This window comes from Xiphophorus maculatus, chromosome 18, assembly GCF_002775205.1.
Source record: "Xiphophorus maculatus strain JP 163 A chromosome 18, X_maculatus-5.0-male, whole genome shotgun sequence".
Lineage (NCBI taxonomy): Eukaryota > Metazoa > Chordata > Actinopteri > Cyprinodontiformes > Poeciliidae > Xiphophorus > Xiphophorus maculatus.
The window spans coordinates 31,130,624-31,676,542 of NC_036460.1; the positions used below are offsets into that span (position 1 = coordinate 31,130,624).

At 39.3% G+C, this 545,919-nt stretch overlaps 3 protein-coding genes across 8 annotated transcripts; all 3 read left to right on the forward strand.

The window, feature by feature from the left end:
* The first annotated feature begins 109,305 nt into the window (after positions 1–109,305).
* bcas3 (BCAS3, microtubule associated cell migration factor) lies at positions 109,306–451,575 on the forward strand. Of its 4 annotated transcripts, none has more exons than XM_023351529.1 (25): positions 109,306–109,403; positions 110,866–110,960; positions 112,789–112,843; positions 114,201–114,276; positions 115,065–115,171; positions 122,394–122,475; positions 126,603–126,675; positions 142,706–142,813; positions 142,890–142,966; positions 148,736–148,812; positions 149,441–149,524; positions 152,629–152,799; positions 155,562–155,655; positions 168,199–168,332; positions 174,911–175,244; positions 191,983–192,133; positions 200,077–200,121; positions 209,095–209,219; positions 209,478–209,643; positions 209,733–209,830; positions 228,287–228,387; positions 231,423–231,619; positions 233,059–233,156; positions 415,093–415,269; positions 450,269–451,575. In XM_023351529.1, the coding sequence occupies exons 2-25, from the start codon at positions 110,890–110,892 to the stop codon at positions 450,415–450,417; spliced, it is 2,850 nt and encodes a 949-aa protein (XP_023207297.1). In that variant the 5' UTR covers positions 109,306–109,403; positions 110,866–110,889; the 3' UTR covers positions 450,418–451,575. The 4 variants fall into 4 exon arrangements, with proteins under 4 accessions (XP_023207297.1, XP_023207299.1, XP_023207300.1 ...); XM_023351531.1 differs by having other exon boundaries at positions 110,874–110,960; XM_023351532.1 differs by lacking the exon at positions 200,077–200,121.
* A 4,277-nt stretch (positions 451,576–455,852) lies between these two features.
* On the forward strand, positions 455,853–468,332 carry tbx2 (T-box 2). Of its 2 annotated transcripts, XM_023351534.1 has the most exons (8): positions 455,853–459,931; positions 460,191–461,018; positions 461,775–462,042; positions 463,091–463,243; positions 464,353–464,429; positions 464,559–464,728; positions 465,477–466,060; positions 466,579–468,332. In XM_023351534.1, exons 2-8 carry the CDS (start codon positions 460,660–460,662, stop codon positions 467,026–467,028), a joined length of 2,061 nt encoding a protein of 686 aa, XP_023207302.1. In that variant the 5' UTR covers positions 455,853–459,931; positions 460,191–460,659; the 3' UTR covers positions 467,029–468,332. The 2 variants fall into 2 exon arrangements, with proteins under 2 accessions (XP_023207302.1, XP_023207303.1); XM_023351535.1 differs by lacking the exon at positions 455,853–459,931 and having other exon boundaries at positions 460,208–461,018; positions 463,097–463,243.
* A 16,902-nt stretch (positions 468,333–485,234) lies between these two features.
* tbx4 (T-box 4) lies at positions 485,235–512,845 on the forward strand. Of its 2 annotated transcripts, none has more exons than XM_023351834.1 (9): positions 485,235–485,302; positions 492,040–492,185; positions 492,484–492,578; positions 499,822–499,941; positions 501,045–501,192; positions 510,013–510,165; positions 510,728–510,816; positions 511,374–511,609; positions 511,697–512,845. In XM_023351834.1, the coding sequence occupies exons 2-9, from the start codon at positions 492,042–492,044 to the stop codon at positions 512,359–512,361; spliced, it is 1,650 nt and encodes a 549-aa protein (XP_023207602.1). In that variant the 5' UTR covers positions 485,235–485,302; positions 492,040–492,041; the 3' UTR covers positions 512,362–512,845. The 2 variants fall into 2 exon arrangements, with proteins under 2 accessions (XP_023207602.1, XP_005807794.1); XM_005807737.2 differs by lacking the exon at positions 485,235–485,302 and adding an exon at positions 487,864–487,988.
* The last annotated feature ends 33,074 nt before the right edge of the window (positions 512,846–545,919 follow it).

Genomic DNA, 545,919 nt, shown 5'->3' on the forward strand with positions numbered 1-545,919 from the left:
ATCAGAGAAAAACAGCAGTTTTAATATTTAGCAGCTTTTAACATGAAATAGCTTTTATTCTTGTTGGTTGATTCAGGACGATATGCAGCAGCTCCTAAAAATCATCAGTAATATCCTGTGATAAAAATCACTCTTCAGGCTGATTGTCACAAGTAAACGAGAAAAGGATCATTCACACATTTTAACTGGCAACAGCATTCTTCTACAGTAGCAGCTCTCACTCAAACGGACGGCAGCAAGTACGGAAAAACTGCTTAAGAACATAGAGTCTCTAAGGTATGTTTCCAAACTCTGTAGATACTAATATGACTGAATAATCATGGATCAAATCTTCCATGAGTTATTCTGTTTGCATCCAGGCTATTCAGTTCATTCTACAGTCGTCTTTCTTGGCATTAATATTATGCCTGAACAGTTTGTATTTCTTTCCTTGTTTGGCTGCAGCGGCTCCACACCGGCATCCAACACCCAAACCCCAAGGCACCTCCGTGGCCCTCCCTCCGTATCCCCCAGCCCTCTCTCTGGGGTCATTATTGGCTCTGACATGCCCTGCTGGCTCCATGAATGTTAATACAATGTAGAAGGGGCTTGGGCTTCAAAGACACACTTAGACAAATACACACACAAACCTGTGCAATTACATAGAAATGCTTCTGTGTTTTTATGCGGCCAATCTGAGAAGACAGCATACAAAACACACGCTCACACACATGCTCTAGTGTGGTCCATTGTAAATACATTGCATAATTCCAAAGGTTCTTCTGCACTGACATACACACATGTATTGCTATCTGATCCCAGATAACACAGATGGAAGATACTCTGTCTATGTCAGCCTCAAGCTCAGGAGATGTCAGTGTTAGGTGAGACAGAAAAAGTCATGATGTCACCTGGACTTCCTCTCCCTAGTCGTCCCTCTGTCCTCAGTAGAATTCTCCCAGGTTCTTTTTCCTGTCCTATTTGCTCCCTCTAATACTCCTCTTTAAACTAACCACTATTTTGTCTACACAAAAAATATGTGTATGTATATCAAGGACTAGGACAGGGCCTTTCTTCCAAACTCCTGTTCCTTTCAAAACATATATAACATGAGTTTGCTGAGAAATCTAAATGAAATATTGGTTTGAGATTTTCACAGTAAGAGGCAAGTATTACCTCTGACGTTTCAGTCAGCTCTGCTTTTGGTTGTACCTTCATGCTGTAAGCCTGGTTTTCATTTTGAAAGACTGGTAAACACATTTTTGTTTTTAGTTTAGACAGGATAAGTTGTCCCAGTGAGACCTCAGGATCATAACAGATTCAGATGATAATAAAAGTACGGTAATGTGAAATGCTTTACATTTTTTTTGTGTGACTTAGTAGAATTTTGTGTAACACTTTATTTTAAGGACTGTGCAAAAGACTGACATGACACTGTCATAAACATGAACATGAATGTTTATGACAGTGTCATGAAGTGTCATTCAGTATATAATGTCATCTTTAATGCAAAGGTGCATTAAAAGTGTCAACTGTAGATTCATGACAACAGTCATAAACAATTACAAAGACTCCTTCATGTTCATAACAGGTGTTTTATTTATGACAGTGTCATGTCAGTCTTATTCACACCCCTTCAAATAAAGTGTTACTGAATGTTCTAGAATTCTTTTTTCAAAGTCCTAAATCTATAAAAAAAAGAATTCTAAAGGGCTTCTGCAGGACATACACACGTGTTGCAATCTCATCTCAGTCTTGTCTTACACTCCAATACAGCAGTTAGCTTTCATTTATAACTCATGATTCAACAAGACAAAATGAGAGAGGAAGTGCATTCATATGTTTACGGTGTATATAGAAGGAATCCATCCTTTGGCTTCTTTACCCTTTTTATTGCTTTTACAAATCAGTCATGGTCAACGAACTTCAGCTTTTTTGACAAGAAACAATTCAAAACAGTGATTTGAAATGAGATGGCGCTATCATTTACAGCTTGACCCATGTCAGTCCTTCTGGAGCCAGATCACTGTTTGTGTTTCACATGCCTGCAGCATGTACTACCACTAAGCACCGCTCTGCGTTCATCCACATGCATTGCTTCTTCTTCTTTTCTCTCTACAGTTTTGCTTTCTCTCTTGGTTTAGTTCCTCTTAGTACACATCTTAATTCTTATATTCTTATATATTGTTGGTTTGTCACTTTGTCCTGTCCTTTCTGTTTTTAGTTTTCAAATTTTTAATCTGTTTTCCTCATGTTTTTTTTTTTCCTTTCCCTAACCTGTCATGTTGGTACCTCATTTTAACCCTTTGGTATTTCTTCCTAGCTGGGCATTTCAGAGTGCGTTTGAACAGGCACTCCAATGGAATAAAAATTCTTGCATTATCTGATAATAAATTTTTATTGTAATCCTTGACCCTGGCCCTGAATATCAAACACAGATTGGGGATTAAGGTGCTTAGCTGCTTCTGTCTTTGTGTGTGCATGCATATATGTGTGTGTGTGCGTGTAGGCGTGCGTGGGCGTGTGCAGGTAGTGGGTGGTCATGGGCATGTGTGTGTGTGCGGTCCTGTATTTGATACATTGAAAGGTTCATCTTTCCAACAAAGTGGAACAGGATGTGGGAACTCTTACTTTAACACGGTGCGTTCCAGTAACTGCTTGGATCTGGTACAAGCTGACTAATAATAAAGTTGTAAACAGATTTCTCTGACTTGTTGGTAATTAACTGGATAATTATCCGGAGATAATTATCTGTAGTTATCTCCAGATAATTACATAAAACATTCATTTTAAACATTACAGCCACTTACAAGCTTCTTAATGTCATATAAACTCTGGCCCTTCAATTAAGCATTTATATGTCTACCTTTAAAACTCCAATACCAAAAGTCCAAAGTCAAGGGCATTTTTAATAAAAACAAAAAAGTATAACAAGAAAAAAAATAAAAATAAATTGCTTATCAGTTTTAAAGTTATGTACATCATAAATAAAATATTCAGATTACTATTAAAAAGAGAATGGGCTTTTTAATAGCCCAATCAAGCTCAGTTGGCTTGATTATCACTTATCAAGCCAACTGAGCCAGTTTATCAAAATAACAGTAAAATGACAAAAGGACAGTCGTATTTACATTAATATTTTACTTATTGCTTTATTTATTTATTAATTTTTTTAAAGACACTTCTCATTTTGCATTCAAGCTACGGAGAATTAAAGCACATGAAAGCAGTGGAGATATTGGAGCCGGTGTGAGCGGTGTGGGTGAGAGCCAAGCTAATCAGTCTGTCGGAAACCATGGTGAACAACCTCAACACGTTTTACTAAGTGTGCCCAAAAAAGTTAGAGCAAAGTGTGGAGCAGTGAGGAAGATGAGGAGTGTGGGCTATGCTAAACAACTTAGCTAAGACATGACCCTGCACTTAATGCACCTATAAACGGCATGAAAAGCATGCATAAAAACATAAAAGTAATATATAGCAATATAAGTTGGCATATTTTGAGACTTGAGCACTTAACAGTTTTTTTGCCTACTATTCCAATATTATTGCTGACATCAGTTAACTCTTTGTTTCACATTGGCTGAGGTGTGACTTGGTTTTAGGTTAGGTTTAGGGTTAGACATGTAACATTAATGATTTAGATTTAGATTTAGGGTAACGGTCAGAATTATGCTATAGAAATGAATGAAAAAGGAATCAAAGTGAGTGCACAGTCCTTGTAAAGATACTGCGTGTGTGTTGGCATGTGCATGGGTGTGTGTGTAATGAGTCAGAGGTTTAAATGATTCTATATAATTGTAGTTTGCACGGTGACAGACATGTGGTCAAAATATATGACTTAATCCTGCAGCCTTTACAGTGCAGTTGAAGCACCTGGCATCACACACAATTTGTTGTGCTGGTGAGAGTGTGTCTGTGAGTGTGTAAATAAGATATTGCCACCCTCTGGTTGACCCTGCTGTGGATGATGATAACGGACTTTAAAAGAAAAGAGCTCAAACACATTTGCACACAATCTTTGTCCTCACTGCAGCTTACCACACTTAAAGATACCTTACAGTTATCTTCAGTTTGATTTTGTGTTTATTTTACACACAAGTATTCCTTAAAATAAAAAATATATATTTTACTTATTGAAATAAGTCAGCAATCATTAGATCTATTTTGTTTTGTTTTTTTTGTCTTTTTTACTTCATTTTTTTGTTAGATTTTCAATAGACAGAATTGGGACAAACATTTGATCCACTCTGATGGTTGCCTGATTATTGTTCTAACAGTTTCATGTCTGGGTAATTGGTTTAGTTCTACACACTAACACTAATGTTCACAGGTGCCTTAAATGCAAGTAACAACCATATAACCCTGCAAGATATTGAATAAAAACATCCAATGTAATGTTTTTATTACATTGAAATCATGTGTCCCTGAGAGTTTCTGCTGTTAAAAATGTTTAGAGATTTAAAACAAACAACGATAAGAAGTACAAACTCTCTGAGGCAGTTGTATGTTATTTAAAAGCCTAAATCATCTTTGAATGTAGAGTTCTGTTTGCTGATGTCAGCTGATGCAAATATTTTTAAAACATTGACTTTAACCAATGACAAACAGTAGTTTGCGAATTATACTTGTTGAATTCCAGCTACAAACTGTAATGTAGTTTCTGAGATTTGATGTTAATGACAAAGTAGTTTATATGTAGGAGGAAAATGATACATAGTATTATTATTGTTTTCTTTTTTCAAATAAAGAAATATCTGAGAAGTGTGGCTGTATGTTTCTAGAGTTCCTTTACTACAGTTCATCTAGTCAAGAATAATTTGGTATTATACAACTCCAGTACAAATTTAACTGTTTTATGAGGAAATCTAAGGTTTATTGGAGTTTAATGAACAAGCAGAATCATGATACACAGGAACACGGCAGATAGATCAGGGAGAAAGTTTTGGAGAAGTTTAAAGCATGGTTAGGTTGTAAACAGGAACATCCCAGTTTCACAAGACTAGTTCAATCCACCATCTGACAAGCTACACTGACTGGTTGGACAGAGAGATCATTAATCAGAGGAACAGCAGAGAGGCCCATGGTAAGTCTGGAGGAGCTGCAGCGGTTCACAACACAACAAAATAACTATTAATCTGTTATTTGCATATTTTCTACCTTTATTGTGGGTAAAGAAAACACTTTTGAATCCAATTAGTCACACTTGATTTTATTTAGGTTGTATGGCACTTCTTCTTTCATCCAGTTTATGTAAACATCTGGTGAGATACTTCAAAAATAAAATTATATTTTGATGTAGTTGTTTTTAGATTAAATGCACTTAAGGCAATCACCCTCTGCACTTCTGTGTCATGAATCAGTGCAGACAGAATGAGGAACATTTATAATTTTTTACACCTTTTTTGTATTCTGAAACTCAAAAGGCTGGAAATGACCTAGGATAAAAAGTAAACAGAAAAGGCAATGCAGAGAAAAAGCATTTATAAATATCCAACATGAGAGCACACACAGATGAACACACTTATTGACATGTGTGACAACCAATAGCAGGACATTTTTACCAGCTTGTACACCATTCTTACTTTCCCAATAACTTTGACAGCTTTCCATTGAAGTGTGTAAGATAGAGAGAATGGGCAAAAGAAGCTATGGTGAGGTGCTTTCAACACACATACACACACACGCCAACACGCCCGCAAGGAAGCACACGCAGACACACACACAGGTCGAATAGTGCAACAGTAAGCCAATTGAGTGAAAGAAAAATCACTCCTACATGCATAGTGGCAGGCAACGGAAATTTCCTTGCAATCCCAATGACTGACTATTAATAAATGGAGTAAAGGCCTAATGAGAACAGAATCCTCTGGAGGCAACTTTTCTTTTCTCCTCAATACCCCACCTCCCTCTCATCATTTCCTGTTTCACAGTAGAAGGTTTCTTCAGATATTCATTCAACACCAGCTGACTTTTGTTCTTTTGTATGTGTTTGTTAGTCTAAAGAAAAGTCTGCTTCTTTTATTTGCTGTTCAATTTTCAACAAGAACCAAGCATTTCAGCTTGTTTTTGAATTAGTCTGAAACCAGTAAAGCTTTAAGACTTCAAGTGTTCCAGGTTGATTGTCTCAGCTGCTGTATGAGAGCTTAGTGTGTGTTTTTCCAGAAAACAATATGATGTTGTAAAATGAAAGTCTCAAAGACTGCGTCATGTATATGCAGCTGGTTTAAGATAACTCCACAGTGTGTTTACAGTTTTAACAGCTTTTTCTATAGTTTTACTTTTAAACTCTTTAAACTATTTCAGTTTAAACCGCATTTTGTTCTCGTATTTCTGCAAATGAAGAAGCATCCAAGCTAATCATTTCAATGAAACATGAATATTGAGGGTAAAGCAAGCGTAACTAATTGATACAAGAGCATCCTGTGGGCAACTTTTACTGTATTATACCTGGAGCGTATCTTTCTACTGAAGGGAAATGTTAACAAAGGTCTGGTGGCTTCACCTGCCAGTCCATTCAGCTGCTGCTGCTCTTATCTGTGACGATGTGTTCCTGTCATGAGACCTGTTTGTTCCAGAGTTCCTAAGCAGTTTGGAAAAGAATGGAATTTGTTTTGAGAAATTTCTAGATCTGGATGAACACGGAAAAAGAGATAATTGAGTTCAGAAAAAACGTTCTGAGTTTCCAGGCATTTCCTTTTGTCATTGCATTTTCTAGATTTGAAAAATGCCCCCAAAAATAAATGGGCAATTCCAATAGATAACTATTTATCGTAGATTTTTGTACATTTTTGTTATGCAATTTATTGTTTTGATTTTTAAGATGTTGAAAAATGAACACAATTTACAAAGAGTAATACAGCAGGAGCATTTTTGTTGCTTTTTTGACATTCAGACCCGTTATCGTTTCAGATTGGACTTGAGTTTCTATTTTGCTGGTCCTTTAACTGGATCTTGTTTAGATCTCAAAGAGCTGATGTTTTCATTGTTCTGAATCTTAAAAAAAGTATAACAGACAACAAACTTGAACTTAGAGGATCTGGTAGCATGTAGAACTTTCTGGTCCAAAATGTTTTATAACATGGAATTAAAGTTGGCCCAGAGGGCAAAAGTAGTAAAAAGAAAAAATGGCCCAATTATATTATTATAATTGTAGAAATGTGGGCCCTCAATAAAAGATAGTTAGCATCTTTAATAACCTACTTTTAAATTTGGGAACAGTGTATTTATATTCTGAGACAAACATGGAGTTACAAACCAACAAATCAAGTTCTCTATAAAATTTTAACTTACAAGTCCAGGTACTTGACTTAAAAGAAGCTTTAGTGTTTATAATGTGCAACTTTTAAAAGAAATAATAATGACATTTTGGTGTTAGAACAGACCAGTGTTATCATACTAAATATTCTACTTGTATCATTAGCTTTGATTTTAAAATGATGATCTTTAATAAACCTGGAACATCGGGAACGTTGTGTTAAGGCTCAGTCACAGCTAATCATTGATTGTTGATCGTTGATTTACTGTCCTAAACATCTGTTTGATTTAAAACAAAAACTTTCTCTGCCGTCCAATACAGGAAAAATAAGAAGTCTTCAATAAATGTGGGACAGAGGCTTTGCAAAGCAAAAAGTATTTATTAAGTAACACAAATGGCATAAGGAAAGGATTGCAAAAATAAATTTAATATCTCATGTAGTTTATTTTAAAGCTCAACCTCAATAAGATTTAATACAAAATAATGTGAATGTTTTATAGAAATTATATAAACATGTTAGTTAAAATGACAACCAAAAATTAGTTCACATGTTGCATATTTAAGAAAACAAAATAATATATCTTCTTAAATGTGGTCATATTTTAATAATTCCATTATTTGTCGTATATATTTTCATAAGCAAAGTGCTAAATGTTACGGTTCAGTTGTGAAACACAATTCATGGTCAGGGGGATTTGCTGGAGGTGACTGGACAAGGAAAGACTAACACACAACACTGCCATCTAGTGGAGCACCAAAGAATCTTTTGTGCTCATGACAGTAGAAGAAGGGTTTCTCTAAAAAACAAGCAAGGGCACACATACAAGCACCCATACACACACAGACACACACATTTGCGCGCACGCACAAACACATTGGCGACAATATAACGGTCTTTTTCAGGAGATGTTGTCCCTGGGAGCCACACAGCCTGCTAATACAGGGACAATTGTTGTCTAAGTGGGGTCTGGAGACCTGCAGGGGGCTAAGAGGAGGAGTCCATTGAGCCCCCGATGGAATAACAAAATAGGTAATTTGATGATAATTCAATCAATTATTGTTGTTTTACATAAAGCCTTTTAACAATAATGGGAGTGTCATTTTTTTTAACAATGTATATCTCCAAAAGTATAGAAACAATCATTAATCAGTGCTACCCTAAAAATGGATTCTATGAGTTTTTGATCAACTAAAGCAGCTCATTGTTTAACACCGACTCAGGCCGTCAGTGTTTCTCTATAAGACCACAATGCAAAGCAAACATCCACACCTGCCATGTTTAATTGTTCAGCCCTGACTTGTGAACCACATGCTTTTTAAAGAGTGAATAACAGGAAGTTTGTAGGGGGCTTGTGGTAATGAGGCTGCTGGAACGTTGGAGGGGGGTTATGCTGGTCCTCAGGGACTGATAGGGCCCATTGGTTCTGCTCTTCTTCCACAGCATGAGAGAAAGGGACAGAGAGATGCAGAAATGCATGGAACATGAGTGAAGACTATCCTTCTGTAAACTAGTAGTTTCTATACTGAGGAGAAAAGTTGACAGTGAAACAAATTCCCACATGTACTGATCATACGTATGAAAAGAGTAGTTCCTGTAATGTTACCTTTGAATCCCGTTTACTCCAATCAATAACCAGAAGTAAAACATGCATAGTAAATTCACGGCACTTTAAAGGTAATATGAAATGTTTTTTTTGGTTTATAAAGAAAAAATAAATATTTTAGAAATACCTTAATATTTTAGAAATTACAGAACTTTGAAAACGAGGATGTGTTTTCTTTAATACTTTTATAAAAGTCAGAGTTAGCCAAAAATCTTGTAGCAACAGCCTTTAAATTTCTTCATGTTATGATCCACAGCTGTTTCTCTGTGCTCTGTTTGTTTTTAAATCATTTTTGTGTTTTTCTTTAGACTTTCGTTGGGTTAGTGCAGTCATTTGTGTTGAGTTTTTTCTGTTGTTGTAATTTTTCTGTTCTGTGCATTTTGGTTTAGACTCTTATGTTGGTATTAATCACTTGAGTTTGCCGTGCTCCTTATTCACATTTCACAGAGCTTCCTGTTTATGCCTCCTGATGGTTGCACTCACCTGGTTTCCTGCCACAATCACATCTCTAAAGTATTTAAGCTCCTTGATCTCTGGATTCTGCTGGATTCCTCTGTGAACTCTTTTTGTTCTGTCAGTCCCCATTTTTAAATCCTTCATTCCACAGTCCATCTTGGGTCTGCTAATGTCCACACATCAACAATATTAAAATTTACTCCCATATAAGTCATACTGTAAATTCATTTACAAAGAAAAAAATCATTCATTGTATTTTATCATAATGCTAAAATATCAATATGATAAATTAACTCATTCATTTATTATACTTTAACATACAAAATCTGAAGATATGCTTAAAAATGCTTACATTTTAATAACACTGTATGTACTAAAAGGATGAAACTACAGATGCACCAAATAATTGTTGACCACAATTCAGTGATTTCAGCTTGACTGATCCTGATGAGTGAAGAACTCAAAAACCTGATCTTACCATTCAGTAACTTTATCAGGTCACACTGACAACTATTGTGAAAATTGTGTGAAAATTATTGTTTAGTATTAGAGGGGTGTTTAAAAATGAAATCAGAGGCAGTACAGAGATGAACAAAGCTATATTTCCCCAGAAAGAACTCTAGTTGTCAAACAGATTTAGTTTTTAATAATTTTGTTGAGATCTGTAGCTGTTTTCAATTTTCCCTGCCCCCAACAGGGGCCACTACACAACACAGAAGAAGAGCGTAGTAACAAGATGGCGTTTGCTTTTGCGGGCCCGATTTTCCGCTGCGTTTGTCATTTTTTTGTCTTTAGTTTGACCGACGAAGACCTGCAGCAAATGGCCTGAGACTGGGAATCGAACCCAGAACAACCGTGTGAAGGACTACAGCCTCTTCACATGGTGCATGCACTCTGTCAACCGAGCCAACCAGACACCAAATGAATGCATTTTAAATTTGGTGACATGTCTTTACATGGCACATATAAACAACTCTGCTGCTCAGTCTTTAAACACATTTTCCTAAAACCATGTGTCACAGCCAAATGGGAAAAACAGACTTATTGTATTTTTAAAACAAATAAATAACCAACCAATCACAATTTGTTATTATTGCTAACAACATCCCAGAAATTAGGGCTTAATGAATAAAACTCTCTTATTACACTACTAATGGCTACATTAAAATATATCTTATCCTCTGTTGAACACAAATTTACTGCAGTTTTTGTATTTTTATCTGCTTGTTTCAATTGTTTTACTTATTTATTTTGTGTATGGTTCTACATATTGTCTATCCACTTAAAATATTGTGCTTTTCCATTTATTTTCTTTTGCACCTTGTGTAAAAATGACATAGAGATGCACAGTAGCTGGTTGTTCATTTAAAGCTTTGCCTATTTGAGTTTGTTCTTCATTACCACCCAAAACCTTTCACCACTTACCAGCAAGACATTTAATTTAAATTCATTATGGTATCAAGAAACATACATTTCAATATTTGCATGAAAAAGCAAATATTGGCAGATATTCATGATTATGATAAAATTTACAATGAAACATCACAGCATAATGGTTTTAAGTGTGGATCTGCCAGTTATTTATGTTTATGTTGGTTCATCAGTCATTCTCAACTGAAACAATCAGACTGTATTATAGTGAACATGATCTCTCTTGGTGATAAAAAGTTTGTTTTCTGCTCCAGTGCCTGAGATAAAGGAAGTGTAGAGGCAGAGTGGATCCTCAAATAGTCTGAAAAGCAGGAAGTTCTGCATTTAACTTAACATTTCACCGAAGTAGAAACCTTCAACACACCAACGTATACGTTTTACAAGGCTATTTACAAGGCTATAGCCTTGTAAATTCAAACCTTTGTTCTAACTACAATAACATAAAGTAAATTACAGCTTGTTAATCAAAAATGAATTCTGGAATTTCCATTCCTGTCTTACATGTATGCCTCTCTCTTTCATCTAAAATCTTAATAAGAAAATGTATATTTTTTTCACGATCCTCCATCTCATCTTTGCTCCTTTTCTCCCCCTTCTCTTTCTGATATTACTCTCCTCCATGATCGCCACTAAAGATCAGGCTAGAGAAAGACATTTCAATTTACTTATTGGCCTTTAGAAAACACCTCTGGTCAGATTTGGATGCAGTCCTACAGTTAATGGTCTAGATCTGTTAAATGGCAAGCATGAGGCACAACCTGTATCACGTCAGAGTGGAAGATGCCAGTAGATATAACAGCAGGTACAGAGCTTTATCCTTCTGTCAAGGAGACTGAGGACTGCTAGTGGATATGGATTATCTGTTTCAGAGCAAGTGTTTTAATCTGTGTGTGTGTGTGTGTGCGTATGTATGGGGGCGTGTGAGGGCGTGTGTGTGTGTGGCAAGTAGTTTAGATGAATTCACTGGAGTACAAGCAGCTGCTTGTGTCACTTTCACTTTGTGTATTAAGGCAGGCAGATGCTGGCCACAGGGAGCTGGCATCCAGACCTCACTTAACTCATTAGTTAACAGAAGTTTGTCAGGTTACAAATTACTTCAGTTTTTTTTTCTTTACAGATCTTCTTAACCTGGAATATTCAAGCCCTGTATTCAGCAGCAGATTGGTTCAACATGAGTCCCAGAAACACAAATGAAAATGATTCAATAGGATTTTTAAAGTCTTCATAAGACTCATATAGGTAAAAAGAATACATTTCTACAGGTCCTGTTTGGCCTCTTACACTAAGAGTGATCCTGTGTCTAGACCTTTCAGTTTCAGATCAGTCAACAGTGTATGCAGCTTTAGTTTTTTTCAATAAATAACTTCTCATCAAAGCAGACAGACGTCACATGTGGGGTACCCCAAGGTTCTATCTAGGAACCCCTCTTATTCAATATCTATATGCTCCCACTAGCTCAAATTATAATAGGACATAAGATTAGTGATCATAACTACGCAGATGATACCCAGCTCTACATTATGATGTCACCAGGTGATTCAGAGCCCATCCAATCACTGAACAGATGCTTAGAACAGATAAATGTGTGGGTGTGCCAAAACGTTCTCCAGTTGAACAGAAACAGAAGTGAAGTTATTATCTTTGGACCTAAAGAGGAACAATCTAGAGTCAATGCAAGGCTTCAGGTACTGCAGCTAGAAACTAGAGATCAGGATGAACTTTGACCTGAACCTTCAGAGCCACATAAAGACAGTTACCAAGTCGGCCTTCTACCACCTGAAGAACATTCCCAGGATTAGAGGACTAATTTCTTAGCAAGCTTTAGAGAAATTTATCCATCCTTTTATCTTTAGTCACATTGATTACTGTAACAGTGTCTTCAGAGGTCTGTCTCAATCCTCCAGCTGCAGCTGATCCACAACGCTGCTGCTGCCGTTCTGACTAAATCCAGGAAGATAGAGAACATCACCAAGTTTTAGAGTCCTTCCTCTGAGAGAAGAGACTTTAAAATACTGTTGTTAGTTTATAAATCACTTAACGGTTTACCACCACGATAAATTAAAGGTCAACCTTCCAGGCCTCTCAGGTCTTCTGGTTCTGAGGATGCAGAGCAGAACCAGACATGAAGAAGCAGCATTCAGCTCCTATGCACCACAAATCTGGAGCAAGCTTCCAGAAAACTGAAAAAAACGCTGAAACACTGAGTTTCTTTAAATCTAGACCAGGAGTCTCAAACTCTAGTCCTCGAGGGCCGCTGTCCTACAGTTTTTAGATGTGCCACAGGTACAAAACACTGGAATGAAATGGTTTAATTACCTCCTCCTTGTGTAGATCAGTTCTCCCAGCGTCTTGCTAATGACCTAATTATTCTATTCAGGTGTGGTGCAGCAGAGGCACATCTAAAAGTTGCAGGACTGCGGCCCTCGAAGACTGGAGTTTGAGACCCCTGATCTAGACTAAAAGTCCACCTGGTTAGAGTTGCTTTTGAAACATAATAAATGAAACATTAATCAACATTCTGATGTGTAAAGACTTGACAAAGTATAATGTTTACTGGTTTATTTGTATCACACATTTGAACAGTTAGGCAGTTCAAAGTGCTTTATATACTGCTCAAAAAAATAAAGGGAACACTTTAAGTGTTAAACACCTGTTTGAGCAGTGTATAATTAAAAACACAAAAATACAAAGTTTTTTATGACTTTATGACTTTTCAGGGTAAACACTTAAAAATAATCAATAACACTTTAAATTTTATCCAAAACAACAGGGAGCAAATGAAGGATGATCAAAATTGGGGTAATAGATTGATTGTTTTCGTCAGCAGACAGGCTGCAGCATTTTGTACCCTCTGCAGTCGCTGCAGGGAGCTCTGGTCCAACCGGTGTGCCTTGAGGACCAGAGTTGGGAAACACAGTTTTAAAGGAAGATAAAATGGATAGCGCTGCCTTGCCTTACAGAAAGAAAACATCCAGGTGGGATCGTCCCTGTTCATGCATATCTATGCTCCAGGTACTCTTGATTACTCTCACAGCATGAAACCGCTGCATGACCTGTAATTGTGAGAGTGTGCACACACGTTTGTTCATCTCCGGTGTCTCAGTGGGTGTTCTGTGTTGGACCCTTTTAGGGCCCACCCTGCCTACTGATTTTGAACTGGACAAAGCTGGGTAGGAAACGGTGTGTATCATCAAATATATATATATAGATCTATATATATATATAGATCTATATATATATATATATATATATATATATATATATATATATATATATATATATATATATATATATGTAAATGGGATACAAGTCAACTGGTAAATACATTAAAAATGTCTTGTTGCATATGACTGAAAAAGCTGTGTTGTCATCTAAGAACTGGAAAATGTCTGAACTGATTCCTGGAAATCTCAAAGCCTAAATCTGTTGGTTGGGGGAAAACAAAAAAAAAAAAACAGAAGGTTTCCAATGTCTGAACAAAAACCTGCTCACATCTGGAACCTCACCCTGACTCCATTCAACACAAGCCAACACAGAGTACATCTCAAACACAGGTCACCTGAAAGCTAAGATCATGGAACTGTGTATATGTTTGAGATTAGGGGTTTTTTTTTGTATTTTTATCTCTCTATCTGGCTTTCTGTCCCACATGCTGAATGAGAGGATTCAATCAAGGCTGCTCCACCTACGGAGCTGGGGGTGGGGGTCTGGTGGGAGCATGAGCGGTTGTAGTTTCATATGTTTCACATCCACCCGCAATACTTGAAAAACAATGAGAGTGACCCAGTTGCAGAATTCCAATTAGTATTAGATATGCAACAGTTAAGATTAGAATGCGCCTCCTTCTCCAGTGGAAGCTGGAAGAGATCGGGGAGAGAGGAGGCTGCCGCTCTGATTACCAACCGAGCCCAAGTGTAGAGTCATGATAAAGGCGTGTGTGTGGAGAGAGAGAGAGGTGAAGGGGGGAAAGATAAGGCATCAGGGGGCACAGCTGAACATCGGAGCACCAGCTCACCTACTCACACACACACACACACGCACACACACATATCTCAGTCTGTCCCGTTTGTCCGTTGAGGGAATATTTATTACTAAAAAAGCTTGACTCCTCCCTGACGGGACTGGAGGTTATTTTAATCAGTGGAGAGGGAATAGAAGAAGATAGGGTGCTGTCTTTGTGTGTGTTTGTGTCTGTGTGCAGCAGAATTTACTGAATTTATTTTTTCTTTATTTTTCTCCTTTGGCTGGGATGCTCTCAGTAAAGTAAGACAGTCTGACTGTGTGCCTCAGTATTGCTGTTGGACTGACCTGAATGAGAACAACTCTGGAGGTCAGCAGGATATTATGTTGGCCGGAATTTTGGAAATGGCAACCGTTATTTACTTCATGTACCTTTTAAGACAGGATACAGCCTTTTTTTTATATAACCCCAATCAATTCTTGTAACATTCTGAAAAATTGTCATGTTGTTTAGCTATTACTGGAGAACATGGTTTAGTCATTAAGTTGATTTGATTGGTTTCAGGAAACATAATTTAACTAGAGATGGACAGCTGCACAAATTCCTCTGAAAGCCATGCTTTGAAGCAAACAAAAAGTTTGTGTTAATCTCAAAATTATTTTTAATATATCCACCTCTTCTGTGTTTTCAAGCTTAAAAGTTGAGAATATTGTGAAAGGTTTTATGCTTTTTTTGTAATCTATTCATGTCTTCTTCTTTGGTCCTCTTTGCTCACTGCTGTGTTATTCTGCCTCCTACCTCAAACAACACCATATACTGTATATTTATGAACAAGCCGTGTTTTCATGTTATTGACTGTAAATTATACAGACTCTTACAAGACATCTTCCAAGATATCAAAATACAAAATACTCATAAGGAGGATACATTTTTATTTATTTATTATTTTCATCAATCCTTTTCCATCACAGCAACATGTATTTTTTAAAAATTCAAATTACTTCTAAGTTTCAAATGCAGAAAGGCTTTCTCTCTGTGGTGACATACAAACAAAACTGAACACAGTCTAAAAATAAACTATGGCCCAGAATATTGTGAAATCTTATGGAAAGGCCTTCTCTGTGTTTCCTTCACAGTAAGGAAGAACCAGCAATCTTCAGTAAAATTTGTCAGAGCAAAAATGACAATAAATAATAATCACTCACTTTACATCATAGCTTGATGGTAAGTAAATATTTTTACAGTTTATTTCAGTTATTAGTTTGCAAACAGACAAAGTAAAGTGCAATAAGTTAGGACATGTCTCCTCAGTACATATGAGGCAGATTAAAATGACCAAGTATTCAGATGTTAGATTGGCTTTGTAAAAACTCATCCTGCTGTGAACTCCATAATTTACAGAAAAACAATGTCAGGATCAAATTAATGTTTCCAACTGACTGACAGAAAATTAATAAGTTACAGTCTGACTTACTGACTGATGAGCCTCAGAAACAAAAGCCTTCTTCATATTCCCATAAAAATTCCAATTCAGTTTATTCATATAGTGCCAGTTCACAACAAATCGTTTCAAGGCACTTTACAGAAAAACATTTTCATTCAATCTCACATGCATTCAGATAGATGCTACTTATCAAATAACATAGTATGAACAATTAATTACTGAAACTAGTTTAAAATGTTTTTATCTAAGGAAACGAAGCAGCAGATTGGTTCTTGTCACTGACTGGCATCATTCACTCCTCCAAGACCAGAACGATCCACTCGCGTTGTGTCACTGACCTTACAGTCAACGACACAATTCAACTTTTCCACTAGTGATTTCTGTCCAACTGCTGAGATAAGAACTGCAACAGTTTTACTGTTAGGGCTTATGTGCATTTTTCATCAGAATTCTTCAGGACAAATCTTGAACTTCTCTAGTTATTTCTCTACTCACATTTTTAGATCATTTTGTAATTTGATGGCAGTATTTTTAGGTCCAAAGAGGAGTTTCAGTTTTTGCTTCCAACTTTTTGGTCCGACTCAAGCGTTGGAAGTTAACTGCAGTTTGGCACTGAGTCACATGATTCAATGGATGTCATCATAGCACATCCAACCTGAAAATGACAGTTTAGGGTCATGCTGTTTTCTGTTCTAAATGTGTAGCTTTGACTTGAACCCGTCCAGATCCAACGCAATGAGATTAGACTATCATGCAACCCTTACACTCTCAAAGTGTCCAACAAATCTAAATGTTCAATTGGAAGTGTCACTGGCTAAGCCCTAAGCGACATCTCAAAAGGGAGCTCTTCAGATAGCTCCAGCTGTTAATATACGCCTGCTTCCCCCAATGAGATTCTGAGAGGATAAATAGAGATGGGGAGGATTAGTTCACAGGCGCTACGAGGACAGGATCCAAATTAGTGCCGGCCTCAATCATCCTGCCCCAAACCCCCTGTCCGTTCACACAGCCGGCTCGTAGGGGTTTGTTTTCCTGCACTGTCGCTTATGTTCAAGGCTGACTGGCAAGGAAATTCTGATGCAGCGACGTGGTCAATTTGGCCACTAATTCCTGCCTCGATTCAACACAAACCCCAATGACAGACCCCTCTCCCGCTACCCCCTCCCAGCTCCACTTCTCCCCTGCATGCCTCTGTCAGATTAGGGCCTAGTTCATTTCAGAAGTAACTGATGTCCTCATTCATATTTACAACAAATATTTCATCCAGTTACGCCAGGAGAGGTCTGCATCATTTGGACTTGTGCAAGTTTGTTTTTTTTGCTCTTTCTTTGTAAAGGTTTCGGAGATGGCAAAAGGATGTAAACTGTGAGAGGGTGGAATGAGTGCTACTCAACAGATAGACACCACCTGCTCTTTTCACTTTTTGGACAAAAAAAAAAAATGTCTATAAATTCCAAAAGAGTGTGAGACATACTATTCTTTTCAAATGGATAGTAAACATTTTTAAATGTTATGTGGAGCCTTAGTAATCTTACTCTTAGTTAACGCATAATAATTAGTTATTAAAGTGTTTATAGATGATGTGATAACATATCTATTTTTTATCAAATTTTTAGCCATCTATAAGGATTGCTACAAGGTGGCACCAAATACATGAATAAGACCAAATGAGCTGGGTAACGTTACAATTCACACGCTACTTAAAACTACCTTTAATAAAAGTTACAAAGGTTTGTCTTGTCATCTTTTTTTATTAACACTTGTGTTAACACTCAACAGATACATTGTACTATAAAGATTAAATAACTCTGGGTAAAGTTGATTTTTTTCTGTAGCATAGTCTCTGGTTACTCAAGTTTATGAAGGCGACTGATTTAGTGTGACCTACCTGGCAGGTTTGTTCTACTTTGATACAACATGAGGTTCTACGGTGCAGAGAATTTGTGATAACAGTGCAGAGTAACATAGACAAGACAAATACATGGTGCTCAGTGTGTAAAGACAAAAAAGGTAATGTAAGTCAAAGTGAGTCAAAGTTACATCAGTCCATAATAATTTGTCATTTTATTAATCCTAAGAATTGCGTAAAATGAACCTAAAGTGTGTCCTTGATTAGAGTAGGTTTTTTTCCCAGGTTTTTTATCCCTGATCCCGCAGCACAGCTGGATTTGTAGATGTTCACTATGCTAGATGCTGACAGTTATAGTGGAGGCTTCTGGTACTCTGCTTCAAATTAATCAAACTGTTATCTGTTTTATTCGAACAATCTGTTCTCAATGAAAAATAACATTGAAGACAAAGGTATTTATTTATTTGTGTTAGTGAATAAAAACTGGAGGAGGCGTAATCAAAACTCCTTTGGCAGCTCCATTTGGTGACTATTTCTCCACTTGCTGCTCAATGTACAATGGCTCTCAAAACTTACACCTTCTTCAATATAGCACCTTTTACAACTTAAATTAATGAGCGATTGATAACTTGAGCAACTTACAAAACTTTTTGAAAGTATTTACTTTCAAAAACAATGAATTGCACTGGTTTAACTTTCCATGTTGTTTTTGATTAAAAATTCCTCAAAAAAGCTTTTACATGAAATCATTGTTTTTAACTTACCTGTCCGTTTGATTTGTTATGTTTAAACCACTCTTATTTCAAAACTAGATTTTGTAACTTTTATAAAAACAAAATTATGCATTTTACATATTTGTTAAAACCATTATTATGTCCTGACAGCATAACAAGAGACAGTCTGTGAAAAAACCAGTCACACAGGCACCTCCTCCATGTCTGTAGAAACACACAATACAATCATATTGTCCTAATAAAAGTAACCTACTGCAGCTTTAAGGATTCACAGAAATAAAACAGGCAGCAGTTTATTAAAACATTGTCATTTTGTATATCAGTTGTTAAATACAGGTACATAAAAAGCCTAGATTTGTATTCCAGTTCACTGTGATGAGTTTTTACACCAAAAAGAATGTTTATTATTCACTATTTTAGGTTAAACTCCACATGTAGGCAAAAAACATTTGACCAGACAAAGAAACACAGAAAACAAAAGCGCATAAACACACTCTTGTCTCTCAAGTCTTTGTTGTTTTTGTCTATCTCAGCACGGTCCTGTGTTCCTTGCCGTGCTCTGAAAATGGTATTTGGGAGACAAACAACTTCATTTTGCTGTGCATCAGTAATTAGCTGTGGAATTAGCGGGCTTGACGTGCCTCCACAGATCAGCCGGCCCTCCAGGGAGGCCTGCGGGTCCAGGCAAGCCGCATTTCCAATTATTGTGTTGAATTGCTAATTTAGTTATTGTGCCTGCCGTAATTGTGATGGGTATTGGGTGTGCAATTCAATTTGTTTTAAATATTTGTGGGCTGGCGTATTGGTAATGGAGATGACCTATCTGCAGGCCTAGTATAGGAGTTAGGAAGTAGAGGAAGAAAAATCTTCACAAAAGAAAGTGACTATAAGGATGTTTTGGTCCAATTTTCAGAGACATACACATGCACACACAAACCTGCACATACTCCATCCTCTGCTTTGATCATCTTAGTGTGATCTTTATCCTCTATAAGACTGTTGAAGTTAAAGATCCTGAAATTTAGAAAAGAAAAATAGTACTTTATGCTCTTATGGTCTGAAGGGTTTGTGTTGGGGAAGCTGAGCCCACTCAGAGTAAAAAAAGAGACTGATCTGCCAAATAAAATCTATAAAAATTCATTCTGTACAAGATGTACATTATGTGTATGGTGTGTGGTGAAACCTACACATAGAACTACAACAAACAGAATGGTGACCAAGCTGCTTGTAGATCTTACAGTCATGTAATGCCTGAAAATAATCATATTCAGTATGAACGTGGATGTGGCATAAAAATCACGTGACGATATATATTGTGATGGGTGGCGGCAACAATGTATATTATGATAATTTCTATAAAACTTACAATAGAAATGAAAACAATCACATTGTCTAATTGAGTGGAATGTATCTGTTTATATGTGTTGAAGCTCTTAACACTCTGTGCATGTTATTTGTAAATAATATTTGTAAATGTTTTTTTATGCTGCTGTCAATCATTGGCAAGCTTAAATAAATAAATGAAAATTCTATCTATATAGAAACACAATAACCTTAATGTAATGGGTGTCTTTGCTGAATCCTGCTCTTTGTTCCCAGTGTTGTGGCTGGAACTTGTAGTCAGCTGCATTGCTGGTATTCAAGCACATGTATTGTTTTAATGTGGTAAAACAAATTGCTTGTATTTCCTATCTTCCCCACACTTTGCAAATTATATTTTCTGCTCCTGGTCTGAGTGTTCAACTTTCCTGTTTTCTTAAGAGATGGGGTCATTTAGAACCCACCAATTTTTCACTCTGTGCATAGTCTGGCAGGGTTGCACTGTGCGCTTTTACCAAGTTTCCTTTTGTAATTTCGGAAAGACCGTCACTCCTCTTGAGCGTTGCAATAAGACCGCTGGAGGTTAGAGCCAAACCAGGTCTAGATGATTTACATTTTTGAACCTGCCTTTTCAATGAGCTCTTTCCTTACACTCTCAGCCATGCTGCTTCACGCTTCCTGTGTTTTGATGCCAGCCGGTTATGTCATCAACAAACATTACCATGGTTAGCCGGTAGACTACAGATCTCTATTGCAGGCCAATTTTCTACGGTTTCTACCGCAGAAACCATAAATCCCACATTTCTAGTATTCAGAGATCAAAACAGTGAAATAACCAGATGGATGTGAAAGTACTGTGCAAATACAGATGAGTACAAAGAGCCTGTGTCTCTACAATGAGCGTCAGGAGACCAGTGATTTTCTAGAAGCAGAGTCCAGAGTGGCAGACGGCGAGTGAAGTTCAGCAGACACAGAGCTATTTTAGACATTACCTGGAATTGATAATTTGCTAGGTTTTGCATGAGTTTAGATGTTTGTACAACCACAGGCCACTCTATCAGGAAAACTTTGCTGGTTTTAGATAATACAAGTGGCTGCCAGTTTGGTCTTCTGCTGCTGTAGCCTCTTTGTGTCAAGGCGAAACAACAACATTCCTTAAACCTAACCATTAGCTATTCTTTCTGGATACACTGCCTTCCTCCTGCAGTCCAAACACATGACCACTTAGTTAATTCTCTCTGTAAGCAGGTATGCATGTGTGTGTGGCTATGTGTGCATTTGTGTGTGTGTGTGTTTGCTGTGATGGACTGGTGATCTGTTCAGGGTGGACTCCATCTTTATTACGCTGATGTATTTGTACAGCAATAAGTTTGCTGCAATAACAATATACTGCAACAATATACTGATTTCTAATATTCCGATATAGAGGATGTTTCTTTTTTCCGCTTGTATAAATAAAGCGGAAAAAAGAAACTAAAAACAGTCGTAGAGTCCTGAACGATGGAGGAAGTGCAGCAATAGCTCAGCCATTTTTAAAAGTACAGAGTATATTTAATTGTTTCCCTTTTTATAGCTGCATCTCCCTCATTCACTGTAAATCTAGTGAAAGCAATAAGAACTTTGCCCAGAATTGTAGAATTCAGATGGAGTCTGCAGAGCTGTGGTCAGTCAAGAGCTGAGCCACCTGCACCAGTGACATGCAAACACATGCAGGTGTCATACAACTCTCCACCTCCCATAGTAACACAATTCCAGAGACCATTTTCAAACTGAACTGGCTCTAAGCTCTTCAAACAAGCGTATGAAATCAACAACCCTCTAAGCCACAGAAGCGTCACGTTTAGCTCCATGTTGATACGCTTCATCACACAGTTGCTGCAGATTTGTCTGTGGCACATCCAACAGCAGAATCTCCCATTCCACCACATCCCAAAGGTGCTCTATGGGACTTTGAACCATTAGAGTGTAATGAACACATTGTCATGTTCGAGAATCTGGTTTGAGACAAACTGAGCTTGGTGATATAGTGAGTTATATTCCTGGAAGTAGATATCAGAAGATGGGTTCACTGCTCATAATAGAATGGACATGGTCAACAAAAACACAGAGCTAATCTCTGGTGTGCCTAGAAAATCTCCCACATGCTGTTATTTTACACAACCACCTCCACTGTTGATATGAGGATAGAACCACACTGTAAAACATTTAATTGGGTCTATTTTTTTTACTGTTTAAGTCAAAACGATGTTTGTTTTTGAACTTAAATTTGTGAAATTGATTATTTTGTCTCATCTCCAAGTTGAATAAACTATGATTAAGTTACCATTAAAACTCTCTAAGAAATAAAGGTGTGAGTGGGAACTTGTATACCAAATGTACATGTAAATGTTGCTGTAACTCATTAATTCAGAGTTATTGTAAATGGTGATGGCTGCTGGCAGGAAAGACAGAATTCCCAGGACTGGCCCGATCTGTGGAACACAACCGCCTTTTTCCTGCACTTACAGAAACACAAACATGTTGTTGTACATGCAGGCACTTCACATGACCAAATACCCAGGAACAAATAGTTCATGATGAAAAACTCATTTACACACATTTATGCAATCAAAGACATGCAGCCATTTACACTTGGTAGATGTTTGATCATCAATTAAGCTCCATCCCTTTATCTGTGAGGCTGTTAGATCTCCTGGGTGTTGTGCTTTTCTTCTAACAGTCCACAGAACCAGGCATCATCCAAATTGGCACATTGTCTCTTTGTACTTACAACCCAATAATGTTATTTTTCTGCTTGTATGAGAAATCTTGAAATCAAACTAAATATCTAGCTTAGAACTATGAAGATCTTCTGTGTTGTTCGAAATTATATTTAAACCGTATGTCAAATGGGTTTATTTAGAAACATATCATAATTGTTCCATTAATCATTTGTATTTAAACATTTATTTGAATCTTTTTGCCAGAAAAAAGCCTCAACCCACACAAAGCCACATTTATAGATGTGGGCTAAGCAGTAGTGCTAGTGCCAAGATCTCTATTTTTTGTTTCTTATAATTTTTTTTAAATCTTTTGCTGTAATAAAAAAGTTTTTTTGTTTTGTTTTTTCTGACAGTACTCTGAATACATCAATACTAAGAATGAAAAAAGGCTGCATGACCGTTATGCTGCCAGGCAGTGTTGAAGCATTTCACAAAAACAACATTGTAAAATAAATACTACCTTTAAATTATTTAACTTCATTTCAAATCAGGAGACAACTGGAACCTGGACGAAATTGGGCCAGGTTAAAAAGCTTGAGAAGCAGTCTTGCCTTCTTCTCAGACCAGACTGAATATTATTTGATTGTAATATTATTTGTAAAAATTTTGTAAAGCATAAATTCCTATTACTCAGAAGAATATATTAGCAAACAATCATTGTATTCCAAATGCTATTCACACATTGATGATATATTCGCAACAGATTATGCAGGTCTAGTGAAATCATTTGAATTTTAACTTGAAATTAAAATTGTTACAATTGTACATTTGGAGACTATTCCTGCTTTGTGATTTGGTGCAATTTCATGGTACAAGGAGCCATGAGTAGATGGGTAAAGTGTGGTTATGTATAGTCACCAACAACACTCAGATTGTGAAATAAGCTCAATTGGTAGTAAGGGGCCTAAACTGCTTTTTGCTTGTAATGAGGGTAAGTTGAGCAGCTGTTGCTTTTCAGTCATCCCAAATCAGTCGACCCATTCTTCTCCAAACTCAGACATCAACAGGGTTTTTTTTTTTGTCCACACAACTACTGCTCAATGGATGTCTTGTCTGATTTTGGACAATTCACTACAAACCTGAGAGGTTTTTGTGGGAATATTCCAAATGGGTCAACAGTTTCTGAAATGCAAACACTAACCTGCCTGGCAATTACAGCCATGACATGTTTAAAATAAATTTTTCTCCCATTCTGTTCACTTCAAACTGTAGGAATTTATCTGTAAATACCTAAATGCATTGAGTTGCTGCCATGGAATTGGCTGAGTTTCTATTGTTAACAAGCAGTTGAACAGCTGTACATAATAGTGTCTGGTAAGTGTAAATTTCTTAGAAATTATTATGACAATGTACCCCACTTAAAGGTGTGTACACATCACAGACTAGATTTGAAGGAGCTGAGATGTAATGCAATAATTAAACACAAAAGCAACTGTTGTTTCAGCAACTGTTAGTTAAAATAAAGAATAATAATAAGTACCAAAGTACATAAAATTTGTAACCCTGGCCCTTTTTAAATGTCTCTAGAAGCTCACTTGCTTGCTGGTAAATGATTGTTCCAAGCAGGGCTGTCATGATTCCTCAAATGATTCAAGTACCTCGATTATTAAAATTCCTTAAGGCACATTATCTTCCTCAAAGCTTCATTATATTATGTTTTACTATTTAGTGCACCGTGTTTCCGCCGGATGACTATTTATGTTGTGCAGCATTCTAATTTCCGCCTCTGAGTTGTTGACAAATGCTAAATGCTAGCAGCATAATATGTTCAATTTTCAAGTTCGGGGCATGATTAGGGATTTCATTGATTGATAATAACATACGGGTTTTTATCATTTTCAGGGGACCAATAGTCATTCTTAAAATAACTGCAATAATTGGAACAAAATAGCCTTTCTCCTCCCAGAGCTGATAGTCTTTGGTTCAAAACGAACAGCAGGGAAGGCTGTGGCTGTGTATTCATACAGGTGGAGCAGAGCCATGCAGGTATAGATGGAACACAGTGGACTGCTGCAGCTGGTACTTAGCATAGCTTTACGGACAAACCCTTCCCAATTAAAAGACTTCAATATGTTTTCCTCATTCAGGTTTGTAACTAACATCTCTGAGGCTTGACGACCATTAATGCCATTAATCGAAAGACATCATATCAACAGGACGTTTGAACAATATCCACAAGTCATGAGCATGCTCCTTCAGTTTGTGAATGTGAAGGCAGCAGCAGAAACGCTTTTTGATGCAAAGGAAAAAGAAGGAATATAATCAAAACAGTATGATTGCCCTGTGATTTACGCCAAAATGCATCTAATCTCACATTAAAATATATTAATCTGCTTTTTAATTGGCATCTTAAAAATAGCACTTATGAAATTAGCAGAGAAAAGGCTTGTATGGTCAATTACAGCTAACACTTGGGTTTGGCACAGGAGCCATTGGACACAAGCCATAAGTATTTAAATTACACAGAACCAGAGGGCCTGATTACAGCTATGCTGAATTTAGAAGCTGTAATTGTACTCACAGGCACACAATGATGCCATTCAAAGGCTCTTGTTCGAGGTAAGAAGGCTTTCCTGAATGGTGTAAAGGACTGAAATGTAAATTATAAAATCATGTTCAGGTGTCATATTGATTTGAGTGGAAAAACATGTGTCACTTAAAGATTCAAATGCATTTTACAAGCAGGTCAAAGCAAAAACATAGTTGCGCAATTTGAATCTTTGAATTTATGTATGGACACTGGGCTTTTCAAAGGAGATTGACAAAGACTGCAAGAATTTTTTTTCTGGAAATGCACAGATCTCTAAAAAAAGACTTTACTACTCAATCTTATGTCTTTTTTTTAACCTATTAATATGTTTTGCTAGATGTGCATAAAAGTTATAAACCCTGAAGCTTGTCTATGTGTGTTAGAAAAAGACCATTTAATTCTTGGTTAATGCTTGCATATGTAACTTAATAAAAAAATTTTTTTACATATTTGTTAAAACTGTCAACATATTGTGACAGTATAACACGAGATAGATAATCTGCGAAAATAATGAAGCTCTTACACCTCCTCCCAGGGTTACTATTGACAAAAACAACCAATCGGAATCAGGGAGAGCATCCTTTTTTTCTAAATTAGAAATTTTTGGCTGTGGTGGCCTTTAACTTCACAGTAGATTGACAGGAAAGTGGCTTGTGACAGAAGGGCAAAGGTCAACTGGCCAGGATTCAAACCTGGTCAAGAACGGGCCATCGCTGTGCCACCTTTTAGCCCCAGGTACAATGTGTCAGCACTGTCAATCATGCTTGTATGTGCACTGCTAAAAAAAAAATTTATAAACGAAATGTTTTTATAAATTTTAATTACATTGTCTCATGGATGTCGCCATATTGTTTATGCTGCAACATATCCGGGGTAAATGATGTATGCTAGGTCCGACAGCAGTAGTTCCGTCCAGCCAAAACAGCAATGGGTAAATTAAGCCAGGTGATTTGAATTGACAGGTGTTTGTTCATCTGTAAGCAGCTGAATCAGGCGTAGTAAAGCAGGCAAACATCTAAACCATGTAGGACAGGATGCCTTGATGACCAGGGTTGGGAGACATCATAATAGTGTTCACTGTTCATATTGAGCCAACTTACCACCCAGACACAGTAACAATGATTGGCAAAAAACATGTTAACTAAATTGTACAGATCTGTCAATGGGAGTGAAACCAACAGAACCAAAGTATTTCTTTTTTTTTTTTTTAAAAGCAAACATATGGAATAGGTAATGGAAGACTGGACATTCTTAGTGTGTCGTTGAAGTTGGATAGAAATGACCAGAACACACGTTAAAGGTCTCAATGTTTTCCAACATGTGTTTGTGTTCTATTTAAACAGCTAAAGAAGACATTTCTCATCATAGCATGTCAGCCTGTGGCCAGAAACCCATAAACACAGAGGCCTCAGCTACAAAGGAGGACCACGAAATGTCACAAATCAAAAACTCAAAATTCCTCAGTCACCGAGGGGGAAAAAACCACACCACCACCACACCACGATATTGCCTTTTGGTCTCGACTTGATAGGGGCAAAATGCATATTCATGAAGTAAGCAACTTGTGATCCCAAACAAAGTAAAGCCCTGGCTTAGGGAGATTGGGCCTGCCGTTAATGACTTCTTCGTTTTAAGCCTGCATAAGAAAGCCCCCCGATTTCCCTGCGCTTGTAGTCCATGAGAATATTTAATACCGTTATTAATCATTTTTAATCCGTTTGCTTTTAATTAAGAAACAGCATGTTGCTGTCCTATCAGCCTGTGCCAGCGCACAGATTAATTGTAGCTTAAGATAGCCGGCCGTGATTGGTGTAATGTATTAGCTAACAAGGCGCCCGGCTTCTAAAGATACTTGTATACTACCTTGGGAACTTGGCACGACTCCAGGGCCCCTCTCTCGTCACATTCTCTCTTCTTCCTCTATCTCTTGTCCCGTGTGTCTTTCCTGTTTGATGCTGCAGTCAGGCGTCTTTGGAAAGCCTTCTCTCTCATCTCGGCATGCTGCTGTGTTTGTAGCACCATTACTCTGATGGCTGGCCAGGCTATCCCTGATGAGGGAACATGATGGAATGGAGTCTTTCATTTTGTTTCTGCCCACAGGCGATACAGTGTAACCTATAGCCCCCCTCTTGCCAGGATGGGACTTTTGTAAAGACAGGTTCAATTTGACATGCTTGGCCCCCAGTCTGGATTAGGATGTCAGGGAATTGTGGCTTGATGGCTACATCCTCATTAAGTTGTTGTTTTGTCCTGAGGTTTTTGTGAGTGGGAGATGCTTTACCATAAGTATGACTTAGAGTACCACTAACATTAAAACAAGAGACAGCATTAGCACTCTGAGAAGCAAAGCTATGATGTGATGCCAATTGGGATGTTGATGGGGACAGCCTGGCCTGCCTGCTCTGATTTGGCCATCCCTGGGTGAAAGGTGCTTTTTATCGCAGAGCTTTCCACAGCTCTTCATATGTTGCTAATCATATTATTAACACTGAGCTCTTCAGCTCTGGAAAAACTGAAGAGACCACTACACTGAATCCCACTGAAAACCTCCTGGTTATTCCACCAAATATTGATTTCTGAACTCATCCTGAGTCCAAACATTAGTATTGTTGTTTCTAAATGAACATGAACTTGTTTTCTTTACATTATTTGCAGTCTGAAAGCACTGCATCTTTTTATTATTTTTCAGAGAATAAAAAAGCAATGTTCATTTTACTTAAATACCTATAAAAACTAAAATCATAGAAGCTGAACATTTTAAGTAGCCTCTTAATTTTTTCTAGAGCTGCATGTTAAAGTCATGACCATTTGTAATAATGTTTATAAAAGTATAATCACATTTGCTCACTAAATGAAATTCTTTTTTCAATGATTTATCTTGATACAAAACACATATTAACCAGTTTTATTCTAATGATTTTAATTACCTACTTGCTACTCCTCAACTCCTGAACTGACACCTCATTCTTCCAATTTGCATTGTTCTTTTGACTTCATATTTAAAATTGGTGTATCCAAGGAATCCTTCATACTACATGAAGCTGTGCACTGCTTTACATAACTAACACAACTGATTAGAACAGTTTTTTTTTTTCCTCCGAAGAGTTTTTGCAGCGCTAGTGGCTCATATTTTTTTGACAGTAGGCAGACATGAAGGAGGGTGAGGAGAGGGGGGAAGACATGCGGCAAAGGTCGTCGGGACCGGGAGTCGAACCTGCGACGTCTGCGTCGAGGACTAAGGCCTCCAAACGTGGGGCGTGCTAACCCCTTGTGCCACCACAGCACGCCCCTGAACAGTTTTGTTTAACAGGAAACTCCAATGAAGACAATTATAATGCTGTTTTGATGACTGTAACTGACTCAGGATGTCACAGCATATCAGACGTCTATGGTTAGTGACCGTAATATTCATGTAGTGGTTTGTTTTTGGTTTACCTCATAATCTTTGTAGTCAAGTCAATAACCAAAGATCAACATGTACTTGTGTATATTTGACACAAAAAACAGTTAGTGAATGCTGACTTTCACAACCTGAATGATTTTATTATATTCATTCTTCAAGTAGCTCTTTACCAAGAACTCAAAAGGCCACACTGCCCCCCACTCTGTCTGGGACTAAACTCCATCTACTTCCTTTATATTTTGGTCCCAAACAACAAACACTGCAGTTAAGCTCTACTCTGCTCTTCGCTCAATGCAAACTGATTCCTGTATTAAAATTTCTAACACTGCCTCCTCTTTTGATAACATCAGTGTTTAATGTCACTGCATGAAAATTGAAATTACAGTTTATTAACAGTATTAAGAGCACTGAACTTGTCTGCATTGTTTCATAACTAGGAACAATTTGGAACGTGTGGAACTGACATGGAATCTGTCTAAATGTTTGGATTGAAGAGGCCTTTTCTGTCAAGCGCCTTCAGATGACATTTATTGTGAATTATTGCTAAACTGAATTGAACTGAATTGGAAAAGCCTCTTAATTCTTAAGCCTTTTAATTCTGTAAGTCCAAGGCACTGACCAGTAGCCAGGATAATCAACTCTATTATTGCAATCTGCATCAAAGCACCACAATAAAGCTGATCAGTAAATAATGTTTAGTGTACACAGAGGACAGGAAAACTCAGGATTTAATAGGAATGTAAATGGTTTTCAAAAATAATTCCAAACACAGTGTAGTAAAATTAATAAATAAAAAAAATACATTGAAAAATGTCATTGTTGACAGATATTTAGTATAACTATTAAAACCCAACAAAACAAGAAAAAAACATTTAATTTTGATACTGGAGATGGTGGTTTTTAAAATGACCTTGAAGCTTAAGTAGCTTCAAGTTTATTTGAAGCTACTAAAACCTTCAAATTTAAATAGTAGTTTAATAATTTACAATCTATTTTAGATTGTAAATTGTAAATTTAAAGAATTTAATCCTGTTTTCCTCTGGCATTAATACAGTATATACATTCATTCATAAAAAAATCACATCCTTATGTTACAAAAATGATGAAATCGTCAAAAGATAGCATCGTTTTCCTTCCACACCAAATGTTAATTTACAAATTCTTATTGCTTTAAAGTGTGATGAGTAAAATGATCTTATTTGAGAAAGTGAATTACAGATTATTGAAATTTAAGTAATGTATTCAAATATATATTTTTTTCTGTTAAAATGAGGGTTTTTTTCTACACAGACAACATGGAGTAAAATGTACCCAAACAAAATGTTTGCTAAAGATTTGTAATGTTTCAATAAACCAGTTTTATTGATTCAATTCTAAAAGTTTGTTTTAGCTTTGTTGGGTATAATAAATGTGTAAAAAGCAAAGAAATGTGTCTAGTCACTCTTTATTGATTGATTACTTTATTTCAACAGACTCATGGTCCACAAATACATTATACATAACAACACATACAAAATAAAATCAAATCTATAAAAGACTTGCATACCAATGTTTCCACAAAGCTGACTGGCATTCTAATGCACTGATATAACTTAACTGAAATAACTTAGCTGAAAGAGATGGGAATTCTATTCATGAAACAAAAAAATACAGCTAGACTAAAGAAACATGGTGACAGTGGGGTAGAGAGAAGCGCTGATGGACCTTAGCTGATTGAATGGACACCTCAAAGAGTCAGGATAGAAAACTAAAGGTTATGAATAACTGTATAACCAGTTGGACACAAGCAGGAAGGACTACATTACAATCAATAGAAGACTGAATAAACAAGCTTTAAAACTATTAGATTATAAAACCTTCATAGCATTACTGCAGAGTTTTAGCTCAGTACTATTTATGTTGTGTATAAATATAAGTCTTAAAACAGGATTAAATTCTTTGATATTTTAATGATATATAGTTGTTGGTCTATCTGCTCCTCCACTAAATTATTTTATTAACCAAACTCTCCACAAGTATCTTATAAACATCCCCTGACACTCAGAGCACTGTATTAACAATTGAGGAACATTACAATTTAAAAGCAGTTTTCTTAATCCATATAAGAGTGGTTGGTAATTAATAATTAAAAATGTGTGATCTTATGTAGATTAGTGATTGTGGTACATGGGCAAAGTGTTTTTGATTTTTATTTTGACGTTTTCTGTATTTTCTAGTTTACCAATCATCTAACTGAATGTTTTGCTCTATATCCCAAACCAAACCAGGGACTGCAGATGGAAATTAGCCTCTGTGGTTAAATATGGCACATTTACATCATAGACTGAAACACCAATTATCAATGTGCAATGTCCCCTTTAAATAAATACAAAATCACTGAGCAGTTTGCCTGGTGACTAAATAATAGCCGTTCATTATGAGTGAATGAAAATGATATTCAGTTGTGAGATATTTTGTTTATGTCCAAAAGTTTCTATTTTATTTGATCCTTTTTTCTATAGTTTGACTTTTTACATTTTTTAGAGTTCCAGCAGTTTTGAATTTCATTGACTAGAGAATACTAGGGACAACCTGCAAAACAATGTATTCATGAGTAATTATAGAGAAAAACGCATATCAAGTGAAGGCAACATGTTTTAGGTGAAAAGTCTGGACTGCTGGCTGTCAGCTTCAACTTTGATGAGAATAGACGTCTGCTTCAAAAACCCGACTCCACAGAGGTGAGTTTGTGTCTGCATGTGGAGCAGGGTGTGATGTTAATCTAGTGTATGAAAGAATAAATAGACGGCTATTTTCAGTACTAATCTCAGCATCTGCCTCAAAGGGACTCTTTGTCTATCTCCCTCTCTCTCTCTCACTCACACATACACCCCTTCTCCCCCCCACGCGCTCACACACATCGAGTCTACTCTCTCCAGTGAAGAGGAGCCCATTGTGTGAGATGAGAGTTGGATTGGATGGCTCCCTGGGGAGCTGCTCTCCATTAGCTAAGGTGATCTAACAGGTAATCAGCAGATAATTAAAAGGCTTCACTTGTCTGATGGGAGGGGCTGAGGGAATCTTAGTTTTATGTGTGTGCGTGCGTGTGTGAGTGTGTGTTATGTTTAAGGGGTTGTTTGCACACACATATGAACTTTTGTCTGTGTACCAGAGTCTGTGCTGTCATTTTTGAATGTCACCAGGGCAGGAGGCTCGGGGACACTTCATGGTACGACGGGACATGAATCACTTTAATAGACACCCATCCCTTCTGGAAACGTGTCTATCAACGGATATTAAAAGGGGAACTCCAGGTTAAGCTAGCTAAAATATCTGCCCATAAGATGATATGGGGAACAGCCTGTAGGCTACTGTGTTGTTTCCTCAAACTGATATGTTAAAACCCATTTCACCTTTATGAGGACACAGGTGTCCTCATGCAAACATTGGAGAACATGTAATCACTTTGACGGTGACAGTTAAGGCGTTAAATAAAAATGATTTTCAAAAGAAATGAAGGAAAGTTGTTTTTTTCTCTCTCTCTCTTTCTCCATAACAGCAGCAGTGTTGTCCAATATCTGACTAAAAACTGCTTCCTAAAGTCTTGACATGTTTGCTGGGGTACTTCGTGTCAACCTAAGTATTCTGTGAAGTTGATCAGTTTTTTAACTGGCACACCAGAGGTGGGTAGAGTACCCAAAAATAGTACTCAAGTAAGAGTAGTACTGTACTTCAGCATAAGACCTACAGTAGATCAGTGGTGCCCAAAGTGGGTCCTGGAGGGCCGGTGTTCTGACTATCAGTGCTACCTCATCAGATTTTCCTACCGTAGCACAGATAGATAGATAAGTCTATCTGTCAATGCTACGCATCCAAAACTGCTACCATCATGTTTACAAACAGAAACAGAAAACTATAGCGGGTCGTGTTAATGTTAAATATATTCGATAACATTATTTGAGTGACGGGACTGAAGTGGAAGCTTAGGAGTTATGCTTAGCATAGCATTGGAACAATTTATATACACGACGAAACCACAAGAAAATCACTTCCTTTATCTGAATATTCTACCCATATAAAATGATAAGCTGTAGATGTATGCACTAATCCTTTTACTAGAATACCCTACCTGTTAAAAAATATTTTAAATACAAAGGTGTTTATAAGAATAAAACAATATCAGACAGGGGAAACATGTCTGTATTGGAATTAAATTAAACACAGACAACAAATCACCGCAACTCTTCTTTGCGCATTAATACGTTGTATGTCTGTTTTCAGATGCAGCGCAGCCACAATGTGTAAGCCGAACTGCGCAGGTCACTGTGCACCTGAAATGATAGGATATGATTAATATACACTAATATTACACGGCTATTACACAGCTTCAATCCCACATATTATCGCTAACATCTATTTAGCAACGTTTAATAATAAAAAAATGGTAATTAAACTAAAATATTTTAAAATACAGAGACAAAATAGCCCCAAAAACAATATATTTTGTCGTGATTAACTGCCAAACAATGACTTGTTTACAGTAGTAATGACTTTGCAGACAGCAAACTGAAGCCATTTACATGCTGCCTGTCATGTAAAGTAAAAACATGAAGTAATACAGCAGCTTAATGAAAGTCATGTGTAAAATAAATTAAATAAAGCTTACCGTAATCTTCGATTAAATAAAACACATGAAACGAAACTTCCACAGGTACAACGTATTTCTAAGAAATTTGCCGAGTAAGCAGTATGTGACATAGCATCGATGTGCGCATGCGCATTACCACAAGGTAGGACGGATTTACGGGTAGCACAGATACGCAGAACACCGGCATCCTGCATGTTTTGGTTCAGGATGCCGGCCCTCGAGGACCGACTTTGGGCATCACTGGTCTAGATGATCCATCTTCCTTCAAATGATCCTTTTCTGGATCATTTGATCTACGTTATGATAGCAGCTCTCTGGAGCCAAAATATGCTCTTTTAGCCAAACTGTTTTTACATGTTATTGTCATGATGTGTAGATGAGGACCCAGTAGCAGCAGGCAGGAAACATAAAAGTTCTTTGTAGGTTTTAATGAAGAAAAAAACAAGAATACAACTTACAAAACGATGCAGACGTCCAGAGAATAGTGATGGGACATCTGAAGCCAGGCTTCAGGTGTGTACCGAATAAAAAGGGGGCGCGTCAGATGAAGTCCAGATAATTTAAAATAATTAATTATTCCCACATACTCAATGTCTAGAAATTTCCACTATAATTTTTTGTTTGATCAGCAGTTTTGCACAGCAGAAACTGACTTAAAGCTGTAACAAAGGTAACATTCTGCATGTAGCTAAATGTAAGGGATCAAAACCAACTACACATCTGAGTAAGAGAAAATTTTGAAGAATTTGCTGTCACAGTTTAGCAGCAGATATCACTAGTGAGTAACGAACCTTGGGGCAAAGCAAAAGGCTGGAAAGCTTCTTTGCTTCATAAAGCTTCATTTGGCCATTACTACCAGAGAACAAAATCCAAACATTGTCAAACAGAGATACAAGGAGAACACATGGAAACCAGGGACAAGTGAGTTGAGTGATGAGGTAAGGCGACAGGAGTGACGAGACGAACCAGTGACTTGTGACTGAGATTTAAATACTGGGAAGGTTGTGAGCTAGACAAAAAACCTGGGCTGATGAGCTAATTGATTACAGGTGAGAGTATTTAGAGATGGAGTCAGGCTGAGGAGGAGGGAGAGAAAAGTGATACAGGAGAGGAAGCGAGAGAATACACTGAAACAGGAAATAAGACTAACACTAGAAAATAACTTGGATGAAAAAAACATGATGAAGAGACACAAGGAGCAAATGTAGAAGAGATCTAATACTAACTGAGGAGCAAAGAAACTTGAAATAACCATAAGGGCTAGATATAGAAATAAACCTAACTAGAAATCATTAAAGTGTAGAAGTAGACTCGGACAATAAAATGTAACTAGACCTAGAATAACCAGATAACTGGAAACACTATGAAGGGGCTGAAAAAAAACAGAAGAAGGAGAAAAATCCAACAAGAAACCAGTAAAAACAAGTAAAAGTAAAATTGAACTAAAATATAATTGATAAATAAAATGAAAAGCAAAACAAAACACACAAACCCATGTTTTAGCTTGAGATGTTGCTTAATTCTGCTTTAAGCTTTGACCAATTCCAGTTTGTGATTATTTACCGTTTCCAACAAGTGACATGGAAAAATTACAGAAGCTTTTCACATTAGACCACAGAAACCTGGTGCACTCCCAGCTGTTCACACTCATTTTTCTCTGCAACGGTTTCTGACAGAGAGGACTGTGATAACGGGTCAATGTCTATTTTCTGCCAGACTTAAAGCTTCACTGTGTTGTCAAAATTACCCCCACCCCCATTGTCTGAAGGGAAGCACAATAGAAACAGAGAAATAATCAAAAAAAAGATGTGTGTGTTTCATTTGGGGGGGTGCGCACGTGCGTGGGTGTGTGTCTCTTTGTGACATCTACATGAGCCAGAAACTAGTGGAAACAAATCAATATTTGACAATGAATTTGATTCGAGGGTTTTGTTGTGATGTGAGATGAATGTCTAGACAAAAGACACCGACACTGAAATGGATTTAAACTCACATATTTTCTGTAAAAAAACAAGCTAAAGAAATGCTGAGCAATCGGAGAAAAAGGAATGTTTAACATTTTTTTGTGAGTTTCAGGACAATAAGGACAATCTGGACTGTAAGGAATTTTTCAACTATTAAACTCTACTGATATTTTATTGCAGGAGGATGAAAGAACCAGTTCTCATCTAGATCTGCCAGCCCTTCAGTAAAAGTGTAAAATATATTTCACATCTTGCTGAAGTTAGTTTTGCATTTTACTGCAGTCCCGTTAATTTGTGAGTATATAATATACATAGAACTTAAAACTATTTTTGTCACCAACAGAAAAGCAGAACAGATGCTATGTATATTTTAAATAAATTATAGTGAAAGAATTGTGGCATCAAAATTAAATACAATTGAATCATTTGGTTAGATATTTAAAAAGTAATATATTAATCTAGTAATATTATTCCTTCTCTTTGATTCAACATAAAATTTTCACAGCTTCATTGTTCTGCAGTCAACTATGTATGTAGTGATTAATGTTCTCTTAGACTTATTTATCTGATGCCTCTTCTGAAGATTTGCCACCTGAACGTGATGGAGGGATTTCATTTCTATGTGGCCTCTGAGGACTGATCAGAAAAAGAGCAACAATTTCAACAAATGGCTGTAAGAGATCAGCAGGGAAACCATGGCACCCTGCTGGAGGCAGACCTGGAAAAAATACTACATCTTCAGTAATGCAATCTGGCTACATAAATCATAAAGAATTTATATATGTAAAACAACATCCAGAAGGAAGCATTCAACAAGTTTTGAATTCTGCAGTTCTTTGCTATCAGAGACGGTGGGGACTATGTTAAACTTTTGTCATCATTTAGAAAGGAAACACAAAGAAAGGTGACATAGTTAAGTAATGTTAGCAAAGCTTGCTAGCTAGTGTTAGCAATCAGGTTTACTCTTGACTTACCTTCACTAAAACGCTGTGTAATGTGTCGTCTTACTTAGACCAAAATGTTTATGATACTTGACTTCAGTTGACACTTACATGCATTAATGCAAAAAAAAAAAAATTGATGGCAAAGATCAAGTATTTTAGAGTTTGAAGCAATCGAGAAATTACCACTGCTTTGAAACACAAGAACCAGAGCAGAACATGAACTGAGTGGAAAGAAAAACCTGACCAGTGTAGAACAGACTCCTGTCAGCAAACTGAGTTCTTTATGTCATCATAATGAAAACTCAGATAGAGCAGGAAGCTGCAGATACATACTTTAATAGAAGACACAGAAAAGTGCGAAGCAAAACAGGAGGACATGCAGTGTGTTTAGCATGTAGAGGATGTGAGCAAAGACAATCAGAAAGAAGGTTTTAAAACATACAGAGATCTGCTCATTACATCCATGGGTGGGAGCTGAGAGCATGGCCAGTGATCACAAAATGTGTGCATGTTTCTGGATTTGCAGGCATGCCCTCCCTGTGCTCCTGAACATATATCCATGGGGTGTGAATGTGTTTGCTGATATGCATTTGCTTATGTTTATGGGCACACACATAATTTGGCTGTTTTCAGTGTGTTTGTATGGACACAGTTGGCAGAGAGGTGGGGGTTAAGATGGTGCTGAGGCTCCTGTAATGAGTAAGCGTTGGGTGGCCGGTGCTAAGATAAATGGCGGGGGCCCGCCACTAGTGCAGCAGTCAGCAGGATGCACCGGGGCCAGAGGCTTGTTTGTGCCAAATGGAGCTCACAGAATATCAAAGGCCAGCCATCCAGAAGACGCAAGCGTCTGACAAATTTTAAATTAACCAGAAAGAAAAAGGAGGAGGGGGTTAAAGGGTGAGAGGGGGTTGGGGGGCGTGGAAAGAAAGAGAAGAGAGTGCAATAGTGAAAGAAGAGAAAGAAAGATCAAACTTGGGAAATATAGAGAATAAAGAAGGAATAAAGGGAAATAAATCCTGAAAAGTCATGAGGCGATATTCATATTTCATTCAAACCTGTCCTCTACCCCTTCATTCTATCGGAATAATAACAACATTGCCATCTTTCAGTTGTTATTATCCCAATGGTATAAATGGTACAATCAGTAAAAATGGAGGGCAAGTGTCACAGTGTCAACATGTTCCCCTTCTCCTACATGTCACTAACTAGTGATTAGTGAAAGTTGTTGCTGTGCTTTAGTATCAGAAAACTAGAGAAAAATCAGTGGTCAGATTTCTTATATATATTCTCAGTTCTTTAGTCACAGAACTGCTTGGTTTGTTTTATGGGTTCATTTTCTGCACAGTATTTAAACTAACAGGTTTGCTATAGAAACAAGACAAAATATTTCAGGTTAAAATAGGATTGTGGCTAATTGTTTAATTACACTGCTTCAATATTTTTAATCAGCACAATAGGTAAAGATGTAAAGTAGTGTCGGAGCGTGTGTCAATTTTTATGAATCACACATTCATGCTTGCATCGACAATGAAGGTGGTGACATTTGAAGCCTTGCAATCGCGCCCAAACTTGTGACTGTTTCCCCATAACATTTTCTTGCATTATTGCTTTCCTGTGTGTTTGCAGTTTATTTGAGAATCTTTTTTGCCATGGACTCAATTTTCCCTTGATCTATTCCCTTGATTAATTTCCTTTTAATTTGTAATGTTTTAAAATGTGAAGTGTTGTGTCCACATGAACTTTGTTTCTGTTGATATATAAGAAACAAAACCAAAAGCAACCCAACCAGTGTGGTGGAGAGCGCTTCAGAAGGAGCGCTAGAAAAAAAGAGAAAAATTAAAGTTCTTACTGAAGGAACGCCGGTGGAGGAAGACCCTGAAGCCTGGAGGTCGGTGATGCTGTCGGTAGGATCCACAAACAGGATATATCTACTTAAGTAATAAGTCCTGTCACATCTGATACATGAAGTATGTCACTGATACGTAATTTTTATTTTATAACGATGTGTACTGGTGGTCTGATACTCTTAGTGGGGGTGGGGCGCTCCAAGGACGAGCTCTGGGGAATTAGGAAGCACTTTGTATGAACAAGCGTTTATTCACCCCGAATGGCTGCCATAGAAAATTCAATGATTCAAATAAATGAAAGACTCAAAGTAATACTCCATGTATGTTTTTGATGAACTGAAAAATTACATAATACCTCCCTGCCTCCTTTATGATTTAATAGCATGTTTAATTCTGAAATATCCATTTATCCATCCATCAATTATATAAATCCAATAATGCATCTAGGATTATGGGGTACTGATGCTTATAGCCAGGGGTCATTGTGCAACCTAGATAGTTCACCAGTCCATGACAGGGCTACGCAGAAATATGCAGGATAAAGAGTCACACACACACACACAGTCTTATAAACAGTTCAGAAAAACCAGTGTATCAAACATGCTTGTTTTTGGATTGTATAGAGAACATGAACAAAGTCCATGGACTGGGATTCAGGAATTCTGAAAGACGACTGTGCTAAAAACTCCACAGCCTGATAGCCAGACGTATTTCTTCCCATTATTCTTTTTTCATTTCCATTTTTACTGTGTTGTTGCTCTGGCATTTACAAGAAGCACTAATTAAAGTTTCAACGTTTACCCTTATGAACTGAAGAATATTATAGAAAACTGTGAAACAATGTTTTTGTTGTTACCATTAATACAGACAAGCATTTTGCTTTATAATGTTTTCAACAGGCTTCTGTGTAACAGCCATTATATTAAAATTTACAACTTTATTCACCATCTTAAAGATTCAGTAAATCCCAATTCCAATAATTTCAAATGGCAAGTAGATTTTAAAATGGGATTTTTTAGAAAAACAATTTCATTTACATGCTAGAGAGCATGCATGTAGCGCTCTTCCAGCAGCACACAACAACAACAACACACCACTTCAGCTATTATCTTTGCGTCTTTACTCATTTCATTCCAGGTCTCAGTGTTTGTTCCCACCCCATCCTCCTTCTGCTGCTGTCTAAATCAGACTGTGCCTCCCCCACATCCCCAGTAAAAGAGTTTTCTTTTACTAATGTCAATTTACAGCCTAGCAAGAGCTCCCTCTAATCTTTTCCCACTCATTACACACAATTTCCAGTGCGTTCAGCTAGGATCCCGATTGGTTCCTTGCTGTGTGTGCAGCGAGGGGCGCTGTGATTGTTTATTATTTATTTGTTTATTTATTTACACCGGTGCCCCAACTCTTGTTCTCCCCCCTCCACTTTCCGGCTTTTCAGTTTCTTCACCCACTCGCATTTCAGTCCCACAGTCCCTAGTCTGCATTTTCTATGAATAATCAAAGCAGTGCTGAAGCATGAGGCTCTGCTCTCCTGCATGCATTTCTCCAGAGCAGACCTACTGGCTTCTGAAGGACATTTTTCATATGAGGTGGACGTTTTTGGACATCCAGTCACAATTTAAGAATTTATGTTTATGAACAAATTAATATTCTTCATATCACTACATTTTCATCATCTGAAAATCAAATGAGGAAGTAATAGAAGTGCCTTTCAAAAGGGTTAGGAAAGAAACTAAGTGAGGGAGGACAAAGGAAAGCTCAAACTAAGTAGAAACACAATTCTTAAATTGAAATGAAGCCCAGGCAGAAATTTAAACTGGAAGAAGCTTCAGTCTAACCTGCATCACCCAGTCAGCCTGTCGTGTAGTCCTACCACAGCCTGTCAGCATCAGAGCACGTCTTATCATAGCCAATCATCAAACAAGCTTCCATCCATGGCTCCATCTTCTCACCAGCCCTCTCACCTCTTCTCCACCCTTGTTCTCCTGACTCCTTCAGGCTTCCATCCTCTCTTTGGCCTCCACCAGCAGTGTCTGGGCTCTGGAGAGGAAACGTCCTTAATCCTTATTCTAAGCTGATCATCCAAGCTTATTGCAGTTTACAGAGCCGAGGTCCGAAGACCAAAACCTTAATTCATTTATGTCAAATAAAACTTTGTAATTGCAACTCTTTCTTTGTGAGTCTCTCCAGGTTGAATTTCTTTAAAATGTAAATAAAAACAGAACAACATTCTCCCAAGCTAACTTTCCTGCATTGTCTTACTATGTTTTGGGAGAATTTTCTATCAGATCCAAAGTTCTTGGTTGAATGAGTACTATGTTGAATCTAAATCTGACACAGACAGATAGAGAGACAAACAAACTTAAGACAATGCTTTCTTATTAAATGTATTTTAAAAACAGCTACAGACCTATTAAAACATAAACAACTGAGGACGACACACAGGACAAAGAGACCTTAGCCTCAGAAAATCTATTAGCTGTACACTCTACAGTTCTGCTATGACAGCAGTTGTTGAAAAAAGCCATACAAAGTCTTCCTTGCAGTTAATACAGGCCACAAAAAACAATGTATTTGGAGGAAAGCAAAAACTGATTGGGGGACACTTTTCTTCAGCAAGGACAAAGACGCTGGTCGGACCTGAAGGTGGATGAAGATAAATACTGGCAATCCTGGAAGAAATCCTGTTAGAGGCTGCAAGAGACGAGACTGGCAACGAGTTTCACCTTTCAGCTGAACAACGAGCCCAGACACACAGAGGAAGCCACAATAGAAGGATTAGCTCAAACCCTAGCATGAGAACAATGATCTCAAAGACAACAGCAGATCTACCGCTGGAAGGACCAGTCAGACTCAAGACCTAAATCAAATGTAGAATTTGTGGCAAGACTGAAAAATCACTGCTCTGTCAAATCTGACTAAGTTTCAGCAATTTAAGCACATCTCTATACGGTGGCCATAGAGGGTCAGGATAAGGGGCCTTTTTTTTTATTTTTTGAAAAAGAATTAAAAAATCATACTTGTGAATGCAATGTGTCAAAATATAGAACATCAAAGGGAATAAAAACTTTTGCAAGGCACAGTTATAAAACAAACATCATTAGGAAAATCTAAATCAAAACAAAACTTGATTAAACTTTAAAGTTAAGGTTTTTTTATAATTTTGTAGCTACAGTCATATTTACACCAGTTTGTATTGCATTTTTAGATTTTCTTTTTAAGTTTTACAACTGAAAAATGAAAAGAAATCATATTTCAGTTGAGCAACGTTTTTTTATTTATTTTTTGTTTATTTTTTTAACAGTATTGTATTTTCTGGATGATAAGCCGTTACTTTTTTCCCCACACTTTGAACCATGCGGGTTACAGCCCGGTGCGGCTTTTTAGAAAATTGTTTCTAAAATCTTGTAGGCCTCTCAGATGTTGCCATGGCAATGTAAACTCAGTTTTGGTTTGGTAGACCTGAACATTTAAATGAAAACATTTAGAGTAAATAAGAACCTTAAGAACCTTTTTACGGTTTTAAGTTAATTCTTCCTTCCTTTTTATTTGTTATATATCTAATATTGACAGAACAAATGCTGACTCTTACAAACCAAATACAGCAGAACAAATGACAACAAGCCCAAGTCTGAACTGACAGCTTCCATGCATACCATAGCTGCTATCTTGCTGCTGTGCATCAGTTCCAATAGTGTCAGCATTGATGCACAGTGGTCCATGACTATCAGCCACAGGACAAACAAAATTAATTAAAGTGCCATCATAACTGATACCTCGCTGTCACCTGGTGCAGAGAGCAGAAAAGGTTTCAGGAGATGATGTGCTGTCCTGTGAGCTGAAATCACCTACTCTAATATGCACCCTCCTAATCATGCACACGGAACAATCAAACTCTCCAAGGTTGAATTTAATGTTTAATTCTTAAATTATATATTTTAGTCTGAGACTGACTAAATAATCTGCAGGAGCTTTATTGGATAATGTAAAAGTCTGTTATTGTTCCACTGATTGCAGAGAGCTGTTTCTGGAAAATATTGTTGAAACGCAGATAAAAAGCCAGAGACTCCATCGTCTAAATGAAGGGTTTGTGTGTGTGCACTGTCCATCAGACTAAACCGAGCCTTTGTCAGTTCACAACTGACCAGCGTAAAAAAAAAAAAAAAAAATCATTACATCTTCAATTCCAGTCACGTCATCAAAAAGCATTCAGCAGCAGTCATCATTGCTGCCGAACACACCCAGTGCCCGGCTACCGCCTAAATGGACAAGAGAAAGGGAAGGGGATGGACAGATTGGAAAAAGAAAGAGTGGTATAGGCAAAACAACAAGCTCACTTTATATCAGCACCAAGATTACAACTGCTGAAGGCTGAGGTGCAAAGAGTTGTGGGTAATTGTCATGTTTTTCATTAGCGTTTAGATGAGGATCCGTAGATGAGGGAGGAAATGGCCTCATCATCATCACTCTGTGACTGTGTGTGTTTGTGGAGCCAGGCCTGAACGTCGGCAGATCACACCCTTGATCACAGCTGTCCTCGCTCAATACAAAGGGAACAAATTGTTCCTTCTCTCTCTTCAACGGGCGACTTGCTATATTCCACTATTACCTTGCAACACTGAAAGAGACAAGCCGGCGTAAATGACGAGCCAGAAGATTGCAGGAAGAACACGAGATCGAGGGGAAAGAGGGAACAGAACATGATGGTGGGGCGGGTGGTTTTAGGGCTTAGCTGTGTGGGAGTGGAAGGCCAGAAATAAGACAGGAGATGAGGAAAGAAAATGAAAAGAAATGTCTGCCAAAATTGTGATGAGATACCACAATTGCACGACTGGGATGAGGACGGGAAATTAGAGCAGAGGAAATTTGAAAAGACGCACAGATAGGAAAAAGGGGGAGGGAGGAGACAGGTGGTGTGGGAGGGGGTCTTGTGGGGCATGCTGTGCTGAAAGACGTATTAAGGTGTTGTTTTTAACTTTATAGGACACACAGTCCAACCCACAAGACATGCTCTTTATTAATTTTGCCTAAGATTAATACTGCACTCCTCTGATGTAGTGTCATCACACTGTAGGTGGATTTACCTTGTGCTCAAATGAGCAGCAAGGACTTTGCCACCATGCATAAACTCCTTCATTTTCTCAATTTAAAAAGCTCAAACAAACTTTCACCAAGTCCAAGTGGATTATTCATGCCAGCTTTGACTTGCCAATTAGCTGCTGCGGCAGTATCAAGATGAACATGACCATCCTAGCTTCGCACTGCAGACGGATTACGTGACACCCCTCATACATGAAGGAAAGACACAGAGTAAGGGAGACAAAAATAATCTTTTTGTTATTTTGTTTTGCATTTTTCTAGTCACTTTTTTCTAGACTTTTGCAAAATGTTGCTGCTCATGTGTTTTGTCTTTCAGGATAAATGTTTGGGGTCGTTTACAAATAACTTTTTCTTCTTCCAATTTGTGTCTGGTCATTTATTCGTTAATCACATCACACAGATTACTTTTAAAAGATTTGAATATCACTTGATGTGCTATTTAAATGTGATGGTCAATCTTCCGGTGTTAATGTGTGACCACAGATTATAGATTTATGTAAACAAGCCAACAAGTAATTGTCTAATTTTGAGAGGTAATTAAAGGAAACTTTTGAATTTGTTACTCAAATGCTCTTTTACAAAACACCTTAAGATGGGCTTCAGGCAGCTTTTTGCTGTCCCAGTTTTTTATGAAAGGACCAATGAGGAGAGTGGGCTGATAGCCAGACTCTCCTGGCTATCAGCAAATATTAGAGAAAATGGCAATTGGTCATAAGATGCATTTAAATGTGACAGACGTATATCTGTCACATTTAAATGATATTAAATTATGCAAATTTATATGTATTAGCTAAAAGAGTTAACTCGTTTAGTTAACTAACCAGAGGCCTTTCTGGTAAAAACAGAAAGGCCTCCGTTCTGCCTTTGCTTGGTTTATACTCGACTCCTGTACATTACATACGGAAAATAGATGTGTGGAATCTGGCTGGCACTTTTTGCAGCATTTATACCAAATGTATCGTCTCCTCTGAAGTCCATATTCTACTCAAATCTAGGGTATGTAAGGCGAGTGTGGCGGTCTTTATGGAGGGAATCATGAATTTGCCTGTCTTTGTGAACCTCCACCAAGAGGAGCTCTTGCTCATCCGCCAGGTTTTTCCGTGTGGAACTGTCAGCATAGTTACAAAATTTCAGACGTGCTCAATGTGGAGAATTCAGTGTACGCTAATGGAATGTGGTTGTGCGCACGTAACAAGCATACATCGGGTTTAAACCAGTTAATCCCAGCTGACCTGAACAAATGCAAGCTAGTTGAGGGAGCGAGGGAGTGATGACGTCTGGTTTGTGCATCCAGCCAGCCGCAGGATTCAAAAGCGTACCCAACACCCGGAAACCATTTCTGATGAGAAAACGATGTGAGAGAAGAAATTGAGACGTGTTGTACATTTTCAATGGAAACTATTTGTTTGAGCCAACAACAAGCTTTTTATGCTAAGTTCTGATTCTTTTGAATACAGTGTTATGAATTGATTTCCAACGCAGCTGTAGTGTATCGTCACCTTAAGCCTCCATGCCAGCATCATTCTGAAAGCTCACTGCTGTGCATAATATTTCTGTCTCCACAGAAATGTTTGAAGTTAAAGTCAAAATCCTGTCAATGGGAAACTAAAAACTACACATCAAGGTCCACTGGAACAAAAAAAAAATCTCAAGCACGTGAGCAAGTCAAAGTTATCCTATTTGCTCATAAGTGAGTGAGTGATGTGGAAGGTTTACTGTTTCAGACTGATTGTTAGAGTTCTCTCTGTGTCAAATACCTACCTGTAATTTCTCATGTTTCATGTTTTGCCCAGAGAAGTCATACAGTGTGGATAAAAATAAGGTTTTTATAAAGTATCGTACAGGTAAAATTATACCTTCATAAGAAAAGTTTGAATTATTCAAATATTTTTACTGGTACAATTTAGATAAAATAGAAAGAGGATTGGGATCTGGACATGGTTCTCTGGGGGTAACCCTGCTTTCTCAATTACAACACAAACATGACTGTTAGGTAATTTGGTTACTGTAGTATTTCCTTCAGGTGTGAATGTGTGTGTCCACGTTTACGTCTCTCTGTTGCCCTCTGATGGACTGGCGATATAAAGAATTGAATCCATGAACATCTTCTTTCTGAAGATTTAAACTAGTTAAACCACAGTGGGATAAAAGGTAAATGTATGCATTTGTCATCCCACTATTGTTTAGCTATTTTAGTAGTTAACTCGTTTAGCTACTAATACATTTAAATTTGCATAATTTAATATCATTTAAATGCGATAGACATATACGTCTGTCACATTTAAATGCATCTTATGACCAATTGCCATTTTCTCTAATATTTGTAGTTTTATAAGGATCCTGCTCCGTCTGTGTAGGAGATGTGTACTTTCAGCCCAGAGGACAGCTTAGGAGGATAAGGCAGCAAACTGGGGACCAAAAAAAGGCCTTATCAGCATTTTTTTCTCCCCCTGTTTTAGCCCTCTTTCTCTCCATCTCCTGATCCCGCTGCAGTGTTAGCACAACAGCTTCAGAGGTTACCACTCAATTAAGCTCGGCTCTTCATTTACGGCCATGACAAAGACGACCCTTCTCTTCTGTCTCTCTTCTTCCCCTCTCTCTGGCTCGCTCCTCCAACCAAACTTGTAATTACAGTGTTGGACAGCACGCTCCACAGTGACCCAGCGTAAAATATGACTATCCATTTGGCCCTTATCCCTTCATCGCTGTTCCTCCTCCTCCAATTGGACCGGTGGCTGCTGCTCACCCCCTGCACCATCCCATCACTGCTGGCCATTTCACCCTCGCTTCACCTCACCCCTCTCAGCTGCCACGCGGCCAAGCGTCAGGATGAGGAATATGGCTAAGCACTATCTCCTTGTAATGAATTACATTCTCTTTTAACCCCGGACAGATATCTACTTGAACTTACTGCTGCAAATCATCTGTTTTTCTTTTTTTTATCTTACATTTCATACTGTGGCCTAAATCCTGATGACCACCTCACTTTAAACCTACATTCACTAAATTAAAATATAGAGTAAGTCTATTCAAAAGTTGCTGGTGCAAGCGTTTGTGTAATGGGTTGATTGATAGGTACAGATTGTGCTGAAAAAGGGTGTAAGGATATACAATATGTACATGTAAAGGTGTGTGTATAGACATAAGCAGAGGTGTAATCTGAGCCGATAGTCTAAAGTTTGGCACCTTGTTGTAAGTAGCATCACTGCTACCAGTGTGAAGTTGAGTTCTGTTCTTTTAACAATGGGGGTCAGGGAGCAATATACATCAGCTGTCTGCTTCTGACTGAATTTAGAAAGTTACAATTTTTGGCTAGATTTAAGAAACAATCTTGATCAAAGGCAGCACACAGACCCATTCAATAAATTTGAATATTCCTGAAAAGCCCATTTATTTTTGTAACTTTATCACTATATGAAAAGCATTATATAGACGGGTGGAAATAGGAATGCTTTATTTCTGCTCATTATGATGCTTCTGCTAACAGCTAATTCAAACATAACATTTAAAAATATATATTTTTAAAAGTATTACCTCACTATTTAAAAAAAAAAGAAAGATATGTCAGTAAATAAAAAGTATTAAGTTGATTTTTTAGGAGGTACATTTAATCTGACAAACAAGACTCATTGGGACTTATATCTTAATTCATTAAATATGACTGTGATATATAATATGACAAAGACATACTGACAATAACAGCTTCCATTTTGTTGGTAATGTGCATTATTTCTGTGCATTCACAAAAGTACTCCTATATTGCTCTGGTGGTTAGCTTAAGCTCAGGCTTCTAAATTAGGGTAACAAATGGAAACAACACAAAGGAGGATAAAAGATGATCCTGACTAAAATACTATTAGTCAGAATGAAATGAAATGCAATCCTTTTACAGTGCTTCATGAATTATGTATCATTTTAAAGTCATGTGAATATTTACCACTTTGCACTTGTTTCTATGATGTGAAGCATGTTCAACTAGCTTGTTGCTGAAATGTGCTGTACAGTTAAACTTGACTTGACTATTAACCTGCATGTTTGATTGATAATACACGGCCTTTCTTAAGGTTCCTTACATCACCAAAGTGAATAAACTTTTTATTTATCCATCCTTCTTTAAACAGCAATTATTGCAAGAGTTTATAGCCAAAACTTTTAATCAATTTGTAGAAACTCTTACATATTGTAAACTATTACAATTTTTTAATTGTTGACAAACAGTCTGTAAGGTTTCAATATTGTGAGCTGCGAGTTCTTTACAACTCACAAAGATTCCTTTGCTACTTAGGAGCTTCTCTAAATGTAGTTTGGTAAAAACAGAAATCCAGGTGACATGCATCCTATTGAAGCTGGATGCAGAACTGCATGGCTACAGGCAGACGGTCACTAAGGTGACCGGTCTTCTCCCACAAGCATACAATAAGGGATGAGTGTTGCCAACACAGCTGTCCACTGGACATGTCTCTCCATATGCCCTTATCAGTGGGGGAGTAGAGGAGCTCCCAGGCCAGCTAATCAATCACAGAGGCCTCCCGGTTTGCAGAGGTCATCCCAGCGCCACAGGGCAGGGTGCAGAGCACAGAGCACCTGGCCAATAAACTCCATTTTAGCTGAGCTCTGCTGCATTAGCCTGCCACAAGCTTCTTTTTAAGTTAACCGGGTGTTTTCGAAAAGAAAATGTGGTCTTAAATACACTGTGACTTTAAATTAAAATAACTTTCCAAACTCAAGGTGTAAACACGTGTTCATCAAGGTGTTGTCAATCTAAAGACCTTTACATTCTCCTCCATAGATGATGCCCTTGACCCTTCAGGGTTCTCTAACTCTGCTGTCTCAGGTTTAGTGTGCTCTTTCTTCCTCCAGCCTATAAAAACAGCTTATTTGTTAGAATGTGGTACCCTCCTAGATCAAGCCACTAAATGAATTACTATGACCAACAAGGTTTCCCTAACACAGAAAGGACTCCTGGTTCTGTACTTCTGCTCATTTTTTAGTATCTGTGCAGAATCCCGTTCACACTGAACCAAGTTCTATTTCTGCTGGAGGTTTCTTCCTGTTAAAGGATAGTTTTCCTCTCCACATGCTCGGTATGAAGGACTGCTTCAAAGTCAGTGACATGAAGCCAGTGATTGTCACTACATGCTGGTCCAGGAGGACTGAATGCTGCAAGTCAATGACTCGATGGAATGTAGATGACATAGTGTGAACTGGTGATACATAAATAAACTAAACTGAATTGAATTATACATTAACATTAAATAAACACTCTCAAAAACCTTTTAGTCTAAGCCCAGGTAAGATTAGACATACTTATGACGGAGGAAACGTTGCCACTTCCTGTTTGTGAATAAATCCTATTTCTGAATGAAATCTTTCTCCAACAATAAGTTGACATTCAGGCTCATCTGCCTGCCGCTGCGCTCAGAATCACTTCCATCTGGCCTAGCAGGCGTAATAGCTCTACTAATCTCCAAATAATAGGAGCCGGACTGGGAATGTCACCGGGGTACAGTGGCCCCATAGTCCCTCAAAATCAATAGTTTATGCTCCTCAGGGGGATCCCTGCCTTCCACTGGGATGTCAATACTGTCGATTGGGTATTAAAGAACATTTCATCAACATGTGTGACAGCAAAAGCAAGAAAGAATATATGCTCAGGCTCATGAAGGGAGTCCATGGATGTTCAGGCTAGCCTGTGGGTATTTAGGACCCCTGGGGAGCTCAACCCCCAGGACTGTCAGAAGACATTGTCTTATCTGATGTCACCACAGTACTGGTTTATGCTTAGCAAGAAGCAAGATAACAGTTCCCTGGGTTTGTTTAATCTGTGCATTTATTTGTTTCATTGATACAGAAATTTAACTTGACAATACAATCTGATGTACCAGGTCTTATCAGATGTTAAACATTAGATTCAGTCATGTTTTCTTTTTTGTCAAGGGTAGGTGGGTCAGTATGGTTAGGACCACCATGCAGATCTACAGTTCATTACAATATTTTTCACATTTTATGCCAACCACAAACTTGTGGGGGATTTTATGTAATAGGTCAACACAAAGTAGTGCATAATGAAGCACCTGTAGGTAATTTAATATCAGTATAAATCTGTGAATCTGTGATGGCCTCAGAGGTTAGCTGGTTATACACCAGACAGACAGAGATAAGGCAATGCTTCAACTGAAAATTGAAATATTGTAGAAAAACTGCACACTTACAAAGACATGGTTATCCAACTAACCTGGCAGAGCAGCCAAAGGTCTGAGTATCTCTGTGAGAGCTTCAGAGTGTGGCGGAAAACACACACAACATGACATCTGTGAAAACAAAATCCATACAGTGAAATATGGTGATGGTGGCATCATGCTGGTGGGGATCTTTCCTTCAGTAAGGACAGGGGAGCAGGTCAGAGTTCACAAGTAAATAAACTATCCTAAACATAGGGAGATGCTGAAAAAAAACAAAAAACTAGATGTTTGCAACGATCATGACACTCAGACATAGCCACCCTAACATATGGCCAGAACTGCAACCAAATGATTTAGATCATTAGAATGGCCCAGTCAAAGTCCAGACCTAAATCCAGCTGAGACTCTCTGACAAGGCTGGAAAATTGCTTTAGCATGCTGAAATCTGAAAAAAAAAAAAAAAAAACCTATAGGAGTGAAGAAACCTAATGATGGCCTGATGGAACAATATGTTGATAATCAGTAGCTGACTTTATGTTTGTACTTTATGTTTGTATTACCTGATACACATAGTAAGATAAGTAATCATTGTACAGTTTTATTTCCATGTTAATGATCATTAAAATCTCTAACCTTGTGATTAAACATACCTATGTAATGGCGGCCTGAAAAACAGTCTAGAAACTGGCTGACTTCCATTTTCTACCAGCAATTTGCTGTGACTGCAACTTTTTCTTACAGAAAATAATGCAATGTTTGTGTCAGTGAAGAGGCAAAAAAGACCTGCATCAGTATTTTGCTTGTTTGTGTCCAGCGGAGGCCACAGGATGCTCAGCGTTCCCACTGTGTCCGCTGCCTTTGTGCCCTGCTGCCCTCCTGCCCAGCCACCACCATCTGTTCCCTGGCACAGGCCTCTGCAGCCCATGCAGGGCAAGCCCTGACTCTGATAGCCTCACACCACATCACAAGAGGGAGGAAGTGTGTTTGCTTGTGCGACCGTCCACACATGTGGCCAAACAATCAACGCACAGGCAAAATGCGAGGGAAGCATGGGAAAAAAATGAAACTTTGTAAAGAAGGCAACTGAAATGATAATACAAAGTACATCAGTAACAGTTGTTCTAGAGTTAAAGCTATTCACTACATAATTTACTGCTTCATTCATAGACATATTCAATTAATTAGAACGTTATTGAAAAGCCCATTTATTTTAGGAATTTTATCACTAAGTTCCTTCCACCTTCCACTTGCATCTAATAAAAACATGACATATCAAAACATATCAGATCAATAAACTATAAAACTGTTTGTAAAAACAGAAATGTGGGCTAAAGTAAAAAGTATTTTTAATATCTGCTTCAAGGTTATTTTCAAAAATTTACTTTTAATCTGACAAACAAGACTCAACGGGACAAATGTTGTAATTTATTAAATAAGACAGTAATGGCATTCTGGTCTGCCTAGTGTTTTAAAGTACCTTTTGAAAATAACCTTGAAGCAGGTACTAAGCATGAATTTCACTAAGACACATTTCTGTATTAAAATGTTTCAATTGGCCTAAGGTAATATTCTAATTCTCAATCTGTTTTTATTAACTGTAAGTCATAATTACCAGAAAGGGAGGCTTGGAATCATCCATTTGTGAGGAATTATTCTGGATAATGTTCCACTTGGTGAACTGAGGCAGTGAAATAAATGGACTGACTGACTGTGTCTGTTACGAAGAACTAATGTTCAAACACTTTGTGACTGAAGTTGACAAAGAGGCTTAAAACTTTCCGTTTTCAGTGATGTGTTGATTATGGCGCAATTAACATAATCATTATTACTGTACATAATGGAATTAATACAACTAGTTTATTTACATAGCACCAATTCATAACAAAATTATGCATCACCAGCTGACATTTGCAGAGGCAATCTAAATAAAACTCTGGGTGCAGGAGTGTTAATGCAGCCCAGCATGCACTGCTTTGATGTGAGTGTGTGTCTAGAGGGAGCGCCAGCTCTGAAGAATGGTGCTGAGGCCACTGAACTCATTTTCCTTTCCCCTGCTACAACCCTTGACCTTTGACCTTCTGGGTCAGAATTCTCCCCCTTTCTTCTGTCTCCATCTATCAGGCGCTCAATCCCAAATGGGGGGCAGCATCTTTTGCAACAAACCCGCCTCTCGTGTCTGGCCTCTTTTGTTTTAACCTCTTTAGCCATCACTCCTGGTCGGGAGGGGGTCGCGATTTGGTTTATGGCCCTGGTGGCTTATGGGTATTGGTGAGAGGAGGTGGGGGGGGAGTCAGGGCTACAAATCTCTGACTAGCACCTTAAGCTGTCAGCGTTGCCCTGGGGGCCTTCAGGCGTCAGCCAGCACGGTCACCTTGGATTGGTGGACGAATTAGATGAAGACACACATGCAAACACACGCCCACACACACATACACACACCAGCTGCACATATCACTGCAAGACAGTAAACAGAGAAGATCTTGCCATTGCAGGTTTAAATTCCAACCTCTGCAAACACAGACTTGCATCCACATCAACAGGCAAGCAAACAATCCCCCGTTTCCTCTCTCGCTTTCACCCATATCCTCTCACACACAGTGCAATGAAACACACATCTTCTCAGTCTCTAAGAAATGTGATTAATATTCCAGAGGAGCAGAGGAAGGCTGGCATCTGTTTGCTCTGATTGCTGCAGATCTCCCAGAACCTCTCTGTTCTTCAGTATGCTTTCAGCTGTGTGGAGTTGTGGCTGTGATTACCAGATCAACATGATTACGTCATGTTTGTCAGTGAAATGGTTCCTTCACCTCCCGGTTGTGTCTACCCATCATCACCCTGCTGTGCTCAGAAGCTCCCCGCGGTGGGACACCACAGTGAGGTGTCCATCAACAGGGTGGAGTTGAGTAAAATATCCTGGTTTAGTGATGGAGGTGAAGATGGAGAGGGAAGGTGTCAGAGTGTCAGTGGGCTGGTCCAACGGCCCTCGCTGGCCAGGGTCACCACCCACTTTCCCACCCACCCACTCGGTGGCAGCTGTGTTGGAAGTGCATCCTTGACGGGCACAGCGGGGTGCAGAGGTGGGTGATAGCGTGTGTAAATGTGTGCATGCAAATATATGTGTGCAGATGTGTGTGAGACACAGGATGTCAGATCTTTAAACATTTCCCTCAGGCAGAGCTGCACAGACAGCTATGTTACAGGAGCAACTAAAACATGAGAACCAAGAGGAAATTTGTCAGATTGTACCTTCAAAAACATTTGTGCTCCCTAGAAAACTACTGAGACTCAACAGACAGTCCTGCTAGTTCAAACATACAGCAAATGTCTTTGACCTACCAAACGGTCAGTAGCACTGCACTGGACTTGTATGAGAACAGGATATTGTTTATTAGAATTTCATCTACCAATAACATTATGTGGTAGAAAAAAAAATTCTTCTTCTCCTCCTTAATTTATCAGCAGTGGATTAGAACAACAATCAGTTCTGAGCAGAGCCTCTAGCCAGCACCAGGAAACATATTTCACAGTTTATATTTGGACGTTTTTAACAAAAACTACTCGCACCCTGAAGCTGTGTGTGTTTCCTTTTCATGTATGACAGTCTGCTTGTATCCACTGAATAAAATCTTCACAATTAGACACTTTCTGTAGAGAAAGGTTGTTAACTTATGGTGTTAAGTTGTGTGGACCTCCTCCCTGCCATCAACTATGTTACAGCTGTCATGTTTCTAAATGATTTACCAGGTGAGACAGTTTACCTGGTTCATTTATTAGAATAACTAACAATTAAGGAAACAGTGAACAAAACACTGAAAAGATCAGCGTAAAGAAAAATATAAAATCCTACTGCTGCTTCCATAAGATGAAAATACACTAGACGTTTGGTCAGCATAAACAGGCCTTAGTGAATCCTGCTTATACTGGTGTAAGCAGAGGCCCATTGGAATGATTTATTAAAGTATAAAGTGTCTGTTTATGATGCAATTTTTTGTTGGTTTTAAACCATTGTGAACCAAGCATCTCTAACATGACTGAAATAAATTTTCCTGTTCTGGTGTGTAGCCGATGAATTCCCCCAATACGCTTCAATTTAACATTGGTCATTTTGCTTTGTTTCATTGCTGCTGTTTTGTTCACAAAACAAAAAAACAGACATTCATCAATAGAAATTAGAAATGAAATAGGAAGGGCAGTTTTGCATAGTCCCAGATCTGTCTACATGACTGAGAAAAGCTGATACGTAACCATGTAAAACAAAATTCACCCTTCTTTATTTCACAGTTTTGACATGAAAACCAGACTCTGTGTGAGACTGTAAATTAAAACTCACACAGAAAATCAAGAGAAGTTAGAAAGGACCTTATTGGGTTCTTGAGTGATGATTGGCTGATGTGGAGCGATAACTTGGCACTGGAGACACGGCAAATGGATGATGCAGGTAGGCTGGAGAGAGTCTCCCAGTTTGAATTTACACCTAGGCTTCATATAACATATTTCTATTATTTATGAAAGAAAAACAAGGCCAAAATGGAATAGTGAATGAGAAACTGCACAACTCCATAAATGGGAAAAGTGACATAAAAAGGTGTAGAAAGACGATGGAAGAAAGGATGAGCAGCAGCAGCAGTGGAGAGAGAGAGAAGAGCATTTAGAAACAGAAGAGCTCCAGTTAGTTCATTTATTCTTTGACACAGACATGATTAAAAAGATACGATGTTCCGAATTTGCTTCTCTGATGCATCTACACATCTTAGCAACGTAATGAATCTGTGACATCACCTTCAATTTAAATTATGAAACAGAACTATGAGCAAATATCAGAGAAAATCATAGAAAATTACACAACATATTTAGCTAAGATTAAAATTAGTATCTGATGTATAAGTTGCTGCAGTAAGAAAGTGACTAAATTTGTTTGGTCTGATTAACTTAATCTTACGTATGCAATAGTTGTGACATTTATTTATTTTTTATTATGTTTAGCAATTGTGATTTCTTTTTCAATTTAGTTTTAGTTATATTTATCCGCCTTCGCAAGTCAGATTATTGTTATACAAAATCTGCAATTTCATCAGGAAAGTGTTGACTTTTGAGTGTCACAGTTAAAGTTTGAAGCTAAATGATACGCAGGCTGGCACAGAGCTGCAGGGCCTGCTGAGCACACCGGCGCAGTAGCCGAGGAAACAATCAGCATCATGCTAATGTTAAGAAGCTCCTCCCCCCAAGACAGGCCACACAAATCAGAAAAGAAAAAAGGATGGAACATTTATTGGGATTACAGCAGCATAGCTGTTTCCTAAAGTCAACCTAAGACATAAAATGTTTTCTGTGAAATCTTCTTCTCTGTAAAGTTTTACTTGTGTTTCTTTTTTCCACACCTTGAAACTAACCAGGTGGATGGTTGATTTAATCAGAACACTTTTTCTTCATTAAACATTTGAGAAGTTTAGCTAAAGAGTTGTGTCATTTCAGCAAAATTAAATAATTTTTTATTTTTCTTTTGACTTGTGTTTTAGTTAAAACACGATGTTATAGAAATGTGAGTCCACCCAAACATCCACCTGTGCACAATGTTGAACGTATTTACAATATGTTGTATACATAAAAATTTAATGTAAAAAATGCAATCTTTTAAATATTTTACTTCTAAATGGATTTTTATTTTGATAATAACAGATTTGATTTTAGAATAATCTCTTGACTTCAACTTAATGGCACAAACCACTCAATTTTTATTCAAACATAAGTAAATAAATATATTGCATCAACCACTATATAAAATATAAAGTTATAACAACTAAAAACATTTAATAGGAAAACAAAAAAATATATATGAATGTATTCAACTACATACTAATCATAAAACTATTAAGACAATTCTAGACATAACTTGCATAAATTTCATAATTGTTCAAATGTTTTTGACGTCTATAAAATTAATAATAGTAATACTAAAAGAGTAACTGTAACTACATTGTGTATATATAACTAAAACATTGCATAATTGTAGCATGTCTTTTCTTTGCTCACACACACAATATTCTGTTCTTTTTATGGTACGTAGCAACGATTAGTATTTTAATACTGTTTAATTCAGGCCTCAGCATTGCAAAAGGTGATAAAAATGAAAACATAATTCATTTGAAACTGTAACTGTGTAGAATTTAGATTTGATTTGTCTGCACTTTTTTATGTCTTTTTAATTTTTACACATATTCTATTTTTTCCATTGCTATTTAAGACTAACTCAGCTTAAAATAAGAACCTATTTTATTTTGTTCTCAGAGCTTCTGGAAAAAATGTGAAAATATCTTAATTTGCAGAAAACGCTGCAGTAGGCTCTAGATGCTCTTTCTCCTTTCTTTCATGTGTTTCTGATCTACTGTGACGTGCTGAGCCATTTTATCAGCCTCAGACTTCCATAAATCTTCTTCTTCACCACAGAGATATCTGGAGTCCACCATATTTCCTGCAATGTTTGACAAACTGCCAGCAAGACTGGCATGCTGGTGGTGCACAGCAGCGCAATACTGATGTGTCATCTAATTTCACATCACACTGTGCAACAACGGAAAGGAAAGACGGGAGAAGAGAGTGTGAAGATCGGACAGTAGGGTATAGAGAAGGAGTGGGGGGTGAGGAGGGGGGCTGATGAGGGAAAGAAATCTCTGTCTCAGCAAAAGTTTTCATTACAATTTTGAGACAAATGATCTCTGTGTCCTTCTCCTGAAGCTGCCTGGGGCGTCATGCTATTTCTATGCAAATAACAACCTCACGCCTTTGCTCCTATTATTTCTGCTGGAGCTGCTGCAACATGACCCAAGAGAGAAGGAGAGGGAGGGGGAAGGGGATAGCGAAGGGAAAGGGAGGGCGACACGAAGTGAGAAAGAAAAATAAGAAGGAAAATGCTGTAAAGGATGAAGAGAGAGAGAGAGAGAGAGAGGGAGAGTGGGGGCAGCAGAATGACGGTATGGAGGAGGAGAGCCGAGGAGACAGCCAGACAAGCAAGGCGTGTGTGTGTGTGTGCGTGTGTGTGTGCGAACGATGGACTCGCTGAAGTGTGAAAATATATAACACTAGGAAAAAGAGAGAGAAGGGAGAGAAGAGGAGAAATGGAGGGCTAAGAACAACACAAAGACACAACTATAATTTGTTTGGAGCCTGCCTTTCTTGTAATATATGACACCCTCTGTACGGGTGCTTCCTCACCGCGCACTATTGTTTAACCATATAGCACTTACAACACTATCAGGACCAGTCCATCTCAGACAAACACACACTCCTGCACACACATCAGGATTTACGTACTGGTCCACTCCACTGCTGCAGTTTGCTTCAAATGAAACTGTGTGAAAAGTGAAGCAGCAAAGATATACTGCAAATAAACAGCAGTACACACTGTGATGTATAGCTTCACCAGAAGCTGGATCATTCGTTAACTTTACACAGTGTAGAGTCAGTAGAACGAAGCGTTTAAAACCGCTCGACTTTTAGTTATTACGTGTTTGAGCTGGACATTTAAAAACCATAAGCAGGAGAGCAAACTAGAGAGAAAAAACATCTTGGACATGTAATGGAAAATAACATCAGTGACCTGCTCAGTTTGTTCATTCAGTCACTATGAAAGGAGCAAAACGGCCTGAAAAATGTTCCCCACTTTATTAGATTGACAAAAATTGCATGTCAATTATATATCTATTAAACTGTATCAGAATGAATTGAATAGCATTATAGAAGTTTATGCACTGCTGCCTTGCAGCATGAAGGTCCTGGGTTCGAATCCCAGCCAGGGGTCTATCTGCATGGAGTTTGCATGTTCTCCCTGTGCATGCTGGGTTCTCTCCGGGTACACCGGCTTGGATGGATGGATGGATGGATGGATGGATGGATGGATGGAGATGGATGGATGGATGGATGGATGGATGGATGGATGGATGGATGGATGGATGGATGGATGGAGATGGATGGATGGATGGATGGATGGATGGATGGATGGATGGATGGATGGATGGATGGATGGATGGATGGATGGATGGATGGATGGATGGATGGATATGCAAAGTAATATAACACTTTTTGCAGGTCAGTAGTTTGTAGAGGCTGTTACAGTTGGCTGTTTGTGTCTACCTTGTTTGCACATATAAAGGCTTTCTCTTTACAGGTTCTAATAGTTTAAATCCAGAATTATATCTTCACATCAAATCTGACCAGATATTAAGAAATAAAAGTTGAAGGATGAGTTTTGTCATCTATTGCTAAACTGCAGCTTTCTTGCCCCTCTTCCACAAAGGCCACATTTTGTGGAGTGCACTGCTAATAGTTGTAACAAATTCTCTCCTCTGAGCTGTGGATCTCTGCAGCTCCTTCAGTCGGGTTCTTGGCTGCTACTCTGATTGAATTCTCTCTGTGCTCAGCCTGACTGTTCAGGTGGACGGCCATGTTCTTCAAGCTGAACAGTGCAACAAGATAAATTCAAAGCTTGAATTATTGTTTTAGAACTTTACCCTGCTTTAAAATTCTCATCAGTTTCCCCCCTGCCCTGTCTGCTGTTCTCCTCTTGTCTTTGTGATGCTTTCGGTCCTCTGATGCTCTCCAACAGGTCTCTCAGGTCTTCACGGAATAGCTAAAAAAATCCTGTGAGAAACCTTGGATTTCTCTCTGATCCATATATTTATTCTTCTTTCTTCCATTTGCACAATTTTACTAGTGATACAACATTTCTGTCACCGCAGAATTCATTTGTTTGTTAAGTTAATTGTTGTCTCTATTTAAACACCTACAGCAGAAATTACAATCCTATTTTTTTAAAAGGTTTTGTCAGTACTAGTTGGATTTATTTGACAGTTACAAAGGCAAGTTGTGAGAGAGGGAGAAGACGTGGTAAAAGCCAGCGGGCTGGGACTCGAACCTGTGACATCCACATCAAGGACACAGGCCTCCATACATGGGTCACAATTTGCCGCCCGCCACCACCGCACCCAGAAATCGCAGTTCTTTAAATGGAATGAAATTGTCAGTGGCCAAGCTGCAGGGTGTCGTCATATCTCATGTTCCATGTTATGGAACCTTTAAACCTAAAGTAGTCAGACTTTAGGTTTAACTTCGGTAAATGGAGTCAGAACAAGTAGACTACCAGGCCTAGTGACTAGGTTGTTAAATACATCTAAATAGAACCTTCAGCACTGGGAATAAACTGTTCCTTTTCTACAGTGTAAAAGTTGGCTCTGACTCAAGTGACATGGTTCTAAACAATACTAAGATTAGTATGAACAGAGCATAAAAACACTTATTTGTACCTGAACTGTTTGTGTTTGTGTGGATGAAAGAGGCTCAAAAGCATCACCCAATGGTTTAATGCTTTTAAAGGTTAGTGGCTCCTCTCAGCCTGCAGCAGTGCAGATAATGTTGCCCCAAATTAACCTGTGATAGGATATGATTTGATAAAGTCTGGTTTAATAACCCATAACATGTTTAGCCATTTCAGTTATTGAGGTCATTGTGAATTAGATTTTGTCAAGGAGACCACGAAGGAGGAAAGTTTGGTTTCACTTGTTTCGCTTATCTCAGTATTTAGGTGAGTCCAGATAACAAAATTGGTAAATTACTATAAAAAGTAATTTAAAATAACCAGTCTCTTTATTTATAAAATTTTTCAAATAATTTATATTTCAACTGTTTCCTTTTTTTCTATCAACCTGTTTAACTCTCAGCCTTTTTTTTACGTAAGCTTTCACAAAGCTCTAAATTCAGTTACAAATTAGTAAGAACAATGTTCACTTTTTATAAAATGTAATCATTTTATATATCTATGCATATGAGTTCACTACAGTACAAAAATATAAAGAAAAGATGCAGCTGTAAACAGTGATGTCACTAAGGTGTTACACAGTAACAGTTACATAGTAACAGTTACATAGTAACAGTTACATAGTAACGCCTTACTGACGTCGGACCGCATTGCTATTTTAAATCCAGTAGTCAGACTAGTTACTTATCAAAATCACTTTATGTTACTATCTTCTTTTGGGATTTAATTGTATTTCCTCCAGGCGTCTTGTCCAGTGATCACCGTTTCTATGCGACAGTATCAGCAGCGACAGAAATGTAAACAATGGAGGGAAAAGGGAGATGCGCATTTTGTTGGTAGAAAAACAGGAACTGTTTAGAGTTTCTGTCGCCAAGTCCGATTACTATAAGCGGCTTTGGGTTTTGTTTGTTTTTTTTTAAAGTCGCTTGCAAATTCAATGAGTCGCGGGTTGCGCCTTTTCAGGCTCATTTGGGCTTGGAAATAAGCAGAGACTCATAATAAATCCCAGAATTTGTCCGTAATTAAGGTAGTTTTTAGTCAGACTCTCCCTGTCCATCATTTCCCGGATGATCCGTCCCGCTGTGTCTTTGTTAATGTCAAGTTAATATATATTATCTAGATCTATGACAGATTATCTATAACCTGTGGCAGTTACTTTATGTCTCCTGAGATCTAATTTTAAATCATCTCGTTTGATTTTCATCCCCAAAAAAGTGCAAAACTGAGAATATATTATTATCATTATTATTATGAAATAATAATAATTATTAACCTTCATCTTTCTGCAAAGTAAAAATCAAAACACAAAAGTAAATCTGTTCTCTCTGTGTGACAATATTGAACTCTCACCACTAACTGGATTGTTACGAACATCCAAGGGTAAATTTGCCATTTTAGATTACCAGGCACGGGAGCAAGAATGTCAGTCTCTTGCTCTTCATTTCCATAGATCACTGTTAAACCAAGTTTGTTTCACACTGCTGAATAAAAACAAGATGGTGGGTCTAACCCACCATCAACATAATAGTGTTTCATCATGATCAAACCTTATTACTTTGCTTTGATGGCACGTGCCGTCCATCCATCCATGGTCAGGTTGTGGCGGCAGCAGAGAGTCGCAGACTTCTCTCTCCCCAGCAACTTGGAGGAGAGAGTTCCTCTCCTGGAGGAACTGGCGTTCCTCCAGGGGAATCCCAAGGCGTTCCCAGGCCCACAGTCCCTCCTGGGTCGCCTTCCTGGCCTCCTCTTGGTGGGACATGCCTGGTCTGAATCACCTCAGCAGGGAGGTGTCCTGGAGGTTTTCTAACCAGGATTGGAAGTTGTCATCTGTTACTGGCAAAATGCAAGTAAATGTACAAAGTGGACTGCGGATTTGAGCAACGCACGCACCACCATGGCCGGTTGGCAATTTGAGCAGAAAGTAAACCTGAGTGTTTCTGTCAGGAATGTGTTTCCTATTTACACTATTAGAGTAAATGTCATATTTTAACCAGTACAATTCTAGCAGATGTAGCATCAGACAGAGCTCGTGGTTAATGTCTACTTACGGTTTGTCATGGCTGAGAAGCTGTTACACATGTAGGTAGGTCATTGTCCTGCAGTCATCCTAACATGTGTCCACGTGTCACTGTATATGTGTCTCTGTGAGCATGTGCATATTTGTGTGAATCCACCTGTGCAGACAGCATCATGCTGGTATACTCACCTGCTACACCATGGGGGGTTACTAGCTAGCAGCACTGTTAATCCAAACAGCAAGTGAACTGTGAAACAACTACAGTCAAAACATCAAGCTGATTAAATGCTAATTATGTCTCGTGCCATATGGTGCTATCCAACCTGGGAACCAGCACTCACAAGAAGAAAAAAAAAGCACAAATAATATATTTGTGTACAAAGATGAAAAACAGAAAACCTGACCTCAATTAATGTTTCATTGTTTCTTACAATGACAATTACCAGTAACATCTAGCACATTTATTTGAACCAGTCTCATCAAATCTCTACAAACCAGCATCATCACACATTGTAGTTTAAATTATGATGAATAGGTCTCGGTAACTATGGAAGTGAAGTATTTCATGTTGGCATCAAGAGACAAAGGGATTTTAAGCTTTACCAGGCTGATGGATCTGGATTTTTTTTATTTGTACCAGCATGTTTATGTAATACAGTTACAGCTCTGGGAAAATAAAGAGCCCACTGCACTGAACCCCATTGGAAACCTGCTGGTTATTCCACCAAATATTGATTTCTGAACTCTTCCTGAGTTAAAACAGTAGTATTGTTGTTTGTAAATGAATATGAACTTGTTTTCTTTGCATTACTTGAGGTCTGCAAACACTGCATCTTTTTTGTGATTTTGGCCATTTCTCATTTCTGCAAATAAAAACTTTTTGCTTGGAATTTTGTAAACATGTTCTTTTATGTAGACATAAAAGAACATGTCTACATAAAAGAACATGTAGACATGTTCTTTTATTTTATGAACATTGTTCATAAAATTAAAGAAATATGTATATGGAAAAATGTTTTAAAAAGATGTTTTGTTGTACGCAGTAGTAATAGTGTCGTTGATGCTGTTTATGATTTTAAGCCAAAGGTTCTTTTTGAATTGTGTGCAAAGATATATTTTATTTTGTTTAACATTGTTCATAAAATTAAAGAACAATGTTCATATTATTCAAACATATACCAACAAAGAGTAAAATCAGAAAGAAATGATCATTTTAAGTGCTCTCTTAATTGTTTTCCAGAGCTGTATTTTAAGTATGACAACAATAACAGAAGCTGTAGCCCACTGATAGATTTTCCTCTATTTTGGCCGCCATGTATTTGATGTCTGTGTGCCATATTAAGAATAAAATTGTGTAGTTATTAACTAGTAACCTGTCAAAAATTTAATGTATGGAACATGCTTGGCTTTTCTCTGTAAACCTATAAAAGTGTTAATTGCAAATTACATTCACTAGAAAATGATGAAAGACAAAGTTCTGCTGTGGTCTGTAAATACAGTTACAGTTCTCTCACTGACAGCTGAGGGGAGGGGGTGTGAGCAACAGAAAGCCATCATCTCACACAATAAACCTTTGACCACAACAAACACAAACTGAAAACATGTTGTCAGAAGCTCAAATAGGAAACTCTCACCTCACAAACACATATGTATGGACAAGTCTCTCCAAATGCATCCCCATCAACCCTGACTGACAACGTACAGCATGCAGGAGCCCTCCTATTCCGTCTGCCTTAAAGAAACAGCTAATGTACAAAGTAATCCGGGCTCTCAAAGCAAAAAAGAAACACACACATACACACCTCCTTTCTCCTTTCTCCCTCTCAATCCATCTGTTTCCCGTTTGCATTTCATGCCTGCCGGCATTTTTTTGAAGTGGCAATACTTTGATGCAGACTGAGGGATACATTATCATTATTTCAATTTCCATGCTAAAGTGTTTTGTGTTTGTGTGTGTGTGCGTGGGCGTGGGTGCGTGCGTGTACATGACTGGAAGACGAAGACCGAGAGGTATACCAATCTGCTCTGTGGTGATGCTGTCTCCACCTCTGTACTCGCGTGAAAATAAGGCATTGCAGGGAAAAGTGGCAGAAAACAAAGAAAGCTGAAAGGAAGGGTGAAAAATGAAGATAAAGGGGAGGTGCAGAGCTGATGGAAAGGAACAACGGGAAGGGCAAACCAAGAAGGATAGAGATGCCGAAGCAGTAGAGGAGGCATGAGAAAGATAAAGGCTGAAGCTGAGACTGCACTGCATTTTGACATGGTCGTCTAAAGCTTAAGCCTCTCCTGCAGCTATGCACTTTCAGCTCAACTCCTCCACCTCCATTTCTATTTCACACTCTCTTTAAAACATCCCTCTTTTTTTTCTTCCTTTGATTCCAATCTGTCTCCACACCTTGGTTTTCAAAATCTTTGTTTCTCCTGGTCTGCATAGCAACTCAAGTTGCAATACAGAGACTCTCCATTTCAGACAAAGTTCTAGAGTCCTAAACTATGCACCAAAACGTTTTTGTTGATTAAGAATTATGCCAGGCTTGAACAGCAGCTTTGTCCATGTTTTTAAAACATATAAATCTAAAAATTATATGGCTGAAAAAATTAAAACAAAATTAGTCTTTGGAGTGGCCAAGTCAAAGTCCAGACTTAAGCACAACTGAGTTTCTGTGGTTTACAGTTAAACAGGCCATCATTTTAAAGACCCTTTGACTTGTTTATGAAACTAGTTCTGCATGGAGGAGGATGCCGAAATTTCTTCACTCCTTGTGGAAAAGCTTGATGTCTGTTAGAAAGTGGCACAACCTGTTGGGATTTTTCAGGGGCGATTACTTTTTTCACATGTTCCCAAGTTGGTGTTTCACTTAACTCAATTATCATTCTCCAACTGTTTATTATTTTAACTCAGATAATGTTTGTTTATATATACATGCATTTTTATTCCTGTTCTTCCCTGTAGGTTGAGGTGCAGCTGTAAATTTTTATATTTAAATTTGTTTGATCTGAAACATTTTAGGTATAATAAAAACTGAAAAAGGAGCAAATAATTTTGGACAGCACTAATATGAAATTTTTGATGTTACGCCCTATAGCTGATATTCAGAATATCATATATTTTTCTTAATTAACAGCATTATAAAATGACCACCCTGCTGACATTGCCCCTCTGCTTCAGTTAAACACCCCTATAATCTTCACTCTATTACTGTCACTGACATATGATGACTGAGACGACTGATCCAATATGTGACACTTACGGATTTGCATTGCATTTTTAACAAAATAACTGAAATCAAATATGAGAAAGGTTTTTTTAATTATTGTTTTTTTGTCTTCATTAGCATACAATGTTTTTTCTTGACTTGAGTCTTTATGAGTCACTCAATCACTTACTCACTATAGTTTAGGTCAAGTCAAATAAAACATTAGATTATAGTGGCAAAATAAAAACATGTTCCAGTTATTATTAATCAAACACAGCTCTGAGCAGCTCTAAGGGTTTTTGCCTCGATTTAAAGGAACTCAGTCTTTCAGTACTTTTGCAGCTTTCTGGGTATATTTTCCAGATTAGTGGAACATAAAAACTGAGTGTGGTTTCTTGTTGAGTTTTGGTCTTTTTTAAATTGGTAATTAAAAAACTCAATGTGTTTGACATTTGTTCAAAGCAAAGAGATTAACTAATATAAGGTAGTCACCATAGAGGCGTAGGGGCAAAAGGCCTGGTCAGGGAGGCATTGCTGCACCCCTTGGTATGTGAAAATCAGTAATCTGTATTCAGTAAATTGTCCTTCTTCAACTTGATCTCTCCTCATTTCAGCTAAACAACATACAACCTCATTCAGAGTTTTTATTTTCTGGAGTACTTTTGGGAGTATTTTTGGAACAATAGCTGGGTTTGCACATAAGTTCTATGATCTCATGAAATTTTGTCTTGTTTTGTAAGGTTTCTATTTCATCATGACCTAATTAATAATTTGTTTTTTATTATTATTAAAATCTCTCTTCATTTGGAGTATAAACAACCCAAAAATCTTCAGTCCTCAGAGCTCAGAAAACAGATGTGCAAAACCTCTCTGGCTTATTTATATGTTGTTGAGTAAACCAGACCTGACTTTTCTTGTGCTTTTGGTCAGCAGTGCTGCACATCATGGAGTTCAGGTATGGAGCACTTTGGTGTTTGCTGTCTTTGTTACTGTAAAAACTGAAACCTGAGTGGATACCATCACCAGGTCTTTTTTTAGGTTTGTTACAGTCAGTCAATGGTTTTTGATCACCAGCCTCCTGAGGAATCTCCAGGTATCTAATGATACTTTTTTTATGTCACTACTTTGCATTAAAACTGCTGTCCCTTTGGCATTACATATGCAAACTTAGTTTCCATTTGTATTTGAGAACATGTACTATTTTTTGGAGCAATGTTCTTGTCTAAAGTTATTTGTACAAGTCTCTCAACCAGATTTCTAACATGCAATGAAAAGCCTTTGATTGGCTGAGACTACCTGATTTGGAATGTGAAGATTTCTATTAAAGGGCTAAACAGATGCTGCAGTAGTCTGGTTAAAAGTGTGAAGAAATACTGAATATTGGATTTGTTTTGGAGTTTTTCAAATACACTGCAGTAAAAAAAAGTTTACAACAGGTTTGAATCTCTTGTAGATCAACTGTTTCCTGAAAATTAAGCAGAAACCTGGCAGAGTAAAAAGTGTTACAACAGTCAATGTCTGTCTTTGTATCTGCGATTTATTACATTTTTCTGCTTCTTCCTATAGAGTTAAAAACCAAAAGTTTGCGCCAAATAAAAACGCATAGCATTCTTTTACTTGCTGTCTGAAGTTACAGCAGACCAGATTCCTCTTGTTTAGATCAGTTAGAACAGACAATATGATTTTTATTTGCTAAATGCCACAGCATTGAGAGAAATGCATGTCAGAAATGTTTTTATTATTATATTCCTGTTGAGTGCCAGTTCAGGCTCTGGCATCCTTTTATTTTCTCTTCTCATCAGTTTGGAGCCGTGCCATTCTAGAGCTATGTATCAGGAAATGAGAAGACACTGAGGACTTGAAAGAAAACATCTCAATGTGACAACCACAATGTTAGCTCTGATTAAAATTCCTGAGGCGATTATGTGGAAAATAGCATGTAAAGGTTGTTATTCAATCATTTTAGCAAGTAGTGAAAGAATTAGACTTTTAAAAACAGCTAGCAGCAGTGTTTGTGTAAAAAGCTTCACTTCCTTGTTAAAGGGTCTGAATGTTTGTGTTCAGTTGATAGTGAGAAAGAAGGTGTGTGTGTGTGTGTGATGGGGAGTATATACTGTTGTCATGAGAGGGTGTGTAATAACTAGAGAAGACAAACATTGCATATCTGCAATAAATATTTATGTAGATGAGAATATTTTAGTACTTTTTGCTGTTGGTTAATATCTAATTTCTATACAAAAGATTCTCCTTTGACTATTAGCCATCTAAACATTATACACAATGTCATTCTAGCTGCTTTTGACACAATTTGTTTTTCACGTATTAGCATTATTAGGATGTGTTTGGTATTCTGCCAAAGCCAGATGTCACAGTCACTATAGCATGTTGGAGTCACAAAGTACTATGCTGAGCCATCTCAGTCCCATAGAACAGTGGTCCCCAACCCCCGGGCAGCGGACCGGTACCAGTCCGTGGACCAATTGGTACCAGGACGCGCAAGAAATAATTAAATACTGTACTTCCGTTTTATGTGTTGAGTCTGGAGGATCTTTTATTTTGAAAATCCTTTAACCGGATTCTGTCGGTTACCTCTTGTGTGACAAGAGGCAGCAGAATGAGTTAGAAACAGCAGCAACAGCATCAGAGTTTGTAGCTCTGAGACCCATCAGAGAGAAGGGGATAAAGATTTGTCCTTTAACATTTAGTCTAATTCTGTCGTCACTCAGGTTCCACTCAAATTCACTGCTGATCTCAAAGACGAAACAAGTAGAGAGAAGCACTTATTACAAGTGTACCCATGGAATGTGGTGTGGTGTAGATTTATTCTATCAGTACAATGGAACAGTTAAAATTTCACAGTTTTTACTAAAAGTTTTGAATCTCTATTTTAGAATATTGAGACACATTTAAACACATCCTTATATTCTCTCTTAATGAAGTTCTATCTACTCAAGATCTTCATTATACCTAAATAAAAATGTAACAGCAAATCTCCCTTCATATGATGAAAGCTTGACATTTTTACATCAGATTTCCTTGTAGAACACACAGACCAACTCATAAGAGGTGAATGCTTAAATCAGTTCAAGATGTTGTTCGGTTTGGAGGTTTTTTCAAACATGAAAGGTTGATTGTTAAAAATTACAAGTTCATGAGCTCAATTTGGATGCTTTTTCATTATCAAGAAATGATAAAATAACAAAATTACATTAGCATGCACGATGTAATTATCTTGAATGTTGAATTATGTAATTTAGTTCAGGACCAAAAAGTGGTACATCAATATCAATCACTACTTTTAATAATGAAAGAAAAAACATGACACAATAAAATGAAATTAAGTTATTTTAGAAAACAATAGAATGTAAAATGTAGGATATTAACAGGTGGGCCTCTACTGGTTACCGGTTGTTATAATGCCAGATAAATATCTCTACTCCTGTTTTCCTCTAATGGGTCATTTTGAGCTCTTCAGAACTTAAGTGAAACAAGCCATTGTAAATATTCAATCTGCTGAGGCTACAACAAACAAACCAACAATAAAAAGTGACATTGCATGTCTATGGGAGTATTTAATAAAATGAGTCAACAAAACCCAGCTCACAAATGTGTAATCTCGTTTAAACGATTAACCAACAGAAAGCCTACTGAGGTGTTGTGTACATTATACCTAATGATATAAAATCATTTGGAATAAAGATGCATACCTCTTTTTTATACAAAAATTATGATTCTTTGATTAACTAAACTATATAGATAACCCAAATTTTAAGCCATTGAAAATAAAGTAATTTCATACCAAATAATATGTCTAAAATGCAGAGACTACTCACACACAGACGTGTGTCTGTTCGGCTGCCACATCGCTGCCTGCAGGCTTCTCCTCCTAATGGATTTATATCTTTCAGCTCTGCAGCTCAACACAGAGTTAAAATAATCACAACACTGTTAATTTTTTCTAACAATTTTCAAGGACTTTAAATTATTTACTGCAGAGAGAAACCTTTTTTTTTCAGTTGGTTGAATTTCCTTTTAGCACAGCTTGCACCTTGAATTTTGTATTTTAACCAGTAAAAGATACATTTAAGAGAAATTAAGTTCAAAGATAATAGACTTTTATCCACTGTGATGAATTGTTGCAGACATTTTCTAAAAATTATTATCATTATTATTATTATTATTATTATTATTATTATTATTATTATTATTATTATTATTATTATTATTATTATTATTATTATGCACTATACATCAGCCTAACCATATTGAAAGTTAATAATGCTGATGTCTTGGGTTGGAACTCTTTGCCATTACAGCACCTGGTGACGTAGAAACATATTTGATAAGCTTTCATGGAAAACATTGTTTTCATATAGAGTTATTATTATTGTATGTGTTTCCCTGTGAATGATCTTCTTTTATTCAGTGCATTACTAACTTCCTTCTGCAAAAATCTTTGTCCTGTGTTTTATCATACATTAACACTCAGCTATAGAACTTGTAGTCTTTTCCAATATATGTCAGCATTCTATACAGAACACTTTTATCATATTCTTTCTGAGATGCCAATAACCATGGGCAATGAGAGGAGCAATGCCTTGCCCAAGGACACTTCATCATGTTCCAGGCTCATTCAAAGCTGACCCTCTGTATCTCTTATTTCTCTGAGTTGCGTCAAAGTCAATATACAGTATAAAATTCCAAAATAATTCTACCTAGTCTTTGGATATTTTGGATTTAATGCAAAATATCCAATTTAATTTCCATCTGAGTCAATACAGCAATAACTAGATGTCTTCATTAATGTTTTTCTTTTCATACCATTCGCTTTTTGTGTTATTTGTTCATCTGCAATGGTTTTGTTTACTGGTGCTGCTTTGTCTCTAATTTCTGTTTTGTTTTTGCTTACTTGGTATTTAATTGCACCCTCAGACAGTAATATGTTCATGTTCATTTTGCACTGAACAGGTGCATTTTCCATCTTAAACGAAGAGATTGTCACAACTGATGGGTGAAGGATTTTAGCAAGATGAGGACAGGAGTTGTGAAGAAAAAGAGTGACACCCATAGGAGATGTTGGAGTACTGCAGGTGTCTTTCCGCAAGTCAGTGTGCAGAAGCAATCAGAGGCTGAATCAGACTAACATGACAAACATAATGAGTTAATATGTGAAAATAATAGCAAATATAATAATTTCAAAAACAGAATATTTTGTATTTGGCGTTTAATAAAAGAGCTGCATGTTGACTCGCATCCAATTTGAATGTTTTTATACGATCACTTAAATCTGATATGTACACTGCAGATGATACAGACAAGATTAACATTCACAAACCTACTTCCCATTAAAGATATTTGCCACAAGTAAGGTCCACATTTCATTTGCTCAGTGAGTCAAACATATCGATACACACACCCACATCCCACATGAGTCCCACATAAATGGCCTGTTGACAGACTGACACAACAGGACTGAGTGTTTTTGTGTTTGTCTGTTCCTCTGCATCAAACCTTGTCAAATGGGCCCTTACAGTAGTGACAAAGAATCTGTCCATCCATATGTTTCAGCACGATAGCATAACAGTGGAGTGTTGCAGGCTGCCGTCTCTTTCTCTCTCTCCCTCTCACTCTCTCTCACCCCTACACACACACACCAACACTCACCCAGGCAGACACCTCTGAGGTAAACTCTTTGTCCAGCATTGCAAGCCAAAATGCTCCCCTATTATAACACAAGCCCGACTCGCCTGATTCCCCACTACATTATAAGTGTTAATTAATCCCAGCCAAACACAATGCATGCACAAATGGGTTCGGTGTGTAATGCAGTCTACCAAACGCAAGTAGATGCGGTATGAAAATTGGCTTTTTGGTCTTCATTTCCATGGGTGTTGGGAGGAGAAGCAGGGTATTATACAGAAACACTACTGCTGCTTTTGTGGTAATAATGTTCAACTTGCTGTGTTAGAAGTAGAGGCTAGTTCCCTTTTATTGTCATGCACTGGGAGTATTTACACCAACCAGTTGTGTTCCATGAGTAATAACTTTACTTCACATTTTCTATATGCACCACACACCAGTCCAGTTCTGAAAAAAAAATCTAATTTTAATCACTTTTGCTTTCAAAGATGATGGACAAATTAGAAATATTTGATTTTCTTATGCAATTTACCTGAAAAATACATTCTAAACATGATTTTTCAACATGTGAATAAAAGTGAAGGGATTTCAACTTTTTTTCTGTACTCTTATAAAAATGACTTGGCAGTCAGGTTGTGAATCAGCAGCTGATTAGTTTGAGATTTCAAATCTATTTTCACACCATGTTATGATCATTTAAAACTATTGTTGTGCAGCAGCACTAATGTTTAATAATAAAATGCAAACCAGCCTGTTAATGTTTCTTTCAGCTTTCATTTGATATGAGGGTAGATAAATTGTATAATCAATTGTATAATTAGAGAAAATATCAAAGGGTAGATTGTTTTCTCTTCCTTGTTGTGATTCTAACAGCATGTATTCTAATTGCTGATTGATATAATGGTCTTACATGGATGCCTTCAAAGTGTTCCTTTTTCAACTTGTTAGCTTTTAATCTACAGTTGTAATGCACTCATAATTTAATGAGAAGTATTTTGTCTTGCCGTGAGACTTTTGCAGTTCATTAACAGAGAATTCCTCACCGCTGGCACATGAACCTACATACATCTAATACTGCGTTCAGGGGAAGTTCACAACTTTACATGTATCCGATATTTTAGATAAATATAAAAAGAAAGACAGAAACATAAACCAAATTAGTCACATGTCCAAATCCAATTCAATTATAAAACATCTCTAAAAAAAAAAAAAAAGAAGGTTTAACCAAAGTGCTACACAAATACTATAAGTAAAACACTATCAGGCATGTTTTATCAATAATTTGTATCACAACAAGAGATGAGTCAAACAATATTTCACCTAAATCTAAAATTGTCATGCTTCACAAACCCCAGAATTTGTTTTAAACATGCGTTAGTGTTCACCTAGACAGCAGACTGGACTGGAGACGCAACAGTGAAGCGTCTATAAGAAGGAACAGAGAAGTCTGGACTTCTGGAGGAAGCTAAGATCATTCAAGGTTTCGAGCAAGAGGCTGCAGATCTTCTACTGTATATGTCTGTTATTGTGAGCATCATCTCTTCTGCTGTCATCTGTTGAGGCAGCAGCATCAGAGCCAAAGAGCCTGATAAAGAAGACTGGCTACAACCTCAGTATATGCAGTTGAATCTAGAGTTTTGCCTCCTGCCTTCACTTGAGTTGTATCGTTTAACAAGAATTATCAGAAATTATCACTGAAAGGTTCAATGAGTTACTGAACAGGAACCAAACTTGTATTGCAAGGTAACATGATACAGACTATAGTAATTTAATGTGACGATGCAAAAGTATCTGTACTTATGTTCATAGCATGATAAAATAAACTTTAGGCTGGAGTCATTTGGGTTTGAATCATCAACATTCAAATCTCTACAGACAGATGTCGAAGAGAATTTTGACAACAGATTATTGCTATTGTAAAACTAAAAACAGAACATTGGAAATCTGTAGTAGACAATATGATATTTAGTTCAGGTGGACTTCAGGAAATCATGGATGACTGTTTTCACAGGCAACCCTGTCAGTCTGCCTATAGAAAAGGAGCATCGTCAACAGGTTAAAGGATGTGGGGGGTTTACTGAGATTGAAAATGGCTACTGGTTAGTGTCCTGGGCTAAGTAAATGCTATAAAAGCCAATACCAATGTCTTAATGGCCTTCATTCTTCTTCAAGGGTGTGAGGGTAATTATAAAGTTCATTACAGTAATGAGAAAGGCAGTATTTGAGAGAAAGCCATCAGTAACTGGGCCGAGACACAGTGATACAACTGTTGATCAAGTCTCTGAAATAAGATGTGAATGAGGTTAGGACAAGTTCTGATGATGTCATTTATTCCTAATGGGTTTTTTTCTCTCTCTCTCTGAAATTATGGATTAACATTTAAGTGGCGCTCTATTAATGTTTTTTCTCTCTCTTGCTCCAAAGTAATTCTAAGAATTTGGCATGCCTCATGTATTATGGTGCATACACGTACACATTTCTAGCACAAAACCAAAGGAATATTTTACATTATAACCTTGCTGAGTAAGGTTAAAAACTGTTTTGTTTTTAAAATTCAAAAGCAGGAAAAAGAAAAGTGTGTTTAATAAAGGAGGAGGCCATGCAATTTTGCATTGTTAATTGTAATTGTCAGATGTTGTCTTTTGTTAGAGATCTGGATATACTAACTACAGGAGGACAGTACGAGTTGTCCACATTTTATTTAAAGTTAAAAGCACTGTCAATCAAGGTGGTACTGCTTGTTGGACTAAAAGCAAAAAAGAGTCAATTCATTGGATGGTAAATTAAAACTAACTCAGTCATTTTCATTTGCATGATTTATCATTTTTCTCTTATCTCTCTCTTTCTACCAAAAACTGGCTGTCTGAACTAAATTGTCCTTCAAATAAAGGGCTAGTTGAAACTAGACACTTCAGAATTCATTTTATTTGTTCTTTTTTTATTTGGGGTATTTAAAATTTCTTTCAGTTCCAGTGTTAAATGTTTATCAGAATTTATAGTTTATTGACCGCTGACAATGTATTCTTGCAGCATTATGCTGGTGTCATTATATTACTTGAAAAAGGTCTCAAAACATTATCGCTTATTGTAATAACTTCTTGGGCAATTTATCATCCAGCAAAATTTGTTATCATGAAGGCCTACTCACAAAGTCAAAAAGCAATAGTGCATAGCTAAATAAATAGTATATCTTTATATCCAGCCACTGTGGTTCAGTGGACAGAGTCATTTTGCAGTTGGAAGATTCTGGATTTCCTACCAATCACATATGAATTATGGAATTTATGTGTATGCTCATCTGCCTACATAAAAATTTGAATAATGTCCCAATGTCACTTCATGGAATTTACATGAACACCTTTAACCTTTCTGAGTGCGGCATGTTTCTAGGAAAATTTGACCATGCTTCCAAAAGTGCATTTGTTAACTCAGATATTAATGCTGAACCAGAAGGCCTGACTTACTGTTTCTCTCTTATTCAACCTAAACCTGAAGTGTCAACGCTGAATTGAACACTCGAATCTGTCAAGTTCTTCACCAAACCTGCAATCCCTGGAAATATGGCCGCTCCAGAATGCCTGAAAAACAAACATGAAGTTTTGAACTCTGTAGGTTCTTATTCTATAGAAAGTTGGCCACTTCTACACACTATGTCCCTCAGTATCTTCCAACTTTGCTCTTTAAGTTTGCATGGTCCACCACTTTGTGCTACTTTGCTATTGTTTTTGCTCTACCACCGTCAGTTGACTGTGAGATATTCAGTTATGAAAAGATTCTTACAGATCGATATATTGCACAGGTGGCATTCTGTTGAATTACCACACTGAAATTCACTGAGCTGCTGAGAGTATGCATTCTTTCTACATTTCTATAGGCAGTCTGTGTGGCTACGTGCTGGATTTTATAGACCTGTGGCCATGGACAAGATTAGAAGTTCTCATCACACAAGTTCCATAAGAACTAAATAGAGAAATTAATAAAAACCTGGAAAACTGAAAATCTTCAGACATGTTTGGATTGAGACGATAAAACATTTTTTGAAAACATGCATTTGGTACTCTTCAGTTTTGTCTGGCTGGGCTTTAGCCAGTTTTGAATGCAGAAAAATCAAAGGTTGTGGTATTTTCAGAAGATAATCTTCCACCTGACTTAACAACTGTGAGGTTTGAAATGGCTCATTTTCCAGACACCAAAAAACACAAACTTATTGCCAAAAAAATGTCTGTGTGATTTTTTTTTAAAAAGTGCTTGGGTTGTTTTTAGAAGCAGTTGAGACCCAAATGCGCTTCTAAATTTGCTGGGAATGTTCTGTAGTCTGTGTGGGCTGCTGTCTTGGTCAGGATTCTCATGCAAAAGAGATTTTTAATCTCAATGGGATTTTCCTGGTGAAATAAATGTTAAGTAAAAAAAGAAAGAATTGAAGTAATTTATGTGCAAAATGTGAACTTTGCACAATAGGTTCCCTTTAAAGCAGTGCTGGGGTTTGTCTCAACAACAAATACATCTTCAATGGCTGTTTAAATTCAGCTTCCTAGTGGAATGCTACAAAAAAAAATTCTTACATTACTTGGAATGCTAAAATGCTTCATTTCTCTTCAAACTCATTACATATAATGAACTCAATTCAGCTTTTAAGTAGACCACATTTACTTACCAGACTAATGAATGCAAGCTTAGTGTCCTGATAGATTAAAAAAACTAATTGTAAAAACTGAATAATGTTGAATCATTTAAATGTTAGACCCCGTGAGCACTTTGTCATATACAGGTTTGCTGGTGCCAAACATTGTCAGTGAAATCTGTTAATCATACATTTAGGACTTTGTAATTAACAAGTATGTTGTATGGTTGAGTTTTGCTCCTGTTTTTTGTGTCTCACTGTGTTTGCTTCAGAAGATGCTAAATATTTTTTCCTTTTCATATTATTTCTGTTATGAATTTAAATGAGTGTTTGTTTCTAAACTGAGTATTAAATAAAAACTGTAATGAACCATTGAACATTAATGTTTCCCCCTGCTGTGGTAGCTAGAAAAACCTTCAGGTTGCAGTTTATTTTTCATAAGGACAAAGCAAAGGTGGAGGAAGAAAGCAGGCTTTACTTGAAAAAAAAAGAATGAAGCACACAATAATGGTTCATTTTGACTGTGATTCAGCCTGTATAAAATATGCCGTATTTCCACACTGAATGATGTCAGCTTCTGCAAGCTGATTTAGTGAAGAGAAGGGCTGCATTTGTAATAAAGCAGAAGAAGTTATTGCTGTGTGTTAATATTGGGGATTTGATTGAAACGGATACAGGGTCCATTGAAAATTGGACAGTAAATCACTATGTTCCAGTCAGGCTTGCTACTTACACAGATATTGACAGATAATGGGTTTCTCGCTTTTGTTTTGATTGGTCATTACAGAAACCTTATTTTCATTAGTATTCTTACAAGCGTGACTGTTTTGGACTACGCTACGTGCAGTTGACTTGAGCTGGCTGTGCGATTGTGTGTGGGTAAGGAGGAATGTATCAGATGCTTAAAGAAGCAGTTTGCTGATGTTTGTGAGTCCTGTAAGATTTTCTAAGCAGGAGCTCTGGCTGTGAAAATTGTAATGTTATGCATATTGGGTACCTGCACTGGATTGCTGGTAAACCCTGTTTAACATTTTTGCCATCCTGATTGTTAGAACCTCAAAAATTTTAGAAAAGCTTTCAGTGTCTCGGTCAAAATTTTACTCGAGCAGCATAGATTTTTTTTTTTTTTTTGTCTTGTAGGGGAAAAAAATCTTTTGATGTCCAAATTTTTCCCATTCTCAAAGGGGAAATGTTGCAATATGCTCTGGGTTTTGCAGTTTTTATTTCTACACTGATTACAGAAGCAGTTTGCACTAAATACATGCAGCAGAGAAACCCACCTATCAAGTGCAGTCAAAGATAGAAACAGTTTGCACTCATGTTTGCGTCAAATCAGTTGTTCTTGCTTAAGCCACAAATACAGTACAATGATCAAACAGATCGGGAATAAGTTTTTGCTTCATTAATATTATTGAATTAACAGAAAACTCTAAGTTCTGTCATGTTTTGGGGATTCTTGTAACCTACATGCAGAATCAGTGAACAAATACTTAAGAATGCAATGATGGTTTACTTTAAATATCTACCAGGTGAGAAATGTGCAACATAGGCAGGGAACTGGTTCAGCAATGCCTGGATGAGAGACTGGGTCAGAAGCTAAGTAAACTGCAGATGGATCACAGAAATGTTGAATTCTGAGCTCCGCAAATGAAGTGGAACATTTGTCGAGGGAACCTCAGGACAGAGAGTCAGGTCAGTCACACAGACTCAAGTAGAGGCAAAGGACACGGTTAAGGTCAACCGTCAGGCACCTCCAACAGCTCCCTGAGTGCAGACAGCATCTCTGATGAGAGCCATTAAAAACACAACATGAGCGTTTATGGGCATACTCCACCCAAACAAGTTGGAAACTCCATGAGGCAGGTTTGGAAGCACACAGGCAACATAAAGTGGACTCCACTTCCTGATTCATTTTCAGCGTGGCCATTGGTTTGAGGCTGAAACCCAGAACTGAGTGCCACCTTCACAGTCCTTTTTAACAACCCCAGGTAGCTTATCAAATGTGGGATGAGCTCTTTTGAAACTTTGAGGCTGTTTTTTCACTGATTTTGCTTGCAGTTTGCCAACATTCATATGGCCATAGTTTCATTATTATCTTGTTAGTTTCCTATTTTGGATAGGAAATAATAAATTAAGTCCTTATTAGTGATTATAGTTTATTACATTTCATTCTTCTGTCTAGTTATTCCCAGTCACTCTAGTTGAATTATGTTTAGTTTGCCTTCTTGTTAGATTAATTTGCTAGTCTCCTGTGTACTCTCCCTTGTCACCTTCTCTCTTTCTTCTGCTCTCTTCCCTCACACCTCCAATCTCCAGTTATCTCATAAGCCCAGGCTCTTTGTTCAGCATTCAACCTCCCAGTACTAGAGCAACTCATTCTCAGTCACTCTTTGCTGGTTCCTCCTGTCTCTTATTTCTGCTATAGCCCATGTTCTCGAGTCTCCTTGCTATTTTGTTCTCTTGGATTTATGGTTTGTGTTCTGCCCTGGCTCCCTGTGGTTTTTGTAAGTTTGTTTATTTTTTCATTAAATTCACAAAAACTGTACTTGACACTTCCACCTGCTGCATTTGTGTCCACTTAACAAACATACAACATGACATCAACATTATGTACAAGCTGCCATAAATCTGTGTTTTGGGTGACAGGCTCAGCTTAAAATGTTCCGAGACCGAAAGCAAACGGTAATAATGGATTTTCTTTTCTCAGAGAAAAAGAAATATTTTCCACATGCAGATTTGTAAGAAACAAAATGAAGTACATTTTTATTGAGGTAATCATCTCTATTGTGTCACTTATAAATTTTTTTGAATCACTTAAAGCTACATTTATCAATTCGCAGCCAGTTTATAGTAGCATCTTACACGTAAAACAACAAACAAAAATTCTATACAATTTTATCTGTTTGCACAAATTACGAGGGGATCAAAGAGAAATTAATCTGAGTAGATGAAACGTGCTGAAGACTACGGCAGAGATGCGACAACATCTCACATCTAATAGAAGAGAGCTTTGAGCTTTTTTTCCTCTTGCTTTGTTAATCATGGAAATCTTAGGTTCTAACTCCACAGATTAGCTTTATATCCAGATGGTTAGCATCTACTAACCTTGCAACAGACTTTCATATCAGAGGGTAGCAAAGAAATACTTGTTATGCTACATAGTAACATTTCAGTTTTTCCCTTATTTACATTAAACTTATTCCCTCTGAGTACATGTCAGATCTCTGTGCTCTGAGCCTGAACCACAAAGTCACTACATCTGAGCTGGCAGATAGCACCACTGTAATCATGTCTAGTAAAGTCCACTTGATGAAAAAAAAAATTACAGTTACATGAATAATTTGAATAGTTATTTTAATGGTCTGCTCCTAAACATTGGTAAAAATGTGTAGGTTATGGTAAAAATAGATTTGTACGGGCGTGCCGTGGTGGCGGAGGGGTTAGCACGACCCACATTCAGAGGCAACATGGCCTTGACGCGGCTGTTGCAGGTTCGACTCCCGGACCCGACGACGTTTACCGCATGTCTTCCCCCCTTTCCTGTCAGCCTACTTTGAAAAAGGGACACTAGAGCCCACAAAAAGACCCCTTGCGGGGCGGGGAAAAAAAAATAGATTTGTTCTACTGCAGTTAATAAACATGGACATAATTATTATTGTGTCTTGAAATTCATTTTTTGTTCAATTCAAATTATAGATCTTCTAAATCAACTGCATCTAATGTAAAAACCATCAACTGTTTTTGAACTTTGCATCAATATTTAATTTAACACACATTAGACACATCCTGCTGAACTTTACCTGGGTACTTTCAAAAAACATCCTTGCTCACCAACACATTAGTCTGGCAATTCTTGTTGCTTTATTATTTCATTTCTATGAAGACTAGACTAATATTAGAAACATAAGTAAAAATAAATTGATAATTCAGTTTAATTTACATAGCATTCTGTGTATACTTTTTGCGTAGTATACTACACACTTGTTTGAGACATTTTACTATAGTAATGGGTTTGAGTTAAATAAAAAACAGTTTTCCTAACGGCTCTGTTTGTGACAACACTTTCTTTTGTCAACTTAAGAGGGAACCAGAAGGGAGTGTCACAAAAAGAAGAGTATGAGGGGTAAAGCTGAAGAAGACTCAGTGCTCATGCACACTCACACTTCTGAATAAACTATTTGTGTGTGTCTGTGTGCGGGCGTGTGCGGGGGTGTGCGTGTGCGTTCCCATTTGTGTGTGTGTGTTTTCCACATGGCCAAGTGTAGGGTTCCAAACTGTAAGAGGATTAGCGACTTGAAAAAGGTAGCCGTCATTTAATTGAAGGCTTACCAGCAGCCAGAAAAAAGCTAGCAGTCAAAGTGAAGGTATAACCCAGCCCAGAACATCCTGTTGAAACCACATTTGCCAAAGTCCATGTGTTTCCTTCCGCCTGCCTTGTCTGTCTCCCTCTCAACCTCAGAGGCATGCATCACATTTTATCACTGAGCCTCAGCTTCTTAAAGACGTTTACACATTTTGCAATTTTTAATCTCTTCAACTCACTGAGAAAGGTGGCTTCAACTGGTATTATTCAAATGCTGTGATCTCTGGAAACTGCTTGGACCCTGAAACCTCGTTCCCTTTGCCTGAGAGAAAGCTGAGAGCATTCAGAGGGTTTTTATATTGGGAGCAGTATCTGACTGTAACAATTCTAACCAGACTGGCACTATTTATCCTCACAAAAACTGACTGCAAGTACAGCCAGTTATCCTTGTTTGGATATTTATCCACCACTAGCCTACAGTCAATAAAAGACCTGGACTGGTAAGTCTGTTTGGACAGTTTTTATTTATACTTCTAGGTAGCTACTGGACTATTCTAGAAAAATGTATATATTCAAAAATGGATTGTTTGAGTGGCTCTTTTGAATGGCAGATCAGGGCCGACCCAAGCCTCCATGGGGCCCTAATCAAAATTTGGTTTTTGGGCCCTTTATTTCTGCTAACAATGTGAATCAGCTGGAATCAACAGTTAGACTATTAGATCATTCACACACCTGCTATAAACTTATTGCATCTCTGGCAGTGTTGTTTACATTATACCCTATGCATGTATAATATTGAATATATTTATCAGCCTGTGCATTTCTGTGCACTGATTTTCTTAATTTTGGGGGATCTTCATCAGCCGATACTTACACATGAAGTCCATCTTATCCCCTAATCTTATAGTCATTAGCAAAAGTTTATAAATCAGTCTCTGTCCTCTTCTGCTCCACAGTGAGAGGTTTGACTGACAGACTGGCCCACCAGGTCATCTCTGCATGTTTGTAGTTGACAATATTCACCCTACTGTTGCCAACTCAGTGACTTTCTTGCTATATTTAGCAACATTTCAGACAAAAATAATTCATATCGGCCAAAATCAAAATCGGTAGGTCAGGCTTTTTAAAGATCGGTAACCAGGGATCGGCCAGAAAACTGCAATCGGTGCAGCCCTCCACACATATTCATGACATTCTATGATTAAGTTAATTTCTCTTAAGCATTAATCCAATAGTTAAAAAATAAATTTACACCAGGTGAGTTTTTCTCCCCTGAAAATGTGGATCGGTACCGGTATCGGGTTGATTCTGGGTCTTGAAATGATTTTAACAGAAGTTTCACATACCTTATAAGTTGATGTATTTTTTTTGTTTTAGTCACAAGATGATTATGCTCAGCGCCAAACAACAAATCCCCAACTACAGCTTAGAGCAGCTCATCGATGTAGCAGCTATGTAGCCTGACTTAAAAACATTTTTGCTAGATAATGTCAAACATTGAGAAGTTTTAATTATCATTATCAAACACGACGTTTTGAAGCCAAAAAACCTCACAAATATACAGAGCCAAGCAGGAGAATCAACTCATTTAAAACTCAGCTTCAGCCAAAGATGCTAGCATAAATGTTTGGCTGTTGAACTGGACTGTTCCAGGTCGCTATAAAGCTAATTTTCTATTAGCAGCTTTACAAATCTTTTTTATAAACATTTCGAAGACACATTAAAACAAACCTTCATTTTGTTTTTTATCTATTCTCTTTGTTTTCTCCCTCCCTGAAGGATAGGTATTGTTTTGAGACATTGTTTTGCTTACTTAACTTCTGACCGGAGCTTTGGACGTTTGGATGATCTCCGCACATTGGACAGCAGCTCATGTTAACGAAGAATCGTGCAGTACCTACTGCAGCCACCAGAGCAAGAGCAATTTATATGTTTTCCCTTTGTCCATAAAATAAGGATTTCTACATACATTATCAAATATATGTTATTGTAAAAACAAATAACATGTCATACTGTTACATTCTGAAATAGTTTTGAAAGAGAGCCAGGAGTATAAAATAAAGATGGTTACATTTATTTCAGCTCTGAATATTTAATATGTACAGTACAAACCAAAAGTTTGGACACACTTTCTCTTTGAATTCAATGAGAAAGTTTGTCCAAACTTTTGGTCTGTACTGTAGGTGTTTATATGGGAAGTAATTTTGCTCATGTTTCACATTTCATTGTGTCATCTTGGTCTTGTTTCAGTCTCAGTACACTCTTGTCTTGGTCTTCAGTTGGTCTCGGGTTAGATGGTCCTTTTGACTATAACTCTGTCTACATGCTTCTGCTAGCTCAGGCTACTATAAAAAATAAGATGGTTTACCATAATTATGAAGATGATGCATACTGTAGCTCTATATCTCAAGGTGGCTGTGAACCCATTCCCACATTGAGTAGATTCATAGAACAAATGAATGAGTAGATGTGTCATAACTTTCCTCGTTTGAATAGAACCAAAACTGTTAGATTTGTTACCATTGTATGAACTTTCTAGACCACTCTGCTCTTCTGGTTGTAGTCTGCTGTACATCACCAGAACCAGAAGCAAAGATGTAAAAGCAACATCCCATTTTAATAATTCTCTGATTTGAAAGGACATTCCAGAAAACTGCAGAAATGCCAAAACATAGAGTTGCTCTAAATCAAGGCTAAAAATCCACCTGTTTAAAGCTGCCTTTGATTATTAATAAATGGAACCTCAATTTAGTCTGAATTTCATCTTTTATGAAAAAGATGAAATTCAAGTCAAGACTACTTGACTTGACAAGTGTGACTTGAGAACCCTGGTCCTCAAGTCACGATGTCCTGGAAGTTTTAGGCATCCCTCTGCTTCAGCACGCATGATTTCAATTGATGGCTAGCTAACAGGGTTTTTTTTATTTCAGTCATCTGAATTGGGTGTGTTGAAGCAGAGGAACATATAGAACATGCAGGTCAGTGTGCCTTGAGGACCAGGGCTGGGAAACACTGATTTAGATTTGTCTTTAGTTCAGGCAGGGATGCATTTGGTGCATCAATAATCAATTCTTTACATTACCCACATTTGGTTTGGTGCAGTCCTTAATGCAACATTAAGTAAGGTAAGTTTAGAAAACTGTTGTAAACAGGTCTTTACAGGGCATAGACACAGGTGAATGATAGGTTTTATGAATAGCAGTTTGCTCTAAATTAAGGTTGATATTTGTAGTGCTGATGCATGTATGGGTACTTGTCATCAGTGGATACTGTTATGCAAAGTGTGACTGCACAGCGCTTGTTTGACCCGAGCTTAAAAAGTCTAATAAGAACACACACAAATATTTCACTATGCACTAGTTATGATGCAGTGAGAACCGCCACAAGCAGACTCTTCAGTAATGAAAATTACAGTGTAGCTGTCATCACTGAAGGCTCAGCCAAATCACTCAGCTCTGCTGCACGGCCAAACGCACCTGGTCACCCTGTTGAATCCAAGCCTGTTCAGCCTCCAAGCCTGTAATTGTCACCATGATACCAGCATTGTGCGCCATCAGTATTGATCCCACACAAATGATTGCACATGAGAGCTGATTCAGCCAGAAGGAATGGATGATGGCCTGTGATCTTTAACGTCATATTGTGACCTCTTATCACATGTTTCTTGTAAGAAAAGAGACGATTTTTTATTCATTTCCATGGTGCTAGAGTGATTGAGATGGACTGATGAATGCTATGATTTAGTGCAATTACCTCTTAAAGACAACAATCTTGGGGGAGTTTTTTGGGTGTCGAGTGTGGTGTTTACACTAAAGCAGACAGCATGATTGCAGATAAATTCCAGGGAAAAATCAGGCAGTGGTGTCAGAAACAAGAGGCGTATTAAACATAATGACAACATTACAGAAGACTAAAACCATCTGTTGCAGGGAGGGAGATATTTCAAATGTGAATTTGGTACCAGTGTTTCATGGTTTACAAAATATACTAAGAACTAAGAACTAGCCTTCTTTAATATAATGACTTTAACATTCTTTCTATAATGCTGAAAATGTCACGGTTCCTGGTAAATATGTATTTTTGGTTTCTCAAAACAAAAGAAGAAAAATAGAGGAAAAAAGTGTTTCTGTTAGAGGCTGGAGTTTTTGTAGAGAGTTGTTTTGTCCACCAGGGGGAGCCACAAGGAGGTTTCTGGAGGAGGATGGTCACCGCACACCTGTGCGTTATCAGCCTCATCAACACCAGCATAAGAGGAGCGGGTGGCCAGTTCGCCGGCGCCGGAGTGTCTTACCTGTTTTGGTACCCTGAGCCCCTCTGAGCTTTGTTCTCTGAGAATTTATCCGTGTACTCTGCTAATCTGAGTTTTTTCCCTTCTGACCTCCCTGACCAGGATTCCTCCCGTGGAAACGTCCCTCGATCGACTACGGTCCGACTACCTGCCTGCCCTCCGACGTGCCTCCCTTCGGCTATTCCCCGCCATCGGAACCCCTCTCCTGAGCAAGAACCCGGACTCCAGCCTCTCTACAACTTTCCTCCCTGGCGAATCCCCTTCATCTCTCCCAGTAAGCCCGCTCCATTCCACCTTCCCCATAATTCCTACAATCCACTTACCTGTCATCTCTCCAGTCCTCAGATCACTCACGCCCCGGATCCAGTGGGGGCCCGAACCTATTCACATTTCACTTCTGTTGATCTGTTCATTAATAAATTTAATTTATCTGATTCCTCCATCTCCTGATTGTGTTCTGCATGTGGGTCAAGCGATTAGCGTCCGACATGACAGAACACTCCGGCCAGCATACTGACCCAGCAGAAGCACTCAGGAGAACAGTAGCAGAACAAAACTCACTCATTCAATCGCATGAGGCAGCGTTAAGGATCCTTGGCAACCAACAGCATGAAACCAACCAGCGTTTGGACAACCTGGCTAACTTGTTGCAAAGGGCTCTTCAACAGGGCGCGGCTGCCGGCGCCGCTCCAGCTCCCAATCCAGTCCCTGCTCCAGACTCGGCTCCAGATCCATCACCTCCAGTCCATCCCGGGTTTTCTGAGACGCGCCCGCCCAACCCAGAGAAATACTCAGGTGAAATCAATCGTTGTGGGGGATTCCTTTTACAATGCTCCCTAGCTTTTAATAACTCTCCACAGAGTTTTGCTCATGATGGAGCTAAGATTTCATACATAATTTCTCATCTGTCAGGGAGAGCTCTGGATTGGGCAGAGGCTAGATTTAAAGATCCATCCAACTTTGGCTGCTCGTTTGACGAGTTCCTGGTGGAGTTTAAACAGACTTTCTGTCAAGAACCCGATAACACCTCTAGTTCTAGAAATCTATGGTCTATTAAACAAGGGCCAAGATCTGTGGCAGATTTTGCTGTAGACTTCAGGATCAGGGCAGCCTCTTCAGGATGGAATGAACGGGCTCTGAAAAGCATGTTTTTTCAAGCCCTTAATGAGTCACTAAAGGACGAACTAGCCACTACAGATGAACCAAACTCCCTGAATGACTTAATTTCCCTTGCTATTTGTTTAGACAACCGCATGAGGGATCGTAATAAAGAAAAGACCAGGAGGAGTCCGCCTGTGAAGTTTGCTCTCTCTCCAGTGTCACCATTATCTCCACCTCCGTTTCCCTCACAGACCCGGTCAGAACCAGAACCCATGCAGATTGGGCGAGCTCGACTGACTCCCGAGGAACGACAAAAGAGGCTGAGTTCCCATCTGTGTCTGTACTGCGGGTTGCCAGGCCATTACATCGCTACCTGTCCCAGTCGGGCAAAAGCCCAGGCCCGTCAGTAGATGAGAGGAGGCTGGCGGGCCAGTTAAAACAAGAAATGATAGATTCTCCTCGACTACTTCTCCCTGCCACTCTGTTTGTCAGAAATGATTCTTTAAATTTTTCCGTACTCATAGATTCTGGGTGCGAACAGAATCTTATAGATTCCACCTTAGTCAAACAGATGGCAATTGAAACCATTCCCCTTTCGGTTCCTCTCTGCGTTACCGCTCTAGACGGTAAATTCCTACCGCCCATAACTCACAAAACTAAACCACTAGGATTAGTCATTTCGGGTAACCACAGTGAACTGATTTCTTTCTTTGTCTTTCCATCAGCTACCTCCGCTATAGTCCTGGGATTCGATTGGCTTCAGAAGCATAACCCTCATATTAACTGGGCGGATTCGTATATTGAATCCTGGTCCCTCCGCTGCCACTCAGATTGTCTCCGCTCTGCAGTGCCTCCAAGTTCACCACCGGCGGTTACACAGGAGGTAGATCCTTCCGACATGTCCCTAATCCCTGTGGAGTATCGGGACCTAGCACCAGTCTTCAGTAAGACTAAAGCGCTCTCACTTCCCCCTCATCGACCATACGACTGCGCAATAGATCTCCTTCCCGGAGCCCCTTTACCATCCAGTCGAACGAGAGGCCATGGAGACCTATATTAAGGACTCCTTGGCTGCAGGCATCATTCGTCCCTCATCCTCTCCTGTTGGAGCGGGATTTTTTTTTGTAGGGAAGAAGGATGGATCGTTAAGACCATGCATTGATTATAGGGGATTGAACTTGATTACAGTTAAAAACAAGTATCCATTACCTCTTCTTTCTTCCGCTCTAGAACCTGTTCATGGTGCTACGGTTTTCACAAAACTGGACCTACGGAATGCTTATCACCTGCTCCGCATCCGCCAGGGGGATGAATGGAAGACTGCATTCAAAACCCCTCTAGGTCACTTCGAGTATCTAGTTATGCCCTTTGGTTTATCCAACGCCCCGGCCTTTTTTCAGGCCCTAGTTAATGACGTTCTCCGAGACTTTCTCAACATTTTCGTCTTTGTTTATCTCGATGATATTCTTATCTTTTCCAGGAACATTGCAGAACACAAGAGACATGTCCGGATGGTCCTTCAACGTCTCTTAGAGAATAAACTTTTTGTTAAAGCTGAAAAGTGCGAGTTCCACCAATCATCTGTGACGTTCTTAGGGTTCATACTCGAGGGCGGGCAGGTAAGGCCAACAACGGAAAAGATCAAAGCAGTGTTGGAGTGGCCGGTACCGCAGACCCGCAAACAGTTGCAAAGATTCTTGGGCTTCGCTAACTTCTACAGACGTTTTATCCGAAACTACAGCCAAACGGCCCTACCCCTCACCGCACTCACTTCCACCAAGATACCGTTTGAATGGACACCCGAAGCTGAAGGGGCTTTTCTCCACCTCAAATCACTTTTCGCTCAGGCACCGGTTCTCATTCAACCTGATCCTAATAGACAGTTTATAGTGGAGGTGGACGCCTCTGAAACAGGAGTCGGAGCCGTACTATCTCAGTTCTCCGACGCTGACAAAAAGACTCATCCGTGTGCATTTTTTTCTCGCAGACTGTCACCTGCTGAGTGTAACTACGATGTGGGCGATCGTGAGTTACTGGCCATCAAGTTGGCGCTGGAGGAGTGGCGGCATTGGCTGGAGGGGGCTGAGCACCCAGTGCTAGTCTGGACGGACCATAAAAACTTAGCCTACCTCCAGTCTGCCAAACGACTCAATCCCCGTCAGTCCCGCTGGTCACTGTTCTTTTCTAGATTTAACCTGTCTATTTCTTTTCGCCCCGGTTCTAGAAATATCAAACCCGATGCGCTATCCAGATTATACTCTCCAGACGACTCTGGGAAGACTCCCACCACCATTCTTCCACCCAGCTGCACCGTTGCCTCCGTTACCTGGGAGATGGAAGACGTGATTCGTCAAGCGCAGCAAGCTGAACCAGATCCCGGCACCGGTCCTGCTGATCGCACCTTCGTACCCACTTCTGTCCGCGCCCGCCTCATCCATTGGTTACATACAGCTAAGTTCGCTGCACACCCCGGGATCAGTCGTACCACAGCCCTGGTAAATCGCCGCTTCTGGTGGCCTTCTTTACACAAAGATGTAAAGGATTACGTACTCGCCTGTTCCGTCTGTGCCAGAAATAAGCCATCTCACCAACCTCCAGCAGGCCTCCTTCAACCTTTACCCATTCCTAGACGCCCCTGGTCGCACATCTCCTTAGATTTCGTTACCGGACTTCCAGTTTCCAGAGGTATGACCACTATTCTCACTGTGATGGATCGTTTTTCTAAATCCTGCCATCTCATCCCTCTCAGAAAACTCCCCACGGCGTTCCAGACGGCACAACTTCTTATTAAACATGTTTTTCGACTCCACGGCATCCCTCAGGAGATCCTGTCGGACCGCGGCCCCCAGTTCACGTCACAAGTTTGGAGGCATTTCTGCTCAGCTCTTGATGCTAAACCCACCTTGACGTCTGGGTATCATCCCCAATCTAATGGGCAAACGGAGAGAATGAATCAAGAGCTGGAGTCAACCCTGAGGTGCTTTACGTCCACCAACCCATCTGACTGGAGCCAGTTCCTGCCCTGGGTTGAATACGCACACAACACACACATCTCCGCAGCCACGGGTTTCTCTCCCTTTGAGGTCTCCTTAGGCTACCGACCCCCTCTCTTCCCTTCGGATGAGAAAGAGATAGTTGTCACCTCTGTTCAGCATCACATCCGTCGATGTAGAAACATCTGGAATGCAACCATCTCCGCTCTCAATCGCACCGCTGACCAGAATCGCCGCTTCGCTGACCGGAAAAGGGTTCCCGCCCCTCATTATGCCCCCGGACAAAAGGTGTGGCTCTCTGCTCGTGACATTCCCTTGAAATCGATGTCTAAGAAACTCTCCCCCAGGTACATTGGTCCGTACGAAATTGAATCCGTCCTCAGTCCCACCGCTGTCCGTCTTCGCCTGCCTTCCTCCATGCGCATTCACCCCACGTTCCACGTTTCCCGAGTCAAACCAGTCCGGACAAGTGCTCTATGCCCTCCCTCTGAGCCCCCTCCCCCCGCCCGTGACGTGGATGGGCACCCAGCCTACACTGTCCGCCGGGTCGTGGACTCCCGTCGGCGAGGTCGCGGGTGGCAGTACCTCGTCGATTGGGAGGGCTATGGCCCGGAGGAACGTTCTTGGGTGCCCGGTTCTTTCATCTTGGATCCGGCCCTTATAACTGAGTACCGTTCTTCTTTGCCTTCTGTTTCTTTGGGGCCGCCAGGTGGCGACCGTTAGGGGGGGGGTACTGTTAGAGGCTGGAGTTTTTGTAGAGAGTTGTTTTGTCCACCAGGGGGAGCCACAAGGAGGTTTCTGGAGGAGGATGGTCACCGCACACCTGTGCGTTATCAGCCTCATCAACACCAGCATAAGAGGAGCGGGTGGCCAGTTCGCCGGCGCCGGAGTGTCTTACCTGTTTTGGTACCCTGAGCCCCTCTGAGCTTTGTTCTCTGAGAATTTATCCGTGTACTCTGCTAATCTGAGTTTTTTCCCTTCTGACCTCCCTGACCAGGATTCCTCCCGTGGAAACGTCCCTCGATCGACTACGGTCCGACTACCTGCCTGCCCTCCGACGTGCCTCCCTTCGGCTATTCCCCGCCATCGGAACCCCTCTCCTGAGCAAGAACCCGGACTCCAGCCTCTCTACAACTTTCCTCCCTGGCGAATCCCCTTCATCTCTCCCAGTAAGCCCGCTCCATTCCACCTTCCCCATAATTCCTACAATCCACTTACCTGTCATCTCTCCAGTCCTCAGATCACTCACGCCCCGGATCCAGTGGGGGCCCGAACCTATTCACATTTCACTTCTGTTGATCTGTTCATTAATAAATTTTATTTATCTGATTCCTCCATCTCCTGATTGTGTTCTGCATGTGGGTCAAGCGATTAGCGTCCGACATGACAGTTTCATTCTTTTATATGAGAGCAGCAACTCAGAAAATGAATATCATAATTTTGTCCATTTTTGAAAATGCATCATTCATTATATAATCACACAGGGAAAGAATATATAAAAATATGCACATTTTTAAATGCTTTATTTTTTTTACATTTTAAGCAGCAAATAGTTTCTTCAGAAACCTCTGCTACATAACATTAAATACAGTCCCATGAAAAAGTATTTATCTAACAAAAAATTTCATCAGTTTTCCTTTTTTTGCAACACTCTAATGTCTCAGAATGTTAGCTTATTTTTACTTTTAACCTATATTTTTCTATCTATCTATCTACATGTATCTTTAACCCTGAATATATATTTTTGCTCAATGTTATGTTGTGTGATGTGTTTCTACCAACAGAATACAGGTTGAATAAGCATTAGTGCTATTTGTTCTGGTTCAGTTGTTCAATTTTGTGCTTGTGTTAAATGGTAACATCGTGTAAAATTAATGATCATTTGTGAACCAAACAAAGATCATCTGTATCTTTGTTACGACCTCTAAATGTAATTGTCTGGAGTTATATTTTATGGTGAATTACTAAAAATCCCTCTTGAGTGTATACAGTATGTAACTTCTATATTTGTGAATTTAATTTCACAGGTAGAAAAATTACTATCACAAAGCCTATTACATTGGTGAGTAGTAAGGCTTAACATGGACAGGTTTCCAGTCCATTACAGAACTACTGTATTGTATGCTGTTTAGTGTCTAACTACAACTAATTAGCTCACTATGCATTCAATATTAAGGGGTCCCTTAAGTACTATTCAAGCCCATTTTCTCAGCCAAGTAGGAGTAAGCCGAGTCATTAGCCCCGGCCTGCGTGCCATTGGTTTCAAATGGAACAGTCGACATGGGGTCTCGTCGGTTTAATTCCTCCGCATTATCAAAATTGTTTTCACAACATTGATCAGATTAGAGCCCTGTGGGGGCTTCTTACAGCTTAGTGCAAAAACTTAGCACCATGAATGGAGTTTGTGTGAACTTTCTAAGGAAGACATCATAAAAACAAGAAACTATGGCTAGTGGTTCTGAAACAAATACTGACTGTTTTTTACACATTTTTGGTTGTTTTGCTTTTTGATGCAATCATAAACAATAAATATTTCATATGTTTCATAGGACCTTCGTGTGTAAATTCATGAAACGTATGCAAAGCGAAAATTCACAGTTTTTTCTTGAAAACAACGTCTTCTGTTGGCTGACATGCTTTACACCACCATTCAGACCAAATCCTGAATTACATAATCAGGATTATGTAATTCATAAAAAGAATGAGGTGACCCATTCTTTCCTTATTAGTGCTCGAAATTAATTTGTTGACTTTCTCCAGCCACTTTTTGATAATTCACATCAGCATCTCAGCAAGGTTAAGATAAGGAGCATGTGTTAACCATAGGTCCGTGTTATCAGTAACATGCAACACAATGCTAGGTCATGCAGCAAACTAAGTGACTATCACAAAAGGGCATCTTAACTGTTGGATGCTATTCTGCTATTGTTGCCTGGTCATTGTCTTCCTACGAGCTTTCTCCCATTCACTTGGATTCTTTCAGTAGAATTTCTACCAGGCCAGTCAGTGAAGAAAAGGAGAAGTTGTGAAGAATGAGAGTGGTTTTAGAAATGCAGTCTGCCTGTAGTTTAAGCAAAGATAATAGAGGAGGTGAACAAAGCCATTCAGTCCATGTTGACAATGCTTCTTGTCATTGCACAAAGAAATCTAAGTCAAATTGTTTATAAAAAAAGGATTTTTGTTTACAGCGCAGGCAATTTCCGGTAAAACCCTCTGGATGAAGCAAAGCGTAGAACAAGTGGCTGCTTTTTACCAGGCTACTGATGTTGTAGTGTTTGTCACAGTCTGTATTCATGGCACTGGACTTTGACAAAACTGCCGGTCATGGATGAGAGCCGAAACATACATTGTATCAGCATGCCTAATTGTTGCTAGGACACAGGACTCAAGATAGTGCTTACTTATTACACTGAAAATGAATTCGCAAACAAACAGAAAAGTCCCTTTACAAAAAAGAAACTCACTTTGCACCAGTTTTCTGCTTTAAACTCACTGATGAATAGACCAGATTTAAATGTTGAAACTAGACAGAGAACTACTTTAGACATATATATTTTATTTAGGTTAATTTCACTCTAAGCTCAAACTTACAGGTAAAAATAGGAAATATCCACAAAAGACAGAATACATAAACTCCAATAAATGTTCTCTTTTTTGATATTGCTGTCACATAATATTAGTGTGTACAAAAAGACTGGAGTTTTGTTTTATTGAGGACCAAAAAGAGAATAGCAACATTTCCAAATACTTGTCTTTTGTTAGATAAAATCAATACACATTTCATTCATGATGGTGTTAAATTAGACAGACCAAGTTTAAGTTTTGGAAGAACTGGGCCATTGGCAGCAGCTCTAAACCTATTATCAGTTCTGCAATGTGTCAGTAGCACTGTTGACTTCTTGCAACAAGAGGAGCCGGGGTTACCACTGTGCATGCCACCTACTCTGGCTTCTCCTGTTAGGTTAGAACCACCATGTCTCATTCAATGACTGCTGTAGGATAGAAACTGATGTGAGTGATTTGATTAGCACTCAGAGTTATTGCCAAAACCCTTTTCCAACTGCAAAGAATATAAACATGTTTGATATATTTAAGCTACTGCTCCAAAAGAAAACACCATAGAAGATGGCTAATGCCAGTCAAAGAAAGTTGTGAAGAGCGCCCCCTGCCCTCCAAAACGTCTCAGGAGATAGAATCTGCAGAATAGAATAATAATTAAGATTTATTTGCCTATTATTTCCTGATAATCAGCTGGTGCCCCAATTTGGTTATTTTTATCTAAATTACAAATTTCAGGAATTGCCTTACTTGCTGATAATTATTTAAATACCAACCATTACTATTGTTGCACAAGATTAATGTTAAAAATCAGCCACAATGACAAGATTATAATCAACTTTAATTTTGCATCTGGTGCTCTTTTACAAGCTGTTTGCATACAATTATGATTGTTTCAAAATAAGAAAGATCACTTTAATTTCTTTATATCACACCTATAAAACGTTCCTATAATTCTAGTTGTACACAATATACTGTAGTTTATTCCTATAGTATAAAGACAAACTTGACCTCGTTTGCAAAGGTTTGATGTAATCCTTTTCTTGTAAACCAAATGAAGCAGATCTGGAGTCTTTCTTTTAACACTTTCTGTTTCTGCCTCAGCAACTTTAACTTCGTTAGACAGTTGTAGTATTCTCACACTACTTAGTAAGAAATGCCCAAATTTTGTAAGATAACCATTTAAAAGAGTTTGAGGTTACAGATTCTTTGTAAGCAAGCTTGATAAGTACTTATTTGTCGACTTTACAAACACAAATAAAAATCTAGACCTCTCCTATGTGCTTAAAATAAAGAGCATTAAGGATAGGTAAAGGGTTCCATGCTTCATATCTGATGCTTTATAAAAGTTCAGACTTGCTTCACCAGATGAAGTATTATGCAGACAGCAACTGGAGAGCTCTTCACACATTTTCACAATAACCCCCTCATTTAATGTCGTTCAACAAGCAGTGAACTGTTGTATCTATGCAGGTTGTCTTTTCCAATATCGACATTACTTTGGGGATCTGAGAAATATCAATGAGGCAGAAACGTAAATACAGAAGACATCAGTTTTTGCTATTTTTCAGAAACTGTATGTTTAAAAAAATATTATCAGAATCAAAACCACTTTTAGTGTGATGAAGGCAGCATGCAGTTTCACAGAACCCATGTAGATGGAAATCTTCTTTTAGCACAGCCTGAAATCCCAGATTTACATGTTAACACTCCAACGTGCTTTCATCCCCGTCCACCTGCCTTACGCCTTATATTAGCTGCTTTCTCTTCACTGGGCACACTGTGCTGACTTTCATGTGTCTCCTTCAGTGGGCTGCTTTGCATGCTCAGCGGCAGTCAATCGATAAACTGCTCTGTGTCTGCTGAGGCTGGCGTCGCTGCTGAAATAACAGCCACTCAGTCTGTTTGTATAGAGCAGTCTCTCAACCCAACCAGAGTACTCAGAAAACTCAATGCAAAACGATCATTTACAACAACACAGCTGAAAGAAAGGACCAAGGTGCTGGAGCTCTCTCATGTAACAGAAAAGATGTTTTACTGATGTCTCGTTGGCCTTTTAACAATAGAAAGTGTTGAATGATGACCCTGGGTAAGCCAAGCAGTGCAGGCTTTGTGGTTTAGGAGAAAACACAGGATGCTGAAGTAGAAACACATTGAAACTCTTGGGACACACAAAGCCCCAGTGGAATGCTTCAATATTCCAGCATTAATTCTGATAAAGCAACAACATACTTCTGATAATTCAACCCAGATGCCAGAGCGAAAAACGCAGGTGTGCAGTGGGCTAGTGTTAATTGCTGCTAATTGGTGTAGCAACACATCAAGGCATATGTGGTCTGTGTGTCTTACACTGAGAACAGAGGGGACTGTCAAGTGTCTCAGTGGTAGAAAGAAGACGATCCCGAGGCTCTGTGTTCTACAAAGAGCATGTTGTCTCTACCTCTCACTTTAAAGTTTCTTCTCAAAAACTGTTCCGGATTTTCCATTCAACAAAGGGAGAGATATTTACTATGTTTTTAGAAGTATTTTTATTTTATAATAGGGCTGGGGATGATTTTCTAGATAATGATTGATCACAATCAGAAAATTCATGCATTTGAGAAGGTTAATGTATTTTGCATTGCAAGTCATCCCCCAAATTAACCATGTTGCATTTGCATGTCAAATAACTTGCCTTGGTTGCTGTGTTTTGTAAATAAGCCCAGTAGAATTGGCAATACAGTCAATGACAGAGTTTGGGACAACCTGGAAAGTAAAGGCGGCCTGGGAGTTTCTCACTGGCCGATCTACAACTGTTCAGTTGAAATTTTAATGAGAAATCTCTGTAATCTAATGTCACATTACATTGCTAGCTGGGTCATCATCAGCCACAAGCTAAATAATAAATTTGAATTGTTAAGGGCTGTGCAAATAAATTGTGACAGCCTTATCAATAAAAACTTTTTATAGTTAGAAAAATGAAACAATTCAGCATAGCATCAGCTGCTGCAAACACTGTCATCTGCATGCCATGAACTAAAGCAAGAAAAACCAAACATTTCAGAAATTTGAACATTTGCTGGAGAACTTTTTTTATGTCTCAACTATTTAGCGCCACTTTTATATTTTGTTATTTGCTTTTAATGATATTGTCATGGCTGATCTTTTGTTAAATCTTCATCTAGGCAGGCCAGAGGCAGAGAGGAATTGAAACATAAGAATAAATAGAAAGCTAAACACAGACAAAATAAATGAATAAGACAAGATTTAACCATAAAATCCAAAGAGGAAAACCTGGTATGGAAAGCAACAATTAACAATAGTAAAGAACTCAGAAATTATGAAAAAAAATTAATAAATAAATAAACACAAATGAAAACCCAAAAACCCCATTGACCATGACACTGATAACTCACAGCATTTCAGTTAAATAAAGGCACTCCTGTGTTGTTTAAGGCAACATTCACTGTTTCCTTGTGCAACGTTATGGAGAAATTAAAATAAACAAAAAGAATAAATAAAGCAAGAAGTGAACTGTGGATCTTCTAGGGTACAAGTTTCAGATGTCTCAAAGTGCCACATTCATCTGCCCACCCCATCACCTTCACTTTTAAACAGCTGTGATAAGTTTGTCACTAAAATTCTGACAAAAATATTTCATCAATTGTCTTTTTAAATATGATATCTAAATAAAACCTCACTTTGAAGGATGAGAACTACAACTAAGATGAAAAACGAAAAATCCATTCATTTGTCTTCCCATTGTCTATTCTTGCTTATCCAGGCCCTCCTCTCCTGCTGAGAGCACGTTCCAGACACACGGGAAACAAATTCTGTCAGGGATAATCCTGGCTTGCCACCTGTCCTTATCTCCAGCGGTCATCGGGCGAGAGGCAGAGGAACACCTTGGAGGGGCCTCCAGTGGGACTCGGACCTCCTGAATGGTGGGAAGTAAATGACTGTATGTGTAACGGGTGAGTTGGTGGCCACATGTCTTCAGTGGCAGTTCTCTCTGCAGTCTGCAGAGCAAATTGAAAAAAAAACATGGAAAAGTTTAGTCTGATTTATTTTCAGGCAGTGATTAAAAAAAAGATGACGTGGTTTTTCATATGTAAATATTTGGTTTCTACAAATTCCACAAGTGATATGGGTACATGTAGTGTTTTCATACAAAGCTATAAGTGTGCAATAAATAAAAGTTGAAGTTGTTAATTATGGTGATTTTTCACTTACATCTAAGATGATATAAGTGAAAAATTACATATTGTTGAAATGGAATATTACATCAGACTAATAAAAAAATCTATTTTTGAAAACAGAAATGGGAGCTTGAAAAATATATTTAAATTTGCAAATGTAATTTAATATGTTTTGTACACATTTGTTAAAACTGTCACCATGTTAAAACAGTTAAAACTATTGTGTCTCTAATAGAGACAGATAAAAGATAGAGTTCCACCTCCTCCCAGTGCTACTTTTGCAATCTGAAGAACACAGCTCCCAGCCAAAAACAACCAATCAGAGGCAGGAGGCGGGTCTTAGCAATGTCCATCACACTGAGTTGCTCAATGTGTGAAAATTGTTTCTGATATAACAGCGCATTTCTGCAGATAACAGCTGGACCATAGAGAAATGGAGAAAACTGATTTTTTTCAGATGATCTGTCTCCTATCATGATATTGTCACAACTGTCACAATATCATGATAGGATTTAATATCATATGTAACTTTATGAAAGTTACATACTGCAGCTATAATTGTCATGAAGTGCGGTGGTGTGAATGGTGAGGCAGACGTAGCAAACCCAGGATGAGATGATAATGGTGATTTAATAATTAGAACGAGGTGCAAACAAATCCAAAAAACAGTCCAAAATCCTGGCAGTACAGCAGAGCGGAAGGCAGAGGCTCAGCACTGGTAGCAACAGGACATACGAGGACAAACGACAACACACGACAAGGACCCGACGAGGAACAAGGAACACAGGTGAAGTTAAATACACAGAGGGTAATCAAAGAAACGAGAGACACCAGGGAACAATCAAGGGGAGGCCAGGACGGCACGGAGACTCAGACACAGAAAACTCTAAATAAATACATAGAAAAACTTGGAACATGACAATAATCACTGCTTAAATATCATTATTTAAGCAGTGATGCTTTTAATCAAAGGAAACTTCTCATGACACTTTGTTTTTAAATAATGTTTTTATCAACCAGGTGAACAGATACAGCAGCAGCTCCTTATGATGCACAACTAAATATTTGATCTATTTATGATGCAGAATTAGAGCAACTGGAAAAGTATCTGAACCTGGTTGTCCAGTTCTATTAACTAGGGTTGGCTACATAATAGAACAATTGAATCAAATCCTTCTGTTGTGGCTCTAAATTCTCAATAAAAAGTGAACCTATTCACACTGTGGCACACGAGGAATCCTGAGTAGAACGTTAGAGTGAAAGGGACAGTGCTGAAGAAATAGATCAGTCTTCATAACAACTCTCGTTTGATCTTGATGATACCTATTGTATGAGAAACTTTCAAGATTATTTCTGCTTCCTGCTGCCTCCTCCAACTTGTCTGGCTGCAGGCATGGGAGCCTGAGAGCAGCATGAAGAGCTTAAAGGCATCTTTATGGAAGAGCGAAGCAACAGCAACACGGCAGTAACAGAGAAAGTAGAGAAAGAGATAGAGGGGTGGGAGGAGGAAGGGAGCACCACAAGATGAAAGGAACAGCTGTATACAAATGACAAGCTTCCATACCCCACCAACAGCAGCGCCGCCGCCACCACCACCGCCTGCTCTCCCCTCTCCCCCTCCACCTGCAGTGATGTGCCCTGTGCGGTCATCGAACAGCTTCAAAGAGCCAGGCAGGCGAGACGAGGCGAGGCGAGCGGGCCGAATCCTCAAAGAGACAGCCTCCATCTCGTCCTCGCCGAACACCGTGGCCTCTGACACACAAACACAATCTGCCTCATCCATGCATACAGCACACCCTCCACCCTCCACCCTGCACCACCACCAGCAACACTGCTGCATGTAAAGAGGCAGGAGAGGGAGTGGGAGAGGTGCAGAGTGGAATGAAGTGACTTTATCACTGTAGTATACTCAGTTTAAGTGACATGTGCTGCTATAAAATGAGGCTAGCAGTTTTTTTTTTCTTCTTGTATTTTTCATATTACACAAACCCCAAACTGGAACAGGCTTATATGATGTAATTCCCTATATTATCCTAGGAGTTGGAATTTTACAGTCCAAGATTATGGAGTGAAACGCACAGATACTTTTACACATGCACAGATATTTTGGAACTATTTTCACTCCATACAAGAGCCCTTAAATTCACATATATTTACAAATGGGGCTGCATGATAGCACCATTGCCTTACGGCAAGAAAGTTCTGGGTTAGCCCCGCCCAGGGTCATTCTGCATGGAACCCCCCTGAGGGTTTTGTGTTAGAGTTTAGGTATGTGATGTAGAAAATGAATGGAATTCTATATAAAGTCCCCAAATACACGAAAACATAACTGTGTGCAAGCGCACAGTTATGTGAGTGTGTTTGTGTGCTTGTTTTGCCTGTACTTTATGTCTCCATTTTTGCAACTAGTCACTTTTACAACCAGCTCAGCATGCTTAACCCCTTCAGACCTGAATTTTTTGTAGTGGACCAAAACATTTTTACTCAGCTGTATTTTACTCCACTTAAGCTTAGAAATAAAGGAAAAATGAGAAATTTTTCCTATCTCATGTTTTAACATGCTTTTTTTAATGTCCATTGTGATGGACATCTCGGCTAAATGAGCATAGAATGTCTTGAAAACTTCTATACATTTTCCATAGAGTTTCATGCAATATCTAATTTGGCATGATCTCTGCCTTTTAAACTGGATGTCTGCTTTTTTGTTTATCTTGTTTATTCAGACAGTGTGCATGTCTGAATAGAAAATATATAATACAAAATATAGTTTTTACTTCAGTAATGTGTCAAATGCGTTGGCATGTTATTATTTGAGTAATGTAAATGGATTACACAGTTACCAAACAGTTGACAACGCATCAACTTGCTGGGTATTTTCATGTAATCTTTCATTTTTGATGAACACCTTTGAAGCAGTTTCAGTGTGGCACAAAGCACAGCTGGATTATACAGTATATGTGTTACAGTAGAAGTGCGTTTTTCCTGTGTATTATGGCTTCTTGCATCTACTGGGCACTGACTTTTTCCCCGAATTTTTGTGAGGTACAGACTAACAATTTGATCTACCAGGACAACACCACCCACTGATTCACTATATAGCTTGACCACCTCTGGATGAGACACTTTGAAAAACTAGGACTGCTTTACTTCTCAATTTACCATCTAATTCTTATTCGCACATGGCTTATTTCCTATATCCAAGCACTCAAGATCAGATATCTTTCCATGTACACTCCGTTCAAGAAGGTCTGGGAGTTTACACTCTATCATTGAAAAAATAAAATAACATAAAATCATTAACAAATCACAAAATGGCTATGAAATGCTCATATATGCTTCTTTCTTTGCACTGTAACACAGAATAATTAGGCGTTGTACAATATACACAAACTCCTGAGATGGACACTTTACTTGAAAAAATTCTATGATTTCATGATAGAAAAAAAAAATAATACCTTCAAATAGTATGACTGGAAATACTTAAAATTATACTGAGAGTATTTTTTTAATTGCTATGAACATAAACTAATATTTATGATGGAAAACAGATGCTTACTTCTCCCTCTCTCTCGTTTCATACAAATGCTCATCTTATCTTGATACTCACTGGTATCAAGTTAAGAGTCTAAACTTCATTGTTTTTGTTTAATAAGACACCAATCTGTAAGATCCATCATGCAAATAACAAATTCCTTAATTTTTTATTGGTTTTATTTTAGAAAACATATTATGTCCATTCCAGTGGACGAGGGGTCTGAAGGAGTTAACATGGTCTCTGTTCATGTTTTCTTTTGCATAAACACTGGAAACAGTTTCCTTTGCATGGCGTAGAAAAAGATTTTTTTAAGTTATGAGCTGTGAAAATCCACACTTTGATTTTTGCATTTTGGAAGCATTTGTAGAGAAGTTTGCAAAAAAATACTTTCTTTGACATCATACAAACATAAAACATATGTTAAACATAAATTTTTATTTTGTAATTCTTTTTAAAGAAAGATGTAGATTTTCAATAATTGTTCCTAAGTCCAAAATGTCATACAGTTCTTCAGTTAAAAGCAACATGAAAGCATTATGCATTACATAATTACATTAAAAAAGTCAGATTAAGTATCTTAAATGCCTTTAACATGTTCTGTTCATGTGGGAATAAGTGGCCCACCTTTTGAGATGCCTTTGTGGTTTTTGGGACACCTCAGATATTTGCAGGGTCACAGAGGAAGGGGTTCATCCAGGGAAACATTCACACAAAAATCAGCTCTGATGTCATAAAAATATGTACAGGAATAATAAACTTGAAGAGAACAGCTAGATATTCTGTCTAATGAGAGCATGAGCTCATTAATAACAGTTCATCTGATCCGTGTGTAATATGTGGTTTCCAAGCGCTCACAAATGTAGCTCTGAATAGTCGTGTTTGTGAGCATTGTTGGATGTGTGAAAAGCAAGGCAAGACATCGATCAGTAACAAATGCCAATTTGGCTTTGAAACAAATCAGCTTGAATGGATCCCCTCCTCTTCGCCTGCACCATGGCCAAGCACCTTGATCAGGATTGACAGTGCTTGGCTGCAGGCCAGGGCTTTTCAGCACACACACGATGGAAACGGACACGCCTCTCCAAAGAAAAAGGTAATCAATGAATGCCATGTGCTTTTCTATTCTCTCAGTGATTTATTTCAAGGCATCATATCAGCGCATCATATCAGATCTTTTTTTTTCTTTTAAGCACACCACCTGAACCTTTCCGGTCTGACTGATGGAAGGAGGAGAATGTATTTTGATATGAGGATGACATGATTGAAAGGACAAGATGTCAGGATCTGCCTATAGCCATCCCTTCAAACACTTCTGCAGACCGACACACACACACACACACACACATGCACACACACACACACCTACACACACACACGCCCGCACACCAGGTGAGAACACCCCTGCACACACATGAACATCAACCTCTCAGTCAATCCCACTCCTTCTCTGTCTGAGCTGGTAAATAAGGCAGAGTGTGTGAGAATCTCATTACCACAACACAAAGCAGAATTTCCTCTGAGGATTGCAGAGCGCATGTGTGTGTGAAATAAAGAGTGAGACAGTGTTTGCGTATGCAAAAATTGAACCAGAGCGCACCCAAACTAACTATCTATCTATCTATCTATCTATCTATCTATCTATCTATCTATCTATCTATCTATCTATCTATCTATCTATCTATCTATCTATCTATCTATCTATCTATCTATCTATCTATCTATCTATCTATCTATCTATCTATCTATCTATCTATCTATCTATCAGTCTGTCTTGCAGCCTGTGTGTGTGTGCGTGTGTGTGTGTTGGACTAGCTCAATCAGCAGCAGGCTGATGGAGAGGGAGCGTGAGGCAGCTGGGGCCTCCTGCCCAGGCCTTCAATTTCCCTCGCAGTCCAGCCACTGGAGTGTGTAATTACTATGGGGCCGGCCCGGGGGCTGGCATCGAAGTGCACTTGTGCACCAACACACACACACCCCTACACACGCCGACATGCACAGCATCTCTCAGTATCCACCCTACCGCAACAACGGCCACCACCCCCAAGTCACACACCTCCCACTAATAGCCCTCACACACTCATACACGCATAGGTCTCACACTCTCATACACACAGAGCTAAGATACACATCAGCCCTGACTGCCTTGGTCTTGTAGTTCATCCTGGTGCCCTGTGTTGCCCCGGGGTGGCTGAGCATCTATGATCCGCGACTAGAAGCACACTATGAAACCCCTCTCAGCTCTCACTCTATAGTCATGCTGAAAAGTATCCAGTACTCTGCCGTGACACAGAGTATGGATTTCATATTATTCTGCTTCATATTTTTTCTTGTGATTTGCTGCTAAGTCAGCTGTGTTTGCTGTAGCACCAAGTCCCTGTTGAGTCCAGGTTCAAAAGGAAAGTTCCCAAACTTTCTGATTTATCAAGTATGCACATGACATTAGCTTGTGATTTAGTTCAGACTTCCAGGTACAGCTCAGCAGAAATCTGAAATGGGAAAGAGATTGGATTGGCATGGCTGTGTCTGGAGATGACTTGATGGGAGCTTTGATCTAATCTCAACAACGTTGACATGGAGCGCATAACGTATCAAGGGGACCACCAATTTCTTTGATGAAGAAGGCACCAACTTACTGGCAAGTCTGACACATTCAACTTAAAAATGTTTGGAACAAAACATATTTAATCCATAGAGGAATGATGACAAAGATCTGGTCTGTACCATGTATTAATTTGTTGAATGCAGATTTCACATTGTCACTATTTTTTCAAACAAAAGGATGCCAAGCAAAAAGTTATTTATAAAAAATAAGTGTACCATGATTTTAGGAGAAATAGGTTGAATTTTGGAACTTCAACATATTTTCCATATCCACCATTTTGTGTTGTGTTTGTCTCATGCATAAATTACGTTGCACTACTTTTCGGACTCTGGGATCAACCAACTATATCACGACCCCACCCTCTAGAACGGTTGTAATGGACACTGCAGAGTAGAGTTGAGATAAGTAGAGCCATGCTGCTAGATGCTAGTGAAAAAAGGCTATTAACTACATTGTAGTTGGGATTAGATTAGGTGCAACTTTAAGGATTAGAATTCCATTTTCCATGTTTTCTGTTTTCTTTTACCTACCATATTGTACACCTTTCAGCATACATAGTAAGTACTTTGTACATACTGTGTATGTGCTGCGAAATGCTGTATTGCTGTCAAAATACAAGAGGACAGACTGTCTTCCTATCAGAAGGTCTTCTACTTGATATTCATTACTCTTCATCTCAATATTGACAGGTTTTAACAATAGTTAACCAGACATCTTTGCTTACATCTCATCCAGCTTGATTGACTGAAAACAATTTTTAAGCACTGACAAAGAAACCAAATAGTACTAAAGTGTTGCATTTTACCCTGGCTTCAAAAGGGAAGCAAGTTCATCCAGCTTGAGAGAAATTCTTGCAGTGCAGTCATTGATGTATTTCAACCTGTTTGGTGAAAATACTTGGTTGTTTTTTCCACATGACTCTTAAAACTCTCAATTGGAAAAAACAACAACTACAACCACCTTTCTCAGCGTGTCCAAATATCCATTTGAAAAAAGTAAGCTTATTCTTTTAAACGGCATGTCCTGCTCACTGACCGGGTTGCAGTTAAATGTAATGTTGTTGATTACTAAGGTTGGTTGAAGTGATTAGCGAAGAGTAATAATGTGGTAAAAGATTACCATTTGTGTCTTTGTAGACCGAATGGTATTAACTGAATATGCAAGTACTCCAGTATATTCTCTGGCTCTTGGTGTGAAGTCACAGCCTCTGAATTTGTCGAAGGGATGTGTGTGTGTGCTCGTTTCAGACGCTTTAAAACAACACACTGACTGAGAGAAGCTCCTTGCTATAAGCACATTTTAATGGGACACACACTTACAATGTGTGTCTGACAGTATCTGACAGAGCCGCTGTGTGGCTTCGTGTTTTAATGCTCTTACTCCTTGGGCCTGTTCTGTATGCACATGTGTGTGTATTTGTGCGCGTATGTGCATGTTGTCGCCCTCGTCCTCCTTGGCACAGCGGGAGGACTCGGATGCACTCACTGGTGGGCCCTGGGACAGGCAGACAATTAAACAGGTCAGCGTGGGGTAACCTCGACTGGCCTGCGGGGGGCGGTAGACACGCAGCTGGAGGTAGCAGGACAGGCGAGAACAGCAACACCTCAGACGGACATGCTCTCTGTTACACTGGCATACACTGAGGGACACACACTCACTCACACACACAGAAAGAGAGAGATGTACTCCCACACCTGCAGCTGGCCAGCAGGAGAGAAAAATGATTAAGAAGTTAGAGAGTTGAGGAGAAGGAGAAGGAGTAATTCCTGAGAATGACCTTAAATCTGAACCTATGAAACTGCACAAACAAAATCTGCAAATTTTCCCAATTCTTGATCATCTATATATACTTATTTGATGGGCAATTTTGCATGTCTTGTCTTTACTTTTCCTGTTTAATTTTGTTGCCATGAAATACTAGACCCTTTCTAAATGTGCAAACTAGCTTCAAAATTAGAAACATGTTTGTCAATAAATCTGATCTACAGATGCACTGTAGTAGCCATTTGGAGTTTTTTTTTCTAACTGCAGTTACTGAACACATTTTAACATGTTTTTGTTTTGTTTTCTTGCAGCAATGATAGTAATTTTCTTCTAGGACGTTACAAACAAAAAAAAAAGACAGTGGCTTGCAATGTCTCAGTAAACTTCAGCCATGGCTCCTCTGTGATAAAAAGCAGATTAAAGCCTCTCTCTGTGTGTTTGCTTGGTAACTGATTGCCGAGGCAATGCTATTCTTGTTTGCTGTTGCAGCCGAGGCGGAATTACCTCGATTGTGTACAAAATAGTCAATTAAATTAACTGTGAAAGGCTATTTATTTTAACCCGAGGATACATTTTTTTCTGTCTTTTTCTCTCCTCATAGATGTTGTTTTGGGTGGGTGGGGGTGGGGGTGCATGGGTAGCAGAGGAGGAGAAATTGGCAGGAGAACAAAGAGGGAGGATGCCCTCAGAGTTTCAGAATTGGGATCATACTGCCCTCAAGTGGACAACGGGAAACTCTGCAGGTTCATATCAGGGTTTTCATATCCCACAATAATCTAAAGAGCTATTATTTTATCAGATTTCTTGCACACAGTTACCTCCAGGGTGATCCTAACATCTGCTCCAAAACAACAGTACAACAGTATGACACCTTTACCACAGAAGACAAAACACATTGCTCCTAACGTTTTGACACCAGTATTTTCCAACCCATAAAACAAAACACATGAAGCCATCCCGTAGGTGTGAGTTTATAGCAGAGTGTGACACAGAGAGCCAGAGTCTCTGTTGTTTAATCTGGTGATTCCTGCTCTGTTTATGTCCCTTGCCACAGGTTCTCAAGGTGGTGAATAGATTTGGGGACTTTCCTGTCTTTAGACTTCAGTATTCTGTTCTTTGACCCTCTCTGGTATCTCTTTAGTTTTGTGAAACATTGCTTCATCACGCAGGAAAAGACCTGCGTCATCATTACATTGTGCCTAAATTACTGAAAGGAATTATTCAGAGGAGATTTTTTTTTGTCATGAAGCCTTCTTCTGTGCAACTAAAAGCTCACGTTCATCCCAAGCTGTTCATCCCCTGTCAGTGGTGGCTATTCTAACTACCCTGAGCATTCATACCAGATTTGCTGATGGAAAAGCAGCAACAGAGACCAATGGGGACAGGGGGATGAGCAGCACCACATGACATTGTGATTGACAATGCTGAAACCAGCCTCCTGGCTCTGATTGGTTGTTTCCCTAAAGTTAAGCACACCTGGGCTATCCAGTGAAACCACGATCTAATACACACCAGTTTTGGAGTGACCTAGTCAAAGTGATAGGGTTTTGTGTGCATTTGTATTCTTGCTTGGCTCACTTCTAAGTTCTTTATTATTATTTTAAAAGTCTTAATTACTTAATTAATTGATTTGTGTTGATTATTGCTCAAAAGGTATTGACATTGATTCATCCCTTTATATTCAGTTTCTTATTCTTGTGTTGTATTATTTGTAGATTTGGATTTATTTCTCTTAGCCCTGTCTTTACCTGTAGATGTTTTTTGTCTGATTCAGCTGTTTTTGTGTTAATTAGTCATCTTCCATCTGTCTGCCTGTTTGCTCTCTTCCATAGCTGTTCCTAATCCCATTATTAATTCTATTCTAAAAAATTCTATTCTATTCTAATCAACTCGCCTGCATTCGATATCATGCTCCACTCTCACATCAGTGTAGCAGCTCACAGATTGCCATTGTTCTTTGCTTGTTTCTCACATCACTGCATGCACTTCATGTTCTGTTCTTCATCTGTAATTTTTCCCTTTTATTATTATTATTTTTTTTACATTTTCAATGTTTACTAAATCCTTCGACAATTAAACAACAGAGACAGTGGAACCGAAGTTGACAATATGACCTTTTATTTATTGAATCTCCACCATGCTCATTCCAAGTTCCTGTCTGTGTTTTGATCCTACCCTTAAGATACAAAACACGATCAGCTTATACTTAAATACGATTCAGATAGTATGCCATAGGCTTAACAAGGCCTTTAGTTTCTCTTTGGGATCAATTAAGTATTTTTTAATTGAATTAATACTGTGCCAAGGAAGAGTCCTGTAGTGGGGCTCAGTTTAAATAATTCTTCAAAGAAAAGTGGATATTTTTTTTTTTGCAAAATCATTTTCAGAAAAAGCCTTTTGCATTTGGTTATATTTTTCTTATAACTTCTTTATTTGTCAGAAAAAAGCAAAAACATCAGAAAGCTGTATGAAATACTTTTTTAACATCACAGTATATTGATATCTTTTGAGTAGCATCTTAGGAAGCCTGTGAGGGACAACTACTTTTTCACAATAAAGAAAGCACTTCCCATGTAAAAATAGCTTTTTAAAAAAAAAATAATACTTGTACTTTATAAATAGGGCATTCTCCAACATATAATTTGCTCATACTGGGTTTAAATACACAACCACGCGCAGCACAGTGCGTTGGACCAGCACTGCTCAGCAGCACATACATTTATCATCAAACAGAATTTTCCAAACACCAACTTTCATGTAAATGAAAACAAATAGTCAAAAAAAAAGCACACAATGGAGCAGCAGAAACATGAGGGATTGGACAAACGCATGCGTTGCAATGGAGGCTAGTTAAATGAGGCATGTGATACACTGTAGTGCAATGTGTATGACAGTAAGACAGAGAGAATAATTGTGACTGTGAGATAGAGCAAATGATGTGCTGGAGGGGAAGTAAACAATGCCAGTTCCTGTGACAGACTGCACAACACTTTCCGACTCATTGACTTTGAATAATTTTTCACATCAAATGAAAAGTAATTACATCACAACAGCTCATCCTGAATGGTTTCCTCTCTCTGTGACATTGTCCCTCTGTGTTTGTGTGTGTGTGCATGTTGCAAGATCAACATTAATGTTGGTCAGTGATTTAATTGAGCCATTCATGATGTCAAGGAAGAGGTGATGCTTGACTGTCTGCAATGTAGTTAATGTAGTGAGAGCAGAACCCTGTTTAACTACAACAGCCACGGTGTATGGCTCATTTGAAAACTATATGCACAGACTGCCATTACAGGAACACAAACATTGGGAGAAAAAAGCAAACAGGTGCATTTTTGGGAGAAAGCTGAAAATCTCTGCATACACCACTCTGAAGATCTTGTTATTCAGTGATGACTGTGAACAAACAATTATATTTAAACTGATCCTTGCATCACACCTATACTAATCAAGCTAATCACATCCCTTCATGATGTGTGTCACCTCTAATTTTAGGTCAAGTTTAGGCTTAAACACTGAAAAATTCTGACACAGAATGAAGGGTTGACATGAATCCACTAATATTATCACCATGATCCTTGGTCACACAGTCATAATCCCAATGAATGACAAAAGGTAATACAAAATTATGGAACAGGAACAGCTTAGTGACATGATGCAAAGCAAAGATTGCAGCAGCAGTTTGGTCTCAACCTCATTTACTCACTACTAAATGTGATAATGGCGGAGTAGCAACTTACTGTTACAGAAAAATCATTCATCTGTCTCATACCAGATCAGGGCCGGCCCAAGCCTCCATGGGGCCCCAAGCGAAATTTGGTTTTGGGGCCCTCTAGTTCTGCTAACATTGTGGACTGGCTGCAATTGTTACGCAGCCAGTGTTGTTATGAGTAAGGACTCTACCTGTAGGGGAATAATGAAAACACGGACACGATGTCACTGCTTTCGTCTCCAGTGTTGTAATGGAGGAGCAGAAGCGTCGCGTTCCCCTACATCCAATCAGACAAAACCAATCGAAACTTGAATGATTAAACTCTCATAACTTAAAATCGAAAAGGTTGAGCTTTTCAAGAATTATAAACAAACATAGCCGGAAAAGTGACATTAAAGAAAAATACATTGTTTTTAAACTTCATTAAACTTAGGCTACCCTTTACTGTATCTGTCTGTAGCACTGAACTTGAAAGACCAAAATAATCGATCACAGCTCACTAGATCTTGTTTTCCCTTTTGGTTGTCTAAAATAGTTTTATAACCACTACACAATCAGCAGTTTTATCATTAGATCATTCACACACCTGTTATAAACTTATTGTATCTCTGGCAGTGCTGTTTACGTTATATACATGTATTATATAGGATACATTTATTGGCCAACTGATTTATCGACCAGTTGATTTCTGGGCGCCGATTTCCTTCATTTTGGGGGATCGTGATTGGCCGATACTTGCATGCGAAGTCCATCTTATCCCCTAATCTTATCTTCGTCAGCAAAGGTTTATAAATCAGCCTCTGTCCTCTTCTGCTCTACAGTGAGAGGTTTGATTGACAGACCGGCCCACCAGGTCAGGGCTGAACATTTGCAGTTAACAATATCCACCACACTGTTGCCAACTCACCGACTTTTTTTGCTATATTTAGTGACATTTCAGACAAAAAAAAGATTCATATCAAAATCAAAATTGGCAGGTCAGGCTTTCTAAAGATCGGTAACCAGGGATCGGCCAGAAAACTGCAATCAGTGCAGCCCTACATACATATTCATGACATTCTATGATTAAATTAATTTCTCTTTAGCTTAACTCCAATAGCTAAAAATGTTATTTATACCAGGTGAGTTTTTCTCCCCGGAAAATGTGGATCGGTACCGGTATCGGGTTGATTCTGAGTCTTGAAATGATTTTAACAAAAGTTTCACATACCTTATAAGTTGATGTAAAAATATTTTTTGTTTTAGCCACAAAATGCAGCAGCAAACAACAAATCCCCAACTACAGCTTAGAGTAGCTCATCGATGTAGCAGCTATGTAGCCTGAAGTGAAAACATTTTGCTAGACAATGTCAAACATTGAGAAGTTTTAATTATTGTTATTTTATTTATTTAATCAGGTAAACTCTGTTGAGATCTAGATCTCATTTTCAAGAGGGACCTGAGCAAAAAAAATAGCAACCTGGTTACAAGATAAAAGCAATTAATACATATGCACAAGTATAAAACAATAAAAACAATTATGTTATCAAACACGGCATTGTGGTACCTCAGAAATATACAGAGCCGACCATGAGAATCAACTCATTTAAAGCTTAAACTCAGTTTCACACAAATAAAGACCCTAGCATAAATGTTTGGCTATTGAAATGGACTGTTCCAGGTCGATATCAAGCTAATTTTCTATTAGCAGCTTTACAAATCTTTTACATTACATTACCAAGGCACATTAAAACAAACCTTTAACTTGGCTTTATTCTATTCTTCTTCTTTCTTTTCTCCCTCCCTGAAGGATAAGTCCTTTTTGAGACATTGTTTTGCTTACTTAACTTCTGACCGGAGCTTTGGACGTTTGGATGCGCTCTGCACGGGAGCTCATGTTACCAAAGAAGCGTGCGGTGCCACCATGGGGCCCCAAGAGAAATTTATTTTTTTTCCTTTTTATCAATAAAATAATAATTTCTACATACATTATCAAATATGCAGTATGTAATTGTAAAAACTAATCACTTCATAGTGAAATTGTGTGTTTTTGATATTATAATGACATAGAAAGTATTACTAAAAAATAAAAATCAGCTCTACTGAGGCAGCCACTTAGGGCCTCGGGGACCTAAGTGGCTGCTTAGTTTGCTTATGCCTTGGGCCGGCCCTGTACCAAATAGTCACAAAATAATGAACAAATATGTAAAAATATATTTTCTACAAAAGTTACATACTGCATCTTTAAGGCGGTACTAAAGAATCACTTCTACTGCATAGCATTCAAGTAAAACCTGGCTATGTGATATGAGTTTTGTGAAATTATCTTTCTGTACTGTTATCATTACTGTATGGCTGTTCTGACATAGAGTGCTTTGGTGCAGCTCTTGTTGTGTTTAAAGTGTTTTATAAATAAATTAACAGTGACATTAGTATTAGTATTTGACACCACCAATGTTCTATAATACACCATCACACTAGTATTCATAAAACAATCACGGATCTTTACCGATCATAACATGGTGTTTAACATTTTTGTGAGGTCCAGTTCAATTTATTTATATAGTCAACTCACAACACATCAAGGCACTATACAAAAAAAAGTACGTTTTATCCAGTCATGCCAATTAATCATAGTTATCAAAAAAAGATCAATGCAGTATGTAACCTTTATAAAAACATATCGTTTTTTTACATATTCGTTAAAACTGTCACCATATCACGGTGGTGTATTATTAGACAGATAAAAAAAATAAGCTCCTCCACCTTCTCCCAGGGCTGCTATTGCTATCTAGAAACTCACCGCTCCCGGCCAAAAACAGTCATTCAGAGCCAGGAGGAAGGTGTAAGTACTGTGATTCATCCTTCTTTTTTTCTGCACTAACTATTCTGTTCTATTTTACATCGGTCTGGTAAATTTGTTACCAATATGCACAAGTTGTTCTAGACACATTTTTGCTGTGTCTCCTACACATATTTTTAGAAGAATTTATTTTGCAAATATCTTTTAAGGACGAAATCAGAAGTCCCGCCTTTACTGTAGCTCGATTGGCCTGACAGCACCATTCCATTGCTCTGATTGGCTCTCAATTGCACCACGCAGTTCCGCTATTCTAGTCTGGTTGTGTTTTGACTGTTTATTGTGGAGCTCTTCTCTTCTCCTGTTCAGCTGTAGTCCGAGTTGAAAGAGGCGGACAGTCAGCGTTTCCCGCTCCGGTTAGTAACTGCATTGGCCTGGCAGTATAATTAACCTAACAAGTGTGTAATAGACCCAGAGTGTTACTATGGTGTTTATCGCTGAAGAGAAATTTACCAGCTAGCTGTTTGGCTAGCTAAAATAGCTTTTGGGTGCTACCAACAGAAGTTCATCGTTACCTAATTGGGGTGATGTGTTGACATTTGTCTTACTTCGCGTTGTGTGTCCGATGGTTTGAGGTGGGGGCGAGAGGGAGACACTTTGAGGTGGGGAACACCAGGGGCTGAGAGAAGTAAACCTGTCAATGTGATGTTTGGGGGAATTTTATCTCAGCAGTCCGCCTGCCTGTCGCTGATAGTGTTGTGTTCCTGCTCCATTCATGTTGTCCACACTCAGACTGGTCTTTCTACTCTAGTTTGTCTTCATTTTCTGTGACGTGCAGCCATTGAAGACAACCAGTGTTGTTGTTCGTGGTGTTTGGAGTCCAGCTGACCAGCTGACCTCTGCATGTCGCTTTGTTGGTTTGTTGATAACCAGCTGTTTGTTCAGCTCTGACTGACCTTCTAATAAATATGGAATCTGCTTCCTTGCAAGATGTTTACATCATCACAAACCTTTTTTGTTTGACATCTGGTCCTGGTTCTTGTGAAAAGAAAAGAAATCTAGCTGTTTATCAGTTTCTTTTTTAGATAAAGGTAACATTTTTAGATTGTTGTGTTCTAAGTCCCTCATATTAGTCCTTTGCAGCATTTCCTATCACTGACATCTTCAGTGTTTGTATACTGTGCCATTCTGCTGATACTGTACTATGTCCTAAAGAAAGGCCTACAATAAGCTATTTGCTTTGTGGGAAGATGTGTTATCATTGTGAGAAATAATTTTTGGTATTATCAAACCTACTTTCCTTTAAGTTAATAATGAAACTGCTAAAAATTGAAGTTTGTTAACTGTAGAGCTTTGTTCCTTTACATACCTGGGTGAGCACATGGACATCTTGGTCCAAAAACTTTTCCTCTTCTGATGTAGAGCAGAGATTTAGAATAGAATGTTCCATTTCTTAAGTCCAGAGTCCATTTCATAGTTCAGGAGACAGTTGTCCAAATCTCTAATCGTGTTTGCAGTGTGATGTTGTGATTTCAGTTTTTAATTTGGCTACCTCCCTGCTTTCTTCATACATTCTCAGCCTAACATGTCTTTCTCCATAATAACTAAAATTTCTGATTGAACTTTTTAACATTGAGTATTTAAATTTTGAAAAAAAAAATCTTTCATGATCCTGACATTTTGCAGATAGAAAGAATTTTACTAATCTTAAAAGACCCAAAAATGGAAACATTCCAGTTATTTTTTTTTCCATTTATTCTTTTGCTTAAAAAAGGCAGGCTTCATACTTATGTTCAGATCCTTATATTTGCTTTTTGTTTTCTGATCCAACTAGATATTTATGTTTTTGTATATGCTGTTGTCTTGTCCTCTCTTGAGGTAAAAAGAAGAAGCAGGAGAAGGATGGCGTCCGACTCTCCCCGCAGACCGAGCCGCTGTGCCGGGGGAGTTTTGGTCCGAGCTCAAGCTGCTACGTAAGAACAAAAACCTTCTTATTGCAGTATTCATTTATCAATCAAGATGCTACCACTGGGGTTGGATGATATATACACATAAAGTGCAATAATTTAAGTGACATTGTTATGACATAATTAAGCAAATATATAGTATTAATCCCTTTTTTTTTGACTAATACTGCTAGCTTCTAGCAAATATAGAACCAGATAGATTACCCAGCCTCTGGAAAAAATTGGGTTCATTATTTTCAATTTCAGAACATGGGGTTATTGAAAACATTGCATCTGGTTGTATCTGCTGTTCAGTAATGAAACAGTTGCAGTTTATTAATAACTTTCCCAAAACCTCTTAATCCACTTCTAAAACATTTTCAGCAGCAGTAATCAACCATCATCCACAGCATTACTGGCATGGAAGTCATTCCACTAGGTATTACTGTGTATCGGGATATTGCTGGCATGATACATTTGCAGTGTTGTCCTGCCCTACCTGCCACTCTGTCATGTTTAATCACAGGTCCACAACAAAGTAACTAAGTACAGACTATAGGAAACATTTGGTGTCTGTTAAGTTTACAGTTGCTATATTGCCCGAATCTCAAATCTTTTGCTTCCTCTAATAGGTTTCTTTCCTGGATTGTTCTATATAAGGTAGAAAGAAAAAGAAATGACATTATGAAAACAAATTGCATAACTGTGGTAAGGATAGCACAATAATATCATTGAAATGGTTTCAATTTTAATTGCAATGAAATAATTGCAATTGCAATTAAATAATTGGAATTGAGTTGCAGTTATTTAATTGCAACAATTTAAATGTATGATTAGTTGTAGATTTTTAACTGAACCAAGTGAAATTGGAACTCAATTAAACAATTATTTCATAAATAAAATAGATATATTAAAAAACAACATGCATATCAGCAATTATAAAAGTATTCCTATAATTATAAATAGATGAATGAGAGAAAAAGTTGTAGATTTAATCTACAAAAAGTCAGTATGGAGGAAATCAAATGTGCTTTAAGTCGTGTATAGATAAACATCCTGGTGTAGTTGAAGTAGGAGGTAGAACTAAGTAAAGTGGAATTGATGTTGCTCTTTCAGCTTGCCACATTATAAATGAAAATTTGGTTAAAGTTTTGTGCCACAAAAGTGGAAATTTGCTAAAACAACTCCATTGTCAAGAATGAACAAATTACTGTTGCCTGAATCTACCAGAGTCCCAATTAACCTACTGTGTATGGTAAGTAAAGAAATTGAGAAATTTGTATTTAAACAGATTAAAACATATTTTGAACATCAGTTATCAGCATGCATAGGCCTGCAACTTTGTTTTAAAAACTTCTGAGTCTCACCTGAGATAGTACATTATCACAGATTAAACAAATTGGCAAAATTTACTAAAATGGGTAGAAGCTTAGTGACTATTAGAACAAGTACAGGACTACTATCATAAACTACTATTGGAAAAGTAACTCAAGCCGTGATATTGTTTCGTTTGAAATACTGTCCTGGTTTGGCCCACTGGACTTACAGAATATATTAATGAACTCCAAATCATTGAAAACGGAGCAGCTCATTTTGCACTACTTTGTTATTAATCTACAAGAATTATAAAAATATATGACATGTTTGGATGTTTTTTTTGTTAAAAATAGATTAAGCTACCCACTACTTGTGTTTTTTAAAAAATATACTTTATACTAGAACACCTACGATATTAAAAAAAAGAAAAAATACAGTTTAGCCAAAATTAACTTTTTCATCCAACTAAACATGCTACTAAAAGGAGGTAAAGTATTGATTCAGTTCGTTGTTTAACTTGAGCTCTTTATTCTGGCAGGGAGCAGTCGTACATGGAAAGTGTTGTCACCTTCCTGCAGGATGTGGTCCCACAGGTAACTGTTTCTCGTTTGTTGTGAATGGGATGATTAGATGTATGTTTTCGGTATGCTGATTTCTCCAGAGAAATGTTTTTACATATCAGAGCGTTTGGACCAAAACACCTTCAGATACATTTACAGTATCTCCCAACACTGAGTTCAACCCTCATATTTTTGTCATGCATTTCTTATTTCTTTTTATGGGTCAACACTAAAAACATGACAGTTGGGTCATTTGTACAACACTGTCTCCTCAAAATAACTGAACACACAACTATTAATCTTTAAATTGCTGGAAACCAAAGTGAGGACACCCCTAATTGGAAATGACCAAGTTGTTCCCAATTAGCCATTTTCTCTCCAGGCGTCTCGGCTTCCTCCCACAGTCCAAATTGGTCTCCATAAATGTTCCTTAAGTGTGAGTGTGTGCGTGGGGGGGCATGTTGTGTGTGTATGGTTGTTTGTCCTGTCCTTCTCTGTGTTGCCCTGCGAAGGATTGACAACCTGTCTAGGGTGCAGTGGTGAGCGATATTGTCAAACACAATTATATCACAATATATTTTAAATACCTCAATAAGGATATCACAGGCAATATTCCATATTTTCTGCTGGGGACAAGAGGTGAGAGGCATAGGGGCTAGGATTTTTTATATGTATATATTTTACAAATACAATATAAATAAATAGAAATATAAATTGATTTGGCTAACAAAAACAGTCTAAAATCAGCTACCAAATGAAAATAAAAGTACTTAAATAAACAAATTAAACCAACTGTTGTGGCTTAACAGAACAATAGTTTTACACAATGTTCAAATATTTTTCCCCTAAGGTTTTTTTTATTTTTTAAAACGCAATTATGTTTAAAACTAAGATTTTTAAAAAATATTTTTAAAAGGAAACCTCCTTTTTTAAAAATGCTCAACACCATAATGTGTCCGTTTAGAATGAGGAAAAATGCCATTTTTGAACATGCATCAAAAATGTTTTTCTGAGTTATCTCATCCTGCTTTTCCTCTGACAACGTCTCTTCACTGATCATGTGGCAAATATTACTTTTCATCTGGTGCCTTTTACACCCTGTTAATTTTTTGGGCATGTGATGGATAACAAGGCCTCCATCCGTATTAGTTGTAAAGGGAAGGATTTTAGTCGAGTTCTTTAGTTTTGTGCTGGGCCTAAGCCCTCAAGAGGGAGTTTTTTCTCCTGCTATTCATTCTTTAATTGTGTTAATCTCTCATCTTTCTCTGCTACAAGTATTGCTGTTTTTCCTGAGTTGAATCATTCACACTAGATTTGGACTTTGATACTATTTGTGTGAATTTAATCTATTCTATTTTGCTCACTGTCTTCTTGATCATTGAAACTACAGGCATATACTGGAGCTCCACCTACTGATGAGAAAGAGAAAATCATTTGGGTTCGATTTGAGAAAGCAGACGTTAATGGTAAGTGATGAAAAGGAGGAAATAGTGTCTGTTTGATAAGGGACTTTAACCTTTTTGTTATTTTGTACCAGCTTTTTTTTTCATCAGTCCCTGGTGAAGGAGACAGCAGTGTTGGTAGTTTACATTTTGCTCACCTGTTCTTTGCTGAAGATGTTTCACTTCAAACAAACAAACTCTGTTCAGTTTAGGTCAGGCATTTGTGAAATTAGTATATCTTAAAAGTCTTCATAACGTTGTTAATATTCCCGCTTTTTGTAAATTTAAAAATATCACACATGCAACAAAAACAACTGAATCTGTTTGAAGAAAAAACAAAAACGTGGTTGAACACATGTGGACACCCTGAGAGAAATCATTTTATCCAACACTGAGCACCTTTTGATCCAGCTTCAGTGTGTATGTAAAAAATATTTTTTATTAAAGTTATATACTGCAGCTTTAAGTGTAGATTAGACCATGTTTCAATGGGGTAGCGGGTCCAGCAAGCAACACCATATATTTTGAAGAGTCAGTGTGTTGCTGAATCGCGTTACAACCAGTGAAGAACTAGCTGAGGACTGGCAGCAGAAGCAAACGTACCTCTGCAGAAAGTACAAGGACAGATGGCAGACGACTGATGCAATGTTGTTTCTTTGGGAAGATTTCTTGAAAATAGTGTTTCTTGTCAGGTAAAATGAAGTGTCACCTTCAGTCTTGTGTGGTGCAAACAGTGATGCTTCCTAATGACAGTTTTCTGTGGAGGGTTCAGTAGGTAGGTAGATAATCAAAGTGTTTCTGTGTTTGGGCAGACACAGCTCGTAACCCAGAGTTTTTGGAGATGCACAGCGGCACCTCAGACCCTCCCCTCTGCCTCATGATTGGCTACACTGATGGCATGCAGATCTGGAGCATATCTGTAAGTTTCACAGGTTGTATGTTATAGCCACTTTCACTTGCTTCTTTCTGTCTCATTTGTCCAAAAATATTTAATTATTTCCACAGCTATTTATAGGGGTATGGAAAAATCAAATAACCTAACAGTGTTCTACTGTTTTTATTTTGTATTGGTTTGTTGTGTGTTCGTGATAGAGCCACTAAAAACCATACAAACAAGCAAGCTTAGTTTTTTTCTGTTTGTTAACATCAGTGACATTTTTAGAGGAAAAATAAAAGATTTATAAAGAAGTTTTAATGTGCAGGACTCCTCACGTCCAGTTCAAAGTTTCTTTTTGTGGATCTAAATTTTCTTTATGTTCAGTGACAGTTTTAAGCTGTTCTAAAACAACTTTATTTGTGGAGTTTGCAGGATTAAATTCCAACACAGAATTCTAACTGGGTTCAAAGGTCATTTCTAGCCCTCGATCTTTTGTAACATGTCCATTATCTCTCCTTATGTCTGTCCAGTAGATGGCAGTGTTGACCATGTTAAGGATTGTGCAACTACAACAGCCATTTTCTTTCTTTTTTTTTTTTTTTAAAAAAAAGAAAGAAAATCACCAGAGTCCACTGATCTTTGGATGTGAGACCATTGTTTAACTTGTAAATGTTGAAGAGGGAAATGAAAAACATGCGAAAATGTTTGAAAATATAAGTTAGACATTTTAATCAAAAGCAGTCAGTTAAATGTATTGCAATTTGATTTTAACAATAATCTGGATTAATAAAAAGAAAAGATCATGTTAATTAAATTCTTATTTTATTACTAACAGGTAAAAATTTAAACTTCTGGAAATCGTACTGACATTCTTTAGATTCATCAAATCAAAATTTACATTCAGCTCTTTTGGCTGTAATCATGAATGAGTGATAGAATTCTCTTGTAAGGGGCGTGCTGTGGTGGCGCAGGGAGTTAGCACGCCCCACGTTTGGAGGCCTTAGTCCTCGACGTGGACATCGCGGGTTCGACACCAGGTCCCGATGACCTTTGCTGCATGTCTTCCCCCCTCTCCTCGCCCTGTTTCCTGTCTGCCTACTGTCACAAAAAATACGAGCCGCTAGCGCCACAAAAACTCTTAGGAGAAAAAAAAAAAGAATTCTCTTCTAAATTTAAACTCATTCAGAATATAAACCGGCCATTTTAACCACATTTATCTGTGGTATTAATAATTGCAGTTTTTGTAATTTTACTATAACATATAATATAAGATAAAAATGCCTTATTTCACGGAATCATTAACTGTTAACAGTTAACAGTTATATGATGTAGAATTATCTGATCCAGATTTATTTAATCATGGTGTTGTAGATTAAAAAAAGGGGTGACCTAATTAGTCCATATGCAAAAATATGTCGAAACCTCTGTTCGAAGCTGCTGAATGGAAAGACTGCTTCAAGTATTATGTGGTTTGTCAGATATCCAGAATATTGTAAAATTTATCAGATAATTGTAGAAATTTTAGGAATTCTGAAACAGAAAATGTAAAGGAACCCTGTTGGTTGAACAGCTGAGATGTTACCAATATAATAAAACATCTGAATAACACCCACTCCTCCTCCTTCTACTGTTTTTGTATAGTGACTAATAAAAGAAATATCAGTTATGTAGAGATGAATATTTAAAAACTTGCTTCATGTGCTCAAGTCTAACTAAAATGTATTTTCTCCTTGTACTAAAATTGACAGTTTCCCGTTGAGCATGGCTTGTATAATAATGTGTTGCATACTTATCATAAGGTTCAGTAAACAGTGCTTTTCTTAAAAAGTCAGCTCCTGGGTTTAGCAGATCCACTATTTAAGAAAGGTTATTTCTAGAGTGACTCATCGATTAGACTAGAAAGCAATTTTAACTCGCACACTGCTGGGTTCTTTTAATTGGACAGGTCTTAGTTCTGTGACTTTATGCTCCCAACATGAAAATAGCTTCTCACCTGAGCCAGTGCCCATGCTAGGACTCATTCAGGTGGGTAGAAGCCATTCCAGGGAATGTAACAGAGTTTTCTCATAAGTTGTTACCATCACTGAATCCAAGCCCTGAACCTTATGGGAGGCTTTAGGAGCTGGAGGGTAATTCACTCATGAATACCTCTCGTCAAAATGGGAGCTTTAGAGGAATGCAGTTGAGATAAGAAGAATACACTGTTTCAGTTCATAAGCTGCCCATGCTTTTAAAAGGATATCTACTGGTGTAGTTTAAAGGGTGACCACCAGAGGGAAATCTATTTCTTTGACGAGAGAAAATATTTACAGTGAAATAGTTCACTAATCTTTGCAAGTCACACTCTTTACTCTGTTAAAAGTGAAATTCTTTGGAAAAGTTAACAAAATGAACCTACTAGACTAGGTTGCTGAAAAATATTGTTCTATTTGAAAATATTGTTCCATTCAAGCTTCCGTTTTTAATGTGGAGGATGTTATATTTAGAAGTGTATAGCAGGCAGACAAGACTGGCTTTTCTAACTGCAGCCCCAAGTCAGTCTTGGAAAATCATTAGAGGATTTTGTCAGCTCCATAACATCACAAATGACCCACAACGCTGCAGAGCTTTCTTTCACCGAGTATCGCCTTTCATGTAGAGACTGTCACTGAAACATGCAAACTTCACATACATCCTGTGAGATCTAAACACTCCAGAGTCCTTAATCAGCCTCTTTCTAAACATCCACAGGCCGCAGATAGAAGGACGCACTCTTTCTTTATCCGTGATCACACACGTTGGCCGCTCTGATGTGGCAACACCCGTGCTGCTAACAGATTTTGTGCTGCTGCTATGGCGGAGCAGAGTTGTACAGCTGTTTTTACCATGGGACACACACCCCAGTGAAAATATACCCCTAGTGAGGAAGCGTCCTTTGCTCTCAGTCTAAGTTGACAGTTATTCTGCTTCACGTAACACATCCTGGCCTCTTTTGTTGCAATCCTCTCCTTCCTCATTGTTTTTCTTTCAGTTTTCAAAGTTTACAGGATATATCTGGGTTGTGTTTTTTTTTTTTTTGCAAGGTTTTAAGTAAGCACTGATGGTGCCTCAGTTTCTATCTCTTGAGTGACTGTGAAGTGTTTGTGACATTTGCTAAGCCAACACCCTCTGTAATGGCCCAGCGCAGTGTGAACGTGCATGGCTTCGCACATACTTTGATGGACTTGTGAGATGGAGACTGGCTTGTTGTGTGCTGACAGGGGTGTAGAGGCGATGCAGATTACTGTCTCCTCACGCTGCGGAGGTGTCATGAAGCACTGCCTGATGAGAGGCAGACCGTCCTGGGCTAATTGTCTGTCTACATGTGTGTTGGGATGGGAAGTAAGATGTTAGTGAAAGTCAAAGCAGCACAGATCTGTGTTTGAGAATTTCTCTATTGGATTGTCTTTGGGGAGATTTTAATAGATTTAATAGATTAAGCTCAATATCTTCAGAATCATTAGCCAGTTGTGGGTTTCTCATTGTCCTTATAACAGTGATTTAAAAGTGTCAGCGGTTTCTTCTGGCCAGACTTATGAGAACTTAAAGCTAGCTAACTCTTAGCTAGCTAACAGAACAATACAAAAACTAATTCTCCAAGTACTCCTAAATGTGGGTTTCAAACATAGTTTCAGTTTTCAGGGTTTTCTTCAATAAATATTGTGCTGTTTTTAATTGTTTTGCTCTGGTATACTGCAATAAAATACACAGGTAGCACATTTTAATAAATAGACACCGCATCAGAATTCTAGGGCAACACACCATGATACACCTATTAACATGGTCATAATGTGCTTCCATTGTTCAAGTTGCATGAAGACGCTAACATTCTTCTGACGTTCAGAAATGAGGCAGCATATCCTGATCAAAACATATACGATGTTTTAAGGTTATATTTCTGAATATTTTAACCATTGGTCTAATTAATCTGCATGGTTTTGTTACATGGAAGCCATGATGTGTAATACACCCTGTAAAGTTAACATGCTATGTTTAGTACAACTTTAATAAAGTTTTAATTAAGCCATGTTACATTCCAGTTGTTGAGAAGTGATGAGCAAAAAAATATACAGTGGAATGGAAGTCAACCTAAACATACAAAAAAGTCAAAATAAACTTTTTTTAAAAAATGTACCTTTCACACTGATGGTCATACACTACATTTTGTTAAAATATTTCATAATTATAAAAGGTTATTTGTTTTAGCAGTACATTTTATTTCTTTACTTCCACTATCAAATCTTTGCTTTTTGATACTTTTACTTTCGGACCTGAAATCCTGGGACTTTTTCACACTGAAGCAAATGATTTTTTTTTTCCATTCTATGTTGAAACAGTAGCAATATATGTTTTCACTGAGCATAGAATATAATACACATATGCTGAAGTATATTTTTTAGAAAAATTGTTCTGGTGATGTCACAAAAAAAGACTATTACAAAACTCCTCATGGTATATGTAGCTGTTCTTTTCAAGTGGAATAGTGAGTTTGTTTTCCATGCTACACATAGAGCATGATTATTCACACTTAGTCATAACTATTTAGGACTGTAATCTGCTAATGTGGTATAGAGTTTATCACACCGTGTTCTTAGAAAGAGGATGTGATGATCCTTGGAGCTTCTTCTTTTTCTGTAAAGACACCTGCTACTCTGCCTACGCAGACGCTTCCTCCAAACCTCCAATATGCCCGCCGCACAGTGTTAGTGCATGCATCTGGTACTTGTGAATATGGAGCAAATATCTGTTAACAGCTCACAGCACTACATTTGAGAGATTAAAACAGAGGAGCAGACACTGTGATTCCACAAAAACAACCAAACCACAAATGAAATGAATATAATGAATGGCTTTATGCTGGGAATGCAACTCTGAGAAAGCAATTTAGCATATTGCACACTCTGTGCTACTAATGTAATGCTATGAATGTTGATTGCATAGGATGTCACACAGAGCCATGTAAGGCGAGGATGAGCTGCAGGGTAATGCACAATAACCCTGCGCATTAATCTTCAGCCTTCCCCTTCTCATTTTAATCCAGCAAATTCCATTATTGTCCCTTGCAGGTCCATTTGCCTCCATAGGAATCCTATTGTGCTGGCTGCTGTTGGTGCTCATATAACAAACCCATATCTCCAGTGTTAATCTTCCATCACTCGGCCTCTTTAAATAAAAACACAGCTCCAAATCCATCAGTTTGGAACGGCTACTAATTGCACAAAAAGAGTGATCATCCCTTTGGATGGGTTTAAAGATTTAAAACAAACAGATTACAGCACCACTAAAGTGATAATGCATGTTTCACTGCAATTTAGCCTATAAAAGAACAACAAAACTGGGGCATTCTGCACTTAGAACAATGTGGTATTACACATGTCAGATTCTGCAAAGATCCACACACGGCAGTGACCTAATACACTGCTATGTTATATGAGTGCAGAAAGTCTAATCTGGACCTGTCTAACATGCAAACCTCCATTTAAGTGCTTTTTCTTTTAACCATTTATTGTGTTTTTTTTTCAATTTGCTGCAAAACTGGTATTTATTCAACTTTACAATCTGCTGTATTAATAATCTCCGAAATGTTTATCTGTAGATATTTCCAAATTCTGTGTAAATATATCGCAATTTAAAAAAATCACATCCTTCCGCATTATTTGTCATTAAATGTCATAAAAGTCTTTGCAATCAGATGAAGGTTATATTGCTGGTTCAAAGTTGGTCCAAATGGTTTTTCACTTTGTGTTTTGTGGACTTGGAGAAGGCATTCGACCGTGGCCCTCTGTGGTCATGAGATTTGGGTCATGACCGAAAGAACAAGATTGCGGATACAAGCGGCCAAAATGTTTTTTCTCCGTAGGGTGTCTGGGCTTTCCCTTAGAGATAGGGTGAAAGCTCAGTCATCCGGGAGGGACTCAGAGTAGAGCCGCTGCTCCTTCACATCGAGAGGAGCCAGTCGAGGTGGCTCGGGCATCTGGTTAGGATGCCTCCCTGGGGAGGTGTTCCGGGCACGTCTCACCGGGAGGAGGCCCTGGGGAAGACCCAGGACACGCTGGAGGGACTATGTCTCTCGGCTGGCCTGGGAACGCCTTGGGATTCCCCCGGAGGAGCTAGAACAAGTGGCTGGGGAGAGGGAAGTCTGGGCCTCCCTTCTGAAGCTGCTACCCCCGCGACCTGACCCTGGATAAGCGGAAGAAGATGGATGAATGGATGGCATACCTTTGGAAAGCCTAAGCTAAATGGATCTTTTAAGCATAGGGTCCATGGATCCGGTCATCTGTTAACTTGGAGGATACCATCAGAGGAATCCTGCAGGATCCTGTCAAAATCCCATGGGAGTTTGACAGTTAGAGGGGCCGCCAGCAGACACATTTGAAACTTTGGAGGCTGACGGCAGCAATGGGGATTGAATCCCACAGGACTGTGGCACCACAAGACATTTAGAGTTTGGGTAAGGACCCATGGGAGCTTGACAGTTGGAGGGGCCGACAGCAGACACATTTGAAACTTTGGAGGCTGACGACAGCAATGGGGATTGAATCCTGAGGACTGTGACACCACAGGACACAGAGTATGAAACCCATGTGAGCTATGCTAACCGAAAACTGTGTAGCAAGGCTATTACAAAACAGAGGGACAGATACAGTATATCACAGATCAATGTTCAATCATTATGTACATTAGGGATGACGGATTTGACATAGAAGTGAAAATGGGAAGACAGTGGAGTAAAGACAATAATTTCAAACATTACATGATAATGATAAACCCTGACACAAATAATTCAGTAACAAGTAAAGGTGATTTAGAATGAGTAAAAGACACAAAGGAAACGGGTACTGTTGAAATGATGAATGGCAGAGTTAAAATACATATTTCAACTGATGATGTAGGTGACAGCATGCTAGGAAGGCAAATAATTATCTCAAGAATAGTGTTAGGAAATGATCGTCGCGAGATGTGTAGATGGTTCATGAATTTGGGGAATACTGTATTAATAACGGATCAAAAAGACACAAAATGCAATTCATATCCAGTTGCCTTATCGGCCTACTTCCAGTCTTTTCACCCAACCAAAAAATTTGAATGGTGCCACTTCCATATGTGGTGCTAAATTGGATATGCATCTGATTGTTGTCATTGACGTAAGCCATTAGAACTTTTAAATAATATTTGTATGTTGTGTAAAACATGTTTTCCCTGTAATTGTTGAGGAGTTTTCATGTTCTGCATCCATTCCTCCCAGTTGGCAGGAGAAGCCCAGGAACTGTTCTCGGTGCGTCATGGACCTGTTCGAGCTGCTCGGATTCTTCCTGCTCCTCACATCAGTGAGTACAATAGGAGACAGTTTTGAACTTTCCACAAAACATTAGTATTCTTTTAAAAAGTTTTGTGTGCCATATTTGTAATTGACACACTCACCTGGTCTGATCATTAGATCTCTAACGACGCCTTACTTTTACTGCCTGAAACACTTTTGTTTGAACCAAGAGAATATATGTAACCAAAGGATTTAACGCAGACTAATCTTTTTACTCCTAAGATACTAAGGTGTAGGAATGAAAATAAAATAAAAATTTTCATTTGTTTGTACATTTTAGTTTCAACCAACCAAGCAATGACAGTTTTCTTTCTGAATTGTATCATTCTGACATAGAAAGTACTCCTAGATTATTGCTTCCGTTTCTTTTTATCTGTATATGTATTTTCAAAACCTCAGTTGGTTGTGTCAGATAGCCGCTTGTACTGAGTCAGGTTCTTGTTCTGTTGGAGGTTTCTTCCTGCTAAAAGGAAATTTTCTTCTCCACTATCGCTACATGTATGCTTGGTGAGAGGGATTGCTGTAAAGTCAATGACACACTACGAGGTCATCCAGGAAGAGTGAATGCTGCAAGTCAGTGATGAGATGCAATCTACTGAGTTCTTTGGAAAGAAACTTTTTAACCAATTTGAATACTAAACTTGAACTTGACTACATTGTTTGATAACTAGGCTCTCCTGGATTAAAATTACTTTTTTGTAAGGTGTTGTTAATTGACCCTGGAGAAATAAACTGAATTCAATTAATTTTGAGTAATTCTTTACAAATAAACACATTATATCCAGGGTACTATATTTTTATAATTTGGAAAAGGTGTCTTGCCTGTTTGCTTGTTCAAAAGTTTCTTCTTAAACTAATTGCTGTAAATCTGTGTATCCTGTAGTGCCAACAAAGTCTTTGGTTAACTTAATTACAGCATCCAAGGTCAGCACCTAAAATTTAATTCTCAGTGGTGCATTATGTGTAGTTTTGGGTTGTGGGTATTTTAAGTGGTACTCTATCATTGAAATTAAAGAGCGCTCCTTGCTATCTCATGCTGATGTTGAAGCCAGTCTGTGATTTCTCCTGGCCTTGTCTCAGTCCGTGGTGGAAAGCCTGCACAGTCAGTATCTTTTTCCAAAACCTATACTTGGAATTCTGTTGATTGTTTTAAATGTTAGTCTTGTCCAAAACACTCACAAGCAGTGGAAATAAGAATTAATAAACCTATATTCTGGATAGAAGTTTTCAGTTATGGGATCTTGGATGAATAAAGTTAAAAAGGACAGATCTGTTTCCTCACAGTGATTTGCCAGCAGCATGTTAAACACTGACAAACTGCTTAATAAATTCACTAGTCAGAACTGGAAGGAGATTCCAAGTTCCAATTTTTGAAAAACTCTATCCATTACTTTTCTACTATGGAATCACATTGGCACTGATCGAAATTGATGTCAAACTACTAAATTTGTAATAGCGCGTCACTGCCATTTTAGTTTGGGACAAACAAGAACGGTAAGAAGTGTTTTAGGGGACATGAGCAGCTGATTTGTGATCGGCTGATTTAGGTTATTAACATGTACAGTTTTATGCTCACTTATAGTTGTTTGCCAACTGCAAATAAGCTCAAGATGAAGAACTGTTTTATATGACACTGATCTAATATAGTGACAGTGTGAGCTGCTCACAGCAGTGTTGGTCATGAAGGCACAGTAGGAGATTTAATTGATTCACAGGCTTTTAGAAACTGAAGTTTAATTGGAAAAATGAACTGTAAAGCATTGATGAGTCAATGTTTTTGCCTACACTGATTGCCAAGCAGAAACCTGGCGAGGTAGGCCCAGATAACTTAGTGCTGAATGCTAGCTACCTCACTGTGCCTAGCCAGAAAAAAGCAACAAAAAAAAAACTACCTTTCAATCATCACTTCTTTCCACTCACTTTGAGTTCTCTACATTTCAGTCATCATTTAAGTTGCTCCGCACTGTGCCTCCGTATCGAAGAATATTGAAACAAGCTTCCCACGACATCCTCATCTTCCAAAGTTGCACGCTCTTCAGATGGCTTCATTCTGTTTGTGCCTTGTTTGTCCAAACATCCTGGCAACAGTGACATTATTTGCAATCAGTGCCATTGGTGAACAAAGATTGTCTTATTTTTATCTTCCGTTCTACTTGATATGATGTTTCTCCAGTGAACAGTGATGAACATTGAACAGAGTGGAGAAAATAGTAAAAAAAAAAATTAATAATGCTATAAATTTTTTTAGCATTATGAATTGGAATTTATCAAGACAATACATCAAAATTCTCATGATAAATTTTTCATGATAAACAATATCTCTAAACTGCCCACCCTTATATGCTGCCGTAAAATATTACAGCCACCCAAATATTGCACTCAAGCAGACTGTTGCAGTTCCAATAACTTGGGGATTATTGTAATATTAAACTGTTCTTCTCAGCAGGAGCCTTTTTGTGGTGTTAACACCACAATGTTAACAGCTAGTTGGTACAGATACACCTACCTCATGAATTCCAGAGTGACCTGGAGAAGTGAGATTTGTTAGAATGACCTGCCCAATTTGAGCCACTGATTTATTCTTCTTGGACTACCTGACTGGTTCTTTTTTTCTGTACAAATACTATTTTGAACCGAAGGAATAACCTATAAAACAGGAGGGATGGGTGGAAAGAAAAAAGCAACCCCCCCATGGCAGATATGTCAATGATTCTTTTGTCTTTTGATTGAAATTGGAAATGCAGAGTAAACACTGCTGTTCTTATTTCTAAAGTCAGGATACGCATGGTTCAGTTGTTTGAAAGATGTGATACTCCTCAGACACAAGGTTCAAATTTAATCTCTGCAGGTGTCGGGCAGTGATGTAGAAACTGGTTTCTTGCATTTCATGTTCTGTGAGAAAAACAGCTTTTTGTTCCCTGTCCATGTTCCGGTCTTTTGGCAAATTTCACCAACACACAATGGCAGCATTTGAAGAGTTCTGGAAGTGGATGAAAGCAAAGCTCAGTAATAAGAAGCAGCAGATAGCCTGACACATGAGGGGAGTAATTCTCTCAGCAGAAAATAAATATGAATTGTGCCACTGGGTAGGATACCGATTGTAATCTGCTAGAGTGCAAACAGTGTTGCACTGTGGTAGGCCATTAAAAGACCAATTGTCTGTATTGAAACTCTGTGTGTGGGTGGACTTAACGAGCCCCGAAAATAGGTGTTGATTATAATAAGCAAGGTCTCCCTGTTTGAGTATATACAGGGAAGTATGCGCTTCCAAAACAGAACCCATATTCACTTCCTCTCTAGATGGTAGAACCAGTGCTCTCAATGCTTCTGACGGACATTGTATTGGAGCCCTTTTTGACTAATATGCAACGTCCACAAAGGACATACCAAAACTACCCATACAATGTTTTAAAAAACGAATTGGAACTGATGTCATTTTTTTTTCTTCAAAATAGTCATACTTGTACAAATAATTTCCTTGAAAGTTCACATCCCTCCCTATTTGTCAGATGTTTTGATTTTACTGAGAAGCCTTATTTTAGTAACTGTCATTTTGCTAAGTCTCAGAGAAGCAATATTTACGTTAGAGTTCAGGATTATGACTGAGAAAAATGCCTGATGACAAACATGAAAGGAGAAAGGACCCTTTGGGGAGTGTTAGGGGCTGGTGGGGCCGCCACTTCTGCTCTCACGCCATACCACAGGAACTCAGGCTGATTACTGTTGAGCCTCAAATTACAGCCTTCTGAAAGAGAAGGGGACATCTTCTCCAATCTGAGCACCCTGATCCCCTGATCCCCAGCCCAACTTCAAATATGAGACAATTAAGGCAGATCACTTCACTTAATGCAACATGTTTTGCCTTTCTTTTTCTTTTTTTTTTTCTTAAATAGCTGCTGTGGTTGTAACATGCTGTAATCCAAACCACAAAATAAACAAGAGTAAGGTTCTTTACCCCCCCAACTCCCTCCAGCCTTTTCTTGAAAACTTTGGAAAGGTTCCATTTTCACTGTTTTGAGAGTGGGAGGCACAATAGGTCTCAAATGTTGAACATGTCTTATTCAAAGGCAGAATTGTCTTTGAATAAGACAATAATTCTGCCCGTCTTATTCAAAGATTCCTCTTCTTCTCTAGGTCCTCTGAAAGCAGACGGCTTTGCTGAGAAGAGGCCATTGCTGGGAGTCTGCAAGAGCACAGGGTCTTCAGGGTGAGTTGATAAATCATCATAGAGCTGGCAGCATTTCTTTACTAATCTCAGTGTTCTTAAGACTTTGTATATTAAAGGTCACTTTAAAAACTAAAAATCTGTGATTAATGAGTTTTATCTAATATAAACCTACAAAATGATAAAAACATTGGAATGCCACAGTTACTTCAAAAAAACTCTCCCTATTAACTCTAGGGTTTTGCATATGTTGTTTGCATCTAGAGTTTTTGGGATGTACTTGATTTTTTGCAAACATTTTTATTTTGCCCTCATCGTTGCTTCATAAATGATGACAGTGAAGTCTGTAGTAAGTGGATTTGTAAAGCTGAGTTGATGGTAAATGATAAAATGGCCTCTAATTGTATAGCCAAAAATGTCAAAGCCATTCATAGACACATTCACATGCTGATGGTGATGAGCCCTGAGACAAAATGGTAATTTTAAACAAAATGCCCAACTTCTTCTGGGTTGGACCATGGTTCAAAGAGACTTTTATTCCCAGATGACGATGACTGAGCTCTGGACATCTGTCCAGTCAGCAGTCTTCCCCATGATTGTGTAAGTCTACGAACCCAGATTGAGAGACCTTTAAACGCCTCAAAAAAACCTTTGTAGGTGTTTTGAGAAAAGTAGCTGATTAGGGTATGATACAATGAGGTTTCAGTAATTATATGTTTTACGGTATTTAAATTTTCTGAGACGTTGAAATTTGGGTTTTCATCCTCTGTAAACTATAATCATCAAAATGACAACAAAACAAAGGTGTGGAATACATCACTCCATGTGGTGGTTCTGTATAATATCAGTTTCACTTTCTGAGATGACTGGAAAGAAATATAACATTTTTTGAGATGAACTAGAATTTCATTTTTTGTGGTGTTTTAAGATGCAACAAATGAAAGCTGTAATAGCATTGGTGAGAGCTTTTAGATTGAACACTTCACATGCAAACAAGTAAAGATGAGGGAGCGATGTGGGTGAATGTGATTCATTGACTTTTTTTGTGGCACTATGGTCGGAATTTGAATGGTACCTGGAAACCTGGCTGATGTCGGTTCTCAGTTCATAGCTCTTTTACAACTGTGAGTGTAATGTCTTGGTTTTGTGAAATAAGTGAATTTTACTAAATGTCATTGCTTCCTAAACTCACTTTTTATATATAATCAGTCAATACCTTCCCCTAACCTCTTCTTTGACTTACTCCTCCAGAGCAACACTAAATTGAGCTTAATATATCCTCTCCAGGAAATGAAATAAGGAAGTCTGTCCTCAGCCGAGCCTTGATGGAGACCACCTTCTTGATGTTTTCCAGAACCTGCTTCTCCTGTCTCTCTGACACTGTCGCCATTGCTTCTGCTTTTCCTATGTCCTCACTGACATTGAGACATGTTGCACTTTGACGGTTTGGCGAATCAACCAGGCGTTGCTTGCCACTAATGCTGAAAACATGCAGTATGTTGAAAAGCAGAAACCCTGACCTCTGGCTGGATGACATCGCTTGGTTCTTCCTCCTGGAGAAGTGCTTGGTAAATAACACTCTGGTAAGACGCAAGAAGGAAAAAGGCTTCCGGGTGCGGCGAAGTACTTTCCGTACGGCCTGTTCATAAACTTACTACAGTCCTCACACAATTTTTTTTTCTATATAATCATTTCGAAATAACAGCTTTTGTTAACCACCAAAAAGGACGCCATCCTGACACTTAAATGGAAAACAGATTGGAGTCTTGGCCGCTGTTGCTGTGCTGGTTTCGAAGTTGGTTCAGTCAGCTCTAGGCTTAGATTACAAGATTTGCAAATTAAAGGAAAACGAGAGAGAGGGGAAAAAAGCATGTGCTGAAGGCCTGTACTTGTGGATTTGCAGCCAGGCACACTCAACATAATTTTATCAATGGAAAGGATTGTGCATAAGTCCAAACAATGTATAGTTGCAGTGATTTTGCGTGATACTAAAGCTATGTATGGATCCTTTTGCATCAGTGCCAACAGTACCTTTGGATTTAGTAAACAATGCAGGTGCAGTGTTTATTGGCTATGCCTGCTCATGCTTCTGGACAAGATGCAGTGTACCAGGCCAGGTATTGTTTCTCAAGTCAATCTTAAATTTGTAAATTGATGCACCTATATTTGCTCTGTTTTTGTTTTTTAGAACACACTCTTATCAGGTGAAAAGTCGGCTACGAAGAAATAAGCTTTGTTTTCTGGTGTTTGGGAATTTCAGATTCCATCTCCCTACTTTGCAGCATCTCAAACTGTGTAGAGGACATGGCCCTCTGTTCACTCAACAAAATCCTCTTTAACAATCTGGATTCTCCGGATTGCTGTTTCAACTGCGGAAGCTACACATAGATTTTCCTGGACCAGTGATTGGACCAGTCAACTCTAAGAAGTCTTAAAGTTTTTTTCTCTGCTCTGTACCATTACAGTGTATTCTATGCATCATAGTTTTTAATTGTTTTTTTTATTTTTAGGGAAACTCCTGATGACTGGGAAGTTGTGCAGCCACTGTTGACTGTTGTCTTCCCTATGACTCAAAGTAAATTCATTCTTCCTTCAAGATTTTTTGACACTGGGAAAAAGTCTCCACAGCCCATATTTACCCATTTGTAACTAAATTTGGTTTGTGTTAATGAGTAACTTTTTTCTTTCTATTAACAACCGTTTTTCTTCCATTAAATAGAAGAAAAACACTCATTTGCTCTCATTCAATTGTTTGTGTTCTAGCAAACAAGCTTATCTAGCAATCTGAATTCAGTGGCTTATGTCAGGTAAAAGATTTATGTGCTGTTATAGCTCAATTCCTTTTTTTATCCTGTAAAAGGAAGCTTGGGGATTGTCTCGAGGTTTTGCAGTGAAAGGCTGGGTCCACATGCATCAGACAAACTCACTAATTGCCTCACACTGCCCTTCTGCACTGTGCTCTGTACTGTATCTGTATTGCAAAGAGACTTTTATTTTAGGGTTGTATGATATACTGAAGGGCAAAGTTTCATATCTTGGTTGAGAAGCAACTCCAAACATAGATTGTATCAGAAGGTTTCACTGTTTTTTAGAAGTTCTACAAACGTTTTGGCTGATTTTCAGTGATGACTCTTGTATTATAAATAGTTTTCTTATGTCTTCGTAGCAGTATTTTTCATTATTTTAAATGACTAGCCAATATTGACAGATGTTTCCTCTTTCCTGAGGTAGTAGGTCTTTTTGGTGGATATTGAGAAATGGGGTTGAATAGAATTTTTTTCAGCTCTGTTTCATTTGGTTGTCTGCTGCTACACATGGCATCTCGGGGTCCCTTCCTTTGCTCTCAGCTACAGCTTTTTACAACTTTTCCCTGTCAGCAGATCCTGCTACTCATGCTAGTTAGCACAGCCATCACAGTTTTAACATATTCTGTGTAAAAGTTACATACTGCAGCTTTTATGACTTTCAGTGTTTTGTATGAATTGTAAGAATTGATATAAAATCTCAGTATGTTACAATATAAAGCCAGCTTTTTCTGCTATGTTTGCATTTGCACACACAAACTTAACACCATTCTCACTAATAAAGACAGCCATGTATTTGTGTGATTGTGGCACCTCACACAAAGGGCTGAATAAAAAGGGTGTAAAATTTGACTATAGGTTCGTTTTTTAAGTTATTTATTTTTTAAGTATTTTTTGGATCTAGTGGCCTTTACTGTATTTCCTGCTAATCACAGTAGATTGAGAGTAAAGAGGGCAATAGGAGAGGAGGAAGACATGCAGCAAAGGTGAAGAGGCTGGGATTTTACTTCCTGAACATTTATATTGAAATCTAACTGGAACATTATCGTAAAAACTCTGGATCATAATTTCATTGTTGCAAGCATCAAATTCCACTTAACCTCCTTAAACACTTTTGATGGCAAAAAGCCTGCTGTGGCATTAAGCCTTGTCATTCAGTTCATTTTCATGACAGGTTTAGCTGTGTATACTGGATGTATAATTCTTCTAAAATGTATTAAGTGGAAATCATCATGCATTTGAACGAAATGAGCCACCAGATTAAGGAGATTTAGAGAAGTGCTGTTTTCTATCCACCATAAGGATGTGGTGTTTCTGACTGACATGTTGTGACCCCACACACAAGTCTTGGTTTGTATCTATCATCAACTTAGACACAGTATCCTCACTATTTAGACTATATTCTATTCATATTGGGATTATGTTTAGATGTTTAAAGTAGTATTGATGATCATTTTAGTAGTTTGGATGACTGATATTCAGAAAGAATGTCAACCCTGTCACTTAATGGATCCAGAGGAGTTAGTCTTCAGAAATTGGCTTCAGTTTGTGAACATAACTTTGTTTTCCACTGAAAACACCAGAATCGGATCATTCTAGGCCTCTTTTAAACCATCAGTGTTTCAATGCCCCGAACATTCAAAAACACACACACTTGTTCAGTGCACAGGCAGGGTTGCAGGGCTCCAGTTTCACTCTAGAGTGGTTTATTTTGACTTGCATGTCTGTTTTATGTCTGTCGAAAATGTGTTCTGCCTCACCAGTTTTCCCCCTTCAAATAGGAAGTCAGATTAAACTCAGTAGTGCTGGAAGTGGTGTGTATAAACACACCCGACAAACTGAATGATTTGTAATGACTTTTCAAATCGTTACCCCAAACCTCATGCCCTAAACCAAGCCCCCTCTGGTCAAATTAGTTAATATTTTATTGTATTAATGTTTTAGTTTTAAAGTTTTCTTAGCCATGCAAAAGACATTTTCAGCTATGGCTTGACCACGTATCTTTTCTTTTCTAGGGATTTAATTTCTCTCTAAGAACTTTAACTATCTGAAAATCATTTTACCCATTACAATGCATTGAGGCTGAATATTATTTTTCCTTACTCTCATACATCACTAAATCAATTTTAATTTGTGGTTTGATGGTTATCTGATATCATTTTCAGTCCCTCTTCACAAGCAAGAAAAGAAAATAGCATTTATCTATTTATCAGTTTAAACATAAATTCACATGAATACACAGCACAGGGATACAAAAATACTGCAATATCTAGCTTGATTCATTTTTGATTGATTCATATTTACAAAGTTTGTTCACTTTTCAAACCTATTTAGGAGTTTGTTAGCAAGCATTTCTATAAATATACTTTAAATATTGAAAGTTTACTAATTTAAAACAACTACTGTATATACCATGCAGTGTATTTTTGTTACTGTTTCAATACTTTGTCAAAATATCGAAAGCATTTTGAATACCTTGATTTGAGCTGATTATTTTTTTTTGCTTCAACCAAAAAATTACACATGAGCTGTTATGTGTCAAAAGCTGTATTTCCATTAACCATAAAATTTAGCAAATTGAAATTCCGAAAATAAATAAACTTGATTGAAACACATCAATTTCAAAAAACACGTTTTTCAGTAAAATGTTTTTGCCTGAGGATAAAGTGTTTTTTCAGCCATATCGAAACACTTTTTATATCACACGAGTCACATGATCAACAGCCGGATGTTACTACTGGCAAAAAGGACGACAAAGACAACAGGAAGTAATAGGAGGAAGATGGATTGTCGATATTTACTTTTTCATGTTTGAACAGTTATTGTGATGTATAACTGTGTTTTGTTTTTTAAAGCCCAGAGCAACTGATTAGCATCTAAGACTTGAATAATTTCTGAACTGTGACCCCCAAATCCCAGAGGAATTGAAGTAGAGGCCTCATGGATGCAGAGCAGAACCAAAAAGCTAAGAAAGAAAAAGGATATTCAAACCACTTCTTCCATTAATCGCAATTAATCCCCAACTCCAACGTCTCTCTATCTGGTTTCTAACTAAATGGACAGACAGAGATTTAAAGAGCAGCATCAAGATAAGATAAGATAAGATAAGATAAATCTTTATTGTCATTGTCACAAGGACAACGAAATTCAAAGGGTGCCATCAGTCGGTGCACATGCCCAAAAACCAAAAAATAACTGTCTCACAATTCACACACAACGCAAGAATCAACAAACAACTGGCAAAAAAAGAAAAAAGTAAGAACAGCCACATTCTCACATACATCATTTATGATGATCAATGGTTGTTTTTGATTGCATTTAGTTTTGTTATTGCTATCGGGTAAAAACTGTCTCTGAGGCGGTTGGTTCTGGTTCTGGTTGCTCTGTATCTTCTGCCTGAAGGCAGCAGTGTGAACAGAGAATGTCCGGGGTGAGAAGTGTCCTTTGTGATGTGTTGTGCTTTTCTTAGACAGCGGTCGCTGTGCAGGTCCTCTAGTGAGGGGAGAGGGCAGCCAATGATTTTTTGGGGTGTATTCACAACCCTTTGGAGAGCTTTCCTTTGAGCCGTAGTGCTGCTGTTATACCATACGCAGATACAGTAGGTCAGTATGCTCTCTATGGAGCACTTGTAGAAGGACACCAGCAGCTTCTACTTGATGTTGTTCCTCCTGAGAACCCTCAGGAAGTACAGTCTTTGCTGGGCCTTTTTTATCAGCTCCAAGGTGTTCATGTTCCATGTGAGGCCCTGTTCAATGTGGACCCCCAGGAAACGGAAATCAGCTACCCTCTCCATACATTTTCCCCCAATGGTTAGTGGTGTAATGTCCATTTTATTCCTCCTGTAATCTATTATGAGTTCTTTTGTCTTTAAGTTGTTGAGGAGCAGATTGTTCTCCCTGCACCACTGCAACAGCCGCTCCGCCTCACCCCTGTAGGCGGACTCGTCGCCTCCTGAGATGAGCCCCACCACTGTGGTGTCATCAGCAAACTTGATGATGGTGTTGCTGTGTTGGACAGAGGTGCAGTCGTATGTGTACAGACAATAGAGCAGGGGGCTCAGCACACAGCCCTGTGGAGAGCCAGTACTAAGGCTGAGGGCAGTTGACAAAGGAGGAGGATTAGAAGAATTGCCAACAATGGATGATGTCATCCAGAACATCTTACTGTGGAAACTCATCTCTGCTGACTGGATATTGAGCTGTTAGCATGTGATGGATTTCATGACAGTCCAACAGTGTCTTCAGATTGGTCCCAAGACTGACCGCTACTTTACTTTAGATCCTATTTGAAGATTCTTGGATGACATGAGTTTAATTTCCGCTTGGGATAAATAAGGTATTTTTAATTGAGTTTGAATTAAATTAGTTACTGATTTAGTTGACAGTTTTTGGCAGATTCAAGGTTCCTACAAGTGAGTCGTAATTTCCTGTGAGGGAAATGGCCGTCTTGAGAGCTTGTTGGACGATCTCTGACCGTAATCAGGAAGAAGACTTTCCCTGAGTTCCACCTCCGTCATTGGCCTCTTGCTGTCAGAATAAATACTGTGCTAAAATACATTAGCTAAAGAGGACGACGGTGTTACAGATTCACTTTCATTAGTAGAGTCATCATGCACAGTTAAATGAGATTGCTTTTAGAATAGCTTTGTTTAATATCCTGGAAAGAAATCTTATTTGGAAATAATTTAAACAAATTCAAGGGTTGAATGTACTTCCTCTACACCACAGAACTGACATCGTTATGCACCACGAAAGCTGACATTTTTACATTTGTAAATAGAACTCTTACTTCTCTGCGAGCATATGTTTCTGTGTCATGTGGTTTCACTTAGATTTGACAGAAAACTGGCACACTTTGCTAAAATGGCTAAAATTGGATCTAATGCAAGCTGTGGTTTTTGTAATGAATATTAATATCCACCTAGCTGCTGTCAAAAAATGAATCGGCTCAGTTTAAGAACTGTGATTACATACATTTTTATGTTCTTGTTTTTTAAACTGCTACACTAGTTACTTTGCCATCATGGTACTAGTATTGCTTTCTTTTTGTTCATCATTTGTGTGATGAGTAACGTGTTTTACACAGATTCTTTGGCAGTTGTATCCATTTTGCAGGCTACTGTAAGTTAAGGGTCATGGAGGTCAAAAACAAAGGAAATCTGTCTTTGGCAGCCTCCATCCATAGTGCTGTGGTTGAACTTTTTACCTTTGTAATTAAGGTAGTGCCTGTAGCATGCCACAATAACTGTGGCCCTTGGGCCCTCGGCAGTGTGACGTGGCAGGCAGTTTCTGCTGTGTTGAATGAGAAGAGTTTCAGATGAAATGAAAGTAGGACTTCAGAATGAGTGAGTAAAGAAAGAACCTTGTTGTTTCTTTACAAGTTGTTATGGAAATGACTCACAGAAGATAGGGTTTCGAGGTGCTGATAAAAATGTTGTGCGGTTACTGTGTCTTGACAAGGCATTCATACTTCTTTGAGTATATTTCTTATATTTGTGAAATAGTAAGAAAATTTATGCTTACTATTTTGGATTTTTTTTTTTGCTGAAACATGTCTGAAATAGTGCCACACGTTCATATTTAGCCTCCCTGAGTTGAAATATTTTGTTGCAATTACAGTTTCAGTTCTTTTGGGTTGTGTTTTTGCCTATTTTTTTGTCCACAAAGAGCTCAGATTGGTTGGTTACAACCAAATTGTGGTTGTAAACTACAATTTTCAAGTCTTCTCAATTAGATTTTAGTTTGGACTTTGACTAGACCCTTGAAATATGTTTGATCTAAACCATTCCAATAATAATCTCCCCATCATTCTGACCAGCTTATCTGCCTCTTAACTACAACATCCCCACAGCAGGATGCTGCCACTGCCGTGTTTTTAACAGTGGAGTTCTGAGTGATGTGTTTGGTTTTTGGTCAAAGGCAAATAAATAAGCAAAGTATTAAAGATGTTTTATTTTGACAAACCAAAACCTCCAATTAACATCCATATGTTCCTTCTTTGCATGCTTAGCAAATACATAATGCAGCTGGTAGTGAACCAGGGGAGCGGCATGTCACAGTTTTTTCACATTTTTATTTGGAAAAGTTACATTTATTAAGTAAAGATTGATACAAGAGGTTTTATGTTTGAGATTCCATTATCCACAGGTCCTGACATGTTTTATTTGATCCTATATTTGTTGTGGCAACTTCTGAAATTTGATAATCCTTGGTCATTGTTGGGTAATGTGCCTGGAAACCATGAACTCCTGAGGATGTTGTTGTTTACAACAAAATCCTATGTTGATTGAATTTATTTTGCTTTTAATTGTTAGCTTGTTAGATTAAGCTGTTGTAAAAGACCAAAGTTATGTCTTCTGTCAGTGAGCTATGGTCTCCAGTTGGAATAGCCTATTCTATATAGAATTTCTTAGGTTTCATATGCTAGTTTTTCTGTTTGCCAAACTGTCAGACATCCTTTATTCATAGAATTTTCTACTTTGCCAAAACTCTTTGTGGAGTTTTTAGTGCTTGTTAAATAAATGTCAATACAACACCATTGTCAGTGTTCTGCCATTCTTAGATCAGTTTCAGGCTCATATAAATTTAATGGAAATATCATTCCTCAGAAATCGTGGAGTGTTGGAGTTCTGTCTCTCTGTAAACCCAGCATCAAGATCCAAAAGTGAACTTGTGTTTGTATAACATTTCCACACCATGTAATTGCCACGTGTATTTAGGAACCTTGTAAAACTTTGCAATAGTAGGAAATGTGGTAACATCCTTTCCCTGTAAATGAAATTACTTGCCTAGTTTTTAATTCTTTTCTGGGGCTTCCATCCATATTTTCCATGTCCACATGGAGTCTTGTGGTTTCAAGCACTTGGTTTAGTTAATGTTTATATAAAAATGTGTTCAGATTGCCTTAGCCTCATGAAATAAGATCAGCACTGATGTAAAAAAAAAAAATACTCTAATTCATTTAAAGGTGGAAATGAAAAGAGTACATTGATAGTAAGATGCATCTAAAATGGCTTAGTGGTCCCGAATTGTCCATAATGAGAACATATGATACATTACTATTTTTGCAATTTCAAATTGTCATTATCATTTGATTGAATTATTATTATTGAGATGTATTCAGTGCTGCAATCAGACACATTTTAATCTAGAAATTGAAAAAAATCCTTCTATCCATGAGAACAATCCCATTTTGGATTGTTTGTGGAACGAACTTTAGCAAAAAAATAGTTGCATTCAAACTAATCTTTTTTTCCATTAAGTTTAGGCGTTCCTACAAGTAACATTTGATATATGTTACTTGTAGGAAATATATTACGTGCAGTGCCAACATTACATGACATGTTTGATAATGAAACTGAATTATATAATTAATTCAGTGGACTCTCGGAATTCATGGGGATTAGAGAGCACAACCTCCTAAGAATCTGAAATCTCTGAATAACCCCTCTAAAAATGCCCAAAGCTGCCAATTTTAAATAGGTCAATCACCAAATATGGCTTAGTATGCATTAATATGCACTGTGGAAACTCTCAGCACTCTTGCATACTTGTAGAGGTCTTTCTTACCTCTTCTCATGGGGGTAAAGCTAGTCAGTGGCAAGAAAAGTGAATGGCGCTCATGGATTGGCTGCTTTGCAAATGCTGGCCACTAGCGTGAAAAGCAGCATTACCCTTCGGTCTTTCATATTCCTAAGCTGCATTATCTTTTGAATATTTTTGATATGCTCTTTGGAAAAATCTGCAAATAGGCAGATTTTCGAGGTGTTACTTGGAGTTGCATTCCACAAGAAAATCTGCAAACGGGCAGGGGCCCACTGTAATTTGAAAAAATTAGATTGAAATTCTGGGACATTTGTGAGATTTCAACAGAATGTTTTCTACCATTCTCTTACATTTGTCTTTGTTTTTTATTAAGTGGAGCTCAAATATGTTTGGGTCTTAGTGCAAATAAAGGGATTCTTTTAAATCCAGGCAACTTAGCCACATATTGTTTACTGAGCAACTTTGTCCTCACATTTGACAACTTCACCTACTGTCTTTCGCTTGTAATTTATGGTATGTCAGTCTAACTCTTTCTTTGTTTTCCTTTATGTACCAGCTTAATGCCTAAATCTAAATAGTGATGCAATTGAAACTGAGAGAAAGTAAATGGAAGTAGCACTTTTTGAATCAAAGTCATTGGCAATAATCTCCCCTTGCAGATATTTACCAGAAGTATTGATACGAAAGGCAGCTTTTTAAATAAATAGGGTTCTTTCTTTGCAACTTGAAAATGTTTTTGTGTATTCTGTGTCCTGGAGGCCTGCAGTTTGATCTTTAGTTCCTGAAGTGTTTTTATTTGCTGTCAAATGTAGTAAATGGGTCTAGCTTTCTCTCTGCCATGCACTGCATTTTGAATGCTTTCAAACCCAAGAGCCAGTTTGAGTAATAGTAATTGACACATTGATCTAATAGGGCCATCATAATAGGCCTGTTACTGAGCTGGGCAATGGTGCTCGGCGTCACCTTAACATGTGCAAGGACTGACATCCCGCCATGATCCATAATGATAATTGTGATTTAGCCTTGCTTTCAACCAACGCCCCAATGTCCCAGCATCAGGAAATCTTATTATATCTGACCCCGCACTGCCTCCATTAGAACTGAGCCATTTGTTAAAATACTGCTAAAACAAAACAATTGAACTCTGTGCCATTTTGATTCTATAACAGTGGGTTATCACTGTCCCTTTGAATCAACCCAAAAGGACCATTTTTCAGCATATAGCTTTGAATTGGATAGATCGGACTCTGATAATGCTGAAATCGATGTTGCAGCCACCTGAAAGTAAATTATTGTTGAGAAGAAATTCAGTATTAATCTTAATGCTTTTAGTCTTGACTGGTAGAGGTAACTGTAAGTGAGGACCTTTGAAATGTTGACGAAGATGTCAACCATTAAAAGGAAGAATTGATTCAGGGATTGTTTGAGTCATCTTTCAGTGGCATCTCGTTTTTTCTTGTTGACAAAATATTCCTGCAGAACGAAACAAAGAATTTGTTTCTTTCCAGTATAACAAGCTCACAGTGATGAATGCACTGTAATGTTGCAGTTTGGGAACAGTATTGGATTTCTTTGTTTAGATTTTTTTATAGATCCAAATTCTTCATTGCTGTTCAGCCAGCAGCTTTAAAAACACAGGAGTACAACATCGCCTTTGCACACACTACAGCTTTTCATCAATCTTGATGTAAACATATTAGCTTTGCCAGTGGAGACATTTGTCTCTTCTAATTCTTCTTAACACTTAATTGGACTGTGATAAGGAGTGTTCACTTGTAGTGACATTGAGTTTTTTGATATCATCTCTAAAAACACATTTGAAAGAATCACAGTTTTATGCTGTCATTGCATTGACTCCAGCAGACACTCAAAGGTTTTAGGATCTGAGACTTCTATGCAGCATCAGTTTAAAAATGGCAAGGATTCACATTTGGCACTGTTAGATCTGAAGAAGGTTCTAAATACAGCTTTAGAATGCAAAAAGAACAGTCAGACCGAAGAGAAGACTGAGTAAATATTTATTGCAAACAACTGTTACATTGAAATAGGGTGCACTCAACTGATCACCAGTTTAAGACCACAGCATTTAAAAGCCAAATTTTGGCAAAAAATAGGATTTTGTGTCATTTTCTGTCATGACATGAGGATCTATGTAGATTAGGGCTGTTACTATGTTAACGCATGTGTTTAAGCTAAAACTTTAATGTGTTAATATAACACAATGCAGCAGTGGAGGGTTATTTAGTTTAAAGCATGTGTTCAACAATCCAGAGTCGCAAACGCGAGTGAAAGATGAGTTAGGAGAGTCAGACTCGTGTGCAGCAAATTTTGCTTTAAACAAAACCAACATGGTTAAAGTCAGCGCCTCTCGATGTGAACATCCCAAATTTGAATCCTGTCCTTGGACCACTCCTCTCTCTGCCCCTTTCCTGTCAGATTACTGTCACATAAATCCACTAGTGTCATAAAGAAATCTTTAAAAAACAACAACAAAAACAAAAAACAATGTGTATTTCCTAAATGTGTCTCCTATCTTCTTTGGTCAATTCATCTAAGCAGCCAGGTTTTACTTCTATGACTCACAGTTACAACACAGCAGCTGTTTTTCTGATGTAGTGCACACATTTTGATTATAAATTCCCCATAAAAGATGCAGAATGTCCAATCTCAGTGATTGCTGGAAGACTTTAGTGTGCTTTGACCTTTTTTGTTATTTTTAAGATTTGATCATTGGCTTCCAAATGTCCAAGAAGTGTCCCTGCTGAGACTATTAAAGAGTCCACTTGGTATGTATAAGCAGAATAAATGGATTGTTGAAAGAAAGCACTCCGATTCAAGGCTTAAAAACAAAAGCATCTTTTTTCTTCATTCGGTTGTTCTCAGCCAGCGCGGCACCACAGGCCTCACCAAGGGTGACAGAGGACAGAATACCAGTGGAAGCTTTTCTCACAAAGGAAGGGAAGGGGCACCGGGGATCTGGGGTAACTGTGGTGGTGGGGTCTTTCTTGATTAAGATTTATGTCCACATTTGTTCTTTGCCAGCAGCCACTGCCTGCTGTTGGAGAAGCTTGCTCATGCAACTCATTTCTTAGCCGTGATGATTGAAAGACTTTTCCTAAATGTGTTTTATGTCAAAGCATTTCCTTTCCTTTTGGGCCTCATGTCTCACTCTCACTTTGAAAACTCTCCTAAGGATTAGAGCAGCAGGATGTGGTGGAAACAAATACTGTATTGAGCATATTTTATCCTTCAAATGTAAGCTTCATTCTGTCTGTGAGTGCATAACCCTAGTGTACATTTATCCAAAACATACTGATCTATAAAGAAGTACTATTCTATGTAAAGCTTATTTTTCTAAATATAGAGAAAGCTCAAATTGTTAGGATCCTGGTTTGTTTTGAGGTTTGTTTATTTTTCTTTGTTCATTAGTCTCTTTTGTTAAATCTTGTTCTGTTCTTAGGTCTAGTCATTGTTTAGTGTTAGATTTATTTACTACTCACCTGTGTACTCTCCCTGTACACTCTGTGCCACTTTCTCTCTGAAATCCATTTCTAATCAGCCATCTGTTCCTTGTTCAGTAATCAACCTCCCCATATATGTATACAACTCATCCTCAGTTCCTCCTAGCTAATCTTGTTTTATCCTGTTATATCCTGTTATTTTACCATGTCTCCCCTGTTTTCCCTGCTGTTTTTTCCTTGGATTTGTGGTTTTTGTTCTGCTCTGGCTCCCTGTGTTAGTGATGGGCAAATGAGGCCTCATTGGGTGTATGGCACATTTCCCAAACTATGTTGACACTGTGTTGACACTATGTTGCTGTTGCAAAAGTCATTGCAGGAAATTCAATAAAGACTGGAAACAGACTGAACAAGGTTCATTCACATATTTTTATTTAGAAACATCAGCTGCTGTAACAGCTTTGGGCTGAGACAATTGCTCTGTTTCCAAACCATTTCTCCTGCTTTTGAGAACACCCTTTCACAGGGCACTGATGATGACGGCTTACATAGAAATGTAATTGCAAGTTTGTATATGGTTGTGCACGTAGTCTTTGCATTTCTCAGTATTGTAGTAGATCCTGTGATCTTGGTATGTTCGCCTCGGAGATGCAAATTCATACCTTGATAACGGCATCATGGTGAGATTTGAATTGGCCTTACTCTCTTCGAATTCCATGTTAAGCTGCTGCCACAGGTTGTCATCTGAGAAAAAAATAAAATGCATCTGTGTTAATAATTCACTGTAATTACATTGAGAGATTTGCAAGAACATTTCAACATTCATTGGTTGATTCATTCCAGTATTCGAGTGCGAGCCAAAAACAACTGCTAAGCAAAGAACACAAAGCATCTCCATCCAACAAAACCCACAAACGTGTTGACACAGTTTCTCCCTCATAAATACAATTTGGTGCGTTCACATCCAAATGATACAGGAACTGTATTGGTTACGTAGTTTTTCTTAAAGTGATACGGTGTTTTGTCCCCGTGTCGGACAAAACACCGACACGGGGTTTTGTCTTGTTTGCTCGGCGCATCTGCCGAGGTTTCTGTGTCATCTGGCCCGTCACTACCCTGTGTTATTTTTTAATTTTTTAAAATTTTCATTAAAAGATGATTCATACTTCCAGCTCCTGTCTGTATTTTGGTCCATCCACACTCTTACACCTCATGACAAATATAAACCATAGTGTTGATTTTCTGCACTGTTTTAGAATTGCATAGGGTTGTAATTTGGCATTGAGAGTGGAGGAAGTAAACAAAGCTGTTCAGTCCATGTCGGCCATACATCCAAATATTGAATTAACATTAACAACCTGGTGTGGCTCTGTACTTCTGTCGCCACAGTGGAGGACGGTTGTTTACAGCCTAGGCAATTTACATTAAGCCTCATATCGAACTACTGCATAAGCATTGCAGCAAACGTTTGTGATTGGGTAAAATTGAAAACTTCGACGGAGTCCATGCCATCCACTAGTAATCATTTCACAATAGCCGAAGATCCAGTCCCTCTGGGCTGATTTTTACCAGGCAAACTCAGTCTTGTTTAGAAAATCCTCAATCAGCAATGCTGGGAAACTTCTGAAAAGGGAACAGGTGCCTGCGTCATGGTTGACCAAGCCCATTGATGGACAAAAGAATGCTTTTCAAAATAGAGCTACTGCAGTTCAGACTGTTAATAAAGGTACCACAACAGTTTTTTTTTGCTTGGCATATTCCCATCGTCTCTCTGATCAGCGTCCGAAGCAGACGGCCAGACAGACATTTAAAGCGGAGCAGTAAAGGTCATGTCAAAGTTTACCTATATAGCATATTTAAAACCTCAGCTGACCAACGTGCTTCAGAACAATCACAACATCACAGGTAGAGAAATGATGACACAAAATAAAATAAAAATAAAATGAAAGCAAATGAGATGGAACTGATGATGTCATTCAGGACATGCTACTGTTAAAAATTGTCTCTGCTGCCTGGATATTAAATTGCTACCTTGTCATGGCATTCAAAGCACCAGTCAGGAGCCTCCAATTCAACCAATTCAAATCAGCCATTGTGCTATTTCTAATTCATCTGAATATTATGGCATAACTAGAAATTAATAATCCTTGAGATCATTTTATGGCCCAACTTTGTCAACTAAAGTTTGGTCCTTTACAAATTTCAAATGGTAAATATTAAAATGATATTTGCTGCATAAGCTTATCATGTGTCTCTGTGCTTTCAGGACCAGCCCACCTTATTGTTGTGCTGACTTGTATTCTTTACGGACAGGCGAAATGGTTAAATCCATTCAGTTCAAGACACCAATCTATGAGCTCCACTGCAACAAACAGTAAGTCTCATTCATGTACAAATACCGTTTTCTCTCTTGACATTTTTCAGTGCATTATCTTTCCTTCTTTTGGTAGTATTCTTGTGGTGAGCCTTCAAGAGAAAATTGCAGCCTTTGACAGCTGCACCTTCACCAAGAAGTTCTTCGTTACAAGTAAGGATGCTTATAGTTTGAATGTTTCATGAGCAAATTGTGTCCTCTAAATAAATTCTTTTTGTGCAAAATATTCTCTCTTACATTTGTAATTAATGACAATTTTCAATTTCAGTTACAAACTTTTTTTTATTAAGTACTGTTACAGTATTGTTGGCTGATACTGATTTTAGAGAAAAGTTTTCTTTGTATTAATTTGAATGTTTTATCTTAATTAATCAATGTGGCTTATTAATTTGAATTGGAAAAATGATTAATGTCAGACAGGATATACTTCAGCTGCACTGGTTACATTTTTGGGCCTTAAAGTTCAACTGAACTAGATCATAAAGACTGTAAGTATAAACTATTTTGTAAGAAAAACAACATTATTTCTTTGGTGATTCCAAAATGGTTTATGAGTACGTTTCAGATTATTTTAGTCTTGCAGGGCTGCCGTTCTATATGGGCTTTAGACTATGTTTAATCCAATGCATTATATTTGATCTTTTAAATTTTTGTAATTTCATCATATTTTTTATTCAGAAAAGATCAAATATTAAAAATGTTGAAAGGTTGAAATATTTTTTAATGATTCCTTAAATATCTTGCTAATCAACCATAATGGGGTTTCTCTTGAAAATAATCAAAATAAAGGAAAAGAAATGAAACACTGGTGTGATACTGTCTAAAGTCACACAAATCACAGATCCCGAACACAACTTAGGACTCTTAGGTTGACTTAGCCCTTCATTCCAGAGGGCTTTGCAAGGGCCCCCATGGTCACTAATGGGTGTCATTGAATTTTAGACTAGAATAGTTTAAGATAGAGTAGAGTAGAACTGAAAATGGAATTCCAACTTTCTTTAACACCCAGATTTCAAAAATTAGTTGTTTCTTACTTTTCCTTTTTGGTAATCGGCATAACTGCCCTGTTTTCTAAAAACATGTTTAACTACCGTGGCCATTCGGTGTAAGAGAAGAAACCGGACATCTTACATGCCACCAAGACTTGGTATAGTGCTGCACTCAAGTCCTGCTTTTCTGAAATATCATCTGAGACCTCACAGTGATTCTGTTTACAGCATTACTCTTTTATCCTGTTTGCTGTACCTTCATGCTCTGCTTAAGGAGGCTGTGAAAGAAAGACCAGACTATTACAAGGCCATCGCTGTCCACTTAAGTCATTGACTGGAGTAAACTGACCTTACCGAGAGGCTTTAATGTGTCTCCTCGTTGTCTGCCTGCCTTCCCTATCAGTGTCTGGGCAACAGGAAACCAAACATGCTCAATAGTTATTAATCGTTTCTGAATACAGGGGCCTCTTCTTCATAACGTTATTTGGTCTATTTGGTCCATAAAAGTGGTAAACAAAAGGCCCTGTGATGTTCTGGGATCTGTTTTGGATAAGCCTTTCTGCCACTGCGTGTCCGCTGCTTCTCTGGAGATATGGTGGTGTTTGTCAAATTTTTTGAAAGCACTTAGTGTTGCGTTTATGCTCATGTTCTTTCTTTGAATCCAAGTGAGCTGGATCTCTTAAGAACAAAGCAGCTACACCATAAATCAATAATTTCCCTCTGTTCTGCAACCTTGTTTTGACCAGTCAACTTGATAATTTTTCTTTGCTTTTTCTAAAATGATTTAGCATAGTAGTGCTTATTTCTTTTATTCAAACCACTTGTCACTTTTTTGACTTTTAACTCCTTAACTTTAGACTTATCTTATACAGTTTGCATTTTAAGGTTTGCTGGTATTTCTACTGAAATAAAAAATGATGTCAAGGATTTTTATTTTTTGTTTTATCACTATTCTTAAAATGTATGTTTATGTTCTTACTATTTATGTTTTAAAATATCTTGTTTTTCTCTGGAACTAAATGACCACAAGCTTATTTCAAAAAAATTCCTTTAAGGATGAACTTCCTGTTCACCTGTGCCAGGTGCGGAAAACTGTTGTGAATCTGAACATTGATGACCCTTAATGAAAGGAAGCAAGCTAGTCACAATTGGCACTTTGGAGAGTATGTCTGAAGCGGGGACTTGTGTTGCAGTCACTGTTGGTTTCCTGATGCCAGCTGCTTCAGATTTCCAATAGAGTGGAACTGAAAATGGAATTCCAACTTTCTTTAAAAGTTGCAGAAAAAAATTTCAGTGGGATTTTCTGTCATTAAACCTGTGATGCACATTCTAAGGTACAAGCTGTTTGTTCTTTTGCAGATATAATGGATATACTAGAACAAAGAGTAGAAATAATATGGAGTAGTTGTTTAAAAGAGCTAAATGCAATAATAAAACATTTTTATTGTTTGAATTAAAAACCTGCAGATAAACAAATCTATAGTTTATCGCTTTGGAAACAGCCCTACATTTAGATATCCTTTTATGACCTTAAGTAACACTTTATTTTTGTAGCAAATTTCACAGACATAGATAACAAAGTGTTTCACAAAAGCAAGACAATTAAAACAAAACAAAAACAAACCAACAAAATACACACAGCCTTGTCTTGTTGAACTTTTTGGGAAGTTGTGTTCGACTTAAAGATAATGCTATCAGTTTTTTAAAAGCTAAATTAAGACTCACCACATTGTCTTAACTTAGGCAGCGTGGTCTAAATTAAGACAATGTACATCATGTTGCTCAGATGTATAGCAACACGACATATTAAACTGTTATTAGTTAATCAAGACAGATACTCGCATGGGGAGTTCTACTCTATTCATGACTTGGAGTGACTATCCTAAGCTTCTTTTAATTCCCCCATCATATCTGCCTCCTCTGCACATTCTGCTCTGTTCTCCACCCAGGATGTCAAACATATGTTATCTCACTGTCTGACTCAATACAACCTCAGCCTTGGCAAGGTTACAAAAGGCCTCACTGGCGTTACCAGCAGCACTTGTGGCTTACCTCAACTAGCCCCTTCTTTCCCTCCATATCAGCCCCTTCCCCACCACACACACAGGGCGGGGGGGAAAGAAGGGGAATCTGCCTCCAACTTTCTTGCTGGCTGAGCTGTAAATGATTGTTCCCCCACACCTCTGTGCACACTGATGAGCTGAGTGCCTGTGTGTGCGTGTGTGTGTGCATGTTGATTGTGGGCTCCAGAAAACAGATAACCATCTTCTCAACCACATTAGTTTTCACATGGTTGTGAATTCAGTTTTACCTCTTCTTATTGGAGCGTTGCTAAAGTTATTTATTTATAGTAATTAAGTGATGCAAATTTTTCTTAACATCTTGCCACAGCATTTCAAGTTGAGGTCTGAGCTTTGATTCGGTCAGTGAAACATCATCATTCTTTGCTTTCTCAGCCATTGGGTTGAATTATTGCTGCTGTGTTACATGAGCTGTCAAACTCAGAGTTCATGGTTGACTAAATGACAGCTTTTTCCTCACATACGACTCAAAATGCTAATCTGGAGTTTGGACTTATTTAGCACTTTCTATGTCCACCTATAAAGAAAACTGTTATATGTTGGTCCAAACATACAACAAACTCTGCTATAACTTTTGGCTATAACTTTTGGTTATAGCAGAGGAAAGAAGCAGCACCTGTATTCTTTGCCTTTTTTTGTTGTCAAAAATCAGGTTAGATTTTTTTTTTTACTTTAGCAAGGAAATAATGACTGCACTTTTCTAATAACTTGAAAAAATTAGGTAGGATTGAAATTTTCTGGGACATAATTACATTGAGTAATAGTGACAACCAAAAATAAGCTACGGAGACATAAAAAAGATATTGCTACTACATAATATATTTACATTATGATAACACATAACACCTTTGTATGTTCAACATAATATTTTTATGTAATCTTATGTAAATAAAATATGTTGATTTGACAGGCAGTAAGTACTTGAGCGAAAGAGGGAAATTAAGTCAATTCTACTTATTGTCATTGTGTGGGGCCGATGTACACAATAAAACCAAGTAAATTGAAAAACCTTTTTCCCCAGTGTATGGATGAAACAATAAATTTGATTAAATAGATTAATTGTGGCTGGTGGAGAAAAAGAGCCTCTCAGACATTTCACCTGCCACTGTTTTTTTCTTTCAATTACAAACCCCACCAGTACAAGCAAATGACATATGATTTATTCTTAACTGTATGAAAAAATTTACTGACAATAAGTTTACCGTACATACAGTATGTATGTATACAAAATAATTTAACATAACAAATCACGGATACCTTAACAAAGGTGCAGTGCAATTAGTTCATTTGAAGTGACAGCAAATTTAACTACACCGCCCTAACATTCTTGCCATCATTTTCTATGTTGAACATTGCCACATTTTGGCTACAACTCCCCCAGATAGTAGACTAGATGTGTCTAGTCATTTTAAAAAAATTTTTAAATGGCATCAATAGCTGTTTTCTAAGTGTTCTATTTGTTGTTCCTTATTACGTTTTCTATTGAAATTCACAATTATTCTTATTACTAAAATATCTCAATACGTGTTCATTTTGTGATTAATTCCACGGGCCATCATCATTCCTGTATTATCCCCATACCTGTCAAATCTCCCGTTTTTTTCTGGGAACCTACTGTATTTATTTTACCTACAGTATTTAGATAAAATAAATACAGTAGGTATTCCCCCCTCTCACTTTAGCTTCTATTGCTCCCCGCCTTTACGGTAGTAATGCCCTCTGGCATGTTACTGTATAGTAATTAACATATTGGTTAGTTTGTCACATTTTTCTGAATGGGCTTACGCACCTTTTAGCTTTAGTTCTCGTAACTTTTCTGACCCGTCCCCTCTCATATCCGCTCACTTTTCTCGGACTCCGGTTAGCTGAAGTGGCGCTAATTATAACCTCAGTGGAGGTTATAGTTTTCCACCCTACTTGTGATTTAAAGTATTTCAATAATTGACTAAATTAATCGAAAGAACCACAGATTCAGAGCAGTAATTAAGCCAAAACTTAATTAAACAAACTTAATTAAACTTAATTAAAACAAAAAACATACATTTTGCATGTAAATACTTAAATGAATACTTTACTGTAAAGCTGTTCTAGCCAGAATGTGGCAGTTTTAGCTTCACCTTGTTCAAATTCTGTTAAAAGAAAGACTCTAATTAAGCACCTTTCTCTGTATTTGCTTTTATTCCAAATTGGAGCTTGAATTACATTTTTAATTTTCCATTTTGATATGAATATCTGGAGATTCGGTTCCAATGGTCCTGCTATTTTTTTTTTAGATGATATTCTGCCACTTTAGCTTTTATTTTTATTTTTTTAAGGGACACTTTGAATTAATGATGCCTTTTTCTAATCGCACTGCCCAGCTTCTTTCTGAGAAACCTAGAAGTGGTCCAAGGAGAAGTTGGAGTTCTGCCTTTTTGGTCTGACTAATCATACCTGTGTGGGATTACATGGTTTCATTTCACACATCTAACCACTTTCACCTAAAGTATAGGTCACGTTCGCTTGAAGGGGTGTGCGCATGTGTGTGTTTGTCTATCCCTAAAGGGACTATAATTTTGGTCAATGAACAAAGGAGGCATCCTCAATTTATTGGGTATCACAGACTCCATTAGGTCATGCTGTGCACCCCCAACAGACACGCAAAGATACGTCATCCTCATTAAACTCCCATTTATCCTCCAAATACAGAGACTGCACACAAACACATTAATGACAGTGGGTGTATGTTGATCCTTTGCACTACTAGATGACAAAATTATTTGATAAATAACTTTGTCATCTAGTTACATATTATGTGATTTAATATGTATCCTGTTATGTTTTTGGTAAAACCTTCTGTTGTGGGTCTTCAGGCTGCTATCCATGCCCCGGTCCCTGCCTCAATCCAATAGCTCTGGGAAGCCGCTGGCTCGCCTATGCTGAGAACAAGGTGGTCTCACGCACCCACACACACTCACACACACACATTCGTCTTATAACAGAATTGCCTTATCTCAGAGAAACGACATATTTACCCTAAAAATAAAATGCTTTTTATCTGTTTTCTGCTTCTTTAATCTGTCTGGATAAACAACTCATTTTAAGAAGAGTCCACTACAGATGATAACATTTTTGAAAATCAACAGATGCGCAGGCATTTTCTGTTTAATGGGATTGTTAAGTATTTACAAAAACCAGAATGTTCTGCTGCAGGATTCTGCAATACATTTAATGCATAACCGTGTTTTGGTGCTGGGCCACTCAAGTAATTGACAGATGGGACCACTGTTTGTGTGACTGCCTGAGGAGGATTTTCTGAAATGACAAAATGTAGCTTTTTGAACAGTTGGAGCAGGACTGGGGCCGGGCTTTTCAAGGGATGTTGTGTTTGAAATTAAATTAATGGAGATTGGCTGTTTGGTTTTTCCAGCTCATTCAGGTTTTTTTTTCTCTTAAGAAAATCAATCTAGCAATGGTTGATAGTCTAACTCTGTAAATCTGAGTTAATTTTTCCAGATTTTCTCATTGCTTACCTCCAGCAGTCTCCTTATTGCTTTGTATGCTTGTCTTTATGGCAGTTAATAAGATGTCACCAGTCTCATGGAGGAGCCTGTGGCGACAACGCACAGTCCTACACAGCTACAGTGATCAATGCTGCTAAAGTAAGCTCACACTTCTCTTCCATCTACCATTGTTTTAATGTCAGAAATTATACTAGCTGCCTGCAGGACAGCTATTTAGTCTCAACTCCACACTTTTTAAAGGGAGACAGCAGTACATTGCAGATGCTAACTTGTGTTTAGTATTGAAATGAACAGATTCAATTATTATTTATTAAAAAGTGTTATACCTCACTGAGAAATGGTCTAATCAGTCAGTGTTTTGTGACAAGTATCAATCACAAAACACTGACCTGTAATTATCTTAGGTTTTTCTTTCTGTGTACTTAATTAGTATGACAAGTAAAAGGGTGTGTGTGCAGCGCTATCAGGTTTTCATTCATCCACAGCCAATTCTGCCAGTAATCTGATCAGCATCCATATCCCATATCGTTACCTTCCTAAAATAATGGCCTAAAAAAAAACTTCTTATAAATAGGCAATTATTTTAAGAAGATGATATGAAGAAAATATCCTCTCAGCATGATGCTCCCACTACCATGTTGGGAGTTGTGTTTTGAGGGTGATGCACATAGGTTTTACATGCAGACCAGTGCATCTGCTTCTACATGTTACCTATGACCTTTACATTGCTCATGGTGAACTTTAACTTGGAATAGACCCGACGCCGGCTCTGCCAGTATTGATGTTAAGTCGAGCAGAAAGGGCTGAGCTTGTCACATGCTGATATCAGGAGGATTTATTTAGCTGGAGATGCATCGTTTGCTACAAATGATCTAGAGTTCTCCAAAAGAATGATGTCATTGCATGTTAAGCAATAAAAGCATTATTAACTTTTATCATGGTTTAGGTTTATTGTGTTATTGAAAAATGGAATTGAATTACTTATTTGCATTCTTTATGTTTTTCTAAAATTTCATAAAATAAGACTATTAGAAAGGCACACTGTTGACACAATTTGGTTATCCAATTATCTGCTTGTGAGAAGAATACAATAGGATAGAATATACTTTATTGATCCACAAAGGAAACTTGCTTATTTGTTGACTAGCTATGTCATCTAATGTGTTATTAATAAATAATAATGTAAACACAGGTTATATCAAATTTATAAAAAAATATATACTTAAGTGCGATATGATAATTTAAATACAACTTAAATATAAAATAAATAGCTAAAATAATGTTGATGTAATGTTAGTCTATAAAGGAGTCTAGAGAAAACGTAGATCTAAAATCACTCAATCAATTACTGTAATAATTAACTGCAGCCTTAGTATCGGAGTTAAAGAGGATGAACAGGTGATGCCTCACACACCTTCCACTTCACAGTTTTTTACTGCTTTATGTTGACTGATTATATAAAACCCCAATGAAATACACTGAAGTCTACAGTTGTATTAAGACCAAATGTAAATACATTTTAAAAAGCTTGAATACATTTTCAAGATACAGTACATAATTGATTTTCTCCCTTTCCTCCCATGTTTTAGTAAAGTTATGTGTATTGAAAATACATTATGAACTTTTTACTTGAATCACTTGATGCCTGCTTAAAGAAATATGTTATCATTGGAACTCTGAACTCTTGCTTATGTAAAACTCTAGCGAGAACAGCCTTTCCAGCTCTGCCTCCACCATCTGTAAATCTATTGACATTGGATCTGCCTAGCCGTTCCTGGCTCACTGGCTCTGAGCTTATGAGACACTTCATCAACCTGCCTGTTTTTTGTTCGCCCTGTAATCTACTTCTCGCCATTGGTCTTGGTTCACTTGTCTTCACTGGGGAGTGGCTCTAAAATGAGTCACTAACGGCCCACCTCTGATCTTAGGTTAAATTCATTCCTGGCATCATTTAGTCACTGACCAGCATATGCTAATTAGCTTCTCCTTGTGGGGATTGTAGTTTATTTGTTTATTTAGTAACAGAGAGAAAGATTTATTTGTAGATTAAGTGTATCAAACTGCCAGTGTGTGAATTCTGTAATTACCATAAAAAAAGAACTGTGTCATCAGGAGGTTAGCAGGATGTCAGTAGGCTGTACAATAGCAGGGCTATTGATATGAAGACAGGCATTCCGCACGTGTGCCCTCTCCTCATTTAGAACCATATATCTCAATATGGATGACAAGGTATCTCATTTTGGCTTGTGGCGCGACACGCTGGCTCTGTGTGCTGATGTCCAGAGACAGAAGGGGGAAGGGGCAGCATTAAAGTGTAATGGCTTTTGTTTATAAGAAAGATTAAAGAGAGATGGAGCCAGAATCATCCAGTTGTTTCTGTCCTGTTTGCGCTTTTTGGGCCATACCAAGCCTTTTGCTGATGACTACTTTGCATATGATTAAGAAAGACCTTTTGCACAAATTAGATTGAAATGTGCTCAGATGGCGACATCAGGCTGTTTTTTGTCAACCATCTGACTTAATCGTCTCCCCCGGACCCCTCCCACTAACTAAATCAATACCCCCTGTTTGGACTACCACGAAGAACTCCACAACTGCAGTGATTAGAAAACACATTAGTGTTGATCAATTAGAGGCCAAACGCCTCTCTTAATAATTGATGGCATTTCTTACATTTTACACACGCAAATGCACCCAAGCAGCAGAGACTGTTAGTGTGCCTGGCCAAGTGGCAAAGAGAGACAGTAGGTGATCTTCAGACCCAACAAACTGGAGGCGCCATGGTGTATTGACAGGGCCGCCTAGTCTGAATGCTTGATTAGGCTCTCCAGGGCCCCTTTGGCGCTTACACACACGCAGACACTCAGTCACATGCATTGGACTCCATTAGACTAAGACAGTGTAGTACGTGAGATAGACTCCACTTAAGCAGCACTATCCATTTCCCTCAATTGAGCCACAGAGGTGTGTTTGAGCCAGACACCCTGGCTGGACCTTAAGCTGACACAGAGGAGCCTCTCTCACACACGTTGGAGTCTCTTGTGGCGGCAGGACTACAAATAATCAGCACTACAAGTTATCAGTGGAAATCAAGAAAGCATGCTGTATACACCCACACAGAGGGTATTTCAAGTATATTTATTTTAGAAAAGTCTTTAGAGCAAATAGATGCAGGATTAGATTTATCATTTCTGATGCGTGGATCTGATGAAATTTACTCTCTTTTTTCAATGTTTTTTCAGACTTTGAAAACAGGCCTAACAATGGTGGGCAAAGTTGTGACCCAGCTAGCCGGCACCCTACCGGCAGTCACACCCGACGAAGAGGGAACCCCTCACAGTGCGAGTCGCCGCAGCCCCCCTAGTCCTGGCGTGATCACCATCATTGACACAGACAATGTTGGCGAAGGACAGGTCAGCTAATGAAACACAGGACTCTTCAGAACACTTGAACTCATGATTTCGGTCATTCTTGCTTATGATTAGTTAATTGTAAATGTTATCTATCTATCTATCTATCTATCTATCTATCTATCTATCTATCTATCTATCTATCTATCTATCTATCTATCTATCTATCTATCTATCTATCTATCTATCTATCTATCTATCTATCTATCTATCTATCTATCTATCTATCTATCTATCTATCTATCTATATAAAATTAACATCCAACATGTCCATGTATTACTTACCCTTTGCTTGCTTATGTCTACACCAATTAGATCAGTTAGTCACAAAGATACAACACAATTGTTAGTGAACTGTGGTCCTTGTACTTGTTCAGAATCATTTTAATGACTTTATTTGTAAATTCCTGATTGGGCTCACCCATTTATCAACCTTTGAAAATAATCTGCTATGTTAACTAAACAACTCTGACAATAATCTAGAAAAGGTTTCAGATTATATGCAGTGCTGTGTACTGGACCTGAGCCACGCTCTACCTTTCTTTGTTAGATCGTGGCTCTGACAAACAAATGTTAGTAGATTACCAACTACTAAATACGTTGGATTACAGCATGGGTCTTAGTCTAATTAGAGAAGAACATAATATGGATTAAAATCATAGAAGAAGAGGAGGCAGATAAGGATAAAGAGTAAGAGGTTAAGGAAAAGGAAAGTCCTTGGCCTCCTAATAGGCCAAGTCCTGTGGTGACCGTCACCAGATTTGGGCTGAAAGTCCACCAAATCATATCAGCCACAAGAGAAATTTGCCCAATGAACACATCTGCCCAATGCAGAGCACAAACTTAAGTTTACTGCTCAACCACGATGCATTCGTGGGCCTACAGATAAATGGAAATCCGGCTTCTATCAGATCTTTGCTCTTTCTCAATTAATATAAAGCTGTTCATGTAGGAATGTGATACTATTCAGTTGAAACCTCTAACCTGGATTTATCCTTCTTCTTACAGTTTACCAACTACATTTTTCTGTTCAGACCCATTCAGCTAGTACTTTGCTGATGTAGAACCTTCTCACTGCAATTACCGCTACAAGATTTTGGGATCATATATTTGCTTGTTCTTCTTTTTCAATAGTACAGACTTAGTCTGATTGGGTGTGGAAGGATTTGAACGGGACTCTGACTATGCCATTTAACACATTATTTTATGAAAACTCAATCGGTTATTTAAAAACACTCATTTACAATAAATGTCATGTTAGTCTAATGAACTTCCAGCAATGCAAAAATGTGCATTAAATCAAATTCATACATTATCATGGTGTTTATATCCCAGGCATATAAGCACCATGGATTTAGTGACTTCCTACTGTATCTAGATTTAATACCAGAAGGTCTAATTTAGAATTTTGCCAGTTAGTCGAGAGTTATCTGTGCAATACTTGGCCTGTTGCATGGAGTCTTTGACCTTGCAGGAATCTCTCTTCCTGATCAAGAATGTGGTGACAGTGGAAAGGCTGAGTTTGAGAGGTTATCTGCCATGAGTGACAGGTTTTGAGAAGACAAAACATAAACACAAAAAACCCACAAAAACTACTTCAAGAAGACTTTGTTTTAATAAATAATTTCAATGCTTTGTACAGACTCTGTTATTTGAAGCAAGGTGCAAATGCAGCACCACCAATGGTGCTTAGTGTTTTTATATTGACACAGTTGGAACTTTACCAGTTGTTGTCTCAATGTCAAATGAAACGCTGAGCGTTTTTCTGCCTCTAGTTCTCCTCAGCTTTACCACATTGTAATTAATCAAAGCGCAGAAGCTGTCACATCTTTAATGAGCCATGGGAGCTTAATGCCATTGACACACACACTCACTGCCTCCCCTATGACTCTGTATTCCGCCTTTAGTTTGTGTCTTGTACGTCAGACTCAGGCCTTTAGAAGCAAGTCTGCTCTCTGTCACTAAGTGACACACTGTAACTGTACACTGTACGCTAACCATGAAGACTGAGTCAGCCGGTCAACAAAAGTCCAGAAGTTAAAACTCTAGAGTAGGGGTTGGGGGGGGGAAATAAGCCAGCACTGAGCCAGCATTTCCTTTGGAAATTCTAGATATTTTCGTTTTCTTTAGACTTTGAAATTCCTTATTTGGAGCAGAAAGCTTGTGGTACACCGTCACACTCCCTCCCCTGTGTACCACTCTGTTCTCCAGAGGACAGATATGTTTCAAAGGGCTCAAGCATCTTTCTCTCACAGAACCACCATGTCTGGATTCTCTGTAATAACAGTGAACTGCTTCATGTCAGAGGCTTCTTGCTTTTCTTCCTCATCTTCTTTCTTGACTACTCAATCTACTTTCTTGATTTTTATAACAGACATTTTACTCAACTTTAGGAGCAGCTTTCAGTCATAGTAAAGTATAATACCAAGATAATATTTGATTTGCTGAAGTAAATTTGTACATGTTTTTCCCTGTGTTGGTGTGTCAGTATTTTTTGCACCGGATTTTTCAAATGTAGATTAGATTATGAGTTTACTTTCTTTTCAGAGCAGTGCAAGAAAATTTTCTATCAAAGTGTTTCTTTTGTCGAAGAGATGGTGATGACATCTTAAAGGCTCTGTTAGCATGCCAAAAAACACTTTTCACACCAAAACCCAAAATGTCAACAATAAATCCTTGAAAAGGGGGAAGTCCCGTTTTCTGTTTATTGTTGCCATGGTCAGAAAGTGATTTTGGGTCTGTGTCCATGTGTGTATACACCACAGGTCCTGGTGAGTGAGGACTCGGACGGAGAGGGAGTGGTGGCTCACTTTCCAGCCCATGACAAACCCATATCCTGCATGCAATTCAACCCTAGTGGTAAGGACCACTTCCACAGAAACACACACGCACAAAACACACACACACACCCACACAAATGCCTGCTTTTCAAGAGACGGCTTGCATTAAAGACTTGCAGTGAAACCAGAAAACAGACTGTACAACACTTTGGTTGAAATATTATACACTGAGTAACTTACTTAGTGTATAATGTGTGTATATGTATATATAGACATATATATGTAGAGAGAGAGATAGCTAGATAGATATGTGTGTGTTGTTTAATTACATAAAGAAAAACAACTACGTGGTCTTTTTACTGTTGCTGACCAAACTTAGCAATTGATCTATAGATCAAATAATTTAAATCACTTCTTCCCCAGAGTAGTTTCATGAAGAGAAAAGTTCAGAAAATTTGAAAGAAGCAACCACAAAATAGAACAATTTATCAGCATGCCAATGCCCAGTATTTAAGAATCAGTGTGGATGTTTGGGGTCATATTGTGTGTGTGAACTCTCAGCATGTACTCCTGCCCAGCGTGTGTGTGTGTAAGTTAATAAAGAAGCTGCCGAGAGATGACTTTCACCCCCTGACCCTCAGGAATCCCTCACTTACTGAGACTCAAGACTAACTGAGCAGCTCTGTCTGAGCAGGAAAAGGATTAAAATATGGACAAAGACTGACCACAGATGGTTGTCTAGACTCTGTCCCTCATTCCTCCCATCAAAAATCAAAAACACATCCCAGGTCAGAAAAGTTGATTATCAAGAACTTGATCAGGACATATTTTCTACCCAGAGCTGTGGATTGTACATTTTCCTAGTTGTGAAATCTCTATCACAGTACATGAATAGGAACCGTTGCTTTTTTAAAGACGTCTTTAGTTGAGCAGGGCCATGTTTCATTTACACATCCAAGGTTTGTACAAACAAACCATAATGCTAAAGGATGCAAACTTAGATGCATTCCTATAAATATTTAGAAATTCTTGAATGAATTTATCTGAAGTGTAAAGGTCAATATTCCACCGTGAATTTGTAGTTTCTTCGTTTGCAACAGCCAGATGTCATGTCTTTGAGATCAGTTTCATTGCCAAAAAACCGGACCAAAAAGCCAGATAAAAGAGTTGGACTTAATGGGACCAACTCCAGATGAACCCTTGGATGACTGATTATCTGGTGGTGAATTTCCACAAATTCTAAAATATCTGGAATGTTCATAACAATCCAGGATGGACTGGGATCCAGATCTGACAGACTGGTTTGTTGGACTGCCAGTAGGAGAACTGGAACCTGCTCATATTGAACTTGTGCTTCCTTCCATCCACTACTGACATGGAAGAAAGTTCAAGCTCATCATGACGAAAATAATAGTGTTAGACTAAAGAGGAAATGATGAAATGACTCAAACTAAGTCTGGAAAGCTCAAGTGTTTTGGCTGGGAAGAGTTATAAAACCTTAGTGGCTTGTGTGTGTTAGAGGCTCTGTAAAGGGTGAACCGGAGGCTGCCAGCTTTTGGTGTGGCGCCTAGCACTCTGCGGCGTTGCATTGGATTTGTGCATCTATTCCTAGCAATGTAATTAGAGGGACGCACATGAAGTGCAGTGGCAAAGTGCTCCTTTAACAGCTGCACTGAGTGTGCTTGTTTTCTTTTGCGTCTCGTTCTTTCTAATCATCCTCAATGATCCTTGACTTGATTATTAGGTGCATTGCCAAGTTCAAAATGTCCTCGTGTTTTCATGCCAGAGATGTTGAGGATTTGTTATGACTGACTGGCACTAGATGGAGTGATTGATTCAGCCTTCAGGCTTCACTCTGAGCTCTTAAATGTCTTTCTGCAACAATCTCATTCAGACTGATAAGGATTTAGTGCTTTGCTTGGTTATCAAGTTGGTAACACTACAAAGTGAACATATCCGAATGAAAATCACATTAACATCTTCTAAAATCTTTCTTAATGAATTAAAGTAACATTTGTTCCGCAGGTTGTGCCTCCATGTGTGACAGAATCCACTCCTTCTATTTTTTCTGTTTCAGAAATGCTTCTATTTTAATTCTTTCACTACTCACCCTATTTTACTATAGTAACTCTAAAATATTTGTACAATTCAGACTTATAAGGATTTAGTCTGAATTTTTGTAAAATTTTTAAAATTTTTGTAAAAAAAACTATTATGTAAACATTCAGTAATTAAATTAATACAAAGTAATAAAATTAATAAAAGTATGGAATATTTCAGTGATAAAAATTATTTAACACCATAGAAGCCAAACATGTGACCAAATTATTCTTTTGCTTGCAGTCCATTAAATGATGTAACAATATTCGTGGTTGTCTGAGATATTTTGGGGGGAGATTTTTCCAAGTGACAGCAAAGTTGTGACAAAAATGCTGATAGCCTCTACATCAGGTGCTGCTTCTGTCACACAGTTTCTTTTCTTGTTTTTTCTATTGACAGATCAAAAAGCATAAGAGAAAAGGAGACACATTTTGTAAAACATCAGGTCGTCCTGTTATGAGCATGATGCATATGTGTTGTATTTCCATCTCTGTTTTTCATAGTGTGTTCGTATTGGGATTAATGATAAAAAATATTATTCCACTCTTTACCATGTCAGCATGTGTTATTCTACATTTGCTGCAATGTCATTGCTTTGTTCTATTTAAAAAAATGTCCATACTGAAGGATCTGGATATTCGGTGCGCTATAAACATTCAGTGAGTTCATCCAAATGGGATATTAGGGCCATATAGTAGGACCTTATTATTGGGTTGATGGTGTAATGATTACATTGTTCTTGCTTTTATAACGTTGTGATAACACATACATTGTATGGTATAGGCAGCATCTCAGTGTTGTAACTCTGATGCTGCTGAATCTTTCTAAACATTTGTAAAAACAACCTGTTTAACCTGGTGATCAAATAGTGCATGCTACAGTATCATAGGTGGTGCTCAAACCTGTCATTAAAGCCAAAAGCAAATGTGCAATAGTGTGATGTGAAATAAGGACGGCGTATTGGGATTCCAGCATTACTTTTCCACATCTGTTGATGTAATATGAGTTGGTGATCTCTGATTATTCTTCAGCTTTTTCAAGACTGTCCCACTTTGCTGGGTAATATTTTGAAACTACCCCAAACCTTATATTTAGGGCAGAGAATGAGACATTCAAAATTTGAGCAAATTGGACTAGACTTTGAAAAGGTTTCTCTCACTTTGTTGGAAAGTGTTTTTCTTTGCAGCATGAAATAAACTTACAATAACTGAGCTGTCCTCTAAAACGTTCACTGATTCTTTTGGCCACAGAAACAACCTTGAAACTCCCAAGATACATACTACTCACATATAGTAACAAATGGGTTCTACTTGTTTAATGATGAATAAATAAAGGAGAAATTCTAAATCCTAAAATAACTTGGAAACAAGTACACTGAAATAAAAGCCAATAGATCACCTGTTAAAATTATACATTTCCCTCTGGGATTGAAGGATATTCATTCACTCATTCATTCAAATATGAATCCAGTAGGTAACTGTAAATTTAACATGCTTTCCTGAGTAGTAAAAAGAACAAAAATGTCAGATCTCAGATATAACTGTATGTTCATCCTAATGTGGAGAAAAGTCTCTTTCATTACCTTTTTCAGTCTCATAAAACTGTATTTTTTAGCCATCTAGATGTTCTGAATATGGACGTTTTGAATGTCCCATCAAAGCCCTGGGTAATGGCAGATGAATCAAGGCTAAATTTCTCCCCACACGGAACTGTCCCATAAACCATATTCCTGGTTTAGTAACATGCCGGTCTAATGAATAGCCAGGCCTGTCGTGCCTGACCATTGAGGCAGCTGTGCCATGAAGGCAGCTCTCCGTGGTGTAATAACTCCTTCGCTGCATCTTACTGATGTGTGAAAAAAACCAGGCTGCCGCTGAAAAAACGCTCAACCCACATGCACATGTTGAACACGAGGGGAATTCCCACACACAAGCAGCCTGACTCAGCCACACACTTCTAGCCACACATTTAGCTTGGATAGAGTTGTGTCTTCACACCAAGATAGTAATTAGCACTCACAGCTGCCTCACATGTGATTTACAGTCATTACTGTGGAGGGATACTGTTGACTTTTTCCAGCTCTGTCTTGGAAAGGAAACGTTGCAACCTTTGTAATGTTGCAGTTTTCTATAAAGACTGAAGGTTTTTTTTTTAAAAGTTACTACTTTTGTTAGAAATGCTACCTTGTCATCTAGGCTTCAGTGGGATGACCTACTGGCTTTAATAGCAGAGAGAAAAAAGAAAATTAGATGTTCATTTTCCATAAAGTAAATTGCTATATGTATTCACTGGTAGACATGATGTGGTTTCTACACCAGACACCTCAGCAGTGTAAAGTTACTAAATACCCGTACAGTTGTGTCCAACTGGGACGACATCAAGAGGAAAAGCAGCTTAAGTGTTAAAATTTGTTCAAGCCGGGGCGTGCCGTGGTGGCGCAGGGAGTTAGCACGCCCCACGTTTGGAGGCCTTAGTCCTCGATGCGGATGTCGCGGGTTCGACTCCCGTCCCGACGACCTTTACCGCATGTCTTCCCCCCCCTCTCCTCACCCTCCTTCCTGTCTGCCTACTGTCGAAAAAATACGAGCCACTAGCGCCGCAAAAACTCTTCGGAGAAAAAAAAATGGAAAAAAAATAAATAAATAAATTTGTTCAAGCCGAGAGTCAAACTCAGGCAATATTTTCCAAAAGAGGAAGAGATAACATTGTCATATTTTTTAGTGTAGATGGATATTTAATATTTTTTGTGCTACTGAATAATTCAGTTGGATATTTAATATCATTTATAATTTAAGATTTTTTATGTTACTGAATAATTCATGTCATGTAAAAAGTAAAAAAAAGAATGTCTTTTAATCAACACATACAGTATTTGGTGTAGATTAAATTGACTCCCACATTCTTTCCATTTAAAGTAACTGAAATAAAACCTTGGCTTATCACATGATGACTAGAAGATCTTCACCTACTGTTTTGAAGAATGTTTTCACCTTTTAGACCCTGGTATGCTTTGCTCTTGGCTGCTGAAATAAGAATTGAACACCATGTTACGGTCTTCAGAAACAAAGTACACTAGCTGTGTTTCCATCGACCATACAATTGCACAAATTAGAATCGTGAAAATATATTTGCTCAGAGTAAATTAAAGAAAACAACTCATGTTTTTTGTTAAAATGTTGTGTCAGGATAATGTGTTTTCTCGGCTTTACCGTAATTTGCATATTTCTCAAAATTGCAATGGAAACACTTTTTTGTTTCACATGAGTTGTGTGATCAATAACCGGATGTTATTGCTGGTGGAAAAGACAAAGAAGACAGAAGTGGTAGAAGAATGATGGCATGGCATATTTCTTAAAGACTTATCATGGGAATAAACTTATTCACTTGTGATTTTAATTGTGTTTCTTATTTAATTGAATTACTGCAATTCCAAAATTGTGTTCTCTGATACTATCAAGAAAAGATTTGACATTATCAAGAAAGATTTGGTACATTTGTAAGGGAAACACAGCTAGAGTAGCTACTTACGAGCCTGGTGCAAAATGAAAAGAAGTCTGAAAAGAAATCACACATTCCACTTTGTGAGACATAGTGTACAAGTGGAAAATATTTACAGCAATTATCAACATACCCAGGTGTGGCCCTCCAAAAAGCTTTGTGCTGAGAGCAGACTGTAAGATGCTAAATGAAGTCTCAAAGAAACCCTAAAATGTCATTTGCACAGCAGGCTCTTATTATAGCTGATGTTAAAGTGCACGTTTCAATCAAACTTTCATGGGAAGAGGAAAAGAGAAAACCGTTATTCTCTTTGCCAGTGAGAGCATATACAAAGTTCAGAGGCATCATGTATAAAAGAGTGCACTGTTTTTATACTAAAAGTTGGTACAGGGACACATTTTGAAAATTGTGGCACACAAAAAAATTCAGATGTATAAAACTGTGCGCACTCAAGGGGCTGCACACGTTTCCTTTTATACACATCACAATTTGTCTGAAATAGAGCGCAGCCGCTGTTCTAGTGTTGGCCCACCTGTCATAAATACATATGTAAATTAGTTGAAATACCCGGAAGGCTGCTGCCATGTATCCCAAGGACCATGGCAAAGGTCCCTACTTGTGGTAGTATAAGTAGTTCTAATAATAATATTAATATACTTAATTTAAAAGGTGCCTTTATGTAAAAAAAAAAATAATCCACTTTTACTAATATATGTGATGGAGTGATGATCTATGTTAGTCTTTATATTTAAGATATATTTGGCTGAAAAAATATAAATGTTATTCAGCTAGATTAATACAATGGTAAAGATGTGGACTATTTTGTTTGATGTTGATATGGACAGTTGTAACTTAGTGAAGTTTTTTCTAGGACCAACAACTGTGACTGATTGAGACGTCACAGATTACCAGAAGCAAATTAAATTTTAAGAAACCACGTAAATGCAAGAGGATTATCTCTGCAGCCTCACTGTTTGTCTGCTCAAAGAAGGGATTAGCTTCTGAGGAATGGATCTGTTGATTAGAGTAGTTTGTTTAAGAATTTAAAAAAAAAATTGACCAACAAATAGCCCTGGTGTTAAAAAAACAAGAACTGCTGTGTGCAGGTTTTTGTTCTTGCGAACAGCCGCCTCGCCTGTGACAGTCTGCAATAGAAACCTCTCTCCTCTTAAAACAACTCCCAGCAGGAAGTGTGCAAATATGTAAATGCTGCATAAAAATGGACCTAAGTGGTGTGTTTTCCGCTTAAGTTGATGAAAGAACAAGCCTGAAGCTCTACCTTGAGAACCAGTCATGCTTTGTGAACTTGACCGTTATGGTGCTTGCCTTTGTGTCGGCACGGCTTTAAAGCTAGGTGACTTTTTTACCCTGTTAAAAAGACCGGCATTCCAGCATAGGAATATCAAACTAATAGCAGCTTGTCAGCAAGGTTAGCCACACACAAACACCTTTTTTTCATATCTATTAACATCGAAGTGCTCACAGGTGGTCTGCCTGTGGAGCATGTAGAAAAACACAACCCTTGGTTTCAGCCCACTGTACATCAAATGAACCTTGAGAAGCCCCTTTCTCTGATGTTTTCTTTGCTTTTCTTTTGTAGCTTTCATCTTTTGGATTGGAGTAACAGTATAGAGTCAAAGTACAGTATATGCCAATTTATAGATTAGAATCTTTTGTATTCATGTAAATAAAACTTTAGAATCTTGTCCATTTGCCTTTTAATTGATTTAAATTTTTCAGGAATTTAAATAGACAGCATTTTAACACCAACGTGTGTTGATCAGTTGTTAAAATAAATTTGGAATTAGTCTGACGGCACCCCTTCTGCTATATTAGGAATACATAATTTTGACCTTTTGGTTTCTGTAACCCTTAACCTGAAACCTACTCATATGCTCTTACATATGAGTAAGAGCCGCTCATATTTATGTTTGTGGTTTCTTTGGTGCATTGTTGGCAAATTTAATTCTAGCTGAAGCAGATGATGCTTACTAGTGAAGGGTAAATGACGTGTTTCGACCCATAGCAAAACTGTATTGATACTGTGTCGATACTGTGTCACTGAATACTGACACCTGCTGAGTATTAAAAATCCATACAGGCATCGTAGCTGACAGACTGATTTGATGACCTAGTCTATACAATAAGATTTAAGTCATTGTAGTTTATTGTATATTATATATTGTATTATGTCATAGCTTCAGTTAAATTCAAAATATATTTGATATTCTTAGATACAGTCAATAAATAGTGTGAACATGTACCATAAAGTGAAAATGTAAGTGAACATGTTTGGAATGAGGATGTTTGTGGACTGAGGGAATGGGGGTTCACAAATTTTCATTAAAAAAAAAAAAAAAAAAGCTTTTCCAACATTTTGAAATTTTGTATTACGCTTTTTTGACACAACTTCTCCTGCTGTAGAAAAAAAATGAAGTAAACAATACATTTATATGAAATAATTTATAAAAAGCAACAGAGTAATTTGTAGAATGGCTGTATACCTGAGTTTATCCTAGGTGTATCTGGGATTTCATTCTGATGCCTGGCCCTATAATGCCTCAGCATTGAGGAGGTGGATTTATTTAAATAAGACAGTCCTGTCAAACATACAGTATGTAACACTTAACCTGCAGAACTTAATGTGAATGTAAACTAAGAGTTAATTTCTGCTGAGTTTGGATTCAGATAGATCAAGTGGAAACTGAAAAGAACCGGATGAAACAACAATGAAGTGATAACCAACACCTTATTTTCTGATGAAAGATCAAAATGGTCCCAAACTACGAAACCTTTCGTTTACCTTGACGCTCCATAGTTGACGCTGTACCATAAAAGATCAATAATTCTTTTGGCAAATGCATCCCGTTGACAGATTCGCTTCCTTATGAACACAGTTTGGCGTGCCAGTGTCCTTTTCGAAACAGTTCCTGTATCGGTCACGTGACTTGCTGAAAGCAATACGCGCACCGACACGGAGTTTTGTCTATGGGCTTGACGTATGCGCCGACGCATCGGTGTTGCCGTACCCTTCATGAATGCTTACTAAGTGATATATTGTGTTTATTTTCTCTTACCAGGATAAGTCTTACATACTACCTGAGTGAACATCAAAGATTTAAGTAAGATTTTGTTGGTTATAGAGGTCAGATATAGAGGTTGAATATGAGACTGTGTTGGAAGCCTGGATCTTGGAAAAGCATTTATTGTGAAAATATTTTATATTTCATTGTAACATCAAGCTTTTGCTTCCATAGAAGAATATTGAGTGACTTTATGTTTATATTTTCATGTGTGTTCTAATACTGAGAAAGTGTGTCCTAATACCCTGTCAATTAACTATTGTGTATCTGCGTTCATTGACAAATGAAGTAGCTTTAACTACAGCATTACATCCCCAGCCCACCTATTGTTTGATGACCAGGTTGGCCAGGGTGTAGAAGATGCTTTTAAAAAAATAAAAAAAATTCTGCAACATTGCAATTCTGAAGCACCATATAAACTGGACACATATCTGGCAGCTGTAAAACTGCCACTTGATTTCATGCTCATCTATGCAAATCCTCTGTCTTCACTGAAGAAGGTTGACTTACCTTAGCTGTCAACTGATCTTTGAACATTCACCTTGTATATATGAAGAACTCTGTGGATTTTACATTCTTTGTGCCCATAAACATGCACCATAAAAGAGCAGTTTGGGAGGTCGCTGTAACATTTTATGTTACACCGACCTCTTGCTTATTTTTGTTTTTCCACTTCTGTTTTAGCTTTCTGTGCCACCCTCTTGTTCCATCTGCAATTGTTATGTAGAAAGCTCTTTCAACCACTTTGTAAATGAATGTTCTGTCCACTATTAATGGGGCTTGAGCAGATGTTTTCTGTTTGGTTGACAGAGATGGGGCAGTACAGCTTGCAGCGAAACACAACAAAAGACTCAGTTCTAGGAGAGGGGTCACAGAAACTAAAAACAGACATTTATGGAAATGATTATTCAATTTTCCTCATGTTCCCTATGCATGCATGTCTTACGCACATGGCAAATTAGAGGTCATCTCTTTCATTTTAGTGCACGTCTAAGTGCGTGTGCCAGCAATTTTTAGTTGTAAATCATCACAAATAACACTGTAACGTATAGGACAAGGTGTTATAAATAGGATGTGTCAAACCATCCTCTGGCCAGCCTCTGGTTTCCCCGAAACCCTGTCTTTTCAGCCGCCGAGTGGCTCAGCTACTTTTTAATTTGGTCTTCCTGCGGGCTAACCGACTGACGCCTCTCGGTGAGCGCATCTGTATTTCAACACTGCCGCAAAATCCCCAATCCTTGGGCTCTGACACTCACAAAGCTTGAGCCTCTTTGAGCCTTTACTTTTTTTTGGGCCCTAACTGCAACATCAACAAAAGAGAAATACGGGCTCACGCCAGAAATCAGCAGCCAACTTTCATCCACTGGAAAGCCAGAGGGCAGACTGTGCAGCCACCAGGAGGGCAGGGCTTGACCAAAACAGAGAGCAGAGGAGAACTAAAAGAAGGAGTGGAGCGTGGGTGAAAGAGGCTTTGAGAGCGAGAGGAAGCTCCCAGATAAACAGACCGCAGCGCCTCAATTCCTAATCACCCCGCGCTTCCGTTTCCAGACTCTATAATTAGAAGGGCCCCGTTCCTTTTTTCTGTGTATCCCCAGTTGACGCAAATGCTTCTTGTGGCTTGGCACCTCGTTTGGGGTGTGGGTTTGAAGAGTTTACAGGCCCTGGGCCTTAGTTCTCTGCCTTTCTGGTCGCTGTGATACAGCATGAAAAACTAACCACTGTCTCAGTCCACACTTTGCTTGGCTCCACTCGATAATATACATGACCCTACTGCTTATCCCTTCTACCTCCCTCATTCCACCTCTGTATTATCTTTTCTCAAGAATTTCTCAAAAAAGAAAGCTTTTAACAGTTAACGAATGTGCTAAATTTATTAGGCGTCTTAATATTTCTTCATGTTTAAGGGCGTTGGGGAGTGTTTTCCATCTCCCTTGCACATGTTGCTGAATTCTTTTAATCTCTTGCCATTACAGCCTCCTCTTTTCACTTTTGACGTGCCACCCAATAAAGCCTGGCCACTAATTAAAACCTACTGCCGCTTCTACGGAATAGATTCCAAGTGGAACAACTCATAGGAAAAGGACAAATTATTTTAGTATGACTTGTGTCGTTGAGTCCTCAGAATGACAGAGGCTGGCCAGTTGTTAGTCTCCATCAGTGATATGGTTTCACCGTTCTGTTGAAAGCTTCTGGCTCTGGGTTTGGGCTTGTGTCTGAGCTGCCTTTTTTCTGGCCAAACCAGTTCAGATCTGGGTTTGTTCTGGTGTGGTTTGTTGAGCATGTTGTTTATGGTGAGGGCCTATACTTTCTGCAGTTTGACGAGCTTCAAATAAAACGGGGCTAAATGAATGGGCCTGTCAGTGTTGGTTACACTTGTGCTGCGCTGTGGTTCAGTGTTTTAGTGATTTCCAGTGTGCATGAACACAGCCATGGTGATCCTTAGATGAGTAGATGCTTGGATGCTCTCCTTCGCAGATACTTATCATCTTGTCTTCCCTTACAGGAACACACGACTGGAGCCCTGCACTTAACCAAACCGAGCTATCATATGAGAGAAAGCTGGCTTTTATGACAGGAACAAACGATAGCTGGTTTAATGGACTTGTTTGTTTGTTTGTTTTTAAAGACACAATAATTCTGTCATACTGTCTAGCATCTGTCCGGCAGACTTGGTAGAGTTGGCAGACTTTGTGTGGTCCAGCCCAGGGAGTAAAACTGAAATAATGTTTTATTTTACCACTTTTACAAGTCTGCTGTTAGTTTTTTTTTCATTTGCTTTGTTGCATTTCTTGAATCATTTTTGACATTTGCAAAACAGTAAGTGCATTTCTGAAAACAATTCGTACAAACAGCAAAACAGCATGGATTACCCCCAAAATCCGCTTCCTTAATTCATCACTCAAAATTACAAATCTGTCTTAATGAACACGTCAGTGCTTCAAACTGTCAAGTCTTTGTTTCATTGTTTGGATAAGACAGCCATATTGATTAGTCATGTCAGTATAGCTGTGCACTCTGGTGGGATGTTGTTGGAAACTATAGCTAAAGTTTTGATGACAAGAATTGTAAATTCTAATGGTGGGAGATCAATGGGAAGATGCTGGACAAAATTCACATTTTACTGTAATTTGTTGACAGAATACAGGGTTTCCCCCAGAAAACTTGCTAAGCCTGGTGGTCGGGGCATTGTGGCGGTCCACAAAGATGTGAAGTTGGCAGGAAATGTAAAATATTACTGGGTAATTATGTTACTGGAACATAAATTAAAAGATTTTAAATTGTTTAACATTTAAATTTAATATTTTAAGGAACTGGCAAGTTTACTTTGTAAAAGTTCAAAGAACAATCTTCATAGTTAGATTGTTTTGTTTCTATAGCAACAATTTCATGCTCTCAGTTTAATCTTTGAGTTTTAGCTGTTCATTAATGCATCTTAGTAAACTACAATTACATTTGACTGCCCGGTCAATTAAACTAGGCACCCTCTCCCAGATTTCACTAAATTCATGGTGAAATGCTGTTAGTGGTGCTGATGTTTGGAGCAAGAGGGGCCCGTAAATCAAATTCTGCTCAAGGCCTCATACAACTTTGGACTAAATCTGCTGCACAGTGCATCTCTGCTGCTGGATACAGAGGGACAAATGGGAGTACATATAGGTGAGCCAATATGAGCCATTCGTGCCAAGGTAAACTTCGCAAGCCCGCATTTTTTGTATGCCAAAAATTCTTGCAGTTGACAGCATACCAGGCAAAGTAATATTAACAATTCTTCAAACCAGCAAAAAGCTCATCAGTTGTTGTGAGGTTCCATTGGATTCCAACTCTTGATCAAAAACGACATGGTACTTGGATCAGATACAGGAGGATACATTGCGGACGGCCAAAAGAATTATGTTGATACCAGTTAATGATTTGTAATGCTGTCACTGTGCTTGTTGTAGGAATGCTCCTGGTGACAGCCGACACCCTGGGCCATGACTTCCATGTCTTCCAGATCCTCACCCACCCTTGGGCTTCCTCACAGAGTGCTGTTCACCATCTCTATACCCTGCATCGGGGAGAGACCGAGGCCAAGGTCTGACACACAAACACAGACACAACTCTAATCATTAAATTCATGTTTGAACAGAGTGCATCAGATATTCTGTTTGTGACTATGTGGAACTCCAATTCTGCCTTCGAAGTAATTAAAAGGAGAAATCTGTTAAACTACACTGCAAAAACACAAAATCTTACCAATTATTTTTGTCTAGTTTCTAGTTTAAATATCTACTGTAAGTTCACTTGAAATAAGACAAAAATAACTTTTAAACAAGACAAATAATCTTGTCTTAAGTGATACAGATAAAAATATACTAGTTTCACTGGCAGATTTTTTTAAACTTCAAATGGAAAAAACCCATCTTGTTATAAGTGAAAGAATCTGCCAGTGGAACATTTTTTGTCTGTATTCAAAATTAATTACGTAAAGCCTAGTTCACACGGCACGACTTTTTAGTCCCGATTTTCTCCTTATGATAAACTTAGAACATTCGGCATCCTAAGATTGTTGCTTGCGATAATCGTTACCGATCGCCTGCCATGTGTGGTGTGTTTAGACTGATCGGATCCAGTTGGTAGAAAGCCAGGACCACTCTGATCTAAAGTTGAGGATATTCAACATGTTGGATGTCTTGGACTATTGCAGCATGTGCGGTGTTCCCCAACTAAGAGCTAGAACGCAACACATTGAATGTGACAGGTAGCCAATCAGGTGCTTATATCACCAACGTGGTGATATAAGCACAGAGAGGAATCCCAACCAAAAAGCAGCTCACATGGCGCAACCGAGAGTCTGGTGGATGTGTGGAACAACGTGAATGTTTATTCAAACATTTCGTGCAAGGAATATCAATAAAAATGATATCGTGGGGTTTTACAGGATTTTCTGTCTGAGGCCTGAATGTTGGTGAGTGAAATGGGTTCATGTGTGGTGTGTTGGTCCTGCTATGTGGCTGGGTACCATACACGGTACGATCCAACCCATTATACCTACGATTTTTTATCGGCTCATGTGTGGTCTCAGGTTTTGAAAATCGACCGACAATCCTAAAATCATACTGTGTGAACTAGGCTTAGGATAAGCCTATATGTCTTGTTGAAAAGGCTCGTGGTCTTCTACCTTTAAGTTCTTTTGCCTTATTTCAAGTGCACTAAGATGTTTTCACTTGAAAGTAGACAAAAATACTTTGTAAGATTTTGGTATTTTTGCAATGCATAGTCATCTTACAGACTTTTCGGTATTTGCCTGACCTGTTCAAATCTAATCTGTCATTTTTCAGAAATCAATCAATTATAGTTTATTTGTTTAGCACATTTCAGCAACAAGGCACTTCAAAGTGCTTTACATCACAAAAACACAATAATAAAAAACAATAAAAACAACATGCAGTTGTAAATCTTAAACTGACAAATACTGATATTGGCCAGTATACTGTAGTACACCTGTGTGAACTGGTGGGCATGTATATAATATTTAATATTGTGACTATTGACTCTTGGTTTCACTTTAATCTCTCACTTTAAAGTTTTTTAATAGGTATGTTGCCTATTCCTAAAATAATTATATATTAAGTTAAAAAGTATATTCCAAGATGTGTTAGTATTAGTGTATGTGTTAGTAGGAAACATATTATTGCATTTGATGTTACAGTAACATGCTACAAAGTTGTGTAATACAATCCTTTTCCTTTAGTTACATTCAATAAGACGAATATTTGCAACCACAGCATTGAGCATCAGAACCATACAGGGTTTGTGTTAAAAAGGTCAGAAAAACTTGACACCCTTTGGCTCTTTTTACATGCTGGTTGGGGGATTGAATTAGATTCTTGACCTTTTTCTCACCTGTTCTACACATGTCATCTACCAAGTTCATATCTCTACACTTTCTTTGTAATACTCCTACCTGCATTTTGCCTAAGCAGTTACATGACTGGTTATATATTAGAAATGTCACTTGATCTTTTGGAGGTCTTATAGACGTGGAGCTTGTTGGAGCCTTTCCCTGCTGTGCAACAACAGGTCTGGCCTGAAGGGGTTTTGTGTGAGAGATCGGGGGACATTTGATTACATCTGAGGTAGGAAGGATGTGGCTGACTGGGATTTGCCCAAAGACAACCTCTTACCAGAGTGTGGAAAGTAAAATGAACACAAGGACTGTTGGTGAAAACCGTTTGTATTAGACACCACAACCTTAGTGTAATTCAGTCTTGCAAGAACACTCTCAACTAATAATAATTCTTTCTCCATTTACAACACCACACCTAGGCACTCTTGATTTCTTAACAGTCTTGAACATGAATATGAATGACATCTTGAAAGTAGAAATCAATTATCTTGTTCACAGAAAGAATGTTTTCACTCATGGCGTGCAAAGACTTTCCAAAATAAGGTAAAGACACTTACTCAACAAAACTGCTTCAGGCCTTGTTCGGTTCAGGATTATTGACTGGGAAAACACACAATCACACACCACCTCTCACAGGCTGCCTGCAGTTCGGTCCGCTGACCGGCTGCACAGTGAGACCGCTTTGATCCGACCCGCTGTAAACATTGAATGCCAAGCTGCGGCCCAGTGCTGGGGCCAGGGGTTATCACCGCACGCTCACTTACACGCACACAAACACACAGCCGCACTGCGAAGCACAGTGGAGAGTGATAAAGTCTTCAGTTAGGTGGGTGGAGAGACGCCTTATCTGTCTCCAGCAACCAAACATGCGACCGGCTGCCAGTGACCCGAGGCCAGGTAAACAAACCTGCTGCTGATAACAACTGTAAAGAGGCTGGGGTGGAGAGGAGTGTGGACGGGCATGGGGGCCAACCAGAGAGCCCTCATCCTGGAGGTTAAGGCTCAGCTCCTTTACTCTAGATATCACAGTCCTGCAACATCAGTTGGGATTTTAGTAACATGACTAAACTCAGAAGTACATTACTACCAGGAATGCATGTCCACCATTTTGAAGCTATATCTCTACAGCTCACTGTTCTGCATTGAGAAATAGCAGCAGTTCTCTAGCATTTATATAAAATCATGAGCATGGTGACCAATGAAAGTGAAATCTGCTTCGTATAAACAGTTCGATTTTTTAACCCATATTTTTCCATCTGCTAACCATGTACTGCTCTTCATTATTCTTCAAAACACATTGATGCAATGACACGATGTGTTGGGTGTCTTTATGTTACTGCTTCTCCCAGATTTAGGCCAAATACCTAATATGCCAGTTAGTTTGATATGAACAGCTGTCTGCTTGCACACTCAAGGTGTCACCAATATAAAGTTCCATTTATTACTAGTAGTACTGATAAAGACATAACATTCATAGAGGTTTATAATAAATCATTATTAACTTTGTTGTCTTTCTGACACTGATTCTTTTTAATGAAGACCAATAATGTTGCCACATTGTTCATTTGTGAGGGGATTAGTCTTCTACAGTGCTTTAGTAATGGAGTGTTGTCGGACTGCCCTGGTCAACGCTAGAGGGCAACAACTCAAGAACTGCTTACTTTCTCTAAAATAAGAGTCTAGCTTAAGCACCTGTCTCCAACTGGTTGATGATGCCTTACTTTTATTTCATCAGATAAAGGTACATTCCACTTTTAAAGGCAAACTTTGCTTGGACAAGAAATTTTGTGGTATTTTAACATTGTGTGAGATCTTGTGACATGAGATATAGTTGCACCACTTTTTGTGTCTGTGAACCTCACTCAGTGTCTTTGACTCATTTTATTTCTATTTATGCCCCTGACACACATTTTATATGCCCCAGCGTTTTGCAAATCCAACCATTATGCATCACCCCATTACTGGTCTGCATGTGGGCTAAATCAGAGCATTCCTTCTTTTGGATTGGTAGTATTTTGTTAGTGAGTGCACATTTAAAGTACTGGGTTGAATAACTGAGTTGAATACTAAAATCAACCCAGTTCTTCCAGTTTTTATGTTTCACTTGTCAAAGTTGTACATATTGCATTTAAAACAATTAGGTAAATATAACTTTCTGAGTTTTGCAGGATTCAAAGTATTGAGCCTTGAGTTGAGCTTCCTGTAGTTTGGTGACCATATTTGTCTTTGTTAGTAATTTGTTTATTTTTGACTCATTGGCCATAATACTGTGTTCATCTTTGCCACATTCCCATCATTCCTGAAAAGGTTTCTTTCGGGTGAACAGGGACTCATAGTCTCGCTAACAAGTGTCACTGATTTTGCAGAGGATAGGCACGAGCATTAGTCATGTCATATTGACATCCTTCTGTCTATCACGGATGTCATTGAGTGTGCTGTGTAAAGGACTTGGACCTTTCCAGCATTTCAGGAACGTACAAATCAACACCTCTGCATCATATAACATAGAAACAGTAGGATTCCATCTATGCAAGATAACCTTCCTCCACTCTTTGACTTCTATGATTTCAATATGGAATCACAGCCACCTTTCAGGTACTCTACCTGATCAGAATACATTTGACAGTAGAAATTTAGTCACCTATTTATAGCTGAAGCTTAGACAGGTCTGTTATGGTCAATTATGACACACACAAAGTAGCTCTTTATTATGTCTGAGTTGTCCCTAATGGGGACAGCATAGGTGAGGCCTCCTCTTTCATTCGTCTCTGTGAAGTAAAGTATCTGTCTGGTATGCAAAGGATGCCCCATTAACTGTCATTGCTGGGGCCAATTACCCTGTAGGACCTGGCAGAAGATTAAAAGGCCACCAGGTACAGAGCTGTCTCTCTGACTCGCTCTCAGCAGTTGGACATTCCTCATAGAAACTTTCTCATGAACTTTTTACATTCATTTTATCCCTGTTGTATGCTGATTGATAAATGTAGATTGAGTGAAAACCACACATCAGTCTGTCACCCAAGTCTTTAGCTCTTGGTCTTTTCTCATTTACTCTTCCCTGGGCTTGTATTGTCTCTTGCAGCCTATCTGTCTGGTTTCCTGCATGTTTAACATGCTCCATGAGATCCTATCTTGTCAAGTGTCTGCTCTTGAGTGTTTAAGGAGGAAGCCTAACAAAGGGCGCCATTACAGCTTTTGTCTTTGTCTTAGTCATTTATTTTACCACCAAACAGCCTCAAATCAGATTGTCACCTTTAGAACATCGTCATTGCCTAATCCTCTCACCCTGTTCCATGCTGTCATGCACCTCTGGCAGATGTGTTTGTCTGCGTGGTAAACATTTCAGCCCGGTCACATTAATGTTTGCTGGAGTTTCAGGCTGTTTACCTCTGCTCTGCATATTTCTGTGGTGACGAAAATGGTACAGAGAGGCTTTTAAACACATGCATGCGAACATGTCTGCTCAGCAAAACATGCATGTTCACTATATAAAGCGCATGGTAGCTTACTAGCATTGTTTGTACATAATAACTTGTGAAAAATCAGATGCTCATTTGTTCACCATTTCCTCTCTTAAAAATTGCATTGTGCTTTTAAAACACGTCAATATCTGTTACTCAACAATTCGATTAGCACGTGCCCAAACACATCCTGTCGTTAGTCTTTTTGCTCTCACACAATGTTGGAACCGGGCCACATTTCCTGATTATCTTCAGTCTGAGAGGTTAAGCCCTGATGTAAACTCACTGCTTTAAACAGGACTTCAGCATAAACTGATTAGAGCTCACCACTGTTTTACATCAGCAATGAAAAAAAAGTCTGTTTTAAGTTCTTCTCTTAAACTGTTCTCTTTGTTATGGGTCTTCATTATGCTCTGAAAATGTCTTACTTTATTTAGTGTATTGGTTTGTACTTATTGACCCAATAGAAATGATTTTGAGAACTGGTGATGCAACAAACCAAATTCTGTCCTTCCTGCTTTTGCCATCATCAATCATTTATATTTGGAACAGAGGTGATGTCACACTGTGTGAGAATATAATTACTTCTCACACAGGATTTTCTTATTATTTTAAAACTAAAACTAAATGATTTCAGCGTTGTTCTTCTGTATGCAATGATCACACCCTTCCTCTCTGCTACGCTACAGCTCCTTCCCCACACTGGAGCTTGTTGTGAATGCTCAGGCTGTGGTCAGCTGACAGCCCACAAGCAGTTTTCCTGGAACAATAAGTTGTTGCTCTTCCATTAACACATTGAGCATTACGTACAGGAGCTTGATTGACAGCACTAAGACCCTTCTCCGGGCTCTGATTGATTGTATCTGACCGGGAATTATGTATTTCTGCAGATGGTGTCAGGATCACAGGGAGAAGACAGAACAGCTGTATTTTTGTCACAGATCATCTGTCTCATAATATAGTATCAGGACATAGTGACAGTTTTAACAAATATGTAGAAACAACCAGAAACATTTGGTTTTACATGCACTGTAGAAGTTAGAACCTGAATAAATGGAATAAATGTAGCTAATTAACATTTTGAACTAAATGGAGAAAAGTCTGATTGTAACAGGAAGTGAGTCTTTCAAGATTCTTTTTGTCAGAGTAGCATAGTTTCTTTTTTTTTTTGAAGCTACAAAGTTTTATATTTTCCAGTCATTGTCTATTGACTTCAGTCTGTTGTTTCTTCTCTCTGCCCTTTCTTTCTTTCTTTCTTTTTTTTCCTTCTGTCCTGTTCCTGCACTGGGTCTGTCTGCTCAGGTTCAAGACATGTGCTTTAGTCAAGACAGTCGCTGGGTAGCCATCAGCACCCTTCGAGGCACCAGCCACGTGTTTCCAATCAACCCTTATGGTGGCGCACCCTGTGCCCGCACCCACATGTCCCCGCGGGTGGTGAACCGGATGTCGCGCTTCCAAAAAAGCGCCGGCCTGGAGGAGATCGAGCAAGAGCTGAACAGGGCGGCTGCTGTTGGTGGAGGAGGAGCTGGAGGCATGGGAGGAAGCAGCTGCATTCTGGGTGGAGGAGGCGGCATGGGCGGCCGCTGCAGTCCCATACCTGGCATGTCCAGCAGCCCCTCAGGGTCTCCACTGCATGGTAAGGAGCAGGGCGGGGTGGTGAATGTGTGGGCAATGCTTCTTCTGTTTACAGCACCAAACCATTGAAACTTCAACAATCTGTAACTCCGCTGCATCTCCCTTGTGTGACTGCTCAGATACATATTCAGATACATACTAAGTTGGACTCAAGGAAAGCTTGAATGAATCGGCCCTTTCACATGAATGTTAAAGAGCAAAGATTCCCTAAAACTTGTTACTGAAATATTTCACATAGAACTACTTTATAAGTAAGGAAAATTATCTTTCTATGCTACCATAAAACACATTTCTCTGTGTGTGTGCATGTATGTTTTTGTGTACATACAGGCTACCCTATGTAGCTAAACAGGGTTTAGCTGCTCTATTTAGGACCATTTCTGTCATATTTACTAACCTTCTTAAGAGCAAAACCCGGCCCTAATACATTGGACCCCCCTGTATAGAGTCAGGGGTTAGATTTGGAGGTACGGTGTGAATGAGGTTTTGGTTAGGAATAGACTAGCAAGGATTAGGTTTGGGGAAGATGTCTAAGTTGGGAATAAATGCAGTTACTAAAATGTATAAAAGTCAATACAAACTCCTAATATGGGTAGAAATACAAACGTGCATGTATGTGCGTGCTCGGGCGTGCGTGTGTGTGTGTGTGTGTCTTTCCAGTTACTGATCATGACAGTAGCTCTTTTCCTGGGACTCTGCCCTGCCTTTCTGGACCTTGTCTCCCTTGTTTGTCAAACACCATTGCAGGCTGCTCACACTGTCTCTGTGTACCAAGTCACAGCAGAATCACACTGATACACACATACCTTGTGCCAACTGCACTGCTCGACCCAGAGGTGTTACTCAGTGTAAAATATCACAGTTCTCATCAGTGATTGGCTTCCAGGAATAACCCTGAGCTTTGATAGCTTTGCTGTGGCCGGGGTCATGCTGGGAACTTGGTAAACATTTCAAAGAACTGAATGACTGCTAACTGACAAGTGAATAAGTTTACATAACAGGATGTATTTTATACCTTATTTTGTAACCTGATTTTATGAAGCTGGTTTTAGCTTACAGTGGAAATCATCTTTGAACCTCTTCAACTGTTTCAGTTGTAGGTGAAACTGATGGCTCTGGGGAAAGTGGGGCTGGCAGGGGAAGTTCCCCCAGAGTGACACTAACCTTAGAGATATTGTTGTCATCCATTCCTTAGAAATATGATTGTCTTACCGTTCAACTCCAAAACAATTTTAATGTTTAATGAATTATTCAATTATTTGAAAAAGTAAAACATATTTACCCACAACATGTTTTTGTTATTTCCTTTTTTTGTCACATTCATGTTTTATTAAATATCTTACGGTGTTTAGAGCAACATGCTAAAGTGCAAAACCATGCAGGTCTATCACAATAAATTTCAATATCATAAAATACACTGCTCAAAAAAATAAAGGGAACACTTAAACAGGTGTTTCACACTTAAAGTGTTCCCTTTATTTTTTTGAGCAGTATATATATACATATGTTTATTTCAGTAAATCAATACTAAAAATGAAACTTTTGTGTAGCTTCATTATACACAGAGGGACAAATTTTGAATCCATGCATACCTGTTATTTAATAATTATTCCTTACAGCCAATCAATACCTAAAGTTTGGTTTCTCAGATACTCAACAGGGAACTGAAGCCACAAAAGATTATTACTAAAAACTTGGATGCTGATGGAGTGCTGTATCTGAGCACATTAATGGAAAGTTAAGTAGATGGGAAGATTATGTTACAATAGGTTACACAATGCAACCAGGATAACCACAGCCTCCAGGCTCAGAAGACTGTGAAGACCATTCAGGAGTGTGAGGGGGATTCACAAGTTTCTCTTCTCCATGGTCTAGTCTCACTTCAGCCAGTTAATGTCTGGTTCTGTTCTAGCCAAGATGGGTGTGCATTGGCATCTTCATTGGCAGCGTTTTCCTGGGCAAGGGCATATTTACGCTCTGATGTCACTTTGAGTGTTGTACTCTTGGGTGTCTATTGAGTGTAGTGCAGCTGGAGTCAATGTTACAATAGCCAGCACACATAGTGTGCTCAGGAAATGGACTAAAACTGTCATATCCCTTGTGTTTAAACCTCTTCTTTACAAGAGACACAATCAGTTCCTTACCTGAGTTAAGGAGACACAGTACTAGACTTTAGCTTAATGGTCCTATGTCCTCTCTTTAGATAAAAGTATATTTCACATTTCATTTAAAACATAAATGTCCCGAATCTGAAGAAGAATGGGAAATTAGAGAATCTAAGTTATTGGAGGCCCAATTCCTAGTTTCTGTAGTCTGTGATGATTTGGCAGGAGCCATGTGACAGGCTGGTTTTGGTCCATCGGGTTTTATCAGATCTAACGTTGCCACAACAGCCTATATAGAAATTCAATAGAATGAACTTCATGGTTCCTTCTGCTGCAGAGCTTTATAGAAATGCTGACTTCATTTTCCAGCAGGACTTGGTAACGGTACACATTGCCAAAGATGCCAGTACCTGCTTTAATGACCATGGTGCTATTGTGCTGGATTGACCAGTAAACTGCTTGACCTAAAGTCTTTTGAGAGTTCATGGAGTATTGTCAAGAGGAAGATGAGACACTAGACCCAACAAGGCTGATGATCTGAAGGTAGATATCAAAGCAACCTAGGCCTCCAGAACCTCAGCAGAACCACAAGCTGATCATCTCCATTCCACAGCATGTTGATGTAGTAATTCATACAAGAAGAGGCCCAACCAAATAGAGTACACCTAGTGAATAGTACATGGATATGCAGTAGGAGCACTGTTTCATGTTTAATATTTAAACATGAAACATTCTGTTTATTTTTGTTTATTTTGCATTTTATTACAACATTCAGGGTTATCTTGCAAGTTTTTGTGAAGAGTATAATTACTGATCTATAAGCTGGAATTTTAAATGTGGTTTACTTCATGGTTTCCTGCCAGTTTGAACTTGACTACACAAATGTGAAGTGATTGTCTTCAGTCTATACTATGTTGTAGTACATTTAAAAATATTGTAATATATTTTGTAGCACTAAGCTGCTCCTACAGTCTGTTTTCTCCTCTCTGACTGGGACCAAAGTCTGGAACAACAGATGCAGGTTGATGTTTTTTCATTTGCGTGTCACAGACCTCACACCTTTATGTATCAAACATTCACATCCCTTTACTTCCACTGACAGACTGTGTCCTAGCTTCCTCTTTTCCTTCTTGTCTTTCTTGTGATGACTCAGACCTCTCTTTAACCTCCATACCAAACTACTCACATTCCTGCAAACTGAGGAATAAACCATCAAACATTAAAGGATCTCTTTGGAGACTTGGTTTTGCTGCGATGAGAGACTGAGTGGCACGGGAACATCAAAGTGGAGGGGGGCTCCAGGTGAAAGTGAACAAGCAAAATAATGAGGTGTAACTGAGGGAAAACAAGAGATGGGGTACATAGGTGGGGGTTGGGGTACAGGCACAGGGAAGGAAAGATAAGTTTGTAGTAGCAGCGCTGAAAGCCAGGGTCTTGGGGAGCCTGCTCGTAAATCACACTTTTGTTTCAAAGGAAGGCATTAAGGCCACCTGTCAACAATTAGTCTTCACAGTGACACTAAACTGAGTGTGTGTGTGTGTGTGTGTGTGTGTGTGTGTGTGCGTGTGTGTGTGGGTGTGTGTGTGTGTGTGTGTGTGTGTGTGTGTGTGTGTGTGCGCGTGCACACGTTTGAAGAAGATAAACTGTCTACAGCACTGATCATTTAAACGGCGAGGTGGTCAAAAGGAGTGGATCAGAAACATCTTTCAAGGAAAAGTCAATGTTTTCATAGCTGGAATATTTTATTGTTTACATTTCAATTTCTTGTTTGTAGATGTTGTGAATTTTTGAAGATCAATTATCTTTTCGCACAGCAGTTGTCATGTTGTGATTCTTTTATCAGTATTATACCAGAGACTCAGGAATGTTTTTTTAGCCTGAAATAGTTTAACAAAAATCTTCCAAGATCTGACCAACACTCAAATCTGCAGAATTCAATACATCACTCTCAGCTCACAAGTGAGATTGGAGTCACAGAGTTTCATCAGTTGTATTTCCGGTAATCTGAAGATAATTTATCGCCACTGTTTCATGACATGCCTGCTGTCTCCTCTGTCAGCAATGCCAGTGGTATTGATAAAACACCATAATTCGTCAATTTTTCACCAGATGTAAACAGAGTCACTTTTGCTGTTGTGTCCGCCTTCCTTCTGTTTTCGTGAGCCGGGTGTGAAATTCTGGGCAGCTGAGGTGGTTTTCCTCCTGCCTGGCAGAGAGCAGTGGGGTGAGGCAGGCCGGGGCCGGGCCACCTAGCCACAACAGCTGCGCTGTGATTGTCGCCAACAAGGCCGGCGTTGATTTTTGGGAAGGAACTGTAGAAAAGTACACATCCTCCTCAAAGCTGCCAGTCCGAGCAAGCGGCAGACCTAAAAATAGAGGCTGCAATTGGCTGTCTTCTTGTCACTGTTAAAATCTGGAAGGGCTATTTGTGTCCCTGGATCCAGTTTCTCGGCCCCGTGGTTTTTTTTCCCCCTGAAGCCTTCCTTTTGTGTGATGGATGTATTGTTTTTTGAGGTGATGACCCATCATGTGAGCGTCCCACGCTGTAAAGCTCGGTTTGTTTGGGAGCCAGCATATATGAGCCCAGATTAGTGAGTGCAGGTCGGTGGCGCAGGACAGAGGTTATTGAGGTTGCAGCAGGAGCCGCTGTTGTTGCTTTCATATTCAGATGAACTTCATATTTAGCTACCGCATTGTATAATACAGTAAGTCCTAAATACAGTTTAGATCAAATGATTCATATTTCAATTGAAAACTGTCTTCATTCTACCCAGAGGTTGGTTCCTGACTGAGAAGCAGACGGGTTCCTCTCAAAAACTGGTGAACAGGGTCGCTGAGAGGCTCAGGTGTAGAGGCTGTCGTCCTCCACGCGGTCGCCTGGGGGTCGATTCCCGGCCTGGGGCCATTTGCTGGATGTCTTACCTTTCTATCTCCTCCCTACTTCCTCTCCAAATACCATTGAAGAAACAAGTAGTAAGCTATTTAAAAGGTTTTATGTTTATTAAAAGACCATTTTCATAAACATAAAATGAAAATATTTCATGTTTTAATGAAAAAGAAGCATTAATAATCTACATCTTTCCGAAGCATTTTGCATGCTTTGGCTGGTATTTTAATAATTAATCATTGCTGATGAGCTCTAAGGTTATGAGTCTAGAAGGTCTAATCTTTAACTCCTCCATATATTCAGAATGCAAACAGTACTTCCTGTCACAAGAAACAACTTGGTCAAATGAAATGGGTTTTGTAAATCTAAACCTGCCAGGGGTTTAGATCAGAGAAATAATTTGGGATTTTCTTACAGTTCAGCTGTTTTGAAATATTTTCATTATGGTCTGGAAGCTAAACTTGTCACTCTTATTAAGGTAAAGCTGTTTTCAAAGCCCATATAGACAAAATAGAAGCAGCATTTCCACCAGAGCAGACAATCTGACTGACTAACGGCATCAGCTTCCTTTACTTGTGTTAGAAAAAATACTGCACTAATGTTTTGTAAGTCTGTGTAGCAAACCTTTTATGAAGGTGACCAAACCGTATATAAATATAGGGTATAAATGTATTAATTTAAATCAATTTATTTGTAGGAGAAACAACATATTTTTTTAAATAAAATATTTTGAATCAAAGTATTTTTTACTCAAAGTTTTCATATGGTAAAAATTGCATTGATAAGCTGCCTACTGCCAAAGCAACTTATCAATAAGTCCAAACTCTGAGCTTATCCCCTTACTGTAAGGAGAAATATTTTCATTCTGGTCAAAGGATTTTCTAACCATCATCTTTATTTTTCATCCCTGGTTGCTGGTTTTGCCTGTGCATGCAGCATCAGGAGTGCAAGACATCAACACTGTGCTGTGAGTCATTGCAGCAGATTTGTTTCCTCAGCGAGCTGAAGTGGTGGTGGTCTGATCACTGGGCCATCTGGGCCCTGGCGCTGGTTCAGACGGAGCACCAGAGAGGGGGAGGCTGAAAACAAGGTGTGACGGGAAACTGTTAATTCATTTGTTGATAAAGGGACACTTCCTTTCTGCTATTAGAGGCGGGCGGCTTGCTTATTTAGCTTTGGACTTGCGTTTTATCTTGCCCTGTCTCTCCCTATCGCCCCCACCCCCATCCAGCCTTCGTCAGTCATCGTCCTGTGGTGAAAAACACCAACGCTTTGCAGAAGCAGAAGTCAAGGAAACATTACCTCATAACTGCTGGTGTGTGACACGTATGTGCACGGCCTCCTGTTGACCCTGCTCTGGGACTCTGTGTCGCAAAAATCTGACCTAAAGCGTTCAGAATTCCTCCTGAAACACACAGAGGTGGTAGATGGCTTTAACAGAGTAAGTTACACTGTTCATGTTTAAATCAGAGCAGATTGTGGTTCAGGTGAGCAGGTCTGCCTTCGCTCAGTCACCAGATTCAGAGGAAAGTTGTTGTCTGTTTTACCTCCAGCAGCATCTCTAAGCCTGAAATGTCAACCTGATTAGGAGCAATTAAATATCTTTCATAATTCTGAGATAGTTTTGCAGGGACTGAACTACAGATACTACACTTGAACAAAGTCATTCAACACTGTTGATTATATTTGGCTGAAGTCAGTGAATTCTTTATGGCAGAGCTCAGTTTTAGTACCGCAGTAAGCCTCTGTGTGGCGCTGTATGGTCAGGGTTGCAGGCGGTGTGGAGCAGCCCGGCTGTTCGTCACACAGTGCAGGACTGGTGAAACTGGACTTGTTGCTGGAAGGGATTAGCCTGAATGCAAATGTGACAACAGAGGATGAGTGGGCTCATTTCTGCAGCGCCTGAACGTTTCACAGGTGGCTGCTTCCTTCAACTCGGAGCTCACAATTGTTTTTTATTCTTAATACCAGAACTCTGTTTGGATAACCAGGGTAGTATTTAATGCTTCATTTTCCTGTGTTGTTCTATGTTAGATTTCCATCCCAACCCCCACTTAGAACTGAAACTATATCGTGACTGGCAATCAAAACCATTTTCATAGATATTTATTGTCATGCTTTTAAATGTTTTGTTCAAAGCCTTGTGATATTTTTTAACCCCTGCACCCTTCTCCCTAGAACGTATTCTTAAAATACAGACATTTTGTAGTATATAAAACCCTGCATTAGACTTTAATCCTGTTATATCTTAAATATATTAACCAACAGAGTGCTCATTATTTAGAGGAAGCAGCTGAATTATAAAAGCATTTTTATCCCAGGGTCATTCTGTGCACTCCTGAGAGTGAGGCTTTCTACATTTCAGTGTACAGTGGAGCACCATCAAAGAGGTGAGAAGTGTCAGCGGCTCGTGCTCTGCGCTGCCGACGGAGCTCTGCAGGCTTGTGCAGGCTGTGGTCGGCAGAGGAGCCAGAGCCCAGCTCGGCTTGAGTCAATAAACGGAAAGCTCAGCGCAAAACCACACAGCAATCGAACAAGCTGTTTACCCTGAAAATTAGCCTTCCCCTGTACTTTTAAGGCTTTTAAAGCGACCAAAAATACACAGTACGAGGAATATGTATCTTGGCCGGCGGCCGTGCTCCGCCAGAGACCTCTGAAGTTTTTATGCGAACCCTAATAACTCAATCCCCACAACCACTAAACCCTCTTATCACCGGCTGCTCGCCGCTGCACTCATCATTATTTGATTTGCAAAATTGTAAGGTAGAGATAAAGAAATAAAGCTGGCTTGCTGTTACACACAGAAGGCACTTGTGGCTTCCAGCTCGGTGCCTGCCCTGTGGAAAGCCGTGTTCTTCCTTCATCAAACAATCAATAGGCTTTAGATGCTTTCTGTGCTGCTGCACTGTCACCATTTTATTCTGTTCTATACAAGTCATTGTTTTACACGGTGAACTAACTCGGTTTCAGACCTCCTGAATGTAATTCAAATGTAATTTATAGAACGAAAAGATGAAACATTATTATCCAGGTTAGGCTTTAAAAAAACTCATGTCATCATTAAAACATTTTGGAAATATGATACACCCATATTCTTGGCTAAAAATTAAGACACATTCTTATTATAAATGAATTGTAATCTACTTCAGAGTTTACATGCATGATCTCATATTTTCATATTTTTGAAACCTCAAAAATCTTTCTTTTTTTAAAAAAAATCCTTGTAAACTAACTTGTCAAAGTTTTTTTTGGTACACTTTTCTTACCAGCTCAATACAGAGCATGTGTCACACCCAAACCTTATAATATAATATAATATAATATAATATAATATAATATAATATAATATAATATAATATAATATGATAAAGTTCAGGTGTATCTTAAGATGAAGAAACCTGATGGATCAGATGAATCGATTTCTGCCTGGAGTTCCCTGACTGTGCAGGAGTTGTTAAAGGTGATAAGTCTGTGAGTGTTTGACTGCATGCCTTCTGCCTCCACCAGGCCCTGCAGCAGCACCGTCGGGTTTATCTCCCCTCCACCCTTCTTATTGTCTGTTTGCCATCGGACCACCGGCTTATTAAAGGGGGGGTGGGCTTTCAGAGTGGGATTTAGCGGCTGGCTCTCTGACTGTGAGGTCAGGTTCTGCTCATGTCGCTGCTCTCTGATCTGGTTTTAATCAGGTTTACTGAAGAACATCTACCTAATGATGGTTAAAGTGAAAAAGTGACATATTTTACTGCATAACTAACTGTTTTTAACAATAGATGTTATATATTCATAAATATATTTTTCTTAAAACAATTGTTTTTGGTGGAAGGGTTTGCTTTTAATTTAAGTCTAAGAGAGAACTGAATTATATTGGTGTAATTTGGCTTTTGTCTTCTAAGGAAATGTAAACGAAACTACAGAAATGTTTTGTACAGTGAGCCTCTGTGTGACTTTTATATATTTTTATTTTTAATTTGTCTGTAAATTTATCTAACCCCCCCCCCCCACTCACACACACACACACACACACACACACACACACACACACACACACACGCACACACACACACACACATCACAGCCATCTCCTGCACCGTCTCCTCCACTCGCTCGCGGGAACCTGCCGCTCCTCGTTGTGACGGACTAACTCCTCGACCCAAATAGGACCAGAGATGCACATATTTGCACACGTGTGTTGTACACACACATATGGCTGGAGTGTGGGTGTCATCTGATCCAACGGAGCTGTCCCCCCCCCCACCCCCCTCCGGGGGCTCAGCTTGTTGGCGACCCAGCACTGTCTGATGAAGCCTTGTAAATACTGACATGCTGTAAACTTGTGGATCTGATTTCAGGGGGCTGCTTGTGTGTTCCTGCTCTGTTTTTTCCTTTGCCTGCTTGATGTCTTCACACCTAGAAGTTGTTTGTTAGGAAAATGTTCCTAGATGTGAAATGTTCTTGCTTCTGTGCTGCCGCTCCCTCAGCCCTGCTGTCTTTTTTTTTCTTCTTTTTTTTTTTCATATACCACATCTTATACAAGAAACTTCAAAATCCTGCTTCCTAGTTTCGAGATAAAATTAGAAAAAAAAAGTTATTTCCTGGGAATTTCTATCTTCGTATTTTTCAACTATTTTGACATGAGAAATGTTGATAAAAATACAAAACGTTCTGAAGGTTTTCCCAAATAGGGCCATTAGTTAAAGCGACCCGTTAGCTTGCGGTTTGGGAGCAGGAGAGCGGGCAGGAAGCCATTTTCACACAGGCCGGCCTGACCTCGACTCTTCACTGCGACTGAAAATAGCAGATGAGAGAAGGCTGCTGTACAAAGAGAGAGCAGAGGGGTGAAAATGGAAAAGGGAAGAGAGATTCCTCCAGTGGAGCATTACCTGAGCGAGGCGAGGACGGGGGGAGAAGAGAAGAGAAGAGAAGAGAAGAGGACGTCCTGCACGTCTTGATGGCTTTACCACCAGCCCTTCTCCTCCCTGACAAAAGACTAAATCATGGGAAGTTTTTTTTTTTTCAGCAGCAGCATCTGTGTTTTATAAAGGCGCTTTTAATTTGTTTTTACTTTGTCCAGTAGGGGATCCCCGCTCCTTCAGTACTTACCCCCTCATAACCCCCTTTACACACACACACCCCACACACTCTTTGTGTTCAGCTCTTTTTAGCCTGCCCTGCCGTCCATTTCTCTTTCTTCTCCTTCTTCTGTTTTTCTGTCTCCCTCGTTTTCCCCCTCATGTGGAAGTGAGTGTTTTAATAACAGTACTTTGGGGAATTGGGATGGAAGAACAGCTTTCTCCTCCTGCTCAGAAAGCCCCACCCCTCGCCCCTCACCCCTACTGCCGCTGCCGCTGCACCTTTCCTCCTTCCTCACCCTCTGCTTTCTTTTCCTCCCACCTTTAACATGTCTGGGAAAGTTGGAAGACTGAAATCTGGAAGGTTAGACCTAATGACTCCTGTTTGAAAGAAATTCAATAATAACGTTTGTGAACAGAAACGAGGCCTAATACAAAAATATGATATGAAAAAGTCTTAATTTTTTTAACACTTCCTAAAATAATCTGTCTTTTTTTTTTTTTGCCAAAAGTTTTTTAGGCAAAAAAAAAAAAAAATCACTTTTGGCACAAAATAACTTGGGCCATTGTTTTAGGAAGGTGATGATATTACTAAAAGATTTTTTACAGCAAAAATAATTATTTACAATTCTTACAACAAAATACTTGATAAAATATAATATTGCATAAGTTAGAATGCTTTCTTGGGGGAAAAAAATTAGAAACACAAAATTATTTAACGATGAACTTTAAATACAGGTTTGTCACGGTTATTAAATGAATCCAGGAGATTTTAATCCACACACTAACCAGTAAAGACAGTAACTGATCTTTGTGGATTCTTGGTAAAAAAAAAAAACAACAAAAAAACAAAAACAATATTTTATTCCATTCTGCTTTTAAAGAGATAAGTGTTAAATGTTCTGAATATGTGCAGATGGAGCTTCTGTTCTTCACCTGCACCTATGAAAGTAATACATCTGTTCTCTCCAAAACTATAGAATTCATGTATAATAAAAATATTTTTTGGATTATAACTTTTGTATTTTGTGATGTTTTTAAATGGACATTTTGGGTTTCAAACAATCTGAAACTGAAAACCAACTGAAAATATAAGATGGAGTTAATCTACATGTTTAAAATTTTTTAAATTACTCAAAAATGAATAAAGACAAAATGTTATCAACCTCCTTCAATATTTTTTTTTCTCCATGAATTAAAAACAACCAGTGGCCTTAGAAATATATGAACGTCTTAAAAAGTTCAGGAACATTAGAATAAGTCATCAAAGTGTGTGTTTCTTGCAAATTTGTCAAATCAGTGACCTGGCACTACAAGGTACCTCACACTGATGCAAAAATCATGTAAAAAGCAACATTTCCATAAAGCTCACCTGCACATGGATTTGCCTAAATGAAGGAATGACCTTAAAGTCTTGCAGGAACACAGACAGCTACAGCAAGGCTGCCGGCATCAACACAAACATGTTGACACATTTTAACACCTGAAGAATTGTAGGCTTTATACAATATTTCTATTTCTTTCTTTATTTGGTTGTTTCAATTAAAGTTCATGTAGAACTTTTGGTTTAGAACTGCTGTATTTATTCTGTTGGAGTTGCTGGTTTTGGCCTTTTGCACATTTTCATTTCACCTTCAGATTTATCAGGTCAAGCACAACATTCTAACTGATCCTCAAATATTTCTGGGTAGACATTTTTTACACTTTTCACATGATTTCGTGTACAGTGTAGTGTATACGTTAGACACACATGGCCTTTCAGTAATCTGCTGTGTCCTGTGTTTTGGTTAGGACATGCTAACCACTTTACTTTGCTTCATCAGCGGGACGTGTGTCTCCTTATTCTTTGTCAGGATTGGTCTGTTTGATGCACATGAAACTTCTGTTTAGAATCAATCTGCTCCATTGGAAAACTCACTTTCCATTTAAAAGCAGTTTTGTCTTGACGAAAATCTGCTCAACTAGTCATCATTTCTACATCACTTGTTTTAGTTGTGGATCCAAATGTCACCCACTGCATCATTTAACTCACAAAGTTTCATCTCTTTAAGTATTTGTTTAGTTAGCTTTTCTGGGATTCACATTACGCGATACATTTTATGGTTTTGGCCTTAAAACAGGCAGAGATAAAAACAACAACTTCAAAATGTCATCTTCAAAGAAGGAAGACAGAGCTATAAAAGTATTCCCCAGCCTGGATGCTGAACTTCAGATTCCTTTCCCACGCTTCACCTCCACCTCCCAGCTGCAGGATCCTCTGCATGTCCTGAATCGCGGAGCATCAGTCAACATGTCACCTGCCCAACCTGCTGCCTCCTCACACCCCCGTCCTCTCCACTCCAGCCTGCCCTGTTTTTTCCTTGAACTGAAATCTGCTCTCAGGCAGAACGATTCAAATAAGACACAGTGTTTGTGAGGGCTTCACAGCTTGTCCTTTCGCACATTGGCTCCTCAGTGGAAGCAGCCTGCTTGTATTGGATGCAAATTGGGTATTAAAAGAGGGGCTAGAAACATGAGATAGCGTGACATGGGGAGGCTGAGGAGAGGGAAAGGGCGCAAAGGAGAGAGAGAGAGGCTTAATGCGAGAAGAGAATGCAAATGCTGTTGAAACAGGGAGGGATGGATGGAGGAGAGCCGGGCGGATGGATGGATTAGTTGAGAAAGAAAGGCGAGGGTCAGGTGTTGATGCAACTTTCTTTTGGCAGGGTCAGAGTTTTTCTCTGTGCGACTGATGGAGCTGGATTTGCATTGATGGATCTTCTTTCCATGGAGATGTCATGTATCAGAGCCTGGGCGCATCACGCCCTGGTCATTAATCAAATCCCAGCCTCTGTCTGGAGCTGTGTGGCGGCTTCTCAGCTATCTGCCTCTCACTCTCTGCCTTTGTCTTGGCCGTGGCTGTGATCTTCCTCGCCTCGCTGTGGCCGGCTCCTCACACAGGTGGCTTTCATTTCAGACTTTGAGTCACGCTCAGGTAGCTAGGTGATGAGGAGGCAGATTTTTATTAAGGAAACAGCTTCAACATTGAGTTTGATTGGACAGGTTTCCCCACATATTTGTCCACTCATTAAGTCTGGAAAGAAAATTTGTTTAATCAAAGATAAAAGAAAATAATTTTTTTGATTTTAGTTTTCAGTCACTGCTTTCTAGTAACAAGAAGCACCTAGTTTATTACTGGATTAAAATTTATTGAAAAGACTTCCATTGTGTTCAATTTCTAATTAAACCGTTTGAGTGATTTTCAGTCAGTGTTCTGGCCAGTAAAGCTGAAAAGTGGCTTATATTGGTCACCAGAGAATTTTGTTGATACGTTTATAGTTTTTTCTGATGGCAGAAAGTCATTCATGTTGTTTTATTTATGTTTACACATTTAAAAATGCTTTTCAAATGTGTATAAAGCATTTTAATAAATAATTTTTTGCTGCATAATTTACCTAGTACCAACAGAATCTATGCTAAATTCTGTCTCAATGTTAAATTAAAGTTTCATAAATTATATGCAGAATGTCGATGTGTTATCTCTTGTGTACAGGCACAGATACATGAAATGTCCATGTATCATCTTCTGACTGCGTGATCTGCAACACGTCGTCACTGTCTGGAGGGTCGTGACCTCTTGACCTTCAGTGACGCTGGCTGCGGCTGTCTGGCCGGCAGCGCTCAGCGCCACACTGTCTCAGTTTGTCCACACCTGTTCTACAATCCAGGGCACGGTCCGGTCTGCGGGGGGGCTGACGACAAACACAGCAACGGGGCAAAAGTGAAAGTCTGTTTTGGACGTGAAATTCATTGACACCCCCACCCTTAATCCTCATGCTCCACTCCTCTCTCAGCTCAAGCACCATTATGGCTTTTCAGACTGCTTCCTGTGCAGATGATTTTTTTCCTCATCTGCTCCCCTTCCTTCAACACAAAAGGTGGCTGCCCAGGCTCTGGGGGTGTAGCACTTTTGAAATGTGAAGAGCTTTCAGGAGCTGCCCCGGTACAGGCCGCTGTTGGTCGACCAGGAGAGGAGTGGTAGGGGCCTGGAGGGTTGGGGTGACTGGGGGGAATGAAGGACAGGTTTGTGTAATGGTCTTCTCTCTCCCTGCGAAGGTCATGCAGCATTGTTGGCTGCCGGAGGTCTAAAAGACAGGCCAATGGAGGACCACAAAGCAGAGCTTTGGCAGGACTAATGAAACTCAGAGCTACACGTTAATGATCTAAAAGACTGGACCAAAACACTCAGCGCTCCCTTTCCGCTCACATTCAGCCTCCTCTTGATCGCTCCTTCCAGATAATGACGAGGCTCTCCGCTGCTTTGCCTTTATTGTTGCGTTTGATGTGGGCCTTGTTTTCTTTGTCTTCACGTCCCCCCTTCCTGCTTTTCATTGCTTTATGTTACGTGGCTGTCACTCATCTATTAAGGCAACAAATGGAACAAGGAAAACATTCAGAGAGCGTATTGTGCTGCGCCCGCTGGTTTGCTCTTTATTTCTTTTGAAAGCACTTGAACTTGGAATTTTCCTTGAGCTGCCAGCAGTATACACTTTTTTTGTTCTTACTATTGTCACAGGATTGCAAACATATTTGTCATATAATCCGCATGTCCATACAGCTGCAGTTTAATGTGTCTGTTTAGATGTAATTGTTTTTTTTGTCTTTTTTTTTAGTACAACCTTACATTTACCACAACAAAAATAGTAGACACAAGGCATTGTTGTCCACTTCTGTTCGTTTCCTTTGGGGGTTTTTCTGGGAGGGGGGGTTCAGGGTAAAAAAAAAGTCTTCCTTCTGGTTCTGCACTGTTGCACTTACTGATCTGTTTTTAAATATTGTTTTCTACAAAATATTTTTGTAGAGAGGGCAAAATAATAAAATTTTTTATATTTACAAGGAGTATTTCGTAGGTACATATTGTCATTTTATAGTGCAGTCAAGTAACAGTTACATTCAGTTATAAAAATGCCTCAATTATCAAAAGTGTCTTAAAGTGGATGCATCATGCTTGTAAATCCTTCCTTTTCACATGTAAATTATTCACTTGTGGTCTATATAAAGTAGAACTGCAATGCTTTGGTCTGAATTCCTGGTTATTGTAGCTCCACAGACCTTTCCTTTACCTCCCGTCTGAGGAGCGTTTTAGAACAACTCGTTTTGCTGCAGTTTTTTTTATTATTATTATTATTATTGTGAATGAAACATTTCACGTCCGTTTGATTGATGAGCTATAAAATAATTTATAGTGACAAGCACAAATCATGGATTAAATATTATCGTCTGCAGCCGCGAGAAAACCAAAAGCATGCTAGCTGGAGGAACAAATCCACCGGCCCACAGGTGCTGCTGGCGTTCTGACCATCAGATTTTCCTACTGTAGCTGTCTATCAGTGCTACATCACTTGTTGAGGCTTATAAACGATGCTGTTATGTCTCCACACTCTGGTGGTTAACTAGTTGAATGAACTGACTTTGCAGGCATACCTTCTTGGTGTTGCCACCTCATGCTATTCAACTGCCCCTCTACCACCCTGGATTCGTCTCCTCTCAGCTGTGCACTTCGCCGGTGGAGACAAGCCGTTTCTGACCGCTCTGATTTAGAACACGTCAGAACACCCAGTTTCTGTGAGTTTGTTGAAAAACAACTGAATATCACCAGGACGATCTGGTTCCAAACCAGATCACATTAACATGGACCAGGCCACCCTCATGTTAGACAATTTCCAAATAAATGAACCTATGCTGTAGTACGACTCTTCTTTTAATGATGCATTTTCATATGAGGCTGGCTAGCCTTAAAATGCATACAAATGATGCATTTTTTTGACTCTCCAAGATACAGTAATCTTTAAATTAAAGTATGTAGTTGGTGTTAAATTAAAAGTGATTTTGTCTCTGTGTGATCACTGGCTGTTTTATGCCAGATATCAAGTGTTCCATGTTTCCTTCTGCCCAGTAAAGTGAAGGCTTGCTGAATGTCTGCAGTCAGATAGTAAAAGAGTGAAATAAACAGTAAGTGGACTAGCAGCCTCACTCTGCTGCAGTGATGGAGCTGGTTAGGATCATTAGGCCTTTGACATGGCCTGATTAGGTTTGACTCCAGCTCTTCGGCATATGGGAGTTGAGATGTGATTCTCTGGATCATCTGTCTTTGTGATGTGTTTTCCCATATGTGCATGCATGTGGGTTGCACCAGTGTGCAGAGAGCCTGTTGATTGGCCTTGATTAAGAGACTGCCGGGCTTACAAGCAGAGTCTTTGTAATATAGCATCTTGAGCTGGTTATTTCCAGTCATTCCACGGGAGGCCTTGAACCTGGGGTTGTGTGTTTGTGAGGGAGCAAGTGGGGAAAACAAATATCCCAGGATTCAGGCGAGGCAGAGGAAGGTGGGCTGATTTCAAAGAAGGTTTTCTGGTGGTGAGGTGGTGTGGTTAGAAGTGATGTCAGATGACGTTTTAAATTTGAGTCTAAATGATCAGATTTGAATATTAGCATCTGAAAAGGCAGCTGAACTGAAAACATACTGCAGGATGAATAATGGATTAAAGTTTCCAGCATTCATTTGACTCTGTTTATTTGTTCCCTTCTCCTCTAAAACGAATCAAAACATTTCTCTGAGATCTTTGTTTCTGCATTCTTTGTTCAGCAACCGTCCAGTTGGAATCGTTTTGGCTAATTTTCTGCATGTGTGTCTTGCAGCCAAGCTGAGCAACCAGGATTCATACAACAACTTCACCAACAACAACATGGGGAATCCTCGGCTCACGCCACTGCCCAGCCTCACCGTGGTGCTGCCTCTGGCTCAGATCAAACAGCCCATGACTCTGGGCACCATCACCAAGCGCACAGGGTAGGCACCGCACACACACATACACACACCAATGCACCCCCCCGCACACACACACACCTCGGCATACCCCACAGGAAGCAGGTCCAGCATACACTGTTGCCACACTTAAGTAAATTAGTTTGACGTTGTTATGGTTACTTAGGTGTTCAGTTTTTGTTCATGTCTTGTATTATTTTACTGATCATGGGCCTTCATTTTGGACACGCCTATGTTATGAAATTAAAATCAAAACATTTTTGTTAGGTTATTCTCCAGCTTTTACTGTGCCCCTAATGATGGGAAAGTGTTGCTTGTTGTTGAAAATATTACTTTGAATAATTTGCTCAAACCTGTCCTATCTATCAAAAGTGAAACACACTGAGTGTGTGTAGAGCTTTCACCAAATTCTCTCATCTTATTCTGAATGATCACAACCCAAAACAACCCAGTCAACAAAGTGTTCGACCAGCAGCATCAGTGAAAGTCTGCATTGCACTTCAAGATTCCTCAGAGTAAACATCTTTCACTTTTCACTGCTTTTACTCTATGTGAATATTGAAAAAGATATGTATTCATCGATTGATGCATACAACTAACCAGCCCTAATGCATTACTGGGTAATAAAACACTGATACCTTAAAAATTATATTCTCCAGGGCTTGATTTTAAAGCGTTTAATGGCTAAGTAACAGCCTCCTCTTGATGCACAGGCTGGCTATGCTAAAGCAGAACTTCCATCCCAGCACCGGCCTGCAGGTGATGCTTCCCTCCCAGTAAAAACAGACTGCTTTGTCCACAGTTGCCCTGGTCTCCAGAGCTTCTCCTGCACAATCAGCTCATGATCATTGATTTGTTTCGTCTCTGGCTACCTTTTTTTTTTTTTTTTGCATAGGTTAATGAAGCACAGCATACATGTGAAACTCATTCTGGGCTATTTAGAAGACAGACAAAACAAGACGCAGACTGTAAGAAAATTACCCTGTCCTTGAGATCATTCTGAGTAAAATTTGACTTGGATAACAAATGTTGTCTGTATGTTCTGACTGAAACTGGTTTGGATGGCTTTCTCTTCCTCTGCCGTTTGTTCATTCCTGGATCTTTGCCATACATTGAAATGATGTAGCTTTAAGACCTTCTGCAAGTATAGGCCTTTGCTAAGTACATTTACATACAGTACAGGTGGCTCTACAAATATAGACAGATTTTAATATTTTTCATTTAAATGTCATTTTCATGCCCTGTTTGAATGGGAAATGCTATAATGATCCCAGCAGATGGTGGAGGATTTATTTTCCTGTGATATTTGATAAGTAAGCTTTGAGGATGAAAATAGAATCCTGATCCTGCGGTCACCATAAACAGCATTAGGGCTTTTTCTAAATCATTAGGCCAGCCTGTAAATTTATTTGCTATGTAAAAGTAATTATTGTGTTTGAGGTGCTGTGGTGTCTGCTTTGTATGTTTATGGGATCCTGATAGCCGTGGTTTGTATTTGGTTTCCCGAGTTGTTTTAACGCCATACAAAGTGGGTGGGTTTCATTTAGGATGTTGAAAAAAAGAAACAAATTTTCACCTAGATTTAAACCCAACGTTTTACAGATTTATTTATGTATCTTTCCGATATTGCTAATTTTAAAATATTTTAAAGTCCATATCATGCTGTTTTACATAGCTAAGACTGCAGACTTGGTTGTAAACTTACTGGATTTTTATTTATTTTTTTAAAGTCAAATCAAAGTGTATTCATATTGCACCATTACAGCAATCTCAGCTGACCAAAGTCCTTCACAATATTTACAGTGTCACTAAGTATATATAAGATAAAATAGGAAATAAAATTGCATTTGATAATAATATGATAAAAATTTAAATAAAAAGCAAGACATACTTCAAATTAGTTTCAGTTTCAGCAACTTCCTAAAATCTGATCAATTAAGTACAATTTTTTTTCTTATTAAACTGGGGTTGACTGCCAGGGAAAATAGTTTAGATCTTTTTTTCACTGATTGGTTTGGTTTGTTGTTGTTGTTTAGTACCTGTTGTCTCTTCGCTTCATTTGAATTTGCAACGAATGTAAGTAAAACAAGCAAGGTAAATCAAACTTCCCGATAGCATGGCTAACTGATTAATGCTGGCTCTGATTGGTTGTTTTACACCGAGCGGAGAAATTCTGCAGAACACAGGGAGGAGGCAGAGGAGATCGATTATTTTTCAGACATTACCAGTCTTATGTCAGGAGGGCAGCAAAAGTTTGACTACATATGAAAAATCTTTTTTTTTTAAAGTTACATGTTGCAGCTTTAAGCAGACGTTTGGTGTGAGAGTTCATTGAGTCTGTGAAATGTTACAGCCAGTAGCGCGGTGGTCCAACAGCGAGAGCAAAACCAGCATCATTCCCACCTCTGGCCCTTAGACTTAAATTATTTTTCGGTTTATTTGCTTAGCTTTCTGACCGTCATGCTAATACGGGTGAGTTTTGGTAGTTGTGCGGTGCTTTAACTGCTGTACGGCCGCTCTGGATGTCTTTTTTTTCTTGCAGTGAGCCTCGATTTAGCCAAACTCCATCAAGTGCTTGTTTTTTAAATGTCATATTATATTTGTTGTGTTGATGCATTTTGATGTGCTTCACCCCCAAATTATTTCTCTGGTGCATCACACAAACTTCCCATTCACTCTGATCGTCAAAGTAGAGATAGTTGTACAGGCAGGCTGTGAAGTGAGATACAGGTGATCAGTTTTGGTGATCGGCAACAAGAAACAGTGATTGGCGATCACCGGTCATACACTCTTTCATGGAAATCAGCGGATTATGATTGGTGGCTGGCTGATCGATTGGCACACCGCTAGTTAACTCATTTTCACATAAATATTGTGTAGGTTTGTGTAAGTTTTAGATCCACTCACACAGACAGGAGTGTGTCAGCCAAGACTTGTTTTGCCCCTGATAAAGATCTGATATATTTAGGGATTAGTCGTTTGTCAGAAATAAATTCCAGACCAATAGCATATACAGTAGCTTTCATAGGGAGTGAAATTATACTACAGTCAATCAGTATTGCATGGTCCACATTGGTATTCTGTTTGTGTCTCACTTTACCTATTTACCATGCTGCTAGGTTTCTATGGAATCTCCTCAATATTCCACAAGAGCAAAACCAATCAGATATCTGCTATAAATCAGTGGTAATGCGTCACCTACAGCAGGGATAGCTTTCTCATTCCTTTCCACATGTCAGATTTGAAAACATACTGTGGTGTTAGTCTAAATGGCTAAAAGTAGCATGTTTGTGTCTCCTTTTATCTCTATGCTGAAAGATTAACAGAATGAGGATTGTTAGATCACTGTAAGTTATCTATAGTATAGTTTTGCAAGCCTTGTACAAGACAATGCACCAGAACCTTTACAAATTTGCTGAACAGAACTTGGTTGCTAGGACTGCGACTGTCATAAAATCAGACATCACACTAACAGCTGTCTGACACTGGTCACCACCCGATCTGATACGTTCGGGTCGGATCTACATCCCTACTTATTGTTTGAAGAATGTTCAAGTTGATGATGTTGTGTTGTTCCTCTTTGTTTGTGTTCTATTCCATCATGTATTTCCCATCCTTCACCTCCCCTGGCCTTCCTGCTCATGAAACACCTCAGACAGCAGTGTTGGCTCTGTGGTTCATTATTAAAGCCTGGTAGGCTGCCTCCCTAAACGTTGATCCTTTCATTCAGTCCGAAGGAGACGTCAGCATTAATGCATCAGGACACGCAGCTGTGTGGCCTGCTCCTGTATGCACATGGCCAGGCCAACACACCGACACACACTCGCTGTGAGTGAGGCAGCAGGTTCAGCCCCAAGAGTGGGGGGTGATATCATATGCTTTTACGCTATACTTGCACAGGAGTACCCAAGCACCATCTGTCTGTCTGTGCAGCCAAGCTCTGTTTCTTTTTCCTGTGTGCGTGTGGGCGTGTGTGTGTGTGTGTGTGTGTGTGTATTTGTATGGGACACAGTGAGGCAAGGAAAGTAGCGTCCAGCAGCTGTATTTACACCTGTATGAGCAGATCCCTGTTGGCAGGGGAGCAGAGGAACACACCAGCTGCTTAACCTAAATTCTCTTCGACGTCGGCCATGTGTGCACTTCACTGTGCCATGACACAAACACCAACACACAATCTGTGGAAACCTTTGCCCTCTTTTTTGTGTGACCAGGCAGGCTGCAGGGAAGTCTTAATAGACATTGGCGGTCCCAGAGACCACCAATGTACCGGAGATGCTGCTGTTTGTCCTCGGTTTCTGACATGAAAGAAACCCTCCACAAGTTCACACAGAGCGCGCTCGTCTTTTGATGTAGTTTTTGTGCTCACCCCGTGTCAGAGCAGGGAGGCAGAGTCGGATGTGGCTCAGCATCCGCCTGATAACCCTGCTGCAGACGAGGCCGTGTCAGGCAGCAGAGGAACGCAGCCAAGCATCTGCTAGTCCTCACAGTTCGCTTGAAGTTCCAAAGTATGAGAGGTGTCTAGCTGCAACCCGGCCTTGTGTTTTCTGTTAGTTTTTCCTAATGCTTGAATCGCGGTTAGTTCAGTCTCAGAATAATGAGCAGGAGTCTCTCCTGGGGAGTAATATCGACAGGACTCTTGACAGACAACACAGTCCAATAATGAAAGATTTAACTTGTCAAAATGCCAGTCAGAGTCACATGTGGGATTTGCACACACAGTACAGCACACTTATCCCATCTACACACTGTCTGAATTTAACACAGACAAATGAAAATCTAAATGGAGAGATTGTCACACGCAAAGCAGAGCAGCACCATCGAGCAAATCCCTGCGATAACATTTTCAGGCAAATGCATATCAAGTGCAGGCGGGGTGACGAGAAACACGGCAGCAAAAGAACAAATGAGACCCTGTGACCTGTCACAGATGTGCCCTCAGCTTACAATAATACGTGTTTAAGAGCCAGCACTGTGCTGAGCCATTGTCTTCCACAGCCTGGCTGAGGCCAGAACTAAAAAGCGGCTTTAAGAAGACAATGTCCACATGGCAGAAAAACATTTTCACAAATCACCTCACTTCCCTCAATGTTTTAATGGCTCAGGCGCTGCTCTTAGGGCCATTGGGTTAGGAGCTGAATGTGTGAATGATTATTCTCTGAGAGTGGGGTCATTGCCCTCAGAGGTCAGAAACACACTCTCTTTTCTGTCCTCCTTCTGCCTGTGGTCAGTAAATCGCTGTCTTAACACCCGTTACCAAATGGTGACCAGTTGGAGTCTTTTTCCACAAACCTGCTCCATCAGGGATGTACCATGGCATCACTGGGCCTTCTTTAGCAACATTGAAGTGTTGAGCATCATCACTCATCATCAATCAGTCAAAATGATGGACACGTTTCCCAGAATGACTACATTTAAGATTCAAAGTTCTGAGAAAATTAGCTTTTTTGATTTGAAAGAATTTGCAGTTGGTTTAGGATTTTAAGCCAACAAAAATTGTGTGCTTAAGAAATGGAATGTGTTTTGTACTTTTGTAAAGTAAAAGTTAGATTTTGGTATTTTATGACCTGCTCATGCTGATTTTGAATTGATTCTAATTTATTTTTAAAAATTATGAGCAATAAAATACAAGTGCAGTGAAATCCTCCATCTTATTGAACAAAGGTATTTTTATTTTCTGAATTAGACAAAATCTTCTTTACTCCATCAAACCTCTTCCTCAATCTGTCCCTGGTCATATCTCTCTCGTGGTCAATAAAAAAATATTTCTAATTATATACTTTTTTTGCCCCATAGATGTGCATCAGTCTATACGCCAGACAGCGACTCCTTCCCTGAACAGGAGTTCAAAATGAATGCAGTTTTTTTTTTTTTACTGTTCAAATTGCCAACCCACCACAGAGGCGAGTGCTCAAATTTACATGCCACTTCATACTTTTACCCGCATTTAGTCATCGGCGGGTGACCATGGTAAAGTCTTTTTTTCTATAAACTTCTTACAGGTTTGTGCTTCCTCTGAGGGACGAATACTCATTTGTTAATAGCAGAGAAAACAGAAGCAGTAATGCCTCTGTTTCCCTGCTAAAATGGCAACAACGGTAAAGTCGTTCACAATGAAGACTTTTTTTTTTAAACAGAACACAGCAAACAGGAAAATGACAAAGTTGTTGAGCCATTTAAAATGGTACCGCAAGCTTTCCGCATCTCGCAGAGCACAGATTTACATCTCAGGTCTTTTATTTGATTTCATGTGGAGCATTTTAGACAGACCTGTGTATAAACGGTGCTAGATTGATAAACGTACCTTTTTCAAGCCATTAGTAGAACATAGTGATGGCTTCAAATTTCAGATTACAGGAGAATTAATCAGAGAAGCAGCTGAGAGGTCCATGGCAGCTCGGGGGGAGTTGCAAAGATTCACCCCTCAGGTCTGAGAATCAGTTGACATGGCAACTATCAACTCCCATTTAATTTGGATTTAACTGAAGAGTGCCTGGAAGAAAGTTATGCTCAAAGGCAAACATAGGAAGTTTGACTTTACACTTCATGACTTTGTTCCATCAGTTGCCATATATTTACTTTCCAGTGCATGTATTATTATATGTATTTCTCAGACTTTCTGGTTCATGTGGGGTCAATCTAAAGCCTATTTGACCCATTTCCACATAGATGTCTTCCATTGGTGTCTCTCCATTTTCACTGTTGGAGACCCAAATGGGGGCCCGGTGGGGTCAGTAGTCTCAGCAGTAGGGTAGATAAACCAGGGGTCTCTGTTAAACCAACCACTGTGTTCATTTGTCAACTTGCGCTCCAGGAGTAAAACGTTCCAGGGCCAAAAGTTGCTCCGCATCTCCCAGAGGAACATCTCCCTCCATATTCATGCACCAGGACTAATTGGATACTGTGTGCTATCACTGGGAGGGCCCAGGCGGATGCGATGAGAGCGATAAAATAAAGAAGGGCTGCAGAGTGCTTTGGTTGGCTGGGGGATCCTTTTTTTTTCAGGACTGTGGAGGGTGGCTCACAGGGACAGAGTTCAGTCTCATTGGATCTTTATTGCTGTAGGGAAAGAGACTTATTTACTGTAAACTGTTTACGGAGCTCTGTCACTATCTCTGGCTGTGCAGAATAAACACAGGAACACACTCCCACTCCTGATGTCTTGTAAACACCAGAAACACACTCACAGACTGACGGACAGCAATGTACCCTGAAAAAGACACACTCAACTCTGGATGACTCCTGGACACGCGGACACACACACATGCACACACACGTTGCATACTTGTTAACATATTCACAGTGGATACACATTTGCCCACACCCTATCTTCCAAAAGGCCATGCTCTGCCATAAATATACAGTTGCTCTAAAAAAAGATGCTGCATGCAAACACACAGCTCCTTGTTTCAACAATGCCTGAGTCCTGTTAGTTTTACTGGTGTCTCCAGTTGTTATACAAATTGAGTAAACTCTTCAGACTTGTTCTTTATCTGCAGTCCAAATTTTTCCCATCTTTGCTTACTGTACTGGCATTCATGTACTGTACTTACATGATGCGATCCGACAGGAGAATGAATGGAATTCATAAAAATTCATAAAAATGAAAACGAAGTGAGACAAATGAAAGGAAAAGAAATAAAGTGACAGATGTCAAGAAAAGGGTGCCGCTCCACCTCCACCCCTCTAACTGTGGACATGCTCTGTCTGCAAAGTAAATCTTCTCAGCGTTTACAGAGTAGATTGAGCAGATGAATCCTCCAACCGTCCTGCAGGTTTTTAGATCCATCTTGGTGCTCAGACATTCTGTTTCCTGCCTCATTTGCACTTAAACAGACATGTCAAAAAGTGTGTAATGTGAAAAGTGTGTTTGGTCAGGTGTGCTAGTTTAATAATGGGTTTTCCGTCTATCTCTGTGTCCCCACACCCTTCACCCTCCCACCACGCCTCTGTCCCTCTCTCTCATGAAGACCTTACCTCTTTGGGGCGGGATGTTTTGCCATTAAAACTCCATGGTGAGTTTTGCTTTTCCCCTTGTTGACTCCATCAGCAGCATGCAGCGATACTCTCTACCAAACCCGCCTCCTTTGTTTGTTTTTTTTCTTGTTTGTTTTACGTGCCTTGTGGATTTTTGAAACTCATCCTGCCATTTTTATTTTCATTGCTCAAAGGGGAAAAATCCCAAAGAGGCATATTTTTTCCCCCTCTTCTTTTGCATTTTTGGTGGTTGCTTGCACACCTTTTGTACTGTATGACAAATAGTGGCACTAGATGGAGTTATACTGCCTGATAAGTGTATTCATTTTTGTTTAATGTCTAATCTTTCTTAAAGGAGATGGTAAATGTTTCATTGACAGTAATTTAAGGGGACATTTTCAGGCCTTAGGGCCCTCTGGGCTGGCTGCTGTGTGGCCCCTTCGTGCCACCCCATAGAAAATGGCATTGCTAGCTTCTCCTCTGTGTGTTGCCTTTGTGTAGACCCTCCACAGTGTTTTTCCAAGAATGACGCTTTTGTGTAAAACACATGTTGTTCAGATTTTGTTTGGTTTCATTTTTTTCCATTGGATGTGTGTTTGCACGCAGCAGTTCTGCCTTGTCATACTGTGGTGTGATTCTCAGTGTGTTGTGTGGCTCGATGGTTACTTGGAGATGTGTGCTTTTTGCTTGGAAAATTCCTCAACAGACAGCAACAAGTGAACCAAATGTTCTCGATTTAATTTTCACGTATTGTGTTTAGGCCAATATTAATACTACCATTCTGGTATCACGTTTACATTTACTCATTATAGGTATGAGCAATGTGCAGTTTTTTCTTTTCTTTATGTGTAGACATTCATCTGTTCGGATTTGTTCTGATAGAAATACAAATGATCCTTGCAAACCTCTAAAAAGTGTGATGTGGTTTGAATTGGTACTTCTGGTATTAAAAGTGTCCCTGATAAGATGTTGGAACTATACACAAGTTGCCGGTATGAATTTATATCATTCATATAGTTGATTTTTTTTATAACTTACATACAAATTAAATACAAATGTTTTAAAATGGTTTTAATGTAGCTCTGTTTTGCCTAAAGCCCAGTTCACACAGCGGATTGTCAGCTGATTTTCAAAACCTGAGAGACCACACAAAATCGTAGGTATCAGTGCCAAGCCCTGACTGAATGAATAGCCATATCGATAGAATATTTATGTCACATTAATGATGAATAGCTGAAAAGTTACCGGGTGTATCAACTACGGTCGCAATTTCTCTCCAACTCCTCTCCTTATCATTTCTGAGTGTACCTCTTGCATGAAATGTTGAATAAACATTCATGTTGCTTCTGCATATTATCTCCAATGTTCACTGGACTCAGGGTTGCGCCATGTCAGCTGTTTGGGATCTTGGGACACTGATTGTTCTAAGATTGTTGTAAGGGGAAAATCGGGGCAAAAATGTGTAGTGTGAACTGGGCTTACCCTTTACAGGATGTGATGTAAAGAGGGGAACATCCAGTGAGCTACCTTTGTTAGTAAGTTGTTTGTTTTTCTTCATTATCAGCTTTTGCTGGAGAATGATGTAATGAATGCCAAAGTGATGCATAGCGGCTGGGTTTTCTAATTACTCCAGTGAACACATAAACCTGTTCTCTTTCCCAAAAGATAAAAATCTTCAACATAAATGGATGAAAGCAAGTACAGAGAGCAAATGGCTTCCCACTCCATTTTCTGTACTCTATAGAGATCTTTTCATGCAGATTGTCTGTCACACAAAAGTTCCAAAAGTGATAAAATACGTAAATCTGATCAACAATAACAATGAAAATACAGAAGGATTATTTGTTTGTAAACATGGCAGCTGATAAAATAAGTTATGGTACCAAATGGACATTAATGAATGAGATCCATCTTAATGATGCCTAGGTGTTACAGGTAGGTGAATGGATAAATGAAGAGAGAAAAAAATCTGAAATCAAAAGAGTAGCAGGCTCAGCAGGAGGCAGTGTGAGGTGAGACATTGTACTAAATATAAAAACTCCAACATCTGCAGCAGATAACAGGTGGAGATGTGACCTGTGCTGGCGGCGAGTTGTAAATTATGTTATTGACATAATTGTAAATAGTGTAAACAGTTATTGTATCTTGCATTCTGCAGGGGACATGCACAGTCCAGTGGGTCCTGACATCAATGGATGATAACTCTGTACTCTACAAGATTATAACATAGAAATACTATATAGTCATCAGAAGTAGAAAAATCAAACTCAGCACTTGTTCATATATTGTAATATCTGGCAGTTATTTAAAACATTAAAGTAAAAAATATTCTTACTGATGCTAAAGTAATAAAGCCTAGAAATTATTACAATTAGTTATATAACTAATTGTAATAATTAGTTATATTATCCATGATTTATTTATTACTTTGATTTAGCACAAATACAAAATATTTATTTGCTCATCAGAGATGAAAGACATTCTGCATGGTCAATACCTCTAGGCTTCTAAAAAAAATGTCACACATGCCATTTTAATGGTTTATAAAACATACATTCAATGAACCACTTTGAAAGTGTATCAATTTAGACAACTGTTTTCTCTGTTGAAAACTTTCTGTTTATGATGACTGTCTACCACTGACTGGTAAGATACTAGCTACTATGGATTTTTTCCATAGAACCCTACTTAAAAATATCCCCACTATTCCTTTGATTTAGTGCAGCATTTATCGTCATAAACAATATGTGAAATTATATGTTTACATAGTGTAAAACTGCCTATTGGAGAATAGATTTAGTTTCTAAACATCACTGTGAATGATTTAAAATGTAAATAAAACACTTCCTCCTTATCCAACATACGCATCATCTTTTAATAATATTCATCCAAAGCAGCATCACCTCATGTATTCTTCCCAGTTCCTACCAAGTTATTATTGTACCAATAAATAAAAATGAAATGAAAACAACTAAATGTGATTAAAGTAAAAGATGATGGAGATCTAGAGCAATGAGTGAGCTTTCCCGGTTTTGAGAGTTATTTTAAAAGCACAGGAACTGTTTTTTTCTTTCTTTCTTTGGGATGAGCTGAAGCTGAGTCTCTTGTCAACACTGCCTCGTGAAATCAGATGCTTACAAGCTTTTAAAGAAAGCCCCATTATGACAGAGTCACTTATGGAGAGATGATTGAGTGGTTCAGTGAAGTGAACTTTTCCCTTCCCGGCTCCCTGCTCTCCTGCTCCTCCCTGCTGACTCCATTCACTTTAGAAAATGAATAGCATGTGGTGCCTTCTCCAAGTCTTGGGTTTCTCCTTTTGTTGTGGCCAGTCACTCATACTTTTTAATTGAAACTTTTTTTCTTTCTGCTTTCATTCAGCATCTAGCTAATCTGGACCCTCGGACCATATAGATTTTCAAAGCTACACATCCTTAGCAGTTTGAGTCCCTCTGCTCACAATAACTACTTTTGGATCAGATGTGAACAAATGAAAAAATATTGTTTTCTGAATAGCCTGAATGAACTGTAGCAGTGCATTGTCCATTCTTTAGGCTTCTTGTAAGGCACTCTGGATTTTAGACCCCAAAACAGATGGAAAAAAAAGTACCCTTAAACATTTAATGGCTGTTTTCCAGTTTTCTCCTCTGTGTTTCCTAAGCAGTTGTCAATAGTGCAATATGCTCAACAGAGTCTCAAGGCTTCCTTTTTGTCTTCAAGTACTGTAATAAAATAATTAATGTTACGTTGAAGGATGTGTCCTCCACATGACTGCTCACATTCTCTTTTTTTTCTTTCTTTGTGCAGTCTCCTTTTCTGACAACTATTAAACAAGCCATACAGCTCCTTTAAAACTGGCTGACTAACTAAGTAAGCTGTGTTATAATTGTTTACTGTGACGACTGAAAATAAATGAAGGCTGCCACTGGACATGCAGTCGTGCACCCCCCGCTCCTCCTGAGCGGCGCCTCATGTTAGCTCCGGACATAGTAATGCGAAGGGACTTTGATGGTTGATGTCGCAGATTGAATTATGCCCCTGAGGAAAAGCTATTAGCTCAGTCAAGAGGCCTCATTTGTGAAATTAAAAGTGGAAACGACATGTGAGTAGTCTTTTCAGTGAATTAAAGTTGCAAAGGAAAAAAAAAATTGATTTGCCTCCCCTCTAAAGTCCATGTTACAAAAAGGAGGACAAACAGAAAGATTAGCCGTTTGTTTAGAAACATCTGGTTCCCTCCGCACCCAGTTCCCTTGCAGTATATATTTATGTTCCTAATTTGCTGATATTGAGTTACATTTTTTGTAACTTTGAGATGTTGGTTTACCCATTTCCGCACCAGTGGCCTACTTCATAAACCGTATGTTCCATACGGAGAGGAGAATGAAGCCCTGGAGCTGCACTTTTTAGTCACAAGGGCAGAAACCTCAACACGTTCAAGCCACTTCCAGTGAGATCAAGAGCAAATGTATGATTTAAAATGCAGATGAATGCATTTTAGTGGCCACTCTACCCAGATGAGAAAGGAACCAAGCTGTGATCTTTACTCCTGTTGGCAGGCTTGGTGCTAGCTGAGGGCTCTTCAAAGAGGCTATGAAACCACAGTAGGGAGCCAGTGTTATAGCCTGCTGTTGGAGACTTCTAAGTATATACATTGTGTGATTATTTATGTATATACACATTAGATGTGGTTGCAATATTGGTCGGTATATCATGAATTGCTCCAAACACTAAGCTCTGGTACTCCATACATGTTTTGTATTTATTGGGCTTTCATAGTCAACCGTTTGTCAAGCTGCTTAAGAAGGTCTAACTTTAATTTCTAAGTTTACATTGTGAGCATTTACATCTTCTAATCATTTCAAAATATCGTCCAGTCCAAATTCTAAGTCCATATGTGGAATATTCCCCAGTTTCTGACCTCTTGAGGCTTGAACCCGACATGAGCTGATTTGTGTACCATGGGTTATAGAAACCAGCGAACCGCACAGCCTTTGAGGGTCTAAGATATTTTCCAGAAATAAAAGAAATGGAACAGCTGGTTTTTAGAAAATGAACTCTGCCAAAAAAAAAACGTGGTCCCAAAGTCATGAATATCATGTTTAGTTGCCCTGTTAGAGGAGATTTCTGGTTTTCTTATGCTGATTTCCAATTGTACATACGTCTACCTATTGTAATGTACGGTACTGTGATTCTCAAATTTTTAAGCTGTTTAAACATATGCCACACATTGACTATTTTTAGTTTTCCTCATACTTCCTTTTAGATTTTCTGCTGTATGAATATTTAAACATTGGCCTGAATCAATAAAAAAATACTGAGAAAGTAAAGCATGCCTTTAGAGGTAAAAGAAAAGCCCCTAACACTTTAGTATTTTACAGCTAGAGAGTGCCTGTCTCGGCCGGTTTACTAAATGTTTTGTCCTCTGGACGCTTTGAAGCAAAACTGGACCTGTGGAAGAGCCTGAAGGAGAGGACATGAACAAACTAGAGTCAGCCAGAGCAATATCCTGAGTTCAACTTCCTCTCTTTCCCTGTCTTCCTGTTATACACAAGGCTTACTATGGATATGAGGTTATTCATCCTTCTTCTCTTGGCCCAGCACTAATAAACGAAAGCCTAAATCTTGTATCATGGTCTTTCCTGGGACTACCATCACTACTTCATTTTTCAAGATCCCTCTTTCATACAGCAGGCAAACAAAGGCATCAGCTTCCCTTTGTATCCAGGGACTAATTTATGAGGTGCTGACAGTCTGTAGGGAGGTAGCAGAAAGAGACTTTTACCAGCAACTGCTCTTTCAGAGTCCTGAATTGTGAAAGTCCCTTTAACGATTAGACACACTTTCTCCCCCTCTAGGGATTATTGTTCACCTTAAGGTTTCATTCCATCTTTTATTAAGTTCTAATGTTTGTTTACTCGAACCTCACTTCAGAACAAAGGAAACAGCTGTTTGGTCATTGTTAGAGCACTGTGCAGATCAGACACTGAACACACTTAATGTAGTTGAGTATATGAAAAAAAATTGTAAAAAATAAACAAATAATTGTCCCAGAATATTTGATGTTGTGGAGTGATGTACCCAAATGTTGTTAAAAAATGTAACAAATTTTTTCAGTATTTAAAGTGGCTTTATTGTGTATTTTCCAGGCAACACAACAGCATAGCAAGCAGCACAACATTTGAGAAATGGACAGATAAAAGAGAGAGTAATGGAGCCTTTAACTGCTCAGTTCTCACTCTGAGTGTAACCACTCTGCTCACAGTAGAACTTTGTTTTGATTAGCATGGCAGCCTTGTGGCCAATCACGTGTGAGGATATGGGATCCCACAAGGGAAGGGGTGCTCTGTTAGGCAGAAGCTCACCTGGAGACTGCATCTCCAAGAAGGAGCTTTGTGGAAATAGGCGGAGCTTTGTGACCCCTCACTGTCTGTCATTGGAGATTCAAGGATTCCTCAACCATGCATGAATGAACCAAAGCAACACACCAGGTAGGTTTTTGTTAAGGGACTAACATAACATGATATAAAAAGTTGATTTTACCTAATTTAATTTTCAAATTCAGGAAATTTGACCCTACACAGGAACTCTACCTTCAATAATGCTTGATGGAAAACCAACACTAATCTGCAGGAAAGCATCAAAAGCACATTGAAACAGTACCTGCTTCCTTGAATGACTGTCAGTCACTCAAGGACTTATTTTCATTATAGTGTTCTATTCAAAGGTCAGAGTTCAGCAGAGCTGAGGAAGAGTGTAACACCAGATAGTCCACTTCTAGACTGATCAGCAGCAAACACTTTTCACTGTTCGGTTTTGTTCTAAGGCCACACAGTAATACCAGATCTTGCTACTGTTGTTTGATTGCAACCATATGGCCGTCCCGTTGAAAGTTCACTTTCTCTGAAGCAGTCCTGACATGCTAAATAATCCAATAGCTTCCTAATAAATTTGTCCCAAAGTTAAACAGGCCACGCAGCTTGGACGTGTTTGAGGTTCAGTGATAACCAGAGCGTTTGTAGGTCTTGTACTTTAAGGTGAGATCTTTAGGCTAAGCTAAATGGCTTTACAGCATGTTGTAAAAGTAGATTCTGTCATTTTACAAGTAGCCTTCAAGCTTTTTGTAAGGAATTATTTTGTGATAGAACACAAAGACTGCCAGGCGGTTCTTCATTGTTCATTTTTTAACAAAACTGTGGTAGGCATGCAATCTTCTCCCTTTTACTATTCTACCCCCAAATAAAACCCGACACAACAAATTCCCTCAAAAGTTACAGAATTAGTTCACCTCTTTGTCATTTACTCTTGGAGTAAACCTTTCTCTCTTTTTAGAGAACATTGAGGAAGCAAGAAAAACAGCAGACAGGTCAGGGAGAAAGATGTGGAGAAGTTTAATATCACAGAACTTTGTTCAATCCATGTTTTCTGTTTTCTATTCAGAAAACAGAAAAAAATGATAGTGTACCTGTAGACATCCCATAACTGTCAGACTGGGCAGGGAGAGCAATAAACTGATAAATAGTTAGGAACAGATAAACACATGGAGGTGCTAGGGCACCTGATGATTTTCCTCAGGACAAGAAAAGCACTTCTGAAATCTTGTTTTTTGGTTTGTTTGTTTGTTTGTTTTTTGTTTTCTTTTCAGTTTATGTGTGGCCCAAGACCACACATGATTTGAAATAGGTATATATACATGATGCCTGTATAAAAAAAATCTCACACTACTAAGCCAGCAGTTCCATGTGCTGCACAAGCTGTCCTTTTTATCCACTTGAGCTCCTGCCCCTAACATTCCACTGGTTCGGAACCATGGTAAGTTTGTTGCAGAGATCTAAAGTGGGAGAACCAGTTTGTTGTTCTGCTGTTGGACTTGGAAATAGATACCTACATATTCTTCATCTTATCGAACTGACCAGGAGCTATTCTGTAAAGAAAAATGCCTAGATGTTGAAAGGTGGTAGAAGCAGAGCATCTTCTCAGCTTTTTTTTTTGTTTCTCTTATGCGGTTTTGCTAAAAATTAAAGAGAGTTATTTTACTCCATGCATGCCAGTCTCTCCTTTTTTTTTGCTTTCTTTTTTGTACATTTTTAATATTTTATTTCCACTTATATAAACCTGCTGTCAGAAAATAGTCATCCTAAAATGTGTCTTAGTTCTTAGAGACTTTTCAGTTTTCCCCTGCTCCTTCCTTTGCATGGTAAACTATTATTACTGTGACTCTGCACCTCCCACATACTTGCCAACATGCTTTATTTATTTATTTTTAAATCCCTCTTTCGACATTACAGGCTGTGCCTTATATTTTTCCTGTATTTCATGTAATCTTGGGATAAATGCAGATCGTCATTAGGCTGTGGGTTATTCCACCCCTTCGCCATGCTATACTTTTAAAGTTTGGGATATGAAATGAGGCCGCAGGATGTTTCATCTGATCAGGATATGGAATCCACTTTGACAACCAATGATTTACACCACAGGTGTCAAACTCCAGTCCTCAAGGGCCACTGTCCTGCGGTTTTTAGATGTGCCACATACAAAACACTGGAATGAAATTACCTCCTCCTTGTGTAGATAAGTTCTCCAGAGCCTTAATGACCTAATTATTCTATTCAGGTGTGGTGCAGCAGAGGCACATCTAAAGGTTTCAGGACACCGGCCCTTGAGGACTGGAGTTTGAGACCCTGATTTACACTATTTTTCAGTTTTCAGTCAAAAGTCTACAGTAAGGAACCATGGTTACTGGAGTCCAGAAAATGATATCTACCCTTTAAAGATATTTTTGTTTGATTTGTGGTCATAATCCATTCCATTTTAAAGGAGTCAAAGGGCCGAACCTGGGAGTATAATGCAACAGTTCAGATAATATTGTTCAGTTGAAATTAACTCCATATGACATTTTAGCCTTTTGAAAATAAAATACTTTACTGCAATAAAAAAAAATAACAGTAACATTTTTGTAAAGAAGTTGTATTTCTCTTCCTCTGGCTAAACTTTTCAATTCTTTCTTCCTCTTGAAGCAAAGCTAAACCAACCCCCCAGATCTCTCCGAGCAAGTCCAGTGGAGGAGAGTTCTGCGTTGCTGCTATCTTTGCCTCGTCCCGCTCCTGGTTCCTCACAAATCCAAACATGAAGAGAGAGAAAGGTACGAATTGAATCAAACCCAGGGTGCACAGAACAGTTGTAGCCTCCATAGACAGACACTTTTTAAACTACTTTTGAGCTTACTGCACTTCTTGGTAACTAAGATCCTTTAGAATGTATTTATGGTTGAATTGAAATTATTATTTGCAAAGTGCCTTGAGACGGCATTTATTGGGAATTGGTACTACAGATATTGACCAGAACATTTCACATGTCTGTTGTGTGTTATTCATGGCTTTGCTTCACAACATCGTCACAGATCAGTCCCGGCAGTCGGTTGTGGACTCACTGTACATAATCAGTTGCTATGGTAATGTGGTGGAGCATGTCCTGGAGCCTCGGCCAATTACCACTGCACAAAAGATTAGCGACGAGACTCCACTGGAGCTGAGCACTTCTCCCAGAGCATGCTGGACCTTAGCCAGGTAACAGCTTATTTTCCACTTTCTCTTACAAAATGTGTTAGAATCTTGTTTCTATGGATTCATGTTGGATTATGGCACTTCTCATGTAGGACTCCGCAGTGGAACGAGTTGCAGCCACCTTTCAGCTCCAACCACCCGCTGGTGCTGGCCTCGGATCTGGTTCAGTACTACCAGTATCTTCTTGCTGGTAGGTTTCACAGTTGTTCTTTTTACAAAGACTCTTTCATTGCCAAGTCAATGACTGAAATTTAGGGTTTTTTTCTTTTTTTTAATATTTATTGCTGTTTTAAGAATCAGAATGCATCCTTTGCAACAACTGTGGCCTTTTTTGGGCAAAATTGAGATGCAATAAATATTACCTAAACAACATCAGCATTTGACTTAGATAACAGTCCGGTTTGTATGTTTGGTTTTGCTTTGGTGCATGTAACCTTTTATATTAGTTGTTGAAAGCCAGTTTCCGGTGTGTTCTCGATGTCACATGCTAAGGAGAAACCAATGTAGTTAGACCCTAGTTAGTCAGATGGAAGATCAATCAACCATGAATATATCCTGTGGCAATTCCTTCATAATGCCACATTCGAACCAATTAGCTGACACCCTAAATTCCCTCATATTCGGTAACAAGTGCTGAGCAGTGAGGTCTGTGGTTTGCTGTCTTAGAGGTCATGTAGCACGGATGGCCACGCACTTATTCAATCCACCCCCACAGGAATAGGAAGGCGTTTTGAGCTCACTCCATAATTATAAGCATTCAAAATGTTTAATTAGTTTTAGTAGGCTCCCCAGGCCAAGTTGCAGCTGTACACAAATCTATCGACTCATACCAATTGAGTACTGCAGTGCTTCAGGTCTTACTGGTAGGATATTTTGTCAAATTAGTGGTAATGGTCTCTTGTAGTGTCAGAGCAATGAGAACGTGTTGGGGTGATGGGCTCGGGCGTCAGCTTTTTCCACCATTCTGTGCCAGCATGAGTATTGAAACTGGCTGCATAATGAGAGAGATTCATTGCATTAACATTTACATCCAATTAACAATAGCCGGATAAAACCACTGTGGTTCTTTACTCCCATGGTCAACCAAGTGTGAAGCAATGTGAGGTCAAAATGTTATAAACATAATTGTTCAACCCCCTACTCATTTCCTGCTCTCTTGCCATTTACCCTTTGGGTCTGCATCCTATACACCACCAATGACCGAGTTTCTCTTGGACTGCCACCTTCCATTTCTGCGCTTTGCACCCAGAAAGAGACTCTCAGCATCCTGTTTCTCAGCATGTGTCCCCTTGCCAGCTCTCTCCTCTGCTGCTCCCTCCAGGGCTTGGCAGCCTAGTTGAGAAGTGATCCAGGAGAAAGAGTCAATTTGACCTTAGGAGGAATTACAGCAGCACCATAAGTTGCTTGTCCAAGTGCCTCTTGCTGAGCATACGGATTAGTATGTTGAAAAGAAACAGAAAAGACACTGTTCTAACTCGCAGAACAAATTGCGCTATCTAGGTCAGATTTGCATTGGCCAGCAACCATTACATTATGCTGTATTGTAGGAACAAACAAGAAAACAGGAACATTTTACAGCTGAGAAGCTGGTGAATCAAAGTGTCAATAAATCTGCCCTGAACCTAATTGTGCTGCAGACCCGTCTTTTTCAGATTGTCTGTGGAAGTTAAAAGGTTGGCAGCTTCTGATTGACAGGCCGTAGTCTCCAGTCTCATGGCTCTATATTGGATGACCCAGCCTGATTAAAAATGCAGCTTGCAAGAAAAAGGAATAGGAAGGGAGGAGGAGAGGAAGGCCCAGGGTCAGACCAGACCGGAGCCTGGAGGACGGGAAGATAAAAGACACCAGTGGCGCCACTTCATGGTCACTATCTCCACCTGTCCATCTGTAGCAGCTACTGGCAGCACTCAGCCCTGCAGAGGATGGCAAGGCACAGCAAATCTTTGAAGAGATAAGGAAACAAGAGAGAAACACTGTACACTCAAAAGGAGATGAGATCCTGCACTACAATCTTTCAGGCTTGGGGCAGCTTTTTAGTGTAGTGCAGGAAGTTTCTCCTCTTTATTTGTGAGATTCATGTATGCAAATAAAAACTGCCTTTATGGCAGATTAAAAAAAAATTGTTTTTGAACTTCAGGTGTCACAACTGATTATTAGGAAATTCTGAATAAATCATCCTTTGTCCAAGAATGTCCTTTTTTCATACAAAGTTTTCTCTAAAGATTATTTTCGCTCATTAATATTTATCCGTCAGTCCACAGCATGTGTTCAGACACTTCTTCCCCTCATGACAAACTTTGCTCCAGAGCAAATAAACCCGTGACTAATTTACCACCTGAGTTTCTGCCTGGCTCCTATGATGGTGGCAGAAACAGAGGTTGTGCTTTCTGGCCACAGGCGTACTTCTCTCTGTCATTTAATGTGCTAATTGTGGAGACTGGCTGACTGGCTGGCTTGCTTGGCAGCTCTCTTAGGACTTTGAGGCCCATGACAGCCCAGCCACATTTGCCCTGTCAATAGATCTAATTGCTCTGAGAAAGGGCCCGGAGTGAAGGCTTTGGAGCATCAGGCGTTTGGTAAAGAGAGACCCTGGCGCCATGACTGGGTCAGTAATCAAAGAGAGACAGAGAAAGGATGGGGTAAGTGCAGTGCTTGGCTGAATGAAGTAACTGTCAGTCAAATACACCTTGAATGATATATAATGACTAAGCTATTCCACTCTGTCACCATGCCAGCACCTGTCTGCCACAAGACTTCTCAAACGAGGAAAGTGAGAAGCAGGGCAGGTGGAGCAGTTGAGTGAGCCAAGCCAGACATGTCTGGCAAACAAGTACAGTAAAGATTTGAAGATTGCTCATGAAAAATAGAAAGTGGAGAAATGGAGAGAGCAGGTAACCGAGACAAGACGGCTCACCTCTGTTCACTATGCAGCCAGCTCTGCAGATCTATCAGGTTGTTAGCTCCTTATCTATCCCTAGAGATCACCCTGTCCGGCCCCGGGCCCCCAGCCCACTGGCCCCAGCAGGTTGGTCTACATCAATATCTAGGCAGCCTTTGTTCTTGTTCTGACTCCCTGCTTCACTGCTCCGGTTAACAGGCCACTGGCTACCAGCTTTCAGCCCAGCAAAACACCACTTACTGCACAGTCAATAAAGAGTGTGTCAGAGACATCTCTGTCCCTCGACAGTAAACTGGAGCTCACATCATGCTTTATGTGGGTATAAACATAATCCCAGTATCAAACGACAGGTTTCTACATCACAATAGTTCCCATCAGGAGATGGTTAAGAGTTGTAGAAAGTTCACTTCAAGCTCGTCTGAGTTTAAACCGTCAGAAGCATTAAGGCGTTTTCAGGTTATTTAGTATTTGTTTTTCTACTTTACTTTTTAATTGTAGCTTTATTTAGTCTTCTGACAGTGAAAACAAGCATCTGGTTGTTGGTTTTGCAACAGCATTAATAGTCGAGGAATAAGAGCCTAGACCTGCCTAGGCTTGTTTATTGATTCAAATTTGTGCATTCTTTTGGATTTTGTCCTCTGACTCTTTTTTAATCATGTTAAGTGCAACAATTTGTGAAAATGTGAAGAATCGTTTTAGTTTTTATCATACGTCGATTCAAAATTGTATTAAAAAAACTGAATAATACGGTTAGGGGCGGGCGATGTGGACTTAAAATTTGATCATGATATTATGCTGTACAATTGTGATAACAATAAAAGTGGAAATAAAAATGTATTTCTTCTTTTTTAGATGACTGTATGACTCCTATTTGATTTCCAAAACAACTTTTATTGTTTATTTTGTTTACTATTAAGATGCGTGGCACACCACTGGCTCATATGTGTGGGCCTGTCCCGCCTGGGGCTGCAATGCTTCTGCTGTACTCAGTGTGATATGATGGTGAGCAGTGATGCGCACCGCACTGACCAACAGCATGTAGTCGCTGTAACACCTAAAATAAAATAATTGCATCTGGATTTCTTTGGGCTTAAACATTAAACATGCCAACCTTAAAATGGCCATATTTTCTTTATTTTTATTTTTTTTATGTGTTTGACATTATTGGAAGGCTACTTCACACTTTCTAAATCTCTCTCTCTCTCTCTCTCTTTATATATATGTATATATATATGTATATATATATATATATATATATATGTGTATATATATATATATATATATATATATATATATATATATATATATATATATATATATATAAATTCCCTTCTCACCCACCGCGGGTGGTTCTTATCCTCTGAGCTCGGGTCCTCTACCAGAGGCCTGGGAGCTTGAGGGTCCTGCGCAGTATCTTGGCTGTGCCAAGGACTGCACATTTCTGGACTGAGATGTCTGATGTTGTTCCTGAGATGTCTGATGTTGTTCCTGGGATCTGTTGTAGCCATTGGTCCAGTTTGGGGGTGACTGCCCCGAGGGCCCCGATGACCACAGGCACCACTGTGGTCTTCAACTTCCAGGCCCTCTCCAGTGCCTCCCTGAGGCCCTGGTATTTCTCTAGTTTCTCGTGCTCCTTTTTCCTGATGTTGCAGTCGCTTGGTATTGCTACATCTACCACAACGGCTTTCCTCTGTTGTTTATCCACTACGACAATGTCTGGTTGGTTTGCCATTACCATTTTGTCTGTCTGGATCTGGAAGTCCCACAGGATCTTAGCTCTGGCGTTCTCCGCCACCTTTCGGGGTGTTTCCCACTTTGATCTCGGGGTTTCCAGTCCATATTCTGCACAGATGTTTCTGTACACTACGCCTGCAACTTGGTTATGTCGTTCCATGTACGCATTCCCTGCCAGTATCTTGCACCCTGCTATTATGTGCTGGACTGTCTCAGGGGCCTCCTTGCACAACCTACACCTTGGGTCTTGTCTGGTGTGGTATATCTGGGCCTCTATTGCTCTGGTGTTTAGGGCCTGTTCCTGGGCGGCCAGGATGAGGGCCTCTGTGCTGTCCTTGAGTCCAGCTTTGTCCAGCCATTGGTAGGATTTACTGATATCAGCCACTTGGGTTATTTGCTGGTGGTACATCCCATGTAGGGGCTTGTCCTCCCATGATGGTATCTCTGGCACCTCAACCTCCGTTCCCTGTTGTCTGAGACATTCACTGAGCACATTGTCTGTTGAGGCTTTGTCCCTGATGTATTTATGGATCTTAGTTGTTTCGTCCTGGACTGTGGTTCTCACACTCACTAGTCCTCTGCCTCCTTCCTTGCGGCTCGTGTACAGTCTCAGGGTGTTTATCCGTGCGATAAACAGCTATGCCCTGCCAGTAATCAGATATATATATATATATATATATATATATATATATATATATATATATATATATATATATATATATATATATATATATATATATATATACAGTACAGACCAAAAGTTTGGACACACCTTCTAATTCAATGGGTTTTCTTAATTTTCATGACTATTTATAAGGCAAGAAATCCCACTTATTAACCTGACAGGGCAGGTTGACCTATGAAGTGAAAACCATTTCAGGTGACTACCTCTTGAAGCTCATCAAGAAAATGCAGAGTGTGTGCAAAGCAGTAATCACAGCAAAAGGTTGCTACTTTGAAGAAACTAGAATATAAGGGCTATTTTCAGTTGTTTTACACTTTTTTGTTTAGTGCATATTTCCACATGTGTTATTCATAGTTTTGATGCCTTCAGTGTGAATCTACAATGTCAATAGTCATGAAAATAAAGGAAACTCATTGAATTAAAAGGTGTGTCCAAACTTTTGAACACACCTTATATATATATATATATATATATATACAGTACAGACCAAAAGTATATGCTGGTGCGGTTGGCCCTGGGTTCCTCCTAATGCAGGACAATGCTAGACCTCATGTGGCTGGAGTGTGTCAGCAGTTTCTGCAAGATGAAGGCATTGAAGCTATGGACTGGCCAGCCCGTTCCCCAGACCTGAATCCGATTGAGCACATCTGGGACATCATGTCTTGCTCCATCCACCAACGTCACGTTGCACCACAGACTGTCCAGGAGTTGGCGGATGCTTTAGTCCAGGTCTGGGAGGAGATCCCTCAGGAGACCATCCACCACCTCATCAGGAGCATGCCCAGGCGTTGTAGGGAGGTCATACAGGCACGTGGAGGCCACACACAATACTGAGCCTCATTTTGACTTGTTTTAAGGACATTACATTAAAGTTGGATCAGCATGTAGTGTTATTTCACTTTAATTTTGTGTGTGGCTCCAAATCCAGGCCTCCATTGGTTAATAAATTTGATTTCCGTTGATGATTTTTGTGTGATTTTGTTGTCAGCACATTCAACTTTGTACAGAACAAAGTATTCAATGAGAATATTTCTTTAATTCAGATGTAGGATGTGTTATTTGAGTGTTCCCTTTATTTTTTTGAGCAGTGTATATATGTCCAACTGAAGGCAGGGAGTTGCTGCATGCTGACATACACTTCATTGTTGACTAACCTTACCAACCCACCTACTTGAAACCCGATCCAGCCAGTCCACCAAATGCTTCAGAGCATCAATAATTAATTTGGGAACAGCTATTGACCTCAGGGGTCACATAGCAAAGGGAAAGATAGGGATGGAGAAAGTCGGAGAGCCCAAGTTGGAGGATGGAGGTTATCAGGGAATGCTGATTTTACTTAATAAGTAACAACGTAAAAGCTTAGTTCTTCTCTCTCGGTTTTTTTGTTTGTTTTTTTTTTTAATCCGCTAGCCTTCTCTGCCATTTTTCCACTCGCTCTGCCCTATCTTCATAAGAGTGCTTGCTCATCCTCTGAATCCCCTGTCTCAATATAGAAGAGCATTTGTAAGATTTTCCATTCAAATCAATAAAAAAAATTAATTGAATTGAAGCAAACTTTCCATTACAATCATTCTGGTTTTAATTGCTGAGGATTTTCAGTCTCTTTGCCCTTGAACTTTTTTTTGTTTGCACTTGCTGTAGCTATAGACAACATATTAAATGGGAAGTATGGTCTATAAACAAGTATAAAACTATTCATGTAATGGCATAATTTTTTTCTGGGCTGTAGATGCCAAACTATTGCCACTAACAATTTCACTTTCAGTTATCCTGCAGATAGAAATAAACATTGAGATCTGGCAATATAATTAGAGACTTAGAAGGATAACATGTCACATTCAGCCATGTTTTTTAGTTGTTGAGATGATACAATCTTCACAAATCCAAAGCAGTGAAAAAGTGTCATGTTCATTTACAAATATACTTCAAATAAAAATGAGGAAAATATGTCACTGATATTATTTGTATTATTGATAAGATTGTGATGATGACATCAATTATAATTACATTAATTACCTATAGTGATTTAGATATTCTTTATTTTTTCTTTTCTGCAATGCCCCTACCACTCTGTGAGCTCTGGCACCAAAAGTATTCATCAAATCTGGTCATCTCGGGCAAGACGCGTCAAAAAATTATTTGTTTACAGAATTTTAATTTACTTGAACTGTAGTGTTTTATAAAATCTATAAATTTTTTGACATTGTGGTACTGCACAAAAGGATATAGTTGTTATTTTTTGTAGTATGTTATATTAATCACTAAAGAAATTTCTGAAGGATGAAATATGTTAAATGTGATGCCAAATGTAGAAAATTCTCTTCTCTCATAGTGCTAATATGGTTCTGGATATTCTCTGTTTCATCGTCTGTCTTCCTCAAATGTTGTAGTGGCAATAAGTAGCGATGTTTCCCTGTCAAAGGTGCACCTTATAGTACGAAACCAATAATAGAAGCTTGTGAAAAGCCAAACAAAGGCAGTATGTTTCAGCAACAAGTTTTCGCCAGAACCTGAAATGGCTCAGATTTGTTCTGTGACCAAGTTGAATTCAAACACTGAGTTTTCCTGTATAAAACATGGGGTGGTGTCTTCATGACTTCAGCTGGTATGTTTGTCAAAAATCACTGTTTTCTTGGAAATTTATGGTTTTTTGGGGTCTTTTTTTCCGTTTCTGCTCTAGCGATTTGTTCCTGGTTTTGCTGTGTTGCATCACATCTAAGGTTGCACTAATAGAAGTTTTCTAGCCGATCACCAATTATTGATCTTCAAAAAGCCTGACCTACTGATTCTAATTTTTGCTAATACAGATTTTTTTTGTCTGAAATGTTGCTAAATATAACAAGAAAGTCGCTGAGTTGGCATCAGTTGGGGGACTAATGTTAACTGTGAATGTACAGATACCACCTGAGCAGGTCTGTCAGTCAGACTCTCTCATGGCAGAACTGAACGCAAAGATCTCTCTCATGGCAAAGATGAGATTTTAGATCTTTGCCAAGGTTGATAAGATCAGTGGATAAAATCAGCTTCACATGTCAGTATCGACCAATCACCGATCTTCTAAAAGTGAGAAAATTGGGGCCACTCTATCGACTGGCCAATTTATTGGTTCACCACTATCTAGAACCTCATGCAGACGCATCTTTAGTGATGGAACTTCCCAGTGATGTAGTCAGGGCCTGCTGAGATACTGTTTAAAAGGAAAGAAGAAATCTGTTCATGATCTAACATATTGGAGATTTTGTCCTGTTAGTGTATTTTTCCTTACCACTGTCTCTATGTGCATGCTCAGTAGGAGGAATACAGGGAATACAGGGTACCCTCTACTCTCAATACTCCATGAAAAGTGAATACTGCAAGTCAATAACTTGATGCAATCTGCTGTGTTTTCTTACATATTTTTTTTTTTTACTATTTTTAAAAAAGAAACTAAAGATGTAACCTATTCTACATCATTGTAGAATGTATGTACTTCACTTGGAGTCTGTCTGTGTGATTAAATTCACTTTTTTACTGTAAAGTGGCTTGAGACGTGTTGTGACAAGGTGCTAGGTAATTAAACTCAGTTGAATTGAAGAGCGAGGACTGGCAGGCAGTTATAAATGGTGATTAATGATCAGATGATTTGATTACTGACTCCTACTGATATTAATAATTGCTTCAGTGGGAGTTAGGTTTGTTTTTGTGTGAACCAATATAAAGTAAATAATGAGTGTACTAGTGTTACAGTTCGACCAGTAAGGCACAAAGGCATATATAAAAAATATTTTCTATTTATTTTTCAAAAAAAATCTTAAAAACAAATCTAGAAAATATAGCAAAATGGGCCAAAAATAAATAATCAACTAAGGCATACCTAACTCAGGATAACAAACCAAAACTGACCTCACACAATGAACACAGGAATTTATACACAAAGGCTGGCCTACACAAACAAAGAGGGGTGGGAGAGAAGACAAAGACAAACAGTGCATAAACATAAATAACTAATTCAAACCAAAACATTTTGATTACAACACAACTGTAAAAACAAAACAAAATAACTCCAAAAATGTTTTAGCAGTTATTGCTATTAGTAGAGAGAGGCAGATTCTTCAACATCAAGTCCCCTGCTTCCATCAGCCTGATGGTTTGTTCCACTTCCTGGTTTGCCTTTCAACCAGTCCTCTCCCTCAGCCAGTCCTTCAAACACAGCAAAACAAAATAGTTAACGATCCAAATAAACAAAAGCTGTTTACTAAATGTGTGCATCCATAATAGTATACAACCTAATGCAATAACCACCACAAAAAGAGTGAAATTATAAACATATTGTGTGAAAAATTCTAAATATATTATGTGAAAACATTTAAATAAATACTAGCACTGGGGAACAGATGGAGGAACCTCCACAGCTAGTCTTTACTACATTTTTTATAACAGCTCTGGGACATATATTGATCTACTCTGTCTATGTAACTTTTCTTCTTGTTTTTATTGTCTTATCTATCCATGAACACTTTTCACATTTTATAGACTTTACAAAATACTGCCACTTGAAAATATATCAACATTTTTGAGCTTTACATCATGTTATAGTATCAATCTCTCATCAAAAACATACTTGCAGTGTTGCTTTGATTTTTTTTATGCATGTTTGAGGAATCCTTTTCTCTCTCCTTGTAGCCATTCTGATGGCAGATATGCTTGGTCTCACCAGGCGCTGACTTCTCCACAAAGCTCCTCCTCAGAGCTGCAGTCTCTATCTAAGCTTCCGCCTCACAGAGCACCCATCCCCTGCGACTCCCCCAATCAGCTCCTCCAGACTAGCTGCAGCAGCAATTAGCAAACATCTGGTGGAGCTGCGAGTTTCCTGAGCTTATTATAGGCACTATGTCTGGTTAAAAATGTTGTTAAAGGCTCAATGGTGGATCGTTGTTATGATGACGTGCTGAAGGCGAAGTGTCGGAAAGATCAGGAACTTCTTACAGAGACGTAGGTCCATTTGCATAGAGTTCAATTGCAAAGTTACATTTCTTTTAATTCATGTGTAACTTATCCAGAATTTTTATAACAACTGAAGATAGTTACTTGATTGTGCTACAAAATGGCACAATATGCCTGAAATACACATAGTACTTCCTCTTTCAGGGCTTCAGTCAACCCATTTCATTTCCTAGAATAGTATTTCTGCATTTGTTCTTGCCATCACATTAGACAAGTCTTTTATCTCTTTCTTTGTCTGTAAGAGGATCAAGCGGCACCACTTTCACTGTTGAGTAGCTACACAGTTCTTTTTTCAATTATTCACACAGCGAATGAGGCCAGACCTTCTAATTCCATCGGGACATGTGTGAGTGTGTTGGGCTGATGTGTGAATCAGCGATGATGTGACATTCACTGCAGAGGTGTCAAACACCGTACAGCCTCCATTAGGGGTATGTGTGACCACCTGGCACATGTGTGAGGGAAAAGACAGGGGTGCCTCCTGTGCTCCAGATGTGGACTTGACAAGTATATTAGCCATTCTTGTGTTAAACAAACCCCATCCCTGTGGTGGGAGATGGAGAGACGACTGATTCCACACATTAGAGCTCATTCTCCACGCCTGCTTATTCAAGCCTGCAGGAGCCCCATCTGTCTCTGGGTCTCTCTGTCACTCTCTCTGCTTCGCCTTTTCACACTTTACTGTACATTTGCCTTTTTACACACACAGTCATATGCCTGTTGGAGATGAAAACAAACAAAGAATTGTGCTTTTTCCTTTTCTTTTGACTCGCAGCCCAAACATTAGCTCTCATGCAGTCAGCCATGTGATTTCAATGGTAGTTTATCTAAGAAACCCATCAGTCTTAGGTGTGTGTACTGACTCTATATATCAAGCTCTAATAACACTGTAAGTTTATAACTTGCTTGACAGCCTTTTCCTTCTAAACCTGATGGGTGTTCAATAAATAAAAGTGGTTTGTTATGCATTTCTTCTTTTTTTAATCTAAAATCTACTTCATGACTTTTTTTTAATTGATTTTATTGATTATGTTGAATTTAAAGAATAGCTGTTTTTGTCATCTTGTTTTGAATAGAATCTACTTTAGTAGGTGACAAGCTACTCCTTTAAGGTGTTAAATATTAGTAAATACAAACAACGAGTGATATAAAATGTATAAAAAATATATACATGTATAAATCTGATGTTCTAATTTAAATATAGATTAATTAATTAATTAAAGTCAATAAAATAACAAGCATGCTTAATGGAAATATGTCAATCTATAAATAAATCTATAAATGAGCCCAGAGAAATGTGACCTTTATTACATGCATTAAAATGTTTCTCATGCAAACTGAAAGATTATAAAATAATTAATTTCACATTTCAAAGGCTTTTGTTTGCTAATAATTTAAAGTGGGATGGAGAAGCAGCATAATTTATAGATTATATTAGGATGTAGAACTTCAACAATCTGGCATCGTGGATGCCCAAACTGATCTCTGTTTCTTTTATTTGTGCTGACCTGCTGATTTCAATTTGGATCAAATGTGCTTCAGCTCACTGATGGAGGAAATATTTTTTAATCCAACTGAAAATTAAGTCATAATGAGATTATGCCCAAGTCTCATTGAAGCATATGTGACAACAAAATGCATCACACACATTATGGTGACTTATGGGTCTATTTATCAAAAAACATTGAAACTTCTTACTTTTGATACATGTAGTCCATCCATGCATCAGCTGAATCCACCACTATGGTAGGGTTGGTGCCTGTCTCCAGCAGTTATTGGGTGAGAGGCAGAATATGCCCTGGGCAGGTCTCCAGTCCTTCATAGCACAAACTACTGGAGAGCGGTTAGCACAATAGTCATGCTTTTGGTCCAAATTTGCCTGGTGATTGAATGGAAACATAGCTAATGATTCCAAGCCCAATGTGGCTGTTTTTTTTTAGCATTCAGTCTGTTAATAAGACTGATATAGTCACTTTAAGTGAACTCCGACAGCTTTGCCTGAGCTGATAATATCACTGTACTATGATGGAGTTAAATGTTCACTTTGCATCTGTGCAAACTACAGTTTCTAAGAAGATAAGAAGTGTTCGAAGTGAATTGTATTGCACTTGACCACTAAACAATAACCTACAAATAACCTGAACTGTCCTACAACAACTGATGTTGCACAGTGTGCCACACACAGTTTTGCTTCTGCAAAGCATTTTGCAATGACTGATTGTGCTTTGGATCATTAAGATGCCAGAAATCAGTCAAAATGTGTTGTTTTTCTTAATGTTAATATGACTATAAGGCAGTGTTTCTCAGTTATTTTCTATCATGCTCCCACTTGGATCATACATTTTTTCACATCCCTCCCCAGTACTTCTCCCCAGGTTGAATTGAAATACTATTGTGAATATGATAATATTTAATAATTTATCTGTACTAACACCTCAACCCCAGCAACTTATGTCAAAAGGTAGCGCTAAAAGGAAACATGTTTTTTTCACTTGTTTATGCATGTTTTATTTTCTCTTCTTCTTCTTCTTCTACTTCTTTGTGTGAGAGGAGGGTGTTTGAGGAAGAGCGGAAGAAGAGCGATTGAGCGAGTGATTGTATACTTTCTATCTTTGTTTTTTCTTACTGTTTTCACTGGGTATTTGTGTTACTTGTTTTATCTGTAAATTCGTTTAGTTTTCGTCACGTTTTAAGGGTTTTTTTTGTGGGTTCGGGTGTGGCCGTCAGGCCGGCGTCTTAGGACGCCATGGTGGGTGTTGGTGGTGGGTCTTTCTCCACGCTGACACGGAAGAACGGCATCAAGGTGGGTGCTGGTTCTCCGTGCAGCGTGGAGGAAGTTTGTTTGGCTGTGGGTGAGGTGATTGGGCACGGGGCAATTAGGTCTGCAGCACGAATGAATGGAGCGGTGGTGTTGTTTGTGGAGACAGTGGAGCAGGCTCAGCGTTTGGTGGAAGCGGGCGTGTCTGTCAACGGCTTGTTTTTACATGTTTCGCCTTTAACTTTACCTGCAACTAAGGTAATGTTATCAAATGTTCCTCCTTTTATTAGCGATGATTTTCTGATAAAAGAGTTGTCACGACACGGTAAAGTGGTGTCGCCGATAAAGAAGGTTTTATCTGGCTGTAAGTCACCTTTACTGAAACACGTTGTATCGCACAGAAGACAACTGTTTATGATATTAAACCGTCGGGACGAAGAACTAAATTTGAGGTTTCATGTTAAAATAGATGATTTTGATTACATGTTGTTTGCCACTTCTTCCAACATGAAGTGTTTTGGTTGTGGACAAGAGGGACACATTATAAAAATGTGTCCAGACAAGGCCGGGCCGGCCCCGCCGGGTTCGGCGAAGCAGCAGCCCGCTGCTGCTGAGCAGGAGGGGGCCTCACCTCGTGAGGTTAGTGCGGCGGGGGAACCCGCGGCTGCTGCGGAGGAACCCGCTGCCGCTGCGGGGGAACCCGCGGCTGCTGCGGAGGAACCCGCTGCTGCTGCGGGGGAACCCGCGGTGGCGGCGGAGGAACCCGCTGCAGAAGAACCAGCAGAGGGTATTGTTGAGGTGTCAGTGGTGGACAGTGGGATGAGTGTGTGTGTGGGAACGGAGGGGTGCACGGTGGTGTGTAGTGATGGGGTGAATGGTGGTGAGGGTGAAAGTGTGGAGGGAGAGAATGTCGGTGTGCAGGGAGGACAGGAGGAGGAGGTGAAGGGCAGTGAGGAGCATTTAGTGTGTGGGGATCAGGGAGGGATAGGTGAGGTGGAGGTAGGAGGACAGAATGAAAGGAGGAACAGTGTAGAGTCGGTTTTGGGAACTGGATTGGAGGGAGAGACAGAGGAGGTGATGGAAGTGGAGGCTTCTGCCCCGGTAAAGAGGCGAAGCAAAAGGAGGAATGTGGTGGCTGCTGTACAGGCCAGCAGGCAGGTCAGCAAGCTGGCTGGAGAGAGGAGAGAGGTGTCGGACAGCAGCGACGCTGAGAGCTGGTTCTCTGACACCAGCGAGGCGTCAGTGACTCAAACAAATAGTAAAGAACCAAGATACCCTGTCGAGTCTTACAGAACGTTTTTAAAACAAACTAAAGGGCTGAAAGGAGTAAAGATAGAAAGTTATTTTCCAGATCTGAGAATCTTTTACTCCTCTGCGAGACATCACATTAGGAACAACGAGGTATCGGGTTTTGAAAAGACAGAAATATTTAGATTAAAGAAAGCAATGTCAAAAGCGAGAAAACTTTTTTGAGTAAAAATGATGCACAGTGATTTTTTAGAATTTTTATTATTTTTTTTTTTTATAGTCTTTTTGTGTGTTGGTTTTAGCTTCTTACCCAATATGGATTCTTTTAAAATCGCAACTTTGAATCTTAACGGGGCGAGGGAGGCTGAGAAACGGGCTTTGATTTACCAAACACTGAACCAAAAGAAAATAGATGTTATTTATTTACAGGAAACTCATAGCGATCATTTAATTGAGACGGACTGGGGCAGAGAGTGGAGGGGGGAGGTCATTTTAAGCCACGGCACCTCCCAGAGTGCAGGGGTGGGCTTCCTGTTCTCTAAGGCTTTCACCCCGAACTCCACAGAAGTAGAGCATGTCGTTCAAGGGAGGTGTCTTTTAGTTAAAGCAAAGTTTGATATTTTTAGTCTGGTTTTTATTAATATTTATGCTCCGACCACCAATGCAGAGAAAAAGCGTTTTTTTGAACAAATTGGGGAAAGGTTGGGTGATTGTGGGTCTGAGGATTATGTTTTTATAGGTGGGGATTTTAATTGTACAGAAAACGAGTTTTTAGATCATAATCATGCAGAGCCGCATCCAGCAGCCCAACATGCTCTGCGGCGGCTGGTCTCGTCTCACGGCCTGGTGGACGTATGGAGGAGGATGCATGCAGGCTCCAGGCAGTATACATGGTCCCACATTAAGGAAAACCGAATCTCTTTAGCTCGACTTGATCGTTTTTATTGTTTTAAACACCATTTTAATGTGTTTAAAACATGCCAGATTTTACCGGTGGCTTTTACCGATCATTCGTTGCTTTTAGGTGGTGTTTTTATTAGAAACATTTTACCTAGGAGCGCTTACTGGCATTTTAACTCAGCTTTAACTTATGATCAGGGTTTTAAGGAGATTTTAGGTTATTTTTGGACTGGTTTTAGACAGAGAAAGGCTGATTTTACTTGTCTGAGACAGTGGTGGGACCATGGCAAAGTTCAGATAAAACTGCTGAGTCAGCAGCACACCCTTAATGTCACCCGTGACATTACCGGATCTATCAGAGATCTGGAGATGAACATTGTGGAATTAGAACGACTTAGTGAATCCACAGGAAATCGAGAGTATATTGAAGCTCTCAGATCAAAAAGGCTAGTTTTAGCAAACCTGCTGGAGAATAAAGTCCAAGGCGCTTTGGTCAGGTCCCGGGTCCAAAACATCACGGAGATGGATGCTCCCTCTAGCTTTTTTTTCAGCTTGGAGAGGAAGCACGGGCAGAGGAAGCAGATCCACTCTCTGCTGTCGGACACGGGGCAGCCACTGAGTGAACCAGTGCAGATCAGGAGGAGGGCTGTGGAGTTTTACCGTTCTCTGTTCCACAGCGAATATGAGAAGAACGAGGAACGTTTAGAGGAGTTCTGCAGTGAACTGCCTCAGGTCTCTGAAGAGACCAACACTGACCTGGAGCGCCCCCTGGGGATCCAGGAACTCCACACAGCCCTCCTCAGCATGCAGGGCCAGAAGTCCCCGGGCATTGACGGGCTCACGGTTGAGTTTTACAAGGCCTACTGGGATCTTCTGGCCCAAGATTTGCTCGACGTCTACAACGAGTGTCTGCACACTGGTTCACTCCCCTTGTCCTGCCGAAGGGCGGTCATCACCCTGTTGCCCAAGAAGGGGAACTTGCAGGAGATAAAGAACTGGCGCCCCGTGTCCCTCCTCTGTACCGACTACAAGATCCTCTCCAAGGCCCTGGCCACGAGGCTGGGGAAGGCTATGGAGCAAGTCATCCACCGGGATCAGACATATTGCGTCCCCAGCAGGTCCATGGTAGATAACATTACCTCATTCGGGATGTTTTGGAAGTCTCCGGTTCATTAGGTTTGCAAATTGGCTTGATTTCATTAGATCAAGAAAAGGCATTCGACCGCGTCGAACACGGCTTCCTCTGGGAAACCATGAGGAGGTTCGGGTTCGGCGAGGGTCTTATCGCCAAGATCCAGGTTCTGTACAGTGGCATTGAGAGTGTGCTGAAGATCAACGGTAGCCTGTGTGCTCCTTTTAGGGTGTGTAGAGGCGTTCGACAGGGCTGCGCGCTCTCGGGGATGCTCTACGCACTCTCCCTGGAACCCCTCCTCCGGAAAATACGCTCGAGTGTTTATGGTCTGGTTTTACCTGGTTTTAAGGACAATATGGTTTTATCTGCCTACGCTGACGATGTTGTTGTTTTTGTAAAAGATCAGCAAGATGTCACTGTTTTAACCAAGATCACTGAAAAGTTTTTTACTCTGTCCGCTGCGAGGGTGAACTGGGGAAAGAGTGCAGCCCTGGCCGTCGGCGAGTGGTCTGCAGGGCTCCCAGTTCTCCCTCAGGGTCTTTTATGGAAGAAGGACGGTTTTAAATATCTTGGTGTGTTTTTAGGCAGTACACATATTGTGAACAAGAACTGGGACGACATTGAGCAAAAAATAAAAAATAAACTGTCAAAATGGAAGTGGCTTCACCCACAAATGTCCTATCGGGGCAGAGTGTTGGTGTTAAACAACCTTGTCGCTTCGCAGCTGTGGCACAAGCTCGCTGTTTTAGACCCACCGTCTGGCTTACTGGTAAAAATTCAGTCAGAGATGGTTGATTTTTTTTGGAACGGTCGACACTGGGTGCCACAGTCCGTTTTATTTTTACCGAGAGAGGAGGGGGGCCAGGGCCTTGTCCACCTGGCTAGCAGAACAGCTACCGTGCGTTTACAGTTCCTGCAAAAGTTTCTTACAAGATCTCCTGTATGGAAAGATGTGGCCAGCTGCATCCTCAGACGTGTGAATTCTCTGGGGTTGGATGCTGCTCTGTTTTTAACTGATTTTAATCTTTTAAAGTTAAAAGGGTTGCCTCAGTTTTATCAGAGTGTTTTTAAATCGTGTGCTTTTTTTAAACTGCACAGATCAAAAACGCATAATTCTCTGCATTGGCTTTTAGAGGAACCGTTGGTCTGTGGAGCAAAAATGGATGTCCGGGATAGCACCGTGCCGGGCCTTGCTGAGGTGCTGTCCAGGTCCGGGACGGTGACCGTGCGGCGGCTGGTGGAGGTGGCTGGACCGGACTTCACTAACATCCAGGAAGTCGGCCAGCTGCTTGGGGTCCGGTCCGCCAGACTGACACAGCGCTTCCTGGAGCTGATAAAGGGGCGGATGACGGCCGAGGAGAGGAGGCTGTTGCAGCTGTATGCCACGAAGGAGTGCCTGCCTGACTCAAACGACATGTTCCCGGATGTGTCCCTGGTCCCAGATGTTGAGGAAGACTGCGGTCCCTTGCTGCACTTTACGGACTCTGGGGCGGACTTAAATAACAGCAGCGCAAAAGTGCTGTACAAATACTGTGTCAAGATCCTACACAAGAGAACTCTCTGCAAAACATCCGTCAGCGTGTGGAGCGACAGACTCGGAGGACAAAAACCTCAATGGAGGACTTTATACAAGCCTCCAATCAAAAAACGGACTGGTGATCTGCAGTGGCGGATTTTGCACGGCGCTATCGCCACAAACTCGTTTTTATCGGTCATCAGTCCTGGGGTTTTAAACGAGTGTCCATTTTGCAGTTTGTCTGAGAGTGTGTTTCATGTTTTTACGGAGTGTGTACGGTTAACTAGTTTTTTAAATTTTTTAAGGAGTATTTTTAGCCTTTTTGGCATGGTTTTTACTAATTCCCTATTTATTAACGGTGTACATCACAGTCGATCTACAAGTTTTAAATCTCGTCTTTTAAATTTTTTAATAGCCGAAGCCAAAATGGCTATTTATATAACTCGACGAGACAAAATGCAGGCTGGACCTCAACTCGACGCGGTGGCTCTGTGGAAGGTCAATATTAAGGCCAGGTTGAGATTAGAGTTTTGTTTCTACAGAGCCACCAGGAATCTGAGGGGTTTTTTAGAACTGTGGGGTTTTCATAATGTATTGTGCACCATTTCCGATCAGGGAGACCTAAAATATAATAAGCTGCTATTGTAAATATTTATTGTGTTTTTTAGTGTCCTTTGACCTGATCATGTATTGTTTTTATTGTTGTTAAAATATTGTGCAATAAATGTTTTGTTAAAAATCTTCTTCTTCTTCTTCTACTTCTTCTTCTACTTCTTCTTCTTCTTCGTCAGGGATTCCTCCCAGCAGCCCGGGTCCAATCACACGTCATGAGTCATCCGACAGCTTGGCATCAGACCACAGTGGTCAAGACGATGAAGAATGGCTCTCTCAGGTAAGGTTTTTGCCTCACCCAGTAAGGGTTGAACTAGCAGACAACTCCATCACGTCCCACAAAGTAACATGTCAGGTACAACATGGTTCTCCTGTATTTAGCTGTCAGGGACATACACTATCTGTTCCTTCTCCCGCTGAGGATGAGGAACTTGAAGAATTCGAGCTACATGGTGTTCCTTAGATTTTAAAGGAAGAACTTTATACTGCATGTAAAACAACATGCCTTACTTTTCATTTTAACTTTATACAACTTCATACTAAACTTTAAAGCTATTTCAGTGAAAATCTTGTAGGAAGATGTATTCAGCATAATTTATTTTTACCTTAATATGTTTTAATTAAATGTTTAAATGTTCTTCCTAATATCGTATTCAGAGTAGTTCCAAAAATCCTAAAGAATACATCAACTAGTTCCCAATTTTTTCCCAAAGGCCTGAGAAATCTGGCACATTCACCCTGGTCTTTTCAGCTTGGTTAACTCTCACAGGCCTTGTCGCTCATGTCGGCAGGTAACCCACTACATTTTCAACATCAATAATTCCAATGCATGCATAATTGATTGGCTAAAATGCAAGCCACTTAGCTTGCGTAGACTCTGGTTTATATCTGCTATGATAGTTTGCCAGGAGCAGAACTATCCATTGCCCTAGCCTGTATTTGAGCAACTTCCTGTCAGAGTAGCTGTAGGCCTGCATGCATCAGTGGTGGAAGATATCATGGTACAAGTCTTTTTACCCTTGCATGTTTTCAGGGTTACTTGTTAAAACCTTTTGTGGATGCTTAGAGACTGTCGGTGAATTAAGGATGAACAGAGTAAACTAGCTATGCTCCTGTCCCTCGAGAATATCTGGACAGACTTGAAGTTAGCGGACACAACGGCTTTGTGGATTGAGCAATACTAAATACACGTACAATGTAATGGATTAGAGGCTAAGTACTGTTTCATTTCATTACATCATATCAGTGGTCTTCATTAGATTATCGGTGGGCATTTCCGCATTTGGTTGGGATTTAGGATTGATCAGCCGTCCCCTAATGGAATGTGAGGTTTGTGACCCTCAGTGTGAGTGCCTCAGCAGGCTGCTGTGTGGAGCCTTTTTCTGCCCATCATTGTCAGTTGCTCTTAAGTTGGCTGTCAGTAGACAACAAAACCTTCTGTCCTGACAGAGTCCATCAGGGGTCGTTATTTATTATCTGTCAGTTCTAATGCGATGGGGAGGGGTAGACATACAGCACATTACAACGACTGAAGTTTGAATGTGTTCTGTTTAACAAAACACAGTTTTAGGCCAGTGACTCATTTCCATGAACAGCATGTTGAATACATACTGTTAAGCCACAACATCGTGAAAATTGACAGATAAAGTTACTCATAATTCATAATATCCACTTAAAGAAATATCCTTCTGTCCTGGAAACGCTCAAGCTTGTTCAAGCTTTCGCCATGAACACAAGAATTTTGTGGATCCAAATTGCTTCAGCGTTGGATTTAAGTGCCAAACAATGTCTAAATGTGTAAAGTATCATTTTTACTTTATTGTAACGTCCTCTAGAGCCTGCATTAAGCAAAAAATTATGTTAGTGGGTGAAATAAATTAGGCAGAAAGTGAACATTGTTCTGATCGTAACCAGAACCAGGAATGAGAGTTAAGTCATGAGATGGATAGCATTGGCAAGACAAAGGGGCAAGATCATCTCTAAAACTGCAGCACTTGTTGGATCAACCAAGAAAAGAACAGTAGTGAATCAGTGACAGGGTCCCAAGTGGTCTAGGTCACTGAAATACATAGCAAACAAAATGTGCTTAAAGGGGAAGAAATCCAATTGTAGCTTAAATTACTGCAGATGTTTGTTATGTTAGAAAGGTGCAGCTTGATGGCAGATACCACAGCTCTCCTTCAAGGTGTTTCCATGTTTAGGCCTGCCCAGATCACTGTTAGGCACGTCATCATAATGCTGTGGTTAATGTATGCTTTGAATGACTTATGCATTTGATTCTCTTTATAAAAACAGTGTTTTTCAGGGACACTGTGTGTCAGACTACGAGGTATTTTCTCAGTATTGAAGCACAAAATTAGACTGCCTAGAAAGTCTAAAACCCAGGAAGACGATCGGCTCTGGAAGCTTCTGTTGGCTGCTTTGTTTTATAGGATTTGATCGTAATTTTAGTTTTAAAGTTTTAAATATTAATACTTAGGACAAAGCATTTTAAAGCATGACAAATGGCAAAGAGGATAATGTGCTATTAAATAGATGCAATAGTTTTTAGTTTTATTAAACATAGAGTTTAGGGCTGCAACTAATAGTTATTTTAGTAACCAGTTACTCTTATTATTTTGACAGTTGGAAAAGACAGAAAAGAAAATTGGCATATTTTGCAGATTTTTCATTAAACCACTTTATTTACCAATTTGTTTTATACAACATTTTATTTATATGATATTTGGAAAGTCACTAAAAATTAACAAACAACTACATTCTTTTAAAAAAAGTAAATAAACATTATTGTCTATAAGCAATAACAGCCTTCCTTTACTGAACTGTTAATCATTTGTAGTTGCATCCACCTGCAACTACAAACAATCCTTCTAACATCAACATATGAAAAGTTCAGGCCTTTCTTCTTGACTTATGATTGATTGATTGATTGATTGATTGATTGATTTGTGTGGGTTGAACATATTTACAGACAGGCTTTTTTGCTCTCAAATAAAAAAAGTATATATTGTTTGAACAATTTTGGCTGAAATAATGCTCAATAGTGTGTTGTTCTTCATCACATTGTATTTTTAGAGCCTACATATTCCAATTAATGATTATTCAATTACTAAATTAGTTAACAATTATTTAAGCAATCAATATATCACAATAAATCTGATTAATTATTTCAGCCCTAATAGAGTTTGCTCTTAGTTGCACTGAGAATTTTTAAAGGACAATCCACAGTTTCTCAGCAGTTCTGGCCAGTGTGCTGTGCAGCAAAGGGTCTGATGTGATGTAAACATTATGATGTCACCTCTCTGATATTCACAGGTGGAGATAGTGACCCATACTGGCCCCCACCGTCGCCTGTGGATGGGCCCCCAGTTCCAGTTCAAGACGATTCACCCATCAGGTCAGACCACAGTCATCTCCTCATCATCCTCAGTGCTCCAGTCCCACGGCCCCTCCGATGTACAGCAGCCTCTTTTGGACTTTGACACAGATGACCTGGATCTACGCAGTCTTCGGTATATTAAAACCACTGAGCATGTTTTGTAAAGGTGTAATGGTAGAAATTGCTCACAACACAACATGAAACAATGTTGTTTCTAACCCAATGGGATGCAATGCCATTTTAACAGTATTTTAGCAGAAGATAAAAATCCCTCATTTCTTTTGGTTTTCACAAATACATTGAAGGTTTCAGAAGGGCTCTGTAATCTGTGTGGAACATTTTAGTCCAGATAGGACCAGTTCTCATGCTTGTCTTGATCGAACACAGTTCTAATGGTAAAACAGGATTAAAATGCATTTTCTATTACATTTTTGCATCTTATTTAAAGGTTTCTTAAATCTTTAAGTGGGTTATAAATAATCTTTGTCTAATGTAGAATTAATCAGTAGAAGTTGGACCATTCCAGGTACTTCAGTTTGAACTGCAGATGATCAGAAATAGTCTCAATTAGTGAAAAATTCTTTACTGTGGAGCTGAAGTGAAACTGCTGATCACTAACTTCAGTTCTGCTAGATATGCCACTGCTGAAAATTATTCAAAAATTGTTAATTTTGAGAACAAGAGAAATCTTCAAGAATGGTCAGACAGACATTTAGTCTAATCTGTGAAAAAACAGAAGGCAACAAAAACTACTTCATTTAATTCTTCAACTGAGTTCCTTGATCAAGAGCTGCTTTTAAACAATAATAAATGAAACATTTACCAACATAAATGATGTGTATTGATGATTTTGATGATGCCACTCAACAAAATATAATGTCTGGTTCTGGTTTCTCAGTTGGTGACTGTATGTTGTTTTTATAATGAGGTTTTATTTTTGTGTTTTTATGATGTAAAGCACTTTGAACTGCCTTGTTGCTGAAATGTGCTATAAAATAAAAAACCTGACTGAATGATAATAATTGTCTCCAATAAAGCTGGAAGAATGAAGTCAAGCTTTCAACACTGATCTCATGATCCAGGGCGTGTAATGATAAAATAATAAATCATCTTTCTGCTCCAGATGAAGTCGTATGCTAACACCAACTGGGTAACAGACGTCATCTAATATTGTAATGTTTTAATATCACAGGATGTAGCATTACACCTCTAATGAGGACAAACTTCATCAGTAATTAACATATGTTGATTAATCAATTAATTAACATTGTTTAATCAAGCAAACAATCATGTTTATTTAATTTCAACAACAAAGTGTTCAAAGTTTGAAGTGCTTGACTTCATAAAAACACAAAAATCAAAGTTCTACACCAAAGAGCTACACCAGTAATATTTCAAAGATTAAAAAAAGATAATTCAGGAGAAGCATTTTAATTTCACATCATAGCACTTGAGCTTGAAGAAGAAACTCATCTCAAACTAAAGAATAATGCTTTAAACACATCTGTATGAAAATGAGCAGCTGAATGTCAGACATGTTGTATATGTAATGCTATGAACGTTTTTGTTCAGAATCCAGCCAGTACGCTCTGAGCCAGTCAGCATGCCCGGTTCATCTCGGCTGCTGACCGACCGCAGAGGACAAACCAACATCATGGATGCCGGCTCAGGTAGGAGGCTTCCTGTCTTTTCTGGTCCGGGGTCCATCATTTGTTTTTCAGTTTGGTTCCGCTCCTTCCTGGTTTACTGTGGTTGGTTCCATCTAGGCTTACTTCTTGTATCACCTTCATTTTGTTTCACACCTGTTTATCCCGTTGCTCACATCAGACAGTAGATCCTGTCAGAGTTGTTGTGATGAAAGATTGAGACTGCAGACTTTGTCTGGTGAAAATGAACACATTTTAATCAACACGAGCCTCATAATAATTGATCATTCTACACAATTTTTTGGAATCTGTCCAGAGGCAACATTGTACATACAAAGCTAAATAGGTACATTCAAATGTAAAGTTTCTTATCAATTTGTAGTAATCAACAAGTTTTTGGATCAATACTTTTTCTCGTCTTCACACACATGAAAGAGTTGGTGTAAATCAGCTGCTTGGAAGAATGCACTGATTCTCTTTATGGGGTCTTAGTTTTCCATAAGCCTATTGTTAGCCTGTTTACATATAATGTCCTAAATCAGAACATAAAAACTATCTGATTCACCACTAAAATCATACCTACTGATTGTAGGTATAGATGAGGAAAATCTTTCCTCCTTTACTATCACTTCCATCCAATAAGCTCCACAGCACTTGATAGATCGACCTGTCTGTGACTCCTCCAAAGATAAATTTTGTCATTGTGAACATACTGCTTGCTATTTACCTAAGCTGATCATAAAACTTTTTAGATGACCAATTTCTGACGTGACTTGGAAATCTTTAGATTTAAGGAGCCAAAATAATTCAAATCTCATGACATAATTCCTTTCTTACTCACTGTTTTACATATTTTTTTTTAGAATTTTAGAATTACTTTATTCATCCCAGCAGGGGAATTATTTCGCAGTTACAGCAAGAATTTTTTATACACAGATTAACACACACACGACAGGAGCTGCGTCTGCAGGCAGCCAGCTGAGCCGGCGCCATTTTTTAAGGAGGACATGCGGCAAAGGTTGTCAGGACCAGGAGTCGAACCCGCGACGTCCACGGGTCTAAGGCCTCCAAACGTGGGGCACGCCCCATTTGTATATACAGGAAATTGATTAGTAAAGTATTTTCTAAGTTAAATGTCAACATTTGGACAACATGCAAAGTATCTGTATTATATATGTCAATCAACTACACAGCAAATGTCATTATAGCTCTACAGACCCGTTGCAGCATGACGTCACACACGCAAGACCCCGCCCCCAGCTTCCTGCTGGAGGGCAAGAAACTGCTGGTGACGATGACTACTGTTAGAGTTAGCTGTCAAATTGTTAACACGCTAAATCTTAAATGTATGTATGCATTAGATAGATAGATAGATAGATAGATAGATAGATAGATAGATAGATAGATAGATAGATAGATAGATAGATAGATAGATAGATAGATAGATGGAAACTCAGGGAAATGTTATATATAATTGTACATACAAAAGTAAAAGAGAGGCTGTGCTTTGCGATTAGTTATCAACACTACAACTATTACATAACAAGAACAGGAAATGTTTTAAGTTTTTTAAAAAGTAGCCGGACAGGCTGTAGGTCAGTTATTTTAGCCTGACTTTGACAACCTTAACATGTAGCTGTGATGTTAAATTCAATGTGTTTCCTGCAGTTGAAAAAAAAGGCGACCTACACCAACTCTCTGATACGTCATCAGTTGAGCAGGTGTTTAAATTAGATCATTTCACGCAGTGATTCCTTATTAATAATTGCAAAATAAATACCAAGTCTAAAAACATAATAATCTAACAGACTGAATGTTCTGTTGTTTGTGTGGGAAATGTTTCCGTGTTTTCTGGTGTTTATGTTTAGTGGCATGGTTGTCAGTCAGTTGCTATAGCAACAAGTCTGTGTAGCTTAGCCAACACATAGAGTGAGAAAACAGAACACGAGTGATTTTGAGTTCAACATTTTTTCTGCATTATTTTTCCTTTGCTGTGGCGCACTGTACCAAATTAATAATACTTACATCTCCAGGTTTCATTTCATCAACGGAACTGTTCTCCCGCGGCAGCGCCGCTATGGATGGCATGTAAAAGAATAGTCTTCTTGCTCTCCACCATTGTGCGCATGCGGAAAATTACAGATGTAAACAACGTGCAACGGGTCTATACTGAAAGCTAAAAAGACATTGAAGTCATACTATTATGCAACACTCGACAGAAAATGACTACTCGTATGGAGAAATGGATATTCTTATAAAAAAAGAAAATATAGGCTACAGTAATCTGAATTTTGTGATATATTTCCATTCTGATTTCTCTTTAAGAACTGTTCAGGGCTGAATAATTTGTCCAGCCCTGATTCCATGTTTGTTCAATAAATATGTATATTAAAATCCAACATGATATCACACCATGCATCGGTACAGTTTACTGAAAAACTGGTTTTTAATTGTTTAAAGCAAAAGCAAAATTATTAGTGGTTGAAGTTAACCTCTTGAATTAGCGATTAGTTCACTTAGCATTACTAACTGCAAACACGAGTCTCTATGGGTATTCCCTGCAGAATGCAGACTCTTATCTCTTATCTCACAATTGTTTGACATGGTTGATGACAGGTAGAAGGTGAAAGCAACAAAGCAGAGCAACTTTGTTGTAGTTTGCACAACCTCCATGGTATCTACTGAAGTCAGCTCCTGGTCAGTTCCTGCCTTAATCAGTTGGACAAGTCAAATCCAAGGCAGGCTCTCAAACAACCCCTCTTTGACCAGAACCAGTCAAGTCTAAAACAACCATAGCTTCTGTGAATTGTGGAAGAAACAAAGTGAGCAGATATCTGCCGGGTGTAGCAGCAGAATGAAAGCCAACATGCCTCCATAGATAATACAGTGTCATCTTAAAGCTTTTGTATTTCCTCTGACTTCATGTTTAAATGCCTCTCTGATTCTGAAGGTCTTATTCCTTTAGAAGAACCAGACGATTCCTCTGAATTGAGCCAACTCTTGTTTTGCAAACACCAAAACCTTTTTTGAGATTGTATCACCCACAGTGAGGAATACAAGCTAATATTTTCCTACTTATATCCCGTCATGCCAGAGTTATGAACAAAATTTACTTGAAGGCCAGAATCTGTGTGAGCAGACAGTACAGGTACCAGACAAACATCAGCCATGTTTTAGTTCCTGTATTTAGTTTACTTTATTATTAGCTTTTGAGTTTCACACCTTCTCTCATATTTCCATTTTGTATTTTAATTGAAATGGGTTTTTTTTTTACTCTGTCATTACTTTTAATGTGCAAAAAGAAGCTTTGAGTTAAAACATAAATGCAGTTTAATCGGAAGATGATCAAGATCTCCCTTCTGCTCCCAAAATATAATGCTTAACTTGACAAGAGTGTGTGCTTCATGTGTATGCACAATGATCACTATTTAGTGGCAAAAGAGTTATCACCTATTGCGTGACATTGTAACCCGTTGTCTGGCGTGTCAGGGCGACAGAGGAGTGCCTGTGGCGTCTGTGCTTTTATCTGCTGTCTTGTCACAGATGCTTCTTTCATCTGATTTGGTCTCATGCTGACACAGAGCTACTACTGGTTTCTTCCCCCAGGTGTCAAAAATACTGAGAGCCTGTGTCACAAATAGGTGTGTCACAAATAGTTGGACGTCAGATAGTGTCTTTTGTCCTGCACCACTGCCTGTCTTTCAAAAGTTGGAAGTGTTTGTGGCAGATTTCTTTGAGATCAGAATCTTCTCAGAAGACTGATGACAGCAGATTTAAGGCCTCACTGGAAATGCTAGATGTGAGCTTTTGAGAAGGAGAAGACCTTTTTGCCACAGCCACCTGTCACTGTGGCCCTTCCAGATCCTAAGCCAGCTCTACTGTTATTCTTCCACCTCCATGTGCCTCATTTCATCCTCTGAGAATCATATCTGTGGATTTTCTGTCTCCAGTCAGTGACAGAGGCAGGCCGAGGGATGGAGGTGATGCTTATCGCTGTGCGCGCGTGTGTGTAAATGTGTGTGAGACTGTGTGAAGGGAGGCTTCTGTGTTGTGTCCTGCCTCTGCCATGGCGCCGTCTCTTATCACACCACACATCTTTTTTGTCTCACCCCTTGAAGAAGCTGCCTGTGTGTGGCATACCGGCAGCAGTTTGCACTAATGCTTGTTCCAGCTCCAGCTCTTCCAATCACATACTGGCTAATTCGAGTTCATTAAGAGTGGATCACTCATATTCAGCTCTTTATTAGCTTTAGAACATCTTTGAGCACATTGCTAAACTTTCGCCTCAGCACACTGTGTGTGTTTAGGTGATGCTAACTGCAGTGTTACAGTCTGTGGAGAAATGTTGTTCAACTCCATTACCGTTTGGTTCTATTTATAACTTTAGTATCATGTCAACTCATCAAAGTTAATTTACTAGTACAGGACAGTATGGAGCCTGTTTGCTTTGATCAGAATCAGCAATCTATTTGTCAATAGAGACATTTTTATCCTTACAAAATGTGTTTAATACCTCCAAACCAAACCTACCCTTTAAAAATGCATGAATAAATATATGAATATTTATTTAATACGTGTAGGTTAATTAATTAAACCAGTCAGAGCCAGGAGGAGGATCTTAGCGCTGTCAATAAACCTTGTGTACATGCTGCTGATAGTGTTAATGGCAGAGAAACAAGTTACCACTTAAGGAAAACTGTTTATCCACCGTCACTATTGACCTTGCTCAGGCTTGTATGCTTTGCATTGCATAGCAGAGAGAAAAGGATACACTGTGAGCAGCGCATACACAAAGTTGAGTGACAGCGCTAAGACGCCAACTTTAAAAGGAAGTGAAAACATTTTCTTTAAAAAAGTCATATTTACACATTCTAAACCTACACATGTAGCCATGTACACATTTACTCTAAATAAAAAAAAAGTTTTTGAACATCAGCAGAATGATGTGTTTGTATCAATATTACAGTCTGAGTTACAGAAATATGATATATGGTTCTGCCCCTTAACCCAAAAACTAAATAAAATTTACTTAAATATGGGTGAAAACATCAGTTGTGTTTTTTTTTTTTTTAAATCTGACTATATTTAGACAAAAAGTTGAAATTTGAAAGAAATTACACATTACATCTAATGGATGGAGATCAATATTTCCTGTTCTCAGGTATATCCAATGTTTAAAGGTAGCGAGGTCTGTGATTAAACTTTTAATCAGCTAGTCCTCTTTACTAAATGATTCTCAGCAACACAGCTTCTCTGCAGATTTATAAACAGCAGTGTGTGTGTAGTTTATTCATTTAGTGACAATTCACGTCGTCTCAAGGCACACACAGGGCACCATACAGTTAGATTGAATCCAATTTGGTCGAAATTGAATTCATACCAATCCAGTTTACTACTTCACCATCCAGCCTTATAGTCAGATTTAGATCCAATTAAATACAACCCAAATCTATCTGGATCACAGTGATGATGTAGTATTCAGATCTGTTCTGTTAGTTAGTAAGTCACTTTCAGGAGTGTTTTATGTAGCATTTCACAACTGGTTTAAAATATTACTCCCTACAATAAGAACCTGTTCTCTGCTTCAGAATACACTGGCATGTCCACACAGTCATGTATGTTAAGCACATTTGGAGATTTCAAAGTCTCTGGCAGACTCTGGTTTGTTTGTGTGAGAAGCTACAACCCTGCTGTCCTCCTCACAGTGACTCACTTACAGTCAGTCAGTCTCCCCAGTGTCTGCTCCCATCTTATCTCAGCCCATACACTATGCTTATCTCTGCCTTCCCCGAGGTGACGGGATGCCGTCTGCATGGGACACACACACACACTCACCCCGACTGAGCTGTGCAGAGCTTCCAGTCCTGACTTTTTTTGACTCAGCATTTCTTTCCTTATGTAGTGTGCACGAGGATCATCAATGCCACAGTGTTACCTTCCCCTGGCCGCAATAAACCGGATCAGTGTAAAGCTGCTATCTATGCCCACCATCTCTAGCCACTAAGTCTTGCTGTGGGGTGTGTGATTGTGTGTCTGTGCGTGTTTAGAGGCAACTTCAATCAAAGCTAGACTACACAGGGACATTCTATGGCCTGGCTGTTCGTATCAAGGATGGAAAGAAAAGGAGACAGACCTGAAGGAGAGATAACACAGCAAGACTGAATGAAAGAGTATTTAATCTTATTCCTCTACTTGTGTGTACGCACGCACATTTAAATCCCACCTTCACACTGCTGCTGTTGTGTTTTGACTCTGTAAGACACCCCGGCCTTGACAACATGAAATCTCCCGTCTGAAGCGTCAGCCATTTTGTTATTGTTTTTGTTGTTGTTTTGCACTTTCAGTGTTTCTTTGTCATTGCGTTTCTTCCTTGCTGTTTGGCTCCATCTGCAAGTGTGTGTGAGTGTGTGTGTGAGTTATCTGTGTGGTTAAATCAGTGATAGTGTGTTAGCTGGCATCAGAGCAGAGCAGGCGGGGCGAGATGAAGCCAGCTTATCTCACAACTCTCAGGACACTTCAGAGACCTCAGTGCTGGGTTGGGTTGTGCATGCGTGTTTGCTCATCGGGTTTTAACTCATCATATTATAAATACACGCTTCACTAAGCAAAATAGATCTAGTTTTTAATCTAAATGTTAGAAATTCTACATAAACAGTATTGACAGTATTAACTGAATAGATAGAGTAAAAATGGCTCCACTTAAGAAGCTAATGCAGGTATGTTGTGAATGTCCTCTGCATATGTAGACACACGTATGCTCATGCTGTATCTTCTCCCTGGAGTAACGGGTCTAGTGAGTGTCAGTCCATTAGCAACATCCTGTGAAGCAGTCAGCTGATCGGTATGTGATCAGCAGCTAACAGCCATTAGCTTCATCCCCCCACATCACTGCTCACTTCCCAGCACTGTGCTTGAGTTCCTCAGTGTCAGCTGCCGGCATCAGCTTCTCATTCACACAGATCATGTGATGATATATTGTTACACTGAAAAAATTCTATGTTCAGCACTGTCTTAATGTTAGGACCCTGAGAGTATCATGGAAGACAATATTTAGTTTTACTGCAAAACAACAGGTGAATATTTGGGTTTCCTGTTCATAATTGGAGTTATGTTCCACAGAAAAATAGGTAAATCGTCCATTACTGAGTAAGTGGGATCCACCTTCCTGTTTCCAATGTGGATTTTTTTTTTTTTTTTTGGGGGGGGTGAGATTTCATTGAAATTTGCAGATATTTGTCTTTGCACAACTCTTTACCTGGTCATTATCTGGTCATTGCAAGTTCATTCTTACTGTATTAGGAATCATTGCCATGGTGATGACTCCATTTCAGCCCAGCACAGGCTTTCCAGATGGTCTCCCATTAACAGTACGATGGGATTCCCAAGGTGTTCAGGGCAGACTGGATGACTGTAAGGTGTTTAGATCATCTGCAAACACAAGCCCAGATCACCACTCCTCCATTTCCATGCTTAACTACTGACAAACTGTGCTTTAATTTCTGCAAACATCTCTACTTTGCTGTCATTGTTCTGAGGAGTAGAAACTAAACAGTACTGCTGCTTAGAGAGAATTGGCTTCTTGCAACCCTTCGAAACAAGGCGTATTTGTTCAGACTCTTTGTAATTTCCTTGTCATGAACTTTAGCATTTGACATATTGAGGCCTGTGGAGCCTTAGTTGAAGCTTTTGGTGTGTATCCCACTGTTGATCTTGGAGTGAAATTGCTAAACTAGGTTGTGCAATCCTGTGAAGATTTTCAAGAAGTTGTCACACTTGATAAAGATCACATCTGATTAGCTGCATCCTGTTGCTTCTATCTCTTTTAAATTGCATTAAATAGAAATGGTGTGAAGTTACTGATAGACATTGTAGACCTTTAGGTTTTTAAGTTCTACAGTAGTCTAGTGTAATATGTTTTAGTTGGAAAACATTATATCACTAAATGTATGTCTAAAGGAGCTGATTATTTTCATTTATTTTCATTTATTGTGCAAAGTCATTGTATTTTCACAACATATTTCCAGTAAAATATGTATTAAAGTGTTATTAAAATGTATTCATGTTGCTGGTTTGCCAGTGAACTGGCACGGTGGGTTTCAAGTTGTACTTAATTAGAAGTCAGTGAACAGTAGTCATATCCTATGGCCATTCTTTTCTATCAGTGTGTGCATGCCTGCACCTGTTAGCATCAGTAACAAAGTGCCCCCTTGTCCTGGTGACCCACCACCTCCTTACCACTGACGGCACCACCCTGAGGCGAGAAGGGGCTTTCCCCTCTCTTATTGTTCTCAGAGAGAGAGCAGCCAAAAGAACCGTAGAACCGTTAGTGGTCCCACAAAAAGACTAGAATAGATGGTTGTTAAGCCTTGCAACACACACACACTCTCACACACACTTACCATAATGCACATTTTTCCTGGAATCATTGCCTCCTACTTCTTTCCTTCTCTTCATACCTGAGCAGTCATGTAAATGATGAGGCACCTGTGCATAGGTATTCATCTCGTTTTTTCTTTTACTGATACACACAAACACACACCCACACGCATACACCAGTAACCTATACCCCACAATTACCTTCCAGCCCCATAAAGGGCCCTTGTATTTTTGTCCTGTTCTAGTCACACTGACAACAGTGAGCATATAGGCCAGAAGATGCCATGCCATCTGATCTCTTCCTTAAATACAAATACCCTCATTTCCTGGGAACCCCTCCTCCAACAGTAGACACCTTTGTCACCCTGCTCCCAGCCCCCCAAACCCCACCCATCCTGTCCATCACCTCAGGGTGTGCTTGGTGACCTGCTGGCTGGTGACAGGACAAAACAGCCAGTCATCTGCGCTCCTTTTTGTTTTTGTCATCACCAGCAATTAGGCTACAGGAGACGCTGAACTGTTATCAGGATCAGGAAAAGGAGGGAAGAATGATCTGATGGAAGTATTTTGAAAGACCAATTAAAGAAAAGCTTTGCTGTGAAAGGGAATGGGCCATCCAACTGATTAGTTTAATGTTTATTTCTCAAGCTGCTTTCTCGTCAGAGCTTCTTTGGTGCTGAGTTTGTTTCCTTGGATAGCCAACTTCTTTGTTGACTATGATCTGCGGAAAAAAAAAAAAATAGGTTAGGTCCACTTCCAAGAGAATCCTGGCGCAGTCAGTTTGTTTATGGTCGGAGAGCAAATGGACTGATCAGGGAGCAAAAGAGACAGAGTGACATGAGTTATTGATATATATTTGATCTGAGAAGATTGAAATCCTTTCAAAATGTCTCAGTGTGTTGCTGTCTCTTCCTGCTGCATGTTTAAATGCTGACTAGCTGCCTGCAGTACCTGCTGCTCAGCCTGGGCAGCTTCCAGTCAAACCATCAGCTATTGTACCTGCAAGACATTGACTAGGCTGTTTGGTGCAGTATGACTGTTTTGAACTGAACTGAGTGAAAGTAGGCATTAGCTCCCATGAATCAAAGCTAGATTTTAGCTAATTCATTAAGTTGAATTTGCTAGTTTTATGAGCACAAGTAAATCATTAAAGCACCACACAAAAAACAGTGCCACTGACAGCCATCTCTTTCAGAGATTTTATTTGAGTTGGAGTGCTTTAGCCTCATGTAGTCGTCGTTGCTGGAAATGCCTGCCTGATCAGGGTGTGACGTGGATTGTTATGAAGGGATGCTGATCAGGTCTTAGTGTTGCTCTCATCTCTCTTTGCATGTGTGTGCGTGTGGGGGTGGGTGTGTGTGTGTGTGTTGGATCACTTTTAATCTGCAAGAGATGGAACGCCCTCCAGCATTAGTGCTGTACAGAGAATGCATGTGTGTCCGTGCATCCGTGTGACGGGGTGTGTGGGCGTGTGTGTGTGTTAACAGAGCCAGAGGGCAGTCAAGACTGAGCAGCTGCTCTTTATAGTGACTGAACGGACACCAATGTGTCAGGCATCTGCCATGCATTCACCCAGCATTCTACCCACTGTCGTGTGTGTGTGTTCATTTCAGTGAAAGTGAGAGAAGATATGTTGGTCTTATTGTGCCATTTGGTTCATCATTTTTTTATATTGTAGAATAATTACTTTTACATGAAAATAAAGCTATTTGTGTCTAGCTAGTATTTCGGCCGGAACATTTTAGTTTGATTGAGGAAACACCTTATAGACTGACGGTCTCTGCGCTCACTTGTTACAGAGCCGTAGTTTGCTCCAATAAAGGAGGGAGGTGTTTCCATTAATGCCACCTTTTCATTACTGTGACCTCAATTTGTGGTAGGCACATTGCCAAGGTGCCCATCCGTCCGTCTGTTAGAGTCCACCATGACTTTCATTGAACATTGACCTCACACACACTCCCATCGGCACAAGCAGTATGGAGGCTGAGCTGTTCAGGCTCGCGTGAGCATGCAGGTCTGAAAAAATCAATTCCTCCCATCAGAATGATACCAAAACATGTAACTGAGATAAGTCCTGATTTCTTACGGTCAGAGAATTTCTGTTTTTGAATTTTAAAGTTGGACCTAACGACTATTAGAGAATGGCATTTTTAGCTAAAATACTAATTAAAAAAAAATGTTGTGCTATTATTCTTATTTTTATTTTATTCTGTACTATTTCAGTACAACAGCAAGCTGCATGTTGTTAAAATGTGGTTACAGGACACAGATGTGATCATTTGTCATATTTTTCTCAATGACAGACTACCTTACAAATCTGAAGCAACTTAAAAAATTTTTATAAAGCATATTTGAATTTTTTTTTTTGCCAAAATGCTAAAGTGCTGTACATACTGATATAAAAATACATAAAATAAAAGTAAAACAAAACACAATTCATTATGATCAATGAAAGATATGGTTTAAACTTCCTTCTCCTCTGACAGTTCACTGGTCCTGCTCTGCATCCATGAAGCTTTCTCAACTCCTCTCGGTTTGGGGTCATAGTTCAGGTATCATCTGAGCTTTTGAGATGTTAATCTAAGAAAACAACAACAGCAATTAAAAAATGAAATAAAAAACCCACCTTGCTGCAACAATTGTGCATTGTACCTTTTCAAAATAAAATAAAAGCAAAAAATCATTCTACCTTGACTTCAGAAAAAAATCAGACAGAATAATTGCCCAAAAAAGCAGTGCCTCAAATAAACAAGTTCAGAAAAATAACAAATCAGAGCTAACATAGCAGAGCTACTCCAGCAGTGTACAGAAATAGACTAATACTCTGATAGATTCCAACAGTAGACTTTTATTTTTTTTTAACTGGCAGAAGCATCAATGCGTTACAGTCTGACAGAAACAAACTCAGCAAGTTGAAATGAAAAAAAGAATTTTAGTTTGAACAGCCCAATGTTGTATGTTGGAAATAATATTTAAAGCTTTGAAAATCGGTGCCCATCCCAAATGACCAACTGCCTTTCTGACCAGTTTGCAGAATGAAGATATGAGTGAAGATATTTCTACACAGTGGAGAGAGGCTGGAGTTGGAGCTGCAGATGGCTGCTGTTCCACTGAGAATATGTTCTTACATAGTTGATTGGAACCTGTCTTCAGAGCAAAGTTAAATGTCTGGAACTTTTCTAAACAATTCTCACTCCATCTGAAATCAGTTGGGACAAGCACAATAGATCGTCATCAAGAGTGATACATCTTTCTTTTTCACTTTCTCTGCCTTCCATCTGTTCCCGTTTCTCTTCCCTTCTTTCCAGCTCTCCCTCTCTCTGCCTCCCTCTTGCCTTCTCTCTCTGACACTAACCTTCCCTGACAGTGTCTCCATGCTGTCGCGCACAAATCCACCTCTGAGAGGTGTTAAAGCTCTTCCACACTCAGACGTTCACTCACACACATACACACGCCGTCACTCTGGATCCCGTAAGGTATCGATCTCACGTCCCGTTTGCTCTAATGGGATTTTTTACACCTAAGCATCAGAAACGCCTAATGCATCACACCACATCTGATGTGGTGAGGCGCTCTCTTTTCCAAGCAGGCACAGTTTCATGCTGAGGGATAATTATGGCGTGGATGAGCGTTGCTGGCAAGTGTGGTAAAAAATGAATGCAGAACAGAAGAGGAGGATGCACTCAACAGCATATGCATAAGGCTCCCTGAGCATCTGACTCATGTCACAGATGTTCAGACAGTCTTTACTCACTCACACACACACACACACACGCACACACGCACACACACACGCACATCCTGCCCAGTGTTTCTCAGTATATGCTGCTTTTTACATCCCTAACACATCAGGGAACCTCCAAGCTCTGAGGTTCCCTGATGTGTTAGATGAAGAAAAACATGGAGCTTTTTCCTGTTTGGAAGTCATATTTATGAGATTTCCTTTTCTGGAAAAACCACACGTATCACAATTAGCATGGAGCCAAAACCAGCTGCTAACAGATCTTTACCTTCCATCCCTCCCTCCTCATCTATGTCTGGGTTTCAGCAGGAACTTTGCCTTCCACCTACTTTCCAAGTACCTCCATGTTAGGTCAAAGTGGACATATCAAGCTTTTAATTCCTTCATTTTCCCATTTAAATGATTCAGTTGTGGTTTGTATAAAGTGGAATGACAGTACTTTGGTCTGAATTCCTGGCTATGGCCTCTCTTAAAGAGATATGGTCTCTTTAAATTCAGCGGAGGCTCTTCACACCCCGTCCCCCTACAGGTCACAGTCCGTTCCTCTCTGCCACATTCAGCCCTTTTTGTAGTTTTATAAACTCATACAGCACTTTTCAATCATTTTGCCCACTCAGTGCACTTTACACTACAGTCACATTCACCCATTCAACCACACATTTCTACACCAGTAGGCAATTTGGACAGCTGGAAACAAACCTACAGGCTGAGGTTGCTGAAACACTCGTCTGAAGAGCTTTGTGCCAACAAAACAAACTTTCCCCACTGATGTGGGAAAATTTCCAAGAACAATAAAACACAACACTTTGAAGGTGTCCTGATGCAGAGGGACGGTGTAATAAATTGTGTGTGGTTGCAGTCTGCTATTTCACTCATTAGCAACAATCTTGAGCTTTCAATGAGCAAACAACAAAGCTAGCAGATCAGGCTCTGTCTGAGTACCCAGTAAATGGGTTTCTATGTAAGGACATTAGAAAATCCTCTGAAATCTTTATTACTTTTAGATTTTCTGTCTTATTTAAAAATTCTCAGATTATCTACCAAGCAACACACAGTGGATCTAGAATTCCTAAATCATCCTCAAATTAATAAAAGTATCTCATGCTTTCCTTTTATTTATAAGATTCAGATTTTTCCACTGTCAAATGTCTTCTGCATAAATTTCAGTTTTGCTATAGGTTTCTTTTCCTTTGCTCATTCAGCCAACTAAATATGGTTTCGCCAAAGAGCTATTCTCTACTGCTGGCTTCCAAATGACCTCAGAGTTTCCTTGCCTCTTTCCTTTCATGGTGTCACCTCAAGGCTGACCAGGTGGAGGTGTACTGCAGCAGTCTCATTTCCTCAGCAGGTGTGTGTGTAGGGGTGTGCATGTGTGTGTGCGCACGGAAAAGCCCCAGTGCATTTACGTCGATACTATCTACTCACCTGCTCCTGCTAGCCCACAGAGGCAGCCATTGTGTATTGATGGTACCCAGCAAAAGACTAACGTCCTGCAGGTGACAACAGGTGTTGGTTATATGTGCGTGTGTGTGTGGTGGTGGATAATATCAAGGAGGATATTGTTTGTGCCATGGCAGGAGTAGTTAGAGGAAGAGGGGAAGAGGTTACAGCCTTTCTCTCCTCACCTGGAAATTATGTTCTGCCGCCATTTTACTGGAGTGTGTTTCCAATCACTGCAGGAACGTGAGAAATGTCCGCTTGGGAATTCCTCCCAAACTTCCAGTCTGCCTCTTGTGCTTGTGTATGTGTGTGTCGAAGTGTGGTTGCAAAGGTTGCTGGAAAGATCAGGAATATTCACTATGTGTCAGCCTTTTTCTTCTTCTGTGATTTAAGAACATGCAAATACGGTTAGAAAAAAAAGGTGTAATCTCTACATTGTTGCCATGGAATCACAGTGTTTATAAAAATATTTTGAAAGTATCCACAGATAAAAATAATTTTAACAATAAAAATATATAATTTTTTTTTGCACATTCTAATTTAATGTATCTATAACTACACATATAATCTAGTATATTATAATACTGTAATTCCAGATGATAAATTAAGATGAAATTCATTAAAGTTTTTTAATAGAATTGTATATTATGTTGGTGTCCATTTTCTTCCATAGAAACAATTTCTGACTTTTTTTTACGACTTGAACTTTATTGATTTTCCAACAAAAATATATACCACAGTTCTAGAATTAACATAGCCCAGTTTAACACATGCTAAATAATGACTTCTTTGGAACAAATATCCAGATCAGGTAACAAAAATTACGTAATGCAAAAGCAAAAAAAAAAAGTCACAAATTGTTCTGACTTTTCTTGAATTAGTGAAGTAAACCTGAACTTGACTAGTGAATCATTGTGTCTTTCTACAACAATGACGTCTTATTTGCTCTCCCACTCTGCATTCACTGCAATGCAATTAGAATTACTGATTTTTTTCTGCATGTCATATTGAGGATGAAAATAATATGGAAAAATTGAGGCAGCCTGCAAGAATGGGTGAATGTGTCTGCAAAGTGACCATCATCTGCAGAGAATTAAGTAGAGAAGAAGAAGATGCTGAGAGGTTCAGGCAGGGAGTACAAACATTTGTCTCTCTCTTCCCCACAAACATGTGTGCAGAGACTGGCAGAGCCTCGCTGATGTGCAGCTTTACTGGCAGCGCTGGCACACATTAGCATGCTGTGCTTGCAGAACCGGGCATCTTTTGCTGAAGCTCATTGAAAAAGTGAAGTGACAGTTGGACAAAACTGCTCTTCTTTGTCCTTTTCTTGCTTTTGCTCTCAATTGTCAAAAGTGTTCAGACAAAAGGTGCATGTGTGTGTTCTTTTTAAATAAAAATGTCTTGTATTGCATTGTATGTATTAGACTGAGCAGGTACATTTGAGATCATCCACTTTTTTTTTCTTTGCCGACTGCCATGTCATTCAGTTCTATTTAAATTTTATTTAATTCAAAAATACTTTATTAATCTGAAAGAAAAAGCTGAAGAAGTAGCTCCTTCTTGTCCACAGTAGTGGTCTTTATTGCAGCCACTCTAAAGAACCTTCTGACTGAAGACACTCTTCTATAACAGTTTGATGAAGAGGATGCTGAGGGTTGTCAGTATTTTTTTCATTTTATGATGAATCCTTGTTTGTACAGAAATCTCCAGAGCAGTCAGAACAGAACCAGCCTTCTCCATCTCCTCCTTTACCTTTTCTCATCTCAGTCTCTAAACCTTCTCCAGTCACTGCTTCTCCAACAGGTGAAGCAGCTTCACCTGTTCCGTGTGCGCTCTTATCATTTCCATAACATTGCACATGCTTTCTGATATATTACACCAGGGGTACTCAAGTCCAGTCCTCGAGAGCTACCGTCCTGCAACTTTTAGAAGCATCCTTACCCCAACAGACCAGGACCTGGTAACGAGCCATTCATTTGAGTCAGGCGTGTTGGAGCAGGGAAGCATCTGAATTTTGCAGGATGGTAGCTCTCAAGGACTGGACTTGAGCACCCCTGTAATACACAATAGGCTCAAAAACAGAATCTTGTACTTCCACAGTGGGTCATTGTTCCTACAGACATTTAAGTGAACCGTCTCAAAGTCACTTAAATCTTGTTTTGCTACTCTAAATAACTTTAGCTAAGCAAACAATGTCCACTAATCTTGGTTCTATCTGGATGTCAATCCAATACACATTTGAGTTTCTGTATTATGACCTAAATGAAACCCTAATATAACTGGAGCAAGATGCTGAGAAGCATGCCATACAGAATAGTTTAAGTTATATGGAACACAATGAGAAGTTCTTTTGAAGCTTGACTCCAGTGTATGTCCTGTGCATTATGTGTTTGTGTACTCAGCGATTCAGATTGACTTTAAATGCAAGAGCGGAATTAGATGAAGCCGGAAATGTTTTCAGAAGCGTGACACCTTCCGAGACTGCTCGCTCCATACGAACACACTGACATATCTAACATGTGTTTCTAATGAGTGGTAATGTATGAATGGGCGAGCTGGTCAACCATGCAAAATGATATCATCTGGTTGGTTGTATACATGTCTGTGTACACTGGGAGTTTAAATCCTCCTTGATGTATTTCTGTTTACTCTGTTTCCTCTGAACTTGTGACTTATCATAAGGGATGAGGAGAAAAAGTCAAATTTGCTTTAAAGCCTTCAGTGAAACTCGATGCGAAGTTATGGTACTAAGATTCATATTGTTATGTTCTATGCATCAGGTTGTAATCGACAGATCTTAACCAGGCCCTTAAACCAAACACAAGTTGAATGAAGATGTTTTTCATTCATTTCAAATGAATGAAAAACAAATTCAGTATAGTTATTCTTTTTTTTTTTTTAAATCCATTACTGCTAAAGCTGGCTTTTGACTGTGGCCATAGCCATAGTTGTTCATGCTCCTATGTACAACAGGCTCTTTGTGTTATTTTAAAACGGACAAAATGATTACACGGCTGATATTTTAAACTGATTACAGTATCCTAAGCAACTGGCATGCTTAGTACAGTTAGCATTCCTGTTATCTGTTGAAAGCTTTCCTCTTTAGCAGTGTAAAGGTCAACCATTGGAAGTCTAAAATCTTTTTCTCCGGTGTACTGTGTGTATTCTGTGAGCCGCACAGACTCTGCACACACTGTCCGTGGACAGTTGAGATTTCGTAGTTGAGCATAATTGTTACCTACCTGTTTCTCGTGACAAATTCCTTCATTTTCTACTATCAGAATGGATACTAGCAAGTTTGATGAGCTAATGGCCACCTAACTCTGTTACTTCTCAAGACCCTGGTGGATGCCCTAATAAAAAAACATATTTTGTTATTAAGGTATGGCTGAGGCATATTGTTCAGTTTGGTGTCGCATATGAAATAGTTCGATGTCGACTCTGTTTCCTGCAGAGCAGTTTACTGTGCAACACAGAGTATGCAGTCATAGAAATGTACCATTACCATGGATATTTCCAGCAGACGTTCGATCTAGTATGATCGGACCTCTGTGGAGTGAAGTCCGTCTGAGTATGCCAGTGTCTTAAATCGTCTGCTTAAATGTCTTGTTTGAAAATCTTTTTAAATTTCTGTTTCTTCTCTGCATTCATTGAAATCCCTTGTTTATCATGAAATGGCCAGCTTTGAGACTGTATCTTTGTGTTTGCAGCCAGTTATTGTCAACCAATTTTGAGATGCACTCTATTTTTAATGAACTACTTGATTCTGTTACTAGCCATTGACACTAACAGTTCTAAAATTGTGACTGGGACTTTGGTAAAACTTTGGTATCTTTTAAGCAATTGCTTCTATTATTGCAGATTCAGATTCTTTGTGTTTGCACATTTGTTTCTTTGTGTGTCCTATGACACTGTCAGACACTAGTGTCACACAGTTAATGCAATTATCCCTTAGAGGAAACAAGTAAAGGATACAGGAGGTAATTTAAAAAGCGCCTGGTCTGTTTTATGTGTGTGTGAGCGCGTGTGCGTGACTGTGATGGAGATGTTGTCACTGGCAGCCAGTCTTGGCATTTCCACGCCTGGGCTCCACTGCAGAGTTTCCATCCTTTCCCTCCAGTACATCCCCAGTCCCTCTCTTCCTCCTTTTCTAATTTGGGCTTTCCCTTGTAATTAGTCGTTGTTGCCTCTCACCTCCTCCTCCCAAGGAGAGGCCTATTGACATAGCATGTTGGCTTCAGTAACAAGCACCCTTTCCCCCCTGTGGCTGTGGCGCTTTCCCCCTGAGGCATGAGGAGTGGGAGGTTAGCTCATAGCATCACGGCTAACTAGGCTGTGGAGCCTCAGAGCAGGCCCTGGCGCCGGCCAGCCAGATCCCCACTGGTCAGTTTTGTACTAATCCAATAAATGAGCTGCATGCAAGGGCAAGTGTCACACACTCTAAGCATTCATACACAAAGTCACACACACACTGTCTCAGACACACTAGTCTAGATGCACACTTCAAGGTCCCAAGTTGTGACAAGCTGCTGCTAATTGTGTTCTGTCTGTCCTTGTCTCCTCCTTGGGGCTCACAGAAATTCCTCAACCAGTGGGCTGAACTCAAGTGTGTATATGTTGGTCTGCTTGTATGTCTCCTTTTGTTCTTCTATCCTCTGTGTGTAGTCTTTTAATCCCTCATTCATTTATTATTGCAATTTTTGGAAGACATAGAGTATTTACAAACATGTTTCAATCAGCTTGTACACAGTTCTGTGGAAGGTTTCTGAGAGGAATTCTGTAGATACTAAGCAAGACCTGATGCAGTTTGGGTTTGGGTCTTGCCGAGTTTGGTCTTGTCCTCTCTTACACAACAATTTAGTAAATATAAAATAATAAAGTTAACAGTTTACCTGCAAATGGAACTCTGCAGGTAAGCAGCAGCGACAAAAGTGGAAATTGTTTGCGGAACATTGACGATAACTACATGTAAGCATTAGTGCTAAAAATGCAGGAATCTGTTTATTTGCATGAATTCCCATGATTGAGGAATCGTGAAACTCTGGAGAGACTAATTAGTGCTAAATTCAAGATTAATATCTTTCTTTCTTATGAGTGAATGTTGTACACAGAAATGATAAATTTGGTAGATTTTGTGGGACACAAATATAAACAAATATAACTGAATCAAATTGTTGGGTGTTTAATTTCTTCGCTATAAAATCAGAAGTACAGTTATGTCATTACCTGATGATTCCTTCACATGGCAAGATGACGTCTGTTTTTTGTGCTGCACATAGAAAGAGAATGCTCTCAGCACACTGCTTTGTTTTCCTTCATTGCAATAATTATTTATTTGCTGCCGTGTTTCTTATATTTTTCACCTCTGATGCTTTATTCCAACAAGAGCCATGGTCCTCCTCAATGAAAGCCTGGCTGCGCCGTTTGGCGCAGACATCCATTCATGCCTACACGCTTGCTACACATGACACATTCTTACCACAGGAAAAGCCCTGAGCCAGAACAGGCAGGAAAACTTTGGAAAACCAGGATACAATTTGGCACTTATGGAGCCTAAACGATTTCCTCCTGGGCGTTGGGCTTTGTCCTACTGGGAAAAGCAAAAAGACCGGCGGAGAAAATTACATCCGGGAAAATGTTTATGCAGCACACTCAGCTCCCTCACTTTTTTGGCCTGCAAACGAGTGATTATTCGTCTGCTCTTAACCTCTTAGGGAGAAGGGGGAGTATAGGTGGGTGATGGAGAGAGAGAAATTCTTTCCATCTCTAGTCTTCGGGCAGCTGCTGGCATAGCTTACTCTTTTTCTCCAGACTTGATCTTCCTTCTTGGCAGTGCAGCTGGTATTTGGAGAGCCCTCTCTTAAAAGTGGAACTCTCTGTATTAGGTAGTGCTGGTTACGCTGAGGAAGGTGGGTAATTGGGGTGAGCCTTTACACAAACTTTCAAAACGCACACATTCATTCAATGTTCAGACCACTCACGTTTAATCCGTGTGTGCTCCCACTGGGTCAAGTCAAATAGAAACATTATGTTCTTCACCATAATTGCTATAGTAGCTCAGAACCTTACTTCCTTCAGTCCCTTGCGACTAAACCTTAAAAGCTTAAATAGCTCACTTTATTGAACAGCCAGATAATAGACTTTAGATGTCTAGTTAAAAAAAAAAAAGAAATACAAGTTAATTTGACGCATTTAGCTAGGGCTTAAAAAAATATAAGAATAGCAAAATCAGACTTGAAGTTAAAGAGTTAATTACAATTTCAAAAAGAAACAAACACAAAGAGATGCATTTAAGTTTTAGTCCTTTGTCTAACAGATGTGTTGGGATGAATTCATACTTCTCAGTCTGTTTGACCATCCACTCTGTAGCCAGTCCTGTGTGTGAGGTCATTTATGATTTGATGATGAGCTGGTCTTCTTACAGACCACCCCGTAAAGCCCAGCTTTCTGACACTGTGCTGACGGCAGGTGCAGACATCCACAATAAAATGCTCATTGAAAAGGTGGAAAAAAACTCACCAGCAAGTGAAGAAAGCTCTGAACCACCTTCTTGCTTCATATCGTCACCTTCCTAAAATGATGACACAAGCTATTTTTTGCCAAAAGTGATTTTTGGCCCCAAAAAAAGGGAATGACCTCCTGTTTTTTTTTTTTTTGGGGGGGGGGGGGGTGCCAAAAGATTATATAGGCAAAAAAAAAAAAAAAAAAAAACTTTTGGTAAAACATAACTTAGGCCACCATTTTAGGAAGGCAACCAGCTGCTGTTCTCCTAAGTCAAAACACCATGAATGAGGCCGCCTGCATGTTGCCCAAGTCCAGCAGCTTCCATTCACCGACTTGTAGAAATATGAGGAGACCTCAACAAAAAACACTCTCCTGTACTTTTACCACCAAATAAATGTTGAATAATTAATGTCTGGAGTGCATCTTGAACCGTGTCACCGTAAAATGGCTCAGATTGGACCATGAGAGAATGAAAGAATGTTGGCTTTGCTGTGGTCTTTGCTTCCCAGGTTGTGGCTGGTGTTCTCTAGCCCACATGAACACTTAACAGTGACTCTGAAAGAGTTGCTATTGAAGTAATTTAATTGCCTTGAGGACACCGGTGTCCTTATGGGTCCATTGACTCGCATGTACCTGGTTTTGGGGTGACATTTGAGAAGAATGTCTACATAAAACATGCAGTCCCAATCTGAAACTTTTTGTACCTGCATGTTTATTTTCCTCTTTTCTCCGTGTTTTCTTCCCACTAGTTGATCAAGTTCACCATCTGTTATTTGAACCCCACTCTCTCCCCTGCTTCAGCTTTAGCTTAAAACCACTCACTCATCCTCGCTGACTCCTGTTCTTCTTCACTGCTGTCATGTCTCTGGTTTCATACCAACCATTCCTTTCTGTCTCCCACCACCTTTGACCTTTGTATAACTCTCCTGCTTGAAGCAGAGTATATTTTTCTCATTAAAGTCTGACACATTTAAGCAGCTTGGATCATACCTGTAAAGTTTTGTGCGGTGTGGCACATTTTCCGGTGCTTTTACACTTATAGTCTGGTAGACCCGGTTCTACTGGGGACCAAAATTGCAACATTTGTTGCATTTGCAGTCGATGTGGTTGGCTTGACACAATGTACTGTGTCAAGCAATACAAACTTCAGAAACCTGTTCACTCCCTCACCTGTGGTGGTGCTGCACCAAGAACTACTGAAGGAAATAACACAAAAACATTTGAAAAGATATAGATTGCAACTTCCTTCTTCACAAAATGTCAACAAAAGCACAGTAGCATCGGATTTTAGTAGTTATAGTTCTCTTTTGTTATTGATAAAAGACCACGATTCATATCTCCCGCTAGTTCTAAGTTTGCACGTTTGTTTTGGTTTTAAATACCCAGAATCCCCTGCTCTATAGTTCACTTTCTGCTTTCGGAGTGGTCTCTGGTCAGCTTGGCGTACACATGAATTATACCAGAGTTCACCTCAACTAGCTGAGACCTGGGTTTGTAGGCAGACCAGAGTTTACCTTTTTGGTGCACATCAGAGTTTGATTTCAGAGTTCACACCTCACCAAACCAACTTTACTTTTGGATTTTGATTATGACAAACTAATCAGGGCTAGTGTGAATGCAGCCTTAGATAATAAAGAGCTCTAGTTGAGTAACAGCAAAATATGTATATTTTTTATTCTAATCAAATTTTCAACCAGCTTCTTTTTTTAAATTACTTTTCATCTTGACTTTTCAGTTTTGGTCTGACAAGATACAAGCCAGCAGCATCCCCATCTACTCATCCACAGCCTAACCCAACCCAGGAGGCTGTAGGTGTTAGGTCACTTACTGTAAGAAGGGTGAGAGTGAATGATGGATTGGTGCGGAGGAGGAAAGTAGGGAAGGTGGGCTGGGGGTGGAAGTCGTGGGAACCGACAGGCATTACTCTGCTTTTGTTTTCTTTTAACAGCTCATTCACACATCACGTTTTCAAATGCAAGCAAAAGCAATTTGTCCTCTCTGTCTTCCCCTCGCGTCCTCCCCTCTTCCTCCCTTGGCCTTTGAATCATTCTCCAGCTGGGCCCAGTTTTGCTCATTTCGTGTCAGCATGTCTGTTTATGTCTACACTGCTGTGCGTGTCTCATAGTGTGTTGGTTGCACATACACAAACACACTCACACGCAGAAGCCTGAGGACCTTGACCAATTCCCGGTGGAAAAGCGTGGCGTCGCTCTCCGTCACAACATCTGGAAGTGGGCATTCTGCAGTCGGCAGTCGCTACACTCTGACTTGATTATATTATCTTGTTGGTGCATGTGTGTGTCGGATGTGTGTGTGCGCATGCGAAAACACAAATCGCATACTGCAGATACGCATACACCTTCAGGTTGATAAACTAATAAGTTGTGTATAGGAGGCTGTCAGGCTTTGTGAGTGTTATATGTGTGGGTGAAGAAGAGCTCTCGAGCGGTGGATGTGTTTCCGTGCGTGTGTGTGAAGAGGTCAAGTGGTGATTGCCTGATGTTGTCTGCTTTAAACACATGTTTAGCCAGGGCCCACTCAAACGTTTGGCAACCATTAGACAACTTCCTCTCCATCTTCCGGACTTAGGTCTCTACGGATTTGTGTGTCTGTGCGTGTGTGTGCGTGCATTCACAGGTGTGGAAACAAGCTGGAATATGTTCAAACCAAACTTTAATATGTGGAATATATGACTAACAGGGATGTGAAATATTTACCTTACCAAAAATGTTCTCTAAATGCACGTTCATGAAAGTAAGTGCTGACTTTCCTCAGAGGTGTGTTTTTCTAAGGGATCAACAGAACTGTGAACTTTGCTTGTAACTGTGGCTCCAGAGCTTCTCACACACTCCCTGAAATCATTCACATACACACACACAAACGCATGCATAGACACCTAAGGGCCTCTGTCGGTCATCAGGAAATGAAAGGATCATTTAGCTTAGAGGGAAGATGAGAGGATTGTAGAAGAGAAGAGGTGGAGGAAGAGGAGGAGTATCTGTAGTTTGATGCAGATTCCAGCAACAATGTTGTGATATACACACTATTAAAGTGTGGGCAATCTGAAGTCACGGACCTACCAGCTTTGTTAACCATGGAGGTGTGATGATCCATAGTCATGATGGTCACTAGATAGGACTCAGGCTAATTTAAGGTAGAAGTAGAAAGTGGTCAAGTTATGAAATCAGTCATTTTGAAGTGTTAATAAGTAGCCATTACTGTAGTGTTTACACTATGACTCCTCATGTTTGGAAGCTCGCCGTCCTTCATGAATCTGCTGCGAGGTCTATACAGCAGCATAACTAACTGCTGTATAATGTGTTTTTTTTTTACTTCAGTATACACACTGTACTTCCAGACATATAGATGTTGAATGTGATTTATTAAAGTAATTTAGGGGTCTGGAGTAAAACAACACAATGATGAGCTGACTGAACAGTCAACTGACTGCCTAAGCAACGATTGGCATGTCATCTGTTGTTGGTTATTATGAACTGTCAACCCACAGGTTGCAGGGAAAACTCCTTCCTCTTTAGCCACCATTGACCAAGTTTAAGTTGCATCCTTCTGTGTTTGTGCAGCCTACCACACAGCACAAACATGCTATTTTTACAGTAAAATCTACTAAATAAAAGCACTATCAGGCTATTAACTGTCTATCTTTTGGAAAAGGTGGAGATAACACACGCATAGTTTGAGTTTATGTTTATTATGGGGTGTGGAGTGCTTTCTGAAGAGCATGACATCCCGTCTAAAGGGTCAATAAAAGTCCATTAACCAGTTGAACCCAGCCCCAGTTGGGTCCAAATTGGTGGCAACCACAGTCATTCTTACATTTCAATGTGTAATAAACGGTGCAGCAAGTATAGCTTATCAATTCAATGTCATTTTAGCACATATCAGTGTTATCTTGATAGTGTAACTGCAAACCCAGGAGCTCCTTTAAAAGGTGAGTAACTGTGAGCGTGGATCTGTAGCCAGGCAGGCCTGTGCTGGGCCAGAGCAGAGTGCATCCAGAGGACATGCACAAATCCCACTGGGCACAGGAGACACATGTGTCTCTGCTAATACTCTGCTACTACACCTGGTGACGAGCACACCAGTATATGCATGCACTGATTTTCATGCCCTGTTTAGCCCATCACCATGTGGGGCTGCTTGATTGGCCACAGTGGAGGTGGCCTAGTATGTAGCAGCAGAGAGCTCCACACATTATGTTAGAGTGAGGTGCATGGCTATATCCAGACATAGTATGTTTTGTCTGCAATAAGTCTTTTTACTCTTCGGTCTCCATGTTTGTAGTCCTGACATGTAGGCCAAGAGCCTGGGTTGATTGATGTTGAGGATTTTTTAAAATCATTTTTGATGCTTATTTTTTGAAAACATAGCTGTGTGTTTAAGTGTGTGGGGTTGGAAGAAGTGAAGGTGTGTGTGTGTGTGTGTGTGTGTGTGTGTGTGTGCCCCAGGTGCGCCCGTGTTGCAGATTATCTCTATATCCGAGCTAGTTTGACACCTCCGCATTCAGACTAGCGTTCAGCTGCTCGCTCTGGCACATCCAGGACCAGCTCGACCTCATGTGAACGCTCTGTCGCCTCCACTCATGCTCACTTAGGTGAGTGTGCATGCACGCAAATCGGACTGCAGCCGTTTGCATGCCCACACCTTTGTTCATGCACTTTTAATGGGATTTCGTTGATTCCGCCTGAATTTGTGCTTCTAGGTTGAGCCTTTGAAGTGCTTTTGTAAATCCTAACACGTTCCTAGCTTTTCACACCTCGCCCGCTGTGTGTGTGAACGTGTCCTTGTATAGATTTGCTCTGTAGCTCCACATATGTGTTTTGTATGTGCATTACAGTTGCTTTGCACAGTGCACTGTGGCAGGCTGATGTGATGGCGTGTCACCTCGATAGACACCCAGTCAGCAAGGCCTGCTAATCTGCCTCTACAGAACTCTGTGTGTACAAAATTCTTCCTAAATGTTGCCATCATGACTTTTGAGGCGCGCATATGCGTGTGTGTAGGGGTGGGTGTGCATGTGTGTGTGTTACAGCCAGTATGTGTCAATAGATCATTTGAAAGCAGATGAGTCACACACAGACTCAACATTCACTCACAAAAGAAATGGAAAAGACATTTGTATGACCTAAAATAATTCCTTCTCTTTACACTTTCATCTTATTAAAGGTTCTTTGTCAGGACACAGTAACACATATACACACATGCACGCCTGCATGCCCTGCTGGCAATCATTAGAGTGCATGGAGTGCCTCCAGGCAGTGAGGGCCTTTTAGCTGAAGCCATCTCTTTCTTTTCTCTCTCATTGTTTCCTTGGTTTCCTTTTCCCTCCGTCTTTCCCGCAGGCTGAACCAGCGGCACCACTCAGACAGGCCTGGCACACACAGCACAGGGCTAGGTTACCCTTTAACAGAAAGACACTTTAAAAGCAGCGCTTTGGTTGACATTTACTGCAACTAAAAGCAATTCCACTCCTACTCAGATTCAATAATATATTATCAAAGTGTCATTAAGTTTTTCATTTGTGCTGGATGAATAAAATAGCAGCTTTCCTCCTTTATCAGCATGCTGCTGTGTTTCCTCCATCCTCAGCTCTAGAGCGTTCCCCGTCTCAGTGAGGCAGGCATAAGGTAGGCGGACCTCTTTATGACCACTCCTCATTGTCCTCATGACCCCTGCATGTGTGTGTGAATAGACTGCTCACTCTTTGTGTTTTCATGATCACAATAATCACTATCCTTGCTGTATGTGTGGGTGTGTGTGTGTGTGTGTCAGTCAGTCATATTACTGAAGCCTTAAAAGCCCCACTGCAGTCAGTGGGGTCAGCCGGCCATAGACCATGAGTCTGGCGCACCATCCACATTCATGCACATCACCCTGTCCCAAATCATATGGAGCATGACTAATAACATCATAAAGAAACACCTACTCACTCAAAATCCATTTCTCATCCAGCAGCCACCATTGTGCTAATGGTGTTAGCCTAAAAAGCTGCTTTTCTGCAGCAGATGTGTCTTCATGCTTCCAGACCATCATTTGACCCAAATTCTCTCACATGTCTCTCTTATACACACCCACACACACACTCCAACACACGCCATGTACCCAGTATTTAATGTCAAATTATTTGAATGACTAATATGGGATTAGTTTACATAAACAGGATTTTATTCTTTAGCTTTTTACCCAATAAATATCAGGAAGTCACAGATTGTCTGCTCTCAACCTATAGTGCATTTATATTGTGTGCAGTTCCTGGACATGACTGTGTGATATTTCAGGGGTGGGGGGAGGTGCGTGAACGCCCCACCAGGAGCCAGGCATTCAGGCTCTCATCACCCCGCATCACTGTCACAAAGCTGTTAACGAGGGGCACATTTACTGCTGCATTAGGGGAACTGTCACTACACACACACACGCGCGCACACACCTAATCATTGACTTCTTTACATCTGTAATTACTCTCCTGTAAGCTGACATGGCTTTAACGTTTCAGGTGATTTGTGTTGGAAAAATGTCAAATCAGATTTTCAATTTAAAACACTTTATCAATCCCAAAGAAAAATTAAATGTGCAACTCATATCATCCAGGTTTTTTTAAAGGGTTATTGCCGAGGCTGATGGTTATGGACAGGAATGATTTCCTGTCTGTATTACAGTATATCTGGAGAAGCTTCTGAGTGAAGACATTGTTGTTGAATGACAGTCTCCATCATACAGGAAGAGGATAGTCAGGGTTGTCCATAATTTTCTTGACTTTATGAAGAATCCTTCTTTGCATTGTCACCTCCAGAGGTTCCACAGTCGTCCCCAGAACAGAACCAGTACAGAACCAACCTTTTTTATAAGGCTGTTGAGCCTTTTAGGTCTCTGGTTCTGATGCTGCTGCCCCAACAGATGACGTGCTCAACAACAGACTTATAGAAGATCTGCAGTATCTTGCTGCGAACACAGGATGACCTAAACTTTATTCACCTCCTCCATGAATTCAGTGTACAAAAGTGAGGTAATTATTTGGTCCTTTCCAACATTTCTTTTGCATATCAACAATGTGTCCTCAAACAGTCAGTAGTTAAAGAACTGATATTTCTTCTCACTAAGAAAAAGGTGCTAGAGCGCAGCAGTTCTCTTGTTTTGAAGATCAGTACAAATAAAAATCCCTCACGCTAACTAACTTTTTCAGCCAATAATTTGACCTCTATTTTCTATATAGATGTCATAAATCTTTTTAGCACCTTCAACTGATAGCTGGAATTAGCCACAGTGTTGGATGAACACAGAAAAAACCTTTATGCTGTTGGCAGGCGAGTGTTTATGTCCGTGTTTGTTTTGAAGTAAGGAAGAGACAGGATGTGAAAGGGATGGCTGCAAAGAGACAAGGGTCACTGCTGAGTACTCACCGACAAACCCACTCCTCAGCTCGGGGTGCATCTGCGTGTGTGTGTGCTTGACAGATGACTAACCCAAACGCTGTCAAAGTGTTGTGTTACTCTCACGCCTCTGTCGCTGTGACTCACTCAGTGTGTAAGGATGTTTGTGTGCGTGTCTGTGTGTTACTTGTTACTCATTGACTGGTGAGAGCCCTGGGTACATTGACATGACATACGTCTCTGCCTCTATAATGTGTGATGTTCTTTGCTGACTTGCTTCATTTCCTATTGATTTTTCCTAGAAACACTTTAAACCTGAAGCTAATTGAAATTAGAAACACTGTTCAAGTCTAAATCCGTTCGTCTTTAAGAAACATCAGCAGTAAGCCAAGGTAACAACAGGAAGGAAACAGATGGAAATCTAGCTCACTCCAGGAGTGTTTGTAAGAATAAGAGGGTCAATCTGCACATCCACACTAAATCCAGATCCCTTCTTTACTCATCCTGTGCAAGGGATGGCACACCAGTCGTAGTCTTCCTTGGTTTTGTCGTTGATGCCAAGCATATCTCTTGGCTTTGGCTGAACAAAAATGTTATGAAGTAATGCAGTGAAGGAAATCTGATGACTATTACTCAAAGCTTGTGAAAAAAGTAGCGACTTGCAGTCCACAATCATTTCAAGACTATTACTGCATATTTATTTGAAACCCATTGTTTTTGTGTTTAAATTAATAAAGATCCCTCATCTACCACCATCAACTGGCCAGATCACATACTTGGACATAAAATTCTCCCCCAAGTTGTCAGAGATGTTTCACCTCAATTTTACCCCACTATTGAAAACAATAAAAGATTACTAAAAACGACGGATGACAATACCTCTTTCAATTATAGGACGCATTAACACCATTAAGATGATGATGCTACCTAAACTCAACTACCTATTCACCATGATCCCCACTCAACCCACCGCAGCATTTTTCACCACCCTGGACATAATTATGACATCATTTTACTGAGGAAAAAAAAATTAAAATAAAGCTAACAACATTGCAACTGTTAAAACTTCAAGGCTCCCTAGAAGCACCAAATTTTCACCATTACCACTTAGCTAGTCAATTACAATACCTCATCAAATGGATACACTCAACCCACCACTTTCATCCCTGGCTAAAACAATCAGACTGCAAAGCCCTATTAACAAAAGACTCATAGCAACACAATTAGACATCACAACTGTTTGAAGAACCCAGCAATTGCAGCAACTCTGACAGCTTGGTGGAAAATCGATAAAATAAAAAACTCCATATTCTCACCCACAACTCAAGCGCCCATATGGAATAATCCAGATTTCACCTCAAATAAATCACCCCTGTCTGGAATTAAATGGAAGAAAAAAGGCATCACATACCTCCACCAAATCTTAGATGATCATAACTTCTTAACATTTCAACAGCTTATTTATAAATACAACATTGAGAGAAAACAGTTTCTTGAATATAATCAATTAAAATAAGCCATCAAATCAAAAATAGGCATCAATAACTTTCACCTAAGTCAACCAAACCTACTCGATAGCATCAATAAAATTGCAAAGTCTCCAAAAGCACTCTGAAAACTATATAAACTAATACCTTCAACCAATAATGCACCTCCAATTCTGATCACCAAATGGGAAAAAGATCTAACTATCCACACAGATAATCGATTTTGGAATAATGTTTGCCATAACATTTTCATCATGTCCAACAACACCAAGATACAGTTGGTACAATATAAAATAATCCATAGAACACATTTCACACAGCACAGGATGCACGTCATGGGACTGATAGAAGACAGTTGCACACACTGTACACTTAATATAACTGGTGATTACCTCCACACATTCTGGCTCTGTCCACCAATACAAAACGTATGGAAAGAAACAATCATCAAACTGTCTCAGATCTCGGGGCACAACATCCCACTACCCCCTTCCGTCTGCTTACTTGGTAATTTAGATGAACTGAACATAAACTCCAAACAGACCCAAACCCCGCTGCTTGTGGCCCTGACTATACTGCTTAACTGGAAAAAAATAAAAATAAAAAATCAGTACCTCACAATGGCTAGATCTACTCACACAACAGATATCAATGGAGCAAAAACCAGCAATACATAAAACAAACTTGAATATTTCAATAAAATATACTCCATATTTTTAGATGACAGTTCATTCAGTGAGTTAATGACCGAAGCAAAGACCAGGGGAGAGAAGGGAAATGAGAGAGCCAAATAATACGATTCATAGTGTCTCATCCTTATCCTCTATTTATTTATTTTTTGTTCTGGTATATACTTTTATTTATTTATTCTCTTTTAGTTTGCTTTCTTTATTTCCCCTCTCTTCACCACTTTTTCCCAAAATATCTGTGATGCTAGATTAATTAATTAGAGAACAGAAAAGTAATTCAAATCAGAAAACTACCAAAATTAAAAGAATTCACATTAATCAATTTCATTTTTGACATGTTCTGTGTTTTGTTTTTTGTTTTAATGTATCCTTTTTAATGTATACTTCCTTGTTTGTTTGTGTCTTTTTTGTTTGATTTCTCTTGCCGTTATTCATTCTGTTATCTGGTTAATTATTTTGCAGATCAATAAACCTTTTTTGCTTTTTGTCATTCTGAAAAGAAGGTAGATAGCTGCAGCGGGGGCTCTATAGGACATGTACATAGTATTTTGGTTTTCAAAGTTTTTTAATGTGACATGGTGTATTTTTGTGTTGATTAAGCATTTTTGAAAAGGAAGATTTCCTTTTATATTAAAGCAAGATTCCTTCTTCTGCACACAATGGGTAAATTCTTTTAAAAAAAGACATGAGGGGAGGCACTTTTTAACATCTTGCAAAACTAATGTTCAGTTGAACCACAGCAGTTTACTTCATTTGTGTATTTAAGTAATTTTATTTACACTTGGCAGCTGATTTCAGACCAAAAATAGTTTACATTTATATTTATTTATTTATATTTGACACACTGAACGCATTGTGTGATTTTGTATGTATTTAAATGTAGTTAGATTTGTTTTGTTCTGGCGGCTGTCTATAAATAGAAAGTAAAAAAAAAATCAAATGAAATTCAAAGTTACAAAAATGTAACTTTGAATTTTACATTACGTTTTTACAACTTCCCAAATGAGCAGAAAATATGGAAATTAATCTATGATCTTTCCAGAGGTTTTTCCTGCCAACAGCCATCATTATCTACAATAACACGTTGAAAAAATTAAATTAATATGACTTACAACAATATTTCATTTCCCTTTGGGTTCAATAAAGTATTGTTGTATTTTAATTTGAATGTGTGAGATTGTTATCAAAGTATATAAAAATGATCTTGTGATATAATTTGTTTGGCAATATCGCCCACACCTAATAGTATATTTTAGACTCATTCTGTAGGTTTTATTCTCATTTTGTAGTTTTGTGTAAAACTGTCCTTGAGCCAAACAAAACATAATTTTCTTCTGTGTACACTGTAAGTGGATGTCCAAGTAACAAATAAAAGCCAAAGTTTTGTCTTGCTATCCTCAAATATCTTTAATCGACAGAACCATCAACCAGCGACTTTCTGCCTCTTAGTTCAGCCGGTCAGTGAACTTTAGCAGAACATAATCCTGCCTGTCTTTGTGCAGAAACTGGTCTGTGGTGGCAAGTCTCTGATGCTGATGAGGAAATGAATGATGATTAGTGAGTCACTGCAGCATGTGTTAGCCTGCTAGCATGGGTAGCTTGGATCACTGGCTAAGCTATTAGCATCTGACTCAACTCAGCCCTGGTATAATGTACAAATCAAATGTGACATTATTCATCCAGCCCACACACACATGCAGTCTGTACAGAGGCACAGACCCAGCCTGCTGTTTTATCTGCTCACTTGGCCAAACACAAACTTCATGTTTCATCTCAATCCACTAAATCTACCGTAGACTATCGCATTTCCATAGAACAGGGCATATGCTCAAACACATGAAACCAAACAGACAAGATTAAAAACAAGCTTCCGAGGCTAGACTCGGTACTCTGAAATGAAGCGAGCTTGTTCTCAGCCTTCATCAGTCGTGTAACCCAGCACTGACATGAGTTCCTGTTTTATGCTCCCCCTTTATCCCCTCTATCTCAAGGATGGTGAGTAATCAAAAGCAGATGGAGCTGAGACTGTGTAGTCAAGTCTGTTATTTTAGCCCTCTGCACAGCCACTTTTATTTCCTCTGTTTTCCTCCAAAGCCTTTATTCTATATTCAGACACTAATTCCTGACCACAACACACCAAAACTACATCCATGTTTCATTGTTTGCAACAAGCCCAAGTGATTTTTTTTTCTTTTAAAACACTTGAGATTTTACAGAGACTGCTGTACATAGTGATTGTTGTTAGAAAGCGAATTACATCATGGGAACTACGAATAGTCTTACTCATTAGGTCACTCCTCGTGTTCCAGCCTCCATCCCATTTTGACATCAAAGGGTGCCCAAAAACCACTGACACAGGATCAGCTTTTCCTCATTTCCTTCAGCTTCAAGATTAAGATCAAAGGAGCTTCTAATCTGATTCCAGGTTGGCATTCTAATATCAACTTTTGACCTCACCTTTGTGGTGGCAGGATTGTTAGCAGATCTGGAAAGGGGAAGGATTATTTTTGTATGGCTCTTCCATTAATTTGTTCATTTGTTTTGGAATATGCTCTGTACAACTGAACCAAACACAGTGCTGTGACATAGCATTTGTCCCCTTGTGGATTTATCGTTATAAATAAATCTGATCCCATCCTCACAAATTAACTGCCCCGAACTACCCAGGTCCAAAAGCTGCCTGACCTGTAAAATTAATAAATTGTTCAAACAGGAACCTGCTTGCCCCAAATAGAACTGTCTGAAACATTAAGTGGGCTGAAACATTTCAAAGCAATCCACTTATATCTATCACTCTGGAAAGGGTTACAAGCTATTTGTTTTTATTTTATTTTGAGGTCTGTGGCCTTTACTTATGGAAATCAGACAGAAAATGAACAAAGAGACAAGGGAAGAGATTTGCAGACAAAGTACTAAGATCTGGAATTGAACCCTGGTCCTGTGTCAAGACCTATAGAGCCATGATCTGAGGCTTTGGGACTCCAGCACGCCACAGTGAGTGTCTGTATCCACAAATACAGAACACATGAAACTATTCTGAAGTCTTACTCCAAAAGCACATTCATGACTCATCCAGAAGGTTACAAAAAACTCAGAACAACATCTGAAGCACTTCAAGCCTCACTGACCTTAATTAACCTCAGGGTTCTTGAATTAACAAGGGGACAGAGATGGATCAGTGGACAGGTCCAAATCCAAAATCACTGCTGACCAAAGGGAACACAAAGGCCATCTCATATTTGCTACAAAATAAGGTTTTGATGATGGTCAAAACTTTTGCGAAAAAATTCTTTTTGTAATATGTTTTGCGACAGATGGACGCATTTTAGAAATAGAACATCATACTGACAGTCAAACATGGTGGTGACAGTGTGGTGGTCTGGACCTTCTTTGTTCCGTCAGGATCTGGATAACTTGCTGTAAATGAGCAGAAAATCCTGAATAATGTTTGGTTATTAGTTTGTGATGGTGCACTTGGGTAATGCAACACCTCCACATCTGAATAGCTAAGAAAAAAGCAAAGATGTTTTGGAAAGGTCTAGTCCAAGTCTGGATTTAAATCCAATTGAGAATTTGAGTTATGACCTTAAATAGGCTATTCATGTCCAAAAACTGCTAGTGTGACTCTATAAAAAAAAAAATCTGCAAAATTGTTACACAGTGATGTGAAAGACTCAGGACAAGTTATTACAAATATTTAGGTTTTCCAGGAAGCAAAACAAAACAGTTTTACACTGAACAGAGATTACTGTTAATAGTACAATACCAATGCAAGCTACTGTCGCTACATGTTCATTCAGGAAGAGTGAATTTTATTTTGGACGTTGTAAAATGTCACAATTTGTTCAGTATACATGTCAACATTGTGGAAGTGGTTTTTATTTTTAAACTTTAAAAACTAGGAACAGCAGATTTTTAATTGTCATTCTTCTACAAAGTCACAGTCCACCTGTTGTGTGCAGTACCTTCCTCACCCTCCAAATTATTAACTTAGTCACACTTCTTTTTCCAACAAGCAATGTAAGAAGTAGAGCACAGTTTCCAGATAATGACACATATTGTGGTGACATTAATGCTAGATCAAAAAGCCGGCTTCTTCATGACATTTTAGCTGGGATAAACAAACAAGGCCAGGCTCATTACCAAGTAAACACAACAAAGGGATGACTACCTCCATCGTACCACCCTCCTACATGAGGACGGGAAGACAAACCCGCCTCATTTAGGTTGTGTGTGTGCTGTTCAGTGAACACCGTGTTCCTGCGTTTCCACTTTAGGTTGCAGTACTTCCAGCTCATCTCCTTTTACAAGGCTTGGCTATGACATAATTACCCACTGTCAATTAGATCACATCCTGTGCCGCACTGCTGGCTGAGGCCACTGTTAATTAATCATTGGTCCCTAGACATATCTCCTTCATGCAGATGTTTCAACTCCTGTGACCATGGTTGGCTATGATCATTAAAAGGCCAACAGGGGAGTTGGGAAAGGTCAGAGGGAATCCCTGAAATAGTTTCTTATGTACAACACAAACAGCAAGTTTACAATTCCTACACCCCCAAAATTGGGTAGGTAAATAAAATTCTGATCATTAGAATTACTACAATTTTCCTAAAGTTGATCTTCCCTTAGCTCTGAACCCCTTGCAGCGTGACGTCACGCCTGCAAGATCCCGCCCCCATCACCCTGCTGGAGGGCAAAAAACTGCTGGGTGACGATGGCTACTATTTGTTCTAGCTGTTATCAATACAATGTGCTAAATCTTAAATGTGCACCTGATATATAATAGAAATGTGGATGTTGACTTGCAATTGTCAACACACATCGACACATAACAAGGTCAGGAAGACGTTTTAATAAAGAAAAAGAAAGCGAGGGAGAGGGAAGCGGTTAAGTCAAGTTAGCTTGACTTTGACAACTATGATATGTAGATATGATGTGGAATTTGGTACTTCGTTTCAGTTACAAAAAAAATAAAAAAATAGGCGACCCACACACCAACTCTGACAGATTATCTGTAGAGCTGATATTTAAATTAGCTAATCAGCCACTGTTGTGTCAGACTAGCTAATAGCAACGGTAGCAACACATTGATCGCTTATTCATAATCACGAAATAAAAATCATGCCTCAAAACTGCAATGGACTGAATGTTCTGTTCTTTGTGTGGGAAATATTTGAGTGTTTTTTTGGTGTTGAATCCTGATACATAAAGTGGCGTCATTGTCAGTTGCAGTGGCAACAAAGAAAAAGTGGTTTTGAGTCATTTTTTACCAGTTTTTCTATGCTATTTCTCCCTTTGCTGTGGTACACTGCACTGAATTATATATATAATACATACATTTGCATGTTTCATTTGGTTAAAGGAAATGTTTTACCACAGGAGTCAGCTATGGATGGTATGTAAAAGAATAGTGTTGTGCGCATGCTCAAAAAATCTGGACATAAACAATGACATGGAGGTGGTTGATTCCACCTGAAGGAATACATAAAGTGATACAAAATATATTGTCACAATCATTGAATGCAATTATATTTATTTAAAGCATTTAAATTCAAATGTCCAAACCCTTATCACATATTTGGAGACATGAGAAATATTAAAACTCCTGTAATTTCAAGAACTGTCTCACTTTTGACTTAATCTGTGACTACACACTCTTTGGGGTGATGCACGCACAGTGCTGCACAGAGTTTTGATTAATCTCCTACATTGTGTGCATGTGTGCTGTCATAATCTTCCAGTGCCATGATCAAAGCAGGTAGGCCTGTGGTCAGGTCGCACACTGACTCACATGCGCAAGACAGACAAACATTCCTCCAAATGGTTGTTACATGCCAGAGTCAAATTAGTCCATGGGCTTTTTAAGTGGCACAAAAGGTTCAAATTAGAGACACGACTTTGAAGCTCCACAGTTTGCATTGATATTGTGGAGCCCCTTGTGGCTTTGGCCTCTATATCATTCCCGTAGAAAAGAGCATGTTCACATCAAAGGTTAACTGGGGCATGTGTACTGTAACTTGTCACCAGCATAGGCCTGATTTCCAAACAGCAGGGAATTGGGACGGGATGCTATGTAGGCCAGGAAGAGGCAAAGTGTGTAATTACATCAGGATCTGTGGGTTGCTCCCAAGCCTCTGACTGCATATTACACACAGGTTGTTGATCTGAAAATGGATTATACTATGCTATTCTGTCCTATACTATACCATACTGTACTATACTTGGTATGTTCCTGTTTACTTTCTGAGCATCCACTGGCATTCATACTCCACTGATTGGCAGAAACCAGGAGTGTACTGGTTCTCTAGCCTTCCAGAGGGAGACAGAGGGGTGACTGTCATTCTGCGATTGGATGCTGTGCTGCACTATATCATAAAGTACTCTGTTGTATACTATGTATGAATCTGGAGGATGCTCTGCTAGGGGTATGAATAGCCTTGAGCCTATCTGCATGCATGCATGTGATTGATGCTCAACTATAAATATTATCTTGGTAGATGTTTGCCATGTTATGTCAAGGTCCATATATATATATATATATATATATATATATATATATATATATATATATATATATATTCACCCCCCTCCCACACACAATCTTGAAATATATACATAATATACATTGAAATGCCGTGTTGCTGATATGTACAACACAAATCAACTTGATTGAACTTGATGGATATATTTATGTAAGATTTTACATTTCTAAAACGTCTGTCTGCATGTTGTTGTTTTTTTGTAGCTTTACATATAATTCTTTACAGCCAACGAAGTCTATTAATAAGGAACGCTCCTTTAGTTCTAATAATCTTTGGTCCTTTTCTGGTATATTATTGCTGTATTGCATTTGTAAATAGCAATTGTTTGAATTGAATTGTTTGATAAAGGTTTTGTCTCTAGAATAAAACACAGCTCCCCTCAAAAAGGTGGAGACAACAACGACTCTGAACAGACTAATCTGGACTTGTGTAGTTCTGAAATGATCGTTTTTATGGAATACTTAAGACATACTGTACATATAAATGTATAGCAATATTAAAAGTGCAGTTTTAATCATTTCTATTTCATCTGAACTGACTTTGCAGCAGCCTAGTTGAAGTTCAAGTTTATTTGTGTTGCACATTTCAGTAGCAAGGCAGTTCACTTTAACCTCTAAAATCATAACACAGTAACCAATTATGAAACAAGCTATAAACATTATATTTTATGAAATACCATCATCAAAATCATTAAGCAAATACATAAAATATAGTGATAAGAATTATTGTCATAAAAATAATAGGTTAATAACAAGCACAACCCCACAGCTATTAATATTCTTGCTGGAATTGTTATTGCGTTGCAGACAAATAATTACTGAAGAAATGACAGGAATAAACTTGAACTAAAATGTGAAGTGGTTAGAATGGGCAGGGCTGGATAAGAAATTTGAAACGAATTGGTAAAGTTGTGAACTGATCGTGAGGCAATGTAATTCTTAGCACTTTTTTATTATTACTATCAAAATGACCTCAGTGATGTTAGTTCTTCTGCTTCATGACAGTTCACATTAACGAAAGAATACACCAAAACAGGACACTCTTTGTGTGTGTTGCGTTCAGTTTTACAGGATGTTCAGAGTGAGCCTTCCTGTGGTATTGCTGTCTTTGAACTGTGAATACAACTAGATAAAAGCAATTTTCATAATACAGAAAAACAGTATCTGCTTTGTGTGTTGGATTCTAGAAGCTGATAAATGTGCATGCAAAAGGTTGATTGTAGTAATGAGAAAAAGGTGGACTTCTTCCCATGTGGTCAGTTCAGGCTGTGCCTCATCCTGATAACGACAGAATTGATCGGAAACACTTGTGTCTACTGTTGTTTCCCATTTTTCTCCCACTTCACTGACAATATTGTGACTTCCCTGAACAATAGCCAGTAGCTGAGAATCCACGAGTAATAAGAGGGAATAGAGCCAGTGTTAGATTGATGATGACTTGGGAGGAAGCTTTTACTTGTTGTTTTTTCTGTTGCCTCTGAATTGTCAAATAGAACTTTGTCAGTATCTCCACCTCTAAAATGAGTCTTAATGGTTGGAGTCGTGCTGGAGGGGTGTGTGGATCTCCACCACACATGCACTCTAGGCAAAACTGCTCAGCTTTTCCCTCACCTACTTCACCCATGTGTATTTGTGTGTTTGAGATGCTGTTCTCCGGATCTTCACCTTTCCTGACACTTGTGTGGCCCATCAGTGTCTATGTGAAGTGACAGGCCACATCCTGGGGCAGCTGGCAGGAGCTGGCACACTGCAAAAGCACAGCACAACACCACACACACACGCACATACCTCAGGCCATTCTCCAGTCTTGATTCCTAAACACATTTGCTCCAGTTCCTGCTGAGGTGCTGCAGGCAAGGCTGTTGGGGAATAAAGGAGGGGCAGGATGCATGGAGGACTAACTCTTTACACACTATTACCCCTAACAAGCACACACTAGGTTATCTATCACCTCTGAAATATGCACAGTTAAAATCTTCTGGACTGAATGGATTGGTCTGGAACAGGCTGGCATTGCCCAGCATTGCTATCTCACATTGACCCACAGGCATGCAACTGGAAGTTGGAGAAGAGATGAAGCATTCTGACCCCAGGAACAATTACATCACCTGCTGTACACAGAATACTGGTTGGTGCAATTATTGAAGTGAATCCCTCTGTGAGGAAAAAATTGTCAAATTCCTGTCACCCAGTTGGAATGTGGGGATCTTGTTGTTCAGTTGCACTTTTTAGTTTGCTGTAGTTTGAGTCTGGGCCTCTTGCTAGATACTTTAATTTTGTTTTATAGTCTTTAGATTTACTGACAGCATCAAAATGAAAGAGGAAAATGTATTATGCAGGGATATGCATTTTAAGAGAAACTTTAAGTAAGCCATTATGTATCAATGTTGAATCTCACCACTTAAAGCTAGTCTAGTAAGGCAACTATGATTTGAACATTATTTTGTCACAATTATCTTGAGAACTTATCGTTGCTGAGTTAGAACTATTAGTTGTGTCATTGTTTTGTGAGAAATAAAAATAACAGTGACATGTTCACATGGTGACCACTGGAGATAGGCACCAGCATCCCTCATGATCCCAAGAGTGATGGACAGACGGGCGGTCAGCTTGCAGCAGTCCAGATTGATTAGTTTGGAGAAGAGGGCAGGGAGCAAACTCAAAAGTGTGTGAGGGACAGCAAGACCCATCACTGCTAGATTTGTATGTTTCACAAAAAAAAAGTTACTTCATACCATATATGGTAATTGCAATAAAGGTTCTGAATCTCGCCCTGATTGCCTCCAATCATATAAGTGGTCCTTGTGTGTGTTCTTTTTACTGTTATCTTTCTGGTGGATGTTTCTGGTGTCTGGATTAAGGTTTGAAATCCGGTTGGCTTCAAGGTGTCTAATCAGTTTCATGTCCTGCCACTGACTTTCTGCATAGTGGAGAAAAATTGTGGCTGTATAACAGTGTGGCGAATTCTCTGTTCTTCTCTTGTAGTTGTGTTTGTCTTCTTCAAATGTTGTGGTTGCGATGTCAAGTCGCCATAAGTTTCTTTTAAACCTGTAGCTTCTTGGTTGAAACCAATAACAAAAGTGTGTGCAGAGCCAAACAGCCTGGTATGTTACTCAGCTCTGTGAACATTCAGGGAGCTTCTCAATGACAAGCTATCATCATCCACTGAAGAGCCTGGTTCTGGCAATGATTCATATGTGTATATCGTTGGTATATCCCACACTAGACCCATCTAGACCCATCTATTCAGTATGCTTTGCAAGCAACTCATTTGGTAACAGTAATGCATTTCTTCCAGGTCATGATAAAAACATGTCACCGATTTTTAAATGTTTTAAACGAAACCTTTGTAATCATTTGAATTCTTATACTGTAACAATGGAGTCAAATTTATGAGTCGCTGTCCATCCAATGTCTTAGTTGAGTTAATATGATGAGCTTTTCATGGAGATCAGGCTTTTGCCATACAGAAACTTCCTTGTCTCATTTGCACGACTCAGTAGGCTGGAAGGGACCGGACCTTAGCTATGGATCAGTTGTGAATTTGTTTTTAGAACCAATGAAATTATAGTTTTAAATTAAAACATTGTCTAGAGCAGTGGTTCTCAAACTTTTTTCAGTGATGTACCCCCTTAAAAATATATTTTTAGTCAAGTACCCCCTGACACGGGCAAAACATTTTTGGAATAAAAAAGAGGTACAGTGCTGTAAAATCACTGTCTGATTTATTAAAGCCAAACAGCTTATATCAGTGAACCTGACAAATACATCCATATTGCAAACATTGCATGGTTAAACAAAAAAGAAAAACAGAAGACGGTGACCACCAGGAAGGTATAAAACCAGTCAAACCGTTTTATTTTAAAGGATATTGAAACTAAATACTGAATATAAAATTCAGTGCATGAACACACATTTATATTTTATCGAACTTTTTACAAAATAATTTTTCCCAAGACTTATTATGAGGAGCCTACTGATTTTTTAAAGATATTTTGAAAAGCTTCACGTACCCCCTGCAGTACCTCCACGTACCCCCAGGGGTACACGTACCCCCATTTGAGAACCACTGGTCTAGAGTAATCATTTATTTAGTTGTTTTTTTTCTTAATTTAATATTATTATTCCCTTAATCACTGTTTTGGGGTAAATATCTAAGAATTGAACAGGGCTTCTTGAAGCTTACGTCTCACTCATTTGCTCCATTACTCATTTTTGTTCTAGAAATAGAACTTTGTCCCTTGATTCCCGACTGAGTGGTTTGGCTTCTTTTTTTCTTACATAGCAAATGGTGTTTTGTTGAAAAGTAAATTTGGACAAGTCAGTGTCAAACCTTACACCAGCCAGCATCAAACAGCTATAAAATGTAGGCAAAGATATTCAACTTCTACATTCCTATTCCAAATGTGATGCTCCATGATCAACAAAAAGCATCCTAGTTACATATGTGAGCTCCATAGCCAGAATGGATAACAGACTGTTTTCTTTTCCACCAAACCATAATATTTGCATTGTGACACAAATAGACACCATCTTTAAATTGTGATTTCATGTTACACCTGTGTTTGCATTAATAACCTTGTCTAAGCTGAAAAATTTGTCTTCAAATATCACACTGAATTTGCCAAAATTAGTTTCAAATGACCTTAGCCTGGCCCGACAGGATTTAGAGCGGAAGAAAGAGTGAGGCCACAGATGAAAGTGTCTGGGGATCTCAGCTAAATCAAAAACAAATCTCCAGGAGCGTCGGGGTTAACCCCTTTGGCCGTCACAGACTTTGAAGTGCTTGGCAATACAGTTAATTGACAGAGTAGGGATTAGAGAAAGGTGGTAACAATTTAACCCAGGCTGGGAAGGGGCTGAAGGCCATCTGCCATCACCCTATCAGGTAATGGCAGATGTTTGTGTGCCTCAGGAAAAGTGACAGAAAATTCCTACAGAGGAGAATACTTCCTAACTGACCTGTAATGCTTTGTTTGCCCAAGCCTGATTGGATGGTAATTGTTTGGAAAAGGGGAAGCATCCAGTTGATTGGACAGATGGCAGACTCATATATAGCTTCACCATCCAGATAGAGTATTTCTGTATTGGCCTTGTAGTCATAGCATTTGGTTATTTATTTAGTCCTGTTTGTGTATTCTGGTGCTGTAAAAATCTACCTCTAGTCAAATTGCTTTGGATTTTTTTTTTTTTTTTGCCAGTTTGTTGATTCTTGCGTTGTGTGTGAATTGTGAGACAGTTATTTTTTGTTTTTGGGCATGTGCACCGACTGATGGCACCCTTTGAATTTTGTTGTCCTTGTGACAATGACAATAAAGATTTATCTCATCTCATCTCATCTCATCTCATCTTATCTTCAACACAACATCCCATCCAGACTGAAGTGTCAGATGTTCCTGTGACCATTCAGCAGCTCCTATCTGGTCATTTCTTCATCCCAGCCTGTCAGCAGGATTAAATCCACCTGTAGTGTTCACAGGCTAATATTTATTAGCATTCTCTGGTGAGGCTTTTCAATGTGTCTCAGTGCCAGACAGAGTGAGTGTCATCAAAGATGTATGTGTGGTCAAACATCTGTGTGCTTGTTTATCTTTCTTTCTGTTCCCTCACATGGTCAGTGATGCCGTTTTCATTTAGCGCTGACTTTTAGATTTGCTGGTCCTGACCTGAGCTGTCATTCCTGCTTTCTGTTTCTTCTCCTCAGGTAGGATGGGCTGTCTCTGACTTGGAGCTGATTTTGCATTTCAGGCTAAACATAAACCTGTTAGCTCAGTCTGCTCCTGAAAGCTGACAGGCTGGTGTTCTACCACCTCAGCACTGCATGACAAATCAACTACTTTGTTTGAGTTTTCTGTTCCAAAAACTGCCTTTTCCATGTTCCAAATCTTGAAATGAAATTTGAAGACTTGTTGTCTTCTGCCTTTGTGTCTTTAGTATGTCCTCCTTTTGTCTCTGCAGTTCCAAGTTCAAATAGTCCAACAGTCATGTTGCAGCTTTCTAATGGATATATTGTCTATACTGTTGTCCATAGACTGTAAAGGTTCAGAAATTTGAGTAACAAATGTAAAAATATAATAATTTAGACAATAAGAAGTTGTCTGAACGGTGGTGTCCAAAACTTTTACAATGCGGGCAAAACTAGTCAAGTGGAAAGTACTGGAGATAAAAATGTGAAAAAAATTAATTAATTAATTCAATAATATTTTGAAATTATTTCTACTTGCTCAACATGTGTCTTGCTTATAAAACGAAATACATCACAAATTGTCAATTGTTTTGAAAGTTCTTGTTCTAGAAATATTTGACAGATTTTTTTTCAACAATTGGAAATTGAGTCACTCCTTTGAAAATGATGACCTTTTTAAGCAAAGTTAATCAATGGAAGCACCTGCTTCACTGGAAAGAAAAAAAAAACATGTTCCATGTTTTTTCCTTTCCTAACATTTTCAACATCAAAAATATTTGAATGCATTGTTTTTCAATGTTTTTTCTTCTCTTTTTAAAAAAAGGGTATCTACAGTATGTCCCCTGTTACCTCCGTTGGGCCAAATCTATATCACTGATGAATCATGGTCTGGACTTTTAATGCCTCCTAGACCTAAATTTGGACACTGCTGGTCTACAAGTTGAAGAGAGCAAAGAGCAAGGATGTTCAAACCAGAGACATTATGACTGATTTCATAGAGCTCAGACCTAAAGACTGAAAAATTACAGAGTTAACATTTTAATTTTGAGTCTTGTTCACACAGTAATTTCTTCTACACGGAAGAGTGTTGTCAGTGCAGCTTGATGGTGCCTCCTATGGTGCATTCACTGACTGTAGGTCATTGATCATGGATGGTAATGTGATGTACATGTTCCTTTTCCAGGTTTAACATGAAAGAAAAAGATTCTACAAATCAGTTCTCAAAAAACTAAATGTAGAGATATATTTATTAATATTAATATTATGTCTTTTTATTTTATTTTATTTTATTCTTTTATTTTTTGTGTGTTTTTCTAAGATATTCTAGGTTAACTGCCTCGTTTTAATTAAAAGTTACATTTCCATCAGCTCTCCTCAGCTTCAGTCCCTGTCCTCCCTCTGTCCATCTTTCCTCCTCCTGTAACCTTTTTTTTCTAACACCATCTTCTCTTCCCCTGAATCCTTGCCCCCCGCCCCTCCAGTTCCCCGGTGGGGGTGTTGTTTGTGAAGCATTATAATTTATAACGGAGCAGAGTGGATTTAATTTCAGTGCATGGGGGCTCGCCAGCAGGGCGCCAGCCTGCAATCAGGGGAATCAGCAGCTCACATAGGGCCTGCGAACACACACACACATGCCCCCACACACACACACACACAAAGCGCAGAGCACACCCCCACATAGAGCCGGCTAGAATGGAAAGTATTATCAGTGGCCACAAACGGACAGTGTTTCTCGTCACCCAACTCCCTCCGCATCCAGCACCTTCTCAGCTTCGCTTTGAGCCGGCTGCAGCTGCTCTCGCTCTCTCTTCTCCTCTCTTGATCTCTGTAATTTCTACGTCTGTGTCTGGCTTACATTATCTGCATCTTCTTGCCCTCCCCTCCGCCCCACCTCTTACTCATTGTCTCTCATTACCACTCATTACCTATTTGTAGGGGCTTTGAGTCTTTCTCATCATAGAATCTGCTGCCTTCCAGAGACAATGGAAGTTCACCACAAGGTCAGACTCAGCTGTTAGTCCTCCCATGTTCCTTTCCAGTTTTGCTGTTGTCTTTTGGTGTCTCTACCCACCCTTCTCTTTTGCCCTGTGGGGCTTTTTTTCCCTTTTTTTTTCCAAACTCTGCCTATTTGCTAGCTTCAATATCCGCTTCACAAATCCTGTTTCTTTGGCGAACTGTGCCAGACTGTGGGATCATCCGTCCCTCCTGAAGGTCAGAGAGCAAACAAGAGGAAGAGGAGGAGATGATGATGTTTTTAGTTAGCCGTCATTTAGTGTTGTAGGTGATGCAACTCTCAGCTGGAAAGTGTTTCTAAACCAGACAGACTTTGTTGGTTAGAGCTGTCTTAAAACCTGAAGCTGGAGACTCTTGTTTTTATTACACCTGTAGACTACAGAACAAAACATGTGATTGTTCTACACAGTATGTATAGTCATTTAAAAAAAATTATGAATTAAATGTAAAAAAAATATATTTTGAGCTTTATATTTTGAGGTTTAAATGTCATCAAAACATACTTGGTGTTGCTTTGATTCTTTCATGCATGTTGTGGACTTGGCACCGCCTTTGAGATGCAGCTGCAATCTCCAAGCTTCCAGCCTCCGCCTCACAGAGCAGCTCTCCCCCGCAACGCATCCCCTTCCACTCCTTCAGATCAGCCAGCAGCAATTAGCAAAGCAATGGTGGAACTGATGAGCTCATTATACAAGCTAAATCTCAGTGAAACGTTGGTAAAAATGTTGTTAAAGGGATGTGATGACTTCCAGAAGGCAGCGTTTCAGAAGGAGCATGGATTTTTAAAGAGCCAGAGGTCCAGTTTCAAACCGTTATATTACAAAGTCAAATTTTTAATTCATATTTGATAACTAAAGGTTATCAAATATAAAATAGCACAATGTGCCTGGAATATACAGAATACTGCCCCTTTAATAATTGAGGAGAATATATTCACTGTATGCTAATGTAACAAATCTAACTTTTGACAAAAAGCTTAAGGATCAGTACCTAGACGCTTTTCCAGTTCAGACATAATGTTGCCCACATGCAGACCCACGGAGGCTGCGGGTTGACTCTGCTGGGAGCTGGCTCGTCCGGAGGAGCTGCATCACGAGTGGAGCAGTACTGCTGCGGGTGGTGGGGAGAGCATTATACGGTCATACAGTGAGTAAAGGTCATCAGAAACAGAGGAGTCCTTGTTGACTCGTTGGACAACATTCCCAGCACTAGACGACGTTTGGCAGAGGTTTCATTTTGGGTTCATTAGAGAGTTGATGGATGTAATTTGTGACTGTATGTCCCAGTGGTCAATCGTTGGAGTCAATGTGTATGTGAGCGCCAGATAGCATGCCATCATGTCACACCTGTATCCTCCACATGATGTTCCTCCTCTGTTCTCTCTGACTGTCGGAGCTTCCAGGCTCTTCCTCTAATCTACAGTGAAGATCAGAACTTTGGACAGGTGTGACCAAAGTTCTGATCTTAATGAGATTATTTTCTTTTATCCATACATGATTAAAATGAATGAATACATAAACACCCAGATATTTGTGTGTAGATAAGAACAATACTATTTATACCCTCTGACAGATTTAGTCAGAGGGTATAAAGAGATCTTTTAATTTTGATTAAAAATAATATTATCATTATGAATTGTCCCTGAATCTGACGGAGCATCTATAGAGGGAGCTAAAGATTAGGATGATGGCAAGAAAATACAGCTGAAAACATATCAGATCTAGCGAGCATTTATAAGACGCCTGTATTGCCAATGAAGGTTTTTCCTCTAAATACTGAGAAGGGGTTAAAACCATTTCAACTTGTTGTTTTTCACAGAAATGCAAACAGCAGATATATTTTATTTGTCAAAATCGTTTTTCCTTTTACATTGTTAAACTAACAATCATTTGAGTAATTCCGACTGTTCCTGATAAAAATGGCACATTGTGCAGATTTTCTATTTAAGCACTTCAGCTTTATTTTAACATTAGAAATACTTTAAAAGATGGAAATGAGCAAAAAAAACAAAACAACCCTTTTTCCAATTGAGGAAATAAACATTTTATGGCCTCAAATGGAATAACAGCATTCATTTAGTGAACTCCTGATCATTTGTAACAAAGGTTGCATCAGCAGCTAAAAATCCTTCTGACATCAACATTTGAAAAGCTCAACTTTTTCTGCTTAACTTTGCATCAATACAGTGTAGGAATTATCTGTTGATTATTTTTTCAAGTAGTTAATTAATAATTACATAGAAAATGGAGTTGATAAGAGTTTTCTTTGGTTTCTTTTGTAGAATCTCAGCCATAGAATCTTGTGTTAATTACTGCTCTGAGTGTCTCATTTGTTCAGCTTCTTGAGTCTACATGCTAAAAAATGACTGAAAAATTACAATTCATCCAATTAATCGTGTCATCCCTACATCATATCCTAGTCTTTTGGAGGGCCATCCCTTATAGTTATCCTGTTATGTTTATTCTAAAACTATGTTTCCAATTGGAACAGCTAAATGTAAATTATAGTCCAAGTTCTTAATTCGAGATGTTTGAATAGCGTGAACTGGCTAGCCTACTGACCCCAGAATGCTCTCATCACCATGATCTGGTCTACAGTCATTTTCTTGCCACTGTCGTCCTTTAGCCCCCTGAACCCTGAGGAAGACCCCTGCATACTTCCACTCCTCCACAATGCAAAGCAGTTATAGATTAAATGGATTCATTATGACACATGAATAAATCTTACTTCATTTTGCGGGTATTAGTCTGCTGCCTTGCTGCCGTGTTTCATCCTTTGGGAGGCAGCTAGTTTTAATCTGAGGCCTTAGCTGTTGTGTTGTTCTGTTCCTGCTGTTATATTAGGATGATTGGACATCTGTTGTGGGGTTGCTAAGCTGGGAACACGCGTCCAATCTCAATGAGGACATTTGTCAGACACTGCAGGGAACAGCAGGATTGAGTGTGTATACGTTGCATATTTTCCAGTGAGATGAATGTTAGGATGGTAGGAGAACAGAATATTTATCTATCAATTAGAAACTTGTTATATATAGTTAGTTTTTTTTTCTGATTGTAAACTGTACTTTTAATGTTAGTAATTGCCAAGCAAGACCTTCTTCACCACTTTAAATAATGAATGCTTTGAGTTTCTTGTCTTTAACCAACTCAAACAAAGAAGTGTTTTATGAGTTCAGAGGAAACAAGACCAAATAAACAGCACACACAACGTTTGGCATCAGAAAACCACAATTAGCTCATTAATACTTGCTGGGCATTTTCAGACCACATGAATTGGACAGGAAGCAGGTCATTTCTCTGCCTGCTACATGCCAGGGCAACACAAGTTCACAGGAAGGGCTCATCTGAAACTCTGCAACTTCAGACCGTTCCTGTCAGGAATGCAACCAGCTTAGACCTAAAAATCTGACAACGGGTGGAGGGGGAGAGTCAATTTTAACTGATATTACAGCAAACACATAATTACTTCCTTTGAAAACTTATTGTGCAAAAGACAATCTTGTTGAACTTAAGCTAATTTAACTTGACTAGGCCAGGGGAATTGTAGCTGAATACTTTAATGTGACCAAACTTTGATTTTTAACACAGCTTTAAAACCTAGTGGAAATGGAATGTGAAGGTTTTCTTATTGAGCTCAAAAACAGATAGAATGTTCTGAATTCCATGTATGTGTCTTCTGTTCCTGTTTACTCTTACAGCACGGTGTCATTTTCTTAACATTTCCTGTATCTGAGATTCTGATGATCAAACCCCTTAACTGAAATTCTTCCAGCATGCAATACTCCCTGCCCTGTTACTATCAATAAACTGAATACACACATTCCCTATAGTTAAAACAAAGGCAGTAAATGCCAACACTTGTTTTTTTACCTGGAGGCACTGCTGAAGTCTAAGCAGTCATGGCTCTCATTATTCGATTTGAAATGATTTTCTGTGACATATGTGGTAACAAAGCTGAGCCTCCTGGCCACCACATATTATTCTATCATATTATTGTTATCGCTGGAGCGAAGTGAACTCACGTGCGTTTCACTGGTCTCATCCCGTCTTTCAATCAAACGAGTTTCTACTGAAGACGCCGAGTGTCGCTTGTGCGGAGACTCGCTTCTGTGCCAGAGAACATAAACCTAATGACCTTGGTTGCCACGCCAACTTCTAAAGACACAACGAGTGCGTTCGGGTGTATGTGTGTGTGTCTCACTAATGGCTATAGAGCTGTAGTTGTTTCATTTAAGTCAGAGTTATGAAGTGTTATGGAGCCTTTTAGACTTTAACCTCCCTGAGCTGCAGTTACAATCTGTATTACAGAGGTTAGAAAGCTTTGCAGCCGCATTGTTGCTCTCTTTTCCTTCTCACGAGTCTACACACACACGCCCATGCACCCCAACACACACACACACACATAACCGCACACACATGTTCACACACACTTGCACCCCAACACACACACACACACATAACCGCACACACATGTTCACACACACTTGAATAAAGTTGCTCTAGCCATGGCCTTACACATGGTCTATCCCCAAATTTAATGAAAAGTCATAATGGGTTCTGTGTGGGACACTCTCCTCTGCGATGTGTGTGTGTGTGTGTGTGTGTAGGCGTGGGGGTGTGTATGTGTACACAGCCAGGCCAAGAGGGGCCTTGGAGGCAGCAGCGGTTGATTGGAGGGCACATGTGTGATGTGGCTGAGAGATCAAACACACATTCTTGATGAGTGTGGGAGTGGAGGGCGGCACCGGAGCGTTTCTCTACCTCTGATCAGGCCGGGCCCGTTCTCGCTCCGTTACACCAGCAGAGAGACCCAGGCGCTCACAGGAAGACAACAGCTCAAAAGCTGCCTGGATGTTACCTCTCGTCTACATGTAGCTGTGCACTTGCGTATGTGTGTGTGAATGCATGTGTGTTTGCATGTGGTGGTTTGTGAGCTTGTTGCCCATAATGAGGTCAATCTCCTGCGTGGAGCTAAAACCTCAGTTTGTCTTTATCTCTGCTGCAGAGACAGAGGATTATTCCCATCACTCTCAACAACACTTTCACTCTTAACCCTCCCACACTCATCTTCCACCTCTCTACATTTATGTCCTCTTCAGTCTCTTATCGATGCTTCAGATGTATTAAATCCTATGAAAAGCATAATTGATATGTTCCTTTATTTCACATTAGAGTGTGGACGTTGGTACCTGCTAAGCCTTTTAATTCAGCTTATTTATAAAGAATCAATTTAAAATAAAAGTCCAGATACTTTACGATTTTGTATTTAAAACACTGAAATACAGAATCATGTCGATGCAACATTCCAACCGTAGATAGCAGGGGTCTGCAGGACGCTGCACGTGGCTCTCTGGCCCTTTCGCCATCGTTCTTACAAAAACAAATTAGATTTTTTTTTTTTTTTACTCTGAAGAAAATAAATAAAGTTGATTTTAGCTTTTAGCAGCACTTCTGTACCTTTTAATGCAATATTTGCATAGAATTTCTACAATAGAAGAGCGAGTTCTTTTTTTTCTTTTCTAAGAGTCAGATAATTCAATTTGTTCAAATATCTTTACATGTTTTTTTTTTGGTTGAATTTCTTACATATGTATAAAATTTATACCTTTTTTTATTGCTTTAGACAAATTTTATTTTGGAACAATATCCATGAAAGAGACTTGAATTGAAAAGGTTGCTGACCTCTAACATGTACAGATTCTAATTTATCTACACACCTGTCATTAATTAAAAAAAAGTCCCGTGTTTATAACAGTGAAATTTACTTCCGGTTTTTGCTAAAGTTTCAAACTAATCTGGTTGGATGGGAATGTGTAAGTGTATTTATGTATTTTATTTATTTAACGGATTATATATTACAATTCTGATATCAATGTAAAACGGAAAAAAAATCTTGTTTTAATTGCAATTAAATTGTATAATTTCTCCAAAAGTATCATTACACATTACATTACAAACATTTCTTAGTCTTTCTTCTACTTTGTTTTTATACTTTGCTGTTTGTTTAAATTACAATAATTCAATGAATATAATGGGAATTTGTTGCTTTTATTCAAAAGAACTGTTAGTAAATGTTTCCACTTTGTATGAGCTGTGATTGACCAGGTGAAGGTTATTTAAAAAGCCCTTATGGAGATACGCAGCTTCATGCTGTAATTTGTATCAGAATCACCGATGAAATGTTTAGCACCAAACTAGCACTATTAAGGATTGTGGATGTGAAATAATTAAGGAATAAAATCGAACCATCTGCTTGTTGAACGATACGTTTAAAATATGAGATATAAAAAAAACTTCCTGTTAATTTTATAACAGCAAGGATTTAAAGGATTTTAAACTTTGTTTAATTTTTTACAAAAACAAAACAGAGAAATGATTTAAAAATCAGTTGATGGTTATTAGTATGTTCGCAGTATATATATCCTTTTAAGTCATAATCTCAGCCAAGTCACTCTTTGTTTTCTTTTCGGTCTGTTCACATTGCTTCAGAAATGATGAGCAAAAGCTGACAAATAATCTCTCATCTATAATCTCTGTACTGACAAAGAGGATTTGAATAAGATTGTGTTGTGTGTGTTTTTAGCTGCAGCTGAGCTGACATGTGTTCTCAGTGATTCACCATATGCGTGGTCTCTAAGTCCATTAACAGTAAAGTTGCTTTTCCTTCAGAACTACCTGTTAGCTCTGGATCCAAACTGATCAGGATTGGATCAAAACGAACAAATGAGAGAAAACTGAAGACTGTAGAGCCAACAGGCTAGCTGTCATGTGGTAACCATGGATTATCATGTCAGGGATAATGGAGGCCATGATCTGAGGTCCCTGCACTTCTACTGGTTAAACTGGTTGGCTGAATTGGTTTTCTGCTTATGCCCTGCATTGTTTATGTTAATATTTTGCTTGTATTTGTCAACAGGACCATGTGCACCTTTTGTGTTGCATTCCTTGCAGTCTGTTTCACCAGATCCGCTAACACACCCCCAGCTCCCCGCTCTCTGTTCGCTTCACACATGACGTGGCCCACCTTTTCACCCATCTGTCAGAAGTTTTGTGTGTGAATATGCGCGTCTGTGGGTGCTGCGAGCTGTCATGTGAGGCAGCAGCGGTGTTGATCAGCGGGCCAGGCCAGTGGCATATGGCCATGTCCTGGGGTGCTGCGCATTGCGGTAACGCAGGATAGCGAACTGAACAGACAGGAGCTTGTGCACATGTCTGCTCGGATAGTGATGTGCCAACGCTGCATATGCAACTCATCAAGTGAAGTCTAGAGTATTCTCTTTTCCTCTTCCTCTGCTTCCTCCCTGCCCAGAGCCCAGATGCATCATTTTACAAAGTGTGGGAGGAATTTTCTGTTTCTCATGTAAATCATCTCTAGGTTTCTGACTTTAGTCACGTAGGCATCAAATTCATAAAAAAATAAAAAAAAATTTAACTTTTTGAAATGCTTTTACACATTATTTTTAATAAGCTAATTTTAGATATGAATTAGAAACAATCAGATAGTATTGAAGTCAACTGTTTAATGACTGATAGAGACTTTAAATCATGTCACCTTATTTAACCATTTAGCCAGTCAGTGTTAGTCAGTCCAGATCCTTAGCCAGGCGTCCACTGCTACACCTTCAGACCTTCATGAAGGACGACCAGTTAATATAACATGCATGTGTTTTTGCTGCTGGAAGACACTGGAGTAAAGGATGTTTACGAATTTTAACAGATTGTAATTCACACAGCTGGCCTCTTGGTGCTGACTCGCAGACATTTTCAACTTCATGCACAGAGTATGACCAATCAGTTGAAAGAAAATCCCACCTGAGAACCACCCCTGACCTGGACTCAATGCGTCTCACTAGCCGTGAGCTGACACTGCGCTGGAAAATTATCGGTGGGAGGTGCAGCTGAGCCACAGCTGCAGAACTATAACTTTACTTCTGCAACAATGGGCATTCCTAATGCCTATCGTTGATAATCATGCCGACTGCTAATGACTTCAGTTAGAGAAATGTTTTCTAATTTCAAAACTTTGGATTTTGTGGCTTTTGTAATTCTAGTCCCAGATGTGGCAGCAGAGCGACTCCTCAACCAGATCCACGTCTAAACTCTCAGACATTTGATCACACACAAATGGGTTCATTGACTATATTTGTCTGCAGTAGGTACATTTTGGAAGGGGTTTAATGAGAAAAAAATATTGCAAGATATTTTACGCTACACAATCAGTGACTTTGATTGCAAAAAGTCACAAAAAAATCTTGAAATCCTGGATGAACTGTTACGTTAACTAAGTAACGGCAGAATTGATTTATCTGTTCATAGAAGGCAAATCGTAATTCACCCAGTTCACTACATAAGTTGTACAAACCAAAGAATCCCCATTTTCCCTGTTTTCAGAAATAGAGTGAAGGTGCTAGCAGACTGTGCTTATCTTATCTTGTCTGCTGACAGTTTAAAACACACTTCTTACACCTGGGCCTAAACATGAGGACATGTCACAGTCACAGTATGTCACAGTATGTGAAGACATCTTCTGATGTGAGACATGTGTGCTTACTGGGGATAAATGGTGTTTTCTACTTCACTATGCAGTGGTCTTATGGCATTTTTCCATAACACCATTGCCCTGTTTTATGACAAATGGAAATGGACAAATGTATATATATATATATATATTTTTTTTTTTTATTTTTTATTTTTTTCATGTTAAAAAATTACTGGCCATCTAGGAATGAAATGTCTATGCTTCATGACTTATCAAAAACATATTCTATCACCAAAGAAACATTGTTGGAGTGTGAGTGTTATTCTTTCCACCCAACACAGAGACTTTAACGATCTGCTTCTAGGAGATATATTACTGTAAAAAGCTCCATGTAGCTCCTTTACAACGTCTACAAAACTCTTCTGCATGGAGGCTGTGAAAGAAAGAGAGCTCACTGTGTTCAGAACTGAAGGTCTCTTCCCTGGTTACCTGTACATTTTAAGAGTTCATTTTTAGGTGAACATTATTAACTTTTAAAGCGATTAATGCCCATAGTTCCTTTTTTGGATTTTGGATAAAATATGGAACTCAAAAAAGTCTACTTTCCCTGGAGAAAAGGAGCCCTTCCATTAAAAACTGTTGTCGATGTGAGATCACGCTCTCACTGGAAACACAAAACAAGTTAGGAGGTTTAGTCCAATGCAGAAAAATCATAGCGATTTTTGTGATTTTACAGCATGAGCAGCACTGAACTGTTGATGGAACGTGTTAGTGCTTTCACCCACCAACTGGCCCCTGTCTTGGGTCAGTGTGACATCTATGATCCCCATAAAATTTGATGAGCCTAAATCAAACCCAAAGCACAACATCTATTAAACTCTGCTGGGTTCTGTTAATGATGGATCTATGAGACATTTACTCTGTCTGGTTACCTTCACTTACTGTTTTTACTGTTAGATTCTCTGGTATCTGCCTTTATACTGATGCTCTACTTTTCAAACAACCACTTTTGCACTTAAACGCCAATCTAGACTTTCAGGCTCCTCCCAAATCAAATCATTGCCATGTTATCGGCCTTCATGTGTGCCAAGTTATATTTAAATCAGCTCATTCCTTATGGGTTGGATAAGTTGGTCGTTTGTTTTTATCAATATCTGAATGTGATGGGATTTTCTTTTTGTTTTTTTGCTTTCTGCCATAACCTCACCATTATGAGCCAGTTTAATTAAAGTCAAGACATAGAAGCCCTAAAAAAATACTTTAACCACATTTTAATTTTCTTTTTTATTGTCACAGAGTGAAATTGTACACAGCTTTACAAATAATTAAAATAAACTTTGAGTAGGATAGTGAGTGAAATGTTTACTGCAAGCAGACACACAATAATTTCCATGGAAGTTCCAGTTCTGATGGTCAGTTAAGAGAGAAGACATATATCTTTCAGAGACAAATAGAAAGTTGTTATTTTTACCCTGTAAAACAGGCGGTAACTGTATAGATAGTGAACAGGTTGACACATTCAAAATTGATCCCCAGTTGACAGTATTTTATTAGGCACATGTAGGATTACTAATAGAACAAGGTTATCTACACTATTATATTCAAATCAGGGGGAATATTTGCAGAGTTCTGTATTTGCTGAACTACTATGGTTGTATCACCAAGGTTTAATGGGCTTTATGGTCCAGACTGGATCTTTTCCTTTCATTCATTGAAACCTTGCTAAGGTGACATCAATTAATAAAGTTTTGAACAGTTGGTTTAAGATGATGTCACTCGTACCATGCCTCCTGTCAGACATGGCCGTTACTCCCTCTCTCTTACTGCTGTGCTGCAGCTCCTTTACCAGAGGAGTCTGCTGGAGCATAGCCAATCATGCTCCAGCAGATGATTGCAGAGACACGGTTTTCTTGCACCGGATAATTGTTTCTCTGTCATCAGCACACTGAGCAGTGTGTACACAAGTGTGATTGACAGCTCTTTGGCCTTCCTCCTGGCTCTGATTGGTTGTTTCTGAACGTGTGTATTTCTGCAGATGGACGTAAGATGAGAGAAGGCAGAGCTCGATTTTTTTTGTCACATGCTGTCACGACATGGTGACAGTTTCAGCTAATATCTAAAAAAAGATATTTCTCATAAAAGTTACATACTGCAGCTTTAAAGCATGGATTTCCTGGATTAGCGGAGGTAAAATTAAGGCAATGATGATGAGAACTTTTTTCATAGCAGTATTTTTCTCTGCTGTCTTTTTGAAGCTGATTGGCTACGCCTTGCAACATTTTAACAAGGTGAACTGTGTTTTGTGTGGCTTTTAGCTTCTCTGGATCCAAAAATGTGTTTGTTGGCTCTCCTCTGAGACGAACAGAACGCCTGCATGTGTGTGTCTTGCTTTTTTTGTCTGGTGTTGTTTTCAACTGTTTCCTTCTGATCCTTTTTGTCAGACACACCGTACTTAACACACACATACACATTTACTCTAAGAACCTCAGAGCCATTGTTTCTCACACAGCAGGGCACAGCGTCGATTGCCAGTTGTGGAGCATTATCAGCCTCCATGTGTTTTGCGCATACATGCTCTCAGCTGAGGGAGCTGGTTCACGGGCCGGTCATAGCAGCCTTATTTCCTTTTAATTGACTTAAGATGGGCAAACAAGACCTCGGCAAGCACACGGTACCCATTACGCTCACGCACAAAGCCAAGATGTACACTAATGAAGCTCACATAGTGACACACATATACAGGCGCAATTGCCCCTGCGTGTGTTAGCTGCTTTACAGTTCCATCAGACTAAATAAATGAGCAGGCTGGATTTTCCCAGTCAGCACTGCTGCCTTCCAACCGCCAGCACTTCTGCCAGAACTCATTCACAGTTGGAATGTTTTTCACTCACCTTGATGCATAATCTCAAACCAGACTTTGATGCACATTCTTGCCCCGGTCATGATTGGTCAAGAATCATGTACATAAAAATGTCCCCTATCCAAAAAGTGCTGCTTCTGCAGCGTCAGAAGCAGATATTGTAGATATTTTAAAAGCTATGGTTTCTGAACCACTGACACCTACAACTGCTTTTATCAGATCCCATAGAAAGGGCCAGAATGACTGGAGTTGGCTCCAGCAGTTTGAAATATTAAATAATATGAAGTTGTCCCTCATCCACCAGTTGCTGATACGTGTAGAAATCTTATTTCGCCTTTAAGGACATAAAATGAACTATCTGACTTACTGGAGGCCTGCAGCGGCTTTTGCAGTTTCTCAGATCACTATCCAGTTTGACACTTTACTAAATTCAGGAAGTTGCTTTAAATGTACTTGTATTTGTAATTTTAAAGGAATTAACAACATCTGGAGAGTGTTGGTTGACTCCCCTAGCTCCATAGGCAGTAACACCGGTGTGAAAATATGCAAAAACGATGTGATGAAACAGATGTGCTTGACGAGCAGGAAGTGAAGTGTGTTTTGTGTTAAATAATAACACAATTTAATATGCTGCGTAGCTATTATCTAGTTTAAAGTGCTTATAGAGTTAAAATAATTTCAGTGTGCTGAAATATAAAACTTTAATTTAAAGGGAGTAGTACTTTTTTATTCTGTTAGACTCCAGTCTGCTCTGGAAGTGCTGGGTCATTTTTTTTACTAACCATCTCTCTTCATCTGCTCAGCTTTCATCTGGCAGTTAATGAAGGCAGATTGTGCATTCCCCCTTATGCCTTGTTCACACGGCAAGATTTTCATGTAGAGTTTTATCCCGATTTTTATTTTTGACAATCTTTAAGGCAGCCAGATTATTGGGATTGTTCTTTTTTTAAGGTTTTATTGGCTCTGGCGGCCTTTATTTGAGAGTGGTCAGACAGGACAGAGGGGGAAGACACCAGGCCAGGACTCAAACCTGTGACAGCCGCGTCCAGGACTAAGACTAAGACATGGGTTGTGCTTTACCTCTGCCCCTCTGTAGCACCTGTATTGGGATGGTTCCTAATATAATCTGAGGAGATATTTTTGTTGTGTGTGGTGTGCTAAGAGTGATGTGGTCTGCTCAGATCTGAAGTCAGATCTATAGTTTATTTTTTCTCTGTTAAACATAGTCCACAATCACAGTCCACAATGGGTTTACTCTGAGTTTTTTTTTTGGTCTGAAGATTTTCTGAGATTTGAGTGAAATTGATTCATGTGTGGACACGTGTGCTCTCACAATTTTAAAATCTTGCCATGTGAACCAGGGATTACTCATTCACCTTCTTTCACAAAATATGCATGTGGGGGGCAAAATCATTTCTAAAGTACACACACCTCTGTACTGCCAATAGAGACTGAAACCCAACATTTTTTTGTTTTTTATCTCCTGTTTGTCTCCTGCAGGTTATTCCTAAAAAAAGAAGCTCCCTGCTCTACCAAAACCATTTCAGTTAATTTTTATACTTATGTTTATACATCTTCCAAGCATGCATCATAACCTATGCATTTCCATCCATCCACCCTGTCTCCCTCACTGCCCAGTCATTGTTTTCTCATTAGTGTGTGTGAGAAGAGGCCAGGCGGTTGGAGGAGAAGGAGGAGAAGAACATGACCAGCTTACGACTTGTCTGTCTCTGTTTGTCTGTCTGACTTTCTTTCTGCAGGTATGGCACTAAAGATTGATACACTTTTTAAAAAAGCTTGTCTTTTCTTAAAACAAAAATAGAAAAAAATCAATCTTTTACTTCCATCTGGAAGTAAACTAACTACTTCAATTTCTGCTTTATTTTAACAAGAGGAACGTTTCAGGTTCTTTAAACCAAAATGGCCTCTTCCTGAGAAACTCCATCAGCCTTTAACAGAAGACACTGGGCTCAGCTGTCTCTTGTGCTGCAGCACAGTTTTTTTTTTGCTTTGAACAAACATTTGCCCTGTAGGCAGAGAATAAAGCATGCATTCTAATTCCTGTTCAGGATGAGATGGAATGAATGAGCACAGGATGGAGGAAAACACTTGTGTCTAAAGGTGGCGGCAGTTCGATTTCTCTAATATATTTGATTTGTGGTCATCAAACTTTTACAAAACCTCACTTAAAATAGAAGTAGGATTTCAAATTCAAGTTAGAGTTCATGAACAGGCCATGTACTCTCACTCTGATTTCTTATTGCACATTCTTAATATTCTGATCAATTAGTTTTTTAGGTTTTTTATCACTAATACATCATGTCTGAGCAGTAACAGATTGGCACAATAACAGTCTTTGGTCTTTAAAATGACTTTGGGAGAATCACAAAAGATGTCAGAAGCTTTTAGGAAGGAAACTCCGTTTTCAGTGGTGCTACTTTAAACCAGGAGGTTCGACTTCATTAACTAACAGGAAGCTGAACGTCTTACAGCAAAGTTATATTATTTTATCCTGTTGAAAAGTCTCTTTATCCATCATGGATCCTTCAGAATCCAAAATGCTGACAGTTGTTTGGAAATCTTACAACTAGAGGAAGGTCAGCCTAACTTAGAATAAATACCGCTGATGTTTACAGTTGGTAACTCCAACCCCAACAGGCATGCTAACTGTACCAATCACTAATACAAGATGCTGAATGAAGTTTAAATATCAACTCTGTAATCATGCTGTTTAACTGCAGGGCTGTGTAACACAGACTGCTTACTTGTCATAAAATAAACAATGGACTAAATTAATGGATGATTTAACAATTCAACATCAAGCACCAAATCAGAGCTTTTCCCTAAAAGTTTTAATGTTGTTCGCAACTGTGATTTATGTTAGAATTAGCTTGTTGAAACCATGTAGACTTGACATTGTGTGTTTAAAAAAAAAAGTTACTTAGCTGTTTTACTATACAGCTAAGTAAAATGCATATGATGCATTTCTAATTAAGGGTTATATTTCTAAACCCTCCTGTCCAATAGCAGGAGGTTTTATTGTGATAGAATGTCAGTGATAAAGAAATACAGTCATCTGGAACTGTAGGATGTTTCTGAAGAAAATATGTAGATTTTAATATTGGAAATTAGGATAGGTTTTTAATTTATGCAGTAACTAAAACACAGTTTGTAGATATTTAAATCATTTCAAGAGAAATCCTTTCAAAATAAATTAACATAATTTGCATCATAATTTTCCAATATAGAATCCATTTGGTGCATCTACAGTGTCAACCACAAACAGAATTTTCCTTTTGAAAAATATATCAACTGCAAAATATTTCAGGAGACAGTTGAGACATCAAGTAACAAAAATGAGTTTGCCAGAGTCTTAACCTAACTCTTATTAGACTCATTCTGACTTTAAAACATGAACTTGATTGTTTTGAGACTATAATAAAAAAATTAAAAAAGGGATGACTTATTTGCTTTAAATTAGTCTTAACAAAAGCGAGGTATTTTTCTCCTGCTTTTTTTGTGCAAAGGCAGGACATTGTTGGAAACAGCATATCATTTCCTAAATGTTTGGTTTTGTAATTCAGCTAAATATTTCAGTCCCACTGTCTGAGTCAGCTCTCAGGTTCAATCCCAACTACACAGGTTAGCATACGGTGATGTTGGGACCCTCAGCCATCACTGGCTGAGGGTCAGTACGTGTACTGACCCTCAGCCAGTGATGGCTCTGTTGACCATTACATTATCCCTATGTACTCACTGCTTAACTGTGTATAGCTGCCATATTGTGTGTATATATAAAACGAATTATACTTGTAAATATTGACTGGTTGTTTATTTGTATGGTCTTGTGTTTGGTTGATTAGTAAACATTGAAGGTGTACATGCTGTTTACATGTTTGAGCTGAAGTTTGGAATTTTGTTTTGCTTCGATTTGAAGAATGTGACTGCATTCACCCAGCCACAGAACACACACTTCTTCAGTCCTACATACTGGAGCATCATGGTGAGCCTGTGAAATGTGTGTGTGTGGGGACAAAGGACAGCTTCAGAGACTCTGAGTGTGATTAGTACTAGATAGATAGATGAATGAGGATTATTTGTGTTCTCTTGGTTAAGATGAATAAATAAAAACTGATGGAATGGATATACACTGAAAGGTTCATGTGCACAATGAAGTCCATTTTTAATTCCAGACTTTTTTTCCATCCTGGAGTTTGAACATTTTGTTTGGCATACAACTTTCCCTTATTACAGTTCATTTTTTGTAAATGTCCTTTGTTATTCCTAATTGCTTCTCTCTAAAATCACAGAGAAATCATTTGCAGGTGTTTCTCAACATCTGTAGGGAACCTGATATAGCAGTGATTAAATTTGTTTGAGCAGAGCAGCTTGAATAGTCATGATTGACCATATAGTGCTTTACAACCACAGGGTGTCCTTACCGGCTCATGGAAATTTAATTTGTAATTTTTTTATTTTTTTATTTTTTCAGAAGCAACATTATGAATTATAACTATGTCTTTTATAAAGCCTAACTTCAATATGAAATAAATCCTATTTTACAATCATTGTTTAGTACATTTAATATGTTTATGATGTATAAAATGCTTCTAATCAGTCACATTTTCATGACTGTTTGGTCTCTTTGAAGCATATTTATTGGAACATGTTGGAAGTTTACTGTATGGAATATAGCTGCTTTTTTATTTTTGTGACAAATATGACAAATCAGTCATGCTGCTTGGATCTTTATTTGACAAGGAGTTATGCATCTACACTGACTGGGTTAGTTAATATGTGTGTGTAAAATGAGCTGAGAAGTCACAGGTTATGCAGGCTGGATTGGTAAAATGACTGCATGGCTATGTTCACACTGCAGAACTTAATGCTCAATGTTGTAAAATCCCATTTTATGTGGTTGTTCCCATTTCCAGAGATATATAACTGGTCTGTGATCAGAGGCCCAATTTCTAGGTGCTAAGTTGTGAAGTAAAAGTTCCTTTAAGTCTTGTTTGACATATACAAAATTTGTACGACAAATTAAGGTGACATTGTTATTTGATTGACTACATGGCTGGAAAACAAATGCTACTGTTTTTTAAAAACGTTTTATTGCCGACAAAGATGTGGATCGGCTCAGCACTTCTTTCTCTCTTCGCAGTGGCGGGTGGATGTTTACAGCATATCCAATTTCCAGTAAACTTCACAGGGTGGCTTCCTTCATGATCGAGCCAGCACATTATATACATCACTACCAAACATTGGTGAATAGGTGAAATCATATCCACGCATTTAAAACTTCACCATAGTCCAAGCCTTCAGCAAACATTTCTCAATAGCAGAGCCCAGGACCTCCATATGGAGCAGTGGAGTCCACAGCAGTCCACAGCAGTCCTGTGCCAAAGCACTGCCTGTGCTTTGGCACAGGACAAGGGACTGGTTTTGACCAGCCTGCTATAGTGATAAAACAAAAATAAACTTTTAAAGGCTATTATTAGCAAATACATCCATCTATCCTTCAGGGGGAAAAAAACAACAACAAAATCTACAAATCATAACCTAATTGTGTCTGGATTGTTGGGAAAAGTAGCTCTTGGAGCGAGTTTGTAGCCCACTCTTCATTCAGTTCAGTAATCAATAATGCTCACAGCGCACAGGAGTCTTGGTGTCCACACACCTTTTGTTCTTTGAACAAATCAAGATATCTCAACCAATCAGATTGGGGATTCATCAAAGAGGAAAAACTGCACAGTTTCTCTGCTGTTCACCCTTGTTCATGCTGCATGTTTGGCTCTGTTGCAGCTCCTCTTGTCTGTGGGTCTTTACCTCACTGACCAGAGGTACTCACTCAGCAGGCTCTGTACTCATAGCAGCACAATTCTCTTTGGTCATTCCTTTGACTGAGATACTATGAACAACATGAAGACATGTTTACTGAAAATTATACTCTACACCTTTAATTACTTTATGATCCACAAAAAGAAAACTGTATTTTTGATTATGAAGATGGTAGAAAGAGGAGAGAAAAGAAGCAACAGCATGAACTTGGGTGTGAACTGATGGCCATTCCAAAATGTTTCACAGTAGATGGAACCATTTGCTAAAACTGCAAAGGTATAAAGAGGAAAAAGTTTGAAATGACCACAACCCACTGAGACAACAGCAGTGGGTTAAAAACATTTACCTTACCTTGGAATGGAAGATAAAAAACACAGGACTTCATCCTCATTGGTGACTGCTTCATTCAGTAACACCACAAATGTGTCCTGCCATCTAAAATCCTGAGTGAACTATTAATTATTATAGACAGTGACTAATGAATGGAATGTATTTGGCTTTAATTTAGATTCATGTCTATGATCTTGCAGAATCTGTACTAAAATGTGAGCCAGTTATAGCTTTGAAAATCAATTTTTTCATAATTGCTTTAATATTTTCATGTTTTTGTGATTTACTTGTAGTTTAGAAACATATTGGACATATTGGCCACAGAACTGCTGATGTATTTGTGTTTATTTCTTTATATAATATTCTGCACTTGAATAAATAGTTACTTACTCAGAAGGCATACAGGGAAAAATACACTGTTATTCAAGTGTGCTAACAAATACACTGCCTTCCTCAAATAACTAATCATTTTGAAAAATCATATGTAAATATCCATTTAAGTATATATTTATATCTTTTGCCCAAAACTGAGCTGCTATATTTTGAAGCATAATGTTTTCAACAGGAATTTGCTCACATGAGACACAATTTTAATGGATAGTGCTTCAAAGTAACCATTGCTAACACTAAGACAATGACTTCAGACACATATGCACCTCCTTTATAGCAAACAATCTGCTAATCTAATCATAATATTGATCCACCTGTATTGATAGAGTAAGGTGATCATTTGTTCCAGGCTGTAGATTTGATCTGTCCTAATACTCATCTAAAAAAATAAACTGTTCTCTCACCACAAAAAGCTAAATATTCAAATGTCGTAGTGTATTTATCACTTCTAACACTTTTCTCAAATTCTAGAGATACAAAAAAGCTATAATATTTATAAAGCAAATGTTAATAACTACCAGTGTTTCTGTATGCAGTTGGCTCGTTGGGAAATGAACTGCCACATTTACTTAAAACCCGTCTTGTTACATAGACAACACATCTATACACATTCATTTTGCAGTGTAATTGTATAAGTGGTAGTTGTTTACATTTTACAGCAAGTAAGTGAGCAAGCATCTTATTTACAGTTCAGAAAATGTGATTTACACTAGAGGGTGTAAACATTTAAACTGGAATATCCAAACCGTCTCTACAGCAAAGACCACCCAACTGGCAAAGACTTACCAGGTGTAACATTCTCTATTGCAGGGTGAAACTCTGGGCTTACCAGGAGGCTTTAGAACTTGAAGCATTCAGCCATTTTGCTGTGTGCAGTTTGGTGTCCCAATTTAAACCATTACACTCCCCTTTGTAATCAGCCCCAACGATTATAACCTTGCCCCGCGCCTCTGATTACTGTCCGAGTGTATTTTGGACGGTTCTGGGAACTCAAAAAGAAAGAGAAAAAAACTGCTAGTGGTCCCCACAGAACTGCAGGTTCCACAGACGTACAGTAACCCAGTCTGTGTGTGTTTATGTGTGGGTTGCTGTTCGTTTGAAGTGCTCATTCCCCCCCAAATTACAGTGCTGCCATAATGAAGTATTACCATGTGATTCCAGAGCAGTCCACTACAAAGAGGAGGAACGAGTCTATATGGGTTTTGGACGCCTGAGGTCAAAGGTCAAGTGAGACGTCCGAGCCAAGAGCTTTAAACCAGCCAAAGTTTCTGGATGTGTGTTCATGTGTGTATTTGTACATGGAGAAAAAGTCAACCCTAAAGTTCTGAGGCCTTTTTGTGTGAACTCTGCGTATGAAAATATTTTCATGAGCATTCTTTGTCTTTGTGAATCCGCTGTGTGGCTGTGTTAAAGCTCACTTTGAGCTCACACACACTCGCGCACGCCCACACGTTTAGAGGTAGGGGCTGTTTTTGGCTGGGGGCTGTGCAGGCCTCACCTACGGCCTCCTTGACCTGATGAATGTTACATGAAGCTCGGCTGCCTCTTACATAATGCATCAGTGTAAGTATGCCATTGGATGGTGTATGTACACCACTGGCACCTTCAGCCACCTTGACTTACCGACACCTACTCTTTTGTTCATCCACACATACAGTAGGATAGCTTTATGAGGACAGGAAGACAGAAAATGTTTAATGTTTGTCTTTCACTTCCTTCTCTGTCATCTTTTTGCTGGTTTTATGTTTGCAGAGATCTGGATATGATGTCTTTTGTTTCTTATTCTGCTGTTGCTGCCTGAGTGAACGTCATATTTACCTACAGCCTCGGATATAATCTTTCGACAAGAAAAAAAAAAATTCTGAATCATTATTGCCTGTATTTCTGGGATTGTTGCTTTACATGGCAAAGATTAAAATTGTATTATCTGATTATGAGAAACATGGGAGGAATGTATCTGCTCTGGACCTTGGAGTGCTGATCGGTTGTGTGTGTATTGTGTACTTTGTAATGCTTCATTTTACACCAATTAGTCCTAAAGGTGGACCACCCACCCATCGTAGTCCTCCGCCTGTGCTGGAGCCATTGCTCTGCCTCTGATGAGTGGCTGTAGGATGTGGCCCTGAGCCAGCAGTTGACATTTTAGGGTTCTGGAGATAGTGATTAGATTTTTTTTATCCAACACCAAAAATACTTGACTCATTTGAGTTCTTGAGACATTAGAAGTCTAGTTCTTGAAACATTTTGGCAATATGGCATGGTGCCTTATTCTGCTGAGAAAGGGCATTTAGTGTCCAACTAGCTAGCGTAACAGGTCAACAACAGTGTTTGGGTGATGGTTGTTTATTACAGAGTTTTCATACATAATTTAAATGTATTATGTTAATGTATCTGGAATTAAAGCCTTAAAATATCTTCAAATTATTTGAAATGATCTAAAATGGCCTCAAATATTTTAATTACACGTCTTAAATTTTGTTGTGGCAGGACCGTTTGATCTAAAATCTAAAAGTTTAAAGTATATTCTATGAAGTAGTCTTTGTTCTTTGTTTTTTGGTGGAATTTTAATGTCACACAAGCTTTTAAGTTGCACGCAGACATCGTAAGTGCGATTTGGGACTCGAGATGGTTGAGGGTGCCAGTACCTAGCTGCTTATATAGCCTTGCTAGCTAGCTAATGTTTTTATGTCCATCAGAGCTAAGTATACGTTTACCTCCACTTGGCTGGACAATGTTTATCCTTGCCACTGGCTCCCCTCTGTTGCCAATGGTCTGTGCTATTACTATTAGCATTGATCTAAGAACATTACTGTTGAACAGTTCTGAATCTGACATTCATTTCCAGAAACTTTTTTTCTGTACAGTACATTACACAATGTCCTTGCCACCCAACATGAGCTCTAGCATCTCAGCTGGTCGAGAAATACACTCGGTTAGAGCACTAAGGGACGGTAGAATCTAGTTCACTAGCCAGATATACTATGGATATTCACAACATGAATGCATGACCCATTAAACATTATATTGTACCAATTATGGCATTGGTCAACTGCAGTCCTTTGCAAATGCAATATTACAGACTCTGGTACTGTTATAGATGTTATACAGGTCTATAAAAACCCTAACTTTTTCAACTCGCTATGACTTCAAACTAGAAAGCACCCCATACACTATAATTAAGTTTTGTTTATCTCTGCCCATTATATGCCCAGTGATATGCTTGCCACTCATTTAAAGGCTCATTCATTTGCAGCATAAAAAGCTTCTGCAAGAAGTTCAGATTTGACTTTGTTTCTCTGCAACACCTGCACTCTATTAGCACGCCACTATAAAGGCCGTTGTTTTGTTTTTCTTGCTGTTTTATTTTTCCTTGTCACTATGAGTCAGAGAACAATTTATGTGAAGGACATGACAGTTGTGGCTGGAATACAATCAGCCCACGTTTCTGGCAGATTCATTTAGAAACTGAGCCGGAGCAACTCCATCCTCCTGAGGCAGGAGCCACAGTGGCAGCATGGCTGCTATCAGCTAGCATCTTCTGCTTCCAGCCACTGACCAGTCTAGATTCTACTTTATAGCTAGCGTGCTAACAGCAGTGGGGCCAAGAACCCTTTAGCGAGTGTCTCCTCCAAATCAGAGTGTACTAAATGAAAACCATTCCCCACTGCCTGCTGCAGAACTCTGCTCAGGGACAAGAGCAAAGGGGTCAGCAGCTGGTGGAGGATATGGCAAATGTTTATGAAAAAAATGCTTTCTCAAGCCCACCAAAAACACACACTTGGGGCGGAAAAAAATTCTCTGTCCCTGAACAACCAACAGCTGGGAAGGGTTGGGAGTAGCCTGAAGGTTGGCAAGTTGCCCCCTCCCCTCCTCAGTCCAGATGGGGGAGGTTAGACTGAGGCTAGCTGCAACCCACTCCACCCACCCACCTCCTCTTTCCCCCCTCCACTTCCCAAACTTCCCATTCCCATTAAGAAGAGGCTGAAGATTGCAGAGGAAGGGAAAGAAGGAAGAAAAGCAAAGGAGCATGACTGCTCTGTTTTTCACCCCAGCCCTCCCTCCCTCCATCCTCAGCCTAATCAAATAAAGCAGGAAGCTTCCGAGACGGAAGAGGAGTGTTTATTGATATTTGTACGAGCTGCTTCACCCCCTGCCCCGTCCCTGCCGTTTATTTTCTGTTCACCACTTTTGAAAACGATGATATTGTCAATGTTTTTGTCTCATATATCATGCTCAGTTGAATGCTTGAACACTGCTGAGGCAAAACGGTTGTGTTGCTCTCAGCGTCTTATAATATACCATTATCTTAAATTGAACCAGTGGGAAATTACACACCAGCTCGACATCCGTTGTAAAATGGCCATGACCAGTCCATTTATTGTAATAACAGGGTGTCATATGAAATGAAATGGCATGAAATAAGACTAGATGACCCACTTCATTCATAATGTTGGGAAAACATAAAGAACACATGCAACTTGCACCATGGCCAGGTCAATTCTTTTGAGAGGATTGTGTTGCAGCTGTGTATGCTTCTCTCTAAAAGCTGAAATTACATCTTTAAGTACAGTAGATCAACTCACTCACTCACTCAGATGTAGCCTTTCAGTGATGAGAGCAGGATAAGGGTCTTTCTGTAGATTTTACTGTGGTTCTTGTAGAGAGCTGTACGTCCATCCAGTCATGTACTAGAGTCCTCATAAACTGCCAAGCTGTAATGGCTTTTTAACTTTTGATGGCAGTACAAGACCTCTATTGAGCTTTAAAATATGGCAAAGCAATGGGACTCCAGTCTTTGACCAATGTTGAGACAATAAACATTACAGTAGAGGTATAAAGTGCACTGAAGCCAAGCCAGACCTCTGTCACTTCCTATAGAAGTACATGAGCACAAACTCCAGCTAGTATCAGATTTTTATAAGGCTATATAAAAGTCAGAAAGAGCCACCGGACGGTTTCACTCTCATGAAAATCGTACCCACAGACTAATGAAAGCAACCTTTTACTTGTCTTAGTACACTAGAAGGTGTTGCAGGTTTTATTTTAATGAAAGTCAAAACCAAGTTCCTGTCCTAATATCAGGCTATTTTCAAAAGCCCATTAAGTTTCTCTGAGACAGCAACTGTGTTTCCATCCAATTGTTTTTCAAATTTTAAGCAAACTTTTGAAAAATGCTAAATAGACTTTTTTCCATTTACTGGTTTGGAGCGAATCAACCACACTACGCAGAGTGTGACTTCTTCAGATGTTGATGCTGTGCATAATAAACAAGATGTAGAGGTTGCAACACTAGCAATGACCTCACATCTCAGAAAAACATGGAGGTTTGGACTTAGAACATTTCCGGATCGTTCTACCACTCCCGGCCCACAGTCCTCCCCTCCGTGATGGAGGTTTGTACTTTGACATGTTTCTGAGTTTGGTGCTTCTGTTAAGACATGCCCACCACTGGATGGGAACATTTACTACGTCCGAATGTATTTGCCAAATGTGTTTCCATCCCCCATTTTGCACATTAAGTCTTTTAGAAAAGCCGAAAATCACCTAGTGAAGGCAACAAAACTTACGATGAAACTGAAAAAAAATAGAGGATGTTATTTTGAATTTAGTAATTTCCTTCAACCTTTTCTAACACAACACTTCAACATGCCGATACATAGACTTAGATAGAAACACGGCTACTGTTGTGTTTGACCCTGCAGTTCTGAGAAGCTGCTGCAACAAACAAAGAGCAACTTTTTCTTGAACTGCCGCCTTGAGAGGCTGTCTTGTAATTTTCAATGGATCTTTTGTTGGAGGTTATTGAGAGGCGGCAGCTTGATTTTCCCCTCAAGCCATATTAGTGTGTGTGTGGACGCATGCTGTTCTGTGACGTATCACTCGTTGTGGCATTGTACGTGTTCATTGGGAGAATGGTGCAGTAATCCAACGCAACCTGCAAACGTTTGGGCCTGGTGCCAACGTCTCTCTGCAGGTCGCAGCTCCCGACCTCCAAGCGCCAATCAGTGTCTTTGAGAACCGTCTTCTTCCACTCCAAATGTCCCAACATGCACCCTACTCAACACAGGCCTTCAGACCAGAACTACTCCCTGTGCTCATTTGTTTCAAATCAACTCTGTGTTAATTTTCTTGTACAGGCAACCAACATATTATTATGAAATATCATTACAATTAAGACAAAAAAATGCCATTTAGTGTCATCACCCATATGTTCATGAGTAGGATTTATTAAAACCTTCACATACATTTTTAAATCAATTAGGATAAAATGTGTAAAACTGCCATCTTGGGAAAACCCGAGTTGTGCCATAGTCACTTCTTTTTTGGAAATACAGGTGAAAGAAAAAAGCAATTAAGAAAAGAGGTGGGAAATATTCTGTAACAAATGGAAGGTGCAAAATGTAAGTGATGGATGAATGGTAGAAATTAAAGAAAAAGAAATGAGGATCCACATGACAAGTTTGACTCTTACAAATAAGAGATTTAACACATATTAATGAAAATGTGAAATAAATTTAAAAAGGAAGAAAATAAAGAGATGAATGAAGATGGAATAATGAGAAGAGACCAAAAGAAAGTAAAGTGTAAGGAGTCCTGTTCCACTGTGTATAAATGTGATTCTTCAACAGTTAAAGCTCAATCAAACACTCACATGAACATAAATCCATGTTTAAACAGGCATGCACACCTCCAAGGGAAAACCATTTGCAGGATGTAATTGTAAGGTAATGGAGGTCAGTCTGAGAGAGGTTAGGGGTTAGAGGTCAGAAGTGTGTTGTTGCAGGGACCTTAGCCAGTAGCCATCAGCCGGGGTCATGTCACATATGCATTTGTACCAGTTAGTGTCAGAAACAGAAAAGCAAAACCATTCAGACTTGAGCTGAAAACATGAGGACCACTGGGCCGCACGCACTACCACACACACGCCTACACACACCTTCTCTTTTAATTTTTTTTTAATAATTTGGACATCACTTCATATTACCTGAAGCAAGCTCTCTCTGCTCCCAGCCGTGTGTCACTTCGCAGCACTCTAACTCACCCGGAGGTGTAATTGTAGCCCTGCAGGTCTCTCTGTGTAAGCCTGCCGCACGTCTCCAATAGCCACAGCTATTAACATATGTAAGAGCAACAAGGTCTCACCTTTATTGAGAAAAGCCAGGCCGCCCTGCGAGTTCATTAGCCCTCAGCCGTGTTGAATTAGAGGCGGTGCAGCCCTGCACTGTTTCACTCTGCCGTTCAGTTCGCTGCTGACTTACACACTCAACCCACTGCTTCTTCAGACAGCTTCTGGGGTTGTTGTACATATGAACTAATATCACATTTATTATATCTATTTACTGTCAACAAGCTTTTTTCTGCTTTTTTTTCTATAACATTTTTACCAATTTTTAGATTTTTTTATTATTATTTTAAGAGTTCTAGAAATTTTACATCTATTATAATGTCCAACATGTCCTATACCACTTCACATAGCACTGCATTTAATTCAGTATAAATACCGTAATATTACAAATAGTACTATGCAATATCATGCTATTGCAAAATGAAACTTAGCAAAGTCTTTTTTTTTCTGGGGTCTAAATTGTTTACATACTGTGTGTCATTTCTCTGTTGCAGCCTGGTTCACATGTAAGCTACTTTTTACACTAAACAAATCATCATCAAGACTTACAAGCCTAATTAAATATCAGGACAGAAATCATGAGGTCCAGCATTGGCAGGATGGTTCTGTAAACAAGGCAAAGTTCTAATTAAGGTCCATTATCACTTGGAATCTTGTCCACATCCTCTTGGAAATGTCACTTTTTAGAAAAAGGAAGACCGAAACAATGATTCTTACTGTATTCTTCATATGAAGAGCATGTATTTCATTTTCAGCAGATTATCCAACCTAACAAGGTTACAGGGAGAGCAGTAGGTAGCGGAAAAGCATTGATTGTCTTTGAGTTGTACGAAACAAACTTTTTTAGTTTTCTGCACTTTCTATTTGAAACTACTTTATATTAATGCTGCTTGTTTCAGAGGGAAATGGCCAAAATTAAAGCTAAAAAAGTGTCAAGTACAGACTTTTAAATTAGACAAAAAAAATGTTTGCTCTCCTTTTGTTAGCTGTTAGGTTTTGACTTTGACATACTGTAGCTATGAATTTTTAAAAAAGTCCTGGTGCTTTTCTCAGCAGAAGAACAGCTCAGAGTTGTTCTGCTGACTGACTGACTGTCTCAACATGTGGTCAAACAGGTAAATGCAGAAATGAATCTAACGAAGTCAGCCCTCTTTCTTTTCAGGTGATATAATTAGGCAGTAATAACGTTAAACAGCTAATGTCCAGAGTGTGCACACTAACAGACAAAGCAAATGAGATTACTGCACAAGCAAAACCTTCGATGTTGCATGTTTCCAGAGGGTTCTCACAGAGTAAGCTAAGACATGTGTCCATGAGTGTCGTCCTTGTTTGCTGTCCGGATAAGCCTGGAAACAGACACCTTGGAGCAGCTGAGCATTTGGCTGTGGGACAACCCTCCTCACAGAGAGGAGCAGAACTGTTGACCTCCACACGCACCAACAAGCAGCACATCATCGCACGCCGACACGCAGACATCCATGTCCTCTTGAAGACACGCTCTCACACAAACACATTCTCCTGAAGTCCCACAGGAGACAGACGCTGCCATGTTTACTGCCGCGCCGGAAATTTTAACAGGAAGGAGCTCTAGACCAGCGGCTATCATTCACGCTGTCTTCCTCCCTGTCCATCCGTCTCTCCCACTCTTTTTTTTTGTTGTTTCTTTCAGACGTCTTTACATCAACACTTAGGTCAGTTTATTTGTCTGAAGCAACAACTCAGCAAGTTTTATTGCTCGGCAAATCCAAATCAGGAGGGGGCGTAGCATATAAATTTCCGGAAGAGCGCGCCAGTGCACACACTCAGGAGAATGTAAACCGGGCCTGGAGCATAAGCGATAACAAATAAGAGATGTGCTCGAGCTGCGAGCAATACACTCCAAATGTTTTTGTTTTTATTTCGAAGGACACAGAGGAGTCTGGCTGGAGCTGCAGCCAGAAAAACACTCCAGACCTTCCAAACACTGTCGGCCACGCTGTCTCCCCATCGAGAGCCTGCTGGTCCGGCCTTCACACTCTCTTTTTCTCTCCTCTCTCTGTAGAAGTTGAGGGGAATCCAGTGGTCCTAATGATCCATTATGAAGAGCCTCAAGCTGTCTAACCCATTAGTCTACAAATGGTCCTTACTTTACTTCAAATTCTTTTATTTTTTTGAAAAAAAAAGCTTCATTTTTCTCTTAAAAGGTTTGTAATAAATAAGTAGATGACTAAAGTTTCCACAATTTAAAAGGAAAATATTATAAATCATATTCACATAAAAAAGCTATTTAAAAAATGGCTAAAACTGTTTTGGTTCAGTCCTTTTTAAAAAGTAATGGGATAGTTTGGCTTTTTTTAAAGTTAGGTTCTGTTCATATCATCAGCCTGGTTCTAAGGACAATCAAGAGACTAGTTAACCTAACAGTCAAGTTTTTGGACTGTGGGAGGAAGCTGGACTACCAGTTGATCAGTTTGTAAGATAAGCCCCAATTTTAATAAACTTATGTACTGATCCAACTAGTCCAATAGAATGGAAGCTATCATATTACACAATGTCCCATTGGCTCTAGCTGCTTGTCACCAGCTCCAGTAACTCAGTCCAGTCTCTCATTAAGGTTTGTTTCATCTGTCTGAATGTACTCCCGGTGTTTGGTAGAAATGATTATCCAGTTATAAAGCCTCTGTCATCTTACACAACACATCATCTGTTCAGATGAAAAGCCACACAAATGTTTTTCCATAAAACTGGAGACTTCTTAAATGCAATTTTCCATCTTGTCTCTTTCATTCACTCATAGTTTTCGCTTTTCGCTTTTTCATTTTTTTTCTGTCTAATTAAATTACCTTAAAGCTCATTGAAAATGCCCTCATCTTTACTGCCACGACTTCACTGTTTAGCTTATTTACTTCTTTACCAATGCTGAATTGAATTTTAAGCAAACAATAAGTAAAGTTGGGTTCTATTTCGTTTGAGGTAATTAATAGGACGTCTGTACTGACCCATACATTCACAGTGTACCTTATAGAGACAATAGGAATTAGCACTCCTTCAGTCAGCATCTGGTACCACTCTGTGTTTTTGCTAATGGAATTATTTCGGCTTTCTTACTGTTGAGCATTTGTTTCCAGTTTCCTGTTCTGCATCCTGAGTATGTTTTGTGGGATCCAAAGTTGGTGGCTGGAGTTTAGCTAAGGGTGTATTCACACCAGGCCTGTTTGATTCACTGTAATCAAACTTTTTGTTTGTTTCTCCGGTAGGAGAAAGGTCCGGTTGGTTTTAGGTAGTATAAATGCGTAACTGAATTCTAATGTTGCCCAAAAAGGCAAACTCTGGTCTGTCTGCAAACCTGGGCCTCAGTTTGGTCGAAATGAACTCTGGTGTGGTTTCAATGCATATATGGACACTAAGCAGACTGGAGACTGCTCCTAAAGCAGGAGGAGGACTACAGAGCTGGGCCTTCTGGGTAAATACAACCAAAACAAACAAGCAAGTCTAACGTTACTTCATGCAACAAATGCCTTATGGTCTTTTGCCAAAGACAAAAGAACAACCCTCCAAATGTTAATACTTTGTCTACATTTTCTGAAGAAAAAAGTTGTCCTCGGTTTCTTCTTGGTGTTATTTTCTTCAGTGATTCTTGGAGCAGAGCAAGGGGTAAAAAGGTTTCCCAAAGAGTTTGGTTTGTTCAGCACAGTGAACCGTGACAGCGAACCGCACCAACTGGAAATTATGGTTTCCAGTTTAATTGAGTCTACTGGACTAACAAGTGTAAAAACACCTTATGGTGAATAAACCCTTTATCAAGTTTAGAAAAGCAGCAAATCTATCCATTAGCCACTACATTTCTGGAACAGATTTAATCAAAAAGACTTTCAAATGAGTTTCCATCTTCAAGTTGTCAGCTTTATAGTTCTGAAGTGGCTGTGTTGATGACAATTTGCCTACACTTATTGATTTTTTTAAAAACTCAATCTTTTATTCTGATGTCTTTTCAGATGTAGTAGTTTGAGATATGTGTTGCAGTATTTTCTCTAGTCCCTCCATTAGTCATTAGTTTGTAGAGGGATACCCTAAAACCTCTGAGTGATGGCTAGTGTGCAATGCTTGTATATTTCCCTGAAGGTATGCTCTTCTGTGACAGCATGTCAGAAACATCTTTCCAAAGAGAAACTTGAAAGGCGTCGTAATGAGGTGCCCAGACCGACTCCGTCAGCCTTGGTTAATTTGCAACAGGAATAAATCTCTAAACCTCATAGATGAACTGGCTCAGCTCTGTTTTTATAGTAGTTAATTTGGTCTCTATCAAAAACTTGCATGCAAGATTTTAAAAAAAGCAACCAAAAATAATTGCATCTGTTTCTAGACAAAATCTGTAAAGAAATCCAGTATGTATTTTTCTATGCTTGTAGGAAAGCTTGTAGGTTAAATAACTTTGGTAGTGGAGGATAAATCTCCTTTCAGTGATATATAAATTAAGACATCCAAGTGTTTTATAGACTTATTGACATCTCTGTGACCCGTTATGCATAACATACTCACTCCCTCTCCTTTTGTGTGAGCCAGGGCTCTGGAAGTGTTGAAGGGAGGGAGGGAAGGAGGGCACTGAGGGTACAGGGTTGCTTCAGGGCCAGACTGAACTTCCTGTGAAGGTGTAAGGGATAAATGCAGAGAGAGATGCATGGAAGGGGTGAGGCCGTGTGAGGAGATGAGAGTCTGAGCCCGGCTTAGACATCTCCCATTCTGAGGCTGCTGACATCCCTACTGGCTATCATATCTTTTCGTGCCCGTAACACACAACTCACACACTTTTCAATTTTTCACTCGCTTCCTTTTGCTCGTCCCCTATTCTGACCCTCAGCACTGCTTTTACAGAGAGAACAGATACTTTGTCCTATTGGACCACTTGTAAAAGCTTCTATCCCTTTCATTCTCCGTGGCTTCTGCACACATCAAAAGCAGAGGCTGTTTAACAGTGCCAAATCCTCTGAGGGTCATGGCAAAGGACACACTCACTAAGTGTGGAGGTTCATAATGCCCTGTGTTTGAGTTTACCGCCTGAAGGCACTGTGGTTGTAGAGAGAAAGCGATATTATGAATTCTTTCCAGAACTGAACTTCCTAGGGCACTAGCAGAAAAAAACAAGACTAAGTTAGTAGTTATGTCTATTCATCTAGTCAATCCAATACTCACCAGGCTTCACCAAGTGCACCTCTCATCAAGTTTGGAGCTTTGTTCTTACAGACAGAAGCCAATTTCAATGCATCAAATTTCAAAGACAGGTTAAGTTTGATATAATCAGCATTTTTATCACTGAAGGTAACATAGTTAGTTGATTGTGTTATAAAATGGCACAATGTGCCTGGAAAATATATACCACCACTTTAAGTGGCACACTACTGGCTTCATATAAAATAGTCAATATTTGCCATTTCTTTAAAGAATGGTGCCAATGCAAGACAGAAATTGGATGCTCTGGTTCACCCATATCCATCTGTGGCATTTTCAAGTGTGTACTTCTACTGTAACTGCATTACAGGTGGTTAATTTGTTTGCTTTGTACAATTTATTATTAAATTAAAAAAAACATTTTTTCTCTATTCTCTTTTTTCCATGTGGTGTTACATGACATGTCCCTGCTTGTTTGACCGTCCAGGTGAGTACCACTTTAAGCTTCTTGACAGCAACCATGCAGTGTGCTCTCTTATCCTTCTTTCGTTCCTTGGCAACATGTTTCAGTGTTAGGCCTTCACATTCCCTCCCAGAGACCCTTCTTTCAGCCCGACACACTGTCATTATTTTAATCAAATGCAATTACCACCGCTATGGGGACAATGGAGATTTGTTGACTGTCCTTTTTCAGCCACCCCTAGTCATTGCCCCCTGGATCCCACCCATCCAGCCTTCCCGCACACACATAAACACCCCCACACGCATACACCCCTACATGCACTAGAGCAAACAACTGTCTTGGGAAAAAGGGCAAGAGTTAAAAGTCTGAGGGCCAAGTAGACGTGTGGGCTTGGAAAGATGAAAATATACATTGTACTGTACAAGGTTCACCAACAACATTTTTGTTTTGGGGTGGAGAATTTGATTGAAGTGTTATGGGAGACTTTTGTTTGACTGGGAGTAGTGATCAGTGTGTTTAGGAGTTGTCCATGTGCGGTTTGGCACATCAACTAGGCGTTCTTTTGGTCAGTGGGTGGGAAAAGCAGGGGGGAACATAATGACCTTATGATGCTGTTGTGGGGCGAGGCGTTGAATTGACCGCTTTTGTGGCGAGTGACAGAAAAGACGCCTCGTCCAAAAGCAGGCCGGCCTTTGTCCTCATTCCTCCTATTATCTTTGCACCACTGCAAAATGTGTTTTCAGATAATCTCTGAAGAAAGGGCAAGATGGCTTCAGAGGACGGTTGTGTCTGTTTGAGTGGAGAGAGACAGGAGGCGTTGGGGGTGGTGGTTGTTGTTGAATAGCCTCCTCTGTAGTAATGAGAAAGGGGGAGAAGAGTGGGATAAAGACTGTAAGTGTTCTGGAGATGTGACCACCACACCACCACCTCTTCTGCCTTGTGGGCACAAGAAAATAATTCACTGATCTGTCATCTGCCAGACATTACCCGACACTTCCTTCCTCTACCTCAACTCCTTTTTTTTCACATACTCCCAGCTATACTCAGAATTCATTCCCGTCCACCAGACACATAATAACTCTGAATCCCTCAGTGGCCCCCTCCTAGTGTGAGAGGACTTAGCTAGTGGCTCCAAAACTTATGAATCACCCTCAGGTAGACTGCAAATCTCTGTTACAGAAAAAGATGACTTTAGGTTGAGCGAGTGTGAGGATGCTCACTCTGCACAATGCTCTTCAAAATGGAGGCAATAAAAACATCAAACACCAACTGGGAGGGGGAATTCCTCATGCATGGCTACTAACCAAACATGAAATGTTTATGCTTTCAGTGTGTGGGATGGTGTGGAATTGCTCACTCACGAAAAGCAGGGGACAAAGTTGTCTCTGATCCACATGTGGTACCTCCCGCTACTTCATGTATTCTTACAACAGTTCAAGGAACGAAAGGCGGCAGCAATCCCCTGACTAAAGATACGGATATTGAACAGGACAGGAACATTAACATTTTACCAGAGCCTTTCCTCCACCTCTTCTTCTCTCACCGTCTCACTCCTTCCTTTGACATGGTGTTGGCATTCCCCAGAGCTGTAGTACACTTACAGCATACTGGGGGAAAGTGCCACATTTGGGAGTCACAGCAACACAACATTGAGAGAAGCAGCAAAGTGGGCTGAAGAGAACTTTCTTAGCAATAAAGTAATTGTGAAGACTGTTTGGTTGAGGAGCCTTGAGGAAACTGCTTTGTGCTTCAACTCTCGGCTCTCTGGTAGACATTTTTATTTTCCTATGCTTTTCTGTGTCCCATAATATAGTTACATTTATATTAATTTATGCCTACAAAAGCTTTGAGGCAGACAGTTCTTTTATTTTATACAGTCAATGTGAAAAGAAAGTGCAGTAAATATTATACATTTTAGCAGATGATTAGCAGGCTCATCAGTTCTTTAAGTCTTATTTCAGTTGTAAAAAAAACCCACTATTGGTTCCATGTTAAGAAACTGTGAGCAGGAAGAAGTACATTTTTCCATTAGTTTTAAATGGAACAGTAGAAGCTACATGTTTCTCATAAGATCCACTTGGTCAGTTGATAAATACAGTAGCAAGTTTAACCACATCCATAAAAGCAGGAGTTCTAGCAACTTGTTGCTCTGGAGTCTACAGCTGTGTGTCGCCAAAGCAGAAAGGTAATGACCTAAGAGAAGCAACTGTTGTTTAAGAACACTTTTCAAACAACGTTAAGTTCACCAGTCTACAGTTAAATAAATAGGCAGAAGTGAAAAACATTAAAGACAGCTGCCAATCCACACAGGATTGTGTCATACTCAGAAATTCTGGGTCATCTCCCAGATTCCACAGGCCTCAGTTAGCATTACAGTTCATGATGGCATAATTCAAAAAAAGACTGATCAAGCAGGATGTGTCAGAAGTGTTACCAGGACATATTTTTTCTCTTAAGTGAATATGGAAGCACGTCTTGTTTGCAAACCTCCATCTGGGTAAACAAGACTTTTGGAGCAATGTTCTTTGGACAGATCAGCACAGAGTAGAGACTAGTTGCCTAGTAGCTGTTAGGCAACTAGTAGGTATAGTTTTCTTCTGCATATATTGAAGACAAAATATCATCAAATGCCGTCCCTTGCACAAGTATTAAGAGTCCACATTTAACTCTTGACAACTTTTCTTTCCCTGCCTTCTGTTTCATTCATTAGCGATGACCTGAGACATTATGGTTGAATGGCATCAGTGAAAAACTCCTTGCAATAAATTGATATCAAAATTCCAAGAAAAAAATACATGGGAACTTTCAATCACACTGCAACCAAATATGGTTTCAGTAGTTTGATTTTTGTTTTTTTGACTTCCTGTGTAGCATTGGACTGCCTGCATTGTTAAAGTACAGTTATTTAAGATATTAAAAGCAGAAAAGGTTTTGTTAGAGTTCCAGAAAAGATTTAGATCCACGCTGTGGTTCTTCAATTTCTGATTCTTTGGTATTTCTCTGTACTGTGGTGCTGAAGGTAATGTTGATAAGAATTGACCTTATAGAGTGTTCTGAAGCTGAGCTGGTTAAATGTTGCAGTTAGTCCTAAATGACAGGGTCTCCACAGGCTTTGTTGCTCATGCCTCATTTTATATGGTTTCTTAATAAAAGACTAGCGAGAGCTCAGGCCAGAAATAGAGCTCCCTTCATCCAGGACCGACCATCAGCACAGTTTACTTGGAGCATGACATTAACACCCAGTGTACATATGTTAAGAGCCCTCTTGGAAAATACAGTGTGCGGTTGGAGCAAGGGATTTGTTCAAATTAGCCTCACAAAGATCATATAACATAAGTGGAAACAAATGTGGATGCCTCTGCCTTGTTATTCTTCTGAATCACCAACAAAACTTTGGCCTTTCAGACAGCTCATACTTAACTAGAGAGAAAAGAAGAAGCGTATGAAGCCAGGTCAAATGCTTTTCTTTTTTCATTTCTTTCAACTCCCAAAGTAATTTTAGGAGACACCTAGAAGTGTTTGGAGAAGCCTGGCCTTTGTAAATGTGTGTAGGAGGAAAAAGTTATGCCTAATGCGTAATGTCCATTGAGTTCTGGTCTGTTATACATGGTAATGAATGGCGGTCACAGAAACAGTGTCCTGTATCAAAGAGCTGAACTAACATGCCTTTCTCACGGAGCCAGAAAAATGGCCCTTTGTCAGAGTGGACGCCTGCTATCGACTCCCAGCATCTCACAAAATATGCCCCATTGTTGGTGAAGGCCAACTCCGTTTACAACTCTGAACCGACAGCATTCCTGAAGTCAGCAACACTAACCACTTCTCCAATGACCTCCAAGAAGAACAGCAGTGGACTACTAATAGCTTTACCTGATGTCAGATTTTTTCCCTTTTGCCCAAATATTTATAAAGCTTTGAGATTTAGAGCTTGGTTTGAAATGTGTCACTATGCAGTTCTGTGCAGGAGTGTTCTGAACTGAGTTGTGTAATGTCTGTAAAATTTCTGGTTACACATTCACCAAAATTGATAGATGAAGGAGAGTTGAGGGAGATTTGAATTTTGTCTCTTTTAGCATGGCTCCTTTACTACAAAACAAATGTGTTTTGTAGTTTTTTTTTACATCTATGAAATTCCATCCATCAATTAGCCTCAATTATACCAAGTTTCCTCCCCATCCACACAGACCAGCTCCTCTGAGGAAATCCCAAGGCATTTTCAGGCCAGTCCCACATAGTACATCTTATTCCCTCCAGTGTGTCATGGGTTTCCCTTGGGGAACACTCAGTCAGGGTAGGAACATGCATTCACTGGTAAATCTAGAGTCTTGGCTCTCTCTTTACCATGATACAATGCTCACATCAATGCCACATCAATCCCACTTTATTTTTCCCTCATTCTGTCATTAATGATATTATGAAGAACAATTAAAATGATGCTGGATCCCAGTCCTTATCCAGAACTATAAAAAAAAGACTTTGAATCTGATTGACTCAGAAAGTTCCTCTGTTGGCACTATATATAAAGAAGACGAACAGTAGGTCCCACATTTTCTTTTGATTAGGGATTTCCTGATCTGGTCCTTTAGCCCAAGTCAGTGTGTGTCGACCAATGCTAAGGGAGAACATAAAATTCTACATTTACATTATACTGTATTTACTGTAATCCAGAGCAAGATCACTGGCAGCCCTCCACATGCATGATTCCATTGCAATGTGGTAACAGAGTGGAGTGGTTTCCTCTCTGCTCTGCTGCTGGATGCTGCAAATTGAGCCTGCTGTTCTTTGTTGCTTTTTTTTAAGTAAAAGTTGCTGGAGAGGTTTGAAAAGTTGCTAAATATAGCAACAATGTCGCTAAGTTGACAACAGTGCTCTCACTTCAAACTGATGCTGTATTCTGCTTTGCTTTATGACAGTAAGTGCTACAAAGTACAGCGCATGTGTTATTTCCAGCCTAACTCCATACCACCACATAACGGTAGTTACTAACTGTAACTATTGTTACAGTTAGTAATGGTAGTTGCTATAAGTAACGGTAGTTAAAATAGGGTTAAAACCCTATTCCAATTTGGGTTTAAAATAAATATACATATATATCTGATCAGTCCCAATTTCCTATCATATGATCGGACTGGGACATCCCTGCCTTTGATTATATAAATTAAAGGCACATCCGACATTTTGTCGGATTGAAACATCCGACAAAATGGTTGTTGGATGTTTCAATCATTGGACAATATGGTTTCACGTGTCTTTGGTTCTCTTCTCTTTTTTCTTTCTGCAGAATTTTGGTCTTTTTTTGGCCTTTCTGCTTTCCTTTTTCTTACAAAGGTAATGTCAAAAGGTGTTTACACATGCAGTCACATGCACCTGCTACCAGTTTTGAGCAAGCTCTGCACTGGTGCCAACACAATTCTGTTGAATAGAATATCTCATAAGGAGGAGACGTTCACGGCCTTGCTGTAGATTTTTGTTTGTCTTGAAACCTTTTTTTATTTAGTCATGTTGAAATTCCTACCCAAAGGTTGTTGGTCTAACATCACTTCCATCAGATACAATCTAGTTGGCTACAACGTAATGTTTGTGAACCTGTTTTATTGTATAGCTATGACTGGTGCACACTTCCTTTGAAAATAGTGGTGGATATCACAAGAACATAACTGAACTTCTCAGTGTAATAACAACCAGTCTCCTAATTTTATTAATAGAGTAAATTCAGCTGGAGTCTCCTACAGATATCTGTGATGATCATACTGTAATACTATCCTGAAATGAAGTTACGTTATCATTGCATAATAGTAAAAACCACAATTGTTATAAAATAAAGTTTTCCTAATATAAAGATCTTTGTGTTAAATAGACATCCACTTGATCGGCTGCGCAATAATATAACTTGGCTTTTGGCCAGCACTGTTCTGTTTAAAACAAGTTGGATTGACTCATGTTTGACTTTTATTGTACAGCTCGTCTTGTAAATAAATATATTTAAATGTGTTTAGAAAAAATTTAGTTCTGGGATTTACTGTTTTTGTCATGGAAGTGATTCTTTGAAAAAACCACAAACCGTAGCAAAACATGTCACATTCTGGAATTTTGGCTTTTGTGGCATGGAGTCGTGTCACCCATGTCTATTTATGAGATGATGTTGTAATGCTTGGGTTTTTTTATGCTTACAGGCAGACAGGCCTTTTAAAAGAACTTCTTCTTGAAACACAATTAAACAAACAAAGAGGATAGATGTGAAAATTGGGCATTTTCTTCTTTCCTGCTGTGTGAAAATCCTTCGCTTTTCCCTTTCTGAGAGTGAATGGAGTAAATCCGTGGACAGTCTAGGGACTTCTGTAAAAATGGTGGCGGTGAAAGCAGTGCTTTAGGAAACGAGAGCTGGAGTCCAGTTTTAAAGTCCATCCAGTATCCACTAAGCTCTCATACTATTGGGAGTGTTGGAATGTTTTTCAACCAAAGGGGGCTATTTACTAGGCTCCAGTCGCTACATGGGTGTGTTTCTGGAAGGGAGAGAGCAAAGTAACCCTCAGGAAAGCTTTTATTTATAGGGATCGGAAAGCTGGAGGGCCCTGAAACTCTGGGATTTTTAATGACAAGCCTTTTGAAAAGCAAAAACAATCCATCTTACAGTCACATCCAGCTATTTTCATCAATTGTACGTCCATAGGCGACTATTGGTGACTGTGTCGACTGTGTTGAATGAGTTATTCCCATGTTGTCAGAACTTTGGAGATCTTTTTGGACCATCTTTCAGTCCGAATTCCAGTATTTCCTGGATCCACTTTGTCCTGTAGGATATTGTTGACGTGAGTCAGGAGCTCTGGCGCTAACAACCTCAATGATGAAGTCAGCACCTCTCAACATTTCGCTCCTTAATGGAGTCTTCACTGCCTTTGTCCTTAACCATCCATTTCCATTAATTATTCAGAAGGAGAAAGGAAAACCGTTTGAGTGGGTAACACTGATCCAGTGTACTCAACCAATCTATGCAGTGTAAGTAATAAAATACCACACACTCAGACGACACAATAAAAGAGATGGAGACAGAGGAGACGCTTGTTAAAAATGTAAGTAGACGGAAGCTACCCCAGGACAACAGAGAGTGGAGGAGGTGGCGACTCGGGAGTCAGAAGACACAGCAGCGACATCTTAGTGTCTAGGTTAATCAGCGAAACAGGCTGATAGCAGCTGGTGTTTCACTGTATCCGCCAGGTCCGTGGAGGGCGCCTGTCTCGGCAGAGACTGAGTCGATGTGATGTGCCCTCAGTGCTGTTGAATGATGCTAATTGGAATTAGCGCCCACTGTGCGAAAGTGACACTAGACATTCCAGGGCCCATCCAGGCTCTACTCACTGCAGGTTGTCAAACTCCAGCGTATGCTTTCACTTCACCCTACAGGCACTTTAAAGATGTACAGCATTAAAATAAAGTCCTAAAGAAAATGTGAACAATTGAGAAAATTAAGGTTTTGGGAGGATGAATTCAAATAACGAAGGTGGGTGTGTGGGGGGCTTGGGGGGGTAAAAAGGCAGAGCCACTGCATTATGATATCATTTTGATTTTGAAAAGGTCGCAATGCACTTTTGAACTTTCGCTCTCAATAAAGCTCGCTTCTCCATCCCAGTGTCAGGAAAGGGAGGGTTTGCAATCCATAAGACATCATGTGAAGATGAAACCATTAAAGCTCGGCTCCGAGGCTCTGTGAGATCTTCATTGACAGGTTGCTTTTTCACCCTGAGTGCGATAAACACTCCCATCCAGTTGGTGTGAGAAGTAAAGCTTGTAGAGAAGATTTTTTTTCCGTCTAGATTTTGGAGGGGGGCCTTTTCTGAGGTATTAGATCCATGAACTGGGAGTGCTGTATTGAATATTTTATCGACTGTCTGCTTGCCCCGTGCTGACCTGCCTGACATGCTAAGTTCCTGGCTCGCTGGAGACGCCACGTCGCTTCGCATCAGCTCAGCCACCCGTGAGGCTTCCCTGCATTTCCTGTGAATAAACTCACACACAGTGGGGGAGGAAGAGAGGCCAGGGCACAGGGGCACTGGGGCTGAGATGAGGAGAGAACACATACATACACATTCTTTCTCTGAAGAACAAAACAGACAACCTTGGCTACAGCATGAACTCCCTTGGTCAGAGCCCGATGAATCCTCTGAAAGCGTCCAGTGAATTGAAACAACCTGAAACCTCTGTTTTAATTACAGCTTCACTGCCTATAAAGTTTGCACCAACAAGACACTCCAGAGTTGACTTTGGCTGTAATTAGATATGAACATGAACATAAATATTCCAGCAAGATCTTAATCCAATGTAAGACCCTGATTTACATAAGGGAAATAATGTTATAACCACAAGTCCTTGCAGAAATAAACTAAAATTCAACCTAAGAACTAAAGTTTGTTGTTTGAAAATCGAGGAAACTAAAGTCAACGTTTCAAATACAGCAAAGTGGTTGCACATTTCTCTAACTTCAGTCCTGTTGTATGACCGGAAGAGAACTCAGGGATGATTGTCTTTTACATTAAATATTTATTTTCAATAAAACCTGTACCTTCCAACTAGTTGGTTAAACCTGCCAACCAACATCAGCCAACTAACCTTAGATTGAAGGTGCTCCAGGTCAGTTTGCCCATTTGTCCTTATTCTGTACCAGCGCCTTGGCAGTCTGTGCATTCTTTCGTCTATTTTTGTGTCAGCTAACAGATCTTGTCATACCCCTATCATAACCCAGTTTGTGTCAGTTGATTTGTTTATATATAAACCTTAATACATACCGTAAACTACAATAAATATTTGTATTTTCACAAATTACAGACCTAAATAAAATCTAACATGTAATTTGTTTGTTGTAAATGCCTTCTTTTATAGACTGCTTTTCTCTTTATTTTTATTTTGATTCCTGACTCTCATGAAGAGTGATATATTATGACCACTGATAAAGATAACTGTTATGTTAAATTAAATTGGTCCTCTGTCTTTTTAAAAGCTCTGCCTTGAGGAAGTCATCGCAATATGTCTCCTCTATTAACCTTTTTAACAATGTTTACCAGGGTTTTACTGAGAAGTAGTTCCAGTAATGAGCTCAGGAGATGCAGCAGCTCCACCAGGTGTTTGCTAACTGCTGCTGGCTAGTCTGAAGGAGCGGAATGGGGAAGTGACAGACTTGGAAACTGCAGATGTGAGGAGGAGTTGCGTTCAACCAACCGTTTTGCACAGCTGAATGGTTGCCATGGAGATTGAAGGATTTCCAAAACATGCATAAAACAATCAAAGCAACACTCCTGGTATGTTTTTGATGAGGAAACAATATTATATCATAATGTAAAGCTCAAAAAGTCCATTTTAAATAATACTGCCTCTTTTGGACAAAGACAGATTTTCCTTTCATTGCAGCCACAAAATGGATGTTAGCAAAGCATTATATTGGTTTCTGAAACACTGAAGAAGTCAACTGATCACACTGGCAGAATTTACAAATCAGAATTATCATCCTGTTACCCTGTCATGTGACAAATTTGCAAAAAATAATTACAGATTGAGTATTGCTCTAAGGCTGAGTATATTTTCTCAGACGTCACCCAGCACATCTTCATCCCTCTGTCTCTGGCTCATTACAGGCAGTGGGGCTTCCTAATGTGTTAAAACTCAGTGGAGTGGAAACGTCAGCCAACGGACTTTGGTCCCTCAACGATCTTAACTTATTCATGCACACTCTGGCCTCTCCCCAGGACAGTGCAGCTCTGACCCAGGAGGACAGCAGAGCCTTGAAAAAAGTAACCCTGCATCAGGGTCACTCAGTGTTTTAGGCCACTGAGTCGACAAACAGCAGTGCCAGACTGCCACTAAGCTCTCCTGTGTTCATAATTAAAGTCTGCCACTCTCCACGAGTGTTACATTTCTCTTCTTTTCCAGCTGCTGCTTTATGTGTGTTTTTGGTAAGTGTTTATGCATCAATAAGCTCTTCATATTGATAAACAACATAGTACAAGAAAGACATTAACATACAGAAACTGATAAAACTGATACTTAAAACCTGCAGACAAATGAAAGGAAGAACTAGATTTTTCTTGGTTGTTTGCATCTCCTTTTTGGTTAAACACTATATAATAATTTCTGATCATACTTTATCATATTTCGTGATTTAATGGTATCAAGGATTAATATTTAAAAATGTTGAAATTGCATTTTGGAAGCTTGAGATTGCAGCTCAGGCACTGTCACCATTCGCTCATGTGCTCCTTGTCCTCCAGAATAGGCCATAGACATCAGAGAACACTGAAACAATGTTCACTTTGGAAAATGAGTGAAAAGTAACAGAGCATTAAGTTGAATATTAATCAGCAACTGTGAAACACGTTTTCAACACGAATAAGGATTTTCTGCTTCATGGTCGCTATGCAAAGAAATCATTCTAAAGTTGTCTGATTATCTTTCACCAGAAATTCATGAATCAGAAATTTCCAGGTTTCATTGTTTGTTAACCTCCAACCTGGAGACTTTCGACAGTTCTGATTTGTCTATAGAAATTTTTAAAAAAGCATTAGGACATTGTAGATCATTGTCTGTGTTGTAATCTACCTAGGCAATATCATTCCAAATATGATAATTGAGTTCAATTAAATGTATTTTTATAGCACCAATTCACAACCAAACTTGATGCAAAAGTAATTTCAATTTAATCAAACATACGTTCCAATTCCGATCATAGTTATGAAATATTGTAGTCAAGTTGAGTTCATTATTGAAATTGGTTTAAAAAGTTTTCTAAGGAAGCCTAGCAGATGTTAACATGGAAATGTTTTAAAACAGGTTTCCTAATATCTAACAGGGAAACAAGCTGTGTTGATGTTAAACTAGCTTCAACATCCTCTATAAAACAGCAATTTCCAGATGTGCTGGGTGGCACATCAGCTAAATTCATGTCCAACACTCTGTAGGACATGCACAACTGAGAAATACCCAGACACTACAAGAAATACCCAGTTGGAGTGTCTCGATATTACTCAGTTCTGCAGGTACCAATGCAGCAGTTTTTCTGTTGAGCAAATTGAAGTTTCTGCCATGTTCACTATGAACTGTGGGACAAAAAGAGAGATGAGATATATATTATAATTTCTCCCATTCACAAATCAGGAAGATTGTTTTGAAACAGAATGGGAGGAACAGAAGGATTCTCATGATTCAACAGTACACCATGTTCAGGTTTCCTCGTGTCATTTCATATCACATTAATTCTGGTTTCCATTAATGTCAGATTTTCTGAGGAATCCTGACGTCGGTTGGACATGATCAGGCCTGAACTGGGATTAGATCCAGCTCTAAACCTGCCGATAAATTAGAAATAATATGTTAGGCATCTATTCTTGAAACTTAAAGTGCCTTAAAATGATTGTGTTAGCCCATGCCAACATTTTCAAAAAAATCTGTGCAGTATCTGTTGAGTTGAGGTTTGATTTAGTGGCTTACCAATGGATTGTAGGCTTTCTGTTGTGAGTAGTGCTTGATTATAAAATTGACAAAGGAAAAAGCTAGAAATGAGTTAAACATTCAAGAGAGAAAATACTTTTAATAGAATAAAGCCCCAGAATAAATGGACTGTTTCCTTTTGCCAATACTTCATTCTTCAGTTTGATTTTTTGCCTGTTTCACTTATTGCAAGCCAGGAAAACTCCCCAGGAAGTCAGAAACAAATGTTCCCCTCTATGTGTAAAAAGTGATATAAGGTCAGATGAGATTCATTCAGTCATTTTCAGGATTTTTAGAGGTTGGTGGAGCCTTTCCCACCAATCAACGGTCAACTCCATAATAACCTCCAAGCCGGTCAACAGTTTATCACAGTTGTGACACACTGACACATGAAGCAGCCATGCACATGACTGATCATTTTTAAATTACAGATTAACCCGACATGGATGTTTTTGAACCTCAGGAGTAAAGTGAAGTGACATCCTTGAAGAAAAGTCCACCAGAAAAAAAACAGACTCCACACAGAAAGGACTGCCCTGCCTTCATAAGGCAGTGGAACAAGATTTTGTCGTACATTTTTCTTGCAGCTCAAAGTGATTTATCTGCTCTGAAAAAACTTTCAAAAATGTTAATTTGAATTTATCTGTTTTATATATTTGTAGGATTTTAGGTTTAATGTCTATATAATATTCTATTTGCTCTTTGAAGCTGGCTGTTAAATGTGTGATGTGTGGAAAAGATAACTGATCTTTTTGAAGATGATGACTTTTTTCACTCACTCTCTTGATTCTAAAAATATTATATTTAGAAGTCGTTACCTAAAATTTATGACACTAGGTAAAAAATGTTGAATGAAATATCGGTTGTAACTTACAGGTTACCCATTATCCACTGTTACCCAGGTGATGAACTGAAAAGGACACCTCCACTTTCTCGAATTTACTATATTTACTATATTTGTCCTCATGTAATCCCTTCGTTCCTTCATGCCTGTGCCTCACACTCTCAGTCCTCCCTCTGCTCTGTCATCGCTCTCTATCTTCCCTCCTTGCACTCTTCACTGTCCCTGTCTGCACATGCAAAACCATAAGAGAACATCCATCCATCCATCCATCCATCCATCCATCCATCCATCCATCTTCTTCCGCTTATCCGAGGTCGGGTCGCGGGGGTAGCAGCTTCAGAAGGGAGGCCCAGACTTCCCTCTCCCCAGCCACTTCTTCTAGCTCCTCCAGGGGAATCCCGAGGCGTTCCCAGGCCAGCCGAGAGACATAGTCCCTCCAGCGTGTCCTGGGTCTTCCCCGGGGCCTCCTCCCGGTGGGACGTGCCCGGAACACCTCACCAGGGAGGCGTCCAGGAGGCATCCTGACCAGATGCCCGAGCCACCTCAACTGGCTCCTCTCGATGTGAAGGAGCAGCGGCTCTACTCTGAGTCCCTCCCGGATGACTGAGCTTCTCACCCTATCTCTAAGGGAGAGCCCAGCCACCCTACGGAGAAAACCCATTTCGGCCGCTTGTATCCGCGATCTCGTTCTTTCGGTCATGACCCAAAGCTCATGACCATAGATGAGGGTGGGAACGTAGATCGACCGGTAAATCGAGAGCTTTGCTTTTTGGCTCAGCTCTCTCTTCACCACGACGGACCGGCACAGCGCCCGCTTGACAGCAGACGCTGTGCCAATCCGCCTGTCGATCTCCCGCTCCCTTCTTCCCTCATTCGTGAACAAGATCCCGAGATACTTGAACTCCTCCACCTGGGGCAGGACACCCCCCTTGACCCGGAGAAGGCACTCTACCCTTTTCCGGCTCAAGACCATGGCCTCGGATTTGGAGGCACTGATCCCCATCCCGGCCGCTTCACACTCGGCTGCGAACCGCTCCAGCGAGAGCTGCAGATCATGACCTGATGAGGCCAGTAGGACCACATCGTCTGCAAAAAGCAGAGACGAGATCCTAAGGCCACCAAATCGGATCCCCTCAACACCTTGGCTGCGCCTAGAAATTCTGTCCATGAAAGTAATGAACAGAATCGGTGACAAAGGGCAGCCCTGGCGGAGTCCAACTCTCACCGGAAACGAGCCCGACTTACTGCCGGCAATGCGGACCAGACTCTGACACCGGTCATACAGGGACCTGACAGCCCGTATCAAAGGGCCCGGTACCCCATACTCCCGGAGAACCCCCCACAGGGCTCCCCGAGGGACACGGTCGAACGCCTTCTCCAAGTCCACAAAACACATGTAGACTGGTTGGGCGAACTCCCATGCACCCTCCAGGACCCTGCCGAGGGTGTAGAGCTGGTCCAGTGTTCCACGACCAGGACGAAAACCACACTGCTCTTCCTGGATCCGAGGTTCGACTATCCGACGGACCCTCCTCTCCAGGACCCCTGAATAGACCTTGCCAGGGAGGCTTAAGAGTGCGACCCCTCTATAATTGGAGCACACCCTCCGGTCTCCCTTTTTGAACAGGGGGACCACCACCCCGGTCTGCCAGTCCAGGGGAACTGCCCCCGATGTCAATGCGATATTGCAGAGTCGCGTCAGCCAACACAACCCTACAACATCCAGAGCCTTAAGGAACTCCGGGCGGATCTCATCCACCCCCGGAGCCTTGCCACCGAGGAGCTTCTCAACCACCTCGGCGACCTCGTCCCCAGAGATTGGAGAGCCCAACCCAGAGTCCCCAGGCTCAGCTTCTTCAATAGAAGGCATGTTGGTGGGATTGAGGAGGTCTTCGAAGTACTCTGCCCACCGACCCACAACGTCCCGAGTAGAGGTCAGCAGCACACCATCCCCACTATAAACAGTGTTGGTGCCGTACTGCTTCCCCCCCCGAGACGCCGGATGGTGGACCAGAATCGCTTCGAAGCCGTACGGAAGTCTTTCTCCATGGCCTCTCCAAACTCCTCCCACGCCCGAGTTTTTGCCTCAGCAACCACCCGAGCCGCATGCCGCTTTGCCTGCCGGTACCCATCAGCTGCTTCCGGAGTCCCACAGGCCAAAAAGGCCCGGTAGGACTCTTTCTTCAGCCTGACGGCATCCCTCACCGAAGGTGTCCACCAACGGGTACGAGGGTTGCCGCCGCGACAGGCACCGACAACCTTGCGGCCACAGCTCCGACCGGCCGCCTCGACAATGGAGGCACGGAACACAGTCCACTCAGACTCCATGTCCCCCACCTCCCCCGGGACGTGTTCAAAGTTTTGCCGGAGATGGGAGTTAAAGCTCCATCTCACAGGGGATTCCGCCAGACGTTCCCAGCAGACCCTCACAACACGTTTGGGCCTGCCAGGTCTGACCGGCTTCCTCCCCCACCACCGGAGCCAACTCACCACCAGGTAGTGGTCAGTGGACAGCTCCGCACCTCTCTTCACCCGAGTGTCCAAGACATACGGCCGCAGATCCGATGAAACGACGACAAAGTCGATCATCGAACTGCGGCCTAGGGTGTCCTGGTGCCAAGTGTACATATGGACACCCTTATGCCTGAACATGGTGTTCGATATGGACAATCCATGACGAGCACAGAAGTCCAACAACAGAACACCATTCGAGTTCAGATCGGGGGGGGCCGTTCCTCCCAACCATGCCCCTCCAGGTCTCACTGTCATTGCCCACGTGAGCGTTGAAGTCCCCCAGTAGAACAAGGGAGTCCCCAGGAGGAGCACTCTCCAGTACCCCCTCTAAGGACTCCAAAAAGGGTGGGTAGTCTAAACTGTCGTTCGGCCCGTAAGCACAAACTACAGTCAGGACCCGTCCCCCCACCCATAGGCGGAGGGAGGCTACCCTCTCGTTCACCGGAGTAAACCCCAACGTACAGGCGCCGAGATGGGGAGCAACAAGTATGCCCACTCCTGCCCGACGCCTCTCACCTTGGGCAACTCCAGAGTGGAAGTATGTCCAGCCCCTCTCAAGGAGGCTGGTTCCAGAACCAGAGCCGTGCGTCGAGGTGAGACCGACTATTTCTAGCCGGAACCTCTCGACCTCACACACTAGCTCCGGCTCCTTCCCCACCAGAGAGGTGACATTCCACGTCCCAAGAGCCAGCTTCTGCAACCGAGGATCGGATCGCCAGGGTCCCCTCCCTCTGCTGCCACCCATCCCACACTGCACCCGACCCTTTGGCCCCTCTCACAGGTGGTGGGCCCATGGGAGGGGGGACCCATGTTTCCTCTTCGGGTTAAGCCCGGCCGGGCTCCATGGGTTAAAACCCAGCCACCAGACGCTCGCCATCGTGCCCCCCCTCCAGGCCTGGCTCCAGAGTGGGGCCCCGGTGACCCGCGTCCGGGCGAGGGAACGTGAAGTCCAATGTTTTTATCCATCATTGGGGTCATGTTCAAGAGAACATTAAGGAAAATCTTCCAGTCTTGTTTGTTTGCCTTACCATCATCATCTACATTTGCCAAAAGCTCCAACCACCTAACCTCAGAAATATGTTTCATTGTTGGCCTTTCAAAGCAAATCAACTTTCAGAGCACTGATTTCTAGTTTGTTTGTTTTTTTTTCACTGCACTTCTGCAACTGCAGCAAATTGGATTTACCAAGCAGGGGGTCCAGGTCTGTTTGGCTGCTCACAGCCTTTAACAGTGCTGTGGAAGTGGTTCTGAACTTGGTTGTATTCAAATTTGACCAACACAAATCCAAAGTGATCCAGCATGGAACATTTCCGAGCCACATTTTAGAGGCGATTATAACAGTTAGAAGTTTAAACTTTTTGTTGTGTTCAAGAACATTCATCATTTATAAATAAAATATGGGTCTGACTGACATTGACTGACAGTGATTCAGTGTATTCCTGCTGTAGCCCTGCAAAAATGAAATGGGACTCTGGCACATTTATATGGAAGTATAAATATTTAAACCACCTACTTAACCTCAGTACTTTTTCATTGTATTATCACTGTTCAGCATGTCCTAATACCCTGACTGGTGTGTGATTAATGTATCCCATTGATTATTTAAGTTTTTGTATTTTTTATGCAGGTTTATATTTTATAGAGTACTTAAGAGCTTCACTGTCAGAAGAAGAGGCGCTGACAGACATTTGTATTTTATAGAGCGAAAAGCTCCCTCTGTCTTTGACAGCATCACAGTGTCTTAGTGTGATAAAGCCATTATTAATAATAATATGACAGAAATTATTTCTGTCATAAAACTGTGGAGTTAGGTTTTAGCTAATATTTTAGTTTTGCCAATATATTTTGTTTCAGGGCCGTGCAGAGACCTTTGGAGGGCCGGGGGCTCAAAGTTTAAAAGGGGCACATTGAACAAGATCTTAGAACACTGTAGAACAACATAGCAACAACCCATATTAATCGAGAATCTAAAATTTAATTGGATCATACTGTATCACTGTCATCATGTGGGGACAATGCAAAGCAAATGTAGTCTATGTTTCCCCTGCTATGTATAATGCTGCTGTTTTTGCTGCTGACTGAGCTGGAGGGGTGAGTTGGTCTGAGACTGTAGCTGTTAAACAGATCATTGGAGAGAAGGTCTCTGGTTAAGAAGTTATGAAATAAGCAAATTTGCTGATATTTTACTAAATAAACCCTAATATATCTGACTGTTTAACCTCCAAAAAAAGGCTCAGAGGGGTTACCTCAACATAATTTTTTGAAGTTAGCACCTCTGAGAAAGGCATTGTGGCTACACAAACAAGAGGGTGCTGCGTGCTGCGCTCTTTGGCACAGAACCGCCTGGACGCCCACTAATTTGGTGTAACACCGGCACTGCTGATGGTGAGACTTTGGTCGATTCTAGAGTTCTGAGTGAAAATGGAACTGCAGGTGGTGCACTTATAAAATATTAAGCTTGTCTTTGCCTTAACCATTGAAATAAACTGAAAAAATAATGTAAAATATTTTCTGCTAATTTTGTTTTAAAACAAGAAAACCACCCGATTTTTCTTAGTTCGTTCTCTTTTTATTGTGAAATGTAAAAGCCAAAGAACAAACCATATACAGATTTCCAAAGATAATAACTTCAGTTCTATTTCTGTTCAGCTGGAGCAAGTCATGGCATCTCTACGCATCGATCTGTTCAGTGCTTAAATGGGTTTGAAGTCACCTGGTGACATTGTAAATAGAAACACCCTGTTGGATTTGGAACCATTTATCCATTTATTTATTGAAATTGATTTCTTTTTTTAAATACAAATAATGTTTGAATTTTTTTGTACATAAGAAGGATTTTGTAAAGTCCTGTGCCCTGCTGACATCTCAGTTCCTCTTATTGCTCATGGAAACAGGAAATGTAGCACTCCCTATCTAATTCTAAATACTAAAGTCAGCGTTGTTTTTCTCTAATCGGTATAGCTTGTCCCTGAAAGTGTCCCTTTCCACGACGCTGCTGGTCCGGTACCACCCCAGTCTGTCAGAAAGCCATTAAAAGCTGTTCTACTAAAACTGTTTTTCACCTCACCTGAGCTGCTTCTTCTCTCAGGCCATATTTAATAAATAAAGCTGGTGGCACTCTCAGACTCAGGAGGAGAGTTTCTGCAGAACTGGGAGAGGAATGGAGGGGGGTGAGAGGGTCACTATTATATCTTGCTAAAACACTCCAAATGTAATTCAGCCGCAGGTCAGAACTTTAAAAGTGCAGCCGCTTGTGTCCCTGGGTTTGTATGTGTGCGTGAGAGCAGAAGGAGTCGGTTTTTAAAGGCTTCTTAAAAGGTTTGGAGGAGTGAAGGTCAGGTGATGGAGGAAGCATTAACAGCAAAGCTCTCTCTTCTCTCTCCATCCTGTTCTTGCCCTCTGCTGCCCATGAAAGTTTGATGTCAGAATTAGGTTGTTGACTCATCTCGCACCTCTGTGCTCATAGTATTGACAGCCTGCCAACGGACTGCTGTGGGGGCCAGGCTAGCTGCTGAGAGTCTATTCCCTCCCTCACTGTCTCACTCCTCCTCTCTTTCTCTTTTTCCCACTCTCCTTTTGCTTCAGCATCAGCCAACAGCATCAGAAGTGTTTTAACAGAGCTTTAATGGCCTCAGCCCCAAACCTCACCTCCAGCACACTCTCGCTCAAACACTAACTCACATACACATGTGGCTTCCGAATAGCCTGCTGCTGGTGGAGGCAAAGTGTTGAGCAGGAAAGAGAGAGGGAGAGCTCCTTGTGTTGATGGATGATGACATGCCCTCCTTTTCTCACCCACAGCTCCCCCAACTTTACTCTTCCTTGCTTTTTCATGCAGTCTCGTACAACCAGCACCCCCATGTTTTGGTGTTTTGTTTTTTGTTTTTTCTTCAGCTGTCACTACTTCCTTGCTTTGTTTTTGTTCTCCATATGAAATTTTCTTCTTTAAACAGCCCAGTTGGGCTAGAGATGCTAGTCGCTGCAACTTTATATGAATTCATTTGTAACTGAATTGATGAATGGTATTTAACTTGTTATCTATAACCATGTCACTTAGTTTTTAATATCACTGTCATTGATGAGTCTGTTCAAAATGTGTGAGTTCTGTTTCCTTTCAGATATGCAGATGAGATGACTCTGCAGAGTGTATTTATCCAGGAGTTTACTTTGTTGTGTATTAAGATTGATGATCAGTTAGGGAGAAAAAGTGACATATTAAGCAGGTGTGTAATATAATAGTGAGCAATCTTACTTCAACCTAAGAATAAACTCTATGCTTACTGGGTAGCAAAAATATACACAACTATACTATAATTCCATCACATTACATTTAATACAGGACTGTTTAGCACTTGTAGACTCACTGGACTAAATTGGAATATCAATGGAAATTTTAATGAAAAATAGTAACTATGAAAACTGTAGATTTCTGCTGTCATTCAGGATTTCTCCAGCAGCAGCAGGCTGGGAAGTCACATGAAAGTGTTGCTTCCTATCAACAATTTGCATGGTAAATTCTCTGAACCTTTTTTCTGGCCTTAACACTGCAACCTGTTCCAGGAATACACTGCACTCTGTTTCACGATGAAGCCCCCTTCTCTCTGTGCTTTTGAAGTCTAAATGGTAAATTAACAGGGACATTGATATTTAGGATTTTAAACATCTTTGCATCATTTTCTTTATTTTTTGGTAATATTTCAATTTTGGGCTCAAAACCAAAACAACCCTTGATGGATTTGTTTCTTTTTACAACTTTGAATTTGACCTTAGCATTGGGTGTCTTCTCTGACTAACCAGAAGTTGTATTGAACCCATCATGGACCAAAAGGCAGAGCGAGTTTCTGATTCATAGAGTAAATCAGCAAAAATCCGTAAAGCTAGGTCATCGTCGCTGGTTCAAGTTGACTTTTTTCCCTAACTTTAAGCTGTTTGTCAACAGTTTACATGCCAAATTAAAATAGTTTGTGTGGTGATCTTTCTCAGACACAAGCTTTTCCTCAAATCAAATCTGTGAAAGTTTCCAGAGTATGCTCTTCTCTCCATGGAGACCGACTTCAGTAGACGGGCTTTGGACTGAACCAACACTAATCAGCAGATAATCCAGTTGACCAGTAGAAAAGCTGCCATCCTCTTTTTAAATGTTGTCCCTTTTTTATCTGAACTGCATTTTGCTTCTTTTCTGGGTCATTCTATCCAATTCTGTGGTTTCCCTCGAATATTCACGCACCCCTGCATCCTTCTCTTCTCCCCGTCGCCCTATTCCATTGCTCTTGCTTTGGACGTTGTGTGCCGGAGTGTTTAGCCATGAAGAGCGCTGTGCTGGCTTGGCCCAGCCAGAGGCAACGCTCATTAGCAGAGTTTAGCCACACAGGCGCTGAATGGGACAGCTTGTTGACACACACAATGGGATCAGCCCACTCACCCTCACACAGCACACACACATAACCGAGTCATGGCTCCAGCTTGACGCGTCGTGCCCCCCTCTTTACCCTCCTAAGCTCGGCCTGTGTGTGTGTCAGAATAACCCATCCAGAGAGCTCATCTGGTGCCTTAAACTGTCCCCCACTCTCACACCAACAGTCATTTTACCCACCGCCTGCACTACATTTAAAGCACTTGATTTCTTCCTTTTCACCTATTTACTTTGTTATTTTATAAGTTACCTCATCTTAATGATCACAGCTCAATTCCTACATCTAGCCCTGCCTGACTCTGACTGGGGGCCCCATCAGTTGGAGACCTTTCACGCTTGGTTCCCCATTTTGATATAAAAGTGCAAACACATGAACACACACATACATACAGCTTCTGTAATGGAATAAGCAATCCTAACACACAGTAAACTGACCAGTTAGAGCTAATAAGTTCTTTCACTTTGGCCTGGGTTGGCTGTCACATGGCAGCAGGACAAGGCTCTGTCTTATGGCTCCATCCAGCCTGCCGGATGGGACATATCAGCTCCAATTTGGCCCATCGCCGCCTTTAAGAAAATTCATCAGGACCTCGTTAGCAATGAAAGCAGTCTGTGTAGCAGGAGCTGGGGCAGATGGGAGATTAGTTCAGGCTCCCACGGACGGAGGACATGGGAGGAGGAGGGAAGCATTTGTGTGACTTGAGATGTAGAAAATATAGGAACATAAGGAGTGTTTATTTATTTATTTTGGTATTTAGGAGAGGGCATCTTCCTGTTTTTGTGGTCAAGAGTAACTTTTTGGATAATGCCGTAGTTTATCACAATAAAAAAAGTCCATGAAGTAAGTTGGAGACCTAACTTAAACCATCTCCAGATGTTTTCATTTTGCTCTTTACACAAATAATACACAAATACGACAAATAATTTATAAAGCAAATAGATTCTGTAATTAATCAATGGTCTTTCTTCCCAATGGTCAGTTGTGTATTTTAATTTGCATAAAGTTAATGCCTGCTGGTTCAGCAATCTAACAAGCACTGGGCATGACGCTTTCTGGGTATTTTAGATCTATCTTTGGACATTTTTGTGGAATTTCTTTAATTTGATTTCCTAGCTGGACCCATTTTTTAATATTGACCCATAACGTCTCATTAGACTTGTGGTCTGGATCTTGAGGAGGCCTTTCGAAATGTCCGGACCAAACCCAGTTTTGATGTGTTCTGGTCCTGTTGGAAAGGTCGCCAGTTAGTCACAGGGCGTAAAATCAGCTGAAAGTGAAAATTGTATATGAAATCAGTCAGTCTTTGACTGGAACTGTACTCCGTATATCAAAAGTAATTTCAGGAAATGAAGGCTCCCGATATATTGACCACTTGAAAGAGGAAGAATATTTCACAAGTGCAGATTTTTTTCAGTAACAAAAAGTGAACAAAGAGCAACAGAACCATTTTGTCATATGACATTTATTACATTTATCTCATTTTTAATGTCATGTTTTTAAACTGAGATTATATTTCCAACAGTTGTCATGTTCTAAAATGTGATACCAGAAAGTAGCGGTAGTTTTCAGAATGTATACTGTTATTACTGAGAAGTCCAACACCAAAGCATCGATGAAACACACAGTCTTCCAGTTAAAGGCTGAGTGCTGAGGCTCACTGTATAATCTGGGCCTCCTACATCCCACACTGGCCTTTTGCACTTCGACCACAAATGTTATTTCTGCTTGGAGTTTTGATGTCCACGGTTTGGGATTTTTCTTGGCTTTGGTAGCGTCTGTAACTGTGTGTGCAGTCGTTGGTGTGGAGTGTCAGTAAACAAATACGAATCAAAGCTGAAGTTGGTTTACATGGTGAGCTTATTTCAGGGAGGTTTGCCTCCATCCTCCATACACTGTTGCATGTGGTTTAAAGTAAGTGGCATATAACTCTTTTTCAGGGCATGATAAGATCATGCATGGTGTCATTGGACTCCTGCATGTTTAACCTTGGCTGCAGATTACAGTTGCTAGGCATTTAAGTTCCTAAAAGAATGATTTAACCAAGTTTACATGAATAGCAAGAGGGCTGAGTTAAAAAAATAAGTTTAATATTCTGATGTGTCTCTTGTGAAGAAATATGGTTTTGTGTCAGAAAACCTTCTGATTCTGCACCACTAGAGCTCAGTATGTGTGGTAGAAGCGTTGCAGTGTAAATGTCCTGCCACAGCGTTGTATGGAATGTCGTCAGATGTGTCCAAGCTAGAATTGTCTCAGCCTTATCTTGAGTTATTGCCACACACATCAGCTTGATTACTGAAGTGAAACTCCTGCCTCCTTTTTTTTTTGTTCGTCTCTCTTCCCGTCTTATCAGCCCTGTATCTATCACATTCCTCCCTTTGATCAATGCCAGGGCCACGTGGAGACGGAGCTTGTGTGTTACGGTGAGCATTCACAAGTGGGCGACGGATATTGTAGACATGGTTATCATGAGTGCTGTTCGCACGAGCACAATGAACATGTGTGTGTGTGTGTGTGTGTGTGTGTGTGTGTGTGTGTGTGTGTGTGTGTGTGTGTGTGTGTGTGTGTGTGTGTGTGTGTGTGTGTGTGTGTGTGTGTGTGTGTGTGTGTGTGTGTGTGTGTGTGTGTGCGTGCCTACAAGACTGGCTGCACTTTGATCTCCCATGCAGTGTTGTCTTTGAACTGAAGACCAGTGCATCAGGATCTGCTGTTAAGGCACTGAGGGCCGCAGCAGATAAAACAAAAGCCTCTGGTGGCCCATGAAACAGAGAGACTGCAGCCATGGCTCTATGGTGATAAGCCTTGCTGGAAGTTTGACCAACTTTATGTGGTTGTATTAATAAATATTACCCCTCCTCTCCTTTTTATAATCAAGTGCTGTCTGCTGTAAAATTTGATCATCATATCTCTGTTGGTGATAGATGCAGTTTAGGAATTGAGTATTTTTCCAACTGTATTGTTTGTCAAATTCAAAGGCATTTGATTTATATGAGCTCAAACCTTTTGCCACAGGAGCTAAACTGTCCATATTAAAGTCCATGTGGACAAGCCGCAAATTTTTCTCACAACTTTTAGCAATAAATTAGACACGCAGTATTTTAATAAAACAGAGGAAAAAATTTATTGTTGTTCTAAATACGGTTTTACCATCATTAACAATGCAATCGATCTGTCTCAGAAAGAGCTTGTAGTAATATTCCAGTTTTAACAAATACGTTTGCCCTGTTATATAATAGTTACTGGATGTTTGTGGTACTTTACAATGACAAAGAAAAAGCATAAATGTATAAAATCTTTGTGAACGCCTATATTACAGAAAAAGGAGGAAAATGCTCAAATAGAAGGTCCTCTTATCACTTTAGTTTCTGCAATGTAATAATAAGAGCATATTTAACAGGTCAGTAATGGCTGGTACACAACCTCATCTGCTCCATCTTTGTTGTGATGAGTCTCTGGTACACGTCACCTGACAGGTATGTTGGAACTCTGCCAGCAGAGCTCTCACTCAGCTTGGCTGATTTGCCAGATTAAAGCTGGACTATTACTGGCTAGTTTCATTTCCCACACTTTTACTCCAGGGCCTGTTAGTATATGAATTTTCTTTTCTTTCAATAATTATTAAAAGCTGAATGTCTTTCCCAGACAAACAGTAGGTTCTGTGTACACTCAGTGCCAGCTCCTTACAAATGGAGGGTTTTTCCTCCCGTTCTCTTCCTGGCCTGTTTTTAGCTCCACTGTGAAGAATAGAATCATGCAGCATGATGCTGCCCACACCATGTTTCACAATCAAAGTGGTGCATTCAGGTTGATGGACAGCGTTTAAGTACACTTTACTGTTTCATATGTTGGACAAAAATTTTAATTTTGGATTAATGTGTTCATAACATGTCTATCTACAAGTTTTCTGTGTTCCCTGCATGTCTTCTGGCAAGCATTACACAAGACCTTCTATGTATTTTTCACAATCTTGGCTTTCTTCTTGCCATTCAGTGGAAATGGGAAAATTAGTGCAGTTCACAGCTAATAGAAGTTCACCTCAGCAGTGAATCTCTGCTGCTCCTCCAGAGGCACCATGGTCCATCCTGTCTCTATGCTCAGGTCATAGATAGATCAGAGTTCTGGGAGACGATCAAAGCTTGGATGTTATTTTAGAACCTAACCCTGCTTTAAACTTCTCCACAGCTTCCTCCTGCCTGTCTGCTTGTTCTGTAATGGGTCAGTTGCAAAAGCTTCGGCTTTCAGATACGACTTTTCTTTTCTTTTTTTTTCTTAAAGTTCTTTATTTGATAGTAAATCAACAGGAAAGTGGGTTATGAGACAGAGGGAAGATATGGAGCAAAGGTCATCAGGGCGGGACGCGAACCTGTGACGGCTCTGTCCAGGACTAAGGCCTCCATATGTGGGCTGTGCCGTGTGTCACCACAGCACCCCCTCAGAACCTCACTGAGGGCCATTCTTCATAATAAGGGGCGGGGCTAAAAGCACAACAGCAGCACAACATCTGAGAAATGGAGAGACAGAGAGACAAAGAGAACGCAAGGGAGCCGTCTCCTCACTTTTCCCCCATTTTTCTGCTCAGTTCTCACTCTCAGTGTGACAGCTCTGCTCACAGCAGAACTTTGTTTTGATTAGCATGGCAGCCTTTTGGCCAATCACATCTGAGGATGTGGGAGCATACCATTATGTGAAAACAGAGAGGGGGACATACACAACAGCCAGGTGAGTCCATTCCCTCAGTGAGTGGACAGAGTGCATCACAAAAACCCACAAGTATAACAGACAGCTGTAAGAGAAGCAGTATCTGGCTGAAGATTAAAGGTATTATATGATTATTATAAATTATTGTAATGGGTCTGTTTGGTAGATTTGATTGGAGTGTTTTGTTCTTTTGGTTTTGTTGATTCAAATTTTGACTAAATATTATAGAAAAGTAAGAATGTGTGCTTTCGTAACAGAACAATACATAAAAATAAGGAAGGCTTCTCATTTAGGAAACATTGTATGCAACAGGATTTATGTAAAACATTCCTGTTTGCCAAATTATGCTAATGTCTGGCTCTTTTTTGGGAGTCAAGCCTGAAAATCTTCTGAAAGATTTTCAGCTCTTTCAGAAGAGCTGAAATCACTATTGTATTGGGAGTGACATCAAATTACACACAGAAAAACAGTTTTTACTGTACTTTGGTCTTCTGAAGGAATAGAATAGAATAGAATAGAATAGAATAGAATAGAAATATCCTTTATTGTTCCACAAAGGAGAAATGTCTACACAACAGGAGCAAAGCAAGTAGGTTCATAGACAGAAGAACTTTAAAATATGCAAAAACAGAATAAAGAATAAAACTACTGTACAGTAAGGACATCATTTCAACACAAATACCATGTAGTCATAAAGAAAGTTTACTCCGGTCTAAAGAAATGTGCAACTGAATTGGTTAATTTAAAATGTACATGTCTACTAAGAAGACAGACTATTTACAATCAGTTTCAACAAAAACTTATGTAGCAGCAGAGACGTGCAGATACAGATCTTATATTTCTATTTAAGGATATCAAAGTAAAGATTAAAAACATGCTACTATTTCAAGAAAAAAATATTCATGAAAAAAGTTTGAAAACAATGCATAATTTTCCCTCTTCTTAACTATTTCATATCACATAATATTCTGATCAAATTTATTGATGTTTGTGGTTGTAACATTAAAATAGAAAAAATGAATACTTTTGCTATACTACAAACATCCACATTCAATCATTCCTACTGATTTCTGTTTTTGTCATGGGGTGTATTTCCACCTGTAATTTCCTCATTATATGATGGTCTGTTGAAGTTGAGCAACAAAACTTTAATAATTGAGTTCATTATTGATCATAGAGTCCCATGAATACGGCTGGTGCTTTAAACAGTCAAGTTGTCCTGTTGGCCCGTCTCATAAGACACGAACATAAAATCTCACCTTTTCAATTGTTGGAAGTGTTTACTACACAGAGGAGAACCTTCACCCCTAACACATCCTAACACATCCTGTCTGCTAGAGCCCTCCTCACATGCTTCTCATTTAAGGCATCGGGCATCTGGGCTGCCGTCCTGACCCCCTCCTCATGATTTTATGAGGCCGCCATTAACTCCCTGCTGACCCTGCACGGCCTGTTGGCCAGATTTACAGCACCAGAGAAGTCAGGAGTATGTGTGAGGAAAAGCTAAATCTGTGTTGATTATCACGAGGGCCACCCTAACTAGCCCAGTAAGTGCTAGTAGGATAATGTGTGTATACGCTGTCTGGTTCTTGCTTATCCTGTGACTGTGATCCGCCATTAATCTGCAGCATTAGTGCAAGTGAGCTAATGGATCCCGCCACAGCATTAGCTGTGGGGAGAAAGGCGTCCAGGATTGTTGCGAGGAAGAATGCAGCATTGAAATCAGAGACTGTGATGACGTGTCAAGATACACCGATAAGCAATTGAGCAGATTTTCTCACGCCGTAAGCTATCACATGTAGGGCTTCATCCCTCCACAGGAGTGCTTCAGTGTTCCACTGTTTCCATCAAGGTTTTTGTATGCACATTTTGAATTATCCCATTAGAAATGGTTGATGCCAATGGCAAAATTCAGAAAAGTTTCTTTAATTTCCAAAAATGTTTTTTTATGCTTGCTTAAAGAGGTTTGTGGCTTCTCCAAAAAAAAAAAGAGTTAATACACCAAAGGGGAGATGGAAACACATTTGGCTAATAAGTTCTGTCACAGCCTACAGACATCAAGTGGTGGATCTGTGCCTAAATTAGGGCCACAATTGGAGAAATTTCTAAGTCCAAACCTCTGAGGTAAAGGGGAGGCCTGTCTGCCTAGGGATGGTGAAATGTTCCCATCCACTTATGGACCTGAGGCAAGAAAACTCTAACCAAACCTCTATCTTGGAAGTGAGAACTCTCAATTTGTCTTACATATGTGGTCCATGCTAGTTTGCCACCTCTACATCTAGTTGATTACAGTTATGTGTAGCTCTGATCTCTGATGGAATTATGCTCAGCATAGCCTGGTTTATTCACTCTAAACCAGTAGATGGAAACACATTTTTTTGTTGTTTGTTTTTATGGGCGTTTTTTTTTTTTTCTGATATTTGAAAATTTGCTTTCGCTTGCATATCAACTGGATGGAGACGTAGCTACTGTCTCTTTAAACAGATGTCACCTCCGATTTTAGGTGTGGGATGGTTGCTACCAAGACCAGAATCTCAAGATATTGTTTGGATCCCGAACAAATATCTATAGAAGGAAAATATTTTTCTCTGACTACAAATGTAAAGAAAACTACAGACCACTAAACTGTCTAGATTTGAAGGCGTCTAGAAGTGCTGCAAGAGCAGAGAAGGGATTTATTTTGCTATTGCCCCTTGTGCTCTGTATTTCCAAGTGGGTACTCATGGACTTACTCAAGTACCCACACAGTCGTTCAGGACCAATTAGGCTTTATTGATGGGGATTCAAACCTTGAATAAAACGTAGTTCACATTTCCACTGTTCAGAGAGTAATGTCGGAGCAGATATTTGCTGTTCTGGGTCGAATTTTATCATTTAGTGTAGTTGACCAAAACTAACCCGAATTCACCTTAATACAGTTAGCTTACAGAAGACCAATCTGGTCCAAAAAACAGAGGAATATCAACTATTAACTATTGTTTTGGTTAATAGTAATGTTTTAGTTGCTAAAGCAAATTGCCCTAATGCAATATAGCATAAAATCAACAAAGCAGAAATGTGCATAAAATCATTCCGGTGTGATATACAGAGTTATTTTTCTTAGCCCAAAGAGCAATGGCTGACCTTTTCCCCGCTAAATGTAGAGTGGCATCCTGAGACTGAGGTGTCCAGTTTGTGTCAGAAGCTCTTTGGGAGTCAAAGTCCCAGACTCCCAGAGTGCTACTTTATGTCTTCAGGCAGAGAGATCACACCTACACACTTAGCTCTATAGCATGCCCCCCTCCTCCGTTTTCACCCTTTACACACTGAGAGAAAAGGTGGGATCCCAGTCTCAGAGGTGTTGTTGGACCTGTCCACAGCCTCGGTGTGCCTCTTCCTCTGAGTTACTGTGTGCATAGCGTTGTCTGTACTTCAGCTTACGCTTAAACCAGACACTCTTTCCTTTTCTGTTTTTTTAGCTTATTGCCCTAAAATAGTAAAAGGGACAAGATTAAATGTACATTTTCTCCCTCTTAAGATGAGAAGTCAAGTTGTGACTTGGGTTTTCTTTCCTGCCTTCTTCTCAGCTGTCTGACAATATTCCAGAAGCAAAGCACAGCCAAGAGTGTGGGGTGCACAATTTACTGTTGTCATAAAGTGTTTAATCACCAGATTTACAACAAGAAAAGACAAGGATGTGGAAGTAATTATACAAATATTAAGAATGGGTTCTGACGATCCGTAGAACACATGCTAAGCTGAAAATGATTTATTATAAAGCATCGCCCCATTGATCAATGGCTGTTAACAGTTGCCTCTGTCAAACAGAATGTGTTTCCTTCTGGTTTATTTGGAAATATTTAGGACACATTTGAATTATTTATGATTTCAGACCAGAGTGGGACGTTCAGAGCCTGCATCATTCAGTACCACACCTTGTTCCTTTGCTACTTCTCATATATTAGGTCTACATTTCACGTTAAAATTTCAACCAAACAATTAAAGGTGGGCCACTCTGTCAGGAACTCCTGGCCCACTTTTCCTCCCCAGTCCGCCCCTGGCCTCCTCTTCTAGGAGCTCCTGAAGAGCTCTGCTAAGATGAGCTGTATGATGTAGAAAAACACTCCTGAGTCACCAGCTCAAATAAGCCTGTCAATGGCTAAAGACAAAGAGCCTTCTCTGAGTAAAAGCAGCGTCTGTGGGTGTGTCTGGCTTTGTGTTTCTGTATCTGAGGAGCTGATGGCTGAGACAGCTTTGATCCCAAAGCCTTGTCATGTTTATGACAGTGTTGAGAAGGGTAAGCCAGGCCAAAGAAACAGGTCAGAGACAATCAAGGCAATATGTCCATGTTAGGTTAATAGTGGGTGTGTGGGTGTGTGTATGTCCTCTTGCTTGTCTTTATTGGCTCCTGTTGATGCCTGCACTTCCTCGCTCATAGCCAATAATTCAAAAGGCTGCAGAAACTTCTCAGTTTTGTTTGTAAAATTTTAGGCCTTCTACAGATAAGACTTAAATATACAAAATTATTAGCAACCCTGACAGATTTAAATTTAAAACAATTTTCATTCAATCAGGACATTTGTTTCTGTCAAGAAACATGACAATAATCTTTCCAAAACATGTGAAAAGAATGTCAATTTTTAAAGCTATGCTTTATTTGTTTCTATTTACATTTATTTAAAAAAGCCATGTCTGAAATAATTTATGACCCTCTCAATGATCAGTGGAAAGTTCTTTATTGGCATTACAGCAATCAAATCCTTCTTATAAGTGCTAAGCAGCTTTTTGCTGATTGCTTCTGGTTTTTGGTCATTTATCTGTGATGATGACCTGCCTGTCTTTGAGGACGGAAGGCCTCCTTACCATCACCCTAATGTTTAGCTCACTCTAGATTCTCTATCAGATTCATGTTTGAATCATAGCAGGGTACATTCAAAAGGTTAGCATTACTAACAGTCAGTAGAAACTTGTTGGTCAAATAAAAGACAACATTCAGCCTAAATCTACCAGGGATGATAATAATGTATAAATCGTATTTTTCTTATTAAAAAATTAAATTGAGGGGCGTGCTGTGGTGGCGTAGCGGTTAGCACGACCCGTATTTGGAGGCCTTGAGTCCTCAACGCGGCCGTCGCGGGTTCGACTCCCGGACCCGACGACATTTGCCGCATGTCTTCCCCCCTCTCCTTCCCCGTTTTCTGTCAGTCTACTATCATATAAGGGACACTAGAGCCCACAAAAGACCCCCTGGAGGGGTAAAAATAAAAAAATTAAATTGAGAGATGTGTCCAATTCTCAGTACATATTTCAATATTCTCAAAGAGTAAAGCTCTAGGAATTTTCTCTGGATTTTTTATTTTTGCGCTACAACTTAAGCACTAATCGTAAACAATAGCTCTGCTAAAGCTAAAGCGCTATACTGTCATGTAGCAGAAGCTAATACTAGATTCTAATATGTTGATAATATTGGAATATATGTCAATGACACACTGTACTACAGCACGTATCGTCTCCAGGGTCATTTTTGTTATTGCACACCTGCCTTTATAAGGCTGTGGTTGATGACGTGATTCTTTGTGAAAGACCTTTTTCTCGTAGTTTCAGTTTTATAGTCGTTGAGTAACACATGACAGAGCCTGTCTTGAATGCTAAGACTAGTTAGCCTAGCCATGGCTAACAGAGTTGAGTAATACATCTCTGTTGCTGATTTAATTGACCACATTAGGGTTTGAGTCAGATATCAGTAGATTTTACATGTTTACTGTTGAACTGTGTTCTACAGTACAGAGCCGCATCACGAGTGTGGACAACATGAGGAGCAGAAACAGAATTCAAAATGTGTTAATATGAATGTCTAGTTAGTTGAAGAATTCTTAACATTCGAGAACTTCAAACTTTATTTAACTGAAAGTTTTCTAAAACACTAATTTACTTGGCTGTCATGTATTTATCTGGATAAAGTAATTTAGGGGAAATTAAGTGCACTAAATATTTTCAAACTTGGCAAAAACCCCTAGGCGCTAAAAGATAAAGCTGCTACTCTATTTTTGGATTAATAGAAGTGTGTCCACCACTGCCTCTTCAGGTCTAAGAGATTTAAGTATGGTTCTGTTAACAGGTTATTACATCTTCTAAAAAAAATATTTGTTTTTGGAATTAATTTTTGGAGTGTGTGTTTATTGAAGCACAAAGCAAAACTGACCTCTGATCCATAAGGACCCCATGAAGGAAAACAACAATTATGTTCAACCAGCATAACTGTCTGTTATATAAAATGTGAAGAGGTGAAAAACAAGACCTGTGTTTGCTCTGCCTTTCTCATTTACCATTAGATAGCTTTCAGCTACTCTACAGCAGAGCCTGTCATGAGTGCTAAGACTACTTAGCATGGCCACTGATGATGGTGGAAAAATGGTTTTCCTGGACCAGCAAGTTCTTTCTTCACTGTTAGCACCTTGAACAGCAAGTACATGAGGATGATTGACAGCGCTAAGAACCTGTAGTGCATTTTTTCAGGTGGCAATAGCAGCTCAAGAAGGAAATGGAGCATTTCAATCTTTTCACAGATTATCTTTCTTATACTGTCACGATATGGTGGCAGTTTTAACAAATATGAAAAAGAGATATTTTATTTAAAAAACTGTTAACTTTAACTAAAGCCCTTAAATATGTGAAATATTCTTTTATTGGCAGCCTAGGTGCTTTTTACGTATATTGCAGACCAATATAAAATAAAATTAACAATAAATAATAAATGAAGGCAATAAATTCATGTGTCCTTCAGATTTTTTTAAAACGGAACAAAAGACAAATAGAAATCCACTGTAGGTTCCCGGAAAACACAGACAAATAAGATTATAAATAGAACATGGACATATTGAGTTGTTTTTTTAGCAATATATAAGCCAGTCTAAATGTGGTGTGTGGAAACGTCTCTGTTTCTGTGGTGAAATTAAAAAGCTTCTGAAGGCAGAGCCATAGCGTTTTGCTTTTCAGCTGAATCCTACATGAAAAGCTTGTTGAGTAACAGCAGGCCCTCCTTCCAGACACAATGTGGCACAACACCTTCAGTGAGCAGTTTGAGCTAAGAAAGCTGAAGGCTAAAGGAGGTAATGAGCTTAAATGTCAGGCTCACTGGTTGCCCCTTCTCACTAAACAAAGAACGATTATCCCACTTTCTAACAAGAAGGAATGTGCAGAACTGAACGCAATCCTTTTAGCACAACAAGGGTCACAATTAGTTGTTTTTAGGTGATTGTGGAATGTTAGAGCTATGTAGTGTTTCTGACTGCCTCTCAAGCACTGTGTGAGCCTGCGTTTGTGTGTGTGTGTGCGTGCGTGCGTGGGTGTGTGTGTGTGTGTGTGTACGTGCATGTTCAGTCAAGGGCGAGCAACCATGCATGGCGCCGAAGTCACCCTCTTCTTGAATTCCTGGTGAAGATGCTTATTTGAGACCCTCTTCACGTGTCTGTCTCTCTCGGTGTGTGTGTGCGTGTGGGGGTGTGTGTGTTCATTCTGAGTGAACTGACTAAAGCTGCCCTTTACCCTCAGGCGCTCTCTCCTCTTCTTCTCTCTCTTGAGTGACCACACACTAAGAAGCAAAATCCACTCTGCATTGCAGAGGGGAAACAAGAAGAAGAGTGAAGACACATTTCCTCTTTTGTATTATCCTGCAAGGTCTCACATGTTACTTTTTGTTTTTCACTTTTCTAAGAGGTGTTGTTCTTCTTGGATGAATACCACAACATCCCAACCATTACAGACTTCTCTCTCTCTGGGTTTCTAATAGGAGCTCGTGTCTGTCATTGGGTTCCATAGGAAGATCTTTACACATTTATCTGTGTTTGTATGTTCCATTTTCCGAGGTGAAAAGGACAGCCAGCTCTTCCTGTTTTGTTCTGGATGGTAAAGTAGCAGCAGCATCTCAGTGACTGAGTCACCTTTTGAAAACCAAAAACTAGGAGACATGGAATTACATCACTGATGTTGTAACTGCTGTGTTCTCTTACTTCATATAGTATTTTTTAGTCATTTTTCATAAATATGCTGGACTGTTGTATGCTTTCTCGATGTTTTTATTTTTTTTTCTTTTTCTGACCACTTTGCAACAAATAAATTATTTAGAAATGTTAGCCTGTAGGAACTTGCTGCATACACATACTGACTTCAAGTAACCAATTTAGTTTTCTTTTAAAATGATCCATTTAGGGATAACTGAAGAGTCCTGATTACTGTTGTTTAAAGCTATTTCTCACATTTCTCTCTATTCCCCCTAATTCTTAGTCCCAGCTATATGTTTTGCATTTTCCTGCGGGGGTTGAGGCATGCCCACTGTTTTGATGGTGGAAGTGTTTCTGTATGTAAAGATGCACAGCTTTCTCATGATTAATAATTGAGATATTTAACGGAGACACTTGGAAGCCAGTTGACATTCACTGTTGCTTTGCATTTGTGGTCTCCATTTGATTTTCTGTGTTCACAAATGCAAGCCTGTTAGACGTCACTGACATGAATCAATATGCATATTAGTTTTGGTCAGCTGAGCCACAGCATTCCACCAAGAGGTAGAACGTTTTCAACTGTCTACTTATAAGAGAAGAAGAAAAGAAAAAGTGATGTTTCATCACGATATTAATATAGTGTGTGTGCCCTTGTAATCACTGAGATATGACTGTGTTAGTCATAAATCAGGAAAAGCAGTTTTCCTCACATTGTATTTCTTAAAAACAAGCATTGATGTTGTTATTCTTCATCTGCTTAATTTTTTTTTTCACCATATTTGCCACCACCCTTTGACTGGAAGTTTCATCTGCTGGTGTCCACACGCTACACCGTAAAAAAAAAAAGCTGGGCTTCAGGTGGACAATTGCAGGTGGTCCTGAAAGACAGCAGTGGACAGCAGAGACAAAAATATTCCTGTCCACAACTACAAAGCTTCATAGTTGGACAAATGTTAGGGCAGATTCTGAGAAATGAATTTGAACCCATTTTTATTTTTTAGTTTTGGAGTCATCATTTTCCTTAACACAAACCTGGAGTGACTAATTGGGAGAATTTCCAAAGGGCAGGGTGGGTTTATGAGCCATGAAGACCTGGAGTGACCTCAACTCATTGACTGGGTTAAAGCTGAGGAGGAAGGCCAGACTGCTTTCTCTTGCACTCTACTACTCAACTGGAAAGGCAAGAATTAAAATGAATGAAAGAACAGAATGCACTGCTAAACGTAGCTCACAAACTGTGCCAGACTAAGTAAAACAAACTCTTTCGTCATCAGAGCAAACACTCAGTTATTTGCCAGTGTGTACATGTTGCTATAAATTATTGCAGTGCAAACTAGTTGTTGCCTGCAGGCATGAAATATTAGCTCTCTTAATTATTTGCCACCATTTGAGTCATCAACAGATTTTCTTTCTGCTTGGTATTTTAAATTACCATCGAACTAGTTTTTACACAATGTTTGTGCCGTATCGGTTCGGCTGAACCACACACAGCACGAACGAAAACAATGAATTGTCTCATCATGGAATTGGATGTAGTGTGGATAAAACAAACATGTTGCGACGCCACCTAAATGCAAGCCCCCTCCTGTGTTGTTGCCCCTCAGCAGCAGCTGCAGGCACCAGTCTAGGCTGCTGTGGGAGACTGAGGAGGCAGAGCCATGCCACAGCATCAAAACTTTTATCTCAAACACTATACAGAGCCCTCAAAGTAGTCACTGGAATAGCCATCTATTCCAGTGTTTCCAGTGTTTTTGGTAAACTCCAGACGAGATGCCATGATCCTTTTATTAAGGCGTGACTTTCAGCTGGCCACTCTACCATGTGGAATTTTCTCCTCTCTACACAGAGGGACGCTGAAGCTCAGATAGAGTGACCACTAGGTTACTAAGGCCTTTCTCCCCCTATTGCTCAATTTAGTTGATCAATCAGCTCTAGGAGGAATCCTGCAGGTTCCAGACTTCCTCCACTAACTGATGCTGGAGGCCACTGAGCTCACTGGGACCTTCAGAGCAGCAGAAATGTTTCTAGATCCATCCCCAGATTTGTGACGCAAGACATTCCTGTCACTGAGTTCTAGAGACTCATGTTTGGTCTTTGACCTCTGACCTATGGTCAACTGTGAAACCTTATATAAATAGGTGTGTGCTTTTCCAAATCAATCCAAAATCTACTGAATTTACTACAGCTGGACTCTTAAACTAAAACATCTCAAGGATGATCGGTGGACACAGCTCAATATCAGGCTTTATGGCAAATACTATAAATACTAATGTAAATGTGATTTTTTGGTTTTCTATTTTTAATGCATTTGCAAAAGTACATTTTTTTCCACATTGTCATAATGAAGTACTATGTATGTGCATTACAAGCTGTAACAATTTGTATGTGTTAAAATCTGGTGTTTCAAAATGTTCTCATTTATGTTGAAATTTGTTAAACATAATTTTGCCAAAATATTTGCCCAAGTAACGGTGGTTGTCTGATTTCATAGCGGCTCACTTCCTGCCTTCCCAGTCGATGACAGACCTGGCCGGCTCCTTTACTGGCTGCAGCCCCTAACGTTGAACCCACCCACAGAGCCCCCACAGGAGGCCTCTTTACTCTACTATCTGCCAGGCACAAACATTTGTTGAACATTTTGTATTTTTTACAAACATATATAATTTATTGGAGTTGAATTAAAAAGCTGTCACTTATATCTGACTGGATGTGTGTGTGCTTGTGTGCGTGTGTTGGCATGAATGGGTGCCTCTAAGGACAGTGCTCAACCCTACTGTCATGTGACAACTTCATCAGGCCAGAGGGGTCTAATGTCCAGCCTGTCTCCATCTGCTGCACACACACAACACACTCCCGTCCCTCTGATGTGCCATTGTCACTTGACTTTGTTAATGTGTGAATGCATTTGGACATTCTGAACTTGCCTCTCAGTCAGTGCGTTCAGCTGCATCGCTCTGTGTGTGCGCTTGCTGGCGTGTGTGTGAGTGTGTGTTTGCCAGTCTGCATCTTCAGAGGAACCTCATTAGGAAGTTTATATGAAACACATTAACACTGTTGTTTACAGTGCATGGGGGATCTACAGTGGAGCCTGGACTGTGGTGCTCCAGGGTGAAAAGAGGAAGATGAGCTTTCCTCCCTCTTGCTGTCTTTTTCCTATTGGCTGCAAAGTCTGGAAATGAAATCTGATCCTCAGAGTAAAACATCAAAGAGCTAGCAGCTGCTGGACTGTCAGGTCACCGACCGGTCAGAGGATGGACCTCAGCCTCCTGTGTGTGTGGGGTGTGTGTGTCTGGCTGCACAGGCTGCAAGTGAACAGTTTCTCGAAGTGCCTTTTCCTTTTTCCTACATGTCCTTTTTGAATTGTCAGAGTCCGTCCTACCCGCTGCAATACCCTACGCATGTTAACAAGTCTGCAGCCTGTAAACTCCACCTGCATGCTGCGTTCTGATCTCCCCACAGTCATCACGTAGCATATGTCTCCTGACAGACTGAGGGGAGCGTCTCACCCAGTGGCAGTGCAAGAGGAGGAAGATGGAGGAGGTCAGGGTGTCTGGTCTGGATGACAGGGAGAGGCGGTGAAATGCTGTTGAGAGGTGGGGGTGGGCCCAGACTTGGGGTATCAGGGGCATCTGTCTTGTTTCTGGCATGTGGAATGGGTCAGTAACCGTGTAGGCAGGCTGAGGGGCTGGCGCAGGCTGCTTAAAGCAGATGGTTGAAGGGGTCACAGCGGGGTGACTCCTCTGATATTTGTGCCACATGTACGTGACACGCTGACAGCAAACACAAATCTATAGGTGTTCTTCTCCCACAGGCACTGGACATGACTCAGATGGAGATGTTTTTGTTGCTGACAACAGAGAGCAGCACATGTCCTTCAAAACTCTGAAATTAGAATCATTTTGGGAACTATTTAAGTATTCTGGTAAATTCAAATATTAATATTTGTTGCTGGACTGAATTTTTTTATGTCTTTGTGAACAATTTGAGAAACTTCTGCTGCTAAAAGATCACCTATATGACTATCTGCTCTTGCACAAATGTGGTCAACAACAAATTCAGTTGTTGACCACAATCATCTGCTTTTCAGCCTCATGGGCCAATCAGACTGAAAAATCCGACCCAATCACCACAGAAAGAGCAATCAGAACCACTAACAACGCTCTTTGGGTTGGATGCTGTTGCTGACTGCAGCTGTGTTTGTGAAAACATGTCAGTTTGACATTGATCACGTAAATTAGTATTACGTCATCAAAATTGTCGGACATGTTGACCGACGTGCTTCTCTTCTAACCCGCTGATCTTGGTTGTTAATCACTAATATATGTTGCTAAAGGCAGATGTCAACTGCTATTTTGTCTTTATTAAATAACTCTGAAATATAAACAGTGAATGCTTTTCCACACTTCCATTTTTGTTTGGCCTCTCCTAAGGAAAAAAAAATCAGTGACAGAGAATGTGTTTTTAATGTTTATTTGATGTAGTTCTTGAATGTACTCTAACTTTAGATCATAAAGAAATATCAGAATCATTCAAAACCTTTGCTTAGTGCACCAAACATCTGAAACAGATCAAACATTCATTGCATTGGGATTTGAGACTGTTATCAAGTTTTAGATGGAATTTCTCCTACATCTCAGTTAGTTTGAATCTGCTGTCCTAAATCCTTCGTACGTCTTCATCACAGCACACTTACTCTTACTTGCAGGTACCACACTCTTTACTAATGCATCTCTGTACAACCCCATTTCAAACAAAATAGATATCTTTTGATGATGTTGTAAGTGTTCAGTTTGAGCTTGTCAGTGATCGTGATCGTAATGGAGAGTAAACGTAACGTCAAGTGCTGTTTTAGATGCTAATTTCATATTTCTCACATCAGCGAGGACTGAATGGTGTCAGAAGCTGTACTGTAGATTCTCAGGAGAAGATTAAATGTTTTCCTGTTGTAGAAGAAAAATCATAGCAAGAAGCCTTCTAATTTGTATCTGGTTATAGAACAGAAGTTAGGACTGGAAATATTAACATGTATGTGGCTTTTTAAATCTGTGGCGATAGGCTTTGTAGTTTATAATTAAAATAGCATCAAATTCTATATGCCATGTTTATAACATATTTATAATCTCCTTCTAAGACTCCCGGAAGTTGAACCCGAACCAGGTCCAAATAACTGACATTTTTGCACCTGCCTCTTTAACAAGCTCTCAGCCACGCTGTTTCCCGCTGCCCTGTTTTGATGCCAGCCGATTACATCATCAACAAACATTACCACAGTTAGCCGGTAGACTACAGATCTTTATCATAGGCCAAATTTCTATCGTTTCCATTGTGTATCATGTATATTGTGCATTCCTACTTCCCCCAGAATAGTTGGTATTTAAGCACTGGCAGTCCCTCATTCATTTACTGGTGTTTGTCTGTGGATAGTCTGTCACCCCTGGGTAATATTCAGCTCTACAGTCTCAGAAAGACACAAAGAATGGAACTTACCTAAGGGAGAGAACCAAGGCCGAAACTGAAGATGAAAACAGCTGGGAAAGGCAGCCATGCAGCGACCTTGAAAAGTGGGTCTGCATAAAGCATTACAAAAGCCCTGGGAGACACTCAACCAATACATAAAGGACACCGTCTGCTCATCTTCTCTCCTCCTCATTCTCCTTCCTTCCTTCTCATCCCTTTCTCCAGACTACTCTCTTTTTATGGCCCTCCTGAGGTTATCCTCTTCTACACGTCTGCTGTCTGTTTCTTCATTCACTCTTTTGTTCACCTTTTCTTCTCTGTTTTTTACCGTCTCTGCCTAGTTCTTAGAAAAACCTTCAGTCTTCATGCTGAAGGCTGAAAGTGCCATCAGAGGTTGGTGAACAGGTGAAACCTCATGGGGGGGATGATGGGATTGTGCCTATATGGCTGGATCATTTTCTTCAAACTATTAAATCTTTTCTGAAGGATTTTTTTTTATCACTACAGAGTACCTTCCTGTTACACTACTGTATATTTGTACAACTTATCTTCTACTTAAATTCTGAGGATTCTAAAGCAGCATAATGTCACAGAACTATTTGAAAAGGCCATTTTAGACACATTACAGCACTTCATGCTTAGCCTATTTTAAAATCAATATGAGAAAGTACCAAGCACAAATTTGATATGTCTGTCAAGCTGATTCCTTGTCACTGCACAGCACATTGGAATATTTCTAACAGTGATCCAGCAGGCAACATCTGGATTTATAGCTATCCTTCATAAAAAAAAAAGAAAGAAAAAGAAAAACAGCCTAGAAGTTCACAAGCTGTAATCTGACTTTCACTTTCATTACAATATGTCAAAAAAAAATTCTAAGTCCTCATCTGAATTGCTGATTTGTGTCATGATTCCAGCCCTTCAGCTCTGCCTTGGCTGTGCTGATTGCTTATTGCCCTCACCTGCACTGAGCTGGTTCCTACTTAAACAGCTGCTCGTCACCAGCTCAGTGCGAGATCGTCTGTTGCCCCTGTCACAGCTTTCAAGCCTTTGTCATCTCCTGTTTCCAAGAGTGTCTGGTTTTTGATCCTGCCTGTTTTTCGACCACAGATTTTTGCCTGATCCTTCGGCTGTAGAGAGTCCTGTTGCTGAACCCTGACTGTTTCTGACCCTGCCTCCTGCCCTCTGGATTTTGGATTTTCACTGCCTGAGAACCTCCCGTGTATGACCCTGGACCGTTTTTCGACTTTGTCTCTGGTTGGTGGATTTTGTCCTCGTCGTCTGTTTGCCCCCCTCAGACCCCCCACAGATCTCCCCTTGTCCATTCCCCCTACCCTCCCCCGGCTGGACTCCTGATCCCTGTGGATTCCTCGTCTCTGACCCACCAGTCTTACCACACCCTTCAACACCTTTCACTTTTTGTAAATAAAACCTTTTGGTTACCATCCTCTTGTTGTGGCTGCGTTTTGGGTTCTGGCTGAATCTGCTCTTAACATTACAGTACGATCTCGCCAGTATGAACCCACAGCCAAATCCCAATTGGTGTTCTAAAGTAGAGGATGCTATTACCGGCCTAGAAAGAAATGTCCAGGAGCTCTTACGGGGACTTTCTTCTCTAAGGGATTCCCAAGCCCAAGCTAGGCCCTCAGTTATGCAGCCACGTCCACTTTCTGCCACTCCCACAGTTAATGCTAACAACGAACCTAAGATTCCCCCCCCTGAGCGTTTTGATGGGGATCCTGAACAATGCAGACCTTTTCTAACCCAGTGTTCTCTGCTTTTTGAACTCCAGCCCTCAGCCTTCCCCTCTGAACGAGCCAAGGTGGCCTACGCCATCTCTCTACTATCTGGTAAGGCTAAGCTGTGGGGAACTTCTGAGTGGGAGAATGATGCTGACAGCTGTGACTCATTTTTAGAGTTTTCTGATGAGATGAAGAGGGTTTTTGATCCTATCCGTCCTGAGAGAGAGGCTGCCAGGAGACTGTTTTCTCTCAAACAGGGCTCTCGTCCAGTTACTGACTATATCATAAATTTCCATGCCTTGAAATCCAGTTGTCTTTGGAATAGTGAGGCCCTGTTTGACGTTTTTTACCAGGGCCTGTCGGATGAAATCAAGGATGAGATTGCTACCCGTGACCCTCCCAAGACCCTCGAGGCCTTAGAAAGGCTTGCCACACGGATTGACCAACGCCTGCGTGAACGTAAGAAGGAGAAGTCTTCATCCAGTTATCAAAGAAGGGTCTCAACTGTTCAGGTCAGTCCAAGCAGCATGCCCAAAGTCTTCACGTCCCCCCCTGTTAACACTGAGGAGCCCATGCAGTTGGGAAGGACCAGGCTCTCTGCTGAAGAGAGGGAGAGGAGGGTCAGAAACCACCTGTGTTTTTACTGCGGGGAGAAGAACCATCGAGCTCTTAACTGTCCGTCAAAAGGACAGGCTCAGTAAAGCTCGGGGGGTCTTTACTGAGCCCTATCCTCAGACATCAAAATCCTCCCCACAATCAGTGCACCATCAGATTTCCTGACTCACCTGAAGGGAGTGGAGTCCCTGTTTTCATCGATTCCGGTGCTGACGCTGACTTTATCGATGTCAATCTAGCTCATAAGCTCGCACTGGAATTGGAACTTCTAGAGAAACCACGTGAGATCTTTGCCATAGATGGGCACCTCATTGATACTATCACTCACTGCACTAAACCTGTTTCTGTACTGATTTCAGGAAACCACCACGACAGGATCACGTTTCTACTGACCAGGTCTCCAGAGATTCCGGTGATTCTGGGACGCCCTTGGCTCATCAAACACAGTCCAGTCATTAACTGGTTCACTGGTGAGGTTCAGTCTTGGGGACCATCTTGTCCCACTTCTTGTTTAAGGGAAGCTCCTATCATGACATCTCCCTGTGAGATCATCCATGATTACCCAGATTTGTCTAGGGTCCCAAGGGTTTATCATGATTTGCGTGAGGTATTTAACAAGTCTAAGGCCACTTCTCTGCCTCCCCATAGAGAGTACGACTGTGCCATTGACCTTCGCCCGGGAACCACCCCACCTCGAGGCAGATTGTATTCTATTTCTGGCCCAGAAAGAGGGGCAATGGAGGAATACATTTCTGATGCCCTCAAGGCAGGTCTAATCAGAAAATCCTATTCCCCAGCAGGAGCAGGATTCTTCTTTGTGGGCAAGAAGGATGGCTCTCTTAGACCATGCATTGATTATCGAGGCCTTAATGAAATTACAGTTAAGAACAGGTACCCTCTGCCTCTCATGACTTCTGCTTTTGAGCTCCTTCAAGGTAGTACCGTGTTCACTAAACTGGATCTGCGTAATGCTTACCACCTGATCCGCATAAGAGAAGGAGATGAATGGAAGACAGCATTCAACACCCCTTCAGGGCATTATGAATACCTGGTCATGCCCTTTGGGCTCACTAATGCCCCAGCCGTTTTCCAGGCATTGGTTAACGATGTGTTAAGGGACATGCTAAACAGGTTCGTTTTTGTATACCTTGATGACATCTTGATTTTTTCAAAGGATGTTCCTACCCATATCAAGCATGTGCGGGAGGTTCTCCTCAGACTGCTCCAAAATAAATTATTCGTTAAGGCGGAGAAGTGTGCATTCCATCAGTTATCCGTATCTTTTCTGGGGTTTGTCATTGCTCCTGGCAGGATTAACATGGATCCTTCTAAGGTGGCAGCAGTCTTGGAGTGGCCAGAACCATCCAGTTTGAAGGAGCTTCAACGATTTCTTGGATTTGCTAATTTTTATCGCCGTTTTATCAAGGATTTTAGTTCTGTGGCTGCCCCCCTTCATCAACTCACTTCTTCTAAGACTCAGTTCAAGTGGTCTTCACAGGCTAAACAAGCCTTCTGTAAGCTTAAGCATCTTTTTACCTCAGCTCCCATTCTGCGTTTTCCAGATCCATCTAACCCGTTTGTGGTGGAGGTTGATGCCTCCGACACTGGGGTCGGTGCAGTCCTGTCTCAACGGTTCGCAGATGATGCCAGGCTACATCCTTGTGCCTTTTTTTCTCGCCGGCTCTCTGCCTCCGAAGGTAACTATGATGTTGGAGACAGAGAACTGTTGGCTATCAAGTTAGCCTTAGAGGAATGGAGGCACTGGCTAGAGGGGTCCACACATCCTTTTACTGTGTGGACAGACCATAAGAACTTGGAATACCTAAAGTCTGCCAAGAGACTGAATCCACGCCAAGCTAGGTGGGCACTATTTTTTAGTAGATTTGACTTCACCCTGGCCTATCGACCTGGCAGCAAGAATGTCAAACCAGATGCCCTTTCGAGACTTCATCAATCTTCTGTCTGTCCTTCTGATTCTGTTGACCACGACTACATCCTTCCCTCCAAGACCCGGCTAGCTCTTACCAGTATTGAGACCTTGCTCAAGAGGAGTCATCAGAAACAGCCACCTCCAGTTCAGTGTCCTAAGGGTCTTCTGTTTGTTCCTGAAGAGATGGTGTCTAAAGTCCTTCAGTTCTGTCATGGCTCTAAACTTTTCTGTCACCCAGGTATAACCAAGACTCTAGCAGTGGTCCAGTCAGGATTCTGGTGGCCCACTCTCAGAAAGGACACACGAGAGTTTGTGTCAGCATGCGCCACGTGTTCCAGAGTAAAGCCCTCCAGACGTCCTCCAGCTGGCCTACTAAGGCCCCTGCCTATTCCTCATCGACCGTGGTCCCACCTCTCTATGGATTTTGTCACTGGCCTACCTCCCTCTCAAGGTAACACTGTACTCCTCACAGTGGTTGACAGATTCTCCAAGATGACCCACCTCATTCCTCTACGCAAGTTACCTTCAGCACCTGATCTCGCTGAAGTGATGGCCCGAGAAGTGTTTAGACTTCATGGCATCCCCCGCAACATCGTTTCTGATAGAGGACCACAATTCGTTTCCCGTTTTTGGGGTGAGTTTTGCACCCTTCTCGGCATTGACATCAGTCTCTCTTCAGGTTTTCACCCTCAGACGGATGGCCAGACAGAGAGGATGAATCAGGAGGTTGAGTCCAAGTTGCGCATCCTTTGCATGGATGCTCCCAGTCGCTGGTCCCAGAACTTACCTTGGGTTGAGTACGCCATCAATGGATTACCATCAAGTGCCACAGGTCTGTCACCATTTCATGTCGTTTTTGGCTATCAGCCGCCTATGCTCTCTGTTCAGGAAGGGGCTACCAAGGTTCCTGCTGCCCACTTATCAGCACGTCGTTGTCTCAGAGTCTGGAGAAAGGCCAGAGCGACTCTCTGCAAGACCTCTGCTGTTTATGCCCGCAATGCCAATCGCCACAGGTCCCAAGCCCCACGATACCTGGTGGGTCAGAAGGTGTGGTTATCCACCAAAGATCTGCCCATCAAGGTCGAGAATCGCAAGTTGGCACCCCGTTTTGTGGGCCCATTTCCTGTTGCCAAGGTTATTAACCCAGCAGCGGTGCGTCTCCATTTGCCTTCTTCGATGCGTGTACACCCCACCTTCCATGTCTCCAAGGTCAAACCTGTGAGGTCGTCCAGGTTTTGTCCTCCTTCCAGGCCCCCTCCGCCCCCCCGAATCATTGATGGGGCCCCTGCCTTTACTGTCAGACGCTTGCTGCGTTCCCGACGTTGGGGCCGTGGCGTCCAATACCTTGTCGACTGGGAGGGCTATGGTCCTGAGGAGAGGTCTTGGGTGCCTTCTCGCCTGATCCTGGATAAGGGCCTCATTCGCAATTTCCATTGCCTGCATCCGGACCAGCCCAGAGGGGCGTCACGAGCCGCCCCTTGAGGGGGAGGTGATGTCATGATTCCAGCCCTTCAGCTCTGCCTTGGCTGTGCTGATTGCTTATTGCCCTCACCTGCACTGAGCTGGTTCCTACTTAAACAGCTGCTCGTCACCAGCTCAGTGCGAGATCATCTGTTGCCCCTGTCACAGCTTTCAAGCCTTTGTCATCTCCTGTTTCCAAGAGTGTCTGGTTTTTGATCCTGCCTGTTTTTCGACCACAGATTTTTGCCTGATCCTTCGGCTGTAGAGAGTCCTGTTGCTGAACCCTGACTGTTTCTGACCCTGCCTCCTGCCCTCTGGATTTTGGATTTTCACTGCCTGAGAACCTCCCGTGTATGACCCTGGACCGTTTTTCGACTTTGTCTCTGGTTGGTGGATTTTGTCCTCGTCGTCTGTTTGCCCCCCTCAGACCCCCCACAGATCTCCCCTTGTCCATTCCCCCTACCCTCCCCCGGCTGGACTCCTGATCCCTGTGGATTCCTCGTCTCTGACCCACCAGTCTTACCACACCCTTCAACACCTTTCACTTTTTGTAAATAAAACCTTTTGGTTACCATCCTCTTGTTGTGGCTGCGTTTTGGGTTCTGGCTGAATCTGCTCTTAACATTACAATTTGAGCAGCTTTTAATTTGATTTGCAGAATCCAAACAAATTCTTTACATATGCCCCTCTGTGGAAATGTTTTGAGGTGCTGCTGAAAGCAGCATGTATGAGTCCGGTTAACCAGCACACTCTGTCCTGTGCTGGCATATTTCTTCAAAGGAAAACGATTTCTTAATGTTTCAGATTTCTGCTGCGGTGTTATCTGTGCACACACTTTCTGAAGACAGTTTGGCAGCACTCAGCCAACTTTGAAGTCAATAGCATTCCTTTCTCAGGCCAGTTGTGGGACTCCAGCAGCCTCCTCGACAGACACTCTCACCCCCTTAGACAAACTTTAATTAAGTTGTGTGTGCAAGTCTGAATCTCCCAGCTTAACCTTTGACATACTGTCTTACCTGAGTGCTGCCTCTACAAGAGCCCTGCACTCACAGACAAAGGCACCATCAAGACAAGATTAGCTACTTGCCATTGTCTTCTCTGCTCATCTTATTGGAAAGGCCTTCAGAGCTCAAAGCCCAAAAAGACGTCCAACCAGCCACAATCAAGCACTTGAGCTTTTAGACTGGAGGCCAAGGGCCAGCCGGTAGTATTCTTGTAGTTAGCCGTGGCTCAAAAATTTTGGACCTAACCTTGTAAAACCCTACGTGGTGAATAGAAGAGGAATTATCCTGGGCAAATCCCTAGGTTGGAGTAGAGAGCTGTGTTGTTGTCGGCGTGAGAGCGGGTGTGTGTGTGTGTGTATGCACGCTCTCTGTCTGGCTCCACAGTGGCTGCCTGAAAGAGGTTTGGACACTTTTCTAATTGCTTGGACCTGACGCCGACCGTACACCCTTCTCTCCCTCACAAAACCATATCCGCTATATCAGCTTTGTGTGAGGTTTTTTATGTGCCTTTGCCCATGTGTAAATGTGTGTGTGTGTCAAGAGTGTGTGTCTGTGGTCAGGAAAACTATAGAGAAGAGTCATAAACCCTAGAAAGAAAGTCTCTTTGTGAACTGTGCATGTGTTTCCAAACTACTCCTGACCTCACTTAAGATCCGCTCAGCTGACCACAGTTTTCAGCATGTGTGTGTATTGCGTGTAGGGGGGTGTGTGTGTGTGTGTGTGTGTGTGTGTGTGTGTGTGTGTGTGTGTGTGTGTGTGTGTGTGTGTGTGTGTGTGTGTGTGTGTGTGTGTGTGTGTGTGTGTGTGAGAGAGAGAGACTGTCTGATCAGAGGGAAGTGGCTTTAGGGGAAGCAGCTTTACAACTGACACTGACAAGTCGTTTGGCACTCGGAACCTTCCAGTCTCGCCGTCGTCCTTGAAACTAGATCAACATGACAGGATGTGTCTGCCTGTGTGTGTGTGCGAGTGCATCTTGTGTCGGGTATTTCATGTCTCCTGGATCGCTTCCCATTTTCTCAACCAGTTTTTTACTTTTCGGTTTCTTTAGCTCCAGCTCAGCTGCCCTATTTTCTGTCACTGTCTTACACCGAAAATATACAAAATCTGAAATTACACATCCGAGGTCAGCTGTGCACTTTGTTGCCAATTACTTAACATAGTAGCATTTGCAGAGATTCAGTGTGTGTCTGTGTTTCCAGAGGAGTTTGTGGGACACCAGCCTCATAAAATGAGGCCAGTCTTTTTCAAGCACTTACACATAATCCCCACAATTAGCCACAAAGGCTGCAGAGCACTTTGATCAAGCAAGGGGCAATGTGGAACTCCTCAAAGACATGCATTTCTTTCTTCGCTATCTCCTCTCCAGGTCACGCTTTAGCAAACTGATACTATGGACCGCATCTGTTCAGAGGAAGAGGCTCCAACATTAGAGCCTCTTTCTTTTCCCGCTTTTTATAGAGGGATAAAATATGACCCTCTAAATGTCTGGCAGTTTGGGTTTGTGATTACAGAATGTAAAGACGTTTGTTTATGGGTTGGGTTACTGTTGAGAGGCAACGATGGGCCACACTGAAATATTTGGGCGAACTGAGAGGAGGAGAGGTTGAAGAGATGAAAGGTCCAAGGACGAGGAAAGAGATGTGATGAGGGCGATAGAGAACAGGGTGTCTTAGAAATGAAGCCATAAAAGAGGAGATGCTTAAAGCAGGACAGCCTCTTCAGGAAATGCCATCTTCTCTTTGGGGGCTATGATGATACAGAAGTCCTTTGCTCTTAGATTTATAAGTTAGATGTAACCCAACTTGGTGAAACATGCAATTATAATAATAATCAATTTTATTTATAATGCCTTTTGTATCTCAAATTGAAATCTCAAAGGTCACATTCACATGCTCATGATGGAAAACTACTGAATTGTAGCTACAGCTGCCCTGGGCAGTCTGACAGAAGCCAGGCTGCAATTTTGCACCATCAACCTGCTGGTGTTTGACTGAAGTGTTTTAAACAGGGACACAAACGACGAGGGTGGGCGGACTGGGAATCGAACCGCCGATCCTCCGATTGCAGGATGAATTCCTACCGTTGTTTGTTTCAGTTTAGGAAACAGACTCTTTCTATCTGATTCAGCAGAGACCCTCTTAGCTCTTAGAACCAACTGTGCTAAAATAGACTCTAATGTCAATAAAACAGCAACTTGAGGCATGAACTCCAGAAGAGGAAGTTGCTTCATTTTAAAGTGTGAGTGAGTGTTTGATTTTAGTCAGTTTCATTTTTTTGAAAGCTTTAGAGTACCTTCTATTTTCATTGATTTCTAACCGAACTGACTGTAATTAAATATGACCAAATAAGACACTTGTCCAAACGAAAAGGACTCTAAGTGACCCACTGTTGATAGATAATATTTCAGTCATAAAACAAACTGTATTCATTGAAACCCCTGTTAATAAAGTGGGTAACTATGATGGGGTTCTAATTAGGAGAACTTCATCTGAAAGCACACAGCCGTCTATAAAACACACAACCCTGTCCTGACCAACAGCAGATATATGGACACACACACATTAAAACACAGATACACTTGTTCAGGAAAATGTGCAAATTTCACCACCCACTCAGGCATGTGCACACACTTTCAGAAAAGCAGCTGAGCTCATACACCCACCCACACACACACACACACACACACACACCCACGCACACACACACACGCACACACACACACACACACACACACACACACACACACACACACCCTTCATGCAGCCTTGCTTTACCAGGGAATATGATGACTTAGTGATGACCCCACAACATCTCTCTCTTCTTTCACACTCCTCTTGTCTTTTTCTCAGCCCTCCTCCTTGGCCGTTCACATAACCCTACCAGACTCCAGAGGGGGAAGAAAGGGGGGTTGAGAAAAGAGCAGAGGGGAGTAGTTAGATTAGGAGGGGAGGGATGAGAAATTACAAGGAATGAGTACGATAGGGCAAACTTTAGATGTGTGAGCAAGCAGCAATAGCCCAGGGTAAACACAAGCTAGCATGGGAACAATTTTAGCTGTGTGCCACTACCTCTCAGCTGCACCCCCATGGTTAGGGAGTGTTGTACTTGGTGTGACATGAACATAGTTTAGGCCAATGGATGCTGTGGGATATTCTAAGGGCCTGGACTTTAACACAATTTTGATTAATTAACTACAAAGATTTTAAAATGTAAAATTTTTTTAACATTTTAAAATTCTTAATGTCAACACATACTAGGGTGTTGGCTGGAACATTTGTATTCACTTGACGCTGGTGCTGTAAATGTGATGCACAAGCGTCAAGCAAACACTGTGCATCACAAGCCTTCTCTGCCTTCCATTCTCAATGGAAGACAGAAGTTTCTGTTGGCCCACTGGAGATTCATTTTTGCTTCCAAAAACGAGTTTTGCAAGTTGTGCAAAAAAATATTATTGCAATTAATCAACCCTTTAATTAACTTGGTGAAAAATTTTAATTGAGCCCCCACCAATAGTTGCTTTTAGATAACTTGAGTAATGTATATGTGTTTGGTTGCATGTGAAAGTAAAATGCTTTAAAATGTGTTGTGGTAGAAATGAAGCTTATCTTACCGTGCCAGTCCTTCACAGTCCAGGTTAGGAATTTAATGTACATTAAAACTGATGCATCATTAAAAGTGATGTGTTGTTGGTCATACTGTGACATATTAATTATTTTTAGATAACTTTTTAACCATTTTGCATGTTGCTGTGTTAACAGAAAGGCTTTTTTCAGTTATGCATGTTCATCTATTCTGTCATCCATCCAATCTGTCCCTGTTCTTTTTTGTCTTTGTCCCATTCAGAGTCAGCCTGTTGCTGCTGTTCACGTGCAATGCCTGCTGCAGAAATATCTGATCTGATATCTTAATTCAGGTCTTGAACCTTGAGCTATGACTGTTTACAGTGATGGTCTTGGAATCTATACATTCTTACTCTTGAAATTGTTTTGCGTGTTGTAAAAACATTTCACCCTGAAACCTTACTGGATCAAGTAATTCACAAATTCTTGTGACATTAATAATCATGATTGAGTTTTAGTAAAAGGCAAAACTCATGCTGGCACATGTTAAGATGTCACAATTTACATATTGTGTTCCTGTTTTGAATCAGAATCGGCATGACTGCCCTTGAAGAGAAGGGCAGTCATGGACTGAACTGGTTCAGGCTGAACACAATGAACCTCATATTAATTTCAGGATTTCATGTTCAGACTGTTGAGTCTGAATACATTTGTTTTCTTATTTGGTGGTCTGACTTCAACTCTGTCCCACGCATAGCACTATGTACTTCCCCTAATATCTGCTCTTTAGATGATGTGATTAATGTACTATACATCAGCTACAGAGAGGGTGACAGACAGAGACGGGTGACATGGAGAGAGGACCACAGCCCTGGGAAAGGACAGATAAGGGAAGCAAGTAGCCGAACTCTGGGTCATTTGGCAGGAGGAGAGTCAAAGCTAGCTGGGCATAGCCATGAGAAAAAGTGGGAATCCCCCAGAGGGCAGCAACATTGACCCATCAGGGAGAAACTGAGCAGGAGAGTTGCAAATGCTGCTGGGAACGGAGTCCCCAGCGTCCTGCCAGGATAATGCTCTCTCCTCTGATCCCCTGTGGACACCAGCACTCTGTAGCCATAATGCAGCTTCAGGTCAGGAGGTTCTGGGCAGCTTCCCACCGATAAGGTTCCAACCATTCCCTAACTCCATCAGAGACCTATCAAAAGGAAAACAACAAGGGTGGAGGGATGTTAAAATTAGTCAGTGGCTGACAGTCACTCTTCTTCCCACATTTCTCCATACTTTTTTCTTCCATTCATCTTGATTATCTTGAAGAACAATATTCCACTCATGGCCAATATTCTACCTGTGGGGGGAACTGTTTCTTTTTTAAACAAAAACTTGTGTTTCTCAAAGTGTTATTGTATTTCATAGTTCTTTGCATAACTATATACACAGATGCTGGTTCACTACAGATCTCTGAGTTGCCAAGTTTGCTGTCAAATTGTGCTAACTCTCCATACAGACATTCATTTTGTGCTTAATTTTTAGGCAAATTCAGTATTTGAGGATAATTTGTATTACGAAGCAACTACAGTGTTCTTAGTCAGTCCAAAATGTTATTTTTTAACATTTTTAACATTTACTTTTAAATGTGAGGTTTTAACTTTCCACACAAAATTCCACATGTGTACAACTGCTGGGCAACTCTAAGTCTGCAGAGTTACTATACAACTAAATCAACAATTAACAAATATTTTCAAGTTCGAACCTTGACAGGTATGGTGTGGTGACCCATCAGAGCCTGTATGTCAGGAAAGGATTGTATCATAAAGAATCTGATGCACAGTGATTTTGTTTCTGCTCTCACATGCCTTAAACAAATCATGAGGTAATTAATAGGACTCTATATAACATAATTACAAGATGAGGAAGTGATTCAGGTGTGTTAGACTAGGGACACTTCCAAAAGTTGCAGGACACTGACCCTCATGGACTGCGGTTTGATTCCTCTGGTCCGTCCCACAAGAATCACAGTAAAATACATCAAGCTTATTGGTCTTAATGTGAGAATATGTGAAAAGGTTCTTAAAGGTTTGAGTATTTGTCCAGAGTAGTTTTGCAGCTGTCAGTGGTTTGGTTCATTTTACCTGTGTTTACTGTCTCTGAGTGTGAACTGTGGATGAACCTAGTCAAAGCCGCTTTTATGATGTGGACCATTTTCATTAAAAGGGCTCCCCCCACCATCACTTGTAATTAAAAGACTGTGGGAGGCAAGTGGTACCACCTCATATACCAGACAAGACAGTACCTACCCTGGGGGTTACCACAATGTTTACAGTCCCACACACTTACCACACAAGTGGAGTTTTAAGTGAGGTGACTTCAGAACACTGATGTTAGTATCTTTGACATAATCAGCCCAGAAATCCCTATTTTTGCACCGATTATTTAAACTCTTCATTGTTCCTGTTGTCTGTTGGATCGATGTCCCACGTATCCCACTCCTTTCAGATGTACAACACCTGAAGCACGCAGGCTCAAATCAGGCTCATTTACATACATACACAAGGTTTGTATAAACCAACATCAGGGTATAGATTACAGGTTATACCTATGTAGTTCTCAGATTATGTACACTACAAAATATTTTGTTGAAGAAGACATAGAAAACTCTTATAGAATATAAGCCATTGAAAAATTTTCATAGATGAATAGTCTGCTGACTTGATCACACTCAAGATGATGTCACTGCTTAGGATGTGAAAAATTGAACACTAAAAAGTCTTGAAATATCTGAAAGAGCCTGAGATTCTGCCTGACTTCCAGCTTTCCACCCTGATTAAACGCTGGAGCATGAGAAGAAAGCACATTCGCTTCGCTCAGAGTTGAATTTCACATGCTTACTGGCTCAGAGGTGTTAGGAAAAATAGACTGCTGTTGCTGTTAGTATGGTGTGAAACTGACATGATAGAACAAACTGAGAATAAACAATGTAAGAGAATAAAGATTTTAAGCCATTAAACTGCAGAACAGTAAAACACGTAGTTTGCTCATTAGTACCTGTTCCTTACACCATTATTAGCCTCTGTAAATTACTCTGGGCATTTCACATATGAACTAAATAAGTGGCATAAAACATTTTAATTAATTCAATTCAATTAAAAAAATCCTTCATGTTGTTAAATGTTGTCATGTCGTAATCCAAGAATGTTCACAGAGTGGTTGTGTGACTGACTGTTAGCCTTACAGCTCATCTTTCCACCTCTCTCTCATCACCCATTAAATGTTGAACCGCACCTGTTTTATAACAACAACTTATGATCATTTTTGCAAAGGTCACATGTTTTATTTGATGGGGAGATAAGAAAACATTGAGCCTTTAAACATTATCAACTCACCAACAAATCTGGTCTTATTACAGACCAGATCTGTTGGAAACTGAAAAAAAGGATTTTTGAAAAGCTTCAATGCCACTTTAGTGGTAAAATGTAATATTTCTGAGGCATTGTTCCTATCACCCCCATGTCCTGGTATCATAGATGGTTGCTGAGTTTTGTTGTATCTGAGTAGCAGTTTTTCTTTGCTGCAATCAGGACAGAGCCCCAGGATCTGTTTCAGACAGGAGATTTGGACGACAGGTAATGACTTTTATATCAGCAAATTAAAATGCAAATTCCTGATCAGAAATGCAGCCTAGGCTTACGCATGTACTATCTGATCTTACTCACTTCATGTGTCATACAGGATTAAATGGATTCCACTGAAACATTGTTTGCAAAAGCTGATAAGGAAGTGGCTCACTGTGCTTCATCACAACATCTGACCCAGGTCAGATGTTGTCTCCTTTCAAAACATTAGCCTCTTGTGAAAACAGTCAATTATTAGTTAGCACACAGTGAATTTGGACATTCAAAGGTATGATGAACAACTGATTTGTGATGTTGCTGCAGACCAGTAGGTGAACAGAATGCTGCTTTTTTCTGTCATTTCTGTTGGATTGCCCCAAACCCAAGAAAGGCCCATTATGTGCTCTCTCCATGGCCTTGTGTAAAGGGTCTCAATGTTAGCGTGTGGGGCTTCCTGTCTCGGGGTGTGTGTTTAGGCAGGTCTGAGTAGATAATGGGCCTGGGAGGTTGGGCTGTGGTTGTGTAATGGAGACAGATAACCTAGCTTCACTGTAAACACCTGTCCATACAGTGTGATTCATGGTATACACAAATGCAGACACACACACTCATCAAGGTGTTGCAGTCTGCTTGCCTATATTAAGTGAACAATGCGTCTTTGCCTTGTCTGCGTCCTTTATTGTTTATTGCGTGGCTTCAGTCTGACTCAGGAACACTGTGAATAATTTAAACGGGAAGTATCATATAAAATCAACTTTTGGAGCTTTACATCATGTTATAATGGTATTCCCACATCAAAAACATACCTGGAGTGTTGCTTTAATTCTTTCATGCATGTTTGAGAAATCCTTAAATCTCCATGGCAACCATTCAGCTGTGAAAAATGCTTTGCAGACGAAGCTCCTCCTTAGAGCTGCATTTTCCAAGCTTCTGCACTTCCACCTCACAGAGCAGTCCTCCCCACAGCTCCCCCACTCAGCTCCTTCAGACTAGCCAGTAGCAATTAGCAAATACCTGGTGGAACTGCACATCTGGTGAGCTCATTATACAAGCTACTTCTCAGTTTAACGTTGGTAAAAATGCTGTTAAAGGGTTAATAGAGGAGTGACGTAAGGAACTGTGTGCGTTAATACACATTAGAACAGAACTTGAAAGAGTCAATTTTGCATGATATGCTCCCTTTACCACCAAAGCTTTATTTGATCTGAAAAATCCTCTCATCATAAATTTATAAATTAAGCCTAATTAAAACATGTATTTACAAAAACATGCTTGGTTTTAGACAAAAATATTACTATATGGAGCATGTTCTTCTATTAGTGCATGTAAGGAGTGCTGTTATTACCTACTAACTGTTGGAGGAAGTAATGGTGTCAAGGTTCAGCTTTCATCTTGCATGGTGGTTTCTGCATCCTGTCGCAAACCTTAACTACAGATTTGAGTACTGTGAGATATCAACCTTTATTATCATTTATACTGTTGTTATGACGATTTTGCTCTTCAAGAAATTTGTTTGGTTTTTTTATTTCAACTTGTTTCTTAAAATAAAATATATTCACTCTGCATAAGAAATAAATATTAAATACCTGAACCTTAGTCTTTTTCTGGTGTGCAATACAATGGTTTGCTTTCTGTTTAAATGACTTGGCTTGAGGAGGGACTGTTTGTTCCCAATTTGAGACCCTGAACATAATAATTTGTGGGTTGAACGGTCAGGTATGAAAACCTCGTATGAAAATGTGAACTTTAAAACCGCTTAATAGTGATGTGACAATACAAATGATTTTCAATAAAAATCGATCATCCACTTTAACAGCCGGAGTCTTTGTAGGGACTTTACAAAAATCAAATAATATCTGTGTCAGTTCAAAAAGTTTAATGTAATTACTGTATCTGAGACATGGCTTGGCATAGATGCAGAGTGTAACATGGAAGTGGAGATGTGTTCTATAGGCTCAAAAGAAAAGGAGGAGGAGTCATTTCATACATAGATACAGCTTAACATGCACCAAAATTAAATATATACTGTATGTGAAACTGTTCAAAGTATCACTCTAGAAATCAATAATTAAAAAAACACCTAAATAACTAGTAAACTCCAGGAACAATGTGTTTCTACGTGTATTCAGCATGTGTACTTAACCCAACGAACTACAATAAGGTTCAAATTGTTTGTGGTGACGATGTCATTGTCTTGTTAAGTCTCAACACAAAAAACCCCACAAATTTCACAAAGCACCAGCTTTTTTCTAATAATTATTAAACCAAGTAGAATAACATCTTATAAAGCTGCTGTAATTGGTGACATATTTGTAGTGGATATACTCTTCTTATAAATGACACCATTGACCTTTTAACTGTTTTTGTAGTTTTTCTAATTTCTTTTCAAAACCAGAAATTTATGAATCGTACTTATAAACACATTCAATGTAGAACACCTGAACATGTTGCTGGAGACATTAACACAGTTTATGGCTGTTTTTTTTAAATCAACATTGATAAGGCTTTATTATTTAAAAAAAGTCCTTTGCAAAAACCTATCCCAAGGAAACAAACAAAACAAACAATAAATTATCATGAATTATGGCAAAACAAAATTTGTTACATTAACTAACAAGCAAATCAAAAATTATGTAAAACTCATGAGAATCATTGATACTAAACTGTTTACATATAAAGAGGGTATGATATCAGACATTTTGGGAATGACACTTCTCAAAATAAAGGCTAAAATATCAATATTTTATAAAATAAAATATTTTCTACATAAAAAATGACTTTATATGTTATACTGTCGCTTAAAACACCATACATCCAAACTGTTGTGCAAAATAAAAAAATAAGCCTGTTCCTCGGTTAGTGGAGTTCATATGTGGAATAATAGTTTTGACAAGGTAAATTCAAGCTAAACTCTAAATTTAAGAGATGTATAAAAATCATTTGCTAAACAAATACAGCAAAGTTTAATTCAGATTTTTATTTCATTTTATTTTATGAACTTGTCTCTAGACTCAGCTTGAATTCATTTGAGATATTATTTAGAAAAATATAAAGGAAAGGTGCTGCTGTTTTGATTTTGGTAACGATGTATGTATAATAAAAAAGTCAAGGCATAAAAACCCTGCTAGTGACAGAAATTCAAATATTGTTTATTATCTATTTCTGTATAATTCCATTTTGTTTTTTGTTTTTCTTTTTTGCTACTGCTATTTTTGACTTGTGAATGAAAACTTTAAAAATGGCTGAAATAAAAACTTTAATTGCTGTAATTGGTTAAGCAACAGAGACATGTGGTTTAGTTACATGCACTACTGTGCAACTGAGACCATGCTGCCTGGATATGTTGGTGTGTCAATCCACATGACTCTGTGTGTGTGTTTGTGTATGCGTGTGTATGCATGTGTGCGCCAGGCTGTCTCCAGTGGAGGAGGCCCAATGTGTGAGTGTGGAGGTGGAAGGGGAATGCAGGGGCTAGCCTCTATAAATCAAGCCAGATTACAGAGGCAGAGAGGCCTGCAGCTCCCCTCCACTAGCCAACCTTCTCTGCTTTATGTCAGCAGACACACACCCCACCAGGACTATATAGTTCAGTAGCCTTTATTCTTGTACTTTATTCAAGCACATTACTGTAGCTCACACAGCACAATCAGTGGATACTTTTAGACAGCACAGTATATGTCGGTGTTGTATAAATGATGAAACTCTACTGCATGTCATGTTTAACATTTAAACACTAAACATGGAAATTCACAGAGGAGAAGATCAGTGGTGTCTGGGTTGAAGACACTGACTTTGGGAAACATTTGTGGAGAAATCCTAGTATCATAAACAAAGACATGATAACTTGGAAATGCTTGTATCACTAATTCCAGCACTGACAGTATCCCAAAGAGAGGACTGAACACACCCACAGCACTGTGCTGCCAGATGTCAAAGACTGAGGCACTGAAGCCAAGACTCTGATATTTAGTGTTCCTGCTGAATGGGTTCAAGTTTCTACCATTGTACAGTTTCTTTGATTTTTGGTAGAGAGACCAATTTATGAAAGCATGCGTTTCACTGAGCAGATTAAGGAAGTGGGCAAAACCAAATTCATCACATCATAAAATATAATGTCAAATGCATTGAACCTAGCATTTTAATGATGTTACATTCAGTGTATTTGAAGCTAAGCAAACATTAAATCTAGCTGTTTTGTGGTTTGAGCCTTAAATAATTTTAGTAGCTTTATGTATGGAACCATATGACCTCGACAGCAATCAGGCACCAATCCTGATTTACCTTAGGAACTGCTGTAGCATAGCAAGCCAAACATATTGCAGGTTTCTCCGCCGCCCTTTTACCAACTTTACTCAGCCATCACTGAACTTCTCAACTTAAACAACAGATGTTGCTATAAAGAAAGCATCTCACTTTTCATCAAGTGGCAGCAGAACAAGAGTAGAAGGAAGAAGTGTTTTCATATACAACTCAAACTTAACACTTTGACCTTCAAAGCTTTGATGTTAAACAATTTACAATGTTTTTTTTATTTTAGTTTGAGGTGTATTGTGGTTATATCCACCAAAAAAAACAGCTAAATCTATTCTCCTGTTCTCCCTGTTTTATGCTGAATATCCATTTCAGTACATGTGACCAACCTGTAGTAATCAAAGGTCCAAAATGACTGAACACTCTTGTGCCTATAAAACTTTATAGTTTTTGTTCACTTTATGAGTGACAAAAAAATTTTGTTTTTAGGGGTGTGGTGAATAATTTTCAAATGCAAGTATATTATTATTATATATTTTTTATAGCCCAAATTTATAAAATTGAATTATTAACCTTGAAACTTGGTGTTCTGACTAAAATTTAGTTGAAACCTAACTTACTTGCAAATTTGGATTCCAACTGAGGGGGCTGCCCCCAATTCATCCTCTCACCTCCTTTGCAATAGGTGAAGTGGATTTTGTACCTTTATGTCCAAGAGTTAAAAATGAATTGTAAAAAAATTAATATCCATTCACTAGGTAAGGAACATATTGGGATGATTAGGCCAACGTGTGTTGCTAAAGGCCGCTTCATGTTGAGTTCTGTAGGAACCCAAGTGAAAATGATCTTTTTCAGCAGTTTGACTCTGCAGAGTTTCTCTCTATCAGGTCACTGAGCCTAATATAAATTGTGGTGGTGATTTTTACAATCTTCTCATTCTGACAAAGAATAAGTAGTTTCCTCATCATGGAATAGTACTTCCCACTATTATAATTCATCTTGCAGCCCTCAGTGGTTGTGACTGTATTTGAAGCCTCTCCAAATTGAGCCTCTTTAAAAATCTTGCCGTTTTATCCTTGAGCAAGGCTTATAATATGTCCATTCTTCATCCATGACACCAAGAGTGACTATTTGTTATGTTTTCAGTAGCCCTATCGTTTAGTCCACTCAGATCACCCGTCTATATAATCTCCCCTTCAAACCCTTCCAATGTAAAATAATGGTTTTCATGTTTTTCTTCCCTATTTTTGGGAAAGGAAAGACGGCAATATGATTATAGCTGTTCTCTCTCACCGTAGTTTGGAATTTAATTGTGTTTTGACAACTCTTTTCCATAGCTGGCTCAATTATAACCTCCAGTTGGGCTGGTAATGATAGTTGTTAATGGGGTGAAAAATGGACGTGCATCTCTGACAGAAACCATACTCAGATCCTTTAAAAGAAGCCAAGGAAAGCACAGGCAGGACTGGCCTCGCAGTGCTCCCCTCCTCAGAAGGCCTTTATATAGCATACAAGGATCCCAGCATCTCCTCTAAGCCCTTTACTGTCCTGCTATTTGTGTAAGTCAGCCATTTTTGTCTGTGTTAAAACATCAGAGCAGTCAGTAGCTGTGTCAGGGCTACTGTATGAGGCCATGGGAATGACTCCAAGCAACCCGTCACACGCAAACAGACACACATTTCTAAATGTCGTCAAAATTCTCACGCTTTTTTCCTCCCCTTCTATTTGCTGCCCTCCTCCACCAAACTCCCTTCTCCCCCTTGTTCCTTTTGTCACAGGGAAAGTATTGATCGGCTTTTTCCCAAAGTTATTTTTAATCAAAGATAAACAACAAATCCACATTTCCTTGGGAGATATGAGAGTTGTCTGCAATGTCCCCATGTTTTTAACAGTTTTCTTTATGCACTAGGGAGGTGCCTTATGTAGGCAAAGCACGAGATGTGAGCATAAGGGATGGGTTGCATGAGGAAAGTGGGACGTGGGGTGGGCAAGTGTTTATAGAATAGCACAAGTGCCACCAGCGAGTGGGAGACGTGGGAAGTCCAGCTTTGGTCTCAGTTAGTTGTAGCACATCCTATTATTATCCCCCGGACTGTGCGACAGCACTGACCAGAGGAGACCCCAACCACGCACACACTCACTTTTCCCCTCTCTCACACAGACACAGGCCAGGCCATTCCCAAGTCTTATTTCTTTTGGATTTTATGGGAACACTTAAATTTATCCCTGGCAGAGAGTGCAGGCATAATAATCAGAGCACTTGTCACCAGGCTCCCATTGCTAGGTGGTCTGGCTGCTGTGGAGGGAAAGTTTCACCCAGTGGAGGGTATCGTTCTCTGCTGGGATCTGTTTGACCATGTGCTTTTGTTTGCTAATAGTAGACACCTCAGTTATAGGAGCAGTCTGTTTAAGCTTTGTAAAGGGCTGCATAGTGGAGTTATAAATCCTGCTGGTTCACAGATTGATCCTGGCTGGGGTCTTTCTATTCTGAGTTTCTGTGTTCTCAAATAGGTTCTCCCACGTACTCCATCCTCATTGTAATGTTTATTGCTTTATTAATTACCCCAAGTCTCCCTTATGTTGTGAGTGTGTATAGTTTGTTGCATGTATTAGCCCCTTTTATAAGGTGGAAGGCATCTCTGTGTTTTGTGAAAGGACCAATGTGGTGAAGGATAGAAATCAGCTGGCCTGAGTTTCTCCCAGACCCACCATGGTGGTCACAGACCCGCATCAGCTGACAGATCCTGCCATTACTGGACGAGATGGAAAGAATTTGACCAACTGCACTTCTGATTTATGAATGAGTCACTGAGAGAATGAAACAGTTTTCATTCTCCGCACCAATATGAACATTTTGACCGATATCAAAATCCATTATTAATAGTGCTTTTATGACCAATGACTGACATTACCAGATGTTACATTTATTCTATATATTTTTCTACCGTTTCGATACTGTGGAAAGATGACATCATTGCTGACATTGTTTCACTGCTTCAGTTAAACACCCCACAAACTTGCACTGTGTTACTTTCACTGTCACATGACCACACAAACACCACATGGACAAACTCCTCCCCTAACCCTCCTTTAATACACACAAATGTCAGCAAGACAAAAATAAACAACAATAAACATGGGACCGATGTTAATACCAACATATCCTACATCCCTTATTTTTAACAGGATGTGGGCCGTAGTAATACTCTTACTGTCGCCGGTTAAAAGCAGAAGCTGTCTGCCACTGATATTTATCTAAGCTAAGCTTTCTCTAGCTGTATGAATTATTATTCAAATGAATCAAACAAGATTCTGAATGATTGTTTTACATATATATATATGTATAGAATAGCATGTTTCTAAGCTTCAGACAGATATAAATGTGTTATAGTTTATTTTTATCACAGTGTTAACTTACTGCAAACTACATGTTGTAAAATCAAACACATTCCTGCTCTTACCAGCCTCCCCATGTTAAAACAATGCGTCTGTAATGTTACTCACAGTGTCACAGTCTCATGAGGTCAAAAGGTGATGAGGTGCTAAGCGGGTCTTTGACACTTGACACACACACCACGCACACACATGCACACACACGGCTGGCCCTGCTCCCCACAGAGTTGAACTGTCACCACCTGGAGTGCAGCACTAATTAGGCTGTGATTTGTGAATCCACTCTGCTTGTTCTTGTGGCACATCCAGCATGGTGAACATGTGTCTCTCAACCTTCCTCTGATCACTCTCAATCTGTTTGTCTTTTCCATGTGGTCCTGCTGGTGAAATGGGACGGACTCCAACAGGTCAGTGTTGACTCTTTTATTTTATGATACATGGATGTTTCTGAAGACAATGTCTCTTGAAATGGTGAAATCTTAGGTTCACTCTCTGTCACACCAGTTGCTATGTCAAAACGCAGTCTTATTGCTGTTGCTTCACAGAGGTTTTCTGTCTTTATACTTTACATTTTAGAATGATGAGGGCTGTGAGGAGATCTTGTGCCAGCAGATATTAAATATTCTACACTCCTCAAAGTGAAAGTCTGCTTCATAGAGCAGTATTCAGTTGTCAGCATGACTTTGATGAAATAAGTGTTAACTATTGTTGTGAGCCCAGGTTATAAAGATGTGTTCCTAAATCTTGAAAACCAGTTGTATCTCCATTTAAGACTATTATTTTGAAATAAGTACGTAGTTCCTTAGTTGCCTTATTGTGTTGGCAAATGAAGACTTGTTGCCAGGCTGGCTGACAACACTCGCTTCCAACAGCAGTGAAGAAGCCGTCACCACTTCTAAAATGTCTGTGATGCAACATGTTGTGTAATTGACATAAAGCAGAAACAGCACCAGAGTGATTTCTAAACACTGTGAGAATCTAGCAACTGACTAACCATTAGCTGCTATTGACACCAAGGTTAGCTTCTGCTATTGAGCTTACTCGGTTTGCAAAGTGAAAAGCGCTTTCCAGGATACATTTTAGTTTTTTTTAACTCCCAAGGTGAAGATGAATGAAAGATGGTTGACAAAGCGAGCTGTCTTCATTCTTCCTCATTTTCATCTGCTCTGTGAGAAAGTCAGGGAGGATGGAGGGAACTCAGATGGATCATTAATCCTTTCATACTGAGACAGAAAGAGGGAAAGAGAGATGAAGTTCAGAGGAAGAGAAGGTGTAGGAGGTTTGGTTTAGCCGAGGGGAGTCCCAGCAGGAATATACACATACACACACATATACACAGAGGAAGAATAACACTCATATATCTGGTACGTCAACGACTGGCCTCTGTTTTCTCAGTGCTGACACCAGCGCTGCAGAAAAACTGCTCCAGCCTCTCATCGGCCCTCTTTGGTGCTGTTTGCGTGCAAAGGTGCACAAATGGCCGTCCATGTGTTTTAGACTGAATTTATCTCTCCTTCAGTTTTATTTTATTTTAGGTTTTCTTTGTGTGTATAGAGGGCGTATATGGGGAGCTAGCCAAACTGACATGCAGTTTGGCTAAGACATGCAAACTGCACTCTAATAATGGAGAAGATACTGCATGTTACTATGAAGCACAAACTCTACTAATTTTTTGAGGCCGTTGGGCTTTACTTTTTTATTTTGCATTTAGTATTTTCATAACCAGAACATAATTATTATTAAAAGACAAACATGACAATTAAACAGTGTCTGAACAACAGAGATATAATCAACATGCCACTTAAAAAGACTGACAAATAATCACCAGATATTCTACTATACATATTTTAATATAGATCATTTCTCTCTGTTTTCAAACAAAATCAGTCTGCATCTATAGCTACGCCTGATACCTGCAGTTTACTCAGAATTATTCCTGTGCCTCATAGGTTATTTTTAAATGTATTTTATTTAAGTAATATGTGTGATAGGAAATCAATTAGGCATAATCAAACAATGTAAAAAAGAGGATCAATGACCATTTATCCACTTTTGTTTGTTTGTTTGGCATGTCAATAAATATGTACAATTTTCTCCATAATCAGTGGAAAAGAAATACTTTATTAGCATCATATCAATTTAACCCTTGTCATCAACCTAATCATTAGCTCCCTTCTCATAGTCTCAGGATTCTGACGTGGTCACTGAAAAAATATTTTTATTATTCATTTTTTCTCCTCTGTCACTGACAGCGTGAGAGGAGACCATGAGAAAGCATGGTGAATGTGACAAAACATTAAGGTTTGATAAAATTACTGAGAGTGATTGTGGGTATGCATTAGGTGGACCTGGACATAATTATACAGTCCTTAGATATAAAGCGCAAACAGAGTTTTTAAAAAAGTCTGTTTATCCCCACAGAGAAAACATGTGTTAGTGCGGACAGAGCCTGAGACAACGGGGTTAACCTCACAGCAGGGTATGGCTAATAAGTGGAACAAAGATGGAATACAATCAGTAGAATAAAAAGAAAAGTCAAATCTAACTGAACCAAATTAGTACATTAACTCTCAAAAAGAAACACAGTGATGAGTGAGGGGAACATAAAGAAGCTGCTTCATACATGCAGAGCATGAATGCTCTGAGTTTACTGCAGCAATGCTGGAGATAGCAACCACCCCCTGGTGACCCGGCAAGAATAAATAGCAAATTATTGACATTAAGTTTTATCCTAGAGTGAAGACTTTTAGGATAAGTTAATTATAATATTCTAATATTTTCTCAAGAGGTGAGTATCTGATAGTTGCTCCGAGCAATCATTTGTTTGACCATTGTACATATAAGTGTAGCCAAATTAACAGTACAAATGTCTTTGCACAACATGGAGGTTTTGTCAGTTAATGTTGCACAATTAAATTCTTAATAGACTACATTTGGGCCTTAAATTTGCATTATAACTGGACAACGTTTACACAACTTTTCCATCACTTTCCATCAGCTGTAGTATCTCAGCCTCTAAAAGCTGACATGTGGTGTAGACATTAAGGGCACTTAGAGCCCAAACGACTGGCCAAATATTTTACAGATATGCAGTGGATGAATCCATGAAACCTGCAACATAATATTCTGCAAAATATTTCATCTAGCCTGTCCTTTGTCTTTGCAATATTGCACTCATTGATACAGCTATAAAGCTGGAGATTCGATATAAAGTGCAGCTCTATTTTTAAAAATGTGGCCAAAAATATGTAAATAAAAGCAGACATAATTCAATTACTTCAATATTGAAAGATGTAAATACTCATGTTTTAATATTGTGTATGGGAGCATAGAAATTATTATATTGATGCAATGTGCATCGTCTAATAACATTAGCTTGATCTTTACCTGATAAATTAGTATCAGGTAAATTAATAAATATAAATAAATTCATATTGAAGAATAACTTTTATATATATAAAATTTATATAAATTTTATATAAAATTTACATAAAATTTAATATAAATGTATATTAAATTTATAAAATTTAATATAAAATGTTATAAATTTTATATTAAATATTATATATTTAATATTAAATTAATATTTAATATTATATATTATTAATAATAATAATATCTATATATATATATATATAGATATATATATATAGATATATATATATAGATATATATATATATATATATAAGCATGTATACATTATACATGTATATATCTGTGTGTATGTGAGCGTGTAGGCGTGTGTGTCTGTGTGCGGGTGTGTATGTGTGTGTGTATACATAAATTCAAAGTTGACTGGATGCTTTAGAACAAGGACTTGCAAGTTCATTCCCACCAATGCTGTGAAAAGAAGCTTCACTAAAAGTTATGGCCCTCAGAAAAAGAAATCACTTAGCCTTGTTTGATCTTCTTCATGAAATATGCCAGCAGACAGCGATTCATATAATCCCACACTGTTCGTGGCCGACGGCGAGCCTTATGACAGCCATAAATTACAAAATGGCCGAACTAAGCAGAAGAGCCAGAGAGGTAGAGAAGGGAGGGGAAAGATGGCAAAAACATACATTGTAACCTAGCTTTGCCCTCACTTCTGCTCCAGCTCCCCATGGGATCAAACAAGAGGGAGGATTTGAACAAGTAAATCATTGCCTTGAAGTGGTGAACTCTCTGGGCCGGGAAAATGAGTCAGATGTGTGTATTCATATCAAGTGGAGGCATCACAGCAACACTTTTCCAGAAGGCCTGGTTTCCTCTCACACTCTTTGTGGAGAGTGGAGAAACGTAGACGTTGAAGCCTTGATAACAAATGACTGTTGGTGACTTAAAAAACATAGCTAGTGTGTGCAGCAAAAACTCAAGAAAATTTCTTTTTGACTTTATCAAAATATTCAGAGAAATTCTACTTTTTTAAAAGTAGTCACATTTTAGTTGCATTTCAAATAAATTCCTTTGGATGACAAAAATTATTTAGAAACCATATTTTATGTATCTATAATATAGATCTCCAATGTAAAGGACATCTGCACAAACACCAGCTATAATCGGTAACTTTTATTAAATGTTAGATGTTTTTTAAATATGTGACTGACCGCAGCAAAGGCAGGAAAATCTCCTCTGTCGTTTTTACAGATTCTAAAAGTAAGGATTCTAAGCTTTCCAATGATGTCAAACGCATGAAAATCAAAACAAGAAATTAAGAAGAAATGGCTGTTTTAATGTTGCAAATTTGGATTCTAAAATTCTGTGAAAACGGCTTTTAAAGTTTTCCCCAAACTTGCTTTGCAACCTGAAAGTGTTCACAAAGACTGTTCAGTTACATTGCTTTGTGTGACCCCTCGCTGTTGACTGCCAACAGGTAGACAATGTCTGGGAAGATGTACAAACAAAAGCTATTTTTAGCAAGTTTTCATCTGGCTTATCTAGCTGGAAATATATATTTTTAGAGGTTTTCAGCTTTTGTCTGTTTTTCCAACAAGGCTACTAGCTTCTGTCTTGTGAGCCTTTGCCATGGAATGGTCTGTGGACGCTGAACCTTAGTAGACTGAGGGAGGCTATAATTTGATTTTGGTGAAACTATAAGAATTATTTTCATTGAATAGTATACATCATTTTCATTTTAATTCATTTCAGCAGAAAATCTGTGGCAGAATCATCTTTTTCTCTGCAGTGGCTTCAAGCATCAAACATTCAGAAAACCCGTACATCGTCATGAACGTTGAACGATTATGACAGAGTAGCCTTCTTCATAGCAGAACTTTGTTCTGATTAGCATGGCAGCCTAATAGCCAATCACTTGTGAGAATATGGGATCATACCATTATGTGAAAAAAGAGGGGGACAGGCACAACAGCCAGGTGAATCCATCCCATCAGTCAATTGACAGCAGTGAGGAGGAGAGTGCATCTTTAAGACCTGTAAATAAGAGAAGCTGGCTGCAAGTCTGAAATACATTTCACAAAACATTCTGTAGTGCTATGTATCTTAATAGTGTTCTAAAATCTTCAAAAGTTCTGTTCTCGTCCCAAGACGAGAAACTGAAATTTTTCCTACAGCGTCTCCAAATTAGTCCGATAGCGTCCCGAGTGGAGAACTCTCTTTGACTCTCACTCAAAGTTGTGGATTTTCTCCACTTTGCTGTCTTTTTCAAACATTGTGGTACCGATAGCTTCTGATATTTTGTGTTGCAGCGACACAGCTACAGTGGGATGTGTAGGTATTGCCATAGCAACATGTTATAAAAGCTACAATTCAGTTTGTGAGCAATGTGTTCAGCTTGGTTTGTCTTGGCTCAATAACAGAAACCCAACTGCTTAAATAAATAGTGATGCTTTACCCAGAATATTGACTAAAGTCCACAATAGCTGTGTGAACAGCCATTCAGGGACCACATGCTAATCGGCTAAGTGTTTCCCCTTCCTGACAAAGCAATGAGCTGCAGGCTTAAATTACTCCCTGAACAAGCTTAATTCAAACACAATGTTTCCTATTTCAGACCCTCAGTAACTGCTATTTAATGCATGGGGTGGTTTCTTTATGTCTTCAACAAGTATATTTAGCAGAAAAGCGAAAATAAGTATTTTCTCAGAAATTGATTGTTTTTCTGATTTTTCTCTGTTTGTCCTCTGGCATGGCCCTTGGCACATCACATGTGTGTTAAAACAATCACTATTTCCTGACAATATAATATGAATCAGATAATCTGTGGCTCTGACTCTTTCCTGTGGTCCTACTTTCGTCTGAAAAAATACATCACTCCCACTTAAAAACAACTAATCAGAGCCAGGAGGCGTGTCTTAGGGCTGTCAATCACATACTGCTCAAAATTACTGGACTGCTGCAGCCATGCTAATGGCGGAAAGACAACTGATTGTGGTCATGCCAATTAGCCTGAGCATTTATGGCAGGCTCTGCTCTGCTGTGGGGAAGGAGCTATAAAAACTATTTTCTTTATCAATCAACGTCCTTACTAACAGGTCAATTTTTCTGGATAGAGCCTTTTTATCAAATATGTCTTCAGTTTTTAATTTGATTTATGTCTGGACTCTCATTCAGCTGTGTGCTTAGTGGGTAGATGCGTTAAAATCACTTTATCATCTCCAAGCCTACTTTAGAATGATTGAATGATAATAGCGTCTAATGTTCCAGTCTCCAACAGGGCATTCCCTGTGAAGGTCACTACGTAACCCAACATGAGGCCCATGTGGAAATGCTTTCCTTCATTCAACATACCGACTTTGTTTCTTCGGTGCATGCAGAGTCATCAGAAAATCTCTTCTTCATTCACTCATCCATTGTCATTAGCTGCTTTGGACCTATTGTTTCAGCTTTATTGATGGTTCTAGTTTGGCCTTCCTATTCAGAGATGTTATTGTCTTCTGTCTCACAGTTTAGCCACAAACATTGATTCCTGTTTCTGCCCATTTCTTTTTCTGTCCATCATCTATTTTCAAGTCATATAGATTTGAGACACTGAAGTTTTCTTCGGTCTACCCAGATCGTTCCTCAATACAACCTGAACATTTTGTTTGAATTTGCCCCAGATTTTTGATGCACCTGAGTGGAAACTACCAACATTTTCTGATAGCATATCAAAGTATCTGTCATAATGAAGTTCTTCATTAAACCAACAGCATCATCCAGAGAGTAAAACAGCTTTGTTCACTTGTCTTTGTTACATTACACCAGAAACACAGTGACCCAAGTCAAACATTTGATTCACAGCCTGTTTAAAATGTTCCTCCCCTCTGTGAATCACCAGTTTTATGATCTTTTTCCAGTCTGAAGCTGAATTAGTTACATTTATAGTCAAACTTTGGAACGTTTGCTACCAGCCTGTGCAAAGCAGCATTCATTTTGAGGATTCTGCTTGTCTTCCAGAGGTTCACCCCTCTCTCTAGCCAAGGTGAAGAAATTCCTGGGTGTGAATGTGTGCTAGCGTGGGAACATTTTATTTCTCCAGTTATTCTTTTTTGTGTAATGACTGTTCTCCTGGATCTTTACACCAAAGGTTCTGTTGAGAGAAAGTTTTGATCCTCTGAGGTGTAACACAAACTGTCTGTGATCAGAAGCTGACAGGGATGGAGATCTGCATGTCAAAGTTGCTTTATGCTTATGGTATAGTTTAACCCAGTAGATGAAGTGGATCAATCCACAGTAAAGCGACGCATCCATATTTCTTACAAGTGTTCTTTTCTAGCTGCATATGTATGTACATAAGTGTGTGGGTGGGTGTATGTGTGTGTGCGTGTGTTTGTGAGCGCTGGGCGATAATAAGCAGAGCTATGCTCTGCTTTCCATCACACTGATCTGCCCAGGGTCAGGAAAGACCTGACTTCACACAAGCACACACTCACACACACCCCTTCATGCACAGCTGATTAAACTAGCCAATCCGACACAGCAGTAGAAGGCCGAACGTGACTAAACCTCCCAGCGTTGCTCATGCTGGACACAAAAGGACAATCTGCACGTCACTAAAAATACATTTCATGTAATGCATTTTTTTGTAATCCGCAATAATCCTTAAATTTTTCATGCTTGTTAATGTCTTCGTCTCAGGCACACAGAAGTGAGTCAACAGCTGCTGGATGAATTATTTTAAACACAGAAGCTGGAGTTCAGTTTGGAATTTGTGTGAAACTGGAACAAATATGAGAAAATGTTTTTTTTTCTGCTCCCCTTAGATACTTTAACACCTTGTGTAGCTAACCAGAAATGTTCAGTTTTATTCCTAAAGTGTGAAGCAGTTTGTCAGATGAAGTCTTGTGTTGTCTAGTCAATCAGTCTTAGCCACAGGTACAGCGTCGACATGCCACAGTTTACTTCTGACAGAATATGGAGTACTTAAAGTGGAATAGGTTGTGCTGTTGAACCATTTGCTCTAGGAGGTCAGCATGTCAACATCTTGAACCTTATGGTTGAATGATGACACAATGAAAATGTGAATTTTTAGGCTTAAAGAGATCAATCCATAAAAGCATTTTGTTTATTTCCCTATCAATCCAGCCCCTGTGTCCAGCTTGATTTATGTCATCTGCTTTGTATTCTGAAAAGGTCATAAAGTGACAGAAACCAACCCCCCACCCCCCCCCCACCCCACACACACACGGACACCCCCGCAGTTATCCCATTAGGAGTTATCTGATGTCTAGCGCATGTTGCCTCTGTTCCCTTCACAACTGGATAGTCTATGCAACATCTTCTATTGGCTATATGTGGTCATTACTCATTTCCCTGCTAAGAGTATAAATGCAAACATTCAAACTCCACAGTTCAGGAGGTAAATGTTCAGAAGTGGTTATTGGTATTTATTCTGCAGCTGGAGAGCCAAACCCAAAACCAGTCCTGAATAAAGATTGTAATCATCAAAAGACCATAGTATGTTTTTGTGGTGATTTCTTACTGATTTGTATTGGTGAAAGCTGCTATAGAACGAAGATTTGCTCAGCTAAAACTTGCTGGAATAATGATGGCAAAGCTAAAAATATAATAACTTTTTTTTTGTTGGGAACAGTTGAGATTTTTTTAATCAGACGTGACCATTTTTTTGGGAAGTTTCAGCAGCTATAAGCAGGCAATAGTTTTAAAGCTTACATATTGTAATTATTACCGTAAATCTCAAACATCAAGAGATATGGCCAACAACCTGTGGATTAGAAGACAATGGGAATCTGCAGCGTTACCATTTGACTGTGGGGGGTGACAGCAGGATTCTCTAATACTCCACAGCTGTCATTGGACGAAAGATGAGGTACACTCAGTCTATTACAGAGGCACACAGGGATGATCAGGACAAACAACCATTCACACTCATCCATTACCTAGGACAATTAGGAACCAATTAACACATCAGTTTGTACTGTGGGAGGAAACCAGAGTACCCAGAGAGAACCCATGCATGCAGGAGGAGGACATGCAAAGTCCATGCAGAAGAAAAGCCGGCCGGGATTCGAACCCAGAACCTGCTTGCTCTTGTATTTTTAACTGCTGCATTTTGCATTCTGCATTTCTATGTGACTCTGCTTGGCATTAAGATTTCTGAGTGTGTTAAGTCTACAGGCTACAGAGTGTTGAGGAAGATGCACTGGTGTTGGGTCTGGGGGTGGGGGATCTGAAAATAGAGTCATCAGACAAGTGGTAGGCTGGGTGCTGAGAGCTGAGTGTTGCCTTCTCTCAGCAGAATGAATCCCAAATGGGACTCGGTGTGTGTTCTCTCACCAGTATCTCAGTGAATGTGGTCATGCTGTTTCACAGATGTAGGCGTAAAATTGTCAGACCCTTTTCACCCTCATGTGTTATAAGTCCCATTAATATGGGTTTGATCCACATAAGCTGTTTGGCTCCCATAATTTTCTCCCTGAGGGTTAACCCAGCGGTTGTTGCTGTATCATTTTCATGCTCTTATTTAAGCTAGTTTTCAGTTTATTGCTGTTTTCTTAACATCTGTGTGGATCCAAACTTCCCTTCCCTCTTCATCTGTAGTCTCAGTCCTAGCTGCCCCCGATTTGCCCCCTAGCTTGGCCCTACCACCCAGCTGAACTCATCAACTCAGCCTGACGCTGTTTTAGGACAGGAGAACAGGGTCCCAGAGGAGGTCTGGGTTATGCTCATCCACCAAGCTTAGGAGGACAAGGATTGGGTTTAGATGACAGGTGCCAGAGGGACCGGGCAGTCCCTTCCATACACACACACACACACAGAAATACATACACACTGAATCTGGCCATGCCTTAATCCTCAGCCAGCTGTTGCAGTTGCTCACCCAATCAGTCTAAAGTGTCGAGCACTGGGCCAGCTTGTCGATGTGTGTGTTTGTCATGATGGAGGGAGGTGTGTGTGGGGAGGGGTCAGGTAGCTGTCATGCATGCCGTTCATCCCAGCAGTCCAGAACATTTGGAAATGAACCCCGGTGCTCCTGATGACGGCCCAGGCGCCCGTTCTGATAAATTCATAACACATGTTCTTCGCACTGTCAGCAGCTCCACAGATGCAAATATCACACCCTCATTCATTAACTACCCTCTGGCTCAGATAGACCCAATCCTATCACTGTCCACCCCAAAGGCCAGCAGAGGTGAGACGGAGCAAACACTCCTTGGTGTTCACAACCCCCTCCTTCCCTTTGAGCTGGCCCATCTCCCTGTAACCCTGCAGACTTTGACTAATCCATCAGGTCCAGGACAGGGAGGGTGCCGTGTTTCTGTCTGGAAGGATTGCTGTCAGTTCATGCCTTATGTCATTATTGTGGCTTCTTATCATCCAGGTAATTATAGCATATGTTGACCCCAGAATTCTTGAAGAAGTGCACAGAAAATTAGAAGTACTAAACATGAGTTTGCATGCATGTGTGTGTAAATTAATAATATACAGACGTCATACAAACATATACAAAATGTGTACACAAATACAATATTTTGTAACATTGCCATGCTTTTGTTGTGCAGCAGTTGTTTTGTCTTTTTTATTTTATATTCCCTTCCATGTCTTTGTCACTTTACTTTCTGATTTCTCAACATCACATTCAACAGACAATGCAGTCTTGGCCCAAATATACAAATGTTGAATATTCCCGATTTTAGATCGGAGCATCCTGGCGGACTAGATCAGTCTTAGCACACCACACAACAGGAATGGCTATTAAAATGATCTTAAGAGAAATTCCAATATTCAGTCTGTCTTTAAGTTTGTCAGAAGGGGAAGATTGGCATGAAAATCTTGCTGTGTTTCATTTCCTTTACTGTTTTTATGAAGCAGATGACAAAACACTTTAGTTTTGTCTCATCAGTCCAAAATAAGTACTTTTGAAAACTTCAGGGATTGTTAACGTGTGTTTCTGAAAACTTCAGTCTGGCTTGTTTGTGTTTTTCTGTCAGTGATGAAAATGTCCTCGGTCCAGCTGGCCCTTGCCATCTATGGAGCCCAGAAAGGTTCAAAATGTGACCCATTTTGCAATCAGAACATGATGCATCTTAACCTTGAAGCAAGCCTTTGAGGGTTTCAGATGGCTTCTTTGGCTTGTTTTCTAGTATTTGACCAACTTGGGATTACATTTCTTCCTGCACCTACATACTGAACTTTATACTTGGTAATAATAGTGGCCATTGTGGTTATAGCATCATGAAGCTGCTTGTAGACCATTTATTCTTTACCTTCTGCACATTCAGTCTGGTGCACACAATGATACCCAACTCCCCACCAGCTTGTCTGATCCTTTCAGATTGGTTGAGTGGCTGATTAGGAGCTTGAAGACAACTGTGGCTGCTCTTCTTAGATATAAAATGTCTGTTCATATCTTTTCACTTTTTATTTTTATTTTATTACATGCTTTAGGCAATCAGTTCTAAATGAAACATGCCTCAGAAGCAATGAAAAAAGGTTTATTCCTTCCAAATGATTTTCTTTGTAATATAATGCATGGGTTCATTATGCCGACAGTAACTAACAATCAGTATTCTGATCAATCTGATATTAAATTGACTTTTCTTTTTTCTGTACATATATTCATTCAACTAACACAGCTCTCAACAATTAAAATTGTTTTACATTTCTTCTTTGTTATTCTTACATACACACTTCAATGCCATTTGATTAACAGATGTGACTTTGTTTGTGTGCACAAATCCTTTGCGTTCACTCAACCCAGGATCATCATTTTGGCGATGGAACAAGCATAGATGGAAACAAACAAAAGAAGCTGCACTAAAGATAGCTTGTAGCAATAAACTAGAAAACTAGAAAAACGTTAAGCAGCAAATCACAACAAAATGCTTAAAGCCTTCCAGGATGCACAGTTAATAAAGCTGGTAATCATTTCCAGTGGATGCAGTAAAAGAAAATCCAAGTCTTATGACGACTCTTTCAATACATTTTCCATGTCATACATTATCACAAGACTAGAAGTGCTGGCATTTAAAATAGCTTACACAATTTATTTTCGAACTAAACAGCATTGTCCATAAAGACAGATTATAATTGTGTAAAGATGCACACATAGCTCCTCTGTTCAGCGCGCTGACGTTGCGTAGGTAAAATGAAAAGTGATTTGTTTTACTTCCTGGGCCAACTTCCAGCCAGAGCTTTTTCTGTGGGTGTCAGTGAAAAGCAAATGCAAGTCTTATGAGGATGATTCACATAATATGATGATTTCTTAATGTTATTAGTCTTTTATATGATCACAAGATGAAACTCTGAGCTACATCACCAGTTCATATGGACCATTTCCACACATCATGCACTGCATGAATATGATATCTGTTATAAGCCACATCAATAAGATGTGTTAATATGATCCACTCTGCAGTCACAGTCTGTGCATTATCTGGACCCTCCTTTCTCTGTCAATACCTGAGCTGCTGATTCTCCCCTGGTAGTGTTTGGCATAAAAGAGCATAGTAAGCTCATATCGATATTGGGGAAAAAGCATACTGACATCAAGTTGTTCAAATTTCACATTGACTGTTTTCTAGATATAGCCATGGGAATGGTATGGAGACTTAACTAGGCTGCTGCACATGAACAAGTAGATCCAGTATCAGTGCTTTTAGACCATATGGCAGTCTCTACATAATCAATGCATTTTGACAATCACATGCAATTAGTCCTAGAATATTTGGAATAATGAGGATAATATGTTTCCTCCCAGGAGTTAATTCTTTTGAGGACTCCTTCTACAATAACAGAGTCAGCTGAACTAAACAGCAAAGACACACAAAGGTCTCAGAATGTTTGCTGATTTATAGTTTATTCAGGAAGATAAAGTGTATTTTTATTTACCAGAAGAACTTAACATCAGTCATTTTTATTATTTGTACCAAGTGCAGTAGGGAGATGGCATGGTCTAAAACTCAACAATATTTCTCCTCAGAATGAAGTCTGTCTCTATCTAGTTGCTGTTTAGCTCAACTATTTCTAGGGAACTAAATCAAAGCTCCCTAGAAACCCCAGCATTTGAAGGTGAGACTCTTATTAATCTAATTAATAAAGAAGTAGTTCTTCTGTTGACCTGTTTTGTTGGCAGTAAACTAACAAAGGCTGCTTATTGGTCTGCCAGATAACACTGTTACATAAGCATCCAATGACCCCCTCCTCTTTAAATCATTTGTGTGGCAAAATTTGTTGTACCTGGTTGAAAAAATATTAGTGTCAGATAAGTTCCAAAGACTTTGCATGCACTGTAAGAAAATACTAACATTCTCAGCTACTCAGCTCCCTTATCATTTATCTTTCATTCACAATATCTCTGAAAGCTGGAACTACAAGATGAAACATGTGATGTTAAGATTTGCCCTTCTTTGTTGCAAACACCATGTTGAGATGTTCTGTGTATATAGTTCATGTTACCTTGAATGACCAATATGGTATTCGTCTTTTGAATTTTGACAACTCTTGCAATTTCATTTGTGTTAAAGATGCTCTTTCAAAAATACTCTTGAAAACACCATTTTCACTTTAAAATTCTGTCTCTTTTAGGAAGGTTAAGTGCAACAATTTCAATATTTTTGTGACCATCTTATGGCAAAAAAAAACTTAAAGAAATTCATACCTTTGACTACAAGTTTTTGAAAAAGGTGCTGCAAAATCAGTTATTTTAAACTTCAACAATGACAAAAAAAATGCAACATCCTGGAGGGACTGTTAAATGCACTAGCATTTTCTGTATTAGAAGAAAATGGATAGCAAGGTTAACAGTCAGAAGGTTTAAGGTTCACATCTCTGCTGCAGCCTGGGTGTGTAAGGCATATGTTCTCCATGCATGTGTGTACTCTGGTTTCTACATGGCCACTCTGAATTGCCCAGCAGTGTGAGTGGGGTATGGATGGTTTCTCTTTGTGTTGACCCTGAAATGGTCTGGTAACCTCTAGGGGGTGCATCCCACTTTCGAGGTATCAATAGATTGTTGCTGCCCCAAAACTTTGTCCTAAACTTATTTTTTGAGAAGAATATTCAGTGTTGTACCAGAATATTTATTTTATATTCTGTTGCCATTTTCAGCCAACCAAGTATGGGATGCTATTGGTATTTTACAGTCACAATGTCCATGCGTTTCCTTCACTGTATGATCTGCTGTGGTTATCGAAGTGTACAGCTAAGCAGGCGTGTGTTTGTGTGTGAGTGAGAGAACTGGAGAGCCCCTGAGTGCTCTTTGTGCTAATAAAACAGCAGCTCTATGGGACACTGGACACCCTGGATCAAACTCCATCACATTACTGAAATATTACACCTCCTCAAGCCAAAGGCCTGCACTCGCCTGGTGTGTCTACATGTCAAAAGGTGTGTGTGAGTGCAGGCCTTTCGGCGTGCGCAAGTGGGTGTGCATCCTCATCTGCACATGGATGTAGTTGTCTGATGCAGCCATGAATAGCACTATGTGTGTTTACCCACTGTGTTGTCAGTGACTTGACAGTTCCTTCACAATACACTCTGTGTGTCTTCGCTCTAAGTGCTGCTGTTCATTGATCTCCACGGTGTAAGCAGGAGATGGGGCTGGTGGAGGCTCCATGTTCCTGGAGTTCCTCCAGCCTCCACCTCTTCTCTCTCATCTTTAGCTGTACAGGTCTGCCCAGCAGATCATCTACCATCCTCTTTAACATTTCTCCCTCTTTTAAAATATCTAAATAATCCATTTCACCTTTCCAACCTTGATGCCAAAAGTTTTGACATAATCTATCCCTCTGAGATATTAATTTTTAACTATATCAATCTCAATCTTTCTCTATAGAAAACTTTGCATCCACAAATCTTCCTGTGTTCTTGTCTGAACACCAACTTGTTCCATCTTGCTTCTCACTGCATCCACCTATCAAACCTCCATCTCTATCCAGCTTTCCATCCACCCCTTCCTACCTGCTCCTCCTGCTCCTACTGTTTAGTGACGTTAGGACTTCTACCCCAGCTGTTTTATCTCCTTCTGGGCCAACAGTAGCATCCACTCTTTATGAATATTAAAAGCACATATAATGTTCTTTGGCAGAAATAGGTATTACAAATTTTCAAAGATTGTTCCAGAGAGCTGCACTAGAATGTACATAATATCTCACATTATTCTGATCATCTTCATGTGGGCATTTATGGAAACACAGGTAAAGATACATTAAAAAACGTTAAAACAATATTTTATTTTAGTAATATAGTCCAACAATAAAAAATTTAGAAATGAAAACTACCCTTTAATTTCACTGTACTTATTCACTAGGAAACATTTTCAACATGAAAAATCATAATCACAATAATCATAAATAGAGTTGTTTTTTTTTTAAAGACATTAGCACCTTTTATGGTAATACTTTAGCCAGCAGGACTGATGGTTCAGTGATCATACCCCAATATCTTAGCAATTTCCAGAGTGCTGCATCCCTCTGAGAGTTTTGGTCATTTTTGGACTTTTCTGACCAACTCACTCTGACTCTGATTTTGCTTAAAGAAAATATGTTTTTTAATAATTATACAGACGGTGACATAGTTTGTTGAACTCCTTAGGTCACACAATCCCTCACTACTCTGACACACATCAAATATTGTATTTTCAATCATTTTACTTTAATTCTCCTATCAGCTGTTAGTTTATCCATTTTGATCATTTCCAGTTGAGAGATACAAGTAATGTTTTACCCAAATTCCCAGTCAAAATCAGTCTGATACATTCTTGTGTATAACATTTTGTGTTGATTATATAATCAACACAAAATAAGTTCACTTAACCTACAAAAAGTTCCAGATGCTTAAGAGTTTCAGTAATGCTACATTTATAGACATAATTGTTGATAAATTTGTTAATATTATCTGAAAATCCAGAGTTAAACCTCCAGTATGGAAGAATTGATGTCAGATTCTTTTGTGCATCTTTGTTTGTGTAAATGGGGGGAGGAAGTCAGAGCAGGAGAATTTATGAGAAGTGCAGAGATTTACATTTGACATTGTTATTGTCACTGTACAATAAAAGCTAAATCACTGTTCTGCACTAATCAGTCCAATTTCGCACAACTGCACTGTGGCACACTTGCTGTACATATATTTACATATACATACTGTTTCTGCATTTTTGAATCCTTGCTAGGACTGCTCTAAGCTGCTTTTTATATTGACAGCATGTTATATTTTATTTTTATTTTTATTTTGTCTACAATTGCTACTCAGTGGTGGTTGTTGTGTGTCTTGTCTCTATGCTGCTGTAACTGCGAAATAATTTCCCTGCTGGGATGAATAAAGTAATTCTATTCTATTCTATTCTATTCAATCAGCTCTGCATCACACAACACAGAGGGCCAGCACCTTTCAACCTGCACAGGACTTATGTCACAAATCAGTGTAAAAAGTCCCAATTAAAAAAACCTGAAAGCTGTTTTCTCTTCACCGTCACACAGTCACTTTTGTTCCTCCTTAAGATGAATATTGGAGATGATCAGACGTCAGATGATAATTAGAAGACTTTAATAAAAAAGGACTAGTCAATAGTTCATTAAGGGAAAATACTTTAATGAAAACCTGGTCATTTGAATCCATATGAAATCAGTGCTCTGAGTTTTCTTTGGTCTGCCATGCTTGATTATTAAAGTCTCCAAAACTATTTTGCTTCTGTTTCATTGCACGTCTGTTAATTTTATTAATTTTACCTCATTAGTTTAATAAATCTGTGAATAGTTTATTATTATAGATTTACTTGTATTTAATAAAAAGGCTTTCTGTTATAATATGAATAAAAGGACATTGATTCAGATTTGTTGACATGTTTGATGATAAGGCCCTCAGTTAAATCCTCTTAAATCATAAAACCACAAAATCACTTGGACTGAGTTGGATTAAAATCACACTTACCAAAGTCAGTGACAGGATCAGTTTTTAAGAGCAGCATCTTGTAGTTGCCAGTAATTATAAGTTAGTTGTGTGTGTGGGCGTGTGTGTGTGTGTGTGTGTGCGTGTGGGTGTGTGTGTGTGTGTGTGTGTGTGTGGAGTAAATAGAAGCAGAACATTTAACAAGCAGAAGGAGCGGAGGCGAGCTGTTGTTGGGAATCAGTAATGACCCAGATTTGTGTCTCAGTCCAGCACAGATGAGGTCAGGCCTGCTCCTCCATCCCAGCACTCTGGACACATCCACTTACAGATGCTTAACATTAACATGGGATTAGGTGATCCTTTAATGAATTTTGGAATGGAAAAGGGAAAAGTGATTTAAAAGACTAAAATAATTGTTGGCATGTTCAAATTAATGCAACTGTTAAACCATCAGTTAAGCATTTGCATAGGTTTTGACGTTATTTGTGGTATTATGACAATAGTAGAAGGTGGTTTTAGTCACTTGCTAGTGGTTAGTTTTCAGATTTTTTTTTTAATCAAATCGGTTCTATACCAAGGAATAATCGTTTAGAGTTGTCGGGGCAACAGGAGGGAAATGAGCTCTGGTTAGTTGTCTCAACACATTTTGTGGTATTGTTTTCTTCCCCTCCTCTGATATGGACTGTTATTTTCTCTACTATGTGAAGAAATAGTTAAAATTCATTCTTTTAATTAATTTTTACCATCAAAGAGGGGTTGATTATCTGAAATGAAAGGTAATATATAATAATAAGCCCACTGTAATACAGACATCAAATCTTCAAACTGGAGAACGAACTTCATAAACTCCAAGCTGTTTTCCACAATCTGCCATTTCCTGTTTGAGAAACATTCACTGATTGTCCCGTCTGAAAAAAAGGTTGAACTGATCGTGTTGTGGGAAATTTGACTGGTGTGAATGTTTTTGGAGGGTTTTATGTATTCTCAACCAGGGACACTCATTTTGGATTTCAGGTTGCGCCAAGGGAGGTTAGCCGAGTTAAGAATCTTAGCGAGCCAGCTAAAGCCTTTTGGAGCGGGTCCTTATTAATCTCTCCCACACCCCCACTAAGACATTAGCACCAGGTTTAGGCCGATTTACCTCGCCTGATAACACCCCCTCAGATCCGTCAAATCACACACACGCGCACACACACATCAGCAGTTTTTCATCAGACTGCAGACACTGACAAAAACACAGGATCATCTGCCAATTCTTTCTTTTCATTCTTAATTTAACTCTTTTTGACTTGCTGTATCTTTTCCTACTCTTTCTGTTTTCTCCAGTTAGTAGAAAATTTCGTTGAATTCTGTTCAATGACAATAAATGCTATCTAGTATTCGGTTGTTTCGTCATGATTTATGTAAATTCCGTCTTTCAAACTTTGACCAGTCTTTTTAAAGACTCATTGTTTTTTCTGGAACAAATTTTTGTCTGTATTTATTTATGCACAAAAATCCTTGTTTTTTTTTCCTGTTTTTTTTCTCTTCTTTTTGGGGGGTTTGATCCCTTTTAACTGATAATCCACAATTTTCTGAACTTTTCAATCTGCGTATATTTACAAATAAAGAAAAATTTGTATTATTAATATTGCAGCAGTATTTACAGTTGCTGTGTTTCCATTTTAAACCATATTGATCATTTCGCACATTTTTACCACCAGGTTGTGAATCAGGTATTTTTGCTAATGCATCCTTGCAGTGACACCCTGTGTGTTGAAGTTAAGACCCCTCGGCCGTCCTGGATAATCCCTCGTATAAGAGCCTTAAATGTGTCCAGCACTGCAGGATGACTGTCTGCATCCCCATGTACACGCCCACACGCACACACAATACACACCCATCTACAGACATGCACAAGATCCAATCAAGCCAGTATGAGGAAAAGGCGAGCCTTGGAGCAGCAAGGTGAAAACTGAAGCTAAACCTCCGTCCTCCATCTGCAGTTTCTTTCCATAAATATGCCAGGAGTCACCAGAGGGAACCAAAGTTGTTTTCTTAACTCTTAATTGTTCTGCTTATGTTTATAATTTTCTTAGTTTTCAGATCCATTATTTTTTTCAGTTTCTAGTGTAAATAATCCCATGTGGTCTAATTGTTTTTTAGAAAGAATCAAATGAATCACACAATCCACATAAAATTAGCAGATTTGATGCCAAACTTTTGTGTCCCTCATGTCCAGAATAGCGGGATGACATCTTACACACACACACACACACACACACACACATAATAAGACAGAAAGCTGTGTGTGTTTAAACACTCTTGGCTCAGTGTAAGTACTTGGAGACCATATCACAATTGTTTGTTTGCTTGTTGTGATGGGATTCTTTCTGGGCCTGCCGTCACATGCTGTGTGGGACCTTATGTCTGTTCCAACCTGGTTTATACCCTTTAAACCTAATAAAAGTGACAGAAGATACTTTAGACCTAATAAAGGCTTAAATTATTGGATTAGTGGCGCCATTGTAAGGCTGCATCTGCACTGCAGTTGTGATGATGCTCAGGGACAGACGCTCTTTCTGCTGAAGTGTTATTAAATAAAAATACGTTAAGAATAATTTATAGTTTGACTCATTTTGGACCCCAGTTCACTTCCTGTAATTTGCCCTATTAAAACTCATCCATTTTCTTGGCAGTTTTCTCCCTTTTTTATCTTTGCACAAGTTAATCTTCATTCCATTCATGCATTGCTTAATCACTCATTTGCCACAGCAGAAATTGCAGTAAAGGGAGAGTCTTGCTCACTGAGTCAGATAAATTTTTTTTTGTTTCTGTGGCAAATATCTGGAGAAATTTACATGTAAAGCCAAATGAAATGTTTGGAGGAGTGGGAATCATTTTACGGTCAGGAGGAGAGCTTAATCTGCAAACGTTTCACTTCCTGATAAAGAAGTTTTGAAGTTGTCTAAGTTGTTTACAAAATGCAGAATCTTGATGGTCCATATTAATACTTTGGCAGCAATGCATTCTGGGCCATGTAAACTGTATCATTATCTTTGCTGTTGGCGGAGAGGTTTATAGTTTTGGGGTTGCCGTAAATCATTCCTAGAAAGACGTGATGGTTGATGAAGTTTTGATGCTTTTGATTAAATATGATTTCCATAATTTGATTTGCTGTTGCACACCGGTTGGTCCATATCAAAACTTTGGACTCTGCAAGTTACAGGATTTCAGTTTTATATCCCTCAGTGTTTGCAACAATTTATGCTTTAGTTAAAAATTTATTTACAATGAAAGAACTACTAATGCATATTGCAAGTCAGTTCATCCATACTATAAATTATCTTTATTATTTTGTTTGCTCCATGAGAGAGTAATGACTTATTTTTCAATGAAACTTGATGTGTGAAATGTCTAGAAATGATTCCATACCACAGTAAAAGTCACAGCCTGAGGAATGAACCATTTGTCCACAGTTTTATGCTCCTTTCATGACAAGCGACGACTAATCTGCTGCCAGAGATGGAAGCGTACAACTTCATTTGGACAAGCATGTTGTTGCGTCTCCCCCAGGGTGTGGATTTGTTCTGCGTGTGTGTGTGTTTCAATAGAGGGGCAGATTAAAGGGGTGGAGCGGTGGCTGAGTTGGGGCCAACAGCTCGATGGAGGCCAGTCCTGTAAAGCAGCGCAGCCGTGAAATGCATTTTATTGTTGCCTAATCCTCACACTGTGTCACAGCCCCATTTCACACTGGATTGTAAGGGTCTGCAAGAGTGTGGGTGGGTGTGTGTGCCTTCACGCTCACACACTCCGCCCCTTGTTCCCCTGCTCCCTCCACCCCACACACAGGGGCCGTGGCTAATTGGACAAATTTGCACAGCAGGGGTGGAGGCACATCCGCGGCAGGAGATTTGATTTATGGCTGCAGATGCATACATGAATCAACATGTATGGTACATGCTTATATAGATGTAGGGCTTAGGCTTTATTCTGGAAATTATCTATGTGCATGTTTCCATCAGGAAACAGCAATGTTACACTTCAAATGATCCTAATCAAACTGACAAATAACTGACAATGATGACAGCAAGAGCTCCATAACGCTGCAGCTCCAGGGAACATCCAGCCCTTCAGACTCTTATCTTTTTTTTTAAATACCCATCTTTATTTGGAAGTATTCCACCAGTTCTAACAGTAAAAATAAAAAAATAAAATAAAATTTTATTTGAGTCTTAAAACATATAACATTTTGAACTAGAATATTTTAAGAAACTCCCTCTAAAGAATTACAATATTTAAAATAATTTCAGTAACTATTCCTTGTGATTCAAATGACTCCATTAAATTTAGAATTGTACATGAAAATTATATTTAGGATTTTAATGTATAGCACATGATACAAGACTCAAATCTCTGAAGACAGCAGAGGGGAATCGCCCAATCAGAGAGCAGCTTGATGTTAAGTAGCTCAGATCTGGTGGATCCACGTCGAACTGAGCAGAAATTCAGCACTACGTTCAAATACTGGATGTTATAGAACATATCCCGGGACAAATAATGATTTTTTTTATTCTGTTCTGTAATTTTAAGCCAAAAGCAGGAAAATGCTTTGATGTTTCAGTATTTTTCAGCTTTACTGATGTCTTTTGCATGACAGGCCACAGAAATCCCCGTCTGCATCTTTGCAGAAGTTCCTCTTTGTTTAAAGGTGTTAAAAGGAATTTCAGACAGATTCACAAACTACCAAATATCTTTCAACCAAAATTTAATTTTGGAGTCCACACATAATTTTTGACTTTGTTTTTTTTTTTTTTTTTACATTTTTTCTAAAGCACCTACTTTGGTTCTCACTTTGTCCCAGAAATGCCTCACATGCTTGACACGATTCCCTCTTTGCTTCCTATTGTGATCAGAAAATGAGTAGCAAGTTCTTCCAGGGTTAATTTCAAATAATACTGCTCCCGTGTTTCCATGTCTGACTCCACTGCAACAAGATGGTCTTACATGTGGAAAGTTTGTGTTCTTTTTTCAGTCTCTTTCATTTTAAGGATTCCTTAGTTAATTTAAGCTTAAGAGTAGATTAGCTTAGGTTTGGTATTGAGCTAAGTTTGTTTTGCACTGGGTGGTGAATCAATTCTGTTGATTAATCAAATTTTCTGTTTTTTTTCGCCAATGAATCCCTTGGCCTTCCCTAGTTTGGAGTGATGCTGGAATGCTCAGGAACTACCATTCTGTTTACTAACCTGGTTTTACAGTTTGCCAAACAGGTTGTTTTTTGGTGGGGGAGGGGGGGTGTCAAACAAAAATATACAAAGGTTCTTTTTTTGTAATTCAGGTCAACTCTCAAAGGAATTATTCAAATTAAAACCAAATTTTTCAGAATATTTTCTGTCATTTGTCTTTGTCTTTTTTCAAAGGAAAAAGAAAATCAATTCAAGTTGTAAATTGGATTTGGTTTAAAGAAATTGGAAATTTTATTTTTAAGCCATATTGCCCAGCCTTAGTTGGTTTGCCAAGTTTAGAGGAGTTTCATTGCTATAGTTACTGTGAGAACAGCTTGGTCATGTAGTCACTGATTCTGGGAAATGAGTAATACTTTCCCCTGTTGTGTTTAGGAACTTGTTCTTAAAAAAATGGGCCATTTACTCCAAACAAAGAATGGTGACAAACAGGGTTTATTTGGTGGCAGTCAGTACTGCATTAAACTCATTTCCATTTGTCGACCATCAGATCATTACGTCTCATCCCAGGGCATTTTCCAGAACCCAGCAGCTCTCTCTTTTTAGCTAACCGTAGAGAAGATAAACTGTGTTTTTCTTCAAAAGGAAACCTCATCCAGCAGGCCCACTCAGGGTCCGTGGCGCTCTGCCTCAGCTGCAGGGGATTAGAGGAGCGTTCTGAAAAGGAACTGTGGGTTTTTCAAAGTTCCTTTAAAAGAACACATCTTGGTAAGGGCTGCTTTAAATCCTTCAGCTCAGCCAAATTATCTAATGTCCTCTCTTATCCTTTGCACTTAAGCAGACACACATTTGCATGTTCAGCCTTTGGAGCAGACAGCGCAGTGTACAGTATATTCCTGGGTTTTGGACTGGTGTGAGCTGCCTTGTTGACTGGTTTTTCTCTACTCTCTCATTACGCTGCTTTGATGCTTCCACTGACACTTTGGTCAGAGTTTCCAGCACCACAGCCATGTTATTTAAGGACAACACTCCATGCATGTAGCTCAGTGTAAGACTGAACATGGATCCATGAACCGCAGCAGGTCGGGACGGTAAACCCAACAGCACTGCGGCCACACCGGCATCTGTGCCCCAGCCTGCAGAGTCACGGTGTATGGGGCGTAAACACCACACACACACACCCCTGCACACCCCCACGCATGCACACACACACACTACAGAAATCAGTGTCACATTTAGATTGGCCCTCTCCCAGTCCTTCTCTGTCATTTACTGTATTAGCTGTGGTCTCGGTGCTGAAATGGCCCATTATGTGGGCTCCTGAGTGTGTGTGTGTATATGCACGGATCGACTGATTATACTGTGTATGTGTGTGGTAGCGTGTGTCTGCAAGAGTGAGTCAGAGAAACTGGGTATGTGTGTATGCGTGTCTGTATGTGTGATGCTGTTATTTGTTTTCACACACCACAACAGTGCTGGAACGAGTAGGCCGCACATGCTTTGATGTGTGTGTAGGCGTGTGTGTGTGTGTGTCCCCGTGTGCATGTTTTTTTGATGCTGTGGCCACAGTAGATGACAACGTGTCCTGCTCTTTCTCAGCAGGATCCTTCCTGCAGCTGCATGTGTATGCACACACACACACATGCACGCACACAGGTTCCATCTGCATATGGTTACCTCATTCAGCTTAGATCTCTTGACTTTCTGTTCCACCAAGAGGTGATGTCACCCATTAAGATATTTTTATCCTAATCCGATAAGAACCAGTTTTGCAACAAAAAAAAAATCCTTAATATGGTGAGAATATCCACCTGATGGAAAGATATTCTTACTATTCCTCAATTTAGTGTCGTAAGTTTGACTTTTTAATATGAACTAATGGTACTCGAATTATTTCATACAAACTTTACTTTTACTTTCATGTACATACACAGTACATGAAACAGGAGTGGAACTACTTAAACATCATGGTTCTGTGTAAACCAGAGAGTTTTAGACTAACTCTTTGCACTAGTTGCACTGGTACACCTTTTTAGGTGACTAACAGAATTAGATGCACCCAAATTTTTGATTGCTTCACATTCCATAGATTCACTTTTGTTGTGCAACAATAGGTCTGGTTCAGGTATGAATAACTTTAAAAATTGCAGAGGGAAATTATTAATGAAGCCAATCATTTTAGATCAAAATTACCAAGTCAGGGTGCTACCTAATTATCAGGAAAATAATAACCAAATGGTGCTCTCTGTCTCTATCCTGTCCATTTACTGAATAATAAAGGCCACTAGAGCCCATTGTTGAGAGCATAAATCCAGCACTGGTGTTTTTTGAACAGCAAGATGTATGGAAAAAAACACGAACAACTTCTCAAAACAAAACAAAAATAATCAGCTTTCCAGTTAAATACTTTTTTTTTTTAATCACTGAGCTACTAAGTAAAAAATGAAAGAATAAAGTAAAAATAATAAACTACCAAAAAGTAAAACAACAGAAATATGCATGTAAGGATGGAACCAATAAAATGATGCAGTGGTGGAAAAGTTCAGTATGAACTGTGGAAAGTTAGGAAATTAAGTTTAAATTTACAAATGTTCTGTGGATGTTGACACATCAACACTAAAATATGTAAGAGTTGTGAATGGAATGACTTAGAATGACATGTAGTCCAGTATGAATATAATTGCTTATAGACCAAGGTTTGTTTTGAAGAGTTATGGAAATGAGGGCAGATTGGCTCTAAACTAATTAGAAAGACTGGATAAGCAATACATATAAACTTGTGATTTTGAAGACATTGATATATAGACACATTCTATCTCATTATTGTGGCATTTAGCAAATAGAAATCAGTTTGGTTATTCTAACTGACCTAGAAGAAGAGAAGTTTAGTCTTCAGACATTGTGGACAAAACTGTTTCTTGTTTTCTGAGTATGTAAACTTCTGGTTTCAACTGTAGTCAAGTTAATCTCAGGTTACCTGGAGCATTAGACTTAATGTCATCACCCACAGAGCGGCCATGTTGCTGGAGTTTGCTCCTTTTATTACACACATGGATTTTCAAAGAGCATAAATATGAAGCAGGCTGCTGGTTTGCCAGAACAACTTCACAGCTCCGTCACAGTCACTGGTTCTCTCTCTGATGCTGCTAGCGATAGCTTCGGTTTGTATGCCTGCCTTTGTGTATCGGTGTGTGTTTGTTTGTGCAGGTGTGTGTAGATGCAGTCTCAGGAGAGGCACAGCTCGTTGATTTTCTCAATGGAGGCTGTCTCCTGCACTTGGCTGTGAGTTAGTGTGTGTAGGGGTGTGTTTGCGTGGGTGCATGCAGCAGCACCTCAATACACACACATACACACACAGCAAGTGTGAGTATTGTGAATGTGCACATGCACTGTAAAAACAACCTGTTGGTGGCTTGCATTATGCCTTGGCTTTCAAGTACATGCAGTTACCTATCAGCTCAATCTATCTGGTTTCCTTTTCCAGATCGCTGCACATGCACACGGACAAACACACTTTCTTGTGTGTGTTGGAGAGTGGGGGTGTGCTTGTGTCCTGCCCCTGCAGGATTTATTGTTGTTCACCACAGCAGCCCAAAGTAAATGGATGACGTGATAGCCTTGTTTTCTCTCGTCCTATTGTCTGAGGTTCATCTGGAAGTGTTTTAAAAGCTGATGGATCTGCAGAGCGGGACGCTCTGAATCATTCAGACCACAAAACAATATTTCCATTGTTTATTTGTTTTCTGTTTTTCACCTCATTGTTCCCCCTGTTCCTTCTCTGAAGAAAGGAATATAAGGGATTAGTTTGACCAAGACGGTGCGATTTATTGTTAAAAATATGAAGGAAATATTATAGTATAAATTGTAGTTTGTTAAGTTTCTCTCTTGTTTCTCTTGTTAAGTTAAGTTTGTGTAAGTTGTACATAAATTGGTTGGTGTAAGTATAAATATAGAAGAATAAAAGTGATTTCCTTAGATCTCTGCATGAGCAGAACTTTGTATGACTGATTGGATCATTCACATGATGCAAAGTTTCCTGTTGTCTTTCCTCTTGTGTCTTCTGCTGGTGCAACAGCTTTTCACACAGAAAGCAAAACTTCATTTGAGATCTAGTTTTCTATGTGGCTCTTTGCATTTGTGTGGGGGTGGCCGTGCGTGTGTGTGTGGGGGTGTGCACTGACAGAAGAGGCTGAACAGCAGCAACTGCAATATCTTTTTTGATAACAGGGAAACATTGCTGTCCTTTATTATTGTATTCTGTCATTAGATAATGGCTTGTGGAGGATTTTGTGTTGGCGTGCGTGGGTGTGTGTGTGTATGTTCAGTGGTTCGTGTAACAGTATATGTCCTTTAACTCTGCACTTTTAAACTAAGCTACTTCATATGAATGAATGGAACTGCTCCTCTGTATGTGCAGGGAGCTACACTGACCGTGTGTGTGATGGTGTGTGTACGTGTTTGTGTTGGCTGTGGGGAGCGGAGATCGATGGTCTGTAAAGTGGATTCCTTATTGGCCTGTTTGCTTTGGCAGCTCTTGAAAGAAGCTCACTGATTACAGTCCCAGATGTGTCACACACATGCATTGGTAGTCTCACACACACACTGCATGCTGTTGCTGGCTTTCATGTCTGTAAATGTGTATGTTCCTCCAGCAGGTCACATCTTCACAGGAACTCCGTCTCTCTTACTCTGCCTCCCTCAACACACACATATGCAGAGAAGTATCGGACACCATGTTGGATATTGTTGATGAATATTATATAATATCTCTGTGTTTTAGTGAAATGTTTTTACTAAAACGCAGATTCTGAGAAGCAGCCTCAGGATCTCACCAAAGGGCATCGTTATTTTCTAAAACTAGTCCAGGTTGCAGAGTGTTTCTCAAATGTTTGGTTTTTATTGAGCTAGTTAGACTCATATTTACCAAAAACAATCTCTTCTTCCTGTCAGAAGGAGGCACCTGATCACCCTGAGACCCTTATCACCAACTCTGTTTGCACACCTTCCCAAAACAAATCAGTGACATTTTCCCTTTTATACCAAAGGAACAGGCTGAGCTTGAGAACGTCAGTCTGGGGTGAATTGATAGGTGGGACGTTTGGGACCAGTTTCAGATTACTTTCACCTTTTTCTTTTACAAGTTTAGAAACACAGTCCCAACAGATAAATACTTCTAAATGGAACTGGAACTGGAAATCTTGTTCTGTTTTTTGTTTGTTTATTTTGTTTTTTTCATTTTATTTTTCACCATGCACACACATTAAATTTTTTGTTTACAAAGAATCACTTTCAGTGTGTTATTTTTTATTAAAATGAAGAAAGAAGTGAAAAAAGAAACAAAAACAGGAACATGTATTTATAGGGAGTGGACAAAAGATTATTACACCATATCTGAATAAAGATTAGTAAAATGAATTCAATGACTGAAGAGCTGAAATATTTCACTAGCAGTTCTTAATTAAAAATAAATAAAAATATACTTTCAAAATTCTTAGTTTCAGTGTGTGTAACCTTATCCACCCAAGTCACTCCAGCTTTATTTCTTTATTTCCAGTGTTTTTTTTCTCAGCTGAACAAATGTTACATTAAAGTTGGGGAAAGTTTTTAAATGTATCATTACGATCTATTTTCTGACAACATAATATTATTGAAAATTCAGTGATTCCATCACTAAATGAAACACGTTAAATTGATTAATTCCACACAAACTGATACTTTCAAGCCTTAATAAAGGTGACATTTTTTTGCGCACAGCTAATGATATTTAAGATTAGAGTATTATATCAGAGCAATAAAAAAACATTTTAAGATAGAAATGTAAGCTTAACAAATTTGACTGTACTATTTTTTGATCCATAGACCTCTATAGTTAAAATTCATCTCAAGCACAGGGACATATGATTCTATACGCAAAGACATGCCGAATGTCCCTAGGATGGTTGAAGAGCTTCAACCATACTTAAATCAATAACTGCTTCAACTAGTTTGGATATGCAAACATCATTCACCTGTGTCCATTAGGATCCAAAGAACATGACTTTTTTTCCTTCATCCACAAATATGCCAAGTTCCATTTTAAAAGGTATTTATGTAAAGTTTTTTCCTTTGTTGTAGAAGCTAAAAATATAAATAAATGTCAGTCTGATTAACTTGTTAATGCAACAAATACTTTTCATATCGTCAGTATTTATATCGAACAACAAAAGACATTGTAGTTGCATATCTTATATTGTGTTGGTTCCCCTAGCAACCCAAGGGACTTTAATTAAATCTAAATTATTTCTAGTCTTATTATGCAAAGCGCTCAAAGTACTTTACATTACAGCCACATTCACTCATTCATGTCTACAAATGAACATACATTCACACATCAATCACTAGGCAGCTTTGGGTAAAAGTGCCTTGCTCAAGAGCACATTGATATGACAGCAGGGAGCTGGAATCACAACTTTCCAATCTGCTAGACATCTCCTCCACCACTGAGCCACAGCAGGCCCAGCTACACCGTGAGAGTGTGCTCTCTCTCTGGCATCTATCTGGCAAGTATTAGCAGCAGATCCTTTGAATCCTGTGAATGGTGAGGTGGGGCCTCCATTGGTCAGACTTGTTTTAGCAGCACATCATATTCAGGGGAATCTGGAGGCTAAGTCAGCACCTCAAAACATTGCTAAGGATTTTTGCTCTGTGGCCTGAAAGAGACCGCAGGCATCAGGAAGTACACTTTCCACCCTCACTGCTCTGCAGCTATGCCAAGCTACAGTATATTCAACAAACTGTCAGGCACTGTGTCTTCTGACACCTTTCTATTGGAAACAGAATTAACTGGTCCAACAGACCAGGCTTTCCTCCCCACATGCGGTTATAAGCCTTGCCCACACATGGTCCTATACCAGATTCAATAATTTCAGGTTATTTTACCATGTTAACATAATAAAACTCCACCAAAGCGCTATAAAAATTATGAATGAGAAAATTAAATTTTCACTTGCAGTGTTCCATAGTTCTATAGAACCTTAACGGGATCTATGATTAGTTGTAACAATAGACTTTATTTGAGAAATCTTTATTTTAGATGTAAAAACATTACAGTAATAACACTGTAGGCTGTTTAGTTTTTATAAATTTTAATAAAATATTGTCACACGGATGTCACCATGTTGTTTACCCTGCAGTGCATTCTGGGTAAATAACGTCTACTTGGTCCAGACATAACTCATCACTGTTACTTAAAACAGCAATGAGTAATGTCTTTAAGCCTTTTCAGTTCGAACTGGAGTGCGTTGAAATCAATGGAAATGTAGGAATCACAAGGTAATGAAGATGAGGAGGACCGAACTGAGGAAGAGGACAGAGTTGGGCAAAGGAGCTGGTATTTGTCTGCTGTTTAGCTTGTGAAGGTAACGACCACATGTTACATCCTTCATCAGTTTTGCTTGTACAAATGACTATCTTCTGGAGAGAAATGTTGAGGGCATAAATAGGTACTAAAAAACCTGTGTTCAACTAATCATGTATCCCTTTTAAGGAATTCATGACTAGTTGAACATGTTGGTCTAAATGGGTTATCATTTTCTACTGTATTAACTAAAAAAATGCTGATTGTGATATGTAAAAACTCAATTACTTCAAAAATGTATATCTTTTGTTATATTTTTTGCCCATGGAAGTTGTAATTTTTTCACTTTGCTGGGTTGATGACACCATTGGGTTCGTTCTGTACTGGAATCTAGAGAGTAAACACAAGACGGCTAACTTTACCTGTGTTGTTATTTATTGTATTCCATTTTGACTGGTGTAAATTTAGAGAATGCCACACTGCTGTAATTTACAAATAAAAAAGTGAAGTGAGTCTGCCTCACTTCCTACATGAAAAGGAGTTGTGTGCAGCGGAAATGAACTGCACACAACTTCCATAGGACCTATATTTAACCCCTCAAAATTTCTCTCCAGAAGACTTATTTGAGCAAAACTGATATAGAATCTAATAGGTGATTGTTATCTTCGCAAGCTATCAACAGTTTTCATCCACAAAACGCCTAAACCTCTCTGCCAGCTAACAAGTGAAAGACTCTGCAAGAAACTTCAGAAACAGTTAGTGCTGCTGCCATTGGTACTGAATGTGAAACCACCGACATGACACTGAACCAAAGACCAGATGGCTGTTACCGGATTGAACTCCGGACTGGACCGGACACAGAGCTACTTACAGAACTACTCACCGGAGCACACATTCATTGTTTCATTTATGAAGCTGAAGGTGGCACCAGCAGCACAAACACTAGCTTCTTTGGCCAACTCCGTCCTCTTCCTCTGTTTGGTCCTCCTCATCTTCATTATCTCTTGGGACTTCTATATTCCCATCAGTTCCAAAATGCTCTGGTTCAAATTTAAAATCCAGAGCAGTAATGTTACTCACTACTGTTTTAGCTGGACAGAGTTAGCATAATTGAACCAAGCATACATCATCTACCCAGAATCCTTTGCAACATAAACAACATGACATCTGTGTGACAATAATTTATATAAATGTATAAAAACCAAACAGACCACAGTATTTTTATTATTATTTTATTTTTACATCTGAAATAAATATTTCTCAAATAAAGTGTATTGTTACAACTAATCGTGGATCCCTTTAAGACTGTTTCCTGTTAGGATGCCATGCCTCTGTCAACATAGATCAGATATGCTGAATAAAAGTCATTAGCAGAGCTGTGGTTTTTGTGACTTAAATTTTTATCTCTCAAAGGAGATTTTTAATTACAATGAGACATGCCTGGTTAAATAAAGGTTACATACACACATACATGCATGTATTTGTGTGTGTGGGTGTGTGCAGGCGTGCATTTGTCTGTGTGTGTGGCCCAATAAAATCCTCTTCTCTTGACATTTTTATAGCAGGTAAGTAGAGGCTGAATTTATGGCACTTGTTTTGAGACCTAAGGAGACTTGACTGGCCTTGAACTGGACACACACACCCACACACACAGGCACATGCACTTCTCTTTAAGTTTACTTTTTCAGCTTTAATCACATTTATACTGGAACGTCCTGACAACCTATTACACAGAGCAGAAACCATAGACTCCTACCAGCCAACCTTCTCCATTTGAGCTGCTCAATAAGTTCCTCCAAAGAATTAGGCAGAAGACTTAAAAGCCACATCGTAGAGTTGGGTACACGTAAATTATACACTGACAAGCCAAAAAAGCTTGGGCAAATTTATCTTTTCCTCTTGTGACATGGCATAATACTCCTGTACCTTTTTCAAACCTTATGGTATGTAGCACTAAAATAATACAGCAGGATCTTAACATTCTGTCAGGGCTAAGATGTAACCGCAGAATCAGACTCATTCCAGAATGTTTCTTTGTGCTTCTGGGTCTGTCCTGCTTGGTGAATCCTTCTGATAAATATTGGTTGCCTTGGTTCCTCAGGATACCTTATAAGCTTTGTAGACCACTTTTAAAATCACAGTAATTGAAGCAGTATGTAGTTCTAATAAGTACTGACAAGGGTGGGAAAATCTAAATACAAATTCATGTAACTCATTTTAGATTTTTATTTGTGCAAAATTGTGAAAACAAGATGGCCTTTTTCATGCACTTTATAACTACGGTGTAGTCTGTATTGCTCAAACAGAGGAGAGATGTTTTTATTTTTATTGCTTGACAGTGCTAAAACTCCAGAGTAGACAGAATAAACAGCCCAGGCCCAGTCTGTGACAGGCAGTGGCTTTAAACAGACAAAAGCAAGAAGATGAGAGCAAAGACTGAGGAGAGCATTCCCAGGTGGCCGCTTGGCTTCCAGAACAATTCCCCCCAAACCTGATGAGGAAATGAAATGTTCTCCCCATCCCTTCTATCCAATGTGATTAATTCCCTGTAAGATGCTTGCTTTTAGACCCAAGAGAGTCATGATAATGGAGGATTTATTCTGTTAGAATGAATGAGGCTAGTGGAGTAGTGTTAGACGTTTTGTAATGCTTTTCTTTCTCTGTTAGCTAAATGCCTCTCTCTCTTTCTCTCTCTCTTAGTCCCTCCTCCTTTCTTTAATGCAAGCAGAATCATTTATCTCTGTTGTTAAGTATACACTACTCGATTCACTATAAACATGGTAAGATAGATATTTTTATATTTCTTCTATAACCTGCTGACGATACAACTGTACATCTGTATTTATCCCCTCTGGTGTGATAAGGCCAGCTTAGGGACACATTAGGCGAGGCAGGGTGTTGAGATCAAATGGGATTGTGGAGGATTTCCAGGAACACGGGGTTGTGGCTTTAGTGATGGGAATCCTCTTCATTTACCCCCCTGAGAGAATGCAAGCACGCACTGTACAATATTCCAGTATTCAGACAGCAGACCACAGAAGGCAGGGCCAGTTGTCAGACAACAGAACATACACACGTTGCTGTAGGCATTACAGAGGAAGCTTTTTTTAGACATCCACAGAGAAATCGGGGTTTTATTTCGGATGAAGTTACAATTTATAGAAAAATACCCGGTCAAATGCAAAACTAGTCTTCTAGGTTAAAACTGTGAAGATGATTTTAATTCATACTTTGCAGAACTCTAAGAAATTATTGTTTCTAATCTCTGAAGTCTATTGCTTTGAAATCAATGTATGAGAAATAAACTGTTTGCAAAGGATGTACTGTATGCTGGCTATGAAGACAAAACATGTTTTGCAGTGTGAATTAGACTGATTGTAAAATATCAGTAAAAGTCCTGACTTCACACCTGCCCAGTTTCTCCTTGCAACAGATATTTTTTCTCAGCAATTTATAATTCCTCCCTACCTGAGAAGATCCAGCTCCCTCGTCCTGCTGCCTCTGCTCTGATGTGTCCTCCTTCACTCTTTCCTCTTTCTATTGTTACAATAAAGATTTCTTTTAAATATGTCAAAAGTAATAGTAAGCACAACTTCTGCACGGAAATGAAAGAGCATTGTGTTTGTCCTTAGCATTAAGTAATTAGTAGTTATTAGTGTTGAAGTAGCACTACTCAAATAAGAGTAACTCAAATAACATATTTTTACTCAAGTAAAAGTAAAAAAGTATTTGGTAAATAGGCTACTCAAGTACTGAGAAACTGATCAGAAAATCTTATTTGATATTTTAAAATGATGTAATCCAACAGAAAAAAACAAAGTATGCAAATTATGTCATTTTAAACACTGAAATAAAATACAAAAATAATACAAGTCAATACAAAATAAAACATTAAGGCAGAAGGAACATTTTGCCAAATATTTTTTTCAAAATAATTATTTACATGAAATCAATATTTATGGTAGGGAATGTGTACATGGTAGAACAGGGTAATGCTCTTCCAGTGGCAATAAATGGCATTTATTATCAGCCTTAACTGAAGGGAGAGGGCCGAACCGAACGTTATGGTCTGTGTCATGTTCAGCAAATAGCCAGAGCCAAAAGCCAATAAACCTTGCAGAGTTTTCTTCCAAATAAATCGAGTTAGTGGAGTAATTCAGCTGCATCAGGTAATGTTAGCGAAATGATGACTGGTTAATCCATGCATGTTAGTACTAGAGTATGTAACTTTCAGAAACAAAAAAAAATTATTTTACATATTTGCTAAAACTATTACTATGCTATCACAGTGTCCTATGATACTGTGTTGCAAATATGAAAGCAGAGTTGGTAAATGCGGTCACCACTTTTTGAAAAAGTTGCAGCAAAATCAGTAACTTAAGGCCACAACAATCACACACAAAAACACATGGCAACATTCTTTGGGGACTGATTTATTTTAACCTTGCAATAATACTGAAACATTAAAGTGTCTGTTCTTGTCTAATGTGTAGTGAATGCTGGAATTGACTGAAAACAGTCAGCAGATGGTTTTTACTTCTGTCACTTTTTTCATGTAGTAGACTTTGCGCTGGTGTGTGTTGAAAATATGTGACACATAAGCATTTCCATTTTGTTCCAACAATCTCTCACTACTTACAAAAGTCCTGTGATCACATATTCGTATTAGTTCATACATTTCTTTTTTTCATGAACAGAAAAGCAGAGTTATGACCTTTTCATTCACTGGACTCCTCAGAGAGCTGAATATTGCTGTTTGTGATCCTTCTGCCAAATGGTACATTTATAACTGTATGACTTTGGAATAAAAGAGTTTTTCAGTGTTCTTATATCTGATGAGTTTTTCAAAAAGCATTTTATTGTAAGAACAGTCACCCCGTGTTAGTGTTTCATAACTATTATAAAAAATCTCAGATAAAAACAGCTCTTTAAACAGTTTTTGGGCTGTTCTGTCTGTGTGTTTGTGTCATTCATTCCTGAGCTCAGTGGGGAATTAGTCTTCGTTTTTTCCAGGACATCATGGAATTCCATATTACCATAATTCGTAGTCGGGACTTTTAGTGGGGATGTTGGGGTGCCACATTGTATATCACTGGTACAGCTTTGTAAATAACTCTAAAGTATTTATTTGTGCTCCAGTAAACAGGGAATAGTACTGGTTTAGACTGGTTTGGATTGGAACACTTCTCGAAAATAGGGTTGGATTAGAGACATAGGGAGAAAAATGACGATGGATGAGAACAATTTCTGTGTGATTGATAAAGGCCTTTGACCTTTTCGCACAACGTTTGATGCTCAAATGACAAGGCAAACATACTCCGTCTCATATAGACATACATGGAGATACTCAAGCGCTGACACACTCAAACCACGTAATTGAATATTGTGCAGAAAGCAAACATTCTCCTGTAAACATATCGTCTATCACCTCTATAGTTTAATCCATATCTTCAATGCCAAAACGAGATGCACACCCAACACACACACAAGGCTGCAGCTTGTCAAACAAACAAATGAGGCTGGAGTCCCTGTGAAAGTCATCACCATGACCATCCCAGCGTCATCATCACGTTATCCTGCTTCATTACACAGCAACACAATCCAGCCTGAAATCAATTAGCTGGCCATGCTTGTACCGTGAAGTGTACTCCCCACTCCCTGTCCTGTGCCTTGGTTTGATGAAAACCAATGTTCAACATCCAGATGAGAGGTGCAGCTGTGGAACTGCCACATATTTTATTTATCTTTTATTATTTTGGAAATGGCAAGAACCTTTGCTTCAGAACCTCCCATAGTATCCATGGTAACCGATGTCGCTTCTACATGGTGTGACTGAAGTCCGCTCTCATTCTTCAAGGTCAAGGATGAATTTGAATGCAGCATAATTTCCTTCACTGTTAACTAAGCATTTAGTTTTATTTTAAGATGAGCTGTTGTTATATTTTCAAGTCTTTGTGTAAACATGTTAGTGGATGCATATAAGTAATGGTAGACATAGCTTTACTAACTAAAAAATTCAAAAATTAATAAAAAAAAACTGATATACAGTATAACACAAAAATTTCAAACAAAAATCAGTAGTGGAACTTTTGAATGCATTTAATTTTTCTGCAGTGGGTAATTTATGAAAAACATGCTTTTTGTGTATTTAAACTATTTCTATGTTGCAACATCTTCACCTCATCCCAGTTCTGCTTTTGCCATCTGCAGAAATACACCCCTCATGTATGTGAGCACATACATGAGTCTGATTGAGAACGCTAAGTCCCTCCTACTGGCTATGATTGATTGTTTCTGAATAATTAGTGTATTTCTCCAGATAGCAGTAGGAACACAAGCAGAGGAACTTGATTTCTTTTTCGTTGATTATTTGTCTCATATTATACTGTGACAACAGAGTTTTAACAAATATGTAAAACATATTTATTTTCTTATAAAAACTGCAGCTTTAAGTTTGGAATGCTTTTATATGAAGAATGTCTCTTAAAATGTAAACTCTTTATGAGTCCAGTATAGTGGAAAAGTGTAAGATGCAGCACATTTCTTAGCACACATTCTGGTCATATTACAGTGGGAGTTCCTACAGTAAAATATCATTGTGTGTTACTCTCTACATCAGGTTAGCAAACATCCAATAGCAGGTGGAGACCTCTCTCCACCAGGTCTCGTGACTAAATTTTGACCCAAATGAGCAAACTATTCATAGCGTCGTTTTGTTTCTTAAATCAATGTTGTCCTTCCACAGGTCTTCCCTTCAGCTTATCATAAATGTTTCTCCTTAGTTTATGCCTGGAAACATGCTAGGCTGAGCAAATGCCTCCATGCATGCCAGTCTGACTGCTGGTTTAGGGAGAGTCTGTGCAGATAGTCAACCAGCTGAGTGGAAGCCAGCTCTCTGTTTACTCTATATGCGCTATTGTGAAAACAAGCATGCTGATACAGTAAGTTCCCTAATCACTGTCAGCTGTTTCCTATCGCCGTATTGAATTACTTTTCTCCTCAGCTACTGTGTAAATCTAAAGTTGTCCAGATTAACTGATGAATTTTCTTACATACACCAAATTGTGAGATATGAGTAAGGCATAATAATTCTCCTGTTTTTCCCCTTGTGTGAATGTGTCTAAAACAGCTGAACTGTTATTAACCTCTGCCCTAAAACCGTTGTGTTGCTTTTTCTTTCTGAAACCCTTAGCTATGGAAATACAAAAAACAAACTAACTATTGTGAAACCATGCTGTGTTGACCCAAATGTGTCCTTTTGTAAAAGTTGGTTTCTCTTCAGTCCATATTAACCAGTCAGTGTGGAGGCCTTGCAGAAGTTGAGTCCACCTGTGTGGATAAAAAGCTAGTCCTTTCGGCTCGGACAGGGCCGGGTTTCACATTGGGTCAAGTGTCTATCTTTGTTGTACACATAAAAAATCTGTGCTTGTGAATGGCCTGGTGAGTTGTGTATGTTTGTGCTCTCTCAGGTGCCTCATCACTGTGTGTTTGCTCACCACTTTCTCTTAGAAACCAACATAATCACCCTTCCAGAAAACACATACACACACAACCAGAGTGTACTTGATTTGTGTGCAAACATGAGCATGGATGTTCTGTACCATCAGTAGAGAGAACTGTGGCTTTCAAGCATTAATCAAAAGCTCTGAAGTCCGTTGTTAGACATGCCATGTTTGGACATTTACAGTGAGCCACTCAGTGTGGCTGTTCCACTGAAGGTGACCATCTTTAGATTTCAGTCATTAAACAGTCCATAAAATTTGTTCTTTTTTCATTGATAAGTTCAGCTCTTATTCTAAAATTAGTTTATTTCTTTAATTCAACCACAGCAGCTTCATCCCTCATGCCATAAGACTACTAAACTGCAATTAGTTTAATCTTTTATTATATATATTTACATTAATACTTTATTTATTTATTTATTATTGGAGTCTTGCAATGAAATTTCTTTCGATTTGTATATATTTAAACGTACAATTGAATAACAATAAACTGTCTATGTCTAATAGATTGTGTTATATATTTCATACGCAGCATAGTGAGTCATAATTTGGGTAATTCAGGTTTTTAGAATTACAGGAATAAACATATTATTTTAATCAATTTAATTTTTTATATGCTGCTATTTCACACAAAAGAATCATTTTATGTCATTTTATTAATTTAAGATGATTGGTCCTTTTTATGTCTAGTTATACATGTTTAAACCCAAAATTCAAACATTTAATGGATTTAGATTTGAAATAATTGAACCAAGGAGTTTATTAGAAGTCACTTAGTATATACAGTATATATATATATATATATATATATATATATATATATATAGACACTGAGATTTTCAAATACTATTTTTTAGTTTTACTAAAGAATAATTTTTTCTGTATTTTTTACTTGTTGGTGTTGTCGCATCACACTCATCTATAATTGCTTTCTTAGAAATAACAGTAAATATGCCAGACAGCCATGACTAATTATTGGCTGACATGAGGGAAGTCTTTGGGATTACATGGCTGTAGTCCATTCTAAAGTTTATGGTATGAACATAAATATTAAGATTAGGCCTTGGCCTCCCGGAAACCTCTGTTTAGGAGCAAGACTGTGACATCATGTATGTGTGAACAGACACATACAAGCCATAGCAGGATCTTCAAGCCTAATGGTGAGCAAGGCACAGCAGATGCCTAATTTGACGTGTCTTGAATTAGCCTAGTGGGTGGCAAGTTTGTGCGTGCGTGTGTTTGTGTGTGTGTGTGTGTGTGTGTGTGTGTGAATGGACTCATCTGCAATTAACAGCATACAGGTTAATGCATCCTCATATTGAAATGCCACATGTTTGTATGTGTTTGCATGTGCGTATTGAGTAGTGAGTAAAGTGCCTTGAGGCAGAACCCAGTATCAATGGGGATTACTAACACTTAGTGAACACCACTGAGACTGCAAAAGGAGTAAATGATTTAGAACCACTGGCCTTAATGTAATGAAAGAAAGACCCTCCATGTCAGGAACATGCACACACACACACACACACACATGCCCACGCACACACATTCCTACCTATGGGTGATAATCCTGGGAGCTTACATCTCCATTAACACTAACGCTGCACCACAAAGCTAGCTACCACTCTGTATTTCCCTGAGGACATCAAAGACACTTTCCCACTTTTCTGACATTCCCAACTCCCCCCTCCCCCAAGCAGACACACACACACACACACCCACACGCATTGCATCTTTCTATCTTCACAAGGACTTTTCATTGACTTCAGTTCATTTCTACAGCCTAACCCTGACCATTTCCCTCGACCTAATAATTACCAGTACATGCCTAACCCTAAACCTAAACTAAGCTCATTTCACACCTTAGTCCTAAAGCTAGCCCCCAACCACAAAGCAGCACTAGTTCTTATGGGACCCTGGGTTTAGACCCCATAAGTGGGTCCTCACAATGTAGTAGTTCTTGGAAAAATGGGTTTTCCAAGGTGAGAAATGCTAAAAAAAAAAAAAAAAAAAAAACACACAAATACACACCCATGAGGGATGTCAGCATGGGTTCACAGCACAGTCACAGATGTGTTTGGCTGAATGAGTCTATTACAAGGATGTTGTGAAGTTCTAGCATGGTGATGATACTGTATCTGTGTCCTCTAGTATGAATAAATGTCCTCTGCATCTACACAACTCAAATACATCTTCGAGACGTTGTGTATCTTAGGTATCTTAGGTTCTTTCAACCGGCTGGTAGATTTTTGTAAATCTAAGCCTTCTGAATGTGTCCAATCTTCCTGAACATGTCTAGTAGATCTGCTTTATTAGTTGCTTAATTTCCAATGGAGTAGGGATGGACAGATAGACAGCAATTTAACCATAAATATTCTCTGAAAGATGTGTGTGCTGCTTTGTAAGGCTTGTCACACTAAATGCTGGGATTTGTTGCACAGCTGTGGATGGCATACGATTTTAAAACGGTCCCTCATAAACCTGTAACTGAGTGTAGTCCGAGTTGTAGCTGCAGCCTGCTTTATGGCCTGTTGGTTAGTGACAGACTGTTTTTGCAGTGCCTGACTTAACACCACCACCTGCATATGCTCTCTTCCACACATTGGCTCACACACCATTACATATTGCACAGGCCCTATCGTAAAGAAATTAGTTCAGTCGGGCCCCTTGCACTAAAGCCTAATTAAATAAACACTAAGCGGCCTTCTGCCTCTGAACTCCACAGGTAACCCAGAAACAATGGTATGAGCACTTAGGGATTCTGTCTTTCTTGAGCTAGTTTACATCTTGAACATACTTTTTCTGGACTGGTTGAACTGGTATAGTAGAGTTGATTAATTTGAGATAATTTTTTTTAAAAATACAAATTCAAAAAAAGACACATTCTTGTTGACTCAGGTTTGCAACAATGATTTGAAAAATATTTTTAGCAATACTTTCTTCCAGTCCTTGTTTGCCCTTCAAGTATTTTATTTCTACACATGTGAGATATTTTCATTTCAAATTTTACACAGATCTTAAAGTGACTGACTCAATAAACATACAATTAATGGTAAAAATATTAAATTTTTCAAACACTTTGTTTAACACTGGTTTATTTGCATGCCAAAGTTATCAGCTAGGTGGAACAGCTAACATATTAGCTAATGTATACAGTAGACACCGATAGGAATCATTATTTCCTATCATGTCTACTGACACTCCTATCACAAGAAGTCACCAACAGCATTTATCAAAGCAACTACACATCTTCACTGAATACATTTATGGCAACATCACAGTTACAAACGTATGGAACATAATTTTCAAGCTGATTTTAGGTCATAAATGGTCATAAAGTACTAATAAAATATTTTGCTCTTAGTGTTCTGAAACTGAAGCACAGTTTTTGGGATCACGTCTGAAAATAGTTGAGCACAAAAGGAAGATGAAACATTGTTCTAAAACTTGTATCTCCTCTAAGACAGAAGTAAATCTATGTCTTACCTTTATCAAGTGCACATTTTTATTCCATATATGTACATGTGTGTGTGTAATATATATATATATATATATATAATGTTGCCCTGGCGACCTGTCCTCCAGGGTGTACCCTCCCTCTTGCCTGCTGAATGCTGGAGCTAGGCAGCAGCACCCCTCACCACTATGTAAGGATAAGCGTGCAGGATAATAAATAGACGGATACGTATTTAAGTTTTTCCGGGCCCATTGGATGGCCACTATTGATTGCCATGGTGACACCTGCAGTCCTGATATTTATCAGTCAGCTGGTCTCTGACTGGCCTGTCATGTCCCTCGTAGATGATGTCACATCCTGACCTCTGATGATAATGTGGAAAATTATTTTACACAAAAATGTTTCAAGTGTTGTGGATGTATTAAAAGTTTAAATAAGGAAACTGTATAAATAAAAAATAAAATATTTTTGGAGCAAAAAAGTTGTCTGGCCCCCAATAGGGGACCCTGTGGATCTGCATAGTCTAACTAGCACTTGAAACGGTTCTGTCTAAGTAATAATAGTATGGAATCTGTTGAGTGGTTTTGTAAAGTCATGTTTGAACTTCAGTCATTTCTAAGCATGTTACAGTCCATATTTCTTTAATCCCTCAATAATTCACACTGAACACCCTTTATGTTTGTCTGTAATAGTTTAGCATAAAACAATTTCCAGATAAATGTAATGAATACATTTTTACAATTTTAAGTCATCCTCAGTGGAAGGTAGTGGGCTTGTTTAACTTTAAATATATTCATATTTAAAGCCAGTGTGGAGGCTTTGGCCATCCACACTGACCAAAGCCTGGTGTGATAAACTTAAAGCTCTTCCTAACCTTCCGCCAAGCTGTTATCATCCAGAAAAGCTACCGCAGTCAGAACCTTTGATCTGTCTGGCTCTCTGGCTATCAGCAAGCAGAACACTGACTATAGACTACTGTGTGCATGTGTGTGCGTGTGTGTGTGGGGGGGGGGACTGTGCGCCCTCAGGCCTGGCCAATCTCCACTCCGCTGCAGGCCAGTGACAGGTGTTAATGCTGGGGCGAGAGGTTGCACGGGCCTCTGTGCTCCCCACAGTGATAACACTGACCGACCTCCAAAAGCACACAATAACACACACTCTCACACACAGTGGCTTGGCTTACTGATAACTGCACTTCAGAGGCATTCTGTTTGTGTGTGTTGGATTGATTTTTCTAAGGATTCCTCTTCAGTGCCAGCAGGCCTTCCTTCAAAGCCTTCCATGAGAGCCTGTTAGATCTGTGTGTGTTCGTGCAGGGGTGGCTGCATGTGTGTGGGGGTGTGCGCTTGTGTGTGTGGCTGTGGCTGTTCATGTGCATGCGTGTGGCTGTGTGTGTGTCAAACAGCAACCCTCTCTTTGCCTTGGTATTCATATATCATTAGGTGTTGGATGGCAGTTTATTTAATGATGGGAAACTGGGAAATGTAAAGGTGGAAAAGTGGCAGACACAGACACACACTGACACAGCAGATGTTAACAGATTCTGGGCTTTCCAGGAAAAAAGAGGCTCTGCTCATCCTTGTCTCTACTTTCTCTTTTGATCTCACCCTCCCTGATATTTCTCCCTGCTTGATTCACCGTTCCTTTGAGTATGTATTGACTCCAGATAGATGGAAAAACTGTCTGGAGGAAACACAAAAACACTGCATCTATCCAGATTTGCTTTGCTAACCTAATAATCTGAGAAAATTCTTTGATTTGTTTTAAGAGCTAGAGCGTAGCTTTATCAGAGGTTTCAGAGCACGGATAAATTTCATGATTTTTTCCTGAGGCCGCTAAAGTTGAATCTTTTCTGTTTACAGTTTATCTAAATAATTTCTCAACGGTTTTGCAATTTTTTTAGACAAAATCTTATATCCAGTACTAAATGTCACAACTTCTTTCAAATAATGCATTTTCTCTGAGTTTATCTTTAAGTACATTTCAAGATGTATATCTATAAATTCTAATATGGTTAATATATCTTGTACAGCTAAGTTAGAAAAATAATACTTCCTAACAGCCTAAAGCGTGGAACAACAAAATCTTTTACGCCACTAAAAATGGTTCGTATTTAAAAGACGAACTATTTAAATGCTCTTTGGTTACACAAGGACGGGTGATTCTGTTGATACAGGAATCACATGAACATCACAGCCTCACTGTTACATCACTGCCTGGGTTTCAGAGGTGGTAGAGCATCCAAAGATTGTACTCAAGGCAGAGTAGCACTACTTCAGCATATCTTTACTCAAGTAAAATTAAGTAGCCATCCAAAAGGTGAAAAGGTTTTTGGTAAAAAGATTTCCCAAGTTCTGAATTATTAATTCGATTATATGATTTAATATTTTTAAAATGATGTTGTCAGACAGATAGAAATTTAAAATTACATGCAAATTCTGCTGTTCTAAAGAATAAAATGAAACATATAATACAAGTAAATAACATAATTGCAAAACAACTAATTTAGACAAAAGGAAACATTTTACAAATTAATTATTTTCAATATAAAACTTATGAAACTAATATTTACAGCAGATAGTTTATACATACACTGTAGCACTTACTGTAATGTCTCTATATGCAACTTAGTAAATTAAATTATTTACCACCCACCTCTTTTGGTACCATATCACTGCTTCTATGAAGCTAACTAGGGATCAGCTGATTTTAGTTTGGGGCGATGTCAGCAGAATTATTTATGAGTAATTCTCCATTTTTGAAAGTATAGTCTTTAGCTGCCTGACCAATTTCTAATTTGAAATTCAGAGTTTGCATTAAGCAGATAAGGTTAACTGTTTAATAAAGTTCTTGAGGCAAAAACACTTCCGGGGTTAGTTTTGTCAGTAAATATGCTATAATTTAATAGATATCATTTATTAATTAGATGTTCATATTTAATAGGCTTGCCAGTCATCCAATAAGCTGGCTGTTGCTTGTCATTTGTGTGGAGCTTTTAGTTGAAGACATGGTAGAGTCCTGCTGTGTTGGATGCTATGAAAACAAATTAGCATTAGCATTCTAGTTATAATATGTTTGTCAGTTTTCTGAGTTCTTAATTCTGAGTGAATTAAGAACACAGCAGGTTTGGAATGGTTCATGCCCTCAGTGCAGGACATGGCTGTGGGGTGAACTGAGAGGCCGGCAGTGTCTCTGTACCAGACTCTGTGTGTCCCTGGTTCTTTGAACTACAGTAGATGATTGTGCTGTTTTTATCATTCTATTTTGGAAAACATCAACTAAAGTTGGACTCCTGTTTTTCTGTTGTTGTTGTTGTTGTTTTTTGTGTGATTTCTTATCTAATGCACGTAGTTCTTGCTTCAGAATGAGTTTTTAAACCACGTTTTATTGCATGAAATGCTAAGAAATCAAACTTAATATTAGTAGTTACCCAGATCTTTGAGCACAGTTAATGCTGGGTGATGTTCATTTCTCAGATTTATATTCAACCTCTAGGGAAAAAATCGAATGCCGCATTGGCTTTGGTAGAATCAAGCAAACACCAGCAAACAATGAATCTGTTTTAGCAACTTTACACATAATTTTTTTTTTAAATATAAAATTATGCTTGACAAAAAGGTAATATTTATATACACTATGGAACTGCTGCTGATTGGAAGAACACCTTAATATAATAGCTGGAGTTTCCTTGGTCCTGTGTTGTAAAAATGTCCCAACACCTTTATCACTTCATACTGCTAGGAGGCACAGTTACCCAGTAAAATGGACACAGGAACAGAATAAACCAGTTGTTTTAGTGTCTGCATGCCTGGCTTGTCACACACAAACACACAGAGAAGTAGGTTGCAGACTCTCTGGCTCCAACATTCGAGATCCTTCTGATAGCTGAAAACATGGAAGACACAGAGGAGAAAAGATTAAGATGCAGCAGAGGCTTGTGTAGATTTGCTTTTGACAGGCATGAAGATTAGGTTGCACTTAGAAGAGGTCTGGTGTGTGTGCGGCTCCAAAGCAGCTGATCCGCTCCGCTGTGGCAAACTAGTGTGCTGTAAATTCATTTCCAACCAGATAGGCAGAGGTCAGCAAGTTTGGTTGATTCAACATGTAAGAGTGTTTTATTTTCAAAACTAGAATAACTTTTGGCATATTTATGGCATTGTGTTTTAGAACACAATTCTAATTTCTTCAGCTTTCCTGTCTTCCAGCATTGATTTCTTCCTCAGTAATGTACCTCTGGCTCATTGTGTTGCTGTCACAGCTGACTCAGCAGAGGAAATCTCAGCCAGCAATCACAGAGGTTGTGGGTGTCATTTCATTTCTGCTCCTGATAACACAGAAAAATGCTGTTGATGTTGCTGTGTTCCACTGATACCATTATAATTTACAGAACTTCAGTCTGTTCTGCTTTTACCAGTTATGGTTTGGGCTCAACATAACCATGCACTGAATGTTAAGATCACAGTGAGGCTTTATTCTGCTGAATAAAGTAGCTTTGTTGTTTCCTGTCTAAGTTTTGCAGAAAGATTTGTTGTAAAATGTAAAAAAATTCTCAAACTACAAAAGAAATATAATAATATGATTATCACTGTAGAGCGTAAATTATGAACATTATTAGATTAAATTTGGATATTTATTGCCATTATGTTATTTTGTCAGATTAAAAATGTTTTTAAAATTAAACCTGTAAGGACATGTTAAACATACTTTTTATTAAGCCCATATTTTTTCTAAAGATGTTTTTTGCTCTGACTTTCTTTAAGAAAAGTGTCCTGTCTGTATTGACTGTACGTGGATCATATATATATATATATATAAAGTTATATATAAAGTTTTTTACTTTGCAAGTTGAGTTACTTAAACAAATGAACTGTTCAATACTATTGTAATTTATAAAATGGGTGTATATGGTGTTTATCCACTCTCACTTTTGTGTCCAGTTTATTTTAACACTTTTTAACAAATACCTAATATTAATATTAGCACACAGATGTAGACTAATTAATTTCACCCCCAGTAAAAAACAGATAGGAAGCCTTAAAGGTAATGAATCTGTTATTTCAGCAGCATAATCTCACACTGGAACATTTAGTGTGTGTACATTTACGCGGTTAGATAAAAATTTTAATGTTAAGAAACAATGTTTTTTGACTAAATTCCTCTCAGCATAGTTATTGGAACCCCTGCTGTGGATATTTTGTACAACCAACTTTGATTAACAGGACATCATAAGGTTGGAGCGTACTGAGAAAATGATCTTTGATCAGTTGTCTTTAGACAATCTTTCCAGATGCCTGCAGGTCAGGGGTCACCTCTTCTGTTCCACTAAGCCCCCATTGGCCTGTTGGATATAGATTTGGGAATTGAGATGGTTATAGCTGAAGGCAGATTTTATGTTTGATGAAGGATTTCTGTATTGATTTGATCATATGTTCTGGATCGTCATCCTGGTAAAAAAATAATAATAATACAGTAAAGACTCATTTTCAGTTTTCTGGCAAGGCCACAAGATTGTTATTTAACATTTTCTACAGTTTATAAGAATCCATGAGGTTATATTTCTTTGTCAGGCTCTGGGCCTGTTTGAGTTTGGTTTTGGGTTTTGTCATTTCTTTTGTTCCTTAGTTTTCTCTGTTAGTTCTGCTTTTTTTCCCTCATTCCACTGCAGTTCTTCCTTAGTGATTCTAGTTGTCATATGTATTTCTGTTTGTAGTTATTCTTAGTTACTGTAGTTTTAATATGATTCATTAGTGTAGTTATTCCTTAGTGTTATATTCATTTCCTGTTCCCCTGTGTACTCTCTGTCGCCCCCTGTGCCTCGTTCCCTTCCCCTCTCCTCTGTCTCCTGCTCCCTTTACTCACACCTGCGACCTGTTAGCTCATCAGCCTAGATCCTCTGTTTCAGCATCCAAGCTCTCCAGCTTCTCATTTCCAGCCACACGTGTCTAGATCTTTTATCTACTCCTGTCACGTCTTCGTTCTGCCCTGTGTTCTCCTCATGTCCCCCTTGCTGTTTTTTTTTTTCTATGGATTTTTGGTTTTCATGTTTTTGCCGTGGCTCCCTTTGATTATTGTAAGTTTGTTTTTTCCATATTTTTTGTTATTCATTGGCCACCTCTGTCGTCTGCATTGGGGTCCTACAACAACCTTCTACACATCTTGACATTCTTAAGTTTTCTAGGAAAGAGAAAAACACAATTCCATATATTTATTACTTCTTTGTCAGTTCCTAGAATGCTTAAGTTGATATAAGCCTCATCTTACCAAGCAGTACAGTTCCACTTGGTCCCAGCAGAGTTTAGTAAACTCCATGTTCACATTAATTATTGTAGGACAGTAATTGTTTCTCCCAAAATATGGCTACCATGTCAGTAGTATCTCCAGCTAAGTTATTAATGACACTCACTGCTGCAGTTTTTAAACTATTTATTTTCTTACCACCCTCCTCACCTTGTATGTAGGCAGGTAAATAGTGCATTTGCATTTTATATACACACCATAAGGGAAATAATGTCTCATAAATTTCTAATTAGAGATTCATAGAAGCTCAGCTCAATTTAAAAAGTCTAAAATTATGAATAATAATTCAATTTTAAAGTGATTGTAGGTGTACCAAAACCTTTTCCACAAGTAACTGGTAAACGCAATCCTTCATTTATTTATTTATTTTTTTCCTTAGGATTTTTATTCCTAACTAATAAACAATAAAATAATTCATACATAGCATGGTTATTCCTGTTCTACACAGTAACCTTATAGTAATCAGTATAACCTTGAGAGAAACACATTTATGTATTTGCAGGGCAGTTTGATGGGCGCGGTGTTACCCTGCTGGAGGTGTGTGGGAGCTGGCCCGAGAGCTTCGGCGTGCCCAGGCACCATATTGGATCGGCAGACATCAGCGACGAAGGCCTGCGGGAGAGGCTAGCCGACGCCATGTCTGAGTCTCCTTCAAGGGACATAGTGGGCTCTGCTACAGGTTGGTAGAGGATTCATGCTGTGTAATCACACTCATTCTTAAATGAACACACATGGTTTTCAGATAAATGGAAGTATTTTGTCTACTTTTCTTTTAAAATCAGGCAAAAGGTTACTTATAATCTTGGCATAATATTCCCCTTCAAGCTATTTTAGCTCAGCTGTGTTTTGTTCTGCTATGTTTTAAGTACATTATTAAATCACCAAGTTAAAATCTAAAATGAAATCAGTCTTAGTAATAATATAATTTTTTCTCTAATTTTTGCACTTTCACATATTAGCAAAAACTAATAACGACATTTCCAGACATTTTTTTGAGAAGGTATAGGATGCCCATTTCCAAATATCTTCTGCTTTTAGCTTTTTTTTATTTGGATTTTCAAATTACTACTTCATTTATCACGAGAAATATTTAAACCAACCTGATATTATGTAAAAAAATAAAAAAACAATTGCCTCCTTTATTTAATCATAAATTTACTACTATTAAGCACATTTTATTGGCTCAGTTTCACTAGCCACACTGATACCTTATTACTGCTTGACCAGTGGAATCAATAAATGACTTAAATTAAACCTTTTTGACAAAAAGGATTTTATTCTTGAGCAAAAGAGATTTTTTAATCTCAATGGGATACTTCGTTAATAAAATAAAAGTAAAATAAAATAAAATAAACCAAGGCAGCAAGTCCTGGGACTTAATGGTTAATACAAAAAGTAGGAATCATAGCAGTAGACAGAATATTCTTGATGTGTTCACTGGCTCTCATTGCTTTTGTAAAGAGTTAAGAAATGTGAAGCCATCACTCAGACATTTGAATGTCACAAAATGTCTATTTCAGCACCCTGACCAAACAGAACTGTCATATCTTCCCTCTCAGGATCCCAAAAATATGTAAAAAAAAAGTAGAAAAATGCCTCTTTGTTCCAAATGAATTTGTGCCCTTCAACAGAAAGAAGCTTCTTCCTGTAGGAGAGCAGTGTTATTTTACCTGCTGAGGATTTCCCAGCAGGGCTTTTCTGACCATTTCATACACATTAAGAGTTCCATGTGTCCTCATGTGGTGCTGCTCTTCATCACACATTTCATAATCACTGTTCCCAAAGTCCCTAATTATCTTGTGACCTGGCATTACCCAGCAGGCAGTGCAGCCAGCTCAGGATGCAGTGATTGATTAGCTCAAACAGAGTGACATGTTCAGCTTGTGTTTGTGTGTTAGAGCTCTTGGTATATCTGCACCCGTCTTGCTTCGATATGAAGCTTCCTGTCTTTGTGTGTGTGTGAACCAGGTTTTTATATCCTTGGGGGGACCTGTGTTTGTGTGTGTGCAGCAGACATGCCGTTGGCCCTGACAGTCCAAATGGTTAACTCGTTTAGGAAGCGGCAGTGAGCCCCCACCATCCCCCTTCTTAAGTGAACAAGAGCTCCTTTGATTTAAGTGTATGTATGTGCACAATATTGGGAGGGGGACACTTCCACAGAGGCAGCTACAGGAATGGGAAGGGTATTTTGTAGGGGAGTGGGGGTCACAACACTATAATGGATTTAGCATCGACTATCAGCCCCCTCCACAAGCCATATTCAGCTGCCGCTTTTTCCCCCCACACCACATCTTTCTCTCCATGTAAGGACTTAACCTTATTTGGACTGTCTTTCTCTTCTCTCTCTTTCTTTTCTCATCACTCTTTTCTACCCCCTCTCATCCCTCTTTTTCTGTTTCTTCATTAGATTAGACGTTGAAGGCTTCTGCTTGCCACCAGTCAGTTGCTCCTTGTTCTCCACCATCGCATCTAAACCCCTTCTGTCCCCCTCCGCCCCTCTTTAATGTAACGCAAAATTCATTACTGATCACATTACATCAAACCTTACACACACGCATGCACACGCACACAATGACACCGTCTTTCCTGTGCCTTGAGCCATGATGAAGACATCATCCTCAGGGAATGTGATGGACTTGTTGGTTTGTACATCCATTCATACAGGCACAGAGGCTTCAATCTTTGCTGGTTAATCTAATTGCGCAGCACTTCTGCCCGGGAACATATAGGAAATGTCCCTGTGTCTGCTGTAAGCAGCACAGAGCCATGTGGGACCAGAGGTTGTGGTTTCATTAGATATGGACATAAATTCAGTTGTCATTATTCATCCAGGTTGCAGAATGATGAATGGATCGACTCTGTGACAATACTTGATAACTTGTTAACTGAAGAAATAATCTGGATCTGCATACATAACTCTTGGATTGGCTTTATTTTATCCCTAAAGGCCATATTCACATTAAACACACTGTACTCATATGTGCAGTGTGTGCACCTTGCCTTACACCTTATCTTGAAATAAAAAAAGCCTCAGTGCCATCTGTTGGCATATTGAATTGCATATATTGACATTGCAAAGTGAGCGATGTGGGACTCTCTGCTGCTGTTGATCACTGCAAACCTGTAACTTCAGGCGTGGTTTGTTTCTTTTACACAGCAGAGAATTTTTTTAACTTGTGAATGTCTTAGTCAAAATGTATTTTTGCATTGCTTTGGTGTGAAGTGATTCAGATACTTTATCAGACACTCATGTTCTGTTGTGTCTATAATCTCTTCTGGATTGGTTTGCCTTCTGGTTTGCCTGTGGTTCTCATATTCTAGGTCTGGTTGCATGCATCAGACTGTGACATGTATTCCATGATGGTTTATAGATGAACTGTGAACTGTATAATGTAGAAATGTGACATTGTGCTAAATGTTTAAATAAATGTTTAGCACAATAAACATTGTGTTAAGTGAAATGTGCTTGTTACCCGTTGAATTTATTTTATAGAAATACATTCAGTTCTTACAGATGAACATTTGTCAGGATGGACTTTGAATTTTGCAGAGCTAGTGCATACACTACAGAGATGATATACTGTGTGTGTGTGTGTGAGTACTTGTTTGGCTATTCTATTTAGGATTGTTTCTGTCATATTTATTAATCTTTTAAAACTGATGTGCCTTATGGGGACCAAAGCCTAGTCCTAATACAGTGGCCCCTTGTTTATGGCATGGTATTGGGTTTTGTTTAAGGTTCACCTTACGTCTATACAAGTAACGGTTAGAATTAGGGATAATGTCTGGGTTAGGTAGAAATGCAGAGTAAATGCAAGTTGTATGGGCAGAAATACAACAGGCTATAGAAATGAATAGAAAATTTATTATGGAAGTCAATGCAAAGTTCCTGTCAAGATGGAAAAACATACTGTGTGTGTGTGTGAAGGGGAGGGGGGGCTGTCTGGAGCCAAACATGCTTACCTAAGAAAATCAACAGGCAAATAAGTTGGATTATTTAAAAAAAATTGTGTTCTAACACATTATCCCTGATAGAAGTCATATGAAATACTAAGTGTACACGACAGTCAGATTCTTCAAAACCCAAACCTAACAGACAGGAACAGATGAATGTGTTGGCACCCCTGATGTGTACCAATAAATTCAGGTCTTATTACACTGATTTTGCTCATAAATCTAACCTTTGAGTACATTCATTCAGCTGGGAAAATTGCTTTTAACTAAATTATTGGTAGCATTAGTGTTGGTATGTGTGATATGAAGGAGTTTTTACTATGCCCATTTACCAATAAGACAGTACTTAACCTTCTCCTGGAACATTTCAGAAGGTTGAGGGATACAGATGGATACAAACTCTTTGCACAGTCTCTCCAGATCACCCAGAATCCTGAATTGTCTTTTATGCTCTCTTCTCTTCAGCTCAACCCACAATAGGAGTTAGCTCTAAGAACTATGATACCCACAAAAAACTGATGATTTTATGTCCGGATAACTATTTCTGCATTGATTTATCTATATTTTATTGATCATTATCCTGCTGAAAGACCCAATGGTGATTAGTTTTCTGGCAGGGGCCACTTTTGTTTTTTTACTTAAAATCTTAAAATCTTGGTACACTGGCCCCCAACCTTGAAATCTGGAGAAATGAATGCATTGTCGGTTTGACACGGTGCATTGTGAAAGCAAACCGCACCAAATGAAGATGGATCAAATGTCCCAACAGTTTTGGTCTCCAATCAAACTGAGTCTACCGGACTATCAGGTATGAAAACACCCTGAGATTTTTTTTTACCTACCTTAGGTTCCTGTTCACTTTGCATTGTGATCAGATATACTGGTCCTTCTCCAGCCTAGCGGCCAGTTGCTAAAGGAAATGGAGTGTTGTGTCGTGTCGTATTCACATGTCTTTATGTGAACAGTATTTGCAGTCTCTGTGCATATACAGTACATGTGTCTTTTTGTGAGGCTTCAGTGGGCCAGGGCAGATGGTATCTTGCTCAGTGTCTCCCTTTAATGGGAGCTGTGACCCCAGCAGTTAGAAACACAGTGGGGTCGCTTGCATAGTCCTTGAACCTGATTACAAACACACACTCAGTCCTGGCTCACCTGTAAACACATAATCTTCAAGTATTTTTCCTGTCATCTGCTTCAACATAACTGTTCAGGTCATTTATCAAAAGTTTCAGCTTTATCTATTGGTTTTTCAATGCATACTGGCACGATGCTGTTTACAATCGTTTCCTTCATGCCTCCAAAATTAGTCTGCAGAACGACAAACTAAAACAGATTAGATTTTTTCCCGCTCTTCTATGCGTCTTTTCACACATATTCAGAGGATCAGAACTGGAATGCTTGTTGATGTAACAAATCACCATCTCCCTGACATTCTCTTCCAACATACACACTCATAAACTCACACACATACACAAGTGTGTGCATACTCTTGCAGATTCACAGAGAAAACAAAGATTCCAGTCAGAGTAATGGGGCTCTCACGCTAAGGCCGAGACCCGGCGTCGCCAGCTTGGAGGGCAGGTGACACTTACAGAGAGAGATGGACAGACAGACAGACAGAGGGAGAGATAGAGCTGAAGATGAAGAAGGGAAACAGAGAGGAAAAGGGAAAGGGCTGGGGGGAGGAGGGTCTCACTGACGACTAAAGCACTGGGGCTGAAATTAGATTTTGCTCCAATGATATAATGTTGCTAACTAGATTTGGCTTATTGGTGCCTACCCAACATAAATTCCATTGAAGCCATATGGAGAATAGACTACTGCTCAACACAACCTGGTGTTTCAGCTGCCTCGGGAACAATGGTACCATTTTTGTCAGTTTACTTGCATGATGTAAGTTTCCCACATCCAGTATTTCCAACATTTGGAGGGTTTCCAGCTGTACTGCCATTTAAATATGTTTATTTAAATGCTATTGGCTGTATTAGCTAATTAAAAAACACTAGACATCAAGTATTAACAACTGGAGGTGTGAGCAATCTCTTAATGAGAACATAACTCTGGTAGAATGGTTAATTATAGATTACTTCCAAATCAAGATGCTTGGTACCCATGAGTCTCATGACCGTTCATGTTCTAGGTCAGCATTTCATCATCAGTAAAAAAATAAACATAGAAAGGCTTAAAGTTTCTTGCTTGGTTACATTTTTCTTTGATTACAGATAGATCTGTTTAGAGCAGAGCTGACTGATGGGTGTTCAATACTCAGGAGAAGAAAATTTGGCTATGGTCTGTCATCAGCTGATATTTAAATCCATCATTCATCATTGGCAGTTTCATACCACAAAAATCACAAAATGTTTGAATTCAGTTCAGTATTGCATGATGAACTGTAGAAATAAAAACCATATGTTAAAGTAGAAACATGGTTTTTGTTTCTCCTGCTGCTTTTAATAGATGAAACGACTGCTGGCATTTCCCACCTGAATAGTGGATGATGATGATGATCACTCTAGATGCCAGTAAGCAGTGGTCACTTTGGCAAAACAATTTGTGGTGTGTGGGGTGGGTGGGTGTGTGGTGTGTGTGTGTGTGTGGGGGGGGTGCTCATTTATATCCTATTTAGGACTTTTCTGGTACATTCACTAGCCTGGTGGGTCTTACAGTGGCCTCAGCCCCTTCCTAATGCAGTGAACCCCCTTTTTTAGGCTTATGGGTTAAGTTTACATTTATGGTTTGAATTAAGTTTATGTTACATTTCAGGGTTATGAAAATACTGGTAATGATGAGGGGGAGGGTAAGTGTTTGGGTTAGATATAAATGAAGTTACTAGAATGAATTAAAATCAATACAAAGTTTTATGGCTAGGAATACTAATGTGCTAAGAGATAAAGTTTTCTCCTGGCAACCATTCCATTCAAACCCAAATCATCACCCCTCCACTGTCATGCTTAGCAGAAATGAGGTGTTTTGGCCAACACTTGGATTTGGTTTTGGCCTAACAAGCCCACTTTCCTCTAATTTGCTTGAAAGGAAGTTTTCCAGATTTCCGCCATGTTCATAAAGAATTCCTCCTTCAGTCATAACAGAGAAGTCAGACTTGTTCACTCTGCATACAGTAAAAGTACTGCTATAAACTTTAAATATTAACATGCCTGCTGAGACTTGTGCAGTCTTTAGTCGTATTCTGACTGGATTAGTTTTACTTAGGGACCACATACTATTTGTAATAATTGTGGAGACTGTCAACATTATTAATCCCGAGAGAATCGGCCATGTCAGTAATTTGTAAAGTAAAAAATCCCCCGCAATTTACCTACTATATTTTGCTGAATTCCTGGGTCATGTGATAATACTAATACAACGTGAAAAGGCATCTCTGTGATTTAGACAAACATGTGCAAGATCCACAACATAATTATGTGATTTCTTTTTTCCTGGGAGCATTTCTATTTGCTTTTGACTGAGAATGGAGGCTTCTTTGGAGGGCAATGAAAACCTTTTGGGTTCCAGACCAGGAAAACCCAAATGGCCCAAAGCAGCATCAGAACGAAAAGACTGAAGAGAAGGAGCAAAGTCAGATGAAAATGGTGGTTCACCTCATGCATTGCATTGTGCGGTAAGAATCATCAAGTCATTGCTGAAGGCTTTCTACCTCGGTATTGTTCAAAAATAGTTTCCAGTATTCCAGTATGGCCCCATTAAGAAACCCCGTTTTTAAACGCTGCGATTTGTTCCAGCAGCAGCATTTGTAAAGCTACTCCAAGACCAACATGTTGAGTCACAATTATTGTATTTAAGTTGAATCTGTTGCATCATTTTATCCATTTAATTGATTGGTTTTATAATTAAGTCGATACTTTTTTCTTTTTTTACTTTGTATTGCCATTAGTGTTAAATAAAAATAAATAAACTGAGTCCAAATTTTCCCATTTGGACTCGGTTTTAATTTTGAAGAGGTTTTCACACCTGCTGATGGTAACTTACATGATTAACACTGTCTGTTGACACCTTGTTCTCTTATTTCCTGCAAAAGAATAAAATTTTGTAGTGTTTGTAGACTTAGTTTACTAAAATTTTATTATAAAAATTTAATCGACTCAAAAAAGACTAAAACAATTTTGATGACTATATTATGACTAAAACAGATTAAAACTAAATTACATTCTAGTCAAAAAACTAAGACTGACACTAAACAAAACCTTGCTGTCAAAATTAACTCTGGGAAGCACCAAGAATTAGTGTTTTCATGACTTTGTTTAGCCTTTTGGCTTACAAGGTCAGAAGAAAATTTCACATATGGTTGTTGTTTTGATGTTCTATTGACATCATCTTAATATCTCGTTGGTTTCTGGTTGTTGTTTTTTTTTTTGTTTGTTTTTTAATATATTTATATTCATCAATCATTATAGAAATAAGCATAACTTTTTACTACAACCGCAAATAATTTCATTTGGCTATGGTAATTTCCAGATTATAGAATGCATCTAAATATAAGTCAAACCGACTAACTTAAAAAATAAATGCATGTGTGCCTCTAGTGTCCACATTGTTAAAATGAGATATTTACACAGAAACATTTGTTTGGAATGCATTCTGGTAGCTTACACAAATACCTACTGGAACAGTGCTGCCTAACAAGAGCAAGACATATTTATTCAGAAGTTATTTACAGTTTTGAACATTTTTAATGAAACCAAAGATTTCTATAATGCATAGCCTCCTGGCTTTAGGCTGAAAGACATAATAAAGTAGATTTAGTGGGAAAGTTATGTTTACTCAAGTAGACAATAATAAAAAATTTAAAAAACATGTTTTTAGTCTCTACGTTATTAGGTTGCACGGTGACTCTAATCTAATGTGTAACTTGGAACACTTTAAGTATCATACATGTCTAATCTGATTCACCACGACTCCTGAGTCATTGTAAGTCATAGTGTGAAGATCATTTTAAATAGCCGGACTACATATTTATTTTTTATGTTTCTGTGCTCCAGTCTGTATGTTGAGGTTTTTTTTGATTGATGAGGTGTGGGTCCAGGGGACCACCCACACCTACTAGGTCATAGACAGCTTGTTTTGTTGGATCCCAACTCAAAGAACCTGGGAGTAATAATAATAACAGTAATAATAACAACAGCAGTTAAAACAGTCTGAACAGCTCAGAGCTCAGCTGGCCCTCTCAGTGCCCGACTCAACACAAATATTTAGGGGAGCCTTATCAGCACAGAGAGGCTGAAAGTGTTTCCTCCCTGGTGTCTGCATGTGGTCCAGACGCATATATATATATATATATATATATATATATATATATATATATATATATATATATATATATATATGGCTACAACAACCAATGGCTACAACAGATCCCAGGAACAACATCAGACATCTCAGTCCAGAAATGTGCAGTTCTTGGCACAGCCAAGATACTGCGCAGAACCCTCAAGCTCCCAGGCCTCTGGTAGAGGACCCGAGCTCAGAGGATAAGAACCACCCGCGGTGGGTGAGAAGGGAATTTTATATATATATATATATATATATATATATATATATATATATATATATATATGCGCTTCACCTCACCCCAAGTAGTATATACTGTCCATATAGATTTTGGCATTATATCAACAACATGTGAGTGTGTGCCAGACTCTGATAAACACACATTATAGTTCATATTTCTATGGGGCTTTTCTTTAGTCAGCACATGTACATGTTTTAGTGGACAGAGTTAAGTGACTGTGTGTGTGTGTTGGCGTGTGGGTGTGTGTACAAGTGTTTGCAATTATTCAACTTTCTGTTGATGGATGTGTGTTACTATCAACAGCCTAATATCGACATGTGGTGAATACACTGGCCAGTGTGTGTGAGAGTGAGACACAGTTTGTTTTTCCAAACAGTCATACACAGGTGACCGGTCTGCAGAACCTCTTTAGAAGTCCAAATGCTCTCCGTAACTTATTCATGGTGAATTTCCAGCGGGCCTCTGGCTCAGTGACACACGAAATGTAGGCCTTGGGAGAGGTCCACTCCATGACTGATGTTATCATTTGGTGAAGATATTAACTCTGTGGCCATATGCTACTCTATAGGTGTGTGCAAATGTAATAAAGCAAATATAAAATTCCATATGTTGATATTTTTTTGTGTACATTTGAACGAATATGAGATCTCACATTTGCTTTAGAACTTTGTTAAAGAAACATCTTGATGTTGCACTTCTCTTTTCCCCCATTTATTAATCAATATTATACAAGGCAGCACTGCACACTAATAGCATGTGATTTTCCCATTTGGACTCAGTTTTCATTTTCCTTTGGATGAATATGTTATACACATTACAATAACCTATCACATGTTATGTTTTATTATTTTAATGCTATTGGCAACTGCTAAGAGTCTGTAATCTAACATACGCATCTGACTAGTGTTGGTTTCCTGACTGGAAAAATGTAATACATTACTCATTACTGTTACTCATTTCTAAAGCAACATGATTGCTTCATTTATTAGTCCCTGTGGGCAGTAATTGGTTCATCTACTCATTATATTTCTGTTACATGCCCAGACCAAGCGCCTGCTTCAAAAGCTTGGAGGTTATTGTTGCTGTTGTGTTATACGTCTGAGCAACTAAAAACTGCTGCTGTCATCATTTCAATTAAATTTTAAGCTCACCTGTTCCAGAAAATCTAAATGATGGCGGTGGAGTCCTATAGGCCGACCCACATCAACATCCGCAGTGGAAAGGACACTTTAATGTCTTTCTCACATTGTCATCGTTGTGGAAAATGATTCATTTCAACTTACTGAAAAGACAAACTCCAGCTTCAAATTTCACTGAACTGTCACTCTGACATCTGGCTGCTGCTGGAAGGATACTTACTATTGATACTAGACACAAACACCCACCAAACAAATCAAGCTCACTCTTTACTTTACGCTCAGTGGACCTTTAAATAATGTTGTGAAAAAGTTATTTACATTCCATGACAAAAGTATTGTTTGATTTTTTTTTTCATTATTGCAAGAACATCTAATTAATTAGGGGTGAAATGATTAATCGGATTAATTGTGATGAATTGATTTTTATTTATTTATTATTTCATTTTAAATAATGTTTATTATTATTGATGGAAACCCTTTTTCTATCATGGGAGAACAAGCGGAGGTGGTCAAAAATATAAATATCTGGATGTTCATCTGGACAGCAGACTGGACTGGAGACACAACAATGAAGCTCCAATAAGAAGAGACAGAGCAGACTGGACTTGTTGAGGAAGCTAAGATCCTTCAAGGTTTGCAGTAAGATGCTGCAGATCTTTTATAAGTTTGTTGTTGAGATGACAGCATCTCTTCTGCTGTCATCTGTTGAGGCAGCAGCATCAGAGCCAGAGACATAAAAATGTTCCACAACTTGATAAAAAGGCTGGTTCTGTTTTGGGAATAACTGTGGAACCTCTGGAGATGACAATGCAAAGAAGGATTTTTAATAAAATCAAGGAAATTATGGCCAATCCTGAGACGGTCTTAGAAAAACGGAGTGTCTTCAGTCATAGGCTCCTTCAGATTTGCTGTAATACAAGAGATCTTTCCTACTAACAACCTTTAGTATGTACAATAACTCTTTGAAGAATTTGAAATTTGAATTAATTTGAGTTACAACATTTAATATCCCGTATGCACTAATATCCCTTTTTGATCAATAAAATATTTTTGATTTTTGTAGCTGAATTGAAATAATCATCGGGTAATCTAGAAATTGATTAATTGTTAATTGGAAGATACAAACTCTAAAAAAGGCAATTATGCTGAAAGAACAACTCACTCAGAGCAGTAATTAGGCCAAAACTGTAGAGAAATTATAAACATTTACCATTTAAGGCAAAAAAGAACAACCTCTGTGTTATTTTGTTGTGGATTGAACATATAAATATTCTCAATCCATATCTCCACCAATAGCCTAGTTTTGGCTTCACCAGGTTCAGATTCTGATTTTAAAAAAAGAGTTATTATTTAGCACCTTTTGCTGTACAGTTATTATTTGGTTAGTCCAAAAAACACTCAACAGATCAGTCCTACGCTGTTTTGATGTTGGGTTGATTAGAAACGGGTTACCTTTTCACATGTAGTCTAATATTTTAGCTGCAGACATGATCAGTCGTTCACTAAAGGAATGCTATGTTACATTTTAGGCAAGAAACATGTTTCCTTATTAAAAAAAGCAAATAAACATATGCAAATATTTTTAATATTGTATAAAAAAGGCTTAAGTGATAAAAAAAATCTACAGAATGTGCCAAATTTTTATCAGATTGTCAGAATTATTGATTGATAAATTGATTACTAAAAATAATTGTTAGATGCAGCTCTAATATCAATCTTATAACTGTTGAGGTTGTTGATGGTGTCAGCTAGCCTAAAGAAGCAAATATACGTATTTCTGTGATCTCTTGCAGTTAGCAAGCAGCTATTAAAAAAACAGTGTTTTTCTGGGATGTATAAATGAATGGCCTTTTTAAGACTTGCTATTATGTAAATCTTTCCATAGAAAGCTCATTAATTGGTCTATTAAGGGAAAATGGAAACTAGACCGCACGCTTGTACAGACAGCTGTGTGATTTAATGGTCACACAAAACATCCTGTATTTGAATTGGCTTCTTACTCATTTCTCACAAAGCCATTCTATTATCCTGCCGACTGACTGGTTTCTTTGCTATTCACTCTTGTTTTAGTACACTGATATACATCATAAGAGTAACAACATGAAGAGATGTGTTGGGGGAATGGGGTTTGGGTGGGGAAGGCTCACACAGGCTTGGAGGTCCTTCTTTTCCAATCAATCATTCCAAAGGCTTTCTGGCTTCATTTCTAAGCACAGGCACACACACATTTATGCACCCGCGCACGCACACACATAATGATACACTAACAGACGAATAAGAGCCACATGAGAGGATGAATAGAACATAACTTGGTTTGGCTGATTCTTTCAAAGCTAAATGTATTAATCTGTAGGTACTGCTGTTACTGCCCTCTGAAGACTGGATGTCCTTAAACATATTTTTTATGGTTGTTTTAACTCAGTCATTACTTACTCCTGTCCACATTTGACCTAAACAAAGTTGATGTAACTCAAGGTTTTTTTAGCCCATTTATTAACTCTAACGACTTTTCAACCAGATCAGTAGAGTTCTTCATTTCTTCCACCTTTTTCTTTTCCACAATATTCACACACGTCACATAAAGATGGATGGCCATGTTGTCTTTTCAGTGTAATTTTGCTCAGAGGGTCAGTCTAGGTCTAAGTACATATGTCTAATAATATGTAGTGATATGTGTAGCTTTTTACACATATAAATGAGATTTTTCATAAAACCAGGTCTAAAAAGAACATTTCCACTTCACTTAGATGAATAAATGTGAAGTGCTGAGGGTTTAAATATCCAAGTGCTGTGGTGAAGGATAAGAGGAGGATGGAATGGGAACATTTAGACTTCATCCATAAGATCTTAAAGGGCAGTGGGTGCAAAGTTGTAAAGAATAGTGGATTAGAATTCCTTCACAATCATTTCAGATTACTTCAAGTAGTTTTAAACAAGAACTTTACATGCTGATTGATTCTGCAATGTTTATTGACAATTGGCATTGTCATTGCATTACAAACAGACACAGAATAGAAATCAAATGAAACTGTCTACTGAAAGTCTTGTGACTGTGTTTAAATGATGCTGATTTTTAAAGATGTCCAGTTGACAGGCAGCGATGTCATGGGGTCTCTGCAGGCTTTACAGAATACCAGAGGCCTTTCTTGGTGAAGCTTATCTTGGCTATCCAGAGCCTTGTCAGCTTGTAGGAATGTCCTTATGGTATGTACCAGTGCTTCTACATTGGACCTCTGCATCATGTATACACCCTACATGCCATACAATTCCATGACATCACCACATGACCACAAGCAAACCCACAATGCATCCCTCATCACACTTCTATGAGGGATGATAGAAGTTGATATATGTAATGCAGTCTAATTGAATTAAATTTGATTCAATTCAGTTTATTTATGTACCGCCAATTCACAACAAATGTGATCTCTAGGGACTTTGCCAAAAATCATTTCAATTCAGTCATACATACTTACCTTCTAATACATCCTGGTTATCAAGCAGTGCAGCATGATCAGTAAGTTATTCAAAGTAGCTTAAAAAGATTCTAACAAAGGAAAACCAGCAGGTTGTCAAGTCTAATTCAAATCAATTCATTTCCAAAATACTCAATTGATCTAAAAGGTGTTGTGACTCATATTAATTAAAAGTTAAAAACAAAGCACTGAAGCTTGAAAGCATTTGAACCAAACCAGTTCAAGACCCGGAGTTCTTTCAATGGAAAGTTGCATAAGGACACTGACCTGCTATTGTCAAGCCGTCATTAACTCATGCTTATGTATTCTAATAGCTTTTACTGTAATCTAGCAGCCAGTTGAAGACATAAACTGCCATTGAAGACTTGACTATGTAATTTTCTTGGTCAAACTTTGCTCTGCCTGTGCATGTTGGATGGGTGTCTGTCTAACATTTCTGTTGATGGGTCTGCGATCTGTTTTGATATTGACTTTGTCACGGTGTCACTACAGGAAGCTGAATATATATTTTTGTTAGCAATATCTTAAATCTGATCTCACTGGCAAACCTTGTTGTACAATAGTAATAAACCATGCTCCAGACTATCACACAAACCCTCACAATATTGGGATAGTTGACTAACTCTGAACTGTTAGTTAATCATTCTGCAACATGCCCAGAGGGCCATGCTGTCCCCTTACTTTAGAGCATGAGAGAAAAGAGAGTCATAGCTGGAGCAAAAAGGAATGCACTCTCTCCCTGAAAGCTACTCATTCCTACCATGACACACCGTAAGAACAAAAACAGGGAGGGAGAGAGGGTATAAAAAGACATCAGGGCTGAGTGTAAGAGTAGAAAAGGACTTGGGACCCTGACGGAGGCCTGAGAGTGGTACTGAGAGAAGAGATGGTGAGTGTGAAAGCAGAGTGTGGTCATTATAGGTGCCCTTCAGCGTTTCTCCCACCTCCCCTTTGAACCTCTTTTTCTCGCTCTCTCTTCATGTTGCCAGGCCAGAGTTTGAGCGTAATGTGTGGCGACACTGTGAGACGATGAAGAATAATTCCTATATTCAGGGCTGCCACTTCCTGCCCCTCCTCCTCTTCATCTTCCTCATCCTCTCTCTCAACTTCACTGACAAGTCAGGCCTGGATATCATTGTATCATTTATCCCAGCCTCTCTTCTGCCACTCTGCCTCGTTTGCCCAGAGGGAAGTGTGAAAAGTGTGTGTGCAGAGTTTGTGTCTACATGTGTGAGAGCTTCAGCGTGTGAGTGCAATTGTCTATATATGTGTCTATGCCTGTTAGTGTCACTCTGTACATTTGTGTACACTGTGCGTGGAGCTTGAGCTGCCTGCAAATGGGCTTTTGTGGAGGTTTTTTTGGAGACTGCACTTAACAGCTCGCTCAAGGGAGATACACACATACACAGGGCTGTCAGGGTTCACAGAAACGAAGGGTGAGCCAGGGAGGAGTGAGAGAGAGAATTAGGGCGAGAAAGAGGAAGGTAGTGAGAGTGGTGGGAAAGCACTTTTTAAAGCCCTGCTTCTGTGTCTGCTTTGGGTCAAACTTTGTGCAGAGCATCACAAATGGACAAATAGCTCTGAGCGCTCCACCTCACCTTGCCTGCTTTAAAGCTGATTGTGGCAGCAGTGAAGAATCTACTGTCATTGGTGCTGCTGTTGCTTTGCTGTGGGCTTGCTACAGTCATTTAAACTACATCATGCAGGTTGATCCCACTGAATTTTAGTCACTGATAAATATGGCTTCTTATATGGCAGCAGAACTCCAAGAACAGCATTATCCCTAATTAGTAATCAAGACCTCAGATTAAAGTTTCTGATCAGGAAAGAGTCTCATTAACACTTCAATCAGCTTTAGCTTATTGAGTCGTTAGCTCAGACTGCAAACAAGTCTGTTGTGTCATCTGTACTGGACATCTCTCAACTTCAGGGGCTGTTTCTGAGACAGAGTAGATCTGTAAAAATGTCTCCACCACCACATCTACAGAGGCACAGAAGGCGTTGTTTACCAATGTTTCATGATAACATGAATACACATTCATTCATCCATCTATTATCTAACCCTTATCATTGTGAGGTCATGAGGGCTCCATAAATATACAGCTGACCCAAATTTTTGCTAAAGAAAAAAAAACACCTTCACTGACAACACTGTTAGTTTGGGTTGGAAGACATAGAAAATCACACTACAGGAGAAAGAGAAGTGGTAAAAATGTAGAACTGAGCACAGGAGAGTTTGAAAAAAATATATAAGGTGGAGGAAGATATGGAGCAATAGAGGTTATGGTTGTAGCTGGTATGATCAGTCTACTGAAGAGATAATATGAGAGTAATTAATCTGATGATGATAATGATGAGAGCTTTGATGAACAGGACTCTGAGATAAACAGTAGGAAGATGGATGACTACTAGTCATTGAGAAATATAATGTAAACATGATCTAAGTAGTTCCATTTTGTAAAGCAATAACATTAACCTTAACTGCAGTCAGATAATGTGACTACCCATCCCCGTCTTTCCCCAACGTGTGAACACATATCCTGTTAACATCATATCACTTTGACTTTCATGTATAAATATGTATCACATAAAACCAATGTTTCCTGACATAACCCTGCATAAAGCGGTGTGTGTATCAATAAAACATGGAGTCATAAATAAGTGAAAGGATGCATGATGGAGAAGCATCTAAGCTGAGCTTGGCAAAAGCATTCCCCTACACACATGAACCTAGTCTCATATTTAGCATTCTTATTAAATATTCCTGATGTTTGTCTTGAATGTTTCGTGATTTTATAATGAATGAAACAAATATTCCCTGTTATAGAATCAGAAGTAACAACACAGTGACAGAAAGTAAGACTTCACACATGTTGTCTGGGGAGGTGGCAGTATGTTCCATATTTTGTTCTTTGTTTGCTCAAAGGTCTGGGCAGAGATAGATATGTTCAGTAATGTAAGCGGGTATTTTAACCCCAACACAAAGTATGGAGGAATGGTTCTCTAAATGTAGCACAGGTATCAATAGTGGTTCTTACAACCTGTAGTGAGTTTATGTCACTTTTGCCATCTTCCCTGTTGTTGAACTAAAAGCAACCTCAGAGAATCAACAGAAAAATCACATTTGGTGTTTTTATTATTATTGTTATTTTTATGACCTTATGGGCAACCTGTGGATTTAACTGCACATCAGTTGGTTCAGGTCTAGAATTTCTGAGAAACTGGTTACAAAATATTATGATATAAAATATTCCTCTGCTATTGTTTCTGCTATTTGAACTAATAAAAATCGCTGAGTGTGACTGAACTGAGGTTATCCACTGTCATGTGTCCAAGATGAAAGCTCAGCCATGTTTAAACCACGTTAAAACAATTAGAGCAGATGTATGAAATCATCTGCATGATGCTGAACTACAAAGATAACATTATCTCTCCTTTCCACTCCACATCACTCAGATGCAAACAGAAGCAATAGAAGGATGTCTATTTCAGTAATCAGGAAATGAGCAAAAATGATTGAAATAATGAGTAGAATAATCTGGCACAGACTGACTGTAATTTGATTGATTGTACAAAATCCAGAAATGTGATTTTTGTTCTTATTTGTGTCTGTTCTTTGTAAAACCAAGAGTGACTATTTAAAAAAAGCACAAAATATTCCCAGTCAAGTATGGCATAGGACCTATGATGTTGTGGGTTTATTTCTTTTCCTCAAAAATGCAATTGAATATTTTTACAGGATTTCTGAGCAAAGTCTCAGCATGTTATCTGGATTAAAATTCAACTCTGCTCTAGCTGATCTTGTATTCTTCTGCAAATATGGTTCTTCTATAGACTTCTGTACTTATCCTTAGTTCTTATCATAACAAGAAGCCCTTAGGAGCTTTTCTGTGCATTACTGAGAGAGAAACATGTTGATTTATACATAGAGTATGTCTTTAAGTAGTTCCCTTATCCAAGCTTTTGACATCTCGATGAATGCGTAGTGTTCCAGGTCCTCTTGCTTTTCTCTAGTGATATTTAACCTCCTCAAAAGAACCACAAGTTCATATAAAGGCAGCCATGTTCTTTAGGTTGAAATCTCAGATTAAAAGCTGCCTTCTTCATCTTGACCTTTGTTTATTTCAGCTCAGTGACAAACTATGTAATTGATTTTTTGCTTTGCAGTGTGCAGGCTATCTACCTTCAGTCTTCCAAAGGGTTTAGTTTCTTTAAAGTCACCAACTGAAATATGGTCTAATTGACTCACCCTGTGAGCTCGTTTATTAAATACAGGTGGTTGCTGCTCATAAGTATCTACAGAATGTTGATGTTGTACCTGATGGATCCTTGTTCTTCTTACCAGCTCAGTAAATCTACAAGGGTTTGCTTTCATATTTTGCTGCTCTGGTTTCACACTTCCCTCCATGAAAAGCATCTCAGAGGTCCGTGAGTATGTGTGTATGTTGTAGTGAGAATCCAGGACAGATAAACATAGTTCAGTCCTAAATTATTTATTGATCTGTTTGTGTTTTTTTTACTAGAAATATTGCTTGTGATAAGTGATTTAAAGCCTTTTCAGTATTCAGTGGAAATTATCAGTGGTTTGTTTTTGACTGGTCTGCTTTCGCCTTTAGCATTTGCCTATACTGCCATTGCCACAAGCCGGGCCTGGTAGCGGTTCCTTATAGAATCAGTTACTGCTAGTTCAATATGACCTCTCTTTAGACTAAATCAGTTTTGTTTTTGTTTTTTTATTATTATTACTTATTATTTGTTACAATGCATTGTCCTAATTTGTTGCATTTTTCCAAGTTCTCATGCGTTACACAGCCGTCCTTCTAACCAGGTTAGCTACAGAAGTGAACCTGGCTGGACTTCAGGACTTGTGTCAGACTTGTTTCTATGTCCTTCTTCCAAACACAGTGTGCAGCTTGGCTCGGCATATTGTTGTGGGTCGGATCTGTTATGTGATGTGATGAGGAGCGACAATCTCCTGACACTGTGCTGTCCATCAGTTTTCTCAACGGACACCAACACCAGCAACCTTTTTCAGCTTAGACCAGCCCTCCTGTCCAAAGCCACTGACAGGCTTTTCCCAACATGCCTGTCAGATGACATCCAGCTATATATATGTGTGGGCGTGTGTGTGACTGGGTCTAGATGCTTCACTAGTCTAATCCTCCATAAGCAGTTTTTTTTTTCATTAAATGCTTACACAAGAGGAACTCTTTGGATGTGAATACTGTTGATGTTCATGATTTGAAAAAGCTTGTGTTAGCTTTATGAGTTTTATTTTTCCTAAAAACGGAAGAAACAAAAATCTTCCCAAACTCACTTACCCTTAAGATGGATGACAGGTGGGTGGCAAAAATCATTAGAGGGCAAATTATCCTGCATGCATTGGAACAGTGGTAAAACAGTGCTTTAGTTTAGTTACTGGTTGTTAAAATCAAGATAAATATGGCCAAATATGGTTTTGTAACTTTACATCACAGAACAAAATTCAAAAGGAAAACCTGTGTTTGGATCCAGAAATAACTTATGTCCATAATCTATTTATCAAAGTAGCTGCTAAGATTGTGCAGCAAAAAAGAAACGCAACTAAAGCAATGTTTTTTAAAGAGCATTTCAAATCATCATGAAGGCAGAAGTGCAGTCAAAAGTTCAGAGTATTATAGAATAGAAACAGCCTTTATTGTTCCCCACAGGGGAAACTCAGGTGTAACATCAGCAAATAGAAAGGCTCACACAAACAAACAGTTAGTGTTAAAAACAATACATAAAATCAAGATTAATGATAAAAATAATATACTATACAAGACAATAACACAATATACTGTGTGGTTATTAGAAATAGTAATACCAGACTATCCAAGGCATGTGCAGCTTTGTCGGCTCACTATTGAAAAATGTACATAATGTGGATATGTATTTAACATTAAAATAAAAAAGATACAGACTATTTGCAATACAGTATATTAGTGCACTTGTGTAACCACAGCAGAATTATTTAAAAATGAGTAGGAACAGTAGATGATTGTCCAAATGCCAGCATGTATGTTAACACATATTGATTTTGTTGGCACCAGTGATGGTTATGATGTTTAACAGCTGCTGGGATATACTTACAAATTCAACATGGATGCAAAACTAGGAAAAAGTAGCATGTGTATGTGGATGAACGGTTGAATAAGAAACACATTGCAATGCCACTTAAAAACCAAGGTGAGGTCAAAAAGGTGCTTAAAAAGTGTAGACCGTTCATCATTTTAATTTAAAGGTCTGCACATGTTTTTAATTTTTATGGAGTTGGTTGACCTTTACAGCCCAAGTGGAAATTTGTCTCCTTATGCTTCTCACCCTGTAGGACTTCTGGTGATGGTTGCTGCACTCAGAGGTGTCAGTAATGACTTTTCAGAGAACCACTACTATTAGTAACAGAACTCATTTACTGGGCAGAAAAACAGACAATCAGCATAGTAAGATTATATAGGTTATAATAACTCAGTGTTTGCCACAGGCATCTATATTATTGCCATTAGTTGTCACCAGATGTTCTTATCTGCCTTTATTAACTTTAGTATGTTTCTGTAATCTAGTTAGTTACATGTATTATCTTGTTCATGCAACATGTTTTTCTCCCATATTCTTTGTTTCCACAACCAGTTGATTTAGCAGTTTGCTGTTGCTCTCTCTTGGCTCTTGCCTAAAAGCAGCAGTCGGCTAATAAAAGCAGCTCCAAACATGTCCAGTGGAGAGGCGGCTGCCAGTCTACTCCCAGCAAGTATCCAGTCAAAGTCTCAGTCACCACTAGTTTTTCATTAGAGGCCTAATTCAAAGCGGCCTACATAGAGTGTCAGGAGTGTCCCGGCCTGTTGTTTTCACCCTTTATAACACACTTTAATGAGCAGCTGCTGGGAAAGCTGTGGTCAGCTGAGTGTATGGAACTGGTAAGGCTTGGAATAAATGGTCTGAGAAGATGAGGAGAAAGTTCCTGCTCAGGGGCCTGAAGTGCTCCCATCGATCACTTATTTTCTTTTTCACTTTTTCCTTAATCACAGAACCTGTTGACTATCATGATTCATGGCATTAGCTGCTGGCCTGTGAAGTTCAAGCAGTAGGCCGTCCATCATGCAGTCTCAGTGGGAAGTTTGTCCATATACTGCTCAACGGTGCTGCTGTCTTGCTTGTCATACTTTAAAGCGCTGTGATTGGTCTCAGGATGTGTAGACTGGTGGAACATCATTTAGGTGTTAGCATAGTAGCCTTAGCGGTGCCTTTAAGCCTTGTTTACACAAGACAGCTGTCTGGAAAGTGGTGGTACTTTTGGATGTTAAGGTAAAGTTCCACCATTAGACGAGACCTCCAAGTCACCTTGAATCATCCCAGAGACACTATGACTCTGCATTTTGATTCCTAACCTCCACTCCTAAGTTTGGAAACGGTAAAATTGAAAATGGCAGCAACTCCACCCACGCTAGCTTGAACCAACAACAAGGTTAGTGTACTGCTACATGTGGTGCTGAATTATAAGATGAAGAAAAATTAGGAAAATGTAGCCTGGCAGTTCTGCACCAGCAAATCTAACATTTCCACCAACTACGTCTAGCAGCGTCTTGCATCAGGGATGGCGGAAGGTGAAGACTTTCCTCATGACAAAAGTGTTCTGACTAAAGCTCAAAGTCTTTTGAAACTCAAAGAAGTAATATGAAGCCAACACATATAAGACTTATAGACTGTGTGATAAGAGACAAAACATTAAAAAGTTCAGAGGTCAGTATATTGTGGAATTGTATGGAATAATAATAATTCCAGTACACTACATCTCAATTTTTTAAATATCTTGTAATGATGCCTTTGAATATCCTGTATGTCTGCCAGCAGCTGTCATATTTGCTGATATACAGTTTACAGTATGTGTGTGAGGGGTTGGGGTCTTCTGTGTCCTTTACACAGAAGGGTGTGTTAAGCATGGCTTTTCACAGTCCATCAGGATGATCTCCGGTAGATATTAATGAGCTTTTCCTCTGATGTGGACTCAGTCGTCCAACTGGACAGCTTTCTAAGGATTGTGCAGAGCAAGAGCTCACATAATAACCTTGATATGTTTAGAACATCCATAATATAGATAATACTTGAGAAAGGCTTTATTTGTATGGCTGGTTTAGTGAGCTTTGTACATGAAAGATTATTTATTATTAAAATGTAAAATATTTTGTGAATATTTGATCATATTAAAGTGGACTAACTAGGCAGTTAGATGACTCTCAGTCTGTATGTTGCAACTGGCTGCACTGTTTTGGTTGCAAAAGTGAAGTTTTGCAAAGTGTACACACTTCAAATATTTACAAAGAAGCACCTCTTCAGCTAAAAGTCTTTGGCAATGCTTAGAGGGGGATGAAGGGGATGTAACAGAGTGTCAAAGATGTTCTGGCATGTGGAAAATTTGGTTTCCCTCTTAGTGCTTGAAGATATTTTTTTCAATTGATTGCCAAATTTCATGTTGAAGCTTTAGAAAAATTCAGTCTTTATTAAACAAAACATTCAGGTGGTCAAATCTCTAAGCAAGAAACTATTTTTTACAAAACCTCCAGTGGCCTAACTGTTGGCACATCTACTAAGTTTCTACAAAATACATGCAACTGAAGTATTCTGTTTACTTTATACTTTACTTTTGCATATTTCCCATTAAATTCTAAGCAATAAACCATCACTGTTTCTCTGTGGTGTAACTATGATGTGACACAGAGGCCCATTTCTCTTAGTGTGTCCAAATTCAGGTGCTGTATCATTGGAAGGCTGCATTTGAAGGCCAACTATGTCTCACAGCAATTCAATGAAATCTGTCCGATTTGAAGGATGCGTCTGGTGTGTCTTTCTCAGCATCCCGAGATTCATTGTGTTTTGAACAGGGAATTTCTGTTCTTCTAAACAATGGCGGATGAGATTTAAGCATAGGTATATTAAAATTAGCTGTTCAAAAGCTAAAATCTTATGGTGATTGTGTTGCTAGGCTTTTATTATATGCAGACGTGTGTAGTATCATTTTTGTCCCCAAAACGTTTTATGATCAACTTGTCAATTTTAATAAATAAAATGATTAAATTAATTATAGATTTTTTTTAAAACTCTGCAAGATTTTGAGCTCTATTTTGCCATGTTTGGCATCATCATTGCTGCTAGGAGACAGGACATGCATGGGGATAAATCTAAAGGAGACCATGGACATTGAATTTTCACAAAGAATGACACTAAAAATAACAATAATATGTTTTCAGATCAGTTTTTGTGTGGTGTTTTATTGGAATCTTACATGGCTTTTTGACATAAGTTTCTATCCCACATCCTTGGAAAATTTTAGTTTTAACTTAAAATTCTAAATATAGAAATACTTGTTCTTTAAGGATGATACCAAATTTACTAAAGTAGCTATGTACCTAATATTATAATTTGTCTTATAATAAGAGTCATGTGACAGTAGCAGCTCTAAGCAAGTTTTATTTTTCTGGTCTGAAAGCAAAAATGTTTCATTAGGTTGCAAAGGTTGCAGACTTCTGGGCATTCGATTTCATAGCTGCTCTCTTCTGGTCGATGAAGGCCAGATCCTCTGCAGGATGTAGCCCCTGAATTCAAACCCACCCTTAGGCACTGGCCTGGATGAGGTTCGTGTTTATCTGGCCACCATGCAGTCTCACAATCTCAGAAACTCTCTGATAAAGAACTGCAGCAAAGAGTAGCATCTAGTGGACTGACTGTGGGATCAGTATGATCAAAGATCAAATACATCACCTGGGATCGCTACAGGATATCTTAGGAGACAATGCATTTTGATTGAGAGGAGGATGTCTCATTTAATTTCCTGGAACTACTGTCAGGTTGCATGGTCTTTCAGAACTCTTAATCTTTGCAACAATTTGAAATTTAAACAGCTGCAAAATAGCCAAATGTCAGCAGCCTGCTGTGTTGTAAAAACAGCAACAGTTTCATATAAAGTAAACCTTGACCCATTAATAAGAAACTGTCTTAACTAGGAGAAGTAATGTTTTCTAATTTATTTTAACCTTGAAACTCATGTACAGAAACTATCCAATATAAAATGAAAAAGGAAAATGAAAGGACTGTGACTGAAATATTGAGAAAAGCAGCTGTCATGAAAGTCCACATGTTGGTTTTTTCTGCGTTCACATCCCCAGTCCTAAAATATTCACGCTCATCGTTGACTTCTAAAATTTGTATGAGTAGATGTGCAAAGTATTTTGTCTCTGTATTGTCCTTTGATGGACAGGTCGTGTCCCTTGGTGTCCCCTGTCTCTGGTGCATTGACTGCTGGTGATGCATATCTCTCAGGAACCTTGATGCATTACACAAAATGAATAATTGTATGGAAATCACAAATTCTAGTCATCGTCCTATCATTTGTCATGTATATGAATTTGCTTGTACTTTTTACTGAGATTAGTAGTATGTCAATATTTCATGTAAAGTACCATAATTTCCAGACTACTGAGCCCTCCCAATATAAGCCACATCCACAAACTTTGAAAGAAAAAGCAACTTTTTTCATGAGTAACAATTATATATATATACTGTATACAGTATATACAGTATATATATATATATATAATCTAAATCCCTTCTCACCCACCGCGGGTGGTTCTTATCCTCTGAGCTCGGGTCCTCTACCAGAGGCCTGGGAGCTTGAGGGTTCTGCGCAGTATCTTGGCTGTGCCAAGGACTGCACATTTCTGGACTGAGATGTCTGATGTTGTTCCTGGGATCTGTTGTAGCCATTGGTCCAGTTTGGGGGTGACTGCCCCGAGGGCCCCGATGACCACAGGCACCACTGTGGTCTTCACCTTCCAGGTCCTCTCCAGTTCCTCCCTGAGGCCCTGGTATTTCTCTAGTTTCTCGTGCTCCTTTTTCCTGATGTTGCAGTCGCTTGGTATTGCTACATCTATCACAACGGCTTTCCTCTGTTGTTTATCCACTACGACAATGTCTGGTTGGTTCGCCATTACCATTTTGTCTGTCTGGATCTGGAAGTCCCACAGGATCTTAGCTCTGGCGTTCTCCGCCACCTTTGGGGGTGTTTCCCACTTTGATCTCGGGGTTTCCAGTCCATATTCTGCACAGATGTTTCTGTACACTATGCCTGCAACTTGGTTATGTCGTTCCATGTACGCTTTCCCTGCCAGTATCTTGCACCCTGCTGTTATGTGCTGGACTGTCTCAGGGGCCTCCTTGCACAACCTACACCTTGGGTCTTGTCTGGTGTGGTATATCTGGGCCTCTATTGCTCTGGTGTTTAGGGCCTGTTCCTGGGCGGCCAGGATGAGGGCCTCTGTGCTGTCCTTGAGTCCAGCTTTTTCCAGCCATTGGTAGGATTTACTGATATCAGCCACTTGGGTTATTTGCTGGTGGTACATCCCATGTAGGGGCTTGTCCTGCCATGATGGTATCTCTGGCACCTCAACCTCCGTTCCCTGTTGTCTGAGATATTCACTGAGCACATTGTCTGTTGAGGCTATGTCCCTGATGTATTTATGGATCTTAGTTGTTTCGTCCTGGACTGTGGTTCTCACACTCACTAGTCCTCTGCCTCCTTCCTTGCGGCTCGTGTACAGTCTCAGGGTGCTGGATTTGGGATGGAATCCTCCATGCATTGTTAGTAGTTTTCTAGTCTTAATATCCGTGGCTTTTATCTCCTCCTTTGGCCAGCTAATTATTCCAGCAGGGTCTGATTACTGGCAGGGCATAGCTGTTTATTGCGCGGATTTTGTTCTTGCCATTGAGCTGGCTTCTCAGGACTTGCCTTATTCGTTGGAGGTATTTAGCTGTGGCTCCTTTCCTTGTGACCTCATCGAGGTTGCCATTTGCTTGTGGTATACCTAGGTACTTGTAACTGTCCTCTATGTCTGCTATTGTTCCTTCTGGGAGTGAGACCCCTTCTGTGCGGATGACCTTCCCCCTCTTTGTGATCAGCCGACCACACTTCTCTAGTCCGAATGACATCCCAATGTCCGTGCTGTAGATCCTGGTGGTGTGGATCAGTGAGTCGATGTCTCGCTCACTCTTGGCATACAGCTTGATGTCATCCATAGACTTTTGCAGTCTCGGGCAACTGTGCGGTCTACGAGGAGTTGGTGTTTGGCTCCTCTGCTATTTACACCGATACCTTTCTGTGCCGTGCTCATGTGTTTATCCATGTGTTTGCTTATCTTGGCCGCTATGATGCCTGACATGAGCTTCCATGTTGTGGAGAGGTCGGTATTGGTCGGTAGTTGGGTGGGACTGGACCCTTTGATGGATCCTTCTGGATTAGGATTGTCCGCCCTTCAGTTAACCATTCAGGGTGAGTCCCACTTTGTAGCAGCTGGTTCATTTGGTCTGCCAGTCGCTCATGGAGGGCAGTGAGTTTCTTTAGCCAGTAGGCATGGATCATGTCAGGCCCTGGTGCTGTCCAGTTTTTCATACCTGAGACTCTTTCTTGGACATCTGTCACAGTGATGGTTACCAAGGCTTGCTCAGGGAGGTTATTATGGTCCTCTCGTAGAGAGATCAACCACTGTGCATTGCTGTTGTGGGACGCCTCCCTTTCCCATATGCCTTTCCAGTATTGTTCAGTCTCCAGCCTTGGTGGGTCTACTCTGTTGTTATTACCCTGCCATTGAGAGTACACCTTAGCTGGTTGAGTGGAGAAGAGCCGGTTAATCCTTCTGGATTCATTCTCCCTTGTGTATCTCTTTAGGCGGCTGGCCAAGGCTTGGAGCCTCTGTTTGGCAGTTTCGAGTGCTTCAGGTATGGAGCCTCTGTTTGGCAGTTTCGAGTGCTTCAGGTATGGGCATCTGCCTGTACTTTCTGGGTACTGGTCTTTTCATTGTACCCTTGTGGAGCTCTGACAGTTGGCTCACTTCCCTTGATTTTAGCCTCTAACCGTCTTTTCCATGGTGGGTATTGGGTCTCATGGCGGCTCTTATAGCCAAGTGTCTCAAGGATCACTGATGCTGAGTTGTAGATCAGCTCATTGGTTTCTGTTATGGTGTTGGTAGGGATTGTTCTCAATGCTGCATTCACATTCTCAATGATCTCTGATGGTACTTCACTCAGCCGTTGTAATTGGCGCCGAGGAGGTCTGGTTGTCATTCGGGTCATGATTTTCTCTCTCAGGTCAGCAGCCGTCTCGTTCAGCTCTGATTCGCTCAATGGGGCCGTGTATCCCCTGACTGGGTGGGGACTTGTAGTTAAGTTCCCACAGTTCTGACATCCAGGTTCCTCCTTTTTGCCGTAGCATTTGTGTTGTATCTCGTCAATCTCAAGTTGTGATAGCAGTTGCCGTTTGCGGATGTTGGAACACTGTGCTACTAGTTGTTTAGCGCTTAGTGTTGACTGGGGATGTCGAAGTAACCATTCCTTCACCAGTCTTTGCATGTAACCTCTCTGATTAGGGTTACTTGAGTAGTAGCATTCCAACAGATCCACATTTTCATCTCTTGCCCATTTCCGTCTTGTTCCAGTAGCCCATTTGTCATCAAGGTGCTCTGGTTCCCCAACACCTGACGCAGACCTTGTTTGGCCGGGCAACGTCTGAGCCGGCATGTTATGCATTTTTGTGTCTCTCATGGTATGAGGGACCATGAGAGACCAGAGAGACCTCAAGCTATGAGGGACCAAGCTTGAAGGGTCTTGCCTAAGGACCCAGACTGGATTCGAACCCTGCCCTCTCGGGTGATATACCGATGCCTTATCTATTGAGCTATCCAGCAGCACTTTCTATATATATATATATATATACACAGTACACAGTACAGACCAAAAGTTTGGACACACCTTCTAATTCAATGGGTTTTCTTTATTTTCATGACTATTTATAAGGCAAGAAATCCCACTTATTAACCTGACAGGACACACCTATGAAGTGAAAACCATTTCAGGTGACGACCTCTTGAAGCTCATCAAGAAAATGCAGAGTGTGTGCAAAGCAGTGATCACAGCAAAAGGTTGCTACTTTGAAGAAACTAGAATATAAGGGCTATTTTCAGTTGTTTTACACTTTTTTGTTTAGTGCATATTTCCACATGTGTTATTCATAGTTTTGATGCCTTCAGTGTGAATCTACAATGTCAATAGTCATGAAAATAAAGGAAACTCATTGAATTAGAAGGTGTGTCCAAACTTTTGGTCTGTACTGTATATATATATATATATATATATATATATATATATATATATATATATATATACAGTATATATGCTACACTTGTCTATAAGCTGTGTCCACATTTTAGCATAAGATATTTACGCATACATTTTTTTTTCAACTTTTACTGAAATATGTAGCAGTAACCTGCTACATATTGTAAATTCTTTATGTACCATAATTGTTTTTTTCTGAACATTACCTGTGACACGGCTGCTTAAAAAAAACATCCAGTAGTCTGGCAGGAAAAGTCATAAACTGCTATCTTCATCTTCCTCCTGCTCACAAAAACCACTAAAGTTGTCTTCTTCAGTGTGTGAATTGAACCGCCTCACACACACTTCCATGGTCTTTCTGTAGTTGTTTCTTTAAATGTCATGTGTCTCCTTCATCACACAGCAGTCCAGCCTTTTGAAACTCTTTGATATAAATCCATGTATTAGCACATCTCAGTGTTCAAAGCTTGTGACAAAAGCAGTGGCTCATAGTCTGAAAATTGAGGTATTTTTAATTTAAGCTTTTATATTAACATTTTATACTAGTAGTTTTTTTGAAGTTATCAAATGTAAGATGCACCAAATTATGTTACAATTATTCCCAGGTAAAATACTGTAAGTTGATTCAAAATACATATGTATGTACTGTATATAAATATGTCCTAATCACCTGGAGTTTTCAAGTTGAGAAAAATCCAGATATAGCCCAACAGATGTTTGCTTCTGAATCTTTTTAGATTAGCAGTTATGTGTATGAGCTTCACTGGGGTGTTGGACTTGGATGAGAGGACACTAATCAGAGGAAGCTGGAGCCAACGATGGGATTAAAGTCATAACACAAAAACAATCAGCTGGGATAAGTAGAATACTATCACCATGGGTTACCACCCCCACCCCAGTTCCTGTTACACATAGGAAGGATAGAATGAAGCTGCCTTGCTTAGTTTAGAGTTAGAACTTTGTTTCACGTCAACACGACAGAATGCTCACCATCGTTTTATAAAGTGCTTTCTGTGTGGACTTTTATTTTGAGACTGATGAAGAGTTTAAATGTTGCTTTGAAGAATGAAAGAGGAAATAAATGTTTTGGTTCTGTTAGTATCCTTCAACTCTCAGATGATTATCAGTATGAATAAAGTTTTCTATGATAGGGTGATTACTGCTTCATAGTCGTCTTCCTTGAAGAGGAAGAGGACAGTTTGTGGGACAGGAGATTCATTAGTTCAATCTAATCTTACCCTAAAGACTTGTTCACGGTTTATGGTCAGAATAGTTAACTCTTTCCATCTGGTTATGCATAAATATGCTCAAAGTTTCTTAATGCTTCGCAGCCTTACTCGTCATAAAATATTTATCACCAAACCTTTTCAGTTTTTGTCTCACAGAGTAAGAGTGGCAGAGACCTGTGACTCTGGCTAATGTTGGTTTTAAGTAAATTAAAGAAAGACAAGCAGAGTGGTTTAATAACAGTTATAATATTTTTAGCATTTCATATCTGCTCTTTGTAAGTTATTGCAACATTTATCAATAACTATAAATGTTATTTATAGTTTTAATTCTCATCTCTGGATCAGCCTCACACCCCCACACATCCAACCCCACTGGGAATTCCTGACCTTACCTTCAGGAAGCATTGAGCTCACAAATGATAATAGTCTCAGTGTTGGGGTTAAACCGTATCTTACCCCGTCAGTCTATATTATAAAGCTCTGCTAACATCATCATGTCCATCTCTGCATTAATACAATATGCATAGTGTTAAAATGAACCATTTTACTTTTACTATACTGGAACACTGACATGTACAGAATCAGGAATTCTGGTCCACCTCAGAAATCAGACTTTTCTTACCCACAACTGCACAGTTTGTTTTAGTTTGCATTCGAGGGATGATTTAGCTTGTGTGTTTGTATGAAAATGAAAGTGTGTATACTGGCGCCTGTGTGTTTGTGAGAGAGAGTAAGAGGATTAAGGCCTGTTCACAGCCAAAGCATTTCGGACCGTCCCCTCTGTTCCTATTGACTGATGTGGAAAGAAAGTGCTGCTGTATTTTTATACATCTCAAATTCTGTAAAATCTTTTCCCCAAAAAATACAAAAATGTTTATTTAACTCAACAAAGCAGAGAGCAGAGCTGTCTCTCCTGCAGATATCATAGCCTGACCTGAATAACCTGCCTAATATCAAGCTCTGCATCTTGTATTTACTTGTATTTTCTTCTTCAGTGTGGCAGGCAGCTGCATAATGGCTTCTCGGAACAGGTAGAAAGAGTGCACGGATTTAACTATACACAGGAAGACTCGCGGGGATACGAGTCTTCCTGTTTCTGTGTCTTAAAGGAGATGAAATGTACCGTCGTTGTTTATATTACAGTTAGAAAACCCCATCTTAGATTCTTCTATTAGCTTTCATGTTTCAAGTGTTCTGTGTTTTGGCATTTTTCAGGATAAACCTCTCAAACAGAAGCACAAAATATTTGTCAGCTCAAAACCATCCAATCTCTTTTAAATCCCGTATCAGCTGAACCTGACAGTAGTTTCCATGCCTACCCTGGTCTCTCTCCAGATCAGCATTATCTACGCATCACATCACACAAAACCATGTAGTAAATAACCTTATTGCTTTACCTTGCAACATGAGTCCCAGAGGAAAATATCCCCAACATGGGAGCACTCTGGGATTGTGTTGGGGGCGTGAGAGGTTAAGACTTGTTGAATAGCTGGTAGGCGTCACACAATGAAGTGGATTAGGGAGCACTAGAAAGGGCCTTTGGGGCTTTGCTGGGGCGTTCAGCAGCTTACAGCACCTACAATAACAATGACACATTGAACAGCAAAGCGACTCCAGCTGGGGTTGGCGAAAAGGCAAGCTGGGAGGGTAAGTGGTGGCAGTCATGGTTAGTGGTGGGCAAAGAAGAAAACCTGGGTTGGTTGCGCACAGTTAACTGGGCTTTTTATTTATTCTGTGTAGAAATTAAAGTCAGTTCAGTTTGTAAAAAACAAAAAAACAATGGACCATTCCAAGACTCGGTCTTTCTCAAGGACCCTCAGGAGAGAGGCGGGACAGAGCTGCAGAGGTGAGGCTCACTCTAAACTCTTATTTCTGCTTAGTTGTTGCCATCACTGGAAAAAAAGGGTAATATTACAGATGACCTATATTCCTACAGTTACAGTTATGGGAAAAAGAAATGATACCCTCTTTCTATTCTAGGGTTTCACATATCAGGACGATAAAAATTTTGCAAACCTATGTTGTGCTGCATGATTGTTTTTTGAGGCAGGAAGCTGTCTCCTTGCATTTCTATGAGTGTTGCGCTGTCTAATGCCAGTGGGAATTTGCTGGAATATTCGCTCCTGTCTTAAATACTTTGAACTTCTTAGACTTTCTTGCTAGAGAACGAGCGGCTACGACGGCTTTAGTCTTTTGGACTAAAGCCGAATTAATAGCCGCTGATTGCAGCTGTTGTGTCCCTAAAGTTCCTGCTGATGTATTTCTATGCTAACAGCACAGGTACGTTCCAGAGCAGCAAACTGCTAACGTTCCTTCTTTTATAGATAATTCATCAATCAACTTCATTGATTAGCAGCTCTTGACTGATCCATTCTTTTCTAAATCTCTAGGATGAACTTACTCTTATTTTGTCTTGGTTATATATGATAAGTAATCATAGCAATCTGTTGTGTTTTGGTACTCTGCAACTCTGAAAATTAGATTTAACCTTTAGAGATCATTTATATTTCTAGACTTTGAGTACAGTTACATGTTTGTCCATTGTGGTTTATAAGAAGAAATCATATTGCTCTACAAACAGAATATTTATTAATAGTAAAACTATCAGCTATTAGCTTTTTCAACCATTAGCTTGCATTTGCCTGGTAAGGCTTAATATTAAGTGAAACAAAGCTGTTGAATGGACAGTGTTCCCCTCCGCCTGGGATTACTTCAACGTAACGGCCCTGTGTTGTTTTGGGGGGGAATTAGAGCAGTGGGGGTGGAAGAGCTGGCAGTAGGCAGGGATAACACCACAGCATGGCACATGGTGCCTGAGCTGGGATAATAATACTACGGTTGGAAAGAGGGTTTCTGAGCCCAAGTGAGAAACTCCCACTTCCTGTGTACCCGACCTGCCAAATACAGTGTCCACATTAGCTCTCAACATAAGCAGGAAATATTAAATCCGTACTGTGGTTTGATGTTATTAAAGTAACTTTAAAAAGACTTTCAGCCATTTAGTACTCTTTTTTGTTTTTTCATTTCTGGGTGAGTGGACAGTAGAGAGAATCTTAGTGATCTTGTGTTGCAGTATCTGTTATGTTATTTTAATGACTTGTTAACATCACAGTGTTCATCTGAAACATTGGTTCTCCTGTTATGAATACTATCAGTTTTTCATAATCAGAATTCATTTTGTTGTCATTGAGCACAAAAGAAAACATAACTCCCGAAGGCAAGTCAAATTGAATAAAATAATAATAAATAAGTATATCTCAATAAATATAAAAACATAGTAGAAACATAGACCAACTGAGATGTTAAGGAAAAATAAATAAATAAGATCAGGTTTTAGATAAATTAGCCGTGTTCAGGGTAACAACAGTTTGGGTAAAAACAGTTTTTCACTCTGTTTGTTCTTGACTTTATTGCCCTGAAGACCCTCCCTGAGGGCAGGAGTTTGAAGAGGTGATGATCGGGGTGTGAGGGCTCCTTGATGATGCTGCGGCCTCTCTGGAGATCTGGCCTCTAGATATAAAACAAGGCAAACACTGTATGCTTAAAAACTGTTCTTTATTAATCAGTCTCACTCCAGTAGGTGTCATATGTATGTTAGGTCATGAGTGCTAAAGCAACACAAATGATCTGCATTTATTGCTACCATATCAGCCTACGGTAAAATTGTTGTTTAAAACTGTGGTTGCCAGGGCAACCGAGCCAAATTTCAACATGGCTGCATTATAATTTATGTAAAACTTTCATACTGCTGATATTTATAAGGGGCCAGTTGCAGCAGAATGTATTAACAAACTTAAAATATTTTAACTTTGTCTGCATTTGATCAGTATGTTTTAAAATTTAATAATATGTTTTAAAACTTCATACTGATGCAATTTGGCAGCATAGAAATAAAAGCTGATTTGATTGACTGATGAAATAATAAGCACATAAGTGTTATCTTGAAGTTCTATTTCTGTGACCCTCCAGAGGCTCGAGGTCCACATAAATTGTTATGGTGCGCCGGTTTTGGCCTGCGGTCCTTGAGTTTGACACACAAGAGCTACTGGGCTGCATGGCTCACTTTATAAATAGCTCATAATTAGAGTATTGAATACATATTTGCAGCTTTCCTCAGTGTTATGCCAGTACTATTGATGCTCTTAATTATCAGTGGGCCTTCTCATCACTTTCATGCTCAGAGGACATTTTTCTCCAAGTTAATTTTCGTCAGTGGGCTTGATGTGGGCCTGCAGATCCAGATGCATTCAGTGGTTTTGTTCTGTTAATTTGACAAAGTGCCGTGGACAAAACCCACGTGTTCTGATCTCATGGCCGTTGGTGATCACATCGTCCTCCTGATTTATAGACGACGGTTCTGCTGAGTCTCGGATGCTAGTTGGTGTGTGTGACTGCGTTGCAGCAGCCAGTGTGAGCCGAGCGGCCGGCAGCAGAAGGAGATTAAACACAGCTGGACGTCACAATGCACTGCATGCATCACAGTCTAAATACTGCGCCTCCATTAGCCGCACGGCATTTCATCCACACATCGACTGATATGGTTGACAGCTTGTAATAACTGTAACTAATTCCTCATGATCAGATCTTGACCAGAGCGGCTTGGACGATCCACAGTGGTGTTTATGATAACAATGTACGCTACAGAGAGAAAATCTACACCATCTTTAAGATGAAAATCTGGAGACTTGTTGCAATAATCATTTCTCTCTGCTGCGTCTCTGTCCAATGAGCTCGTTTTCTTTGTGGTTCTTACGTAGCTTTTTGCTACATAAGAACCACAAAGACAACATATGAAAAGCTGACAGATTTTTACTTTGTCAATTTATCTCCTAATCATGGGCAAGAAGGAGCTGAAGCGAAGGGAAAAACTCCATAAAACTGTCATGAGTTTATGGATTAAGAAATAACGTTTATTTCTGTTTATTTCTGGGGAAATAAAGAGATTATGAATAAGTAGCTGAAATGAGCTTCACCACAAGGTTAGCTGACCTCAACCACAGATTGATTGATTGATTGATTGATTGATTGATTGATTGATTGATTGATTGATTGATTGATTGATTGATTGATTGATTGATTGATTGATTGATTGATTGATTGATTGATTGATTGATTGATTGATTGGGAAAAATTAAAGAAATAATCCAAGCATTATTTTTCTGAATTCACCAATTTTAATAACTATTATAATATAGTTTCAAACTAATAGTCCAGTTTTCTAAACAAGCACTGATTTTAAAACTAACTGAAATAACAGATTGAATTCAACATTATTAATAAGTCAGATTTGTTTAAAATTGCCATTAATTAAATAATTTTCTTATTTGTTGTGGGACATTGTTTATCAATCAAGCAATTAAAAATATTATTTTTCTCTTCTTGCAATATATTGCAGTAAACTTTAAGAATCCAAACATATTTAAGTAAATCAAGCGTATCTTCCTGGTTTCAGATCAAGCTTGCCTGATGGGCCTCATGTATTTTCTGTCTTATCAATTATTAAGACCCACCTGCATCATTGTTTTGATAAACATTTTCTTTTCCTCAGTAAAATATGGTAGTGATTTTATTACACTTTCCTGAGTAAGTCAGTCTGAGTGAGATAATACTCAGACTGACTGTTAGCTGCCAAGGCTAACATTAGCAGCTAATTTATAACTTTTATAAAATGACAATATGTCACGACATGCTGACAGATAATCTGTGAAACGATCACAGATTATCCTCCACCTCTTCCATGCTAATGTAGCTGTCTGAAGACGTGTATCATTCCTGAGCAAAACCAAGCAATCAGAGCCAGGTGGAGGGTCTTAGTGCTGTCAATCAAACTCTCATACTCGCTGCTAAATGTGCTAATGATGGAGAAACAACTTACTGTTACAGAAAAAACATTCATTGGCTGTTATCGGTGGCCATGCTAACTAGTTCAGCGTAGCGCGGACCAAGAGGACAAGGCGGAGGGAGGATGAGCAGCACTACATGCAGTTGTGATTGACAGCGCTAAGACCCGCCTCCTGGTTGTTTCTAGAAGGCAGAGGAGCTCCATTTTTTATTCACAGATTATCTGTCTCATACTGTCTGTTTCAACAGATAAGAAAAAAATATTTTTTAGAAAGGTTACGTATTATAGCTTTAATCCGTGCTGCTGACAGCAGGTTTCTGTTTGTGTCTCCTGCAGAGCTGCAGAGGGAGGGCAGCATCGAGACCCTGAGCAACAGCTCAGGCTCCACCAGCGGTAGCATCCCACGCAACTTCGAAGGATACCGTTCCCCTCTGCCCACCAACGAGAGCCAGCCGCTCAGCCTCTTCCCCACCAACTTCCCCTGAAGCTTCGGCCCACCTGCTCAACACAAGTTCCACAGCAGCGGGAATCAGATGTGGGTTTGTTGTTGTCTGCTGTCCCACAGCTGGTGGGACATGAGAGGCAGCCCAGCTGGATACCTGGTCAAGATTCTAAACTCACATTCTGTTGTTTGGTGAAGCTTTAGCTGATTTTTTTTTTTCTTTTAATTAGTTAGTTCTAATGCCGTGATGTCCATAAAATAACAATCCTTTTATTGTTTCCCCCACATGTTAGCTAATATCCAAGTGGAGACGTGTTTTGAGAGCCAGTATTTTTTCCCATATTCACTGATCCACCTGGGAACAGTCAGGAAACATTTTTAACTTTTTTTTTAAACTCAGCCCCACAGAATAGTCTGAGCCTGCCTGTTGCTTGTTGCTTGTTGCATTGTCATTAAGTCCGCTGAGCGTCCTCAATGTGTGTTGCTGATTTTTTACGGAGCGCCTCTGGGCTGCAAGAAAAAAAGGAGAAAAAAATGTACCGTACTCCAGGCAGTGATGTAAAACTCCTCCCCCTTCCTTTCTCTCTCTGTGTTAATGTGTGTGTGTGTCTGTGTGTGTGTGTGCGTGTTTAAATGTGTGTGGCTGCTTTCATGGCCCCTCGCTAAATGTTTTTGATTGAATTTACTCCCTTCTTGCCTTTGATTTTCATGTAATTACATTTTACAAAAGATGCAGTAATGAGATGACACTATTACTACATTGCAGAAGTAATTTAGATGTTTACAGAATAATTGAAATATGTTTCTGAATTTATCAAGATGGATTCCCTCCGCTGCACTCAGCCGTTCCATGTAGAACATTCTGGTTTTGCACGCTGAACTCAGTCTTCTGTAGTTTGTTTTACATGTTTTGACCAAAATCTTGAAAAATCTGTAGATGTTTGGAGCAATGTGTTTTCCTCCTGATAGCTTTTCCTTTAGCATAGAGGAACATGATTTATTTGTTACCTGTAATTTTTTTTTTAATTAATGTAAAGAAATTGGATTATTTACAAACTGACAATATTGTGCATGATAGTCATCAGGTGGACTGAAGTCCATGGATCTAAAAACTGGAGAGCAAACGTTTGCTGTTGATAATAATCTAACTTTGCTTCCCAGCATTCATTAATTAAAAGCTTAATAAAAGTAGATAACTTTTTTTCTGTTTTTATGTGGATTGCTCCAAATGTGTTGTTTCCATTTTAACCACAGCAGTGACCATCAGCACACAGTGCAACAGATAATTAGTACCATATTTTTAACAGGCCATAAAGTGTTGTTAAAGGGCCTTTTTACTGCCGGTGCTGGCTCTTTGTTCTGGAAGAACCAGAAAAAGAGGCTCTGTTTATTTATTTTAATCAGCTCAGTTTCAAATCCCAGAAGTCCTTTGTTCAAACTTTAACAGAATGTAACACTGAACTCAAACTTGAAGGCAAATGTAGGTGAAAGCTAGCAGACTGCTGAAATTAAAGAGCCACCTTGAGTTGAGCCTCAGTGGAAGGATGGAGGATCTGAAAGAGTCTCTTAAAGATATTTTATGACAACATTTCAATAAAAACTGAACTTGTGTTCATCTGAAAATGGTCATTTCCAAACCGGTTTGAAGAGAGGAGATGCTGTGAGATTGTTTTCCTGCTGCAGTTCACACTCCCATGATCAGCAAGAAGAAAACACAACTTTGAAGTCAGAAGTTAGTTTAATGGGGGACATTCTCACAATGGTAGCAGTATAAATACACAAGATTTCACTGTTTACATTAAAGCCATGTTTCCTAATATACATATATACTGTGTCCGTTAAATATTTGTCCTTCATTTAATTATTTTTAACAAGCGTAAGTGATTGTACCTTGAAAGCATTGCATATTTTCCAAGATTACCAAAGTGTCTGTTTTAGCGCAACTCTTAAATTCTAGTGATTGAGCATTTATATGAAAGCCCTGACTGAACAGAACCAGGTCCTGACAGTTAGCCCACTGAACACCAACCACACACAGCATCAGTCAGAACAGGACTGACTGCAGCAACAGCCTCTACAAAATCTCCACACCACTGGTAAAACTATTAGATTTAAATGGTTAAGATTTTGACAAATCATTTTCAAACCTTTTCCACATTTAGTGACATTTCTCCAATTTAATGAAGCAAGAGTCTTGTTTGCAGAAGGGAAAATATGGAAAAGAGGGAAAAAGGTGGAAAAATCTAATTACAATTTTCCACAGCTTTGAAGAAATGTTTTAAATAATCAACTTCATGTTTCTTTGTGACATTCGATTCATGATGCTGAAAAATAAAATTCCTCCTCATTGTCAGCTTTCTAGTAAAAACAGAAAGGTTTGGGCTCAAAACTGACTTACATTTTGAATTGTTCTGAATTTAATCTGCTTTGAAAATAATTATGGTTCCATTTAAAGAAGAATAACTCCAGACACACCATGTTCTACAGTGGCCATGGTGTTCTTCTGTTCATACAGTGTTGTGAGCTAAACATACCTTTAGGAAATAGGTACACAAAGCTTCTTTTTTTTTTTTCTTTGCCTCTGACCAAAACACAAGATCACATGTTCTGTATACCAGGCTATCTGGCTTGGACAACTATTTAAAAAACAATCAGTCAGACAAATACATATAGTGCAATTCTACTATTTTAAAGACGAAATTTTTTATATAGTTCAAACAAATAACAGAAAGAAAAAAAATTAACATATATATATATATATATGTGTGTGGGGGGGGGGGAAGGGGGGTTAGACCAGGGTGAAGTGCTTCCAGTGACAGTATGTATTGTTTACTGTGTTTTCTTGAGCTCCAGAAGGCATAAAATGCTCAGCAGATAGAAAATAAACATTAGAATAATGAGGTTTGTGTAAAACCCAGAAGTCTGACCTAATTGTGTTCATGTGTGTCTGGTTTGTTTTTGGTTAAAAATGTTCATTCTTCATTCAGTGAAGTTATGAAGTTACTCGCAGTAGTTGGAGGATCCAGACGTTTTACTCGAGTAACAGTGGTGATACTTCATAATGACGCCACTCAAGAAAAAGTTCAAAGTATGGTGAAGGAAAGCTGCTACAAGTATTTTTTGTCCAAAAAGTAACTCAAGTAAATTTAACTGAGAAAATATAACTACTGACTATCCACCTCTGATCAAATAAAATTATATAAAGGGATGATAAAAAAAAGATCAGTTTTTATCTATATTTTAAAAAAAGAAAGCCATGTCAAAAATTCTTTATAAAAGTAAGTATAAAAAAATACAAAATTACAATAATAAAACCCTTCTTGAAATTGTGTAGCAAATTTTACTGGTATTTACATTTTTTTGTTTATAATGAACTTCATCTCCCTGAGGAGAGACGGCCTCCTTGCAATAACCCTAATCTTATGCTGTCCTGTTGCCAAGGACACCAGAAATAAATTAACAAACATACTTTATCCATTTAAAGATTTGGACATTTATGCTTGTAGCGTTGTTTTTTTTTCTGTTTTACATTTAGCTGTTTTTTTCATATCACAGGTGGAAATTGTCTGGCAGTTACTGAACAATGTGTTCTTTGAGATCAAGTCATTTAACATCAAAATAAATACAAACAGTCATATTGTAACAGTTTTATGTGCAGCTTCACATAAACCAAGAATGTCTCAGGATGGCTAAATGATTTTTTTTTTCTAGCAGTTGTGATTGAATGAATCTGACATTTTTAATGTGACAGAGTGGCATGTGTTTTAATCTCCATAATATGTTAGCTTGACCTCTGAATTTAATGTTTACATTATGTCCTGGTGCTCAATATGAGACAATATCTGCCTAAATCATCTGAACCAATGCACACAACATAAGACTGCTGTTACTCCTTCAGTCTGTAAAGATCCTCCACCAAACTGGACAAATACATCATCACACACACATTTGTTGTGAATTGCAGCAACATAAACAAACTTGAATAGAACATTTTATAGAATTTTGGATATTTTTATTTGTAAAAAAAAGCAATGCAAATAATATCTTTGACTAAAAACATTTTAAAAAATAACACAAAAAAAGAAAGACGGTTGCTGTGAGTCTTAGACCAATCAGTTCCATGTTCTCCACCTGAGAGGACTGCTGAGCCAGAACCAGAGCACCCTGCCAGCTGAAACTCAAATATGGAAGCAGTTAATAACCACGTGTTCTTACTTTTTTTTTTTCATGTCTTTTTGTTTGTTGTAATTTGTAATTCTGTTTTTTTTTTTAAATGAAACGAGTCGAGGTGTGAGGCGGGTGAATTGAGGCAGATCAGATCAGCTCTTACCTGCAGAGGAAGAGCTGATCTTCCGTTCGCCGCTGCTGAACAGAATATCTGTCTTCACCAGTTCCTGGGGAGATAAATGTTGTTTAGTGTGGAGTCCGTCAACAGGAGACGAAGCGCTGTGTTTTACAACATCAGTCACCTGAGAGGCGTCGGAAGAAAGGGGGCCACATAGGCCACATCATCTGCAGGGGCCGACGAGGACACGCTGGACACAGACTCACCTGCAGTTGCATGTGCTGCTTCAGGGGCTCCTGAGGCTCCTGGGGCCACAGTAAGTCTGACCACAAATAAGACAGAAATGAGCAATATGTCTGTACAAAGACTGTGGGAAAGGTTTGTTTTAGAAGTTCTTCAATTTACTTTGAGACATTTAGTATATCCACTTTCCTCAGTGACACTAATGCTAACGTTCACTAGCAGTTCCTGCTCTATCATTTTAATCAGGCTTATTTGTTTTCATAAGCATCCATTTAAAATGCATCTTTGATTGTTGTAAACTCTTTCTATTTTCCTTGGTCCTAAACCATAATTTGGACACAATATGTTGTGGTTCCTCATATTCTCAATATATAGTAAGATAAAGAAAACTTCCAGCTGCTTGAAAATAGTCTTTCTTAGTAACGGCTTTATTTTTAAAGGTAGTCAGTTTGGTGCTCAATGCAACCTGGTAGTAGGGCTGTGGGAGACAGGCTGCTGACCCCTGACCTTAGAGTTAGCAGCAGGTTATTTTCTGGAGTAGAAACTCACGGAAATACATGGCTTTTATTAAAATTATTTTTACGTTGTTTTTTTGTTTTGTTTGTTTACATATTTTATACTGTCATATATTTATGATAGGCGCCGATGTCCAGATGTGTAAAAAATAAATAAATAAATAAATAAATAAAAGCAGCAAAACTTTAAACGCTAGAATAATAAACTGAACTGCATTATAAGTTTCATTATAGGATCAATTTGGAGGATATATAACTTAAATTCTGTCTGTCTGCCTGATTTTTTTGTCTGTTATTTGTGTGTGTGTGTGTGTGTGTGTGTGTGTGTGTGTGTGTGTGTGTGTGTGTGTGTGTGTGTGTGTGTGTGTGTGTGTGTGTGTGTGTGTGTGTGTGTGTGTGTGTGTGTGTGTGTGTGTGTGTGCGCGTGTGTGTCCGTGTATGTGAATAACTGCACAGTGATGAGCCCAGCGGACTCCAGCTGCTGCCCGATGTTGCGCCTTGTTTCATTTTTTCACATTTAGAAAAACTTTTTCTTTTGTTCTTTTATGTTTCGACAGTCAGAAAAACGACATTTCAGCAGGTTGAGTCAGCTCTAAGGTTTTGTGATTAGAACGGAAATAATCAAACCAAACCGTCTCCAAACAGTTTGCTGAGCGCTGTTAGGACTCCCAGTCGTTTTAATCATTTATTTTACTATCATTATTTTAATCCATAATATCTCGCTGATGCGCAGGAACGCAATATTTTAAAAATTATAACCATTTTAATGGTCGATTTTCCGTTCGGAAAATTTTTTTAAAGGAACATTGCACTAAATTGTAATATTAAGCCATAAGTAGAGGGTGAATGCGTGTTAGAAACTGAATGTAGAGGATTTTTTTGTTTAGTTTAGTTTTGTTTTTTGTTTTTTCTAGAAGTTGTTGCGCAGAGGCCGAAATGTTCTGGATCACTTTTGAGGAGGCAGAGCAGCTGGTTGAATAACTGGATATATAACAACACAATAACAAAAAATCGAGAAAAGATGAATATGAAATCAGATGAAATTAGTAATCACTATAGAAATCTCATGGAAAACATTTTATATACATATATTTGCAAAGATGCTTTCTTTCTTTTTTTGGTGTGTTTTTTAATATCCAGAAAGATCAGTTGGGCTTTTATGAAAGAAAACCGCAGAGTCTGTCTTTTGATTTGTTTAGTTTGCGGTTTTTGTCAGCATGTCGGACAGACTCCTCCACCTGCGGGGCCTTTCTGCAGCTCGGGGTTCAGTTCAGGCTCGCCGTGATGAGGAGAGCTGAAATGAATCCTGCTCGGTCCGCTCAGTGTGAAGGAGCAGAGTTTATCTGACACTCCGTGACACTGAACCTGATCGGACCTCCTCAGACTGTCTGAGGCCGACCTCACACCTCCGTCAGGGGGGGTCACCATAGCGCCCCCGCCTGGTCACCCACCTGTCGCAGCAGATAGGTGGATCATTAAGCCACTTTCACTGAAAATGTCTGCATCATTGCGGAAGTGGGTTCATGTAGGCGTCAAAACTGTTCCGCAGACAGAGCAACTCTTTTACGCTGTTTGCGCTCGTTTAAGGAAAAACAGTGGCGCTTTTCCACAAGTTGGAGCTGATTTCACGAAACAGAGAAAAGAACAGGAGCAGCAGGAGGAGGAGGAAGAGATGAAGCAAGGGAGAAGACAGGGGGAGGAGGGCTGTGGGTGGAGTGGGAGGGAGAAGGAGGAGGAAAAGAGAAAAGGAGGAGAAGGAGGAGGAGAGGGCCGCTGGTCCATGTGACAAGGGGAAATATGAGGGACTTTGACAGGTCTTAAACGGTCTGGCGCCACGGCCTCAGTCTAGCCGCTAAATATAGCCAGAGAGATGATGTAGGGAGATGGGAGGAGAAGATGGAGAGATGAAAGGAAGAAGGGAACAATGTCTAGGAGAGGAACAACACAACAATACTCGTTTATGGACGAATATGGCGCAAAACCATCCGGTCATATTGTAATTAGAGCGTCTTGGGCCCGGATCGTTGATCCAGGGGCCGCTGATGTAGACTGGAGGCGCTTTTTACGCGCATTTCCACATCTGCAGCCGCACTGAACTGTATTGAGCGGGCAAATCAAGGACACTCACGCAAAAGCTTCTGTCAACTTCCTGTATGAAAAGCATCACGCAAGCAGCTAATTTTCTTTCAATATGAGCTCCAACTGCAGCAACATCTGATGTCTCACATTCAACCTTCCAAAAAAAAAAGCTCATTCTCAGCGGTAATTCATGATAATTCCCTGTGTTTTATTGTTTACTATCAGGAACAACAGTCTCAGAAAGTTAGTTTGTTTTCCCCATTTCTGCTTTTCTGTTGGACACAACCAGCTCCCACGTGTGCCCAAAGATCGGATCTAAGAAGCATATTTACTGTCTGCTTCCATTAATCCCCAACACAGAGGATGTGTTAATCTGTCAGCGCACAGCCCCGAGAATTACCAGCAGTCCTCCTTCGACTTAATGACTTTTAAATCGCGCGTAATGGAGATTTCTCTGCCGTTTGAGGGCACAGAACAAATAAATGGTGACTAATTTGCACCAGCATTGTTGATACAATTATCCAGCTGAGTTTTGCGGCAGAAAAACCGTTAGCCCCTCTCCATGTGTTGCTCATTTGTAACCTCTCAGTGAAGCTCTGGTCAGCTTTTAAAACAACAAAAGTCAGCTGCTCCTTCATCCCTGCCATCCCAGCAGGTCTGAAGGTTCTCCTCTCAGCGGGCAGGTGCGGCCTAACTCAGAGAGAAGTGAAAGGAAACCTCCTTAGATATATTTTACGCTCTAATGGGATTTTATGTGCCATGCATTCTCGATCAGGGATGAGAGAAATAATTTTTCAGCCCATCCTCGTGCTCTCACTCGCAGCCCTGCTCCCACCCAGGCAGGTCTGGCTCTGCTGGAAGCCGCTGTCCGGCCCGCACGCTGTACGTGGCTCCAGAAATCTGGAAAAATCCGAGCAACAAGTGTGTACCACGGTGGAGATGTGCAAACAACTCCTGCGCCCGCATCACGCGTTCATGAACTGCTGCAGCATTTTTAAGAGGAGTGAATTTTTAATGTTGCCCCTTTTCACGCACTTTTTCAGTTTTGTTATTATTATTATTTACACATTTCTGTAATAAGGCGGCGAAATATAAAGAACAATTCGTTTGGATACAAAATAACACTAAGGTGCTAATTTGAGCTGTAAATATATTGATAATATTCAAAACACTTTTTGGAGCCAATGACAGGGTGTTTTTTTTTTGTTGTTTTTTTTTTTGTTGTTTTTTTAGCGGCTGTCAGCGGAAGCGGCAGAGACGCGGCTCACTTCCAGCCTTCATAGGAAACACGCAGCCGCCTGACTGTCTCATTCAGGGACAGGATCACTTTTTGTTTCTGTTTTTGTTTTCTAAGTGACGCCTGTGGCCCGAGCAGAGCAGCTGCTTCTCCGAAAAGAACGAAAAGAAAAAGAAAAGAAAAAAAAGACAGCTCACATCTGACACCGAGTCATGACCGAGGCGGAGAAGTGGAGCGGAGCCGCAGATGAGGCAGCAGAGGGGGCCGGAGGGGCTCGCACATGCAACACTTCAGGGTAAATACAAAGAGACAGGAGATTGTTCTCGTTGCGGTGCGTCAGCCGACCGGCGCCGGGCGGCTTGTAACAACCCGAGTCCGAGTTCAGCAGGAGCCGCAGCGCGACGCGGCGCGGAGCGGCTCTGTTCATGCGGAGGCTCGGCGGAGCAGGGCGTCCGGAGGCCGGTGAGAGCGGGAGAGCCATCCCCGCACAATCCGCACCGTTTAACCGGATCTAACCTGCCGGAGACCCCGCGCTGCCACGGCCTGTTGTCGGATCCCACTCAGCACTAAATCATGTCATCGCCGCGCCTGTTTGATGTGGAAGTAGAAGCGACGCAGAAGGAAACATCAGCGCGACGCTGAGCGACGACAACACAAGTCCAATCACAAAAAGATGGTCTAGAATACAAGAGAAGTTCAATAAACTTTCAGCTGCTAAACAAGGAAGAATTTCACTGAAGTGGACACTCACCGCTTTCTTCCTCCCTGAATTTTCTCTCAGACTATATTCATCGTGAATCTTTTCGTTTCCTCTTTTTTTTTCTTTTTTAACGCAGCTTGTGCCTCTTCCAGCCCTCAGTGCACCGCTGCTGCTGCTGCTGCTGCTGCTGCTGCTGCTGCCTCCCCGACACCTTGACCAGGAAACACGGCCAGGCTGAGCTGCTCTCTCCCCGAAGAGGCTGGGGATGTTTGAGGCGAGGCATAGCTAACCCTACCCGGCACAGTGTGAAGCAAATCCACCCTAAGCGCAATAAACAGCCGACCAATAACTACAGTGTGTGTTAATATGGAGAGCGGCTGCGGAGAGCAGCGATTCTGGGAGATCAGTCTCTCCGGAATGCTCAGATAGCTGCGAGTCGAGGATTTCCTGTTCTGAAACACTGACTGTGAAGCATCGGAGCTGTTCTCCTGCTCAGAGGTGAGTATGTAGACAATGAGTCTGCGGACAGGTTGCTTTTTTTTTCCGGAGGCGACGTTGTAAAAACGCAAGCCGAGAGAGATGATGCCTCCACCGGCCAAGCACTGAGGGCTGACCCGGTGTTTGGCTTGGAAATGGGGGTGGGATTTCCCGATCTTTCCTGTCATTGGTTAATATTTTATTCTGTTGACATGTTTTCTTACTGCTAATGCTTCCGACACCTTCTTGCCCCTCCACCCCTCCTCCTCTCCTCTCCTAGAGTCTGGCCGGAGCTGTCAGAACCACGCCTATAGGGGCCCACAATTGGTCCAGAAAGCGTAAAATCAGCAATCAAAGGGGCTTGGTTCATTAGTGCTGGGGATGGAGGCAGGAAGGACATGTGAGATAGTAACAGATCAGCAGTGAACAGGGCCACATCTCTTCAGTCAGGGTGGAATGACTGAAGTAGAGGAGACATAGCGCAGCCGGGCTGAGCCGTCACAGCGCCGCCGACACTGAAGGACGCAGCCGAGGAACCGAAGGAGGAAAAAAGACATCAGCAGCAACTCTGGTCTGGTTTTTTCTACCCGACAACACGTCGAGTGTTTTGGCAAGAGGCTGCAGCCGTCTGCGCCGCTTTAAAGAAATTATCTGCCGTCGAAGCGCAGAGCTACACTGGCTCCGGGTCGGGGCGGAGATACCACTAAAACATCCATCGTTGTTTCACTTCGCTTTTTGTGGATGCACCGATGAGAGATCCAGTTTTCACAGGGACTGCGATGGCTTATCACCCTTTCCACCCACACCGGCCGACCGACTTCCCCATGTCCGCCTTTCTAGCGGCCGCGCAGCCTTCCTTCTTCCCGGCGCTCAGCCTTCCTCCCGGGGCGCTCACCAAGCCTATCCCGGAGCACGGCCTGGCCGGGGCGGCGGAGGCTGGACTCCACCCGGCCCTCAGCCACCATCAGGCGGCTCATCTGCGCAGCATGAAGAGCCTGGAGCCCGAGGAGGAAGTGGATGACGACCCAAAAGTAACCCTGGAAGCCAAGGATCTTTGGGACCAGTTTCATAAACTCGGAACGGAGATGGTTATTACTAAGTCTGGAAGGTAAGAAGTCCTCCGAGTTCTAATCAATCCTCAAACCGAGTCTCAGTTTTCCTATAGAAAAGTCGTTTAGTCGTAAGACAAAAATAAACAAATACTAAAACTTGTCAGATTTAAGCTGGTAGCAAACAGTAAATGCTGCGTTAGGCCTTCACCAACAGATGGTTAGTCTGAGCTGCTGGTAATAACCAGAATCCAAACCAAGAGAGCATTTGAAGAACACAACAGATTTGGCTCAAATTAACCCAAAACGTACTGCTTTAAATGTAGTTTCTGTTCTGTTTTTTTTTTTTTTGTTTTGTTTTGTTTTTGTTTTTTTTGTTTTTTTTAGTTTTGTTTTGTTTTTGTAATGTTAGCTTCGTGGGGCTAAAACTATGTCTTATTTTAGAAACACAGTCTAATTTCGCCCATCCAGGGTTCAGAGTGCAGATTTGCGGTATTTTGGGGGGATTGTGTTCTGAGCTTTTATCGGGTTTTATCTTTCAAACTGCATTCATGGAGACAGCAGAGCTTCTGGCTTTTATAAACAGGCTGTCACTTCAAAACGCAGGGAGGTGAAGCAGTGTGCTCATAAATACACTGCTGGACAACACACTCAAACACACACACGCACACGCACGCACAGAAAGAGAGAGATGAACAGACACACTGTGGATTTTTCTCTGTAATAAAATCAAATGGGACAGCTGCTGTGGTTTTCCTGCGTCCTCTCCACTGCGTCGAAGCGCCGCGGTGACTTCCCCTGTTTCTCCTCTGCAGAAGGATGTTTCCCCCGTTCAAGGTGCGGATAAACGGCCTAGATAAAAAAGCCAAATACATCCTGCTGATGGACATCGTGGCGGCGGACGACTGCCGCTACAAGTTCCACAACTCTCGCTGGATGGTTGCGGGCAAGGCCGACCCGGAGATGCCCAAGAGGATGTACATCCACCCGGATAGCCCGGCCACCGGCGAGCAGTGGATGGCCAAGCCTGTTGCCTTCCACAAACTCAAGCTGACCAACAACATTTCGGACAAGCACGGATTTGTAAGTAGCCTAAATCAGCGTGAAAGTGGCTGGCTTGGTGGAATTATTCGTTTTATGTGCGCACGTGGGAGTTTGGGCTGGACGTAATGGTGTTAGTGGTGAAGTTTAGGTCAGGAAACAGTTTTATGATTTGGAAAGTGGGTCAAAGAAGAAAAAAATGTGAGCGAGGGGAGTAACAGCTAGGACATTGCTTCATTACGAAACTATTCTAAATCTAAAAATCAAACAAAAGTTCTTCAAAATCCAAATTCAAATATTCTCCACTTGTCCACATGAGTCCAAGTCTGTTGACAGAGATTATTCATGCGGCTGTGTTTTCCTGCTCCTGCTCGGCGGCTCCTCGGATCCTTGCTGCCGCCGCTGGGAGGAAGAAAAGGAAAGAGAGAAAAAAGATCTGGGCCGAGTGTTAGCGGGATTAGGTGGTGTGTTGTCGAATCGGGTCAGAGACAAACGAAATGAAATGTGTGCGAAAGGCAAAGAAGCCTGTTACCTAATAATATATTATAATATGTCAACCTACTAATATGATGCCTGTATGGTGTATTTTATTCGAATAAAATGTTTTAAAGAGTCCGGGCTGCAGGAGCAAACAGTCGTTATGAAAGCTGCTGCAGGACTTTTGTGTTCACGCGTTTAAATGTGCCTGTGTTGTTTGGAAATATTCTACAAAATTAGCATAATATATTTCACATTTATTGCTGGTTTTATTTAAAACGTCTAAATATTTGATGTCAAATATCACGATTATTATTTTTAAAATAATCGTCGAAATAATTTCCAAAATTCTAGCTAAATATCTATAATTTCAATGGATTTTTTTCCCCCACTAAAAATTTAAATATATAATTTTTTTCCCCTCGTGTGGTTCTGATCGCTTATGACAACATGTGTGGCCTGCTCTGCTTCTGTCCCTTTACCCTGAACTAATTACAGACAAGTGTTATGTGGCCAGTAATTATAACAGCGCGCTGGATGATCCAGCTCTGCACATTTAGCCTCAGTCATGCTCCGATATTTACGCCAAAGCTGTGCTTCTTTGTGTGTGTTGGTCCAGACCATCCTGAACTCCATGCACAAGTACCAGCCCAGGTTCCACATAGTGCGGGCCAACGACATCCTGAAGCTGCCCTACAGCACCTTCAGAACCTACGTGTTCCCAGAGACTGAGTTCGTGGCGGTGACGGCCTACCAGAACGACAAGGTGAGCCGCTGCGGCTGCAGCCTGCAACGTCCGCCGGCGGCCACTAATATGGCCGCAATGGTTTGCATAATAAATGTCCTGCATGCATCCACCTCCCCTCCCCCCACCACCGCCGCCAAAAACCCTGAAGACTTAATCTGATTTTGTAGGTCGCCTAATTTTCCTGCTTAGGACTCCCATGTTCCACTTGCTTTTTTTAATTGCTTGGATTTGTGTGTGGAGAAGATTTATCTCACAGGGTCTTGGCCGCGTGTTCCCTGCCGGCATGGACGCATAACGGAAGGCTAAGATGTATATAAACAAATTGGTCGAATAAATATTACAAAAAAGTGTTTGGTTCATTTTTGGCTTCAAGTAGGATCAGTTAGAATTTATTTATTTATTTATTTATTTATTTATTTATTTATTTATTTATTTATTTATTTATTTATAACATTACTGTCATTTCGGAGCTCACTTTGTGCGCCTTTATCTAGTCGTGAGGGTAATTTGGGTTTGTGTCCGGACGGGTGGAATCGAGGTGTGTTTCTGGAGGACCGTGGGGGGTTCTTTGTAAAAGTTTGTGGTAAAGAGTCACCATCGATTAGAGGTCCAGGACAGACGAGAGCTGCTGGACATTCTGTCTGTTCCGACTGAAAAATGCCGGAAGCGTTTTATTAGCTGAGCTCTGAGGGCCTCCAGGAGCCCCGAAAAAAAAACTGAATTTTTTTTCTGCTCCGTGTCCGGTCATAGGTCGACACAGACCCGGTCTGGTTCAGAACACATGGCATTCGCAACTGCGATCCAAATCGCGTTATTAATTATTGTGATACTAATCATTTGTTCCAGTATGGCACCATTTTCCCTGCTGACGATCAAAGACTCGTCAAGGCCCATAAAGAATATTTCGTAGTAGAATTTCTCTCTGGGGGCCGATAAGAATAACGCCCCCATTTTACACCTTTATTAATAATGCAAATCCAGGGCAGCAGTGGCTGCTGCCCAGCTCTCGGCCTGTGTTAATCCCAGCCGTTTTCCTTCAATAAGAACCAGCTGGTGGAACCAACTGTGCTTCATTTAACTGTAGGCTGAATGTAATAAACATGTTCTTGTTTGTGCTTTTTGGGCAGATAACGCAGCTGAAAATTGACAACAACCCTTTCGCTAAAGGATTCAGAGACACGGGCAACGGCAGGAGAGAGAAAAGGTACGGAACCAACACCTGCTAAATGAGTGCGTGTGCGCATGCGCGTCCCCCTTACTGTATTATTATTATTATTATTATTATTATTATTATTATTATTATTATTATTATTATTATTATTATTATTTACAGGAAACAGTTGACCATGCCTTCGCTGCGGATGTATGAGGACCAATGCAAAGCGGACCGGGAGGGCGCGGATTCGGACGCCTCCTCTAGCGAGCCTCAGGCCGGCCGGGATGCAGTCCACTCCCCGCTGGGCGCCAGCACCAGCCCGCTAAGGTTCAGCAGGCCCAGCCGAGGTGAGAAATATTAGCCTGCTGTTGGTCTGTTTGTCTGGCGGCCCTGGATGAGCCGGACAGCAATATTAATCATTGTGGATGAATTACGGAATCCGAACCTTCAGTCCAGTGTTATGTTGACTAATTGGATTATATTCTGTCTCTCATAATTCAGCTATTTTATAAGAAAGTTGGTATTCACCGGCGGGAACAACAACAACGTAATAATGTTGTAATAATAATAATAATAATAATAATAATAATAATAATAATAATAATAATGATGATGATGATGATAATAGTAGTAGTTGTTGTTGTTAACTTTGAGTGCACCTAGTGCGTACAGACATATGACGATGAAAAGATCAAGTTTGGATTTTAAAACTCTGTTTTTGAACTTTTGAAAAAATCTATAAAACTTTTTTCTCTCTTTTCCTCCAGACCTCATTTTTTCAGCATATTTGTGACACATTTTTTGACACTAAATGCATAAATCTTTAATAGCTAAAATCTGTGCCTAATTCCATTGCTTTATTTTTTTCATTAGAAACAAAACACATTTATTTTTAGCCCAGGTAAATTAAAAATACACACCACAAACTTTAAAACCCCATGGATTTTTAATCCAGGCTATATAGTGTAAGTAGGCAAGCCGTTCATTTTGAGAGCAACCTTTGAAATTTACCAGATGTCTGGTTGTTTTTCATACTCTGCTCATTTGCTCGGTGGGGAACTGGACTAATACATCTTCCCACTTTCTGTGTTTCAGATGAGAAAACGCTCACGGACAGTGAGCAGGAGCTGGAGCAGCAGGACGAGCGCTGCACAGGCTCCAACAGCCCAGGGACTGAACCTGTGTCCCCTTACAGCTCCAGGTGTGAGGAGCGTGTGAGGGACCGGCCCAGTGCCGAGAAGAAGGATGAATCCATATTCAGTATAAGGAACCTAGAGAAGGACAAAGCAGAGAGCAGGCACAGGAAGGACACCACAGAGGTGTTGACTAAGGACGCTGAGGCTGGAGGCACGGCTGCCACTAAGGACACATTCTCCCCTCTAGTGGTCCAAACTGAGAGCCCCTCGCACTTCAGCCCAGGTCACCTACAAAGCCTGGCTCTGTCTGGGCTCCACAGTCAGCAGTTCTTTAACCCCCTGAGCACCGGATCGCCGCTTTTGTTTCATCCCGGCCAGTTTGCCATGGCCCCTGGAGCCTTTTCTGCTATGGGAATGGGGCATCTATTGGCCTCTGTTTCAGGAGCAAGTGGTTTGGAAAACGGCAGCCTCTCTGCCCAGGGCACAGGAGGAACTCCTAACCCTTTCCCCTTCCATCTGTCTCAGCACATGCTTGCCTCTCAGGTAAGGAGGGTCACACAGACCAAAAACGTTGCACCTCTGTAAGCTTTATCAGACTATCTGACAGCAGCACAGCAGATCCAAGCAGAGAGCTTGGACCTGAGTGTAGTCAGGCTAGATTTTCCCTTCTGAGGCACCTTACCGTTTATTCTGACCTCATTTTGCACAGTTCTTCACATGCCAGGAGCTAACCTACCATGAATCAGCAGGTTTTTTTTCCTTCTCTTTCAAGTTAAGGTTGTAAGAATGAGCAGTAAAATGCACGAAGCGTGTAGAACTCCTAAGTAATTTATTGTTAATTTAGAAGAGTTTACCAGAAGTCTACTCATAAAAACATGTTTTTTGTTGGGTTTTTTTTAGAATAGATCAGTGGGGATAATAATAAAAATAAAAATAATACATTGCTCAGAAGATAAAGATGCTTACCACTTTGGTGTCACACCAGTCCTGCCTTGTAAATTCCTGCAGTGAATGAGATCTGTCTGAAAGTTTCTCTAAGTTGTTCCTCTTGTGTGTTGCAGGGCATCCCCATGCCTCCTTTTGGAGGTCTTTTCCCGTATCCGTACACCTACATGGCAGCTGCAGCAGCTGCAGCTTCGGCCTCAGCGCTCCCTGCGACCAGCACCTCCAGCCCGCTCTCCAGAAATCCCTTCCTGGGCTCGTCCCGTCCCCGCCTACGCTTCAACCCCTACCAGCTCCCCGTGTCGCTGGCCCAGAGCTCCAGCCTCCTCACTACTGGTCTGCCCAGCGGCCTCAGCCTGGGCAACGAGTCATCCAAACCTGGCAGCAGGGAGAGCAGCCCGGCCCCAGATCACCACAGCAACCATAAGACAGGGGGATTGGGTGGAAGGGTGGCCTCTCCCAAAACCTCCATGAAGGACTCTGTAAACGAGCTGCAGAGCATTCAGAGACTGGTCAGTGGCCTGGAGGGCCAGCGGGAATCCTCTCCCACTGCAGACTCTCCAAAGTGATGAGAACTTTGTGTCTGGGGTGAAGACTACCAGAGAACTTTGGGTGCATATGTCCTGTACAGCACATCACAGACACTGACATGAGAGGTTTGACAGACGAGAGTCTATGAAGGCTAATTACAAAAATATTTTCAGAACAAAGCTGCGGGTACACAAAGATATAGTCTGTCATTATAAGAAATCTTTTTTCTTTTTTTTTTTTTACTTCACAAGTATTGAAGGTTTCCTACCGTGCTGACTGGTTTACAGAGAAAATCTCTCTAAGACATTTTCACCACAACCACTGAGTCCTGCTGTTTGACACCCTCTGCCCAAACCCACCAGGTACATGATCATGTTTTTTACATGAGCTCAGAATGATTTGAAAAATACGAAATTACAGCAATAGAAATCAAATATCTTATCAAAAAGTTAACCACTTACGTTCAAGGACGTGGAGCAGAGAGTAGCTTTGACATGTGGTCATGTTAGGATAAACCACAGAGGGGCCTGGAGGGGCCCAGGGGGGCCTGGAGGGGCCCAGAGGGGCACGCACATATATGGAGCATTTGAAGCTTTCAGCATCCAACTTTTTTTTTTTAATATATTGTTTTTTGGGGGTTTTTTTGTTTTGTTTTGTTTTGTTTTGTTTCTCTCTCTCTCTCTCTTTTATTTTTTATTTTTTGCAAAACCGACCCTGGAACAGGAGCCTCATGACGGCAGGTCTGCTTATTTCACAAAAAGGGATGGAAGGTGAAAATTCCGTCTGACAGAGACTAACCGCTCATCATTTCATGCCAGAAATATTCTTGCTGAACTATTTATGTAATTAAAATTTTCTGTAAATAAATCTAAGATCAAGAATATGCAATTGGTATTAATTTATTCAATGCTGTATATTAGCGTGTATATATAGTTTTTTTTGTCGTTCCTGATCCCCCTTCTCGTTGACCCTCACCTCCCTATGCTAAATGAACATATACTGTAAATTGGAGATATTTAGCGCTTGTTGGTTTGGAAAAAAAACAAATAACTGTATGGAGTATCGCAATTTTTTTTTTTATTGTAATATTATTTTAGGAGATGAGTGTGCCATGTTTTTGTCCACATCCACAAACAAACAGAGAGGAACGAGAAAGAAATCCGTAAGGATTCAAAGAAGGAAATAAAACTCACCTCAGGTTATTTTAATAAAGTCAGGAGTTCCTCTTATGTGCGCAACATTCATGCTCATGAATTTATTTAAAGATGGAACTGTCTTGTTTATGCTGGTTTTCCTCTTTTTTTGAGTTGTCTCACACTTTCAATAAAAAAAATCGTTGTGATTAAAGCTTCCATCATTTTTATTGTTTTTATCCTGATGTTTGGTTAGAGGAAATATTGGCAGAAATTTTGCGAGTAACTTTAAATGATGCCAGGCAGGAACTCGCGCAGAGCTTTCACGCAAAAGCAGGTGGTGCCATGGCGCCATCTGCCGGTCACATGAAAAGAGAAAGTCGAATTTTTAAAGTGGTTTGTTGAATTTGAAAAGAAATATACGGCTTATGTATGCATGATTCAAAGTATCGATCTACATGTAAAATACGTGGTTTGACTGGTCAATAATCAGATGATTTTGCGTTAATGCAGCAGCTGATTGGTCGGTATTTTCATCCTCACCGTCGTCATCATTTGGCCTGTCACGTTCAACATGAACAAAAGAAAGAGAACACAAATGTCCTGCGCTTATTCTGCAGTCTATGTTAGGTGTGTGACGTCATCCAGGTCTATTTTCACTGTTTCGCTCACAATCAATCAGCACTTCCTTCACTATTGTGTGCACGCTTGTATTTTTAGAAAGCGTCGAGTAATGTCTGTATTTATAGGAAACTCTCTCACACATCCTCTGCAGCCGGACGACAAAATCCAAGTGTTTCAGTGTGAAGTGGGGACCTGGTGTGGGAACAAACTCCCAGTCTGTCCAGTGGGAAAATGAAAATAAATAATCCAGATGATAATAATGGAGCTCTTCATTAGCAGAGTGTGATGTCTGCAGCTGAACTCAGCGACACAAACATGATTAGACCGAGTTTCAGCCGGCCGGCTTCTCTGAACTCTTTGGTGTGAACTGTGTGTGTCAGTCCTGTGCGGGAGCATGACGCAGCAGTGTGTGTGTGGGTGTGTGTTGGGTGTGTGTGCGTGTGTGTGTGTGTGTGTGTGTGTGTGTGTGTGTAGGTGTGTGTGTGTGTGTGTGTGTGTGTGTGTGTGTGTGTGTGTGTGTGTGTGTGTGTGTGTGTGTGTGTGTGTCAGGGGGACTATGGGGCAGCAGACAGCCTTTTGTCCGGGACCCGGCGCCTGTCGCCTGCCTGCCGGCCACAGCCTACACACCACCCCGCTTCCTAATTAGAGAAGCCCTCCTCCCCCCTCTACCCATCATCCTCTCCTCCTCCCCTTCTTCTTCTTCTTCATTTTCTTTTCTTTCTGCAGGGACAATTACAAAACTCTCATTCAATCACGGGGGCCATTGTTGTCACTCTGTTATCTTCAATTAACGAGCAGAGCGACTGGACCTGGCGCTCCGGGAGAGAAAAGTATTTGTCTAAATCAATCAGTCAATGGGTGATCAATAGGCTCCCGTGGAGGCCCCGTGGATCATAACTAATGACTGGTGACGGCGTGGGGTAAAAAGGCCAGGATTATTCACAACTTGTGAAATGATCGGTGCGGCTCCATGTTGTTGTCTGAGCGCTTGCAGGGCAGCAGGTGAAGCTGCGCAGTTCGTTTTGGCGCAGAAGACGAACAGCGCATTTATGTTGTCCCTGTTTGGGGCAGCGTGAAAACGGAGGAGCATCTCTGATGGGCTGAGCCACATTCCCAGCAACCAGTGTTAAATCATAATTCTCCTGTCACTGGAGGCGTTGCTTCATTAGAGGAAGCTGGAATTTAACACAATAATATAAAGCACTTCAATTATTTTTCCCATTTATTTATTTATTTGTTATTAAGTTTGCAATAGCCTACTTCTGATAAGTATTACATTTCTTCTCTATCAACATGTTTACGTCCGTTTCTAATCTAATAAATTTGAGATTGCATCTATTATTTTTTTATATGTGATGGGAAAATGCTTGCAGCAGAAATGAACATTTTGTTTGACAGATTTACCTTTAGATGTATTTTACATTTGATATCTTCTTCTTTTTGCATTTCGTTGTATTTGTAGCTGCCATATTTGGGACTTAGAAATCAGATGGTCCGGAGCTCAGACATATTTATATCTTTGATAAGTAATTACAATTTACATTTATTTTACATTCATTTATTTATGTCCAAAATGAAATGACCAAATCAACAAAACCCGACTACAAATTTTTATAGGATGATTTTTATGTGGCAACTCGGTATTTTGGGAAGCTGAATATTGGGTCCTCGCGCAGTCTGGCTTGTTTACTGTAAAGCGTGGAACTGGAAGAAGAGTTGGAATGGCTAGTCTCAACAGGAGTTATGTGATGTCTTTGTTAAATTGAAGCTTTAGCTGTTTTGTGTTTCTCTAGACTTTACTGCTCAGATCTGCTTTAATTTCACCTGGATTTGTCTGCTTTGTGTTCGGCTCCGGAGGTTATAATACAAAAAGAGGAAACGAAAGAGCTGAATGGACTAAAATCTGAACCTTCTACGCATAATGACCTTAAACTTGACACGGCATCTAAACACCAGAATTAGTTCCTGATTTGCTGTAAAGTTGCTCAAAGCTTCTCGGATGTATCTGTCCGTGACTCAGAGGGAACTATTACAACATGAAGGGCCTCACGGCGCTTCATGAGCGGGGAAAACGTGCCTGGTCCCTGTAGGAGTGTTGTTGTGCTGCAGCTCTGCAGAATGCTCAGTCCGCCAGGCTGGCAGGGCAGCCAACCCATTGGCTGCTGGCTTCAGGTGCAGCCCTGACACTGGTCCAGAGCTGAGCAGCCAGGAGCCAATCACAGCCCGCTGTGCTCCGGCTGGGGCTGGCAGACAGGAGGAAGAGGAGGGCTGAAATACTCAGCCTGTTACCTCACTGTAGCAGTTTTGGGGAGTTCATTTCTCACAAACAATATGATAAACAAAGCCAGACAGCGCAACATTTCCCTCTTGTCAGATAAAAGTTGGGGGTGTTAATGAAAAAAGCACACACAGCTTTGAGGGAACAGTTCTAACGAAAGCAGATCTAATAAAACACCTCAGAAACAGCCAGAGGTCACGTGGTTTAGGTGGGAATCAGAAGGAGCAGATTCCAAACTTGCTGAATTTGTATTCAGCAAACTGTTGTGCATGTTTTTAAATCCAATTCTCTTTATTTGTTTGCTTGTCTTGGATATTAAGGTGCAGGATGAGAGCAAGCATGCAGGCTGGTCGCCCCCTCCTGGACACAAAGGCAGAAAACGAGCCGAGAGCAAAAGAACGACTTTTATACCGTTCATTTCCTGCAAAACATTCCTCCTAGTTCACTAGGTTCATTGTTTGCCCTCATATCGGTTTATGACTCCGAATCCAAGAAAGAAAACAAGCGGAGTTTGATGGGCTGCAGAGAGAGAAATTCAGCTGTTGGGGCGAGCTGCAGCATTAAATGTTTCTATGTTTATATACAAAATAATAATTGTTTGTTCTTGTAGGTTTTATGTTGCTGTTGTTATTTTAGCAACATCCTTTTTAAAAATACACAGAAAAATGAGTCGCCTCCGGGTGACGGCGGTCTGCTGTAAAATGTTCTGGGAAATGATTTTTGAACGTCCCACCAAAGAGCCTCACTCAGCAGAATCAGGTTCTTAAAGCTAATTCATGTTTCTGAACTTTACTCTAAGGATGGTGCCGCTCACCTCTACCGCCACTAGATGGCAGGCTTACTTACTTTAATTTCTGTAGTTTTATATAATACATACAAAATGATGAATAATATTTGCTCCATTAAAATACATTTTGGAGGATATTAATAACTATTAAAAATCTTTAAATTCGACTAAAGTATTTTAGTTTGCAAATGTAATGTTAAATAAAAGTTAAATTAACTACTTTATTTTGGGGGGTGGGAGGAAGTCGAAACATTTTGATTAAAATTTAATATTCTTGCTTTCCATCTTCCGGCGTCCAGTACTGACCCGGAACGCTGAGATGTGATATGCTGTGTTTAGAAATCAGTACATTAACTTGATGAAACGAAAACAGTCATTAGATCATTGTTTGATTTAATGCAAACATTTGACGTTTGCTTCCAGTTTAAAGAAGCTCTAATGCTGAAGCTTCCTGGTCCGAGTCGTGCTGATCAGCGGCACAATTAGCTGGCAGGAATTGAACTAATTCCAATGTTAACCAGCAGGTTAACTTACATCATTTCTACAAGGAGTAAAATCTACCCAAATAAAATATATGCAAAGACATAAATTAATTCATTGATTATTTTTGTTTTTTCCAGGCAAATGTTCTAAAGTAGGTTTTGTGTAGATTTCAACACTTTTAAGAAACCCAGCAACATACACTAACCAAACAATCATTTATGGAAATATTTTACAAATAAATTACAAATATTTTAAACTAACAAATTTGTTGCTGTGACGGTTTCATCAATAATTCCAAAATCAGATATTAATGAAGTAAATATTCAGCAAGAAAACAGTATTAACTCCTTTGTCTTAATGATCTTACTGTCATTAATGACTTTTCCTAATATTTGGAGTTACTAAATTTTCTAACATTATAGATGGGAATTGTGATCATCCACACAGTATAATAAAATCTGATACTTGAGGTATCAGTATTCATCATGGAGTTTTTACTTCATGATGTTTCGGCCAAATTATGTCAGAAGTAGTTACATTTATTCTCCTGTCTGGAGACGCAAATTAACAAGCTCCACCTTACACCAGCACAAGCAAATGTTATTCTACATTATTGTGAACATGCAATGAGTTACAACATATTTTACTGCAACATGTTTGACCTGCTGACAAACATAGCAATCAATCCTTCAGGGGTGTTGAGCCCTTACTGATTTTTACACTCTAAATAAAGAACAAGTCAAGCTAAAGAAATGTGGAATCTCTCAATGTTTCTTAGAAGTGACACATTCTAATATAGAAATATAAATTACATATAAATTTATCTAAAATTTCCAACAACTCTGAGCAGTTGAGTTGTTTTAACACCATATGACCATGACTGATGAAAAAACATGAAGAAAAAACTTTTATGTTAAGACCATGGTTCATCCTCTTATGAGCTGCTCTGAAGATAAATTATAAACTGGGAGATGTTGAAGGGAAAAGCAGTAAATCATAGCCAAGCCAAACACTGTGAGACGACTAATGAAGTGGTTCCAGAGGCCCAGACTGGGTAGCCTCCATTTTGACACTCGTTACTGCAAAAGGAAACCGTGGCAGACCGTGTTGAAGCCGGCGCCTTTCTCTGACTTAGATAAAATGGCAGCAACAACCGCAAGACCAGATTTCAAACACAGTAGGAGCCTGTTGGGTGTCCAGGCAGAGAGGCTGGAATCGTCAAGGAAGCGTTTAAGGGGGCAAAAAAAGGAGAGTTATATGGCATAAGTGCATGTAACCAGGTAGAAATTATTTGCTGTAATGGCCCTGGCCCCACACACAGAGCTGACACTGAGTGAGCGGAGATTAGACTAACACTGTCTGTAATGATGAATGGTTATGTGGACCGAGTCAAGAAGCTGAGAGGGAACCAGACACAAACCCCCGACTCTTCAGGAAGATCAGACAACATTTGCCTCTTCAGCTTCAGCTTCTTCAGCTGTCTTTGTTCTGTTTTTCAGAACAAAGACAGTTTACAGGTGATGCAGCCAGTTGGAGCTTTAAACTGGGAGCTGACTGGTAAAACTGGTGCATTCTCTGTTGGTCTCTGGAAAAGTGACCCTGTGAAATATCCAAGAATTGATTTCTTGGGCATATTGTTGATATAAGCACTGCACTTTTGTTTCAATGAGTCCTCTGACAAGTGTTACATAGCTAAAGTGCATCAGAAAAAAGTCCTAAACTATTTGTTTAGTGGTATCAACTCTTCAAAGCATGGATTAATACAAAACCCTGCTGGGTTAAAAACATCCTGAATATGTAACAATCCTGTCCTGATACAATAGCATCAGATGACAACCTGAATAGCACATTTTAAAAGATTGGACATTCTGTGGTAATATTGTTAAAGTTAAAGTCAAACAACAATGGGAACAAGGTTTAAGGAAACAAGTCATCTTTGAACAATAGCAATATAAGAGCAACGTTTTCTAAATGTGTGAAATATAAAATCATATAGATAAAGATTTTCCATCAAAGATATGAAACTGAAAAAAGCCACATAAAACTGTGTCACAATTGTATTAGCAGGACTGTAGAAGGCAAGAAACTCTGATGCATATGTGGCAGACATGTCTAGAAGTTAAGAGGTTTTGGGAAAAACTATAAGACTGATTATGTTTAAGTATTGAGGAAGATCTGTTAATAAGTCCTGAAGTCTGTCTGCTGGGAGCAAAGATGGGAGGAGTGAGAACCGAGGCAAAGCAGCAGCTGACAGCCGTCTCTCTCTGTGAGGAGCATCATACTGATGAGGGAACTGAAGCTGAGCCCATTGGCTGAAATAACTTTGGAGGTTTATATATAAATCACAATGTATTTTGTGACTTATTTTCATCTTGTGTGTGTGTGTGTGTGTGTGTGTGTGTGTGGCATGTGTGGGGGGGTGCATGTGTGTGTGTGTGCAGTTAATTCTCGTCAGATAATCTTGAACTACCTTCTCTGTAGTGCTACTATAAGCTTAGGCTGCTGGAGGACAAACTGATCACTTCTTTGCTTCTCCCCAATTTTGTATTATTTCCTGTCATTTCAACTTTGACCTTTATGTCCCCTGTTTTTTACTGTTAGGTTGTGACACTGTTCTGGAGGAGAATATGGGTTGATCTACTGCTGCCAACAACTCAACATTCTCCTTGATACACTTGATACATAGATGATACACTTGATCCTCTTTTGCGATGTTTAACCTTTTCTCTGTCCTAGACAGAGCTGTTGCTGAGGTTTCACTATGACTGACTGTTTGTGCCCTCTGAGCTCCAAATCCAGCTCAAGGTTTATCTCTTATCTGTTCTCACTAAAGGAGCCACTGCTGTTATCAACTTTTTCTTTCCTTCAACATGGAAAGTACACCTGGATCAGTGCTTCTGTGTTTTGTTTCAATTTTTGCGTGTGAAAAATCTCCAGTTGGTCATGGCAGGCCGCTCATTGAGCCAGGTTCTGCTGGAGGTTTCTTCTTGTTAAAGGGGAGTTTTCTTTTCCCCTGTCGCTACATTCATGCAGGAGGAGCGAAGGCTGCTGGATGCAATCTGCTGGGAATCTGAATCTGCAGGGATAGAAAACGTTTCACTATTTGAATGATAAACTAAACTTGACTGCATTGCTTCATATAACAAGGATGAATTGAAATTGATTACTTGACTGAGAATCAAATTGATTTGATTGAATGTACATTTTTGATGAAGTGTCTTGAGACAATACACTGTGAATATGAACTGGTATAAATTAACAGATTTGGACAGAATTTCTGTTTTCATTATTTTTGAGAACACTTCTACTGTTCTCCTCCAGCAGAAGTATCCACTTTTCCTACCAAAATATGAAGAATACAATCTTTGAAGAACACAAGACCTTGAATCAGACGGACTACAGTAGCAGGAGACTGCAGCATGTGTCATTCCTCTCAGCTGAGAACAGGAAACTGAGGCTCAACAACATAAAACAACAGCATACTGAATAAAACACTGCTGGTCTTCTTCAGCTTCAAAATTCAGAAGTTATGGTAGAAATGTGGAGTAGAAACATGACAATATTAGTACCAATGGGCATTAATTAATAACCACTGTCATGTTGATGCTGAACATGTCCATCCCTTTATCATTGATTGCCACTTTCAACATGATACAATAAACCACCACAAAGTTCAAAACCTTTATGAGAGGCGGCATCACAAGTGGAATAAATCAAACCAAAACAGTGGTGAGAAAAACTGTTGGACTCCTTCCACAATTCCCTATTTCTCATGTTTGTGACACTTCAGTGTTTCAGAACATCAGACCAATTTAAATTTCAGTCTAAGAGAGCACAAGTAAACATACAATGCAGTTGTAAATACAGGTTTTCATTATCAAGGGTAAAATAATCCAACCATGACCTTGTGTGAAAAAGTGATTTCCTTCTGTTGTGGATCATTATCCTGCTGCAGAACCCAGGTTGGTTTCATCTTGAGGTCACCAACAGATGGCCAGATGTTTTCCTTCAGCAGAATTTATGGTTCTATTTATCACATCAAGTCTTCCACATCTTGAAGCAGCAAAACAGCCCCAGCCAATCACACTACCACCATCATGCTTTACTCCTGGTATGATGTTATTTTTCTGAAATGCCTTGTCACTTTTACTCCATATGTCAGGGATACACGTCTTCCAAAGAATTCAGCTTTTGTCTTGTCAGTCCACAGAATGTTTTCCCAGACATTTTGGGAATCATCAAGATGTGTTCTGGAAAAACTGAGACATTCTGTGGTTTTCATTTTGGAACTGTGCCATGAAGGTCCTCTTTGCCATGTCTCTTTATGATGGTGGAGGCATGACCTCTGACCTGAACTGAGGCAGGTGAGGCCTGCAGTTCTTTGGATGTTACTGAGTCTTTTGTGCCCTCTTGGACGAGTCATAGCTGAATTCTTTGGTCAACCAGCCTCTTGGGCAGCTTCACCATTATCCCATGTTTCAACCATGTGTGGATTGATAGCGGCTCTCGTTGAGGCTCACTGGAGTCCCAAAGCTTTAGAAGTGACATTGAAAGTAATTCATAGATCTCCTGTCTTATTTTTTGTATTATTTCCTGAATTTCCTTGGATCTCTGTCATGAATGTCAACTTTTCGAGGATCTTTTGGTGTACTGTACACAATTTGTCTAAGTGAAACAGTGAACTCAGTTATGATAAACCACAATAAAAAATGTATCAATCACTTTTTCACACAGATCCATGTAGATTTTTATTTTATTCTTCATTTAAAAACTGCATTTTGTGTTTATATGTGTTATCTTTGACTAATATTTAAACTGGTTTGAGGTTCTGAAACACAGAAGTTTTTTGACATGTAAAAGAATAAGAGATCATGAAGGGGCAAACATTCTCACAACAATGTGAACTGAAAATTTAACACCAATTAACTGAAAATTCCTACTCCTTAAGTTCTAATTATGTGACTTCTTCTTTCAGTGGGACTTGGAAAAGGAAACTATTTTTACTCTTGGTCACTGCCATGTGTTGAAAAAATAAACCAAGAGACAAAATAATCAAGAGTCTGGAAACAACTGAACACATGGAGTCTAATGCCCCTGAAATGTTTGAAAATCTGCGTCACATGGTTCATTATTTTCCAGTTTCTCAGTGCACAGAGAAACTGATACTGTTACTTTTACGGTGTTAGTAAAAAGATATGGTAGTTGGATAACATACCCACTTTTATTGTTACATGTTGATACCATCTGAGTCTCTCCTGTGAGATTCTCAAAGGGATTTCTTTGTTTCACACAAGCAGGCCCTCAGAAAGTCCATTTTAAATGCATTTTAGATGACCGCTAACTGGTCACTCACACTCAATTAAAAGCAGAGATACAGGGAAGTGCAACATGATGAATGGCTGCCCAGTCTTTACTGCTAGCAACAGAGCAAAGCTGGCAGGATCTCACTGGGATGATGGGGGCAAAAAACATAGATCCTAACAATCCCACAATCCCTTTGAACTTTAATGACCCCTCAAGCAAACAGCAAAGAAGATTTCAGAGGAGCTTGTCTTTGTCACAAATATCACAGGCAAATATATGCTGCTGGTTTAAATTTAGCTCAGAGACTGAAACAGTGACCAAAGTCCAACTACAGGGGGAGTTTTAGGCCACCAGAAGCCGAGTGTTTCAAAAAGAAAAACAGAAATACTGTCGGAGAAGCTGGGACTTAGAGACAGAAATGTTGTAGTGGTGGAGGATTGGCGCTGATTGAGACCTTTGGCATTGAAGGAGCGCCTGGTGAAACCAATAGATTAGAAGTGATAGGTATGTCAGGTTTGTAAATGAGTCTCTCTGAAACCCCATTTTATCTCACATTTATGGTCAGAAACCAGTCATCTCAGATTTAAAGCTGTAATGCTTCTATATTTGCATGTTTCAGAGACATTCCTCCACTCAGACACAACAAACCAGACTCAGGGCCTCGGTGATCTCATGATTCAAGCAAGAAGGGAAAAGGTGAGAGGAACCTTCCTGGGAGGTCTGAGAAACAGCTTCCACTGTGCCGGCTGAGTGGAGTAACCAGGTCACATGTCTGCCTGGTCACATAGTCAGGGATCAGAGGGGCTGGAAAAACTGTAGTGTGTATGTGAGTGTAACTAAGACTATTGGTCTGACCAGATCTTGAACCGGGCAGCACATGATGCCTACATACCGCCAGCCAGGCAGCCTCTCTATAGTCCAGCTGAAATCCGCAATTAACCCTGACACTAATATCATCAAGCTGCGCCCCGAATTAAACGGTCACAGTGCAAACATGGCGCCCACTTCAAAGAGTGCGGGGGCTCACGTCAAAAAAACAAAGGGCATGACACTGTTTAAAAACTTGTGAGACGCCAGAGCTTACGAGGTGGAGCAGAGAGGGACAGGCCAGATAAACAGGAGGAGTTTTATAGAAGCTGTAATCCTGCTAGTTTGCTTTTAAACAGAGTTAGAACATGCTCACTAAAAGCTTCAGGTCCTGGCTGCTTCAGTATGAACTGTTTCATTGCGTCACAAAGAAGAAAAAAAGAAGTAATTCTTTGTTATGACTACATTAATAAAACATTTGAGAGTAGAACGCCCCAAACAGGAATTGGCCACAATGTTTTTCCCCACTTCTTAATTAATAGCAGAGGTATGGGCCAAGAGTGGGGAGCACATGGAGGGAAAACATGGAAATTTACTGCATGCTATGCATCTTTCTCAGTTCATGTGGACAATACACGATTTCCATGTACCGTTAGACAGATCTGCTTTTTGTTTTTCACAATAAGCAAGAAATAGATCATAATGCTGCAGCATCATGGTTCACTATATCTTTAAATAATCTGTTATCCCACTATTCTCTGGTAGGTTTGCAAGAAATATAAAACAATGTTTGTAGATTTGTTCATTTTATTTCAAATATTTATTCAGAATTTACATCCATACAGATAATCCTAAAGGGAAGCATAAATTGAATAAAATGTGTACTGCTATAAATGTAATTTTGATAAAGAAATTGAAACTATGTATATTTTCCAACACTGAGTTTAAGCAAGAAAATAGATTTTTTTTGATTGATTGATTGATTGATTGATTGATTGATTGATTGATTGATTGATTGATTGATATTTTATTTATTCTGTAAGATATCTAATAATTTAAAAACACATCAAAACATGAAAACAATTTGAACAGCTTGACTGAAAAGGTTCAGACAGAAGGCCAAGGTCGGTCCTACACATCAGATTAAAAAAAGCATTACAAAATACAAGAAAACTGAAAATGTGTCACAAGAATCTCAAAGCAGAAACATAAGACGGAAAAAAAACTTTCTTCAACATTCAACACCATGCTGAAGTTATTTACACATGGATCCCTCAAATATTTTTTTTCTTATCATTTTATTTCAAAATTCATAATGAACTACACACTCGTAGGTCTGCGCTTGCTTTATAACATAATTGAATTCCAACAACAGAATCCCAACAACCGGTTTGTAAATTTACTAACATGATGCAAACTTTGACTGAGTGACTCTGTTCCGCTTCATGTGCGGCGGAGCGAAGCGCTCCACTGTTTGCTCTGAGCTGTAGGTTAACTGCTCTGTGGTGAAGACTGACACTCATAGCTGCTGTCTGAGGCAGAGCCAGTGCTGAGGATGAATATGCCAACTCCTTCTGTGTTGCTGTTTCACTGCATTTACTGGTCTAATGAACTGGGACTTTGCAGATCCCTAAAGAAAAAATAAATGTCAGCTATGACAATATTTAAACGATTTCATCTTATGATTGACTGCACTAAGTGATATTCACAAATAGGCCACTTGAGGCAAAGATGTTTACATTGGAGAAATCCCCACAGAAGAGGGAGAAACAGCCAGCCAAATTCCCAGTGTATCAGAGCTTTGTTTGTTACTTTATTTAATGCCATAGAGGAAACCCAAACCACCGCTCTTCCATTAATTGACCACAGTGGATTTAGAGCTTGATCTGATGTAACCACACGGCTTAATCCCTCTGTTTAATGAAGACGTATTCTGTGACATCAAAACACCCCAACACATTGGGTTTCTACACGCCCACCCACCTACACACACACACACACACACACAGAGCGAGAGAGAGGCAGACACCATGTTGATTACTATCTAACTGTCAGTGCATAGATCAAAACTCCCTTTAGATTTGTGTTTTTTTCCCAGAGAAAACACTGCAGTTAGATCTGTTCGTGTTCTAGAACAAACATGTAGACTTTAATGTTTCTCTTTAAGTCAAAACGGCAAAACTCTATAATTCTGAGTACAAGTAAAAACCATTGGTTACAAGCAGCTACACTGTTGGATTATGACTTTCACAAACTCATCTGCTGCCAGTAGATTATTATTATTGTTAGTAGTAGTAGTAGTATTGCAAAATACATCACCACTACACAAACAAACACAGACTATGAAGTCTGCATTATTTTTTTTCATAATTCAGGAGCCAGTGAGTTTTATAGAGAGAACAATTTGACTTTTTGTCTCTGGCAAAAGATAGAATCTACCACAGATTACTGAGTTTGCATAAAATCTTGACAGAACTGAGCAGAGATAAAACCTTAATTTACTTTACTGCTTTTACTTGCAGAACACAAAGTTCACTGTTGCTGATAAATGGGCAGCAGGAATCAACCTGAAAAACTGAAATAAGATTTCTTATTTCAGTCTTTCATTTATGAAACTGTGTCTAATATTCAAATGAGAGCAAATTTAAAAATAAGAAAGAATCACTTTACAAAGAATGTCAGAAAAGACCTGTATGTCTATTTTTAAATAACTTAGAGTTTTATAATTAAGAAATTAGTCAGTTGCAGAAATTAAACAATACAACGTTTTGTTAATAAAAATGTTATTTGAAAGCATGCAGGGTCTTTCACCCTTTTTCACATGCATTGTTAATTTTAAAGCAGACTGAAACCCCCACCCTCTCTATGATGCAGTACAGACACTCACACTTCATCACTGACCTGGAGGAGAGCAATAAATGACCAATATCACGTTAATAGACTATGAACACAAATCTAACCCCCGCCATTTTGACTGCATAAGAAACACAGAGCTCCATAGCACATTGCAAGCAGCAAGATTAGGCGCCTCCTCCCACAACATCTCCCACCCCTCCAAGCTTCTAAGAAAAAAAGATATTCTGGAGAGCAAAGGCCAGACTTTCAGCAATCCAACATCCCCTGCTTCCTCCAAACAGAGCCAGCAAGAGTAAAAATCACCCGCAGCTTATACGCCGCGCTCTCTTTTTTTTTTCTATTATCAACCACTGAATGATGTTTTAACTACAATGGCAGTGGATAAAGGATACAAATCATAATGATGTCAGTCTTAAAATAATATATTCGTACAACTTTTTTAACAACCTGCAGAGCTCATCTAGGTCATGATGAAAGATAAGAAAAATGCTCACAAGACTGCAATGATAAAATATCTGCTATTACCAAATACATTTATAAAAGGGGAATTTTAAACAGATGTGCTTCTAACAAATCTCCAATCTTCCATTATTACTGATGAATATTGACTATTTAAAAAGCACTTCAACAAATTAGCCCAAACAAAGACGGTCCAAGTTTAAGTCCTGTGGTGTCCAACTGTTATTTCAGTAGCACATAATTAATAAAAGTAACAGACAGAGTTTTGTGGTTAGTTTTAGGTGTCAACCACATGCAGATGAAGAACTGCATGCTGTAGTGAACATCCAGCTGATCTGCACTGCTATCATCACCTGGATTAGAGGCTGCTGCTCTGTTGTTACTGAACACATGGAGGATCAGGTCATGGTCATGTGGCGTATTTTGACTAAATATTTTCAGCTAAAAATGACTGACATTGTTCATACCTATGCTCTATGTTAGCTGTACTGACAGATGTAAGCTAATAGAGAAGAAGAATGAAAGTCAGAATGAAGCCCACATGAGTGGAAGTAAGAAGCGTGAAGTCATTTGTGGTCCAGAGGTTGGCAGGAAGCTTCTTCTACCAGCCAAACTATTCACAGTTCAACTCTACTTCATTCAAAACTCAAAGCAAAACTCAAATTTGCTCAGTGTAAAAATTGGGGACTACATGAACTTTAATAGCCATCCCAGATTTTGAAAAACACAGGTTTTCACTCCAACAGCCTGAAAAACTAAGAATCACACACTTAGCAGTGTAGTCTGTGATCTTACTGAGGGATCAGACTATAGGATTTAATGAACCAATTTAAACCAACTGAGAGCTTCAGATGCTCGTGGAAACTCTTGTGAAAGCGACAGATTAAGGGAACAAACACACCAGTAGACGTAGTGACAGAGGATAGTCTCTGAATCATGGGGTTATATTTATACTGTTCCATAAAATAAATGAAATGCAATTTAATATGTTCAGTTTAACTCACAGGTGAATATGATTTTAGACAGTTTTTTTTAATAACACATGTTGAAAGTTTGGAACTTTGTGGGTTTTGGAATGACTGGCAGTGTGACTGTATTTTAACAATATAATTATTTCAAACTTAAAAAATCGTAGCAAAATGTTTGGACTTGATTGCACAAAAATAAAAATTAAGAATGTTTGACAAATAGGTTTAAAGAATTAATGTTTTCAAAAGCCCCAACACCTTTATGTGTAAAACAGGATGTTTGGTTCATTTCTATAAAACAATATTCTATACATCAATATTTATTAGATATTCAAGTCTCTGTTTTTTATTTTACTTTTTTATCACTGTGTGATTGTAATTAGGTCCGTGATCATTTGTATTATGCCCACTACTATTTTTGTTTATGTTTACTATGTTTGCATAGCGACATGAAAACATTTTCAGGTAAAAAAAAAAAAAAAAAGATTGCAGTTTGGCTGGTAATCTGTTCCTACTATCAACTGCATCCAAATCTGCCCCAAGAAATCAAAACATGTTTGTTTGACTGCAACTGAAATCAGGTTGGTGCCCCTCACACTCTGGTCAGGCTCTGGTCTTCACTCTGACAGATTTCTATGCCAACTCACCCGCAGACCAACAAAGACTTTCCCTGAGTGGGAATCAGGGGCAAAATCTGGCAGTAAAACATAATAAGTCAGTGTGTCTCCAGTTTTTATCATCAATTCATTTTGTAGTTGAACTAGATTGATTGATTGATTGATTGATTGATTGATTGATTGATTGATTGATTGATTGATTGATTGATTGATTGATTGATTGATTGATTGATTGATCTAGCACAACAATCAACCAAGGTGACCAAAGCACTTTACAGTAAAAATACATCACAAGAAAAAGAAAACACAATACATCAATAAAAATAAAGGGAAATGCTCCTACCTGCATGGTGTTATGAGCCTATCCAAAGAGATCAGTCTTGAGCTTAGATCTAAAGATGGACGGGTCAGAGATGGAGTGAAGGTCTATAGCAGGCTTGTCAAACTCCAGTCCTCAAGGGCCACTGTCCTGCAGGACAGTGGCCCTTGAGGATTGATCTATGTAAAAGTTGCAACTTTTAGATGTCTCTGCTGCACCACACCTGAATAGAATAATTAGGTCATTAGCAAGGCTGCTGATCTACACAAGGAGGAGGTAATTAAGCCACTTCATTTCAGTGTTTTTAATACCTGTGGCACATCTAAAAACTGCAGGACAGTGGCCCTTGAGGACTGGAGTTTGACACCTGTGGTCTATAGGGAAACTGTTCCCTATAGAGTATAGACAGTATAGGGACTTTAGGCTGCCACCGAAAGTCCCAAAGCCTTAGCCTTGAGAAAGCTAATAAAAGTTGGTTTGATGACCTCAAACCAACTTCCTGTTCATGTCTTCTCATGAACAGGAAGTCTTAAAAGTTCAGATAAGTAAGAAGGGGAAAGGCCATTAAAAGCTTTATAAACAGTCAAAATTTAAAATCAACTCTAAAATTTAGAGGAAGCCAATGTAAAGAGGATAAAACGGGTGATATGATGATGTGTATCTTATTTTAAGTACCGTAACTCACAGCAATCTGTACTCCTTATCTTTGTTTGGTGAACCTGAACTCTTCCTGTGTTGCTGACGTTTATTTTAGTGTAAATATTTAGCTTATAGTTCAGTTAGATCCCTCTGTGTTAATTTTAGTGTTAATTAGTCTCTCTTCTTCAGATCCTCCGTTTTCCTCTGATTAGTTTCACACTATTCTAATGTCACTCATTCACCTTCCCCGTAGTTAGCAGCCAGTCTATTTGATGACTTCTTTGACAGATCCTTCCATTGTTGGTGTAATCCCTGTGTGCCTGTTACTGTTATCACTAGCATAATGAGACTCCTATTCTCTTGCTTTCACTTGGGTCCATATCAACAAAGCATAGCAATACAACAACATATTAACATTTAGAACTTGTTTAAAAAAATTACTTGCAAAATCAGCATCAAACATTTATTAAAATAATAGCAATATTGATCTTTTTCCAGTTCTATGATTACAGCCACCAAACTAACTCAATAGAAGACTGAGGAAGATGATGCTTGGATCAGATGCAGCAAAATTATGTTTGCATTAATTAAGCATAGAAAAATAGCTAAAAAAAAAAGAAGAGAGAAACAAAACAAACTGCAAACTAATTTTCATTTATTATCTTGTTTATTAATCAAACAAAACGGGGTTTTTTTTCAACATGTTGAACACAAACCTGTTTTTATCAACAAGGGTTTATATGCAGGTAATAGAGTTAGACTGAACAATTGGTTATAAGTCTGGGGACCACAATGGCTTTTTCTTTTCTTGTATTTCTCTGTCCATGACTTACTGCAAATGAAACCACCTCCAGAGAGGACCACGTGACAGTGGGAGTGTGTGGAGGTTCGCGTGCCCTCCAACAATCTGCTCAATTCTGCTGCTATAAAGAAAAATTGAACTTTTTTGATTGCAGCACATGCTTCTGCAGGGAGCTGCCTGAGTGAGAGGACTGTTTCCAGAAGAGGCAGGAGGAGCGCAGCGGGGAGCAGCAGGAGGTAGGAGCTGCATTATTCTGGCTATTGTTGTTGTTTGCAACTGGAGTTTGAAAGAATTTTTTTATTGGGATTTTTCTCCTAATGTAAGATGTGCAAATCAAAGAGGTTTTATATTTTAACTATGAATGATCTGAACGCTGGAAAATATCCCCAACTTTGCAGGAGTCGCCCCTTTGTCCAAATCCATTCAGAACTTAACACCAGGTTTTCTGACACCGCTGCGTCTAATTCCCCGCAGAGAGAATTACAGCAGGACCATCTCTTGAATATTAGCTGTCTGTGGTTAATTGATCTGCCTAATTGGAATAAGGGCGTTTACAGAAATTAAAACAACTGCGGACTGCGTTAAAATCCTTTTCAGTCAGGTAGTAGTGGTCTCTGGTAAACTCGTTTGTTTTAATTTTATAGATAGCAATTTAATGAAAAATAAAACCTGAAACATGGCTTTTGGTTTAAATGGAAGGAAGCAGAGAGGGTGTGAGTGACCAGGCAGAGAGAGCAACGACTGGTTCGGTCTGAAGCTGGGGAATAAAGCAACAACTCAGAGAATCAAGAGTCTGTCAGCAGCCACGGCAGGCTGCCACACACACACGCACACACACACACACACACACACATGTCACCAAGCAGATATATAAGTCACTCTGGCATCTGATTTATGGACGCGCCGCAGCCTCACGCTCCATTTGCTGTAAAACCACAGGCTTATAATTTACCTGCGGACCCAGCGGCCTCCGCCGAGGAGTGATGCTGCCGCGGGCCGCTCACACACATCCACACTACAGTAGTGTGTCCAGCAGAGCTATGACCAGATTGAGATAAGGCTCGGTGTGAAGAGGAACATTTGTCATGTCAGGATATTTGGCCCTCTGCTCACATCATTCTGGATTTCTCAGGCAGACGTTTCAGGGCGGAAGAAGCTTCCATTGACCCGTTAATAAGGAAACACGCAGTTGGGCCTGAAAGTCCGCAGACTTTAAACTGAATCGTTTTTCAGCGGGTTGAGATGTTGGGGCGTTTCTGTGATTTCCACGGCTAGAGTGTTTTTTCATGTTTTTGTAATTAAAGCAATTTTTTCATTTAAAAATCAGACACTTATGTAAAATTTGAAGGTAGTTTTAATCTGTTTTTCTCCTGCATTTCTAAACTTACTGATGTTTTTTTTTTCTGAAAGAAAAAATCTTAGAATAACAATATTACCGACCCTCCACTAAAGAGGCCAACATAATCACAGGAATTAAATATTATCTCTTTCTTATTAAAAATAAAAAAGAAGTGTATTTTGAGTCCGCAAGCTAAAATTTTAATGAAAAGGGAAAGTTTTACTGTTAACAGTTCATGTAGAAGTGGGATCCTGCTCTTAAAACACTCCGTGTTCCATTAAGGAATCTTGAGGAATACTTCGGTTCTTCAGGCCGCCAGAGAATGAACAAATGTTCTCAACCAACGTTGATTCTTTTCAGTCATAGAACAAGGAGCCGAGACTAAAGTCTAACAACCTCACAGCTCAGTAACTCAACTTAAACCTGCTGGTTTCACATCTGGAACATTTGTCTCTCTTCAGCTTGACACAAAATGTTTCGGTTGAATCTATAGAAAAAAAAATGCTGATATTTTTTGTTGTCGTGACTTTAGCTTAGAAAAATCTAGTTTTTAATCCGATGTTTAATGAGATCCAAACAACCTTCGATTGTTTATGTATTTATTTTGTTGGTGACATTAACGCTTAAGGACCTTGGAAATTCGCGGCCCCTTCTAATCAGGGATTTGCCCTGAGGGAAGCCCCCTGTTAGAAAGCTTCATGCAAATGGGCTGATGTTGTTTGGATGACAAAGACAGGACGCGTGAAAATTATTCTGCTATAAATAACAATAAAATGTTATCGGACCATGTTTAGCCACAGCCTGAGTCCCTCCATAGATAACAGAAATATCTTCTTTAGTGTCTTCCTGTGGCGCTTTAGAAGACCAACAGGTTGACACTGATGTGCTTTGGTGAGACTTTTTCATAGTCAAGGATCAACATCATCCAGTATTGTATTTATTTGACATCATGATTCATATTTAGTTGTTGATCTACTGAGTTTTGCATTGTGGCCCTATAATGAGGTGGTCAGGAGGCAGTAATGAGTCCCACTGATTGGGTGAATGAACACCAAGGAAAAGCAGCGCATGATGATCCTGGGTTAGCAGCCAAGTCCAGGCGGTGACGGGACTGTTTGTCCAGAGAGGCCGGTGTGGATATTAAAGTTCTGAGGCCGCCTGGGAAACTCCTGCTCTGCGACAACTGGAGGGCCAGAGACAGGGAGACCAATCACACTCTCCGTTGCTTTCACACTGCAGACAGCCAATAGTTGTGTGTGTGTGTGTGTCTGTTCAAGAAAAATACTAAGCCCCCACCGAACTCCCCCCCGCCCCCCTTTGGGCTCAGAGAGCGCACTGCACAGGCGCAGAACGCAGCTGGGGTTCTGGAGAAGCTGAACGGTTCTAAACAGAACCGACACGCCGACAGTACAGCCACTGCCAGCGGACCGCTACAGCCCTCAGCACCGGACCCAGAGCCGCGCGTGGGCACCTCTCCTGCCTGCGCGTGCAGCCGCTGACTGAGGGGAAGTCAGGCCGCGAGACAAATAGACAGATCATCGTCATCATCAGTGGCGCGCGGGGATGATAGGTGACAGCATCAGGTAGGCTGCAAAGGAGCGGCTGCTGCTCACCAGCTGCCGGGAACATTTCTTAAAGATCAGCGAGGCGGTGTGTTGGTGTCAGGCGGCCTGGTGAGCAGGGCGGCGGGGATGAGAAGGTCAATATTCCAGGCAGGACTCTGAGCCGCGGTCAGGACCTTCTGACAGGGGAACCGCTCAGCCTGACAGAGAGACGGAGCTCCAGCTTCTTCATCACTTCTTTATTTTCGCCAGAATTACTCAAACTTCTGCTAGATTTAGATTTCATTTCAATTATTTTTGTTCAGTCAGAAAGTTTGTCTGGTAGGAAACGAAACGTATCTCAAAAATAACAAAACGGTGTAAATGGAGTTATATAATATAGATTACATACTTGCTTTTATTTACGTTTATTAAAAATTGAGTGTCTAAAATTATTGATAGCCTTTTTAATAATGAGTGAAAGGGCAAGCTCTTCCTAAAATGCTGACCAGCTTTTTGTGTTTCCACTGATATTTTTGTGATAACCGAAAAGTTTTGGAGGCTGACAGGCCTCCTGACCATCACCCTAATCTCTGACTCCCTTCACAAATTGGCTATCAGATTCTGGACAGAAGTCTGGTTCGGCTGCTCCCAAACGTTAATTTTACCACCAATAACAAGAAACGTGTTTTAGTAATTAGATTATTAAACATAAACCCGCCAGGAGTAATGGCCATTTGAGCTCAACTGTATTTATTTATGTTTAAGTTTTACTATTTCCTCTTTCTTTTCGTTGTTATTGACATTTTACAAATAGTGTACGGGTTCAACTTTTGCAATCTCACTTTAATTATAATCTTTTAAATACTACTACTACTACTACTACTACTACTACTATTATTATTATTATTATTATTATTATTATTAGATATATAGTCATACTGATAATTATTTAAATTAATTATTATAATTCAGAGGAATGTCTTTTTTCCAAAATAATTATCTCAAACAATAAGATTTTATAGCTATTGTAATTTAAAAATGTTTATTTCTTTGCTCCTAAATATCAACTTGGATACATATTTTCCTCAGAGCAGGTAATCTAGACAGTCAAAGTGCTTTGAATGTATTTTTTTTACAACAGTGTCTGGATTTTGGGCCTAGAAACTAGTGGCTACATGTCAGATACAGCGGGCCGATCAACAGAACCAACAGAATCCTCTGGTATATTTGTTGCAGCCTTTGACGTGGCTTTTGTCAGTTAGTAATATGCTTTGGGAAATATTTTAAATATTCACTGCAGAGGATAGACCACATGACCTCTATAACATTGTTACTTTCCCACATGAAATGTATGTGCGTTGATCAGTAACAATAATGTTTGCTGTACAGAGAGATTTTTCCTGGTGAGAGTTAAAGGTTTGTAGACATGTGATTAGTAACATTGTTTATTACTGCTGCACAGGGCGCTACTTCTTCTTCACTCAGGCTAGTAGTGTTTTAAAAGCAGCGAGCTTTAAAGCAAACACTTCTCAGCACCAGCAGAAGGTACAGTCCAGACTCCTTTATGGATTTTACACACATTAAAATAAATGTGCTGTTTTCTGAACATGCAGAAATGATGGTAGTTTCATTTGCATGATTTCATATGTTTCCAGCTTGTTCGAGGCAGTAGTGCGAGCACTTTCACGCTGACAAAGAAAAGCTGAGGTGGATCATAATTCCTGGTTCTACTGGATCAGTGAAAGGCCCAGATTCACAGTGTGGCTGCTGCTCTGTCAGCTGTTATCTTTATTAGCTTTAACAAATGTCTCTGTTCGTTTACATTGCACGCTTTCTGGTCCACTTTGTTGGTTTGGAGAGTGGCCGTTCTGTGTTCCACTGCACCAACTGCACCAACAGTCAGCCCTGAGGAATAAACAGTAGAAGGTTCTCAGGGTCTGGGAGACAGTAGCAGGACACACTGCACAGGTTTACCTGTGGGCAATCACTTTTCACTTAATGAAGGATCAGTAAAGATCCTTCATTAAGGATGAAGGATCTTCACTTCATAGGAGGTTAGGTACCTCCTACCTAACGTGCAGGAGGTACAACATATTCTAAAAGTCTAATTATTGTTTTAAAAAGAAAATCATTCAAATAGCTCAGTTATATTACATTTATATTTCATACTAAGCGTGAGCAACACTCAGGAGTGTGTGATCAGTCTGCAGCTGAGTGCTGCAGCAGCAGAGTGAGGGTCTGCCATGTCTCGCTGGTTGCTGCAGCTTTGTCCCAACAATCCTCATCATACAGATTTTGAGCAGGTGTTGCTGTCGAGGTTCTGAAGCAAAGATTCAGTAACAGAAAGCTTTCTGAAAAGCTGGGTCTGTGCCTGTGACCAGTCGGCCTACGGGACTTTTTTCGCCATGGAATGAATCGACACATGGTGGCAGGTTTTGAAGTTTGCTAAATGTTTGTTGATCTGGGGTATTTTGAGACTCCTGATGCTCGAACTTTAAACAGACCAAACAGGCAATGAAATGATTATTATGCCCTAATTGTGAAATTTAATCTGAAGCTGAATTCTAAAAGTATAATTTTAGTTGTAGGAAGGGAAAATTTAAATAGTGATTATGTGTTTTTTACTAATTTAATGAATTAAATTTATTTTGTAGGGAGAACATCTAATTTTGAACAATTCTAAAATTTTTCCTAAAGACTATTTATCATCTGATATTCCTGGACAATGTTTAAATAGGACTATTCAATGAAGGTTAAAATGACTTAACAACATAAACTTTCAATAAATACAAAAAATACAAGCAATGATTGTATTGCTTGTATTTACAGATTGTTGTAAATATAAAATAAGGAAACTACAAGACAATCAACATGTATAACAAGTAATTAAAACTAAACTAATCCTCCATCTAGATGGCAAAACACAGGTGGACATGTGGAGGAAACGGTTCTTGTTATTCAAAATGTTGACAGATCTGATGTATTATCAACCAATCCTTTAATTGCTCTTTAAATAGATTCTAAGGGGTAAGAGCTCTTATTGTCCAAAATAATAATGTATTATTTCATGAAGAACCAGAAGAAGGATTGGATCATTTTTTAAATCTTTACCGTCTATACTGATAATAGTAAATCTCTCTAAGCACGTCACTTTAAACGTACATTTATTTTTTTCATCTTAAAGCACATTGTTAAACATATTTTTTCCCTCCACAGTTTTAAATGTAAATGTTGTATCACATTATACATATTCATGTTCCAGAGTCGAAACAGCGTTTTTACATAATGATAATTTTATCTTAATAAAATAAACGAATTTAAATGACTGTTGGATAATTAGCAGATGCTCTTTGATATCCAAACTCAAAGTTGCTAATTTCCATTTCCTGAACTTGGCTAATATGAAGAATGACTAAGAGGATTTAATGTGGTTATTTGTTCAAGTGAAAACTTTGGACAAACACACAAACACACACCCCCACCCACCCATGTGTGCACACACACACACAAAATAATAATACTGATGATGATGAATTTTTCAGAATAAAGTTTCACTGCATTTCAGGTTATCACTGAACTATAACAACATGGAATTAAATTGTGTTGTTAAAAAGAATACATTTACAAAATAAATATGAACAAGTATAAATATGAAGATATATTTTATTAATGATTTAAAAATAAGGCATTTACTTTATTTTGTAAAGATGAAAACTGAAAATGACTTAATTAAAATACTTAGTTTTTTATTTTCATCTATTATTATTCAACCCAAAAAACGATGTGAGCTGAACAAAAACAAGACACAACATAAACAAACCAGAGACTGAAAACATAAAGCTTAAAAGCTGACAGTCCTCAGAGTGAGGAAGCTGATGTTTCACAGAACAAATACATTTTCCTCATTAATCAAATCACAAATGAACCTGAATGAGATCAGCCAGCGGTGGTGGTGGGGCATGTAGGAGAGCAGCCACTCTTGGTGAAGACAGTCCTGTTTCAGGTCTGCAGCATGATGACCCCTCCTCTGACCCCTGAGTTATCTCCTCTCTGATAAGTCTGACAGCTGAGTATTTGTGTAATGCTGCAGAGATGCTGCAGGAGAAGGCTTCAGCTGTGACGGATGATCGTGTGAGCCGGGTCCGGGCCGACGGCGAGACGGATCTGCTTCCAGACCAGTCCCAACTTGGTGCGCCCACAGCTCCCAGTGCTCCCACCTCGGCTGGGCCTGACCAGGTACAGATGGAAGCTGCTGGCTGACCACTGTTCTGGCTGTATTTAAAGAACCCAATTATTTTTCACTGACACCCAGAGGTTCTTTTAATTAGAAATATGTAAGTTTGATGGCAGTACAAACAACATCTGAAGTCAACCTGTGACCAATTATGCACTAGTTAATGAAATGCTAGAATGTATTTACGTTTAAATACATAGTTAGAATATTTTAGTATCTCATTTTTCATATGCTGGCATGTAAAATTCAGCTGCAGTGGATGGTTGGAGTTATGCAGAGGGATTTCATGCTCTCTTTCAGAACATTGAGAACATCAAGGTGGTCCTTCATGAGAGGGAGCTGTGGAAGAGGTTCCATGAGGCTGGAACTGAGATGATCATCACAAAAGCTGGAAGGTCAGTAAAAGCTTCATGTTCTCAGTCTGGAGCAGATCTGTGTGTGGCTTGGTTTCCCTACTTGTGGAAAAATGTGCGTTTTATAGGCAGAGGGATGTTTTGCCTCTGCTCATTGAGGGGTCCAGAGTAGGGCTGAATTTGTTACGAATCGGATTAATCGCAATGAATCGATTATACAAATAATGATCAACTAATTTAGTAATCAATTCATCATTAATTTGAGCATACAGACTCTAAAAAAGGCCATTTACTGAAAAAACAATGGATTAAGAGCAGTAATGAAGCCAGAACTATACAAAAATACAAACATTTTATGTTTAATATTAATTCAATAACACAATGCAAACAATTATCGCCACATGCTCATCCAGCAGGAGTGAATCTGCTGGGTTTCCTTAGACAGAAACATTTTAATCTACTTCAGTAATTCATTGAGCATAGTGCACCGTTTAATAACTAGGATCAATTGGAATGCATTTGTGATTGAAATGAAGTTATTTTTGCAAAGTGACTTGAGAAAGAATTTGTTGTGAACTGGTGCTATAGAAATAAATGGAACTGAATTGAAATAAGAACTTTCTTTGTCTATATATTCGTTATATCCAGAACTCCTCTAATGGTACTTTTAGCTTCGCCTGGTTCAAATTCTGGACCTTCATGCACCTTTTGCTATCCAATTCTTAACTGGTAAATCCAAAAAATAATCAACAGATCATCCTAACCTCTATGTAGGCAGAAAGAGCTGAGCTTTTCACATGTAGATGTTAGAGGTAAATGTTTTAGCTACATATAATCAAGAGTTCACTAATGGAATGCTGTTATTCCATTCTAGGTAATAAGAGGTAGCTAATAATCTAGGTAATAATTTTTCTTGCTTTAAAAAAGAGCTTAGTAATTTGTTTATGTGCATACTTTAATGTAATAATTGTTAGTTGCAGCCCTAGAGTTACTGTTTGGACAATTAAAGTAGATGCTCCTGGTTTCTATAGGTAGAATGAAGTCACTGGGGAGTTCTTGAGAAGAAAATATCTGTTACTATAAGTGTGTGTGTGTGTGTGTGTGTGTGTGCATGTGCTATATTTGTGTTACAGCTTACCTCACTTTGGTAAAAAGCTTACTAATCGCAACACCTTCTTACACTGGTTTATAATTGATTATTTTTTATCATTCTGTTTGAAGAGAACTTTTCAGATTGAAAAGTGATACTTAAGTTCCAGGTCAAAAACTCTAAATTGGCATCAAAGTTTTCTGTAATTATCCTTAATGCAAACTTTGGTTGAATTATAAAACAATATATTTTACAGTAAAATGGGAACTTTTAAACTAACATAAAGGTAAAGCTGTAGAAGAATGGCAGATCAGCAGATGTGCCCAGAGCAGCTCCGCCCTGCAGCAGCTACACAATCAGAACTGTAGTTGGGATTTTTTCCAGGGCAAGGGATGGATAGTGAAAGGTATTGGAGCCTAAAGTCCAGGATTTATGGATCACAAATAGTGATAGAGATCAGTAATAATCCCTTTGCTGAAAGAAATACAGTTTTCTACACATCACCAAAAAAAACAGCTCAGTGTTGTATGTGCTGAAAGCTGCTCCCATTCCTCAACATTTCTGGAGAAAGTAACAGTAAGTCTTTGTGATAAGAACGATACCTCTCTGCTGCCACTTGTGTGGACAGATAAAATTAACGGAGAGACGGAAAGTTCCTGCCACATACATAATTGAAACCACAAATGACTGCTGGCCTTGTTGGATTTAATGCGGCCTGAGGATTACGTAGTGAAGCTTTTGGACATTAACCAGAGATTGAGAATACTCACATCGACCTCTGCCTCTCATTCCTCACTCAATGAGCTTTTTTCCAGTAAAAGGTCACCACATTTTTTGCTTAGAGCTACATAACTATAGAAGATAGACTTTCGCTTCCCTGGCTGATAGAGTGGTTTCTGAAGACTTTACATCCTTTGAAGAACTATGTAGTGATGCAGGCTGGAGGCCTTCTGGGTTTACCTGCAGTCATTCTGAGGCCAGACTGCAGCTGATGGTCCCTGACTGGTTTTAACTGGACATATTCTGCAGCTGCTTCTGCACGTTCTCATATAAAAATAGGATTTTGCATTCCTACATATTCCAATGTGTTACAGTATCACACTGGAATAAGCCAATGTGCCATAATGTAAAATGTTTGCTTATTTATACAATTAACTTCAAATCTGAATTAGATTTTGACTAGTTTAGAAAATAAACTATTTTGCAAAACTATAATTTGTGTGTCTTATTGGGATTTTATATCATAAAGCACCATGAAGCAGCATTTGGTGCACTGTTTTCATGGGGCAGTGTTTTTTGTTTTTTGCAATATGAATTCTGGTAACATTCTGAGTAATACAATTTTTGCTCTGTTATTTCAAAACCCTAAATAATTACACACTTCTCTATAGCTGCATTTCCATTACAAATGTGCGCAAAACTTTTTCTAAAATCCACTAATGTAAAAAAAAAAAAAAAAACACTTTTGCAGTTGCGGTGCGTCCATTAAATAAGAAACCCAATTAAAATCACACATGAATGAGTTTGGTCACACAAGTCATTACAACATCACTCTCTTACATAGTGGGAGGATGATGAGTGACATGACTCTTGTGATGCAAAAAAAAAAGAAGTTTCCGTTGCAGTTTTGTGAAATATACTAATTTTGATAGAGCTGAAAAATCATCTCATCCTAGCAGAAAAACCTTTTATCAAAAAACTTTTTTTTCTAAAAGAAAAATTTTGAAATTTAGAAAATTTGCATGTTTTCTAAATAAGCAAATTAATGTTCATAATTCCAATTTGGGCAGTTACATGCTCAATGAGTAGTCTGGGTCTCATATAGAATCCTAATAAAACACATGTTGCACAAATTTCTGATTGCTTATCAAACCTGAAAAAAGTCTGTGACAAAATGCAAAGCAGGATTTGTTGGGAGCCATTCTTCTACTCTTGAACTAAATTCCCAAGCATTGCTGCTTGTGCTTTATTTTAAAATTGCCTGGTAGTTTTATGGGGATTTAATAAAATCCATATCTCAAAACAACAAATTCAAAATACATCAACAAAGAAGGTGAATTTTTCAAATATTAACTTTTTATACAGTTTAGAAATAATTATTACCAGAAATAGTAATAGTTTTTATCAGTGTAAGTAATGATCAGAAAACAGCCATGTCTGAGACAACAGACCCCTTGCAGTAAGTTTCAGACACTAACAGACCAATGGATTGATTTATAACGTGCACCAAGACAAAAAAATGTGATGTGAGTTTGAGAATGCTATCTATGAGGTGTGAAGAGGGAGTGCAGAGGCGGTGGGGAGGAAGGACAGATGCAAACCCACATTTTTAACATTTCTCCAACACCAGCTCGCTCCTTTCCTCAAACAGCACCAACCGGGTCCGATGCTTGTTATGATGAGTGTCACTGTCCAGGCCTAATCCTCCCTCTTCAAAGCGCCAGGCGCAGTGCAGTTCTTCCCTCACTCTCCTTCTTTGTACACAGCCCGTCAGAGAGCCGCAGCAGCAGCAGGCTGATAAGAGCAATCCGGCGCCCTCACTAGGCCTGAGTACTACGTTTGGATCATTTCATCACCCCACACACACTTTAACCCCCACCTCTGATGCTCCTTTTGATCTGGCCATAGTGGTGGAGATTCCCAGAGAAGGAACGGATTGCTGGAGGCCCTACACATGTGGGACTGTTGGGAGAAACAGCTGGCTGGCCAGAGAAACACACGTACACCCTGACACTGATATCACACATGTACTCTCCAACTGCTGTTTCTCATGCTTCTCTTAAACTCATTTAGTCACACCGGCAAATGGAGGGAATACTGTTTGTCTTTGGCGATCGGCGGACCTGAACTCTCTGACATTTCAAAATGTGTGTTGAACTGCCATCTTCCATCATCATGTAGGAGCACTGCAAGGAAACCACAGAGCTCAGAGCTTTTTATGCTGCTCATATTCATCTGACCTCTTCGTCTTTTGCTTCTCCTTATTCGTGTTTAGAGTTCCATCATCGGTTTTAGACCATTGTCTGTATACGATGAGCTTACAAATTCAAATAAAATCACAATAAATACTCTGAAGATTTCACATATTGATGTATTTAAATTCAGATTCAATAGTGAAGTGAAATATGAGGAGAAACCGTGAGGTGAAACAGTGAGTTTCACAGAATGGTCCAAAGCTGTGAAATTCACTGCCTTCAATGTTCTGTTTTTGGTTCAGTTTAAGCTAAAGCAGGTTTGTTTAGAGCATCCTTCAGCACATAGCATTATTGTGACACTCCTATGTTCCTACAATGGTTTGTTTTTATTCTAGCCTTAATTCTTAAATTAATGGAAATCACATTGGCTCAGTAGAGACTGTTGTAAAATGTAAATTTGACTCATTGATTGATATCTTGATTTGACTATGCAACCTTCCAAAGGGTCTTCACATATTCACACACAAGTTTCCGAACGCTCTTATAAAAGAGATTGTGCTATATAAATAAATTTGGTTCAATTTGATTTGATAACTGGAAAAATCCATGAAATATTAATATTACTTGTAGTCACAATGAATATGTTGAGTCATATTGTACAATGAGATCCTTTTGATTTCCAACAGATAAAGGTTAGAAAGCTGAAGTCTGTGTCAGGTTCCTCTGCTTCACTATAACTGATAGCAGATGTAGAATGATGAACGCTTTTCAAAAAATATTGGAGAGTTAGAAAACTTACAATCAACTACCTCCACTCACTTGTTGCTGTTATTAAATGAAATAACGCAGGGCGGAGCTGACAGTGCTGTGATGGCTCTGCAGCCAGAAGGTTCTAGTTTCACATCATAGATACAGGTTCTCTCCATGCATACATGTGTCTTCTATGGAGATTCCAGCTATTTGTCTAAAAACAGTTCATTTGCTTCTCTACATGGTGTCTATCTGTGGTGTCCTGGGATGGACTGCAAACCTGTCCCGGCTCTCAGTTTGTAGAGTCTTCACTCCCAATATCTGCAGCCTTTTTTGTTTCCAATTTCTTTATTTTTCTCCATTCTCATTGTCAGTATAACAGGTGATTATTTAGTCTGTATTATGACAACAAAGCTGGCCAAGAGCAGGCCGGCTGGCCAACCTTAGCTGATGTTGAAACAAAAAAACTGCAGACAAACTACAAACTGCTAAAACCGAAGTTTTAGCAGTTTATATTCTGTTTTTTTATTTCTCATAAATGACATTTCTAATGTTGGGTAAATCCAGCAGGCCTGTGGAAACCAGTTTCCTTTTTACCAAGAGGAAACAGCTTAACTTAGTTTTAGTTTCATAAAAAAAACATCTAACCGACAAAACAAAATGCATTTAGGATAATTAAGGCTACATTTCAAATGCTTTGAGGTTGAGTTACCTGTTCACCGGTTTCTAACTGACAGTAAAAGATATTAGCTTAGCAAATAACATGAACCGCCACACTGACGCCTGAAGACCTCAGAATCCTCCTGACAAAAAATGAGTTTCATATTCCTTTCCTAATAAATGTATGAACAGATTTATGTGCATTTTATTTGCCAGGACTAACTGAGTCTCTTCCATATTGAAGCACAGAGCCTCAGCCTCACCTCCCCCGTTATGACCATATTCTCCAAATCCAGGGCCCACATGTCTTGACGCAGGCCTCCATCTGCTCTGTCTGTGCTGGGAGAGAAGCCTGAGATGAGCAGAGGTCTGTTTTGAATGTTCCCCTAAGATTAACCTGTCTTTCAGTGAGGATGATAGCAGATCTGATCTGCCCCACTGATTGGATTTGAAGCCTCAGAGAGAGATTTAAATTACCTGCCCTCAATCCCTCTCCCCTCCCTCTGTCTAACGAAAGGGAATATTTACAGTAACATGATCGGAGACATGAGCCTTTGAAGATCAACAATTGAACCAATTGGAGAAGCAAGTATGACGACGGGGTTTGCTGCGTTCCCAACAACCCAGATAGGCACGCAGGCCTGCTCTGAGTGTGCTGTCTAATGTTTGAGCGTGTCGCTATGGGCAGTACCCACACACAAACTGCAGGCCCTACTGACTGCAGCCTCTTAAGCAATGACGAGCCAGCTGTTTAAACTGTCCGAGCCGGGTGCCATTAAAAACCACTTAGGGTTTTATAAGAAGGCAGACAGTTCTTTGTGAAATTTCCTTTGGTGCAGATGGGATGAAAATGTTTTTGCTTTCCCAGAAAGGTCACCAAATGTAGCTTCCTTCTTGTATTTTACAGTCTTGACTTCTGTATTAGACTCTTCTGTCTTCTGGTCTGGAAGCATTAAATGGATGAGAGATAATCCCACACTTTCCCTCAGGTTTTTCAAAAGCAGCTGTAAAGTTAAGAGGAAATGCATCATAGTTTTACATTTTTACAAGTGGAAATCTGAAAAGACATGGTGGGTGTTTGTATTCATTTTAATTCATCATTCCCATGCTTTGATCTCTGTCAGTTTGCAGTTGTTCCATTATCTTCCCATTTTCTGATGAGGGATTAAACGGCGCTCTGTAAAATGTTTAAAGATTGGTGTACTGTTTTAGAAGCTTTAAACGTCTCCACAGTCTCCTCCCTGCTGTTTGTTCACTAATGCTCTCCAACAGACCTCTGGATTTTTGCTGAGATCAAATTAAACACAGCTGTACCTTTCACTAATTAAAGGCTGTTGGTTATGTCTAATTTTATTTTGTGGCAGCAGAATGAAGAGGTCTGAGAAGAAATGCATGTTGTACTTCTCTTATTTTTGCTTGTAAAAAAAATAGAACGATGAACCCTTCACAATTAAATGTGACTTTGTTTTGGTCTTTTTTTTTTCAAAGAAAAACATAAACAAGGACATACTAATAGATTAATCACCTGTTATACTTTAATCTATTAAAGCCATTAAGAAACTTGCAATGAGATGCTGAGTGCAGCATCTCATTGCACTGAACTGATGACTTTGCACCAATCCCTCATACTGAGGAACAATGTAGTAACAGTGGAGAAGAAACCTCCCCTTTAACAAGAAGAAACCTGGCTCAGTGTGAGCAGCCGTCTGCCATGAACTTGATGTGATGCCCACTCAATGTCTCCTTTAGGGTCTTCATCTCAGAGAAAAACAAAGCTAAACAGATCATCTCTGAGCCAGTTTTTATGTTTATAGGATGAAATAGATCAGAAGGTGAGTGTGTCTAAAGGTCTTTTTATTTTCTTTAACAGGAGGATGTTTCCTAGCTACAAGGTTAAAGTGAGTGGCATGAACCCCAAGACCAAATACATCCTTCTCATTGACGTTGTCCCAGCTGATGACCACCGCTACAAGTTCTGTGACAACAAGTGGTAAGACTGGTTGAACAAAACTCCTCCCAGTAAACAGTGGATCAGTAACACAGCAACAGATATCAGAATTTTGAGAGAAAAATAAAATGAAAGATTTGATTTTACACATGAAAAATACAAGTTTTACGATGATAGAGATGCAGCAAAGACAGGCCTGCACCGCAGGGAGCTTCTCTTCTCAGCTCACACATCAAGCACATCTGTTCTCTTCTGGTTGTTCTATTTACTCATTAATGCTACTTATTGATGACAGTCCCCTTAAAAACAAAGAGTTCTTTGAGATTTTACAAATTTAAGTCAATATTCTTTATGAAATTGTCCAACCTTTCTTTTGCATATAAAAATTAATGAACCATGATTGTAAAAACGGAGTATATACCAAATCATGACTACAGTGTACAATTAAACCCCTAAATGTTACATATTATAAACATCAAAGTTCACTAAGATTGAAACAAAATGAAAAAGAGAGGCAGTAAAATCAGAGAAATGATCAGAATAAAACAACTGCAGATGTTTGACAACTTAACATGGTTTGTATTTGAACTCCCTCAATGAAACAAGCTTCTTCATATGTAGCTGACTTTGACACTAATTACTGCATGAATATTTAAATTCTTTATTTGCACCTTGGGACAAGCCCTTCCTTATTTTGGAGGCAAATATGGGAAGATTTTGCACTTTATAAAAAAATGTAGGATATTAGATATGAAGGAAGACCAAGAATAAGTAAAACTAGTTGGGACTCATACCATCTGAATAAACACTAAAGTTTGTGCTTGTTACTCATGGAACAGTAATGTGACAAATTGAAATAGTGTGAGGTGTGAATACTTTTGCAAGGCACTCTAATGCCAGAGCCTGGTGTTGGGGGGTTCTGCTGTTGTTCAGCAACATATTTAAGTTAGATAATTATTCATTATGTTTCTGGTGAGCCTCTTAGTGTAAAGGATTACTGCTGTTCATATTAACCGCAGTGATTTAATATTTCACCATAATGCATGAGGACGCTGTATCTGGTAAACTGTACTCTTACAGCCCTTTGGATGAGCTCGATGCATGACAGGCCTCAACACTCCTCTCACATCCCAATGTGTTTTCAGGATGGTGGCTGGTAAGGCGGAGCCTGCCATGCCAGGCAGACTCTACGTTCATCCTGACTCCCCTGCTACAGGAGCTCATTGGATGAGGCAACTGGTGTCATTTCAGAAGCTGAAACTAACAAATAATCACCTGGACCCATTCGGACATGTGAGTACCTAACAGAGTGCATCAGGGTCTAAAAAATGATTTACATGTAGCTCTCATCTTAGTGAGTTCCAGAAGATCTAAATGTCAATTTAAAGGGGCAGTATTATGTAGGTTCCAGGCACACACTTTATAGCACAATCAAGTAACTCATAGAAAGTCACTAAAGTCACTAACTTTAGTTGTGCCAATTGAAATTCTGAAAATAACTTTGCTTAATGGATACATGCTGAATTTGAAAAAACTCACGATTTTGGGCTGGGATGAGGTGGTTTTTAAACCATATTGAAATATTTGTATTTCACAGAATTCCAGTGGACACACAATTTTTTTTTGCATAACACAAGTCACATGATCAACAGCCGAATGTTACTACTGGCGAAAACCACGAAGAAGAAAACAGGAAGTGACTTCTTCAGAAGAACTTTGGATTCAACACGTCCACAGAGTTGGACGTGTCATTCTAACGTGTTGAATCCAAAGGTCTTCTGTAAAATCATCAACTACAATTTCCCCAAAACACCACAGCTCCTTACAAAGGCCTGTTGCTCCACCACCTGATGGCTCCTCTGAGGCTGATAGATGATGAGTGTAGCGCCACAGTTGAATTACAAAACTTACATCCATCACTTCCATAATTTTTAATGACTTATTGTGTGAACAAGCTTAGTCTCGCATGATTTTAATTTAATTTCTTATTTGATGGAAGCACAGCGATTGGGACACTAGCAGAATATAGACAAAAATTTGTGCACATTTGGCATGGAAACAGCTTATGTCACTTTCAGTATAATGCCTTTGAATTGTGCCTCTGTCTCTGGTTCTCACTCAATCCACCTTCAGGAAGTCATCAGAACAAGGCTAATAATAGAAAAGTTAAATGGATTCACAAAGAAAAACATGAGAGTTGGAAGTAAAATATATAACTACATGGTATTTTTGTTAAAATCTTGCCCTTGGAGGTACACTATTTTTTTTTCCTTTTTCTGTTTTTATATATTTTATATTCTATTTACTTGACTTGATTGTCTTTCACTTTAATGCTGTTGCAAAAATGTATCCATGTTGGGGCAATAAAGGATATTTATATTCTATTTTTCTAAACCCTCAAGAAGAATGAACACCTAAAACCCTGGAGGGTTTAAAATAACTGAGCACATAACAGAAACAATGGAACATGACACTGATATTACGGCTTTTGTCCCTAAACATTGTGCTGAAAAAACTGCATAACATCATCACATGTTTCCCAGACCGGAGCAAACAGATGGACGGACAGGAATGAGTAGATGTGCTCTCATTTATCTAAAATACCTATGTTGGTGATTATCACACACACACACGCACACAGACACACAAGTTTGTTTTTCTAGCCATATTAAGACTTTGTATTGATTTCTATTGGTTTTAAAAATTGTATTTTTCCCTAATCCCAACCATTACTAATCTCTACCTTACCCTAACCCTACCCAAAACTAAATTCACACCTTGCCTCTCGACGTAACTCCTAGCCCCAAAACAGTACTGCTCTGTATGTGGCTCAGGTTTTGAGCCCCATAAGGAGCAGTGGGTTCTCACAGGATATTATTTGTTAGATGGACTTTAGAATATATTAAATACAATGCTACAGACACAATCAGTTTGAAAATTTATGACATTCTTCCAGAATTAAAAAGCCACTTGAGTCTGTTCCGAAATCAAGTCCATCGAGTTTGAACAGAAAAATTAATGAGAAGACTTGATGTTCTTTAGAATAAGCTATCTACACAAACATATCTATTAATAGAGTTTCAAAGAGCAAAATCGAATCAGTTCTGTCTAATTGTTTTAGGATAAACAAAACCAAATAGTCATCCAAGACAGTTTCTTCACTTCAAGTGAAGTTTAAGCTATTTACTTTATAGCCTAATATTGCCAGAGTCAGAGATGAGCAGCACCATGATGGAGGGCCTTTTCATGTGCCGACTTCTAAATGATGGAATGGAAGGAGAGAATGAGTGCAGAGGAGAGTGTGTGAGGAGTGTGACTGTGGCAGTTCTCCCCAGGGGAACTCTGGGATAGCTTGTCTGAAGCCATCCCATCACTGGGCTCATTAGGTTCATAACCTCTCAGATCAGTGGTGGAGCCTGTTGTCACATCGGGTTGAGAGCCTGGGCAGTGAAAAGGTCGAGTAATGAGAACAGAAGGAGTCGGAGGCCGAGCAGGGGACGGCGGGACCAGGAGGTCTGCTGCTGTCCACAGAGGACAACAGATCCCCATGTCTGCTCATTATCTTCATTACACAATATAGAACAATCATTCTCATCTTCATCTCATTAATCCCTAAACATCACAATCACAACTCTGAGGAAATTCACGTGTGTGGGTACGGAAAGTATTCAGACCCTTTAACATTTTTCACTCTCTGTTTCACTGCAGCCATTTACTAAAAATCAAAAAAGTTCATATTATTTCTCATGAATGTACACTCAGCATCCCATCTTGACAGAAAAAACAGAAATGTAGAAATTTGCTCAGTATTGAGTAAAAACACCTTTTGATCTAGTACAGCCATGAGTCTTCCTGGGAATGATGCAACAACTTTTTCACACCTGGATTTGGGGATCCTCTGCCATTCTTCCTTCCAGATCTGTCCGATTGGATGGTGGATGTTGGTGGTGCCATTTTCAGGTCTCTCCAGAGATGCTCAATTGAATTTAGGTCAGGGCTCTGGCTGGGCCAGTAAAGAATGGTTTTAGAGTTGTTCTTTGTTATTTTAGCTCTGTGCTTCAGGTCATTGTCTTGTTGGAAGGTGAACCTTTGGCCCATTTGAGGTCCTGAGCACTCTGTAAGAGGTTTTCTTCCAGATCTCTCTGTACTCATCTTTGCTTCAATTGCAACCAGTCGTCCTGTCCTTGCAGGTGAAAAACACCCACACAGCATGATGCTGCCACCACCATCTTTCACAGCTGCGATTGTAGTGGGCATTTGATGAGCAGTGTCTGGTTTTCTCCATTCATTGGTGTTACAATTAACACCAAAAAAGTTCAATCTTCATCTCATCAGACCAGAGAATCTTATTTCTCAGTCTTTCATGTGTCTTTTGGTCAACTCTATGGAGGCTTTCATATGTCTGGCACTGAGGAGAGGATTCCATACAGCCACTCCACTTGACTGGTGGAGGACTGCAGTGATAGTTGACTTCGTGGAACTTTCTCCCATCTCCATCTCTGGAGCTCAGCCAACAGTGACCTTTGGCTTCTTCTTTACCTCTCTCACCAAGGCTTTTCTCCCACGATTGCACAATTTGGCTGGATGAAGGAGTTCTGCTCGTCCCAAACTTCTTCCATGTAAGGATTATGGAGGCCACTGTGCTCTTAGGAACCTTAAGTGCTGCAGAAATGTTTTTGGAATCTTGGCCAGATCTGTGACTTGCCACAATCATGTCTCTGTGCTCATTGGGCAGTTCCTTCCACTTCATGATTCTCATTTGCTCTGACATGAGCTGTGAGGTCTTATATAGACAGGTGTGTGCCTTTCCTAATCAAGTCCAATCAGTTTAATTAAACACAGCTGGACTCCAATGAAGAAGTAGAACCATCTCAAGGAGGAGCCGAATAAATGGGCACCATGTGAGTTAAATATGAGTGTCACAGTAAAGGGTCTGAATACTTATGACGATGTGATATTTCAGTTTGTCTTTTTTAATAAATTTGCAAAAATTTCTACATTTCTGTTTTTTTCTTTTCAAAATGGGATGCTGAGTGTACATTCTTTAGAAAAAATATGAACTTTTTTGAATTCAGCAAATGGCTGCAATGAAACAAAGTGAAACATTAAAGGGGTCTGAATACTCACTTAATTAGCAAAGACTTGTTTTTCATGTAGAGACTGAGGTGTTATCAAGTCCTATCATCGTGTTACAGACTTTCCAAAGATTCTGATTAGATTCTAGTTGACACTAGGCTGTGAGGTCAACTTGTGACCTTTACGTGAGGGTGGCAGCATAAAAGAGACTAATGAAAGAAAGAAGATCTAAGTTTATCTAGCTATAAGCCATATAGAGATGCAGCAAACATGTGGAGGTTTTGGTCTTCATACAAAATGCCATTCTTGGTGGAAACTAATATATTCCACATGACCTTGAACACACCATGCCCGCTGTGAAATTTGGTGGTGGCAGCATCATTACATGGTAATGCTTTTCTTTTTTTTCAGCAGAAACAGGAAATCTGGTCAGAGTTTCAGGGAAGATTGATGGAACTAAAAACTTGCTAGAGACTGTTGAATACTTGAGACTGTTGTGGAGGTGAAATTCTGCAGTTCTGTTCTGGGAACATGTTTAGATGTGTGGAGGTGCTGTATTGGTTAGAATTATAACTGATCCTAGGCTTTATTATAAATAATTTAGACTTTTACATAAATAATAACCACCTAGTTGAAACATGATAGCGTTTTGCAAGCTTTGAGGAACTCACTAGACATGTAGTCTTTCTGTAACAATGCTTTGCTGCAGCTTAGGAATTTAAAGTGGCGGTATTATGTATTTTGGCAGGCAGTGCCATTTCGTAGAATAATCAAGTAACTATTAAATTCAGTTGTTATAAAAATGCTATATAAAGCAAATATAACTTAAAAGAAATCTGACTTAAAGTAATTTAGCACCTTTATATTGGACCTCTTTCTCTTTAAACCCCTCTGGTCTTTTTGAAACCTTCAGGAAGTCATCACAACATGGCTCCTCTATTAATCCTTTAACAATGTTTTTACTAGCCTTTCACTGAGAAGTAGCTCCTATAATGAGCTCAGCTGATGCATGCTTCCACCAGGTGTTTGCTAATTGCTGCTAGTCTGAAGGAGCTGAGTGGGGGAGTTCTGGGCAGGGCTGCTCTGTGAGGCGGAAGCTTGGAAACTGCAGCTTTTAAACATTTTGCACAGCTGAATGGTTGCTAAGGAGATTATAGGATTTCTCAAACATGCATGAAAGAATCAAGGCAACATTCCACGTACATTTTAAAGTAAAGCTCAAAAAAGTCGATTTAACTTTTTACTGCCCCTTTAAATCCTGTACTATTTGTCCTTAGGCCTAATTCAACAATTTCAAAGGTTATTTCAACATTTAAATTTTTAATTAATCATGTCATAAAGTGATAGACCCTAATAATCCATAAAATACAAATATGGCATTATGTTTCAAGAAAAATAATAGAACAATATTTAGACTTATTGACATGTGATGGAAATGCAAGTGTTTTTTTTTTATCAGTTTTTGTTTTTGTTATAACTTCTCTTAAGCCATGTGTTCTTCAGGAAGTTGTTTTATGTAAATAAGCCTTGGAAGGTTTTCGTCTCCTCACTCTCAACTGGAAAAATGTTATATTACTGGAAAAGTATGTTGTAAATCTCTGTTTAAAACCTTTATTGTCAAGTCTGAACATCAAACATATTCTAAGTAGAACATGTTGCCATGAAATAATATGATATAATTTATTAATGATTTGAAAACGCCATCACAGATGAAATTCCACAGTTTCTGCTTTTTCTTTTATTTTGGATTTGGTCAAACAAATATGTAACTTCAAAACAGAAGTTTGTTTTTTTTCTTTCCTTCATAAACAGTCACTAAAATCAAAAATATATTCATATATAAATATATACAAAATCTCACAATAAGTTTAATGTGTCAAAGAACATATAAAATAGATAAATATAAATGTTAACTAATTTTGGCCAACAGTCTGAAATCAGCTACCAAGTCAGCTACTTATATATACACAAATGAAACAAACTGCTGTGATTCAACTGAACATTAAACAAACATAATGTGCAAAAGTAAGAGTCTTCTTTGATATTTAAGGAAATCTTCTTTTTAAAAATGCTCAACAAAAACTATGTCTGATTCGGGACCAAGTTAGCAGGTAGCTAGCAGTTAGTTAGCTTCTTATTCTATGTTTCTGAGTAGTAGTGATATCTTTGCACCTGCAATCAACCATGTGCTGACAAAACGGACAGAAAATGTTCTCTTGTTTAATATAACATGAACTTCAACTTTGCTTGAGTTATTTATTTACTTTTTGGGAAGATGTTAGCATTTCAGAAAGTCTTTTCACCATGGCTGACTGGTTCATTCTGTCTGTATGGAGAGGAGAGCTGAGCTCTGCATAATCAGGTAATGGTGGGTACGGAAGCTGCAGCAGCCCAAACACTACAGAAACTACTGTATATTCTTCCCTTATTGAAGATATCAAGCCTGGTAAAAACCAGCCCCATGTCCTGCACTACTGCCCTCATACTGAGGGTTTGGATTCTCATCCAAACCCTCAGTATGGATGGTTATAGTTTCTTTTTGCCAACAAAAATAAACTATATTGACAATCTTGACCAATGTGCAAGAGAAAGATATATCAACAGAATTGCTCTGTCGGGATTGACCCATGTAAGACAGAGAATATACAGTAGTTTAGCTGATTTATTCATAGCCACTGTCATGGCAGTGGCAGATACCTACCAAGATGTCGGTCAGCTACAATGTTCCATGAAGTGTGATGTCACATGATAACTATGTATTGCCAATGTTTGCCCGTGGCATATGTAACGCACCAGTTTGATGCTATGAAACTTACTGGAAATTGGAGGAAGTTCAAAGCATCTCTTCCATCCATCATAACAGGATCAGATCTCAGACTCCAACATCTTTTTGCAGGCTTTCTAAGCAAACGGCCACACAAAAGCTAAAGAGGAGCAGCAAAAGCAAATGAGATGGATTAGCAGAGCTTGCTGTGTTATCCAGGACATGTTACTGAATAATATCATCTCTGTTGTCTGGATAATCAGCTGTTATTATGTTATGACAGTCATGAGAGTGTCATATATTCCATTTTCCATACGCAGGATGAGCTTTTGAGCCTTCAGTCAGGGGCTTCCTCATATTAGTTGCAAGACTGACTGCAACCGGAGATCCTTCATACCCACAGTATCTCCATCCACAACAACTCTGAAGATACAGTATGTATCTGGATGATGAGTAACAACATTTCATTTGCTGAGATAAATAAAATAATTGAATTAAATCACACTATTATCTCATTCTACTGAGTTTAATTTTACTCATTCCACTTGTAAATGGGTGAATATCAATTGCAAGTTTGGTGGCAGGATTAGGGTTCTTAATATAAAAAGAACTTTTCAACTGATCCAAAACTAACATCCTGATGAATGAAGAAAAACAAACACAAGGCTAATTTTTTTCTTTAGCCTGTCACTGGCAGTCCAGGAGTTTCAGTATCGCCCACGGAGAGCAGAGCAGAGGTAGGAAAATATATTTCAGTCTCCATCAGCAAGAGGAGAAAATGAGGAAGGAGTCCTTCAGTGTTCGAGCAAAGCATAGCAGCCCACGGCCTTTTCAACCTTTGCCTCTCTTTGGGAGCCCCCTTGAGGTGAAGGCTTCTCAGTAGAGTGTAGAAAGGGAGGAGGGGAAGAGAAGCTTGATGTTCATCATGGCTGACAGGGCTGGACCAGTGGTGACCCTGCTCTACTGCTGCTAATGCCTGACTGGGCACAGCATGGAGCTGCGGTGAGCAGAGAGATGTCAGTCAGCTGACCTGCAGCCACCTAACAACCTAAACGCACAACACACGCCAGCTGCTACACAGCATTCAGAGTCCCTATCAAGTCAGATGAAATATGCAAAGATGGAGTTCATCACTTATCTCAATGACTCCAACAGCTTTCTACTCAAAAGCACCAGATTCAAAGAAATATTTAATAGGAAACACTTGGTTTTCTGTCTGATATAGATTCGATCCAACAGCTCTGAAATTCACCTCTACTGTATCAAAGCTGAACCACAGTGATAAGGGCATGAATCACCTACCAACCACATATTTCACCACCATCACCTATCAGAGTCTGAGACAGGTAACTTTGGGCTCTAATATGCAGTCTGTAACCATAGTAACCACAGTACATAGTTCACTGTGTGCACAATTATTACACAAGTTATAGTTTTGAGGATTTGTTTTATTGTTGAACAACTACAACGCACTCAGTCAATCCCAAATGTTAATAACCTCTAGCAATTCAAGAGTGCTGCATCCCTCTGAAATACTTTTTTTTACAGTTTTGGACGTTTCAGAGACACTTAAATTTATTTTTGGCCCATTTTGCCTGAGGAAAAGAAGCTGTCTAATAATTCTGCACACCTTGGTATATATGTTGATCTCCTTAGGCCCCACCCTCCCTCATTAAACAAATAGACATCAGCTGATATGTTTATACTCAATAAGCATTCAAGTTTATACAGTTTGGAGATGAAAAATATGTATGAAAATGATGATATGATCAAAACTAAAACTTCCCTAATAATTGTGCGCACAGTGTAAACAAACGTTGGGGTCTGTCAGACAGAGCTGTTACATCTGTGGTGCTTTGAGCTAACCTGCGTCACAAACAATAGCTTAAGTTAAACTTATACATGCTTTCTATACTACAACACAGCTTTTTAAACTGATCTCAAGTGTGAATCTTTAATGTTTTCCATTCTTTCTTTTTTACAGAACACAACTAGTGCTGCTGATTTTACAGGCTAAAAGATGCAAATGTTGCTCTGCAGGAACAACCCCGGTTGAATTCTCTGAACACAGTTAATTCTGACATAACAAATGTCTTCATGTCACAGGCTTATTTTACCAGTGTCAATAAATAATCTTTGCATATGTTTTTGATTTGCTTACCACTGTCTATATAAAAACGGATGTAGAAAGCTAAACAACCCAAGAAAATGTCTTAGATTTATGTTCTGTTCCTCTGTGGCTTCAACTAAATGTGGCTTCTTCCCTTTCCTAGATCATCCTTAACTCCATGCATAAGTACCAGCCCAGGCTTCACATTGTCAAAGCTGATGAAAACAACGCCTTTGGGTCAAAGAACACTGCCTACTGTTCTCACGTCTTCCATGAGACGGCCTTCATCTCAGTAACATCTTATCAGAATCATAAGGTATACAAATCTGACTTTTTATTCTCCACACAGTCAACAGCTACAGCTATTATATTTGGAAGTGATGTTTCATGCAGTACTTTAAATACAAGAAAAGTTATTGTGTGCCGTATCTATCATGGTTGTATCTGCATCAGTCTGCTGATCCAAATATTTCTTAGATTAGATGGCTCTGCTGTTGGTAGCTGCAGACTGTGCTGCTGCTCTGTATTGCATTACAAAGTCACACTCACTCAACACTCCTGTGGTTGACGAGTGTTCAACCACAGGTGCTTCCTTTATAGCTTAATGATTTAGCATGTCTGCAGCTTCCTGAAGAGTTGGATAAGAGATGAGTCAGGGGTCCCACCCCCCAGTCCATGTCTGAATCTCAGATCTCAGTTTCTGATTAAATTTGAGATCTGTTAGCTATAGAAACAAAACACTTCTACTGCTATGACATTTGAAGAATTGCTGAGATCCTGTTCAACACAGCAAATTTGCTTATCAGTTCTAATTATTGGCTTGCTTACTGATTTAACCCAAAAAGTCTAAGAGTTGTACTAACATTTTTTTTTTTTAGATCACTCAGCTGAAGATTGAAAACAATCCCTTTGCTAAAGGGTTCCGAGGCAGTGAAGAAGGAGACCTGCGTGCTTCAAGACTAGAGGGGTACGTTTCTACAGTAAGCCACCAGTGAAGAAATTATCTCATAAATCCTTTAACATATTACAACTCATTCTATGGTTGCACCATTTGCAGTTTTCTGGCCGATTACCAATCCTTAAAAATCCTGTTCTACAGATTCTGATTTTGGCCAATACTGATTTTTTTTGTCTGAAACATTGCTTAATATAGTAAAAAAGTCACTGAGTTGGCAACGGTGGGGTGACTATAGTTAACAGCAAATGTGCAGACATGACCTGGTGGGCAGGTCTGTCAGTCAGACCCTCTCATGACAGAGCAAAAGAAGACAGTGACTGATTTTCAGACCTTTGCCAAGGTTGATAAGATGAATGGATAAATTCGGCTCTAAGTATCAGCTGATCACAGATTCCCAAAACCAAGGAACTCAGGGCCGATTCATAGGTGCACCCTAACTCATACCCTTGATACCAGCATACTTTTTAGTTATATAAGACTGTTTTGGACAGAACTCTGTACTTCTCTCTGAAAATGTTGACTTTTCAAGGAATGTCTGACAAAGCCGTTCTGTTCCCGATGTTTAGGAAAGATTATCCAGTCATTTCTAAGAACATGGTTCGTCAGAGGATCATCTCCTCACATAGCCATCTGGCAGGGAAGCTCCGGGCTGGAGTATTGACCAGCCATGCTCAGGTCCTGTCTTCTTATCCGTATGACACAGGAGTTTCTTTGTCAAACTTAGAATCCCAGGATTCTCTCTCCAACCACTTTCCTCAGAGCAGAGATCCCAGTCTAGTTTACCACTGCTTCAAACACAGAGGTACGTTTCTGTTTTTATAAAGAAATAATACAAAATCAAACGCAGTATGCAGCGGTCCACATGTCAACTGACTCTACTGCTCTGCAGATAACAGCCGACACCTGGAGCTCGGATGCAAGCAACCATATCTGGAGTCATCATCGGTGATGTCAGAGGAGCATTTCTTCCGTTCTGCTCCCTCCTACGAGTCGCCTTTGCTCTCCCGTCCCTACTGCGGTGAAGCCATCACTGCCAGAGAAGCTTGCATGTACAGCGGGATGGAGGCCCAGCCCGGAGCGTTGCCGGGGGCGGCAGAGAAAGATGAGCGGACCATCTCTCCTTCTGTTAACTGCAGCATGTGGGCCCCGATGCAGCCATATTCCCGCTATGGCGTGGAGGCCGTCCCATACCAGCCCTTCACCTCTCACCCCTTCTCCAACACCACAGCCGTCCACCCCGTGCTGCCACAGCCGGCCTCAGCAATGTTACCCCGACCGCAGGCCGACCTGGGCGTCTACAACTCAGCTGTGCTTCAGAGGGGTCTGCCGGTCATACCACAGTCATCCTCCTCTTCATCCTGCTCTCCAGTTCTTACTGGTTCCAGTGATGTAATAAGTCATCAACCTTTGTACCACAAAAAGTCAGGCTCCCCACTCCAGCCTCTGAAAGAGTATTCAGCGTGTTCTAGCCAGAGAATGATGCCTATTGGAGATTCCTCCCATCAGTACCAAGTGGGGCTGAGTAATGCAGGAAGTCATTGGACCGACAGCTAATGTGTGGATAAACCTATCTGTTCAGGTGAGACATTATGAAAGGTTTCTGAAAGCCCATAGCAGCTGAAGATACTGAAGTACGATGATACTGAACAGCAGTCATGGTCTCTGTTGAACTGCACTGCACATCTGTAATCTAGGTGGGCACTGACCCGTATACTGAACGGTCAGTGCCCACCTCTCCACTTATACTGGTATATAACAGATGCTGCAAAGGCTGGAGATGACTCTGAGACTCGAATGCAAACTGTGTGTGTGAGGAGCACAACGTGTCTAACACACACCCAAGTCACAACAACAAGCCAGGAGGAGATACACACGAAATATGGAAGCAGGAAGATGAAGAAAGCATAAAAGGGAAAATGGTCAATGATATTACTACCAATATTTTCTGAGTTGCCTTTTAAAGTTGTGGTACGCAACTTGTATAAAAATATTTTGGTAACACTTTATTTGACGGGTTGTGAATAAGACTGTCATGACACCGTCGTAAACATGACATAAAGCCTGTCATGAACATGAGTATATCTTCATGAATATTTATGACTGTTGTCATAAAGTGTCATTCGGTAAATCATGACACTTTTAATACAAAGTTGACATCATTCAAAATGTCTTCGTTATGACAACTTGACATTAACCAAGAAATCTGACATAAATGTGTTATAAAAGTATTATTAAAGTATTAAACTTTAAAAATTATGTAGTTTTATGTTATTAAAGCTAAAGTTTAATATTTTAATACCTTTATAACAAATTTATGTCAAATCATGATTTCTTGGTTAATGTCAAGTTGTCATAAAGAACTTGATATTAACCAAGTTCTTGGTTAATGTCAACTTTGAATAATGTCAACTTTGTATTAAAAGTTTCATTATTTACCGAATAACACTTCATGACAAGAGTCATAAATATTCATAAAGACTTACTCATGTTTATGACGGTGTCATGACAGTCTTATTCACAACCTGTCAAATAAAGTGTTACCAATATTTTTAACATATTTTTTGAAAAGGTTGTGCCATGTTGTGACAGTGTGGTGTGAGACAGATAATCTGTGAAAAAAATGTAGCTCCTCTGCCTTCTCCCAGAAACATCCAATCAGAGCCCAGAGGTATCTTACTTCTGTCAATCATCCTCCATGTGGCGTTGCTCATCCCTCCTTCTGTCTTTTCCCTTTGCTCGCTGCTATGCTGCAGCTAGCACAGCCTGTCTTGAATGCTAAGACTAGTTAGCATGGCCAGCCATGACTGTGGATGATATAGTATAGCATACTCTATTATTTATTTATTAGGCTTCTTGATCTGGGACTTGAGTCTGAATTTCATACTGCAAAAAAGCAAATGCTAGCTGGTACGACAATAAAAAAATATTGAATCCTTGACTAAATGGCTTGCCTGGAATGGTAAATTGTTTCTCCACCATTAGCACATTTAGCAGCAAGTACATAAGATCCATTGACAGCACTAAGACCCTCCTCCTGGCTCTGATCGGCTGTCGGGAGTGACGCATGGAGATTGATCTTTTCACAGATTATCTGTCTCACTACATACTGTCACCACATGGAGACAGTTTCAACAAATATGCAAAAAGCATAGTTTTTATAAAAGCTGGATACTTCAGCTTTAATGCCATAATATGTTTTCCTAGAATGCTTTGCTACATACTGCTGTTGTCAAGTTATTGAATATATTATTGAGAAACATCTTAAGTATTATTGCCATGACGCCTGGATGCGGTTAGTGATACCATGACAGGTGACTCTCTACAATATTATATATTCCCAGGGTAATGGGAATATATAATTATATATTTGCAGTTCTGATAAAATAAAAATTAAAACAATGCATGAATAAATAAAGAATAATAATGGCTTTGTTTTCAGGTTACAATGTGTCAGTTTGGATTTTGGTAACAAACTTAGTGCCTGTGACAAACAGAAAACAATAACATTTAAATGCATTTAAAATAATTATAGATTTTAAATATGAAAAGCTGTTGCAGACAGGCTGATATGTTGCTGTTTCACAACTAACTGAATGATTGTTAAAGATGCAGAATCAACATATTTTTATTTAGCTTGAGGACTGGACATCTGAGCTGAGATAAAGGACTACATCCTCCAGGTCGTCACCGTCTGGACCTAACATAGATAATGAAGGAACGCCCGTAGCAGGAGGGAGAGAAAAGATATTCTGAATGCCTTTCTTATATTATAACTCTTAGAGAGAAATTAGAATCAGTGGGTCAAAGCTTTAAATCAATCAGTCGAACAAAAATTCAGCATCCAAATCCAAAGTTTATAATTATAACAATTCATTTGCCTGTCATTCAGAGCAAAAGGAACTGATAGGTTCCTGTCCCTTGTTTATTTGGAAGTTCAGCAGTCAAACATTCAGAACATTCAAGTAGTGCTTCTAAAAAAATTTATATAAAAAGGAAAAAGTAACTATACAAATCAAAATGTGTGCATAAGCAGAGTAGTTTTACACTTGTTAACAGCTTATTTGTACAAGTTCATGTCTCTTCCAGCAGTTTGATTCTAACCATTTAATTTCCAGTCAGCTTTATTTGGTGTTATTTTTCTAATGGATTGAGCGTGGTGTGACTGTCACCACACAGCTCAGATTCCTTCCCTATTGCCAGGGGATCTTGGCTGCTTAAGCCATGTCAAACATTTCACATCTGGAATTGCACGTCTGAGAAATGTTAGAAACGGCCAACTCCTGAATTTTTACAGAACCTGGTGCATATATCCGGTTCCTTACAACCTGGTGATATGCAGTCAGTTTTATTGAAGTAAAAAAAGATTATAACAGTACTTCTCCTAACCTTTTTATATTCACTTGCAGTAGTTTTCAAAAATTAAACTAGGAAAATAAAGACAATTTAAATAAAAAGAGAAAAATGTTTACACTGTCTTGGTCATTTTTTCTTCTCTAACAATAAAAAAATTACTCAACAACACTGTGAGAATGTTACGGAAGAGGATTAGGGACACCAAAAATAAAAAAAGATTAAAGTCAGAATTCTGATTTTAAATTCAGAATTCTGAGATTAAAGCCAGAAAGTCAGAATTCTTTTTTTTTTTTGGTGGCCCTAATCCTCTTCCGTAGAATGTAGACGATGTGTAAAGAGTTAAATTGAAACAGTTTCCCACTTCCTGGTGTGGTTTAAGAGAAAGAGTGTTTATATCGGTCATTTCAAAAGAATTTCTTTGTGATTCTGCTGCATAGCATTTTTATAGTTTAGTATCAATGTGAGTCAGAATGTGAAATAGATTGTAATTAAAAGTGAAGTTGTAAAAAGTCTGCTGAAAGGAGAGAAGTAACAGCAGGATGGGATGATCAGAGCGCTGTGTGCTGCTTTACCTCCTGTTGGATCATGAGTTATCCAGGTTCTGTTTTACATCAGCACCTCTTCCTCTATCTCCCTCTCAACTGTTCATGCAGTTCACATGAAGGGAGTTCTGCTCTCAGAGCAATCAACAAATCATCAACTGGCAATCTTCAAATGTGGAACCTGATAAAAAATCAGGAATACCTGAGATGAGTAAAGCACAGTTTCTTGCTCTGACATAAACACTCATACTGGGTTTTTGTTGTTGTTGGTGTAAATCATATTTCTATTTAGTGTAGAAAATTCTGAATATTTTTTTCTGAGCAGTTAAAATGAAATTTGATTTGTGTTTTATGTTACAATTTATTTGAATTCAGGCAAGAATCACTTTATATTATTAGTCATAGAAAAACATTAAGCATCCTGCTTTTTAAACCAAAACGAAAAAGGCTAAATATATATATTATATTCAAGCACATGTAAAACAATGACCAGCACTAATAATCCAACAATCAAAAACAAACCATCCTGTTTCATTAAAGGGTCCTCAGCACCATCCTGCTGAAACCAGTGGTGCTGGAAGTGGACTAGCTGTTCAGACTGAGTCAGCGGTCAGCATGTAAATGACATCCATTCCCTCTGACCACCACACCGTCTGCATCAGCTGATGTCTGCACTGTTCAGTGGAAGAGGAGCTGCAGGTACGCCTCTCTCACCTGGATCACCACTCCTAATGTCAATTTTACATCTGATCTGAGTCTTATAAAAACAATACATAATTACATACATAATAAAAAATAAAAATTCTGTACAACACAAATGACAAACAATACCAACTGAAGATAAAACATTTACTAATTGATGGTATTTATGTGAAAGCGACAAAGTACAGATGAACACAAAAGCAACCTAAATGGTGCGTTCAATGCTCCGAAGAAAAATCTTCCGTTTCAGTTTTTCCAGAAATAAAAGCACAGAGGTGGACTGCAGCTGGGGCCAGCCACATCTGCAAACAACAAAAGGATAAAGTCAGATTTTCAATTAAACATTAAGATATTACCTTACTATTTTCTTGAACGTCTTTGCTGAAATCCAGCAGTAAACCCTGCAGAGTTTCAGGTGAGGTTCCCTTCACATCAAAAGGAAAGTAGCTGACACCAAAGATCCCTGACTTTGGTTTAATAGACTAAGTTTTTTTTAGTCAAAGCTTTAATGGTGCATTAAAGAGCAGGAAAGCCATATTGAAATTTATGTTATCTGACTTTCCACATAAAAGCCCAGTCACTCTCATTAGAAAAATCCCATGTTTGAGCCCCTCATGGAGAGCGGAGTGAGCATGCTGCGTGTGTATCTTCAGTAAGAGGACCTGGGTATAAGAGCCCATCTGGAAGTCATTGATGGTAGAACTGGCTGTTTCCCTCTCCCCTGCATCGCGCTGCCCTTCCCTACTGTCGTCCCATAATCCCACCTAACAGCCGCCTGGGCTTGGCTGCTCCATTCCGACACAATGATGGGCTTAAATTGGCCTTCTTGTAAAAAAGAAAGGGCTTTGGCTGTTCAGCAAGCCACTCCAAAGGGACACTTTAAATATCTAAGAGGGATTTAATATCAAGTCCATTAGGGCTTTTCTGGAGCCCCATAAATAGTCAATTAGTGGATGATTTTGATTTGATCCACATGCAGAAATGTTTTGTTTCTGCATGTGGATCAGAGAGAATCTAGGAGAGATAAAGCTTCACGCCAGCTCACCGTCCATGTGTCACAAACAAAAGGTCACATTTACAACTAAGTAAAACATAATGAGCATGTGCAGCTTTTCCCAAGTCATCTTTGTTATGCTCCTTCATAAAAAAAGATTAATGGTGTTCTGGAGGCCAGAAGAACACAAGAGTCACAGAGGGATTACAACAGGGAGCCCAGCTCAGAGGCATGGGAGGCTGGAGAACTGGGCCAAAAGGGCACCGGGTGGGTTCAAAGCTCCGATGGAGGGACATTAAACTGTTAGCGTGTGTGATCAAACATGCAGATGGCTGGAAGCGATCTGAACCACAGCTAAATCTGCAGGATAAATAAGATCTGCGTGTTTTAAACTGGCTTCGGATAAAAGCATCTGAAAAACGAATAGTTCTTAAGAGGAGTTATAGGATTAATCATCCAGGAAGCAGAGAGGCACTTTATTTATTTCTGTACTGGAAATAAACTTATGTGAAAACTATCTGCCCCCTGTTGGTTTCTTCTAGTTCTTCTTTTTCACAATTAAAGGCTTCAAATCATCAGATTCATTTTAATATCAGACAAACCTGAATAAATACAAAGTGGCCATTTTGAAATGATCATTTCAGTAATGAATGGAGCTATCCAAATCAATCTGGCCCCAGTAGCAATTTCTGTTATGAGTAAAGTGGGTAGCTGCCCAGGGCGGCTTCTCCTCTACGGTGGCATAAGCTGCCCCTTTAGTAAACAGTTGTGAAGTTAAATCTGTTGCCTATTTGTGTCTTATTTTACAAAAGGTAGAATGTTTTTATGACAACTGTGCAATTTAATGTTTTGTGAAGTGTGACGTTGTAAATTGTTTTATTAAAAAGATTTTTTTAGATTTTTCTTGACTGTTGTGCAGTGAAATTTGCAGCTCAATGAAAATGCAAAGTACACATAACTTTGTAAATATATGATTATCAGTGCAATTTATTTTAATTGTATTTATTTCTATTTTTGTATGTGTATTATATAAGTTTAATTGCATTTTATACAATATATTTGTGCTTTGCTATGTGTGTCTATAGTAGTATTCTAGTTTCTTTCACATAAAAAATGTGTGTGTGTATATTTGTGTGTATATATATATATATATATATATATATATATATATATATATATATATATATATATATATATATGTATATATTGTAGGGCCTCAGGGAGGAACTGGAGAGGGCCTGGAAGGTGAAGACCACAGTGGTGCCTGTGGTCATCGGGGCCCTCGGGGCAGTCACCCCCAAACTGGACCAATGGCTACAACAGATCCCAGGAACAACATCAGACATCTCAGTCCAGAAATGTGCAGTCCTTGGCACAGCCAAGATACTGCGCAGAACCCTCAAGCTCCCAGGCCTCTGGTAGAGGACCCGAGCTCAGAGGATAAGAACCACCCGCGGTGGGTGAGAAGGGAATTTTTTTTTTTTTATTGTATATACATATGTATACTGTATATACATATATATACTGTATATATACAGTACAGACCAAAAGTTTGGACATACCTTCTAATTCAATGGGTTTTCTTTATTTTCATGACTATTTATAAGGCAAGAAATCCCACTTATTAACCTGACAGGGCAGGTTGACCTATGAAGTGAAAACCATTTCAGGTGACGACCTCTTGAAGCTCATCAAGAAAATGCAGAGTGTGTGCAAAGCAGTAATCACAGCAAAAGGTTGCTACTTTGAAGAAACTAGAATATAAGGGGTATTCTCAGTTGTTTTACACTTTTTTGTTTAGTGCATATTTCCACATGTGTTATTCATAGTTTTGATGCCTTCAGTGTGAATCTACAATGTCAATAGTCATGAAAATAAAGGAAACTCATTGAATTAAAAGGTGTGTCCAAACTTTTGGTCTGTACTGTATATATATATATATATATATATATATATATATATATAAACACTCCAACTGTAGAGCTACTCCTTCCTACTGTGATATCATATTGTATATTTAAAAAAAGGTACTAATATTAAACAGCAGCACCTTATAATCATACTGATAGTCCTGTATTCTAGAGGTATATTAATATATGTTACATTGACAAGCAAGGCGGCCTGGCGGGACACCAGGTAACTGAAATCCCCTGCCAGCCCAATTTCCTTTAATCCGTATGACACAGTTCAGGCATAGCTGTGGCCTGGTAAGGTTCTTTCCTTCCTTCTGCTCTTTTTCAGGTTAGAAATGGAAGGTAACTGAGCAGGCCTGAAACAACGCTCTGTGAAATCCACCACAGCATTTCCTTTCAAGCACTAAATGTCCAAACTCCATCATATTTATGTTCAATTCAATTCTACACAGTTTATTTATGATGTGTCAGTTCACAAAGAATGAACTGTTCTACTGGTAAAATATAGAGCCATGCTAGGACAGAATGCACCGCTTCTTTATTTGTGAGAAGAAAAATAATTTCACTTCTGTACTGGATTTATCAGGCAGGGCGTGAAAAGCAGCCAAAATATGGTTTTAATGTTTAAAGTTTTGTTGCTGCTCAAAACTTTATAGTGAATCTTGTGGAGATCCTGACAAAAACGAACTTAAATAGTTGAGACTGAAAGAACTAATGCGTGGAGTGATTTTTCTGCATGGCCTTCAGTCTCAACAATCATGTTAAGAGGGAAGGAGGTGCTTTTGGAAATGTTTTATTTTTATTATAGACATGTATTGATGCTGCAGGACAAATTACTGCCACTCAGAGCAAATTACTGGATGCAAGTTTGTTACTAAGGTCTTTAAGACATTACTAACCTAAAGATGATGGGTGTTATTTCCAGATTTATTCAACTTTTACCTCGAAGAAATAAATAAACAAATGAACAAATATACCATTTTCTGCCAGAAACAAAGAATCAGAGCCAGGAGGAGGGTCTTAGCTCTGACCATCACCCTCGTGTTCATACTGATCAAACCTCCTCCCTTGCTCTCTGCTACCCTACAGCTGGTTCCTCCCGGTGGAATCTGACATGAATAATCAGGCTAGTTAGCATAGCCACCGATGACAGCAGATAGTTTTCCTGTAACCTTAAGTTGTTTCTCCGCCATTAGCACATTGAGCAAAGCATACACAAGGGTGATTGAGCTCAAACTTGAAGCTCAAATTTGAATAAAACGTTTAAACCTACCAAGACAAGGCCGTCCAACTAAACCTCCAGGCTGAACAAGGACAGCTCTGATCAGACATGCAGCCAAGAGGCTCATGGTGACTCTGGACCAGATGGAGAGATCCACAGCTCAGAGGAGGAATCTGTTCCACAGGACAACTATTAGTCATCACTGAAAAATGTGATCTTTATGGAAGAGGGGCAAGAAGACAAAGTCGCTGCTAAAGAAAACCATAAGAAGTCCTGTTAGCAGTTTGCCAGAAGCCATATTGGATACAGAAAACATGTGGAAGGAGCTCTGGTCAAACCAGAATAGAAATGTACTTTTTGGCCAAAATGCAAAACGCTGTGTGTTGAGGAGAACTAACATTGCACATCACTCTGAACACACCATCCCCATTGTCAAATATAGTGTTGGCAGCATTATGCCCTGGGTGCTTCTCTTCAAGAGGAACAGGGAAGACGGTCAGAGTTGATGGGAAGATGGATGGAACCAAATACAGAGCAATGTTGGAAGAAAACCTGTTGGAGTATGGAGAGTGGAGCGGAGGGTCAGCTTCCAGCAGGGCAAACATACTAAACATAGGCTAAAATAAGTTGATTTAAAGCAAAGCATATTTATATGTTAGAATGGCTCAAAGGCCAGACCTAAACCCAAACCAGAATCTGTGGCAAGATCAGGAAACTGCTGTTCACAAACATTCTGCATCTAATCTGACTGAGCTGGAAATAATTTACAAAGAACGAGGAGCAAAAATGTCACAAAGCTGGTAGAGACAAACCCTAAAGACTAGCAGATGGAATTGCAGCAAAAGGTGGTTCCACAAAGTATTTACTCAGGGAGATGAATACTTTTGAACACCACACTTTTCAATTTTTAAATGTAAAAATTGTTTTGGATCATGTTTTCTGTCTACTTCATACTTGCATACCACTTTGTGTTTGTATTTCACATTACATTCTAATTAAATGTATATATTTGTAGTTGTAATGTGACAAAATATAAAAAGTTTGTGACATTGTCAGCTGCTTCACAACTGACAATGTGAATACTTTTGCAAGACATTGTATATATTATTACACAATGAGAATATTATACTGTCACAACATAGTGTCAGTTTTAACAAATATTTGAAGAACATATTTGTATAAAAGTTATATACTGCAACTTGAATATATCTTTTCATTTTGCTTTATGTTTACCTTTTCTTTAGAGAAGCAGGGTGGGGTAGGTGCGGGTGCAAGCCTGCTTCATTAAAAACAAGTTTAAGCAGAAGAAAACACACAACTGACAATGAGGAGAAATGTTAACTGACTGCAGCATGAAGATTCACAGCTTGGATTAGTAAATTTCCCTTTAACCTCCTGAACCGACTTTTCCCTCTGGTTGGAGCGTCCTGATGATGCCTGGCAGTTCAGGCGAGAGCCACAACACAAAGACCCAAAGTCTCTCCAACCCCCACACCACCAAATTCATCTGGGATTAGTGGGTCCCATTCAAAGTACATACATACCTCCCAGGAAACTTCTGAGAACTGAACGGCACTGAAAGCAACTGGAACTCTCCTACATTAAGATTTGTGTTTACCTTTATTTAGAAGTATGGAAGGCTTTTTCTGACTTGCCATAGCAAGTCAGAAAAAGCGCTAAGCGCTTTTTCTAAGCGCTAAGTGCTAAGCACAAATGAAAGCTAATTAGTACAAAAAATGGTTTCCAGTTCCCCCAGTTGATCTATTGGGAGGCAGTATTAGACAATACATACATCCACGCTGTGTTCGGCAAGAGTCAGCAGGGAGGAGGAGGATTTCTTCTTGGAGTGCTCATACCCTCTACTGGCTACAATGTGTAATGTCAAACAGAAGTAGGATTCTACCATGTTGCATTGATAAGACCAACATGTCTCGGTACAGTGGACCATAGAGCAGATCCCTGAGCTTTCAGCAGCATGTCTGGCTGGACTACAAAAGATAATGACATCTTTATGATTTATATCTGTCGAGTAAAATAAAGGACCTTTAGAACAACTATAGACAGAACCTGAGAATTAAATTTTATGTTCTAACGTTATCTGTTCAGAAAATATATCTATACATGCCTTTCTATTTTATGTTGTGGGCAGAAAAATATATATTTAATTATGTTCTAAAGTAATAATACTTAAATCTTTTTTTCATAATTTTTTGTTTTGTTGCCTACTAAACAGAGGAGTCCTAATAAGTTTACCTAAGTAGCTTGTGGGATTCCAGTCTGCCTGTCTTCCATTTTTTCAACTTGTGTAAATAAAATGTTATTTATCAGGAAATTCTAGGAAAGCCAATGACAGAAAAACATTTGACTTTATTTTTGTTCACTAATCACTCTGTGAGGTAGCATCGCTCAAAAGGACATTGAACCCAGACTACGCAAGGGCCGGATTCAAAGGGCAGTGGCTTCCGTCCAACCAAGATGACTATCCTCTATTAAGCCTGTAATGACAATACCTTGAGCCGGCTCCTTAGAGCTTCATGTTTAGCAGCCGGCCTGGTCCGGATCAAGTATTTACTTTGATAAGTACGGTTTACCGGGGATCACATGCTGCTGACAGGCACGTTAGCCAAAGGAGGAACAATTCTTCTGAGGGTGATTAAGTGTCTAAAGAAAGGCTGGGTGAGAGGTATAAGACCACTAAGTTTGTCCTTTTTGCACGCTCTATACAGGTGGAGCTCAGGATTGCATGAAAAACACAACCATGACCAGTTCATCCCCACTTCCTGCTCTGATACTGCCCATCCATCCGTCCGTCCATCCATCCATCCATCGTCTCCCACTTAATGTGAAACTACAAAACATTAAGTGGTTTTTCTTTTTCTTTTCATTCATCATGTTCTTCTGTCACCATATCAGATTAAGAAGTAAGATTAAAACAGCCAAAACAACCAGAACAGCTGATAAACTGTTAAAAATTCTTGGTCAACAGGTTAAGTGAAGAGAAAAAAGCTGAACTGAAAGAACTTCCTTCTTCATGGTTCCTAATAAGACTTGTGATTGGCTGTTGAAATAATGTTTTGATTCCCTGATGACTCGGAGCGCAGAGTGGTTCAGATGAAGGGAAGCTTTCAGCTTGGGTGGCAACATTAATAAGCAGGATTCTGATCAAAAGAAGGCATCAAAGCTCAATATTTGCTGTCCACTAAGAGTTCAGAGTTTGGTCCTTGATTATGAGGGTTAAAAAAAATCAGCTAATACTTTCAGTTATGCTACCTAAAAAAAATCACTAGTTACCTTCAACTCAACTAGGCTTGTCACAATAACAGATTTTGTTGGAAAATAAATTGTCCCAGCAATTATTGCAATAAAGGATATTGTTGTTTTGAGACCATTTTCATCCGCTAAGCACAAATTAAGTATTAAATTGATAATGGCATGATAAGGCAAGTTTGCTCTTTCAAAAATCTGTAAACTTTAATTATGCAAAGAACATCTCATACTGGAACTGGAAGATATTTTAAATTTCTAAAATAAAACACAACCAAAAACAATAAATAAAATGGATTATAAAGTCTCTGTAAACAAAATTGCCTTTCAAAAAATAATAATTGTCAAATTGATAATTATCAAGTTAAATTTAGTTTATCATTAATTTCTCATTGATACAGGCTTAAACACAACTGCCTGTTTCTGAAGGTCAGAACACAATCTTAAAGGAAAGAAATTAACAGAAAAAAGTGATAAAACCCAAAGAAAAATCATCTCATAAGCTGGTTGATGGAGGTGTAAAAGACAGGCCTGGCTGCTGGAAGGCAAGCTCAGTAAATCTGGACACCAGGTGTCCTTCCAGCAGGTGTTGGATTACCAGCTGGCATTTCCAGGACAGGACCCTGTGTCCTGTGAAGTGGGCATATAGTAAGAGGCCTAAGCACAGGTAATAAAGGTAAACTTGAGGATTTAGGTCCTCAGCTCTGACTCTAAAGACTCTTAGCAGGTGATTTGTGGCTCATCCCCTCGAGGCTTAGGCTGTGACGATCTGACAAAGCTCGACTATCAAATCAGGTGTCTACTTAACGCAGTCCAGCCAGGTTGATCGGAGAGATGGCTGAAGAGTGGGTCGAATATCCTGTTAGCGTAGCTGTTTGAAAGGGTATTTAAAGGGTGATCCCATTATGCAGGATTGAAATCTCCATAATGTGTTCCAAAACAGCTCCAGGAAGGATTCTGACAGCCTTTTTTGGCAGGAAACCGCTACAGGACACATGCTAAACTGCATCAAGGTTGTCTTCATTATGCATTGTGTCAATGGGAGACAATGATCAACAGATGTCATAAAAGCTGGGCGCGGATCTCTAGCCTGTCCTCCTATGGACATGCAAGCACCCCCAGACCTGCAAATACCTCATGTGATCCCCGAGGCGATTACTCGTTACATGATTATGTCACATTGAGTGAATTAGACTGATACCCAATAAAACATGTGGTGAGGTGACAGAATGACAAAAATGATAATTTTTTATTTAAGTATTGAAGACTGAAAGTTCCTGAAACTTTGGGTCTGCTGATACATCTTTGAGACTTGAACAAATGTCGGGTTGAAAGACCAGTCGCTGTCGCTCACCCAGATTGACAACAGATTCAGGCTTCTCATGGCCTGAATATAATGACTACACAATCTGTGTGTTTGGGGGCTATATTCAGTTCAGTCATGTTCATTTATACAAGGAAGTTTTGGCTAAATGAAAATGTACATGCAATTAATAACGCTTCCTGATTTCATAGTTTGGACAGTTTCTAACCACTAAAAATTTGCTTTTATGCAACATGAAAGAAGCAACCTGACAAAGTTATAAACGAGATGTTGTACTCAGCTCCTAAGAGAAAAGGAAACCCTACTGCTTAAAGAAAGAATGATTCCAAATAGTGTTATATTAAAATAACCAGGTGTCAGCTTTTTGGGTTGTATGAAACCTTTACATTTGGGTTTAAACAGTAATGGTCAGAAGTGGTGGCAGCAACATAAATGCTGTGAAAATTTGCAGCTTCAGATTTGTGGAGAGCAACTCCATGAATATTAACTGATTGAAACAGCAATATTTGTCTATAGTGTTACATGACAAAAGCATACTTCCACCAGATACAGTCACATTAACAGCAAACAGAAATTGCGAAAAAGTTAATCTCTTAATCTGATTATAAGACCAATTTTTAATAAAGATGAACAGATGTTCAAAAAACAAAAAGTGTGCAGCCAACCTTTGCATCAAAAGGTCACACATGAAAGGAGACAGCTGCTAAACATCTTGTAAAAAAAAAAACAAAAAGAAAAAAGCGACAGCAGTTTTCTGAATTATGTGGAACTTCATAATTTCATAATCTGCAGTCATGTCTACTGTTGTCCAGCAAGCAGCAGAACAAGTTGTTTCCCATTAAAGAGAGAATTTACCTCACAGTTTTACCCAGGTAAGACTTAGACTAAGGTAAAAACATCTGTGAATTTCATAATGTCACATTAAAAAATGTGTTCTTGGAAGGCAAGTGGAGACAATAAACTGTGATCAGCTCCAATGAAGAATGAAGTAAGAACAGGCCACCTGCTGGATTTGGTTCAGAAAGTAAAATCTGATTGTCAGAACATTTAATTAAAAAAATAAAAAACACCATGCCAGAGAATTACAAAACTGAAAAATTTCAATACCAAGAAAAAGTTCAATTTTGAAATATTTCAAGCCTTTATTTCTTACAACTTTGATGAATATGGCTTATAATTGAAAACACAAAATTCAGTAAATTAAAAAAAAAATTCTAGTAAAGCATTTTTACTGTATAAATGTTATGCAATAGTGAAATTATAGCTCACACCATCACAATGATTTGACAGATGTCTAGAAGACAGGGGAAGGTACAAAAGGTAAAGAAGCCAGCTGAATACAATGCTGTTTCAAAGCATATTCATAGAAAGTTGAGTGGAAGGGAAAAGTGTGGTGCAAAAGCTGAGCCAACCACAGGGAAGACTATAGTCTTAACACAATTGTCAAGCAGGAACCATTGAAGAATTTCGGGAAACTTTACAAGGAGTGGACTGACGCTGGAGTCAGCATGCAAACCCTCTACGCTGAGATGACTTGTAATCATCAACTACAAGCATCTCATCTGGGCTAAGGAGAGAAAGAACTGGACTGTTGCTCAGTGGTTCAGATTGAAGTTTGCATTTAATTTGTTAAGGTCCCAGAATCTGGAGAAAGAGTGGAGAGGATCAGTGTCCATGTTGCTTGAAGTCCAGAGTGAAGTTTCCAGTTAGTGATGGTTTGGTTGTCATGTCATCTACTGGGTCTGGTGCACTGGGTTTTCTGACATCCAGAGTCAATTCTGCCATCTCCCAGAATTCTAGAGAACTTCATGCTTCCCTCTGCTGACAGGCTGGATGGATGACCTGATTTGGAAAAACACTTGGGATCTGCCCACAAAGGTGCCAAAAGCTGCTTCAATAACAATGGTGTTCCTGTTTTTGGTTTCCCAGGAAACTCCACTGACCTTTAATCCCATAGAAAATCTATGTGTTGTTGTCAAGAGGAAGATAAGACACCACATCCAGCAAGGCAGATGACCTGAGGGAGCTATCAAAGCAACCACCATGCCTATGCAGCGCCACAGCCTGATGGCCTCCATGCCACACTGCAATGATGCAGTAATTCATGCAAGAAGAGGTCTGTATGCATAGAGTGTATAAAGATGTTCATACTTTCTTAAATGAGACAAAAATAGTCATGATATTAAAATTGTTTTTGATGTAGCTCTAAGTGGTATAAGACTCTGTAGATAAATCTGATCTATACACAAATCCAAAACTTTAAAAAATGTTTTTTTAAATTCTTCTTCAGAATATACCAGGAAAATGTTGCCATGTCCCAAAATGCTTCACTGCCTGAACTTTTGAGCAATTTCTTTGGACCATAAGTATATAATTAGACTAAATCTGAGTCAAAAGGTATTTTGTTTCTTTTGTCAAAGATAAAAAATTATTTCAAAATCAGATAAGCTGAATTATTTAAGAGCTCCACAGTGAGCTGAAAATTACACCCAAAGAGTGTGTTCAGGAATCATGATTACAGCCCCTCTCCAGAGAGTTAAAAACTTTGCTGGAGCACAAAGTCTCACTTGTTTGAAACGCTTGTCTGCCTTAATCAGTTTACAAGTTTGTTTAGAGTCTTGTCATGAAGCTCTTGGTATCTATCATGAAGCAGCAGAGGCAAAACAACCAGACTGATTATCATCACCAGGGCCAGGAAGGGCGGACAACAACAGTGGAATTTATCACGCCCATCTCTCAGTCCCCTTTCGCTGGGACCTAAACTCATTTTCACCTCCTCTCCTCCTGGCCGAGGAGCCTCATGTCTGATGTGAGAGGATGACACCTCCCCTTCCGTTGCCCTCTTCCTGCAGACCTCACTCTTCTCCAAATGAAATCTAAACAAGCACAATTACAGTTAATTGGCTGGATATGATCTCTGTCTGCCTTCTGTGCTTGAAAAACATCCGCTCAGCCTGCACACACACCTTCTCCTGAGGTTTCCCTTGCTGTGGCACCGATACAGAACAGTTTTAACATGGAGCTTCTCTTCGCTCCATGTGTCCCAGTGGTTGAAAAAGCAGAGCTGGATGAAAGGGAGTGTTATGTGAACGAGTCTCAAAGCACAAACTGCTGTGTCTGATGGCTGAGATAGCAAACCTTGGCTCCGTGCTTGTGCTATCACTGGCACTCATCTCACACAAACACACTCAGCCCAAACAATGACTAGCAACATTGCTGGTAGGACAAACAACATCCTGATATAATTACACATTCAGGAAATTAACAAGACAGTATGTCTGCTGCAGCAGGAGCATGTACTCTACACTGTAAGTGATTGAGGGGAAGGAAGAGTTCAACACCAGGCTGCTGTTGGTCTGTAAATAACTGGCTGCACTTGGACAGGACAGGATAGTGGGGGACATTCCCGGTCCCCTGGAAAAACTATTTAATAAAATTTTTTGCTGATTTGAAAACCTTTAGCTTCAAAATCACAATCAGGTTGGTTCTAAATTGTTCAGAAGGGAGTTTGAACTTCCTCCTTCTCTCTGATCTTTAGTCCTGCTCTGCATCCATGAAACCTTATATAAAAGGTGTTTAAGAAATTCAGATCAGTGATAAACCTTTCTGTCTCTCCCTGTTTCAACCTGTGAGCAGTACGCTGATGTACAAAGTAAATCATGATAAAACGTGGAGATCCTAATTTTTTAGTGTCTAACGATTCGATTTGACTCAGATTTTTAGGGTCACAATTCAATTCAGTAATGATTTTTGATTCAGACACAGACCAGTGCTAGGTTAGCTTAGCTACCACGCGTTTTCCTGAATAAAAAAAATATAAAAGAATTATTCAACGGTGGCTGAGTGGAAGTGTAATGCAATGTGCAGCGGCAAAGACATACAAAATAAACATATTTTAAAATAGATTTTGGAGCATTTTGAATTGATTCAGAATTCCTAAGACTAGGAATTGCAATTCTTTATAGAATATTTTTTCTGCACCTTTCATAAAAAGTGACATACTTAATGTCTTTAGATAATGAGAAGGAAAGATTTTACTCATTTACTGTTGATGACTAAACTGAGCATCTTGCATTTAATTGCAGTAACCCAACATCTCTAAATTAACATAAACTGAAGAGAGCACCTTAGATATTGATGTCCTGCAGAAGGGACAGGGTCAGAGTAGGATGGAACTTAATTCAGGACTAAAGATAATATTTACAGATATTATAAATATTTCACAACCTCTTGAGAAGTCCAGATTCTCAATATTGAACTCTTTCAGAAATTCAAAGAACATTTACAGTTTACAATTCTCTACTTTCTATCTTATCTATTCATGGAGATCTCTGCAAAAACAGGGAAACAGCAAACAGCAACATGCTTCAGATCAACTAAAATATGACAAAATCAAACCCTACTGATCAACAAGTCAACTCATGTCTTGTTTAAGTATTTTGCAAGGTTGTATACATTTAGAGGAGCGTTTGTACTCTACATTGAGAAGACGTGATCAAGACAGTGATCAATGACATCCCATTTCTCAAAGTCAGTGAAAACAAAAGCCTGCCAGCAATTGAATGACTTCTCTGAGATGGCCTCTCCTTTCAAAGCTTATTTTTCCATTAACACTCAGTGTTGGTGAAAGGCCATGACTGGATAGGGCTTTGCCTGAGAGACAGCTGCCAAGCAGGTTAACAGAGCAAACATTACACTTTCAGGCATACTTATGTGCAAACATACACACAGACAGGCAGGCAAACACATGTGAGAGCAAACACAATTGAAAAGGTGAGAGGTAGACTCTCCCTGACACCCAAGGGCCACTCAGCCCCAGATTTTTTTTGAAGGTTTAGGCTCCACTCCCTTGTTTGCTCTGCAGAGTATTCTCATCACCTCTGCTCTTCTAGTGTCGAACCGTGTGCTCACTCTGGTGATTTTAAGTGAACATGCTTTTGTTCAGATCAGATTATGTGTTTTACTTTCTGTGTTTGGATTTTACACTTTAAAAAAATAACACCTTTGGTGGCATCTCAGACCATTTTTATTTCTAATTCAGTTCATGTGTACATTGGTTCTCTAAAGGAGTCCGAGGGTGTTTTCACACCTGAAAGTCCAGTAGTCTCAGTTCGATTGGAGCCAAAATTGCAACATTTGTTGCATTTTGAGATGGTGTGGTTCACTTTCACACTGCACTGTGTCAAATGAAGCAACCAAACCCTGCACTATAGTCCACTTCCTGTTTTCAGAGCGGTCTCAGCTTCGGTTGGCATTCAACTAAGTTTGCAGTTGAACCAGAGTTCACTTTATTGGCCATCAGAGTTCGATTATGCATTCACACCTCCCGAAATGAAGCAGACTTTCTAGACAAATTAACTACAGTTTGATTAAAGTGAACTATACAGGGCTTTCTTATGACTGGGAAATCCTTTAATCTCCATGGCAACTATTCGTTTTTCAACATGCCTGGGTGGATCGAGCGCCCCCATTGAGATGTAGCTCCTTCTCAGAGCTGCCGTTTCCAAGCTTCCGAGCTTAAGCCTCACAGAGCACCTCTCCCCTTCAACTCAGCTCCTTCGGACTAGCCAGTAGCAATTAGCAAACACCTGGTGGAACTACACATCTGGTGAGTTCAATATATTACTCCTTTCTCAGTGTAATGCTGGATAAATGTTAAAAGGTTAGTAGAGGAATGATGTTTTGATGACTTACTGAAATCAGAGTGTTAGAAAAAGCAGGAGATTCTCAAGGTGTTAAAAGACAAAGTGAAATTTATTTTAAGTCATATTTGTTATACCATAACTGAAGGAAACATAAATACTTGACTGTGCTATAAAATGGCTGGAAGATACTTAATACAGCCCTTGTATTTGAAATATTGCATGCTTAGTTTACTGTTGAACAGGTAAAAAAAAAATCTATATATTTTTGTAGTCTTATTATTATTTTTTAATATATATTCTTATTCCCCTCTCCCCAAAAGTATTTTTGACTGTAGAATTTTGGCCCAGGTGATAGAAAGTTTGGACACCAGAGGTCTGTTGGTTCCTCTGTGTGACATTCGTTTAATCAGCCTGGATCCATCTGCAGTTAGGAGGAGGCGTACTCTTGTGATGCTGTTCCCTCAGGCAGTTTTCAGAATTAACTTCTCAAAAATTTCTCTTCAACACAAGTGAAGCACACTAGCCTAGCTAAAACCTGTCATCACATGTCTGTGTGTGGAACCAAAGCAGTTCTGTGTGACGGGAAAGGATTGTTGAGCATCCTCAGGGTCAGGCAGAACAGTGATCAATTTCCACCTTTGCTGGAAGGTGTTATCACTGGCTCATCTCACATACTGCTGGTGCTGAGTCAAGTTTGGAAAAGCTTGGTCTGTTTCAGTATAAACAGCGCTGACATGGGAGCCTTGGCTGTCTCATCGACTTCTTTCAACATTCCGGGGTGTGCAAAACTTCAGGAACAGTAAATCTTTTTAAACAGATTAGTAAAATAAAGGTGACAAGACAAACTAAACAATCATAGCACGTTGTCTTTCAACAAGCCTCTCATTTCAGAGCCGTGTTGGAATGCAACCAAGCAGAACTGCAGGAAGAAACTGTTGCTGATGCAAGCACTGAGAAGCCCTTCACTGATTATTCTGGCTCCCCAGGCAGAATAGAGAAACAGCACCCCCCTCTGGTCAGAGTGAGTCAGACAAACTGGACAGGCTTCCTGTCTGCAGGGAAGTGTGTCAAGGGCAATAGGGATTAAGGATCAAGCAGGAGGTGGGCAAAAGGCAAAGACAACACATCTCCAACAGCATCATGTCACAAAAGGATTATTAGGTTGCCCTGAAGTCAGTAACACACACACACACACACACACACCAACTGCTCTGTCAATTGGAAATATAGCTATTATAGCCACAATATTAAAGAACAAAGCAGAGCAGGGGGTTGGTGGGGTCTTCCTGCTCCACCACACTGTCACCTGCCCATCGTCTTTGCACATGGCTGTATTTGGCTGGAGCTTCACACAGCTGGGATGAGACAAGCTTAAACCGTCCTTTGTGCTTCTGTCAATAATCATGTTTGCACTCTCATGATCCCGAGGCTTTAGCTCTGGTAAGTTATTTGACGCTGCACCTCTACACCACCTACACAGCTGACTGACGTACAACTTCTCTCTCTGTTACATGCAAATCAACCAACAGCTACTGACATGTTTTCCTTTCTTTGTCTCCTTTATCTCTTCAGCCTGATTCCAATTTTACAGTGTTTATACGATGTGCGTCCAAAACAACACCAAATATAGTCAAAATAGAAAAAGGACCTTCTGGTTGCAACAAAAGATTTTTCCATACAAATTATTATTGTTGAAGACATATTGTAAATGTGGAGATTCAGGTACAAATCCAGTATGGTGGTGTAGCGTCAGATCAGAACACATGGAGCCACAAGTGTTCTGTAGATTGCCTATTTCTCTGACTGCACTCAAATGCTGACATCTGTTAGTAGTGTACCACTAACAGATGTTGAAGACCAACATTTAAAATTTACTTTAAAAATCATTACCTTTGTCTGAATGAGTTGCAAAATTGTATAGGCATGCATATTACTTAGTAAACTCCTCAGCATAAAACATTGTTAGAAAGGAGCAAAATGTACAGGAAAATGGATACTGCAGCTTCTGGAACTTCACTGACTGATGGTTTCCAAGAGTGAAAACAAACATTGAGTGAGATTCAAAGAGAGAGAGAAAAAAAGATGGTCTTAAGATCATCTGCAACAACTTCCTTTTCACAGCTGTCAAAAAATAGAAGAGACTGAGTAAAATATTCTACAGCAGGAAGAACACATGTCCCTACATTACAGTAACTAAGCAAACACAAGCACAAATGCTCGTTTTTACTAAGCCTTGCTTTCATTGCTACACAAAAAATAAAACCATGTCGGTTTGTTGAGTGCACTTAGAGAAAGTCACTAACAAAGTCAGCTAGAAGGGCACACATAAAACCAGATGGGCTTTTGGAAACGGGGGAACAATGAGTGAGAAAAGCAACTTCAAGCGGCACCTGTTATGTTTCAGGAGGAACAGGGTGGAGGACTGGAGGGAACAAAAGCTGAGCATTATGCTGCTCATATAAAGAGCAGGGAAGCCTGTTTGCTTTAGAGGTGTTGGTCCGGCTGCCCCGGCGGCTATGTATTGCGAGGACGCCCGTAGCTTTTGTTTTTTGACACGAATAGGGGGTGTTGAGAGCAAACGGCGGTCACTGATGCATGGCTGAATTCCTATTAGACTGGTAGAACTGGGCAAGTCCCTGGAGGACACCTTCAGGTTCCATTCAAAGACTGGTATTAACAGAGCTGATGGGGCAAAATCAAATGGGCTCCCAAATATCATTTTTATTCAAAGCTGTTCAGAATGATCATTCACACATGACAACTGTGTTCAGAATTTTCAGAAAATTTAGTTTATTTCAGGGAAGTAACCAAAACAGGAACAAAATTATTACCTAAAATGGCTCAGATCTAAAACAGTTTAGATTTACTGGTTGACTGCTAGTATGGACCCAGCACAACTGTAGTTGTAGAAACGTTTCTGTTCTGTTGTTTCAGCTTTGGGTCAAGTTCACCTTTAGTTATACTCCCAACCACAGCTAATAATCCAAGTAAACTTCTGTCTTGTGTACAAACTGCCCTGCTGACTGATTGCTTGTGAAACTGGAGCTTTAAAGTAGCAGTTGTGCCGTGTTTTCATGTGTTATTAATTATTTTGGTGAGAGCACAACTAATATTGTCACAACTAACTTTGTTGTTGGGCATAGGGCTATAAGTGTGTTATTGGTGTTAACAAAATTTGTCTAAAAAAACTAAACAACAGAGACAGATATTCAAAACGGCTCAACGAGTCACTCTAGCCGGCTGAATGCGCTATCGCTGCGCGTTCCTTTGTGGGGTGCACCATCATTTGGCCCACCATCATTTTTGGGATTAACACCTGGTGTGTTCCTGCTGTCAGCACTAACCTCGCCAGAACTGCTTCCGACTTTACTGCTGGTGGGAGTTCTCTCAAGGCAGAAATTCTTATTCAAAATTATTAACTAGATATAGGAAATATATCTAGGAATTTATGGGAAAATACTACTATGGGAGGTCAGCGGGAGAGAGGGTTAAAATACGGCAGTTTCCCAGCTAAAAAACTGAAACTTGGCAGATATGATGCTGGTATTCTTGAGGTAAATGTGATTAAATATATAAATCAGTGCGTTCCCTGGTAGGAATTTGTCCATATCTATGTTTTAACCTGCCAGTCTGGCAATAAGAAAACCAAATGAGTTCAAACAGCACAGTAGGTGAATATGGTTACACATTTGCAACTAGCCCATATTTGTTAAGTGTTTTTGAAGTCTGAGCTTGTGCACTGAGCTAGTGGTCCTGGGGAAACCCGCTGAATACCTAAAGCAGAACAGAGAGAAAGTGGAATCAACCTGTTCAAATAGAGATGGGTTGAAAAGTGTCATTCCCACATTGAGGTGTGCCAGCGAGCTTTGAAAGTCTATGAGTCAGGGCAAGCTTTCGGGTATGTTGTCAGAGTGTGTCCTGTTTGATTTAGAGAGCTCCTGTTCTTTAATAGTCTTGTCTGTCAGCACCAGTAGATCTTACTAAGAGGCCAGAACAAAGAACTTTCCCGTCATTACGCTGTTGGGATTTTCCTCAATGAACAGAATGACTGTGTGTGGTGAGAATAGGTGTAAGGTAAGTGGAACTAGTTGTGATCTAAAATGTTATGAGGGATGCAATGACTAAGACAGGTCCCATATCTGTGTCTTTGAATGAATATCCAAAACGTGCTTTTTGAGTTTGAAACTATTGGCTTTAACCTTAAAGCTATTTAGCCATATTTGCTCTGGTCTAGACCACCAACCATGCAGTCTTCTACTTTCCTCTCCTCCCATTCTCAAGATATTACCTGGGATATCTGTACATTCCCTAGGCCAACTTAAGTTTCTGACAGCTTTTAATGCCTCACCTTTCACCTGCACTTTGTCAAAAAGAAAAGGCAGTTCATCATTCAAGGAGAGAAAAGCAGAGTATTTAGTGAGAGATGAGTGAGAAGTCGCATGTTTGATCTGCAGACATATTTGCAGAAGGATTCCAATATAGGGGTGATTAAGCTTTTCACAGGGAGTTTCCCAACACCTGCCCAGTATGAGCTAAAAACTCCACCCTATGATCATAACTGTAGTCCAAACATTGATTTATTTGGCTTTGCTAAAGCCCAAAACCTACTTCAAGCCAGAACACAGGCATTAGAGGATGTGCCAATAGTTTTACAATTATTTCATGATTGAGTTGTTATGAGGAGAAATTAAATGTGTTATACAAATTTATGCTATAAAACTGAATCAGCATTAATTCAGGACAAAGTAAAATAGTCTTGAAGCAAATTGCAAGTAATACAGTTAATAAAATGGTAACACAGACTTTATGTGCTGTACAATGTGTTGGTACATCATGCCTACCAAATACTGCTGGGATTCATTGTGTCCTTAAGCAGACTACAGTGGGTCTAACTTCTGTCTCTCCTCAAAGCTTTATCATGCTCTCCACCTGCCAGGACCGTTGTCATCTTAAGGCATTTAGTCGTTTATCATATTAGGGCAGAAAGAAGATGTTTTATAAAAGAGTTAATTTATCTCCTCTCTATGTCAGTAACCAGAGACAGCTTTGTGACTCAGGAAGACTACATGAAGTCTCTGAGTGCTAATAATTCAGTAAATTCAGCTTTTTTATTTTTTTACATGAAGCGCCACTTGATTTTGGGAAGTCATCTGTCCTGGACGAACTTGAGTCAAACTCAAACAATGTTCCAAAATGAGAAGCAAATGTGTTCCAGGGCAGATTTACAAGACTGCTATTATACAGCAACTCTACTAGCTATGCAGGTCAGTAAAACACATTCTGGAAGAAAGTAGGAAGGCAGTGAAAAACGGTTTGATGCAAAAGCCAGCTAATCTAGCTGTCACCTTGCAGAAGATTGGCATGATTGAGTGATTTCAGATAAAGTCTGATTTAGATTCTAAAGGAGATGGGATTGAGTGCAGCCTGTATAGGCTTACATCTTTTCTATAAATAAGATACATGTGAAAAATGTGGATCCTGTTGATTCATCTTAATCAATGGGATCCACATACTTAATTTGCAAACGCTTGATCTCCTTAGAACGTACAGTATATAGTACAGTGCTATACTCAAATGGTTTTCATGCTGCTTTTGAATATCTAGTGAAATGATCAGTTGACTGGAAGAAAGATGAAGATCAATCAATGAGGGACAACATTAAACTGTGTTATTATTTTCCAGTTTTAACTTTACTTTTGCAAATAAAAATCATGTAATGACATTTTGTCCTAAAGAACAGTGTTATTCCATAACTAACACCTGAGGATATGCAGAGATCACCAAGTAGAGCACATCAACCCAAAAACTTCAACAAAACGCTACACAAAGAACTTAAGAAGTTTAAAGGATCAGTTTCTTATCTCGGTGAGTGATCTACTACAAATGGAGTAGGGTACCATAAATGGCTAATTACCAGCCCTTAATGCTCTCCCACAGAGACCTCACTACAATATGCAGAATTAAAAAGGCAAACAATTGCTACAATAACACGTTGCAATAATCAGCTTAGAGTGTAAGAACACTAAGATAAGCCCAAATAACGGATGTCTATATCAAGATTAGTCAACTTATAAAACCACACAGGCAGATTAGGTGTCTAATTCCACTAACTCCTATGAAATAAATCTGGATTTATTATCCAACGAGCTTCAAACCTATGACTCAAGCCAAGTTCTAACAGCTGCTTCAGCAGACAGACTGCTAAAGACCCTCTGCAACCAGATGATCTGGTCAAGCAATCCTTATCAGGCTGTATGAGCTTAAAGAAATCAATTTCATTAGCTATTCACTCAAAGGACCACAGTTACCAGAGCAGGATGAAGTCATTACAAAGGATACATCAACTTGACTCAATTCTATTAAAAACACAGTTTAGGAGTGGAAATACCTGTACAGTTATGGTACAGGTACCATAATTGTACCTACCATAACTGTATCTGTACCATGTAGTAAAACTGTAATATAGCCTATTACAGTTTTAAGATTTCGTGTGTCATGCCATAATAAAAATGATACATTCCAAAATGATTTAAATTCAACCACAAATGTTTGAGAACTAAAAACAAATTTCACATTTTCATCATCTACAAGAAAATATAACATTTTTGCTTTGAAAGCAGGATTTCATCTTTTTGTTCTCAAAACTTCTAATGCTTGCATTCAAACCTTTTCAAATATTTTCCGCGGTACAACTTTGAACAACTCTGTCACAGCCCCGGTGCTGTGACTGAAGCACAGCGCTTCCTCGCTCTCCACTTGATCCTTCTGGACTTGATAAGATGCTATACAAGTACATTGTATATACTAATGTACTATACAAATACACCTGAATTTGTATAGTACATTATACAATGTATACTATACTATAGCATTGTAATGTATACTGTACTAATGCACAATACAATGTATGTCTTATATGTAATGGGGGTGCTGTGGTGGTGCAGGGGTTAAGCACATCCCACATATGGAGGCCTTAGTCCTTGACACAGCTGTCGCAGGTTTGATTCCCAGCCTGGAGACCTTTGACACATCTCTTCCCTCTTCTCTCATTACCCACTTAAATAAAGGCCATTAGAGCCAATAAAACCTAAAAAAAATCTTATATGTAATTTTTTTTAAAGCCATTTCTTGTAGGGATGCACAGATTTTTTTGAAAGGGCAAAATAGGCAAATTCTATTAATGAAAACAAACAGTCTATAATGCATGTGGAATCATTTTCATTGTGTAATTTTTGCCCTGAACAATGCAGTCAAATGAAAATAATCACCTTAAATGTCCACTCAGGCAAGAAGATGGCCTTTAAATAAAGGTCATTATTTCAGCACTTTCTCCCACTCTTATCTATGCTACAACAATGCAAACGCAAACACAAAATGAAAACATGAAAAAAACTCTAAATTGCATAAGTATAAGTATGAAGGTTGGTCATAAAAAATGACAAGAGAACATCAGCAAATGGAAATAGAGATGATTGAGAGATGGGGAAAGCTTGTGACAACAACCAAGATGACAATATTTTGAGTGTGTGTTGTAGCATTGGATGAAGACTGACTGCAGACACTCCTGACACTCCAAAGCTTTATGTGCAATATGGTGTCTGTCAACTTCACAGGTGAGCAGCAGAAAGATAAAACACTTCAAAAACAGTGAAGGGAAGATCGTAGAGAAGCTTTAACCCCTCACAGAAAGTCAGGGGGGAAGAACTCCTTTCAGACAATGAGCTTAATGAAACCCATAGTGTGACCCATATGGTCAGATTGTTACCTCACAAACAACAACGATGCTAAACATCAATACCACAAATTTGAGCAATTTAATGATCTGAAAACATTCTTCATCTGCCACATTGTTTAAGGTCAATTCCTGGTTGAATTAGCAATATTTCAGTTTTTTCCTGACAGTTTAAACCCATTCTGTCTGTCTTTTCAACATGACAGGAAGAAGTATATATATATATATATATATATATATATATATATATATATATATATATATATATATATATATATATATATATATATATATATATATATATATATATATATATGGTGCATTTTATATGGTGATAAAATGCACCATATATCAGTCTATGTATTTGTATGTTCATATATTCATAATGTCATATCTAACAGAAAATATGTATAAATGGTATAGTAAAGCAAGTAGATGGAGGAGTGGACGAGTAGAAAACTAAAACAATTAAATGAAAGTAAGAAAGTTTTAGAAGTTGTTTAACCTGAATTTACCAGTCATTCAAGGTTAATCTGTTAAATCTGGGAGGTCACAGTGATAATCTCAAAATGTTTAAAATCTGAAAAAAATATTGAGTTAAGAGAAAGCTCGTAATTACTGTCTTGGGCTTATTAATTATTTTCATTGTTTTAGAAATATTTCAAAAAGAAAAAGTTTCAGTTAACTGAACAATGCCACAAAAATTCTTATAAGACCAAAATGACAAGCATTGTAACCAAAATTATAGAAATAACTAAAACCAAGCATAAAAAGCAGATATTTTAAAATATAAGTCAATGCAATAAGTGCCTTAAGCAGTTCAAATGAAAGCAAATACAAATGTAATATTTATACTAATCTCAATCATAGAAATAACAATTTACTCAGCATTAAAATGCTTCTTAAAAATTACACATAAAATCTTGAATGAATAGAGAAAAATATAACTATATTTTTTTGTTTTGACTGTTTCTTTAAAGAGCATTCGGGTGTTGGATTTTCAACCAAGGCATGAAACTCCTCAAAATCTTCAACAGACACAGTGAGGCATAGACGTGTCTACATTTAAGGAAAAAAAGGCCAAAGGATTTAAAAATCAATGAAGGCATACAAACCAACCCAGGCCCTGGAAGCGGTTACCAATGTAAATCGGATTATGGAGGGAGGGAGTTGGTATTGATTGGCAGATACCTCCTGGCACAGCATGTACTCAATTTGTAAAAGCTGGATTTCATGTGGCAAAACAAGAAATCACAGTGCTAAACAAAACCTGACAAAGACATCTGTGCAGTGTGGGATTTGGGTGACTACATTTGTTCATTTGCCAGCTTTGCAGTGATTACCCCGTCAAGCTGTTACGTTTGCTACTCCCTAAGTGACATGAGCCCATAAATATGACCTTTTTCCTCACATTTAGCCTTCTACCAAGGCCAAAATGAAGGCCTGAGAAAGGCCTTCATTTTGACTGTAGATGGAGGTTAAAAAAAAAACATCTTTTACCCTGTAGATCAGGAGTCCTTGAATCAGGCCTCAAGGTCCAATGTCTTGTAACTTTTAGATGACCTTTAATGATGACCAGGGATGACCAGGGATGATGTGTCCCTGGTCCAACACACCTGAATCAAATGGCTGAACTGCTTCCTGAATGCAATCAAGTTCTCTAGAGTCCTGCTAATAACATTATTATTGGACTAAATAATGAGTCCAATACATCTAGACGTTGCAGGACCAGGGGCCTCATGTATAAAGCATGTGTATGAACAAAAAATGTGTGGCACAATATTTTACACACAAGTCGGCATTTATGAAAATGAATGTGGCGTGAAAGATTTTACCTGCCATGAAAATGTGCGGCAGCCATGCAAACTTTTTATGTGGACAATAACAAACTGCAAAGCGCCAAAACTCACCTAAATACACTGAAACCTGACTCAGACAAGAAGCATCGAAACAATGTTTTTTCATGATTTTAATCTTTAATTGTTTAAATGTAATTGATGAAACTGAAATACATTTATCCTGAGACAATAACATAACACGCACACAAAATAAATAAAATAAAAATAAAAGGATGTGAAAACCTCACTCGAATGTAAATAGTAAATTTCCTCAGTTATTGTCACATAACGATGTAATGCATTGGTTTGTTCGCTGAAGTGCATGAACCGCTTATTATCTGTAGGATAATTTCCTTCTTACTGAAAAAGAAAACAGGGTTATATCAGTAGATTAACTCCAAACAGGTCAGGTTTGATTAGTTTTAAGGTGATCAAGGTGTGTGTAGACAATCACACGTCCTGCATATAAGTAGCTGCGCAAAGGTGCATAATTGTGGAATGCTTTGGCTCTGATGGAGAACATCGTCATTAGAAGGATTCAGAGGAAGCGTTTGTTCAGAGATCATATTGATCTGCTGGGAAATGTTGATGATGGTTTATTATCCTTCAGTGCGTTACCGGTGCACCAGGAGCTGCTGACAGGTCAGACACTCATCCTTCAGTTGAGCTATGCCACCCTTATGAATACACCTTTGTGGACAGAAAGCATCTATATTCTGTAAATGTGCAACCTGTACACCTAATTCCTCTATTTAGAATTAAAGTCCATATTCACAACTCACCGTAAAGGACTCTCTGGCACGCTTTTTTCAAGTCCCGGCTGAATGCTCTGCTGTTCAAACAAGCATTTCCACTTGGATCTTTCTGTTTTCTTTTTTTCTATTTGGAATTTTTCCTTAAAATGTATGTTTTATTTTTTGTGAGTGACCTTATGTGCCCTGAAAGCACCTTTTAAATAAAATATATAATTATTATTATAAATACTTATACTGCTACAAGAAAGAACCGTTACCATGGTTATTGCTTCTCTTGGTAGCAGAGTTCTAGGTATTTATACTAATTTATATGTATTTATGGGTGGCGGGCCAGCAGCTGCCCTATTTCCCTCAAATTGGGATGTATAAAGGAAAGGTGTGCAGGTATGTGCGTACATATGGCTTTATGCATCAGAATTGTTTTTATTCACCACACTTTTTTAAATTTGTCCGTGTGAAAGCTGCACACTCTTTTATACATGAGGCCCCTGGAGTTGAAAAGTTCCTGTAAACGTCATTAACACGTAAAGTGTTTTGATCAATGTACTGTTTATTAAGATGCATGTGAAGACGTGTCGAAGTATTGGGTTATCAACATCAGAACCAGGGATTCTTCATAAACTCATGAGCATCCTCTTGAGTTTATTAAGTCCAACTGTCATACAACAACAAAGTGTCTTCAGAGACTTCTTTTGATCTACTGAAATATAGACAGCTAAAGGAGACCTGTCTTGTCCACCACCATCAGCCTCTACAATAAGTCTGAAGTAGACTGTTATTGTTACGCTTATTATAGAATCATTCCAGCCCAAATCTCAACACGGTAGTGTCCAAACACACGTGACCAGCTGTGTGGTATGTAGCAATATAATGTATGTAGCAAATGTCGCAACAGTGTACTGGCTGGTGTTAATATAACACATTATTTCACATTTGAATTGCTTCAAACTGTAGTTGTTCTAATGTAAGAGAAAAGACAGAACACCTACTATGGGGTCAGACCAGAGAGGACATCCACAAGGCTCTCTGCAATATAATATTATTGTGGAAATGAGTTCCAGCAACGTGAAATCCCCCATCCTGGCGTTAGGTACCTGATCTCCAGCATCATTTCCAGGGTAGTGGATCTCAGCGGCCATTAAAGGTGCAGAAGTCTTTGGTCTCTGAGCAGAGCAGATTTTGCACTGGAAAAATCTGGTAACAGAACGCTCCTCAGGGTCCCAGATGGCATTGTATGCTATATAAAAAATTATAAATGAAGAAGCAAGTAATTTTTCAAAAGTTTCAGAATAACATAAATGAAACTAAATTATCAAAAGTTCTCAAATTTTCTTATTTAGTTACATTTAAGTAGGAGTTATCTATCTGTAAGTCTAGACTGTTTTCATCAGTTCTGCTGTTACTCACAAGTTAAACTCTGATCACAGTAGGGCTCCAGAGCGCTCCTCAAGGCCTTTAGAGACGAAGGGCTTTGAACCACCAGCATCCAGTTGTCTGAGACTGGTGGCGGAGGTACACTCTGACAGCAGCAGGTGAGGGCCCCAACATTACATCTGAGTTCTCTTAGAACAGCTAGATGGTTTTTATTACACACATCATGCTGGACTGAGACCAAAAAGCAGAACAAACATTTAGGCCAATGTGAATGCTTCGGTTTAGAAGACTGGAGAGAACAGAACCGTTAAAGTACCATGTGCATCAGAAAGTAGTTCTTTTCCACAGAGAGAACAGTAAAGTCCCACAGAACATGTTTTCTGCTCTGTGTTGCTCTGTGGGTACAGAATAAAAGTCAATGTTAGACATTATTGTTTGACCAAAAGCTGAAGCTCAATAGTTTCTTACTTACCTTTGACACTTTAGAGGCCTTTATATTTCTTCTGTGTTTTTGCCTATAAGATCTTCGTACTTTTACAGCTTAATTGAGAAAAAAAAGATTACTTTACACTTTATTTTTTTAAAACATTTTCAGTTATTTTTGATATGCTGCAAATGAACTTCAAGACTAAATCTTTCCAGAGAGTGACCCATTCTTGACTTTTTATTCAATTACAGTTGAGAAATTGTGGCACATTCTCAGGGGGGGGTAAATCTGGGGAGGTCCCTGACTCTGACAGGTCTTAAGTATTGGTGTTTTGGAGTCTCAATATTAAAGGCGGCATATTCACAAAACAGGGCTTGAAACTGGCTTATGTCACTTCCCACACAAAGGTTGTGATCTACAAAAACCGGCAGCATGTGACTCATGACCTCTGAGCCCGATGAACGCTGGTTTTGGAGACAGGCAAAACTGGTGACCCAAGATGGTGAGGTGGGGAATTGAAGCCACACTGTGTCATGATTCCTCTGACATTTCATTTCACTTCATATTAAACTTATTCATAGATCAACTTTTTCATAAGTTTTTAAAATCAGAAGCGTTAATGTTTCTGCTGATGAGCCATAACTATAAGGATCGCTACAAAAAAAGGCCTATGAATCAAATCAATCTTAAACTCTGCACAACATTCCATCAAAGTTTTTTCACTATCGCATGCATGATCTGGCTGATCACCAGGGTGATGTGCACCATAGATTAACACATAAAATGTGACTAGTTGTCAGCATCAAACTGACAGCTGTAAATATGGGAATGCCGTGGTGACACTTGTGCATAATGCTGCATGATGGATGCATTGACAACTGGGAGAATCAGGAAGGAAATTCTAACTATTGGGCCCTGATGTAATGACGCAGTTTTCCACTATAACCTGCAGTGGACTCTTTGGACTCTTCAGTGGCAGAATTCACTCACATCCAATCACTAGGTGCTCTGACTTACAGATAAATTGTGTTCCTCTTCTTCCATATTATGGCTCCAATAGCACTCACTAGAACACTCAAAACCTTTTTGAAGGGGTACCCATTTCCATAAAGATGTATTACAACTGTCGGATTTTTAACAGAGGTCTATTAGCTTTCATAATGGCTGTGCAATCATTTAGTAATGAAAAACCTTCTCAAGCCCATCAGTTAATATTAAACCAGCTGATACTGGCCTTCACATACAGCAACAGAAATGCTTTCTAAATACTGGCAGATTTGCTCTGGGTTCCTTGAATTTCTGTGCACATTCTTCTCTTCAAGTGTTCAATACGTATTCCATCCAATATCCTACTTCATTACTCATAACTTTATTTAAGCACCAATTTGCTTTGACTTCTTTGTATGTTTGGATTACTCAGATTGTTGTCAACAATTTATGTCAATAAAAATATTAGAAACATATTTCCTAAAAGCAAAAAAAGACAGACATCCTCAATACTTATTGTGCCAGCTGCAGATATAAACTAAATCCTCATTAGCAAGAGTACTTACTGTAACATGAGAAATGAAAGCAAATCATTTTGAGAGTAATAAATGCATCCCAGCTATAATTTTATTATTTAACATTATGGTCTAGAAATCCAATAATGGCTCAAATTTTGGATTAAGCCAAAACATTACATACAATACAAAACATTTCCCAGTTATTGAACCAGCTCTTTGACTGGCACTTATAACCCCTAACAATAGTTTTTCTAGATATGCAAAAACAAGTATGTATGTGTGTGAGATTAATCATCTTCAGAATACTTGAAATGGGAAATCTTTTTTTAGTAACGTTGGACTTTGTTAAATTGTCTCACATGCAATTTTAACACAATGTCTCTAAGTGCAGATTTAATGCTCTGGCTGAAGAAAAGTCTGAAATATGTTAATGGAAAAACATTTTAATTGCAGACCACAACTGAGTCTTTGAGTAACATGGGCTGCCCATTAAGAGCTTTTAACACACATTCGCAGTCCTCTCTACGCTCTGAGTTTTCATTATGTTAACGAGAGGTCATGCACGATTACACTGACAAGGGTCTTGGTTAGGCAGCTGATGGGGAAAGAAAGGCTTTAATGGAACACTTGTCTCCTCTGCGCAAATCCCACATTGGTGAAGATTTTTTGTGTAATGAGAAGGATCAAATCAGGGTAATCATCTTTCATGTTATTGTTCAGTCTTCCTTCCACTCAGGCTGTTTGATGAGCCTACACTTCGCATCGACCTGATTAAATGACATACACTCTTCATGCTGAAACACTCAGATATGGCGCTTAAAGTGCTGATTAAAAGACTGTATCCAAAGTCACAAATGTGTGTTATTCAAAAAAAAATTAATAAATAAAAAAAAAACTGTAAAGCCCAGGGATGTCACGATGTGATGCCAGGTGTAGGCTCAGGTAGTGAAGCACTGCAGACTGGAGTCTTTTTAAGACTTATAGATATCTCACTACTGACAGCCATGATGAGCTGTTACCTCAAAAGGACAGTTCCAAAGCTGAGATCATTAAACTAGCTTTTTTTTATTATAGGAAAAATACTGACAACTTATAACATCTCAAAACATCCATACTTCAAAAATCTAAAAAAATCCCTTTTTGCAATATTCTGCTAGGAAATGTTTTAATGGGTAATAATTTAAAGAGACAGTTGTTTAAAATGGTAAAGACCCCAGATATTTTGTTTTGTTATATTTCATTCTTGTTCGTTTACACAGCCAGATATTAAATATTAAATCTGTATTTATTCAAACAGTTTGCACTGAAATTCCAATTGTTATTATCACAGAAAGTAAAGGAATCATTAACAACTCTAATAAGAGTATAATTGGGAGAAAATACATAAATGTATATCTTCTAACATCAGTGCTACTCAAAGAACCCCAAATACAAGCAATGAAAATAACTCAAAGCAGGGCATCATTTAGTGATGACATCTAAACAACTGACTTTTACTGATTATATCTGTTTTATTTAATGA

What these genes read in the sequence shown, in the direction of transcription:
- tbx2 (XM_023351534.1), top strand. Translation starts at nt 460,660, where the DNA reads ATGAGAGATCCAGTTTTCACAGGGACTGCGATGGCTTATCACCCTTTC. An exon ending in GTTATTACTAAGTCTGGAAG is followed by an intron (nt 461,019 to 461,774) that starts GTAAGAAGTCCT and finishes TCTCCTCTGCAG; the next exon opens with AAGGATGTTTCCCCCGTTCA. An exon ending in AACGGCAGGAGAGAGAAAAG is followed by an intron (nt 464,430 to 464,558) that starts GTACGGAACCAA and finishes TATTATTTACAG; the next exon opens with GAAACAGTTGACCATGCCTT.
- bcas3 (XM_023351529.1), top strand. Translation starts at nt 110,890, where the DNA reads ATGGCGTCCGACTCTCCCCGCAGACCGAGCCGCTGTGCCGGGGGAGTT. An exon ending in ACAATGTTGGCGAAGGACAG is followed by an intron (nt 152,800 to 155,561) that starts GTCAGCTAATGA and finishes TATACACCACAG; the next exon opens with GTCCTGGTGAGTGAGGACTC. An exon ending in CATGCAATTCAACCCTAGTG is followed by an intron (nt 155,656 to 168,198) that starts GTAAGGACCACT and finishes TGCTTGTTGTAG; the next exon opens with GAATGCTCCTGGTGACAGCC.
- tbx4 (XM_023351834.1), top strand. Translation starts at nt 492,042, where the DNA reads ATGCTGCAGGAGAAGGCTTCAGCTGTGACGGATGATCGTGTGAGCCGG. An exon ending in ATCATCACAAAAGCTGGAAG is followed by an intron (nt 492,579 to 499,821) that starts GTCAGTAAAAGC and finishes TTTCTTTAACAG; the next exon opens with GAGGATGTTTCCTAGCTACA. An exon ending in ACCTGGACCCATTCGGACAT is followed by an intron (nt 501,193 to 510,012) that starts GTGAGTACCTAA and finishes TCCCTTTCCTAG; the next exon opens with ATCATCCTTAACTCCATGCA.